Here is a 541218-nt window from a genome sequence, read left to right as displayed (position 1 = left end):
TTTTTAAAGCATTACAGAGCTTTATACAGAGCCTACAGGTCAGATATGGTAAAACGCCTGTTGAATTCCACTATAATAGTGGAAATAAAATCAACAAAATGCTTAGTGATTGGCTTGTCGAACAGGGCATAACTTTTAATACATCTTGCCCCTATATTCACGAACAAAACGGCCTAGCTGAGCGGTCCATTAGGGTTATAGCTGATAGACTACGTGCTACTATGGCCTGGTCAAGGCTACCATCTAACCTCTGGTCCGCTGTAATTACTGGCGTTGTTATGCTAGTAAATATAACAGCAGTTACTAACAGACCTTCTAGCCCCTATCAGGAGCTATTAAAGGATTATAACCAGATAACACCGGAGCACTACCCTGATCTTATTAACCTTAGGGCTATTGGAGCAGCTATTGAAGTGCTTATACCACACGAAAAGCGTGTAAAGAGCCGCAAATTAGCGCCCCGTACCGAGCCTGGTAGGCTCCTTGCCACTCTAGGTAATAATACCTACTTAGTCTACCTTCTAAAGAAGAAGGTTGTTACCAAAACAACCTTTATTACCTTTATTCACCAAAATGAAGGTATAGGCCCTATTTCTAGTAGTCTAGAAGGAGACTTTCATAGAGGGCAAAATATAGGTTCAGAGGGGGTATCTAGCAGAGAACCTGCTATTTTACTGGATGACCTAGAAAGCATTCCTAACCCTACTAACTCTACTAACCCTACTAACATTACTAATAATAATATTATACTAGATGACCTTAAAAGCGTCCCTGGTATTATTAATATTAATACCACCCCTACAATTCAGTCCCCGGCTACTGCAAAGGATGACCTTATAGATATCCTTACCAGCCTTACTCCTGCCGACCTTGCTGGCCCTACTGGCCCTGCTGGCCCTGCTATACCTGCGGGCCCTACTAACCCTACTAGCCCTACCGACTTATTCCCTGATCAGGATTTATACCACCTGATATGGGATTCCTGCTATAAAGCGAAGCGTAAGCTTGCTAAAAATGCTGACGGCACGCCAAATAGCTGGAAGGATGTGCTACAAAGCCCTGAAAAAGACCTTTGGATAAAGGCCTTATTTAAGGAATTTGAGCAGTTATTGGATACTAAAGTCTTCCAATTTATTCCTAAGTCTAGCGTTCCTATTGATAGGAAAATTATACGCAATAGGCCTGTTTTTCGGGTTAAAAAGGATGCTAATAATCAGCCTATAAAATATAAGGCTAGATTAGTTGTCAAGGGTTTTATGCAAGTCGAAGGAAAGGACTTTCAGCATACCTATGCTTCTACCTCTATCCCACCTACCTGGAGAGTTATACTGGCTTTAGCTGCTAGTAATAACTGGGAAATAGAGCAAATTGACTTTATAGGCGCTTTTCTAAATAGCGAACTTTCTGAGACTATTTATATGGATATTCCTGATGGATTCCTTGAATTTACGGAAAGTTTACTAACTGATAGCAAGCTTTGGTCTAATATACAGCGCCAACGGCTACTAACTTTGCTTAAAGAAGCTGGCTTTAACCCTTCTATAAAGCAAGCTATTTTATTAAAGAAGGCCCTATACGGACTAAAACAAGCACCCCGCGAATGGCAACACCGGCTAAAAGACCTGATTTCTAGTGAAAGCTTCTTATCTTTAGCCTCTGATACTGCCGTCTTTTATAATAAGCAAACCAGCACCTTTATCGTTACTTATATTGACGATTGCCTATTAGTTGGTCCAAATATAACTTATATTAACCAGCTAAAAAGGAAATTTCATAAGGTCTATGCTATAGAAGACCGCGGTCCGGCTTCCTTCTTCCTAGGTGTACAGATTATACGAAATAGGAAGGAAGGTCTATTGTGGCTACACCAAGCCCAATTTATAGCAAAGGTTCTAGCTAAATTCGGCTTACAGGATACTAAACCTCAGCTTATTCCACTTCAACCAGGGATTCTAAATGAATTTAGTGGAAAAGACCTTAGCCCTACTGATCAGAGCCTTTATCAGAGCCTTACTGGCACTATAATGTGGCTTATGATGATGACTAGGCCCGACCTAGCATTTCCTACCCAATACCTTTCTCGGTTTATATCGAAAGCAACTAATGTGCATCTAAATGCTGCAAAAGGCAGCTTTAGTTACCTTAAAGGCACTGAGAATCTAGCTATTTGCTTTACTAAAAGCAACCAACAGCCTATTATAGCCGCTTACTCTGATAGCGACTTTGCTGGCTGTAAAGAAACCTCTAAATCTACTGGAGGCTTCTTGACTACTATTAATAGTGGTCCTATTAGCTGGCGTTCCAAGCGAGCCTCTTTAGTAGTATTATCTACTTTAGAAGCTGAATCTGATGCATTACTTGAGACTATCCGTGAGGTACAGTGGCTTTCTAACCTTTGTAAGGAGCTGGAAATCGATATTTTACGCCCTATACCGTTATACTGCGATAATCAGGGCTCTATTTCGAATTCTAATAACCCTAACCAGCATGCTCGCACTAAGCATACACTATTAAAATTCCGGTATATTAGGGAGCAAGCACAGCTCGGCTTGGTTAAAATTACCTACTTACCTACTAATAGTATGCCTGCTGACGGTCTTACAAAGCCACTAGCGGGCCCTAAATTTACTAGGTTCCGCGAGTTACTAGGTCTTAGGGCCTGCTAACTTATACTAACTTACTAAGGTTTTTCCTATGTTTTTCCTTAGGACCTTTATTGCATTTTCTTTCCCTATCCTTTACACGATTAGCTTGATACTACAGTAGCTAATCAGAGGGGGTGTTAAAATCCTATAGTAGCCTACTAGGCTGCTGGCCTTATGCCCTACTGGCCTACTAACCTTCTGGCCCTTATACCGCCTCTTGGACTTATGGTAGTATTACCTTAGGCCTTTGCCTTTTACCTTAAGGATTTTCAGTGGATTATTTACTGTATATCAAGTAAGGTAGGCCTTGTTGAAAAGGTGTGGCATTGCTAAATTAGCGTGGTTGCCTACTAGCGTGGTGGCGGCCTACTAGCGTGGTGTGGCATTGCTAAATTAGCGTGGTGGCCTACTAGCGTGGTGGCTAGTTACTAGTGCGGTGACTAATTACTAGTGCGGTGGTTAGGGTGGTTGGAAAGGTCGGATATAGCGGGGTTGCTGACGTATCATAGCGAGCATTACGGGGAGCCCTCTTACTGGCTTCCCTGGATGCCTGGGCCCACCCCTCCTTCGTGTATATATAGGATAGCTTTCCCCCTTCTTTCTAGATAGTAGAAGGGCAGCACAATCGAGTCTGTTAATGCACTATATGCCTCTTAACTTCTTACCTTCCCTGCGTTTTCTGGTTATCTTATATTTGCCTTGCCTTTACACTTGCCTTGCTTTATAGCACTTGTATAGTCTTAGGACTTGGTGAAAAATCTAGTATTTATACTAAGATTAGTTCACAGGTCGCAGACAGTCTTGTGCCATCTAGCTAGCTAGTAAGGCTCTGCTTTTATAGTGACCTTGAGAATTGCAATAGCAACACCGGCTAAAAGACCTGATTTCTAGTGAAGGCTTCTTACCTTTAGCTTCTAATGCTGCCGTCTTTTATAATACGCAAACCAGCACCTTTATCGTCACTTATGTTGACGATTGCCTATTAGTTGGTCCAAATATAACTTATATTAACCAGCTAAAAAGGAAATTTCATAAGGTCTATACTATAGAAGACCGCGGTCCGGCTTCCTTCTTCCTAGGCGTACAAATTATACGAAATAGGAAGGAAGGTCTATTATGGCTACACCAAGCCCAATTTATAGCAGAGGTCCTAGCTAAATTCGGCCTACAGGATACTAAACCTCAGCTTATTCCACTTCAACCAGGCATTCTAAATGAATCTAGTGGAAAAGACCTTAGCCCTACTGATCAGAGCCTTTATTAGAGCCTTACTGGCACTATAATGTGGCTTATGATGATGACTAGGCCCGACCTAGCATTTCCTACCCAATACCTTTCTCGGTTTATGTCGAAAGCAACTAATATGCATCTAAATGCTGCAAAAGGCAGCTTTAGCTACCTTAAAGGCACTGAGAACCAAGCTATTTGCTTTAGCACTACTAAAAGCAACCAACAGCCTATTATAACCGCTTATTCTGATAGCGATTTTACTGGCTGTAAAGAAACCTCTAAATCTACTGGAGGCTTTCTTACTACTATTAATAGTGGTCCTATTAGCTGGCGTTCTAAGCGAGCCTCTTTAGTAGTGCTATCTACTTTAGAAGCTGAATCTGATGCATTACTTGAGACTATCCGTAAGGTCCAGTGGCTTTCTAACCTTTGTAAGGAGCTGGAAATCGATATTCTACGCCCTATACCGTTATACTGCGATAATCAGGGCTCTATTTCGAATTCTAATAATCCTAATCAGCACGCTCGCACTAAGCATACGCTATTAAAATTCCGGTATATTAGGGAGCAAGCCCAGCTGGGCTTGGTTAAAATTACCTTTTTACCTACTAATAGTATGCCTGCTGATGGTCTTACCAAGCCACTGCCGGGCCCTAAATTTACTAGGTTCCGCGAGTTACTAGGTCTTAGGTCCTGCTAACTTATACTAACTTTTACCAAGGTTTTTCTTATGTTTTTCCTTAGCACTTTTAATGCATTTTCTTTCCCTATCCTTATACGATAATTAGCTTGCTACTACAGTAGCTAATCAGAGGGGGTATTAAAATCCTATAGTAGCCTACTAGGCTGCTGGCCTAATGCCCTACTGGCCTACTAACCTCCTGGCCCTTATACCGCCTCTTAGACTTATGGTGGTCTTACCTTAGGCCTTTGCCTTTTACCTATCACGAGCTCGGGCTACGCCCGCGCCATAATATGGCTAGGACTCGGGCTGCGCCCGCGACTAGCCTAAGGAGTATCAGCACGGGGTCACGAGGGCTCGCTAAAGACTCGGCCTATACTACATACGGGCATAAATAGACTACTTAGAGGCCCCTATTCGGGTCCTCTTCCTTTCCTCCTTAGTCTATTTAATATATTCATTCGACGCCTATTCGTAGTAGCCCTAGGGCCAATCCTTTATATTTAAATAGACTCTCTCAGCCTTACTATTATAACCTCACATTATAAAGCCAATAATGCAGGCTATATAAGATATTGAGATGAGTATACCTAGAGAAACGGGTATAAATAACCTAAGACCATAACGCCCCCAACGTAATATATATACCCGAGTGGAGTAGCTCGCATCGGGATTACAATAGATAGAAGTGCAGATATAGACTAATACGTAATACCTCGCTGCCGTTGCCGCCTTGCTATAGACCCTCCTTATGAACTAGTTAAATAGCTCCTAAAATACTACCTAACTGGCCCTAGTTATATAATAGAACGCCCCCCTCCCTACGGCTTAGGATACCTAGCTAAAATACAAGCCGATCCTAATAGGGGACCCCTTTAATAGCAAAAAGGCTATATTTATAGCCTAGCGGACCTTTATATAATATAAGCTTAAGGTCGATAAGGAATTTATCGGGGATAAGAAGACCTAATAGATATTTATCTTCTAGAACCTTTCGTCTATAGTCTAATTATAAATCGCGGCCTTTTTCAAGAATAGTATGGCTTGCGATTATAATATAATAAAGTTCTTCGAATACCTTTAATATCTCTTTAAAGACCCGCACTAATAGGATCGCGCTATTACTAAGCTTAAGTACTCCTTACGCTAGGGCCCTAAGGAACCTTTTACTGCTTTTTTTATACGATTCGAGGAAAAACTTATACTTACTAGCGGTCTCGGTTGGCCTAAGGAAGTTAAGCTTAAATACCTCCGATCGGCGCTTAACGCTTATATAGCTAATAAGATTATTAGCCTTAGGGTCTCCTATTACAATTATTATTTAGCGGTAGACTATTACCGATAAATTGCTATCGATATTAAGATTAGCTTAATTATTAATTACTATATAGGTTCGACCTATTCCCGACCAATATACACCCGGGATTCTAAGGGCGATATATAAATATCGGGTATTAATAAGCTAGACTCGAAGGGTAATTAGTACACACCTAGGGCGATATAGGTCTCTAAAGAATAGTATAAAGATTATAGGAAGAAAGGTCTTTATTTTTAGTATAGCTCTCCTAATTATTAGACGTTTATATACCACCTATTGCCGGCAATCCGACCCAATATAGCTAAAGTAGCCTCGCTTAATTTATAAGTTATAAAGGTCGAAAGTAGCGATAAAGATTAAGAAAAAGAATAGCCCTTAAACCTAGTCTTATTAGAAGGCTTAAGATATATATATAGACCCCGGCCCAATTATAAAAGGAATTAAAAGAGATTATAGAACGAATAAATAAATACCCCTTTTTAGTACTAATCTTATATAAATCCTATACCTTTATTAATACCTTAATCGACTCGGGATATAACTACTATAGCGCTATAAGCGAAAAGATAGTATAACGGTTAGGCCTCTAACCTATCTGCCTACTATAACGTAGGGAAATCGGAACGGCAGTAGATATTTAGAGCTATTTAGGAGAATATAAGGTAATACGTTCCTTTATTACTTATATCGTCTATATAGCAATCGATATCGATAGATAGCCATTTATAATTATACTTTATATTATCCTGGGCCTTACTTGCGATATTATCCTTAAGATGCCTTAGATAGAGTACTATAATATTATACTATAGGTAAAGCGATACTAATTAAAGATCGGATCAGTAGGTAGCCTTATCATTAAGGAATCGATAAGAAGGCAATAGGGTCCGATTATAGTAAATATCTTTAGCTTAATCTTTTATAGTATACTAAAGCGGGTAAAACGCTCTAGGGACCGGTCGACTTCCTTTATTATAATAAGCTTATAGGAGATAATATATATCCTTTGCGTTATACTATTACCTTATTAAGACTCTGCCCTATAATCGCAAAAGCTATAGGTACTCCTAATAAAATTATAAGAATTTACCGACCTTTTTAATAAAGAGAAGGCTTTTAGTCTCCCTCCATACCAAGGTATATTAGACTACTATATCCAGCTTAAAAAGACTATAGATAGGAGCTAGCTAGACTTACCTTAGGGCCTATTATATAATATACTATAAGACTAGTTACTTAAGGTTCGAAGATAAGTAATTAACCTAATAGATAAAAGATAGATCTATATAAGCTCCTTATCGGCAGCGGCATTAGTCCTACTAGCTAGAAAAGGGAATAGCAGGTAGCATTTTTATATTAACTACCAAACCCTTAATAAGGTTATAGTCTAAAACCGATACCCCCTCCCTTTAATTAAGGAGACCTTACGATCCTTATCCTAGGCGAAATAGTTTACTAAGGTTAATATACGCATAGCATTCTATAAGATATATATTATAGAGGGCGATGAATATTTAACTATATTCTGTATATAATTTAGACTATTTAAATGGCTTATTATGCTATTTAGCCTAACCGGGGCCCCTATAACCTTCTAAAGATATATTAATAGGGCCTTAGGGAATACACTAAAAGACTTTATAACCGCCTATCTTAATAATATCTTAATCTATACCGGGGGAATAAAGGCGGACTATATAGGGCGCATTAAGAAAGTCTTTCGACGACTATAAAAGGCCGGCTTAAATTTAGATCTTAATAAATGCAACTTTATAGTAAAGGAGGTTTAATACCTAAGATACATCATAACGGCCAGAAAGGAAATCTATCTAGACCCCAAAAAGGTTAAGGCTATCTAGAACTAAGAAGTACCTATAAAATTAAAAGGCGTTTATAATTTCCTCGGTTTTGCCAACTTCTACTATAACTTTATCCTAGATTTCTCCCACCTTATTAACCCTTTAGTTAGGTTAATAAAGAAAGGGGTCCTATTCTAATAGCTATATAAAGAAAAAGCAGTATTCTAAGCGCTTAAATAGTATTTTGTATCGTTTCTAGTTCTCGCCTAATAAGACCCTAATAAAAAGACGGTCCTTAAGGTAGATAGTTCTAATATAGCCCTTAGTGGCTATCTATTGCAAATCGGGGAGGATAATATACTCTACCCTATCGCATACTATTCCGCTCGCTTATTAGATATAGAATAAAATTATATTATATATAATAAGGAACTCCTCGCCATTATCTCTTACTTTAAGGTATAGTTAGTAGAACTCCGCTTAATAGCCTTCCCTTTTATTATCCTTATCGACTATAAAAACCTAGAGTATTTTGCCTAACTATAAGAAATATCCGAGCGATAAGCCCAATAGGCCGAAACTTTAGTACTCTTTAACTTCTATCTTCGGTATAGGCTAAGGTTATAAGCCTAACGCCTTAATACGCTTTCTCGATAGGAGTAAGAGGCAGATAGGGCAGAGCTATAAATCGGCTAAATCCTAAAACTATTATCTATTTTAGCACTCAATATAGATAAAATAGAAGGCAAAATAATACTAACTTTAGCCCTATAGACTACCCTACATTACGGCCTATATATCTTCGCCGACTCCTACCTTTAAGCTATCTAGGATTAAGCGATATCCAAAGATAATATATATTAGGCCTAATAGATAGTAATCACGAATAGGGAATAACGATTTCTAGTAGAGGCGGTAATATAAGAATAAATTGCTAATTATACCCTAAATGTATATAGCGTACTCCTTTACCGGGCATAGGTATAGCTTCTATCGTTTAAGCCTTTAACCACTATAGTAATCTAATACTACTATAACTCGCCCATTATAGGCTACCTAGGGAAAAATACTACCTTTTAACTATTACGATGGGATTATTACTTCGATAATATATCGTCTAAGGTAGTAAGATATATTCGGAATTGCTAATACCGTAGGGTATATAAGAGCCGCTAATTACGCCAGGGGTTACTATAACCGTTATTAATCGCGGACCGCTTCTAGTTATAGATATCGGTCGACTTTATAACCGACCTTCCTGCCTATAACGCCTCTAACCCGCGATTCCTTATAGTTATTATAGATCGCTTATCGAAATATATCTAGCTTAAGGCTATATACTTAATGAAAGCAGAAGACTGCGCAGAATGCTTCTAATAGTGCTAGTAGCACTTTTATGGCTTCCCTAAGGAGATTATTAGCTATTGCAAAATGGTGACTCAGAACACTGTTAGAAAGTATACTAAGTACCGACAGTGGCGTACAAGGCGTTGCAGAATAAAACAAAGAGCTGGTTAAAGATTTAAAGCGCATAAGAGGTTGACCAGAGTAAAGATGTCAGGGAAATCTGATTCTGATTGTTGGTGACTATTCTAGCTAGAAAGAGGGAATTTTGGGCATATTTCTACCATCTTGAAAAAGTGGTTGAAAATAATGAAAAACCGTAAAAATAGCGAAAAAACCCGACGAAAAGTCGGTCTGCCCAACCGTGCCCAGTCTGTGCCCAATATCCTACCCAGTGCATACCCAACCAAGCCCAGTGGCTTATAGCGGTGTGCCGGATGCCCTATAACAGCCTGCCGTACGGGCCGGAAGCCCTATATCGGTCTGCCGTAAATGACCGGTGTAGCGGGTGACTGTATGTAGAAGGCCGAAAGTGCTGGTATTAGCAAGGTTTGCCCATTTGGTAATCCCGTAGAAATGCGCCGCCTGTTGTGGGCCCTGTGGCCCGCTGTGACCGGCCGCTGTGGCCGGCTGTGGGGCGCTGTGCCGGTGCCGTGACCGGCGCTGTGGCCCACTGTAATCGGCGTTGTGGGGCGCTGTGCCCCACCATAGCGCCTAATATAGCCACCGCGATATCTCAACGTAGAGACGTCGTACGGTAGCGAGACCAGTACCAAAATACAGCTAAAAAGGCGCTGATTTTAACACCCCCTCTAATTAGCAACATAGCTAATCCTAGCGTTAGAATAAAAGAAAGAAACCCTATAAAAAATCAGAAAAAAAAAAAGATGATGATGCTATAGGGATTGCAGCCCTAATAGCTGCCGAAATATAGGGAATTTCGGGCTTAGGAGTGGTTTGGTAAGTCCATCCGCAGGCATATCTATTGTGGGTAAATAAGATATTTTTACTATGCCACTACAGGCCTTTTCACATATATACCGGAATTTAAGCAAGGTATGCTTAGTGCGGGCATACTAATTTAGGTCATTTGCGTTAGAAATAGACCCTTGGTTATCGCAATATAGTAGTATCAGACGTTAAATATCGACCTGGATTTCTTTAAATAAATTAGATATCCACTCTACTTCGCGAAGCGCCTCAAGCATTATATCAGACTCAGCTTCAAGCGTTAATAAAACCATAGTCGAAGACCGTTTTAACCTCTAGCTAATAGGTCCACCATTCAAGGTAGTAAGATAACCACTAGTAGACTTTGAAGTCAGCCGGCACCTAGTAAAATCGCTGTCAGAAAATGCAGCTAATACTATAGTAGCTTTAGCGGCTCGGTAACGGTAACAAATAGCTGTATTTGCCGTACCAGCTAAGTAGCGAAAAGCGCCCTTAGTAGCATTAAGCTGTGTAGTGGAAGCCTATTGTATATATCGTAATAGGTATTGCGTTGGAAAGGCAAGGTCAGGTCTTAACATCATTATCAACCATATCGATATCCCTACTAGCTACTAGAATAAGTATTAATTATTAGCATCCAGCGGCATATCTTTAGCCTCAGCAAGTATACCGGGTTATAGCGGGATTAGATGCAGTCGTGCGTCCTTAAGGTTAAATTTCTTAAGGACTTCCGCAATAAATTACGATTAGTACAGCTATAATAGGCCCTTTTCTCTATCCTTAATAATCTGCACTCTAAGAAAGAAGGAGGCAGGTCCTCGGTCTTCTATAGTGTAAACCTTATAGAACTTAGTCTTAAGCTAGTCAATATAGCTAAGATCCAGACCAATAATCAAGCAGTCATCCATATAGGTCATAATAAAGGTATACGTTCCTTTATTATAGAAGACGGTAGCATCAGAAAGTAATAGCTTAAAACCCTCTTGCACTAGAAGGTCTTTTAACCGTAACTGCCACTCGCGAGGGCCTTATTTTAGCCTATATAAGGCTTTCTTCAATAGTATGACTTATAATGCAAAAGGGTTATATCTAACCTTAGTAAGTAAGGCTAGAAGTCGACGATACTACTAATCAGACCATAAGGCTAGGTTAGGTGAGAGTAGGCTTTCTGCAAATTCTAGAAAACTAGTTGGAATCTCTATATAAATCGTCTCCAGTAGTTCACTATTTAGAAAGGCACCAATAAAGTCGATCTGCTCTATTTCCTAGTTATTTGCAGTAGCAAAAGCAAGGATAATCCTCTATATTGGTGGGATCGAAGTAGAGGCATAGGTCTCCGTAAAGTCTTGCCTAAATACCTGCATAAAGCCTTTGATAACTAATCGTGCCTTATATTTAACCGGGTTATTATTTGCATCTTTCTTTATACGAAAAATAGGCCGGTTGCGCAATATCTTCCTACTAGTAGGAATACTAGCCTTTAGTATAAATTGGAAGATATTTAAGTCGATTAATTACTCGAATTCCGAAAATAAGGCCTTAACCCAGCTATCTTTTTATGGGCTATATAAGACTTCCTTCCAGCTATTAGGCATACCTTCTAGGGCCCGTTTTGCAGCCTTAATCTTTACTGCACAGCAAATATTGTATATTTGCTGGTAAAAAGCATAGGAAGGGGGGAAATCCTATATGGGAGCCTCTAGGGGGCTGCCTAGGTATCCGAAAATCTAGTCGTTTTTCGGCTAGGTAGGTAAGAAAGCACCCTATTGGTCAGTCTATAGGTCAGACTATTAGTCAGACTGTTGGTTAGTCTGTGGGTCAGGCTGTTGGTCAGCCTATAGATCTAAAAGTGACCTATAGTATCCATAACCTAGGATACCTTATACGTCTCGTATCCGTGGCTATATTCTTCCTCGAATTCTACCCCTAGTAGCCTTAACCTAGTATAGCTAAATAGGCACCTTTTCTGATACTCGAAACATTTTCTCCTATAGTCTCTTATTTGAGGCGATATCTAGACTCTCGAATTTTAGATATTCTAGTATAGGCAGCGTTTTACTATAGCGAAATGCTATATTTACTAGGAAGCCGGGCGAAAAGGCAGAATCTATTATATTGGAAAGTCGCAGAAAATCAGTATGTATAGGGCTTTAAGATTCGGACTATTAAAAATTTTCTATATAGGGCGAGTCAGAATTTTCATATATGCGGGGTATGCCTACTTTTATAACGGATTTAGAAAATCTCTATAGTTGAGATTCCTAGTGATAAGAGCTTTCTGCATTTCTTAGTATTTGCAGCCTTTTTGTATAGGAAAAAGGTGCATTTTCCTTAGCCGGTGAAAGCGGACCGTCTTGCCTAAGCTGAAAAGCCGAGTTAGGCTAAAGCGATTTAGAATTAAAAGATGGCGAATTACTGGGAAATATTGCAGAGTGCTATGGCGGGCCAATTGGTAGGCCCACTAGTTGTGGCAGGCCCATTGGTTGTGGTAGGCCTATTAGTTGTGGTAGGCCTATTAGTTGTGGTAGGCCCGCTGATTGTGGTGGATCCGTATGCTGTATTAGGCCTATTAGTTGTGGTGGGCCCGTGGGCTGTATTGGATCCGTAGCTTGTGGTAGGCCTGTGCCCTCGGCTAAGCCTGAAATAGGCATATTTAGGCGAGGCGATTTCCAAATAGGCTCTTCTAGAGCAATTTAGTCGATATTTACCCCCTCTAAATTAGAAGGCGGTTAGAAATCAAAAATACCCTCTAGGCCACTTGAAATAGGGCCTATACCTTCATTTTAGTAGGTGAAAGTAATAAAAGAGGTCTTAGTAACGACCCGGCGATATAGGATATAGACGAGGTAGGTGCCATTACCTAGTATAGCTAATAACCTACCTGACTCGGTCCGGGGGGCCAGCTTATAGCTAATAACCCGTTTTTCTAGAGGGATTAGTACCTCTATAGCCGCACTAATAGCCTTAAAGCTAGTAAGGTCGGGTAGGTAGTAGTATATAATTTCCGGAAAGTCCTTTTTTAATTCCTCGAAAGGTAATAAGGAACGGTTTAAGACTACTATTAGATTTACCAAAGTAGTAATACTAAGAATCACTACAGACCAAAGGTAAGAAGGTAACTAAGACCAAAGCATAGTAGCTCTAAGTCGGTCAACGATAACCCGTATAAAGCGTTCTACTAACCTATTTTGCTCATAAATATAAGGGGAAGAGGTTAAAAAATCTATACCCTTAAGAGCTAGCCAGGCTATAATAACATCGTTGATTTCCTTACCACTATTATAGTGGAATTCAATAGCTAATTTGCCGTAGCGATTCTAAAGACCTTAGAAGAACCCCTATAATACTAGGAATACCGTGGGTCCCTCCTTATTAGATAGTAAATATACCTAACGGAAGCGTGATTTCCGGTCAACTAAGATGAGGCAAATAGGGCGTTTGTTGTATAGTAGAGGGTTAATTTAGAAGATATTACCCTCTATGATATCCAAATAATGCATAGGGTCTGGTATAGCCCCTAATGTAAAACGCCGAACTGACTTTACCCTTTTACAGGCGATGCAGTTAAAATCAGAATCCTTTACCTTACTGAGATCAGGTAACCCTGTGGTTAATGCACAGGTTTTCTTTAAAAGTTGGATTCCGATATGCCCAAGCCGGATGTGCTAAAGTCCGGCTAGTAATAGCAGCTTTTGATACTTAATATTAGCTGCTGATACTGGGGCTGGGTTGAGGGCGACCGGGGCCCTCTGTGGTGGTTAGGCTGTATTGGGAATAGTAGCCTCTTTTGGTACCACCGAAAAACCAGGACTAGCTGGTGGGGTAGCTTGCGAATTAGCTAGTGGATAGTCCGAGTCAGCTAGTAGGGTAGGTAAATCCTCTGGCAGGGGATATTCCTCGTATTCTTCTAGGTTAGCTAGGGCAGGTAATTCGACCGAGATACTATATAAAGCCGGTTGGCTGGTATAGTGTAAAAACGGCGAATCTACCCCTTTTTGTTGTAAAAAGAAGCTATACTTCTTAAAATTAAGAAGCCTAATGCACTTATTATTGCTGTTAACTAGGCTTTGGCCCTAAATACTGCTACGATTTAAATAGTGTTTAACGCTGCTAAAGATATTAATATCAAAAGCTGGTATGAAAAGGGCGTTAGTTAGCTCTAAGGTGCCCTACTAAGGTGGGTTAGTGCCCTATAGCACGGTAAAACGCGCTATGCCCCACCCACTGGGCTTGATTGGGCCACCACCTATGCTGATGACTAGTCTATTTCCGGTATAGTATTAGAAGTAGGTAAAGTGCTTTTTATCGTTGATAATATACACCGTAGAACCAGTATCGTAGAGCAAGGAATCTATTGGCGTTTTCCCACCGGATTGTGCACTATAGCTAGTAGCTAGAAATTGCATATATTTGCAGTCCTGGAAGGAAGAATAGGCTGTCTAACTGGGTATAAGACTTAGAGTGTTATAATTCCCTAATATAAAGGAATTAATAGTCTTTTCGTCGGTCTTTTATAGGGTATCTGCTTTATTAGCTGAATCTTTCTTTTCTTTCTTCTTCTTATTTTCCGGCTTGCCTTATATGGCTGAAGAAGACCCTTATTGTTGGGTAGAAGAAGACCCCTATTTCTTTTTGTTGGCATTAGTAATAGTGTTTTTACCACCCTTGCTAGTATTATTACTAGCTGGCTTGCTACTGTTGTTGTTAGTAGCGGCACCCTTGACCTTTGCGAGGTAGGTGGTAGCCCTTGCTACTAATGACCCTTTAATGCATTATTCTTCCAGTAAATCAACCATATAAAATTGCAGGTTAATATTTGATGTATTTCCCTGAGTATAGGCGATTCTCATCATTATGCGGTGCCGTTCTGCCTACTAAAAAAAGACCCCTTCTACAGCATATAAATATTGGCTGATTTAGTCGAAAGGTTATATATAGGAGCCTAAAATTTACAGCCTAGATAGGTAGCTATTAAAAGAGGCGTTAAAAGATTCTAAGGTACCCTTATAGCCTATAAAATTTAGTTGATAGAAGGCAGGGTATAGGTGGGTCCGCTATATATCTGATGAGTGAGAATACTATTTGGTGAGTAACGTAAAGGCTGACTCTGGGTTAGTATACCAGTTGATAGCGGCAGCTGGTCCTTCTGTGCAACTATTCTTAATAAGTAATAGTAAAAGTGCTTGCTCTGAATCGTTAAAACTACTGGCAATAGAAGGATTTTCGATGAATTTGGCGATATTAAGTGCCCTAAGTTGAATTATAAGGGCCTATTTCTATTAGTCGAAGTTAGATACCCCCCTTAGCTTTTAGGATTCCTAGAATCTGTTAGCTGTTTTAGCTAGTTCCTTGATAGCTATAGCGCTAATTTAGCTGCTAATACTGGATGGAACCGGCAGGGGTTGCTAGGCTTTAGGTAGTAATAGTAGATTATTTCCTTTACCCATAGGGGTTTGGAAGGTATCCACATCCATTATATCCTGTGATGATGGGCTAGCAGTAGGCTTAATTAGTCTGTCTACTAAGGTGCCCACCTTATCAGCCAAAAAATCGATTTTAGAATTAATTCGATTAAATTTATAGTTAAATTCTTTTCTCATTTCCTATTGGTCTTCCCTAAGCTAGGCAATTTCCTAGTCATTATTAGATTCTTCTACCTCTGCCGTATCAGGGACTTAGTAGCCTGGGTTATTGTGGCCTGGGTTATTGTGGCCTGGGTTATTAGCAGGAACGTTCTGACTAGCCATTATAGGAAGAGAAAAGGTGCCGGAAAATCTTAAAAATGCGAAGAAAATTAAGACTGAAAATCTAGATAAAACTAGAAGAAAGCTGCGTTAAGGAATAACCTTAGAAACTCCTATTGCAAGGATGTATTACAGCTTGGTATGGTAGCTAGGTTCCTAAATCTGGGATGATCAGTCCCTTATTAGTAGATTTCTGGAAGGTTAGCTGCCAAATGCGTTAAAATCCTAAGTTAGCGTAAAAAAGTCTTAAGCTGGAAGCCTTAAGACACCGGGCTCATAACCTGTTGCAAAATGGTGACTCAAAACACTATTGGAAAGTATACTAAGTACCGACAGTGGCATACAAGGCATTGCAGAATAAAATAAGCTGGTTAAAGATTAAAAACGCACACACAGGGTTGACCAGAGCAAAGATATCAGGGAAATCTGATTCTAATTATTGGTTACTATTCTAGCTAGAAAGAGGGAATTTTAGGCATATTTCTACCATCTTGAAGAAGTGGTTGAAAATAATGAAAAACCGCAAAAATAGCGAAAAACCCAACGAAAAGTCGGTCTGCCCAACTATGCCCAGTCTGTGCCCAATATCCTACCCAGTGCCTACCCAATGCCTACCCAACCAAGCCCAATGGCTTGTAGCGGTATGCCGGATGCCCTATAAAAGCCTGCCGTACGGGCCGGAAGCCCTATATCGGTCTGCCGTAAATAACCGGTATAGCGGGTGACTGTATGTAGAAGGCCGAAAGTGCTGGTTTGCCCATTTGGTAATCCCATAGAAATGCGCCGCCTATTGTGGGCCCTGTGGCCCGCTGTGACCGGCCGCTGTGGCCGGCTGTGGGGCGCTGTGCCGGTGCCGTGACCGGCGCTGTGGCCCACTGTAATCGGCGTTGTGGGGCGCTGTGCCCCACCATAGCGCCTGGTATAGCCACCGCGATATCTCAACGTAGAGACGTCGTACGGTAGCGAGACCAGTACCAAAATACAGCTAAAAAGGCGCTGATTTCAACAATAGCTATTACTAATAGACCTTCTAGTCCCTATTAGGAGCTATTAAAGGACTATAACTAGATAACACCAAAGCACTACCCTAACCTTATTAACCTTAGTGCTATTAGAGCAGCTATTAAAGTGCTTATACTATACGAAAAACGTATAAAAAGCCGTAAATTAGCGCCCTATACCGAGCCTAGTAGGCTCCTTACTACTCTAAGTAATAATACTTACCTAATCTACCTTCTAAAAAAGAAGGTTATTACTAAAATGACTTTTATTACCTTTATCTACAAAAATGAAGGTATAGGCCCTATTTCTAATGACCTAAAAGGAGACTTTTATAGAGGGCAAAATACAGGTTTAGAGGGGGTATCTAGCAGAGAACCTACTATTTTACTGGATGACCTAGAAAGCATTCCTGACCCTACTAACTCTACTAACCTTACTAGTATTACTAATACTATACCGGATGATTTGAAAAGTATGCCGGACTCTATTAATATTAGCGTTATTAATACTAATGCTACCTTAGATGACCGTCTTAGAATATAGTCCCTAGCTATTGCAAAGGATGACCTTATAGATATCCTTACTAGCCTTACTTTTGCCGACCTTACTAGCCCTACTAGCCATACTGGCCCTACTAGCCCTACTAGCCCTACCGACTTATTCCCTAACTAGGATTTATACCACCTAATATAGGATTCCTGCTATAAAGCGAAGCGTAAGCTAGCTAAAAATACTAATGGCACGCTAAATAGCTGGAAGGATGTGCTATAAAGCCCTAAAAAAGACCTTTAGATAAAAGCACTATTTAAGGAATTTAAGCAGCTTTTAGATACTAAAGTCTTCCAATTTATTCCTAAGTCTAGCGTTCCTATTAATAAGAAAATTATACGCAATAGGCCTATTTTTCAGGTTAAAAAGGATGCTAATAATTAGCCTATAAAATATAAGGCTAGATTAGTTATTAAGGGCTTTATGCAAATTGAAGGAAAGGACTTCTAGTATACCTATACTTCTACCTCTATCCCACCTACCTAGAGGGTTATACTAGCTTTAGCAGCGAGTAATAATTAGGAAATAGAGCAGATCGACTTTATAGGTGACTTCCTTAATAGCGAACTTTCTAAGACTATTTATATAGATATCCCTAATGGATTTCTTAAATTTACGGAAAGTCTACTAACTGATAGCAAGCTTTCGTCTAATATATAGCGCTAACGGCTACTAACTTTACTTAAAGAAGCCGGCTTTAACCCCTCTATTAAGTAAGCTATTTTATTAAAGAAGGCCCTATACGGGCTAAAATAAGCACCCCGCGAAAAGCAATACCAGCTAAAAGACCTGATTTCTAGTAAAGGTTTTTTACCTTTAGCCTCTAATGCTGCCATCTTTTATAATAAGCAAACCAATACCTTTATCGTCACTTATATTAACAACTGCCTATTAGTTAGTCTAAATATAACTTATATTAACCAGATAAAAAGGAAATTTCATAAGGTCTATACTATAGAAGACCGCGATCTGGCTTCCTTCTTCCTAGGCGTATAAATTATATAAAATAGGAAGGAAGGTTTATTATAACTATACTAAGCCCAATTTATAGCAGAGGTTTTAGCTAAATTCGGCTTATAGGATACTAAACCTTAGCTAATTCCACTTCAACTAGGGATTTTAAATGAATCTAGTAGAAAAGATCTTAACCCTACTGATCAGAGCCTTTATCAGAGCCTTACTGGCACTATAATATAGCTTATAATAATAACTAGGCCCGACCTAGCATTTCCTACGCAATACCTCTCTCGGTTTATATCTAAGGCAATTAATATGCATCTAAATGCTGTAAAGGGCAGCTTTAGCTACCTTAAAGGCACTGAGAACCTAGCTATTTGCTTTAGTACTACTAAAAGCAACTAACAGCCTATTATAACCGCTTATTCTGATAGCGATTTTGCTAGCTATAAAGAAACCTCTAAATCTACTAGAGGCTTCCTAACTACTATTAATAGTGGTCCTATTAGCTGGCATTCTAAGCGAGCCTCTTTAGTAGTGCTATCTACTTTAGAAGCTGAATCTAATATATTACTTAAGACTATCCGTAAGGTATAATAGCTTTCTAACCTTTATAAAGAGCTAGAAATTGATATTTTACGCCCTATACCGCTATACTGTCACGGGCTCGGGCTACGCCCGCGCCACAATATGGCTAGGACTCGGGCTGCGCCTGCGACTAGCCTCAGGAGTATCTGCACGGGGTTATGAGGGCTCGCTAAAGACTCGGCCCGTGCTATATACGGGCATAAATAGGCTACTTAGAGGCCCCTATTCGGGCCCTCTCTCTTTCCTCCTTAGTCTATTTAATATATTCATTCGACGCCTATTCGCAGTAGCCCTAGGGCCAGTCCTTTATATTTAAATAGACTCTCTCAGCCTTACTATTATAACCTTATATTATAGAGCCAATAATGCAGGCTATACAAAATATCGAGATAAGCATACCTGGGGAATTGAGTAGAGAAAACCTAAAGCTATAACGCCCCTAACGTAATACACATACCTAAGTAAAGCAGCTTATAGTAAAATTACAGTAGATAGAGGCGCAGATACAGACTAACGCATAGCACCTTACTGCTATTACTGCCTCGCTATAGACCTTTCTCGCGAACTAATTAAATAGCTCCTAAAATGCTACCTAATTAGCTCCAATTGTATAATAGAACGCCCCCCTCCCTACTGCTTAGAATACCCAGCTAAAGCATAAGCTAATCCCAATAGGGGACCCCTTTAATAGCAAAAAGGCTATATTTATAGCTTAACAGACCTTTATATAATATAAGCTTAAGGTCGATAGGGAGTTTATTAGAGATAAAAAGACTTAATAGATATTTATCTTTTAGAACCTTTCATCTATAGTCTAATTATAGGTCGTAGCCTTCTTCGAGAATAATACAGCTTACGATTATAATATAATAAAGTTCTTTAAATACCTCTAATATCTCTTTAAAGACCTATATCAATAGGATCATACTATTACTAAGCTTAAGTACTCTTTATGCTAAAACCTAAAGGAACTTTTTACTACCTTCTTCATTCGATTTAAAGAAAAACTTATACTTACTAGCGGTTTCGGTTAGCCTAAAAAAGTCAAACTAGAATACCTCTAATCGGCACTTAATGCTTATATAGCTAATAAGATTATCGGTCTTAGGGTCTCCTATTACGATTACTACTTAGCAGTAAACCGCTATTAATAAATTGCTATTAATATCGAGACTAGCCTAACTATTAACTACTAATCGGGCTCGGCCTATTCCTAACTAATATATACCTAGGATTCTAAAGGCGATATATAAATATCGGGCGTTAATAAGCTAGACTCAAAGGGTAATCAATATACTCCTAAGGCAATATAAGTTTTTAAAAAATAATATAAAGATTATAAGAAAAAAGGCCTTTACTTTTAATATAGCTCTCCCAAGCATTAGACGTTTATATATCACCTACTACTAATAATCCGACCCAATATAGCTAAGGTAGCCTCGCTTAATTTATAAATTATAAAGGTCGAAAGTAGTAATAAAAATTAGGAAAAAGAATAGCCTTTAAACCTAGTCTTATTAAAGGGCTTAAAATGCATATATAGACCCTAGCCCGATTATAAAAAGAATTAAAGGAGATTATAAAACGAATAGATAAATACCCCTTTTTAGTACTAATCTTATATAAATCCTATACCTTTATTAATACCTTAATCGACTTGGGATATAACTGCTATAGCGCTATAAGCGAAAAAATAGTATAATGGTTAGGCCTCTAACCTATCCGCCTATTATAATATAGGGAAATCGGAATAGTAATAGATATTTAAAGCTATTTAAGAGAACGTAAAGTAATATATTCCTCTATTATCTATATTATCTATATAGCAATCGATATCGATGGATAGCTATCTATAGTTATACTTTATATTATCTTAGGCCTTATACGCGATATTATCTTTAGGATGCCTTAGATAGAGCACTATAATATTATACTATAGGCAAAATATTACTAATTAAAGATCGGATTAATAGGTAGCCTTATCGTTAAGGAATTAATAAGAAGATAATAAGGTTTAACTACAGTAAATATCCTTAGCTTAGTCTTCTATAGTATACTAAAGCAAGCGAAATACTCTAAAGATTAATCGACTTCTTTTATAATAATAAGCTTATAGAAGATAATATGTATCCTCCGTATTATACTACTACCTTATTAAGACTCTGCCCTATAATCGCAAGAGCTATAGGTACTCCTAATAAAATTATAGGAATTTACCAACCTTTTCAATAAGGAGAAGGCTTTTAATCTCCCTCTATACTAGGGTATATTAGACTACTATATTTAACTTAAAAAGACTATAGATAGGAGCTAACTAAACTTACTTTAAGGCCTATTATATAATATACTATAAGACTAATTACTTAAGGTTTAGAGATAAATAACTAACTTAATAGATAAAAGATAGATTTAAATAAGCTCCTTATCGGTAGTAGTACTAATCTTACTAGCTAGGAAGGGGAATAGCAGGTAGCGATTTTATATTAACTATCGGGCCCTTAATAAAGTTATAGTCTAAGATTAATACCCCCTCCCCTTAATTAAAGAGACCTTACGATCCCTCTCCTAGGCAAAATAGTTTACTAAGGTTGATATATATATAGTATTCTATAAGATATATATTATAGAGGGCGATAAATACTTAACCGTATTCTATATACAATTCGGACTATTTAAATAGCTTATTACGCTATTTAGTCTAATTAGGGCCCTTATAATCTTTTAAAAATATATTAATAGAGCTTTAGGGAATACACTAAGAGACTTTATAATTGCCTACCTTAATAATATTTTAATCTATACTGGGGGATTAAAGGCGGACTATATAGGGCGCATTAAGGAAGTCCTTCGATAATTATAAAAGGCCAGCTTAAATTTAGATCTTAATAAATGCGATTTTGTAGTAAAAAAGGTCTAGTACCTAGGATATATCGTAACGGCCGGAAAGGAAATCTATTTAAACCCTAAAAAGATTAAGGCCATCTAGAACTAAAAAGCACTTACGAAATTAAAAGGCATTTATAGTTTCCTCGGTTTTGTTAACTTCTATTGCAACTTTATCCTAGACTTCTCCCGCTTTATTAACCCTTTAGTTAGGTTAATAAAGAAAAGGGTCCTATTCTAATAGTTAGACGAAAAAAAGGCGGCATTCTAAGCGCTTAAGTAGTATTTTATATTATCTCCGGTTCTCGCCTAATAGGACCCTAATAAAAAGATAGTCTTTAAGGCAAATAGCTCTAGTATAGCATTTAGTAGCTATTTATTGTAGATTAGAGAGGATAGTATACTCTACTTTATTATATATTATTCCGCTCGCTTATTAGATGTAGAATAAAACTATATTATATATAATAAGGAACTCCTTATTGTTATCTCTTACCTTAAGGCGTAATTAGTAGAACTCTATTTAGTAGCCTCCTCTTTTATTATCTTTACTAACTATAAAAACCTAAAGTATTTCGCCTAATTATAAGAAATATTTAAGCGATAAGCCTAATAGGCTAAGACTCTAATGCTTTTTAACTTCTATCTTTAGTATAGGCCTAGGTTATAAGCTTAATACCCTAATATACTTTCTTAGTAGGAATAAAAGGCAGATAGGGTAGAGCTATAAATCGGCTAAATCCTAAAACCGCTATCTATTTTAGCACTTAATATAGATAAAATAGAAAGCGAAAAGATACTAACTTTAGCCCTAAAGACCACCCTACCCTATAGTTTATATATCTTTGCCGACTCTTACCTCTAAACTATTTAAAACTAAATAATATCTAAAGATAATATATATTAGGCCCAATAGATAGTAATTGCGAATAAGGAACGATAATTTCCAATAAAAGCAGCAATATAAGAATAAATTGCTAATTATACCCTAAATGCATATAGTATGCTCTTTTACCGGGCATAGGTATAACTCCTATCGTTTAAGCCCCTAACTACTATAGTAATTTAATATTGCTATAACTTACCTATTATAGGCTACCTAGGGAAAAATACTACCTTCTAACTATTATAATAAGATTATCACTTTAATAATATATCGTCTAAAGTAGCGAGATATATTTAGAATTACCGATACTATAGGGTATATAAGAGCTATTAATTGCGCTAGGGCTTACTATAACTACTACTAATTATAGACTGCTTTTAGTCGCAAATATCGGTCGACTTTATAATTAACCTTCCTGCCTATAATATATCTAACCTACGATTCCTTATAGTAATAATAAACCGCCTATCAAAATATATCTAGCTAAAAGCTATATACTTAATAAAAGCAGAAGATTGTATAAAGCGGTTCTAATAGTACTAGTAGCGCTTTTATAGTTTTCCTAAGGAGATTATTAGCGATCGAGGTTTAGATTAAATAGGCTAATTTTAGTCTATACTTTATAAATCAGCTGGGACTAAGTAATTTCTTTCTATAGTATACCATCCCTAAACCGATAGCAGTATAAAGCGAATAAACTAAAAGGTATAAGCAATCCTCCGTATTATAATTTCCTTTAATTAGTATAATTAGCTAAACTATCTTACGGTATATTAACTTGCGTTAAATAACTAGATATTATCTATTACTAGGTTTAGCCTAAATTAACTGCTTAATAGGTTTAATATTCTAATTATCGCCCTACCCCTAGAGATAACCCTAAGCTTAATTACCCTAAAGGGGCATATAGCTCTTTTTCTTAGTAACCTTAAAGAGGGATAGAAATTAGCCTAAGCTACTATTGCCTTTATATAGTAACGATAGTAAGATACTACTAACCGTTTATAACGCCTAGCTAAATACTTCTAGATCGGCGATTAAGTATAATTAAACCTCTAGAATATTAAAACGAACCGCCTATATAAAAAGCTAGATTAGGTCTCTACTAAATATACTATTATTACTATCTTATTACCACTTAATATCTAGCTTAATATCCTATAAGGTATCTATCTGGTTTTCTATATTAATTTAATCAAATAGGCTACTTCCGATCTACTACCTAATTAGGTAATAACTAATATATAACCTAAGCCCCTATTTATTCTCCCTTAAGATTCTATAAACCTATATAAAGAATATAAAGTTAAGGAGATACTTATAGTAAAGAACGCATAAGATCGAAGATAAAAATATAATATATTTATAAAGTAGAAAGGGTACGATTTACCGATATAAGAACCCTTAGAAAACTTTAAAGATACTACTATATAGGAAATATTACTAAGGTAGTAATACTAAAAATAACGAAAACTCTTCGCGATTTCGCCCGCACCTAGGTAGCGGCACGGAATCGCCTCTAAAATCAATTCTGATAATCCCAATCGCTTCCTCTTATCCGTTTACCCCCCTCGCCTATAGCGCATCACATCTAGAGAGTAGGCGCGGCAGGCGCGAATAAAGTAATAGATATCGACGGAGGGAATAGGGGCGGTATTATATACAGCCGCTATAACCCTACTACCACAATCGCAAATAGCATATAGTATAACCAGACCGAAACCAAGCCTGCCTAAGAGCGGAAGTAACCTACTGCTATTATAATTAAAGAATCGATAAAAAAGCTCTAGGATTATATTCCCCTAGTAGTCCTAAGACGAATACGAGAAATTATAAAAACCGTAGCTGATGCGGCCTGCGGTAAGGCCACCTTAGACCCTATTAGCACCTTTACCGATATAATTTCAAAGACTATTAAAAAAGCTATTAAATCGGCCCTCTAGGATATCCTAAAATAAGCGCCGGCTACTACCTAGGCAAATATCGCAGCACGAGGATATGCTACTATTGCTATACCACCCTAATATACTATCGCTCCCTTTCCGGTCCTACTATATATCTATAGGGAAATTTTAATTAAAAGCAATAGTATTAGCAAGGTCTTATGCAACCGAATACTAATCGAAATTATAAATGCTATTAATAGAGCTACTACTAGGAACGCCACAATCGTAGCATATAGGCTACGCAGTAGCGATACTATTATCACCTTTATAGAAGAAGCAGTAAAAAGTCTTATTGCTGATACGACCTAAGTCCGACCCGCCTTTAGGCAAAAGGCAGAACTAAACTAACGCTTATTTAGTCTTATTATTAAGAATTTCCCTACTAGCTATATAGTAAATATCGCAATTAAAGAAATCTACTGAAACCTTACTAAAGCGAATAGAGAAGGCTTTATTAGAGCCTCCCCCCGCCACTTATATAGGACCGCTATATATACGCCCCTAATTATAAGCGTAAACTCTATTAACCTTACTAATAAGCTTTATAAGTCTGGTATTATCTACCAGGCAAAGATATTCGAAGCTGAACCTTATAATAATGCCTTATACCCCAAATAGTGCTATAACTGCTTTAAGTTTGGATATATCGCGGCCTACTATGCAGCGGCCTTACGGTATAGCCGATGTAGCGCGGAAAGGCACCTAGAAGGGGAGTAGGCCTGCCTAATAGTCTCCTATAGATAAAGGGAGTCATACCTTAACTATAAAAGCCTGCACTTAGTATAGTCCCGCCTCTATAAAACCTCGAATAAGCAATAGGAGTTAGCTAGGAATTCTTATACTAGCCGACCCAGGCTCTTTATAGCGCCTCCTATAATATCTATAAATACTACTCCTATTATGGAATAGAACTATCGCAGAGTAGCTAGCGCCTTGCCCCTAAGGGAACCAATTAAGTATATTATCTTAAAAGGATCCTCCCTATATAAATATAGCTGCTGCCCTAGCCGAAGGGGCTCTATCTCTAGAGGAATATTTAATGCTAGACTAAACTATACTTTTACTGTATTCTTATAACCGGTCTTAATATTAGGATAGACTAAGACCCTATTGGCCCTAGAGCCTATACCTACCCTAGCCCCAACCTTTACCTCTACTATAACTACTGATATGCCGCCGCCACCAACCCCTATATACCTATCTATATAATATTAGTCCTCTATTAGAATATATAAAAGAAAACCTCCTTTATACAAATAGCACTTTACTACTAAAGCGAACCCAATATTATAGTGATCTAAAAACCTATTATACCTAGCCACGCCCTATTAAGCCTAAGTCTTAGCAAATATATATTAGCAGCCTATAGCAGACGAGTAGTAATATATATCTATAAGTAGTATAGTCCCGGCATATAGACTACCGAGAAAGGACCTAACTAGTATAAAATCTGCCTCTTTAAAACCAATATTTACTTTATTTACTCCTTAGGCTATAAATATAACTAGACTACCCCCCTTATAGACCTTATAAGGCTCCCGCCCTAACCCTAAAGTATATTTATCGAGGACTTTAATATATACTATCCCTTATAGGATAGCCTAGATAGAACCTTACCTAATATTAATACCCTTTTCGACCTTATGATGCAATAGAGACTCAGCCTAGCGACCCCCTATAGCAAAATTATATAGCGAGCGCTAAATAAAAGAAATAGCACTATAGACTATGCCTAGGTTATATAAGACCTTACTATTAAGTACCTTAGTAATGTAGACCTCGTTAGGTCTGACTATATCCTATAGCTTATCTATATCGATACTAGTAACCTATAAACTACTAAAGCCTACCCGAAAAATAATTAGAAATCCCTCGACTAATACCTTATTTAAATAGAAGCTAAAAACCGCCTTACGCCCGCTACTACTATAGCCCCGCTTAGCTCTCCTAAAAAAATAGATATATATACTAAATAGCTTACTTGCCAACTCTAAGAAATTATAGATATCGCAGCCTCGAAAAAAACCCCTAGAGCCCCTACTATAGAACTATAGTAGAATAACTATATAAAAATAGCCGCCGCCGCTGTGAAAAAAGTATACCGGAAGTAGGTAGTACGCTATACCCCTAAAAACTATAGGGCTGCCTAAGATATAAGAGCTACCTAAATTTAGGTCGTATAAGAAAAGTAATAACGCTCCTAGAGAGAGGCATTAAGGAAAGCCATAGTATAAAATATAGACCTCTAGTCCCTAGAACGATAGGCCAGACTATATAGCGGCCTCCCCCCTAAATCTAGGGAGATCCTACTATTCGAACGCGCTAGCCCTAGCCACCCCTTAGTAACTATATATAGCAAAAAAGCATAAGTCTTTATTTAATATTTCTTCCCCTAATCCCATATAACATTTAAAGATATACCGGACCTAACCTTCCCCTAATTTACTAATATAAAGTTCCCGCTATATAAGAGATTTATATATAAAAAGGTCTATACCGCCCTTTACTATATAGCCAGCTAGAAGGCCCCTAGACTAAATAGGCTACCTATAGGATTCCTTAAGGCATACGGCCCCCCCTTAATTATAGCTCTTACCTACCTTCTTAATAAGTCCTACTATATTAGGCATTACCTGGCTTAATTTTAGGAGGCTTATATAATTATACTAAGAAAGCTAGGAAAAAAACTAAAGGAATACTCTAAAGCGGGAGGCTAAAGATTAATATCTTTATTTAACCTAACTAGTAAAGTCCTAAAAGCTATAGTAGTATACTAGCTTACCGCTGCCCTTAAGGAGGGCAACCTACTCTTAGACCTTTAGATAGGAAATAGAGCTAATCATTCTATAAATATAGCCCTTAGTACTTTTATAGAAATAGTTTATATAGTATAGTATTACGGTAGGATCGCTTTACTCCTCTAGCTTAATATATCTATAGCCTTTAATATAATAAACTATATTCGATTTACCTACCTACTTTTAAAAAAGGGATTACCGCTATAAATTATAGTATAGGTCTATAGCTTTACCGACTCTTATATAGTGCGAATTCACTTTAAAAGCAAATTAACTGATAACCTACCTATTACCGCTAGGGTCCTATAAGGGTCCTTTTTCTCTTTTATCCTTTTCTTAATTTATATTATACTACTCTATAAGAGGCTTAAAGAAATAGCCTCTACTATTACCCTAGGGTTTATAGATAATATTAATATTATAGTATATAGGAGGAGTATAAAGGAGACCTAAACCCTACTCGAAAAGGCGTAGATAATCTATAAAAAGTAGTTTAAATAAGTTAGGCTTAATTTTAACCTAGGAAAGAGTAAGCTTATCTATTTTATATACGCCTATAAGGCAGACGAGATGCCGGTCTAATTTAGGATCGCAATAATTCAGCTAAAATAATACGCCTATTTCCTAAGGGTTAAAATCTACTAAAAACTTTAGTAGCGTAAATACTACGCAAAAATAGCTAAAAAGCTTAAGCGGTAGCAACTCGCCCTTATAGCAATAGCGGCCTCTATATAGGGATATTAATATAGGGAGGCCCGATTAATCTATATATAGGTTATTCGTATTACTATTACTTTTAGTATAAGAGTTTGGTATACCCCTACTACCCCCGGCGGGATAGCAAAAGGTATTATAAAATTATTAACTATAGAATAATTATTTTACCTTTAAATTATTATTAGGGCCTTTAAGGCTATACCAATAGATATCCTTAAGACCGAGGTAGTTATACCACCTATTAACCTATACCTAAACTATATCTGCTAATAATTTTTAGAAAGGATAGTAAAAACCGGGATAGCTAAGCGAATTAACCGCGCCTCTACTATAATAATAGTAATACTTTAATACTATTAGCAAAGCGACTATAAAGGACCCTAAATATATATCCTATTCCCGGAACTCAACTTATAGTAGCTAATAGCTAAAGAATGCCTAGTAAAAGAGTGGCTTACTAGGTAATCTAAATACCAAGCCGCTACAAAAGTAAGATAATAGCAATATAGGCCTATAGTAGTAGAAAAGGCCCTAGACTTCTAATCTACAGCTATAATAATTTAGCTTTATAATAGCCTCCTTAAATATAAATTGGCTATACTTACCTAGCTTTACATAGAAAAGATCGGACTAAACTCCTTCCTCTACTAGCGCTAAATCCCTATTATACCCTTACCTCTCTGCTAATATAGGGAGGCCCCTAAAGACTATTATTACCTAATCCTCACTTGCCTAAAATATAGATAATAGTACTAATAGCTGCGTAGGACCGGCCTAAGCCTCTTCTAAGACTATTAAGGGATCTCTATTGCCTTTAATAAGCTAAGCCTCGCCTGCTGACTTATATACTAAATCTTTAGCTTTAACCGCCTCGATTAGTTCTAGCTCGCTTAATCGCTCTAGCGACCCGCCCTTATAGAGGCATTAGGCTAATCTTAACCGCCCAATACCGCCCCTAATATCTAATAATAATATCCTAATGCGGGAGAGAGGAGACGTAATAGGCAGATAAATGCAATTAATTCTTAGCTACTCTAAAGCTATAATATTAATATTAAAGCCCCCCTCCCCCCCCCCCCCTCTCCCTCCCCCGCCAGCCCCTATAATAGCCCCCCCTCCCTTTCCCCCCTCTCCCCCTCCCCCTTTACCGCCCTCTTCTGCCCCTAAGAGATAAGCAGCTCTAATATAGCCTAGATGCCTTTTAATACTTCTACCTTACGCTCTTTAAGGTCTAATGCCTCCTAGATCACCTTAGGAGTAATACTCCCTTTTATTACTACTACCGCCGCTACTACCTTCCCCCTACTGTAGGCAGTTAACGCCTACCGCGCCCTCAACTAGAGGGTATAGTAGTTATTAACCTATCTATATTAGCGCCTATCCTATATAGTCCCTACACTTTATATATACCTCCCCCCCTATAGCTAGTACCTCTTAGGTATTTAAGAGGGCATAAATAGACTCCTGGTTCTTAGGAGTCTATTTAAAGGGTCGGCAGGTCTTCCCTACTATAGTATACGCAAAATACGCCGCCCTAGGCCTTATATGGTATTATACTATATTACTATCGTTTAAATATTAATTAAATTAAGGTTCGGTCGGTTAAATCCTACCTTTTTAAGAGTAGTAATAATATTCAGGGTCTTTAGCTCGTATTAGGTAAAAGTTATAGGGCTAACCTTATAGCTCGCCGGGCTAATAATAATAGGTTAGCAACGCTAGCACAATAGGAGCAGGTAGTACCTACCCCCTTATCTAAAGATGCTGACTTTTTCGGTATACTGCTACTATTATTATTATTGCTATTACTATAGCTATTACTGCTGCTGCTCTTACTGCTACTAATGCTATTACTGCCGCTATTGCTAATACTAATACTACTGCTATTATTACCGCCCTACCGCATAGGTTAGCATTATCCCCGTAGCGCCAAAGAATAGGGCTTAAGGGGATTATATACAGAAAAATAATAGCTATATAGAAAGGAAGAAAAAGGGATTAAAAAGTTAGGGGGCACCTATATCTTTATATTTTCGCCCAATTAAAGGCCCTTACGCCCTCTCTTTATACTCGGCTTACCCTAACCCCCGACCTAATACCACTTGCCTTCTACTAAATACCCCCCCTGCAGCCAATACACCGCCAATATAGCCCCAATAATAGAAAATTCCCTTATTCTTACTCTAATACCCCCGCGCGATATATACACCGTATAGCCGGCGCGTATACTATATAGCCGGCGCTACCCCGCTCATATAACCTCTACTTCACTTTCGATTTATAGTATACTAACCTAGGACCACCCCTTCCCTATAGATACTAGACCTACCTTTTTCTAGACCTACTTTCTCCGGATCGCTCTCGCACTTTTCTTAGTATTACCGCTAAATATAATCTTAAGCGATAGCGCACCTACCTTCCCTATATGCTGGAAACCCGTCGGCCCCCCTGGGGGCCCGACTCCCTAATTGTTGTAATTATACTAGTAGGAAGGGTTTTCCCCCCAGACCTCGGGTTTTTCCCTTCCGGATTATTTGCCAGAGTACTAGATAGGCAATTCTAGCTTAGAATAGCCCCCTAGAGTAATTTAATAATAATATAGGAAATATTTAAAGCCAAATAGGGGGATATTAGGATTTATAATAGGCCTAGCTAGGTCTTAAAATAGGGTCTATTAGACCGATAAATAATACCGAACGCCTACTACTACCAAAAATAAAATAAAATAATAAAAATACGCCTAAAAAAAAAATATAATATAATAAACTAAACTAGGGCCGATATAGGCTTAACCCTAATACGCCCTTTTTTAGGGCTACTCTTTATCTCCTTAAGCCTCCTCCTACTCTTACGGTAGTATATAGGCCGGTAGTAATAGGGGTCCTTATAGGATAAAGCGCGCATATAGGCTATATATTAGATAGGGATAGTTCCCTATATATCTATAATATAATAGAGTCTATAGGACACTATAAGGCAAATATAGTAGGGGCGCATTAGGAAACGATAAGACCTATTGCAATTCTTAAGGTCACTATAAAGCAAAGCCTTACTAGCTAGCTAGATGGCACAAGACTGTCTGCGACCTGTGAACTAATCTTAGTATAAATACTAGATTTTTCACCAAGTCCTAAGACTATACAAGTGCTATAAAGCAGGGCAAGTGTAAAGGCAAGGCAAATATAAGATAACCAGAAACGCAGGGAAGGTGGAAGTTAAGAGGCATATAGTGCATTAATAGACTCGATTGTGCTGCCCTTCTACTATCTAGAAAGAAGGGGAAAAGCTATCCTATATATACACGAAGGAGGGGTGGGCCCAGGCATCCAAGGTAGCCAGTAAGAAAGCTCCCCGTAATGCTCGCTATGCCACGTATATAATACGTCAGCAGCCCCACTATATCCAGCCTTTCCAACCACCCTAACCACCGCACTAGTAACTAGTCACCACGCTAATAACTAACCACCACACTAGTAGACTAGCCACTACGCTAGTAGGCCACCACGCTAATTTAGCAATGCCACACCACGCTAGTAGGCCGCCACTACGCTAGTAGGCAACCACGCTAATTTAGCAATGCCACACCTTTTTCAACAAGGCCTACCTTACTTGATATACAGTAAATAATCCACTGAAAATCCTTAAGGTAAAAGGCAAAGGCCTAAAGTAATACTACCATAAGTCCAAGAGGCGGTATAAGGGCCAGAAGGTTAGTAGGCCAGTAGGGCATAAGGCCAGCAGCCTAGTAGGCTACTATAGGATTTTAACACCCCCTCTGATTAGCTACTGTAGTAGCAAGCTAATCGTGTAAAGGATAAGGAAAGAAAATGCAGAAAAAATGCTAAGGAAAAACATAGGAAAAACCTTAGTAAAGGTTAGTATAAGTTAGCAGGCCCTAAGACCTAGTAACTCGCGGAACCTAGTAAATTTAGGGCCCGGCAGTGGCTTGGTAAGACCGTCAGCAGGCATACTATTAGTAGGTAAATAGGTAATTTTAACCAAGCCCAGCTGGGCTTGCTCCCTAATATACTGGAATTTTAATAGCGTATACTTAGTGCGAGCGTGCTGATTAGGGTCGTTAGAATTCGAAATGGAGCCCTGGTTATCGCAGTATAGCGGTATAGGGCGTAAAATATTAATTTCCAGCTCCTTGCAAAGGTTAGAAAGCCACTATACCTCACAGATAGTCTCAAGTAATGCATCAGATTCAGCTTCTAAAGTAGATAGCACTACTAAAGAGGCTCGCTTAGAACGCCAGCTAATAGGACCACTATTAATAATAGTAAGGAAGCCTCCAGTAAATTTAGAGGTTTCTTTACAGCCAGCAAAATCGCTATCAGAAAAAGCGGTTATAATAGGCTGTTGGTTGCTTTTAGTAGTACTAAAGCAAATAGCTAGGTTCTCAGTGCCTTTAAGGTAGCTAAAGCTGCCTTTCGCAGCATTTAGATGCATATTAATTGCCTTGGATATAAACCGAGAAAGGTATTAGGTAGGGAATGCTAGGTCGGGTCTAATTATCATCATAAGCCACATTATAGTGCCAGTAAGGCTCTGATAAAGGCTCTGATCAGTAGGGCTAAGGTCTTTTCCACTAGATTTATTTAGAATCCCTGGTTGAAGTGGAATAAGCTGAGGTTTAGTATCCTGTAAGCCGAATTTAGCTAAGACCTCTGCTATAAATTAGGCTTGGTGTAGCCACAATAAACCTTCCTTCCTATTTCGTATAATTTATACGCCTAGGAAAAAGGAAGCCAGACCGCGGTCTTCTATAGCATAGACCTTATGAAATTTCCTTTTTAGCTGGTTAATATAAGTTATATTTGGACTAACTAATAGGCAATCGTCAACATAGGTGACGATAAAGGTGCTGGTTTGCTTATTATAAAAGACGGCAGCATTAGAAGCTAAAGGTAAAAAACCTTCACTAGAAATCAGGTCTTTTAGCCGGTATTGCTATTCGCGTAGTGCTTATTTTAGCCCGTATAGGGCCTTCTTTAGTAAGATAGCTTGCTTAACAAAAGGGTTGAATCCAGCTTCTTTAAGCAAAGTTAGTAGCCATTAGCGCTATATATTAGACTAAAGCTTGCTATCAGTTAATAATAAGCTCTCTGTAAATTCAAGGAATCCGTTAGGGATATCCATATAAATAGTCTCAGAAAGTTCGCTATTTAGGAAGGCGCCTATAAAGTCGATTTGCTCTATCTCCTAGTTATTACTAGCAGCTAAAGCTAGTATAACCCTCTAGGTGGGTAGGATAAAGGTAGAAGCATAGGTATGCTGAAAGTCCTTTCCTTCGACTTGCATAAAGCCCTTAACAACTAATCTAGCCTTATATTTTATAGGCTGATTATTAGCATCCTTTTTAACCCGAAAAACAGGCCTATTGCATATAATTTTCCTATCAATAGGAACGCTAGACTTAGGAATAAACTGGAAAACTTTAGTATCTAAAAGCTGCTCGAATTCCTTAAATAGTGCCTTTATCCAAAGGTCTTTTTCTTTTTTAGGGCATTGTAGCACATCCTTCCAGCTATTAGGCGTACCATTAGGGGCCTTTTTTGCTAGCTTACGCTTAGCTACATAGCAGGAATCCCATATCAGGTGGTATAAATCCTGATTAGGGAATAAGTCGGTAGGGCTAGTAGGGTCGGTAGGGCTAGCAGGTATAGCAGGGCCAGCAGGGCCAGCAGGGCCAGCAAGGTCGGCAGGGCCAGCAAGGTCGGCAGGAGTAAGGCTAGTAAGGATATCTATAAGGTCATCCTTTGCAGTAGCCGGGGACTATAATATAGGACGGTTATCTAAGGTAGCATTAGTATTAATAACGCTAGTATTAGTAGGGTCCGGCATGCTTTCCAGGTCATCCGGTATAACATTAGTATTAGTAATATTAGTAAGGTTAGTAGGGTCCGGTATGCTTTCTAGGTCATCCAGTAAAATAGCAGGTTCTCTATTAGATACCCCCTCTAAACCTATATTTTGCCCTCTATGAAAGTCTCCTTCTAGGCCACTAGAAATAGGGCCTATACCTTCATTTTAGTGAATAAAGGTAATAAAAGTTGTTTTAGTAATAACCTTCTTCTTTAGAAGGTAGACCAGGTAGGTATTATTACCTAGAGTAGCAAAGAGCCTACCAGGCTCGGTACGGGGCGCTAATTTGCGGCTTTTTACACGCTTTTCGTGTGGTATAAGCACTTCAATAGCTGCTCCAATAGCCCTAAGGTTAATAAGGTTAGGATAGTGCTCCGGTGTTATCTAGTCGTAATCCTTTAGTAGCTCCTAATAGGGGCTAGAAGGTCTATTAGTAACAGCTATTATATTTACTAGCATAATAACGCCAGTAATTACAGCAGACTAGAGGTTAGATAGTAGCCTTAACCAGGCTATAGTAGCACGTAGTCTATCAGCTATAACCCTAATAGACCGCTTAGCTAGGCCGTTTTATTCGTGAATATAAGGGCAAGATATATTAAAAGTTATGCCCTATTCGATAAGCCAATCACTAAGCATTTTATTGATTTTATTTCCACTATCATAGTGGAATTCAACAGGCGTTTTGCCATATCTGACCTGTAGGCTCTATATAAAGCTCTATAATGCTTTAAATATAATAGTGCCTTCCCTATTAGGTAGTAAGTAAAGCCAGCGGAATCGGGATTTTCTGTCTACTAATATAAGGGCAACAGGTCGTTTATTATATGGCATAGGTAATATAGCAAAAGTATCACCTTCTATAATATCCAAGCATTTAGCTGGATTTGGAATCGCATCTTTAGAAGGTCTTCTAACCTTTTTAGCCTATATATAGGCTAGGCAGCGAAAATCAGCATCTTTAACCTTATTAATGTTAGGAAGACTAGGGGTATTAGCATAAGTCTTTTTAAGTAGCTGAATACCTATATGCCCTAGCCGTATATGCTAAATGCCGGCTAACTGTAATAACTTCTAATATTCTGTATTAGCAGCTATAGGGGCAGGAGTAGGGCTAGTAGCCACTATGGGATTTTCGCTAGTCGTAATAGCGGGCTCTTCGCTAGTCGTAATAGCGGGAGAGTTGGTAGTAGGGCTAGTAGCCTCTACAGGTTCCTTACTAGTTGCAGTAGTAGGAATAGGGGTAATAGTGGTATCCTTAGGATCACTATAATCAGCAGGGTTAGTAGGGCTGGGGACCTCTACTGTTATACTATTAGTAATAGTATAATAGCTGCAAGGTTAATGCAGTAGTGGTGTATTTATTCCTTTTTGTGGAAGGAAAAAGCCGTATTTTTCAAAGTTAAAAATGCCGATATATTTACGGCTTGCTGACTAAAGCTGATTTTTAATTAATACCCCTTTAGCGGCATAGTGCTTTACACCGCTAATAATATTAATATCTAAGGTAGGAATATATAGGGCATTTTTGAGCTCTATAATACCCCATTTGGTGGGATTAACGCCTTGTAGTATAGTAAATTGTGCTGTGCCCTAACTAGTAGGGGAAATAGGGCTACCACCAGTAGTAATAATAGGCTTATCATCCTTCTCAAAGTGGTGAAAAGTAGTGAAATGCTTCTTATTATTAATAATATAATAAGTAGAGCCTATATCGTAAAGGAGGGCATCCTTAGGGGTCTTACCGCCTGATTTAGCACTATAGCTTATATCAGTAGATATAGAGGAAAAAGAATAAGATATATTAATATCCTAAGTATTATAGTTGCCTATAATAAAAGCCTTAATATTTTGCTATTTGCTGTAGTCCTGTTTCTTCTTCTGTTGCTGCTTCTTTTTCCTATTATTAGTAGAATTATTCTTGCTATTATTAGTAGTAGAAGCGGCATTAGTAGACCCTTTATTCTTAGAGTCCTTAGAAGCCTTAAGCTGCTTAGGGTTATTATTAGTAGCTACCTTATTAGACCCTTTAGAACGCTGTTCTTCTAGTAGGTCAACCATAAAATACTAGAGGTTAAATTTGCTACTGTTAATAACACCCTGGGCGCTATAAGCCCTAATTATAGAGCGTTAACGTTCCGTCCAGCAGGTAAATACCCCCTCTATAGCCCATAGATACTGGTTAACTTAATCGAAAGAGTCGATCTTAGAACCTAAGATTCTAAGGCAAGAAATATAGCTATTAAATTCGCTATTAAACGCCTCTAAAGTGCCTTTATAACCGGTAAAGGTAAGGGTGTAAAAGGTAGGGTATAAGTATACCCGCTATACTTCTGGTGAGTGGCAGTACTGGGCTACTAGCAGAAGGTAGGCTTCCTCTGGGTTATTATACCAGTCTATAGCCTCTGTAGCTTCTTCACTATAGCTATTCTTTAGTATTAGTAGTAGAAGTGCCTGCTCAGACTCATCAAAGTGCCTTGCTATAGAGGGGTCGTTAATAAAGTTAGCTATTTTAAAGGCCCTAAGTTGTATAGTAAGGGCCTGCTTCTACTGGTCGAAATTATAGGGGCTTTTTAGCTTTTGGGATTCCTTAAAGCGGTTAGCAGTCTTCGCTAATTCTTTAATAGCCCTATCACTAATTTGGTTGGTAATAGTTATTATTGGTGGCGTTGTATAAATAGGCTCTTTACCCTTATATTTTATAGGGGTAGAAGGTTGGTCAATTTCCATAACGTCAGCTTTACTATCATTATTATCTTTAGTAGTAGTCGTCCTAGTAGAAGGTCCAGCTTTAGTGGCTTTAGTAGGCTTCTTATTAGTAGCATAGGTAGCCTGGGTATCGTTATTTTGCCTACTAACTAGGCCCTATATAAGGTCAGTTAGTATATTCATCTGGGATTTTATATCGTCTATATCTAGCTGTAGCTGTGCATTAGTATCAACTTTAGTATCGGATTTAGGGACCTTATAGGATCCTGACTCTGCTATAGTGGGCAAAAAGGGTTTAAAAATCTGTTGAAAAATGGTGCCGATAGTTGTAAAAACAGAGGAATAACTAGCTAAATAGCTAGCAAAATAGTCGAACAACTGGTAAAATAGCCGAGTAAATATAGTGGCTAGTAGCCTACTATAAAAGATAACCGCAGATTATAGCGGCCGGTCTCAATATATAAAAAAAGCATAGATGCCGTAGGCGTTGTGCAAGTCTGTATTATAGCATTGGTATTCAAGGTGCTTATATGGTGCCGTAATATAAAGGTGCCGTAAGTGCCGTAGGTGCCGTAGGTGCTATAGGTGCTGTAATATAAAAGGTGCCGTAAGTGCCGTACCAAAAGTGCTATAAGTAGGAGAGTATAACAGGTGCCGTACAGTGCAGTAGGTGTCGTATACTAGGTGTAAAGGTGTTATATAGTGGTATAGTATGGTAGATATCATACTATAAAATCCGTAGGTGCCGTAGGTTACGCCGAAAATAACGTAAGGTTATGCTAAAAGTGCCGTGAGGTTATGCCGTAAGTTGCCGTTAGGTACGCCGTTGATTGCCGCAGGGTAATACCGTAGGTAATAGAGGGTAAGCCAAAGGTAATAATAGGTAAGCTAAAGTTAATAAAGGTAAGCCGAAGATACTAAAGGATAGCTATATTAGTAGTACTAATAAGCAAAAGAGACTAAGGGGTGAATACAAAAAGGTAGGGTAAAAACAAAGAAGTAAAAACCTAGGCTTATAACCTATTGTAATTCTTAAGGTCACTATAAAGCAAAGCTTTACTAGCTAGCTAGATGGCACAAGACTGTCTGCGACCTGTGAACTAATCTTAGTATAAATACTAGATTTTTCACCAAGTCCTAAGACTATATAAGTGCTATAAAGCAGGGCAAGTGTAAAGGCAAGGCAAATATAAGATAACTAGAAACGTAGGGAAGGTGGAAGTTAAGAGGCATATAGTGCATTAATAGACTCGATTGTGCTGCCTTTCTACTATCTAGAAAGAAGGGGAAAAGCTATCCTATATATACACGAAGGAGGGGTGGGCCCAGGCATCCAAGGTAGCCAGTAAGAAAGCTCCCCGTAATGCTCGCTATGCCACGTATATAATACGTCAGCAGCCCCACTATATCCAGCCTTTCCAACCACCCTAACCACCGCACTAGTAACTAGTCACCACGCTAATGACTAACCACCACACTAGTGGACTAGCCACCACGCTAGTAGGCCACCACGCTAATTTAGCAATGCCACACCACGCTAGTAGGCCGCCACTACGCTAGTAGGCAACCACGCTAATTTAGCAATGCCACACCTTTTTCAACAAGGCCTACCTTACTTAATATACAGTAAATAATCCACTGAAAATCCTTAAGGTAAAAGGCAAAGGCCTAAGGTAATACTACCATAAGTCCAAGAGGCGGTATAAGGGCCAGAAGGTTAGTAGGCCAGTAGGGCATAAGGCCAGCAGCCTAGTAGGCTACTATAGGATTTTAATAAGACCCCTTAATAAGATAGGGCCGGACAATATAGTATCTATAGAGGCGGCTATAATAAAGACGGTAAGGGCGTAAGGGGCTATAGAATAGGGTCTGCCTATTACTATAGGGATTACACTAGATAACCTTACGCTAATAGCAGTAGAGCCTCTGTGTAATATTAGCCGCCCTAGTCGTATAATAGTTCCCCCCCTGCGTAATATATAAAGAGGGCGGGCTAAAATAGGGGCAGGGGCAGTCAAAGATATTAAGCTCTAACCTAATACTACTCTATCTTAGCATAATATTCCTAGGCTTCTACTTATATCTCCCTTATAATATTCAGAACGGGAGCAAAATCTATAATAGACCTAGCCTAGCGCCGCAAAGGTATTAACGCTATAGATATAGTAGAAACTATACCGGTAGTATCTCTTAGCCCGAACGCTAAATATAGGGCGCTAAGGGCTACCTACTCGGCAGCAAAAGCGCGATACTATTAATTATTTAAAGCCTAAAACTCAAGGGTAAGGATAATAGCATACGCTTTCTATATATCTATCTTAAGACGAGCGGGCTTTATAATAGCCTTCTCCTCCTTTACTACTTTAATCTAGCTATATAAAATGCATTATAGTATAGAGCTCCCTATAAGATGCTAATCAAGCTATATATAGGATGCATAAGAATTAGTGCAGCTTTTATACCCTTTAGCTCTCCTATAATGCTTATATATAGGCAACTCTCCGGTCGACTATATACGCTTAGTATATCTATTATATAGAAACTTTTCGTCCTTTATATACTAATACTTTTTATCTAAAGAGTCCCCCTTTAGGATATAATCGCTAATAGTATGGTATAGCTTCTAAGGATAAATAGGGCTCGATCCCTCCCTAGTAGGGGCACTTCCGGCGGCAGATAAAGATATATTTAGGCTCTAAATAGGGTCAGTATAAGACGCTCGCAATAGAGGTAAGGATTTAAGACTTACCAATAGGCTTTACGATAGGCTAGACCGGGTCTTACTATAAAAGGAGTTAGCAGCTAATTGTAATAGAGATAGAATTTAGTAAAGAATACTAACGCAAGCGGGATAGAAATAATACTTTAACCAATTAGTATATAATATAGGCTTAATATAGGATAAAACTTATGACGATAGGGACCTTTAATGCTTATTAATAGCCTTAATAAGAAGAAGGGAAGAAGGAAAAAAGCCCTAATAAAGAAAAATAAAGACTATAAGGAGATTTCCAGCCGGTAGCTAGCAAAAATTTTTTCATAATATTCTTAGCTGTATCGGTTAACCTTTAGCTGGCGGCACGATAATAAACTTCTATGCGCTTCTACTATACTATTCCCAATTAATAACTGTACGACTCTTATCAATTATATAGCTATATCCGCTACGGTTATAGACGAATCCTTCCTATACCCGGTAATTAGCCTATATACGGATTTAAAGATATCGCGATGTAGTAATCGGCGATATAATTAGTCCCTAGCGGAGGATTGATTGATAACGGAAGGCGATTTTTCCGACTCTAAGGTGGAGAAGGGGGGTATATTACGGGCTCGGGCTATGCCCGCGCCATAATATGGCTAGGACTCGGGCTACGCCCGCGACTAGCCTTAGGAGTATCGGTACGGGGTTACAAAGGCTCGCTAAGGACTCGGCCCGTACTACATATGGGTATAAATAGGCTACTTAGAGGCCCCTATTTGGGCTCTCTCTCTTTCCTCCTTAGTCTATTTAATATATTCATTCGACGCCTATTCGCAGTAGCCCTAGGGCCAGTCCTTTATAATACTGCGATAACTAGGGCTCTATTTCAAATTCTAACGACCCTAATTAACATGCTCGCACTAAACATACGCTATTAAAATTCCGGTATATTAGGGAGTAAGCCCAGCTAGGCTTAGTTAAAATTACCTACTTACCTACTAATAGTATACCTGCTGATAGCCTTATGAAGCTACTGCCGGGCCCTAAATTTACTAGGTTCCGCGAGTTACTAGGCCTTAGGGCCTGCTAATTTATACTAACTTTTACTAAGGTTTTTCTTATATTTTTCCTTAGCACTTTTATTGCATTTTCTTTCCCTATCCTTATACGACGATTAGCTTACTATTATAGTAGCTAATCAGAGGGGGTGTTAAAATCCTATAGTAGCCTACTAGGCTGCTAGTCTAATGCCCTACTGGCTTATTGACCTTCTAGCCCTTATACCGCCTCTTAGACTTACGGTAGTCTTACTAATCTTAGGCCTTTGCCTTTTACCTTAGGATTTTCAGTGGATTATTTACTATATATTAAGTAAGGTAGGCCTTGTTAAAAAGGTGTGGTATTGCTAAATTAGCGTGGTGGGACTACTAGTGTGGTGGCGGCCTACTAGTGTGGTGGCTAGTCTACTAGTATGGTGGGTAGTCACTAGCGTGGTGGCTAATTACTAGTGCGGTAATTAAGGTGGTTAAAAAGGCCCGATATAGTGGGGCTGCTAACGTATTATATATATGGCAAGTGAGCATTACGGGGAGCCTTCTTACTAGCTACCCTAAATGCCTGGGCCCATCCCTCCTTCGTATATATATAGGATAGCTTTCCCCCTTCTTTCTAAATAGTAGAAAGGCAGCACAATCGAATCTGTTAATACACTATATGCCTCTTAACTTCTTATCTTCCCTGCGTTTTCTGGTTATCTTATATTTGCCTTGCCTTTACACTTGCCTTGCTTTATAGCACTTGTATAGTCTTAGGACTTGGTGAAAAATCTAGTATTATACTAAGATTAGTTCACAGGTCGCAGACAGTCTCGTGCCATCTAGCTAGCTAGTAAGGCTTTGCTTTATAGTGACCTTAAGAATTGCAACAAGGTATGTTACTTAACGAAATAATTTATCTATCGACCTTAGGATTAAGCTATTAGACCTAAAGTAGGTATTTGCCTATAAATAGGACTAAAATAGGTATCTTACCGGTTGTAAGGCACAATTATGCAGTTATAGTGATTAATAACCCTATAATCTTCGTAATATTTAGGTAGTAGCGCTTGCGGTATATATATTTCGGCTTCTTATAGCGTTAATATACTTTTTTGACTTAGAAACGCACTAATATGATTTTATTACGGCTTTTCTTAATATACCACTTAATAAGACTATCTATTATAAATAACCCAATAGATTCTACAATAGTTTTATATTTATTAGGTTATTACATGCCCTATATAGGCTTTAGAGGTCTCTACTATTATGGTTTAAAGAGTTATTACGATTCCTATTATAATAAGGCTTTAAATAGGTCTACGAGGATCCCTATATCTTTATTAATAGCTTCCTTATTATATTCTTCTATATTAATGACCTAATTATATTTTATTATAAATTACGAATGGAGGCATTTAAATCGTTCTATATAGTATTAATAGCGGCATTTAAAATTAAAGATCTCGGCGAGCTATAGTAATTCCTAGCAATTAAGGTTATTTGCAACCGTACGGCCGGAAACTTATAGCTTACATAAAGGGCTTACTTTAATAAGCTAACGATAAAATATAACCTTACCGCATTTAATAATGCTAAGGACCGCCTTCCAGAGCACCTACTATATGCTATAAGACTTAAGGCATTTAATAGGATAGCTAAACTATACGATACGAAGCGATACTAATCGATAGTAGGTTTATTAGTATATCCGATTATAATTATAAGGCCTAAATTAGGCTATATTAGATCGCAGCTATTCAGATTCCTCTAAAATCCGGGTTTAAACTATTTACGAGCTACAAAGAAGACACTCGACTATAGCTATATATAAAAGAATACCGCAATAGAGTTCTAGGCTAATATAGTAGAAATAGAGGCATTTTCTAATGCTTCCTATGCCGACGATATTACAATACGATAAAGCAGTTAGGGCTATATAATTAAGCTCTTTAGCGGCCCGATTATATATAAATCGGGTTAATAGTGTTAAAATCCTATAGTAGCCTACTAGGCTGCTGGCCTAATGCCCTACTGGCTTACTGACCTTCTAGTCCTTATACCGCCTCTTGGACTTACGGTAGTCTTACCAACCTTAGGCCTTTGCCTTTTACCTTAGGATTTTCAGTGGATTATTTACTGTATATCAAGTAAGGTAGGCCTTATTAAAAAAAGGTGTGGCATTGCTAAATTAGCGTGGTGGGCCTACTAGTGTGGTGGCGGCCTACTAGTATGGTGGCTAGTCCACTAGTGTAGTGGGTAGTCACTAGCGTAGTGGTTAGTCACTAGCGTGGTGGCTAATTACTAGTGCGGTGGTTAGGGTGGTTGGAAAGGCTGGATATAGTGGGGCTGCTGACGTATTATATACGTGGCATAGCGAGCATTACGGGGAGCTTTCTTACTGGCTACCTTGGATGCCTGGGCCCACCCCTCCTTCGTGTATATATAGGATAGCTTTTCCCCTTCTTTCTAGATAATAGAAGGGCAGCACAATCGAGTCTGTTAATGCACTATATGCCTCTTAACTTCTTACCTTCCCTGCGTTTTCTGGTTATCTTATATTTGCCTTGCCTTTACACTTGCCCTGCTTTATAGCACTTGTATAGTCTTAGGACTTGGTGAAAAATCTAGTATTTATACTAAGATTAGTTCACAGGTCGCAGACAGTCTTGTGCCATCTAGCTAGCTAGTAAGGCTCTGCTTTTATAGTGACCTTGAGAATTGCAATAAATAGGATATTATTACGATATTATTAATAGAGGCAGAGCTTTTTGCGATATTTTATACAGTAAAGGAGGTTATCGCCTTTAAGAGATTATGCAAGGAAGTTAGGCTCTAATTATATACTGATATTCCTATAATTTAATGCGATAATATCTAGACTATTTGCCTATTGAAGGAAGAATTCTTTAAGCTTATAATACGGCTTCGTTATATAGATATTTATTATTATTAGCTACGCCAAGAGGTTTAGAAAGGAATAATTGATATTATATAGGTTCTAATAGGTAATATAGTCGCTAATAGTTATATAAAGCCCCTAATAGGCTAGAAATTTAAAATCTTCCGCTAGTAGCTTAGGCTTATTATTTTAAAGGGATCCTATAACGCTAGACTACAGTCTTACGATACTGATTTTAGTAGTAAGGAAGAGCCTTATAAGGATTAAAAGACGCCCTAAAAATCAGATTAAAAAGGGCTTTTTAATAGCTACATTTATTTCTTATAGAAAATTGGAATCTATAGTTTGTTGCTATTTCTTTACTTCGTATATGTGCTATTAGGCTAATTTACCTATGAATAGGTAGCCTATTCAATAACAGTACCATCATTTTGCGCATATCGTTTTGAGTAGATTAATATTTCTACTTGTTATCTTACTTTGCATTAAATTTAGCTATATGGTAGGATATCCTTAAGAAAGTATATCCTGAGGGGGTGTATTAGAGGGAAATTAGCTTGTCTATAATGTAGATATTGGTTATATCCGAGGTCGGATGTATTAAGTTCTCCTTAGATTAGTAGGCCCTTAGGGGTACCCCTTTTCCCACTATAAATAGCTGGGAACATAAGTCTCTTCGAGGAGACTTGGTTCCTTCAATCAAGTATTATCGCATTTTCCCTGTGCATTCTGATATTTATCCACTCAAAGATCGTGGTGCATAAGTCACAATGCCGACGTCTTTCCATTTGCCAAGTTGATCACAGGCTCCCAGTAGGCGATTGCTTTGCAGCAGAGGGGTGGCTGTGCGGGAAAATGCGCCGCCACGTCCCACTCTTTTCGGTTTCGATTTTGCCGTACCACCAAAGGCAAAACCTAGCAGGCAAGTGACTTGCCGCTTGCGATAACAAGCCACACTTCTCTGTCCGATCCGACGGCTTCCAGAATTTGCCCACACCGAGACCCTAGACAGCTTTTTGACCCCTCTCAATTGCCTCGATCCTGCACTGCACCGGCGGCTTTTTGTTCCTCGTTGCTTTCTCTCTTTTGGAACATAGTATTCTTACAACTCGGGTACCAAGATGCTGGCCGTCAGAGCTGCCTCTCGCCGTGCCGCTTCTTGGCAATGCATGCGCGCCGCCCCCCGCGCCTCCTGGGCTGTTGCTGTATAGACACACCGAAAGCTTGTGCTGGGAAATTTTTCCTTGCTTGGTTACTGACAGTTTTGTCTTTGCAGCGTGCCTACTCGACTGTCGGTGAGCGTGTCGCCAAGTATGAGGGAACAAAGGATGCCAAGGTACGCCTTTTCCAGTCCGACTCGACGTTTCTTCGTCGCTGCGGGTGGTCGACTGCAGCTGTGTTGTTTTTGGTTTGCGTCTTGCGCTCTGCGACAAAAGCGTCCGTCAGGGTTGGATCTGTCGCCAGGAAGATTATGCGGGTCAACTAGAGATCACACGCAAAGCATCACGCAGTCGGCGCGGAACCGATGTGCTAACATCCCATATCACGTCCTGTAGGGCAACTACCTGGTCAGCTTGATCGAGGGCGACGGTATTGGTCCCGAGATCTCAGAGTCCGTCAAAGACATCTTCGCCGCTGCCAAGGTATGTGGCCATTTCTGATCCCACACGACGGGCATGTTTCGCCCGAACCGCTCAACCGCTTGTTATTTACTCAGAAACAATGGAATAGACTCCCATCTCCTGGGAATCCTGTGACGTTACTCCTATTCTCAAGGACGGCAAGACCGCCATCCCCGATGCCGCGATTGAGAACATCAAGAAGAACAAGGTTGCCCTCAAGGGACCTCTTGCTGTAAGCAGTCCTCAATCATCATCGCCAAGGCCGACTACTACAATGCTGGCTGTCCGAGAGGGAACATCCTGACGCTGATCGCTCCGCCAGACCCCCGTGGGCAAGGGCCACGTTTCCCTGAACCTTACTCTTCGCCGTACCTTCAACCTCTTTGCCAACTTGCGACCTTGTCGATCCGTTGCCGGCTTCAAGACGCCATACGATAATGTCGATACCGTGCTGATTCGAGAGAACACTGAGGGTGAATACTCGGGTATCGAGCATATCGTTGTCGATGGCGTGGTTCAGTCGATCAAGCTCATCACTCGCGAGGCTTCTGAGCGCGTTCTCCGATTCGCCTTCCAGCAGGCTCAGGCGGTCGGCCGCACCAAGGTCCGCGTCGTCCACAAGGCCACCATCATGAAGATGTCGGACGGTCTATTTCTTAACGTTGGCCGAGAGGTCGCCAAGGACTTCCCTGGCATCGAGTTTGACGACGAGCTCCTTGACAACACCTGCTTGAAGATGGTCACTGACCCCCTTCCCTACAACGACAAGGTACTGGTCATGCCCAACCTTTACGGCGACATTCTGTCCGACATGTGCGCTGGCCTGATCGGAGGTCTGGGTCTCACCCCCTCGGGCAACATTGGCGATGAGTGCTCCATCTTTGAGGCCGTCCACGGATCCGCTCCTGATATTGCTGGCAAGGGTCTTGCCAACCCTACTGCTTTGCTGCTTTCTTCCATCATGATGCTGCGACACATGGGTCTTGCGGAGCATGCTGCTCGCATTGAGAAGGCCATCTTTGACACCATGGCTGAGGGCAAGGCCTTGACTGGTGATCTTGGCGGCAAGGCCAAGACTCACGAGTATGCTGCCGCTATTATCGAGAAGCTGTAAACAAGCCTCCGTCTCCCTCCTACGCCAGATGAATCATCTTTATGCAGCAATTCTTTTCAAGGTACTTGGTATCCTCCGCCGACATCATCACCAATAGATGGCCCAACGGACGAGTGAAAGTAAAAGACAGTCAGGAATCTTTACCCTCGTCAAATCATCAACGAACCATTGTTTCTCGACACCCCTTATCGTCTTGCTATATGTTGAAGTATTCCGGGGCACGTTGTATGTAGAGTGTATCAAGAAGAAATGAGCCGGCGGACGTAGTCATGCAAGCAACGGCGCTATGAATTGATCTTTTTTCTCGGGTCGGATTGGTTTGTTTGGTCGAGAAGACTTTCTGCGTTGATACAAGTGTAAGACGGGCCAGGGAAGCCCGAAATCGGTACTCGGTACTCGGAACTCGGTGTACGGTCACTACTCACCTTGGGTTTCTGGGTCTCCCAAGTTGGGGACGGAGTACGGAATATGGACAGGTACACGGCACTCCGTATCTAAGGTACCTACCTACCTAGGTACCTAGGTAGGTACCTAGGCAGGTACCTAGCTTGATGTGCCTGACAGCCGCCCCACATTCAATGGGTGGCGTCCCCACCATTTCCCCTCCGCATCCGCACCTCCTCACTTGCGCATAGCATGACATGGCCGTGCCGGATAATCTTTTCATTTACCCCTTTGTAGTATTTGATGTGCAATGCCAGACGTCTTGTTGGCCTCAGCCTTTTACTACCAATCATCTTGATTCTTGTCCCCATCTTGACAGGTTTCTTGTTCCCTCGGGAGCTTCATCGTTCGCAAACCACACCTTCAAGCCTCTCGAGAACCAAGGCAACCAAGGCAACCAGGGCAAACATCCCAAAACTTGCGCACGACGCACGACGAAAAACCACAATGAGCGCCGCATCATCGTCTTCTTCTTCAATTCGTAGATTGCCCCCCCTGGTGTTCCCTGCCACGGGACGTCACACAGCTACCGTCATATTCACTCACGGCTTGGGAGACACCGGTCATGGATGGTCCGATGCCGTTGAGCTGTGGCGGAGGCGACAGCGCCTGGAGGAGATCAAGTTTATCCTGCCGCATGCGCCGTCTATCCCAATCACCATGGTAAGCCATGTTTGGCAATCAGAGCCATGACCTGCCGCCTGTCTCTAGTTCTGTACTGACAATTTTCTTTTCTTTTTTTTTCTGCGGCGTCTGGCAACCGACAGAACGGCGGCTTTCAAATGCCGGGATGGTTTGACATTGTACGTTTGTTTGCCCCCCGTGCTCCTATTTCAAAGACTGGGACGTCCCTATTGATTTGCGCGTGTGTGCAGCGGACAATTGAAAAGGGAGGAAACGAAGACAGACAGGGCATTTTGAGGTCACGGGATTACTTCCACGGCCTTATTCAGCAGGAGATCAAAGATGGCATTCCAGCAGAACGCATCATCCTCGGCGGCTTTTCGCAAGGTGGTGCCATGAGCATTTTGGCCGGGCTTACGGCCCCTGTCAAGATTGGAGGCATCGTCGGCCTCTCATCGTGGCTCCTCCTGGCGCAAAAATTCAAGGAAATCGTTCCCGAGGGCGACATGAACAAAGCTACGCCCATCTTTATGGGGCACGGCGATAAGGATCCCTTGGTGCGCTACGATCTGGCGCTGGAAAGCGAAAAGGCCTTGAAGGACCTGGGCTACAGTGTTGACCTGAGGACGTATAGGTATGACTATGACTGCTGGTTCCGCCTCAACGTTAGCATATGAAGCGCCGCGGTGCTCTGGAGAAGATGTCAATCACTGATGGACGATGCAGGGAAATGCAGCACTCGGCGTGCTTGGAGGAGTTGAACGACGTGGAGGCTTTCCTGGTAGAGAGGCTGCCTCGGAAACAAACATGACGGACGGTTCGTCACAAGGATGTTGGATGTAATTGTAGACTTGACGTGGAGGCTCTTTTCGGTTGCGATGACGATGAATCCGTTGCAGATGTTTGCCTTGCGGCCTCGACCGCGTTGAGCAAATCGACAGAGGGGGGGCCAGGGGCCGTGGTTCGTCGTGCCTGAGCTCAGTGCGGTTATAGACTTGACCCTGCTTTCACCATTTTTGCAGCGCCGTCTCCATCAGAGCAGCCTACGGAGCACTGGGAACGCCTTTGCAGCTGAGCTGGTGGGGGGCTCTTGTTTCGCACGGCAAGATTGCGCCTGGGAGATGAGCTATGTAGAAACAAAGCAGTATCTATCTGCTTGTGAGAAGCTGAATTCCAATCCGAAGCGAACATGAAGGGATATTCAGCGATGCACGCGACCCATGCCAGGGCCTTGCGTAACCATGTATGGCAACACGTGCAGAAGGCACGTGATTCCCAACTTTTGGACAGTCAACGAACGTATCAACTTGTCATCCAAGTGGTTTCATTCGGCTGACCCCAGGCCACGTAACGTTTTGGAATCCCCCACAATGCAGCCTGGACAAGCCGGGCCGCCGCCTCCACACTGCACAGCAAGCTGGCAGCCGCCCCAACAGCACGTGCCTTGCTCCTCCGCATTCAATTCAACAGCCAACAAGCAAACGAACGAATTCGCATGCAAAACTTCAAAAAAACTTGGCGTCGGAGCACCTGGAAGCAACACCATGCCGAAACAACCCAAGCAAGTCTCATTGCCTCTGGCCCATGTCAGGCTACGGTGGATTCCCTACACCCCTTGATCCCCGCCCGCCCGCCGTCTGATCAACCTCCGCCCAAAATCCCCCGCAGTGCGCTCCCGCCCTCACTTACTTCTGGTTTTCGCACCCCAGGTAAGCATCCGCGTTGGCCACAGGCAATGGTTTGCCGGGCGGGATGTTTTGGTCACTTACGCCGCAGTCTTTGCAGGTGCAGCTCTCGCCGCAGTCGCAGGGACGAGGGCCGCTGCAGTTGCAGCCCGATCCGCAGTCGCAAGCCATCAGGGATATCAGCAAGTTTGCTTGGTGTTGTTTTGTCTGTATATGGTTTGGAGCAAAAGTTGGGGGTTGGTTTATATCGATGCCCGTCCGATGCGATGCTGTCTGATGCCGGGGGTCGTTTATTGCACGTTTCACTAGGCCGGGTCGCGCAGCGGGTCTTATATCCCCGTCGTCAACGTGGTTGCCGCAATTACAGTGTACTGCGGTCAGAGGCTGTCGGCCCTGTCATCACCGTGATGGCATCATGACATTGACTTTTACGTCCCTCGTGGCACAGCTTGGGGATGGCAAGGCCTGGTGGCGTTTGGGCTTGAACGCCGCTTTTGATGGTTGCCACGGAGGTTTTCTTCGTCTCAGCTCCGCCCTCCCCCCCCCCCCCCCTTCTCCTTTCAAAAGGCTTCCATGACGATTGGAGCCCGTCAGTACAACTTCACGTGGCGAAGCCTCCATTGTCAACTCTCCTTCCAAGGCTGGGTTCAAGGACGAAATCCCACATGCGTACCTCATTCATCCGGAGTCCTGACAGACATCCTATTCTTCGGCCCATCTCTGTATCTCTGCACCAATACAGCAAACATCGCGACATGTGCCGCACCAGGACCAAGCCCTCCCAGGGCCGGCCTTGTGTGCCACCCAGACCAAGCACAGCTTATCCACCGGGCTGGGACCCAGCCGTCATTGAAATTTCCATCACCCGGGGCCGACATTCAAGCACCGTCCTCGACGCCGCCTTCAGGCCTGGTCCTGCTCCAAACACCGCCGGGCCCCATCGAAGCGATCTATTGAATAAGCTGGATCCCAGAGTCGATAGCAAGAGGCTTGTGTAATCCGGCCATCCCCGAGGAATGTCTAACCACACGAGACAAGGAGGTAACTTGGCAAAGTAGGCGCGCAAGACATGACGAGCATCGGCCCGTCTGCATGTCCCAGGCGGCTGCCGCCGCGACTGGGTGCACCCTGCGTAAAAGGGTAGGTTTGACACGTGACGCATGGATCAGACAGGGAAATCCTACAACGAAACAATGGTCGCCATTCACATAGCGAAGCCTGGCTGGAGAGGGGGGTTACAGTTTCGCGCTTCTAATGCGGCGGCGACTTACAGTACAGCCGGGACTTGGTTCTCACCTCGTGTCGAAGGGCTGCAGAGCTTCCTCATGGGGTCTCAAAAGTCTTTGTTTTCACGGCGGCAGAGTTCCTCTTGGGCGACCTCTTATTTTCCATCATGTGTTGGCCATTGGCATTGCTCTGAAAGCAAGCATACGCCCGCGATTGTCCGTCTGGGCTTCTCTTTCGTGCGTACGTACGCGGGAACGGGTGCCGTACCCGTATCTACCTACTCCTGAGCGTGCATGTGAGCTGGTCGTCGCGGGACCCTTTTTGCCCCGTTTGATTTCGGTGCATTTGGCGTCGGTAGCGTCTTGGAGGGGTCCGCGCGGACTAGTTGGGCGTAACGGCCTAGATGTTTCCTGTCATCGGCGTGCATCTCGCGTTCTTCTTTCTTGGGCAGCATACAACGAACGAACGACGAGCTGGTGCAGAAGCCGCAGCCGCTTTCCGCTCAGATGGCAGCCCCCAAAGACTGTTGTTCCCAAGACGGGTCCCATCAGTCGGTTGCTTGGTTGAGGGGCCGCCGAGTTTGCTATTCGCAGCAGTACATACCTGGTCATATTATGATGGTGTACTTGTCCTGATGATGCCTTTATTGGTTTACCTGGGGTAGTTGTGCTAGTCATCATTCTTTGTTCAGTCTCGATGGCCAAGTCCTAGCCTAGCAGCTACCTTGCTACTCTGATTACTTGATCACAGATTGGTTATACCTGCTGAATTGGACTGTTTTACGGGGATATTTGCGACATACGTAAGGCACCAGGAGTCGTCCAGGGACCTACCGTCGGTATAGGGGAAAAGGGCGCGTATCCCTTTGAATGTGCCGGGTGCAGTGCAGCCTTGGCATCAGACCCATTTTTTGCTGCATTAGGTTAGGTACGGTACCTTGGTACCTCCCTCCTAGTGGGTACCTCCTTTACCACAGCCGCTAAACCTTTCATCACCAAAATCCCAGCCTCATACTCGGAATTCCAATTCCGGCATTTCCAATTGAATAGATAGGTGACTACTTAAGGTGACATCTTACAGATGGATGGCGCGTTTTCTGTCTGCCTGGAACCAAGACTGCCCCTGAGCTAAACTAGCGGGAATAGCCTGACAGCACGGCGCGCCCTATATGACCTACGGGTGCGGAAAGTGCAAGGCGATGTAGATGTAGCCTGGCTCTTTACAAATCTGGAAATTGCGAGTACTTTTAAGAAAAGGAAAAGGAAAGAAAAAGAAAGAAACGAAGAAAGAAAGAAAGAAACAAACCAGAAAATACCTGGGAAAAGAACGTGGGGGCTGCCTGGACTATCGACTTCGTTGCACTATCACCTCTAGGGCGATAACCCAAGGTGGTCGCGCCACCCGGAGCCCCGGACCCGCCTCAGTTGCCTCGGCGAGCGCCAGCAGCCATTGACACTTTGCCTGCAGCCTTTACATCGGACCTACTTTTTGCCGAATGGGCACCTGATGTACTAGGTACTTCCTTGAACAACCGGTCCAGCCACCAAACCTTCGTCACTAAAATCCTTATATTGGTGATTCTGGCATTTACGGTGGAGCTGATGAATGACATACAGAGCTTTATTGCCTGCTAAGTTAAATTGCCCATTGTCGAGGGAATAATGAGGCCCATTGCCTGCGGCCAAATTAGCGGGAGCCGCCTTACAACGCCCTATGTATGTCCCCTACGGGTGGGATAAGTGCGATATAGCTCTTTATAAATCTGGAAATTGCTGGTACTTATGCTACCACCACGTCATTCCTTCGTCTGCTGATGTAATGTACCTTTTGCTGTAGGGTTTTCTAATGGCTTCAACGCTGGTGCCTTGCGAAAGCTGCATCCTAGCACCTTTAAAGGGATGCTTGACACCGGGCAGCGACCGATTGGGACTGGAAGCTTGCAGCGGCCAGTTCCTCGGGCCCTGCTGCGGGGAACCGACGGCGAGAGTTGTGAGTGGCCAAGAGGGCCGGCCCTGTGAGTCATTTAGCAGCCTCGCCGTATCACGCACAGGCCTGATATATACCTGGCAGATGAGATATATGTGCCCTCTTCTACATAGCTTAGATAGTCATCGTCATCATCTGCTTTTCCCCCTTTTCTAGCATTGAATGGGCTGCTGTATTTCATAGAAAGCATCTCCGCCGAGGGAAGTCGCCTCAGGAGCAGGGACTGCAAAGGGGGGAGGGAGAGGGGGTAGGGGGTCCGACGGGACGGCTTACGGATGCGTACTTTGAACGGGGACGGCCAACTTTGGTGCCTGGCCTCGAGGGGACGGGCAGTCAGATGATGAGCATCGCAAGCAAGCCGAGATGATGGCACCCTGTGGTGTGTGCGTGCGTGCGTGCGTGCGTGCGTGTGTGTGTGTGTGTGTGTTTGTGTGGCTGGTGCCAGGCGTCAAAAACCTGCCGACGATACTTATGACTGCTCACGGTGGTTCAAGCGAAAGCAAATGCCCGCCCCCGTTTCGTCGTTGCTTTGAAAACCGTGGCTCCGATATGGTTACTCCCAAGTCCGTCTTATTGCCACGGGCATGTTCTGCTGCATGATATCCAACATGCACCTCGGACGATGCCCAGGCATCAAACTGGCATCACCTCAACGCCGACTAGTGGATATTTTGACGGGGTTTTCTCCGCCGATTCCCCAACGCCGTCCAATGGCTTGAGATTCATGCAGGAAACGGAAAGCCCATGTCCCCCCCTGCTTGTATCCAACAGGACACGCAACCGAAAGCAACCCGCGCACTTTTGGGCATTTCACCACGGGGCAGGCAGAGTTTGTTTTGTTGGTTTTTGGCCCGCCTGGCAACTGATATTTGACGGCCACCCCCCTTGCCATTCCCGTCCTCTGCATAAAGCTTGCGTGCTTTGCTACATACATACATACTGTGGCATGCAGCTGATACGTCGACTACGTCGAGTTCCATTCCTAGCTAGCCTCGCCGCCGACTCCCCTGTCCGAGCGCGGGAAGCCCATACAAACCATACGTACACCATGACCTGCCGCGCAGCCGGGTTATATCGTGCTTTGTGAAACTTGCTGTATCAAGCGTCTCCTGTTGTCGAGGGGTAATCTCTGCTGCCGGCTCATGTCATGTCTCACGAGAAAGGCAGGCCGGGGAAAGCGTTCCCCAAGCTTTCCTGCAGAAACTTGGCGGATAGGAGGCTTGCTCAGGGGGGAGTGTTTTTTTTTCCAAGGCCCCGGTTGGCGTTTGGCATCCCCCCTCTTGCATGTCATGCCGGGTCGGTTCTTGTCTCGTCTGCGGTCCAACTACGTCCGTACTAACGGTTGTACGGAAAGTTGCCAGGTGAAGCGACCGTGTCGGGCATGCCATGCCGCTGGGTACACATCAGCAGTTTGGTGCTGCCCAGAGCTTGTAGTGCAGTGCAGTGCAGTCAGGGTCAAGAAGAAATCGATTGACTGGCGAAGGCGATGCTGGCAAAGACCAGTCTCAGGTCTGGACGGTTGGCTGGGATACGATGCCGGATGAATGGAACATGAATGAATATCTCGACTTGTCGACGCGGGAAGCAGGAGCGTGGCCGGAAACCGGCCAATGAAGGAAGACAAAAGAAAATGTGCCAAGAGGGGGAAAAGAGAAGAAAAAAAAAAGGAACAAAAAGGAACCAAAATCGCCCGGATCCGTGCCTCCTGGTCCAGCGAATGCCAGAAACGGCATGCTGTTGCGCGCTTGTCAGTAGTAGCGTGAACGTTGGCTGTGAGCAAAGATGGAACATGATAAGCGTGGATCGACCACAAGGTGGCAAGGATCGAAAGTTAATCAGCCACTCCGGCATCTCGATGAGCCCATCGGTAAACTCCCAGTGTAGACTAGACCAGAACAACATTGTTGCGCATTGCATTCTACGGAATAAGACTGTGCAGTTTCTGGTCTGGGCATGTGCGTCATCCGGTAGTCGACCGACAGGCAAATGGAATTTTATCATGTGCTGTATGATTGGAGAAACCCGTCATTTCCCTTCTTTTCTTTCTTTTTTTTTACCAAGCAAAAGAAAAGAAAAGATGAGCATGGTAAAACAAATTTAATACAGAGAAAGTCTAAGATGTATATATATATATATACAAATATTGCCAGTAAATAAAGAGAGAAAGACGGTTCGGTTCGCACTTGCCCGGGCAACGCAGACCTGACTGGCCAGACGGCCGTCGGAAGACCTTCCGAAGCGGGCGAGCCAATTGCAATCAAAAGCTCGCACCTCCCCCAAGAGCCAACAGTTTCAAGTCAGCACCAAAACCACCCAGCCGTTCCCTTTTTCACCTTGCCCCCTTCCCCCCCCCCCCTCCTTCGGAACCGAATGAAGCTCAGAACAATGACACCTTTTGAACCCTTTCTGCAGACTGCAACATTTTGCTAATCTCAAAAAGAAGGCAGAAAAAAACAAAAAAAAAAAAAAAAAAAAATCCAGAGAGAGCAGCACACCCCCCCCCCCCCCCCTCCCCCCCTTCCCTCCCCTTCTCCCTCCCCACCTTCCTTCCTCCTCCTCCTCGGCGGCAACGACAGTTATGGAGAACGAGTCAGCCAAAGGTGCGAGAACACCCAGGCCCGCAGCTGACAGGAACCCAATTTCTCCCTCGTTTACACCCCGGGAAAAGAAAGGGAAAAGAGGGAGCGGAAAACGCCACTCCTGAATTCTAACCATGGACCGCGGGAGCCAAATGGTCCCTTCAGATATACCGACGTGGCCGATTGCTCGGAACTCTTTGGCTCCCCCCTCACTCACTCTCTGCCTGTTCCGGCCTTGCGACCCTTTCTCTTCTTCCCCTTCTGGCTTCTGCTCTGACCCGCGACTGCAGCGCGGAAGTTTGCTTCCGTAGACAGGCAAGCAAAGCAAAGCAAAGCAAAGCAAGCCAGCCAGCCAGCGAGCGAGCCGGGGCAATAAAAGAGAAATCCCCTACTCCACACCCACCTGGCAGCGTTAACCCCCGTGGGTCATATGGGAAAACGGTTCTGGTTGAGCTGCTTCCTCTATATCGAGAGTACCGTGTCGAGAGTACCGCGTAATCAAACGGCAACGTCCAGGATGAAGTCGTCGTACAAGCGACTCTTGCCTGGTTCCTCCAAGGGCGGGGGGCCTCAAGACGGAGGAGCCAACCCTGTCGATGGTTCGCAGTCTCCGGCGACTTGCTCCGTAAATCTCATAGCCTGTGATTCGTGCCGGCGGAAAAAGGCAAAAGTATGTTACTTTCCTCTCTTTTCTCCATTTCCCTTTTTCCTTTTCATTGGCCTTTGCGGCCTATTTTATTTTTTTTTTCTGAGTTATCTTTTTCGTACTGTTGTGTCGACACGCTTGTCCCCCCCTTTTTTTTTTTTTTTTTTTTTTTTTTTTTTCCGGTCTGTCGTTTTCCGTGTGATTCCTCGCCCCTGATTCTTTTCTGGACAGCCGAGTTTTCCATTGCGACTCACCACCCTCTTAGCAATAACCCCAGAGGTCTTTGCCATCTCTTCGCTCCTGCTAACTTCTCCTCTTTCCGTCACCCCCCCCCTTACCCGCAGTGCGATGGACAGCGACCCGTGTGCGATCGATGTTCTCGAGGTGGATCGCAGTGCAGATACGATGCTGACGTGGGCGAATCGCGCTCTGCCGCCATGAAGAAAAAGTACAGCGCCCTGAACAAGAACTTCCGCCGCCTGTACTGGGAAGAGCACCAGCTGAGGAGGTTCTACGGATACATCCGTGCCGCCCCGGAAGACGAGGCCTACAACATATTTTTACAGATCCGCGCCAGCGGCAGCAGCAACCCGATTGACGTGCTCGGCTCTCTCCGTCACGAAACCTCCGACGGCGAGATGGAACGAAAGGACTCCCTGACCTCAAACGAGGATTCCGACGGCGCGAGCTACGAGCCCTTTGCCACCAGCCCCCATACTCTCGAGGTCCCCGCAGCGCCCTGGACCACGGTTGCTGGGGCCAAGATTGTCTGCGAGCTGATTTCGCAGTACTTCACCTACGACTACTTATACGTGTTCCCCCCCATCAACCGCGAGGTTTTTATTCGCGACATGAACTCCGGGAGTCCTGTTGCGGCGACGAGCTGCTCGCCCGCGCTTGTCAACGCCATATGTGCTCAACAATGCGTACGCTGAAATTCCTCGGGGCAACATCCCCCTCCTCCTCCCCCTCCTCCCTACTCGCTCAAGCGCCCTCTGAATCTCCGAAGCAAGACGCAAGCATACTAACGTTGAGGCGTGGCTAGTTTCTCTCGCCTCGTGATCATATCGATGGTGTCCCGCGCACAGAAATGGCCAAGCGGTTCTTGGATGAAGCCAACCGACTCATTCCCCACGACTGGAAAAGCGTCTCTTTACCGACATGCCAAGCCGCCTGTCTCATCTATGCTGCCCATGCTGCCAAAGACCAATTCCACATCTAGCGGGCCTGTTACGGGTCATTTAAGTTGAGAATCTGATACACAGAGAAAAGGCGAGCGGATATGTCACTGCCCGGCATGGCGGCTTTAGCACGCCGGGGAACGTGACTATCATTTCTCAACACGAATGCCCCCCCCCCCCCCCCCCTTTTTTTTTTTTTTTTTTTTTTTTTTTTTGTTTTTTTTTTTCCCTTTCTTCTTTCTTCTCCAGCGAAGTTCTTTCCATATCTTATTGCCTCAAACTTGTTTCCAAATATCCTTTGATATTACCCCTACTGCTTTACCGTGCATTGCCCCGACCCTTTCTTCCTTTGATCTTGATACATTTACGAGCATCACGGGATGGTGGTAATGGTTGGCATGATGAAGGATGACGACCTCATGATGGACTCTGCTTGCAAAATAGAGTTGTAATTAGGCAGCATAGAATGTCTGTTTTTTTTTTCAATACTCTCCAACCCCCCCCCCTCCCACCCCTCGGTCCCTTGGCGGCCGTGGAAATTATCAAAATGTCTCCTTGTCGTAAATAGCATGATGCATGCAAACGTCCCAACGCCCAGTTCTTACGTACAAGACGTGTGTTTTGTGTGTGCTTTTCCCCCCATTGCCCATCGACAGGGTACCTGTCTCTCAGTCATCAAAAGTTATTGTTTTTCTCCCCGAGCCCCGGATCAATCGTGTTTCTCTGTTGGCCTGGCCAATGTGCGCCCCTGTGTGTTTTTTTGTTTCCCCCAGTTAGCGTTCCTTTGCCGCCTTTGCTGAGGAACCCTTGTCCTCGGTGGTATCAGAGAGCGCCGTGCGCATCGCATGTTTTCTTCCCCTTCCCCTTTTTCTTCTTTTCAAAACCCCTTTTTTGTTCTTTCGGAATCACGCATGGTGAATGGTCGACGTTGTTGATAGGGGTCCGAAATGGCTGGGAGAGTCTTCAGGTGAGACATGTTGATGTTAGTCCACAGGGCTATCTTACTGAAGTGGCAGGGTCCGCGAAGCTAAGAGGGAAAAAAAAGAACCGCGCAAACAAAAACAGAGAAAAAAAAAAGAAAAAAAGTACATGGCTTCGCAAACGAAATAAGAAAGGACCAAAACGCGACGAGGAAAGAAGAGGGGGGGAAGACGGAGAGCAGAAATACGTGAAAAAGACCCCCAAACTTTATCAAGCGCAAAAAGGGAAAAAAAAAAAAAAAAAAAAAAAAAAAAAAAAAAAAAAGGAATAGTGCTCTTCCTGGACGAGCCTTACCGCCGAGTTCCATCATCAGCAGAGTCTCCTCGTCAATCTGCGCTCGCTGCTCGTCGCACGTGAGCCGCTGGGCAAAGCTCTGGGCCTCGCTGGCGATCCAGGCGTCCACCCTGTGGTCGTGGCACCCCGCGTGGTATATTATATCGGTCTTGAGCTGCAGCGACTGCTGCAGGAGCCGCGAGTGCTCCTCCTTGAGCTCGTAGTGCCTGCTCTCCAGCTGCCGCATGGTCAGCTCCAGGTTGCGCTCCGACTCCTTGGTCTTGGCGCGGGACATGAAGGAGGCGATGCGGTTGCGCTCGAGAGCCTTGCTCCGCCTGCTTCTGCCGCCGGGTCCGATGCGCCCGGACGAGGCTGCTGCGAAGGGCTCGTGTCCGCCGGACAGCCACAGCAGGCTCTGCGGACCCGGGGCGGCCGCGCCGGGGGTGAGGTAGGCCTCGGAGCTGCTTCTGCTGCTGCTGCTGCTGCTGCCGCTGCCGCCTTTATGCTTGGGGGGGCATGATGGCGCCAAGGTCCGGGCTGGCGTCGCGGCGTCGGCCGAGTTTGGCCGGTGAGCGCTCCAGTGCATGCCTGGTTGTTTCTTGAATGCCGGCCGGGCCGCGTGCCCATGCCCATGCCCTTGCCCTTGCCCTTGCCCTTGCCCTTGCCCTTGCCCCTGCCCTTGCTCGTGGGTTTCATGGCTGGGGAGATGCGCGAGGAAGACGTCGTTGGCCGCCATCAGCGACAGTGCGTGGTCTGGCCCATACGGTGGCAAGCAATGCTCCGGAGACGCCAGAAACACATTATCGTAGGATGACTCAAACGAGTAGCGACTGCGTGCGGTGGTGTCGTGGGTCGAATGGTCGCTGGCTTGCGACCAGCCAGGCGGCATCTTGATACTTGTTGTCTTTTTCTTCTCTGCGATTTTCTTTTTCTCTCTCTTCTGATGGCAGCCTCGACGACGGGAATGCAAAAAAAAGAAACGACAAAAAAAAAAAAGAACAGGAGATGAAAGCGAAGGAGGGGGCAGAGTGAAGGGGACGAAGGAAGGGAAACGCTGGGAGAATAATACTCTTCTACAATTTCCATGCCATCTCGAGGGTTGAGTGTCATCGGGTTCATGTGCTCCTTGTTTGTTTGTTTGTTTTTTTTTTTGGTTTTTTTTTTGGGTTTTTTTTTTTTTTACTTCCCCGCGAGTGAGTTTGACTTTTTCAGCACCGCCCATGCCATGATTTGGCCCAACCCATCCTTGACGGATGCAGATCCAAGGGGGCGGAAATCAGATAGCAGTTCTCTGCCTGACTGGCTTTTATAAGACAATCCTGCCGCTTCCCCCAATATTTGATCATGTATTACCACTCCATCTGGCAATGTCAACGCCCCCCCCCCCCCCCCCCCCCCCCAAAGAGGCCATTTTAAGCGTCGACCTGCACCGCTCATGCAAACGGCAATGCATGTCAACGGGCCAAGAGGACCTCCTTGCTTTACTTCCGAGCAGGGCGTAGCACCCTGACGGGCTTTGATGAAAGCAGAAAGGACAAAAAGGGAAGAAGAAGAAAAACACAGATCGTGACCATGGGTGTTGGGGGGAGTAGATGAACTTGTCGCTATATGCCAAACATCCGGATGAAATACTACTGCATGAAAGCAGATGATGGTGGTGATGATGATGGTAATTATGAGGGAAACGGGAAAGAAGTTGAAAATAAAAAGAAAATAAAAAAAATCTGAGACCTGCAGGCGGGTAGCTCTCCCCAAGAATCACGATGCGGACAAACATCCGAATTCTTGTAGCTCCAGGACAGAAAACTCGTCTGGCGATTCGGCATGAATCAGTACAATGGCCCACGGGAGGAAAAGACCCCTGGAATAAGGCTAAATTGTGTATTCGACTCGTCCGTGTTTCCCAAACGAACGGGACAGATGGGGGTCGGGGGGCTTCGCTTGGGGCTGTCCTTTGATTCTAGGTCTAGGACGGTCTGTCACTACCATGATCAACCACACTCGCCCAGCGGTGGCACATGTTGGCATCGAACGGCAGGCATGGAGTTTGGGAAAAGGAACTAGGTCTCGATATTGTCGGCAGGATGGCCCTGAGCCTGAGCCTGGCTTGCTTGGCTTGCTTGGCTTGCTTGGCTTGCTTGGCTTGCTTGGCTTGCTTGGCTTGCTTGGCTTGCTTGGCGCGAGTCCTCGGAGCCTTCTCCACGCAAATGTCGATAGCTGTCGCGACGACGAAGAAGGGGTGGTGGATGGGCGGCAGGCGAGGGTGACAGTTGCATTTTGGACATGGCCTTGGACCAACGTGCAGGGCAGAGTGTCCTTGACAGGCCGCCCTTGACAGGCTGTCGGCTGCGCGTTGCATCTTTGGATTTTGGCCGGCCATTGTCGAGCCCAAAAAAAAAAAAAATATGACGAGTAGTTTTGGCTCGGCTCGGCGGTCGCTGGTGGTCGCTGGTGGTCGCTGGTGATGATAGAGGCAGGCAACAGGCAGGCTGCGGAGCCCAAAGACGGGACGGAAGTAGGCAAGGCACCACTCAGGCCCTCATTGGCCAGGGCAGCCCTGCCTGGCAAGCCATTCTCTGCATAACGAATGCACGTCGAGTGCAGAATCTCGAATTCTATCCCGTCGTTGCGTCTTGGAGAAATGTCGCGCCACGATTGGTCGGTTTGTTCTTGCACTTGCACTTGCACTTGCACATCTTGCACATCGCTTCCTTGGCGTGGGGTTGTTAGCACAGGCGCACCCCTAGGGTACGTATCACGGTATATGAAGCCCGATAGAGTCAATCGGTGAGGCGTCACATTAGGGTGCAGCAGTATGGCCCTACCGACCCTTCCTTGCCTTGGGAGGTACGTGTACCCTCCTTAGGCACGGGATGCACGTACACGGTACGGAGTATATGGCCTCGAGGTTTGGTGGCTTTTCGTGCCACACAACATCTGGATCAATGACCAATAAACTCTGCTCTGACACAACCACAACCACAACCACGAGATGGAAAAAGGAACAAGGCCCTCGCGTCATGTGTCGGTTGGATGGCGGCGCCGGAAGGATAACGAGGGCTTTGTCCACCGTGTGGGCCGGTTCGCTGACGGAAACCAGGCTGTTCACCAAGCCACTGCCTGTCTCTCGGCGGGTGGTGTCTGCCAGGAGCTTTCGCGGTAGCCAAAGATGAAGATGACCAAGATGACGAAGCTGACGGAGCTGATGGAGCTGACGAAGCTGACGAAGCTGATGGAGCTGCTGACGACGAGGCCGGCTGCAGAAAGGCTTAATTGAAATGAAAACTCCATGTTGAGGAGCGCTGCCAGCGCCAGCCAGTGCGAGGTGCTCTCAATGGCAGCCGTTGACAGCCATTGACAGCCAATTGACAGTTGACCGTTGAGTGCGTGCACAAGTCCGCCCCCGCTGTAACTGTAATCTAAAAAGCCCCAGCCCCAGCCCCAGCCCGGTGCCAGGCCGTTGCCGTTTCCGACAGGCGCTAAATGCGGACGCTAGGTGCTGCCACGCGGTGCCGTCATGTGACATGGCATGTGGCTTGGCACCAGACGCCGGCCCTCTCCTCTCTATCATGTCCCATCTTGGAAAGGAAACGCAGCTCCAACTCGGTTGGGTTGGCTTCTCGCCGTCACTCTGTCCTGCGCACCGTTGCACCATCACGTCCGTCCGTATGTCCACAAAAGATCAGAAGCAACGACGCGGGACATGACATTCCCCCCACCCTCCCCCTGCCTCTCCGGCATCCCCGCGCCGAAAACTCTCGTCTCCACCGACCCATGCCACGCTGTCGCTGTCGCTGCCGCTGCCGCTGCCGCTGCCAACCTTGCATGCCCGCCACAGAGCAACAGACCCCTGGAGGTTCAGGCACAAGACGGGTAGAACGCGAGACTTGCGAGTAAAGCACACGTACCACCTACCTGATACCTTGGGTACCTAGCCCTTCTGTGCTTGCCGTTGCTGGCTGGCGTTGGTGGGTTATTGTGGTGCACACGCCATCGTCTTTGGTATGTACTGATCATGATCATGGCGTTGGATGGTGGCACCGCGTCCTGCCTGCCTTCCGAGCACATCGACTCATCGACACTGATGTGTACAGCAAAGGAAGGGTGGCGCCCCGTACGTACGTACACACAGCGACCGAGTGCAGGGACAGATGAAACGTTATTACTACTACTGCTGCTGCTGCTGCCGCGACTCCCAGGAGTGAGCTGCATTTTGCGACCGAGTGGCGTCAACGTATTGGCCATGACTGGTCCAATAATTTCTCTGCTGGCTTACGGAGCATAGTGGCCGGAGCCATTCTACCACGCTCGTCTCGAGAGCCGTTCCTAGCGGTGCATACACCGTCTGAGGACCATGTCATGTCTGGAAACGGGTAGCCCCCTCCCCACCGTTCTAGCAGGGCGCAATCCTACCTGCGTTTTTCGGTCGGCGGGCGGGCGGGCTGCTCCAGTGTTTGCTGTCCTTGCAACCGGCCGTCTTAATCTCGGTCGTCCTTGAACACACCATGGGTCCGAAAAGCCAGTATAAACGTTGATGTAGGAACTTGGTTTTCCGTGTTGCTTTTTGCTGGGGCAGCTCTCGGCATTGTTACCGGACGCGTACGTGTTGGTCATGATTCGATACCTTGGTCGTGGGCAGTCGTGGGCAGTCGTGGGCACGAGCTCGAAGTGTACGTATGGGCCAAGTTGTCCACAGGTGGGCGGCAGAGGGACGATGCCCTTGCCTCTGCTAGATGCCTGCCACGAGATTCAGCCACTTTTCCATCAGTGTGCCGTCTCGGCGCTGCTGCCATGATAGCGGATGGGCATCGCGGCAGGGCAACGCGTTCCCCGCTTCGTGGCCTTGTTACGGTATTACATCAAGCCGACCGACAAGTCGGGATTGTATCTGGGTCTTGTAGGGAGAAGAGCCTGGACAGCTTGACTTTGGAGCGTGTGAGACACGTTGCCGTTTAGCTACGGTCGACCTAGACCTGCAGACCTGGGTGCTACCCATCTTGAGCTCGATGCAATTCCCGCTGCCAAGGCATCTGCCATCTGCCGCCCGTTGCCAACAACCCTCCTCTCAAACGAGGTTTGTAATTTCAACAATTGCCTGCGCGTCTTGTTTTTGTGTGGTACCTGACCGGTTTAAACCATGTCCGCCGGTGGGATCAACCTTGGGACACGAGGGCCTACGCTGGAAGCAGGCTCGATGCCTCCACGACGTGTACACGAGACTCATCGTCAAACACGGGAGCTCAACCTCTGAAAAGTTGGTATAAAAGATGGCCTGGAGCGTTACAGCTAGCTAGCTACCTTGCTTCAACTCGGGGTTAAAGCATCTTGGGCGAGGCTGTGACTCAAAAAAGCCAGCGGGAAAAAAAAAAAAAAAAAAAAAAAAAAAAAGGAGGCACAATGAGAGGAAACATGTCGTCCAGAAGGGGTGGAGAAGAATTTGACAGAAAAACAAATGGGCGTCTGGGGGGCGAAATCCCGACCGCCCGCAGCATGGGCCCTACTGCTTCCGTGAATTGTCCAACCGAGACGCCGGGTAAAAGAGAAGACTGGCACGAGCGAACACGCCGTTTGTGACCATCCTGACTCTCAAGTAGGCCAAGAACAGTGAGCGCGCAATTACCATGGTGTTGCGTGGCGGAGTTACCGGCACTCCCCGCGGAAAGACGATGCGCCTCGACGGGAGCAAAGCCTATACTACACGGAGCACACCAACCAGTCCGCGCAGCGAGACGCTTCCGCTCCGCTCCGTATACGCCGGCTCCTTTCCGAGTCGAATCCCATCTCGTCTTCACCCAGCACCAGCAGTCAGAACAAGGCTACCCACGGTTTCAGAAACCCCGGCTGCCCCGGATGCCCCGATTGTCCCTACCGGGGCATCCAGCTCCCCCCCCCTCCTCTTACTCCCCCTCCGCCAACGTGCGAACTACAGCCTCGAGGGCCACCCTGTCGGCCCCCATGACCTTGGAGACCCTCCCGTCGTCAGCCAGGCCGACGGACGGGCGACCTCCGAGGCCCGGGACCGCCACGCCGCCGGGCACGCCCTTGTCAAACACCATAAACGTCGGCATGGCGGCCACGCCGTACCGCTTGGCCAGGTCGCTGACGCGGTCGACATTGACTTTGGCAAAGGCAACCTGGCCGTGCTTGGCGTGGCTGTCGGCCAGCTTTGAAAAAAACGGCGCAATGGCTCGGCATGGCGGGCACCAGTCGGCGTAGAAATCAACCACGACGCGGGTGGTCGAGGACAAGAGGGCGTCCAGCTCCGCGGCTTCCGTGATCTTGTAGACGTTTTCGGAGAGTTCGGGGATGGGTGAGCGGTTCGCAAGGAGAGCCTTTGGGGGGGGGTTCGGTCAGTTGGTGAGAGCAAGAGCAGAGCAGACAGATGGCTAGCCCTGACTTTGGAGGCGGAAGACGGATTGCAACGTACTGGTCCGATGAAAAGCAAGACTAGAAATGCCAAAAGCAGGATCCAAAGCCCGCCCATGTCGATCAGATGGCTTTGGATGGCCTTTTGTTTCACTTATTTACTTATTTATTTATTTATTTATTATTATTATTATTATTTTTTTGCTGACACCCGCATGTCTGGGTTTGATGTCAAGCGATGGGGATGAAGCGGATCCAATGTCACATGACTTGCGTCGGATGCGTGCGGGAGGAGAGTGAGGAGTGAGGGGGCTCTACGGCTTGCTTCAACAAGTGTTGGTGAATCCATGGTGCCATCAAGGCCCCTATGGCCTTTGGGGATGCTCAAGTGCTTCATGGCAGCGAGGCCGAGGCCTCCAACCTGCCGTTTCCTGCCTGGGGAGTCGCTGCCGCAGTCCCAGTCGCAGGCCAGCAAACAAGCCAACGCGTGTGCCGCTTGTTGCCGCCGCCACTCTCCCTTTTTGCCGACGATGCAACAAGCAATGAGCAGAAACGGAACAACCATGCCATGGGCAAGCCCACCCGCGCTAAGCGTGCGGAGAAAGCCCAAGACCACGGGGAAAGCAAGGCGCAGCCACGGCGGGATTTTATCGGCATAGCATCGCTTGGAGCATCCGTCGTTCTGGGCGCTTTTTTTCAAAGCTGCGACGACACGGGGCGGGGACAGGACAAGCGGGTGGTGCATGTTTGGGCCAGCCTGGCCCCCCCCCCCCCCCCCCCCCCCCTCTCCTTTCCCCCGCGACAGGGAGCAGACTTGCACGAGAATGAGGCCGAGCCTTGGCGCTGAAACGGGGGGAAAAACCAAGGAGCGATGATTGCCTGCGGGCCATCCGGGGCCATTGTAGCAAGCCGAAGCTGATGCGGACTTGTTGCTCTGGAGCATCGCGGATAACGCCCATGTCGGTTATCAAGCGAGCGGTCATGGGGAAAGCAGCGCTGCCACCAACCCCGTTGATTCGTGGGCCTCCATAGAGTCAAGTTCGAGTCATGTCTGCGTCGGCTCAGGGGTTACGCATCGCCAGGCGACCCCGGGTCCGTTGTCCGATTGGCTGCGGACGCGCTGCCATCTGGCATGCCAAACATGGCATTGCTTTCAAGCTCGTAAGCAAACCAGTTGACTGACGGGTCTTGTCTTGTCTTGTCTTGTCTTGTCTTGTCTTTGTCCGTCCCTCCCTCGACTCCCATTCTATATACTCTGCATCTGCAAGCCTACCCGGTAGGTTCAGCCCTATCGCCGACGGGGGGGGGGGGGGGGGGGGGTTAGGTCTGGGCAGTGCGGCTTCACATTGGTCCGTTGTTTCATGGGGGGATTTACAAGACAGGTTTTTTAAACTTTGGCGCCGATTCACCCGACCAACCGCCGCGTTTCGGGTCAGAACGTGGCAAAAGTCCAAAGCATTCCCGTGGAGGTGGACGCGGTGGAAGCTATGTAGATGATGCTATTCATGGCATGACCGGCCCGGTGGAGAACAAGAAGCAGCAAGGGGTCCATGATTTTGCATGGAGCCATGCTACTGCAGCATTGACGGGTCGAGACGTACTGAACATGTACTGTACGGTGCTGTATTGTGCTGTGCTGTACTGGGCACGGGCACGGGCAGGGACACCTGGCCACTGCACTCGCATCTGGTTAGTCAGCTGCCGTGCTCCATCCCGAGATTGGGCGTTTGACGATTGTATTTTCGCGGCCCCTATTTGCAGCCCCCAACCCCGCTCACTAAGGTAGGTAGAGGTAGGTACCTTATGTATTTTAGGTACCTCCTCGCTCGTGATGCCGTCACAGCATGAAATCGTTTGATTGTTGCTGCAACATGCAACATGCAACTGCACATGCAACAAACAACTTTGCAAACAGGCAACAGGAAACACTCAGCCCCCCCCCCCCCCCGGTGCCGTTTCCGGTCCAGCGCTTCCACCACATTCCCAAGTCGGGGGCCCTCGGACACTTTACCCTCCAAAAGAGACCGGAGGAGGCCTCAGGAAAAACTCGGCAACTTGGCAGCAAGCTTCGAAATTCTGTTGCTGCCTGGCTTGTGCTCCGTAGTACCCAGTGGCTGCTTATCGCAGATGTCAGCGCCCTGCAAACGGCCCGTCCAGGGGAGGATGCTGGACCAATCGGCAGCTGGGAGGGTCCAGTCCCCTACTCTATAGCCCGTAGTGGCTTGTCGAATACTATGTATGTACCTACCTACCTTAGGTAAGTACCTACCTTGCCTAACCTAACCTACCTCCTACCTACCTACCTTAGGTACCTAGCACCTAGTACGGAGTAGAGTTCCTGGATGCAGTGATGCAGTGACAAGACAATGGAACAAGACATTGAATCCTGTTGAATCCTCCGACTCCTCTGTGGTCTGTGGTCTTCCCGCCTCCGCTGCGCGGCTGACAGAATCACCGCGGTGGCGGCAACCGCTTGGATGTCTTGCAGTGTAAGACATTGACTGCATCCACCGGGCGGATGCAGTCTTGTCCATGTCGTCCTGCTCTTATCAGCCCACTCCTGCTGCAAGAGGCCACCAGAGTCTGGTCCACTCCTCCAACTCTCACTGCTTGCCACCACCACCACCACCACCATCATCACCATCACCACCCCAACGCCCGTGCCCGTGCCCGTGCCCGTGCCTGTGCCCGTGCCCACCACGCCTGCGCCCCTCGACCAAACACACCGTGATGGTTGGATGGATGACCATGGAGGATGGATGATGGATGATGGTGGCCTGGGTCGAGAAAAGCAAACGCAACGCTCTTATCGACTTGGCCACAACGTCAGAGCACATCCCTTTCCTTCCCCCCTCCCCCTCCCCCCTCCCCCGCCCCCCCCCAAAAAAAAAGGGAGGAGAAAAAAAGAAAAATCTCGTATTTGCTGCAACCCGACAACTAGGCAGGCCACATTGCGAAGAACGCCGGAGAGGGCAAGAGAAGCTCCAGATCGGATTATGTATGTCTGGTATGAGCAAGGAAGCAAGCAACGTTGCCCTCGCTGCAGCAACAAGTTTTCCATGTCCGGCCTCGGGGCCTTTTCTTTTCCTTTTTATTTTTATTTATTATTTTATTTTATTTATTTTATTTTTTCCCTTCTCGTTTTTTCTCTTTCCCTCCCCGACGACGTCAGCAAATCATGCTTCGACGGCAAGAACTGTGAAGCGAGGCAGGCTCGCTGCTGCTCTGTCCATACTGCAACGTGGGATGCCCTTTCCCTTCCTTGGGCCGGAAGTCCCGGACCCTTGGAAATGCGCCGTGGCCGTTTCTTTGTTGATGGCTTTGGCATTACCCAAGTTTGCTACATTACCCAGTGCTCTTTTGTCAAGGTTCCCTTTTGTCAAGATTTCCCTTTTGTCAAGCTTCCCTTCCCCTCTGTCAAGATCAGTCCCCTTTAATCAGGGACGCCGTTTTTTTTTCTTCTATTTTTTCTCTTAACCGTCGTCTACGCTACCTGCTGCCTTTGCATTGCGGTTTGCCGAGCGCGCGATTATTCATACTGGTCCTGGGCCAAGCTCCATGCCAATCACATCCCGCGCACCATCCCATGTCCAACGTCGCCGCCGAACGAGACGCCGTCGAGGTGGCAGAGTTCATCCTCACGCCTTTCCATGACATTGTCCACAAAGCCAAAGAGGCTGCTTGTAACGCCCCGGATGAAGCGTCTCCGATGCGGAAGACGGCCGAAAGCCTCGCCAGAGAGGGTCAGCGTGCCCTTAACCGTCTCCAACCGCTGCTCAACAAGATCCTCAGCCAACATGGTCCTGCATTTGTGAATCGCATAAAGAATCACGGTGAGCTTTGCAAGGATCCCCCGTTTCTTCACAAGGACGATGCCACCCAACAAAAAGTAAAGCATGGGAGAAGAAAAAACGAGGAGGAAGAAGAAGAGGAAAAAAAAAAAAGAACAAAAAAAGAAGAAAAAAAAAAGAAAGACTAAACTCCGGCATTTCAACTTTGCTTAGAAGACGTGAGCGACTTTCACCTGCAACTCACCCATCTGCTTTGGGGCTTTGACGACTACCTCGGCACCCAAAACTTCAACCAAGACAAATACGACGAGCTTCAGCAGCTGTGTCGCAGCCTCGCACCCAAATTGTACAACATTCTCGTCAGGATGAACATTGAGCTTTTAGCCAAAATCCCGGACAAAGAAGAGCCATTCCATATTCTCCCCGAATCCACACCATCCTCATCCATGCACCGATCCTCTTTATCCGCATCTGCCTACTCGTGGCCAGTTTCCACACCACCAGAGGGCAGGTTCGAACCTGACAAGCCTGACCTCGACGCCGCTCTTGCGGTTGACAACCCCATCACATGTTTGCACTTTCAGTCTCGTCCTGCCGCTTCTCACCTTCATCGAATACCAGTCCATGCGCAAAACAAGACAATGTACTCCATCCAGTCCCCCAGCCTCGACTACGTCAACGCCAACCTGAGACATCAATCATACAGCAGCCTCCAATCATCGCTATCCTCCAGCAACCAATCCGTAGCACCCGTTCGCCAAAATGACGAATCTGCCTCTTCGACTAGTCCTTCGCGGCTCGTCGAGGAGCCAATGTCTTGGCGGCATGCGCACTATCATATCCCAGGCGCAGGTCTTGAGCTTCCCAAAGCATCTGTGGCTCATCGTGTATCCGAAGATTGTGCCTTGGCCAACAGAACGCAAAGGAGAGCCACTTTTGGCCATGCTACCGCTCCGTCGACTGGATCTCTATCCAAACAATGTACCATCGATCAATTCAGTTCATTTTATCGCTACAAAGGCTTCTGCGCCGGGGCTCAGGAGATACTCAAGGGAAATAATGGGGTGAAGCAGAAGCAGAAGCCTGTTCATCGGACCCTGTCTCGCGTCGTCGCGAAATGCACCGGATGTGCCATGGAGCTTGATTACGATCAAATTGAGATGGATTTGTCTAATAAAGGTGAGGCACCTTGACAAACTTCTCTACATGTTTGGGGAGCTTCCCCCCCCCCATGCCCAAAGTAACGGGAAACGAGGCCGGAATGGGAAAAAAAAAAGGGCCAAGAAAAACTAACAATTTGAAATTAATGACAACAGGAAGCGGTAGTCTAGTAAAGCGAGACATGCACTACCGCATCCGCTTTCTACAAAAATCCCATCTTTCCGTGGCAAAGGCCACAGACGCAATATACGGCTGTCTGTTCTGTGTCCAAAACGGCTACACTTTTGAAGAAAGCGACGCTACCGTCTTCTTCTCCGCAGACGACCTCTTCGCCCACCTGTCTCGCCATCCTCGACCCTTGCCGCTTGTTCCCGGCGTGTCCATCGTATACGGCGCCGACGTCCCCTCCCATCTCCGCAACAATTACGATCTCCAGCTCAACTTTCCACCCAGGAGGCATCCTATCCATGAAGAACGCACCGAAGTCGACGGTCGCCCGACTGGTATCGCTACAAAGGAAGTGCGCAAGGCTGACTTGCAAAGGAACATTGTCGACCGAGATCGGCCCGAAGAATTGCAACTTGCGGTGGGGGCAAGGCTTACCGGTATAAAGTGGCCTCCACAGTTCAGGGGGAAGAGGATATTCGCATGGCACGACGGGGTGTTTGCGTCGGCCCCTTCGGATATTGTGATGCTCATTGCCCCGGGGAGCAAGCTCCTAAGCCATAGGGGCATCGATACCCTGGTGAGCGGCAAGGCCAAGTGGAAATTTGCCTCGAAGCATGGAAAGGAGACGCCTTGGCTGAGGTTCAACAAGGGCGAGACGATCAAAAATATTGCATGTAAGAAGTTCCGAGGCCCGAGGGGCCACTGAAACCAAACGAATCTGCATCCCATGGTGCTGACGTATCGATGTAGGGGAGCATCCTGACCATTGGTGCTGGTGCGGAACCAACTCCAAAGGCGAATGGGGCATTTTCCCCCAGGCCTTTATTGACCCGAATGCTGTGCGGAATGACGCTCTCGACGAATCTCTGTCGAGGGAGGCATGAGACGGGAAGTAGGCCCGTTATTGCTACCATCATGCTTGCGGGGCCGGGCCTCTTTCCACTTGGACGCATCACACGGATTCGATCTCGGGAAGGGGCGAGATGCCTGACGACCTGCCTGCCTCTTTGAGGGTGAAGGGAAAGAAGATGATGAGACGATGAATCATGTGACGAGGCATTGTGTGATTTTTGTATTTCAAGATGATGTGCTTCATGTTGGCGTGCAAGCGTTTGATGCCACATGTTTATTTGGCTGTGCTCACCCAATTCTCTCTCTCTCTCTTTCTCACTCTTTCTCTCTCTCGTTCTCTCTGTCTCTCCCTTTCCCCTCCCCCCCCCCTATCCCCCCCTATTCCAACGCCAACCCACCCTTTTCGTCTCTTTTTATGGCCACGGCTGTCAAAATAGGTGCCCCCGTTGAGCAGCAGGAAGTACGCCGTCTGGACATCTACTCCGCCACTGTTTGCGGAAACAGCGAATCCCAAAACACAAACTCCTTGGCCTTCTTACTCCAGCGGCCGAGGTCGTCTTGCCGCGGCACGACGTGGCCTACGCGGCCTCCTCGTATTGATCTAGCCGTAATGGCGACGAGTGCCAGGTTCAAGGCCACAAGCACGAATTTCCAGCCATACGGCAGGTTCACGGCGGCAATATCCGCAGAGTCTAGTTTAATGGCAGCGGGTGAAAGGGGGGGAGAGAGAATACAGTACGAATTAGCTGGCTCATCCCTCTTGGACTCTCAAGACAAGACAAGACAAGACAAGACAAGAAAAAAAAACGCAGACGGTCTCAAAAGAGCATCAAACGAAACGCAAAGAAAGGTACATTCTCGGCTCTTGCAAACTGAAGAAAAAAAAAAAAAAAAAGGAAAAAAAACGACACTGCTCGACAAATCCCTGTCCATTCTCGACGAAATCTGCGGGGGGAATTCCAGAGTCTGGAATTACTTTCTGGTGGATTTTCGTCTTCTTTCTGCTTTTCTTGATGCATTTTTATTCACCTTTGTCCTTCTTGGCGCAGTCCACCTTGTTACAGCACTGGTCCCCATTCTTCCAAATGCAGCTGTTTGCATCATTCTTGATGTCGCACGGCACCTCGGTAAAGTCAAAGGCAACGCACATCTGGGGATCCAGCGAGTAGAAGGTCATGGCGGGAATGTCGGCGGGACAGGCTGGACCGACGCCCTGGGTGAAGCCGCCGAGGCAGTACTTGCCGCACGGCCACTTGCTGATGGAAAACTTGCCGGCGAGGGAGAAGTTGGGGGTTCGGCCGATGTGAGCTCCGTTCTGGGCACCGTTGAGCCACTGGCCCTTGTTGGCGCCGGTGGCGAGATCGCCGTACGTGTCCCGGATGTAGACCTGGGTGGATGGGTTGACGGGGCTTCCGGGGGTGCATTTCTCGTCCGCGCAGATCTGGAACTTGCCGTATCGCTGAATCATGCTGTCAGGGGCGGCGTAATAGACGTTGTCATTGCGGAGCCCGAGCCTGTTTCCGTTTTCGGCCTTGAAGATGTAGCATTTTCCTACAATGGTGAAAAAGAAAAGGGGGGGGGGGGGGGGGGGGGGTTTCTCCGTCAGCTCTGGCTGGGGATCATCATCATCATCATCATCATCATCATCTCGTGCCGCCCCATCATCCATCCCATCGGACTTACCAGTCTCCAAGCCAGAGCAGCAAACCGGAGGCTTGGGCTTGTCTTTGCAGTGGCCATCAGGGCCCTCCTCCTGTCCCGCTGGGCAGACGCACTTTCCGTCGACGAGGACCTTGCCGTTCTTGCAGACCTGCTTGCAGAGGTTGCCGTCCCACTCGAAGCCGGTCGGGCAGCAGTGCCATCCGTGCTCAGGGCTGCCCACCAGGTCGTGGCCGGCCGCGCAGCAGTCAAAGGCCGTTTCGGGGCTGCCGAGAAGCCGCTGGCCCGCGGCGCAGCAGGCAAAGTACTTTTTGTCGTCGGACAGGGTGGGCGACGTGCCGGCGGCAGCACACATCTTGGTGGTTTTGCACTCGAGCCCCGGGTCGCAGTCCGGGTCGTCGTACTCGATGCGGTTGCCGACAATCTTGGCGCCAGGGCCGACCTCGAAGGTGGGGATGTTCTTCTTGTAATTCTTGGCCTCGAAGGGCGAGGCTCGGAAGAGCAGGAAGAGCAGGGAGAGCTGAAGGTTCTTCATGGCGCGACAGGATAAGCGTGACTGGTGGTTTGGGGAACTTTGTTACTTTGCCAGCGGCGGGTGTGGGGGAGATGAGATGGGAGGATGGGAGGATGAGGTTTCCTTGGCGATTGTCTGGCCTTCTCGTAACCCCTTTATATGGGTGTCGGGTCTCTTCCTCTCGACTCCCTTTCTTCTTCTTTGTCGTTGGTAACCCTCGCCGCGTCCGACGATCAATACTGTGATGACGGCTCTTTTTGGCGATGCAGCTCGGGTTTGTCTGCATCTGCCACCGCTCCCACCGGCACCTGATATCCCCTCAGCTCCCAATATTTGAGAGACAGGCGCAAGCATCGTCTACTCCGTACTCGGTAGTAGGTACGGCGAACGTCTGCACGAACTGACTAGCTGCAGCTGCATGTGGCGAGCTATTCTCCGTGCCGCGACCCGCAGCGTACGCAGCGTACAGGCTTCAAGGCGTACACAACGGCGTTGGTCAATCAAGAGCCGCGTCCCCCTGGCATGTCTTGAACGCTGTGGCTGGCTGTCCATGAGGGCTGTCCCCAGAGAGCGCCGAGAGCGTCGTACGGAGAGCAGCCGGCCGCCGACGTCACTTCCGCTGGGGTTCGCCCACGGCGGTAGAAGAGCTGTTTCGCGCGTCATGCACGCACCAAGGTCGGGCAACGTCCAGCCGCGCCCGCCAACTCGGGGAGTACCAGCTGGGCGTGGCCTCCTCTACTCCAAACGGGCTGCCACCAAAGCCCCAGGGGGGGGGGTCTCCCCGTCTGGGCAGCACGAGATTTCTTGCTCTTTTTCTTCCCAGGTCCGCCGGGTCGTCGCCGCGCTGCAACCAAGCAGGTGGGAGTCGCCGCGCTGCAACCAAGCAGGTGGGAGTCGCCGAGGCTGGGTTGCGTCGGTGTGGCTGGCTGCCCCTTCTCTTCTGGGCCGACTGCAGCTTCGGCCAAGTCGGCCAAGGTGACGAGGCCCTCGCTTTGCCCTTTGTGAAACCGCGGGGTGTGTGGGGGTGTCAGGGGACCCCGGATGTGGGTTATGGGAGAAACAAGGGGGTTTTTTTTTGCCCCCAATTATTACCCGTCGATCGAGGAAGGCGTAGTAGAATAGAAGCACGGAGCAACTGAAGTTGAAGAAAGGTTGGTGGCTCTTGTTTATCTGCCGTCAGATGGCGGCAGCACGTTGGACTTTGGACTGGTGACTGGTGACTGGTGACTGGTGACTGGTGACTGGTGACTTGGACTGACGTGACTTGTGCAGTTTTGGATGGCTTGACATTGCCCAGCTTATAGCTGACAGGTTTTGCCGGGACGTCACGCCGTGGTGTGTTGATGGCAGCAGGTCACCAACAGGTGCCCAAGTACCAGGCCAGGCTGCATCGTCGGCCAGCCGTCACCATGACCTCTCTGTCGGCATGTCCAACCCACGCATCTCGTCCATGACCTTCTCGTCCATGGCATTCCCGTCCATGGCATTCTCGTCCACGGCATCCGTTTCGCGCTCCCCAAGCTCCCTCTTGACACACGTCTTGTCCACCCTCGCGCAGCCGCGCGGACACGCAGCAGCGCCGTCAAACTGCCAGGCAAAGTAGCGGTCCGTCTCGCCGTCCAGCACGCCGCCCAGCAGGGCCGTCTGGGGGCGCAAGCCGCGCGCGTAGCTAAACAGCTCCTCAGCAGACAGGGTGATGGACGACCACCCCAGCCGGGCCAGCGTCTTGGTGGAGGTGCCGTAGACCAGCTCCTTGAAGCCGGCCCAGCGGATGGCCGACGCGCACATGGGGCACGGCTCGGCGTTGGTGTACAGCGTCAGGTCCGCCCAGGCCCTCTGCGCCTCGGCGCCCGTCAGCTTGTACGGGCCGCGGGGGTCGGTCAGAAGGGCGCTGCAGTTGTTGATGGCGGCGATTTCACCTGCTGGACGGATTAGCATTTTTCTTTTCTTGGCTTTTTGCCGCGGCGGGTGCACGGGGATGGGGGATGGGGGAGGGGGGGCGCCCGGAGAGGGAGACAAAGTGGTACCCGTACCGTGAAGGGTTGGGTCCCCGGAGGCGATGTCGTTCGCCCCCATGCAAATCAGGTGGCCGAGCCCCGGGGCCGAGTGGTTCACGATGACGGAGCCGAAGGCGTTGAAGGGGCAGGGCGTGTGGCGGACTTGGTCGAGCGCGCGGTTGGCCCTCCGCATCCAGTAGTTCCGCGTCGTGGCGAGGGGGACGGCGTCGTGGGCAGCCGGTCCGGCTTGGCCGAGGGCGAGAGCCGCGGCGGCGGCGGCGGCGGCGGCGGCGAGGCGGGTGGCAAGCATGCTTTTTTAATGGCGTTGACTCGACGGCCGATTTTGGCGTCGTCAACCGGCCGAGATCCACGCAGAAGCGGAAACCTGCGGAAGAAATTTGGGCGCATGGGTGACAAAGCACCCGGCGCCTTGCCAGATGCAGCAGCGATCTGCAGCGCAGCTGAAAGTTGCAGGAGCTCCAGGAACTTTAAAATCATCATGTCCTGCTACATACCGAATCGAATCGCCACGGACCGCTTATATGCCCGGCCAGAGTTGCAGCTGGCCAGGGAGATGCGCTGATTTGGCTTTTTTTCCTTTCCTTTTCCTGCTGGGGATTTTTATTTGCTGATGGGGAAAGCCAAAAAAAAAAAGAAAAAAAAAAGAAAAGAACAGAAAAAAAGACGCCGCACTTGTTTTTGCTCGGCAGGCAGGTCGGGCAGCGGCGGAATAGAACCCTTAACACCTTTCTGACGGTGGCGGTTGCCGGGGGGGAAAAAGCGATGGCAAAAGAAAAGGCAAAAAGCAAAGGCAAAAGGGTTGGATGAAGAAGGGGAAGAAAAGAAAAAAAAAAAAAGAAAAGAAATAAAAAGAAAAAGAAAAAAAAAAAAGGAAAAGAGAAGCAAGCGCCGAGTGGCAAAACATGTCAACGACCAACGATGCCCGTGCCGAAACGACGTCCTTTGGCAGCAGACGCGGGCGGCACTTGCCATTTCCCAAAGACTCGACCTCAACAAAGCCAGGCCGTCTCGTCCCTGCCTCCCTCCCTCTCCCTGCTGGGGGTTGCAAATAAGCAGCTCACGTGAATGACCTAGGCAGAAGTGGCAAAACTTCATATTGGAATCAATCAATCCAATCGGCATCACTTCACCCATGCATGGCACAGGGGCAGGGAGAAGAGGCAAGCAACCAGACGCCTGCTCGCAGCACAGCACAGCACAGCACAGCAGACCTCCGATGATGGGCATGTGGCTGGCTGGACTTTGTATAAGCCCCGTCGACGTGGCTCGCATCATGATGCCTTGCGATCGACCAAACTCTTTTTTTGCCTTTTTGTCGTCGTTTGACTTGACCCGTTGGCAAGGAATCGGCAGACGAGGCTGGGGCTGGCTGCAAGAGGTACCTAGGTACCTAGGTAGGTTAGGTACCTCCTAGGAGGTAGGTACCTTGGGTTACCCAGGCCCCCGTACCTAATATACTCCGTGCAATGTTGCCCACGGTAAGTAATACACCACATGCATTCATTGGATCGCAGCACATAATACCCAATAAAGTCGCACATTATGTGGCGTCACACTTTTGGTGCAACACATTGTACATACCCTATGTTCATTAGGTACCAGATACCTCATCTATACGTTATCGCCGCAGCGCTGTACGCTGCATGCGTCCGCTCGTCATCGACACCGTAGGCATGCATCACCATCATACCCAAAACCATCGCGCAGCGTGCCAAATCATTTTTATTTTTGGACTCCTCAGTCCGCTCTGGTTGTTTCCTGTCTATTCATGAGGCACAGAGCAATCAGACACACAGCCAGACATATCCAGACCTGGGCATTCTCCGAAAACCCCCAGTCGTCATCGTCGTCTCGTGTGCCATTGCCGCCCCCCTTACGCTTGCTTGCTGCTTGCGGCCTGCGGCTTGCGGCTGTCCAAAGGAGCGAGACCCTTCTGATGCGTGCCGAGCCCAACCAAAATCTCCATCCATGTCCTCGGCTTGTCGAGTGCCGCCTCGCCATGCCCTTCGAATGCCGAGTAGAAGCAAAGCCCTGATTGAACAGCCTCTTTTCTCCCTCCCTTCCACATCCATCTTCAACTGCTCTCAATCTTCTTCTAAAGAGACCCCAAGTGAGCAATTCTGACCAGAGAACCGAGAAAATCCACTTTTGTCTATATCTGCACGGCGATAACATGACCCTCTATGGTGAAAGCGAAGAAAAAAAAACAAAATGCCCCTCGGGAGGAGAAGACAGTGCCTCTGTTAGGGCGGTAGAAACATGCAGAATCGTGATGCTCGTGAGAGACCTGACTGTTTCTCTTTTCTTCCAGATCCACTGGAAACCACCACGGTTCCGCCTGTGCCTTCAGTTCCTCCACGTCTCGGTCTAAGGGGTATCAAGAGAAGAGAGCAATCAAATCAAAACAAATGCAATCTATCAGATGCTTCATGAATGCCCCGTGACCGTTGCTGCCATAAAGCCGGCGAACCTAATAGGCACTCGTATGTCTTCTTTCGCAGGTCATGATGTCGCCGTGTCGTCCAAAACAAATAGGAAACAATGCCAAAGATGTAACGAGTTAAAGTTGAAAAAGAAGAAAAAAAGCACGGAAAATTCGAAGTGACAAACACTATCGAATGCAAGAGTGCGCGGGAAATGCAATCAAATCACGCAAGGTAAATGTGAAAAGGTACACATATACCACGGGTAGCCTCTGCGGCTACAGCCCGATGCGAGTAACTCGGGGTTACCCATCGGTCGCCATCTCGTCCTTTACCACCAGGACTGGGCGCCAGGGCCGCCGGGATTTCCGTAGCCGCCGCCGCCACTGTTGCCGCCGTAGCCGCCGCCGTAGCCGCCAGCCTGAGGACCACCGAATCCTCCTCCGTAGCCAGAGTTCTGCTGAGGACCGCCGAAGTTGCTGTTGTTGCCGCCGCCGAAGCCGCCACCACCACCACCGCCGCCGCCGCCGCCAAATTTGCGGAAATCGCGAGTCGCGGAGCCACGACCACTGCCTCCGCCGCGGGATCGACCGCCGCGGCCACCGCCACCAAAGGAAGACTCGCGGGCAATGGCCTCCAAGAAAGGCGGGATCTCCTGGTTGGCTTCCTTGAGAAGCTCCATGAGCTCACGAACGATCCCGCGGTTGCCCCGGTTGAAGAAAGCAGTGGCAATACCAGTGTTTCCGGCACGACCGGTACGACCGATACGGTGAACGTAATCGTCAACGTCGGTGGGCAAGTCATAGTTGATGACATGGGTCACGTTGGGAATATCGAGACCACGAGCGGCAACCGCGGTGGCAACCAGGATGGGGCAGCGACCGTTGCGGAAGTACTCGAGCGCCCGCTCACGCTCACGCTGGGTACGGTCGCCATGAATCGAAGTCGCAGGGAAGTTTTGGTTGATCAAGAAGTCGGAGAGAGAGTCAGCCATACGCTTGGTCTCGACAAAAATGAGGGTCAGACCGCCAGCGTGTGTGTGGAGGATATCGAGAAGAACAGATCGCTTGTCGACATCCTCGACAAACTCAACCTTTTGCGTAATATTCTCCGAAGTAGAGCCGACCCGACCGACGGACAAGAAGACGTAGTCCTTGAGGAAGTCCCTGGCCAGCATCTGAATGTCGCGGGGAAAAGTGGCCGAGAACATGAGGGTTTGACGGTTCGCAACCATGGGCATATCCTCACCCTCGACGATTCGGCGAATTTGGGGTTCGAAACCCATGTCGAGCATGCGATCAGCCTCGTCCAGAACAAGATACTTAATGTTGCAGAGGGAGATGCGGCCGCGCTCGAGCAGATCGACCAGACGACCGGGGGTGGCTACGAGCAAGTCGCAGCCACGCTCAATCTGACGGAGCTGGGAGCTAATGTCGGCACCACCGTAGACGACGCAGGGGCGAACCCAAGAGCGGTAGGCAAACTTGCGAGATTCCTCGTAAATCTGAGACACAAGCTCCCGAGTGGGTGCGAGAATCAGGGATGTGGGGTAGGCTTTGCGCTGACGCCCAAACTGACCAGCAGCGTTGGCTGGGACGGGGGAGGGGCCATTGATGAAGGCCTGCGAGAGAATTGGGAAAAGGAAGCCACCAGTCTTTCCGGAGCCGGTCTGGGCACAAGCCATGAGATCACGGCCGCTGGAGACGATGGGAATGGAGTATTTCTGGACCGGAGTGGGAACCTTGTAGTGAGCGAGCTCAATGTTGCGGCAGAGATGCTCGTCCAGAGGAGGACTGGAGAATTGTGTGACAGGCTCGGGGACGTCTTGTCCTGACGCCTCTACAGGAATATCGTCGTATTTCTCAAAGTTGATGCCGGTGTGTTGCTTAGAAGGGTCGTCAATTGTGCCGAAAAGCTCTCGTTCGATCCGGGGGTTAGCAGGACCAGGAATGTGTTTGCCGTCACGCCACTGCCCATCACCGGAGCCTCGAGAAGTGTAAGAATGGCCACCATCGTGACCACCTCCAGAAGGGCCGCCGCCTCCACGGCTGTTCCAGCCACCGCCGCGACGGTTGTTCGGAAATTGGGAAGCGCCTCCGTCAGGGCCATTGTTCCAGCTCTGGCGTGCGCCGTAGTTGTTGTTACTAAAATACCGAGTGTTAGCTTCCACACACAACATGCACAGCAAAACGAAAACAATAATAATAATAATAACAATAATAATCAGGAGGCACGAAAAGAGCACAAGATTCGATTCACTCACCCAGCCCAAGAACCGTTATTCAGCCCATTAGTGGCACCATTGGGGGGGCCATTGGGGGGGCCATTGGGAGCCGCTCCGTTAGGGGCGGGAGCGTTGATTGGGGGACCAGACTGGCGGTTGCGCATGTGAGGCGGGATATAAGAGCGCGGTCCAGCACCACCTTGATGTCCATCAGCAAGACTCAGGCCACCCATGTTAAGTTCATCAGCCATATTGGATGGATTCGGAGGTGTTTTTTCGATTCGTCAAGAGGGAGGGAGAAAAAAAAAAAAAAAAAAAAAAAAAAAGAGGTGTCGGTAACGGTGAGAATGAACTCTGAATCAAAGAAGGACGCGAAAGCACCGTCGTGTAGTGTAGAAATCACCCTCGCAATAAGAACGAGAGAGTGAATTCAATATGATATCTGCCGCTGGCGTAGAAAACGAAAGGGACAGGCAATAGTTAGAGAGAAAAGAGAGGGAGAAAGGAAGCGTGCTCCTGACTTGTTCTTCCTCAAGGCTTATCAGCAACCGAGGCCGATACTTGCACGATCCCTCGAAGACAAAACTTCCGAGGAATGACCAAGGAAAATATGAAAAGGTCTCTAAATCTCACCCAGATGAAAGAGGATGGAGGGAGGAGGGTTGATGGGGGGTTTTTTTTTTTTTTTTGGTTGTAGAGGGTTGAGTTGCGGGAGGGGGGAAAGGGAGGGCGAGTAAGTGTGTCGGAGGCGAGAAAGAAGAAGGCAGGGAAGAAAAATCACCTGTCTTTTGGCTAGCAGCAGCTGGGCTAGTGCCCAATCGAGGCGATCAAAAATTTTTCCCCTTTTACCCTGTTACCCGCGCAGGTGGATAGGGGTGCCGCACTGGTGAACGCAACATGCTGATGAAAGTGGATCCTAGAGTGGCCGGCCAGCCAACCAGGAGTCCTCCCTGAATTGTGGCGACTATGGTTAGCTTCGATGAAAGGTGCAAGTTGCAACCTCGCAGTCACGCGTGTGGGCCGATAAGTCGTGCCCAAGTACAAGCGAGCTTACCTTTCCGCGGGGGGCCCCGCATAGTGTAGCCCTGAACGATACTTCTGAGTTACCTGAAGGCGCATTGCACCGCTCCGTCGTCTTCCCCGAAAGTCGACTTTCCTTCTTCAACCCGTGATGGCGCAACGTCATCATCTCGGGCTTTCCTGGCACGATTGCAACGCGGACAATAATCGGAAAGGAAAACTGCGGTATTACCGCTCTTGCCGCCTTGTTGCCTTGTTCGCCCTGTCACCTTGGGTGCTGCGCAGCCTCCGCTGCAGTTGATATCTGAGGCTGCAGCTGGATTACCAGACGGTTTCAGTTGACGCTGACCGCCCGTTTGTCGCCCAGAACGATGCGAAGCAACTGTCACAGGGTAGGGTGTCTGCACGTTGGCGTGGGTGTCAACTGGCATTGACGTTTCAGCTACCTGACTTGTCTGGGTGCTTGACTGTTGATCTCTGGGCATCATCATGTCCTCCGCACAAACCACGTCCATGGCGGGGGAAAAAAAAATATTCAAGGGAACAAAGGGAATAAATGCACTTATGATTCGGATCCGTGTGGAAACTGAACGGTCATGCCAGTTGCTTGTGTAGTTTTCCAATGTCCGACTTTTTGCTCCCGTTGAAAAACTTCTGCTCGGAAGCATCACGGACAGGGCTAAAGACAGAGCACGGTGTGATATGTTTGAAAGGGAAGACACAGTCACAATGGCTGGCCTCCAGGAACCGCATTCATGGTATCGATACAGGCAGGTCTCATCATCCGAATCCAAGTCACTGTCTAAGCACTCTTCACAATCTTGTCGTCGTCAAACTCTATATCGACGATTCCGTCCGCCTTGATGGCCTTTACCACCATGCCCTTGAAATCGATCGGTAGCCGCCGCTTCAACTCGTCGGTGCACAACGTCAGCAGCTTTATGCCTTGCCCGAGAGTGATGTCGGGGTGATGGTGCTTGTCCAGGATAGACAAGCAGTAGTATCTAAACAACGGAGCCAACGTTATTAATTAAGCACCACTTTTCGTCGTTGGCGAGATTGAACCCATCAGTCAGAAGCGCTTGCGCTGCGCAGCGCCCAGCCCAGCTCTGAGAGACGCCAGCAAACGCGTCAAAACCATTCAAAATCATTCATGCAACGTACTGTGCGTAGCCATGGGCAGCGTAGGGAACCTCGGCCAGAGAAGCCAAGTAATCCAGCCAGTACAGGTGCGGCTTCCCGGTGATGGGGTCCAGTCCTCCCATCAAAAGGTTGACATTGTACGGGTGGCGCGATCGCAAGCTGGAGGCAAGTTCTCCGCGAACAAAGTGAGCCAGGCCCGACGGCGATAGCTCCGTCTCGTTTCGCATCGAGTAGAGCTGCGCGTTTCTTTGAATGTACTCGGCGAATTGCACTGCAAGACAGGCTCAGCTTTCGGCTCAGCGTCGAGCATGCTTACCAGCACCATGCCATGGGGGCAAAAGGCCTTGTTCGAGGGGGGGGCTGTTGATTTCTACCGCACCTGTATCACCCGCCTCTCCGGAGAAAGCCATCAGAGTGTGCTTGTTCAGCGCTCTCGTCTTGTCGTCAGAAGCCTTGAGGATGGTAGCACCACGCATTGCTGCCTTGGAGGCGGCAATGATGGTGAAATCCTTGCCCGTAATTCCCAAAAGAACCTCCCTGCAAGCAAGACGTCAGCGGGCCCGACTTGTGCGTGTGGGAAGGGAAGTAGGAGGACGATATACATACATGGTGACGCTTTACGCTCCCGTAGCTGTCACAGTGTGTTGTTCTGCTTTCGAAGGGACACGGGGATATGATCAAGTTGGAGGACCAGGCGTAGGGTGTAGCTGCTTCGACGCTATTACGAGCTCCCAGGCCTTGGTTGTCTTGAGAGGTCCCCATCGACCACGACCCGCTCAAGGCCGTAGGCTGTAGCGGCGCGCGTCAACAAGGAACAGTGTACATACGTCCGTCGGGAGGAGCAGCCCCGTTGAATTTGTGCCGGCATCCACCGCCCGCCATCGGAAGCACTATTTCGCCGACTAGGGGACATTGCTGGGATATTGCCGGGACATTGCCGGGACATTGCCGGGACATTGACCTGGCGGGGCATATTGATATTGCCAGCTGCCATGCCATACATAAATATGACGCTTTCCAATGGAGAAGATGGTGGACGCAGAAGAAAGAGCGCAAGCCGCACGAAGTTGCGCGGCTGTTAACGCCAGCATCGACCTTCAAGACGACTAGCGGCGTCGATGAGAGAGCATATACAAGTGGTGATGACAACACAACCTCACGCAACCATGTCGACCCTGCTCGTGGCCAGCCATGGCAGCGGCAGTGGCAGCAAGTGAGCTTCTGGCAGCAAGCATTGAGCCATAGTGGTTGGGACCTGGAAAGCTATAAGAATAATGAAGCCTAGCAGAGCCGCACCCAGCGTCTGGCCATGTCGCCTTTCTAGTTGTACATGGTTGGTTCATCAGTAGTAGAGCGAGGTCATACTTTGGCGCCGGAGGGTGCTTTGGACGATCCAGCCTCCGGAGCCCAGACTCCGGAGCCCAGACTCCGGAGCCAAGACTCGGAAACCCCATATTCTGTTTCTATCCGGCACAAGGCTTAGTCTGGACCAGCTTGCCTCGGTGCTGCTAGGATGAAGGCTACGTTGCAACTTCTCCCGCGCCATAAAGGGAAAAAAAAAAAAAAAAAAAACACAGTTATAAAAAGGCCCCTAGGCTCCCGGTCCAAGCAGTCAAGAAAACACCAGTCAAGCTACAACAACCCTCGACTCGCACCTGAAAGAAGAAGAAGAAAAAAAAAAAAAAAAAAAAAAAAAACACCCCCCAGAAGACGCACCAGGTAAGCGGACAAGCGCGACCGCTAAATAGACGCTGCTTCCTGACATAGACGCGGACCATCTTTTCTCCCTCCTAGTAGCTCTATCTTGCGACCTTGCGACGAAACACACACACACACACACACAAAACAAAAGAAGTAGTAGTCAACATGCAGTATACTATCATCGTAGTGCTGGCCTCGCTAGTCACGCTGGTCACTGCTAGCCAGCCTTTGCGCCGCGGCCGCAGCTGCGCGCAATTAACCATGCGCTGTAATACGGACAACAACTGCTGCAATTTCGATAAAGGTCTTAATATCAGGTGCATACAACAGCAATGCGTACAGAGCCGGGCTACGTGCGTACCTTTCGCGGGTCCATGCCGCCCTTGGGAGGGCACTGCCCAGGGGCCGTGCTGCGATTCTGGCAGAAACTACTGCGATCCGGAGGTAAACATATGCGTGCGTAGAAGTCCGCAAAGAACGAATTCGGGGCGGCCAACGTGGTGGAATCGGTGGAGACCTACTGCGTTCGGGTAGCGGAACCGATGACCTGGCCTTTGACTTCCCGAAGAAGAAGAAGAAGAAAGTATAGGATATAATATTGATACCTGTGCTCTGTAGCAGGCTCAGCAAGGTATGGCAAGAGATGTCAGTTGTAGGATATGGTTATGAGCGAGTAGGATACGCTGTTTACTAGTGCTTTCTTTACGTAGTTGCTCTGTCTAATAAGGTAGTACTCTACTTCACAACGTTACTGCCCTTATGTACACGATGCTCTATTTAATTCTCTCCCGGATTCTTCGTTTTACTATCCTTGTTTGATGCTCTATTTAAGCGGCTTTGTTGCCGGCCTGATATGCATAGTCATGCAGCGCAGCAGCCCCATATATCGCTTTTTGACATTTATAACTACAGTATATTGATGCATGTGCTCTTCCTGGCCCGGACAGATATAGCCATCATGTTACATACCTTTCTAGCACTTGCTGTGCTGCTGCATCTCACAGAGTGCAAGCTGCACGAAGCTGACGCGGCTGTTAATACCAGCATCAGCGACCATCAATACCACCGGCGTCGATGCCAGGAATAGTAATAGTCGATGCCGGGAATAGTAATAGTTGGCCTTATTTAGCATGGAAGCAACCATGTCGGTCCTGCCATCGTGGTGGGGAAAAGCTGCAAGAAGCCTAGCAGAGCCGCACCTACTAGTAGTGTCTAGCCACATTACGTTTTTTAGCGTAAAATGTTTCGCTAGTATTACGATATTCTCTGACGCTGGGTGTTTTGGACGGGTCCAGATTCCGGAGCCCAGGCTCGGGAACCCCCGTATTTCTGTTTCCGTCCGGCACCGAGCTGTCGGTGCCACTAGGATGAGGCGGATGAGGCTACGTTGCAACTTGCATGGCCGGCAAGGCGTCTCTGAGTATTGGCACCAGGATACATATTCATCCCTCTACGGCGTCCATGCAACCCCGAGGAAGAGATATACCATGGGCATTGCTGCAGTAACGACTTTTGCCATGGTGGGCAACGCAAATACGTACTCAGACCCGGGCAGCCGCAGCCGAGTAGGCTTTCTCGGTCGAGAAACAAACTCCCCCCACCACGGGGCCTGGCCTTGCTCCCGGAAGAAGAAGAAGAAGAAGCAGAAGAAAAAGAGATAGAATAGTAGGAATAGGCTACTGAGGTACATATTGCAGGAGATACTGTAGGACATGATTTATTTAGGTCTGGTGGTAGGATACGCTGTTTACAAGGGCTTTGTCTAGTGCTCTATTCAGTGTTCTATTTAGTGCTCTATCCAGTACCCTATTGAACGCGCTACTTGACGCTCTGTTCGATTCTCCCCTCTGGTTCTCTTTGCGCCGTTCCATATGCTGTTCAATGCTCTGCTTAAGCGGCTTGATGGTCTTTACTACTGTACACTGTTTAACTAGCTGTTTGCTAGCCTGCCCTCCAAGCCATGCAGCAGCCTCATACACTGCCAACTATTATTTACCAAGGCATGGACGGACATTGACGCTCTTCCTAGCCTCTAGATAGTCATCGTCATCATCTTAGCTTTGTAGCAATTGTTGTGCTGCCTTTCACAGAGAAGCTGCGCGGCTGCTGGTGAAAACCCTCACGTGACAGTGTCAGCCTATCAAGAGGTAGGTAGGTACCTTGTAGCTGGTGATAAGTCAGCCAACCATAGGTACCTAGGCAGCCGCCATGTGGCCCGCGAACAAGTGGGCCTCCAGCCTCCCCCCCCCCCCACACACAACCCCCAATCATCCGCCGAACTTTTTTTTTTTTTTTTTTTTTTTTTTTTGTGGTGATTTCGGTCTTCCTCGTCCCTTCCCTTAGAGAGCGGACGGCTCGTTCAACGACGGCTGGTAACTGCAGATCTCTCTCCTACTATTCACCAGACTTGGATGCATGCGGGGCCGAAAAAAAAGAAGAAAAAAGAAGAGAAAGAAAAAAACAGCCACGGAAGCAGGTCGCCAGAGATCCGAACATGTCGTCCTTCTTCACCATCCCCGGCTCTCAGAAGAAGCGGAAGCGGGCTGCTGGTCCGGAACCGCCCAAGAAGAAAATCGCCGGCTCCAAAGCAAGCTTTGGCAAGCCTCCCGCCCGAGCCGGTGCCGCCAGCACCAAGAGACAACGCGCGGAGCGGGACGAGTCCATCTCCGGCAGCGACTCGGACGACCATGACTCCGACCCGGACGGCGCGGCCTCGGACGCACGCGGCGGCGACGACGACGACGACGACGAAGACGACGAGGGCTCGGGCGACGAGAGCTCGGACGACGACCAGCACGAGACTGCGGCCGAGAAGAGGCTTCGTCTGGCCGAGCGCTACCTCGACAACGTCAAGGAGCACGTCGACGAGGCCGGGTTCGACGCGGCCGACATCGACCGCGACCTCATCGCCGAACGGCTGCAGGAAGACGTGGCCGAGGCAAAGGGCCGAGTCTACCGCCAGCTGGCGGCCCAGCTGGCGCTGAGCAGGGCCTCGCAGACGTTCTTCCGCACAAACACAAGCTCCGTCACCTCGGTCGCCGCGTGCGCTCCGTACTTTTACACCGCGACCAAGGACCTCGCCCTGCACAAGTGGAAGGTGCAGGAGCTCCCTCGGCACCAGTTCCCGCGGACCACGCGTCGGAAACCCGCGAGGCCGGATGCCCCGCCGCGCAAGCGGCCGCAGCTGCAGGCCTGGGTCAGGGGAAGCCGGAGCAAGGGCAAGGACGGCAACTACAAGCGGCACACGGGCCAGATCCTGACGGTCGCGGCGTCGCCCGACGGCAGGTTCGTCGTCACGGGGGGCGAGGACAGGAAGCTGATTGTGTACGACGCGGCCACGCTGCAGCCCATCAAGGTGCTCACGCACCACCGAGACGCCGTCACGGCGCTCGCCTTCCGCCGCGGCACGAACCAGCTGTACTCGGCCTCGAGGGACCGGACGGTCAAGGTGTGGAGCCTGGATGAGCTCACGTACGTCGAGACCCTGTTTGGCCACCAGGACCACGTCGTCGACATCGGCGCTCTTGCCCAGGAGCGCTGCGTCAGCGTGGGCGCCCGTGACCGAACGGCCCGCCTGTGGAAGGTCGTCGAGGAATCCCAGCTCGTCTTCCGTGGCGGCGGCTCCGACAGGAAAAACGCGCCCGCGGGTGTCGACCCCCGCTCTCTCCTGCACGAGGGCAGCATGGACCGCGTCGCCATGATCGACGACGACCTCTTCGTCACCGGCAGCGACAACGGCGCCATCTCCCTGTGGAGCGTCGCCAAGAAGAAGCCCGTCTACGTCCACCCCGTAGCCCACGGCTTGGACCCAGCCCTGGACCCCCTGTCCGCCTCGGCCGAGGTCAACCCAGACTCGGAGAGAGTCGTCCCGGCCCCGACGCCCCGCTGGATCACCGCCCTCAGGACGATACCCTACTCGGACACGATCCTCAGCGGCAGCTGGGACGGACACGTCCGCGTCTGGAAGCTCAGCGAGGACAAGAAGAAGCTCGAGCCGCTAGGAGTCCTCGGCGACTTTGCCGACGACTACGACAACGACTCGGTCGAGGGCGGCGCCAACAACGCTCACGGCACACCTGCCTCGCGTCGCCCCCTGCCAGGCATCGTCAACGACATTGCCGTGTTTGAGCGCGGGGACAGGGGTCAAGACGGCCTGTGTGTCGTCGCCGCGATCGCGCAGGAGCACCGCTTTGGGAGATGGAAGGTCTGCAAAGGCGGCGTCCGCAACGGCGGCGTTGTCTTTGAGGTGCCCAGGATGTCGCAGCTGGTCAATGGCACGAACGAGCCATCGCAGTCAGGGGAAGAGAGTGCCTCATAGCACGAGGAGTACATACCACAAAGGCAAAAACAACCAACTTTCATGGCCACGGCGCACGGGTACCTGCAATTATTTATTTCATTCGACCAAGAATAACAAAAAAAATAAAAAAAAAATAAAAAGCAATAGAGATAGTTACTGTTGACGCTCATGTCTTCTTTTCCTGTACGCTCTTTCACTTGTGCTCACCTGGGCGCGACTGTCGGCGTTGGGAGAATTCTTTTGTTTGTTTCATGGCGATGTAGCGACTACTGACTGAATAGCCCGTTTAAGTGGGAACCTGTATAATGTATTCTTGTGATTGATTTACTTTCTGAGATGCAAATACTCGTGCTTGCTATGCAGGTCTACAGCGCTTCTTGGGGTTTTCGTAACATCGATTCCACCCCCAGGTATACAAACGGGCCAGTCCAGATGCGATATCGACTCCCTTGATATGTAGTCAACAGCCTCGAACCGAAACTCATCTTGTGGACGAGGACCGATCCCCCTAATGGTCTATTACGTCAGAAAAAAAGATTAAAAAAAATAAAATAAGATAAAAATAAAAACCGGCAAAGCACTCGCACAAACTCCGCTCCTCACGCTATGCAGTGACAATCTTCAAAAAGGCGCGTCTGCTTGCAAAACTTTGGCCAATTTGCTCAGCAAAACGCATGCAGATTGTCTTGACCGTCGGGGCCCAATCACTACCGGGTTGCTGAGCCTACATCTCGCTCGACCACTCACTCCTCACGTCAGGTCCACGGATCGCTCGATGCCATCATACCGCGCCTGCGTCTTTCTAGGCTGCGGGCTCTGACTTGATCGCAGCACTTGAACCATGGTGGACGACTGTTCAAGCCGCTGAGGCCCGTGTCTGGTCACTTTCTGGGGTGGGATGGCCATTACCTCTTCCACATCGGCAGCCTTGTCCACAGTCAGATTCTTCTTCATCGGTCTGGATATACTCCTTGTCACCTCCACCTCATGCTCAGAAGGTGAGCTGGGCAACGTTTCTACGAGATCGTCGCTGCGGGCGTCGTGCTTCGCATTGGCTCCCCTGGGTAAAGCGCCATCGTCGTCCAGCGGCTGGAAAGGCTCGCTAGGCAGCTGGCTAGTTGGTGCTGAATGGTCAGAGTGGGAAACATCCCTGCACGGGCTGGTGCTAGATCCTGAGCCGTCCTTTGACGTCCTGCTGGGTTTGGGTGGTGGTGTTGTGGGTGTTGTCGTCGCCCGTTGCTGTGCATTCGGCTTGTCGCCGTGTTTGTCGAGAAGCTCCTTCTCACCGGTGTCGGCCAGCTGTGAGATTGGCGCGGGCTTCCCTGTGACCGAATCTCTTGCAGGAATCGGTGATGTTTCTGGCTTGGTTGGTGTCTTGTCTGCTCCCCTTTTCGCGGATGCCTGTCGTTTCTCCGCAGCTTCCTTGTCCAAGCGGCTTTGTTGCTCTTGTTGCAACTTGAACAACAGTTCGCGAACCTCGTTCCGCAACCAAGGCGGGCGGATGTCCCAACCCGACGGCTCTCTTTGCAATAGTTTGCGGACGGTGCCAGCTGGATCCTTCAAAAACTCTTCCATGTAGCCCAGAACATATACCCCGCAATCGCAATAATTATCCTGCTCGGGGATTTTCTTGGCCATCATGCCACTGGGAGGGGCCGCCAGTGTGACACCCTTCTTGTCGGATGCCTCGGCAATAAGATAGTCTTTCAAAGCCTTGCATGTAGGTCCGTGAGGTTTCCCCAGGGAGTCCAAAGTCACGATTTTGGGTGTCCTCGGATCAATGGACCGCGTAGATGGCCTCGGGGTCATCGCGGGACCTGTCCGTGGCTTCTCGTTTGAAGCTGGGGATGAATGTCCCAAAGACTTTGAGGTACTCGGGGAGGTTGCCGTATTTTCCGCGTCACCCTGCTGATGCATCGACTCGTCATCTCCGATGGTAACATCAGACATTTCTCGCTCAATGGCTGCGATTCTCACTGGCGACACTGCGTCTTCTACCTCGTCATGGCCTGGCACCCCGTTTACGGCATTGGGCGCGTTACAGATAATGGCCAAATACCAGTGCGCATGCTCGTTGACAGGAACCACAATATAATCGTACGAGAATAAATCAATCTTGGCAGTCCAGCTCTTGACGCCATCGTAGTTGATCTTTCCTTTGGTCGACCTCAGCTTCTCGAAAAAGAACGTGTTGAAAAAGTAGACCTTGTTGAGAAGCTCTGGCTTTTCGAGCTCGAGCTTGAACTGCAGATACCGTATGTAGAAGCTGATTATATTATCGTTGAGAAACTCGCCTTCGTCAAGCCGCATAATATCGTCATCGTCCACAGTAGCTCTGCTTTTGCCAGTTGCCGGAAAGACCAATGATTTGTGCCACCGAGATCTCCAGCCTGGATTTTGCCTGGTCCAGCCATCTGGGGTTGGTTCACGCAGGACATAAACAGGAGAAGACCTTCGTGTGCGGCGGGTAATCGGAGTCTTTGCGCTGCCAGTATCCTCCCTTGTACCGCCGTGATTTGGCGGTGCTACTTCAGCAGCAGTCTCGAAAGAATTTCTCATCTTGTCTACAAGCTTAGGCCGTTGAGGTGGTGCTGCTTTTCGATCATCTTGGTCTGCTTCCGGGGGAGTTTCTTTCCGACCTTCCGTATGAACCTGCCTGGTATTCGGCGAGTTTGAACGAGAGGAGAGCTTTATTCGGTTTGCCCCCATGTAGCTGACTGCTTCCGTAAGCGCCTTTGTCCATCTGACACCGAGATCATCGCTAGATGACGCAGATTAGTTGACGTTTGCGAGTAAGAACCCTTGCAAAACTTACTCGAAAAGTTCCTTGGTCTTGTCAGATGGAAAGGCGCAAACTAGGCTCGAGACATCCTTGTGGTCCAACAATTCAAGCCACAGTTGACTTCCATAGTTGCTGCCCCGTGGTCTGCTCAAGAGAACGTATAGGCTCCGACTGCCGGCGTGTTGAACCGAGGTCACGTTGTTTACATCGATCCTCATCCAATCCAGTGAACTGTCGTCTTTGGACGTGCTTTGTGGGAGCAGAGATCCAGAGCCTGTACTGGCTTGTTGGAGAAAAAGCTCTTCATGACGCTCGTCATTCACGCTACGGAAATGTTTCCCAGACACCGCTTTCTTGATATTGATACGCGGGATATCGCCGTACGCCTTGTTCCGAGCGGGCTGCGGTTTTAAAAACTGGGTGGGCTGAATGTCGCCTCGGGATGAACGCTGTCTTGGGGAAGCCAAGATGATGGAGGTTGCGCCTTGCCCCCCCGGACCTCCATCTTTGCTTAGTTCATCTTCCGACTCTATTGACTCTATGGGTTGCGAAGCTCTGGGTCGCTTGACAAACGGACCCGGTGAGCTTGCAAAGTGGGCTGGTCTCGGTCGTTTGGAGCCCGAGGAGAATATATCGGAACGAATCTTTGCCGGTGGAGGATCCTGCTCATGCGCCAGTGCATCTGGACTTTCCAGCGTGACCGAAATTCGACACTGCCCCACAGTCTCAACGTCGATAACTTCAGCTTTTCGTGCAGGGTTGGGGAGCTGCTGCGCGCGGGAAGGTAGGCGACTCTTTCTCACGCGCTTTTTCCTGGAACCCAATCCGGGCTGGGTATTGCGGTACATGTCGATGCCCATGCACACGGACTTTGGCTTTCCGGCACTGGAGTTGCTTCTCAAGTCGAACAGATCCTCCTGCGAGTCGTTTCGCAGGGAGATGGGTATCTCGGTCGCTTCATTTCGGTCAGTAGGCCAGTAGCAGCTATACACGGAGTCTCTCGGAGAAGTTTCGCTCGGCTTGTGCCGCTTTGCTGGAGGACTCTGGGTGAATGAGTAGGAATCACTAGATACTACGTCGGGGCGCGGGGGGTGGGTGAGCGTGTTTAAGCCGCCTGGTGTAGCACCGTTCATCTGCCTCTGTCAGGAGTCAGCATCAGCATCTGAACCTGATGTACCAACACCGGTCGCCGCCAAGTCTCACCAGCCGCTGCGTAGACATTTCGTTATCATTGCTCCTAAAACAAAAAAAGTTAGCAGCGACAGCATGCGGCACCAGAGTCCAAGAGACATACCCATAGTCGGGAAACGAGTTTGCCTCTGAAAAGTACCTTGCTAGCGGACTTTTTGGGGCCCAGTAATCAGCATAGGCTCGGGACAGTATCGCATGGCACAGAGGGAGCATGGTACACACTCCCATGAGGACCTGGGTCGTCTTTTATTTCCTGTAGAGAATGCAGCACCTGCCTCCTTGCCGCTCCCAGGACAACCCCGCTTCGATTCGGTGGAGATTTTGTTCGTCGTGATGGCGGACTGGTGACGGTGGGCTTGGGCGTAACGGGGGGGGGGGGGGGGGGGGGGGGGGGGGGGGGGGGGGGGGGGGGGGGGGGGGGGTGGTAAAAAAAATGGCGAGCTTCGGTGGGTGCTGGCAGGTTACCAGAGTAGACAGTAGACCAGTATGAGGACAGGGAGGGAGTTGAAGAGGCTGAGGAAGCTCGCAGGACTGTAGGAGACCCCACAGAGGCGTGCTGGATCGAAAATTTCCGTCTTGGAAACGCGAGGTTTCTGTGAGGGTTGTGAGGGTTGTGAGGGTTGTGCGGGTTGTGAGGGTTGGCAGCGGGTGGTCCGACGACGAAGTTGTCTGTCAATCAACTGGTCCGGTCTGGTCGACTTTGAAAATGGCACGCCTTGGGCTGCTGCTGCTGGTGTCGGCCGGGCCATTCGCGGCGCTTGACGGCAAGTTTCAGCGGGTCCGGGAGCCACCTGGGCGCAGCCGCCGAGCAGTGGAACAGAGTTGCACAGGGCAGGAGGCAACCACTTACTTGCCTGCCACATGCATCAATGCCAACAACCTTCCTGGGTACCTAGGTACCTAGGTACCTTAGGGTAGGGTGCATGGGTGATGGACATCATGGCACCATATGTCAGGAAGAGGCTATTACTACTGCCCGAAAAGCGAGAAGACGCGGTGGTGGTGGTGGTGGTGGTGGTGTTCACCAAGCCTTCACTAAGCCGCGACCGAAAACGAGGGGAAGCCTGGCAACCGATGATTCGAGTTCGGAAAGGCTTCACGTCACTGCGACAATATGTCACCAGCCAGAATCAGGGTCAGACACGTGGTGAGAAGCCTCGCCTCGTATGGGATGCAAGCAAGCAACCTCCCTTCCCTTGCCTCGTTCGTTGGCGCGGGACCCACGGGAAAACCTGGCAAATACCAGACAACTTGCGCAGTTTCGGCCCTGATTGTCGGCTCTGATTTCCGGCTGTGCATCATGATGCAGACGGCATACGGCAGACGCCAGACGGCAGATGTCTGATACGACTTTTTGCATGACAACCAACCCCAGCCCTCCCTGTCACCAGACCACCACCAGTTGACCACCACCCACCAGTTGACAACCACCAGTTGGCGCTAATCAAGTCGCACACTTTTGTGCCTGGCTTCGTCCCACCACTTCTGGTCCATTCAATCTCACCCACGCTGATGTCCCCTTGCAAGCTATTACTTGAACGCACGCACCACGCGAGGAAAACGACAAATGGAAAAATCGGCTGGTGGAATGCCATGCCATGCCATGCCGCGTTCAACAAGGTCGTCCAGTCTGTCTGGTACCAGTTGTTGACCCCAAATCCGAGGCAGGCCCAGCCAGGCCGTAGCCCGTAGCCCGTAACCCCCCCAGGGCCCAGGCAGGCCATGTTTGGGTGGGTGGGCCCGCTGGACACATGGCCTCAATGATCAATTGAACCCGACCATTGACCCCAGCCCCCACCAGAGTCCCAGTCCCAGACTGGACATATTGACCAGACCGAACAACCAGCACTTGCGCCCAGTGAGGTCCGGTCCCCTGGAAGCTCCTCCTGCATGCAGGCACGCCAGGCACGCCAGGCCGGCTCATTTTAGGATAAAACAAACTCCATGTCCTGTGCAGTCCTCTGCATGACATTGATTCCCGCCAGGCCTGGACTTGGCGACACCAGACTTGACTTGTTTCAGCCCAGCCTTTGGGGTGGGTGAACTTGACCAGACCAGACCAGACCAGACCAGACTACACTGCACTACACTACTCTACTTCAAAGTTGTTATCCATCCTCCCTTTTCCTCAGCCCCTTTCCAACCCCCCCCCCCCCCCCCTTCCCCCCCCCAATCTCATCCGTCCTCTCTTCCCTTCCAGATTCGTTCGACTCGCACCCGCCTTGTCGACCCCAAGCATGGCTGTTCAGACGGGCATTGAGGCCGCTTTGGCCAAGATTATGGAGGTTGTGCAGAAGCAGGTACGTGCTCTTCTTCTTCTTCTTCTTCTTCCACGGGGAAAGCGGGGAGGCGCGGCGGCGAGGGGAGGAGAAGAGAAGAGTGGCCAAAGGCTGGTGCTTTTTTCGTCTTTGCGCCTCGCCGCGTACATGACGCGACGACAACGTCTAGCTGTTCTTGTTCTTGTTCTGTTCTGCCCCTTTTCTCGGCGGAGAGCAGAACAAAACATGCAACGTGCAAAGAGCCAGGCAATCGACTCGACCATGTGGCCGCGCCGTGATGCCCCCCAAACACTGCAGCATGCGCACGCAATTCGATCGACCCGACCCTTACGATCCGTGTCCTGGACTTGACCCCAAGGCACACGTCGGCTGCGTTGCATCTTTTGCTGACTTTTGCCCCATCGTGCAGAATGAGGAAATGTCAGAGCTGCGCCAGGAGTGCTCGCAGTTGCGACAGTCCAACACGGAGATTTCGCAACTTCTCAGAGAGACCATCTTGGTAAGTGTCACGTCACGTCACGTCACGTCACGGCAGGCAGTGTACGGCGGCGCGGCATCGCACACGGGCTCACGGGCTCACGGGCTCACGGGCTCACGGGCTCACGGGCACACCTCTGAATGGCCACATCGTCCCCCGAACCGTGTTTCGCGCTCTCGTCTGCGTCAAGGCTGCACCTGCACCTGCACCTGCACCTGCACCTGCACCATGCATGGCAAGAATCACCGGCTCACATAATTCTGCTTTTCCAAAAATAAAAAGGATCGCCGGGACAGCTCCGGTCTGGGCCTCTTCACCCCGGGCGCCGACAGCGCCCTTCGATCCTTCAGCCCTCACCCCATGCCCAAGCTGTCGCCCGCCATGCGATACATTCCTCCTCCCTCGCCGAGCCCGCAGCTCACCGTCCCCGCCATGGACCGCGAGATCCCCGGCTTCTACGTCATCATCCCGGCCGGCGGTGCTGGAACACGTCTCTGGCCCCTGTCCCGCGAAAACCACCCCAAGTTCCTGCTGGACATTGATCTTTCCGGACGCAGCTTGCTCCAGTCCACATGGAACCGTCTCGTGCCGCTCGCCGGCTGCTCCCGCATGACTGTCGTCGCCGGACCAAGCCACTCCGAGTCCATCCAGAAGCAACTGCCCCAGCTCGAGGCGTCCAACCTGTTCACCGAGCCGGGGCCCAAGGACTCCATGGCCGCCATTGGCCTGGCCGCGGCCATCCTCCAGCACAGAGACGGGGATGCCGTCATCGGGTCGTTTGCCGCCGATCACATGATTGCCGGCGAGGATGCCTTCCTCAACTCCGTCACCGAAGCCGTCAAGGTCGCCAAGGAAGGGTTCCTCGTCACCATCGGCATCGCCCCGTCTCACCCTGCCACCGGCTTCGGCTACGTCAAGCTCGGAGACAAGTTGGACGTGCCAAACGCGCCTTCGGCTCGCCTGGTCAGCTCCTTCAAGGAGAAGCCCGACGCGTACACGGCCGCCAAGTACGTCTCGTCCGGCATCTACCGCTGGAACGCCGGCATGTTTGTGACCAAGGCCTCCACCCTGATGAGCCTGGTCAAGGAGTACGAACCCGAGCTGCACGCCAACTTGACGCGAATCGCGGAAGCTTGGGAGGACAAGGCGCAGCGGGACGCTCTCCTGACCGAGGTGTGGCCGACCCTGGAGAAGGTGGCCATTGACAATGCCATTGCGGAGCCTGCTGCCGCTGAGGGCAGGGTTGCCGTGATTCCCGCTACTTTTGGTGAGCTTGACAATCCGACCCTGGGGGGGGGGGGGGGGGGGGGTTTCCTTTTGGAGGGAGGGTTGGGTTTTGGTGAGCTGGGGTAAACGAGTCTGCTGATATTCTGACATTGTGTCCTAGGTTGGGATGACGTTGGTGATTTCTCCTCGCTTGCCGAGATGCTTCCTGCAGAGGCCAACTCGCCCAAAATCCTGGGCGACCGCAATCTCGGTATGTACCCCGGGACTGAACGTTGCAACCCCTGCCTCTCATCCCCTGCCTCTCATGTCCTTTTTTTTTTTTTATTTTTTATTTTTATTTTTTTATATCTTTTTTTCTTGCACAAAAACGAAACTCATCTCTTGTTTGCAGTCGTTGCCCAGCAAGCACCTGGTGGTATCGTCGTCCCCGGATCCGGCCGCCTCGTTGCCTGTCTCGGTGTGGACGACCTCGTCATCGTCGATGTTCCTGATGCCCTCATGGTCACTACTCGTGCCCGTGCCCAGGAAGTCAAGTCTCTTGTTGCTAGCTGCCGCAAGGCCGGCTTCAAGAATCTCATGTGAGAAATGGGCCGCTTGAAAGGAAAGGAACTGCTTGAAAAGGGAGAAGTTTGCGGAGATGGTGCTGCGCAGGGGGTGGGGGGGGGGGGATGCAGGAAACATGAGGTTACGGGTGGTCGACCCGGGGGGCAAAACACCACTTATGCTGTTGTAATTTTAGCTTCTTTGTAATGACTAGGAATGTAGAACATGTTGGTGTCTTTTTTCTCTGCCGATTGATGCATCTCCCAGCCCAACGCGCCGTGTGCCAGGCAGGCAGGCAGGCAGACCAGACGGGCGGTCCAGTCCAACCAAGACTCGATGTCAAGTCGACTTGTTCCCTGCGGCGGTGCCACCAAGCTCATGTGGATCCGCGGCCCCCACGTGTCCAGATTGCCTGCCCATGGGCTACACAGCAAGAAGTTGACAGCGACCCTTTTTCTCACCATCATCTCGCAAGCAAAACACCAAAACACCAAACCAACAAGCCAACAAGCCAACAAATTTCCTCGACAAATCCTCGACAATCCCTCCCGGCGCAACCCCCCCCCCCGCCCCCTGGGGCAAACCGACCCCAGCCATGCACAGCTCCTTCACCCGCCTCCAAAACGTGTTTGGATTCTTCACCACCGTGGCCTGCGTGCTGGCCGGCCTCATCGCCGCCACCGACCTGCTCGCCGCGCGAAGGCCGAGCGGCACCATCACGCCCACCAACATCCAAGTGTACGTGCGTCCCCGCCCGCCCGTCCTTCTTTCCCCTCTGCCACCCCCCCCCCCCCCCCCCCCCTTCGCTGCTGACCGGGGTGCCGTGCGGTGTCCCAAGCGTCCGCGGCCGCCCGCACTACTACTCCGCCAAGAAGGAGGAGTACGCCATCCTCAAGTTCTCCCTCGACGCCGACCTCTCCTCCCTCTTCACGTGGAACACGAAGCAGCTGTTCGTGTACGTCACCGCCGACTGGCCCGCCGGGCCCGCCGCCAACACCACCAACTCGGCCGTCATCTGGGACAGCATCATCACGAGCCCGAGCGCCGACCACCTGCAGAACATTGGGCCCGTGGCCATGAAGAAGCTCAAGCGGAGCGCGCAGGGCAAGTCTATCGATCCGTCTCGGTAAGTGCGCGTCGGGGGGGGGGGGGGGGGGGGGGGCGGCGATTGCCGCAGTGTCTGGGCCTCTTGTGTGTGTGTGTGTGTGTTTGTTTGTTTGTTTGTTTGTTCGTTTTTGTTTGTTTTTGTTTTTCCCATTTGCTGACGGGGGTGTAGGGGTCTGCTCAAGCTGAGGAACCAGCGGCCCAAGTACCAGATTACGCATCCCAGCGGCAGGATCGCCAAGACGGACAATGTCGTGCTGAAGCTGCACTACAACGTGCAGCCGTGGGTGGGCCTGCTCACATGGAACCTGAACGACAAGCTGGGCTATTGGGAGCCCATGGCTGGCGGTGTGAGCGACAGGTTCGAGTTGCCGGCCACCAAGGTCAAGGATGCGAGCAAGAACAAGGCCAAGAAGGCGTGAAGGATGGGCGACTGCGGCGGCGACCCGGAAGTCGACTAGACTTGAACTGCAAATGCCACTGTCCCCCCTCTGCCCCCCGTTTATCGTGGGTCTCTTTTCTTCGAAATGATGGGGCTCCAATGATCGAATGATGCCTGTATGAATCTAAGCCTCCGTGACCCCTCCGTGACCCCGTCCAGTATCTTACATGATCATGGTCGCAACCTGACGACATGCGCGCCTTCGAGTCCGTCCACTATGCTGTCACTTGAGCATCGTGTCCATACATACCCCCTGAGCAGCTACAGAGTCCAGATCCATGCCCGAGATACCCTTCACTGCCGAATACTGTACGCAAAAACCAACAAATGACATGAAAGCCGTACATTGTAAGATGGAGGGGGGGCCAGAGGTGGTGCGAAAACACCACAGCCAGCATCGCATCACCTTTTTCTTTTTTAGCCCTGGACTTCAGGGGCGTTTTCGCCACGGCCGTCGCCACTGCCTCCGCGTCCCCTGTTCATTCCGCCGCGATACCGACCTCCGCCACCTCTGCGGCCGCGGCCACGGCCACCTCGCCAACCGCGAGGGGAATCAAGGCCTGCAGGGGGTGGCACGTTGCTGTACTTGCCCCGCGGTTCCGCTTCGGCATGGCCGTCTGGACTTCCCGCCAAGCTGCCACGGCCTCTGCCGCGACCACCCCCGCGGCCATGGCCTGGATTCCCGGGCTGTGACGTGTCCTTTGGACTCTCGCGGTACACCAATAAGCTGTGGATCAGATTTGGGCCGTCTCCCGTTCCCTTTCCATTGCCGTTGCCGTTGCCGTTGCCAACGTGGCCGTTGCCACCACGGCCACGCTGCGGCGGCAGTTCAGGGCTGCCTCGTCCCCCTCCCCTGCCCGGCGGGTTTCGCCCAGGAGTGCCGTGGCCGCCCCGGTTGATGGCGCCTCTCCAGCTACCCCGTAGAGGCGCTGGTGCTGGAGCGTCCCTGTACTGAGGGACGCCCACTGAGCCGTAGAAACCCGTCGTCATCGTGGAAGTGGCCCGCTTCTGCTGCGACTTGGTCGAGGCGGAGATGACCTGCTTGTTCGTCGTGTTTAGAACCGAGCTGGACGGAACGGTCTGGCCCCGGAACATGGGAGCTCGCTCGCCCAAGGTGGTGCCGCTCATAAAAGAAACGTCCCACACGACGTCGAGGAGAAGCGCAGTGGCAGTTCTACTGATCCCAGCCACCGTTCCAGTCGTCGCAAGGGGCACTTTGCCGGCAGAGGCTGCAAACGTCACACGGTCGCCCAGTGCAAATCTCTGATTACCCAAGACGACATCGGCATCCGAGGGCTTGAGAATTGCCGCGCGGGGGACTCCCTTCAGCCTCTTGATGTCGACTTCTTGGGAGCCTTGGAATGCTTGCTCGCCGGCGTTGGCCAGAGCCACGACCACCTCGGAGTCGAGTTGCTCAGCCTCAAGCGGCACCCGCTCAAACTTGGACGTCTCTTGCTTCTTCAGCCAAGCCGAAATGTCCTTGACTCTCTGTGAAGCAACGCTCGGATTGTTCCACAGGTCCGTCTCGGAAATCTCGCTCTTTTGCGGCTCTCTTTGGATGGCGGCGAAGAAGTCCGGGAACGCCACCATGTAGTCGGCAATCAATTTGATGGCCAGCGCGCTGAATTCCCAGCCGGTACGGGACTTGCGAGAATAGCCCAGGACTTTCAGTTTCCGAGCCTCGAATTTCAGATTAAGACCGAGATTCAGCTTCAGCCCCGCTGTCGTGCTGATTTGGAACGATGATGTGATCTTGCTCAGCACCAGAGGGTGAACCCCGAGGTGTTTGGCAACAGCAAAGGATGGCGTGTACGCGTTGGCGCGCTCCGCTCCGTGGATTATCCTCCTGGCAAACTCTGGCTCCCTTTGTTTGGGAACCGACAGCTTGACTTCCGTCTTGCCCTTGACGTGCCCAATCACCTCCAGCGGTCGTCCGTAGGCGTACTCGCCGAGGAAAAATGCCTGCGTGCCGACGGGGAATTCCTCCTCAACCGGCAGGGCTTCCTTTTCAATAAATCGCTCGTCTTCGTTGACCACCTCGTCCACAACCGTTTGGGAAGAATACACGCTGCGGATGCTGGGGTTTTCGGCATACTCTTTGAGTAACGCGCCTTCTTCGGTTTTGATCAGACCCTTGAGCATATGGACGTGCACCAGGCATTCAACTTGGCCGATAGTGACACCCAGTCGCTTTGCATGCCAGCTCTCCAGGAATTCGGCTTCTTTTGCATAGTCGGCGGCCTCTCGATTAGAGTGATCCTTGGTGTTTATGCCCTTGTCATTTCCCGCGAGTTCGTAGGTAAACAGCTCGTCCTGCACCTTGACGATCTTTGCTTCCTGAAGGAAGGGATACCCGACGTAGCAACGTTGCCCGAGCTTCGCCTTGTATGTTTCAATGCTCGTTCGCATCCGGGTGTCGGTCAGAGTGACTACGATGCTGGGGTTTCTGCTGTCCTGTTGGAAAACATTGATACCATAGCCCTCCACAAGCTGAGCTGTGTAAGGAAGAGTATGCAGAGTGGGAAAGCCAGCCAGAGCCTCGGCTTTAATTAATGCTCCATCAGTCAGCCCGGAGACGTATTCTAATCCCTCCATATCCGGCAGATCAAAGATGTTTTCGATGCATCGACAATTCTGTATTTCTGGGAAGATTCCGGGAAGAGGTGACGGGTAGGTAAAGTTTACCTCTGGAGAGTACGTAAACTTGAGTGGCACGCCGAATCCGTTTCGAGCCTTTTCATCGGGTTCCAGGAGATCGTTCTTTGTGGCCATCGCGTCCAGGAGCCGTTTTTCATCGATAAACGGAATCTTAACAACGGCTTCCCAATCCATCTTCTTCCCATTCATATCCAGGGTAAAATCTCGAGGATAGAAATCGATGATGGGTGAATTGGGGTTCGTCATGAGATCGTGATAAATCTTGGGCACAATTTTCTTACTTCGATCAGGCAGTACTCCCATGAGTTGTTCGTAGGGCTTGAAGGGCTGACCCTTTGTGAATTTGAGATTAGCTCCCAAGCCCTTGGTGACATCTATTCTTGTTAGTAGAAGAAAATATCCCCATTTAGTAAAAAAAAAAAAAAAGAAAAAAGAAAAAAGAAAAAAGAAAAAAAAAAAGACAGGCAAGTCGCGTCCTACCAGAGATGAGAGGCGCATAATGATAGGCGTAGAACCACGGCCATGATGCAATGCCTTTGTAGTAGTAGAAAAGAACCCATTGCAGGCCTTGGACATAATTTTCGCAGAGATTTGCTTGTTCCTTTCCGTACCTCTCCGGTGCCCACTCCGGAAACTTCTGCAAGTAGTACTTGGTCTTCCAACCGGCATACTTGTCCTGATACAGCTTTTCATAATGCCGTTGGGCATCTTCTGGGGTTGCGTCGACGACCATGGCGTTGTCGTAAAGTTTAATTACGCGGTAGGCGGCCAGGTTTCCTTCCTCTTCCTCTTCATCGTCATCGTCATTCTGCCCACCAGGTCTGGCCGGAAACGCCAAGATAAGATGGCGATTGGCTTCCTCATCTTCTTGCGTAGACCAGTCAAGGTGCATCGCATCCGCAATGTCTTGCACAAACCTTCGATCTGCCGCTTTCAAACCGTATCCTAGATTTAAAGGCTCGTCCGAGCGCTTCGAGACGTACGGCCTGACTTTTTGCTTCCATAAGTCGCGCTGTGCCGATGTAATGACTAGCTGGCCCGTCTTTGCGTTCTTGTTGCCCGCTGCATGTTTCGCTTCCAACTTCTTTTCCATTTGCTTCGAGGCAAACCACTTTTCATCTGACACGTCGTTTTCAAACGACGCCAACTCGAGTTTGCTAAGTTCTGACAACAACTTATCCAAACGAGACATGTTGATGACGCCATTCTCGTTGATGTAGCCATCGCAGTTGGGTAGAACTGCCTTGTAAATCTTAAACATGTTCGCCAACGCGCCTTCATTGATGTGAAGACCAGGAAGATTCGGCAAGAAATCGTTGCCGACAAAGAACGCCATTAGGATGAAATCATCAATGATCCTTTCCAGGTCATAGGGAAAGTCCAAGGTGCCTTCCCTCTGCAGCTCCTGGAACTCCATTTCCAAGTATTCTCTTACGATGCACAGATGCAGCAGATAAAAGTTTTGGTGCTCGAGCTCCTTCGATTTGGTCTTGGATGCCCTTCCGAAGGTGACCTCTTCTCTGAGCAGACAGAAATGGGGGTCGTGGCTCAGCAAGCCCAGCATGATGAGGTCTGCATCCAATCCGTACAAGCAGTGTCGCACGTTTTGGTTGTAGTTGGGCTGGGCCTTTGCGTTCCGGATATATTCCATGATTTTGTGTTCACCTTCACCAGGGACTTCGTGGCCGGAAAGAACGATTTCGCATCCTTGCCAGTCCGCGTCCTCAGATACCTTCTTGTTAACGAAATATCGCAGTTGTTGTGACAGCTTCGCCATAAACTCCGTTCCTACACATTCCTTAGCACAATATACCAAGACAAATGGAGCGCAACCTGGAACTGACCAGGAGTGATGCAGTTGCTGTCGAATGGATCCTCCTTGGGTAACTCGACACCTTCCTTGATAGCCTTTTCGCGAGCCTTTTCAGCATCCAATGCTGTACGGAACCGGCGGGCTCGCTGCTGGTTCATCTTGGCTCGTGGTGCAACACCGTCAATGGCCATGAAGAAGAGCTGCTTGGGCTTAATTTTCCCAAACAGATGCTCGATATAGTTGAAAATCCGGATAAACATCTCCTCTTCACTTAGTCGAAATGAGACATCTTCTCCAGCATCTTTGTGGGTACAGTTGTGAATGATGCCGTTCATGTCGAGCTAATGAGAATGGTTAGCGAAGAAGGGGGGAAGCAGACGACCAGGGGTGTGCCGAACGTAGAGACAATCAAACTCAGGTATGCGGTTCTCGGCTATGACCTGGGAGATGGCTGGATAGCGCTCTGAGAGCCATCTGAAGAATTTGGGGACACTGCGAACCGCTTTGAATTAGCACCTCTCGACTCTGTAGACGGAAGTGATTTTGAGCACAAACCCCATTGTTGGCAACTAGGGGCGCTCTCGGGCCCATGGAAATCTACAAAAAAATCAAGGACGGGCCAAGGTCCAGGCGAGAATCGTTACGATAACGGACGGTGGCGAAGCGGGAAGCGATGTTTGGGCGCAAAATACTAGGGATTTCGCGTAATGGCATCCGATCGTGCGCTGACACAATCCCGAAAGCCTATGCGAAAACAAGCCCAGACGCTGAAGATGTTGTACTGTATCCGCCTCTTTCGTACGCGGCGGTGAATCAAGGGGGAGGAGTATGGACAGGGAGGGGAGTCGAGGAAAGATGTTCGCAATTGGAGAAATAAGGATTGGAGAGTGAGAGTCATCACTGTACGGAGTATGCTTTTCCCTTTCGCAAACCGCAAGCTGTTTGGGCCGATGTGGCGGGGGAGGGACAGTGTGGAGGCTCAAAGTGGAGCCACTACCTGGTTATACATGTAGTACTCCGTACCACATACCGCCATGCGCGGAGCGATTTAGGTCAGTGGTACCTGGACGTCGCCCCAGCGGGCCGGTAGGAAAAGTGTTGGATGTCAATGGAATCTTCAATGTCTTGAAAAACACCAGTCACGACGCTCCATATGGAAAAGGGAGAGCGGAAAAAATGCGACATCCGCAACAGTCTGGCACGTCTGCAGGGCAGATCAGAAATTGCGACAAACTCTGAACGCAACCCCTGAATTCGGTTCAACCGTAACGCCTCGCTATTTAAATGTTGATCGCCACTACGCAATCGTCTAATGATAATATAACAAGTTTGGAAAGACTTGGGAATAAACGCAACTGCGGCAACACTATTCTTCACCCCCCCATACATTGCGGAACGCCTCACTGGCATCCACTTGGTACCTGGGATGGGAGTTCTGCCTCTCATCTGCAGTAGAGTCGCCCCATTGTCTTGTCTCATCTGTCTCGGGGCTTTGCACGCTCTTCGAGCCCTCAGCGACCGCAGACGAAGAGGGGGGACCCTTTCCCAGGCCAAGGTCCGCCGGCTCTGGTTGGCGGTGTTTTACCACCTTTTTGGCCTTCTTCTTCTTTTTAATTACCACTACCGGTTGAGGCTCCTCTGCATCCTGTGACGGTGAAGGCTGTGGCTGGCTGCTTGATGATTCGGGACCGCTCCGTGGTCTGACGGGGCCCGTCTCCCATGCTTGAGCCCTGCCCCCGTTGCTGCTGCTTCTTGATGGCCTATATCGCTCGGCTAGCGGTTCGCTGGCGGCGATGACGGGGTACTGCATACTTCGTTAGCCTTGTCCACCGTCTTTTCAACTTTGCGGCCAAAAAAGCAACCTCGCATGGGGGCATCACTTACATTCCAGTCGCCATACTCTAGCTCCCGAGCCGAACTATATAGGTGCTCTTCGTCATCGTCCAGCTCAGGTTCGTCAAACGTGCCGTTTGTTTGGTCGCCAATTGCATTGCCTCGACTGGAGCTAGGCCCACCAAGCAACGGGGAGGTTACATGGATATCACTTGGCGAAGTGGCATTGATCTCGCTGGGTTTCGGCAGCCAGTATTTTCCCTTTCCTCCTCTCTCGTACCGCATGCCTTCTCGCAGCCTGGCGAAACGTGAGTCCGAGTCTTCGTGGGCCATAACCTTGTCCCCCGAATCGAATGCTCGATACTGATATTTACTCCCCCGAAACGTCTCCTTGGAATCTTCAATAAGATCCCTGATACCAAAGGAGTCTTTTAGAGCATGCCTCAGCGGCATTCGGGCCGACAGGATACTATTGTCCGCAAAGTCATACCAAGAGAATGCGTACCAATGAGCGACTGCAAATGCGGGCATTTCAATGCAGATCAAGGCATCCTGTATAGCGGCCGCCAGGTTGTCTCTTGTGTAGCCCTCGACATTATCGGGTATAGCGCCAAGCCAGACCAAAATGGACAAGAAAAACCCTTGCCAGTAGGATGCAAATATGATGAGCTTGATGGAGAGAAATTTAGGAACCGGCCGAAAAGGTGTCAGGTCATGATGCATGCAAACCCAAAAGAGGCCCAGCGAGTATAAGCTGAGAGTTACGCTGACGTTGTATATGATTCCGCTCCAGAGATAACCAGATTTAGCACCGATGTACCCTTCCTGGTATGTCCCGGTTGCTTTCATCACAATAGTAGCGACGGCCAGGATGGGTTTGAGCCACGCGTATTGCAGAATACCACGCTTGATCGACAGGAATGTATGAGGATCGGATATATCGACTTTACGCAGCACGTGGTTGAGTGGCCACAAATGTTCAACGGGAGCCCGGCCATGAGTCATGACGATGAGGGAACGTTCACCACCAAGGTAGTTGATTAACAATTGGAAGAAGGTGTAGATTGTAAATGCTTCGTATATGTCTCTAATAGGGTCGATAAATGCGGCAGCGCTCAGGGAGACCATGCTCGTAAAGGACGCGATGGAGTAGATGGGCACCATCAGCAAGATTCGGACGACATATCGTTGGAGTAGAGGTTTTCGGTAGTTTTTGGTTTGCAGCCAAATTGACCTAGTTGGAAAGGATCAGTTTATAAAAGACACAAAACGGGGCGGAAACCTGCGATTCCGACAGCCCAGCACATACACGACAGATAGAGCTGTTGCTGCAAGAGACGCAACACCCGCAACCACGGTTGTAGCATATGTGAACTTTTGGCCCGTTCCTCCACCAGTGGAGCTGAAGCTCATGGCCGTGATGATGGATATCATGCCGGTAGAAGTCGACGGGAGGGTCAAACGACCTCGTGAAGCTACTGGAAGCTCACTTGAGAGGCAACGGGCACAGATGAGGTCATGACCGAGCATAAACAGGCTGGGCTGTTTGCGGAGACACCAGACTGCAAGTACATAATATGGTTTACAGTGCGAGGCGCGAGCCTGATAGCTAGCGCCAGCAGAACCGGTTTCCGGTACAGACCAGTCAGCTCCCGGGTCGCAAGTACGTATGTCCGGTTATGTTAACTGGTACCTACATACAACCCCCTATTAGCTCCTAGTAGCGGGAAAATTAGCGGTGTCAACCACTGCATTTTAACCGGTCTGGTAGTCCTAAAGTAATGTCAATACAGCTGGTACGTACGTCTGGTAATAAGTGGACATATGTAGACCACCAGAACGGTTACTTTCGCAAGCTGACTTGCCGTCGCAAGCACCAATCCAGCCTCATCACAACCATTCTGCAAGCAGACAGTCTGGGATCCAAGCACAATCCGATTGCTGCAGCACCCTCGCCTGTTGTCTTTTACCGAGGGAGCCAAAATCTAAGCCCGCAATGAGCTATAGACGATGCGTCTGGAATTGACTCGTGACAGGGGGGACCTTTGAAGGGGCTCGCAACCGATGCAATGGGATCAGCAGACGTACTTCTCGAAACTCGGCAAGACCGTCTGGTTTTCAACTTGTATGCGCAAACCTCAGTCCATTCTATCCCTCGAGATACAACAGAGCTAACCTGCGCTGTTCAATCTTCTCCCCAGCGAATTTCTCGTCTTCTTAATCGTTAGCGGCCTCTTGACGATATTCTTTCTCCTCTACTTCAATCGATTGTTTGCGTCGATTGTCTCCTATGCCATCCGTACATATACTTGGCGCACATACAGGGTTTACCTCGACGTCAAAGCTCTTCAAATATCCCTTCTAGGCGGCCGAATCTTTTTCACGGGTTTACGATATCACGGGCCAAACGAAACGTTCCTGGTTCAGCATGGCGATATTACATGGCGTTACTGGCTCCGCCGAGTGCGACAGGCAGAGGTGCATGTATCTAGTGCATCTGGCGAATCGACAACACTGGGAAAACAGAAGAACGCCAGCTTACCATGCCGCATCCACGTGAAACTCGTCGGCCTTGAATGGTTTGTCTACAATCGCAGTCCGGCATACGACAGCGTTTTGGCTGGCCTAACGGACGACAATCTGTCGAGCTCCAGATCTGCCAATCTGTCTGACGAAAATGGGGAAGGACTGTTGAGGTCTCGACAAGGTCGTCATAATGGTTCTGTGAAAGAGGATTTCAGTCCTAGGCAAATGACCTCTGCCGACGGGTCATATCATCTTGAGACTGAAACTCACCCTCGTCGACTTTCATCTCGAGACCGTTATTCCACTGTTTCAAGAAGCATCGATGATGCCCCGGGAAATGAAAATGCCACGGGTGCGCTGCCATCTATGCTTCAGCTCTTCCCTATCCAGGTGGAGTGCCAAAAACCAGCTGTCGTTATTGGCAATGACAATACGAAGGCCATTCTCATTGTGAAAGCCAATTCAGCATCTGCAATTGTAGATGCCTCAGAAACTGAAACGTGTGATCTCTACCGCCAATCTTTCAAGGTCGAATTCAATCAGCCCGTGATTGAAATGAGAGAAAATGACGAGTTCAAGGAGGACCAGGCTTCGCGCGCGACGAGGCAACGAGAAGAAACCACGAGCCATGAACCCCACAATCAACGATTATTCTTCCGAGTGCGTCGACGTAAAGTGCTGAACACACTCCGTAATATGATTCCTTACTGGCGTCGCTCGGTCGAGTCCTTCTCAACCGACTCGAGAGCAGCTTTGGGCTCGGGAGTACCGCAGATCCCAGGCTCCAACCGCTGGCAAGGTTTGTCAAGATATATAGATGACAGATATCAGGACGATAAGGCACGATGGTCTTCTGTCGAATATGCCGCCGTTTCGACAATTCTTGACTCGCCTTCGGCAACACTGACAATCTATTGGGACGTCGTTACCAAAATCTCCGAGACTGCACGTCGCCGCGGTACCTCCAACTTCTACATGAGCATCAATGGTACGGAGCCTCCAGCCTGGGGTATGACGCTCTCAGTCAGAGGCGGAACGATGAACTATGGGCCATGGGCAGATAGACTCCGGGCTGATTTGCAGCGAGTGTTCTATCCCGCACTGTCAAAAGATGCCGTCGCCTTCCAGCCGTTACCCGCCGGCTCGTGGAGAGTCCCTGCACAATTCAAACTACACGTGGAGTTGGAAGATACCGTGACATTGCGCATTCCAATTCGAGAAGAGTCTAAAAACTGGCGCTGGCGTGGCCGGGAACCACCAATCAGCCGTCACACCGGAATCAAGAAGCGGAGAAACAAGCTCAAGAAGTCCAACCAAGGGGAGTCTCAATCAGTTCGGCCGGCCGGTTGGCTGGAAATTAAGGCACCTGCGGATTCCACCATATCCTATTCAATGGATATGCTAGCGAGCTCCACCGGCTATCAAAACCATCTGGATATTGATTTGCCAAGCACAGAGCTTTGGAGCAGTGTTAATCACGATTTACTCTGGAAGTCCGGGGCACAGCGCATTCAATGCGACTTGTCTAATCCTCTGACATGGAACACCCTACGTGATTGGAGCTTCACCATCTCATGTGACAACATGAAACTCTACCTTTTACGCGACCACATATTTCTCTTTACCGATCTCGTGAACGACTGGGCCAGTGGACCACCGCCTGAATACCTCGTTTTCACGCCGTACATGTACCATTTGAACCTCAATCTGCAGAATATACAACTGTATCTCAACGTTAACGATGAAAACATAATCGATCAAGCCACGACCTTGGGTGACAACACTTGTTTGATCATATCATCTCCCTTGTTGAGAGCGGAAACCTCGATCCCGCTTGACAAGTTTCTTCCAAACAAGAATGCTATTCCATTCGAAATGAGAGCCGACTCCTTTGACCTTTCTCTACATGCATCGCAATCCGACACACGAGCTGCATTCCTGAGATCCAACGAGCTTGGACATGGAAGGGACTTGACGGTGACGGGGAGCTACCATTACAATGCCACTACTTCTTCTGCCAATACGGACTCTTTGATACTGAAAGTCCATTGCGTGTCTCCCTACGCATGCCTCCACGGCTTCCTTATCCGATATTTCATTCTGCTCAAAGACAATTACTTCGGTGACCATGTCCATTTCCGTACCCTCGACGAATACCAGGAGCAGCTTCAGTCACGAGCCACGGCGCCTGCTCTTGAACCTGCCCCACGATTTCCGGCTAAGAAGTCTAACGATCTTGATGTGATGCTATCTGTCGGCGTTGCGAATCCTCGAATCATGCTGCCCATAAATCTATACGAAGCAGATCGTTTTGTCCAATGCGAATTTGCTTCTCTGTCCGTGGATCTTCGTTTCACAAACTACTACATGGATTTAGAGCTGTCGTTGAGCCCCCTAAGCCTGTCATTGGGTATCCCTGCTCTATCCCCGGATAGCATGGATTCCTCCCAGTCAAACACACAACTGTTCGTTGATGGTGTTCGCGTGTTTGGACATCGAGCGTTCGGTCTTCCCCCTTCTGAACCGACTTATATGTGCAATTGGGATGTTGACGTAGGCTCGGTTGACGGTGAATGTACCACGGAATTCATGGCTTCTTTGGCAAAGGGCGGTGCCGCTTTTGGCTTCATGTTTGATGACGTTGAAAATGCTTTAGTGCCATATTCTTCACTCATCTTTCATGACGTAACCTTCATCCGTGTAGATGTGGCATCAATTCACCTGTGGCTCCATGTGGACGACGCAGCGTTTCTGCTTTCTTCCGGCCCTGTCGAGGTACGAAGCAATGACTGGGCAGGTTCCCATTATTCCAAGCGAACGGACATTTACATTCCCAATATCGAAGTCTCGTGTGTTAATGCAGAGTCTGCAGCAAGGCCAACCTCTCGGAGACATCACTCGGTCGAAACCACAGCCTTCTTGAAAACTAACATTCGCCTGGCGTCAATAAGTCGTAAATTTCACTTTCACGAGGAACTCAAAACCCAGCAAGATTTCCTACGACGAGAAGACAAGCGGACGGAGCGAACACCCTTTTTGCTACGTCCATATATCGATCACGAATCTGTCCCTGAACCATGTGACCCGCCAGCCCAATGTGTACCACCTCCAGCTACTCCAGTCGATTATGTCCAGGATGATCAGAGCTCTGATAGGAGTTTCGCTACGTCTCATACCTCCAACCGCCTAAGACGACAAAGCTCATTTTGGTCCTTTGCCAGTTCGAATAGCAGGAACCGTGCCTCAGCGGATCAGTCACGCAGTCGTAACAGATCCAGACACACACGAGCTCTTTCCGCGCACTCTGCTGGCACGGACTCAGGGCGCCGCTCATCCGCGCAGAAAAGAAGCTCTCTCTCGAACTCACTGCGACTCACCGCACTGAAGTCATCCGACCAAGTACAACGCTCGGACAAGCATGTTGAACAGTCTTCGGTTTTATTCTCAAGCCAGTACCTCTCTCCACACTTTCCACTGCGAAACGTTCAGCCGGATGGTCATGAAGCTACGTTTCGAGAGAGGTTGAGCGGGGACAAGGACAAGTTCTTCGCTGCTCATGCTTCCTTTGAGGACATAGACCCTTATAGCCTTAGTGAAGATCACGCACAAACCAGCACAATGATTGAGTTTCCTACCGGCATTGGCGGGTTCCTCAGCCCAGATGCCGTGCGCTACGCTAATGCCCTTTTGGCCGCTTTCCAGCCTAGCGAACCGGACGATATCCTGGACTCGTTGCAGGTGGACACGATTGAACAAATCTTCTCGACGAAGAAGCAGCAGCATATCACAGGCTACATGCAAGAGGTGCTTGTCAAGCTACCTCATGCTGATATACTATTTCTCGACACCCTGTCCCGAGACCAAGCAGAGCAAGATCAGTATGATATTCGAGTATCTGAGACGCTGTTAATTACTCGCACCGTCAAGGATTGTGTAGCGGATATTCCGACTTCAAGGACCTCAGTTCATTTCCGACTCAAGTCTGCAGAGATTTCAGCATCTGAACGAGTCTCCAGTATTGAGACGCCGCAAGCTGCTGTCAAGGTTACGATTGATGATGTCAGAATATCTCTCGGCGCGAAGGAAACTACCTACTTCGATGCTGATATCCGCTCAATTGTCGGGAGCACTGCATCCGGCAAAGTCGACTATCTTGCATCCCTCATTCATAGAACCAGCAGTCTGGCCTCAGAGCTCGCTGATTTATTCTCTCAAACCATCTCTCGTCATGAAAACCGTGTGCAATATTTAACCCACAAGCTGCTAGAAGAAGGCAGAAACACTAACGACCCACCATTTTTAGTAAGGTCTTCTGCTGTTCTTCGCTCGGCTCATGATCATATAAGGATTGCCGATTCGTGGAAACTCATCATGCGTTTGCGGCAGATATGGGCTACATTAAGCCAAGATAAAAGATCAACGCTTCAAAGTCAGTGCCGAGAAAATGTTCTACAGCCGCCTCCTGATGCTTTGCGACACGTTGTTGCCGCATTCCAAGCATGGAGAAGCTGGGATCTGGACGATCCTTCCAATTCTGTTCTCCTTCAGAGGATTTTCGGTGGGAAATCCGGTGGAAAGGAGGATCCATCACCAGGTTATCCCCGCTCGGGAGCGTGCCGATTGTCTGAGATTCAACTTGTGCTGGATCCAGGTGTCAAACAGAACAACATCAGGTTGCTTGATCTGAATCTCAGAACAAAAGAAAGGCCAGCGGGCCAAGTCAATCATCTGCCCGACACTGTGAATTTCCATGGTTCCTTGACGATCGTGACATTATGCTGCGCGGAAGCTGCTGTTCACTTGAACTGGGAGCTTTGCGAACTCGCGGAAGATGTCATCCGTCTTTATAACAAGGCTCAACCACCAGTGCCTCACAAGTCAAGGCCAACCAAACAACTAAAGGCGGAAACTTCTCAGTCATCCCATGCTTACCATGTGGTGTTTGAGCTCGCCAGGGGATCCATTGAGGCTGAAACGATCAACCTGTTGGCTAAATCGCTCTGCCATGATTTAACTATCTCTACCATCCTTTGCAACTCGGCTGGAGAGCTGAGCTTCGCAAACGCCATCCTGAATTGCAATTCAGTAACGTCCAAGTTGCAGAGCCACGGTCATCTTGTCAGCGTGTTCCGGCTACACCGGCCAAGCGTCTTCGTTGCCCATGAACTTCAGAAAACTGCAGGCACTGTCGCTCATGCAACTAGGATCTCGGCGAGTTCGCAAGATCTGAATCTAGAGGTCGAACAGGACCCGGTTGGTCTACTCGAAATTCTGGATTTACTCATCAGAGATGAAGTTGCACGACTATACAGCCTGAATAACGAGTGGCCTTCCACACCCGAAGAGCTGGAGAAGGGCGGCAAGACCAAGACACAACTGTCCACCTTCGTTGTCAATGTAATACTGTTGTTGGACGGATATAGGCTCAGCATTCCACTGCTACAGTCTTTAACGTACAAGATTTCAGGGCCCATAGCTAGAGCATCATGCGCCGCCAACTTTGGCAGCAAGATGATATTCGACTTTGACGTCGCTGAGAGCTTCCACGAAATGCACATCAACGTCAAGGATGAGCCCAGGCGTATTTCTCTTCTGCAATTCCCACCAGCAAATGGGCGAATTACAAGCCATGTTCAGCCGACTGGCAACGTCGTGGATGTCCTTGCCTCTATGGATGTTATCCACTTGGACGCTTCCTCCATGTACAATCTTTTGATGGCTTTAAATCGACCACAAATGTCTGGAGCTATCGAAGAAATGCAGCAGCAGTTGATGGATATCCGCAGGAGCATCCCGGAAACGTTGGGAGCGTCTCAGTCCACAAAAGTGACTACCACACCAAGGCCATTTGCTCCAATGGCCCCCAGCGTGGCGTATGATGTTCATCTGGCGCTGGCCGGAGTAAGAGTGTTGGCTAAGACATCGCTGAAATCTGCGGATGAACCTCAGGCTCAGATTCTCTTCGCCTTGGAGAAGGTCACATTGCAAGCCTCCAATCAACCGGACCCAAATGTTCCCGCTCTCAAATACCCCGACTTGCATATTGACCTGCGTCAGATTAGCCTGGACATCCGGCGAGGAAAGCACGATGCCTTGCGTTCTTGTGGAGACCTCACCACTGGATTCAACATCTCTGCCAGTTCTCGGCGAAGAGACGACGGAAAAGAGGACTGGTCGCTGTACTTCCGCAACGATGACTTTGCGATGAACTTGTCACCAGAGACGGTCTCGACTGTGATCGACGTCGTCGGCTATATGGGCTCAAAGATCAAAGATTTGGACACCTCCCGTGAGCTAGAGTATCTTCGGAAGCTCAGACAAACCAAACCAAAAATAAAGATCAATGAAGAAGACTGGGACGGAGATGCGGACTTGTTGGAATCCGTTTTGTCGTCAATAACGTACAGGTTTGAAATTCGCAATATTCGAATGTGCTGGGGGGTGACCGAACAGTCCGTTGACCAGGACATCGCCAAGGAAGACCTGGTCTTGTCTATCAAGCTTATCGAGTTTGGCACGCGAACGAGGAGATCAGCTCGGCTGACGATCAAAGACTTTATGCTTCAAACTGTGCCTCCTGGGCAGGACAAGACCATCCGGTCTCTGCACTCGGCTTTACTACCGGAATTCATGTTTAACGTCGGCTACGTTTCTTCTCAAAATGCTCGCCGCATGGCTTTCCACGCTGTCGGAGATTCTCTTGATCTTCGTTTGACTTCAGGTTTCATAATCCCGGCTGCAAGCCTCATACAGTCAATATCCTTGTCGATGAGAAATGTGCAGACTGCGTCCGCTCAGTGGACGACTGAACATCCTGGAGCACCAGAAGACGTGGCATCGAGAAAGTTGGAGCATTCTAGCCCGCAGACTCGGCAGCGCAGCATGTTCAAAAACAAGAGACTGGAAAGCTTGCTAGTAGATGCGGATTTCGCTGGAGCTGTTGTCTATTTATCAACAAAGAGGAACGCAACAGGTGCCGCAGCGGATTCAAAGTATTGCCAACCCTCATTGGCAGGCAAGTACGGCCAATTTAGTGCGGATGACTCCGGGTCAGGTGCTGTTTTGCGGACCCCGGGCCTGGCATGGAAAGCGGAGTATCGTGACGACGGCAATGACGACCCTTCTCTCTTTGCGGAGATCAAGATCGATGCCTCTAGCAACATCCTTTACCCTTCGGTGGTTCCCCTGGTTTTGGACATGCTGTCCTCGGTGAAGCAGGTGGTGAGCGATGATGCTGAGAAAACCCTCCAAGCAGAACAGCCGGAGCGGCCGAAGATGAAGCCGACCAAGTCTGGAGAGGAGGATAAGTTCCTCACTGCAGACCCTAGTGCTGTCCTAGGACGGCTCAGGTTGAACCTGGGTCTACGAATCTGTCGGCAGGAATTTTCCTTGAGCTGCCAACCGATAGCAAGAGTTTCTGCCACGGCTTGCTTCGACCACATGTATTTTACAATGAATACCGTCACGTCTCAGGAGCAAGGCAACTTCTTTGCCATTTCCGGAGTCGTAACGAGACCACGGGCCTCGGTGCAGCACGTGTACTCGCGGGATTCCACCGCCAACTTTGACTTGGATTCCGTCACCATCTCCTTTATGAACAACAAGCACTTCAGCGGTACGAGCGGCGTGTCTGCTATTCTCAGCGTCAGCCCGATGAAAATCTCAATCAACGCCAAGCAAGTGCAAGATTTTCTCCTTTTCCGCGAAATCTGGTATCCGGAAGAGCTACGTCAGAAATCAGCAGTGGTGGTTCCGGAGATGCCGGTCGAGACGTCTCAGACACATCTCGTGCAGCGATACCAAGAAGTTGCTGCCACGGCAGCTTTTCCCTGGACAGCTACGATATCTATTGCCGCGCTTGACGTCAGCGTAGACTTGGGCCAGGCCATCGGTAGATCATCATTTCAAATCAACGACTTCTGGATATCGTCGAAGAAGACATCGGATTGGGAGCAGAATCTGTGTCTCGGCTTTCAAAAGGTCGGGGTGGAGTGCAGCGGCCGCTTGAGCGGCTTTATTGCGCTGCAGGACTTTAGAGTGCGATCGTCCATCCATTGGCCTCGCCGCGAGGAAGCTCTCAATGAAACGCCTCTTGTCCAGGGTTCCCTTGCGTTCAACGCGCTCCGAGCCAAAGTTGCCTTTGACTACCAGGCTTTTCTGGTGGCCGACGTCACATCGCTCGAATTCCTGATGTACAATGTTCGAGAAGCAAAGGACGGAAACGGCGATCGCTTGATAGCCATTTTCGACGGTGAAGCAGTTCAAGTATTCGGGACCACGACTTCGGCAGCACAGGGGGTTGCTCTCTATCAAGCGCTGCAGAAGCTCGTTCAGGAGAGGCGGGAGAACTTTGAATCGTCACTGAGGGAGATTGAGAGGTTTACGAAGCGAAGGTCCATCACATCACGAGGGGCATTGCACCGATACTCTGTTGCGCCGAAGCTGCCAGTGGATGACACGTTGTCCAAGTCCCCGATTTCGCTGGATACCGACGTCGTGGTTAACTTGAGAGCACTGAACCTCGGCGTGTTTCCAAGCACATTTTCCGACCATCAGGTGTTCAAGATGGAAGCACTCAACGCGCACGCTCGGTTTGCAGCCAGCATCGAGCAGCGACGCCTTCACAGCGTTCTCCGCATGACGCTGGGCCAATTGCGGATAGGCCTTGCGGGGGTGCGAGACGCGGAAGCACCGAAAACCATGAGCGAGATGACGGTGGAAGACGTTGTGCAGAGGTCAACGGGATCACGCGGCGGCACGATTCTCAAGGTGCCCCGTGTCGAAGCGGCGATGGAGACTTGGCAGAAACCATCGAGCAACCACATTGACTATCTGTTCAAGAGCACGTTTGAGGGCAAGGTGGAGGTGGGATGGAACTACTCTCGCATCAGCTACATCCGGGGCATGTGGGCCAACCACTCCAAGTCGTTGGAACAAATCTGGGGTCGGCAACTGCCCATGACGGCAGTCAAAATAACGGGAGTTCCAGAAGCAGAAGGCGAAAAGCAAAAGATCACGGCCGAGGTGAACGTGCCGCAATCCAAGTTTGACTATCTAGCCCTGGAGCCGCCAGTGATTGAGACTCCGCAGCTCCGAGATATGGGAGAGGCAACACCACCGCTGGAGTGGATCGGTTTGCACCGAGACAGGCTTCCCAACTTGACGCATCAGATTGTTATTGTGTCGCTACTGGAGCTAGCAGGTGAGGTGGAGGACGCGTATTCACGGATTCTGGGTTCCTCTTGACCTCCTCGCGGGGAGCCAGAGCCACCGATGTGAGCGTCGCATGTAGCGCGATGGATGGCGCTCAACGAATGGGAGTAAATGGATCCGGCTCTGCTTGAAAGCTGCCGCTGCTGTAACATTGCCAAAAAAAAATTCTGTAAATCACAATCACAAATAGAGAAACGAGCGAAAAGGGCATTTCACTCTGACCGAGATGACTGTGGTTGAGTGAGACCTTGGACGGCGATTGGTTGCCGTGGACGATGGATGAGTCATGATTAAGTACCGAGGTAGAGACGAGTCCTCCAGAAGTTCAACCTGTTCCTATGGCCAATATTGGAAAGAAAATTCACTGTAGAATTAAAAAACATGTCAGTTTCCATGGCCCGATGCAAGAGTCTCGCGGCCAAGCAAAGTTAAAAAAAAAAGACTTCACAATGACGACAGAATCAGTTTCGAGCCAGAATCCATCAACAAATTCGGAAGCTGGCTGGGCCCGGTAGCTTGCCCACCTCTGAACCTCTATATGTACCTCTGAATTCGAGTCAAGGTCAGACAGTTGAGTGGGTGGGTGGAGGGTTGTTGCCCTCTGACCCTCGTCAATGCCCCGCGGCGTCGACAACCACCACGGCGTGACGGCGGGGGCATGGGGCGGGGTTCCTATCAATATGTCTGCTTTCAGAGTCAGAGTTGCCCCACCTACCCTGCCAACTCTTGTGGCCCTGGATGGATGGGATTTTGAACCATTTTTGCGAGGGCCAACATGTGGATGCAGAACTTGCCATCCGCGCGAGTGCAAAGATTGCCCAAGGGAGCCGGCTCACTGCTCTGGAGTTTGGTGGCCGCTGCTGTCGTTCTGTCGTTTTGTCGTTCTGTCGTTCTGTCGTTCTGTCGTTCTGTCGCTCGGTGGAACCCGGGAGGGGAGAGCTGATAACGGCGGTTGCTCGCGGCGGCAGGCAAATAAACAATGGTGAATTGAATTCTAGCTTCGCATGACCAAGCAGGGCAGATGTAGCCAGCAGCTGCCACTTACAATTCCCGGCCCGTTGATGGCTGCGGCAGACGGGGAATCAACACGGGGATTCAACAGGCAGGCACAGACAACTGCTATCACACACTACTGCAGAGAAGGAGCGAGCGAGTCCAGGCTGGATTTGATTTTCTGCCCCACCCGCCGCCAGTTTTTTCACACCCAGACCACCCAGACCAGGCCAAGGCCAGGTCACATTTTCCACCTTCCTCGTCCCGCTACTCTCCCCTCCCCCTCCCACCACCTCCAATACCCCTCAAGGGACGATTTTTCAAAAAAAGAGTGGCAGTATCGCTGTCTCTCTTGCGCACCTCGTCAGTTTGAACCTTGTTGCGTCGTTGAGTCATCCTTCCTCAGGTGGCCAACTCTCTTGCTCCCAAAGCAGAGTACTAAAGACGTGAACGTGGGGTGAAATCTTCAACCCCGCTTTGCTCAGCGACAGCAAAGGCTTTTTTCCCCCCTACATCAACAAACACATAGCGAGGTCGCCCTCAACAACACCGCCAAAATGGTCAAGTAAGTGCAGTAACCATCCCTTCCCTCTGTACTCTCCTTTCTCGGAGTGGCCTCTCTTCGATTGTTGGTGTCCTGCCATTTCATTGGCCGCGCCAAACGTGTAATGGGTAGCAGAATTTTCTCTGGCTGTGCGAGGTTGCCTCCCCACGGCATGTTTTGAATCCTTCTTGAACCCCGCCCGGAGATAAGCTACTTGACCTAGATGTACCCTGCCAGAGCCAGGTTGCCCAGCTCCAACAAGTGTCTTGGGAAGAGAAGGAAGCGTCGGGAAACACCCGGAAAGCTATGGATGAACAATATCAAATCGGGAGCCTGTCGCTGACCATGCTATTTCGTTGCAATCTAGCTTCACCATTGACGAGATCCGTACCCTTATGGACAAGCCCAGCAATGTCCGTAACATGTCCGTCATTGCCCACGTCGATCACGGCAAATCCACCTTGACCGACTCCCTGCTCGCCAAGGCCGGCATCATATCCACCGCAAAGGCCGGCGATGCTCGAGCAACTGATACTCGTGCCGACGAGCAGGAGCGTGGCATCACCATCAAGTCGACTGCCATCTCTCTGTACGGTCGCCTTGACGACCCCGAGGATATCAAGGACATTGTTGGTCAGAAGACGGACGGCCAGGATTTCTTAATCAACTTGATTGATTCGCCCGGTCACGTCGATTTCTCATCTGAAGTCACGGCAGCCCTCCGTGTCACTGATGGTGCCCTCGTTGTCGTCGACACCGTCGAAGGTGTGTGTGTCCAGACCGAGACTGTGCTCCGACAGGCTCTGGGTGAGCGTATTAAGCCCGTTGTCATCATCAACAAGGTCGACCGCGCTCTTCTCGAGCTTCAGGTCTCCAAGGAGGACCTGTACCAGTCATTCTCCCGAACCATTGAGTCCGTCAACGTCATCATTTCCACCTATTTCGACAAGACTCTGGGTGACGTCCAGGTCTACCCTTATAAGGGCACCATCGCTTTCGGCTCCGGTCTGCACGGCTGGGCCTTTACCGTTCGTCAGTTTGCTGTCCGATACGCCAAGAAGTTCGGCGTGGACAAGAACAAGATGATGGAGCGTCTCTGGGTAAGTACGCACGAGAAGCTTTTGCGGCTCCTTGGCCCCTTTTTTTCTTCTTCTCCCTTTTTTCCCACGATGGCACGAATTTTGTTGTTTATTTACTGACACATCAAAAAGGGTGACAACTACTTCAACCCCCACACCAAGAAGTGGACCAAGAGCGGTACCTACGAGGGCAAGCCCCTTGAGCGTGCCTTTAACCAGTTCATCTTGGATCCCATCTTCAAGATCTTCAACGCCGTCATGAACTTCAAGAACGACGAGGTTACCAGCCTTCTCGAGAAGTTGCAGCTCAAGCTCAGCGCCGAGGATCGCCAGAAGGAGGGCAAGCAGCTGCTCAAGGTGGTGATGCGAACTTTCCTGCCCGCCGCTGACTCGTTGCTGGAGATGATGATTCTGCACCTTCCTTCCCCCGTTACTGCCCAGAAGTACCGTGCCGAGACGCTGTACGAGGGTCCCTTGGATGACGATGCCGCCATGGGTATCCGTGACTGCAACCCCAAGGGTCCTCTCATGCTCTACGTTTCCAAGATGGTGCCCACCTCGGACAAGGGTCGATTCTACGCCTTTGGCCGTGTCTTCTCCGGCACTGTCCGTTCTGGCCTCAAGGTCCGCATCCAGGGTCCCAACTACGTCCCCGGCAAGAAGGAGGATCTTTTCATCAAGGCCATCCAGCGCACGGTTCTCATGATGGGTGGCAAGGTGGAGCCCATTGACGACATGCCTGCCGGTAACATTGTCGGTCTGGTCGGCATCGACCAGTTCCTGCTCAAGTCCGGTACCCTTACCACGTCCGATACTGCTCACAACCTCAAGGTCATGAAGTTCTCCGTCTCCCCCGTCGTGCAGCGTTCGGTCCAAGTCAAGAATGCCCAGGACCTGCCCAAGCTGGTCGAAGGTCTGAAGCGTCTCTCCAAGTCGGACCCTTGCGTCCTGACGATGACGTCCGAGTCTGGTGAGCACATTGTCGCCGGTGCCGGTGAGCTGCATCTCGAGATTTGCTTGAAGGATCTCGAGGAGGACCACGCTGGTGTCCCCCTCATCATCTCGGACCCCGTCGTCCAATATCGCGAGACTGTCCAGGGCAAGTCCAGCATGACTGCTCTGTCCAAGTCCCCCAACAAGCACAACCGTCTGTACATGGTTGCCGAGCCCATCGCGGAAGAGCTGTCCCTGGCGATTGAGAACGGCAAGGTGTCGGCCCGTGACGACTTCAAGGCTCGCGCCCGTGTTCTGGCCGACGACTTTGGCTGGGATGTCACGGATGCCCGAAAGATTTGGACGTTTGGTCCTGACGGCACTGGTGCCAACTTGCTGGTTGACCAGACAAAGGCTGTCCAGTACCTCAACGAAATCAAGGACTCGGTCGTCTCCGGCTTCCAGTGGGCCTCCCGCGAGGGTCCGGTTGCCGAGGAGCCCATGCGCTCCATCCGCTTCAACATCCTCGATGTAACCCTTCACGCCGACGCCATTCACCGCGGTGGAGGTCAGATCATCCCCACTGCTCGTCGTGTCCTGTACGCCTCGACACTGTTGGCCGAGCCTGCGCTGCTCGAGCCCGTGTACCTTGTCGAGATCCAGGTGCCTGAGCAGGCCATGGGTGGCGTGTACGGTGTCCTCACCCGTCGTCGTGGCCACGTGTTCAACGAGGAGCAGCGTCCTGGTACCCCTCTGTTCAACATCAAGGCCTACCTGCCTGTCTTGGAGTCTTTTGGCTTCAACGGTGACCTGCGTCAAGCTACATCTGGTCAGGCCTTTCCTCAGTCCGTGTTTGACCACTGGCAGGTCCTGCCTGGTGGCTCTCCTCTCGACGCCACCTCCAAGGTGGGCACCATTGTCACGGAGATGCGTAAGCGCAAGGGTATCAAGGTTGAAGTTCCCGGCGTTGAGAACGTAAGTAGATTTTTGCTTCTCCTCCATTTTGTTGCGGGTTGGCGGGTTGGCGCGGATGGGGGGCCCAAAGCTAACACTGTCGATTCCAGTACTATGATAAGCTGTAAAAGGCTCTCCAAGGTGCCGATAGAATCATGTGCCGTGCCGAAGACGTTGTCGGCGCGTCTTGTTTGCCAGCTGCTGGCAAAGGTAAGGGGGTGCTTTCCTCGCGGAACCCCGAAGGTGGCCACTCCGAGGAGCATTGAAGGCGGCGGGGTGTGTCACAGGCCAGCCAGCCGACTGGGCAAATGAAACGAGGGAAAAAAAAGCAACCGAATGCAAGGTTGAGGCTGTTATCACAGGAAGCTGGGTCCGGCCTTTTTTTTTTTTTTTTTGTTTTTCTCTTTGTTTTGTTTTGTTCTTTTTACCATTTATGTAGTTTTGTCGTCTCAGATCCATTGAATGTGAAAGATGAAAGAAAGAAAAAAAATAAATCTTCCCCCTTTGTCTTTGACTGAAAAAAAAAAAAGATGAGGAAAAATAAAGGGGGAAAAGGCGAGCACTCGGTACTGGGAAGGAGTTGTGCTGGGGCTTGGAAAGTCGCATCATCCCACCGCTTGATGAAACGAACGAGCGTGTTCCGTGTTCCGTGTTCCGTGTTCCGTGTTCTGCGCAATCCACAATGCGAAGTGCATTGCACGGGCTCTCAAGGACTCCGCGGGGAGTCAATAAATCAAACCAATAAATAAAATACTCTTATCCGAATATATCGGGAGTTTTGGGTTTGATGTTTTATTTAGGTTCAATGCTTCGAAACGAGCCTTGTTGCTCGAATGCGACCGGGTCCAGTCCAGCCAATGGTAGGCGCCCCTCAGGACTAGGTCCTGCCAGGCTCCAGCGGCCAGCCCAACCAATTGTCGCACCGGCTTGCACCAAACTTGCACCAGACTTGCACCAGACTTGCACCAGCCAACATGTTGCCTCCGCAAAGCCTTCGTCCCGGGGCCATCATGTCGTCCTGCTGAACCGCCGAATGGTCAATATCGCGCCGCCTGGCCTGCAGTCCGACACGGAGAGGCTGCCCGCAATCGCGACTCGTCTGCCATGTTGTTCCCGGAAGACGACGCGCCGCTTCTCAAGGCGTGGATAGTGAAGCGCATCGAAGACACGTACGTTTTGAACAAGGCTCGCTGGCGAGAGTGACTATGGCCCGTGCAGGAAGCAGCCTCGACTAACGCGAGCGCGCCAAAAAAAAAAAAAAATTTTTTTAAAATTTTTTTTAGGTCGGATGCCGACTCGGACGTTCTGGCAGATTATGTCATTGCCTTGCTGAAGCACGACGGCGACAGGGAGAGCGTGAGAAGGCTGTGCGAGCAGGAAATCCCGGACTTCCTGACCGAAGGTGCGTACGCCTCGGCCCCCGTCTGCTTTGCAGTTTTTTTTTTTTTTTTTTTTTTTTTTTTTTTTTTTTTTTTTTTTCGATGCTTCGACGGGGGGCTGGGCTGGTCCGCTGAATTCGTATTTGCGAGCCACAGATCCGAAGCAGTTTCTGGATGACGTCTTCCAGGCCATAACCTATAAATCATACATTCCCGGCGCGCCGCCGCCGCCACCGTTACCACAAGCTGCAGCACCAAAACCACAACCACAACCAGCACGACCAGCACGACCACCGCAACCACCACAACCACCACCGACAAGACCCCCTACGCAAACTCCGAGGGGCTCCATCCTCCCGCCTGCGCCAGCCACGCAGACAGCAGCAAGCCCTGAATCTTTGAGGAAACGACGCTACCATGACCAAAGCGGCCCTGCCTCTGACGTTGCTGCAGACGGGACCAGGGGAGCGGGAGCTCCTGCTGCTGGGCGCGCAGTCAAGCAGGCACGTCGCGGACGACGCGGCCGAGCCGACGATGGACACAATCCCTACGGCTTTCAATATCCCATGAGCATGATGATGGCGCCCTTTGATACCGACAACCCCATGGAATTCATGATGCGAATGCAAGCCATGGGGCTGTCTTTTCCGCCGCTTCCCCCACTGCACGATTGGGCATTCAGCGAACGGGCAGATGGCATGGGCGGTCTGCCAAAGAAGAAGGGGAGATGTCGAGATTTCGATACCAAGGGGTATTGCTCGAGGGGAAGCACGTGCGTCTTTGACCATGGTCATGGTGGAGATGATGCCATGTTATCCAAAGACGGTAGGTTTGGTTGTTGCCCGTTGCGACTGTAGACGCTTACCCGCGCGCGCAAGGGGGACGCACTGACAAAGGCATAGAATACGACCCTGCCAAGGCCATGATGAACGTGCTTCAGACGCCAGACGCAGCAGCGCCTGGTTGGCCTGCCAGGGGCAAGCAGAGAGGAGGACGCAAGGGAGGCGCGCGGGCTCCCTTTTCGGCGGAAGGGCCCGTCACCGATCACTCGAAAACCACCATTGTCGTCGAGAACATTCCCGAGGAGCACTTTAGCGAGGACCAGGTCCGGGGTTTCTTCTCCCAGTTTGGCAACATCTGCCAAGTATCGATGCAGCCATACAAGCACCTGGCCATTGTCAAGTTCGAAACCTGGGCTTCGGCCAACAATGCCTACCGCTCACCCAGCGTCATATTCGACAACCGCTTCGTCAAGGTGTTCTGGTACAAGGACGACAAGGAGAAACTGCCACCGTCGGGGCCGGTGCCGGTGACGCCCGCCAACGGGACCAAGCTCGCCCCTGGTTCCGGCAACGAGGCGGCGGATGCCGAGCCCGGCATCGACATGGAAGAGTTTCAGCGAAGGCAGGAAGAAGCCCAAAAGGCGTACAAGGAGCGGGAGGACAAGCGAAGCGCGCTCGAAAAGCAGCGGCAAGAGCTGGAGAGGAAACAGCAGGAGCTGTTGTCGAAGCACCAGGCCGAGGCGGAACGACTACAGGCCAAGCTGGCCGGGAAGCTCGGCGGCGGCAAGGAAGCTTCGCCCAGCGCGTCGGGAGCCGACATGCTGCGCGCCAAGCTGGCCGCCCTGGAGCAAGAGGCAAAGATGCTGGGCCTCGACCCCAACGCCGCCGCCGACGATTCGAGCCGCCATGCCGGCCAGGCGGCGGCGTATCATCGGGGGCGTGGCGGGCACCGGGGCAGAGCATCGGCGTATCGGGGGAGAGGCTCGTTCAGCGCACAGGCGGGCAGACACGCCGCCTACTCGCAGTTTTCGCTGGACAATCGGCCGAAGAAGCTGGCCGTCACGGGGGTTGACTTTACCGCGTCGGACAAGGACGAGCGGCTGCGCCACTTTTTGCTGGTACGTTGAAGAACAGGCTGGACCGCCCTTTTTTTTTTTTTTTTTTTTTTTTTTTTTTGTTTGTTTGTTGCCTTCCATCTCTACTACTCTTTCGCCCGATTCCCTTTCTTCTCCTCGTTCCCCCCTCTTCAACCACGCTCTAATCGAGGGACCTTGTCCAGAACCTCGGGGAATTCGAATCCGTCCACACCACCCCGACCGTGACGCACGTCTCCTTCCGGGACCGCAAAACCGCCGAGAAGTTCTACTCCAGCCTCCACGGCAACGAGCTGCCCGGCGTGGAGGGCAGGCTCGAGCTATCGTGGCTGTCGGGCGTCGGGGCCGGCGCCAGCGCCAGCGTCAGCGTCAGCGTCAGCGGCACGGGCGACGCCACGGCCGGGATCGACGACGACGGGCCCGAGGAGCCGCGCGAGGAGCAGGTGCGGGAGGAGGAAAGGCCCGTGAACATGGATTACGAGGTTGGCGACGACTACGGCTGGGAAGGGTAGGGGGGGCCGTGTACGATATGATGCCAGGGGCTTTGATGGAAAGTTGGAAGTTGATTTGCAGCAGCAGCAGCAGCAGCAGCAGCAGCGAGTGCGAGCAAGGCGTCGTGTGGATTGCGAACCCTGTGCTGCCCTTGCCCTTGCCCTTGCCCTGCCTTGCTCTGGCCTGGCTCATGGTGGCGTGGCGCGGCGTGTCGTGGCGGCGGGCAGGTTGCGCTGGTTCACGGGCCAGCTCCAAGCTCCAGCTAGGCTACGTGGACGGCTACAGTATCGCGACGGCATGAATGGCGAGTTGGCGAGTTGGCGTAGTTGCGCTACTTCCATGGACAGGAAGCCATGTCCTGCTGGCGTCTCGTCACGTCTCGTCTCGTCGCGTCACGTCGCGTCACCACGCAGCCGGGACGAGGCAAGCAAAGCCAGTCTGCCGTCAGGGCCAGCACCACACACAGTTTTCACGCAAGCGGCCCAGTCGTCAAAACCATGCGTCGTCAAGCTGTCTGCCCCAGGTACTCTGCTCCCATCCGGCCGTGGCCGCTCGCTGCCTAGGTATCTAGTCGGTTCCCCCCGGGCGTGCCGGCATGCAGCCTGGATACAAAGCCACCTGCGTTGCGTCAAGCCGCTTCCTCCTCCTCCACCCCTTTGCCCTCGTCTGTTTTTTTTTTTTTTTTCTTTCCCTCTTTATTTTATTTTGTTTCGTTTTGTTTTCGTCTTGTTTTCGTCACGTGTCTTTCTTTGCGTGTCCTTCTTTGCGTGTCTAAAACACATCTGGCTGTGCATAGGCGGGGTATCGTTGAGATGTTGTGTATTTTTTTTTTAAAAAGTGTGTGGAATGCGTTGCATTGCACTGCATTTTGCGCTGCGAGAAAAATCAGAAGAAGAAGAAGGAAAAAAATCAAAAAAAACCTGTCTCTGTCGTTGTTTCGAGAGAGCAGGAGCCCCGGTGCCCCGACCCCGGTGCCCCTTTATGCCCCGGTCCAACGTCGCCGTCGCCCGCTTGCCGTTTGCCGTTTGCCGTTTGCCAGGCCAATCGGGTCGTTTGCGTCTGTGTAGTTAGTGGTGGTGTAAAAGCTTTTTGTTGAAAAAGTCACGCTTCTGCTGGCGCCGCGCCCCGCCGTGCTGTGAACGCCGTCCCGTCGTGCAGGTAGATCGGAAGGCGAGGAAAATGGATGCAAGAAAGAAAAAAAAAGATAAAAAAAGAAAAAAAAGAAAAAAAAAAAGTGTAAACAAAAAGACGCGCGCAAGGTTTTCAAGACCCAGGCGTGAGTCAAGGGACAAATGCATGCCCTCGCACTGACTGCCTAGGCTCGTCCGACAAACCCTACGCGCTGACGGGAACGTCGAGGCCCTTGACTTCGAGGCCATCAAACAGCTCGAAAATGGTGTCGTTTTCGTGAAAGTCATTGTTCACTGTGTCACATTAGCATTTTCCCCCCATTGTCACACTCGGTGCTGCGTGTGTTTCCCCCCAAGCACAAAGCCGCCACACGGCCCGGCACACGGCCGTGGATGGGATAGGGGGCCGTGGATGGGATAGGGGGCCGGGATGGGATAGGGGGCCGGGATGGGATAGGGGGCCGGGATGGGATAGGGGGCCGGGATGGGATAGGGGGCCGGGATGGGATAGGGGGCCGGGATGGGACAGGGGCCCGAGACGTACCGACATTGACCAGATACCACCCATTCATCACCTGGTCCAGGAGCACTCGGGTGGGCGTGCCCGCTTCGAAGCAGTGGGCCCAGTCGGTGCCCAGCCGGAAGGCCTCGTCTCTCCAGGCCAGGAAGCTGATGCTTTCCACAATGGTGGGCTGGACAATCTCCTTGCCCGGGAAGACGCCCCAGGTGACGGCGTTGGGCCCGTCGGACGGGGCGTTGGTCTTGAGCTGGCCGTCCTTGGTGACTGCGTAGTAGGTCAGGGTGGTGGTGGCGGCCTCGGCCTCGATCCTCGCCACCATCTCGTCGAGGATGGAGGCCGGGACGAGCAGCTCCAGGTAGGCCTTCTGGTAGACGTAGCCGTTGGGCGGCCCCCAGCCGTGGACGGGGTGCGACGACTTGACGCCGTCGACGGCGGGCTGCGAGTTGACGGTCAGCAGGCCGCGCCGGTTGAGGGCGATGAGGCGGTCCTTGATGGCGTCGGCCTCGCTGGTGAGCGGGGCCTCGCTCCAGGGCAGCGAGTCGATGTCGCGGTCGAGGTAGCGCACGAAGATGTCGGCCATGTCCTGGACCGTCGTCGGCTCCCCCCACCGGTTCCGGTTGGCCTCGTTGGTGCCGGTCAGGCCGATGCCGTAGGCGTCGAGCTGGCCAAAGGCCGGGGAGCGCGAGTCGCCCCATCGGCCGTTGGGGAACTCGTCCCAGTCCTGGGTGCGCAGCACGTACGACTTGCTGCGGTTGCGCCAGAAGATGGGGCGGACGTCCTCGCCCCGGCGGCCCAGGGCCTTGGACTGCTTCCAGGGCAGGGCCTGCTTCAGCGGCCGCTCGGGGCACGGCGCCCAGCTCAGCTCCTCGAGCACCATGCGCGTGGCCTGGGCCAGGTTCATGGTGTAGAAGTGGAGGTGGCGGATGCCGCTGGCCAGCAGCGTGCGGCACATGGCGGCGACGAGCGACTTGCCCACCTCGCGCACGGCCGCGTCGTCGTTCTTGACGGGCTCCAGCGCGGCCATCCAGGCGTCGGGGACGCGGCACTGCATGTGCTTGGCTCTCCGCAGGAAGCTGGCGTAGGTGGCGATGGGCATGATGCCGGGGACGATGGGGACGGTGATGCCGCGCTCGCGCACCCTGGCCACCCAGCGGACAAAGTTGTCGGCGTCGTAGAACATCTGGGTGACGATGAAGGAGGCGCCCATGTCCACCTTTTCCTTGAGGTGGTCGAGCAGCTGGTCCTCGTCCTTGTTGTCGTCGCAGCCCTCGGGGTAGCCGGCGACGCCGATGTCGAAGTGGTCTCGGTAGGTGGCCCGGATGTGCCTGACCAGGTCCCGGGCGTACTGGAAGCCGCCCTCGGCCGCCGTCCACGTCTCCTGGGCTCGGGGGGGGTCGCCGCGCAGGGCGAGGATGTTGGTGCAGCCCGCCTTGTAGGCTCTCTGCAGGGCGTCGTCGACCTTGTCCAGGCCCATGTCGGTGCAGGTGAGGTGCATGCACGTCTCGAGGCCGTAGACGGACTGAGCTTGGAGGACCATCTCGCACGTCAGCTCGGCGATGCGGCCGCCGGCGCCCCAGGTGATGTCGATGAACTTGGGGCCGAGGTTGTACATGCGATCGATGCGCTCGTAGAGGTTTTGCACGCCCTGCGCCGTCTTGGGCGGGAAGTACTCGAAGGAGAAGGATGGCTGGCCATTCTTGTCCGCCTCGGAAAGCATATCCTTGATATGCATGGTTGTCTCTCGGTCCCGTTTGGGGGGGTGGATATCGATGAGTCGGTTACGACGAGGGAAGGTGTCGATGAGAAGAAAGGATCCGTTCACTATACTACATATATGCGTATATGCATATAGATATATGTATGTATCTATATCTTTCCTCTTTCCTTTTTTTTTTTTTTTTTTTTTTTTTTTTCTTTCAAAGCTCGTGCAAATAAATACGTCGCGGCCGGAATTGACGAAGAGGACGGACGGTCGACGAGAGGGGGGCAATTGGGCAGTGCCAGGAATTGGCGCAATGACCTTTTCAGGAGGCAGCAGACCAAATTGCGGCAAAAGAGAAGCACAAGAGAAGCACAAGAGAAGCACAAGAGAAGCACAAGAGAAGCACGAGGACAGGGAATTTCGTTTTGAACCCGAGAAGGGAAAAGAAAGAATGGGAAAAGACGAAGGGGATGAGGGGGATGGAAGAGGTCTTGGTGGTGGGGCGGGTTTGGTGGTGGCGCTTGGGGGGGCTGCTTGGGGGGGTTTTGTTTGCGCTGGGGTCAACTGCTGACTGCCCTGCCCTGCACTGCACTGCACTGACTGACCAGACCCGGGCTCGGCTCTCGAGTAATGCAGCGGATCCCCCGGCTTGGCTTGGCTTGGCTAAACAGAAGACGCCAGAGACAACTAGAACTTGAACTTGACCCGGCGGCACCAAACATCAATTCCAGCACAAACGACGGACGACTCCCGATTAAACGGCCCGCACGAGCACACAAAATGGAAAAAAAAGAAAAAGAAATAAAATAAAAAAAAAAAGGCTCATCTAGACTTGCGCGACAACGAGAATTCCTGGCATTTTCCCAGCCCCCGTCCCTGCAGAATTGAATCCAGGCAACCAAACACCGGGAAACCCAAGGCATGCCCTGCAGGGGGTCGTCGATCCGGCCGCTGGGTTCAATCATCCATCATCCATCATCCATCATCCATCATCCATCATCCAGCATCCAGCATCCATCATCCAGCATCCATCGTCCATCATCCATCATCCATCATCCATCATCCATCATCCAGCACCCAGCATCAATGTTGTTTTTCCTCGTCCCAAACAGGGAAAAGCTGGGCGCTGCACACCTCCGGAGTTTCTCTTCTCCCAGCAGCGTCAGCAACGCCTCTTCACTGCACATGCAGTACTAGCCTCCGCTTACGATGCCATGAGGTATGTACTACTTACTCCGTACCCCGCACTCCGTACTCCGTGCTCCGTGCTCTGTGCTACTCCGTACTTCCAGCAGTTAGCCAAGCAGGCGCGTACAGTACATACATAGCACGACGAGGTACAGCGACCCCACCTCAGCCCACCTCAGCACACCTCAGCCGATAACGCCTCCAGTCCCATGGCTCCAAAGCCTCCAATTAGCCTTTTTTCTTTTTCCTTTTTCCTTTTCTTTTTCCTTTTCTTTTTCTTTTTCTTTTTCTTTTTCTTTTTCTTTTTCTGCTTTGCCCAGGCCGTCGTCGTCGTCGTCGCCTCCTTCTCCTCCTCACTTTGCTCGGCTCACCAAAATCACAACCAAAGTCACAACTTCACATGCCTGTAGACCACGGTTTCTCGACCCCCCCTTATGTCGAGCTTGAACATGAGCATGAACAATGAACATGAACATGCTCGGCCTATGGGTAGCCGCTCATAAAACCGGCCCTGTTCGATACGACAACCCGTCATTGCCGCCGCACTCCTGTTGTTGTCCGCCCTCTTGTTTCCGTCTCGTCCCTCACCGTCTACCTCTACCACGTGCATCAATCACCTCGGTGGTTGAGCTGCAAGCTGCGCTCGACCGTGCATGAAATGCTTCCAGCCAACCAAATCAATGGCCGTCCCTTCCGCCCTTGCGAATGTCACGTCACCCATTGGCTGCCGTCTCTTTTCCCGGAAAACAGTCAGGACCCTACAACGTAGCACCCGGCACTTGACGCTCCCTTGCCCATCTTCCAAGAGCACCTGGAATCAATGGTGCAAGAGGACGCCGCGATGAAAGACGACGGGCCATTCGCAGAACCCATCCGTCCATGATGGGGGATGCTCAATCTGACCTGACCCTTGGTCACCAAGACTTTGTTCCCCCTCAACAAGCCTCCAGAATCACGACGAATCACGACGAATCACGGCCCCCCTTGCTTATCCGGTCCAAAACCGGCATGATCAACGCCGCAGCAAAATCGAAGCGCCCCAATACCATGCATATCACAAGGCCGCAAGACGGATCAACAGTCATTGGAGAGTGCCCTTCCTCCCCCAACCTTGGTTCGGATACTTGCTGCTCCCGCGTGCTTTTACCCGGACTGCACACGCAGCTGCTGAAGAATGAAGCCTCTGTCTGGATTTTCATCTTGTGAGAGCACCGCAGGAAAAGGGGGGAGTGCCGAGTACGACCAGCTTGTCTCAAAGACGTCGGACTGGTTGTATTACGCCAAAAGTAATGCCGTGTCGCTTGCGTTGCGGCGGGTCAACAACTTGCACACCACATGTCCCGCCGCCCGATGTGCACCAACCAACCCCATCGTCATCAGGCAACCCGTTTGCATATGCGACAAGTTTGCTGAAAGCACGCAAAGCTAGTAGTTGGTGCAAGCGATTGGTGCTGCCCACGCCGGCAGGTGACATGAATTTGGGCACGGCAGCCCAATCCGCCGTGGGTTCTCATGTTGTTTAGTTCATCCATCGCGGCTACTGGAGCTAAGCTTATGCAAATAGACGTCGCTTCTCTCGGAAATATCGCCCTCTTCAACCTCTAGTAAAACCTTTTTTCGTGGCACGACATCCTTGGTCATCATCCTGGAAGAGGTGCATGAGTTGCATGAGCCAAATATGCAATATGCTAGGTGACCATCTTTTCTGTCGAGGCATTCCCGTCTTGATCGCGTCATCATTTTCCAAACAAGCCAAGGTTGGCGTAAGCGTCGTTTGATGGGTCTTTGCATTCAGAGGGATGATGATGCCCGAGTACGGGCCGTGGGCCGTCTGGATGGCCTCCCACATGGCCTTGACAGTTGCGAGAATAGTCTCATCGAGCGAGCCCTTTTTTTTTTTTTTGCATATTCCACGCTCTGCTCAATCTGGGATATCTTGCTGGCACCGACAATGATGCCGTCACCAGTCTGAGGCTTGGAGTGATGCAGCAGCAGCAGCAGCAGCCATCGAAGACTGAAATAGAGGAGAGAGAAGGAGAGAAGGACAGAGAAGGACAGAGAGAAAGAGAGAAAAGGGAAGGAACGCCCTGACGGGGCGAGGTCCTGCAAGAGCAGGCATTGACGCTTGCTGTCCGTCGTGAGTCGACTACTGCCCAGCATCGACCCGACGGTCTCGGCTTCGCTTCGTGTTTGCCCATCCAACACCACACCTTTCCATTGCACTTTATTTCTTCTTGTATCTGGCAACTATTGCAAGCAGATCCGATCCCAAGCACCGTTGCGAACATGCTTGGCCCCCCTCAACACATTTCGTATCTGAAAGACATTCCTATAGATTCCGTCAGGACCAAAACCGGTAACCATAGCTTCCCGGTTGAACACAAGCACGGCCTTGGACAATGCAGCATCTTGCCAGCCGCAGATCTGCCACATCACAAGGAAAACATTTTCGCCGCACGCCATCTATCATGGGGCGACTCCTCATCTTCTGAGCAACCCAACGGCTGGTCGGCATAGGATCCGGCTAGCCCCAATCATTGGGAAATCAACTCTAGCGACCTCGACCGACAAGGCCCATCGAGCCCGAGTCCAGCATCAGCGGCCAATGACCCGCCAGAGCCGACAAGATTGGGACAAATTACAGGCGGCGCTTTTGCTCAGCATCTCCCGGCACGGTTACCTCGTTGCTTGGCGCCGGATTCGCCAGAGTTCCTGCAGCACATGGATCAAGCCTTGCGCTTCAACGAGCATGACATGCGTCCTGCTCCTTCTCCTGCTCCTCCTCCTCGCCCTCCTCCCAGCCCTCCCCCTCTTCTCCCTTGCAGGGCAGCTACTGTGCGTGATGCCTCGTCAGAATATCCTTCACCAGAGCACAACACTTCGCGTATCCAGTCTCCTGTGTCAGAGTATCAGCATGGCCACAGACTTAGCCTTTCCAGCTTGTCGCGATTCGGACGTGCCAACGATTGTCTATCCAACCTCCGATCCAGCTCGCCTGCTTCGTCAAAAGGAGAGGCCGTCGGCGACACGAGCCATCATGACTTGATCGCGGACACGGCGGCAGCTATCACGGAATGGCAAGATGCCGGTCGTCCTCTGAAAAAAATGTCATATCACAATTATTCGCTAGCCAATAGCTCGGAAGTCTTTCCTTCCGACTCTCTTTCTCAGCGGGAAGACTTCTCCTTGGCTCCATCAAGTCCTCCGTCTACTCCGCCTGACCAGGCAGCCGCGTCCCCATCGGATGCCGACGCTGTGGGAGCTCTCGGAGATCAATATGATGGGACGATGGAGGCCCGCCATGATGCGAGCCCAAAAGTCCGGCATCCTATTTCCCCAGCCTTGAATAATGGACCTCATTCGTTCTGCCGTTCCAAGCGCAAGGCCTCGGCCTTTTCTCTGCGCAGTTTGACCAGACCCCTGACAAAACGTCGAAGGCTTGCGGCATTCTGTCAATGGGCGAGCAAAGTCAGCCGGCGCTTGACGGAAACGTATCGCAGGTTCAAAAATCAGCATCAGGTCAGGAAGGAGAGGGACCGGGACGCATGGGGAGCAAATCGAAGGAGCGAGGAACTGCGGAATCCACCAATTAGCTGGTCCAAGGGGAGCAATGGAGTGTTTGAGTTTCATGGAGGCCGTCAGAGGAATGAGGACTGGTGGAAAGAAGGTGTTGGTCGCTATCGAGCACCCTCGGGGATGTTTGCCACGGTCAACGACACTGCAGGCCGCTAAAACTCGGTCTGCATTCATGAGGGTTGCAGGCTACAGGCTGCAACAGTCTCGAATACATAGCTGTAGAGGAAGGTAGTTTAATGAAAAAATCGATAACTGTTGTTTCAGCCCAGCCAAGCCAACCGGATGAGGAGCATGTAGCTAGCTTGTTTGCTTGAGAAGATAGGAGGAACGGATTATGTTTATTTTTATGTTTATTTCCTTTTGGATTTTTTCCTGGTTTTTTATTATTATTTTTTTTTTCTTAAAAAAAAAGGAAAAAGAAAAGAAACATGATACATAGCAAGTCAGAGTTGGTTTCTACACAACATCGGGCTACAGTATAGTATTTTTACTTGGACGAGTCTTTCTGGCGCCTTCGGATTGGGCTTTGCAGAATCACACAACATGTATGTGTCTGTCGAAAGGACCGACCAGACTCTACTTTCTGCCTGCCAATCCCAACGAGGCCCTGCTTTATCGGCTGGCCGCCGCCGCCCCTGTCGGCCATCTCGTTACGCCCTGCTTGCCTGGCGGGGCTGTCGCCGTCGCCGTCGCCGTCGGAGTCGGAGTCGAGGCCCGTCCAAAGCCAAGTTGGCTTGGTGGCTTCCAAGCATTCAGAGCACCTCCATGCGATATTCAATGCTGTTGTGGTGAGGCAAACGGGGTGAGCGGGCGGTTGCAGTCAGTCCGCGGATAACTCGCGCAGGTCATCCTAGCCAGGGCGGGAATCTCGACGAGGCTGGCTACATACCTCGCCAGCCTACGGAGTAGCATCTTTCTGTAAATCGCCAGCTCCAAAACGGTTGCGGATATGCACCTGCACGTCTCCAGCAAACGCCTCGCCCTGGTCCAGCGCCCCTGCACGACCTCTTGGAAGCCCCGGCCCAGCATCCTTCACCATGCCCACATCACGCTTGAACCGCTGCAGCCATTCCGCGTTATCAGCTGCAGTCTGGTTCCATGGGTCATCACTGTGAACGCGGGTCAGCCTCTCAACATCCAGCAGTAATCTTGGTCGTGCCAGATCAAAGACTTACTCGTCATACACGATCCAGCGTGCCTGAAATTGCAGCTCTTCATCGGTCGGTACGTGCTGGCTCGGGTTGTTGGGAGACATGGCTGACTTGACCCAACGCCTCAACTCCCTTGCGAGACGCCGATAGCAGTTGTTGGCAGTGCCGGAGAAGAATGGCATTTCTGCGTCTTTGGGCTTGCTACTGTCCACCGACGCCAAGGGTGGGCAGTCGTTGCGGACAGCTTGGCCTAGGCCTTCTTGCGGCGACTGAGGTGATGCGAGGACGGATGTCGGCTGCGTGCTCTGCATCGTGCTTGGCGCGGTGGCAGACCCGGTAGCAGTGTCCGCGCTGGTGGGGGAGCCGTCTTCCGGGTGTCGGTTTCTGAAAGACTCGAGCCACTGGACATTGTCGGCTGCGGTTTGGTTCCATCCGTCGTCAAACTCGTAAATAATGATGCGAGCCTGCCGTTGAAGGTCCGCATCTGCTGGCTCCAGCCCGACGCATCTCTGCTGTCTGAGGTAGTCTGCCAGCTCACGCTCCAGACGAGAGTAGCTATGAATGGTCGAGTCGATTGATGATGGATCTCTAGACCTGACCGTCTCGTGCTCAACGTCTTCGCTTCTTGGCAGATGAGCTCGACGTCGAAATGCGGCCAGCCAACCTGTCGAGGATGTGACCAGCCGCAACAACCAATTGGCGATTGTGTCGGAAGGGTGGGTGCAAACTTCCTCAACCCGGCCGACGATCTTACAGGCCTCCTCTTGCAGCTCGTTATCCATGGTTGTCAATCCCAACAGCTTCTTGGCCTCCACAAAGGCCTGTAACTGTCTTTCCATGGGGCATTCTTCGAACAAGTTGTCCTTGCCGTTAATCTTGAGCGTGGCCATTCTGCACTCGGCGGCCCCACGCAGGGGACCGAATCTTGCCTTCTGTGCAGTAGTCTCGTCCGACATGATCAGATCACGCAGCCACGAGCTTTGAGTGGCAACTCCCTGCAGGGAGAGCAGTTCGGAGGCGAAAATGATACGGCAGCCTTCCAACCGCAGGTCGTTGTCGCTTGGTGCTGCGTGGTGTTGGTCCCAATGGTTCGCGCCGAAATAAGCCAGCTCCAGCTTGATCAGTTCGTAGGCGTTTCTTGGCGATTCAAGTGGTGGCCGAGAAGCTGCGTAAGGTAGCGGAGACACGCGTTCGTGATGGATCAGATCTATTCTTCCAACGTCAGAAAACAGAACCGATACATCTGTGGTGGGTGGTGTTTAGGAGAGGGGGGGGGAGGGGTGGACTCGGGAAGTCTCGTCGTACACGGAGGAATAGAGTTTTCAACCATATCAAGAACAGGCACATCGAAACCCCAATCACCCTTCCAGTCCGCCATAGAGTAGCCCGTCTTGAAATGCTCCGCCAAATGGTCAACTCGAAGGGTCCATGTGTCCATCACGATGCCGCAGAACCCACATCGAGACCGGATCTCAGGAGTAGTAACTTTCCACGCCTTCATGGCCCAATCCATGAACTTGACGTTGTGCACCAGTCTCAAGTGCTGGTTCAAGTGATCTTTCCGGTAAAAGGTTCGCTCTCCAAGTGATCGCTCCTGGCATGCCGAGTAGTTGTGGCTCTCAATGTGAGCGTCGTCTGGACTTTCCAAGCCGCAAAATACGCAGCACAGTACGCCTGTGGCTGGGTCAACAACCCTCGGCCCTTCCGGTGCGCAGACCCATCGTTCCAGAGACAGGTGAAGCGACTTCTCATGCCGTTGCCAGTCATGTTTTGTTCGAAAAGTCTCCGTGCAAAAGGTGCACTGGAAAGTCTTGGGCGAAACGGCGAGGCTGCTAGTGCCGTCCTTGGTTTGCTTGGGCGAGGCCTTTCGTCGCCGACGACGACGACCGCGAGCGCTGAATTGGGTCGAGCCAAATGATCCAAAAGAGTTGCGGGAACCATGAGAATAGGCCGAGGCTTGCGAGCCATTGCTGGATTGTGATGTGCCCAGACTGCTGGTCGAGGATTGATTGCAAAGCGACCTGCTGGATCCATCATCAGTGAAGTGGAAGCTGTAGGGGCTGTTCAGACCAGATGACAGGGCCGACGACGAGGATGCAGTGACCGCTCTGGCAATGGCAGCGACGGATGCAGCTTCATGCTCCGGGGGCGAGTGTTCCCAACGTTGCAACGGGTTCATGCATTCCAGCGCGGGGGTTCCCCGTCGTTGCGGCACGTCGATTGATGCCGCCCAGTTTCCCACATGTGGAGATGTAGAGCGAGGAAGCTGAACTTTTCCTCTGCGCCGAGCGTTGGCTAGCCAATTGGTGATCTGGGTTTTGTTAAGACCAGTTTGGCGCTGCAGGGCTTCCTTCTCCTCGTCGCTAGGATATGGGTGTCGGTTGTGTGTAGACAACCAGTTCTTCAAGATTCGCACAGATTCGCGCGAGAACCTGGCACCAATCTTGGGTGGTGGACCTTGCCTTTGCATTGCATCGAAGCCAGCCTCCCCGGTGGGAGTGGCGGACGGGTAGAGGAGGTCCAAAGACGACGACGGGAGCGAAGCCGGCGGCGCTGCCTCCGGAAACAGCTCGTGGTTGAAAAGGGAGTCTGGGTCATGTCCCATGAAGGAGAAAGGGTTGGCCGGGAGAATACTATTTGGAGGGTCCAGATCAATAGCATCGGCCACGCATCCTCCAAAACTGCATTCAACGCCAAGAGCCACGCAGCTAGTGCAGTAACCCTTGTACCGACCTTCCTTGATCTTTTTGCAGGAGTAGCGACCTAGTGCGCAATGATGGCAGGGATTCGTCATGTGTTCGGCAAAGTCCAAGGTCGGGGGAGTTTCATCAATGGATAAGTCAAGATTGTCTACCGGATTGCAAAAGTTCTCCAAAGCATGGTAACTCCAGTCATCCTCGTTGAGATGGGCCAAGGCAAGATCAAGGTTCTGAGCATCCAGGCTGAGGTTGATGCCGGTCAGCATTGCGTCTCGGGGCAATTCATCAGCAGTGTCAAAACAGGCCCCTGCATTGTCCCAGTTCACGAATTCATCCATGTTGTTTTAGACAAGTCGTTGATTTGGGTCCAAAAGAAGAAAAAGAAGAAGAAGAAAGAAAAGAAAAGAAAAGAAAAGAAAAGAAAAGAAAAGAAAAGAAAAGAAAAGAAAAAAGAGGAGGCCGAGCCACGTCGAAGGGTTCAAAGAAGTGCGTGCGCGATGACTTATGATTACCCAGACGCGGCCAGTAAGCCAGTGCATCCCCCCTTCTTCGATATCGACCAGGAAAATAAGCCAGGGCGAGAGAGATCGAACTGCAGCTAGGACATGGCTCGTGGAGCACGTCGGACTCGAAGCTGGTTCCTTTCGGTTTTGAGATTTGGATAGATAAAGTCTGGAGAATGGCCGTTGCACTGTGCAGAAGGTTGGTGGGCTGTACTCCGTACCGCTGCTACTATGTACATATGACTGACTACAGTCAACAAACCGAAGTTGGAAAGGAGATTCTTGGTCAATGTCGGGATCTTGTTCACGGAGTAGAGGGATTCGATGCGAAGACGGCGTCTGCCCGTCGGTTTTATTGATTCGTGGACATTCCCAAGCGGGAAAGGTCAGGAAATCTGCCTGACACTTTGCGGCAAGCGCGCCGCAGCCAAATACGGAAAGGCAGAGAGTGAGCGGCTGAGTGGATGCCCGTGCCCGCACAGTGCACGTTCCCTGATTCGCACCACGACCAACTAACTCCCTTGCGAAAGATGAGATGCTGCTTGCTTGTACCTGAAAGGGACGAGGACAAGCTCGGTCAACAGATTGCTCAGCGAACAAAGTCACCGCGCAGCGCAAAAGAAACAGCTCAGCCTCGGGGCTAGGTATTTATGTACGCATATATGGGGAGCCGAGCTGCTGTCTTGCCGAGCTGCTGTCTTGCCGAGCTGCTGTCTTGCCGAGCTGCTGTCTTGCCGCTGCTGTCTTGCCGACCCCGTCTTTGCACGGAGCAGCCTTTTGCAGGGGTCAGAGCTGGTGCAAAGCGCGTCAACCGCGATTGGCCAACTCGTTCCCTAGTATCTGGTATCTGATACTACTGCGGAGTACATGTCAATTTTGCGCCCTTCCTTTGACAGAAGTGGACCCCCAGTTTTTCTTTCCAGTGCGTTCGATTGGCCACTGGATAATGGATTCTCCAGCCCCATCCAAGTGGTGTCTCCGGAGTATGGATAGGTACGGACGTATGTAGGTCGGACTCATCAAGCCCCTTCGTGCATCCGATCTCGGAGCAGCGGCGCTCGATGTACCGCAAAGCTCCCTTTACTACCTACCTACCTCGTATCTACTGTAGGTATCTCTTGCCTTGCATGAGTCAATACTTTTATCAATCTTCCGTCTTGTCAACAGGTATCATGGCCTGTTCTTCTTTTTCGACTTCTACCGCCATGTAGGCCTTTCGTTCATGGCTAGTTTCTTCCATTTTTTCCTCCTTCAACAAAAAGGACCTCTAAATTCATCTCTCATTTGGAAACCTCCCGTTGTGGTACGGATGCGTTTCGGCTTCCTGCCTCAATCTCCCTACAAGGCTGCCAGTCCTCCGCAGCCTTAGTCCCAGGCCGTATTGACACCCATTCCAATACTACATTTCCGATAACCCGAATAGAGACTCAAGTGCACGTCTTCAAGCGCTCCCTTGTTCCCAGACTCCCTCAACGTCGAGTGACTCCTTGCTCCGTGAAAAGCCAAAGAAAATGCAGAGCTTCCGATGCAGGTATAAAAATACAACCATCCAATGCGCCGTAGTGGCGGCGTACTCACCTGTCCACCTAGGCGGGACTTTTGAGCATCGAGCATTAGCTGTTGCCCAACTCCAGCAACTCCCTTTCCTTCGCAGCCAGCTCCTCTCTCATCCGCTCCGCCTCTCTTTGCAACGTCAACCGTCGCTCTGACCTGAGGCGGTCACTTTCACTCCGCGTCACTCCATCTTGGCCTTGTCTTGCCATGCCTGCTCCCGGGGATACAGGCTTTACCTGTGATCTTGATGAGGCCCCGGCAGATCGAAGGGGGGGTAAAGTGTACACATCCATATTGGAACATCCAGCGCCATTCGCGCCATCTCTGCATGACGGGTTGAGAATGGATTTGATGGACGATATCCGTTTCGTGCCTTCATTCATTCCGCTGCCGGCATCGCTATCTGTAGCCGAGAATGAGCGTTTTCTGTGCGGTGGGAGAAATGACGCAGGAGACATTGAGGACAGTCTTTCGGAAACGGCAGTCATGGAGGTCATGGGCGGCAGGCCATAATTTTTGCCGGCGGATCCGGAAACCTTGGGATATCCGCTGCTTGGGAGAAATGGCGCGAGGCCTGATGCTGATGGTGGTAATGGACAAGTCCGGTCGGTCGCGTGAATATTTGGAGGCCCGGGTTCGACACATGAGGGGTAAAGATCTGGTCGACGACGAACTCCGAGGTTGATTGATCCATCTGCGTTTTCTGTTCCCCTCTCTGCCAGATCTCGTGCCGTCTGCATTTCGGGCGAACCGCCGACGTCGTCCATCTCTTCGTCTTGGGTCGCCGGAATCACGCGCTTGCGTCGCTTGATTGTCGGCTTTTTCATGGTAACAGGTCTATGCACCCCGTGTAGTTTGTAGTAAAGCCCTACATCTAGGTGTTAGCAAACGAAGCAGGTTGAAAGGCCCATGCGTGTCGTCAAGGCGGCCCAGGGACCGCACTACTAACCGCAAGCATTGCAGATGGTATGTCCACTCTCGTCTCTCCTCCATAAAGGGGTAATGGTCGTGCCACAGTTTTGGCAAGCAATGACCATGGAAGAATCTTGGCCTTGACTCGCTTGAAGGGCATTGACGTCAATCGGGACTGGTTCCGCCTTGCCGCTCTCAGCCCGGCCACCGCAACCCGCCTTTTGCCTTTGCATCATGCCAAGTAGGGCCGTTTTGGACACACGGTTGTTGAAAGCCGGACAGCCATTACAGCCTTCCGCTCCACCAGTTCCATTACAGCGTCCACCTCCGGGGCAGGTGCCGGTTGGCATCTGTTCGGCAGAGACGAAGTTGGCAGAGTCGGCACTCGTTCCAGGATTGGAGGCGCAAGCGACGGATTTAGGTGGCGCCGGGGATCGTGAAGGTCCTGTAGAGACCACGTTTGGTGGTTTCTTCAGGCTCGTGGGTCTGGCTGTATTCCTAGCCTTTTGATATAAGCCACATGCATTGCAGATTGTCGCCCCCTGAGGTGATCTCCTCCACAAGGGTGTGCGAGTTGTGCCGCAGTTGCTGTTTCCCCCCGGGTCAGCCAACAAGTTCATTGACACGTCAAATTTTGGCCTGGGACGACAAACCTGCAAACCTGTCCGCCTTGAGCAGAGGAGCTTGCACCAGATTTTGGCTTGACGGCAACATCTCCAGCAGTTGAGCCAGGGCTTGGCCCTCTTGAGGACTTTGCATCATTATCATCATCATCATCATCATCACCATCATCACCATCATCATCGACTGGGCTTGCTGTTGATCTCGGTGAAACGCCATCATCGGGCCTTTGGCGTGCGTGGTTGTCCTGGTCAGAAGAGGCTTTGCTTGTCGCTGAGTCGCGATTCTTGGACGACATGGGCCGCGAAGGCAAAGCGGTCCTGATCGAACCTGGGTCTCGCTGGGGGCCTAGAGGCGGCAGCGAGGATTGAGACACCTCGCTCATGAGCATTCAGGTATGTAGCAGCAACGGGACTCGGTCTGGAGGATGACGTATCTCGAAAAGCTGGGCGACGAAGGGATGGGAAATGCCGGGAAATGCCAGTCTGCCAGTCTCCCGGAGATTAGATAAGATATCAGCGGAAAGGATTCCTGTTCCCTGTCGCTTGTCAAAGCAGATCACTAAACATTCCCCCCGAGGGCAACCGCTGCGTTAGTCAGGAGCGTGTTTTGCGTTTCCATCAAGAGGGAAAAGAGGAGTGGCAGTGCAGTGATTGTAGAGTACGAGGTGGCAGGCGATGGCATTTTGTCAAGCCAAGAAGAATGCGGACGAGAGAGCGGCCGGAAAGGCAAGTCGTCCTGCTGAGGCAAATCGGGGTGTTCAAGTCCCGGCCAAACTCAAACGTGGTTTGCTGACAAAACGGACGAGGTATGGTAAGACGGCAGGAGCAGGTGACTCTGTGGATAAAAAGACGCCCGGGGGAAGGGGGGGGGGGGGGGGGTTCTTACCTGCCTGCAAGTCTGTTCGGTTGCGCCATGAAGAGAAGCGGCACGGAAGGCGCCAGCAGGGTGGTAAGACAGTGAATCGGCAGAGGCAGGCAGGATGATGGCGGGAAGCAGAAACGGACTCAACGATGCAGCGTTGGGAGTCGGGACTCACCTTGAAGCCCGGACAGGGGGGTGGGGGTTCGATGATGGAGGATTGCCAGGATCGCCAGGATTGCCAGGATCGCCAGGATTGTCAGGATTGCAGGAATAGCCTGGCCTTGATGATGGATTATGTGATTTGCGTGTGGTTTTTTCTGAGCCGCGTCCCAGGCAGAAGATGCCAGCCGTCCGAGGCAGGTGCCAGCCAGCCAGCCAGCCAGCCAATAGCACAGTGTAGCACTGACAGAAATTGCCAAAGCGAGTTGCCAGGTAGGGACCGGAGCCAAGCGTTCCAGGCAGAAAGGAGTGAGACGGCGGTTCAATCGGAACAGTGGTCCGCTGCAATCACACCCACCTACAGGGCTGGGAGATTTTCCCAAGCGGTGGTTGATGCTCTGGGTTGATGGCTCGTGCTGGAGTCCGAGGTCAGAGTCTGATGGCTCTTGGAGGCAAGCCATGGATGAGCCCGAGTTGGTCCACGATGGCCATCTTCGGTCATCTGCGACCCGACCCCTTGCCAATCCAGCCTCCTGGCAGAGGAGCCTTTCAAAGCCTGTGGATTATATTGGCCGCGCTGCTATTGGCTGGGCGGCCAGTACCAAACACTCCGGGGCGTGCGTGTGGGCACTGGGATAGGTTTGCATAGCCCCGCAGCGCAGCGCACGCATCACGCATCACGCATCGCATCGCGGCACTAGTTCGAATCGGGCAAAGCGCAACCTGAGCTGGCAACCTAGAAACATCCACGATGCGCTGCTGCTGCTGCTGCTGCTGCTTGCTGCTGCTTCTTCTTCTTCTTCTTCTTTTTCCAGTTGCAACTATGCGATTGAAAGAGAGAGATTAATCTTGGATGGTTTTGCGGAAAGCCAAAGAAAAAAAAAAAAATCCAGCAGCCGGGCTTCCTGTTTCAATCTATTTGGCTTAACCATCTTGATTATCGATTACCTTGAAACATCAACAACACCATCAGCAGCAGCAGCAACCGTTGACTACAGATTTTGAAACATGGCCCTTTTCAGCGGCAATCTGGCAGCCTCTTCGACTGACTGTTCGTGGCGTTGCCGATACCAGCGGCATTAACACCAGCGGCCGTGGTGCTGCTTTGCCGCATCGACAATTAATATCCTCTGAGCGGATGGAGATGAAGGAACGACGGGGTTGCTGCACTTTAATATACACCCGATCCTACAACTCGGCGCCCTGGGTTTCCGCAGTACTCGACATCATCATCATCATCATCATCATCATCATCATCATCATCATCATCATCATCATCATCATCATCATCATCATCATCATCATCATCATCATCATGATGCGAAAAGCCAAGACTTGTCGACAGGGATCGGCGTGATAGCAGACAACTTATCCACTACAACTTTCTGCAACAGCGCACAGCGGGGTTTCATGTGACGCAAAGGGCAGCCTTTGGCATTTTCAACAAGACTTGGAAAGGTAAGAGGGTGAATCTTCTTACTATAACTGGCTTTACGGAGACCAGTAAAGCAATGAAGATTTAATTGCAAAATCTTGTCGCCTGCCAACCTTGATGGAGACGTACTCTCTGCACCCACCTGAAACGAAGGTACCAGATACATAGTACCTTAGGTAGGTACCTACCTTATGTACTCTCAGCATCGGCTCCCAGGCTGCAGCACAAGTGGAACCCACACTCAGCCCAGCCCAACACGTAGGTCCTTGGCGCGACTTATCTTATCGATCCATCAATCTCAATCGCCCTCCGGGTCACCCGACCACCCATCGATGACCCACCACCACCACCATCACCAACCACCACCACCAAGTAGTTCGCCGCCCAGGTCAGTCGCGTATCACTCGTGTGGTCCCGAATCTGAACCCTCCTATGACAACCAAAGTCCATCTACACCGCCAAGGCGCCAACCGACAACGCAACCATGGCCGAGCCCGGCATCGGATTGGTTGAAGAACCCCCCAAACGAGAGCCCACGCCCGTCGCGTCGCTCGCCTTCATCCCGCAGAAACGCGCCTTTGAAGACGACCACAGCCCCGCTGTGCCTTCGCCCCTCAACCCAGACGCCAACGCGTCGGAGCTCCCCCCACACGACGACGTGTCGCTGCCCAAGGCCTCCAAATCCGGGCGCATAAAGAAGGACAGTCTGAAAAAGAGAGAGGCTAAAGCCGGCGGCCGGGATAGCTCCCCTGCCACGGCGGATTACCGAGCGCCCAGAGAGGTCGACAAGGTCGACTCGCCCCTGCGGTACAAACTCGCGCCGCCCAAGCCCTCGGACTTTGAGCTTCCTCGAGGCCCAGTCCTGACCTTTCATCACGAGATTACGTCCTGCCGAGGACAGGCGGTGGAATTCTTCGAGGCGTCTGACCAGTGAGCTGGCTCCCTATGTCTCTGCTTGTAAACTGGGCTCACACAAAAAAAAAAGAAAAAAAAATCTAACCAACCCTTTCATTTTTTTTTTTTTGTTTTGTTCTTCAAATAGCGTTTTCAACAAGAAAAACTTCAGGTACACGCACTGCATCGCCGACCCTCTCTTCCCTTCCACCCTGTACTACCGCCAAACTGAACCCGAGCCGTTTGGGCCCCGTATGAGCTACGAGGACGCCGCCACCAGCGTCTTCTTCGACAAGTCTGGTCGCGGCGTCACGACCGACAAGGGATTCCGAATGGCACGCGCCAACGTCGCCGTGCGGGAAGGACGGTGGTATTGGGAGTGCAAGATCACCCAGGGTGTGCGCGAAAGCAGGGAACCCGGTGCCAAGCCCCAGGGGGGCAGGCATGTGCGCATGGGGTGGGCACGGCGAGAGGCCTCGCTGGATGCACCCGTCGGGTTTGACGCCTACAGCTACGGCATCCGCGACGTGGCCGGCGAAAAAGTCTTCATGTCCCGACCAAAGGACTTCTTCCCCGCGGGGGACGGCATCCGCGAAGGCGACGTCGTCGGGCTGGAGATCCAGCTGCCGTCCGAGGACCTGCAGCGCAAGATCATGTCCGGCACGTATAACCCGGCCATTGACGCCTGCGACCAGGAAGCTGCCGTTCCCGCCGCTCCAGAAGCCGCCAACATTGTGCGAGACAGGGTGCCCATCCGGTTCAAGGCGCACACCTACTTTGAAAAGATCGAATACCACACCACCAAGGAGCTAGAAGATCTGATGAACCCGTCGCCGACGAGCTCGGGCGCGTTGACGTCGTCGTCGTCGTCGTCGTCGTCGTCGTCCGAGAAGCCGAACCCTCTTCATTCCCTGGCGGCACTCAGAACCCTGCCCAACTCGTGCATCAAGATATACAAAAACGGCCAACTCGTAGGCACGGCGTTTGAAAACCTGCTGGGCTTCCTACCACCCGCTTCCAAACCCCAACAGCAGGTCGGTGCCAGGGAAGGTCTCGATGACGGCATGCTAGGATACTATCCGGCAGTAAGCGTATTCCGCGGTGGCGCAGCCCAAGTCAACTTTGGTCCCGATTTCTGGTTCCCGCCTCCCGAGTACGAGCCTGAGTCAAGCTTGGGTGGCGAGGCCGACACGGCTGGGTCGAGAAGGACGAGACTCCGCGGGCTTTACGGGCGATATAGGGAGCAGATCGCCGAGGACATTGTATATGACATCATTGACGAGGTGGATTTCTGGATGCAGGATGGAGGTGGTGCCACCGACAAGACTGGCGTGCAACAGAAGAGCGATGCTGTGGCCACGGCGCCTGGCAGGGAGGAAATAAAAGAGCTGATCCAAGATTACTAAAAAATAAAACAGACTATGTAATCAGCTCTCAAGTTGCGCCATGTGTTTCAACATGCCCAGTTGCATTTCCTCATATTTATTCGCAAACTCGGGGGGGGGGAGAGAAGGAGAGAAGGAAGAAACGGAACAAAGCAAGGTGCTGCTGTTCTAGGCTTGCCAGTGACGCAAAATAACTTCATCTTCCCAATTAAAGCGCCGTGGTTCCAGTCATTCGCACATCACTACCCGTTCCGAAGAGGGACTACCAGCCTTTCCTCCACATTCTACAACAAGTTCCACGTCTTTCAGATCGAGGTCCCGTTTTGATTAAACGACATTCTCTCGGGCTCATGAATCCCTAAGCGTCGGCATATTCTTGGCAGTCACTTCGGGAGCAGGAAGCGCAGGATCGTCTGGGAGTTCTTCGATGCGGCTGCCGCCATCGATGGAGCGTTCGCTCTCGAGGCGGACTTCACGGCCGCGCTTGTGGCAGTACCAGAGGACGAAGAGAAGCACTTGACCCACCCCGTGTCAGTAAGAACTCGATGCTTCGTAAGAGCCGAGATGATGAAGGAAGAATGTAAATGAAATAAACTTAAAAAAAAAAAGAGAGAAGAGAGGGGGGGGGGGGGGGGGCAAACACAAAAGCGACTACTCACGAGACAGGGCAACTCCCCAGATGACATTCATGCCGATAAAAGCGGGCCATCTCGTCTTCAAAACCTCCACAATGGCCCTCAGCATGCTGACGATAGCACCCGGCTTGGTCACGAGCTGCGTCAAGTTGGCCGGCACAAAGACCTTCTTGGCCGCTCCTTTGAGCCCGCCACTCGTCTCGGCCTTGATGCCCTGGCTGGCGGCAGCTGCGGCGAGCAGCTCGGGGCCCAGCGTGGACGTTATCTTGTCTGGGAGCTGCATCACGAGCTTCTTGAGCGATTTGGGCAGCTTATCGAAGCCCTTTGCCAGCGTGCCATCTCGATCTTCGACAATCTTCATGAGGTCGTCGTAGGCGGTGGGCACGCCGTTGACCAGATCCTTGAAGACGTTGGTGAAGCTGGCGAGGGCGGCGGACGAGTCGGTCGAGATGACCTTGTTGTTTTTCACGGAAAGGTTGAGGCGGTTGAGCACCTTTGTGAGATCCTTTTTTTCCTGTTCCCGCTCGACCGGGCTGATGGCCGCCGCGTCGGGCATGAGAGAGTCGGGCGCGTGTTGTTTGTTGCGGGAGAAGAGGGCGGAGAGGCGGCCTTGTTTCTTGGCGCTGGCTTCTTTGGCCTTTTCTTGTTTGGTGCCGCTTGATGATGGGTTTCCCGCCGTGCCGGTGGGAGCTGCTGGTCCGGCATCTTCGTTGTCTGACTGCCAGTCTAGGTCGCGTGAGTACAGGCGCGGGGGTAAGGGGGGAGCAGGCCCATCATCCTTGGAGATGAGGTCCTCGAGAAAGCTCTCATCCCCGGGGCGGATCACCTCTCGGTCGTGATCGGGATCCTGTTGTTGGTGAAGCGGTTTGTGGTTGGGGAGAGAGGGGCTGGCATCAATGCGACCCGTTTCAGCAGCGAGACGAGAAGCCTCGTCTTCCTTGGCGGCGTCTTCCTTGGCGGCTCTTTCGGCCTTGTGCTTTCTGACTGTTTTATAGGTAAAGTACTCCAGCATGGTGGGCTTCTTTTTTTCCTTGTTTCAATTTCTTTTCAGTCTTTTTGTTTTTCCTTTTTTTTTTCCTGCCTGCTGTGTCAGCTTGGGGCAGTTGAAGGTGATGGGACAGACCCGGTTGAGAGGCGGTGCGAGGCGGAACGAGGCTAGAAGCAACGCCGGCTGATTATATGGATGGAAAGTCAAATCTTCAAGGCTCACTTGCTTGCTTACGATTGATTAGCCAGCTCTTTCAACTAGCGCGTGCCGCTAGTTTTTTTTTTTTTTTTTCTTTTTTTCTTTTTTATTTCATTTATTTTTTTTTGTTTCAATGTTGTTTCGAAAACCAAACGACAAAGACGGCCGGATCATGATGAGCTAGGTGGTACATAGGTACCTAGCTGATGGCACGAGTGGGCGGCCGCTTTGTGCACCCAGCCGCCACCTGGGCGCATGATGTCATGGCCACTGGCGCCCGGCCCCCTTGTTAGGAAGGCGCCTCCCTGTCCAACCATCTCTCAGTGCTGGCTTGGTCACAGCGGCTGCGACGTTGGCGCGGAGCAATTGATCCATGCTACGGCATCGGATTAGGTACCTACAGGTACCTGCCTCCCAAGGAGGTAGATGCTCGGCCCTGTCTCATGAGGTAGGTACCTAGGTATGTACCAGGTACCTGCCTCCTACCTGATGGGCGGTTGCTGCAGTGAGGCTTGAGCCCATGCCATGCCGTTTCAAAGCGCCCAGCCTTCCTTCATCGAGTCTTGCTTGGTTCTTTCTCTTCACGCCTTTATATCCTCCGCTCAACCACCCATCTCATCGCCGCCTCTCGTCCTCAGCGCTCGTCGTCCTCATCGTCTTCTTGTTCCCCTTCCGCGGTCTGCTGCTGGATAACCTCATCCGCCAGCGTGCTTCTTCTCCCACCGCTCCGCCTCCTCCCCCGCTGGTACGCCTCGGTCATCGTGACGGCTTTCTCACCAATATAATGATGCCCCGTCCACTCCTTCTGGCACTTGGGGCAGTTCTTGGACCTGCGAGTCCGCCAAAAGGCATTCTCGCAAACGTCATGTAGCCGCAGATTGCAGAGCGGTTCCGAACACCGCAAGCCAATCGTGATGATATCTTTGCACGCCTCGCAGAGCTTGATCCTCTGCCACTCGTCCGCGAAAGCCTCCTCGTTGTACGTGTCAAGCAGCCAGGGCCTCAGCTCCAACAATGCCCTTGGGGCGAGCGAGTAGAATCCCTCCCGGCTCTTGGCGAACCAGCCTCCCTCCACGAGATTGCCCATGACGGTTTCGACTTCGCTGTGTTTCAAGCCGCGGTCCACGACTGCTGCTTGGTCGGAAGGCGTTTCCGTCTCCGAGGGTGCCTCGATGCCCATCTGGCTGTATCGGCTCTGGGGCGGTCTCGCGAGTTTGATGGCTTGCATCTCGGTAATGGCGAGCACCTCCATACGGGGGGTGTTGTACTTGTCGAACATGGCATCCAGGACGCGCTTGATGAACGCCAGCTCCTCGGCACTAAAGGTCGTGGCTAGTTGGGTCTGGGGGTCTGACTGCGTGTTCACAAGCCCGTACAGGCGCTCCTTGGTGACCTGGTGACTGATGCTGCGAACTTCATAGTCGAAGAGAGAGGCGGCTTCCGATGCTGCGTCGATGTATTGCTGAAACACGTCTGGGGTGATTTGCTCGGGGCGAAACTCGGAACCGTCCGCGCTGGCGGCGTTCAAAATGGTGGCCAGTATGGGTTGAGCTTCTTCGAAAGTGATGGTGGCGCGGGCGAGCAGAACTTGAAGGAAAGCTCGGTGGCTGTCGTCGTAGCCCGTGCCGAGGATGGAGTCCATAGCAGGCCCATCAATGCCTCCTCGGGTGATCCGCTGAGGCTTACTCGGTACGGCGGAAAGGAAATCACAGAGCGGTCCGACCAGGCAGCTTCTCGGTACAGTACATGTAGGTTGATGCGGGTGGAAGTTTGGGGGAGGGGGGGGGGTCGTGACCATTCGCGGGGCAGAACTTGTCCAGCCTGGCGCGTTGCACGCGTAGACAAATTGAACAGACACTTTTTGTTGATGTCTGGTGGGCGCGGCGGTGCTTCCAGAAGAAAACCACCAGTGAAACCCTGTGTGTGCATCATCGATCCTTCTCGACACCAGGCGTCATTGCCACGTGCTTATAGCGGTTTTTATGCCTTTTTTTTTTTTTTTTTTCCAATCTCGTTTCGATTGATTTATTCTTCTTTTTCCCGCTCAAGAGGACATCTCAACCCGAAAGGCCCTTGCTAACCCCCCCGGTAGTCATGCGATTGCTGACTCAGCACCGTTTAACGCGTCGCCTTGGCGAAAGTTCAAGTTCAACAGCCCAGCCCGTCCTTGGTCAGTCAACTCGAGCATTGAACCTGGCGTAGCAGCGTCATTCATCGAAAACCCGAGCCCAAAGCATCAAATCCGACATCAAACCAGATCCAGGCCCATGCGCATTCATAACATGCTTCTTCACTCATTCTATCACCGCAAACACAAAGCGCCAGAAACCTCACTATCCGTTTCGTCCACGACCAGCCAATCCTCGCGCAACAACAGGTCGGTTGTATCACGACGGCGACTCTCCAAGTCCCTGGACTAGGCTAGGCCGTGGGAGGTGTTTGGTGTTTGCACCTTTTTATTTCCAAAAAAAAAATAAAAATAAAAAAAAAAAGACCAAATCTCGCCCAGACAAACATCTCGACCGTCTAGGTTCGCAGGCTCACAACGCCGTGACGGACCGGCTTGACGTTACAGGGCGTGGCCAAGGCCGGCACTAACCCCTTCTCTTTCTGGACAAAGTTTCACCCCGCCCCGTCGTCCACGACAATGTCGGAAACTAAGGATTTTGACATTATCCGCGTCGCCCGCAGCGACGGCGCAGATAATGGCCCGGGATACTGGCCCGCCACGTCTTCCGCTCCTAAGAAGACTGGCAAAGATGCTGCCGCTGCTGCGCCGTCAGCGCCAGAAAAGATGCCGAGGGTCAAGCCGCAAATGCTGCGGTTAGCAGAAGATGATCCTCGCTTCATTGAGTGGCGTATAAAGCTCGGGATACTGCTAAAGCAGGAACTCGCGCCAAACCCTGACGGTTCGTAGATGTTCTGCATGCGCAAGTCTCCCAAGCCCCCCCTTCTCTCCCCCATGGTTGAAAATGCAGATCCCAGAACTACTTCAGCAGCCCTGTGGATGATGCTGACGTGTCGAGTATAGAGGGAAACCCGTGGTACGTCCAATTCCCGCGTGGGTACTGGCTGTACGAAAGGTCCAAACACCTCTGGGTATCAGGATACCCCATCAAATCCAAGCTGTACAGGAGCGCACAGGAATTCGGGCTTCACTTGATATGGCTGCTGTCCGCGTCAAAAGACTACAAGGATTGCTGCTGCGTGCATTGCAACCAACCCAGCCCCGCGAAGCTGGTTTCGTCAATCGAGGACACGCTCATCATAACACCGAGCGAGACGCCGGTTCCCGTGCCAGGACTCTCCTCGGTGCCCATGTCCAAGACACCCTCGTCGAATGCATCGACGCCCGTCCCTCTCCCGGCCAAAGTCACACCTGTGCCGCTGCCTCCGATTCCAGGGCAGAAACCGACCGCACCCGCCACAGCAGCGGTAATTGCAACCAAACCATCAACCTCGACATCAAATCCTACACGATCCACGAGCCAGACTGTCGTAGAAGGGCCTGCCCCTTCTGCGTTGGAACCTCTAGCGACATCATCGCTATTAACACAGCCGCTGCAGCAGCAGCAACAACAACAACAACTACAACAACTACAGCAGCAGCAGAAACAGCAGCAACAGCAACAGCAGCAACAGCAACAGCAGCAGCAGCAGCAACAGCAGCAGCAGCAACAACAGCAGCAGCAGCACCAACAACAGCAGCAGCAGCACCAACAACAGCAGCAGCAGCACCAACAACAGCAGCAGCAGCACCAACAACAGCAGCAGCAGCAACAACAAGCTGCACAATCCCAAGTCCAACAACCGCCATGCGTCCGATGGTCTCTTCAAGGCTCCCTTCTCTTCCGCGCCGGCGAACTAACTTGGTACCAGAATGGAACCACGTGGCGGCTGGGCATCATATCCGCCCCGGCCACACAATCTGGCCACTTCACCATGCTGCCCATCGGCCATGCCCTCGTGCCCCAGCCAATGGTCACCAAAGCGCCGGCCGACCTGCGACCCTTCCACGCGTTCTCCGTGCCCCCCGTAGCGATCCAGGACCTCAAGGACAAAGCCTTCGACCAAGTTCCCTGGGACAACCTGTTCCGCTCCACGGCCAACGACCTTGCTAAACGAGAACTCCTCGCCCTCGACGCCTCCAAGCTAGCAGCCTCCCGGATTGACGCCTCCTACTCCCTCTGGTGCCCCCTCAACGAAGACGCCAAAGCCGACCCCTACCCCTACTACGGCTGCTTCTTTGGTGCGGAGCGGATCGAAATCGGCGACTGCCTCCGCATGAAGCCCGTCGCCTCGGAGCCGTCCCTCGCAGGCGATTCGCTCATCATGGGCCTCCGCTACATATTCACAAGGAAGGAGTACCCCGGCACAATCTTCTTCCGCGGCAACGTCTACAAGCCCGCCAAGGAGGACGCGTCTCCCTCATCCATCCTAACTCAGGACCAGCTACCCATTGCGCTGAAGGACGAGGTCCAGTGGCGCAGCCAAGTCAGTCCCGGCAGACCGTCGCGCTGGATCCTGGCAAAGGAAAACGTCACGATCAACGAGCAATTCATCAGGGGGAGGTTCTACCCCACCCACAGACTGATGCCCATCCTCAACGCCGAGTCTTTCAACGCGGCACTGGCTCAGGGCCGTGTAGAGGACCAGGTCCCGTACCTGAACAACCGCACCAACGGCGTAGGAGGTGGCTACGTCGGACGAAAACCGAACAGGATACAGAGCCTAGGCCTCGCCGTGCAGCAGGGGTCTCGGATATCGCTGGAGCCACTTATCAGGGAGGAGGCGGCCTGATCTTGCGCCGCCCGCTGCGCTTTTCCTTCCCCCCGGCATAACGGGAACGTGGAATGCCGCAAAAAACGAGTTATCAAAGAGTTTTGCATGCTTTGGTATAATAGGTGGCCAACCACCATGCTGGTAGTGGCAGTCGGCGCCAATAGATGGTCCGAGTACAAGCCGACGAACGTGTTCCGATGCCAACTGTAATTGTAGTTTTGGGCATGCGCCCACGGTGCCGCCCGCGTGCAAGGTGAAAAAGCCCATGTTGACGGTAGCTGGCCCTTTTTTTTTTTTTTTTTTTTTTTTTTTTACCCCTTCCCCCTTTTCCCTCGATGAATGTGTTCAACCAGCAAGTTTGCACACGGCCACAAGGCTTGGTTTACATGGAGGTTGGAAAATAAAGATGAATTATTATGATTGTTGATAAAAAACTTCAACATGTATTTTTTCTTTAAACGTGCAGTTGGTTTGATTGGTTATGGGTTTGGGACGTTTCCACCAACTCCGCAATGTCCAGGCAGCACTACCGAAAAGACGGCAAGCCGACAGGTCGTCGTAACAGTACCTGTGTCTAGAAAGAAGCGTCGCTTGATGAGGCTTGCTAAGGAAGAGACTTTCGAAAACAGGGGGGGGAAATAGGGGGGGGGGAAAGAAAAGAAAAGGCAAGACAGGACAAGACAAGAAAAGACAAGAAAAGCAAGAGAAGGGGATTTCTGCCTAATCGCTGCAACAATGCTACCGTGCTCCGGGCCAAAATTAGAGTCGTCGTTTCATTTCGCCGCATCGCCTTCTGGTTCCCTTGCAACGACCGCCCCGGATGAGAAAAGGGGGTGGGGGGATATAGGTCATGACGAGGAGGTTCTGAGCCGCTCTGATGTAGCGGCTATCGTGGCGGCAAGATCGAGATCCGGCAGAGGCTGTATTTTGCGTGGCGCGGCCCGGGGTGCTGCTGCGGACTTCTGGAGGCCGCAGTTCTGGCAAGGAGTCCCGTCGACGGCTTCGAGAGGATACAGCGTTTCGCACGCATTGCATTCGAAGTGGGCTTCGGTTGCGGGACCAAAGGCATCACCAGGATAGCCAAATGGATACTTGCCTTTCTTGGGACTGTATGCCGGACAAAAGGGAAGAGGAACACCACGACGACGACGACGACGACGACAACGACGACGACGTGTTAGCAGACTGGGCGGATGACGCTCAGATCAAGGACAGGGCAGTAGTAGGCGATACTCACGGATCCCTGGGGCAGTCGGTGCAGCGAACGTGACCACAAAAGGCGCAGTTCTTGCTGCCAGACCCAAAGAGAGTCTCGCATTCGTGGCACATTCTCCTGACGCGCTGTCGAGGTCTTCGGTGCACCAGGTCCTGTCCGCCCGTCTTGCTCGCGCGTTTTCGTTGGACCCGTTGGTGACGCCAGCACACGTCGGCTGCGACGCTTGGGTCTTCCCGGCTGGCCTTTACGGCTGGCTCCGGTTCCTCGAGACCGGCCAGCCGATCCGGCTCGGCCTTTCTGGGCGGGAATTGAGGGCATTTGTCGCAGCGAACGTGTCGACACTTGGAGCATTCACGCCTGGCAGAGAATGTCGTGTTGCATTGGTGACAGGTGCGCCTGATGCGCATTCTGATGGGCTTGTCCACGCGGTGAGCGGTCTCGTTTGGGGTCAGACGCAGCGAGTCGGAGGGTTCAATGACCAGCCCATACTTCTCGCCCAGTCTTTTGGCCCTTTGCTGGAATATCCCGAGTTTCGAGACTGCCGATTCGGTAGGCGGGTCGTTCTGGTTCGCATCTGCCCCACCACCTTCCTCCCGGCCAGAACTTTGGCATGCGCTCGTCGACGTCGTTGCGTCTCGATTCGAGCGCAGATTGACCGCGGACTCATCTCTGGTTGATTGAGCCACGGAGTCTCCTGACACTGAAGCGTCGGTCATGCCATGCGATAGGTAGCTCACCAGCAGCCGACTACTAGCAGATGGTTGAGAGGAAGGGACCAGCTGGTGCGCTGGATCCAGATGTACTGCCGAGCTCCGCCCCCTCGCGGGATAGAAAAAGTGCTCGAGGACAGGGCTCACGATGCTGCTCTGTGGAGAAAAGAGACGGCTGGCCGAGCGAGAAGAGTACGGCGATGGATGAGAATCAAGACCTTGAGCGCAATCGAATACCCGCCGCATGCGAGTGTATTTCAACAACGACAACGGCTACAGCAGAATTTCAAATCCCGTTGTTCTATCGCGCATCTGCAATGCAATGGGGTGAAAGGGTTGAGAAGATGGTTGGTCCCCAGGAGAGAGCAGCAAATGGAAAACGACGTGTAGACTGGAGCCAGTCAACGGGGTACCTCTTGTCGGTTTCGTGCGGGAAAAGAGACGGAGACCGCGCGTGCTTGTTAAATGCTGACGAGTGGAATGGAGAGAAGAAGCAAAGGTTAAAGAGATGATGGGCGGATTCACACCAACAAGCTGAAACAGGTGAGGAGGACCGAACAGGAGGAAAGAAGTTGACATTGGGATCAAATTGATTGAGAGGAGCTATGAATGTATGGGTTAGGTACACCTCCCAGTGGGTGGTACTGTAGGTGGTACATATGTAGTTGTAGGTACATGGCACCTGAGGTAGCGGGTACTGAGATCTGTGGGGGGGTTTGGTCGATGCCTGGGCAGAAAATCCCGCTAAAATCCCACCACAGCGGAACGGGGCTGGGGGTTGCGGCACGGGGTTGGGGGGTGAGTGGTAGTGCATCGTAGCGCACTTAGCTACTACTGTCTGATGTTGTACGTGCTGTCAATTCTATTGGGTGCGCTGGTAGCTTCCGTGGTGGGGACATAACGACATGGAGTCTGGTGGCGGCGCATGTAGGGGGGTTGTTCCCGCAGCGCTAATCATCCCAGGCCTTCCACCTCTGCTCCGAGGTAGGTACGGTACCTCCAGCTCGAGTCTGGTACGTAGGTACCTTAGGTACCCAAGGTAGGTGTCGTGTACCTGTAGCCAGTAGGTATAGGGTACTCGGTACTCACTCCTCAGGCATGAGCCGTTTCGTTTCCCCCCTTTCTTCTGCACCCCGACTTTGAAAATCAACTTGAACATCAACTTGATCAAGAGCTCGCACTGTCGACGGGAGCTAGCTGCGTGATGCGGGCGCCGCCGCCGCCATAGTCAACTGCATGCTACGCTATGTAGTATGGCACTGCACTGGGCTAAGCAGAGTTGTCGATGCCGAGCCTGGAGTGCAGGGGGCGTCGCATCGGGCACTAGTTCGCACCGATGGGCGAGCTGAGTCCTGCCTGGGTGGCCTTTTCCTTTCATTTTACTCTTTGTTTTCGTTGTTTTCGTTGTTTTCGGTCGGTCTGGCTGCTTGTTGGTTGCAGGGTTGCAGGATAAGCTTGCGGCAAGGGTCTGGTCGTGGGTCGACGGTGGCATTGGGGTGGGGAGCGGCGACAGGGCAAAGATGTCGGTCGGAGTCATGCAAGCTTTGTGCTCGGTAAGCCATCGGCTAATAAAACACTGGCAGGTGAAAGCGGGTTTCCATCTTTGCTGTCGGATTGCCGCCCTTGAGCAGGGATGGGCTCAACCAGAGCTTCGGAGACGGACGCCGTTGATGACCCCAGAGCCCTGCATGCCGTCTGGGTGGGATTTTCCGAGACGGGACATGGGCGTGCGGGGGCGTCCGCCTGGACTTGGACTCTGGAGCCTTTGGTCTCGAGCGGATTTCTCGTCTCTTGTGACGTTGACGCCCGGGGGGGGGGGGGGGGGGGGGGCATGGGTTCTCGTCGTTGGTGGAGGCCAAGTAAACCGACAGCTCGGCGCCATTGAATCGTCACGTCGTTGCAGCTTTGAACCCGCCGCCATGCCGCTCGGCCCATAAAGCCCGAGCAGGAAAGGCGAGAAGCACCCGAGCTGTCGAGCTGCCGAAGCTGCGGTTGGCGAGAGAGGCCCTGCGTTTTGCCGACGCGCGCGCGATTTTGGCCACGGAGCACAGCGCTGCCAGGTTAGAACTGGGCACGTATGGGCGATTATTGCTTTCCCGGTCAACCCAGCCGGCGCCACCTGAAAGCCACGACAGTTCAAAGGTAACTAAGGTAGGTAGGCTGTTGGGCAATTAGTGCTGGTTGCATGCCCATGCCCCTCCCCGACGTACAGACAGGGATGAGCCGAGCCATATCTGGTTGCTATCGATCAGATCAAGCCGAGATCGTCACGCTGGCAAGCTTGTCGGGTTCGTCGGGCTCGTCTTTGGGCTAGCCAGCATCAGTGAACCGTGGTAGATTTGCTCGTTTGCTCGATTTTCCTTTTTCTTGGTCCGCCCCCCCCCCCCCCCCCCCCCCTTTCCCTCTCTTTTCAAAGGAATTCGTGGTGTACAGGCTGCTGAGCTTGCTGCACTCTTTGCATGATCCGCACAACGGCAGCGCGCGGCAACCACCGCGTGCTAGAAGCCTAGCGCGCATATTCTCGTACGATTAACCCCTGCCCTGCCAGACCACTGAATTGCGGCAGACAGGCATGCGGACGGACGGACGGGTATGCCCCCTTGCTGGGGCTCCTTGCAAAGTTGGTCGGTCGTGCTTGGGAGAATTCGGCATGGCCAGCCTGGCGGTTCGCAGTCTGGACTCTTCACCCGAGGACCTGCCCGATGCCCGCCAAAGCACAAAGCGCCCCAAGGAGCCCAAGAAACCCCGGGCTCTGATTCTTCTCGTCTCCTGGAATTGATCAGTCTTCGGTCCTCGTGGCTGTTTCGCACCCCTTGAATTTGCTGGCCCCTGCTCCTCCCCCACGTCCGTCCCGCCAGCTTGGGTCGACCAGGTAGGTTGGCCTGTCGGTGACACACAAACCTTACTTGACGAGGACACCGTCACCGTCATTCGGCTTCTTGGAGCCCAGCCCAATGGCGTGTCTGCATCCCTAGCCATGTCCTCGTCGCTAATCAGGTCCAGTTCGTCCTCCCCCCAACCGCTGCGCACCACGAGTCAAACGAACCGACCAAATCCGAGCTGAACATGACGCCAAGCCATATATAAAAAAAAAAGGGGGGGGGGGGAAGAAGAAACATGGTGGTGTCCTTCCGCCCCTGCAACCTTGGGCCCGTTTGTGTTTCGTGCGAGACCTTCTTTATTTTTTTTTAAAAGAAGGCCTGGATAAATTCTTGGCCGGGATATGCAGGTTTTGAGCTGGGCAGATCGGCATGAACAACAAACAACAACCTCCTGTCGGCCCTCGGGCATCAGCAATGATTCTCGAACCCCTTTCCATGGCACCCGCTAATACAATGTTCGAACGGGCATCCCCCTAGTCAGTGACAGCCGCTCACGGTCTCTGACGAGGGAGCGGACAACGCGCTACTTGTCGACAGCATGCTATTGTCGTCTCCGCGCATGTCTGCCAACAAACTTCGAACCTTGATTATGCACTGTGTACTCGGTACTTTGTAGTTGTTTTGCTTGTTCGAATTCCATGCCACGTATTAGTAGACGGAGGCTCTGCTTTGGGGGTTTGCATTCAAGTATTGTGCCGAGTACCACCAACCAAACCGGGTTGGCGGGCTCTGCTCTGCTTCTTGCTAGCAGCTCATTAACGCAATGAACGAGCGGCTTGCTGCCGCGGCCGGACATGCAGATACTCGATGATGCCGCCCGCAGCTCGGAAGCGCAGCCAAACGGGATCGCAGACTCTAATAAAGGGCCGTTGGCCGTCTGTATGTCAGGTCAGCGAATGCCTGCCGTCAAAGTTTTCGCTTCATTTCAGGTTTCCCTTCCTTCGGGGAAGCCTCAGGCACCAAAGCCCCAGGGGCCAGGCATACATACATACCCTTTGACCGGGACCGGGCTTTTGCCGGTAAAGTGCTTCGAGGGCAAGCCCCCCCCCCCTCCCCCTCCCCAATCAACACCCTGGTAAAAATGTGCTGAATAAAACCAGACGCCAAGGCATGAAAATCAAGCCGACCCAAGCATAAGCTCGTCCCGACTCCTGCACGCTCGGCGCCCTTCATCCCTCCCTCGGCAATCAACATCCTCTTATCCCAACCACGCTGCGAAATCAAATCCCATCTCTACGGTACCAATACCTGCCACCTGTCGTCCCCTCCAGCGTCTGTTTTCCTTCCCCTTCTGTCTGGGCTGTGCTACACCCTCGTGCACAGACAAAAATCCTCGTCAACCCCCCCTCCCTTCCCTGTTCAGCTATATGCAACGAGTGCCATCCGCGTCTTCAGAACAACTTGATCAGAAAACCGACACCATAGTCCCTTCTTCCTCCTTTTCCTCATCTCACCATGGCCTTCTGCAACATGAACTCAGCGGCAACCTTCGAGTCCAGCCCACAGAGCCCACCAACCGGTCCCGTTGCGCCTCTCCCTCCTCTGCCCGTCATGAGCGACGCGAGTCTCTTGATGAAGTCAATGCCGACCAACTCGACAACAGACTACGCCGATTGAGCCTTCAGGTCGAGCACGGTGCCGTAAATCGCCGTCCTGCCGCTGGGCAAAGAGTTTCCGATTACGAAAATGCCCTGACGCCTCCCTCCACCTGGCAAGCTCTGGGTTTCAAGGTCGTTCGACGCTCCGGCTCGTCCGCCGGCATACAACTCACAGACTTCCCAAACGGTTCGTCCTTTCAATTGCCGCTGCAATCCTTCACCGATCCCACTTGCTTTTTGCGCGGTGCACGTCTTCTGACCTGTTTCTTCTATTTGCTTTTGCAGAAATCTTGACCCTCGTCTTGTCCCATCTGCATCCCGACTCTCATGCAGCCGTAGCTCTGGTATCGAAGCGCCTCTACGCGCTAGTAACGACACCACACGCATGGCGCATGGCCTTTATGCGGCATTTCCCTGGGCACACGTGTTTGGATTCCAAATCTGCCAACAGGGCAGATCTTTGGGCTGAGACAAGGTCCGATGTTGTGCGATCCGATGTCCGACACTTCGCTCGACTGACGGCCTTGGCTACTTGGCGTAGCGAGTACCTGCTCCGAACGCGTCTTCTGAGAAGTCTAGCTCGTGGCAAACCCGAAGCCAATGCAGGCGGAATCGGATCGGCAGGAGGTGCGCCAGCTAAACCTACCAAGTCCAGGAGTGCTGTCTTGACATACAACTCAAAGTTGCCGTGGCTCGTCACCAGCGTCCATGCGGTGTTCTCCAACGGCAAAAAACCGCCTCGGGCTGTTCAAGGAGCCGGCAACGTCGGCATGGCCACCATGAGCGACCCCACTACAGGCAGGATTGAAAAATGGGGCTTGGAAGACCCGTTTTCGTCTGCTCAGCTGCAAGAAGTTGTACCCAACCTCGTGCCTTATGGCTTGGGCCAGGGCCCGGCTGCGGCCCCCAATGTCATGGACGTCAGCCAGCCTTACGGCATCATCGCCGGCGAAGGATTCCCTGGGGGGCGCGCCTACTTCAGGGCCGTGAATGAATCATGTGGCCGATACTTGGGCAGTGACACTGGGGCCGTCGACGGGTATCCCGACGTGCCCAAAATTCCCGCAATGTCAGAGTCCGTCTGCAGTGTCTGGATTGCAAAGTCATCAGCTGTCCCCGCTGTCACGCAGTCCATGTTTGGTATGCTCACAGGCTCCGCCCTAGGTGTTGTCACTGCGTACGCAAACGGCGGCGAGCAGCCCAATGGCCCGCGATATGCCAACGGCGACATGACTGCTCGGTGGGTCCTGAGCCCCGGCGTGCCCATCATCTCGCTCAAAGTGGACGACAACTACAGCCCGAAGCGGAAGTCGTCCTCGAGAGTCTGGGCCGTGGCATTGAACGCCCTCGGCGAGGTCTACTACCTGACCTCGACCCCCTTGGTTACTCTCAACCGCGGCAACGGTGATCAAGTGGCCAGAAATGCATGGCTCGCCGGCAGAACCGCGTATTGGCACCTTGTGGAGTCGACGAGGCGCCGTCCTCGACCTGACGAGCTGGACAAACGCGATGTGCGTGGAGCTTATACGCCGCCGCGGTCGCCATCGAATGACATGCACCTAAGCAAAGACCAACTCGTAGCGGAAGCTCGAGAGATTGAAAAGTTCCTTCTGCACAAGCCATGTCATTTTCGCAAAGTCTGTGAGGGCTGGGACATGCGACGTAGGATAGAGGTTGATTTTGCCAGTGATGACGGCCAAGGAGCCGGCGAAAGTATCTTTGTCATTGACTGCGGTCTGGCCGACAAGTCCCCGGCCCGAGTCTTGCGATATTCTCGTTTCAATGCCGCCCCTCATACACAGCAGCAGCAGCAGCAACGACAAACTAACGGATCCCCGTCACCGGAAGCTGATGTAGCCACTTTCGCAGAGTCTCGGCCGTCGCTCTTTGGTCCAGCTGAATCACCACTGGCAATTGATTGCCAAACCCCGCAACCCCCATTGCCGCCGACGCGTCTGCCGCCTCCCACTCTCCCGGCGGGACTGGCAGCTGGTGTCGCTTCCAGCCCCCACGAATGGGGTTGCACAGTGTTTGACCTCAAGGGGTTCCAGCCAGCGGCAAATGTCACGGCCAGCTGCCTCGACTGCTCGTCTCAGTCGCTACTGACACTGTCAGAGGATGCACTGGAAGGCGCAAAGGTTTCTCCTCCCGGCACAGTCGCAGCTACTTCGACCCCGGTCGCCGCCTCCCCTGGAGGCAAGTCTGAACAAGTAGCCGCCGAGGTTCCCGGCCGTCGAGCACGTTTCCTGGTCATTGGCACGGACACTGGCGTCGTCACCGTGTGGAACGCGCGGGAGCAGCCGAGACACGGATCGGTGGAACCTGTGCGTATACTGCAGACAGTCTCTCCCGGGATCTCGTGTGTGGCCGCCTCTGCCTTGTATCTTGTGCATGGAGGTAGCGACGGCCTGGCGCAGGCTTGGGACCCTCTGGCTTCCACACTGGAGCCTATACGGACTCTCAATGCCCGGTCCAACGGTCGGGTCCCTCGCCACATGGTGGCCATGAATCCAACGCTCGGCCAAGGCAGCTATTCCGCTGTGGGGGCCATCTTCCTTGACCCAGATGCCACCGTTTTACGAGGAATCTTGTCGTTCGGAGCGTTGATGCGATACTGGACGTACAGCTCAGCTGGCCACCCCACGGGTCGAAAGCGCCGAGCCCATCACTCGGATATTCACGGCCGCATCGCCAGTCGTCGGCTGGGAGGGACCGTCTCGGGCTACATTGCGGCAGAAGAAGCCGAGCTGCGCCGGGAGAACGAGGCGCGGGCCAGGGAACAAACGCATTTGCGGAAGCGATTCGGGCTAGGAGCTCTTGGCGACCTCAGCGAAGAAGAGGCGCTGCGGTATGCGCAAATGGTGTCGGAGGAGGCGTATCTGCAAGAGGAGCAGCGACGTGCGGCAAGCGACTCTGCGGCCGACAGTAGCCTGGATACGGCATCGTCGTTGGGCGAGGAGACGGCCACCGCAGAGAGCGAGAGCCCAGATCGCAGCGTCGTGGTGAACGCGGGCCCGTCGCCTGCCGCCGCCAATCCACGGAGAGAGAAGGATGAGTACGGCGATTTCGAGCAGCAGATCCTGCAGGCCATTCGCTTGTCGCTGCTTGAGGCGGTAAACGAGGTCGGTCCGTCTCCTCGGGCAAATAACGCAGGCGAGTTGGACTACTCCATCAAGGTGGAATGCAAGAGAGGCAGAAGGGGCAAGCCGTCAGCTTCTCCCGGGAGGTTGCCCGCTTCGACGAATCGCACGGCCATGGATGGAAGCGCAGCCGCAGGGTCAATGGCCCAAGCCCCTCCTGCGGCGGCGACGGCCGAAGACGAGCACCTCGCTCTTGCATTGAGCCTGAGCAAGCAGGATCAGGCAGTTGGTGCGAAGGGGGGAGCCGGAGCAGACGTGACGGTTGAAGAGGACGACGAGTTTCCCCCTCTGGCGACTGAAGCCGCGGGCAAGGGAAAGAGGGCACAGCGCTGGTAGGGAAAATGGTCCCAAGGCAACACACACCCGGCACGGTTTCGCAGCTTTTGGTCGCGTATCAATGCATGCAGTTAGTTGTGTAGGTTACATGGAAGTTGCTCAATTCAACATTGGCCTTTGTTTTATTTTTTTTTTTCTTTGTTTCTGTTTTCCCCCTATTCTCCTTCTTGTCGTCTTACCATGCCCACTCTGGTCAGCGGAATCGCTCTCCCACGCCCGCGAGCCTTCTAGTCTCGCCCGTGACGAGCATCCGCGCTGCAACAACCCCGGGTTGCCTAAGCCGGTGCCTCTGCCGTCGTCGAAAACGGGCAATTTCCGCGCCCTTCGTCTGCGAGTGCTTCCGGATGTGGTCGGCGGATGGTAAGAGGTGAAAATCAGGGGATTCGTGGCAGCCGTGGCGGCAATGCTGGGTTGGGCTCTCGTCGGAAGGGAGGGCTTCATGTCGATCGGACGGGTGAGGGGGGCAATGGTAGATGGCAGGCAGCTCTTTTGCTGAATTCACGGGCTGGGCTGGCCGCTGACGGCAAATGCTAGATACGACCAGACACTCGAGATGATAACATACATGTTGATTGCACGAGACCGACCGCCCATGCAACCCACCAAGCTTGATAAATGACACGAACCGAGTGGCATCGGCACCCAAACTATCCATAATCGACATGATGCGCATGCAGGACATGGCCAACGAAAGACTAGATGGCCGTGCGCAACCCGTCACCGAGACCGAGACCGAGACTCCAGCCGTACTCCCAACCATGCATGCAACAACAACAACAACAACAACAACAACAACAACAACAACACCCCCCACCCCGCGTATCATGACTTTTTTTTTTTATGCAAGAACCCAAACGCCAGTCGCTATGATAAAAAGTGCCATCCATGCCGTGGGCGTGCTCCGTCTCATTGAGCTGCCCTCGCTGTCCACCGCCTCGTCGATCCTGTTGGTTTTTTGCGCGGGGAACTGGCTCAGCCAGGTCCCGGTGGGGACGATGGTCGTCGTGACAGAGGCCCCAAATGGAAAGACCATGGTCACTGTCGACGCGGCGATGCCAAAGGGGCCGATGGTGAAGAGCTGGCCGCCAATCTCCGTCGTCGTGAGCTGCGAGCCGGCGCCGAGGGTGAACGCTACGCCGTTGATGATGCCGATGGACGGGGCAATCTTGGTCACGGTGGCTCCTCCGACAATCTCCAGCCGCGTGGCCAACGCATCGGCCGAGGCGCCGCCAACCGTGGATCCGTGCACAACCACGCCTGCCGGGCCTACCGTGATGGCATCCCCGTTGACGACTTCCGTCAGGGCGGCGGCCCCGGGCCCGTAGGTGATTGTCTTTGAGTGCACAACTACAACGCTCTGGCCGACGGCGCTGAGCATCTCGCCGCCCATGACGACGACATCCCAGTCGCGTCCGGTCGGTGGCGGATTGAAGTGGAGCACGTTTGCACCGACCACAATCTTGTCCGGCACGATGGTCACGCTTCGGCCACTCACCATGGCCGTTGTGCCGTAGGGCGGCAACGCGGTCATGGTGACGTCTCCGACGACGACTTGCGAGCCTGACAGGGTCACATCGAGCCCGCCGACGGCACCACTTGTAGGAGTTGCGACGGCGAAGACTGTGGGGCCGGGAGGTGGCTTTGCAACGGTGCCTCCTTCGCCGACAATGGCTGTCGGATCAATGGTAAAGTGACCTCCGTCGACAGAGACTACCGTGGTGGCGCCTGGCCCGACCGAAAAGGTCTGCGAGTTGATAACCACCTGATTGCCCCTCGCCGAGATGCTGAAAGTGGGGGACGGAGGCTGGCCGTCGGCACTGAGAGTTTGAACGACAAGTGGATATCCAATGGGCGGAGGAGATTTGCCGGCAGCCGAGGCTTCAGGAAGCATAGATGCCGCAGGAGACGCGGCAGCATCAGGCGCGGCAGCAGGAGACGCAGAAGCAGGAGACGCAGCAGCAGCAGGAGACGCAGCAGCAGCAGGAGACGCAGCAGGAGGAGACGCAGCAGCAGGAGACTCGGCAGCAGGAGACGCAGCAGCAGGAGACTCGGCAGCATCAGGCGCGGCAGCAGGAGACGCAGCAGCAGGAGACGAAGCAGCATCAGGCGCGGCAGCATCAGGCGCGGCAGCAGGAGACGCAGCAGCAGGAGACGTAGCAGCAGGAGACGCGGCAGCAGGAGACGAGGCAGCATCAGGCGCAGCAACTTCAGGCGCAGCAGCATCAGGCGCAGCGGCAGGAGACGCATCAAGAATCTTAACAGTCTTGTGCACCAGAGGTGGTGGAAAGGGATTGGTCCCTGTTTGGCGGTAATTCGGTGGGACGTTGGAAGAAAAAACAACGGCGGGATTCTTGTCCGTTGTGACAAATGTGACAACCGGTCGTTGGACGGGAGTTGGTATAATCATTATTTCGCTCCCGGTCAAGCCAGCGCTCCCGGCCATGATAACGGTCCATGTCGCGTTTCCGATAACGGTCCATGTCCCGTTTCCGGCAGCGTTTCCGCCCGCGCTTGCCGTCGCGCTTGTCGTCGCGCTTACCGCAACAGGTGTACTCACCAAATCGGCGCAGTATGATGGCGTTAGGATAGGCTGAAAAGGCGGCGTGTATTCGGCGGGATTGCCGTAGAACGTCACGGTTGATGTGTGAACTACTGAATAGACGATTAAAGGATCCCAAGGATCTTGAAAGGTAGTGCAATTCGCCGTCGTTGCCGTCGTTGCCGTCGTTGCCGTCATTGCTAGTACAGTCGGGTCCGGCCTAATGATGACAATACTGCCTGCACCCGAGCCTTTCTGGTCTGATGCAGGGGAGTCCGAGCTAGTTGCCGCCGAGGTGCTATCCGCTCTTGTCGTTGACTCTGATTGCGGCTCGGCGGATGTACGGACTGTGTTGATCCCACTGGTTGCATTGGTAAACGGCTCGTGTGTGGTTGACGAGCTATCCGAGGCGGGCATCTGGCTGCTAGAGCCCGCTAAAAAGGTGCCCTTACCACCCGGAGGTAGGGACAGCAGTGACGGTAACAGCGGCGGCTGCGACTGCGACTGCGACTGCGACTGCGACTGCGACTGCGACTGCGGCTGCGACTGCGGCTGCGACTGCGACTGCGGCTGCGACTGCGACTGCGACTGCGACTGCGGCTGCGACTGCGACTGCGGCTGCGACTGCGACTGCGACTGCGACTGCGACTGAGAAGTAGGGGCCAACAGAATGTTAACGCTTGTTCGAGTCGTCTGGGAAGTGGAATCTATTGACGACGGGCCAGAGGAGGCGGGTGGCGACAGCTGCTGTGGGGAAAGCAATGGCGACGATGAGAAAAGAAGAGAAGACGAATTTGATAAAAGGCCGCGACTGCTACCGTTGACAGAACCGGTGGTGGCAGCCTGCGTGGATTCGGTTGTGAGTGATGGCGATGACGGTGCTGATGACGAGGACGAGGACGAGGAGGATGATATGGACGGCCCGGTTGTGGAGTTGAACCATACCATCCTACGTAGGTATTCATGCTGGTTTTGGCGGCCTTTAAGATGCAACGGTTAGCACAACGGGGTATTGGGTATGGGGTATTTATTGCCTTTTGAGTTATCAGCGTCGGGGGAGGCTCGTGGGCAAAATATAATAACAGAAAAAAAAAGGCCTAGCATCTGTTCCCGAAGGCAACGTACCAACGCCGGCACCACCCCGGGCGGCAAAAACAGCCGCCGCACATGAACAGCAAGAATGCAGGCCTGCGCAAAGCAGCCAAGTCAAGCAGAGTTTCATTGTTTGTCGAGGGGACGTGTGCGAGTCCAAGAGGGCCAGGACAAGGGGCGATCCGACAAGACCTCCAGGGGAGGACAGGGCCTGTGAGACAAGTTCCGGCCCTCGATGATGATCAACAAGACATTATCTAGAAAGCAGCCGTACTTGCGGAAGATGACATCCGAGCATGACTGACGACCGGAAGTGCGAAACGGTTTCAATATGACGACGACCCGAAAGCACAATCGATGGGGATACTAAATGGGAATGGGTCTCAGGTTGCCAGTGGCAGCAACGGTTGGCGAGCCCAGGCGTCAGGATGCTTGACGCTTCTCAGCGATGCAACGTCCAGGCTTTGCAAGGGGGATCGTCTTCTCCCTCTACGTGCAGAATTGCAATGGGCTTGTGTCGAACCGGCTTGCTTTACGGTGTAGCGAGGTAGGAGACGTGAGAATGTCCCGGAGGACGGAGGCCTTGGATGATGGGGAGAGACGGCATCGTGAACCAGTGTGAGCGCCTGGTTGGTGATCCTTGTGGTTTGTCTCGTCCTGTACTAGACTTCCTCTAGCAGGAACTTTGACGAGGGCTAGGCCACAAGGCTGGCCGGGCAGGTGCGACTGAGAGTGTGGGGTGAGGAGGGGTGAGGGAGGGGAGGGGTGAGAGGGGAGGATCAGGAGGGGTGAGACGGGTGGGGTAGGGGCAGGGGCAGGGGCAGGGGTCAAGTGGGGTAGAGAGACGCTGCAGAAGTCCATTACGGCATGTAACCATTGCGGAGTACGGAGTACTTGAGCAGAGGTACAAGATGGACTTTGGTGCGCAAAACGAACTGCTACGTACAAGACGCATTACTTGACTGCCCTTGGCACTTGCTAGGTACATGCTACGCAAGCAAGAAAATGCGGATTGTGCCGAGTGTGTGTTCAGGATTGTCCCGTTGAAGAAGGCATGATCTGCTAGCCCATTATCAATTGACAAATCAAATATGGGGACGAGGCCCACTTCCCAGGGGCGCCAACGTCAATTGACTTTTATAGCGAAAAGCTTGAATTCTTTTTCTTGATTTTCTTACGCCTTTTTTTTTGGGCTTGGGAATTAAGCTTGACACCTGGTGCACTAGAACGTACTGTTTTGCCACAGGGCTGAATAGTTCGGGGACCTTGCTCACTTTTGCTGGGAGCTTCGGCATTTACCTGGATCGTTGGACAAAGTTGCACCCGTCCACCACCCCCCTTCCCCCTTCCCCCTTCCCCCTTCCCCTTCCCTACCCAGCTTCTCGACGACGGTCCCTTGCCAAGGGTGCTATTCTGACTCTGCCGGTTCTAACTGCACCAGGGCCATATAGACTCCTTCCTCGTCGGCTGTTGACTGAACTGCGCCGTGACCGCTTTTTGGAAATGTCTGGTTGTCTCGGGCAAGATGGGGGATGATGATGCCGCCGCTGCGACGGGCAGCTGGCAGGCGGCCTGCAAAGACGCAGCAGCGCGCCAAGAACGCCGTTGGAAATTGGCAGGTACCGCGTGTCTGGATTCCCAGCCGTTCTTTCTCAGTGCTGTTTTCTCTTCCTCCCAGCCTCTTAGTCGTCTATCTTAGCTACCAGCGTAACGATACTACCAGACGCCTTCCTTCCTTCCTTGTTTTCCAGGCAAAGGTGCTGCCGGTTCGAAAAAAAAATCACGCCATGTTCCAGCTTTTTTTCATCAGCGTAGTGCAGCAAACAAGCACTTGGCGGCAAGCTACCTGACTCGCTAGCTGGTTTTCGTCCATCACGAACCTTTGCACCAGTCATGGTGGGAATGGTGTCAGTGTGGCTGTGCAACCTACTTCTTTCCGTGTCCTGGCTTTGGATTTGTCCCAATGTGCTTCTTGACGTCTACGAGGTCGAGGTCGAGGTCGAGAGACGGGAAATCGAGAGACGGAGGCATTTGTTTGGATTGCATTCGCATTCAAAATCACCAACGGCTCGCCCTTCAATCCGTCTCGTCGAATGGCTTATTGATCATTGCAAGCGCGTAGCTGTCAGAGGCTTGAATTGTGCATGGAACGACTGAACAATACGACGAACGTCCATAAACTGCCTAGACTTGCGACGCGGCAATCGAAAAAAAAAAAAAAAAAAAAAAAAGAAAAAAAACTGATGCCGGCCCAAACCCATTTCATTTTCATTTCATTTAAAGGGGCCTTTTTTTTTTTTTTGTTTTGTCTTTTTGACACGAGTTGCCTGGTTATTGGCGGTTTCTGTCATACGTCTTCCACTTGACGGCTGGAGGAAGGAGCGGTGGGGGGCGACTAGGAGGTAGGTAGAGGAGGTATGTAGTAAGCTGGTTCGTTCCCACTTACGGATGGATGCGTGTAACCATGCCAAACGGAGATGGGGAAAATGCTCTGGAGTCTGTACCCCAAAGATGGCCCCGTGTACGATGATGCCCGCCCCACAACTCGTCTGACCCCAAGTCTCCGACCACCCCTCCCCACTATTACCACGTGCATGGCTTACAGCCCGGCACGTTTACCTTGCATTAGTGGTTGGGGCGCGTTGGAGCCCCACCAGATGCCAGGCATTTTGGCGCCAGGCATCAGCAAATCCAGTCTTGGGCCGCCACCCTGCACCCAGGCGTCTTTGCTAAACATGCAGCAAGTCTGGCTACAGTTCCAACAGGCTCGCGGCTTTTGCTTCCGTGCCCTCAGTGTGTCTGAAACAGCCGCCTGGCTGCGTGGCAATCAGTTGTCTTCAGGGACAGGGGATTGGTTCATTAAGCGAGATTGACTTGTCGTGGGCGGCACGACGCCCCCGAGGCCGGACCAGGTGCAGACATGGAGAGAGCCCTAGCCGCACCAGACGCGGCCTGTGCGCTGCGCGCGCTGCCCCAGACGCTGCATGTGCTCACTGGGGGGGGGGGGGCTGGTGGCTGGTGGCTGGTGGCTGGTGGCTGGTGGCTGGTGGCCTCGTGCTGAAAACCACATGCAGCTTGAGCTCTGTGCTAATCAAATAGTCAAACCAGCAGCACGACACTAGAACCCAGTCAGTCAGTGGCCCGTGGAGACCAAGTGCCAGGCCGAGTCTGGTCTGGTACCTCCCAGTGTGGTGCGTGCGCTGTACTCCGTAGTCGTCGTTTAATTGCTGGAAGGTGCCTGGCCTGGCCTGGCCTGGCCTGGCTATGTGCATGTGCATGTGCATGTGCCCTGGATCTTCTCGAGGTCCCCCCTGTGCCAGTGCCCCAGTGCCAGTGCCCCAGTGCCATTTCTCGCAGCTCACATCCATCACATCATGCCAATTGCCTTGGTCCCCACCGCCCCCCGTCAACGGCAGTTCGATTTTTAGTGGACCCGGCCCTCGTCGTCGCCCCGACTTTTGGCTCCAGAGTCTCCCACCACACCACACCACCACACCGCACCACCGCACCACCGCACCACCGCACCACCACACCACCTCACCATACCATCACACCACAACCATCACACATCTCCTGCAGCCTGAACGCCCTCTTCCGCTGCCCTCCCCCCCCCTTCTCCCCCCTCCCCTTCGGCTGCTGCTTCTTTCAACGCTTCCAACTTCCAACGCCTCTTTCAACGCTTCTATCAACGTCCCGTTCAACATCACCTCGCTCGCCATCCCCGCCGTCCTCGACTCCAATTGCTCACAGCAAATTGACACGCTCACGTCAGCAAGCATACACCCATCTTGGCCGGTCCGAGGGAGGCCGCGTGCAATCGACCCGTCCCATCTTACCTGGCTTCATCCGCCGCTCGACCACTTCCGGCTCAGGAACGGAACAAATAGACGAGTCGCCGATTCGCCCTTCCCCCCCGTCCCGCCCCCCCGAATCACTATACAGACCGCGGCCCCAAGCAAATCTTATTCGATGACCAAACTTACGGAAACCTTGGCTCTCTGTCGGTGATCTGGGGTCTTCCCGCATAACCTCCCCCCCCCCCCCCCTCCTCCTCCCGTCTCCTCTCATCGCAACGCACCAGGTCCATCGCCACCGCGGTTGGAGGTCTGAGCTTTGACACCGAAATGGGGTCGCAAGCGGCTGCGAACGCAGTAGCGGCCTCCTTTTCTACTACGGTTGCAAACGCTGCTGCCCCGCAACCCGTCGCCTTCAATGCGTCAGGCTGGTTTGTCTTCCCACCCTCCCTGTTGACGAAAATCATGGCGCTTTGCATGGCTGGCCTCCGTAACGGCTGCCCGACGTCACTCGAACGAGCTTGCGGTTCTAACCTCGTGGCTGTAGGCTAGGGATCGATGGAAACTGGTCGACGTATGCTTTCCTCATCGGAGACAACAGTCCCGTCAACGTATTTTTCAGCACAACGCTATCCGAAATCTGGGTCGTTGGCCCTGACGGATGTCCCAAAGGCGAGTCGAGTCGAGTCTGGCCCACATCACCAAGTACGTCGTACATTTCGAAAACACTCGCCTAACCGACAAGTTTGATATAGGCAATTCTCTGTGCGCTACTTCTCGAGGCGGCATATACGACCCGGCCAAGTCGAAACAATGGTCCGGCTTGGGCATGTGGCAACTGGGACTTCCAGATATGGTGACCGCGGGAAGCGGACAGTATGGCTTCGACTCAATCGCGGCAAGCAGTCGGATTACCAACGTTAGGTTCAGCATGTCCAACGTGCTTCTGTCGGCCATTTCTTCCACGGATTATTTCCTCGGCTACTTTGGTGTTGGTCTTCGCTCTGGCAACTTTGGCGACGTTGTTGCCTCACCTCCGTTGCGACAGGCTGTAGCGTCTTTTGGATGGATCCCGAGTTACAGCTACGGATACACTGCCGGCGCCTCCTATCGTAAGACTCACCCTCCCCCCCGCTGCGTAATGTTCACCGCTTTCTTCATCCCTGCAAGGGCGACCATGTACTGAGGAAGCTACTCCATACAGGCGGCATAGTAGGATCGGCAACTCTAGGCGGTTATGATTCAGCTAGGTTTGCTCCTCACGACACGACCTTTACCATGAATCAAACCGAAGGCATTCCCCGACCTCTTGTCCGAGGAATCCAGGTCGCCGCCGTAAATGGCAGCAGGCCGGCGGCCTGGAAATCGGAGACGATGACCTTGCTGCAATATAACAATTCCTTCACTGCCGTCATAGACACCACGACGCCCTACCTCTGGCTCCCCCCGACAGTGTGCGATAGATTTGCCAGAGCGCTCAACCTGACGTACAACAATACCTATTCCTTGTATACGTTAACGAATGACCAATATCGCCAATACTCGTCCGACGACTTCTCAATGGCCTTCACCTTCAGCCTATCGAGCGAGGATAATCGTGACAACTTTGGACTTCCTCTCCACGTACCCGGCGTGGTCAACATTACTGTCCCTATCCGGGCATTTGTCAGTCTGCTCGAGTACCCCTTCATGAACTCAACCATAGCGTATGGTACGCCCGCCGTGCCCTATTTCACCCTTCGCAGAGCGCCCGATGACACCTTCATCATTGGCAACGCCTTTATGCAGGAAGCCTACCTAATCACCCAATACGACTCTGGAATCTTCTCCATCCACCAAGCGCGATTCCCCGCTGACGCCATTGGAGGGGCGCAACTACAGGCCATCAGACAACCCAGCAACAGCCCATATCCCGCGCCCCCGAACCCCAGCACCGGGAACGGGCTCTCAGCAGGACCAATAGCTGGGATCGTGGTCGGTTCCGTGGCCCTGTGCTCCATTTTTCTCCTTGCATTCCTCTGCTACAGGCGACGACGCCAGCGCCAGCAACGACAGAGATCCGGGCACCGACTAGATGACGGCAAGGATGCCAGCTCGACCCTTACCCCCAGCCCACCCAAAAGTCTAGTGTACCGAGTGCTGTCGAGAACTTTTGGAATGTTTTGTCGACACCGCCGAACCGGAGCAGCTTCCAGATCGGGGGCCGGCGGTGGCAACCCATTTGAGGCTCCTGATTGCCAAATCTACGAACTCCCCGCGCCCTCTTCACCAGCCGAGCTGGACGCGTTGGATGCAGGAGGCGACGACGACTACTCGGTGCTTGGTGATACCGACCTCGGCACCGACTCGACGCAACACCTGAGTGCCTACGAGGTTGCGAGGAGGAAACTGGACCGCCAGCTCCAAGGGCCGGTACCGGAATATTTGCCGCCCACCCAAATGGTGCTGCTGCCCCCGGAAAAGATGCCGATTCCCGATGTTGCACTGGAAGATCGGACGTCGGCGACGCATCAGCAACCGTCGCCCGTGTCGCCCCCGCTGCTTTGCGCCGACTCGACTTCGAGCACCTTTGTCACGTCGGAACCGTCACCAATCTCGCACCGGGAAGGAGACTGGAGCTTGGCCGAGCTCCCGTCCCCACTCACCACCAACTCGAATGCCCCTTCGTCGCGCTCCTCCGGAACCCGAACCGGCGGAGGGTATTCGACGGCCGGTTCGCCGTCGGCCCCAGCCCCCGACGGCACTTCGCCAAGCCCTGCCGCCGTGCAGCGGACGCCAATCGACCCGTCGCGAGTGGTATGTCTGGGGCCGCTGCCTGGAAATGTTCCGCTGCCAGGACAGAACATCGGGACGGCGTCACGCATAGTCGGACCCGACGGACGCAGCACGCCAGTCGGCGCCATGTTGGCGGCAGGCTCCCGCCACTCCGACGACAGTCTTGGCAGCGACTTCACAGACGACGAGGGCATGGCGGGAGCCGAAGAAGCACGCCGACACCAGGCTGCGCCCCCAGGCCAGCCCGGCAATGTGGAGGACGGGAACAGGCCCGTCGACGCCGAATCCAGCGATGCAGACGTGGTTTCCGAAACGGGACGCATCGACCCTGGCCGGGATTTGATCCACGTGCCGCAGCTGGCCGAGAGGCGTTACAGCTGGGAGGAAGAGCGACCGGAGCATCCGCAACAGAAACCCCAATAGTACGGCTGGCTCGGCTGGTTGACCCAGGATGCAACTTTACCGAGTCAAAAAGACCTCGCTGGCGCTGTTTCTTCGATTCACGTTTCTGCCGCAGCCCCAACCAACCACCCTGGTTACTATTATACCTCAAATCTCAAATCTTTTTTCTCCTTCTATTTTCCCTTTTTCATTTTCGCACCCATCTTTTTTTTTTTTTTTTTCCTTCATTTCATTCCTTTTCCCATTTGATTTTTTTTTTTTTTTTTTTTTTTTTTTTTTTTGGCTTTGGAAAAAATTCACCAGCGAAGGAGGAGTTTGGGCACTTGTCATTTGCGCCCGCCGACAGTACGGTGGGCCGGCGGCTATCTACAGGGCTGCGAAGAGAGACGAAAAGAGAAGCAGGTGAAGCGAATCGGAAATACCTCCCGAGCGGTGTGGTTGTCTCCCGGTGCTGGAGTGGACTTGACTTGTCTGTGCTGTTGGGACGCCCAGTGCTGGGTTTTTGTTTGATTTTCTCTGGCGGAATGAGTTTTTCGTAGGCCGGGGGGAGGGGGGGGGGTGGCAGCTCGGATGTCTTGAAGAGCGAGCATGCATGCAGGCAGGGGGACTTTCTACTTTTGGCGCCGACACATGCCTCGTGCGTTTTACGATGTGGTTGGGAATAGGCGGCAAACGAAATGGCGGTTTTTTTTTTTTCAGCAACCTCCTATAGCGAGGGTTAGCCTTTCCTCGGCGTATCATTGTTGATGTTCTCACAAAAAAAGGGCTAATACACAAACCAGCCGCCTGCAGAAACAGAACAAAAGGGCTGGATATTTTTCTTTTCTTTTTTTTTTTTTTTTTTTTTGGGGGGGGGGGGGGGGGGGGGGGGGGGGCCTTCACGGAACGCTGGTGCCGGCAGAGGCCCCGAGGCAAATAAAGGCAACAGACAGGCCTTGTTTGGGCTGAGCAGGGTGTGGATTCAAGTCATGGTTTGAACAGAGCACTCCGTAGAGACGGCTGCCGTCATGGCAAAGAACCACAAGGCGTTTATTTTCCCTCGTCCAAAGTTCCAACTTGTTGCCGGCTTCGCCTTCGCACTTGCAGCCGCCGCAGGCTATGTACTCTTGCCGATTCCGCTTTTCGGGCGTATGGAATGCGGCACCATGCTGGCCGAAGTGCATGATGGTAAGCTTCATCTTTGCTGGTCGTGCCTGGCCGGGGGCTACCATATCTCCTGCCACCAAGTGATGGCCTCCGACAGCTTCTTCCGAGGCTCCTCTTCGCCGGCTCCTGGAATGGCATCCAAAACAGCGCGCTTGCACGCATCAGCCATCTTGGACGAGCCACCGCACACCATGAAGATGGGCTTGCTGGGAATCAAGTCGGCGACGCGCGCCGCCTGCTGACGGACCAGATCCTGCACGTAGACCTTTTCGCGCTGGTCCCTAGAAAACGCGGTGAAGACGGCAAGGGGTGCGTCGGGGGCGGCGGCGGCGGCGGCGGCGGCGGCGGCGGCGATGGATTCCCACTCCTCGGCGAACAAGTAGTCCGCGGCTTGGTTCCTGTTCCCGAAAAAGAGCAGCATGGGCGCGTGGGGGCCAGGGTGCGTCAGGCGCTCTTGGATGAGGGCTCTGACGGGCGCGATACCCGTGCCCGTGGCTATGGCGACAAGGGGCCTTTTGGCGTTGGCGGGCCCGTGGATGGGGGATAGGACGGGCTTGACGGTCACGGAGAGGGTGGTGTTGAGGGGCAGGTGGGCGATGTAGTTGGAGCAGAGGCCTGTTCTCGGTTTGCGGAGGATGGTGCGGTATTTGACAAGGGCGGCCACGAGCTGCACTCTGCACGCGGGAGCAGGTTGAGGTGGGTAGGACGGGGCGCGCGCTGACAGAGGGCGCGGAGGGCAAGCGCATTGGTTGCCGTAGTTTGCGATGCTAAAGTCTCGACCGCGAATAAGAGGGAAGACGTCGAGTAGCCTGTGGGCCGGGACGCGAACGGAGGAGAATTCCTCGAGGACCTCGATGATGGTCCTTTTCGACCGAGTGGCGTAGTCAAAGTATTCGTCCAGGAACTCGGCCGTGGCAAACTCCGCAAGCCGGTCCTTTTGCTGACGGTTATCTGAGAAGTAGGATATGTTCTTGAAGAAGGAGCGCCTGGGAACAGCGTGGATGTCGACGTTGTGGAGAAGAAGATCGCGGAGGCTGCAGGTGGTGGAAATGGTGTGCAGGCCTGGCGGGAGGGAGCAGCATGTCAGATCGAGGGGCCTGTCGGCTATAAAGTCCCATTTCATGAGGCCGATGATTCTTTGGACGTCGGCCGGAAAGTTTTTGGGGTAGATGGTGAGACAGTCGCCTGGGTTTGGGTTGAGTGGGGAGCCAGATGGGTTGGAGACGGCCAAGGTAAGCAGGCGGACGTCTTGCCAATGAGAGGGGGGGGTGAGTCTTTCGTTTGCGGCTATGGTGGCGGAGAGGCTGTTTGGGAGGAGGAGCTGGTCCAACGGCGGTGCCGGAGGGACATGGTTTGCAGCGTCGGAGCTGCTGCTGCTGCTGCCGCCACTGGGTGTGTTGGAGATTCTGTCCAAGGCTGGCAAGAGAGACCACTTGGGAGGAAGCATCTCGTCGTCGGGGATGGGCTGCCGACCTTGCGGATCGGGATGGTGCTGGAGGAGGTAATTTCGGAGGTCTTCCGCCCATCGTACGAAGCTGCCGTCAATGCTGCACTTTGGGTCAGCCGTTGACATCACGTTAAATGATAGGGGGCGGTCTGGGAAAGGAGGGTTTGCCAAGGGAAAGAATTCCGAGGGCAAGGCAGATATATATAGTATTTTTACCCTTCTGGAAATTGCTCATCCGCCTCGCACGGCTCCATGAATGTGGTTGCGCCGAGTTGCTGGAGGCGGCGGATGAGTTTGCGAGCTGCCCAGTTAAATCTGCAGAGTCAAGACAGTCAGTGCCGATGATGGGCTGGCTGGCATACTGTGAGGTGAGCGAGCATGAGTCAAGTCGGGGAAATGCTCACTTGAGATAGGTGCTGTCGCCGAGGCCGACACACGAATACTCCAGGCCTGCCAAACAAGCAGGCGGTAGCTTCTTGCGAAGCAACTTGTTCCAAAACGAGAGCGCATTGTGCGGCATGTCGCCTTGTCCAGTAGTCGATACAACGAACAGGACTATCTGGTGAGCAAGGAGATCGTTCTACAAGAGAGAGGTTTGGTTAGTCGACTTGCTCAGTGGACGGACCCTTGGCGGCGGGCAGTGCCGGGGTTGAGGAGTGCGCAGGGAAGCTCTCACCAAGACTGCACTATCCAATTCGTCCACGCGGGTCGTGAAATGCAGTCTCTGACAGAGACGGCCAAGCTCTTCAGCCAGGTCCTGAGCGTTGCCAGTTTCCGAGCCGTACAGGACCAAGACGGTCCGATCCGGGACGCTCATGGCTGGGATGACGAGTCAGAGTCGGCGGCAAAGAGGAGTCGCTGCATGGTCGAGTGCCAAGGGAGGACCAAGGGAGGACCAAGGGAGGACCAAGGGAGGAAGCGTCAAGCATAGAATTCTCGACGGGGTCAAGTTGAGTTCAAGTTCCGGACTGCAAGCAAGTCGACTCGCCATGTTTGGAGAAAACAAAATGGGGTCACAAGAGAGTCGCTACCATTGATTGGCTGGGGCAGGTGGAAAGCGGGGTCCGATGCCGGGGGCGCATGAACGACCCGCCGCGGGCAAAAGAAAGGGACAAAGGATGCAGCCCAAGTTTCGAGTCCAAGTATCCAAGTGTTAAAGCATCGAATCTCGGAGTCATGAGCAGCCTACCCGGACATGGTTGTCAACCAGAGAGGCCGAGAGGTCAATCCAACGGGCCGGGCCGTCTTCTGGCGGGACCCAACCCAGGCGATCTAGCCGCGGACTTGTGCTGACGGGGATTTTGTTCGGTACGGCGCGAGGCGAGACAACCAGCAGCGCTCGCCTTGGCAACATGTGAATCATGGGGTCCCCGATGCTTCTGAAATCTCGAGGCTTGACGCTGTCTCTCAGGTCCACGGTTTCCGGAAATAGACGGCCACGGGAGGCGCTTGTTGTTTCGGCGTCGCATGTCTGACCATGTCGCGGCATTTCCAAGGCCTTTTGAAAGCTCCTAGTCCGCCCGTCTGCGGCCTGCGATGACGTGCACCGAGATTCCGCTGGGAGAGCGGGCGGAGGATACCCATGCGTTACGATCGCTGCGTTGCGCGGCGGAAGAAATCACTTGAAGCATCACAGGTTGGCCCTCTTGGCTCAGACGTCCATGTCTAGTCTCTCTACGGGCATTGGGTTAGCTCAGAGGACCCGTATTGCTGGTCGTTCCTGCTGACAACGTAACAAGCGTGTCATTGTGCAGCGGCTGCACCTTTGACGCGCGTAGAGAGCCCCGGGGGAGAGGGAGGGGGGAAGGGGCAGGAGGAGCGAATGTTCCTTGTTTCTTCTTGGTGTCACTCCAAGCGTCAAACTGCACTTCACCATGGGGTCTGGTGCATGCAAGGGAGCACTGGCCACCTACCTGGAAAGGGGCGGGCAGGCTCAACGAGGCGCATCAGTGTTGATGAAGACAGGAAATGCGTTGCCAGGCATGTCGCGTCTTTGCTGGGCTTTGACCTGTACAAGGCTCGAGGCTGGCGCGTCGCTTTGGCTAATGGTGAGAATGAAAATGCTGTCGAGCAAGGTGAAGGTGCCGCGCAGTCGTGCCTTTGGGCGCGCAATATGTACTCCGGAGTCCGCATGCTCAAGTGTAGCGTCAATGTCGCTCAATGCCGCTCAATGTCGCGTGATGAGGTGGGAGCGAAGCCCTTGTTGCATGCTTGTCTTGGTGCCTGACCCAAGTGTCTGTTTCCGTTCTCCTTGCTGCATCCGCCATGCCGAATATCTAAGGCGTTGCTTTTCCACGAGACGAGACCGGCAGCCTCTTGGTGCCAATGGACGCTCTATGCTTGACGCTGGAAGAGGAGTCGATGCCGAGGCTGCCAAGGCAAACTGCCTACATAGGAAGAAAAGGTGGTCAGCAGCTGCGGAGTAGGGATATGACTGAGGACATGAGGAATCAATTGATTCCAAAGAAGTTGACGCGTAGAAACCTTGGCGCCTGGGTCTTGAGGCTGCAACAGGCTGCAACAGGCTGCCAAGCGGCGAATCCCATCTCGCAGCGCAGAGTCAAAAGTCGAAATGTCCAAGATCAGCTCAAGCTACCACCCAGGCAATGCTGACATGCCATTGCATTGCCGACTGAATCACGCGGCACAGGTTCCACACGTAGACTTTTGCCGGGGCGAAACCACGAATGCAGGCTTCTTCAGCATCCTGATTCGGCAGGGGCATTTCGTGAGACGTGTGAGACGTGTGACGCAGTTCCTCCGCAGCCATGGTGAAATTGATGAAACGAGAAAAAAAGGAGAAGCTGGCTGGGTGACCCAAGGCCTCAATTTGATCAGCCAGCCGCGTCCGCAGCCGCGTCCGCATCTGCATCCGCATGTCGCCCGTCGCCCGTCGCCCGTCGCCCTCTGGCACCACCAAGTCGTGCCTGTCGTCTGGTGCCCTTTGCATGTCCGTCGGCCAGCCAACTTAGTAGGTCAGGTTGGTGGCACCGCACCTAAGCCCACATGCACTAACCAATTGACCAGACCACCTCTCATCTCATCGAGGGGCCAAGGCTTGGAGGTCAACATTGAAGACTGCACGTGCTGTCAGAAGGCCGCGCTGCCGCCTGGTCGCTCCCTCCCCGCATTTGCCCACCGAGCGAGCTTGCCTGCATTGGGCGGTTTCGTGACGCCTCGCCTTCGCCTATTGGCCTGACCGGTGTGTCATGCCTGCCAAGTCCACCTTGGGCAGCCCAATGCTCCGTCCGCTGGCAAAGAGCGGGGCCAGCCTGGGGGCGTCCCCTGATGTACCTTAGGTACCTAAGGTACTGTAGGCATGTACCTAGGAGGTAGGTACTGTACCTACTTGTATGTACCAGAACCAGACCTAATGTCTGGCATGTTGTTGACACGCAGCGAGCGTTTGCTCCTGCTGAAAGTGCTGAAGGAAGGTGCTGCGCTGCTCTGAAAGCTCCAGCCAGTCCCGGTGCCATTGATTCAATGCTGGTCCCACCCAGCCATCACCCCCTACTCGCGCCTGCCATTCACATTCACGCCCCCCTGCCCACTGCAGCTGCAGCTGCAGCTACCGCCACCAGCAACCGCCGCCCGCCCCGAAAAAAATATTTCATATTCGCGACCACTCCTGAACTCGTTGCCCCCCCTTTCCCTCTCCTCCATCACATAACAACAGCCAAACTTGTGACTCCGCGCAACGCATCGCCGTCTGTCAACTTCAACTGTCATCTAGGGCACGAAGCTACCCTGACCAATCTCCTCCCTCATTGCAACAGAGAGTAACCCACGAGCTTGACTTTTCAACTTTCCGTGCTCCTCTTTTTTTTTTTTTCTCCTTCCCTTTCCTTGAACGTCGCTTTTGCACGAGCCCAACGTTCAAAGAAAAAAAAAAAAAAAGACGTCATATCCCACTAGAGACTCCCACAGTCATCAATACTCCAACCATCAAAATGTCTGCTATCAACATGGAGAAGGCCTCTGACGCCACCGTTAATGACGTTACAAACGCTCTGAGCAATACTTCAATCACCCAGCCTGCCGACAAGGCCGCCGCTAACGAGGCCGCCTCGGCCAGTGCTGCGGAAGGCCGCCGCCTCTACATTGGCAACTTGGCCTACGCGACAACTGAGGGGGAGTTGAAGGACTTCTTCAAGAGCTATCTTGTGTAAGTGCCTTGTTTCCAGAGTGTGCAAGGTGGAAGGGCCAGTGACAGTGTTGTGTGCAAACAGCACGGGGGTTGGTTGGGTAATCCTTGTCATGTTTGGTTTTCCAGACGTGGCTCTTCATCACCACATTTTGAAACCTTTTGCTTGCTCTTGTTATTGACACCACTCGTTTTTCTGCCTGAGCCTACATGACGATTTGGTTGGCCGCACTGTCCTTGTGTGTTTTTGCAACGTTACTAATACCCAGCGGCTGGGAAAATTCTCGTGCTAACTGTCTCCCTCTTTAGTGAGTCTGTTTCGATCCCAAAGAACCCTCGAACCGACCGTCCGGTTGGCTATGCCTTCGTTGACCTTTCAACTCCCTCCGAGGCCGAGCGAGCTATTGCCGAGCTTTCTGGGAAAGAGATCCTTGAGCGCAAGGTCTCTGTCCAGCTTGCCCGCAAGCCTGAGCCTGCTGGTGAGAAGACCGAGGGTACCAATGGTGAGGGATCCGGTGCTGAGGGTACTCGCCGCCGCCCTTCTGGCCGCGGTCGTGGCCGTGGCCGCGGCCGTGGAGGACGTACTGCTCGAGGTGGTCGTACTGGCGTAAGTAAATGGCATCATCTGCTGCGGGGAACGTAATATTGTGAGAATAAAGCTAACCATGTCTGGCATACAAGGAGACCGGTGAGAACAAAAAGGAAGGCGATGTTTCTACTGCCGCTACCGATGCAGCGGCTGCCCCTGTCGAGGCTGAGGGCACCAATGAGGTTCAACCATTGAAGGACATCACAAATGAAAACCAGAACAAGACTGACTCGACTGCAAAGACGAAGAACCAGGCTCGTCCCCAGCGCGAGCGTCGCGAGCGGGGTCCTCCCGCCGATGGCATACCCTCCAAGACCAAGGTCATGGTTGCCAATCTCCCTTACGACTTGACTGAGGAGAAGGTGAGCTGAGGAGTGACCTATCTAGACAGAGCATGACTGGCATGTTAACCGCTGCGTCTAGCTCATTGAGCTCTTCAAGGCATACGAGCCTTCCTCCGCCAAGATTGCCCTCCGACCCATTCCTCGATTCATGATCAAAAAGCTCCAGGCTCGTGGTGAGGCTCGCAAGGGTCGTGGTTTTGGCTTTGTTACCCTTGCCTCAGAGGAGTTGCAGCAAAAGGCTGTCACCGAGATGAACGGCAAGGAGATTGAGGGCCGCGAGATCGCTGTCAAGGTCGCCATTGACAGTCCCGATAAGACTGACGAGGAGGCCAACGCTCCTCAGGAGGAGAACAAGGAGGCCGAAGCTGCCACTGCCGCCATCAGCGCCTAAGTGCGTGGCTTGTCTCCTCCCCCCCCCCCGCTCCCTTTTTGTGTGTGCGTGTGTGTGTCTCTGCTCTGGGCCAAGGCTACTCCAGATGGGTTGGCACATTTCCCTGCCCGAATGAGAATACATTACGACGAATCTCGACGAATATCGCTTATAGGACCACCTCGGGTGAAGTCGTGTTGCTCGGCAAAGGAACATTAATGGCGCAACGCGTTTCATGTACTTCACTAATAACTCAGCACATGGGGTATCATGTGGGGTTGGATGAAACTGCGCCGTCTTTGAAATGTCTAGGCGTGTTTTGGTGAGTCCTGAACATTTATCGTACCGTAAGGGCTTGACAATTCTTCGTCGGCTGTCGACGTGGGCATCATGTGTATTGCTATTCTATTGCCTTATATTTTGGGAGGCTGAGATGAACTAGAGCAGCAGAACGGGTTTAATGACAACTGATGAATCACGTCGAAGGTGTTGTGTGATGACCTGATGACCTGTTTTGGCGAGAAGTAGTGAAAATGGCCAAGTGGTGTGTTGTGCTCTGCAACGAGTAGTTGGCGTGAAAGAGTGGTGATGTTGCGATGCATGAACGCATGTGTAGAGGGGAAAAAATTACCAGGTACCTAGGTACCTAAGGTAGGTACCTCCTAGGTTAGAGTGAGAGAGGCATGTACCTTGGGTAGTGGTATCCTGGGGAACCAAGCTTACCTTGGTCGGCATCTGTTATTGGCAACACTGGATAATTGAATTGTGGGGAGTTGCCCCGCCGGCCAGCTTGTGTTGCACAGAGGTACAGTAACTCTGATAGGTTACGACGTTGGCAAAAGGGCAGATGAATACCCAGGAAAAGGCACAACGCCCCTGGCTTTTTTGGAACCCATTATTCCATTATTTTTATTTCCAAAGAGCGTCCCTTGTCGGTTGAACGAGAACAAGAGAGCGTACTTGACAACGGGACTGCCCTGCCGTCGTCCAAACTTTGCGCCTCGGTCTGCAATGGCGTCCAAGGCCATGTGGGAGGTTGATCCCGAGACTCGTTCCAAGGTACGACGACCGACTCGACTCGGGTGGGATTTTTGACACGGCCCTGGTTTTGCCAATGCTTTGCCTTCCTCCCCTGGAATAATATGCCCTTGATAGGGACAGGATCTGACCGGGAAAACTGATGCATTGTCAATAGCTGGCCGCTCTCCAAAAGGAGTCCAAAAACAACGTCTGCTGCGATTGCGGTGCCCCCTCCCCGCAATGGGCTTCTCCCAAATTCGGCATCTTCATCTGCCTAACGTGTGCAGGTGTGCATCGAGGACTGGGAGTGCATATTTCCTTTGTGCGGAGCATTTCCATGGATGCGTTTAAAGCGAGCGAAATCGAGCGAATGCGACTAGGCGGCAACGAAGGCTGGAAGAGGTTTTTTGAGGAGCACGAGGACACTCAGATGCGGGGGATGTCCTGGGACGATGCGACAATTGCGGAGCGGTACAGCGGCGACGTTGGCGAGGAGTGGAAGGAGAGGCTTTCGTGTCAGGTTGAGGGCAGGGAATACGTGCCCGGGGAGAAGAAGCCGGCCGCACCGACGCCGGCCGTGAGAAGCACCTCTTCACCAGCTCCGGCTGCTCAGCGGATGGCATCGAGGACCGGCACACCGTTGAGCCATTCGCCGAGCCGAAGCCAGAGCCCCGGACAGATGGGTGGCGGTGGCGGTGGTCCAGGAGGCAAGGTCCGAGTGGACGACAGGTACTTTTCGAGATTGGGCGCCGAGAACGCGTCGAGATCCGAGCATCTCCCCCCCAGCCAAGGCGGCAAGTATGCCGGCTTCGGCAACACACCGGCCCCAGCGGCGTCGACTCAGGGAAGCATACCCAACCTTGATGAGCTGCAAAAGGATCCCATGGCGGCCTTGTCCAAGGGCTTCGGCTGGTTGACGTCGACGGTGAGCAAGACGGCCAAGACGGTGAATGATGGATATATCCAGCCCACTGCCAAGCAAGTACGTGCTCCCAACCCTGTCTTTTGGGGGGGGGGGGGGGGGGGGGGGAGAGACCGCGTTCGATATTCACATTCTACGGAAAAGCTGACAATGGTCGTGCGTACAGTTTGCAGAAGGTGATTTTGCCAGGCAAGCCCATCTCACAGCCGCGCAGTTTGCCAGACAGGCCCAGCTTGCAGGCAAATCCGCCCAAGAAGGCTTCACCCGCTTTGTCGAGGGCAGCGACGGTCATCAACGAGATGCACCACTCGATGCGAGCCGCAAAGACTTTTGGGACGACTTTTCGAGCTTGGCCGACCAGAAGAAGCAAGGTGACAACGCGATTGGGACAAGCGCGATGGGTATGGGAAAGAAGAGCGCATCAGGGGGTCCGGCGTCTAAGAAGAAGCAGGATGACTGGGATGATTGGTGACGCCAACATGTGCCAAGCTGGACGTTTGACGTTTGACCTCCCCTTTTTTTTTTTTTTTTTTTTTTTTTTTTTTTTTCTTTTTGCCATTCCGGAGTTGGGCTTTTGGGGTGGTGCAGGAAGGGGAATGTAGCTAGCACAGTATCTTCATTTCGATAAGCCAGCTTTAGATGACTTTTGCTTCCACTGGCAGACCCCGTATGTTGGCCCCGGTATTTGCTGCAAAGAAAATTGACGGCCTTTTGTCTTTTTCTCGACTTGGGTTTCCATCTGCAAGCGCAGTGGCTCATCACGTGACGTGAGTAGGGGAGAGGCTGTGGGGGTAAGGTAGGAGCAAGGTTGGAGCCGGACTTGGCCGGGGGGAGTTAACGTCGGAGCAAAGTCACAGACTTTCTTCAACCTCACGGAGCCATTGACTCGCAACCGCCGCCATGTCCGCTCTGAGGATCCTCGTGCCCGTCAAGCGGGTCATTGACTATGCTGTATGGAGCTACATCGCCACCTCGTGTGAAACTGCTTTTGATCCCATGAGCTGGGGAATGGGGGAAGAATCGTGGAACTAACTCGTCGCTTTTGCCCGCTCACCCCTCCCTTCTTCCCTCTGCTGCATTTTTGAACATAGGTCAAACCCCGGGTCAACAAGGCGCAGACCGCCGTCGAGACGGCCGGCGTCAAGCACTCGATGAACCCGTTCGACGAGCTGTCGGTGGAGGAGTCGGTGCGGATCCGCGAGAAGAAGCGAGCCCCCGGCGGCGTGGAGGACATTTGCGCCGTCTCGGCCGGCCCCGCCAAGGCGCAGGACACGCTGCGAACCGCCATGGCCATGGGCGCCGACCGCGCCATCCACGTCGAGGTCAAGGAGGGCGACGCCGACCCGGAGCCGCTCACCGTCGCCAAGCTGCTCAAGAAGGTGGCCGAGGAGCAGAAGAGCAACCTGGTGATTCTGGGCAAGCAGAGCATCGACGACGACGCCAACCAGACGGGCCAGATGCTCGCCGGCCTGCTGGGATGGCCTCAGGCCACGCAGGCCAGCAGGGTCGAGTTTGGCGAGGGCGACAGCGTCACCGTGACCAAGGAGATTGACGGCGGGGTGGAGACGGTCCGCGCGAAGCTGCCCATGATCATCACGACCGACCTGCGCCTCAACGAGCCGCGGTACGCGAGCCTGCCCAACATCATGAAGGCCAAGAAGAAGAAGCTGGACAAGAAGACGCTGCAGGACTATGGGCTGGAGAACGAGAGGCGGCTCAAGGTGCTGAAAGTCACGGGTGAGTGCGTTTTGGGGGGGAGTCGTCGTTTGCGGCATCGCTGGATGGCGAAGGGATACGCTGACGTGTTTTTTTTTTTTCTTCTTCTTTTCTTTTTTTCTACGCAGAACCTGCGCCTCGACAAGGGGGCGGCAAGGCCGAGGACGTGGATGGGTTGATTGGCAAGTTGAAGGAGCTCGGGGCGCTGTAGACGGGTGGCATTGTGCTTTTGCAGCAGATGAAGCCGCGCATGCAGCTAGGCGACTGGAAGTCATGAAGACGGCGTTGCGTCGCTCTGCACGGAGTACCGCGCGCGGCGCGATCTGTCTGCCAAGCGATCTGTCGAGAACGAGCCAGGGTTGTGCAAAACAGGCCTCTTGTACAGTTCCGGTGCATGTTTCCTCCCCGTGTCGTTCTTCTTGTTTCTTTCCCAAGACCCCCCGTTCTGACAGGTACCTACCTACCTACCTACCTAACCTATCCTACCTCCCAGATTGACCATCTATGTATACTTTATCCTTGGAGGTGGTTGGATGAAAGCGGACCGGCAAGCCGTCTTGTACGGCCCATCTATGCCACGGACGATGCTCGCCTTTTGCGCCGATGGGATGTAGGATGTACCACGTAGAACCCTCCCCCAGCTTGGCCGCGTCGAAGCTCTGGGGTTTGTAGGCGAGGAATGAAGCCAAGGGTCGACAAGCCGGTCCGGAGCTCGGCGCAAGAGCCGTCGCTGCTCGAGGTGTAGACTGGGCGGGCGCACCGGCTCCGGCTCCGGCTCCGGCAAAAGAGGTCATTGATATGCACAAGCACGCAATCTCGATCGATGGGGCTGCAGCGACCGCACAAGCACGACCCGGGGACAAGGGGGGGCCGAAGAGATGATTCTACAAAGTCTGCTCGAGAGTCGAGAGTCGGAGTACAATTCAAAGTACAATTAAAAGTACAATTTGAAGAACAATTCAAAGTACAATTCAAAGTACAATTCAAAGTACATTTCAAAGTACAATTCAAAGTACAAATTTAAAGAACAATTTCAGGTACGGATACAAGAGAGGCCTCGTGGTGCAGGAGCAGGTGCAGGAGCAGGCGCAGGTGCAGTGCAGGTGCCGCACCCCGCCGTTCGTTCCCCTCGGCTATCCCGTGAGGAAGGCACGACTCGCAAGTCGTAGCGAGTACGTACTGCGTACTACGTACCGCAACGTTCTGCGGGGCCGCTCCCACGTCCCAGCGACCCCATAGGGCGCCTCACATCACTCCCATGCGCGGCAGATCCGACAAAACCTTCCAAACCGGCCAATGGGGAAGCGCCCTCTATCCCACAGGTCCACTCTTGGCCCCAGGCAGGCAGGCAGGCAGGCAGGCAGGCAGGCCGGCCTTCAGGACCAGCCAAGTTTTTCCTCGTCCCGGCTGCGAATATTTCTCTCACCGACTTTGCGCACTTCAACTTCCCTCCTCTCTTTTTCCTTCCCCCGCAACGGTCAGAAACAGACAGATCTCGATACCACTCTAATTCCTCGCCCTCGCCCTCGCCCTCGCCCTCGCCTCCCTGCGTGTGCCGACTGTCAAAGCACGATATCTACCGCCTTTATTATCCTCTTTTCTGGAGTGCCATTGTTGCCTCGGGTTTCCTCTTCCTTGATCAACCTCGACTGGAAATCGCCCTTATGAACGGGCGCCCGTCAGTCTTCACCTCTCAGGTATGTGACGGCCGCATGTCTGCCGCAGTCGGCTCGGGATTGACTGGCTTGGCCTTTTTTTTTTTCCCTATCCCCCTCCCCCCCTTTTTTTTTTTGTTTTTTTTCTTCCCAGCAACGCCCGACCAGCGAATCCACCATCCCAACCACTACAACGCTCCCTCTACGCTGTCCAATCCTCGCCTGCCTAGTTGCACTGCGTTACCAGGGAACATTGGCCATTGGCCTTTGTTTACCTATTCCTTGACTTGCCTTCAAAAAGAAACCTGTTTCGTGGGGCAAAAACTTGCATACTGACGCCATCGCATAGGATTATCTCTCTGGTTCGTGCTCGCTTACTCACCGCCCGCAGCTCGCAAGCTTTTGCTGAGCAAAGAAGCCCCAAACTAATCATGACACATTGCATAGACCATCTCTGGAAGTCCCAGTCGTCTTAGATTAGCTTCCTGAAGCCTCGACCCCCCACCTTATTTGCTCATTCGTTAAAAAAATAATTGCCAGGCTTACATCAAATCATTGCCATGTTCTTTCGACTGGCAAGCGGCCTTGCCAAGCCGGCGGCGAAACCTGTTGCCGCTTTTCCCGGCAGGACTCTGGCTGGCCGGGTCCGATTTGTTTCCCAGACCACTTCTGGGAGCACGGGCAGGAAACTTCCCTTCGCTGCTACCCGAGCTACCGAGCCTGTCAACTCGGTTCCGGCAACCTTCACCATTCGTGACGGACCCGTCTTCAATGGCAAGGCCTTTGGCGCAAAGTCCAACATTTCCGGCGAAGCCGTCTTCACCACCTCCTTGGTTGGATATCCCGAAAGCATGACGGATCCCAGTTATCGTGGCCAGATCCTGGTCTTCACTCAGCCGCTCATTGGAAACTATGGCGTGCCTTCCAACCAGCGTGACCAGTACAATCTCCTAAAGTACTTCGAGTCACCCCATATTCAGTGTGCCGGCGTGGTGGTTTCCGATGTGGCCGTCAAGTACAGCCATTGGACCGCTGTGGAAAGCCTGGGCGAGTGGTGCGCTCGCGAGGGCGTGCCAGCCATCTCCGGGGTCGATACTCGCGAGATTGTCACCTACCTCCGCGAGCAGGGTTCGTCCCTTGCTAGGATCTCCATTGGTGAGGTGTACGACGCCGACGAAGACGAAAGCTTTCTTGATCCCGGCCAGATCAACCTTGTCAAGCGTGTGAGCACCAAGGCTCCTTTTGTTGTCGAGTCCCCGGGCGCCAATCTCCACGTTGCCCTGATTGACTGCGGCGTCAAGGAGAACATCCTCCGCAGCTTGGTCAGCCGTGGTGCCTCGGTCACTGTCTTCCCCTACAACTATCCCATCCACAAGGTGGCTCAGTACTACGACGGCGTCTTCATCTCCAACGGACCGGGTGATCCAACCCACTGCCAGGAAACCGTCTACAACCTCGCTCGCTTGATGGAGACTTCCTCCATCCCCATCATGGGTATTTGTCTCGGTCACCAGCTCCTGGCCTTAGCTGTAGGCGCTCGCACGATCAAGCTCAAGTACGGTAACCGTGCGCACAACATTCCCTCCCTGGACCTGACCACTGGCCAATGCCACATTACCAGCCAGAACCACGGGTACGCCATTGATGCGAGCACCTTGCCGAGCGACTTTAAGGAATACTTTGTCAATCTCAACGACGGTAGCAACGAGGGCATGATGCACAAGACTCGACCCATCTTTTCCACCCAGTTCCACCCCGAGGCCAAGGGCGGGCCCATGGACAGCGCCTATCTCTTTGAGAAGTATCTGGATAATGTTCGACTGGCCAAGCGCACCGCCACTGTTTACAAGGACAACACCCCAAGCCAGTTTATTCTTGACATTCTCAGCAAGGAGCGCGTCGGCGTTGAACCAGTGCCTCTGGCCGGCGCCATGTAAACGGTCTATGTGGGTGAAGGGGATTGTTTTGATTTTGGATAAGGGGGGAAAAGAAAGGACCGAGGAATGGCAAAGGCGTCTTGTTTTCTCTCTCTCTCTCTCTCTCTATTGTCGGACCGGTGGAGTGGCAATGGCCGTGACCATGTAACAACGTTTCTTGAAACATGTTTTTACTTCATCAGTCCATTAAAGGCTCCAGCATGCCGAGTTGTCATTGTCACTGCTTTTTCTCGCGAGCATCCCTCGCGTGCAAACCCCTCCCCACCGCCACTTGTGCAGAAATCCATTTTCGGTTGTAAATTGAACAAAAAATTACCTCCCGAGAGGCTGTAGACCACCCGGGGGGGGGGGGGGGGGGGAATAATTGGGTTACATCGTCAAGCCCCATCCACCATTGAGCCATCCATCCACTCAACTCACTCATTTCGAAGCTCCCGCAGCGCCCCCCCTTTTTTTTTCCTTCTTTCTTCCTCTTTTTACTTTCAACGCCGCAAAGCAACCGTTCAGACTGGACCGTGTTTTCTCGTCGTTGCAAAATGGGCCACGCGGGTTCCCCTCGGTTCCCGTTGTACATACCCATCATACCATATCGTACCACATCGTACCCCTACGCACTCACGCCGTCGTTGGCGCCTGCTGCACCAACCGCCAGACGGCGCAGCCCTTGCCGTGCGTCCTAGTACCGGCGCCGGTCGTCGTCATCCCACCGCCCGTCTCCCCCCGGAATGTACCTATCACTCCGGGGACGAAAGCCTCCGCCTGCCCCTGCCCCTGCACCTCCGCCTCCGCCTCCTCCTCCGCCTCCTCGTCTGCCGCCACCTCCTCTACGTCCTCTGCCGCCGCCGCCGCCGCCGCGACCGCCTCGTTCGCGATGAGGAGGACGTATACCTTCAAAGACTTCGCGGCCGCGATCTACAAACGAGTCGCCGTCTTCAAACGAGTACCGGTTGATTTCCCGTCCGACGTCTCTGTTGGTTTCGCGGGTGTAGAAGGAGCGCATGTTGTCGACTCGTCGACGGGCAAGGTCGTCCGCGACGGCAACGTACGAAATCACCGGCCTGGCGTGCGTGTGCTTTTCGTGGCCGCACGGGGCAGCCGGCAGGCCGGGAGGAGGTGGCGCCCTTGAGCGAGGTCCGCGCGGGCCCGTGGGAGGAGCAGCATCCGAGAAGTGGGCGCGGGGCCCAAGCGGCGCCGAGTTGACGCTGTCGGCCGCCACGGGTGGCGGAAGCTTGCTGCTCTGCGTGGGCGGGGGGCGGCTGTTCGACAAGGACGACGACGACGACGACGACGCGGAGCTCGAGACGAGGCTGGCCTCGACGGAGCTGCCATCGGGGCTCGAGGTGTAGACGACTTCCCATCGGTTACCCGGCCTTCGAGCGCCGCTCTTTTCCTCCATGTCGACCCAGCTGTCAATCTTTTCGGGAGGGATAAAGTCAATGGCCAGCGACTTTCGGTTGCTCTCCTTGGGCCAAGTGCGGCCGTGCAGGAGCCGGCGCACACGTGAGGCGGCAGAGGTGGATTCAAAGGCCACAAAAGCGTGCGTACGAATAAAATCCAGGTGAAACTTGGTGACGATGTCGTCTCTTGGTTCGTTTCCAGGCAGCGTTGCGAGGCTGACGACGTGAGCGCGCAGTTCCGCGGGTCGCATGGGGCGCATCAGGTTGTTGATGCAGATGGCAGACGTGGCGGGGTGAACAGCCGGCTCGACGTGTCGCTCGTCTTCCGTTTCCTGAACGAGAGGGGCGTCGCGCAGGTCAAGGTCGTTTCGGGATGGATGGTTCGAGAAGAGGTGGCTATCTGCACGGGGCCGTTTGCGAGCGACATCCTCTTCCTTGGGCGGCGAACTGGCCGAATGGCGCTTGCGTTTCTGCGCTTCGGCAGGCGGTTCAGCAGGAGCGGGAGCTTCGACAGGTGGTGTCGGCGGCGGTGTTTCACGCGTGGCGATATCGGGGGTGTGCGATGGCTGCGGCTCAATGGCAATGGCAACGGCGCTCTGGTTGGCTTCCAGCTCGGGCTCGGCTTCGGGCTCAGGCTCAGGCTCGGCTTCTGCTTCGGCTTCGGCTTCGGGTTCAGCTTCTGCTTCAGGTTCGGGACCACGGCCAGGTGCAGAATCCTCAAAGTCGGGTTGGGTCTCGGGTTCTGGGTGTTGGGTCGGGGCATCGACGTGACCAGATTCGCGGGCTGGTGTGACGTCGAGCTCGGGCGCCTGTGCTAACGGAGTATTGGGAGCGTCGGCCGGCTTCTCGAAGCGAGGCACAGGCTCGGGAGTCGGTTCTTTGGCCGATGCCAGTTCAACGACTGCATCCCCGTTGGGCCCGTCCGCCGGCGGCTCATCCGCTGGCGGCTCGTCTTGTGCGTGGTCGGCGACGAGGCCATTGGCGGTCTGCAGACTGGCCTCTTCTGCCGCCTCCTGAGCGGGAGGCTCCGCCGCGAGGCGATCAGACTCTTGGAGGCGGGCAATGAGGTCGGTCTTCAGGCCGCCTTGCGGTAGGCCTCGTCGCTTAAGCTCGGCCTTGAGGTCGACGACCTTGAGTTTCGCCCAGTCACCCATGACTGACGGTGGGTGTGCAGCCAGACGGGCAGCTTGGCGCACGAAAACGTGATGTGTTTGCCTCAAGTTATGCGCTGCGCAGCAACTCTGTATGACGTCGCGCCGCGGCAAGGGAAGCAGGCCGATGGGGTAGCTCGGCCAGGCTCGGTTTCGGAGGATGAAAGAGTTGGGGCGATGGCTCGAAACAAGGTGGTGAAGCAGGAAAGTTGACACGGAGATTGTCTAAGATTCACAGGGCCCTCTATGGATCTGGATATGGGGATATTTTGGGGAGAGGTTGGGGGGGGGGGGGGGGGCGCTTGGAAGAGAAGTTGAAGGTGGGCCTGGACCTGGGTCTGGGCCTGAGGCGGAAAATTGTGACAAAAGACTGATTGGGAAGTCGCGACGCGCACCAGTGTCGCCGGGGAAAGTCCGGGATGCCGCTTGGCCAGACATGGTCAAGCGCTGCCCTGGTGGAATTCTGAAAAGCACAAAGTACTGAGTACCAAGGGCCAGCAGCTGCCCAGTGCTGAGGATCAGGTAGCAGTTACCCGCTAGAGGGATTCTGCGCATCTTCGGAGTACCGGCCACGGATATTCCGTCCTCACGGGCTTGAACTCGACTTGTCTCTGACTTGTAGAGAATCTCGCAGGAAAACACCACCTGGCAGTATTCATCATCAGGGGCCAACCCTCCCACTACGCGTAGAGGAGCACGGGCGAGGTGTGCATCTTGTTTCATCCATGTGTACGCAGCAGAATTACAATTACAAGTAAATTCAATAAAAAAGATACAAAAAAAAAATCAAAGTTGGCCGGAAGAACAGTTGGAATAAAAAAACAAACGAAACAAACGAGGCGCCAAGACGGATATCCGAAACCTCGTCACGCCTGTAGCCCGTCCTGCCACACTTGATTGTCCGCACAATTCGGGTTGCATACACCACCACGAAGCCTGCCCGAATCGCATCTCAGCACACAAGACGCCTGACCCACCCCATCGCCTTGGTAGGACGGGTAGTCCGTATACCCGACGGCGGGTTCGTCAAAGGGGCCGTAGAAGCGCGCCCTGTCGTAGGGAGCAAGCGGCCAACCGTTCCGCAGCCGCTCCACAAGGTCCGGATTGCTGATAAACAGGCGTCCGTAGAGCAAGGCGTCGTACCTGCCAGACTCCATCACGTCCCACGAGTTGGCGTCGTCAAACCCGCCGGCAGACATGAAGGGCGTGGTGCCCCAGATTTCCCGAAACAGCGACAGGTCGACGTGCGGCAGCCCCCACGAGTCGAGGAACGCCTGCTTCTCGGCTTGGCACAGGATTTGCTCGTACCTGGGCTCGACAAAGCTCACGTACGACAGCCCGGGCAGCCGCCGCTTGAGCTGGCGGCAGAGGTGGCTCCAGGTTTCGATCCTCTGCTCGCCCCTTGCTTGGTTGAACAAGCCAAAGGGGGTGAGGCGGATGGCGAGATTCTCCGGCCCGACCGTGCCGGCGAGGGCGTCCATGAGGTCGAGGACAAATTTGCAGCGCTTCTCGGCCGTGCCGCCGTACTCGTCGGTGCGCCTGTTGGAGTTGGAGCTGAGAAACTGCTCGGCCAGGTAGCCGTTGCCGCCATGGAGCTCGACGCCGTCGAAGCCGATTTCCACGGCCAGAGCTGCCGACCGGCAATGGTCTTCGATGGTTCTTGCAATGTCCTCCCTTGTCATTTCACGGGGTGGGTACTGGGCGAGTTTGACCCGGGTCGCGGTATGGGGCGGCGGATAGGAGAAGCACTCGTCTGCGTCCTCCCACGGAACGCTGGACGGCGCCAGTATGGGCGTTCCCGTCAAGTGAGGAATGTTTGCGCGTCCCGAATGCCACAGCTGGGCATAGATGTAGGCCCCTTTGGCGTGTACGGCTTGCACCACTCGTTTCCATTCTCTGGCTTGCTCTGGCACGAACAGGCCGGGCACGCCGGGCATAGCATTTCCCTTGGAGCATGTGTGGTCAGTTGAAGGAGTTTTCAGACAAAGACTTGTCTGTACTCGGTACTGTGCAAAAGCATCAAGGAACAACCGAAATAGTGTCCCCCTTCTCCCCCCCCCCCTCTCTCCTTCCCCCCTGACAGCCCTGCAGCCCTGCAGCCCTGCTAGGGATATGCCATAGTACCAGTGAGGAGAGGATAGCCAAGACTCACCTCTACCGACGGCGGAAGGCCCTCGGATATCATTAAGCCACCAGGTGTGGCGCGTTGTTTATAATACTCCACGACATGGTCATTAGGGATCCAAATACGATTCGGCTCCTGGGCGGTAGATGCGCTGTTAAGGGGAGTTCCCCTGTTCCGCGTGAGGGGTGCGTGGACAACTCGATGCTTCAACTCGATGTTTCCGTTGGCAATCCTGAGCGGCTGAAAGAGCTTCGAGCTGCAGCCAGGGTTCGCCAGCCATCCCATGGTGATTTGTTCCGTCACGTTTCCGAGGGAGAAAGAAGCCTGGCGTACTCCGTAGTTATTTGAAGGAAACGCAGGAACAGTTTCGCAGCCCAACAAAGGGAGGGCTGTTGGGAGGAAATGAATGCTGTGGTATGGTCTGCTGGTGCCCAGTGCGTTGCTTGCAGCCTTGTTTCCTCATCTTGGGAGTACCCGATTGCCATGAAAGCGAAACAACAAATGCAGGTAGCCCTCCTTTTCTATTCCACAAACAAAGATGGGCGAAAGGAGACCAAAAAAAAAAAAAAAAAAAACCTGGAGAGAGAGAAAGGGAGACAGAAGAGACGCAATAGGGTGAAAACAGAATATACGGCCCATGATGTTCTTTGAAAAAACCAGGCCAAACCGGACACGGCGTCGTTCTGTTGGCATGCTTTCTGTGAATGTTCTTTTCTTGGGCCCAGCATACCCACTCGGTATTTGAAATATGCAATTGGGGGCTGCGGAATGTCGTGGTCCGTCCATCCCAATGCCCACGGCCACGGGCAGGCTCGAATTCCTGCCCTGTCCATTGAAATGAAGAGTTCCAAAGATACTATTCCGTAGAGGAGGAAATAGCCCGTGTTTGATGCAGCGAGGCCCGGTGGGGAGAGGGTGACCCTGTCAAACGCTGGGTTCGCAAGCTGGCGTAGCTAGGAAATCAAATTACACCAGGAGCCAGCACGGCGTTGGAGGCGGGGGAAGACGAGAGAGAGAGAAAAGAAGCGGCAAAAAAAAGAAAAAAAAAATCCCGGAAAAAGATTGGAGCGATCAGAGGGATGGATGTATAATCGGCGAAATGATATCACCTCTAGGTGAAACCAGCTGTCGGGTTCTTGCTTCACAGTCTTTCCCGTCCAACCTGCGTGACAAAAAAGCCTCTCCCCGTGGACGAGAACAACCATGGTACCGCACAGTCGTCAGCACAAGCTCCAGCGAGTTTCTCCCCAAATGCCGTATCCCTGATATAACGCTCGGTGAGGAGCTCACATGAGAATTGACGAATGTGAGTGTCTTGTTGGATGCTCGTGGCTGAATCGAGCCCATGCTTTTGTGTCTTTTGTGACAAGTAAGATTGCGTTGGGCCCAAAGAGCCGGCGTTTGGCTCCCCAAAACTGGCGCAGCGTCACGCAATGGCCGTATTGTGGTTCCCCAAACAATAAGAATGGACAGAAACAGGGACAAAAGCCAAGCCACGGTCTGGACTCTGGAATTTCTCGACTTCTCATCCACCGCACACCCTCCCCGGAGTCGCCTCGCTTTCCAGCTGCAGGGCCGCCGCGTGGAGAAGGAGAAGGGGAGAACGAAGAGAGGAATCCGGTCGTGTTGGTGCTGCTCGTCGGTAGTGCGGTTTCTTTTTTTTTTTTTTTTTCGTGATTTCGCTTCGGTTGTAAATCTGCGTTCGTGGCTGGGGACTGGGGTGAAGGCGCTTGGGCAAGTTGGGACGAACCATCGAGGAAAGGATTTGATGCAAAGGGCAGCCAGACCGTACCCACGCTCACACGCACTGTGCGCCAGGCAGCCGGACAGTATGCGGCACAGTGTGTGGGGCGGCACGTGGGTACGGTGCTCCATCCACGCTCCCATCATGCTCCATCATGCTCCATCGCGATGCATCACACTCCCTCACGGTCCCTGTATCCATGATGGGCTCCTCATCCTTCCTTGCTTTGGATGCATGCAAGACATTGATTGCCCCCCCCCCCCCCCCCCCCTCCCTCCCCCGGCGGGCCCCCTTCCGTGGCACGCATGCATGGCGGAGATCCATTCGTCTCGACTCAGATTGGATATGCCAGGACGTGACAGATAACCTCGCTCTACACAAACTTGCGTCTATATAGGCCTTTGCTCCTGTCCGACCCAGTCCGCACGTTCCACAAGAGATGGGCAAGGCACATCGTGTACGGAGTACGCTGCCCGAGTTTTTTCTTTGCGTGCCTTACCCTGGGCCCTGCGGGAATATCAGATGGGTTTGAAAAAGTGCTTGCCACCCCGGTTGTCATTGTCCTTGTCCTTGTCCTTGTCGTCGTCGTCGTCGTCGTCGTTGTCGTCAGGTTCCAGCACTTTGTGCCCGTGACACAGAACACAGCCCCGTGTTGGCATATCCAGGATTTGTAGACCTCTCGAGTCTTCACCATCATCACATCCCCAGAGAGTCATGGACCTTCCCGGCGATCGGGCGAGTCCTCGCAGCCCCGACGAGACTCTGAGAATCACAAACTATGTCACCCAAGGCCTAACCATTCTCATATCCACCGCATTTGTGGCCACGCGCTTCTATGCCAAGACCAGAGTCTTGGGAGGCACACAGGGATGGGACGACTGTATGTATTAAGAACCATTTTTCATCCGCCGCCTGCTTGATGAAAAACTCACACACACTAACCTGCCGTGTTTCTTTTCTTTTTGCGAATAAATCCAGATGCCACGTATGCAGCATGGGTAAGACCAAGAACCTAGCATGGCTGTCCTCTCTTCGCATCAGCTAAACAGCGTGTCTTAGTTGTTTATGATTGGATATTGTACTTGCGCGTGCGTCGGTAAGTTTGATCGCCGTGAGGATGAGTATCCGTTGCAACGACTAGCACTGACACCTGATGCAACCGAAGCGTCGACATATGGGGGCGGTTTGGATATTGATCAAGTTCCCCAAGAACATATCCAGCCCTTTTTCAAGGTACGTTGGACCCTCCTCCCCATGGACTGCGAAAAGAAAAAAAAACAAAAAAAAGAGAAGAAAAAAAAACCAAGGTCAGTGCCTAAGATGAATGATAGTCGTTCTATGCTGCAGCCATCTGTTACGCTCCCATGGCCCTCAATCTGAAGCTCGCCCTCCTCGTCATCATCATCCGAGTCTTTGGCGCCGTCCACAAGAAGACACTTCTCGGCGTCTACATCCTCATTGGTTTTCTCACCATCTACTACGTCTCGGGCTTCTTTCTCAAAATCTTTGTCTGCTGGCCCATTTCGGCGTACTGGACGGGCGACGCCAGCAAATGCCTCAACCAAAACGCCATCATCACGTGTGACTCCATCATCAGTGCCATAAGCGACCTGGTCATCCTGTTGTTGCCCACTCCTCTCACCTGGTCGCTTCAGCTGCCGCGGAGAAAGAGACTGCGAGTCATTGCCCTCCTCTGCGCCGGAGGCATCGCCACGGCCTTTAGCGTCTATCGACTAATATACACGCTGGACAATCGGAAGAACCCAGACGTATCCATCATCTTCATCAAAACCATTCTCTCGGGGTAGTGTCCTCACCTTGCTCTTCAATTTCATGTTTCAAAAACCGAGACTAACAAAAAAAAAATAAAAACCAGAAATGCCGAAGTGGGAATTGGTCTCATCTGTGCTTGTTTACCTACCATCAACTCGCTCTACTCGCGGAAAACCAGAGGCTCGGAATACTTCCGCCATCACAGCGACGGCTCCAAGCAGAGTCATTCCCAAAGGGGCAAAATCATCATGACACGGTCGTACCAAGTCGATTCGTCCAGTGTCTCAAACCACGAGGCCCAAAACCTGGGCAACGACGAGTTGGAACTTGTAGGGAAGCCTCACCCATACGCGAATTCGACTTCCAAGACAAGCCACGAGTCTAGTTCAGCTTGTTGAACTCCCCAGCCCCCTTCTCTCCCCCTTTATATATACAAGCGTTTGTTTGTCGCCGCATGTTTGACAAACACGGGTTTTTTTCTTCTTCTTTTTTTGCCCTTCAAATCTAGTGTCCGTGCAACCTCTCGTTGCTGGGCGATTCAGACAAGGTTTATTTCTTTCCACAATGAGTTCTAGGGATCATCGTTCATATTTTTGGGGGAAAGAAAAGCGGTGCTTTGCAATTTTGTATGGGTTTAAAGAGCTTTGCTGTGGACTGAGATGGGTTTGAATTTCATCTTGAAAGACAGCAGCATTGAATTTGGGGAAACAAAATATTGCAATGAATTACCGCAGCGTATTGGGCTACGCAATCATTCATCTAGACAGTTTTCACACCGTGATGTCTTTGAGGTTCTTGCCCCCGTGGCCGAAGCTACGGACCGGACTCTTGGATAACCCTCGGCAAACTCGGCCCTCCAGCCACTTATGCACACTGCCTGCACAACACATGCATGCGACATGAAACCATACCATTGGGCTGATTGGCTGCCCGCTATCAAGGACACACAGCAGCTATGTACATGGAGCCCACCTGGCAGTCTGCGCCGGGACACTCGGCGCCGAACCAACCAACCAAGCCAGCCTTGCTTGTTGTCGGATTTATTTCGATCCGGAGCGTCCGGCGGAGCCGATGTGCCATTGCGCCACTGCAAAAGGGGAACGCGCTCCCGCTACTGCGGGCCGGAATTGGCATTTGTATGGCTCGTGGTCGCATTGATTGGTTTTTAACAGTCGGGATAATTGACGCAGGGGCCAGCACTTTTGTTTGTCCATGTGATGACCCTGTGCAATCTGCCGGATGGAAAATATGGAGCCGCAAGCTCCCATGCCCAAAGCTTGACAAGATGGGCTTGTCGGGTCTGTGTTGGGGCGATTTGCGGAACATTGTCCCCCCCATGGCTCAACCCAAGTTTTTTCAAACCCCATTTCTTTCTCTTTTTCTAATCAGATATTTCTCCGAGTGCGCGTCACACCGCTTCAAGGTGTGGCCCAGTCTATCTAATTTCAAGGATAGCGCCACCCACTCAGACCCTTCGGTCAGCTTCTGGCCTCAACCCCCGCGGCTGACGCGCCCGGGAAACGGCGCAAGACTCGGCGCCAAGCCCGCCGCTGTCGCCGCTGCCGCCCGAGACCCGACCGACCCGCATTTCTCCGAGCCCCACTTCTCTCCGCCGCGGTCCCCACTTGTACTCCGTACTCCGAAGCCCGTTTCCCCCGCCGGGGGTCCCTTGTCGCAGCAATCGGCCGACAAATACGAACAGTGGAGCAGGCCAAAATTCGGACGGGTGGGAAATTGCGGCACCTCGTCACCTCGTGTTGCATCAAGACAAGACGGCGGTGCCATGACAAAGTTGCAGGGATCGAAATGGCGCGGGTTGGCCAAGTGGTTGGCGGGGGGTTGTTGGGGGGGTGAAATGTAACGCTGCTGTTGAAATGAAACGCTGCTGCAAGGCAGGTGTTGCGCAAGAGAGGGCTGGCAGCACGGAGAGAAGCGCCGACATGAAATTTCGAGCGGGCTGCCAATGCCAAGAGACGGTCTTCATTTGGGCGGGCGCAGACGTCTGCCTTGTTTTCCTGGATATGTAGCTTGCGTCCCTCGTAATTTGTGCGTGTTTGCTCAAAAGTTTCGGGTCGAGAGAAGGACACGACCAACATGCTGCAAGGCGGACTGACAGCCAACCGGTTGGAAAAAGAAGACGCTTTTTTTTACTCAAGGTGAATGAATCGCGTAGGTGCCCTCGGGGATGCGGAGTACGGAGTAGGCGGTTTGGAGACATTGCTAGTACGTTGGCGGAGGGGCTAGGACCGCTGGGCCGTAAGGACTTATGATTGCTGCGTGATGATGCCGGTAGTCTCTCCTCCTTGCTCTCTATACAGCGTGGCGTATCTGCTGTCGTCATTTTCGTTTTCCGTCCTTCACTTTGCTATGAATTGCTCAACACGGATCCCTTTTTTACCCCCACTGCTGGTCCTCAGCCATCTCGCTCCAGAGCCTGGACGCAACTTGGAAGAGATGAACCCTGCACCCCTTGCCACTGGCTTCCTCGCCAAGACAGGGGGGGGGGGGGGGGCAACAGGCAGTCGGGCGTGGAACCTGGGGCGCTGCCCTTTTATTTCACGTTCCCGTTCCCGCTTTGGAACCCCATCCTGCGGGACTCGGGTGGAAAAGAATCCTCCATGCACGCGACTTCACAGGGACCTCTTGGTGTTGCGTCTTTCAACCAATCAAAACTATAAGGGAGATGTGGTTTGCGTCGCCTCGCCTCGCAAAGTCGACCCCATGGGGAATAAGTCGACGCCGACCTGGGCGACCCTGATGAATCGGCGGCACCCGTCCAGCTCGGCCAGATCCACGATGGCGCCGAGGTCCCCAGGCGTGAGCTGCGGAGTCTATGGCAGGCGGCAACACTAGCTATGCCAGCAGGCGTCTTTGCGTTCACGCCTGGCATGACAGCGGTGTGCTCCGGACGGGGCCGGCCGGCCCGCCGCGTGTACATCTGGCAGAGATTTCTTCCCATTATCGGGCGGGGGTATTTTTCTCTTTTTTTCCGGACCATGTTTGACTTTGACCTCGACAACGAAACGGTTTTTGCTTATTCTTGCAGGATAATGGCCAACAAGTACGACCAGGCAAACAGCGAATACGGGATGGACAGCAGCAGGAAGGAAAAAAAAAGACGTGGAAAGATGGCAGATGCTCTCGGCGATCCCTATCCCCCATATCGGGAAAAGCCACGTTTCAGCAGGATACGATGGTCGTCATTCTGCCATCCGTTGTTGATGCGCACCCGGTGGAGACGGGCTGCAGCTACGGGGGCCAAGCGCGAAGCGCCAGATCAGACCGGTAGAACAAAGCGAAATAAACACGTGAAACAAGCAGTTGGTGCCATCTCCAATTCTGCACGAGTTACTAGGCTTGCTCTGACGAAGAGTTGTGCTAGGGCCGCCTCCAGGCTCCAGGGTGCCTTGTCGGTGGGCTGACGCTCTGTGCGTGAGGGACAAGACTATCAATGTCCTGCATCCTCTGATCCCGCCGAGAGAATATAAATAAATCATTTACTAACTTATTGACTTATTAAAATAATAATTAAGAAAAGAACAAAAGGAAAAAGAGAAAAAAAAAACCGGGAGAAGAGAGACAAATAAACGGGGCTCGAGCGGAACGACGATGGCACGGCACGCATCCAAGCTACCCATCGGAGGGCGCCATCTCCGTTTGACACAAGTTCGTGACAAGTCATATATGATGGCCTATCTCCCCTCTGGACTACTCCGTACATAACATTCACTTACTTTGTAGATAGAATCTGCTTCGGGCTTGCGCCTGATATGCGAGGCTTCTGCGTGGCTTATAGGGCCGGCTAGTAAGCAGCGCGCACGCAACAAATGGGGCGCAAATGGGGCGCAAAGGGCTGCTCAAGCAGAGCATCAAACCAGGTCTCTGAACATTCGGCCTGCAACACCAGAGACGTGTACGATGCAAGTAGCTCCCGTTCAACGATGGCGGCAATTTGTGGCTGCTGCTTCTCATTTGCCCCAGGTTTCGCAGCCAGAGGCCGCGCACCTGCAACACGCTAGGCGAGACAGAGTACGGAGCATGGGCAATCAATAAATCGCCCAATATTCCCTGCGGCGTCCGGGTCGACTGACCCGCGTCCTTGGCGCAGCAGTGAGACGCCCCGTGATGGAAGAACCAAGCAGGCTGTACGTCCTCCGGGAGAAGCTATCAAGAGTCGCATGTGTCGGCTACTAGTGGGTACCTACCTCCTTGCGTTAGGTACGGAGTACCTAGGTATGTAGGCATCCTTTAGGTAATTCAGCAGGCTGATTGCTCCACGTCAGGTACCTACCTACCTACCTGGTACCTAGGAGGTAGGTAGGTACGGTACCTAACGTAGCTCGGAGCGCTGGTGGGGCGTGCACAGACCTCTGGTGCTGCACTGAAACATGACGCCACTGTGGCTTCACATAACTGACTGGTGTGTGATTATTTTCAGACTCCAGAATGCAGAGAGGTTAAGGACGGACTACTGGAGCCACGAAGAGCTAGCTTTCATGGGTAGCAGGCAGGGGCGATGCTCAGCGATGCTCAGCGATGCTCAGCGATGCCCAGCGATGCTCACAGACCCTGCCCCATCCCGCAGGTGTGAAAACCGTGAGAAAAGGCACCACGCCTTTCAACGGACATTGACGAGTTTGGGCACTGGAGGGAAAAGCTGTGCTGGTATCAATTGATACCGCAGCACTCCGTTCTCCGTACTCAGTACTCCATAGGGAGTATTTTGCAGTGGATGCCCTGATACCCCCACCCCCCCCCCACCCCCAAACATCTTTTCCAGCACTCTTGGTAGGGAATAGGGAAATCTTTGTCATGCTACACACGCCCGATGTATTTAGCACCCCCTTTGGAGCGCCTGCATGCTCTGTATCTGCAATCTAGTGCTACTGGGGTTTCAGCTTGCATTGAGTCTTGAAGCACGCAGTGCGCACAGACGTTAGGGGTTCGGAGATGCCCCTCCCTCCTGAGAACTGTTTGCACTAAAAAAAAGTGACGCTTACACAAAGTGAGTGTGAGGTTGCGATGCGGAAGAACCTCGGTTGCGTTTTTGAAGAGGTGCCTATGTACCTCCTCACGTCAAACCCTGACTCTGACCGTGACCCTGACCGTGACAGCGACAGTGACAGAGGAGACTACATATCAACCGACCTGTGTCCCCCCCTTGTCATCCGACCCCCCCATAATAACTTAACAGACCTGACCAATGCTCTTTCCTAATATAGAGATACGCTAATAAATAGTAGTAGATCCTTTAATCTATAGTAGCCACTAGACTATAAGTATCTTTATATATATTTTTCTATAGTGAGTGACTTCCCTTATATTTTTACTAGGTATCCCTACCTAAGAACCTAATATTAAATGTAGATAAAGTACCTTTATATAGACTTTTGTATCGAAAGTGACTTCCTTTCTTTTAATAGGTAGGTACCTAGGTCCTTAGGTACTATACGTAGAAAAAGTACCTTTATATATATTTTTCTATATAAAGTGACTTCTTATATTTCTACTAAGTACCTAGGTACCTAGTACCTAGGTACTAGGGATAGAAAGAGAGGTACCTTTATATATATATTTCCATAGAAAGTGACTTCTTTAACTTCTTTTACTAGGTACCCCTACCTAAGAACCTAGTAAAATATCAGAGAAAGTACTTCTCTATATAGTTTTCTATATAAAGTGACCTGACCCACTATTCCCTAATAAACCAATTATATTAAGAGTATAGCCCACAGTAATGGTCAGGTCAGTTAAGTTATTATGGGGGGGTCGGATGACAAGGGGGGGACACAGGTCGGTTGACCTGTACCCTCGTGACAGTGACAGTGACAGTGACAGGTGCTGAGCAATACCTCGACCGCTTGAGAATCCAAAGACCTGGCCTTGTTCAACCTCAATCTCCTCCATCTCGTCAAGGGCGTCGGCCGTCAGACGCATGCGGAGACGTCTGACGTTTTCGTTGAACCAGACTGGCGGAGCCTCTTTGTGAAATGATAAGAATAGGGGAGGAATCCATGACAAGGTACAGTATCACTGATGTCTTCAACGGCAAGGCACCAGACGGCCGGGCTGCCGCTGCCGCTGCCGCTGCCGCCGCCGCCGCCGCCGCGGCTCCTTCCTTGGCAGAAGGAACCAACCCAGCCATCTGCCCGCTCCACCAACTTACCAGTTGACATTACCTTAGTTAGCGGCCCAGCTAGCAGCTAGCGGGTAGCGGCTAGTGGATGCTGGGATGCGGCTGGGGTCGTGCGTGGTGCTGCCCCAGTCCAGAGAGACCTGCGACAGGCACGCACAGAGGATCGACGAACCCTTCCCCCTCCCCTTTCCTTTCCATTCCCACCCGTTCGTTGAAACCAGACTGAATATATGAGACCATCTCCCTCTGCCGGCTCTGGCTCCGCCACCCGTGCGCTTCGACTTTTGCACTGCAGCCCTTCCGCCCGCCGTCGCCCCTGCTTTCAGGCCTTCCTTTTGGCGCTCCTGGTCCATGAAAACAGTGGACATCGTCCAACGCTTCGAGGTCAGGCGGCGCCATCACCACCATCACCACCTCGCATAGCAACCGTCAATCGAATACCAGCAAGTTTCCAGCTTGATGCTGGCCGGGTGCGCTTGACGAGGGCGTAATCCCGCTCGACATTGCATCATTGCTACGAGTTCGACCGCATCTTTGACCTCTGTCCCGACAGCCTCGTTTTTTCACGAACCTCGTCTACCCGAGCCGCTATCTGCTTTTTTTTTTTTTTTTTTTTTTTTTTTTTTTTTTTTTTTTTTTTTTTTTTTTTCATTTACTTATATTTACTTTAATTTTTTACACCCCACGACTCCCTCGCATGATAAACGACCTTCCTCCCCTTCCGCCTCACACCGTCTTATCATGACCAAGAATGGACTGGACGCATTACCGGCTTGCGCCGTAAGTTTTTGGGAAACCTCCCCACGTGAAGCCTGGCCGGCTGCCACCTCGAAACTAACGCTATGCAGGTCAAATGCCTCACGCAGACGTGCGCATGGTCCGATGTTGCGTGCCTCTGTCAGGCTGCTGTATCGGACCCCTTGGAAAGCTGCCTGCTCTCCATATGCAGCATTCCACAAGGATTACGTATGGACTGTGGCTGCATCTGCTACCTACCCCCGTTGATCGCGCATCGACGTAGCCAGCTAACCTGGCGGCGTGCTGCAGAATCGAGATACATTATAGGCAACTCGTGCCAACTCCCCGTCAGAGACCATGGCATAAAATATGCAGTCCTGGTCTTCACCTTGGGCCCCTTGGCCTTCTGCAGCATTATCCTCCGTGTTCTCTACAAGCAGCTCTTCAGCGCAAGAAGGGTCATGGAATATGATGACTATACCATCATGTGTGCCATCCCCGTGGGCCTCGCCATTGTCCCTGTAGTCATCGTCGGCCTCAACAGCCACGGACTTGGTAAAGACATGTGGGGGGTACCCCAGCCCGATTTGGAAACCTTTGGCCTCTTCTTCCTCATCACCGTCTTTCTTTACATCATACTCATGTGTCTGATCAAACTGACCCTTTGCTTCTTCTATCTCAACATCTTCTCGGGGAAATCCATCCGCAACCTCCTGTGGGCCACAGTCGCTTTCCACGTCCTCACCTCCGTCATATTCATCATGCTAAATTTGATTGCATTCGACCCCATCAGCACCTATTGGAAGAGGTACGACTGGACCGAGGAGCGTTCTTTCCAGCAGCGCTGCAGCTTCATTGCACCAGGATACGCCAATGCCGTCACCAGCGTCGTGTCCGATTTTTGGCTCTTGGCAATCCCCCTCAGCCAGGTCCAGAAATTGAAGCTGCACTGGAAGAAGAAGGTTGGCGTCAGTTTCATGTTTTTAACTGGAGCATGGTGAGTGGAGCGTCTGGACGAGAGACACTCTCGTCAAGCTTGGCCCTTGGCCCTTGACTCTTTTTTTTTTTCTTTCCTTTTTTTTTTTTTTTTTTTTTTTTTTTTTTTTGGTTTCTCCTTTTTTCCTGTTTCTTCCTCCATCTCTTACTAACCTCTCGCCTCCTTCCCGGCCGACAGCGTTACAGTCATCTCCCTCCTCCGGTTGAAATCTGTTCATCACTACGAAAATTCTACGAACCCAACGTGGTACGAGTGGGATCTGGCCATGTGGTCGACCCTTGAGATCACCATCGGCTTGACCTGCACGTCTCTGCCCACAGTGCGTCTCATTCTCGTCCACTTTGCGCCTCGGTTCTTCGGTTCGACTCGCCAACTTTCAAGGTAAGGGCCCCGGTGACCAACAATGACCCCGGCATCTCGCACAAGTTGCTCACGCTGTTTGGACTTGCAGGCCTTCAGTCGATCTTCCGCGTCGACCAACAGAACCGCCTCTCTGCTCTGGCCATACGCTGCAGACGATGGCTCGCCCTCCTTCGCCAAAACCTTCGACGCCCCGACGAGACAGCCAAGTAACGTTCGGATCTGAAGAGAAACTGCGGCAACCTCCGGAACTCGCTGTCTGACCACGGCATGACGAGAGGGTTTATTTGTTTTGGTCGTTCGTTTGATTGTTTCGATTGTAGGTATACTTCACGAGTCGCATTTGACGGGAGAAACGCATTGCATGCATGGGCATGTGTAGATACCCACGCCGAGGACACGCATTGAATACATGGACAGGTGTAACCAGTGGTGCTGATGGTGCACGAACCGACCTTTTCAGCGCATGGGAGACGACGGCCTTTCTCTTTTCAAAACGGAGCTCCGCGCCGCGTTGAAGAGCAAGAGCAAACTGCACGGAAAATGTATTTGCCATTTAGGCGGCAGGTTTTTGGAGGAATGAAGGTGCCCATTTCATGGCTGGGGTATCAGGAGTCAGGACATACCCCCCTTTGTTTTCACGGTTGTATACAATTACAATACGCGAGCTTAACAGAGCTTTCTCCCTCGGGGGCCACCCCGGGTCCCAAGCTCGTCATATTGGCCCAGCTTGCATGAAGCATTATTACGAACGTACGTACTATAAAAATATCGCCGTCGAAAAAAAAAAAAAAAAGAAATAATAAAAGACGTAAAAAAAAAAGGAGAGAGAGAGAGAGGCACTGTGACGGGACAACGAAGCGAGCGGTCGCATGCAGCAGCCCATTGAGCTTACCTTACCCGCCAAGCCGACAGCCCGAACGAACTGCCCCTGTCGTCTCGGCACACCGGCGCTTGCAACTTGCAAAGTTCTGACATGGCTGGCGATTGTGCCCCCCTTCGGATGCGTCTATCCCGAGAGGGGCCGTTGTCATGACTTGATATAGTTAGGCCCAGGACGATCTTGTTGTCTCGTATCCACTGGAATCCACCTGGACAGAGTGGATGCGAAACGTCCATCATGGGAGCGCCATCCGATGTCAAAAAGGGGTCTGGGTTACTAATATGCCGCGAAAATTCTCCTTCATGGCGAGGTCCGAAGCCTACGGGTTTCTGGCGCCCGACTGCACGTCATGGCGGAGAAGCGACTCCAGTATTTCCGCCCGCCACGAAGGTTTTTCTCAATGTCCCCCCACACTTGGCGGAACACCCACTGGACGATGCATCACTTTACATGACGTAGCGAGGCCGCAGAGGTTAGACGATTTTGATGATTTCTGCTTGGTTCGAAGGGCAGGTTTTCGAAAATTCCGACTAAGATGCTCATCAATTTCATAACATCAGCCTCCAACTCTTCTCGTTGGGTCTGTGGAGTTCTTGTGAAGACATGTTTGACTGAAAAGAAAATAGTTGCTCAGCACGCGCTGACTCGCCCCGGCACCTGGCACCGCACCTTGGCCGCGCCTAGTCAGCCAAATAAGGGGAGACAGAGACGAGTGGAGGAATGTTGTTTGTGTTTCCCGCTTTGCGGTTGCGACCGATTCAGCTGCGGGTTCGGGTTCGTCTGCGCGGAGAAATGGCCAATTGCCGCCATGCAGCCCGATCGATGATTGGTGACGGTCCTGGGATGGTGGAGCGAAAGCAGAGGAGGAGACCGAGACGCTCTCATCATGAACCTTGTGCGGCTTTAACAATCTGGCTCTTGCCAGGCCTTTGGGAATCACACCTAAAGAGGGAGGAGAGTCGAGACATTGAAGTGGTTCATGTTCGAGATGGGGGGTGTTGGGGGGTGTTGGGGGGCGGTTGCATGTCTAGTAGCAGTAATCTGCGTCGTGACTGGCATAGCAGAACACAAGTTTGCTGGTGCATGTGCTCAGATGGTCACTTGCAGCTGGCACGGCTGGCCCAGCTGGCAGAGATGCACGCGGGCTGCGTCCCCACAAGACCTGCGAAAGGCCTGGCCAAGTCTGGCGAAGAGACGGCGGGGTAGCGCACCAGTGGGTTAGGGCCCTTCAACGGCCCGATTGCGCTCCCCTGCACGTAAAAGAGACCTGGTAGGGCTGCTCATGACTACAGTAGTCTCGCACTCGACTTGACGTATGTATGTAGCAGACCAGACGCCCAGTTGCCGCTTAACGGGGGGGAGGGAAGACAAACCGGAAAAAGCGGGGAAACGACTGGAGGGAGGGGTGGAGACCTGTCACGTTGTTCCCAACTGGGTTAGAATAACTGACGGATCGACAAATCCCCGCCTGCATTACTCTGCACGTACCATGGGCTCCTGCTGCTCTTTAGCCTGATTGGTTTGGTTCCTGAATACGAGCCTGCGGGAAGGAGCGACTGCGGATTTTCAGTTCCAAGGCAAGAGAGTCTTGCGTATTATAAGGCCATCGTCTCGCTCGTCCCTTTGGTTGGCGTCGTGAGGCACATGATCCGTCCCAGAAGCTGTCCAAACTAGTGCAGCCCTTCTTTGGCTTCCGTCCTCTTCCCTCAGCATCACCACCATCACCTCCATCACCTCCATCACCTCCATCACCACCGTCACCACCGTCACCACCGTCACCACCGTCACCCCGCGAAACCGGAGACGAGGCAGCTGGGTGCCCAGCAACGGAGGAGAATGTTGAAAAACCTGCTAACCGGCTTGGCCATCGCCAGCTGTTGGCTGGACACCGCAGCTGCGAAACCCTGCCGTCGCTGCACAGACATCAGCTCTTTCTTTTCCGCGCAAACCGACCTCTCTCTCCGAGGTGTCTTGGCCAACATTGGTCCCGATGGCGCAAAGGCCCAAGGTGCTGCCTCGGGCGTTGTTGTGGCGAGCCCAAGCAGATCGGACCCCGATTGTATGCGTGAAGATGACGCGCCCCGACTGAGACTAGAAACCGTTGCAGGGAAACCCAAGCTGACTTGAAGGGGGACCAAACCTCCCGTCACAGACTGGTACACATGGACTCGAGACTCGGCGTTGACGTTCAAGGTTCTCGTGGAACGATTCATTGCCGGAGATGCGACTATGCAGCCCAAGATTAAGCAATACCTTGCCGCCCAGGCCAAGCTCCAAGGCGTCTCGAACCCTTCAGGCGGCCCAACCACCGGCGGCTTGGGTGAGCCGAAATTCCACGTCAATCTGACCCAGTTCACCGGTGCGTGGGGCAGACCACAGCGTGACGGTCCGCCTCTGCGGGCCACCACTCTCATCCTCTACGCCAACCGGCTTGTCGATCAAGGAGACGCCCGGGGAGCCGTCGAGACTGCTTGGCCCGTCATTTCCAATGACCTGGCATACGCCGTTCGGTACTGGAACCGCACGGGTTTCGATCTTTGGGAGGAAGTCAACGGATCCTCCTTCTTCACCATTGCCGCCACCTACCGTGCCCTCGTCGAAGGTTCCACCCTCGCCACCAGGCTCGGCCAGCCGTGCCCCAGCTGCGCGGCCAGCGCCTCTCAGGTTCTCTGCTTCCTGCAGAGCTTCTGGTCCAAGGGCTATGTCGACTCCAACATCAACGTCAACGATGGCCGCACCGGCAAGGATGCCAACTCCCTCATTTCCGTCATCCACACCTTTGACCCAACGGCGAGCTGCACGGATGCCACGTTCCAGCCATGCTCCGCCAAGGCTCTCGCGAACCACAAGGCTGTTGTGGATTCCTTTCGATCCATCTACGGCGTGAACAAAGGCAGGGTCGCGGGCGAAGCCGCCGCCGTTGGCCGCTATGCCGAAGACGTCTACTACAAGGGCAACCCATGGTACCTGGCTACTCTCGCTGCCGCCGAGCAGCTCTACGACGCTGTCTACCAGTGGAACCAGCTCGGTGTAATCAATGTCACCGACGTTTCTCTCCCCTTCTTCAAGGATCTGCTGCCATCCATTGCTACCGGCTCCTATGCCAAGAGCTCCTCGCCGACCTTCCGTTCCATCATCAAGGCCGTCAGTGCTTACGCAGACGGCTTCGTAGCCGTCGTGCAGCAGTACACTCCTTCTTCTGGCGCACTTGCCGAGCAGTTTGACAGAAACTCTGGCTCTCCTCTGTCCGCTGCCGACTTGACCTGGTCCTACGCGGCTTTTGTCAGCACCGCCGACCGCCGAGCTGGTGTCGTTCCTCCGTCGTGGGGTGAGCCCGCCTCCAACTCTGTGCCCACCTCGTGCAAGGCCGCCCCCGCCTGCAACTCCGACATGACCTTCAACGTCAAGGCCGCCACTGCCTACGGCGAGACCATCTACCTCACCGGCTCTATCACAGAGCTTAAGAACTGGTCGCCAGCCGACGCCATTCCTCTGAGCGCTTCGCAGTACACGCCCGACAACCCGCTGTGGTCGGTCCAGGTGCAGCTCCCCGCGGGAACGAATTTTGATTACAAGTACGTTAAGAAGACGACGAGCGGAGAATTTGTATGGCTAAGTGGCCCTAACCTCAGCGCCACCTCGTCCAGTGGATGCGGTAGCCGCGCAACCCTCAACGACACCTGGCGGTGAATAGATGAAACTCAAGATACCAGGCAAGGAATTGCCATGTCTACGATAGTAATGCAATGAATATAAAAGAGATGCTACATTTACCGTCTACTTCACGGTTTACTTTGCACATGACGTGTTTGTTTGTACTGGTGAACCGCGTGCCGAACCTGCGCGTTCTGGCAAAGATGGCTTGGCAGCGGGCATCGTTCAGAAAGCAGGGTCTACTTGATGGCATCCCAACGCCGAGCCGCCGGGGTTTTGAGTTTGCCACTAACGAAAACTACTCCTTGAAGTCTTGGCTCACGTTTATGGCCACTCCTGGCACCACGAAAATCAAAACAAAAAAAGAAAAGGAAGAGGAAGAAGAGGAAGACGAGTGGCCGACTCTCTTGCGCGCAAGATATAGTCATGACTATGGGACATGATCCCCAGCCTTTGACGCATTTACGAGGTCCTCTCGCCAGCACGGAGTTGAGAGTGAAATTTCTGTTGTGAGAAGCAATCAAGAAACCAACCTGCCAACGGGTCTCGATTATCAAATCACCACGACTCGTGCAAAGTCATAGGTGCCCCAACGACACACGCGTTGACGTGACCACAGTTTCCAAACTTGCCAACGTGATCATGATGTCTGGGGCCCGTACTTCCGTCGTTGTCCCAACTGTCCCATGCCCATGAACTAGGCAGAACTTTTGCGCCAAGCTGGCCTCGGTCGAAAGGCTGCATCACGCCCCACCGGCGTACAGTAGCCGCCACTTCATCCAGAGCATCACCGTGGACACTCCCATCCGCCGGTCATCGTGGGCTCGGTTGCATTCCCGGGTGCTTCTTCATCCGCGTCTCCAGCAGCGGCCCGGCAAACGCCGCACTATTCCCATCAGAACCGCCCGTTCTTATCCTGGTCGCGGCTAAACTGGCACACCGGCATGGCTGGGTGGCTAGGAAGACTTGGCAGAGGTACTGGGGGTGCAAAGTTGCTAACAGAAAAGAGCGCGAGGTGTCGGTCAGCCAAAACGGGTCTTCCGGTCCGGCTTTGATGCCAAGGGCGAGGATCCGTTCCGGACGTTGTTGGTCATCAGTCAAGCCCGCCGCCCCATAGAAGCCAATGACAGGATTCCCTTGCTGTCTTTATGCGAAATCCCCGTCCTCCTACCCACACAATACCATATCTGCGTCACATGAAAAGACGCCGGGCATTTCTTGGACGTCTTGCCGCTCTTGCAATCAGCGGTCATCGACGGAGCGCCCGGGCTCGCGGCGGTTGTTTGCTCTCTCCTTGATTGCTTGCAAGTATGGCCCAGGTGCCCCTTTGCCTGCATGTTGTTCCCTTGAGCCCTGTCAATGTCCACGAATCGGTCTTTTCGTTCTCCTTTGCTTCATATAGTTAGTTTTTGAAGCAAATACCGGAGTGTCCGCCTTGATAGCTAGCGCAGTCTTGCAGGTTTCGTCTCGCCGATGAAAGCCCCTGACTTGGACGCCGATTTCGATGCAGGTGGTTGAGGAAGACCTATTGACAGAGCAGCCTGGCACAGAGTCCAGTTTCTCCTACCTGAAACCTTTCGGAGTAGGCTGGCTCTCTCCACGAACAACAGGCCCGACGACAGTGGCAGTGGTATCCCGCCCGAGCCCTGGGTAAACGACGTGGATTCCTTGACTGCGGAGCAGCCCATAAAACTCCTCGTCTTTAAAGATCCGGATGCTCGACCGTTCGACTGCCCTCCCCCCTCTCCTCCTCCCGAAACAGGCGGCTGGATCTGGAGGGGTATGAAGCCCCCTTGCCCTTGGACGAGGAAAACCGAAAAAAAAAAAAAAAAAAAAAAAAAAAAAGAGAGAGAGAGAGAGAGAGAGAGAGAGAGAGAGACGCAGAGTCGAAACCGTCGGTCTAGGCTATAGCCGACGTATCGTCTCTTCCTCCTGTGCTGAGTGTTGCAACACGTGCCGATCGGATTTCAAAAAGAGAACGTCATCATCCCACCCGGAGCCACCGATGGGGAAGCAAGGCGGAAAGGATGAAGAAAGAAGTCGGCCACGCTTGCTTCCCTTGTCAAGCATAATATATTGGTGCGCAATGCCACCTCTAGAAGTGGGCTTTTGCAGAAGGTGATACAGAAAAGGTACATTATGAGCAAATTGGTTCTTTTCTGTCTCCATTCTTGTATACAGTGAGTGAGTTGATTGTTTCGATTGCGTGGTATGGCGTATAGATAAGACGTACAGAAGAGGATGTGCCTCTCCGCTGTAATTTCCAGCGCACAGCTACCAAGGTAGGTATCTTACCTATATGTACTCGGGTAAAATTTTCTGCAGAGTAGGTAAAACGTGTCTCGCGAGGTATTGCATTTCCACAAAGTACCAGACCTAGCCTACCTAACCTACCTACCTACCTCCTATCTTGGGTCCCTAAGCAAAGAATTAGTGCTATTTGCGCACGAATACGTGAGGTGATGCGTGCTACGCCAGGTAAAAAGTGACGCCAACTTCCAAGACACCAGACTAATTGTTCCAGCATTTCAGGCGGCCAACATCGACGGTCGGCTGAGCAATGGCTCAACACGCTTCACTGCTTACATACGCGTGTATACGAGAAACGTGCGTTATCCTGGGTGATGATCGCGCACGCAGACTTGTAAAATCTCGCGTATATTCCATCATCTATTTATTGCAGTTTTTATCACATGTAGATGATGTGGATGGGGGATTGCACAAACTTTATGATGTATAGAGTTTGGCCGAGTCGAGTTGGCGCGCGTGACTCGGTACTAATTGTCCCGAACCCCGACCCCCGACTCCCGACACCGACTCCCGCCTATAGCTCTCGCTTACACAAGTATCACGTGAGGCTTTTTTTTTTTTTTTATTCATGACGCCTTCCTCCAGACTGCCTGCCATCTCGGGCTGACTGCATTCTTGCATCCCTGCATTCCTGCATTCCAATTGCAACCCTAAACGACTACCCATCGGCATTTTTCCTGCGCATTCCAACTTTCCAACAAACAAGGTCCTGCCAACCCCACACAATATGTGTGTGCCAGCCGGTCATCAAAAGTGTGGGGGGGGGGGGGGTTGGTTTCCAAGCATCCTTGAGCCCCGTCCCGGATCCATGTCGTGGCGAGCCTCGACGACATGTGCTCTTTTCTTAGCGGCACGCTTCTCGCATCCAGCCACGAGTCGACGCTGCAACGTGGCCAGCGACCCATGCATGACGCGATAGCTAAAGACGGGGACACGCTGGCCCGGGGAAGGAAAAGAGGTGAAGCCTCTCGGCCTCCTCAACCAAGACCTCAAACACTCTCTGCACGTGCTCCTCTCTCACGTCGGCAACGGCCGTGCACACACGGATGGCAAACTTTTCATCGACGACGGTGGCCGTCAGGTAAAACTCGCCGGCTGCGTTGACTCTCTCAAAGACTTGCTGCGTCCTCGTGTTGACCTCCTGCTCGCCCGCGCCCACAATCCTCAAGCTCAGCAGCGCAAAGCTGGCGGGGGTGAAGACGGTGAACAGGTCGGGTCTGCCGCGGATCTTGGCCTCGAGCACCTCGCACAGGGCTATCCCGTTCCGGATGTGTCTCCGCAGACCGCTGATGCCGTAGCTGCGCAGGACAAACCACAGCTTGAGGGAGCGGAAGCGCCTGCCGAGGGTGATTTGCCAGTCCCGGTAGTCGGTGACGACGTCGCCGTCGGAGAACTGGTTCCTCAGGTAGGGCGGGTTGATGGACAGCGTGCTGGTGAGGTCGCGGCGGGACTTGACAAAGGTGGCGGAGCAGTCAAAGGTGACGAGCAGCCACTTGTGCGGGTTGAAGTTGAAGGAGTGGAAGGAGGCCAGGGGCTTGGCGTAGTGCTGATACTCGGGCAGGATGAGGGCGGATCCTGCGTGGGCGGCGTCGACGTGGACATGGATCTCGGGCAGGCCGCGGGCGGCGCGCGGCTGGAGCAGGGCGGCGATGCCGGCAAAGTCGTCGACGGCGCAGAGGTCGGTGGTGCCCATGGTGAGGGTGAGGTAGAAGGGCTCGAGCCCGCGGGCCGCCAAGTCGTCGAGCGTCTCGGCCAGGTCGGCGGCCTGCAGCGCGAAGCCGTGCTGCTCAAAGACGGGGATGGAGACGCAGCGGAGACCCAGGATCTGCGCGGCCTTTCTGGTGCTCGAGTGGGCGCCGGTGCTGCCGAGGACCACGAGCCTGCTCTTGAGGCGCCACACCTCGTCCTCCTTGGCCGGGCCGTCGGGCAGGTGCGCCGTCCTGGCCGCAAGGTACTTCTCCCTGGCGCCGACCATGACGAGCAAAAGGGCCTCGCTGGCGCCGTTGTGGATGACGCCGCCCCCCTTGGTCGAGCCGCCGAACGTGTAGCACTCGGGCAGGCCCAGGGCCTGGGCCAGCCAGTCCATGACGATGGCCTCGAGCTCGGTGCACGCAGGGCCGCAGACCCAGTTGAAGTGGGCGCCGCTGAAGGCGTTGGAGTACATGTCGGCAATGTCGGCGGGATAGCTCCTGGCGCAGGGGAAGAAGGCCAGAAACCTGGGGCTGGACCAGTGCGTGAGGCCGGGCATGATTTTGTCGCGGACGTCGGCGCGGATGGAAGCAAACGGCTCCGGATCCATGGGAGCGCAGGGCGGCAAGAGCGGCCGCAGGTAGCCGGGCTTGACGTCGGCAACGACGCGTTGGAGAGGGACATTTTGGTGGAATTCGGCGACTGGGGAAGTCACCAGGGGGGCGCAACGGTTAGCTGAATGGGGAACGTATGGACGACTGGACGGCTGGACGGCTGGATGGCCAGCCGACTGGTCTCTGGATGTTATGCATCCCTGCGGCCAAATTCGGAGAGGGAAAGATGGCAGACGGCAGACGGCAGACGGCAGACGGCGCCAGACATGGCGTGTTGCAACAAGGCAAAAGAGTCCCGCGGGGGGAGGGAGTGCCATCTACCCCGTCAAGGACAAGGACGGGCGACTTACTCTCGTCAATGACCGCCTTGGCCGCGGACTTGAACTCGTCCACATCCATCGCGGCGTGGCGAAGCAGCGGTTGGGTTGGCTGTAAGGTTGTACGTCGTACGTGTCGGAAGCGGCAGAGCGAGAAGTTGAACCGATGGCAGCTGCTCCTTTCCAGAGCATGAAAGACAGCAAGAGGAAGGCAACGAGTCAAAGACGAAAAACACAAAACCAAAACCAAAACCAAAACCAAAACCAAAACCGGAATCAGTCTTTGCTGCAGTTATACAAGACTTGCCGGAGACGCCAGAGCCGGTTTGTCCGCACAATGGCCCGCCGAGGGCACCAGGCACGTACGGGCACGTGGCAGCATTCCTCGACGCAATCCTTGCTTTCATTCCACAACGCACATGGGGGGCGTTACTTTTCCGACAAGGACCGGGCTGGCTGGCATGGCGCTACGTCATTAGCTATCTAGCCGTGACGAGAGCCCGATAGGTTCTGATGGTTCCTGGGCATGCGGCCCTGGAACCTGCGAGGAGGGCTGCTGGCATCAGGCCAACGTTGCCGAATCGTGGCCCGCCCGCCCGCATCTCGCGAGAACCTTGGCGACGCTTTTTCGGGCCGTATACGGGCAAATGCCGCGGACGGGTCGAAAGCTTGGCGCAAACTCGGCGGGCTGGGGTGGGAGGCAGATGTGTGTCTCCTGTTGGGACGTTGGGAAGCAGCCCACTTTGGATTCGCTCGCGGTGGCTGTTCTGCCATGACGCTTGTCGTACGGCTGATAAAGCAGAGCGGCAAGCGTCGTCGTGATGCTGCAGCAAGTGGAACCTATTACCTACAAGCGCGGGAAGAGGAAGCTGGGGGGGGGGGGGGGGGGGGGGGGGAAGGGTTTACTTTCAGGGATCATGACTAGTTACGGGGCCCTATCATGATGTAGATTTCAGCGAGTCGCGCGAGCCTTGGCATGCACGTGAGGACGACACGGCCGTGGCCCGTGGTTGCTCTGGCGACTGAGTCGTCCTGATTGCGTTTTTTTGCCGCTAATATTGCACATAAAGCCCTCAAGACGCTGCTAGTCCTGAATTGCAGTAATTGCATCTTCATATATAAAACATCCACACTCAATTTGAGATGAAGGTATAACGTAGGATATCGGAGGCGCTCCTGAGGCCATTATGCGGCCAAAAGTCGTGATACTACATATGTAAGCGTTGGGTGGTGTAGCAAGGAGAAATATGTAGTAGAGCCAAAAAAGGCGAAAAAAGCTGCCATGCATGTATGTAGCTGCTTGTGGAAAAAATGTGTGCGCAGGTATGCAATCCGTTTCAGGATTAGCGTCATGTCATTGCATGGATGCGAAATCCTTCCTTGCATCTTCTGCTACTCAGGCGAGCCGGCTTGGCAAAGAAAACACCGCGCGATAAAGACGCACCCAGAGGCCCCTCGGCCCGGCCCGCTCTCTCGCCGCCCGCCGCCACGACGAATCGGAAGCTCCCTGCCCCCGCCCTCCGCCCCCGGCCCCCGCTCTTCCCGGCTGCTTCCGTCCCGTCGGCAACCCCGCGCTGCTTGGTGCCTGTCCAACCCCGGGTCCGCCGTCGCACCCGCTTTTTTTGCGTGCGCGCGTGGGCAAAAAAGCCACTGTCCCCGGGGTCGCGTGGTGGTGAAGAACGGAGGCTGATGGACGATTTGGCGACGCAGGGACGCAGGGACGCACAGACGCACACGGTGGCTTTGTTTGGATATCAGCACTCGAGGTAAAGCGGCTGGCGTCTAGGAAAGCATGGTCGACTCGCTCTGCCCGGACTCTCGACGCAGGGTGCTGGCTGTCTCAAGTCTCCTAGCCCTCGACATGAGCGCTGGTCTGGCCCCGAGTCCCAGCCGACCCATCAATGCGTTATGCAGCTAACTGTTGAGGACATGGTCCATGGCAGCAGCCGCCAGCATAACAACCCGGCCCACGTCGTAATGGCAAATCTCCGTCGCATAACAGCAAATCATATGCAGTATCCCGGCCGCTCGCATCACAAGTACAACAAAACATCGCCCAGCAGAAAGCGCATGCAGTATAAACAAACGCCGCCCAACGGCCGCCACGCACAGCTCAAGGATTCGTAGCCCACGGCAAGTACCCCACACCCGTCGCGCCACTCCCGGCGATCGGTAGTTGGCTGGTTGCTTGATTCTGCCAGTCGTCATATGCTTGTATTGAAGATTAAGCCATGCTTGTCTCAAAGATTAAGCCCTGCTTTTCTCGGAGATTAAGCCATGCATGTCTCAAAGTCTAAGCCCTGCTTTTCTCGAAGCTTAAGCCATGAAAGTCTCCAAGATTAAGCCCTGCTTTTCTCGGAGATCAAGCCCGTGCTGATAAGCCCCTGCTTATCTCCCAAGAGTAAGCCATGCATGTCCCAAGTAGAAGCAATCATACGACGAAGCTGCGAAATCCATCGATTATCTGATAGCATCTTGCCACTAGGGTAGTAACCGTGGTAATTCTAGCCAAGATTGGGAAGAAGACTGGTTCTTTTTCATCGTCTTCCTGACAAAGCCAGCCACGACTACGCTGCGCCTCGGATCCACGCGCGGAGGCGCAAGCAAACAACCCCCGAGGCTGGGGCGCCCGAGAAGCCAAGCTCGGCTGCGGCTGGCCGGAATGGTTCGCCCATCTCCTTGCGCGCATTGTCTCTAGTCGACCTTGATGGCGCTGGAAGCAAGTCCACGTCAGCTTGCAAGGATCAAAGAGAGAAGAAAAAAAAAAAAAAGAAAAAAAAGAGAGAGAGAGAACGGAGAAAGGCAGCGGGATTCGGCCCAACCAACTCACCCGTAGATTCGTCGCACAAAGGCATAGGCGCTCAGGAACCCAATCGTCCCCGTCAGCAGCCCGTACACGCAGCACGCCATGAAGCTGTAGCTGAAGAACAGCATGCTGCTGACGAAGCCGCCAATGTGCAGCTTGAAGACGTAGTACCAGACGCTGTAGGCAAACACCCACAGGCTGCTGCCGCCGCCGACCAGGAACGACTGCCACCACCAGTCGTGGTTCTCGGTGCACAGCTGCACGTAAACCGTCACCACCGTCACCTCGGCAATCGTGACGGCCAGGATGGCCGAGACGACCGCCAGGAACCCAAACACGTAGTAGTACCCGCTCTTGTCCTGCCACACCGACTGCAACACAAAGACGAGCTCGATGAACATGACCGCAAAGGGAATCAGCCCGGCCACCAGCACCGACGGCAGCGGCTCGAGGTACCACGCTCGCCGGGGCACCGGCCGCGCCGCCGGCGCCGTCCTTGTCGGGTGCTCCCACGCCCCCGCCCTGGCGAAGCCGTAGTACGACCCGGCCAGCACCAGGGGCACCTGGATGCACAGCCAGAGCAGCGTCATGACCACCAGCGTCCCAAACGGGATCGCCGTGCTGGATGCCTGGGCCCAGACGAACAGGTTCAGGACAAACACCAGGCCAAAGGCCAGCCCCGGGAACAGCAGGGCCGTCACCAGGGCGTTGGCCCTGTAGTCCCTGCCGTCGAAGCTCTTGAACACCCGCGCCGAATAGTAGCCGGAAAACAGGCCGGCAAAGACGAAGAGCCCCACCCCGACGCTGATGAAGCCGCCGCGGAAGCTGGGGTTCAGGACCCCCAGCGCGCTCAGCAGCACCAAGCCCGCCGCCATGAACATCAGCTGCATCCCCGAGCCGACGACGGGCGCCAGCAGGTTGCCGCGCCGGGGCGTCCGGAAAACGTCGGCGTGGAGCAGTTTCCATCCCGTCACGTCCTCCAGGGCCTCGTCGTCGGAAGACGCGTCGGCGTCCTTGGTCGCGTCGTCGCCGGCCCCGGCCTGTTCAAGCAGGCCGGCAGCCTTCTTCTCCCCGGGCGTGCGCTTGCCGGATGGCTGCTTCCGCTTCGACCGCAGCCCGCCATCTTCTGCCGCGGCATCCATGTAGCCCTTGATGTCTGAGCGTACCGTCCTGGCAACTATGATCATGACGATGCCGGTGAGCAGTCCGCAAATTATCAGCGAGTTGACAATGGCCAGCCAGTGGATGCGAGAGCTCTCCTCCTGGTTGACAAAGTACAAATCCCAGCGGCGGGACCATTCGACGCTGTTGTCCTCGCGAAAGTACACCGCGTACGTGTAAGGAATGGTCATTGTCCCACCGGCCACGTCCTTGGCCGCTTCCGAAGAATCGGCGTGTTTGGGCGCGGCAGCCGCCGACTTGTTGGCAGCCATGTGAAGCTCGAATGCCCCGTCAACGTTTTGGACGTCTACGGGACATCCTTGACTGTCCCGCCTGTTGGCGCTGCCGATGCTCTTGGGGTAGACCTCGAAGCCGACAATGATCCTTTCGCCCCGTTCGCCAGCACGTCCAGCCGCGGAGCGGTATCGAATGACAATCGTGTGATGATTATAAAGGTAGTAGTGCATCTTGCCCGTCCTTGGCGAGACCTCGGTGTACCCAAGCTTGAACCCAGCGGCGTAGTATTTTTTCGTCTTGTCGACGGTGACGAAGCTGGTGGCGCCAGGCAGGTTGTCTACGATCCACTCGGCTACGTAGCCATCCCGGACCAGTTCCTTGGCGCGTTCCAACTCACTGGGCGATATTTGCTTGTTGCAGAGAGTTTGACAGGGCTTGTCCTGGCCCATGACCAGCTCGATATCCGAGGCCATGATTCTATCCCCTCGGAGGACCTCGCCCAGGTTCAAGGAGATGCTTTGACCACTCAGCAGGCCTGTGCCAGGTTTGTGACGACCGGTTGGCGGGCACACAAAAGGTAGAGGGTAGTACGCATATTGCAGCTGTGTGTTGTCGGAGTAGATCTTGTTGACCATGAGGGGGATATGCTGTTCCGGTTTATAGCTCTTGACCGACCATCCTGGCAGCAGTCAGTACCCTGGGCAGGAAGAGGCGCCAGCTGGCCGTTTTGACTAGGTGTCTTGGTTACCTGGGATGTAAAAAGCATCGGATGGGGAGAAGAATGCGAGGAAAAGCAGGCCAGCGAGGCGAATCTTGCCCTCCCACATCATCTTGGCTGAGACGATGGCGGGCTGCGGCTTCGTGTCTCTTGGCTAATCCAAGGCCGATGTTGTAGGAAAACGATCGACGGTCGCGGGTAGTGGCCGGAGTACTCGGGCTCGATGCTCGTGGAAACTCGAGGGCTAGCCGGATCGACAGGCAATCACGGGGCAGTTGTTCGCTTGGATGGCGATGGCAAAGATTCGTCCGAGGGACAGGCCAACCCACGGCAGATGCGAGCGAGCCTTGTTATCGGTGTCGGGCCCGACCAGCAGGGAATGAATGAATTCAGAGGTGGGAACGAGAGGAATCGGCACCGAGAGCCATGCCAGGAACCCGCGATGAACGAGAGCGCCGGAAGAGCTTTGTGCAGTCGAGGTCAAGCGACTGGAATGCAAGTGAGCGCACCACCGACTCCGGAGTTAGCCGGGCACCACCGTCTGACGCGCAGGAATTTGGACTTGGCGTGGGCTTTGCCGAGCCGAGGCCAAACCAAACAGCCGACAGCAGTCAGTTGTTTTCGAAGGGGTCGGGGTCGCTGGGCGGCGCCTAGCACAGCAAGGGAGGATTGTGTGATGCTTTTCAATTTTGATGCGGAGGGAGTGGGGCAAGAAGGCGAGAGGCGAGAGGCAAAGATGGGAGACGCAAGATGGGAGATGGGAGATGCCAGATGCCAAAGTCTTTCGGCAGAAAAGGGGGCCAGAGTTAACACTTACACTTGGGCGACGGCGCGTCTCTCTTGTATGTAGCTTCAAATTTATTATCTGGAAGCAGCAAGCAGCAAGAAGCAAGCAGCAAGAAGTAAGTAGTAAGTAGTAAGTATAAGTACAAGCATATGCACAAGCACATGCACATGCACATGCACGCCCACAGCTGCAACAAGTACCAGACTGTACTTGCATTGGGGTAGTGGGTATTCCGCGCTCCGTGCTCTGTACAACCAACCAATCCTGAGGGAGAGCAATCCTGACGGAGAGGGGCTGCCGCCACACTGGCACACATGTTTCGTTCCACTTTGATCGAGTCCCCCCACCTATGGGGGCCAAATCACCAAGCCATAACTCCGTACGGAGTTACAGAGAACGGAGCAGCAGTTCACGGGTTACAACGCCAGACTCATTTTTCCAAGGCAGGAGATGCGGAATAACAGCGAAAATTCAACTTCATAGCCCGGGGGGTGGCCTGGGGTCTGGGGCCTCGAGGCCTCGTGGAAACAGCTGGCTGCGTCTGGTCACACCCCCCGCTACCAGAGGTTACTTGCAGCGGCACTGCTGCAGCCAAACAGGCAACCTGCTCCGGCACCGGCCAGGCACCTTCCATGTTGTGAAACTGAGGTCTGCATGTGGTTAGCGACATCGGAGGCCCCGTCAGGCCAGGTCCAGTCAATTGCAGTGCGTGGTGCCACGCTGGCCCGAAGCCCCCCTGCGGGCATCAAATCGGTTCATGCCGATGTCGGCTCTGGTCCATCCGCCTGCTGCAGTTGGCGTCCACATGTTGGGCAACCATTGCATTCAAATAGCCACGCACAACTGCAGCAGGATCCGTCGAATACGACTGCCTGCATCTGCATCTGCCTCTGCATCTCCATTGCATCCGCCTGGTCTTGACCAGTCTTAGCAAGATGAATGCCCAAACGGGCCAAGTTGGACGCCTTGCTGGCTTTCGCCCATTGTTCGTCAGTCATACCTCCCCAACCCCGAAACAAACAGAGAGAGGCTGGATACGCCAGCACCATCAACCACCCAATCCCAAGACACCAATCGACTTCCATGGACCTCCCAAGCCCTAATGGCTGGCGTCCGCTCTCACAGCGCCCGAATCTCATCGTACCTCGGAAGCATGACAGCCCGCGCCGAGCATCGCCGTCATCACCCTCCTCACTCGGGTCGTTCTCCGCAACTCGCGCTCTCGAAGCTGCGCAAATCCCCCATGCCGCGGTTCGTTCATCATGTCGACGCCGATTTAAGCGGAACCGCCAGCGATATTGTCGTCTTGGTCGGTCCGACAGCGAGGCTGAGATGCACCGTGTTGGTACGGGAGACAGAGACATGAATCAAAGGTTGGCAGGAATATCCTTCTGCTGGACAAGGGCATGTCGAACAGCACCTCGATAATTGCCCGTCGTCGCACACGACATTTCTCGCTCTTCTTCCTGCCGGCGTCGTCGGAGCGACTCGTTCCCGGCTCGTCCTCATCCAGCATGCCCGAGCTTGAATAGCCCGAGTCGCGACGGCCCGACACGTCGCACATTTGCCAGTCAACCTTGTCCAGGTCTCTCTGTTGTTGTAGTTGAATAGGACGTTGGTCGCAGTGTAGCTCAACGACGGGTTCGGCGCGTTCGTGGCTCGACTACCCAGGTTCGACAGCAGATCCGTCGGAGCTGCCCCGAAAAAAGTCGACGAGACGATTTTCCCAAACACTAATGAGTTGATTCTGGGAGTGCAGCTCTCCGACTCAGCCGGCTCAAACTCGAGGGCGATGCGCGCCACGGAGCTGGCCGCTCTGTGACCGTCGGCGGACGGCATGACGCCATTGGGCTGGCTGGCCGGCCGTGACGGCCAACTTGCCAGCCTTGGCCGAGAAGAGGGTTCTCCGCACGGTTTTGCTCCGAGTCATGCCGTAACGCTCGTCTCTGCGCGTGTTGTCCAGAGGCGCCTCCTCTGGAAGCGACGGGAGCACCTTGAGCATGTGGTGACCGTCCATGATCCTCTGCAGAGCAGCGCATGGCTCGGTGGCTTTGCCATGGGCCCCGGCCTTGACCCAAGTATTCAACCCGAGCCATCTGGGGTGCTTGGTCGCTCAGAAGCCGACGGTTGGCGGTAGCCGCGGGTGGAAATCCTTGACGGCTGGGGAGGAGCAGTGGTGATTGCAAGCTCCAATGGTAAGCTGATGCGGTATGACGAAGTGGAACGGAACGGCCTACGTCTTGCCGGCAGCAAACACCTTGTTCTCGGGCAAGCTAGCCCTGTCGATGGGCATTCGCAGCTTCATTAAGGGCCGGAATGAGTGAGGCGGGCACTGCTGAACGAGATCCAGGCGAGTGGCGGCAATGCCAGACAAGGGTGATGTCGAAACCATCAAACCGCGTGTCCTTTTGCGTCTCGAAAACGGCACGGCCCGAGACCGTGGACCCCGAGGTGTAGACGTTGGAGCTGAAGTGCCGGTCCGGTCAATGTCGATGCTGATGCAGTCGGGTCTCAGTCGGGTCTCTGATGAGCAGGGGTTTTGAAGGCCCGATGCGCTGCGGCCGTCGCCAGGGCTTGCGAGGATGGCCATTGCATCTAAGTACTGGAGCCGGGCGGCCGGGATGCAAAGCTGCGGCTTGACGGGAAAGACGGGGGAGGAGGGCAGCTCCAGAGGTGACGATTAGTTTCCACAGTCGAGACGATGGCTCAAGATTGCGTCTGCAAAAATTCAAGGGCGAGGCGTGAAGCAGCCTGAAGCAGCCTGAAGCGAATTGTTCAATAGACCTTGTGAGAAAAGGGCGGCAGACCAAGACGCCGGCCAGTAGAGGATCCTTGGCACCAGTCTGCAAAGCACGTGACGTGACGCAGATAGGCTTCCCCCCCCCCCCCCGCCCCTCCATGAGAAGCTCCTTCTCCTCCTTCTCGCCCGCCCTCTCTGCGCGCAGCTTCACTACCCGAACCCGACCCCGAACCTGAACCCGAACCTGAACCTGTGCCTTGCGCGAGCCTAGCCGACGGCAAAACGTCCTGCCAGTACTGCCGTGCAAAATTCGCTTTTGCTACGGTGCCATGATCGTCGCGCACCATGCATGCACCATGTGCCGGCCTGGGTTAGCGCTGCCTCGCCGCCCCGACTTGCCCCCGACTTGCCAAAGTGATCGGCCCACAACGACTCCAAGCGAATCTACGCACGGCCAAGTCGGTCGGTAGGCTCGCAGGGCAGGGCGGCGCGCACAGTTGTCGTGGCAATCACCCTCCCTGCCGAGCGCGCCGCGCCGCGCCGTACACGAAACGTGGTGTCAGACATTGCCAGTCGGCCGTCCTGGGAACCGGCCTGTGGGCTTGAAAAGAAATCGACCCCATCACGAGCCTTTGCGTCTTTGCCGCTTTTGTGCTATTTCTCGTATTGGCCGTCGGCCGCTCGTTGTCTGTATTTATCATCGCTCAAGACGTGCCAGACTCTGAAACCCATCGACGGCATGGCGGCATGGCGGTATGGCCGCGTCGTCGCAAAGACTCCCGTTGACCGTTGCTGCATCCAAACTCAGACGGGATTCACACCACACATTTGACACCGTTTCCAACATACACGCCCATTGGACAGATCCCTCCGTTACCGTTGCCCAAGTCCAAAGTGCGGCGTCCGCGGCTCGCAAGACCACCCGGCAGTCTTGCGTTACCTGACCTGATCCCCTCACTCAATCATGCCACGAGATGTACAGCATCACACCAGCACCCACCGCCAATGCCGTAAACTGGACCAGCGTCTTGCGCAACTCGGCCGTCTTGTTGGGCCCCGTCTCAAGAAGTTCCGGCACCACGGCGACTGTGCCGACGTAGAGAAAGGTGCCGGCCGTGAAGGGCAGTAACATGTCGCCCCATGACTGTTTTTTTTGTTTGCCCCGTCCCGCTTGACCATTAGCCACTTCTTCCCCTTGCCTCTGGACCAGGGGCTATGCGAAAGCCGAAAGCACTCACCAAACTAGTTCCCCAGAGGCCGCCATTCCTCGGCATTCCCGCTTCGCCCCCCTCGGAAGACGCGCCCCCAAGCTCCTGCACGGCGATCCCAATCAAGGTGCCGAGGAGTGCGCCGATGGCCGTGACGAACTGCGACGCCATGGCTGCTCGTTTCGAGAAACCAGACTGCACGAGCAGCGCGAAATCGCCCACCTCGTGGGGGATCTCGTGGAAGAAGACAGCAACGGTTGTGGTGGCGCCAATCGTAGGAGAGGCGTAGAAGCTGGCCGACATGGCCAGACCATCAGTGATGTTGTGGGTAAAGTCGGCGCTGTTGGCGACCTCGTCAGCAGGATTCCCTCCCTCTGTCTCGAGCAGAGGACGGCTTACATGAGGTTCAAATACCCCCCCAGTTTGACGCTGGGGTTCGCCTCCTTTCCCTTCTGCTCCGCCGCAGCGTGCCCGTCTTCCTTCCCCTTGCCCCTTTTCCTAGACCTGACCTCGCCATTGCCATCGACTCCCGTCGAAACAGCCTTGGCCTCATCCGCGGCGTGTCCGGCGTGTCCATGCGCGTGATCGTGACCGGCACCACCCGTAGCGATTCTCAGCCCCTTATCCATGGCCACAAAAGTCATGAACCCGACGAGGATGGCCAGCCCCAGAACCAGATTCCTGTTGGGCTCAACCAGCACGAACTTGACCCGGTCGGCCTCGTCCTCACCCAAGAATATCTCGGGAAGCAGGTGGAAGAGCGTGTCGCCCAGCAGCCCTCCCACTGCGAAAGCAACCATGACACTGAGCGACGACGGGTCAATGTTGGTAGGGCACAGGGCGAGCAGAAAATTCGGCGGTCCGGATATATACAGCGTGGCGAGGAGGGCGTTCACGGCCGGAGAACCGGGGAAGAGGGTTGCGAAGAGGCGCGTTGTGAGGGTCGACGGAGCTGCCGCATGGTGGGCGTGCTTGGCGGAGGAGAGATGTTGGACGATGGGGCACGTCTGCAGACAAGGCAAGCGATTAATATTCTTCTTTTTCTTCTTCTTCTTCTTCTTCTTCCCCCCCCCCCCGGCCCCCGGTTTCCTGTCTGCTGGCGCCAAAGGGCGAGGCTGTGCTCGGGACAACGGAAAGGGGTCATCATACCTGCAACCGCTCGTCGACTTCCTGCAGACTCATGGCCTCGAACGTCGTGGCTCCCGCGACATTATGCGTCGAGGATATCACGCTGGCCGTTAGGGCAAGGAGAAAAGCCACGGCTGAGATTCGCACGCGCAGCATGCTTGGAAAACTCCCAAGGTTCCCTTTCAAGAGAATCTAGGAAGGAGCGGGGCATAGAAAGCAGTCGCCAAGGACAGTCAGAGGTTGTTGGACCCGAGTACTAATAAGGTAGGCAAGTTGTAGCGCGGGAATCGAGTCAAGCTGGAAGCGGACTAAGATTTTTAGCCCCCGCCCCCTTATGGCCGGCCACCCGAGCCTCCGTTAGCCTGGTGCCTGATTTAGTAGGCACGAGACGAATGTACCTACATACCTCCTAATGTAGGAGCTAGGTGAGCTAGGTACCTACCGGGACGGGTGGGTCAAGAGGAGAGGTAGGTATGTATAACAGAGGAAGGTACCTGGGTACCCAGCTACTCCCGTACTCACGGAGCAACCGTACTCCGTACATATAGCCTTGGTCAGCAGACTGCCATTTACAGCCGTTGATCCAAGCGATCGGAATCATACGCATCTCTTTGACCCTAAGACATCGACTTTTACCAGTGTCAGTAGCTTGTACATACTACGTACCGCCGAGTGGATGTGCCCAGCTACCTCCTGTGAGTTGGCCTGGTTATAGAGTGGGATGCGTCGGCAAAACGGCGCCGCTTGGTTGCAGAGCGGATAGGAAAGTGGGTAGGAAAGTATATATACGAAGATAAATACTCCCTCCGTAGGTGCGAGGCTATTGAGAGTCACGCATAAAGGCTGCGTGGGGCAATTATCAATTATGTGCTTCCTTTAGAGCGTCTATACAGCTATAATAATCACCAAAGTCTATCCAGTCATGCTCTTTACCCTAATCCGCGTTATATACGTCACATGCAACAAGACCAAAGACATCTCTGTTCTCAGACCCAGCTTCTCCGCTTTTTTGTCGTCAAAATAGCATTGATATAAATATATAAATATATATATATGTGTGTGTCGATTATTCTCAAAAGGCATCCGATCCGTTCGGCCGTTTTACAAGGCGGCAGCGGCAAGGACGACGCCCGCAGCGACACCGGCCATCATGTTCAGACGGCTTGCAGCATTGGTGGGAACGGTCACGACACCCGTGGTGCCGCTAGGGGCCGTGGGAGCGACCGACCCGCTGGCAGCGCCGCGAGCTGTGGTTTGGGTGGCGTTGGAAGGAGCCGTGGTGGCGGGGATTTGAGCGCCAGTAGAAGCGGGAGCAGAGCTTTGGCCGGGCTTGCTGGGGTTGGCCGAGGTCTGATTCTTGTACCCGTCGCACGAGAGATCATACAGAGGTTTGGTGGTAAGAGTAGATCCGATGACGCCAAAGGAAGGGCTGGGGGTGGTGGGGGCGCTGTCCTGCAAAGTGTACCACCAGACATTGACATTTCCAAACATGGGGCATCCGACCTGTCGCCAGTAGGTCTGGGCAGCATCGATACCAGGAACGGCGCTATTTTCCGTGGGGCCGCTCACAGGCCAGCCAGTCTCGGCAATGAAGATGGGAAGGTCCCCGGTGGCGCTCTTGGTGTTGTCAATGGCGGCCTGGAAGAGCTTGGCGGCATTCTCCAGGCCGTTGGGCTTTTGGTTTTCAAAGTAAGGGTACGCATCCATGCCGACAAAGTCAATGGCGTCAATGACGGGCTTGTTGGTTGCATTGGCGTACGCGGTCCAAGTATCGACATGGCCGATGGGGGCTTTTTCCAAGCAAGACCCCTTGATGGTGTCGCGCACTAGCTTGATGTAGCTGACAAGGGTGTCGGGAGAGGCGCCAGGATCGGGCGAGTTCTTCATGCCGATGGGGGAGATGCGGTACAAATCTTCGCTGCCGACAGAAATACCAGCGACGAGCCCATCGAGCTGGCCGCAATACTGGACAATCGTCTTCTTGAGAGCGGCGACCTCCTTGTTGAAAGAATCCTGGCCCGCCGAAGCCCAGAGACCCAGCAGCAAGCTGGTCTTGGTCTTGATGGCGGCGGGAATGGCAGAGATGGGATCGCTGTCGCTGCCAGCTTGAATCATGGTGTACAGTCGGGCACTCGTGAAGCCCCCATTGGTTCCCTCGAGGCCAGCAGCAGTCTTGAATTCGGCTTCAAAATCCGACTGGACCTTGGGTGAGCGATCTGTGAAGGTAGAGCCGTAGTTGAAGCCCTGGAAAGCGGCACTGGCGCCCGAGATGGCCGCGGCCAGAGCGACGAGAGAAGGCATGGTAAGGGCGAGGGGGGACGAACGAAGCAAGAGAGTCGACGCCAAGATTGTCTTTTGTCCAAGGGGAAATCGACAACGATAAAACGAGGGGAATTGGAATTCGACTAGTTGTCACCAAAGCCAAAAGCGAAAACGAGAAAGAGAAGGGTGAAATCCGTCGCAAGCATGTCGAGAAGAGAAGGAGGAGAGAAGCGATGGCTGCTCGGGTGTGGAGGGATATAAGATAGTAAGATAGAAACGTTGTGGGTAAACAAGGAGAGCCATAAAGCTTGGTCCGTAGAGACAGACCCGCCACCACGGTGTTCGATTTCGATCACGAAAAGTATCCATATGCAGGCGCAGGGGTGGGGGTCCAGGGGGTGGGGCCAAGCGCTAGTGTTGGCAGGGGGGGCTCCACTTGCAAAGCAGGAACGACAAAGAAAAACATGAAACCATGGCGTGTCATTGGGCAGAGCGTCATTGGGCAGAGCGTCATTGGGCAGTGCAGGTGGGGTACGGCTTATTTCTCGCTGTTTCTTTCCTTCAGCGGCGGGCGGCAAGGCGGCGTCTGGTGTCTCGTTGGGAGAAAGTGGGAAGGAGAGGCCAACAGAGCAGAGCAGGTACCAGCGGGCACAAGGAAGGAGAGGCTACCTGTTGACGTGCGGTGCGGGCGCCATTCATGACGCCTGCAATGCTCACAGGCTCCCCCCTACGGAAGTACGGAGCAGGTATTGGGGTTGATGGACCGAGTTGGGCTTGGAAAACGTCCCCGTTGAGGCCATGCCTCTGCGGCTGTGCCATAGCGCAGGGTTGCCGAGGGGATGGGGGGGGGGGGGGGGGAAGCACCAGACGGAGTGCACGGAATGCGAGCCCTGGGTAGCGCTGGCCGCTTTAGCCCAGCGCCATTCCACCAAGTGTCCTCTTTTGGTTGGGATCGCTGACGACTTGACGAGGAGGATTGCGTGGAAGGGGAAATACGAAGGCTCCAATGAGAGCTTGACGTCAGAGCGGGTACATGCTGCATGTCAGGACATAGGTACCTAGGTACACAGACGCGGCGACCCACAACACCAGAACAGGCTACCAGAGTACAAAGCACCTGGCGTACCGAAGGCTTCAACACGGGCTCGTCCAAGACTGGGCATTCGCAGACGAAAACAAAGCTTCTAGATAGCAGTAGGAGAATTCGACAGATGCCGCGCGACATTTCCCAAATGAACAAAAGAAAAAGCAGAGAAAAGCAGAAACACAGTCAGAGAGACGGCTGTGTGTTGCAACAGCAGTTTATACGCGCGCAAGGGGCTGCGCCACCGCGACGATGCGATCCCACATGATTTGTGCGGGGCCAGCTGGGTCTGTCATGTGACGGAATCAGCGCATTTGCGTGGACATTATGGTTGTGACCGATCGGTCACGAGTGGCTGCCTGAGGTGCCTGAGGTGCCTGAGGTGCCTGCTCCTACCCGGGATAAAGGGTCCGAGTTCCTGATTTCCAAAAATAATTTACTCTCGGTATATCTCGACGTTTTGATCCTAGCTTTGATCCTAGCTTTTATTTTCTTTCTCATCTTCCCCTCGTATCGAGTGGGAGCACCCAACAACTGAGTTCTCCCCCCCCCGAGCCCTAGCTGGCTCGGCGAATCGTCTTGCTGTCGACCAAGCCAATCAGCGTCCCGACGATACGATTCCTTTTATTAGGCTATGTTTGCATGCAAGGCAGTTCCCCGGGCCTAGGAAGGCGGGCGGGCGGTGGGCTCTGGGCTCTGGGCTCTGACAACGTGCTGTGACTGACCCGCTGGCTTTTCCAATTCGCTCGCGTATTACGATCAAGAATCAAAAATACGAGAACAATACCTCCCAGCCATACGTTAGGTACATATCCTTGGACCCTGCCGCTGAGACAGGCGAATCCCACCTGCGACTGCAAAAAGGGGGCAAAATCCGACCGTAGAAAGGAGAGCAACCACAACGTTTCTTCCAAACCACTGGACGGTGCCTTTTGATGATGACTTCCGCTAGCTAAATGGTCGCCACACCAACCCACTAGTCCGATGGCTTGGACCCCGTCGTCAAGCCGTAACCGTCGAGGCCGAGGTCTCTTGTCTTGCTCGCCCGAATGGTTGTCGAATGGTTGTCTGACTGATTCCTTCAGCACCGGCAAAGACCGTCAACGTCAGCCCTCTGCTATTTGCCGCCGAGGAGGCTCCAAGCCTCCAAGCCCAACAAATCGGAGGAAACGGTACGGGGAATAATGCCGCGCTGGGAACCTTGCAGCCGGGGAACCTGGCAAGGCAACCCGGCGGGCTGTGATGACGCTGCCGCAGTGACCCTCTCTAGCTGTCACTCGCCGGCACAGGTGTGATTGCAGCAAGCATCCCGCATCTTTCTTGCCGAGTCCCCTTTGCGGCCGGATTCGTTCTCCACGCCGCTGGCAACGGGGATTTCCAGCCACTGGTTCTGCTGCTGGGACCGTTGAACCTGCTGGCCCTGCCGTAGTCGTCGGGTTTAGCTCCCCGATGTTCTCCGTACATTGTATTACTTGTTACTTGCACGGCTGCTGCTTACCGTTGTCGAAACCATGTCGCGCTGGAGACTGAGCAGGGGACATGTCGGACATGTCTCGCAGGTGGTGCAGCAGCTGGGTCCTGGAAACAGAGGGCCTTGTTGGCGATAACCGCCGCGAGTCGCCATTATCCATGGCATTGCTGCTGTGCTCAGGGCTCATTGGCATTCGGAGCGGCGACTCGGGCCTCAGTCGCCCACGAGGCATGTTGAAACGGGAAGCGCGCAAACGCAGGGTGTCGTGTTGATTGAGGCCGCCTAGCGCGTAGCTTTGTTGGTTCTCTTCTTATCTTCTTCTCCCCCCTTCCGACGGGATTTCGAATCGACGGACTGCAAGGCAGCTTCCAAGTCCGCAGACGCCGTCGAGAAATCCCATCCCGCCCCAGACGACGGCCCCCAAGTCCCTACGCTTCCGACGCGCCGAGCAGATATGCCCGTCTAGGCGTCCCGCAGGCCCGTCAAGAATCCTCGGCCCAACGTGAAGCGAAGCCTTGCCTCCCCGGCCGGCCAGTCAGCAAGCACAGCTGCACGTCTTACGCGCCCAAGCCTGAAGCTGCCACCGCGCTTTCCCTCCGTACAGGAAGGAATCCGGTTCCCCCCCTCACTCGCCTCACCCGGGGCACTCTGGGGCAGCGAGATCGTTGTTGCCCACTCGCCCGTTGGAGGGTTTTGGCAACACGCCCTTGCTAATCGCAGCCGAAGCGCGCCTGCACAAACAGCGACTTGACCCCGAAGTGAGATGTGATGACGGCCCGCGGCGTATGCAGCATGGCGAAACGGGCTGCGTCGGACGCACGTACGAACTTGCTTTGCTTGTTCGGCATCCCCCAGCCTGTTTTGCAAGAGAGCCATTATTAACGCAACCTCCCCACGTTTTGACGTGTTGGGTGGCAGCGTTGACGGCATCTTCATCCCCCCCCCCCCCCCCCCTCCCCCGGTCGTTTGTTTCGAGACTCACCAGCGTCATTAGTTAGCAGAAGCGAGGTCGTTTTCGCCACGCTGCTTCCGGGACCAAGACTTACGGGGCGTCTCGGGTCGTCGAGCCGCATTCGGGGCCGATTCTGCTCGACGAGATGCCGATGCATAGGCTGGGGGGGAGGGGGCATCAGTGGCTCATCCCTCTGGGGTGCTGTTGCGGCAGCGCCAGACCAGGGGATGTGTGAAACAGGCTGTCTAGTTCGACGAGATGCCAAAAGTACCGTTGCCGTGCGGTGGTGCTGTGCATCTGCCAGACGCATGACGCTATTCTCGGCCGGGGCTGCCAAGTCGTAGCTTTTCGCGCCGCGATGCCTTCTGGTGTGGTGCTTGGCGATTCTGCCCCCTTGCAACTACGCATCCTGTTCTTGTTTTTTTTTTTTCCAACCTGGCCGAGAGTACCGATTTGTACCATTGGAGATGGAGCAAACAGACGGACAGAGCATTTCGTTGCGCACTCCTCAGCCGCACGTGCGCAAATAATGTCAACTCAACACCCCCCCCCTCCCCCATTGGTCAGGGTGGCTTCATCTTCGCCGGTCGAGATGCCGGGCCGGCTGCGTTTGCAAATGCCCCTGTTGGCCAGTTTGGTCGCCACGCATGTACATGCCCATCTCTCTCGGACATGGACCGGGACCAGGCATGGCGCCAAAACATGAGCAAAATAGGGCCTCGTTCAGCCAGCGTTGGGCGACCGTTGATATTTCACAGCACGAAGCGCCACTCAGCCAATCCATCCTCAAGAGGCCCGCTTGTCTGAGGGGTTAAGCTTATCCCATCTGCATCTCCGCATCTCCCAAAGGCCTGAGTGTCTCCCCTCCCCATGTCATCTGCATATATATGACTGGTCAACTACAACAACCCAAGGAATACATGACGGGAGGGCCCTCGAGCGGGATCATATCCAGCCGACGGCGTCAGGCCCAACCCCGCCCCCTCCCTATATGCCTGCCCGCCTGCCTGCCCGCCTGCCTGCCTGTCGCGCCAGTGAGGAATTGGAAACGCGACGGCATGCTCGGCATGCTCGGCATTCAAGGCCAAAAGGCAACTCGAATGCAGCACGTGCAGGACACCGCCGTCGCACAAGACATTAAACTGCGCGCGTTGCCGAGAGACGGGGAAGAGGTGGGAGAGGGGGCTCCTCCGTACAAGGCAGAGAATTACAAACAAGACACCTCCTCTAGACAGTCCATGTGCTCTTCTGGGAAATATTGCTTTCGCAGCAAATGCACAGCCTCCGACATGCTGTGCTTCCTCAGCTGGCCGCAATTCCCGGCCTCGGTCGGCGGCGCCAATACCACCCGTCATGACTCTGCCTCACAATCTGCAAGTCTTGCGGTTGCAAGGCTCGAGGGCGAGCGAAACCGCGACGCCGAGAGAAGTGAAAACTGAGAGCTTTCTGGGAATGGACCGTGCTGCTGTGGCAATCCTCCCGCAAAACCTGTTTTTCCACTCGACTCGTTAGCATCGGTTCCCTCTTTGAGGCCAACCCGTGGATGAGGAGGGGCGGCGCCGACATTCCACCTCTGGGGCTTCGCCCCCTTCGAGCTGACGTATGCCTCCAACAATGCATCAAACCAACTAGGAGGGCTCTCGCGTCTCGCCGACACCATATAAGCATATAAGGGGATACAGAGCCCGCAGCTTGAATGCATATCTGATCAAATCCCATATTCCCAGCACTTGCCCCTTGTCCGCCAATCCTCGCATCTTCTCTGACACCCATAGATACGCAGAGTGAAAAGTGACGCATCACAGAAGGAAAAAAAAAAAAAAAAAAAAACATCATGGATTCCCTCCAGCATGGACTGGGCCACGCCACCGGCCTCAAACCCGATGTCAACACCAAGGACGCCGGGGGTTCCGGCGGCAAAGACTTCTACCTCACCAACGGCAAGCACGTGGTGACCAAAGTCAAGGTATGGACCGACACGGGAAGCGGTGATTGGAAAGACAGGGACCTCGTCAAGGACATTGAAGTCACCTTTGACGACGGCATGACGGCCCACGTCACAGGCAATCAGACGGGCAACTCATCAGACCTGGAATTTGGCGAAAAGGAGAAAGTGGCGAGCATGGTCTTTCGGACCGGCGCCCGCGTCGACAAGGTCTATTTCAAGACAGACCTAGACAATGAGTTGTCCCAGGGCACGGAGAATGGGTCTCCCCACGACCAGAATGTGGGCAACGGCGTTCTTCTCGGGTTCCATGGCAGATGGGATGAAACCAACAAGGAACTCATTGCTCTAGGGTCCAGGTTCCAAGACAAGAACAAGAAATAAAGCGCGAACCACATCTCAGATTCGAAAGAGGGAGGGGGGGGGAGGGGAAAAGGAGGCAAGGGGCAGGTGGGCCGCGGCAGGTTTCGGTTGGGCAGGCAAGACAGCTCGACTGCAGTCCTCTCCTGAACAAGAGACATGGGGGCAATTCAACATTGCGCACCTTTGATAGTAGGTGGTCTTGACTAGCCAGAATGTAGGTAGCCTTGCAATCGGATCATGAGAATCGCTCCGATGCCGTCGTCCTTGTCGTCGGGCGTGAAGTCCGAGTTTTCGCGTGTCGGCAAGCGGAACAAGGGCGGCATTGGCTTGTCTCGTCCATCACGAACGGAGGGGTACGGAGTACCAGCACACCAGTCAACTGTATCAGGGCATGGCCGAGTGAGTGCTCGGCAAATACGCCGATTGTGTCGCAGATGAGAGTGCTCCTCATCTTCAAAGGCGAAAGACCTAGAACCTTGATCTGCCTCGATCAGCTCGCTGTCGTCTCAAGCCCCCCGGTTGCTGAGTCATCTCGAGATATAGTCCGTACAGGCCATATAAACAAGCATGCATGTGTCCTGTCGTGCCTGGCATAAGATGCAGGACCCTGGTCAGTTGGTGGTTGGTGTCGCTCATAAAATCCATCCATCCAAATGATCAATGCATCAGCATCAGTAAACATCATTTACACGAATCCTCGAATGCCCTTCAGTCCTGAACACTTCTTCTCCTTCTTGGCTTTCCCCGACACCCCGCTGCCGTCGTCTTTGTTCTTGTCTCGTGGCTCTCTGCGCAGTCGCTGGAACCCCCCTGCTCCACGTGTTAGTTGCCGTCACTGGCCTTGCCTTGGCCTTTAAAAAAAAAACGAGCAAACGTACCAAGGTGTCGCTGATCTGGAGCTGTGGGATTCGGCGTAGATCCGGGCCCCTCACCACCCTGTCTGCTTTTGCTGCTGACTTGCGCGAGAGCGCCACTGGTCACAGACCCTCCCGACTGTGAGCCGACCGAACAAGCCGTGTGATGGTGGTGTTGGTGGTGACCTGTGGCTTGGGCGTTGGACAGCGCTTTGTGAGGTTGCGACTTGACCACCACTGGACTGCTCGGCAGTGATGATGGATGCTCGCCATCGGATGACGAAGGTCGTTGCTGTTGCGGGGGTGAACCAGGAGGGCGGGATGGCTTCGAGTCCGCCATCTGCTCCGACTGCATGTCCAGCAATGAGGATTGCAATACCGTGTACTTGCGCATCAGCAGCGAGTATTGTTTCTGTAGCTCGGCCTGCTTGGCTCGACTTGCTGCCAAAGCATCCTCCACCGCAATGTTTGCGTTGGCGCCGGGTCGCTCACGCTCATCCCGCGCCTCGGACAGTTGCGCCTGTAGGGCTTCGATTTGCGACTGAAACAGCTTCTTTGTGCGGGCTGCATCGTAGTCCAAAGCCGCCAGTTTCATCTCCAATCCCGCAACCTGATTCTCGACTTCGGCGGCTGAATGAATGGCGCTTTGTCGTTCGAGCTCCCTCGCCTGGTGGTCTCTTTCGGATCGCCTGAGCCTTTCCACCTCGGCTTTGAGCGACTCTACCTGAGTGCCGTCCATCGCGAGCGACTGCATATTTTGCTGCAGGGTTAATTCTTTGACTTCGGCGTCGCAGAGGAGCTTTCGGAGTTTTTCGCACTCCTGTTTCCTCTCCTGCAGCTCCTTCTGCAACGCCTCCAAGTCTGCGTGTGTCCTTTTGGATTCCTCCCGCAACGCCTTGAACTTGTTGGCCAGGTCGGCCTCCCACTTTTTGGCCATGGCGCGACTCTTCTCGGACTCCTTCTTGGCCTGCATCTCGGACTTCTTAGCCTCCTCGAATCGGCTCTTGAGGTTACGGTTCATCATGATGAGGTTTTGCGTCTCCGCTTCGGTGGCGGCCTCTGCCATCTGCTTGCGACGGAGGTCACCGATATGCGCCATGTGCTGTTGCTTGAGATAACGTTCAAAACTCAGGTCGTTTTGCAAAATCAGGATTTGCTTTTGCAGATTCGACACCTGGCTAGGCATCTCCGACATGGCCGAGGGAGACTCGGACGACAGTTGAGCTGGGGGCATCGTGCAAGACGCGCAAACAGGAGCAGCCTGTTCGGCCGCAGAATCCTGGTGGCTCAGGGCAAGTGAAGGAACGCTGTCGTTGGCCAGAGATTGATGCAGCAGTCCTGACTTGATAGCCTTGTTGGATTGAATGAGATCCTGCAGTTGAGGGTGGGAGAGCGACGTCGTCAACGTCGGGCTATCTATGCCCGTCATGACCCGAGACCGACCATCTCCGGCAGAGCCGCGACGTGACGGTATGCTGGACTGTGAGCTTCGTCGGCGTACCATGGTTGTTGGAGTTGGATTGCTCGGCTCCGGGCCCGAGGCTGTCGGGTGTAAATTGCGCCAGCTGTCGTACTGGCCATCGGGGCCGCTCGACGGTGCATCATTGCCGGTCGGCTCGTTAAAAACGTGGCTGTCCAAGTTTGCGGCTGCGTGGTCTGCCATGGCAGTCCCCGGCAGTGGTGCAGCGCTTGGGTCGGCGAAATGGCGCATGTCCGTCTCCAAGCAAAGGCCCATGCACTCGGCAACCACTTCGGCTGCTTCGCTCTTGATCCAGCGACCAAGGTCAGTCTTCTCCGAGTCGATGGTAAGCGAGTAAAAGTTGGGGTGAAGGAGATGATTCCGTCCAAAAGTTTCGGATCGATGCCTCATCTCAGTCGGTTGAACCTCGAGTTGGTCGGCGTCGGCAGCGTTGGCGTGGCGCATGTATCTCTGTGGTTTGCGAATGTAGTCCATGAAATTGATGGGATACAGGCCGTACAGGATCGTGTAGTAGTTGCCAAGGCGGGGAACGATCAGATCGTCCACGTCGGGGTCGAATATTGCCAGTTCCCATCCCGGGGCGGGTTCAGTCCCCCCAGCGTCGCTATCAGGGCGTAGAGCCGGCCGCGAACGCTCCCGGTCCCAAAACAGGAGGCGGCCATAGATGTTGAACAGGGCTGGGAGGTGAGGCACCAAGGAGCTGGGCATGTGCGGAAGAAGCATTATGAGGGCCGTCAATGCGGCGGATATGACCGTGGTTGAGGTATCTTGCTGTAGGCAGGTCAGGAGATTGGCAAAGAATGACGTGTTGAGGACCTGATGCAAGTGCGGAGGTTGACCCTGGATGAAGTCGCAGAGAATCCTCAAAGCCGACTTTCGGTAGGCCTTTTTCACCAAGTAACTATCTATGACGCCGACAAGCTCGGTGGGGTGTTTCTTTCCAAAGTTGCACAGACCACGTCGGATGAGTCTCTCGTTGTTTTCGAAGCATCTGTCGCCACCGACCAAGGCCACGTAGAAGCGGGTGGCCCAGACTTCGAATAAGCGGTCGATGATGAGGCTGGCAGCAGAAGGACCACCAGCACATGTCGTCTGAAGCACGTCCATGTGGGTCACCATGTCCATGAGTGCGGCAACTGTTTCGTCGGCGACTTTTTGGTCCAAGTCTAGCCCATCCAGAAGACCTCTGAAGGCATCGAACCAAGGCATTATTCGCTGTGGTGTCTGCAAAACGGGTATCAGTCGTCGGAGAATGGCGATCCACGGGCCGGCAGTCACAGAGTCGTCCTTGATTCGCTTCTGGAACAAGGCGACCAGGCTCTCTTGAAGCTGATCTGCGGCGGCATCGTCATGTTCCTCGCGTCGTCGGGAGAAGGCGGCGATGGCTTCGACGAGAGAGTCGGGAAGGGGAAGAGAAGGGTCGCCGAGGAAGCCATTGATGGCCTTGAGAAGATCTTTCAGCGAGCTACAGCGTCAACAAGGGTCAGTCAAGAGAATGGATCGAACGAGAATCGAAACATGATGAAGGGGGTGACGAGGGTGATGGGGGGGGGGGGGGGGGCAAGAAGGACGCGAGACGTGCATAGGAGAGGCCATCATGAACCCGTCGTTCCAGCCACATGTGCGACGCAGCTCTGGTCGGCGGGTGTTTCGCCAGGGGAAGCAAGATGGAGTTGCTGGTGATCTGTGGCAAGGTCGAGACGATGGCCGGAGCCGGAGCTGTCAACCGGACTTGCAGCCGAACTTGCAGCCCCCAAAGCTCTTGAACGGCTCGGAGACAAATGGGGGCGGGCTTGGTCTGGTCGATGCGACGTGCCGTGAGCGGCGATGCGGCGATGCGGCGATGCGGCGATGCGGCGATGCCCGCGCCCCTCTGGGTGGGTGTACCGGCACGTGACCAAGCTCCAGGTTCATATGAGGCTTGGGGTCTACGGAGTACGGAGTAGACGGTGGACCGTGCGTGCCATTTGGCAGCTGGCTCCAGGCTGGGGATAACTTGGCTCCACCATAGCTGCCAATCGAGCCGGCGTCGACCAGACCACAGCTGACCCGTCTTGGGTTCCTACCGCTTTGGGGCCCCAGCACTCTGATGATCCGCGGTTTAGAGTTGACATGACACTTGGCTGGCAGATGGAATTGCAATTCTCAGAAGCATTTGCCGACACTGTCTTGATGGGTACGGAGTACGGTACATGCCTTGCGGTTGTGCTTGACGGCGAACCCAAGTCCCCTCCTGTGGCGGTCCCACCAGGGCAGTAGCGGCACCCCTCGTTACAGTACATATGTAGTCCGTATCGCGTGAGCAACCCAGGCAAAGTCGCCGTGGCCTCTGCTCTGGTGCTGACTCAGCTCCAGGGACCCCCGCCTCTTGATGATTACATCGTGTCTCGCTTCCCCGCGTTTGCATCCCTGCCCATGGCCACTAGCGTGCTGCCTAATGCAGCAGGCACCTTAGGTACCTACCTTAGGTATGTAGGATAGGTAGTAGGTACCTGTGTGTAGTGCGGAGTGCTGCATCCCGATGCCAAAAACACAGTCAATACCTGCTCGTTGCCTTTCCCACTCACCTCGACGGATGTACCACCCGAGACGGCCATCGACACCATGAAGACACACGCACACATATATACCTCTTGCTATACCTTCGTCTCGCCCCTCTTCTTCTCCTCCCTTTCCCCCCCTCTCTCCCCTCATCCAACTCATCCCAAACTATTCCAGCTCGTCCGACTCATCCGCTGGGCCATTGCCCCCATCAGCCCATCCTAGGCCTTCTTCCTCTACGACCCCTCGACAAGCGTCAATTTGTCAATTGTGAACTGTAGCTGACGTAGCTACCGCCACCTGCCATTTCCGCGTATCCGGTGCCGTTTCCAAAGTGCAAACTTCCATCATTCTTCGCCCTCGCGTTGACAACGCATCCTCAACGTTTACACAAGCCTCTCCCTCGTTCAATCTTTGCACGCTCAGAGTCGGCAAGATGGCTGCACACAAGACGTCCGCGGTGGCGGACGAACCAATTCACGTCCTGTTTGCCCTGCATCCCAAGTTTGACCTTCTCGACCTCTCCGGGCCATTAAAGGTCTTTACCACGGCTCTGCACGACGCCAAAGACCCCAGTGAGACGGCTTCCCCCTCCCCCACCCCCGAAATCCATCTTGGGTTTTTATCAAAGCTAACCCAAGGCGGCTGATCAGCTTCCCGGGCCTTCGAAGTGACACTGGCTGGCGGAGAGCCGCAGGTGCTTTCCGATCAAGATGTCATGGTTGGCTCCCAAATTTCCTTCAAAGACGCTCATGAACGCATCGAAGATTTTGACGTTCTTGCCATCCTCGGGGGCAATGTCGACGAGATCCTCGACAAAGAACAGGAGCCCCTCGGCCTCATCAACGACTTTGCCGAGCTCCAGAAGAAGGACCCAGCCCGTGAGCGCACTCTCTTCTCCGTGTGCACCGGCTCTCTGCTTCTGGCCAGGGAGAACATCCTGTCGGGTCTTTCTGCCACAACCCACCCCGACTACTTGACCAAGTTTGAGAATGTCTGCAGCGATGCCGCCACACGCAACCTGACGGAACGCACCGACGTGGTCGAGGACACCCGATACGTGGTCAACAATCTCCGCTTTGACCTGGGCGAGGAGGACGAAAATCCCTATGTCCGCCGCAAGTCGGAGGGCGGTCGTCGTCCGTCCAATGCCCGGTAAGTACCTCGATTGCGTGGATTGTGTGGATTTTGCTGCAGGTTTTTTTTTTTTTGCTGACGACAAACATCAAACAGAAAAGGAAGCATGTCCTTGAAGGGCTCCAACTCGCGCCGCGAGTCGATTGCTCGACGCGCAGCCATGCGCTTGGGGGGGCTACGGGTCATCACGTCTGGGGGAGCAAGCGCTGGCATTGACGCGGCCCTGTATCTCGTCAGCGCCTTGGTTGAGGATGAATGTGCGGCCGAGGTGGCCAGGCTCATGCAGTGGACCTGGAACAAGGGTGTTGTCGTCGACGGGCTCGACGTCTAGACGGCGGCTCGTGCCGGCCAGAGGTGCCGGCCAAACGTGCCGGCCAAACGTGCCGGCGACTCTGTTGGTTGCACCCCCGATTGCGGATTCCCGGTTCCCGACTCCCGATGAAACCGGGGTTAGTTCGCGACAGCGGTGCAACGGTGTAGCAAGATCAAGCCACGGCCTGTGCGGCCATGGTATACTATGTAACGTATTTCCAAGTTGAACCTGCTCCGGCGGCCAAGATGCTTCCATAACGTGACGTTGTTTCCTGTTTCCCTGCGTGGAAAGGAAGCTGCAAGAGGCTTATTAAGCCGCACCTGGTGTGGCGTCACGTTTCTGGTGCCATGTTTCCCATGTTTTCCATGTCATTTCGTGTCATTTCGTGTCATTTCGTGTCATTTCATGTCATTTCATGTCATTTCATGTTTAACAATACCCTGCATGCATTGTCGGTTCGTGCTCCAGCACTCTGCGTACAGTGTGGACTTGACTGTGAACAGTGGACTGGACTGTGCAAGGTGGGCACGGTGGACACGGTGGACACTGGTGGGGCCATGGACATCAATGGCTTAGTATGTTATGTATGTATCGGAATGTCGGTCAGTCGGTCAGTCAGCCAGTCAATCAGCGTACCTGTACCTGACTATATCCCTTTGCCTGTGTTAAGGTGCAGCTTTTGTAACGGACCAGGGTTTAAGCCAATAGAAAACCGTACATTAAAGGGTACATTAGCAGACTAGGTAATAGTATGATGGTGTAAGTACCGGCAATTTCCAGACTTGCAAAGAGCTACCTCGCACTTGTCGCACCTATAGGGCCCGGCACATAGCGCTGTGAGGCTATTCGCACTATATTAGGCTGTCAATTTAGCTGTGATGAGGGCAGATAGAAAAGGCGTTATTACTACGTTTTAGGATGTCACTTGTTGGCTCTATTAAAAATGACGGAATTCCTAGTATAAGGATTCTAGTGATAAAGGTTTGGTGACTAGGCCAGTTGCCAAGAGGATACCTAGTAGGTACTTGGCAAAGAGTGGGTCCGATACAGAAGCTGCACCTTAACACAGCCAAAGGGATGGCATACAGGGCCGCGGCACGCACACATAAAAAGGCCATGTCGTCAGATGCAGCCCTATCTGCCCTTTTCCTCCTTTCCCAGATAGTCACAATAGTCATTATCAAGGAAGAACCATACCTCTGATACGTGATACAGTAATCACATCAATGCCTTAGCATCCCGCGCGCGCCCTTCGTACAACTAGGACCCGAGTATATACCGATACTGATCAGGCCTAGGTCCCGGTTGTACGTAGGGCGCGCGCGGGATGCTAATATATCGATGTGATCACTGTATCACGTATCAGAGGTATGGTTCTTCCTTGATAATGACTATTGTGACTAGGGTCCTGAGCCAACTCAACACTGATCAGTGTCGGTATATACTCGGGTCCCAGTCCGTAGGGCGCGCGCGGGATGCTAAGGCATCGATATGATCACTGTATCACGTATTAAAGGTATGGTTCTTCCTTGATGATGACAGTATATACCGACACCGATCAGTAATGGTAACAGCACCACTCACAGGATATAGAGTACTGTCATCCTGCTTAGAAGGTTCACTACAGATCAGCAAGATACAACCTGGAAGAGGCGATTTCATGGAAATCGTGCTAATAAGGAAGACGAAGCGATCTATTTAGTCGACGGTCGAATAAATTCATTGACCAGAGGAATAAACTGCGAATGCTAATCGTTCCTCTCGTCTATTACGAACGATTTTTTATACCTAAATAGGTTGCCGCTGCAGACCTTCTAGGTTTAAATGAATCAACACAACCGCTGTCCCCTTTTACTAGGGCCGGATAGCAGCCGCTGAATTCCCCGGCTATCCTATCAAATTCGAATATAGCGGCAGGCTCTAATCGCTGCCGCTACCCTATTGAATTCGCCAATTCAAATATAGCGGCAGGCTTCTACCGCTGCCGCTAAATTATTCAATTCAGCCGATAAAACCTGATCAATTCTATCGCCCTTCTAGTCAACGTTGAATATAGCGGCAGGCTCCTTCCGCTGCCGCTATCCTATCCAGCCCGGCCGACCCGACCCGACCTACTATATCAGCCCTGTCAATATCCACTGTTGCGGCAGGCCCCTTACTGGCTGCCGCTGCCTCTGTCAATTGCTGGACCCTTCCCTCGGCCCTGTTAATAGAGATGCAGACTGCCAGAGGCTATTATATAGCTGCCACCATCTCTATCAACTATCGCGGCAGGCTCCTTCCGGCTGCCGCCAGCCCAGTCCGCCCGTCCTTGCCGACACGATATATCGGCTCTATCAATTGACTGCTGCGGCAGGCCCCTACCGGCTGCCGCTGCCGCAGTCCTCCTGATAATTAACCTTTGCAGTAGCTATTGCGGCAGGCCCTTGCTAGCTGCCGCTGCCTGGTTATGCCGACTAGAAGCTCGACCTTCTAATATCTCGCGGGGGCACAATAGCCCTCTTTTCCTGGTGCATCTAGTGGATTGATTTTACTGCTGCAGGATGCCTTTGCTATATTGCCTTTACTATTGCTTTTGCCATTACTTGCGCTATTTCCTTACTGGTGTGTATTTCTCTCTTTTGCGACGATTCCGGTGCTTTTTAAATAGCAAAAGATAAAGACTGCCAGTGTCGGAATCGTCGGTCACTCGGTCAGTCAGCCAGTCAATCAGCGCACCTGACTACATGGCATACGTGGCCGCGGCACGCACACATAAAACGGCCACATCGTCAGATGCAGCCCTATCTGCCCTTTTCCTCCTTTTCTAGATAGTCACAATAGTCATTATCAAGGAAGAATCATACCTTTGATACGTGATACAGTCACTGGATCACATCGATGCCTTAGCATCCCGCGCGCACCCTACGTATAACTGGGTACCTGAGCCAACTCAACATAATGTATTTCGGGGCGATTTGAGGCCCGTCTAAAATCTATCCAGTCGTGCAGTACAACACAGGGCCAGCTAGTACTTGTGCTCGATGGACTCAATCAGTCCGGTCCAGGCTCTGATTCCGACCCGCGGATTGCACCTCTCGAGCCCGCAATGGCCCGCAATGGCCCAGTGGTGCCAGGTGCCAGGCGCCAGGCGCCCGTCTCAGACGCATGCGCCCGTGGACTTACCAAATCAACAAGTCGCTTCACCATCCAATCCAGCACTGGGAGGGTGCCAAGTTGGAGGAGGGGCAGGTGGCACCATGTATTACAGTTGCCATCATTGCTGTTGTCGTCGTCGTTGTCGTCGTCATCATCACAATCATCAATCCCCCCGTCCCTCAAATGCTGGCTCTCCGGGGCGCCTTGGTCCGCCGCATGGCTTCCTTTGCCCCCGTCTCCTCCATCCAGGGAAAGCCGCCTTCCTCCTTCATCTTGCTCAGAAACTCCTGGGCGAACCTGTAACCGCGCTGGTAGACCTCGTCAAACTTGTGAAAGTCCAACGTGCCGTAGTCGTCAATCGGGGGCCGCATGTAGATGCAGCCCGCCATCGTCTTGGCCCGCTCCAGCGCGTCGACGCTGGAAACGTAGGCCAGTCGGCCCTGAATCTCGGCCAACGTCGGGGGGTTGGGGTGAGACGAGAACGGGTTCCACCGGTTGAAGAAGGCCCACATTCCCGACAGCGAGTCGCCGTACGTCTGCGGCGTGTCGTCGTCGAGGGCGCCGACATCCACGGCGAAGATGGTGTCGACGCCCAGCCCCTTCATGTGCGACACGGTCAGGTTGTCCACGTAACCGCCGTCCAGGAGCATGCAGCCTTCGTCGCACAGCGGGGGCAGCAGTCCGGCAAGGGACATGGAGGCTCGGATGTACCGCCACGCGTACCCACTCGTGTGGAACTCGACACGGCTCTTGCTGATGTTGGTCGTGTTGCAGTAGAATTCCAGCCAGAAATCCTCAATCTGCGTTTTGCCAAACGTCTTGAAAATGCCCCTGTTGAACTCGTGTCCTGTGGTGTACGAGGCCGAGGGATACGTCAGGTCGAGTGCAAATCGCCACAAACTCGACATGCGGCCGCAAAACTTCTTGGCAAAGCCAAACATGGGAACAATGTCTGCGTGTCGCGCGTACAAGGCTCCCACAAAAGAACCGATGGATGTGCCGCCAACAATGTCGATGGGAATACCGGCCTCTTCCATGGCGCGAATCACGCCAATCTGGCTCATGCCCCTGGCTCCTCCGCCCCCGAGCACGAGGCCAATCGACTTGCCGCATAGGCGACGAGCGAGACGATGGAAATCACCCTTGTATGGAGTCTCGGGCGAGTAGTACGGGACGTGGTGGACTTTTCTCGACGTGTATTTTTGTATCTCGGCCTGGAGGACCTGAACTCTTTCCTTGAGAGCTTGGCCAAGTCTCTTGGAACGCGGGCTATGAACGGGGATGGCATCCGTGCTGATAGGCATCTGGATGTGGAAGTGGCCGCCATTGATCCACATACGATTCCGAAGCCAGGACCTGGTTAAGCCTGAGCGAGAAAAGCGCTCGTTGTGAAGCAAAACGAGCATCTTCCTAGCTGTCGACTTCATCCCGAGCATGAAACGTTCATACTCTCCAGTGGCCGGCGATCCATCAGCAAGACCAACCAGCAGAATGCTGTCGGCCTGGGTGATGCAAGTCTGGGTCCAGGGGGAATTGACATTGGTATCTAAGCAGGGGAGAGGGTTGCGTCATGTCAGCGAGACTAAGCAGATAAAACAAGGGTGCAGAAAGTGTCCAGCGTGGTAAACAATTTCATGTCATCAGGAAAAAATTAGAGTTTAAGAAAACCATCAGCGGCATTGCCTTTGGTTCGAAAAGTGTTCTCATCATCAAAATCGGACGGTACAGTGGGGAGGGATGGCGTGTCCTTACCTGCGACGTATACCACTAAGCCGTACTTCTCCTCTAGGTCAGCAAGATACTGAGTCAGGCGCAGTTTGCCCATCTTATTGAAGGCGTGCTTGCCGAGGTGGTTCAAGATTGCCGCCTGATTGAGCGAGGTGGCTCCATTGGGTGGGCTGACTTGCGCCAGAGCATTCATTAATCGATGGGCAAACTCCACTATCGGAACGCCAGCCGTGACTGGAAGAACGGCAACGGTTCGCAGATTCATCGTCGCCTTTCTCTGGTTGTTTGAGCTACCAGACCCGGACTCTTTGCCGCCGGCCGTTGGTGGATCTTCGACTGCGGCTCTCATGCGCGAGGCGATAATCTTGGAAATCTTGATGGTGATATTCGGATGCTCGAGTGCCAGGCTGTTGAACAAGGTCCGTGGGAATTTGACTAGCTCGGTGTCTCGGATAGCATGCAACGTTCCGGGGCGAACCGTCTCCGTGAGAACCTCGAGCTCACCCACGCTTTCGCCTTGGCCGAATTCTGCCAGCGCCGTCACGCTGCCATCTTTTCTATCATCCACAAGACGAAGTCGGCCGTTGAGCAGGATGTAAATGGCTTCCGACTCGTCGCCTTTGTGAAAAATGACTTGTCCGGAATTTACTTGGACCCATTCGAGAGCAAAGTCGATGTGCAGGATGAGACGGGGCAGCACGTGCGTCAACCTCTTTGCCATTGTCAATAGCACAATGGGGTATCTATCCACAATTCTCTCCAATGCTGTCCGTGGGAGAAATCCGACGTAGACGTCCGTCTTGGCTACGACATCGATGAAAGACCGATATGACGACAGGCTGCCAATGTATCCCGCGAGTCCGCCGGGTTTGACCAGCGACACACTGCGGCGGGCGCGGTCTGCTCTTTTGTGGGGGTCGGCTCGAGCCTCCGCGCGGTCGTCCTGGAGATCAGCATCCAAAGGCGTTGCGTCATACGTCTGCAATATACTTTGCGGTTTGTATTCCGTGGTGTACGTGCCCATATCCAGGAAGCCATCGATGACATAATACAGCCCAGGGTTCCGCTCTCCCTGCTCGACCAGCACGGAGCCCTTGGGGAAGAAGACAATCTCAACCTCGTTCTTCATGTCTTGAGACAAGGCCTGTGCGCTTGGCGGGGTGCGAACTGTCAGACCGCTGGATGTCAAAGAGTCCGTCTCGCCGTCTGCAACGCCATCAAAGGGTCCGATAAAGCCGAAGGCGTTGTTTGTCCCAAGCGTTTTGCGTCGGTGGTCCGCCCCAAAAAGCCGGGGAGATGCCTCCACAGATGCAGGTTCTCGGGAGGAGTCATTGCCATCTAGTCCGAGCGATTTGAACATGCACTCCAAGATGGACGACCGGAACAGGTTGTCCTCATCAACAGATTCCCGAGCATCCATGGAAATGCGTGTGTGGCGTTGAGCGTCAAAGGGATTGAAGGACCCGTGAGCAAGAGGGGTGGCCAGGTCTCCAAAGTCTCGCCCAGTGTTTCGGGTGAGAGGGACATTTGCCAAGTCCCCCGGATGATCTATATCAAGACGTGGTGTCTGAGGCGGGTGTGGGGTATGTGACGTTGTGCTTTCCCTTGTGGATGATGCAGGGCGCTGCTTCGTCATCATCGACGACAGCATGGCTTCCCTGCGCAGTGTCATGCTGCTAGAGCGACGCTGCCTGGTTGCAGCGGCATTGTGCAAGGCGATGCCGTTCATCTCGACGTCGTCGGCGATCCGAGCACGTTCGTGTTTGAACTTCTCCTTCAACCTGGACAGGGCGTCGCCACGCAGTAGGTTGGGAAGCTGGCAGACGGTGTACTTGGTCATGCTCTTCTCCGTTTGCAACACCTCGCCAGTCAAGCCCAGGTAGTCAAAGGCATGCGCCAAGGTCACGCGCTGGAAGCGCGAGAGGATAACATGGACGATGTGGGCAGTGGCCTTGGGGTATATCCGTATGAGACGGCGAAATGCGCTTGCCGGAATAATGGCAATGGTCGTATCCACCGTGGCTCTAGCGATGATGTCGGGGTGAGCCGAATGCGAGGTTGTCGGACTGGGAGGCTCGGGTCTGCGTGGCCTCGCGGGAGAAGGCTTGTCAAGCGAGATGGGAGGAATGTTGGAGCTCGGGCCGCACATGTCGCCAAGGGGGTGGTCGGTGGCGTCTTCGGCAATCGTGTCTTTGGTGGCCTGTGGACCCCCCCTCTTGGTGCCCAGGCGCGGTGTGGTTGGCATGGACAAGGGCACAGCGTTGAACGCTTGGCCGCCGGAATGTCCTACGGACGCGTGTCTGCGGTAATCAACGTCCCCCGTCGGTGCGAGGGGTAGAGCGTCGTCGTTGAGACTGAGTTTGACATGCTCAGTGAACAGCGACATGATGGAAAACAGGGAAGACATGGGAGAGCCGTTGCGCACTTCGGTCAGAAGCTGATATCTCTGCTGACCGTCCGGCGGGTCGTCATCAGTAGACGAGTCGAGGTCGTGAGCTGGGGATACATCGCGGTGCGAAGTGCCCTGTCGGCCGGACTTGACAAAGATCTCCACCAGACCATCGACGACAATGCAGAAGCCCTTTTCTTCCTCCAGGTTGATGGTCTCGCCGGCGATCAGCTTCCTGGTTTGCATGCTCCGGGTGAGCTCGTGAAAGACTGGGCGCTCGAGGTAGCCAAAGATCTTGATGGCGCTGAGGAACTCGTCCAGATAGCTGGCAAAGCCCCCTTTCCGGCCCTCGTCATGCGAATCGGGAAAAAGGTCGATTTCTGGTTCCTTTCGCTGCGGCTCGGGCGGCAGGCGCGAGTACATGTTGAGGATGCGGTATCTCACGATCCAACTGGCCGCCGAGACGACGGCCACCACGACAAACATGCTAGCAATCTGTGAGCCAGAGCAGGCGGGAGTTTTGAAGCAGGGGCACGAGGGCGAGCATACAGTGTGGTGGCGTTCATGGTGACCGTCCAGCTTGTGGAAAACAAGGCGTAGAGCAGCCTGGGAAGGGAAATGGACACTATCCGGACAGTCCAGTAGAGAAGCGTCGAGATGAGGTTGAGGACGAGATAGAGCAGCCACCCGATGAAGCCAAGCCAGCTTACAGGCTCACGGGCAGCTGTTGCTACCTCGGCGCTCGCGGCAGTCATGGGGTTGACGAGAGTCGAGGAGAGGCTGCCCGCGACTTGCTGCACGCCATCTGACAGGTCGGATGCCATGGCTGCGAGTCGCGGTACAGACTGTGGCACAGCATCGTGCAAACCGATGAGCAGAAGAGGCCAATCTGTTGCCGTAGCGGCGGCAGCGGCGGCAGCGGCGTGGCAAGGCAAATGCAGAACAGCAGCGAGGATGGAGGAAGGACGGGTGGTGTGGGTGGTGGTGGCAGGGAGGAAAAGACGAGGGCTAAATATGGACCCATTTTCACGCGTCGTGGATTTGTTTACGCTAATCTGCGTGCGGTGTGTGCGTGTGTGTGTGCGTTTTTTTTTTTTTTTTTTTTTTTTTATATTATTTCTTGCTTGGATAGAATATCACCTCCTTTTTCTCTCCCAGGGCCCATTGTAATCCACTTTTTCGCCCGACGTTTGGCCGATGGATGCGGTGGTGCGTGCCCCTGCCGCCTTGCCAGTCAGTGTTGGTTTACTTGGGAGATGCTGCAAGCTTCTTTCTTGCTCCATTACATTCTCCGGTGGAAAAAACAAAGAAAAGGAAAAAAAAAAAAAAAAATTGGATTGTGGACGTAGCGCATGATACGTGATGATTGGGTAATTCTGGTATCAATTCATAGTAGTTATTTTTTTCCCCTTCCGCCATGACCTATTTCACCGGCGACGCGGGGGCGGCCGTAGTGACCAGCGATGCCGATACGAAGCAACGAGACGGACGTTCTCTGCGTATGCGTAGCGTAGCAGGTGCGTGCTAGGAGGCAAGACTAGATCAACTAGGTGCCATCAAATGCCATTGATGCCATCTCGGAAATCGCATCACACTCCCGACTCCCGACTAGCCCTGGCCAGTTGGATCGTGGCAAAGCCGGGCAAAAGCGCGTGCAAACCCGTGCAAACCCGTGCCGGCCCATTCGGAACGTGCTTGCCTCGACGATAAGGCATTCCACTCTACCGAGTACCAACTTGACCTTTATACACGACGAGCCGAACCGCTCTGGTCAGGTTTCCCTTTGCCGCTCCCTCCACCCACTTGGCAACTTGTTCTCCCGCGGGTGGAAACTGAAAGCCGACAAGAAGAAAAAGCCTTTGTGCCGCCAGCTCTCTCTTCACCATGAAGCTCGTTACCGTCTTGTCCCTGGCCATCGTGGCTGTTTGCAAAGATCACAGACAGTTTTTTTTTTTGCGACACCAATCGCCCGTGTGTGCAGAAACTCTACGCCGAACATCATGTTTCCTTCCCGGCCATGGTTAAACTGGCCCTACCGCCGCTTGCTACCCGTTCGCGACTCGTTGCCGCCGACAGACACCAGAGCCATTTCATCCGCATCCGAAACTTCCACCTTGTACGATTTCTGGTAGCATATCTGGTTGCCCTTGATGCCCCCGCTCAACCGGCCATGGACGCGATCAAAGTGAGACGTTGCGGTGGCACTGGGGCCCAGCGACTTGTTTTGATGGCTCTTGTCCCCTTGGTTGACGCTGCTCCCGTACCTCGTGTAGCTGCGCGCGGACGAGCCCCTCCAGGACGGGCATAGACGCACCAGAAGGAGTCTCAGCGACGGCATGCAAACGCACCAAATGCCCACGTTGACTTCGATGCATGACCACACCGATACGTCGAAAAAGTCCCATGTCGGGTTGATGGAATCGTAGCCAAAGCGCACAAGCGACTGAAGCCTCAACATGCTCACCACCGTGACACTATACCCCAAACCCCCAACAAACCTGTCAGTCGTGCGCGCGCCAACAACCCGCTCCCCCTTTTGGAGAGGCTGAGCGAAAGCTGGGGGTTTGTGCAAGAAAAGAGGAGGGGGGGGGGGGGGGGGGGGGGAAGGAGGGTGAGAAAGCTTACAAGGTGCCCAGCAAAAACATGGCAGCCACGCTCAGCTTCTGCCTCCACTGCATATTGAGACCGTTGAGCTGCCACATCGGAATGGCCAAGATCCAGCAGTCTATTGCGATGCCAATCACCGCGTTTGACAAGACAATGGCGTTGATGTCGAGGCAGGTTCCGTCGTGCTCCTGATCCCATCTGGTCCAAAGATAGGAGACGGGCGAGCAGGTGAAGATGCCGACCAAGGCAAAGACAAGCGCGTAGGCGATTGTGAAAACTACCGTTCCCCACAGAAGTCGTCGGACGTTTCGGGCCGGGAAGATGCGCAGGAAGAAGAACAGCAGCGCCAGCTTGACCAGAGCGATCTGCACAAAGTACAGGATTTCCATGATGAAGAAGTACTTGCCGAATTTCGAGATTTGGTCAAGCTCTAGGGTCCAGACGTCGCGACCGATGCCGTTGGCTCCCACCCCATAGGTGTTGATGACGGTTGAGGGGGCCCCGGTGACGATGGTGGCCAAGGCGAACCAGTCATCCAAGCCAAAGTCTTGCTTGGCCCAGAGCTTGAACGCAAATCTTTGGATAACGACGAGCCCGGAAATGATGCCAAACGTGTCCGAAATGGTCATGTAGGTTTTGTTCTTGTCCCTGACCGGCTCGTTGCAGCCTTCTGCCACAGTCTTCTTGGCCACTGTACATCGACAACAAGACTTAGCTCGAAAGGGGGTACCGACTAGAGGGAGGGCGGCCACCCGCGCCGAGGAGGGCTATTTCTGCCGAGGCGCAATGGGTTGCATGCAATACGTACGAATAGATTCTTTGGCTGTGCAATCCTCGAGTACACAAGCAGCAACACTCGCCAACATGTCCTTGTCGGCACATAGACAGGCTTTGTCCGTCGGGAGGCATGCTGTCGGCTTGGATAATTTACCAAAGCAATCTACCTGTCAGGAGGCCAGTCAACACATGAAGTGACAACGAGATGCCCAGAGGAGAGGAGGGGTGGGGGAGTGTGCAGGACATACTGCACATGCTGGAAGTTTGGACACGACGTCTGCAAGGAAGGAGGGCGATGCTGTCGAAGCTGTTTCTTGGGCTGCGATGCTGGCGCCGCAGGCCAGCATCAAGCACAAAAACGATTGCATGAGGCGAACGCCGTCAACGGTCCCAGCGCTGCGTGCGAAAGTGTGACATGTAGCTCGCGCAAATACGACAGGGCTGATCGCGTGCAAAGGCCGTCGCTGGGGCGGGGGACCTAGGATATATGACGCGCTGCGTACCTCCGTCTATGATAGTCATGACTTTGCCGTTGAAGCGTCCAGTCGGAAACCTTTCAGTCGGAAACCAGAAAAGCAGAGCCTGCAAGACGGCGGGTCAGGGTCCCTTACGGCATCGACTTTGCTCCCGCCCTCGTCTCACGGGCTAATTCCTGGCGGACCGAACTAACTTGGCAACATACTAATGCGTGTGGGCTTGAACATCTGGGCCGAGGCGAGCGGGCGCAAGTCAGCAAAACAGCGGCATGCAGACTGATAACAAGCTGGGCCTGCTGGGGCCTTGATCAGACCGGGTCACCTCGGGCCATGTCAGTCTTCTGAGCTCCGTCGCCAAATCAAGCAACGGCTTGGTGCCCGGGGATTTGGCGCTATGTATCTGCCTCTCCTATTGAAGAAGGTAAGCAACATTGTGGTGGAGTCGTGCCCTCCTGCATCCAGGTGGAGTGGAGAGGAGCGACGTTTCGATTCCGGAACCCATTCCACACCCACACCACTTGGCCGGTCCCAGGACCCAGACTGCCAGGACCCAGACTGCCAGGCACCACCGGGCTGTCCGGCTGAGTATCTGGATTGGGGAAAACCCTTTGAACGCCAAACGGCCCACGTCGGGACGCGGCACGCTGATGAAGGCTGGGAAAAGGCCCACGTCAGGCTCCGCGGTGGCAGCCTGATTCCTGATTCGGAGAGTATCCACGGAGCAGAGGAATTAGTCATTCGGATCCATGGCGGCAATTACTACTGTAACACCCGACCGAGTCGTCAACTCGATGGAGAGCGATGCCAAGACTGGGATGGGATCCCTCTTGGTCCATCTTTTAGGATGGAAACCGACAATGAGTTGTCACGCAGTAAAGACGGGGGGAGGGGATGGCGAGCGGAAACGACGCAGAATTTCCCACCTCTTGACTTGGGACTTGGGACTTGGGAGCAAGAGGTGGGCGGGGGCGGAGGTTTATCAGCAACGGAAGGAGCTCCTCCTGGCTGCAGCTGGACCCGACGGGCCTGGGCATGGGACGGCTGTGGCTTTGCGCGGCGCTTTGCCGCTACCGAGTACGGAGTAGTGTCTGGTCTGGTCTGGTCTGGTCTGGTCTGGTCTGGTCAAGATGTCAATTTCTTCAAGCCAGGCAGGCCTCTGCGGTAAGCGCGCTGCATCAGCCCCACCGCCACGCCACGGCCCAGCTGGCGGCGGCTGACACGTGGATCCCACGAGCTGCTATGTACTGCAGACTTCTCTGACCCAACTCCCCTTGGGTGACGGGCGCATTTGCTTTCCCCTTGTGTGCCTTTGTGTGTGTGCCCTTGTGTGCTTTGCACTCGGCCTTGTCGCGGACGAGGCAGACTCCAGGGTCCTGGCATCAACATGTAATTCTTATAAGAAACCGCGTTTTACACACTTTACGCCACACGGAATACAGCTTACAGGCACACCGTCAGCCAACGGCCCCGACGAGCTATTCAAGCCTCTGCGTGGAGCGTCAATATTGATTAATGCAGGCCGCCGTCAGTCTGACAATGTCAGCTTCGTCGTGCCGTCGGCATTGACAGGGAAACTTGTCGGGCTGTCGTCTACTGGCAAAGCTGGGCTCGCGATTTTTAACTATTGTATGATTCTTGTGTTATTTCTGGACCATATTGCCAACTACCCGAGTATGTAATGCCATGCATGGCCTGCATCAACCTCCTCTCTGGTGTACTGTGACCCATCCAGCCGTTACCCATTACCGGTTCCTATAGCGTAAAAGCACGCTCAAACGCCCCAAAACTAAAAAGCAAATAGTAAAAAGACAGAAATGGTAGAGTCGAATGCCGCGATCGCTTGGTATATCCATCCCACTGCCATGATTAATGCTGAAAAAAAAAAGGAAATACAAAAGGAAAAAAAAAATAACAGGGAGATGAAAGTGAACAAGGAAGGGACCAAAAAAAAAAAAAAAAAAAAAAAAAAAAAAAAACACCGCCATCCTCCACATCAAGAATGCCCGGAAGCAGAGGGCCGCCGTGAGCCAGGTTCCGACCTCGACCCCTGCCGTAGCGCATCCAACTCCTCCAAATCTTCGTACTCAATGGGCGGTTCGCACGGGTACCCCGGCGGGCTGGGAGGAACATCCTGATAGACGGGAGGCGCCTCGTTATCCCAGCTGACGCCCATGCCAGGATACTCGGTCAGGTTGACGGCAAAATGCATGCGGAGAATGCGACCCGTTCCCGTCTGGGCAGCAAGATGCGGTTTGCCCTCGGGCGCAAACTCCTTGGAGACAATGAGCTCAATCTGCAAGGCATGGGAGACTTCGGTGCCGTCGTCCGTCCTCAAGTCGCACGCGTACTTGGCATCCCTGGCATTCCTCGCCGTCCTGAGTTGGGCGAGGGAATAGTCAAACTCAAATTCGACGGTGCCGTCGTTGCCCGAGTAGTCCGATTTCCAACCCTCGTGCATCTGCTTCTCGGCCAGGATACGCGTCTCGGTGCGCTCAGCGGCGGCGCGTCTAGGCTGCTGGTCCTGAGAGCCGCCGCTGGCGTGCCTGGGGCAAGCCGGGGCGACGGTCTTGATGGTCTCTTCGAGCTTCCAGGCCACCTTCTTGAGCTTCCACAGGTCAACAGTCTTGACCTTTTCGTTGGGTGTCAGCAGGCCGTCCAGCTTCATGGTGACCTTGTTGTTCCCGGAAGGGCGGATGACTGGAATGTAGTGGGCACTGGCCTTGATGTTGGTTGGGGGAAAGACGCGGACCGAATGGTGAGGATACAACGGCTCCGGCAAGGAGCGCTTGACGTCGAGAGTGCGTTGGAGCTTGAGGGGAGGGAAAGAGGACGTCTCGGGTGAAGAAGAGGGCGCAGAGATGGCTTCGGCCTTGAAGTGGTACGAGATGGAGACGACGGGCGTGCTGGCTGAAGTGGGCAAGTCGCCGGCGAGCAAGGCGGAAAAGGGAAACTGGTGCGTCCCGCGTCGCAGGCGAGTGTGCTGGCCCAGGAACTGCCAGCTCTTGAGCTCCGTGACCTTGGTCTGACACTCGGCGCAGTGGTTCTGGAACGGGCGCTTCTGGGTGACGTGCATGCTCAAGGTGGCGGTGAAACTGTCGACTTGGATGACGTCGTCATGGACGTGGATGTACAAGAGGCCTGAAAGCAGAGCACCGGTGCTCTCCTCGGGGGTTCCATAAAAGACGACCGGGGGGCTTTCTATGCTCCAGTCCATGGAAGCAGGGGCACTGGCAGGTGCGTGCGAAGCACCGGCATGGCCGTCGTGCTTGGATCGACCAAAGGGCAGGGACAGGACGCGGTGCTTCTTGGACGAGTCGGCCAGGTCGGGCATCTTGACGGAGCGGCTTTCATGCTTGTGGTGGTGGTGGTGATCTTCCGAGTCGGAGGCGTAAGGGCTTGGTGAGACGGAGTTGTGGCGGGAGTCATGGCGCGAGCGGCTGCGGGAGGATCGCGAAATGGCCGTCTTTTTGATGTAGGAGATGTTGCCCGAAGAAGAGCGGAGGAGGCTGGCGACGAAATGGGGCATGATGACTGGATTCTGGTTTGCTTTGCTGTTTTATTTCTCTTGGTTTCGTTTCCCCCGCGCAGCTTATTCTTGTTCTTGCCGCGATTGAATGTTTGCGCCCCGATGTCGGGCCTTGGTCCACATCAGTGGCCCCTTGCCAAGTTGTCCGGGCGAACAGGAGACAGATTACATTGACGCTCGAATGGGTAAATCGGCGACACCGCCAGGGAGTACTCGAACAGGACTCGGGGGGTTGAGGAATGCTCGACGCAACTGGGTTGATTCAAGGTGTCGCAATGGTCAACGCAAGAACCCTGATGGTGTCGAGCTTGCGGTGGGCCACGCTGTCGGGCCAGCCTAAAAGTATTGGGGAAGGGGGGGGAGAAGAAGAAGAAGAAAATCGTGTGGCGGTCGATGCTACCTTGCAGAGGCAGGACGCGGCGATTCTGCAAAGGTTTGATCCGTCTTGGACGATGGAGGCAGTTGCTGTGATTGCCGCTGGTTGCTGATGGTGTAAATTGCGAGAGAACAAGCGTCGTTGTACTGATATCTCCAAGCACGATATACAGCGGTATGGAACTGCAGAGAGAAATCAATGCAATCAAGAGCAATTGAGGCAAACTCGGGAAGGAGGCATCCGAGAGAGAGAGGTTTGGGCAGGTGCCGACCAGACTCGTTATATACGTCCCGGGTACGAGCATTACCGTGTGTAGAGGGTACTCCGTATGTAGGTAGTGTCTGGCGTCTGGTGTCTGGTGTAGCAGTGTGGACATGCAAGACTTGACGTGCAAGCCTTGGCCCCTTGACTTGGGTCGGCGGCGCGGCGCATCACATCACTGCCGGCAGGACCCACCGCCTAGTGAAATCCAATGTGTCATTTATGATCCTGGACTCAAAGGGCGTGGGTTATGCTCCGCAGACCGGGCCAGGATTGGAGATGCTGTGCAAGGCCCAAGGTCGTCTAGCCTGTGCCCAAAACCCGGTACTCGGTAGACACCTCTTGGTCGGGTGTGGAGCAGCAGCTTCAGGTTCCTGAGCGAGTTTTGTGCCATGCATGTGGTGGGGGTTTCTTTCTTTTTTTCCTTTTTTTCTTCCTCTTCATTTTCATTTTTATTTTTATTTATTATTTTCTGGGTCTTCTAGCAGTCGAAACTCATGCAGGTCCATTGCAACGCTGCCGGTCAACGGATCAGGCCTAGCTGGACTCGTCAAGGCAAGCACGGAGTACACGCACGGTACTCCGTACATCGGCTACCGAGCGGAGCCCACACAATAGTAATACCACTCCTAAGACGTCAAACTCGGTTTTTTTTTTTTTTTTTTTTTTTTTTTTTTTTTTAAATCCCAGCGAAACAACTTTTTCGCCAAATGACAAATCCAACCGCTGTGGATCCAGCAGCGGACGAATGACTCGGAAGAACTTGCCCAAAGGGCCGACTTGAAGCGGTTCCGCCGTCAACCAGAGGGCGTGCGATCTGGACCGTCGTTCTTTCTCAGCAGCCGTTTCACAAGTGGCGCGCAACGGGACTGGATTTTTTTTTTCTCGCACGGGTTGACTTTGGAGGCAAGGCGCTGCCGCGCTGCCGCTCTCCCTTGCCGGCAGGTGCACAACACCTACATACGCAGAGGTACATACCCTAATGGAGCATGTACGGGATACGGAGTACTACGCAACGGTACGCTGGCGGCCGCTGTCTTGATGTTTGATCATTTTTGTTCTTTTTCATATTGATGACGCCTGGTTGCACCCAGTTGCCAGCAGCATCTACTCAAGGTACGTAAGGTACTTGCCGCAGCAGCCAGTCCGGAGCACAGGGTACTTCCGGCCGTGAAACCATGGGCATTGGCTAGGATCGGCTGGGAGAGAGCAAAGGGGTTGTTGGTTGTATTGCAAAGAGGGCCGGGCTCGCTCTTTCCAAATCAATCAATTTTTGCTCCGGATCCAACTGCACACGACCATGTGACTGGCAACCGCGTCGGGTTGGTTGTCGTGTCACCAACGATGCGGTGCGATGCGACTTGCATGGCTGGGATGCGTCGTCGTCGTCGTCGTCGTCGTCGTTGTTGTCGGTGGCGTGACGGGAGCCCTGTCGATTCGTGATGGCAGCGCCCTTTGACTTGAACCTTGTTGTCCAACCTTGTTCATAATGGCCTTGTCTCGCTGGGCCATGTCGGTCGAGCCTCTGACGAGACTCGCCAGTAGAGAGGGGCACTAGGCAGGATGTGGGCTGGGGCCAGATTGCCGATGCTGGCATCCATCCCTTTCCGGACTTGATCTGATCATGTCGATCATGTCGTCTCTGTTTCTGGCCAACATTGCTAAGCATGTCAACGAAAGGCGCAGGGCGTCCGGCGCGCCGGACTACGGAGCGGCTAGCCCTATGATGACTAGGTCCGTGGCGCTTCTCGATTGCATCTGCTCATGGCAAAGAAGCCTTGGACCGCCGACGCCATGAGCAATGAGCAATGAGCAATGAGCAATGGGCAGCACCAACGTTCCGATGTCGGACCCGGCCGCCCCTACTTTGGCACGTTTGAACCGGCGCCTTTGTGTCTTGTTCCGCCACTTCAATCCACCCTACCCTTCTCGAGGACATCCCACGTCTTGCTGTCTTGCTTTGACAGCTGCTGCACCACTGCCGGCGAGGCGAGTCTTGCTCCGTCTCTGTTCAAGCCGGCCGCAGCGGATACGGACGGCTCTCTCTCTCTCGCTCGGTTTTTTTTATAGCGCATTGCCAGCCAACCAAACAGCCCCGTAAGCGGCCCAGCACAACGCCAGGCCCCCACCAGACGACTTCGCCCCACGGTTCCATTTGACCAGACGGTTCCCACGGCGTCACTTTACTTTGACCAGCGCCGAGCGAAACGATTCGCCGGCAGCGCGTCAAATAGGGTTCACAACTCCAATCGCATCTCCATGCCGGCAGCACATGCTGCGAGCCATCGGCCATCGGCCATCGGCGTCGGAGCACCGCGCGCTTGGACACACGCGACGCGCTCTATTTTCAGCAAATATATTGCTTTTTACGTACACGATACCCTTCATCCTGCAGCGCCACCCGTCTGCTCCTGCGCCGCGCGAGGGGCGAAAAAGAGGACCCGGGTCACCCGCCGTCTGCGCTCCGACCGCGGACCCAGCAGGGTCTCCTCCTCCAACACCAGCTCGGTTCATGCCGAGGCGGCGCAACGCGGCCCTGCTTCCTTGCTGGGAAGCTCGGCCAAAGAGCTTGTTTTTTTTTTCATTGCATGTCTTGGAAAAAAAAGAGTTTTTTTTCTTTTCTGCCCTGGTAACCCGAACCCGGGTGTTCATCCATCCTTGCGTGGGGGAGCCAACTTGCCAAACGCCAAGTACCTACCTATGTAGTGCACGGCAGCTGTGCTCCGAAACCGACACGCTGCAAACATCCTCTCTCAAGCGGCAGCAAGCGGCAGCAAGCAGCAAGCGGCAGCAAGCAACATGAAGCAGCCTGGCCCTTTCTAACCAACCGTGCAGCAATGCCACCCCCCGCTTCAAGACATGTAAAAAAAAAAAAAACAACCACCGCGTGGCCCCGGCCCACCCTCGCGCGTTTCACCGGTTGCCCGATTCCTCAGCCGCCGCCGCCGGTGGAGTCCCCGGATACCATCGGCTTAAAAGAAGTTCCCTAGCCCCCCCTCTCCCCCCGCCCAAAAAAAAAAAAAAAAAACAGCTCTCTCCCCGTTCACGACACGACCCTGTCCGTGAAATAGAGGTCGAACCCTCGCTACTACGCGGTGCGACGCATTGCCGTTCGTTGCCTCGGCTTCTGGATGCGTTGCGCCACCCCTGGCTCCAATCACGCCACCCGTGCTCATCATCCCCGCCCGGCGGACTTGCTTGCTTGCTTGTTGGGTTGGAAATCCTCCTTCCTCCCGACTCGGCGCCGACTCGGCTGGACAAAGAAACGCCAGGCCCCTTCCGCATGCGGTAATTGGGGGACGGCGGGGGGCCACGGACCGGCCGAAACAGCGCCTGGTTGGTGGAAAAAGTTTCTTGTTGCGCCCCGGCCCCAGCCGGGCTGTGGGTCTGCCGGATGCCGCCCATCTCTTGGCCGTTGGACACGCACAGCACAACGGCAACCGGCAACCAGCCACGCCAGGGTCCGGTCCAAGTCGTAAAAGCACATAGAAAAAGAAAAGGACCAAGCTATGGGTCTTCATTGTCGAATCTTGCAGTATATACATGAGAATATGAAAAACACACATCACCTCGTTAGGCCGTCTCGTCGTACCAATCTCATCATCGTCTTCGTCCCCCCCCACAGCTATACGTATTTAATGGCAAAAGGTTGCGTCACGCTCTTGTCCCAGTCCTTCCTCCTCTTCTCGTCGCCGTACAGCCTCAACGCCTTGACGACAATCTTGTACGTGCCCTCGGGAGCGTACTTGTTGTTGTCCAGCTTGCCGTCCCATGGCGCGTCGTCTCGGCCGCGCGGGTTCCACGGATGCGGGGACGACTCCATCTGGCCGAGCGGCCCGAGGCATGTTCCGTTGCTCGAGACGGGCACCACGTAGAATCGCATCGACGGACTGCCCAGCACGTTGTCGAACACCACCGTCGGCAGCTGTGTGCCGTTGGTGCTGGTCGAGTTGGACCCCGGCCGCGGCAGGTGGAAGACGGTGTTGGCGGCAACGGGGAACAGCATCCCGTCGCCTGCCTGGGCGATCCACGTCGCGTTCCTTGTCAGCACCGCGTGATCATGCAGAGACCCGACCAGGCCCTGGTACGGGAGGGAGAGAGAGGTGCCATCCGTGCCGTTGACGCGCACGTAGCCCGACCAGACGGGCAGGCGGCTAGCGTCGAGCGCCGGCGCCGTCGCCTCCACCTCGACCGTCACCTTCTCGCCCTTGCCGAGCGTCACCTTGTCCTTGCTGAACCTGATGGTGGCGGAATCCTTGGACAAGTCCCCGGGGAACGTGTTGACCACGCCGCCGCCTTGCTTCATGGTGAAGGCTGTCAACGCGGGCACATAGGATATGTCGTACGTGACCGCCCCGCCGCCCTGGTTGGTGAGGGTGAAGCTCTTGCTCCGCGGCGCAAAGGCCGTCTCGTTGAACGACAGGCTGGATGGCTCGAGCAGGGTGGTGGCAAACGCGGCGTCGTAGGCCTGGACCATGCCGGCGCCCTGCTGGGGGACGGGCGCCAGGGCGTCGTAGAACCGCGCGGCGTCGTTGAAAACCTGGGGGTTCGCGTTGGCGGCCAGCAGGTTCTGCAGCAGGGCCGGGTCGAGGGTCCCTCGGGCTTGGCCGACGAGAGCGTAGATTGCTGCCGTGATGGGACACGACATGGACGTGCCGCTCAGGACCGCGTAGCTGCCTTTTGCCCTGGGGTAGGTGGAGAGGATCTGGCCGCCAGGCGCCCCGAACTGGGGCTTGACTTCCATCCGCCAGGTCGGGCCCCAGGTGCTGTAGTACGATACGGCGCCGCCGGTCGTGGGGTTCGGGACGTCCTGGACGCCGAGCTTGTCGTCCAAGACCGAGCCCAGCGTCAGTGTCACCTTGCTGCCCGCCTTCAGCTTCTCGATCCATGCTTCGCCAGTCTTCTTTTCGGTAACGCCAACGCCCTTCAAGGTAGCGGGGATCCATGTAGGCACCTGGGCGCCCCTGGGGAAGGTGTCGACATTGTTGTACAGCATCACGTATCTGGCTCCCTTGCCAAGCGCGTTCAGCACCTTGAACATGGCTGAACACCCGCCAACCCGCGCGAGCACAATGTACTCGCTCAAATTGGGAGTGTTGGCCGGGAGGGGATCGCACAAGTCATCCGCGACGCTGGTGTTGAGGCTCGACGCCCAGACTGGCAGGGTCGTCTTGAAAACCTGGCGATTTCCGTAGACGAACCCAAACTCCCGGGACTCCGCTTCGTCCACGGTGGCGTTTCCATAGTACACCAGGGTTGGGCTGACCACGTTCTGGAAAGAGGCAATGGCGGCCACGCCGCGGCCGGATGAGCCCGAGCTCGCGTAGAAGATGCCCGATTCTCCCTCGTTGCCGGCCGACATTGTGATGATGACTCCCTTGGCGACGATGCGGCTCGCCGCAACGGCCCAGGCGTTTTCCGCCCACCCGTTGGGCCCGCCAATAGACAGGGTGATGATGTTGGCGCCGTCCGCGTGCGCGCGATTCAGCGCTGCAATGAGGATGTCGCTCGACACGGAGCCTGTGCAGCCAAAGACTCGGTAAGCTCCGAGGGTGACCCCAGGCGCACCGCCAGTGAAGCCCAGCTTGGCGTCGTTGGCGGCAATGATGCCAGCTACGTGCGAGCCATGTCCTTGGCAATCCATCGGGTCATTATCAGGAACCGGGGTGGTCCGGCCAGTGTAGTCATCGCCAACAAAGTCATGGCCGTTGGTGACCAAGCAGCCCTTTCCGAAACAGCCTCCTAAAGCAGAATGCTTGTAGTCAATCTAGCCGGAGCAAGTCAGCTTCGGCACTTTCTTTTTTGCAGCCTTCAAAATACCGCGTCTTGGGGGGGGGGTTTTTTTTTTTTTTTTTTGCGACCGGCATGTAAGAAGTGCCCGCGGCAGGCTGACGCGACTTACACCAGTGTCAATGACGGCAACATGAACACCTTTGCCAGTGAATCCCTTGGCTCTGAGCTTGTCGATTTGGGTCATGACATGGGGCGAGAAGGTGTCGGCGGTCGAGTTGTCGCGGGACACGAGACTCTTTTCGCCATGGGGATTTGCAGCCCAGTGGACCACGGTCTTGGGTAAGCTTTGCAAGGAAACCGGCCACACGTTCTTGACAGCGGGCAGAGAGCTGATTTTATCGACAATGACGTCGGAATTCTGAGCATCATTGAGTTGGACAGAGACGCCCTTGAACAGCTCAAAATCAAGGTTCATTCTCAGCTCGCCATGCTTCTTGACAGTCTCCAGTACGGGGGCTTTGTCCTGGTTGCTTTGTCAGGATGTCTACTACACGAGAAATGTCCTACCCTTAATTGTTTTGGTGAGGAAGCACGGAGAGAACAGGCCCCTGATCGTGCAGGGCGACCGAATCCAGACATACCTGATTGTCCTCAAACTCGAAAATAAAGGCACCTGGGATGGTAGTGGCAGAGACAAAAGAATACGCTCCTGCCAGGAGCGGCAGGGCTGATCCGAGGCGCACCATGTTTTGAGGGGCCTGTCAGCTACCTCCAGACAGGCAATCTGTGCTCGCCGAAAGAGATCGGGGCGTGTGCACTGTGGATCAAAGTGAAGGTAGTCGACGAACTTGGTGAAGAAGTTGTTGTCGATTTCCCCCCCGTGATTGCCAATGGAACATCAGCGTCACGATCCTGCGGGAAATGGCATGCTTCTTATACCACTCGAATCATCTGCCCCCAGAGCTGGGCAGTATTAGTGTGGAGGCATTCTGGCTCCGTTTGCCTGCATCGTCGTCCCTTTCCAGTATCAAGACTGATAGAGACCCCGGGCGATCCAAAGGCTTTCACCATGGATTAGGAAGGTTCCGTAACAGGTCGGATTCCACTGGTACAGGTCAGGGACTGACAGCCCGGGGTTCTCCAGGAACGGTGAAGTTGGCCGGTCCATTCTGTCGACAGCACGGGACCTCACAAGGCTGCGTGCCTGGCAGGCAACCCCGGACTTGAGATTATATGACCTTCTTCTTCCGACAAGATCCACAGAGGTTCAAATGAGTCGCGCCTGTGCCAAGATCAGACCCCGGCCAAGCTTGTGCTAAGGATTCGGCAGGTCTTGCCCCTGTTGTCGGAGTAAAAAGCTGGGGGGGGAGGCTCGGGCCTGAGCCGCCCTGATGCTGCGAGCGACACGGCCAAGATCGCATTTACTATGGGCTTCATGCGCTGGACTCGCCTCATTTTAGGCTGTGATGCACGGCCCCAATGGCCATGTCGTGTCGACTTGCCAAAGTTCCATGCGTTAGGACCTGGCTGCGCAGCGGCTTGCTTTTGTAAACCGTCACGTCTTTTGCCACGCCAAGCTTTGATTACCTTGTTGCCTTCCCATTCGGGGGCGCGTTTATGACAGGAACCAGGGGTCAAGAGGGTCCTTTTAGTTTCTCTATAAAGTGGGGATGGTTAGCTCGTATCAAGCATCATGATAAAGCCCACTCGCGCAAGGCTGCCATTGACACGAGGTTGGGTTCCGTCGCTTACCTCGAACTTGGAAGCTTCTTTACAGGAAGTTGAAGCTTGGGAACCATTGCACGGCTTGGCCAGCGAGCCCAGTGGCTGTTGTTGCTCGGGCAGCTTCGTCTTGTTGGTCTGAAGAGATGGCAAAAGGAAAGTCTTTTCCACCAGGGTCTCCTACCAGGTCCGACAACACATGTTGACCGAAACATCAGGAAGGCGACAACGACATCCTTGTAGCAAAGATACTTACCAGGCCCCACGGTCCGAAACCTTTGCAGGGAAAGCCTAACAAGGCCAACCACACGATAATGTGTGTCTTGTGCCATAAGGCAGCCAAACAGTTGCAAAGAGAAGCTCTAGGAAATCGATCATTGCTGCGCGTTAATGAATCCCCCCCTCCCAAACCCCCCCCCCCCCCCCCCCCCCCCCGGCCTGTGTTGGATTCGCGGTTTTTTGTGCATGTTTGCAATACATCGGAACAGCAGGCTGTAGCTTTCAAGCAAACGGCTTGCTGGAGCCTGCCGACCCTCCCAGCGTACGACGCATGGTCAACAGGCCGGTTTCAAAAGTCAATACAAGCCTTCCGCTGACGCTACAAGCCGCAGGTGCCCCATGGCGCGAAGTGGTATGTATGTACATATGTACTTCCAGACGCGTGCTGATCAAGCTCTGCAGCGAGCCACCAAATGAGGCAGCGTCGTGCTGACCTGGGGACAATGACGAGAGTGTAACGGCCAAGTGCCAGAAACCATCAAACACATATACCATGAGCCTGACATCGTGGAGCCCCGTATTTGCGATTAAAGGAGAGGCAAAGGCCAATAAATCGTGCCCAATTTGTAGAGAAGCAGGTCTTTTTGATATGCAGTGAACCTCGGAGGGAGAGATGCCGCCGAATCGTAGAAACGGTGCCAGAAGTTGCCATGTCTCACTCGAGGGGGGAGGGGGTGGCAAATCATCCCTTATTTATGCCGGGACTAGTTTGGCAATCGTGCCAAGCTTGCAAATCATACTTGAAGAGCTTCCCATTGCAAACTCGACCCGACTTCCTCCTCGGCATGGGAAAATTCGGCTGCCGACTTGAAGCCCAGGTTCTCGTAGTACCTATCCTATCCGCGTTAGTGGCGAAGAGGAACAACGAGCAGGAAAAACAACAACGAATGATGCGTTGTCGCTGGTCCTTGAATGCCATACTTGACCAGTCCCAAGAGTCCCGCCAACCCAGCAATCGACCAAGATGGCCCTCATCTGCCGACTTCACATACCTACTCTACAAGTGCTGCGCCTGCCCCCTCCCCCTCCCCCTCCCCTGGCCCTCGCGCCGGCTCGCACCGTCCGACACTAGAGAAAGTGAATGTAGACGAAGCCTCCAGCGGCCCTTGGCCTCGTCCACGTGCCTGTTCAGGTCCTCATTCTCGAGGATATTAGTCCTCCACTTGATGGTTTTCTCACACATCCACCGCCCCCACAGGCAGCCAGGACCTGAAAGCATCATTGATGCTTTCTGATGCACTCGACCATGGGGTCAGAATAGGGGTACAGCATGGAAGGTGGGTTGAATTCCTCTGAAGCTAGTCGTCTAGTCTGAAGTTGACTAAATATGCTGTCCTTTTCCCCGCCATTCCAAAGAGGATGCTAACTAGCAGCGGCAAAATACCCACTGGTCTAACTAAATAAATCTAGGTTATATATAATCGACTTATTCAATTCGCTTCCTATATTGAAGTAAAAGCGTGTCCTTTTTTTTTTTTGTTTTTTTTTGTTTTTTTAAAGCCTATTCCGCTTAAGCAGACTGCTTCCGGTGTAGTGTGGTAGTATTATACAAGCGTCGCCGCCTTACTCAGCATATTTAGTTAGTCTAGACGCCGCGACTTGGGCGTTCGTTATAGCTGCTTGCGCTAGGAATAGAAGATGGTATACGTACGCAGCCTGCGCGAGGTTAGTATATAAATCCATTGCTTTGGCTCGGATGTCTCTTCGGTAGTAACTGCACTGCTCTCGCTAGCTCTTGTGTACAGATATCTGCTTCTTCAAGTACTTTTTCTTCTTCTTCTTCTTCTTCTTCTTCTTCTTCTTCTTCTTCTTGTTGATCTTTTTTAATCAATATGAAGTTCCTGACTATCCTTGCTGCCGCCTTTATGGCTGTCGTCCAGGCCATGCCTGTCGATATCGAGGATGATGGCGCCGCGTTCCTCGAAGCGAGGGCCGGCCACCGTGCCTCCAGCCCCTCCCGCACCTCGGGCAAGGGATTGAACTTCAGCGGTGGCAGTGGCGGCACCACCAACAGATTGTTTGGTCCCAAAGGCGAAAGAGAGTTTAATAGAGGCAACTTGAAGCAGTATCAACTTCAAAAGTGCATCAACAAAAACATCCTCAAGTGCGAGGTGAGTCCCTATACCTGCGATTGCGAGCATAAGTCGGGCTGTGGTGTGTCGTGGCTAACATCGATGCGGTACTAGGATGATGAAGTGAGTACTGAACAAACAGCTGAGGACACCCTTTCCGTCCTCCTTTCCTTGCCGTCTCTTTCTCCTGTTTCTATAGTCCCAATACTCCCCTCCTTTCTTTAACGGTCGCGGCCGCGGGAATCACTAACCCATGGAGCAGTGCAGGGAATATATTCAGAACTGGTGCAACGACAAGGTAGATAACAAATAAGTACTTTGACTCTTTATAGCTGCGTATGTCTGAATGTCTTCACCTGGTTTGCTGCTGCTGGTGTACTGATGACTTTGGTAGCATCAGGCTTAGGCTGGTTCTTTTATATTTACCACCAGCGGCCTGGCAGTTGATGACAGCGAGGGAGCGGCCTTGCAGCTAGCCTAGTCTAAGCTAAGCTTCAGTTATGTAGTGTCGCACGATACGAGACGGCGCCCTCTAGCGCGGCCTACTCTTATTTGTATAAGTGGTTTCTTGACAATAAAGCGCATTCGTTCTCAAATAATAGTATGTATAAGCTGCATGTGGCTTATGCGTCAATTTTTCTTGCAGTACTCTTTTTACTATATGCACATAAAGTCGTCTTGTTTATAGGGCCAAAGCTATGTTTACTAGATAAAGCAGAGTATATAGAGGCGCTAGCCGCTACTAGCTTATATGTATAGACTGGACTTGGAAGAAATATTCGTTAGCTTGCCCTGCCCCGCTCGGTGCGACCGACATAATAATTGATGCCTATGTATTAGCAGACGGGACGTGACGAATCTTCGCATTTCCAGATTAGCGACGGCGCAACGGACCCAGGGCATGTGCGTCGGTGACTGGGGAAATGGGCAACTGGGGAGACGAGAGGCACGTGTCGAAACCATCGTCTACTTCTGCGGTGAAGCCGCGGTTCGCTTCACCCTCGCAGGCGTAGACGGGTGCTTTTCCGACATCTGCATGTCTTCAATGACCCGACTCGGGGAATCCGTCCTTTTCGGAAACGAGCTCGAGTCCCCCGCATTTCGCCCGTTTCCAGTGGCAGCGAGAAGAGTGAGGTGACTGCGCGGTCCATGGCGCCCATGATGATGACGTCGACATCCATGGGTGAGCTGCCAGAGTTGCGGAAGTGGGAATTTATAGTCGTCATGGTGGATTCGAGCTTGAAGAGACAGAAAGAGAGACAGCGTCAACCGTGGTTCCGCTGCATCGACTGGGGGAAATACTTCGTTTTAAACGCTCCAATGGTCATGTCTGTGAGGGGAGGGGGGGATAAAATCCGTTGGCGCTTCGGCCTGAGTCATCGTCGCGGGCCCACGGCAAGCGAGCGGCGAGCTTTTCCCGGAAGGAGGCATCACAAATTGGCATCGATGAGGATCTTTCTTGCCTTGGCCGCGGGAGATGCGACCGTGTCGAGTCTCGATCATAGCAAGATTCGGAACCAGCTTTACCTTGCCTGCGGGAAAGAAGAAGACAATGACCAAAAGGAAACGGCAGCTCGAGGCCACGGTGGTGATTGGGCAAAGGGGCTAGGCAGGGGCATTTCTCGGGCAAGTGTGAATGTGGAAGGATGTCGGGATGTACCTAGTAAAGAAAATCAGGCGTGTGCTACCTCCGCTTGCACCCGAGCTGTGATGAGGAAAACTCGATGGAAGGGAATTCAGAACTCCGTACCGCATCAATGATCGAGTTGACATCACCCCTGGGCGGCACCCGGTGAGACATGCGTTGATACTTTGATACCCTGGTTTCTACGGATATGTAGCGGACCGATACATGTCGTATCTATCACTCCGCTTGAAGCAAATAACTAGACTTTACCCCCCCGTGCCACTCTGGCGTTGCGTGAGTACGCATAAATTTATTGAATAGATCATTACAGTCTTTATATGCCGACTATTGGTGCTCTCGATGACAAGGTGTCGCATTACATCTGCCCCCGCGCGGGTCATCAGACCAAACGAGACTTTGGTCTCCCACGCTTACGAGAAGACTCGTAATCCATCACCCGGACGGAGAGAAGACGTCATGAGCGACCCCCATTCCTTGGCGGGACTTGCCAGCATCGTGCGAAATCTTGTTCGGGTCGACGAGCTCAAGAGCGCGGGCAAAATAGAGAGAGCGGTTGAGGTTGCAGCGAGCCAAGGTAAATTTCAACCTTTTCCGTGAGCCTCAGCAGAGTTCTCGCTCAGGCCGTTTGGCGCTCGCTGCCTGTGCAGCTGCAGAACATGGGCACGTCGATATCCTGGAGTACATTTTAGAAAACCACGCATCTGCCGGGTGTGGACTCGGGGACGGCTGTGCTCTGCAAGCCCTCCGAGTCGTTGAGCCTGATGACTTTCAAGTCAGCCATGTACACCGCAAAACTTGGAAGGGATGTATTCGCTACAAATGACCTGTGAAGCTGGAGTCGTTGCCGCATTTGCGGTAGAGGAACTGCACGAGAGGCACAGCACGACCGCATTGGAAGGAACAAAGGAGGAGAATACAGATACACAATATCTGCAGCGCGCCCTGGATACGGCCATAACCAACGGGCATGAAGAGGTTGTGGCGCTTCTCGGAACAGTAACTGACGTCGAATATCGCCACAAGCAGGCGGTTGGGGAAGGCCGCCTGGGAGGTCCTGAAGGCCCTCATCCGTAACAAGTCCATTAACATTTTCCTATGATGAATACGATGAATTGTTGGGCTTGGCTATGCGCAGAAACCATGCGAACTTTGTTCGGCATATTGTTCGGCATCTTACTAACGGAAGGAGTCATTCCTCCATGAGCCGATGCTGAGAGATCAATCCATCGCGCGGCTTAATTCGGCCGCGTATCCTGCCTTGGTGAGATACTTCGGAGGTTCAGCCATGACACCGTCCATCGAAAGAAGACCAAGTCGCTTACCCCTCTCTCGGCATTGCCGCGGCGTCTGGCAATCTCGAAGGGATCAAGCTGCTGCTAGAACGGGAGCAACCCAGGGGCACGTCGGCCTGTTCGGAGACTAGCGCAAGCCATCAGGGCTCACAATGGAAATGCAAAGGTCGACCTGGTTCGCCAGCTCCTTGACAACGGATGGTCAGCCCGTACCGTTGACGGGACAGGGAAACACGAGAAGCACTACTCCATATAGCTGTTCGGTGCCACGGGGACGACCTCGAGACCATTAGACTCCCTTCTCAACCGTGAAAGTGATGTAGACGCCTGTGGTAGGTCTGGACAATCGCCGCTTCACATGGATACGTGCCCTCGACTACTTCTTGACGCTGGAGCTGAACCTAACCTGCATAGTAGAAGCGGAAGCACTCCACCGCATTCGGCAATTATGGAACGGCACAATGAGGTAGTTGGCGCCTTCCCTGGGGCTCCGATTCGAGCAGGATGATGAAGCCACCACCAGAGATGCAGCCTGCGAAGGGGTGGAAGCCCTTGCGCCGTCAACAGCTCGTCGGTCGCTACCGGTCCCTTGCCGAAATCGAAGTCCAAAGCGGACTTGGAGGCTGTACTGCGCGACACAAGAAGAACAAGAACCCCCCTTAGTATCACCGCTGCTAGTCTCATCAATACATTTCATCTGTAGTTTCCTTTGAATTTTGATTGATTATGACGGGTTCCAAAAACGAGGAAAGGGGCGGTCAGGGGCTGATGCCGACAACGTGGCACTCATGCGTGTGCCGCGGTCACGTGTGGTGGTGCGGCTCTGCCGCGGTAGTGCATGCACCGAATCGCGTTGCACGGAAAAGTGGGGCCACATCGGTCGGATGCCCCCTGGTTGACCGGCGATTCTGACAGATGGGCATGGTCGTGTTCGATGATTTCGACTGCATGTTGACTTATGCAAGGCCATGTACGTTTAGTCGAGGACGTCTTATGACTGGCACCATCCTACTATTTCTTAGCAGATTTACCGTTTGTGACCAGACGACGTGCTGTAGTCTGGATAGCTACCATCTACACATGATGATGTGCATGAGAAAGTATCTGCTATTGAAAGTATCTGCTATTGAAAATTAATTCTCCATGAAACGAAAGGAGAACGGGATATGTTTTGATTGCGGAAAGTCTGGCCAGGTGACAATGGGTGGACTTGTGATGCTCTACGTCCTGACAGATGCTCACCAAGCACTGGTTCGGAGACAATGCATGGGATCGATCGGGAGCATTCGGCCTTCCCACATTTGCCAGACTCCCCTCGCTGCATTGCATTCAAGAGCCATCTGCTAGGCCCACGTTCCGTCTCCTCGACTCGACGCGAATTGCAAAACCCGTGCTCAAAGCCAGATCATCTTGGCTGCCGCCTTCTAAACGGGGGCCACAAGCAGGTTGCGAATTCAAGTCGAGCATCACCTCGCTCTTTCCGGGACCTCCGCTGTGTTTGGTCGTGCTGTGCGCAAGCTGCCAAGCACATGGGCCGTTTCCCGAACGTCAGAGCGTCCGTTGCCGTTGTTAAGTTGAATGCAAGTGCAAAGGTCGATTTGCTCCTATTGCCTTCCGCTTCGAGGAGGTATTGCCTCTAGGTCGACAAGGCACATGTTCCTACCTCTTAACTAAGGTAGGTACCTAAGGTACCTACTAACCTACCCCTAGGTCGGGTAGATACATAAGGTACCTACCTTAGGTACCTACCTACCTGGTAGGAATCAGGTAGGTACTTATTAGGTGCCTACCTCTGGTTGGATGGCTTCAAACCGCGTGTTCATGGAGTCCAGCGACAGCCTTCGCTTCCATATTGGCAAGAGCTAGCAGTCTGACATCATGTGTGATTGAGTGTTGTCGTTTATGGCTGTAGACAGAGGTGCTTTCCTTGTTAATCCGAAAAACCTTCACTTTCGCTTAATTTTCTCACCAATCAAAGTCCCAAATACCACGGTGCTCTTTCCCTTCCTCCAAGACGTACTTGCTATTGTCAAGTATAGAAATTGCTTGCTTCCTCATCTTCTCCCACCTTGCCTCTCCTCCCCTTTCCATCGCTTGTTGGGTAAATATAAGTTCTCTTCCTCTCGTCGTCGTCCTTCTCAATTCTCCTCCTCGCATCTCTCATCATCTCACATCATCTCTCAACTGTCGTTACTCTCTTCACTTTCACTGTCCTCTGCCTTCCATCTTCCTATCCTTCATCGTCTACTCCTCCCGTCTCCCCTGGCTTCCATCTTCCTTTGCTCCCATGAGCGTCTGCTCCCACTTGACCGCGCCTTCGATTGCGGTGAGTCTGATTTCACCAGAACTTATTACCTCCGTCCTTCGTTTCCTATCCGAAAGGAATGCGTCAGCAATGACAGTCCTCAACATGGTATACACAACTTCCTCCCTTGGTGTCATGTTTTATTTTCATCTTGCTGATACCATGGATTTAGCCTCAGTCCACGCGGTCATGTCAACAACTGGGCGGCAGTATGCCAGCCAACTTTGGAGCACAAGAACACGACACATCTGTCATCACAGGCTTTGGTCTAGTGGTAACTCTCAGAGCTGCACCCACTCAGCCAAGGCTGGTGAGCTAACAATTCTGTAGGAATTCAGGCAACCTCAGTCCAGGTTCTCAGGTTTGCCTCAGTCGGGACACATGCCCTATGATGATTTTCCGTGTTTCACTGATTGCACCCACTTAGCCGAGAGACTGACTCCCCAATAATTCTGCGTAGGAATTCCGGCAACCTCAGTCCAGGTTCTCAGGTTTGCCTCAGTCCACGCGGTCACGCAAGATGCAAGCCAACTTTGGAGCACAAGAACATGACGCATCTGTCATCACAGGCTTTGATATTGATGTGGGTGCATGAAGAAAAAACCAATTTTCTGACTGGGACAAGCCCTATGATGATTTTTCGTGTTTCACGGACTGCACCCACTCAGCCGAGAGGCTGACTCCCTAACAATTCTGCGTAGGAATTCCGGCAACCTCAGTCCAGGTTCTCAGGTTTGCCTCAGTCCACGCGGTCATGTCAACAACTGGGCGGCAGTATGCCAGCCAACTTTGGAGCATAAGAACATGACGCATCTGTCATCACAGGCTTTGATATTGATGTGGGTGCATGAAGAAAAAACCAATTTTCTGACTGGGATATAAGCCCTATGATGATTTTTCATGGTTTACAGACGGCACCCACTCAGCCGAGAGGCTGACTCCCCAACAACTCTGCGTAGGAATTCCGGCAACCTCAGTTAAGGTTCTCAAGGTCACCCAAGCCTCCAGGTGAGATAGTTCCTTGAGTCCCATGTTCATCATCGGTCACTAATGATCACTGGAAGCATCCGCCAATCGATGAAACAATGCTCGATGCTGTGCTGAAGGGTCCTCGATCCAGAGTGATGCCGGACGACGAGATGTCACGCAACGTTGAACACGGGAAGGTGAGTGATCAAGATGCAGTCACTGAGTCCACGCAAATTCTGAATATTATCGGAGCGGATAGCGAAATGGCATGGTAACTCACCTGCATTTATTCAGCGTCCCCCGACGGATCAATTCGCAATACTCCCTGAGAACCTCAGCGACTTCCATCTGGATTCTCAATATGATCCAAACCGTTGTGGTCAGTCTATTTCTTGGGTTGCGTATTCGTCGCAGTCACTGACGTTTGTTGCAACTTCGTTTCCGAAGGCGATGCTCAACGTTCGACATTGCGATTCTCGGCATACGAAGCTGCTGTATACCGCCCCGGGTCTATAGCCATAATAAGCTGTCCACGAGTGCATTGCCCGGGCTGGTCTATGATCTGCTGCGGATCGAGAGCGGGAGGAGGCAGGAGGTGATAACAGGACATTGCCCAAGGGATTCAATCGCAGCAGTTGTTGGGTTGGTGAACTATTTATTATAGATGTCAGTCAGCGAAGTTCAATAATAGATGTCTGTCAGCGAAGTTCAATAAGCTTACATACAACACCCCATCCTCAAGGGCGCCTCATCATGTTTCAAGTGTGAATGTTTCGATTACGTCTTTGTGAAGCTGAGGCCTTTGCATCGTCAATGGGTTTCTCTGCAGCCACATCAACCCAGGCGACACTTGGGTAGAAGTTCTAGCCCTGTTTCAAACCAGCCTCGCCGGCGCGTCTCAGCTTGTCAGAGACTTTGCCATTAGAAGTTAATCTCATTGCGGTTGATTGTGTGTTTCTGTGTCTGTGTCTGTGTCTGCGTCTGCGAAAAAAGAGAGGGGGAGAGAGAGGGAAGGAGGGAGGGAGAGGGAAAGAAGGACCGTGGATCGTGGGGGAACAACTACCTATTTGAGCGCAACTGCACGTGATATAGAAGTCTTCATCTGACGTGGTCCGAGAGCTAATAATGATCAATTCGTGCTGATGACCTAAAGCTGTAATCACGAACCTTGTCTTGTTTTAGTTGAGAACACTTTGCGTCACGATGCGTGTCAAAATTTTGTGTTAAAGTTTCGTGTTAAAGTTTTGATAGCTCAGGCTGCCAGCAGCACAGCCGAATTGGTAGACATCTCACATCATGTGGGAGGAGAGGGAAAACACAAACAAGCGCCATCGACGTACTAGTCCTCGTGGAGGGAATTCTATCAGCATCCTAGGCGCAGGGAAAGTTTCGGGCTCGCCGATTACGATGCTGATGGACGACTTATACGGTGAGGTGGGAAGTCAAAGATTCAAAGTTGAAGCACAGAGACAGTCACCCGCGCCACAGTTGCTGCCAAACTCTCTGATGCGAGATGTGCCGTCAACAGAGTTGGACCACGTGAAGACTGACATGCACAAAGTAACTTGATCGGAGCCCTCGTCACGGTTGGTAGTGGTGGTATCGCTCAAGGCACCCATTTCTTATTTCCAAAGTCCCTTGACCGGCGTCTTCTCCCGATTAGCCTGTGCCAACATTCGATACGGCCGCAAACCGTGATTCTGCCAGATCGACTCACGGTTCTCTGTCCCCCCCCCCCCCCCCAAAAAAAAAAAAACGAACACTATATGCTCCAAAAATGGTTGCACTCTCCTCCCTATCTGGAGGCATTTAAACCTCGGAGAAGGGCTTGACGGCTGTGGCCGCATGTGACAGTTGAACCTGGCTATGACGATGCAGCTGTCGTTCGTTTCGTCGTGCTTAGCATTTGCAAATTTCAAAGACATCACCACCCGCCATCCCGGACCTAGGTCCTAGGCCACACAACGACGTTTGATCATGCCCGCCGCGTGCACACCTGCGCACCCAACGTCAAAACCTCTCGACTAGGGAAGCCCTGCCTCCGGAGCGTTTCAAAAGCCCAACGCGGCATTCGCGCCGGCAATGGCCTCCGTCTCGCCCGGCAGCCCCCCCCGGCGCGGCTGGATCCTCTCCAGGCCAAGCGCCTGCCTGGCCAGGCCGTCCGCCCAGCGCCGCAGCGCCCCCTCCGTGGGCCGGCCGGCATGCCGCCTCTCGCCCTCGCCGCCGGGGAAGTCGGGTGCCGGCGTGCCGTCCCGGAACGCCTGTCGCTGGCGAGCCAGGTACGCCGCGTTGGTGTCGGTCACGGGGCACACGGGGATGTACATGACGCTGGAGTCGCCCGAGCCCCGGTGGACGGCGTCGACCGAGTGAATAGCTGCCGACGCAGGCGCAAATCGGTTGGTTGGCAAATACGGAAGACACAAAAAAAAAAAAAAAAAAAAAAAAAAGGGGGGGGGGGGGTGCAAGGCGGGAGGAAGGTGGGGGGGGGGGGTAAGGATCTTATCCTACTCACTGTCGCCGTGCCAGGCTACAAAGTCGCCGGGCTTGATGAGCGGCACGTGGACCATGGTCCTGGCCAGCTCGAGATGGGGATGCAGCGCGTCGGTGAGCTCCTGAGCGTGGCCCGGCGAAGCGCCGTGCAGCTCGCTCGTCATGGCGGCCTCGCCGACAAAGGCCCAGTTGCTCTCGTCCAGGAAGCCCGGCCCGCCGTCGCTCAGGGGCGCGAAGAAGGGCCGCAGCAGCACGTACGCCGTGGCCAGGCGCACCAGCGGGTTGACGAGCAGCGTGCCCTCGCGCGGGCCCGACCGGCTCATGCTCAGCCAGCCCTGCCAGGCCCGGAAGACGGAGCAGGCGCCCAGCCCGTCGTACAGGTTGGTCACGGCGTCGACGCGCCCGCTGGCGTCCCACGGGTCAAAGTCGCCCCAGCTGCCCTCGAGCACCTTGTCGTACACGCCGCCGCGGCCGTAGCCGTCGGGCTCCCACCTCTCCACGCTGCCGCCGTCCATGTGCGGGCCCAGCGCGAAGCTGGCGTCCCCGGGCTGCCGGATGCGCAGCCGGTCGGCGTACGAGAGCGGGTGCTGCAGCGAGATGCGCGCCGCGGCCGACGACGTGTGCCACAGGTCGGCCAGCAGGTGGTGCTGCACCCGCAGCACCGACGGGTGCGACCGGGCCTTGAGCTGCGGAGCCGACCAGTAGAGCTCGTACACCTGGGGGTCGTCCGGCGGGAACGCTTTCGCGCCAGAGCCACGGGTTAGCAATCGACAGAAAGACAACGAGTCGATCGTCAGGCGTCAAAGCTGATGTTGCTGCCCCTTCATCTCATACCTCTGGTCCAGGGATTCCTCCTCACGTACTCCTCCACCTCGTCCTTGTACGCCCGCGCCTCCCCCTCGGGAACCACCCCCCTGACCACAATGACGCCTCTTTTCCGGATCTCGTCCCTCAGCCCTCGGCACCCGGCCTCCAGATGCGCAAACTCCACCTGCGGGATGACGTCCGACCCTTCCCGCGCGATAATGTCATTCTCCCTGCGCAGCTCGCGCAAGAGCCCCCCCCAGCCGTGCACAATCTGCTTCTCGCGGCCGCGCACCAGGTCGCACTTTATCTTCCTGAAGCGATCCGGCAGGGGGGCCCTCTTGGCGCCGGACAGGGAAACGAACGCGTCAGCAATGCTGCCCTCTTTCTTGGCCGTCCCGAGGGACGTTGGTGCCGCCGTGGATGCTCGTCGGACGAGTCCGCGGCAACAGAGCGACGGCGCGGCCACGGAGAGACGTAGCATCCCTTTTTTTTTTTTTTTTTTCTCTTCTTTTTTTTTACTCTTTTTTCTTTCTTCTTCTTCTTCCCTTTTCATACACTTTGGCAGGGGCTGGCGTAGAATGGGTGCAATGTAGATAAAACAACGAGCTTTCCAGGTCCCGTCGACGAGCTGGATGATGATGATGGCGTTTGGGGCCTTATAGCTGCGGCAAAGAAAGCGAGCCAGCGGCGGGGTTTCCGTTTGCGGAAGTCCGCCTCCGCCCTGCCCTTCGACCCTGCCCTCCGACTTACAAGGCGCCCGCTCAGGATGATCAAGTCTCCGGTGAATTTCCCTTGGCGAACTTCTGCTCGCATGAGTCGGACGCATGGCGTGTTCATTGGTAAACGCCAATGTGATGAGAGCCCTTGCCACTGCAAGGCTACATAGAACCTGGCCATGCGGACGGAGGACGGGATACCGGGGGCATCCCGAGGTACGGGACCCGGGCTGCTACGGAGTACGGAGGTACATCGACGGGTTTAGCGGGGATTAATTATGGGGCGCCACGCCACGGCCCAGGACCTTTATCGATAAGAATGGCGCCATCTGACGCCGCGGCCAACTTGACTGCAATGCAAGACGAGGCATCCGTCAGCATTCGGGCGACAAGGGGAAAGAAAAAAGAAAATCGTAGAATTACCCCAAGAATAAAGATAAACACCGTGCTGTGCCATTGTACTATGCCACTCGCACCCCCTCTGTGCCACAAAATCAATTAACTGGCCCCCAGCATCATCGCTTGCACGACCAACGAAACAATAAACATCTAAAATATATCCATGAACTGAAAACGGCCCTCCAGGTGACGAATCAAAACCTCCCCCTCCTCCTTGCATGTCACGTTATTGGTGTGAAAGTCGGGAGGGACAGAGAGAGAGAGAGACAGCTCCTTTACTTTGCTGGTCTGGTCGCTTGAAACCCCCCTGCTCGGTCGGGCTGGGCTAAAACAGACAACACAACTACTCGGTGTCAGTATTCGCCCTTCTCGTCATTCGATCCCTGAGATCTCGGTTCTCCATCTCGAGCCCACCGAGCCTCTGTCGAGCAGCCTGCCGGTCTTGGTTGCGCCCCTCGCGCTCCATCTTCAGCTTGTACTCCATGTCGCGCAGTCGAAGCATCCAGCGGTTGTCGTTGTTGCTGGTCCCGCTCTCGCCAGGAACCGCTATTTCCATGCCCGTCGCGCTCCCCGGAGAGGGTCTTGGTATGCCCGAGGAAGCATGGGCGCGAGAAGGGGCTGCCGCCGACCGGCTGGCCTTAGCGTGGCCGGACTGGGAACCCCGGTCCTTATCACGGTCTCCTGGTCCTCGAGGAATGCCAGGCGAGGGAGATCCTCCGCTCGAGGCGCCGCGACTCAGCGGCGCTGGTCCTTCCGAGCTCGACTGCGCCGCGCGGCTGCGGACGTCGTTGGCCGTTCGCAGCGTCGCATTCTCCACCTTGAGTTGGCGATAGGCATCCTCCAAGCGGAGCATCCGGCTGTGCATGTCCTGGGGGCCCACGGCCCTTGCCGCCACCGAGTTGCGCAGCATTGATTCCAGACGGTCCAGCTTCTTAGTCCTCGCCTCCAGGTTGTTTTCCAGCGTCTGGTACTCCTTGTGCAGGTCGCGTTCGACCGAGTGGATCTTGGTATACAGCGAGCCAAACATGGTTTCAATCGTCTTGACCGCCGCCAAGAGATTCTTTGCGAAACCAGGCAATCGGCTGCCTATGACCTCTACAGAAGGTACAACCTGCCGGTCGACCAGCGCGTTGTTGTTCAGCCACTCCCGACCACAGAGAATGCTCAGCTTCTGCCACAGCTTAAGCAGCAGCTCGTTTCTCTCCGTCAACTGATCGCGCGCCGACTGCTCCAGTTGCGCAAGCCTTCTGCGGTCCTGACCCCTCGTGCTCTCCAGCTCCGCGATTCGGACATCTTGAGTGTTGGCCGTGTGCGTGAGATGTTGATGGGTTCTTTGGAACGTGTCGAACTGAGCCTTGGTGTTGCGGTGCGCAAGGCGTTCCTTATCCAACAACTCGGTGACCTTGCGGCTCTCCAGCGCGTGCGACTCCAACAGCGCGTCTCGCTGTTTGATGATGCGATCCTTTTCCATCAAAGATGCCTTTGACGTGTCGAGTTCACGAACAGTGTTCTCGAGTTCGCGTTGCATTTTCGCAATGGACTACAAGGTGTTTTTCTCTGTCAGAAAAGGATTTGACGCAGCCAAAAATAGACAAGAAAAAAAGTAGAGAAAAAGAAGAACCTGTCATGCAGTGCAAGGTTGAAAGAACCCGCATGTGACAATGAAACCGCCTTACCTTGAGCAGTGACGAACGGGTGCCATTCAGGTCACCCAAGGCCTCTCGAAGATTATTCTCGAGCTCAATCAACCTCTCCTTCCATTCCGTCGCCTCGACCTCGCGCGAAGACAGGCTCTTACGTAGTCTCCTCACCTCATCCTTGGCGTTGGAGGTTTCCCGGTTGAGCTCGTCAACAACCTGCTGCACCTCCTCCTTCTCCTTGTCCGCGACGATTTCTCGCTGCATACGTTCTTGCTGCAAGCGGCTATCCAGTTCCCTCACCCTGTCCCTTTCTTCGCGCAGGTTCTGCTCTGCGTTCGCAATGGCTGCTTCCAAATCCCCAATGCGAATCTTGTCTGCTTCTTGTTCCTCCCGCAGAAAGGCAATCTCTCCCTGCGATGATTCTTGCTGCACGGCAAATCGTTGGTTCTTTCCGTTTGCCTCCATCAGCTTGTGCTCCAGGTCCTCGAGCTCTTTATTCGACGAGTCCAGTTCCTCTTCCAGCTGCTGGATTCGGCGCAGCTTACTGTGCTGCTCGTCCTCCAACCGCACCAGGGCCTCGCTCATTTTTCGCATCTCTTCTTGCAAGGCGTCGAAGTTTTCCGAGCGATCCCTCAGTTCCGCCTGGGCGCGTTGAACTTCCTCGTTGCGCTGGTCTGCCTCGGCCTCTAGCGCGTCAATCTCATGCTGAGCCTCCCGGCGCAATGCCTCAAACTCGTTTTCCATCTCGCCCTGCTCGCGGATCGCCTCATCTCGCTCGGCTTGCAGCACAGCTAGGTCGTTCATGGCGGTATCGATATCTTGCTGCAGTGAGAAGGCGCTCTCTTCCGCCTGGCGCTTGCCTTCCACTGCCGTCTCAAAGTCTTGCATGCACGATTCAAGCTCTCTCTGCAATTCTTGATTTTGCAGCTTGACTTGGCTAACCTTGTCCCGAAGGTCCGCGAGCTTGTTTTCGAGCTGTTCACGCTCGAGCTCATCCTCGACCAACGTTTGCCTGGTCCGGCCGCTACCGCGAGACTGGGGCCTTTCGTGTACGCCGGCGCGAGACGCTGAGCGCTCAAAGATGCTGTCCACGGTGGAAGGCGCAAGACCGCCCCGACGCTGGGCCAGCTTCAGGTCTTCAATCTCCTGATAGAGCCTTTCCTTCTCGCGGTTTCTAGAGGTAAGCATCGAGGTCTGAGCACCGACCTCGCGCCGCAGCTCCGCATTCTCGTGCCGAAGCTGCTCACTCTCCCGCCGCAGCTCGTCAACCAAGGTGCTAGCCACGCTCAGGTTGGTATTGGAGTGCTCAGCTTCGCCTCCCGCGCCGGACACGCCGGACGCGGGACGGCTGGAGCCAAACGCTGCGCCGTCCCTGGGCGGCTTCTTGGAAATGCTGTAGGTGTTGGTGGTGTTGTTATGCAGGTTTCCTTGACCGGACAGTTCCTTCTTGAGTCTGAATACTTCGTCACGCAGCCGTTGGTTGTCCTCGTCTGCTTGCTCTCTGCGGGCCGTCTCCTGCTCCAGCAGGTCTTTCCACACCTCGGATTCCTCCTGCAAGCCTGGGTTATCTCCACTTCGCTCACTCAGAGTCTTGATGACGTCGGTGAGCCGCCGCTTCTCTGATTCGCGGTTTAAGCTCTCGGTTCGCAATCTTTCTATCTCGGTGGCATACTCTTCAATCCTCTCACGGAGATAGATGAGTTCTTGTTCTCGTTCGTAGGTTTCTTCATCGTACGTTCTGACAGTGTGATCCGCAGAGGAGGCGGTGCTGGGTCTTTGCTCATCTGGCCTCGTCTGTTTTTCAAGCTCCTTGACCCGTTTTCGGAGGATTTTATTGTCTCTCTGCAAGACGGCAAGGCTTGTCTTGAGCTCCACATTCTCGGAAATCATTTCCTTGATGCCCTCCTCGGACAGCTTGTCCAGCCGGTCACTGAGAAACATGACTTTTAGCTTGAGGTCAAAGTTTTCTTTGGAAAGTCTTTCAATCGTGTTGCTTTGTTCCTTCAACGTCAGATTCTTCCCGAGTTTGGTGACTGTGCCTGACCCGAGTCCGGTGGATGTGAAGTTTGACGGTTGGCGAGGGGTATGCAAGCCGTTCTTGACTTTGTACTCTTTCGCAAGTGACTCGGGCACCTGCACCTTTCTCACATGCTGGGCGAGAACGGTATCTGTCGGTGCAGCGGCCTTCAAGTTCTCTTTGGAAGCTTTCGGTGTCTGCAACGGGTTGTGGCGGGTAGGTCGGGCGGGACTGGACACTTCTGGCAGCGTCTCTAGTTGATGGTTGGGGGGGTCACTGAACTCTTCGCCTCCAAAGCCCGATGCCATGCTGCCAATGCTTATCGATCGCTGGTAATGGCTGCTCGTAGATCGAGGCATTCCCAAAACTGGCACGGCCCCTCCTGATTGTAAGGCATAATCAGCTCCTAGTCCAACGGTAGCCTCGCTCCCTTCATGCGACTCGGGGTTAGTGATGAAGGATGAAATGGATGAGCGCTGGCTGCCATAACGGCTACGGAGATATCTTGACCGTTTCCCGATCCGCAATGAGTTGCCCGGTGTGCTGCCGGCGTCGATGCGATCGGACGGCAGCTGAGATTGCGAGAAGGGATCGTCGGTCATTGAAAGAAATGAATGCTCGTTATCATCTTTATATTCGCTTGCTTCTGCCGTCGCCGGGACAGCGTCGTCTCGGGTTGGGTTGGCCGTCGTGCTCACAGCCTTGGAGACGGTTCTTGCAGCCGCGGCGGCAGTGGGAGACGAGTCCATGTTCTCAAGGCTTGACGTGTGGTTTCCGAAATGGGCGGCGTCTTGAGCTTCATCATGTCTCAGACGGCGAGGCTGCCCTTGGGTGAGGGTATCCGTCGTATCGTCAGCTCCGGCGAGGTCCTGACCGGTTGTTCGCGCCGCAATTGGGGAAAGCGCAGGCAAGAAGCTCGACTCGACGTCCTTGAGGTGTTCGCGAACAGCTTCCTCGGTGAGAGTCTGCTCTGGGCCTGTGCTATTATCCAGGGTCGCCGCTTCGATGAAACTGCTCTCCATTGCCCACGGACCGGTGGTGCTTCCAAGGGCAGCAGCTTCACTGTTTCGAGGAAGTAATCTAAGGATAGAATCGTCTGGTTGCGCATGCGCCTCACCATCGACAGACCCTCCCGAAGCAGCTTCGGCAGCTGCTTCCGAGTCCGTCATGGTGCCTGCGCCTGTTCAGCCGAGGGAGGGCCGCGATACACGGAGTCCTGCGGCGAACGGTCGCGACTAGCGTGAGGAACAGCTCACCGTCTGGCAATGTACATGTTGAGGCAACGTTGTTGGGTAACGAGTCTACGACGGACCAGCTCGCACCCAGGAGATACAATCTGGCTTGGCCGTAACCGTTGTCGATGGAGGTCGAAGCGTCGGAAGTTTAAGGCTGGGCCGCTTGTTGTATGGTTCGAAAACACCCTGCGATGGTGGGGACGATGCAAGTGGTAAAGCCGGGCCGAACAAGGAAGAAAAAGAAGTAATTGTGGCCTGTCCGTTGCGAGGATGTGGCGCTTTCTCAACACAAGAAGCAGGTGAGATGGCTCAACCTGACGCTGGATTTTGGCGTTTGCGGCTCAGGAATTTCCAGGACCAGACCAGGGTTGGTTTGGGTTGCATGTGCTGATGCTGGTTGCAACATATCTTGCACCAGTTGGCCCCTACTGTAGCACCCCACTGTGTTACGGTCAGCCGAAGACGGCAGGCAGTTGCCACTTGGGAAGAGATGATGATGGTGAGGAAACCACGTGCATCCCGACATCATTTTACTCAACAGACGCCTAGGTAGGTTGGCTAGGTACATGTAGGTACCTAAAAGGTAGGCACCTAGGGGCATTAGGCATATACCTACCTGCCTCAAGGTACCTGCAGATACGCGGACCTGTTTGTTATTCCATGTGTCAAAATCCATGAGGGACTGACACGCCATGGAGCTAGTGGTTTCACCATCACATAAAGTGGTTGCCAGGGGTTGCCTGCACACCACCAAGGAAATAAATACACAGTGTGAATAAATTATGTCGCCGACAGCCTGACATTGGACACAGCATATCGACAATCTACGCCATGCCAAACCAACACGCATTCTTAACGCCAGCTCCCTTGGCCATCAGCCGGGGCGGAACCCCCCCGCCATTGTAACTCTTCAGTCACGAGACCACGAGACAGGCATATTTACGACGAAAGACTGGCATTATGCAAAACCACTCAGACCCTTCAACCTTCCAACAGCATAGCCATCCTCGTGCCCACAGCACAGGACCTTTGCCAGAGCAGCCGCCCTGCTTTGCGCAAGTTTTTCTTCATCGACCCGATGCCGGTACAGTAGAGCCTTCGTCGCAGTGAACCTGTCCACGTCGACCGAGTATAAACTGGAGAAAAACCGCCTTGTCTAGAGCTCAGGCAGGCGCCCACATACATCCGACGTCTATTGCTTGTTGTCCGAGAGTGAGCTATTCTGAATAGAACGTTTCAAATACGGCAGAATTGCAAAAAAAAATACAGAATTTGCCAGAAATCAGCTCCTAGCCAGCGAGCCCCTGCCTCCCCTGCTTCCCTGCTACCCTGCTACCCTGCTACCCTGCTACTGACGGACGAGCGGTTCCCGATTTCATAGCCCGTTGGAACTTGGTCCCGTAAGGACAGCATGCCAGACCTGGTTCTTCTTCTGCGCAGTATTTATTGCCTGTCACCCTGCCAGCCTTTAGCATGTAAAAGACATCTCTTGAAAAGCCTCAGTGCCCTCCGTAGAGGTCGGTCGAGCCAGCTTTGTCAACCGATTGCTCACCAGCTCCTCGGCAAGAAACTAAACTCTGCATCGATCCGGGTGAAAGGCCAACGGCGACCCGAGTCTTTATTTGCAGCCATTCTTTCTGTGTTTCAGATGTCGTCCTCGTCCCCAGGAGCCTCACTGGAATCAACAGCCCACTCTTCGTCGTTTCTGTGCAGGTTCCGCAGGCTGTCAGATCGATGATCCCGTGTAAAAATGCCTGGAAACAGTCTTGGATCACTGCCAGATAAGTGCAAGTCGGCCATGGCTTCCGTGACCCTCCCTGAATCCAAGCTTGTATCGCCATGAAGCTCTGGTTTCCTCTCCGAGATTGGACATTCCGCGATGCCATCTGGCCCGTTTTCGCCACTCTCTGTTGTGTGGTTGAGGGAGGAAGACATGTCGGGGACCCCCAGTGCTGCTCCGGCAGCTGGAATGTGAGCAGGGCCGTTTGCCATATTGACCTCCTTGCTCGCATCATGAGCAGCGTAGCGTCGCAACCTGGGTGCCATCAATGTTAGCATTCGTTCTTCTGCTGCATGCTGGACTTTGCCGTGCGCTTTGCTTACATGTCCTGCTCCTGCAGCAGGGTGTGGTATCGAAATTCTTCTCTGCGGTCTGGAACATTGGTTTTAACCATCATGTTTCCGCCTGTTCCTGGGGTGTTGAAATTCGGCCCCAGCCACATTTTTTTGATAGACGCCTCATAACCACTCTGTATGACCGAGTTCTTGGCAAGCTCGCACATGTCCACAGGGCTGAGCTTGTAGATTTGCGCCGCCACTGCATATTCTTCTATGAGCGGCTCTTTGGTAAAGGCAAACTGCAACGGATCATCTGTCGACAGTGACACGTTCAATCCCCGCCTGAAATACTGGTAGAAAGGATTACGCTCGTACGCTAGGAAAAGGGCATTATTGCTCAGAGGGGACATTGCAATGCCAATTTGCTCCAAGTAGAATGCGTATTGCAGCAGCGGAACCTTGCGGAGCAGGAGGCCATGGCTTATGCTGTGGCAGCACAGGAGAGCCACTGCCAAGTGCTCGCTATCGCCAGCCTCGCCGCAATGAGGTCTCAAGACAAAAGTGCTGAAACCTCGCAGTCTCCGCCAGTAGTTTAGGGACGCCATGTTGGCGAATAAGTAGTATATCCAGTAGCTGTAGGGCGGATTTTGTTGCGAATCCCAGACCTTTGGTACCGGGAATTTCTTGAACAACCGGCGCTCCACCTTGCTCTCGTCGTCGACACTGTCGAAACCAATGACTCTCTGCAGGAAAATGTGCAATTTAGGGTGGCTGGACGGATCCTTGGTCACCTCGAAAAGAGGCTGGAAAATATTTTTCACAATTTGTTCAAAAGTGTCCATGAGGTTGCTTGCCTTGTAGACATCGTATAATCGGGGAATTTGAATAAGCCATCGCACGTTGTGCGAGAACAACTTGTTGTCAACGACCCAAGAGGCCAGCTTATCCCACTCGTCGATGGATTTACCGTAGACCGAGATACGCCATTCAACCATCTGATATTTGCTTGACTCCAGGTCTGAAATCACTTCCTTTGTTATTTCCGCCAAATATCTCCCGTGGATGAAATTGTCTGTCTTGAGGAAGATTGTCCTCAGGCGGGACTCTCCAATGGGGTTGTATTTGAGATTGAATTTGTCGAATCGGTGGAATGAATCGGTATGGGCCTGATTGGCGTCATTATTGTCAGGATGAGGAACGTTGACTATGCGCCAGGACAGGCTGTACGGATATTGGACTTACGTGCATGTCTAGCGTATCTATGCTCAAGTCGTAGGCTGTGAGGTTAATGCTTGAGAAGACTTCTGCCAAGGTGAGATGCTTGCCGTCGCGGAACAAGACGACCTCATTTGGATGCTTCTTCATCTTGCTCTTGATAAATCGCAAAAGATGCTTTTGATTCATACAGGCCGAGTGGTGCACGTGAGTGTCCACTTTGCGAACGTTGTAGAAGTCGCGATGAGGAACCTTTTTGCTATCAGCCGTCTCCTGATATTCGTTGAGTAAAACGTACAAATTGAACTTGGCTTCCAGGTATTGAAGGCGTCTGAACGCAAAGCTCTTGCTAGGTCCATCTGAAGACACAGTTACTATGCTGTCGAGATCCATGTAGAATTCCCGGATGTTTGGGACGTTGATTAGGGGTGATTGCTCCTCGCCATTGCCAAAAACTTGATAGACCCCACTATCATCAAGTTTGAACGTCGCATCGTCTGCTCCAGGTAGAGGCAGCAAATCTTCCATATTGAAGTCCTCCCCGACATCAAGACCGGGTTTTCTCCTTCGGGACAGCGAAGGTCTTTTAGTTTGCGTCCCTTGTTCAGAAGGATTAGATCCCGGGAAGTCAGTACGGCCCCCTTTTGTCTGGGACCATGCTGGCTCTGGTGGAGGTGGATAGATTTCCCAATCGTCGCCGTCTCTAGGGTTGTCGTCCAGGCCTTGACATGACAAGGCGATGTACTTTCTTCTTACGTCCAGTACTTTCTGGATGTTCTTCGAAATTGCACTTAGCTCAGCATTGACGTGGGGCTCAGTATTAAGGAGGGCATTGCTTTGAAATGCTCCCAAACCCGCCTCAGAGGCAATCTTGCTCTCAATTCCATCCTCATAGCTGCTGTTGGGGGTTGAGACAAGGCCAATTCCGGCAGCATTTTGGTTGCAATGAGATGTACGTGGCATTGGCAATTTCCCTGCTTCGTCTACGTTTTCTACAAGCTCTGTCAGTCAAGTTGCTAATCCACCACAGAAACGGTGGGCCAGAACGTGCCTGTTTCTTGTTCCGCGTTCAAATAATCCAACACATGCTCTGCAGATGGTCGAGATTTAGACGCTATAATTGGGCTGTTGCTAGGGCTTGATTGGCCCCAAGTCATTGCATTGCCGCTGCGTGCCTCTATTTTGCTGCGCTGATAGAACAGCTTCGCATCAGTTTGAGACATCTGCCGTTCCGCAACGGGGTCATAGAACGTTGTGCGTTTGGGAACATCCCTCAGCAACATGCCATCGTGACAGCCCTCTGATTCTTCCGCGGGAAGAGAGAGAACACCAGTATCGTCGGTCAATGCTGCATCGGTCTCCTTTTTATCGGGAGAGGTTTGTTTCTTCCCGCTTGTATCGGAATAATGAGCCGCTGTTTGATCTGGAATAAGGATGGAGGTCGTGGGTGGTCCGCTGTCAGCATTCCGATTTATTCCAATGGTACAAAAGAGAAACTGAACAGGAAAGTGAAGGAGGGAAAACTCACCAGCCATGCTGTACTACCTCGAGCAGATGAAGGGAATCTGCCGGGCTGACGTCCTGTTTTTTCTTGTTTGTCTGTCTCGTATTTGCGAAAGGACAAGTGTGATATGAACAAGAGAGGGAATCTTTCATCTCAAAACGAAAATGAATTTATTTAGCCCCGAGATCTCCAAATTCAAATACTGGCCCAGGCTAAGTGGGGGTGGAGTTTAAGAAGGTGGTCTGTGGGTGTGGGGAAAACGGGTGACGTGTGGGTGGAATGTGCCGGACTTGTTCAACTTGCACAGGCTTGATGCAGGCACGGTGGCTGTGCTGTTTGGCGAATGGCGGGGTCCGGGCAGGATGGTGTTCGGAGGGTGCCTATAGGGAGGATATGCAGCAATTGAAGACATGGACTAGACAAAGAGACAAAGGGCTGCCATGAGTCAAGGCAAAAGACAAGAGATAAGGGCTTCACGAGGAACTGCGGCTCGCATGACTAATGTGTTTTATTTACTTTATTTTTCTTGGTATCCTTTTGCAAGTAATCATCATCGACCTACTCTGTATATGTTTCTATTTCAGGGGAATTCTAGGAGATTCTACTTTTCTGCGTCAGAAAAAGCGTCGATGCAGCTGAAACGCGGAGGATGCGTGGGCCGGTAAAGGGAAGTTTTGAGACGTGGTTGTTGTTGTTGTTGTTGTTGTTGTTGTTATTGTTGTATTGAACCAGGCTCGTCATCTTTCCGCCATGTGAATGCTATACCGGCATGGCCTGCCTCTATAGATTTTTCCCGACTTTTGGGGTAGCCTGTGGCTTTGCAGCCTGAGACTTTGCTGTCTGTTCTTTTGCATTCGTTCCAAAGGAATAGAGTGCTCCGGCTCCAAAAACTATTATTGCGCCGAGCATTGTACCACCAGCTAGAGAGTTCCCGAACAGCCAGATACTCAGCAACAGGCTGACGAGCTTGCGTATGTTGAGCACAATGGTAACCGTAAGTGCTGAGGACGTTGCCGCTAGAAGATTGACGCCGCGGATACATGCATATTGAGTAAGCACATTGATGACGAGGTATACGAATTGACTCGGAATCTCAATCTGAGCCATATTTGCTGACCAGGGAACTTGCAGTTTCAATTTCTCAGTCCTGGCCATGTTACTGAAGGTTCTCCACATGGACGGCGCGAATGGGAGGAAAAGTGGCAATGAGAGGATGTGGGAGTAAAAAAGGTTTTCCTTCCACTGCGGGCCGTATTGCTGATAGGTTGCTTCTGTATAGAGTCCCATGATGGCCGAGAGAACTTGCGCGGTGAAAAGAATGACCAGTCCTGCGTTCCATGTAGACAAGGTAGATTCTCCGGGCAAAGGAGCCTTCCAGTAACAAGCCAAGTCAGCCTTTGCGGTCGAAAACAGACGTCATGACGCTAACCTTGTCTTGAGCATTCGACCAAGCAGCCAAAACAACTCCCATACTGAGCAGTACGACGGCAATGGCTTGTAGACGGGAGTATTTCTTTCCATACAGATGCCCAGCAATCATGGTTGTGATGCTACCTCCTGACCTGAGGATGATGTGTACTGGAACAGATATATCGTAACTGAATACATGGTTGTTCAACACATTGATGCTGAAAAAGAGGACGATACTGATAAGCCAGCGCCGCAGAGGAACTTTATTAGGCGAAAGGAAGAAAGGAGGCCTAGTCCGGTCTAATTGGGCCACATAACCTGTTACGGCGATGAAAAGAAATTGCACGAAGGTTAACAGGGTGCCTGAAGTCGAGTTAGCGTGGGCTGATCAACCCATCTGTGACCTCGTTCTGATATATTTACCACTGCCGGGTTCATGTCTTGCGGAAGAAGAAGAAGAAGAAGAAGAAGAAGAAGAAGAAGAAGAAGAAGAAGAAGAATACGTTAGTTTGTATCCTTCAGCTCTCCAAGCGGTTTTCGGTTTCTTACTTGACGATGGCTTCCAATGCATAAACCTTTGACAGACGCATTAGTCCATGCTGTCACATAGTGGCGGGAACAAGGCAAACTACCTACATTGGAACAACAGCCACCGAATATGAGGCTGAACGTGACCACAGCAGCCGTGACAGCAGGTGCCGCTTCAGCAAGAATTCTCGGCGTCAGAGGCTCATTATCCCCTTCTCTGCGTTTTTGCGCATCCCCATTTGCTGGGCTCGACATTATCCCCGGCTTCAACTGTCCAAGAGGCCAGCACCTCTGCTTGCCACCTCGAGATAGGCTCTTCCCGTTGAACTGCAATGTTGAACCAGTTGGTGCTTGCCGAAATAGCTAACGCTTTGCAAGGGAAGAAGGCTTTTGCAGCTCAATTGGCTCAATTGGGCTCAATGCGTGGCTGTTTTCGGTTTCCGGGGAGAAGCGCGTTTCTGGCGAACAAGTAGACAGGCGACGTTACGGGGGAACTGAACCGGCAAGCAGGCAGGCGGCTGGGACAACTGTTGCAACTATTGCAACTATTCCGTTGATGATTGCCACTACAACAGTCTGACGTGGTCATTGGAACGGAGGATGAGATGAGACCCTACTTGGCTGGGGTGATCAGTGCCGAGGACCCAGCCTTGATAAGACCAAAATTCGGTAGGTACGGTCTGGTGGACTCTGGAGGACAGGCAGTTGCATAAGGCAGGTTCCTAATTGGACATGTGGACGCCCACAATTCAGACATTTCAAATCGGTCTAGTTCAACTAAATGGGAGACGACGCGGAGTCGCCCTCTGATTGGACGATGTTGGGTGGACCGACCTTTACTTGTTACATCGTGCCCGCTACAAAGCACATACTACCAAAACTACCAGGGACTGTACTGTGCTGTACTCCGTACCTTAGGTACCTACATGTAGTGTAGTATTTCGATTCCCACCTTTCCCCTTTTCCTTCCTTCCTTCCCCGGTTCCTTACCTACCAGTCGACCTTTGCATGGTGTGTGCTACCGTACATGGTAATCCTCGAACCTTGCCAGTACCAGACCATTGTAACGCATAGTTCAGCAACCAACGGATGTAGATAGATACCTTATCCAGCAAACAAGGGAGAGGACAGGATTCAATTGTGGTGGTTGATATAGGTCCGGCTACATAGTATAGCCAAAATCAGAAAATGCATTCGCATTCTGGCCGCGTTATAATGCAGCATTTCCAATAACTCGTCATTGAAAGAGGGGAAAAAAGGAGAGAAAAGCAAAGAAGAGGAGGGAATCCATCGTAGCAATGCGCACTAGGATTGGTGAAGAAGGATAACTACAACATTGTGCGTATCGAATCGTACGCTTTACAGCCTTCAGCTACTCCGTACATAGCTCGTCTCGTCCTTCGCCAAGGAGTCGGGTGGATTAGTCAGATTCTCAAGACGCAACCAAAGTTACCGACGTACCTTAGTTACGGTAATGTCGAGGTACGGAAGACTTGGCTTAGACAACTGTCTGGCGGCTGGCCGCCTCCACCCCATTTCTCCGATTAAGCGGCAACCTAACCAGCCCATATTGTACATAGTTGACATCTCTTTGTCAACTCGCAACCTTGGACTGCCTCGGCACGGAGGCCAGTGTTTTCTTTTCAAAAGGAATACGGAAACAGTCTTGCTTTGCCAAGCTTCAGCCCGCTCGATGATCAGCGACCGCCTCGCGACGTTGTTTGCTATTGCCTGGCAGAATCGACACCCTGCCGGAGTCTAATTCGAGTCAACGCCCAACCACTTCGCTGGGTTTGTCGACGCGAAATCATCAGCACAAGGGATCGCTTTTATGCAGCGCTGTTTCCCCTTGTTCGGAGCCTGGTCGACTTAATTTGTTTACCAGTCGTTGACTGTCGTCGGACAACCGCCAAAGACAGAGGTGCCCTCACCTGCACCGCCCAATCCCGCCGTCTGGGTTTGGCGCAGCGATGCCGACGCCGTCATCAAACCAGCCACCAGATGAACCACCGCAAAACAATCCCCAGCAGTTTTCGACCTGCCCCGACGAGTTGCAGCATCCGCCGCGTCATGGCAGCCTGAACTCTCTTCCTGATTTAGGTCCAGATGAGCCATCGCTGGGCAGTGTCGATTTGGAACACCCGCGGACCAGGCTCAGGAATCCTGCGAGGGCTGCCGACAACCAGACATCTACGACACCATCACTGAGGGCGGCTACCGTGTCGCCTGTACCTCAGTTCGACGACCCTGTTGTGCAATCACCTGAACAACATGATTCGCATCCTCCCAGCACAATGAAGAGTCAGGAGCTGGGTCCAGATGGCCCAAGCTCGCAGACTGCCACTACAAAATCGGTCGAGTTGCCAGGCAAGCCGTCAAGAATGTTTGATAGAGGCGAGGGCGAATCGGAGGACGAAGAGGTGGTATGCACTCCATTATCCATGGGCTCTGGCTATTCAAGCATTCGCGTGAGTAATCGGCGCTTCCTCTCTCCTTGACCCGACCTCCAGTTGACAGCCGCAGGCAATTCCACTGGCACCGTCTTCCTACTTGAGATCAGGCAGCCGATTTCAAGGGACGCAACAATCGGAGCGCCAGGTGTACGAGGTTCAAGTGGAAATAAAGCATGTCGACATGCGAGAGTCTTTCCTCTGCGGATACCTCCGCATCCAAGGTTCGCAAGCTTCAATTACATTTCGGTCCACGGCGGTAGTGGCCTTGATGCTAACAGACGTTCCTGTAGGACTGACTGAAGACCACCCCACGCTGACCACATACTTTGAAGGTGAAATCATTGGGTCGAAATACAGCTTCTTCACACAACACGAGGACTGGGGAGCAAATATGAAGATTGATCTCAGTCACTGGGGCAAGTTTAGCGCTTTCCGACCTTTCCAGAAACATGCCCGTAAAGGGCCCATCACCATTCCCGACGTTACACAGAACGAGCACATCTTCATGCGATGGAAGGAGCATTTCCTGGTGCCTGATCACAGAGTGCGTACCATAACGGGAGCCAGTTTCGAAGGCTTCTACTATATTTGTTTCAACCAGCTGAAAGGAGATGTCAGCGGGATATATTTCCACTCAAAAAGTGAAAAGTATGCTCATCTTGCCCACCTCTCTGTAACACCCTCGTCTGTCACCAGCGACTCATGATTTTCTTAGATTCCAGCAACTAGAATTGAAGCATGTTCCTAACCGAGGCTGTTTCAGCGCAATGGAGTTTCGTTGAAAATCCCTGGTATGAGTTTTCTGGTACATTTGGCTTGGCTATAGGGTTGGCTGCTGCCGTTGTCATTATTTGGAGAGCCTCGGAGCTGCGAGGTCATTCTGGAGTTAACGCTCGTCTTCAAAGATTGTCACCCCTGGCTACCTCGGCATGGCTTATACGGTAGGCAAGAACAATAGCGGCATGGGTACGAGGCAAAGTTTCGGGACTAGGGCGGTTTGGACATGCTCCGTTGCAGGGACGCGACCACCAACAAGGGGGAAAGGTGGGCTTTACCTCCCACCCTGAGCCAGAGAAAAAGGTCTGGTTTGCTTTTGCTACTTACTGCCCATCTGTGCCGAACTTTCTGAAGTATCCGCGTCGGAATGGGTTTAGCTCATCAGCTGTAGTTCCAACAGGACTTACATCCTTCCGAGCCTTGTATGCTGCTGTTGCGACCGGTGATACCATGGCGTCTGGAACGCGGCGATACGTGATGAGCCGTCGTGACCCTTGTTAAAGATGAAGTTTTTTTTTTTTTTTTTTTTGCTGAATTAGCATCTCCACCCTCGGATACGAATAGATCGACTATGACAACAGGCACTTACATTTATTGAAATTCTGGACACACACGCAGACCAATGCCAGTGAAGGGTGCGCCGGTATAGGCATCTGTTGATCCTCGTCGTTTGCAGTGGGCATCCAGAATGATAGCCTGCCGTCGTCGACGAGGGTATCTGCCGCAAGCGAGAGGATGTCGTCCAGCATCGCCAGGAAGCTATAGGGTTTCTTGGGGGGTACAAAATCGGGCGTCCTGAAGGCGTCAGTCCTGGCGTTGAAAACGTTTGGTGGCACCGATATCCTGCACGGGAGTGCCCAACACGATGCTACGTTGAAGAGGGGCCGGCATGTTTCCACTGGCAGCCGTGGATACTCACAAAGCTCTTTTTTTGCCCTGCTCAACCAGCCACGGTGTTTTTTCAGGATCCCTCACGCCCAGAACCTTGAGACCTTCCCGGACGCCGTATGGGGGATCACACACTATGCCATCCCATATTCTTCTGTCCCTCTTGATGGGGGTGTTGACCATGTCAGCGCAGAAGACATCGCCCAAGCCCATCCCGAGGCCATATTGCTCAAAGTTCCCCAGCAGGCTCTTGCTGCCACCCTCGCCCCGTATGGCTCGTCCGTCAATGTCACTGCCCCAGCTGGTTGCGCCGAAGCAAGCGCATGCGATCGGGAACGAGCCTGTCCCGACAAAGGGATCGTAGAACAGCTTCCCGGGCCCCGCCAGAGCAATGTTTGCGGTGACAAGCGAGAGTTCCGAGTCCATGCTGGTGGTGGATATGTAGCCGCGCTTCTTGAGATCGAACCGTAGGATCCTGTCCCGGGATGAGGTGTCGATGAGGCGGCCAAAGTGCATCATGTCCGGGTCCGGTATCCCGAGCGGAACGCTGTCGAGCGGCCACAGCTCGAACACGGTGAATGTCTCGTCCGGCCCAGACATGCGAATGGGCCCTTGGAACGGCAGGTAGGCGAATGAGTTGATGATGGCCAGCCGCTCGTCGTTGGAGCGCGTCCCCTGGTACGAGTCCAGGGCGAACTTGAACGAGGCGTCTGTGTATTTGCCCCAGACGTCCCGTGTGCGCCCCCTGAGCGACTCGTGCAGGCGAGCCAGGGTCGGCCCCGTGGCCCATAGTTCATGAATGGAATGGGCGAGCACCGATCGGCGGATCAGTCTCCGGGCCTGGTCCTCAGAGGCCACTCGGACAAGACAGTACGGCGACTGCAGCGGTGTTAGAGCCCGCGGCCTGGCTTGTGTCTTATCCCCGGACCACGGAACACACGAACCTCGTTTGTGTACTCGACGATCTCCAGGGCCACGTCTTCAAGTACCGCAATGGCTTGAATCTCGGCCAGGCGAAAGGTTTCGTGCGTCTGTGCAAACTTGATGAGGCATTCCATAGCCGGATTCAGGTGGCTCGACGCATCAAGACCAAAGCGTGCAACGGGGATTCTCGAGATGCTCCGGAGCGAAAATTTACAGCTGAAGCGGGACTTTGAAGCGATTGCGCAGCCTTCAAAGAAAAATCTCTTCGGGCTGGGTCGAGCGTACTAGCTGCTTCAGTTTGCGGGTCGGGTCTTAACAGGATGTAGTGATTTTTATTCGCCTTGGTCCTCCTTGGTCCTCCTTGGTCCTGCTTGGTCCTCCTTGCTTCGTTCCTGGTTCTTCTGGTCGTCGGTTACTCTGTACTCCATGCTTCCGTATCTAGGTAGGTAGTTGGATGTTTGGAACGAGCCCAGCCGTTACGTTCAACACGGCCTCTAATTGGCCGCGACATACGACAGCCCCACCTCAGCTGCCATGAATGTAATGCAATGTAAATGTCCTTGCATACATTGCCTTCCTTCCTTGCCCTTGGAATCGATGGACTAGTTCATTACTTTATATCTCGCCTCCCACGACCCCATCCCCAGCTCAGATGCTACATGGCCAGCTGCAAGCCCAAACATGCCCTCAGATCTTGCCAAGTACCTAGCCTCCCAGTATCTCGTCGCCGACCCCAAGCCCGCCTCCAAGCACCGCCGCAAGCGCAAGCCGCAGTCTTCTTCCCCCGGGCTCGTCATCACAGACGACGACCTCTCGGGCTGGAGCCAGCCAGCCGCCTCAGCAGACGGGCCCGACGAAGAGCTGCGCCCCACGGTCGCCGGCGCAACCGCCGAGTTTCGCAAGGCGCGCAAAAACAACTGGAGAAGCCTCCAGGCAAGGGCGGACAATGACCAGGCCGCCGCCGATGCCGTTCTCGCCTCGACAGCCGCGGAGAGGCACTCGGCAAACGCCGGCAACGACGAGAACCCCGTGGTGGAGAACCTGCAGGACGTGGTGAAGATGAGCGACGGAACGCACGCCGGCCTGCAGACTGCGGCGGCGGTTTCCGCGCAGATCAAGAAGCGGCAGCGGGAGGAGCGGGATGAGTTCCGACGCCACGCCAGATCCGCGGCGGAGGAGGAAACCGTGTACCGCGACGCGACCGGGCGGCGGGTAGATGTTTCGACGAGAAAGGCCGAGGCTGCGAAAGCGGCGGCCGAAGCGGAGGCGAAGGAATCAGCCGCCAGGGAAGCCCTGAAAGGACGGGTCCAGCTGGATGAGGCTCGCAAGCGGAGAGAGCGACTGGAGAATGCAAAGCTTCTCCCCTTCTCTCACACTGCCGAGGATGAAGACCTGAACCGGGAACAAATGGATAGGGAGAGATGGAACGACCCAATGGCCAAGTTTATGACGGACACGGCAGCCAGCACAAAGGCAAACAAGGCTTCATCGACGAGACCTGTGTACGCAGGCGCGGCTCCGCCAAACCGATACGGCATCAAACCGGGATATCGCTGGGATGGGGTCGACAGAGGCATAGGCTTCGAGGCAGAACGGTTCAAAGCCTTGAACAGGCGCGAAAGAATCAGGGGATTGAATTATTCCTGGCAAATGGACGAATAGTAGCTACTCTCTGCGCTTTCATCAAGATATCCTCATCAACAGACTTGTTAGACAAAAAAGAGGGATTTGTGATCTGGATAGCACATGCAAAAAACCGCTCGACTTCCAGTTGACGTCTCTTGCCTCGTTGATGTCTACCTGCGGCGACGCAGCCGTTTATCAGACCCATAGTCGCACAACTGCTTCACCAACTTGATCCAGTCGCCCTTGTTCATTTGGCCGGGACGATCACCCACCCGGCCGTGAAACTGCTTCACGAGATCTTGCAGGGAGATGCCGTCGGGCGGAATCTTTTCCAGGATTTCCCACGACTCAATTCCGGCGTTGGTTTGGGCGTTGGGGGAAGCAGCTGCACGGCACAAGCCAAAGTTAGTTCACAGCGTCCATCGAGCTGGATAATGAAAAATCACTCGGGACAAGTGGCAGAGTTTAGCGTGCACTTGCCTGAAGGGGTGGGATTAGGGCTACCAGCTCTTGATGCTGATGGCGTCCCTCGGCCACTGCCGCCCATTAACTTGACCGGCTTCCTCGGAACAAACGAACTGTCCGACATCTCTGCACCCGTTGCTTCTCCGTCGCTGCCGGGCCCGTGGCTGCCCTTGCTTCGGCGAGCCGCGCTGTTGGATTGGGAGGAAGATGTGCCCATCTGGTTCATGGAGGTTGTTGCGGGAGTTTTCTTCATCTTTTTGCGACTCGACTCATTTCCGCTCGATTCAGACAGAGTTGGTGACCCAGCTCTTTTCAAGGATTTCGTGGGCTTCGCGAGGTCACTTTGTTTCTGCTTGCCCTGTGGCGTCGACGATCCCTTGGGGTTCACTGCCGCTTTCGTCTTGTCTTTTGAATCGCCGTGAGCCTCTTTGGCATCTCCATCTTTCTTGTCGTCTTCCTCGTCGTCACTTGATTCTTCGTCAGACTAGGATGGTATTGGTTAGGAGACAAGAAGTGTGACAAAACTACAAGCCGCAAGAGGACACAAACCGAACTGCTCCAAGGTTTGTCTTCAGAATCATCGCTTGCGTAAATGTCTTCTCGATCCCGCTTAATCAGGGCCTTCTTCGTACTCTTGCCATATTTTTGTCGTTCCAGTTCCTCTCGCAATTGCTCTTGAAGCTCCTTGTCAACTCCCCGCTCGTCACCGTCTCCAAACAAGTTTGCCCCCAATTGCTCGCGGCGTATGCGCTCCTTGGACTCCTTGGCATCGTCGTCGTCCATGCGTTCAAGATAGGGCGTCTCATCATCGTCTTGAAACTCGTCCCCGGATACATCTAGCTCGTCGTGGTCAAGTTTCTCTGAACGCGACGCTGCCTTGAAAGTATCGCTTTCGGCTTTGATCATTTGACCACGTCCATAGAGTAGCTTTCGGGTCGCTTCTAGATCGTTTTGTCCCATTTTCTTTTCCTCGTCTTTCATCACCCACCTCCCAACATCCACCTTTCTGTTCATAAACGCTTCGGCCTGATCAATGGTAAAGGGTTGGAACGGCGGTTTGGAGGTGAACTTGTACCACTTTTCCAAAGGCACCATACGAAAGACGGATTTATCAATCATAAAGGCAACGTTGGCCTCGGAAAGCGCCGCGACATAGTTTCCCACCCACACGTTCTTCCCATCAGCATCTTCAAGATGCCATGGCAAGGCTTCCTCGTAGCGAATATCTGACTCCTTTTTGGCAGCGTCAGTCTTGGGAGCTCGATTGAACATGGTTTTTTCTTCCTTTTGTTTTTTAGGTCGTTTGGGCTGAATTTCCTTGGCTACCGGCGCGATTTTGGCTTGATCTATGGCACGCTGAGCTTCTCGTTCCGCCTTGATCTGGGCTAGTCTTTCGACCTCTTTCTCGTCGACTGGCGGTAGCTCGGGTTCTTCCTCTTTGACGGCTCTTCCTGGATGGGGCTGTCGAGCGTCTCTTCTGTGCAACGTCACTGGTCGAGCGAATTCGGTTTGATCAGTAGGATCCACGGAGTTGTCAGATACTTGAGGCTGAGAAAACTTCATCATATGATATCGAATTCCGTCGAGCAAGGATTTTTTAGTCGTCATTATCGGAATGTCTGTAAAAGGATGAGGGGGGGGTGCTTCCGACCAACCCCCATATTGCTTCCGTAGCTCCTCCTTATTTGATATAGCGCCACCGGGACCTAGATTCTGAGCACCACTAGGTATTGGCCTTGAGGCTGACTGTTCAGGTCTTTTTTTTTGGTTCGCGAGTAGAGGATTTACCTGCCTCGGCTTTTTGCGCATCGGCCGCAGCGGGTTGGCTGCCTGGCTTCGATGAGTTCCAGGATGGACGCCGGGGGGCTTGTTAGTCATGGTGGTGATACAAGAAGCGCACGCATTAGTTGTGAAGATATTCAACGTTGAATGCGCCGATATTCGGACTTCGTCACCCTTCCGAGCCCTTCAGGCTGCGAGATCCTTCTGCAGCGGCCGTGATGCGGAGGACTCGACCGTGACGGAGTGGTTTTGAGGTTCGCGATTATCTGTGCTCGCTGAGCGCAAACCAAAAGTGGCAAGGGTTTCCCCGTCGATCCAAGGTGACTGAATTGATGCAATGTTTCAGACCAATACAAGGTGTAATAAGATTCTAAACGATAGTATGGAATGGCGGTATAGCTTGACACGTATTCTGGGCCTTGGAGGACGGAGGCAAGGGCTTATCATCAACGGGTATTTCCAGCTTTGAACTGAGACTCAAGTAAAGTATTGCGGTACATCAACCCGTCAACAAGCTTGACAGGCGTGTCGGAATAGGTCTTCTTCTGTCGTTGGAAAAAAATACACGATGCGTGAAGGCGCGTTTGTGAAAGAGGTGACTACCTATTCAACAGTGAAAGAGATACGGGGTACGTACCAGTTGGGAGCTGCCTTAGGTTCCAAATCCAAGTCAGCCCCACAGGTCCATAGCGGCTCCCTACCTAAGATTGGGAGTGGGCACCTGCACAGGGAAGGTACTACGGAGCATATACGGAGTAGGCTGAAACCATCCATCCTGCGGGGCGGATCGTCAAAGTACCTACCTGGTACCTCTTCAGTATGGTTCCGCCGGCGCCTCTTATCATGTATCGCATGCCAGCGCCGAACCGACGGAAACACGTTCCTCTTACGGCCCAATACTCAGGAATTGCGTTCACGGATATGCGTTCCCTCTCAAGATCTCAGCCACTTTGCATTTGATCTCTCACCAGTTCTCGGCCTTGGATGAGTTGACCAATGCGGAATATATGTCTTCGAATCATTCCTACATGACAGAGGCTACACAAGATGCGTCTCTCGGCAAACCGACCCAGGACTCTCTCGTCACCACCGACGCGGCCGCTGTAAAGCCATTCAAGGAAAGGTACTCCCTTACCGCTGCCTGAAAACGTCGTCTGACCCGCGACTAAAAACCCGCTTCCTCAGAAGATCGAACCTCCCGGCGGCGTCTCTATATGCCTCGACCGTTTCGCCGACCACTCCGCGCCCAACATCTCATACCAGGCAGTACTCGTCCAGCATGATACTATCTGGCTCTCGGTTGGACCACAGCCCGGGGCCAGGACCAGCAAGTTCGACGGACACCACCTCTGCGGAGCCTCTGCATCAAATCGTCCAATCCTTCGTCCCGCACATATCAGTATATGCGTCTGATGACACAGAGTCGCTGATTTCGGCAAAGGGGTTCCAGCATGGTCTTTGGGAACTCTTGCGCCCTTTTGGCGAAAGAATCCCGCGCAAAGTGACCATTCGCGACAGCAACGGGTTGAGCCATACCACGGATGACTTCGCGGTCCGATTCACGCGATTTGGCGAGAATCCAAAGCCTCACGACGTTTCCGCGTCCAGCTCGCGCCAAAGCTGCGCGACCGACGACCCCGGCGGCGTTGGAGACGGCAGCTCTTCGGAAAGGTCTACTCTCGTGGAAGTCGACAGCTTGGTGGAACGCCACTTGGCCTTTGCTGAAACCGCGCTCCCCAAGACTTCCTTGCATCTGCCAGATGCCCTGATGCAGGGGCTGGACACGGAGCATCCTTCGCCGTATTACTCCCTATATCTGAGGCGCCTCTTGTATCAGACGACCGTTGCGCCGCAAGAGACTTTTGCTCACCCCGTCGCTTGTGTCATTGCCATCAGCTCCCGCAGCGACAATCCCATTGAAGAGCTGCGGAAGCTGTATGCGGAGACTACCCAGGCCAACAAACACTTCCCTCCTTGGGTGGACAACGACTATCTCAGATACTATGTCCTGGTTCACGATGACGAGAACGACGACATCACTCGATCCATGGGGTTTTTCGAACAAATGAAGCGCCATCTCGGCTTTCATTGCCACCTGCTGCGACTGAGATGCAGTAAAAGCGCGGAAACGGATGACGACAGCGTACCCCTTCCCGACAGCGACTGGATATCGGCAGGCGAGGAGCTGGCAAGGATTGACAAGAGCGAGAGGGACGAAGATTTGGAGACACCTCCACAACACATCTTCGAGTCGGACGCGACTGCCATACGAACATTTGTCCGGGAAATGGTTACGCAGTCGATTGTCCCCACCATGGAGCGACACGTCTCCGTCTGGAATGATCAGGTTGCCTCCCGCCGAAGGGGCATTGCTGGTCGTTTTATGAATCTGTCGCGAAAATGGACTGGCTTCGGGAGCAGCTCGCGAACCTCGCCGGGAAACCACGCCAACACGCGGGACGCCCTAGACAGTCTCGGCCACTACCACGCGTGCTCTGCGGAAGCCATCATGCGGAAGCTTGCCGACTACGCATTCATGCTACGAGACTGGAAGCTGGCGCATTCCACGTACGACCTCCTGAGAAGCGACTTCAGCGAGTCAAAGGCCTGGAAATACCACGCAGGCGCCAGCGAGATGGCCGCCGTGAGCTTGCTGCTCGCGTCGCGGGCCCCGGCGTCCAGGCTTCGCGCAGAACCCATCGACCAGATGCTGGAAGCGGCGTTTTACTCGTACAGCAGCCGCTGCAGCGCGCCGCTCGGAGCCGCTCGGTGCCTGCTCCTCGGTCTGGAGCTGCTGCGTCTGCGAGGCGGCCCAGACGTCGACGACGCCGGCGGATGGGGATCGCGCCTGCACGACTCCAGAATACTGGGGCCGGTCGGCGAGGCGCTGCTCAAGGAGCGCCTTTGCGTCTGCTACCTGTCGAAACGCGGCTCAGGCGGCTGGGGCTGGGGCGGCCGGTCTCGCAAGGCCGCGTTCTGGAGCCTCCTGGCGGCCGAGGCTTGGTGGCGGCAAGCCAAGTACATCCCCGCGCAGCGGTGCCTCGAGGCCACGCGGAGAATCTACGAGAACCTGCCACGCAGCAATGGCATCGTGCGGTTCCAGGTCGCGCAAGAACACGTAAAGTCTCTGCAGCTCGAGCTCGTCAAGAAGCTCAGCTCGCACCACATGGCGTCGGCAAAGGTGCAGGACGACGAAGAAGGCGCGGGTACCGATGTCGAAAGCCAGTCTTTTGCAACTCTGCCGTCGAGAAGACGGAGCGTCACGGCGGGAATCACTGCCTTGACGACGGCACCACTTGGCGGCGAGTCTCTGGGCGGCAATGACGCCTCGGCTTCCCAGCAGGCGCTCGAGTTCGAATAAGTCGTTCTTGTTTCTTTGGCCGAGAGCAATTTCGGCAGCGAAAAGACAAGACAAGGTTTGACCAACTCTGATGATCGTGCCTCCGGGGTTTGGGGGGGGGGGGGGGAGGATGTGGCGGGGATCGAGGAATCCCAGTCATTGAACATGTCAACTATAGGAGGTACTTTAGCAGGCACCATGTACCCATATCTACCGGTAATAGACCCATCCATGCCATCTTTTCTCATGACGCTATATTCTGTGTTGCCTCTCAGCCCATGATTCTCCCTGCATCAAGTGCGAAGCGACCAACAGCCACTGGCATGACTTGTTCGGTGTGGTCCTAGCAACTCATCTGCCGCGCAACTGCGACTAGGCACGTCTGACAGCGACTCATGCGGGACAGAGTAGTCCGTACCCCGTGCACTTGAAGACAATTACGTGCCCTGCACTCCGTAACCTTACACGGGTTGACCCTCTAGGGACCTGCAATGGGCACCCGGCGCCCCTTTTCGTACCATGGCAAGGGGCCAAGCCGAATGAGACACGCCTTGTCCCCAGACGCGTTGTGATTTGTTCTCAATCCATTTAGCTGCAAAAGTCCAACGTAATCCTTCGTGGTAGTGTCTGTGGCACAAAGAACCGCAAGCATCACGTAGCCTCTAACAGAATGCGTTTAGAAGCCATGGAACAGCGCAAGTCGACAAGACATCAAACTTCGACTGCAGCTTTATTGAAAAGAGAGTGCGCATGAGTCACGCGGAGGAGCGCAGCCCCAACCGAATCGCCCGTCTCAGCATGCGTTGATACAGTAGAGACGTTGAGTGGGCAGCGTCAGGAGCCGAGGCACGTGGGTGCTAGGATGTCGCTGAAATTTCAGGAAGCTACCCTTTGGCTAGCCACTATCGGCAAAGGTCACCGTTGGCTGCAACAGCTCCTTGATCCTGTTCCGGCGAGATGTAAACGGTGTGTGGGCAGCTTGACCGCTCTTGGTGGGAGAGGATTGCGTTTGTGTTGACTTGGCAAAGAATTGTTGCCCTCGCCGTCCGGGTGTCGTCAAACCATCTCGTGTAGACGACTGGACGCGAACGGGCAGCGGGGCTCTGGGTGTCGTCGAAGCCAGCTGGTTGGGGGGAATGGCTCGGAAACTACGACTGGACTGATTCCGCCTCGATGGACCACCGGCATCCAGGTTGACCGAGTCCACGGATTCGCGCTCCCCTTCCTCGACAGAGTCCATGATGTGGAAAGGAAGGTTTTGAGACGAGGCGAACACGAGCCCAGTAGAGCGGGACGGAGTTTGCATCAGACTCCTCAAGGTACTTTCGTCCTCCAATCGCCGCAGAAGCGGTCGCCTCGTCGGGAATGATTTGGTGAACTTGCGTGAGCTGCTGGCCGGCTCTGTCAAGGCCGGTGACGGCGGTTCGAAAACGGGTGCTGCACCACTGCTGGATCGGGCTACCGCTCGTTTCCAGCCGTGCAGAGATCTGTGGCGATACTCTCGTTCGTGTCTTTGACGGATTACTTTCGCGGAATGTGCCTGACCGCCCCTCTGGAGGGTAGATATGGTCCATCTCTTCAGCGTCTGATGCTGTTGCACCATCGCCCACGACTGCAGAGCACGGGCTTGCTGCTGGTCATCAGCTGCAGACATGACTAGCCACTCATGCAGTCGCCTTTGCGCATGGCGATCGAGGGCTACGGAATGGAGTTTTGTCATCTGGAGCGCATGCCGTCTCCATCGTGTAGAGATGGCGGTGTTTCGTCGCAAGACACTCGACGCTCGGTGTTGGTTTACGAGGCGTGCGATTTCTGCCGACTTTGTTGCGTGAGACTGCCAATCATCAAGTGCGCTATAAAATATGCGACGCCTTTTCCGCGATGAGTTCTCGGTATATCTCATCATGAGATATCGCCGAACCGCCAACTTCGCCTCATGCTTCCGGTGCTTCGCATAACTCTGCATAGCATCCAAAAGACCAGTGGCTCGAATGTACCACTGTGCTCGCTCTGCCAAACGATCTAGTTCCACCTGTCCTTGTCCCATTGACCGCAACCGGCCCGAGAGAATGACTGCAGACTGAGCTTTGTGATGCCTACTGGAAATGGCCTCTTGTTCGGCGTCGAGCCGTGTGGTAGCAACCCACTTGTCTATTTGAGTCGAGACAGCCGCACACGCGAGCTTCCACTGGAATCCTTCGAGGCGGGTCCCCAGACGCCAAATCTGAAAAGCTCGCTTCGAGTTATCCAAAGCCTGTAGTCGTCTGCAGGCCTCAGCATGGTCGGTTAACCTCGTACGGTCCCGCCATTTGTGAAGCCAGAACGAGGCTTTCACCATGAAACCAAGCTTCCGTGCCGCAGCTATTCGAGCCTGATTTGTCTCAACGTGGCCGATCCACTTGGTGATGACACAACCGCTCTCGAGGATTTGGCTGATTTTTCCCGCGATGACATGCAAAGATTGACTGGTTCGCGCCTGCCGCAGCCAGTTTGTGACGACTTCGGCTTTTGTCCGCGCGTTCGATGTCTGGACCAACGAGCGGGCCAAAATAACAGTGGACCAATAATTGAGCATGTAACTAGCTTTCCTGTGTAAGTGTGTCCTCTTGATGAAAGCTGAAGCCTGGTGGAGCCAGTCTTCGTGGCAGGCTATTGTACGTCGTAGCTTTCGTATAGCGGTCGTAGCTCGAAGGATGCTCACTTGCATTGATTCCGATGTCGGTGCATGATTCCAGCTGTTGAAGCATCGAAAGCGGACCATGTGCCTCCGGGCGACGTATTCTCGCTCCAGTCTGATGGCGGTTTGATTGGCCCATCGATTGAATACTTTACTCGCAAGAAATATTTGGCGCGCTCGAGTAGCTCTGCTCAGAAAAGAATCCTGCTCCGGGGATTCCGGGTCAGATGCTGCTCTCACTTCCAGCAATAATCGAGTCTGGAGGGAATTGCCATCGACGGTAAGAGGATGAGAACGGCTGTCCATGGCAGTTGTCTGGCCCTCGGTAAAATTGCGACGCTTCAAATTGAACAGGTTGTGATTAAAAATTTCCGCTACTTTGGGGCCTGCAGCATTTGAGCCCTTTGACGCAGCGTTACGCCAGCGATCAATGACAGAGACTAACGTATGCTTTTGCAAAGCCAAAGCCTGGTCACTGAATCTCGCAATGGCATCATGATCCGCTGAGAGCTTATTGGGGGAAGCAGCAAGGAGTTCATTGGCTGATGGGTCGGCCAACGCGTGATCAAGTTGGACAGTTGCAGTTGACTGCACACGGCAACGGAGCTCGGGCAGAGTCGTCGTCGAAGTGCCATTCGGGACTGCTTTTCTGGCAGCGTCAGTCTGAGCATGAGAGCTTCTCTTCGGTGCATTGAAGGTTTCTGGCGGCACGTAATCCCGCGGCGGTTCTTCCCCAGACTTGTCATTATTACGCGGGTTCTGCTCTTTGAGGGGTGATGGCCGCATAAACTCTCTTTGCGGAGACGATAACGGTGTCGACGAGCGCGACTGCTCCGATATACTTATATTATCTCGAAACTCGAGTACGATTCCCATGCGCTTGAGGATAGCTTGAAAATTTTCTAGGAGTGATCCGCTGCCATGTTCCCCTCCAATGCGAAAGACGAGTGCCGATAAGTGGTGGTCCGAATCAGGATCCAGTCCAAACGTTGGAAGAACATCATCGTAGGCTTTGAAAAGAACAGCTGCCGGAAGCGGTTTTGGGTCGGGCGACTGGTCCAACTTCTCTTGGGCGGAAGAAACGATAGCATGAAGGATGGTAATATCTACGCGACAGGTTAATTCCAACGCCGGGCAATAGCGCACAAAAATGCACACCTTTGTTGGAGTAATATGGTTCCTGCTTCAGCGTCTTGGAGTCATTGATAGTTGGTTGAACGCTTTCATGGACTGAAATATTGCTTTGATCCTGGACGCGTACTCCAATTTGTGCCACTGCGCGTCTGCATTAGTCCAAGAGCTCCGTGGTGAAAAGACCAACAGCAGTTCACGTACTTGGGATGGCAAGTTTTGCTGATCATTGACCCATAATCATTTCTCTGATAGATAAGTGCGCGATATCGAGCTCCGATTTCTAGCCTCTGTAATTACTTTTGCGCCAAGGGGGGTTCATCCATTGTAGTTTGGAAGTTGACGATTGTTGTGTAATCTCTTCAACGCGACTCAAGGTGGGACCGCTTTTCACGCTTAAGTAAGCCAGTTGAACCTGCCGGCGTCTTCAACCAGAACTTATCCTCTTCACCTACCTACTCAACCATCGGTTCTGCCATCTGAACAGAGGACATGGAGAGATAGCTTTACGCCGCTGCACTTTTTCATGACGTCCAAATTCGGCAAGTCGCACCATCACGCCACTCAATCAAGGTGAAACCTCCGTCCAGTCGCTCAGTCATCATGCCTCATACGTCTGGCAGACGCCAAGTTCACAAGTTGGCAGCTGCAGCTGCCAAATGCTCAACTCAGGTTGGTCGAGTTACCTGCCATTTCCTCTCGTAGCTGACGCTTGGCCGGTCATTCTTGTTCCTCAGGCTGCGGATTACGGGAAATGCGTCGTAGCTGATTACAGCTCCGTGGAAAAAGCAAAATGTGCCGCAGAGTTCTCGAAGCTCAGGGACTGCTACATGGTTAGTGTCCTCATCTACGACAAAGAAAGGAACAGAGATGAACCGTGTGGGCTAAGAAACAACTACAGAGGTTTCTGTCGAGAAAATAGTCAAAGATAATGGCTACGCTCTAGTATCCTCGTGATGCAGGCTCACTCCCAAAGTTTCATGCATCTAGTCCACGACATAACGCTGCGCTGTCTACTCTAATCTTGACCCATGAGCCGCGTCGTATTCGTCGCTAAGAAAAGGAACAAGCGACCTAAATGCTCAACAAGCGCAATAATATGGTAGCTCGTTGCACTTCCTGTTCCTCCTCGGCGATGACATTATGCATGTTATCGCCATCCCCCATTGGTTCCAACGGTCTTCGTAAGGTCTTCTCAAACGCGCTTGCTTGAGAGGCTAGAGTCCCGGCCAGGCCGATATCATCGGGGTCAGAAAGCACCTTGAACTCCATCTTCACGTCATCTGTAGCTTGAAGACCCGCCTTTTTTCGAAGCCTCTGGACTCTGTTGATAATTTCCCGAGCTATGCCCTCTTGAGCTAGCTCTGGGTAGAGTTCCGCGTCCAGAATCGTGAGGACATCATTGTCAGAGTTGATTTCGAGATTTTTCGATGCAGCCTCCTCCCGCAGCCCACGTCGAACAACTAAATCCCCAGCTTCTAGCCGGATACCATCCACCAAGATGTGTCCAGTTTGCAGATATTTTTGCACCTCCTCACTGGTCAAATCAGGAAGGCCCTTCTTCACGCGCGCCATGTCCTTTCTAAGCTTTTTGCCGAGCACAGGCCAGTCGGCTGTGACACTCAATTGAACGTTGTAGCTTGCTTCGTCGCCAGAAAGAACGAGGTCTCTGACATTCAGCTCCTCTGTGATGTAGTTTTCCAAGGACTTGACGTCTTCCAGATACTGGGCGTCATGGTGTATGACTACCAATGTCTTCAATGGCGTCTTCAAGCCGATGCTTCTCCGTTCTCGTGAAACCCGCGCTAGATCAATCACACGTTGCATTCGTGTGACTCTTCTTTCAACCTCCGAGTTGAATAGCTCCTGTCTGACCTCTGGGAAGGGCAAGAAGTGTACGCTTCGGGCGTCTTCGGCCTGAAGTGCCTTGGGGATATGGGCCAACAGTTTGAGGTAAATCGTGTCCGATAAGAACGGTGTGAACGGGGCCAGGCAACGGCAAAGAGTGTACAGAACCTCAAACAAGGCATTCAGGGCGTGCTGAGTATCTTGCAAACCGTTTTCTCCTTTAAGCCGCCGACGGTTGAAGCGAATGTACCAATTGGTGGTATTATCAATGAGTTCCAACAGACGAGGCACAACGGTGTAGAGCCGATATGCTGTTGTGGTGTCAGCACCGGTCAATATGAATGCAGGATTCGAAAGCTCACGTACCTCGCATTTCCTCATTGATGAACTCCAAGAGACTCTGGCAACTCGCCAAAATCCATCGATCCATAACATTCTCGTTTTCTGATTCCATGTTGGGATTCCACACGTAGTCTACCCCTTCTGTCTTCTTGAGGAGAGCAGTTTGACCTTCAAAGAACTTGTAGCTGTTCCACAGAGGAAGCAAAACTTTCTGAACTACTTCTTTGACGCCAGACTCCTTGAACCGCAACGGCTCAGCTCGGACGACGGGAGAATTGATGAGATAGAGCCGCAAAGCGTCAGACCCGTGTTTGTCCATGACGAGGGAGGGGTCGGGATAGTTTTTGAGTCTTTTGGACATTTTTTTCCCGTCTTCTGCCAGAACAATTCCGTTTACGACGCAGTTTTGAAAGGGCGAGCATCCGAATAAATGTGTTCCCAAAACGAGCAGAGTATAAAACCATCCCCTCGTTTGGTCAAGACCTTCGGCAATGAAGTCGCCGGGGAAGGTCTTTTGGAATTTGTCAACGTTTTCGAACGGGTAGTGTTGGCTGGCATATGGCATGCTGCCGGATTCGAACCAGCAATCAAAGACTTCGTCAACTCGCCTTAGAACCCCCTTGCCCGATTTGCTCGGGATGGTGATATGATCCACCTTGTCCCGGTGCAGGTCGTGCAGTTCGCCCTCGTACCCGCTCAGCTGTCGAAGTTCCTCGACGCTTCCAATGCAGATCCTTTCTTCCATATCGTCACTGACCCATAGAGGGATCGGAGTGCCCCAGTAGCGATTCCGGCCAACGTTCCAGTCACGAGCATTGGCAATCCAGCTGGCAAACCGACGCTCTTTGACAAAAGAAGGCACCCAATGCGACCCTTCAATGTTCTTGAGCATGTCCGGTATGATTTCGGGAATTCGAATGAACCACGAGGGGACTGCACGGTATATCAAGGGCGTGTCGGACCTAGGACACATTGGGTAGGAGTGGCGCAATTGTGACTCGACAACTAATCGATCAGTTGATTTTAAATATTTGATTATGTGCTTGTCCGCTTCTTTGACGTGCATTCCAGCAAAATCGGATACTTTGGCTGTGAAGTGTCCCGTATCGTCAAGAGGATCTGGAGGTGGTCGTTTCTCGTTGATGACGTCGGCCGCAAAGGCAACGTTGTAATCCTCTTCACCAAAGGCAGGCGCTTGATGCACGATTCCAGTACCGCTATCCGCCGTGACATACGTAGCATTAAGCACACGGAAACCGTGGTCTTTGAAGTCGTCGTAGAAATAATCGAAGAGAGGCTTGTACCGCCATCCCAGCATGTCTTTGCCCTTGATCTTTCCCATTACAGAATACTTGGCTTTCTTGGGGTCCTTGTATAACGTTGATAGGAGCTTCTCGAGAATGACGTAGACTTTGCCGGACTTTTCGTCTCGCAGCTTGAGATACTCAAAGTCTGGATGTACGGCGAGACCGGTGTGAGAGGGAAGAGTCCACGGGGTTGTGGTCCACGCAAGGAGATGAACGCTCGGGTCGTCTAGGAGAGGAAAGGACACGACGACGGCTGGATCAGTCACATCTTGATAATTCTGATTGGCTTCGAAGTTGCTCAGTGCCGTTGTGAGCACGGTGGAATAAGGCATCACCCGGTGGCCTTGGTACACTTGACCCTTGTCAAACAGCTGCTTGAAGACCCACCAGAGAGACTCCATGAATTTGGGATCCATGGTCTTGGGAAGCGCGTTAACAACGGTGCAATCAACGCTAGCTAGGCGGTCCTGCTCACCTTGTAATCGTCATCGAAATCTATCCAACGACCAAGACGCTCAATGGTGAGCCTCCACTCGGAAGAGTACCGCATGACTATCGCACGACATTCTTGGTTGTATTTTTCGATTCCAAACTCGGTGACGGCAGCCTTTCCGGAGATGCCCAGCTTTTTGTCGATTTCGTGTTCAATGGGCAAGCCGTGGGTATCCCATCCAAAGCGTCGCTCAACGTGGTAGCCCTTCATAGACCAGTACCGAGGTATGATGTCTTTGATTGTCGACGCCAGCAGGTGGCCGTAATGGGGCAGGCCGGTTGCAAAGGGAGGACCATCGTAAAACGTATAATGTGGTCGACCTTGGGATAGTTCCAGCTGCGAACGACGGTGCTTAGTGTCATCGGCTCCGAAGGGGCTACCAATTCGATTTTTTGGGTTCCCATGCTATTACAGCCACGTACCTGGCGGCGGAATGCATTGATGGCGCGCCATCGCTCGATGGTCGCTACCTCTTCCTTGGGAAAGTCAATGGACATGGCTGCGAAACTCGGGATCTACCAGAACGCGGTGATGACGTGATTTCGGACGAGCTCAATCCTATAGCTCTTCCGTTGTCCCACGTAACGACTGACTGTTTTCGGAGGGACCGCAAATATATTATTTTCCTACCTGACCGACCGGCCATTCGCGCAATGTGGGAAACAAACAGGTGAGAGAAAATGCTTGCGGTCGCAGGTGGTGGTGGGGGGTTCAGTGAGGGAAGGTGGGGGGTTGTCCGTCCCAGGAATCCAGTGCCGGTATGCGGACTTGGACTGCTGTGCGGGGTTACAAGTCCTAGCACGCGTGCTGTGACCAGACTTATTTATGTCAATATTATGTATGACTTGGCGCCCTTGACTTATGACTCAACTAACCGGAAGAGGCCCGAGATTTACATCGGCACACGCAACATTAACGCCAAGCGCGTCCAACCCAACCACGCCTTGCAGGTACCGAGGAAACTCGCCGAGCATGAGCCAGCAGTTTGCTCCGTACTTTGGACGAAAAATTTCCCCTGGCAATGCTCCGTCATTGTGTCATGCTGAGGCATTGAACCATCAGAATTGGCCCACGAGACTCAGCACATGTCGCCCGGCTGCAAACGTGACCAAATACCGCCCCCCAACAGGACAGATTGCTTCAGGGGGACAAGAAGCTTGCACAATCCGACTGTAGGCCATGTCTTTCCTCTTCGGCAGAGCACGCTCTCGAGCAACCGCAGACCTGCCCAGACAAGCTCGAGAGCATGTGTTGCGGCTCGAGGGCCCCAATGGCGGTGCCAAGGTATGTTGTTGTTGTTGTCGTTGTTTTTTTTTTTTTTTTTTTTTTTTTTTTTTTTTTTTGCCGTTTTCCCCGAGTCGAAAATCTTCTAAGCCGCATAGCACCATCCGGACGGAGCCCATGTTGACTCACGTAGGCAGAAGAGCTGGCGCGGGTCCTGAGCCAGATGAAAGTCGTCCTGCAAGGAACGCAAGGCAAGTCCAGACTTGACAAGGCCCGATTTGCCCCCCGATGCGTCACGCCGTGTCCGTCCTTGGCCTCGCGTCACCAGGGGAAGCGTACTGCGTCACAGCTGCTAACCTGACGCGGCTGGCAGAAACGGACAGTTCTCCCGAGCAAATCTACCACCTGGTGACCGGCCTCATAGACGAAGACCTGCTGCACCTGCTGGCAGTCAACCTGTACCGACTGCCGTTCGAGTCACGAAAGGACACCCAGGTCATATTCTCGTACGTGTTCCGGTTCCGGCCGGCGTCGGCTGCCCCGAAGAGCGACCCAATCGCTCTATCCTACGTCGTGTGTAACCGGCCACAGGTTCTCGTCGAGCTGTGCCGGGCGTACGACCACAAGGAAAGCGCGATTCCGGCCGGCTCGGTCCTGAGGGAGCTACTCAAGAACGAGGCCGCAGCGGCCATCATTCTGTACGACGACGGTGACGAACCTGGATCCAGCGCCAAGGGCCTGAATGCCATTGATCGGGACCGGCCGCAGAGCGGAAGAGGCGTTTTCTGGAGATTCTTCGATTGGATCGATAAGAGTTCTTTCGAGGTGGCTGCCGATGCGTTTACTACTTTCAGAGTATGCTCCCCCCTCTGCAAATACCCTACGCCAACCCTCTGAGCCTTTGACGCAAATGCCCTGCCTGCTAACAACAAACACTACGCTGGCAGGAACTGTTGACAAGGCACAAGGATCTCGTGCCCAGATACTTGTCGGTCAACTTTGAAAACTTTTTCGAAAAGTACAATGGCACCCTGGTCCAGTCGACCAGCTATGTGACGAAACGACAGTCCATCAAACTCCTTGGCGAGATATTACTGGATCGCTCCAACTACACCGTCATGACGGCATATGTTGATCGTGGAGATCACCTCAAAATATGCATGAACCTGCTACGCGATGACCGCAAAATGGTTCAATACGAGGGCTTTCACGTCTTCAAAGTGTTCGTCGCCAACCCACACAAATCCATCGCTGTTCAAAAGATCCTCATAATGAACCGCGACAAGCTTTTGACGTTCCTGTCGCACTTTCTTGAAGACCGAACCGATGACGAGCAGTTCATTGATGAACGAGAATTCTTGATCAAGCAGATCCGAAACCTGCCACATAGTCCTGTTCAAGCACAAAGATGATGGCACAGGGGTGGTATAACTTCAGCCGTATCGGAAGATGAGCCATGGGTGACTTGCAAGAAAAAGCAAAGGGAAAAAAAAAACAGAAATCAAAAAAGACAGGCCTGCAACGGTTGCATTAACTGTCCTCTTGCTTACCCTTTGCAATTTCTTGCCTTGCGCGCAAGCATGCAATACGGCAACGGCTCGCTAATTATGAGAACAAGGGTGGAAGCATCTAATCACAGACTTGACGCAGTATGGGCGTCAACAGAGCCCTGTTTGTCATCCTCAAACATTGTACATACCTTTTTCATGTACTGAATTACTTTAACCCGATTTGACGCCATGCCTTTTGCCCGAGGCCCAGACAATGAAAACTTGCTGGACCAAGCAGTCATCTTTTAAGCCGCGAGCTGAAACAAACCAATGCCCAAGTACTGCCCAAGAAAAAAGCCACCTAGCGTTGCCTTGATAGAAGAACGTTGACACTTTCACGAGCGTTCGGCGTCGTCCACGTACCATACGCGCCGCCACCTTGCCTCCAGTCGTCTCCGCCGCCGCTGTTCAAGTCGCCTAGAATAACCTCGAGATCACGCTTCTGGGAGCTGAGCCAGCTGGTCACAAACGTAGCTGGGTCTTCACTCAGGCACTTGAAAAATGAATGCTTTGCCTTTGACACTCCTATAGCTTGGATCAATCGAGCCAGCTGCTCGTCAAGCAAGGCGACATCTTTCAGGATACCAGCATGCTGAGGGTTGTTGACGAAAGGCTGCAGTGCTCCCGCAAGAGGATCATCCACCAAGACCTGCACATCGTAGATCGTGGGTTGTGGGTCTCGGTGAAACTTTTCATCAACCCGAATCGTGTACGGCAAGCTGATTGGCGGTAATGGACGAAGGTGCTGGGCCACGTACTCGTTCAACATGGGGATATACCCTGTGTCGCCTCTTCCAACTACCTGTGTAGGACGTGGCGTGGTCAGCTTTTGTCTCACACAATGTAACCGCCGTCGTGGTCGTGGTCGTGGTCGTGTGTCTCTTACCTTCTTCAACAGCTCGTCGCAGCGAAAGTTCCTCTTTTCCTCGTCCTCTTGAAGGTTCCATAGTCTGATGTATTCCCATAGCGCTGTGACGGCGTCTTGATGAGTGGCTTCAGTCATGTCAATGACCTCGGATAGTTCAGGAGTAATGTGGTACCGCTCAGGAACTTCATGGCGATAGAGTTTGATGGTGATGTTCATGTTCTCGTCGCTGCTGCGCTTGAAGGTGAGCTCGTCAAAGTCGACGGCCGCATTGGCCGCGGCGGATTGATTCTTTGGCGCCGCTTCTGGCTTCTTCCACTCCACAGCCTGCTGCTCGGCGGCGCTTCTGAACCGAGCCTGCTCGAAATCTACTGAGACGGCCTTGAAGAAGTGGGAAAAGCGATGCTTGGCTGCAGACGAGGAGCTGGCCTCGGACGCGCCTCCTCGACTCTGCCCAGCACCTCGCGAGGAGGCGTCCGTACTCCCGGGCTGGGTGACTTGCACCGGCTGCGCGTCAGCCGTGGCCGGCCGCCCCGAGGCAAGCCCATCCGAGTCCAGCAGGCGGCCCTCGATCTTGACGCGATACGTCGCTTCCAGATTTGGCGAGAAATCAAAAGCATCGACGTTGAGGCCGTTTCCCTGCCAGGCCTGGTCCTCCACAGTATTGCTGATCCAGATGCGCAGTGTTTTGGGCAGCTGCCATGACGCACTGTCAGAACGCTTCGCGACAAACGGCACCATGTTTTTTTTTCTTTTTTTTTTTTTTTTTTTTGGCCCCATGACCATGAAACTTTTTGCCGAGGATCAGAGAATTTTTCAACTTCACCCACCTTGCCGACGGTTCGAGCAGAAGTTTCCGATAAATCAAGGCGCTTGCGCGTCAGCGTCGCGTCCAGGGTTCTTTCCACGTCGCGGAGGGCCTTGTATCGCTGGACGACTTCGGGGTCGACAATGCTGTCCTCCACTCCGTCGGGAATGTTTTTGTCGGTAGGCTTGCGGCTGCGGCGCCGGGCAAGTTCGTTCGCACGGGCTTGTGCTGCATGCTGCTGGGCAATCTGGGCTTGGGTCAAGGGAACGGAAGGATGCGGACCAGACGACATCATTGGGCCTGGAGGATGTATGTTTGTTAGTCGCCGACGGCCTGGCAGCGACGGGGCGCGGCAGAGCTCCTCCTCGGTGGGGGGGTGGTGTGGTAAAAGACAAACCTATCCCGCCGCGTCGCTGGTTAGCTCCGTGGGGTGACCGCTGAGGCACTGGCTGCGCATAGTTGCGATACTGTGGCTGCATTGTGAAGGGAGTTTTGATCGTGCCGTTGCACCGTCATTCGCGCGACGCATGACGCCGCCTTTCTGGTGGTCGGCGGCGGGTTGTTGGGGGGTTCCGAGGATGAGAGGAGGTCATGTGACTGGCCGGGCTCGGAGGATTAGAGGCGGGCTTGGCTGAAGGGCGAACTTCCAATGTTGGTTGAATGCTACTACAAGTCGGAAACTTGGAGACTTGGGGTATCTGGGTGGACGAGGACGAGATTTGGTAGTCAATTCAACTGCAAACAGCCCGATTTGATTCTTTCATCTTAATCATCCCCTGTGAGCACCCGAGCAATCGCTCCACCCATCGAGGCAAACGCGCCAAAGCAATTCATCTTTAGAGATCAGGTACCCGAAATGGTGGCTTTACTATGGCCTCGCCGAGCCGAGTTGCAGGGCTGCATGCATGTGCTTTACTCCAGCTCGCTTGGTCGGTGGCATCCCCCAAATGCTTCTACTTGAATAGTGCCACACGAGGATTCACTTCCCCTTGTATCTCATATCTCGCTCATCCCCCATCTACTTCGCACGCCATGCTATGCTCAATGCTCTGTCATATCATAAAACTCGGGCCTACAACCGACAGTGCTTTTTTTTTTTCTTTTTTTCTTTTTTTTCTGTTTGACTGGTCTAGTGGACATGGTGCCGCAACTGAGATCGGGCACAAGGACCCGAATCAGGAACATTATAGGCGTATGGTGCCGTCATCCATTCCCACTTTGAACCTCAGCCTCGAACCATTCGAGGCCTGTATGCCAGTATTGATGCGTTGCAGTTCAATGAGGGACATTCAGTAAAGTTAAACCTGCCACCCCGAGCCCATGGCATACATCTTGATTATTACCTCTGCCAACGACAACTTGACCGTGTGGAAGGAATCATTGTCGTCCCAAAATACTGGCAGTATATGCCTTGACACGCAAGACCTTCCTTCCACTGCCTCCGTCAGCTTCTTATCGAGAGTATCTCGACGTGTCAAGCCACCAAATGCCCCTGACGCAGTCTCCGAACTAGGTTCTATAGGGCCGAGAATACAAACAGCTGAAGAAAGAAGAAGAAGAACGCAAATCAGCATCCGTGGATGGGTTTTTTTTTTTTTTTGGGTCAGGCTTGAACACGACTTACATTGTTAGTTGCCGCAATAGCGATGCTATCTTCGAATGGGTGCCAGCTCATGTGTAGGATCTTCTTGTTGTAATCAATCTGGTCGGCATCCGTCTCCTTCTTCATTCGTTGAGCGCCGCCTGCTGGGCTGCCAGCCCTGGAGCCATTCTTTTTGCCTCCGTTTGTTGTCGGGCTGGTCGAAAAGTTGATTGGTGTGGGCACGCCGACTTTCTTGGCTTTGAAGGCAGACTTGTCTGCTTGCAGAACCACTTCGACTTCCTTATCCGGGTCCGACGGGAAGATCATGAAGTTGTTGTTGTAGCTTCCCGTCATGACATTTTTCGCGTCCCCAGAAAACACAACCTCAAACTTGTCAAAGATGCTATCGTTTTCGTACGTGTCGCACAGCCGGGGCCGCAAATGCTCATGAATTGGTATCGTTTTGACAGGTTGGCGCTCCATGTTGATATCCCATATTTTCACCGTCAGGTAGTCGCGTGACAGGATGTACCGGCCATCGTAAGAAAATCGTACATCGGAAATGGATGAGATGATTTCGGAGAAGAAGGACCTGGCTGAAGGGTCTTCCTCTTGCTCGAATACTGTTCAGAGTCAGCGTCAGCGTCAGGGTCAGGGTCCGCATCTTCAGCGACGGGCAACGGGCAGAACACGTTTGATCGAGGTTTCATACATTTGGCGTGCTGGTCGCACAGAGCGCTTTCTCGCATGTCAGCCAACTTGATGGTGCCTTTGGAGCTGGCATACATGAACCAGTTGCAGCTCTGTGGGTGAAACTCGGCGGCGGTGATGACTTCTGTCAGCTCCTCCATGTTTGCGGGCTTGATATCGACAATGTTGAAGCTCTGGTCCTGGATGTTCAGGTTCCAGAGGTTGATTCGTAGATCGTCGCTACTGATAAAGGTTTCACCGTCGCTGTTGACCGATATGCTGTTGATGTGATAGGCGTGTGCGTTGGCATACGTGCGACGGGGAACAGCCGCAACGACGGTGTCGTGATGCGTTAGGCGCGGAAGCTTGAGATCTGCCGCGTTGCGAAAATGCTGATTCATGGCCATGGGCCTCTGCGCACCGGCACCAGCAACGCTGCCCGGTGTGACATCGTGTGATAGGTTGTTCTCCGCCACCACCTTGAGTGATTTTTCGAACACTTTCCACAGTTTGATGGTCTTGTCGTTTGTGGAGAGGAGATAGTGCGACGCGTTTTGCCGACGGCACCATTTGATCTTGTTGATCTTCTCTTCAATCTCGAGGGACTTGAGATAGTCGAACTCTGGCTCGTGTGACTGGAATTCGGTGTGAAACTTGTACTCGCAGGATTTTTTCTGCAACCCATCGCGTTAATAAGCAAGCAATGCGCGTTGAAAGCGGCGGGTTCGTTCCCCGTGGCTTTCGAGGGCGGCGTGGAAGGGGCGTCAAACGCACAGTTTCGTTTCTCTCGAACAGGACGACTCGACCACCCTTATCTCCTGTGGCAAGGTAGTTGCCCGTGTGATCAAACTCGACAGTGGAGATTATGTCAGCTTGTAGATTGGAAAAGTCATGTTAGCAGGTTCGAGTTGGATGAAGAAGAGCCTCTGGGGTTGTAGAGGAGCCCAGATGTCATGTCCCCCCCCCACCTTCAGTTATGTCCTCGACATCGCCTTTGTCGCCGAAGCACCTGACGTTGCTGTTAGCTCCTGATTTTTATTTTTATTTTATTTTTGATGCCGAATAGGAGGCGGCGTACTGTGTAAACTTCCATGTGGGGGAATTTGCTTCGCTATCCACCATCTTGACCTGGTTGCGGCGGGAGCGGCGGGAGCGGCGAGGACGGCGAGGACGGCGCGGACGGCGAGGACGGCGAGGACGGCGAAGACGGCGTGGGTTGGTGGTTCAGGTTTGGGGCGTCACAGTCACGGACCAGAGCCTTGTGTGTCGAGGAAAGCAGGGGTCTCACGGTAGGCGGGGGCGGGTAGCGGGCGAAAGCTGAGCGGTTCTATGGGAGGCGTTTCCAGAAAAGAGGCACACAGTCGTCGTCGTCGTCGTCGTCGATGGCGATGATGATGATGAATCGGTAGCTGCGGCACTGAACTGAGCGCTCGTCCGGTTGAACAGGCAAATGCTGCAAAGGAAACGTCTGGTGGGTTTGTTGGTGGTGGATGATGTCGTTTGACGAGCGTGGGTGGCGGCAGCAACTAGTGGGCCCAAGGGCAGCTCCCATTGACAACAAGCTTGTGTCTGTCTGGTCTGGTCTGGTCTGGTCTGGCTGGCCTGCTGGGCCTGGCGGAGGGGTTCCCGCCCCCAGCCCGAAGCTTTGGTGGCCTTTGACAGTGAAGGAGACAAATTTATTAGGCTTTGCTACAGGAGGCTGCCTGCCTGCCTGCCTTTTGCCTGCCTGCCCGCCTGCCTGCCTGTTCTTGTCGTCGACACCTTGGGCTAGGTGCTTGCTTAGGTCCGCGAGCAAGTACCTGGAACCTGGCTGACCTGGCTGACCTGGCTGACCTGGCTGACTGGATCCCCGTGGGTGCCTTATCACGTCGTCGTGCCCTTTCGTTGGCGGTGATGCGACGGGGCCTCTCGGAAATCAAAGCAAGCAAGGATCAATCATATACTTTACGTCCGATGTTGTGGATGCCGTCCGCTTGTCAAGCAGATCTTCGCAGATTGTCCTCAATTGGCTGCCTGTGTGACGGAGCTTTCCCAGGCACACGACAACTTATCATTGACACTTACTACAGTACTCCGTAGAGAGGGGCTGCGCCGCTGCAGCGTCCATGATTGTGGCCAGACTTCGCCCGGTGATGGATGGATGGGGGTGGGTGGGTGTGCGTCTGCCAATACTTGGCGCCGCAGCCGTGGCCATTCCCACCCCGAATTCTACATACGGCCTGGCTCGAGCTATCGAGATGCTGCTGCTGTTTTGATGTTTGCAGCGGACACTCGGGCGCGATGCGTGTTCAACGGAAGCGTCATGCATCATTCACTCGTTGGTCAAAATAGAGCATCATCTCTGCAAAACAACGCCCCCGCGCCGCGCAGCTCCGGAACGCGTCACTTTTTCCCTCCCCTCATGGAAGTCGAATAAATGAGAAAAAAAAAAAAAAAAAGAAGAAGAAGAAGAAGAAAAAGAAGAAAAAGAAGAAGTAAACAAAAAGGTAACCTTGGGAGTGCTTCGTCAATCAAGCATTTGTCAAGTTGTCACATGGCAGACAGAAGTTCGGTGGGGTGGGCAGGGCTCCCTTCCACCCCAAGAGGAAGGACCAAGTGGGGCGGAATCGCTTAGCGTCAATTGCACTTACCTATTGCATCTTCTCTTTTCAAATGGCAGAACCTACAAGGTAAAGAAAGAGGCACACTGAGACTTTTTGTCCAGTTGCTCATACAGCCGCGAAAAAAAAAAAAAAAAAAAAAAAAAAAAAGAGAGAGAGAGAGAGAGAGAGAAGTAAAAGAAAAGAAAGGGACAGCATCTTTGGTCTGGCCACTCTTGGGGGGGCCCCAGTTACGGTACGTTGTCGGCGGCAAGGCGCCAACGATCAACTCAACTGGATCGATCAGCTTTCTGACCGACAGGTAGGTGTAGACACACACAGAAGGAAGAGCTTAGCACGCCATGAGTCGTGTCAGGCGAGGTGATGCGATGGATACAAACAACGAGGAGAACCCCGGTGGCTCCCCCCCCAGCAATAGCTCTGACCATAAAGGCAAAGGCAAAGCTGGACAAGATGAGCCAGCACAGGGGGGAGGATCCAAGGAAGCTTCTTCCATGCTGGACCGCGTGCAGTCATCAGGTAGAGCTCTGCTCCGCGACGCAATAAGCGACAAAACGATGCCGGGTTTTGTCTCCAACCCAAAAGGAGCATCAGCATCCGCATCCGCATCCGCATCCGCATCCGGCACGTCGACATGCTCTCCTACAAGTGGTTTCCCACACGCCGACATCACCAAGACCCAGTCTGGGGCAAGAGTCCAAGACAAGCTCCCGCAACATGCCTTCAGGTCTCGGCACGACTCGCTGCGGGGCTCCGCTGCTTTTGCGGCTTTCGCAAGCGCCTCCAGCTTGGGGGACGCCATTCGCGCGGACCGTCTGCTGGGATCGCCTGGACAGTCCACGTCGGTGAGCGACCAGCAAAGCCTGGACGGCATGGACGTGGTGAAGCTGTTGTCCGAGCCCGAAGTCTGTGACGACGCATCCTCCGCAGACGGCAGCGAGCTTCTCACCCCGCTGGAGGCGGCGAGGCTGCGCGAGGCCCTGTTCGAGGCCGGAAGCACCTGGCCGTTCTGGGACCAGCTGCTGAACTTTACCCCGTCCTTCCAGCCGCGTCCTGACTCATCCGCAGACGTTGCCAGATCTCATCTGGGCACAGGGGATCCAGAGGAAGCCTCCAGGATCTGGCTTCAGCAGTGGAGTGACGTGCTTTCGTCTTACACGGATGAAGTTTGGGGCGATCTAGGCCCGCTTGCGCTGGAGGCCAAGAGAGAAGTGGTGCAGCGGGCGAGGGCAGGTGACGACGAGTCGCGCAGCTCGGATACAAAAGCGCTCGACAGGCTTAGACTGATTCTGGCACAAGTGCGAGGCCGCAGCGAGCAGGTGGAAGCGGAAGCTGGCTGAAGCCCCTTCTCGACGACGTACGTGTGAGGCCGAGAGATGAGACTGCCGGGGAGTTTTTTTTTTTTTTTTTTTTTTTTTTGGATTGCACGCTTGCCTCGCGTCTCGGGGCTTGCAGAAGTAATGTCTGTAAAAGTAGCAGCACCATTGTAGGAGTCAATAGTTGGCAGGTGACTGACTAACTTGGGCATCGCACGAAAGAATCGTACGGATGTATCGCCAGAAATCACAGCCTGGCGGCCGAGTACCTACATAGCACCGAGCACCGAGCACCGAGCACCGAGCACCGAGAACCGAGTGCCGAGTGCCGAGTGCCGAGCGCCAGAGTGCGTTGCAGCTACAGCTACGGACTACAGTTCCAGGGTCAAAGACTTGTTTGGTTGCTGAGCCAACAAGCCAAAGCCGCCTCCCGCCGCCTCCTGGATGCATCATGGATCCGGGCCCTTGGGTACAGTAATCAAAAGGGAGTCGAGTCCAAGCAGCGCGCAACATATTCATCCGCGCTCGTCACACACGGCGGCCCGGCTATCGACTCGCCTCGGCTGCTTTCTGCTGGACCGCCTGACGACGGGCCGGCCCAATGACCAATCGTCGTTGCCCAAGCCGCCTGCCTGCCTGCCTGCAAGTCGTCACGTCGGTTCGTCCGCTGCCAACCTGAAGTCGTCATAACGCATGCTCGGGGAGCCACTCGATTCTGGATTCGCCTCGCTGCCCCTGCCCTTCAGCGACCCCAGGACTCGTCCCGTCCATCCGTCCCATCCGTTCGCTCCAACGTTGGTCCCCGTCATCGTCTTTGTCTTTGCCCTCTGCCCGCTTGCTTCCCCGCCGCTGCGACGAACAACATGATCCCGTCGCCGTCATCAGGAAACGCGACCTTGCCCGCTTTCGCCGCCGCGACACCGCATTTCTTGCTTGGCAGAGCCCAATGTCCGGGAGGCACTTTCCCGTGTCCCACGTCGCTGGGCGCCGTGTTCAGCGACATATGCTGCAAGACTGATCAGCTGTGCACCCTGGACGGTGGCAATAACGCCGCGTGCTGTCCGTCTGGGTATGGGTTTTTTTTTTTTTTTTTTTTTTTTTTTTTCCCCTCCCACTTCTATGCCCACTTCTATGCTAATCGCGCTTCATCCCATCCCAGCGCCGTGTGCACCGGCTCCGCTCCCTCCCCTGTGACTTCAACCGTCCCTCCCGCCCCGACATCGTACGTCACGAACCCTTACTACTCTTTCCCCTACGCCCCGGCTTCGCTCGCAAACAGCGCCGCTTGCGCGTCGGCCACCAGCGCCTGCTCTTCACACTACGACGCTTGCGTCACCAACCTCGGGGGATCCGGCTACGGGGTCACCATCGACGTTCCGGGAGGAGGGGGCACCACTGTCAACCCGGACAACCACCGCCTGGGCCCCTCAGCAACCGCCGTCTGCTCCAGCTTGAGCAGCCAGGCGTGCGCGAGCCTCGGAGCGACAAGATGCGACTCCTTCAGCCAAGGCTCCGCTGCAAGCAGTGGCAGGTCGCGGCGCAAACGGTCCGTTGCAGTGACCATTGCGATATCGACTATTCTGCCCATGGTCATCGCCTCCGCAGCCTAGCTGCCAAGCCGAGCGTACCGGTTCCTCGATGGACTAAAATGAACCCCCAGCCCTAGCTGCGACGAGGTGGCGAGCGGGGGGGCCAAAGAAGGATATATTGTTCGTCCTGTTCGTCCTGTTCGTCCGGAAGATAGGCGGGCAGCCGATGTTTTGCAAAACCCCCCTTCTGCGTGTGCTGTGCGGCAAGCGTCGCGGCGCCACGACTTCAGAATGCTCGGTTGCCCAGCGAAGCAAAGCAATCGACAGGATGGGCATTTCATTCTGGGGTGTCCAACGTCATTAGACATTCATCCGGAGCAGTTCGGTGGAAGCATGTTCCATTTCACCAGACTTGGTCCCAAAACACATCCCAAGGGGCCAAGATACGTGGGAGACATGCGACGTCTGTAATCATTGTTCTGAAAAGGTGGCCCACGCCAAGGAATAGCCGACTCTCTGTTGAGCGCAATCGGGAAAACTCTCCTAGATTCACAGTTGTACATCATTCTCGGTGCTGGTGCGGACATGACAATATGGGCCCCGTCATGTCGCACTTTTCGAGTTTGACATGCTAGCAGGCAATGTGAGACGTAAAATATTTGTGGCTTTTTTTTTTGTTATTCGCCAAACGGGCTGCAATCGTGATGAGCGCAGTAGAGATCATCATTTCACCATGGCAACCCCGACAGAGCACTTCTTACAACGTGAATCGAAGAGATGCCACTGCCGTCTTCAAATTCGGCTTGACGCCGCAGGTCTTCCATGTCTTTTTTTCGACTTGGGACCCAGTAACGCTATTTGTTTCCTTGATTACGGCTCAATGCTGCTTTTACCTGTAAAGAATCCTCTGCAAACAGTCACGGCCATCACGGCCATCACAGCCACGGCCGTCCTTCATCATGTCCTGGTCAACGACCATGCCTGTTAAATCTTCTTCCAGGAATTTTCTAGCTGCGTCCTCTGCCAGTCGTAATGCCGACTCTTCCTCCATCGAGAGCTTAGCACACGGGACCCTGATGTCTTCATTCTGACTCAGGAGCATCGATAAGAGGTTAGCCCGCTCAACCACCAGCTCCGGCACACCGTTCAGGGCGGCACAGTATGCCCCAAAGCTTGTCGAACTATATCCATTACGAATCGTAAAAAGATACGTAATGGTTTCTTTCGAGTCATTACCGCGCTGTGTTTTCATTACTTCCATGTGGGCCAAGGCAAGGTTTTGGCTGGAAAGTAAGCGACCATCATCAAACAGTTCGTGCAGGTGCGTTGCGAGTAGCAGCTTTGGGCATCTGGAACCCATTGATTGCAAATGCTCCAGGAATGATGCCAGCAGCCCCGAGCCGTCATCAGGATTGGTTCCTCTTCCAAACTCATCCACTACTAGGAGGCTCCGGGGGGACATGTGCTTCATCATGTAGAGTAGTTGCTTCAATTCAATCGCAAACGCGCTGTCATGTCGACAAACACTCTCTCGGGTCGCCATTCTCGTTAGAATCTGATCAGTTACACCAATTACAGCAACCTCTGCCGGGACATAGCTGCCTATGTGCGCGAGGTACACAATCATCGCCGTCTGCTTCAAGTATACACTTTTGCCTGATTGATTTGGTCCAGTAATAACAAGGCAGTTCTCTGAATTTCCGGTGCCAGCATTCTCCCCAGTTGGCAGGTAACAGTCGTTGGGGACGAATGAAGCAACAACAAGGTCTTGCAAAGGGTGTCGTCCGTTTTCTATTCGAATCATGTTCCGCGTAGTCATTTCAGGGACGTTCCATTTGTATTTTTCCGCCACAAACGCAAATGCGAGGAAGGCATCGATATCTCCGCAGGCGCTAGAAGCAGATAGTAAAGCCTCCTCGTGGTGTAGGATTCGCGCCGATAGGCGGTGCAATATCTCTACTTCTCTATCTAATCATGATCAGCACCGCTGTTTCCATCGAGCTTGTCCAGCCTACCTGCTATCTTGCAATAGATGTCACCAAATTTCTCGTCCAACTGTCGCATGCTGCCGTTTTTGTAGTGAACCGCATCATCTGCAACAAATATTCGTTCCCAAACATCACTGCGGTTTTCTTCCAAAAATCTCTCTGCACTGTCCGCATCTTTTTCGATCGCAAGGAGAAATCCAAGCTGAGGAAGGTATACGCAGGACCTGATGTGCTTCGCAAACCATGTAGGACATTCTTCTCTGAAAGACTGCACTGCATTTGCTAGAAAGCTGCTCAAGCCATCATATTGCCTCTTCATTTGGTCCAACGTCTCATCAGTACCAGGCCGTATCGTCAATAACTCTTGCGGTTCACCTTGCGAGAAATCTATGGTGGAATGTATCAATTCGCCAATGGATGTGAGTGAGTTTATATCAAATTTTGATGCAATCTGAGCGGCAGTCAGCAGCGAAAGATCCCTTTATTTTGCAGAAAAAAAAGCCAGAGACAAGTAGCCTCATGCATACATCATTTATGAGATGGTGTTGGCCCGAAGCTGCTAATGCGTGAAGCAACCTCGGTAATTTCACAGCTTGAATCACGAAAACACGAAGAGTCGACTAGACGCTTCCACTGAGTTTTCGCCCAGCTGACATGCACTCAATGCCTTTCCGAAGAAGATTTACGCATACTTTCATGTCCTTGACTTTTCGGAGTCCTTGGCTCATATCATGAGTCGTCTGTCTGTTCTGCGGCCTAAGGAATAGAGCAATGACTTGTTGACGGCTTTCAATCATCTCAATATTGGACAACGGTTTCCGAAGCAGCGCACTTAACGCAGATCTGCCTTGATTCGTGTGAATAAATCTATGCAATAGACCATAGATGGAGAAATTCTCTCCCTCGCCATGAGTACGACTATCTGGTCCTAAAGGCCGACTCTTTGGTTGAAACGTTGGATGGAAGATCTGTAAAGACTGAAGTGTTTCTGGGCTGGCAAATGCGTAGTGCTTCAACGAAAACCTCTCGATTGATCTCACTCGAATCATGGGTTCCATCTCAAATGGCATGCTGCGGCTCGCGAGCTGTTTCCGAGCAAGCTCAGACAGAACAGCACCAATACAACCAACCTGAAGACGTTAGCTGTCAGTACTATAACTAAAGAGTTTGGGCCAAGCTTACAGACACGGGATTTTCGATGTTCAGGGCATTAGTAGGTCCACCCAATTGCTCTCTTTGATGTACGTCGAGTCTCAATTGATGAAGTACATTACTGCTACAGAAGCCACTGTCGGCCGAAGTTTTCGAACTTGACTCGAACGCTGAGGACCAGTCGATGCCCGCACTGCTGAGTTTTTGGATAGCAGACTCGGTTGAATATTCAGAGGACGAAATGTGCTTTAAGATGTCCTTGTAACTCGGTAAGCCTGAAACATGATAATTTTCTTGTCAAATAGAGGCAGCAGGAACAAGTCTTTGGTGCATAGAAAATGCCATACAGTTTTGGATGTAGTCATGTAATTCCGGAGAAGCTCTATTGGAAATAAGAAGCGTCGTTGCCTGTGCATACTCTGCAAATTGCTCCGATACACTCATGGCGGCTTCCGGAACGTCGTCAGATACCTTTAGCAGCTCGTTTCCGGCATCAAAGAAGGCGCAGCCCATCATGCCGTTGCAAATGTTTAGTGCCATAATCACATCAGACGGAGACTCATGGTCGTCTTCGATGTAGCCCTGCTGCCAATCTCCATAGTCGTTGCCAAAGGTATCCGGCATCCGGATGTCTGGTCGCATGATGCTACAGAAGCAGTGATCACTGTAGCAGGTAGAAATAAACAAAAAATAAACTCGAGCATTGTTGAATGTCTTTTGAACCCGCAAGGCTCAATGAAAGTACGCACAAGCTGTTACCAGTGCCCAAATTACTTGATCCGCTCCTTCCTCACAAGCTAAATAGTTTCGCGCAAGCTTTCATCGAAAAGTGAAGGAGCACAGTCGTTGTTTCCCATTTCCGTAACTGGTTCTTGCTGTCCATGCTGACCTGCTACCTTGAATTAGGTACTTGCAGCACCCTGCTTGGGTATCTGCAGGTGAAGAAGCGGAAAGGTTCTAGAAATGAGCCGTGTGTAAGAGGAATCCGTAATTTAAGCTTAGCTCTACTTGGGTTTGGGAGGGGCGGTACTTATTCTACCAGTAGTTTATTTTAAAACTATTATTTTAATCATTGTTGTTTGATTATGGCATCTGAAATACCCTACAGTGATGACTTCAGCTTTGATGAAGGATCCAGCATCTTACAGTAATCATTCCACAGATAGTCTTGGGACGGCGACCTGAACCGGACCTCTCACTGTTGAAGGCGGGCTGGGGCTTGCTCGACCGGACAATGATGTTCATATGAAGAGTGCTCAGGATACCCATCACGTGGTTCGACTAGTTTTGAACTTTGTCGTACTCTGATGTTTCCAGCTTGGGTTACTCGGTGCATCTTCGACATACTAAGTAGGAAACCAACCGGAAGAACGTTCAATCGTGAAAGGGAGTATGGTACATATTCCTGGAGCCAAAATTCGTCCTTCTCACACTGAATGGGCCACTAGCCGTGGTCTCACTTGGCACCATAATTTCTAGCCCACTCAGTAAACTCATGACGTTGTTTGCGGATGTCGAGAAAGCCGGGACGGGATTCAAGAACGCTGTATGGGTTGCCCCGAAAGTTCTTTTCCACCTGTCCAGACCCGTCAATGAAGCCAGCGTCTCCCTCGCGTTCGATTTTCCCCGCCCACACTTGCCATCGAATCGGGTGCAGGTTTTCGGAGCCAACGACAATGCCGACACAGATGATCAGAGTGGCCAATATCGATTCGACACGGATGTCGATTGGTAAACTACTCGCTACATTTTGCAGATTGGAAGTAGGAGCCTTCAACGCTGAAGAGATTGCTGCATGTTCTTGAGCCGAATAGCAACTATACAATAAAAAGTGAGTACGACAAATCCAGCAAGAGGGATGGGGCCAAACATACGAGTGAACCAGAAGCAGGAGCCCTGTAAAGGTCACCGTTCTTGAAAACCACGTCATGGTAAGGCAAGCTCAGTTGAGCAGAATGTAGAACTCTTTCTTCTTGTTGAAGCTGGTTGCCAAGTTCCGTAAGAGGAGCTGGTCATAGCGCAGGTGGGCTGCTTACTCATCTGTCAAATGTCACGGAGTTAACGATGTAGCTTGAGCATATAAGCTTATGCGAACCCCACCCCGTGTGGGCAGAGGGGGTGTACCCAGATAGACCCCCAACAAGTCCCGGATCCGGGTCGGGAAGAGCCTGTTTCGGCGCCATCAAAGGTTATTCTTAGTAGACCGAGACAAGGTGTGCTGTCCCGGCGCTTGGACTTCATGCTGGCGGATCTTTTGATTTAGTTACTGCGGCAATGGAGACACCTTCGCGCTACCTACAATTCGCTATTTCGATTTTGACATGCATCATCATCATTCGGTTTATCTACCTAGGTCGGTGCCTATGCCAACGGCTACATACGAACAAATATCCATGCTCAGGTCTTGCTAGACAGACCAGCCGTCTATGCAAGGACTTGAGGAACGCTGAAGCACTGGCGATGACAACATGACGAACGTCAGGCATACACCGGTATGCTGAAACAAATGTCTCCCCAGCAGAACCCTACACATGGGAGAATCTGGGAAGAGTCTGGGAAGAGTCATATGGCTATGCAAGGAAAGAACCGAGGTCAAACATCGTTATCTCGGCAGCTTGCTTGCCATCCTGGGTATATGACTCGTTCGCTCACTTGCTCAGCCGGCCAAATGTCTTGGTTGGGAAACCCATTGTTGAAGGGCTGGCTTGCCATGAAATCGGACATGAAGGAAGTAAGACCCTGGCTGGTAATCGACTCTTGAGGCTGCCATCCTGAGTATCGAATGGAATCTGGAGAGCTCGAGCTCCCAGTGGAGGAGAAAAGGGATGGATCTATGCAGTTTTCCATGCCCAGGCCCTCTAATTGGCCAGGCGCGAGTTGAGCTATTTGAACAGACAGCTGAACAGGCCCATGCCCTTGAAAACTGTCAACCGCCTGAGAGTCGAAGCAGGCAGAGTCTGGCATCAAGTAAGCGTCGTAGCCGTGGGAGCTAACGCCGTTACGCGAAAATGGAGCGGCGACATTCTGGTGTTCTTCCTGCCACCAACTGATGCTGTCCTCGTGAGACAGAAGCGGCTTGGTCGCTTCTGAAGTCGGAGAGGTGAACTCCGTACTACTGATGGCCAAATCGAACTCCATGTCTTGGTCCTCGGGTTGCTGTGTGAGCTGGCCTTCAACTGGAATCGGCAATTTCCTTGATTCAGGCGAATTTCTTGGATTTTTCCCTTGGGTAGGAGTATACTTGTAGGAAGGAAACGCCTTGTGGTGCATTTGATGATCAATTTTCGCCAGCGCTCGAAACCTTGATTTGACGTCATCATGCTCCAATTTCGTCCAAGATGTTCCAACAGTTTGTGACGCGGATTGTTGTTGGTCTTTTCTTATCACCTTCCGGGCTACTTGCTGGTATGCCTTTCTATACAGCATGTACGAGTTCAATGGTCGAGATATTTTGCCCTCTTCCAAAGACTTTTGCTGTCGTTCTTCGACAGAGCGTTTCACATAAGTCTCTGGGTCAATATAGTCTTCTGGATACTGCTCCGCCGATTCTGATAATGCTTTTTCCAAGAGGAGTGGCTTGTCGTCATCCAAGTCGGATAACGGTGTCCTGCTTCGACCTCGAGGAACCCCGCCTTGCGCTGTGCGTTTTCTAGGCGCAAATTTGACATTACGAACGGGTCCTATGGCATCACGTATGCGTGACGCTGGCGACAACTTGTGCTTGTCACGCTGCTTGTGGCTCTAAAAGATCATTAGGCAAATGCAAACCACGTATCTTCTTCTGCTGTTGACCTGCCTTACCCAGCAATTTGTCATTGTCGAGGCAGGCAGGAGGAAATTGATGCCTTCGTCAAACATAAAGTCTATGAACTGGGAGAAAGGGTTAGTAGATGTAAAGTTCCCCTTTGACTGTCCAATACAAATCTGCTTACAGAACTGGTACTTTGCACGTAAAGATTCCGCCTTTGCTGGGAACGGGGACTTGAATCTGCAGTAGCGTTCGTTCTCTGTAGAAATGCAATCTTTCAGTCAGTTTCTCCTCATTTCCGCTTCTGTTGATGTCGTCAATGACTTTCCCTTGGAAGTCATGTTATCTTTGCCTCACGCCTGAAAAGGCGGTAAAAGTTTGGACAAGGAAAAAAATAGAAAAAGGAAGACGAAGAAGAAGAAAACAGTTTGATGGCGTCAAACGGCAAGTTCGCGGATTTTGGACTTACTTAAATGGCGCGAGACGACCTCATACAGTCTGCATTCCGAGGTTGGAAAAGAAAATGTTCATAAATTTATGTGCAATCTTGTAATTGTTGTTGTTGTTGATGAGAGGCCTGATACTGAAAGTCGTTCCAGTTGGCTTGACGCCGGGATTAAGGAGTATTTGACTTGCCACGAATCTTTTGCGCAAGCAATTCCATGACCGGACCTTGATGCGATTCTCTCTTTATCTCGATGACCCCATGTGAATCAGATTATATCCAGGAAACAGGTTCTGCCGCATGCGGCATCAAAGGATAGACCGTGGTGGGTTGTGTAACGTGGATCAGATCACCATGCGATCAGTGTGTCTGCTTAGGGTGCCAAGAACTGGTCCTCGCTGGGCCCCTTGTTTGGAGCCATTCATCGCGTCCGGAGAGCATCAAGGCGTGTTGTTTTTCGTCCAAGTCATAGCATGTACTTCAAACATAGAAGCGCTGGGAGAATTCAGTGCTGTGACACTTTGGCCGCAAGTTGCTCACAGCAAGTGAAACGCCTCGCTTTGCCTCGCTTCAGATCTGCTAAGCTGCCTTTGACAGAGTTGGTTTTCTACATAGCTTTAGAGTTAAGCGAGGTCAGTGTTTACACATGATGTACCCCCTTGGCCCACATTCAGCCGATGCGGTCCCTCTGAAGTTGCGAAACCAGGAGCTATAATTGTCCGTCAACATAGGGATGTCTAATGGAGTAAGACTACCACCAATATTGCGTCGGCGCCTTGACCTATCGTCTTTTCCGTCCGGTCAAAATCCGGAAACCTCCTTTTTGATAAAAATATGGCGCCTTAACTTCAACTAATCCACGTGTTGTACCCGACGGATCTTATCTAATTCTGACGCAGCAGGTTCGAGGCTGAGTGTTGGTGTCTGCCCCTTGGTTACGGATCTAGCTTGCGAAGACATGTGTTGGCAAGTAAATGGCCCTCGGTCGCCAGCTTTTGCCGACTTCTTGGACTAGAGCTGCTTCCTGTCCAGCAGTGTTCAGTAGAATTTGCATCGTTCCCGTTCAGAGCAGTCACCCTGTTCAATGGGCTTTGAACGTTGACGAAGTCCAAGCCCTGACTTTGTGGTTCAATATTGAATGAAAGTCTCTGCCTTTTCGACGTCACGTTCGTGGTTGGACGATTTAGGTTTCGTCATTGCTAACTTTAGGAGTTGCGGTGCTATATAAACACATCCCAGCCATGAAACTTGAAATGCGGACTGTGCAATGATTTTGCGGGAAGCAGGACGCCAAGAAAAGTTCATTCCCGATAGATAAATGTGATGCAGAGATAGTCTCCGCGTGAACAGGCGCTGGGGTCTTGGATAAATAATAGCTCGAGGTAAGTATGTTAACATTAGCAGTATTGCTGCAAGAGGGGAATGCGCCGTAAGTGCTTGCATGTTGTGCGCAGGAAGCAGGTTTCTGAAGTTTTGTGCCTCGTTACGACGATGCTAGGAAAGATGATTCTCTGCTGTCCGCAACTCGCCGGGTTGGCTTATCTCCGAGTCGTATTGATGTTCTGCTGGCATGGCTGATCCTTTAGCGGGTGGAACTTTGAGCTTGATGATGGTCTTTGATGTCTTGCAGTTTTCAGTTTCTCGGCGATCGCAAGAAGTGCAAACGAAGCGGAAGTCGGGTTTCTCAGCTTCCTTCTCGCTGATTCCAAGACAGCTGCTATGCTGCCAGATGTTGCATCTTTCACAAGCCAGGCTGTGAGTGCCATCATCAATCTGACCGTAGAGGCCACATTTACAGTCAAAGACCCAGTCCTCTTCCTCCAGTTGAATGGCTCTCATTGCTTGTCTTTTCTTCTCTATTTCGGCCACCAGTTGCCGCTCTGAGACACGTGGCGTCTCTTGGGCGTTTTTGCTGTCCTCCGAGAGCTGGGCCAGTTCCTCAGCATATCGCATCCTACGGAGTTCTCTCTCCTTCAGACGCCGTTGACGAGAAAACATTCTGAAGTCCCGTTCTTCACTGGCTTTCTGCTGAGAAAGAATTTCGCGTTGCTGAGCTTTTTCAGCCTCGAGTTGCTGCCGATATTGTTCTCTTTCCTCTTCGTCTTGTTTTTGCTTTTCCAGCTTGAGAGCTATGCGGCTTGATCTCTTCGCGTTGGCCATTTTCGCCAAGTTGATTCGCTCCCGTTCACGTTGTTGTTGTCTCCGTTTCATTGCTTCCTCCTGCTTTTCCAAGATTGGCAATAAATGCTTTTCCACTCGTTCCCGCAAAATTTTTTCGTTTTCATCCCGCGTTCTGTTTAGCGAATTTAGAAAGACCCGTGTCTCTTCCAAGGTGACGGCAACACACTCCCATACGCCACCAACGACGTCATCAGCTGATTCCAATCCTGCAACATGTCCGTCATCTATGCTTCCAGCATGTTCGGTTTCGCTCGGGGAAACAATGCGCCGTCTCTTGCCAGGTCGACGGCCGCCTCGAGAATGTTTTCTTTTACCGAGGTTGGACTGCGCATTGATGTTTGGCTGTGTGAGTCGATATATCCTATTGTCGTCCAAGACGAAGTAGATACGGTCCTCATGGTCCCACCCAAAGGGCTCGATACGCTACATCCTGCATCAGCCAAAATACGGAGTATCGAGAGAGCTATTGAGGGATATGCAGGACTGGCAATGTACCCAGTTGATTTGCTCGTTGTCCTTTTGTTCTTCCATCCGTTCTCGTATTCTTTCGGGATACATCATAGTCCATTGGGTTAACTTTTGCAGAATTTTGATCTATGTAGCATGGTGGTTATTAAAAAAGAGCCCAAAGCTGAAGGATCAAACAATTCCATACTTTGGTAATGACACTTAGGTTAGCAAATGATACGGGATTAGCCTCGTCACCAAAGGGATTTTGGTCGGGAGCATTAGCAATGTATTGTTTGCGAAGCTGTTGATCAAGAATCTCGTGGCTTGAGCAGAGGGTTAGCCTTCCAGATCCCGCAATGTGATCGTGTCGGAACGCTCACTTCAGTCCGCGGTGTGACGATACAAGCTTTAGTAGGGCCAAGGCAATATTAGAAAGCTTAGCTGATTGTGGGTTCAGACATTCCGCCTCGATTTCCTGAATTTGGTCGATGAGCCTTCATACAAAAACAAACAAGGAACAAAGACTGTCAATGTCACCTCAATGTCCACAGAGTCATCAACTTTCGCAGCCTTGCCAAAAATGTAAATCCACTGACACAAGTTTGCAAACTGCCACATGTTTCGAATCTGCTGTAAAAGCGGCGACGTTTCATTCTCTCCAGTGCCAAGAGGGTCTTCCATCCCTCTTTTGCGCGAAGGCATATCGAAAACTCGCTCTTACTGCTGGAAAGTGCACGAGGTTGAGCGGAACAATTGGTGGAATGTAGCAGCTTCACACCTTGTCAGGTGCCAAGTTGGAGGTTGAAATTGATGGCCAAAAGGGACAAGGGCGTTCATGTTGTTTGGTTCGCAAGCACGCGTCTTCCCGGAGCGCTTCGCCACTACGGAGTATGCACCAGGGAGTCAGCACTCGCTAACGTGCCTATAAGGTACCTCCACATGTACCTTTTAAGGTCAACGGCAGGGACGGAGAACAGGTCAACGTATGTATGTGCCAGGCCAGCCAGGCATCATCTAACGTCTGATGGCACCAAAACGCAGGCGTTGTCACGACGTAAGCATTAGCCTATTTCACGCCCCGTATTTCAACGTCTTCAGCATCACACACAACATCACGGCATCAGCGACTTTTACGTGGACTGGCTCCATAGACACTCGATTTGCGCGCTCTACTTCCGATTGCGATATGATGAAAACGCCAACAGAATTATATAGACATCTCTCACTTTAGTAGCAACACTTCGAAACGCAGCCTCCGCCTGCCAACCACGACAAATGATCATGCCGTCAGTCTCTGTCAACGTTTTCGCTCGTAGAATTTTACATTGGTGATGCCCTTTGACAATCCGGTATCCGGACACTATTTGAGTCTGCCAACGACACGCGTATGAGTCCAAATCCCGCCGATGGGGATCGTCAGCCTCGACAACGACAATCAATCCCTATGGAATACTTGCCATCTGCGCCCCGAAATGATTCCGGAGCTCAACAACGGCCCAATATTCTTGACGCAATGCAGCCGGACGAGAGCATGGACAAGAATACGCCGGAGTCTGCTGGGGCCTCTCGTGATTCGGCATATTGGTATACGTCTCAAAACTTATCGCCTAGCAGGAGTGCGACCGGCTCGCCTATTGATCCCACAGCATTGCAAGCTGCCCTACCGGCTGAATTTCCGTCTTCCTTTCCCGAAGAACTGAATCGGTCATCGCGCGCAGTCGGCATATTTGAAGAATCGCCATACGTCGAAGATGCTGCAAATACTGACTGCGATGACTCCGACCGAATGCCCCTTACAGCTGGCGCTCAATCAATATCAGGTTCCTTACTCCGGGACGGCCATGACCAAGGTCGGAGCAGCTTTCAAACCGTATCGGATCTAGGCAACAGCAATACTACCCAAGCTGGTCGGCCACTTAGTCTTGAGCACAATCCCGAGGCTTCGTTTGAGCCCTCGCGCGGTCGGCAACATGGGTATGGTCAAATGCTAAATCCGGACGAGTGTCGAGCGTCTCGAGCGAATTCCACCTCTGGCGCCCTTCATCGAGCAGGGTCAATTGTAAGGGCCATGTCACAAAGAGTTGTCAACATAAGTGGCGAAAGCGAATCGATCGATCACCGACCTTCGAGACAGCAGTCTTTCGCTTCTAGACAATCTTTTATTCGTGACCGAGATGGAAGCCCTGCTATTTCAATGCTAGCCGATAACTCGTATCAGTCACAGACACGTCAAGCGGGCCCCGAGAAAAGAGAGATCTTACATCAAACTCGAGAGCTCGCAGGAAACGACCCCCCACCTAATCTTCTCAAAGGCCGCTCGCTGGGCTTCTTTTCCCCTGACAGCCCCATTCGCTTGTGGCTGTGTGAAGTATTAGTCAATCCTTATACAGAGCCATTTATTCTGCTTCTCATTGTCCTACAGACCCTACTTTTGGCTGTAGAGTCTGGTCCTAATGTTTTTCTTCAAGGCAATGCGCGGCCGGACCGATGGGGAAGACAACCTGTAGACTGGATCTTCCTCGGACTCTTCATTGTATTCACCCTAGAACTCATCGCCCGCATTATTGTATCCGGCTTTTTACTCAATGCTGCCGAATACAGCACGATAGATCGGAAAAGAGGCATTCGAGCTGCGCTTGCCGAACAATACAAGGTTGCGTTCAGACCACAGCGGCAAAAATCCGTGAAAGAAATGCGGCAGGCCGAACCACAACAATCAGCATTCTCCCGTTCATTCACAACAATCATGCAGGGCCAGCAATCATTGCCTTCAACGGTCGAGGAACATCAACGCTACCAGCTCGCTCGTCGGGCGTTTCTGCGACGTTCCTTTAATCGCCTGGATTTTGTCGCTGTGGTGTCATTTTGGATCTCGCTTGTTCTGGGTCTTGCTGGTGTTGAAAGCCAGCATCGCTTGTACATATTCAAAATGCTAAGCTGCCTTCGGATTTTGCGACTATTGGCGTTGACCCACGGTACCGCGGTAAGAGACACCCGGCCTCTACCACTGCGTCTGCAATCTGCATTCTTCATTTCATCCGCTTATTGACTTGGTTCTAGATCATTCTAAGAAGTCTTAAAAAAGCTGCTCCGCTGCTTGTCCGGATTGCTTTCCTGTTAGGCTTTTTCTGGCTTCTCTTTGCCATTATCGGCATCCAGAGCTTCAAATCTAGTCTGAGCCGCCAATGTGTCTGGCTAGATCCTCTGGACCCCAAGAACTTTTCGGCCTCCTACACTAATGACATGGAGTTTTGCGGAGGATACTTGGACAACCAGACAGGGAAAATCTTGCCCTGGGTAAAGTTTGGCACAGTCGGTTCATTGGACAATCTTTCCAACGGCACCCGAGACGGTAAAGGCTTCATTTGCCCTCGTGGATCCATTTGCCTGGAGCAACACAACCCTTACAACGGAACCGTCAATTTCGACAACATCGCCAACTCTTTGGAGCTCGTCTTTGTCATTATGAGCGCTAATACATATTCCGACTTGATGTATCGTACAATGGCGTCAGACTATCTACAAGCCGCTTTATTCTTTGGAGCTGGAATAATGATCATGTTGTTATGGCTCACAAATCTTCTCATAGCTGTAATAACGTCGTCATTTCAAGTGATTCGCGAGGAGAGCAAGTCAAGCGCCTTCACTGCAGATATCGAGCCTCCAGTTCAACCTCGGCAAGGGGAACGCGTTTGCAGACCCTCGCCACTGCAGAGGTTATATGAGAAGCTTTCCATTTTTTGGGTTCTAGTCATCACGTTTGGATTGGTTTGTCAGTCCTTTCGAAGCTCCAAAATGTCTCCCTCCAGGGAGAAATTCATCACTGTGGCGGAGGTCATAACAACCATTGCCCTGGACGTAGAAATCCTCCTTCGAATCGGCTCAGACTGGCGAAAATTTCACCGCAGCTGGCGCAACTTATTTGACCTTTTCCTGGCAATCGTTACGGGAATCATACTCATACCGCCAATTCCAGGCACTCGAACGTACCAGTGGCTCACAGTTTTCCAGATTCTCCGGGTGTACCGGGTTGTGCTGGCAATTCCAGTGACTCGCAAACTGATTTTACTCGTGTTGGGGAACGCGGCCGGTATCGCGAACTTGATGCTGTTCGTGTTTCTCATGACTTTTTTAGTCGCCATCTTCGCTGCACAATTGTTCCGCGGGCTATTACCCACATATAAAGATGGCTCACTCGTCAGGATCTCGTTCTTCACTATATATAACTCTTTCCTTGGTATGTACCAGATTCTGTCCAGCGAAAATTGGACGGATATTTTATATTCAGTCACGTCGTTTACTAAGGTGTATCACACTGCTTGGATCGGAGCAATATTTCTCATTGGCTGGTTTATACTCTCCTTCTTCATCTTGATCAATATGTTTATTGCCGTTATCCAGGAAAACTTTGATGTATCGGAGGATGAGAAGAGACTGGAACAAGTCAAAGCCTTTCTTCAAAGGAAAGAACTGGGACATAATCCTAGCCACCTGACTCTGTCGACAATCTTCAGCCTCGGGAGGGCTCGTCGGCGCCGAGATCCGCTCGACTATGGGCCCGCAATGATGGAAATGCTTTTGAAAGATGCCGTGGTCCGTGATTTTCTTGACGACCACACTTCAGATGCCCTGCAAGATAATGCAGGCAATGCTTCCCAACGAAGCGCGACCAATCTATTCAGCGATAATGCGAAGCCAGGCATAGTTGCAACGTTGTGGAAGCGACTCGTCAATACGCAGGATAAAGATCCAAATCCGTTCTACGCCAATATTCGATTCGACGGCCCAAACGACACTCTTGATCCACGTCAAATGGCTCGACAAGCCGTCTCAGCGACGGCGGCCAGACGAAAAGCCCAGCGAGAGTATCTTGCCCGTCATCCACGGTACAATGACTCGCTATACATCTTCAAGCCCAAGCACTTCTTACGACGCGCGTGTCAGAGGATCGTAGGTCCCGCCAGAGGACACGAAAGATTCGACGGCGTGGAGCCTAACAAGATACTCTGGCACACCTTTTCGGCGTTTGTGTATGCAGTCGTAGCTGCCATGGTTATTTTAGCTTGCGTCACTACGCCACTCTATCAGAAGGGATACAGGGAACAACACCCCCTAAACACATGGAACTGGTACGTCTGGACTGATTTGGCCTTTACGTCTGTTTTCACCGTCGAAGCATTGATCAAGATCATCGCGGACGGGCTGTTTTGGACGCCAAATGCGTATTTGCGGAGTTCATGGGGCATGATTGACGGCATTGTGCTTGTGACGTTATGGATCAACGTTGTGACACTCTTGATCAATGATGGGGCTATACCCAGAGCCGTCGGCGCGTTCAAGGCCTTGCGAGCTCTTCGTTTGCTCAATGTTAGCGACAGTGCCAGAGACACATTCCACTCATTAATCATTGTCGGCTGGTGGAAGTTGATAGGGGTGAGTAGGCGCCTTTCCAGGCCTTGGTTGCTCAAAATATCAGGACCGTACTTGTCAGCAAAGAGCTAACGCAATCTGGACAGGCAGCTCTAATCTCCCTGTCACTACTGATCCCCTTTGCCATCTATGGACTGAATCTCTTCGCTGGACTCATGGTGTCGTGCAACGACTCCAACAACATGGACACTCTGAGCGGATGCTTTGGCGAGTACAACAGCACTCCCTTCAGTAACAACTGGCCGATGCTCGCTCCTCGCGTCGCCTCGAATCCGTACTTAAACTTTGACGACTTTGGCTCATCTCTGTTCACGCTTTTTCAAATTGTCAGCCAAGAAGGCTGGACGGACGTCTCATTTGCTGCGCAGGCCATTGTGGGACGGGGCATGCAACCTCAGGACCTGTTTGCGCAGGGCAACGCATTGTTCTTCGTTGTGTTCAACCTCATGGCCACCGTTTTCGTCCTCACTCTGTTCATTTCCGTTTTCATGCGAAACTATACGGAGCAGACAGGGGTCGCCTTCCTCACGGCGGAACAGCGCTCTTGGCTGGAACTTCGAAAGTTGTTGCGCCAGATATCGCCCTCAAAGAGCTCCTACAAGGAAAGCGAGAAGTGGTGGAAGAAGTGGTGTCACAAAAGAGCAATCGAGAAACGCGGAAAGTGGTACCAAGCCATTACGATCGTCTTAGTCCTTCATCTGCTTCTTCTCATGATCGAGTTCAGGTCGGAGCCGTTCTGGTGGTCCAAAACTCGAGAGGCGCTATTCTTGATACTAATTTCCATATATCTGAGCAACGTTGCCATTCGAATAGTTGGCCTTGGATGGGCAAGGTTTCGGAAAAGTTCCTGGGATCTCTATTCACTTGTCTGCGGATCAGGGTCTTTCGTGGCCACCGTGGCGCTGATGATGGCCAACGCCAGAGCAGAAGCATCCGTTCAATTCCACAAGTTTTTCCTTGTCGCCATGGTTTTGCTTCTGATACCGCGGAACGATGCACTGGACCAGCTCTTCAAAACCGCAGCAGCTAGCTTGCCAATCATAAGCAACTTGCTTGCAACGTGGCTGGTCATCTTCCTTGTCTTTGGCATCGCCTTGACGCAGGCATTCAGCCTCACTCGGTTTGGTGATAACGAGACTGCCGACATAAACTTCCGAAGCGTCCCGAAAGCGCTTATCCTGCTCTTCAGGATGAGCTTAGGCGAGGGATGGAATCAGATCATGGAGGATTATGCATCGATTCGACCGCCGTTGTGCGTCGAAGAGGAGAGATTCTTTGACAGCGACTGTGGCAGCAAAGCGTGGGCGCGCTTTCTGTTCGTCGCTTGGAATATCGTTAGCATGTACATCTTTGTGAATCTCTTTGTTTCGCTCATCTACGAGAGCTTCAGCTATGTCTACCAACGCTCGAGCGGTATGGCGGTGGTTGATCGAGATGAAATACGGCGTTTCAAGGAGGCCTGGCGGAGCGTCGATCCAGCAGGAACAGGCTTCATTTCCAAGGAGCAGTTTCCACGGCTCCTGGGAGAACTCTCCGGGGTGTTCCAGATGAGAATCTACCAACCCGAGGATTCCATCGCGCAGATCCTGGAAGATGTGCGAGACGGCCCCGAGTCGACGCGTCACACGTGTTTCGCTACGACGACGAATCTGCACAACAACAACGACATCAACATTGACAGACTGAACCAGCGATTGGCGCAACTTGATGTGGACAAGATACGCGAGCGACGCCGGCGGTTCAACATCTTCTTCGGGGAAGTGCTGGTGTCTGCTGATCCAGATAAAGGCATAGCTTTCACAGACGTATTGTTCATTCTTGCTCATTACAACATTATCAATGACAGCAAGAGCTTGAAGTAAGTTGTTGCGCGTGTATCAATGTACGGGATGGCGAGGACTGAGATGATACAGGCTCGAAGAATTTCTCCGTCGACGGGCACGGTTGCAACGCGTCGATGAAGAGATCCGACGGAAAGTTGTGCAAGGGTTCTTTGATACACTGTGCGTAAGGGCGGCATTCTCCTCCAACTTGATGGCGGTAAAGGTGTACCGTTTTTTTCGCTCTTGATAACTTGACGAGAGCATCCATGCTGCCAGCAGAAGTATCCCAAGACTGATAGCATCTACTCGCAGGTACTGGTCACGACAATTCAAGAAACACATGAGAAACAAGTACGCGTCCCGCCTGACGACGATTCCGCAACTTCAAATACCCCACATCCTGGTCGACGACGAATTCAGCGACCAGGTGAAGCAAAGGGACGGCAATCCCTTGGGCGAGGAACCACGCTGGACGCAGCTGAGTGCCAGAGAAGGCGACGGGAAACTAGCGACTTGCAGCCCGACAGACCTTACTCTTGGTGACGCGGAACATCAACACCCACTCAGTCAGCCCCAACTAGGCCAGTCTGCTAGTACGCGTCAGGGCAGCGTTTCCGCCTTCAGCTTCGAGCTCGACGAGCCCGGGACCGATCCGCAGCCTGCCTCTCCATCGAGCCGCAACGGAAGCATTGTAAGCGCAACAGACGCCCGCAACATGCTAGATGACTCCGTCTGGATGGAAAGCATAAGGCGAAGCGCAACGCTGCGAAGACCAGAAAGGGGCTCTTATCGCTTTGGAGACCTCGGATAGCTTTTTTTTTCCTTTTATTTTTATTTGCAGTCCGTTATCCAGCTTTATCGGGGGATGGATAACCCGTCTGTGGCGGAAAATGGTGATGAAATGGAATGACGTACTGCGCATTGTATTGCATGCACAGAGACTAATTTATAGAAAACTTCTTGGAGATATCTACATATGCAGGGCGTCAAGGGGTTACGACGGGATCGGCCAAAAGACGCAGCATTCGCGGTGAATAATGCATTAGAGACGAAAATCACGCACAGCTACTATAGACTAGATGGGGAGGGGAGGAGGTCCTGCAAATCCTCCTAGCGATTTAATTCCACTGAATGCATAAAGACACTGGAAGATTGTTTTCATGCCGGCGCATTCCGAGGCCAACCCTTTTCCTGCGGAACCCAGTCGACGACGTTTGTGACGGGCTGACGGCGGAACCATGTTGAGCGCCCGTGGACGACAGGAAATCTTGAGGAATGCCATCTTGGTTGCGCCTTGGCCGGCACCCTTTTGGAGCACAAGAAGGTTTGTAAGCAGGGCAGGTTTCAGACTCGAAAGGGCCAGGGGGTGGCGGTAGAGCCTCGATCGAGTCAAAGGGGGTCAGATGGCCCAGGGGGCTTCGAAACAAAGGACTCGGGGGGGGGGGGGGGGGGGGGGGGGCACATGATGCCGACAAGCTTGGATTTACGTGTCGATTCACTTGTGCTTTCTACGTGGTGGGAGTCGGCCTCTGGGTGCGTGAGCCGGGTAGAGCATGTGTGCATGCGCGGCGTGACGTTCGCTTCCCGCCACGACCTCCTCGTCGCGCGCCTTGCAAGGTGGAGAGCATTGTGACCAACTCGGAGACGGGTAGGGCAGACTTTTGAAACTTGGTCTCTGTATTCAACGAGAGCCGGGGCTTTAGGCGCCAAGGCGAAAAAAAGGCCACGGCTGCTGGATGGGAAGTTAGATCCCCATCCTGGTGCGTTTGCTATCGGAGAAGAAAGAGAGAGCGCGTGTTCGAGCAACCCCTTGCGCGGAGCGGTGCGGTTCGCTCATCGAATGAAAGGATCCCCAAGACTGCTTGCTGCATCTGAGTCACCACAGCTGATGCTGCCAGCCACACGAACCGGCGACAACGACGGTCACCTCTTGTTGCCGCGTCCAGCATGGGACGGGCCAGGAGGATGAGCACACCGACCCAGATACCAGATGCAGGGCCACCAAACCTCTGCACCGTGAAAGAGCGCCAGTGTTGCGTAGATGAGCCACGCGGTGGATTGGTTATCCCCTCAGTATAAAGCAGTGGATGAAAACAAAAGGCAGCGACTGAAAGATGGCACATAACCCCCAGGCTGAGTTGAACTGGGTGGATGGCGAAACTGTTGTCTACGAGGAGGACCGCGGTCGAGAGAAAAGAGCCACAAAAAAAAACAAAAAACAAAAAAAAAAACCTCATCGCGTATTGTGGATATCTAGCACAAGAATGTCGGACGCGCCAACTCGGCTCAGCTCGTCCATTACCAAGGCAATCTCCTTCTTTCTGACCATGGAGCTGACGGCAACCCAGCCATCCGAGTCCAGGGTCGTGATGGTTGGGGCTCGCTTGCCCGGGGTGATCTTGCAGGCTTCCGGGAGCCGTGTCCTCTCAATGTTGTACTGGCAGAGGACATATCTCTGGGCGGTAATGACTCCGCGGATTCTCGAGGCAATCAGATCGACCATGTCGGTATTGGTGGAGGACCTGGACTGGACCAGCACAGCGGTAGACTGGACCACGGTGTCGATTGCTTTCAGACCAGCTGCCCGCATCGTCTCTCCGGATTCTGCACACCCCTTTTGTCAGCATTGGCCCATGGGGCAAAAGGGAAGCAAGCTCTCGGGGAATCCGACAAGGATTCGGGAAATGCAAAGGCGGCGAAGAACAAGATTTCTTTTTTTTTTTTTTTTTTTTTTTTTTTTTTTTTTTTTTTCATGCAAAAGTTGGACGCGTACCGACAAGATCGACGATTCCATCAGCCACGCCCAGCGCGCAAGCCGCCTCGACGCTGCCGCTCAGCTCGACGATTTTCGTTTGCAGGTCGCGCGTCGACGTGGCGGCAGTGCTGCTGGTCGTGCCGACGCCCGCTTCCAGTCTGGCAAAGTACTCGGCGGTCAGGTTGACGAAGCTGGTGCCGATGGTTTTGCCCACGAGATCCCGGCCGGTGGCGTAGTCGCCCTTCTCGGGAACCTGCACCTGGAGCTTGCAGGCGCCAAACTCCAGGCTCATGACCATGTCGCAGCCCTGGGCGGCGTCGCCGAGGCCGGAGGCGCAGCGTGCAGAGGCATCGTGCTCCCTGACTTGATCCCAGCCCGTGATGCCCAGATCGACGCGCCCCTGGCCCACAAAGGTCGGGATGTCGGCCGCCGGCAGGAATATGAGCGCAATGGGCAAGTTCTTGACCAGGGCTATGTCGAGCCGGTTCTCGCGACGGAACTGGATATCGGCGCCTTCGAGGAGGTCCAAGGCGGCTTGGTTGAGCCGTCCCTCTGCCCGGATGGATTAGCGAGCGCGCGGCGACGGGGAAATGCCGGACGGGGGTTTCGGGCAGCGCAGGGGCAGGGGGCGGGCGCGCGCGGAGAGAAGGGTCAAATGGTTCCCACTCACTCTTGGGTACGGCGAACAACAGGCGGCCCTCGAGGCTGTGGGATGATGCAAACGGTCAGCAGGCGCCATGGGCGGGCGGTAGGGCTGGGGATCGCGAGTGGGCTAGGATTTTCGTCTGGCAGGCGGAGGCGGAGGCGGAGGCGGAGGCGGAGCGAAGGGGTGCGATGCCATCAAAAAGGTCAACTTGGGCTTTTCCACTGACTGGTTCACCAGATCCATGGCTCCAACGCGAGGGTTGGTTTGACGGTATGCGGAGGGAGCAGAAGACGTCTCTGACAATTCAGTTTTGTATACTTGGTAAGGAGAGGTTGCTTATGTCGGATGTGACGGGACAGGGAGGGGGGATTTCTTGCTGTCTTGCCCGGCCTCTTCATTTTTTCCTTCTTTTTTATGTCTTTTTTTTTTTTTTTTTTTTTTCAGAGGGGTCAATATTCTATCCGTAAGGGTAGCGCTCCGAACTCGGGGATGACTGGAATCAATTGAACCAGCCCAACTAGGTACGTACCTACCCAGGTAAGCAGCCAACCCCACCATTCCATCTCAGCGCCTAAAAGAAGCTGAATCGCAGCTATACACCTCCGTCTCCTTAGGAAATTGCTATGTGGATGGAAGTAAGTTCTAGATCTGATTGTTTAATTGGTCAATTCAGCCCCTGCCGGTACGAAAGTGTAGTTTTGCCGCCTCCAAAGAAATACTACTAAGCCACCTACCTAGGTAGGTGGCTTAGTTGCATTGCGTTGTTGTTTGCATAATGGGGCATATTTGCTAATGACCAATTACCACGCAGCGATTCGAATGGGTATAAGGGGTTATGTACGGAGTAGAGCGAACATTAGTCATTAGGGCTGTCGCCGACTCCAGTATAGTCCGCCGTAGGCATCCGTCTTTGACCACTAACTTGCAAAAGCGGAAAGGAGGATCAGGGTCCGCGTCTACTATTCGTCGGGCGAACGAGTTAGTTGGCTTGCTTCAAAGTTCAGCCCCTGGCATCAGGGAGCCGTGTGCATGCCGGTGCGAAATCAGAAATGGCAGCTTACCTTTTTTACCTACCCACCTAGGTATTAGAGCCGCGTTCAGTCTCGCAGCTGACTGGAAGTAAGGGTTCAAGTACCCGGTACCTGCCTGATAGCCAGACGCATCATGTGCCGGATACCTCCTAGGCTCCTACCAGGTACCTTGGGTGCCCAAACTGACAAAGTTCTGCAGATGCCCGGATTCACACGGTGGTATGCATCAAGAACTTAACTTGGTACCGGGAAGATGCTGCACTCTGAGGGTCTGCACAGTTTTGGCCATGATGTCCTCGCTGCTGATTTTATCCATTGGAAACATCTGTGATGCCGTGTTCACGATTGCGGCCCGTCTTGCATTACCTACCTCCTGGTAAGAAGAGGTAGGTAGGTAGGTACCACCTGGTAAAATTTACCAGACGGTCTTGCCCGGTACCTGCTACCTTCCACCTGGCACGGTGAGGCAGCAGGTTCCCCGACACCTGCCCAGCAAGCCTTGTCGGATCGGTGCATGTGGTTTGGCGCTTGGCCCGTGCCATGCAACATCGCCAAGCCCCACCCCAGTCGCAGTTGCAGACGGCGTCGGACGGATCGATCAAACCGTAAGCAGACATTGAACCCCGCGGCAACTGGTTTGGCTGGCGACTTCTCCATGTTCCCGGGCAACCAGACCAGACTCTTCTTATTAGTGCTTCCTTTCCTTTGAGAACAGCTCGGTCCTGGGACGACCCTTGATCAATGATTGGACTGCCTGCCATCTCGGCGGCCATGAGTTCGACGTACCCTGCCTCCGCGGAGACGGCTCAGCAGCTCCCCCAGTCTGAAGCGGCTGCCTTCTCACCGCCGGGCTCAACCACGCCTTCACACCCGACGAGCTCGCTATATGCGTACAGTCACAACCACCTCCAGAATCAACAGCCAAGGCTGCAGCAGCCGCATCCGCAGCCGCATCAGCAGCCGCATCAGCATCAGCAGCAGCAGCATCATCAGCAGCAGCATCATCATCAGCAGCAGCATCATCACCAAATACAACAACACCCATCCCCAACACATGCTGACGCTCACGCTCACCACTCGCACCACGCCAGACAAGCCAGCCTTTCGCAAATCCAGCACCATCCAAACGCACGTCCCAACCCATCGTCTCTTCCTACGAGTCAGTATCATGTCTCGCACCTCCAACACCATCTACCCGCACCACAAATGCCGCCGTCGTCGGCGCACCTGTCTAGGCTCGACGAAGCATCGTCGGATTCCCCTGGCAGTCTGGCATCCGCCAACTCGGGGAAGCCGGTCGGGAACCAGGCACAGCTTCTGGCACCTTTTTCAAAGATAGACGAGGTTTCTGGCCGCCAGTACCAGTGAGTAGCAAAAACGTGGACTTTCTTTCCTTCTTTCTCCCTTTCTTTCTTTTTTTTCCCCCCGCCCTCACTCCCCTCTTCTTACCAAGCTAGCTCGTGAGAAAACCTGACATGATCCCAGCCTCGATGTTGTGCAGCAACCAAAACGAGCTCGTATGTGTGGCTTTGGAGACAAGGTACGTCATTCAGCTCGTGGGGAGCACATCCATGCTCGCCCTAATGTCTTCCGTAGGATCGTCGACCCATTACTCCGCCACCCTGCGTTCGACTCATCATCACGGACGTTGCCACAGGAAGAGAAATAGATTGCAAGTACGCTCGAAGCCATCCATTTAGCCGTGTGGCTCTTGTCTCCGCTTTATCAGCTGAAGATTTTCAGAAGCTAATGCTCTGCAGCGATATTGATCATTCCATGTTTGTCCTCAATGTCGACCTTTGGAGCGAGGACGGGTCGAAAGAGGTCAATCTAGTTCGCTCTTCTGCTGGTAGCCCGTCAGCATCGACGCCTCATCCCTATACGACTTTGAACGGCGGGGATACTGCCATGGTCCCCTGCAATCAAAGCATCGCTTCACCCAGCCGTGATTCAACATACAATCCAACTCATGGAGTATGCTACGTCCAAGAATACCAGATGCAGGCCAGCTTTGCGCAAAGTACGGTAGAACGCGGTCTTGATCCCAAACCCTGAATTCGTTTACCGCAATGCAATGAGATCATGTCTAATCAAGCCCTCCCTCTTCAACAGCATCCCCCTACCCCCGCAATGGCTCTTATGGCCCACCGCAGCAATACTACCCCCAACACCAGCCGTATCAGGCAGATGGGGCTATGAGTGCTCTACCATCGCACGCAAATGCTACAACGTATGGGAGAAGCGGTTCTTCCGGCTCAACCGGATATGTTCAGGACCACAACTCCTTGGGTAGAATGTCTATGGTGGGCGGACAGCCCCAGGGCATGTTCACGAGGAATCTGATCGGGAGCTTGGCAGCCAGTGCTTTCCGACTCAGCGATACAGAAGATCGCATCGGCATCTGGTTTGTTCTTCAGGACCTCAGTGTACGTACTGAGGGTCCCTTTCGGTACGTAAACCCTGCGCATGCGCATCCTTGTCGTCGAGGCTCAAAATTTGACCAAAAACTCGCAGACTGAGATTCTCGTTTGTGAATGTTGGACAGCCTGATGGAGCACCGCGCGACGGATCAGCTCCAAAAGTCAACAAGAGCAGAGCTCCCATTCTGGCATGTTGCTTCAGCGAAATCTTCAACGTCTACTCAGCCAAGAAGTTCCCCGGCGTGTGCGAGAGCACACCACTCAGCAAGACATTTGCCACCCAAGGCATTAAGATTCCAATTCGAAAGGATGCAAACGTCAAGGTTGGCGATGACGACGATTATGGGGATTGAAATTTACCGCTGCCTTTTGATGCAAGCCTCTTCTTTTTCTGTGTGTGTGTGTCTCTCTCTCTCTTTTCTGTTGCCCCTTTTCCCCCCCTGCCCCCGATCAAAGCGTCCGAACACAAACTCTGGCACGACCAACCACGCACGATGTGTTGAGGCATCAGCAGTAGAAATGCTTAACCCCCCCGTCTTCGTGAGGGCCCATGGTACCGAGCAGGAGCAATAGTACCTGCGACAACTACGTTGGAAGCCCGGTGGTTTGATTGAATGAGAGGAAAGCACTGGCAACATTTCGCAAAGCGAGCGGGCGAACAAGCAGTCACGAGCGCTGCAAATCACGTGGCGTGGTGCACGGCGTATGCTAGGACTCAGACTAGGCCCAAGAAAAAAAGAAACCATCCCGTTTAGGGGGATGATCTGCTTACAGAACGTATACGCTGCCTCTGATATATGTGTTATCCGTTCCAAGTAGCGCTCCAGTAAGTGGTGATGGTTGTCGCAGGTAGCAGTTGGTTTCGTCTGGGAGCAGTCTCCGTTGCTCATGGGCTTATCGCGTGTACGACTCATTCAGGCAAGGGCTCATGTGCAACCAGATTCAGATGCGGCTGCATCGTCTGGACGGCAACTTGACAGATTTGCAGCGTATTTTATTTTGATACCAGGTATTGCATTGCCAACCGTCTAATGTGCTGCGAAAATTCTGGATGTAGGACGTGTGATGCCGATGATGATGCTGACTGACGTGGGATGCTAGGGATGGGCAGCGCAAGAGGTGCTCCATACCTAGGAGGTACCGGTACCGAGATGACCCATCGATATGGCGATATGGGAGGCATCCAGCCCGGTCCACCGAATCGACGACCAAAATGTGAGCGCACGATGCGTAAAGTGGAATGTGAAAGGCTTGGACTGTATACACTACCCAAGGTTCTATAGAGCGAAGGTTAAATACCTAGATATAGCAAGTGTGGGCTGCCATCACGTGACACCAAAGCGGCTAGACTTGCTGCTCACGTACGGTCATCACCTGCTGCGGCTACCATGCAAGGCTGCAATGCAAGGTTGCCCCCCCCTGGCCCGTTCGTCATCTACCTATTTTCCGACCCTCACTTGTTTCGACTTCCTTGTCCTCTCACACAAACCCCCCCCTGGTCCGATTGCGGAGTTCACAAGTCGTGGAGTCAACCTTTTGTCCGCCCGCGACATCACCAACCCAAAACACCCCCGCGATCATGGCCCTCAGGAACGAAACAAGCAGCCCGACAGCGCCCGCGCCGCTGTCATCCCACGGCCGAGGCGGCGCAGGGAACATGGCCTCTGCGTCCCAGTCGCCCAAGCTCAACCCGTCGGACCTCGAAACGCCGGTGCTGAAGACGCCCGTCGTCACCACCGGCCGCGGCGGCACGGGAAACATGGCCAGGAACGACGACCCCGACGAGACCCGCCTGCGCCAGGACGTGGGAGCGTAAGTCCGATCCCAAGCGGCCGTGCGGCCGTGTTTTTGTTTTTGTTTTTTTTTTTTTTTTTTTTCGTGCCTCGCCCTCGTTGCGCGGTTCCTGACTCGCAGAGACGGCCTGGCCCCGGCCCGGCCCGTCTCTTGTTCGCAGGGTCCCGAGACGGTACAGCGGCGGCGTGCAGCACGGCGGTCGTGGGGGGGCGGGCAATGTGTTTCGGGGGGACGAGGAATCGGCCGAGCTGGCGGGCAAGGCTAGCAGGGAGGAAGCTGTTGCGGATGACGGCGCGGGCCCAGAGTCGGATCCCGCTGGTGCTGCTGGTGCTGGTGCTGGTGCTGGTGCTGGTGCTGCCGCCAAGCACAAGAGCTGGCTGTTTGGTAAAAAGTCGTGAACGAGTGGTGATACGGGGAGTGCGGTTTCTCCGCCTTGGCCCCTCTCGGGGCATGTCGTTTGTGTTTTTTTTCTTCTTCCGAGCTGGGGTGGGTTTTACGTACGATGGGGTGGCGATCACGTTCCGGATATAAAGTTGCATGGAGCTAGGCGGTCGGCGGCCGGCGGCCGGCGGCGTGCCGGCGCGGGTTGAGTGGGCGGCGTTGAGGATCAGGGTTTCATTTCTTTTTGCCAGATTCAGAGCCCGTGTACATGGATGCTTTGCTATGCTATGCTTGGGCGCTGCTGTTTGACGCATCCGTCTAGATGCCTGCCTTTGCGTGGTAGAGCTGATGAGCGCCGCATGACCCGAATGACCCGAGCTAACCACTGCTCCTTTCCTTTCCTTTCCTTTCCTTTCCTTTCCCTTCCTTTCCTTTTCTTTACCTCTCTTCCCTTTCCCCTCCCCGAAATCGTGGATACGACGGAGAGCGGCAGGCCCGGTTGACCGGCTCATTTTTCATCCGCCGTCAATCGGTGTATTTCCTCGAAAAAGTGCCTCAGGTTGTCCGGGTCAACCCCTGGCGTGATGCCTGCGGAGCCGAATGCGTCGCACGGTTAGCCCAACAAGCTGCCCTTTCCGAGCCCGGAACGCCCCCAGAGTCAAACCAACGTACCGTGCCCCAGGTTTGCGATCCAGCCCTTTTTGCCGACCCAGAAGCCCTTGACCATTTGCTCCACCGCCGACGTGATGGCTTCCTTGGTTCCGTACAGGACGCCGGGATCGGCGTTTCCCTGGAACACGACCTTGCGCGAGCCTCGGATCCTCACGGCCTCGGCAGGATCCTGCAGCCAGTCCATGCCCACGACGTCGTAGCCAAGGTCGCAGACCGAGTCCAGCGCGTACCATGCGCCCTTGGGGAACACGGTCATGGGAACACGGTCCAGCCCCATGGCGTCGAGTGTTTCGGGGAGCTTTTCGGCGATGCGCGACAGATACGGTTCGGAAAACTCGCGGAACGACGACGGGCCCAGCTCGCCCGCCCAGGAGTCGAAGACCATGACCATCTGGGGAGAAAAAAAAAAAAAAAAAAACAGCAGCCGCAGCAGCAGCAGCGACCGCAAAGGCATGGTCAACTAGGAACGGGTACGGATGGGCAGAGGCGGCGCCAAGAAGGCGCCGCGCTTTGCAGGCAGAGGGAAAGAGGCCACAGCAATATCATACCTGCGCGCCGGCCTTGACCTGCAGAGCCAGGTGTTGGACGCAAATGTCGGCAATCTTGGCCAGAAGAGCCTTGGTCTCCCGGGGATGCCTGTACAGCCACGTCTTGCTCCTGGCGAACAGCTTGGTGCCGCCCCCCTCGACCATGTAGCAGAACAGGGTCCAGGGCGCGCCGCAGAAGCCAATCAGCGGCACCCTCCCGGCCAGCTTCTTCCTCGTCAGCGCGACGGCGTCGTACACGTACGCCAGCTCGCGCTGCACGTCGACGGGCCGCTCGAGGACGCGCTCATACTGGCCGTCGGTCGGGGCGTCGAGCGGCCGGGGAAAGTGCGGGCCCTTCTTGTCCACCATTTCGACCTGCATGCCCATGGCCTGCGGGATGACCAGGATGTCGGAGAAGATGATGGCGGCGTCGAGCAGGCCGTCGAAGCGCTCGACGGGCTGGAGCGTCAGGGCCGACGCCACCTCGGGGTCGCGGCAGCACTCGAAGAAGTCGCGGGATCCCTTGGCCTCGTGGTACTCGGGGAGGTAGCGTCCCGCTAAGGCACGGCCCGGGTATTTCAGCGACGAACGGCAACGGGGTTTGTCGCGGGTTGGGCGATTGGGAAGCATTGCCCCTTACCCTGACGCATCACCCACATGGGCGGGCGTTCGACAACTTGGCCTAGGCATTTGGTCGTCAGTCGTTTGCTCTGAACCGGTGAATGCGGTGTGTGTCCTTGGGGAGGGGGGGGGTGTGTACCCCGTGCGGCACGGAGCAGAAGATCGTTCTTCAACGGCTCGAAAGAGTTTTCCATTGTTCCGGGGGGGGGGGGGGGGCGAGTCGAGTTGAGTCTATCTGCTTGCTTTGTGAAACGCCCGCAGCGGCCGCCCGCGACTTGGATGGAGGTGAGGTGGGGCGGGGGGGGAGGGGCAGCGAGTGAACGGAGTAGTGGGATGGGGGAAGAACGAGAGCCGACGGCAGGAACGGAACCAGTCGGTCCGGGGTGGGACTTTGGCTACATAGCTCGCATCGTCCAGTGACTCCAGTCGTCATCCACATCATCCACATCCACCCAAGCTTCCGTTGACGGACGATTCAGCCAGCATTCAGAATTGCTTGCTGGCTTCACTTCCCCCCCCGTTGCCCTCGACACTCATCATCTCCGAAGAGCGGGCGCGGAAGAAGGAAAGACAGAAAGAAAGAAAGAAGGAAAGGAAAAAAGTAAAAAAAGAACATACGAAACTCGGATTGGAAACCCTCCCACCTACGCCCACCCGAGAGCAGGCGGCAACAACACACCATGCCTTCGGAACGAGAATACCAGATCCACCCGCTTGTCCCAGACTCGATTGTCCACAACACAAAGGTACGAGCACGCTCCACGCCCGCTGCTGCCGCCTCGCGCGTCCGGCGCTTTGCGCAGCGTTCAGCGGGCTCCCTCCCAACGTGCTGCGCTGAACTGTGCCCTCCCTGCAGGTCTTGTCGAATCTGCAGAGCCTCACTGCGTCCTTGTTCGGCGTCACCGCCGGCACGCTCGGTCTCGAATCGTACCACGGGTTCCTCTTCTACATCGCATCGTCCATCCTCGCCGCCTTGCTGTTCTACGGCTTCAAAGTCGCGCCAGGGTCGCTGGCGGAGGGCCGGCCGCTGCTCAGCGCAGGCAGATACTTTACCGGCAGCTTCGAGCTCTGGACCGGGGGCATATTCAACGGCCTGTCGGGTTTCATCCTGACGTGGACGCTCTTTTACGGCCTGGTGCGGGCCTGAAGAAGCAGGCGAGCACCGTGTTTGACGGTAACGAAAATGGCGTAGTAGGGGATTCACGATATGGCCTATTCAAAGGGGCCGGGGCCGGGGCCCATGGCACCAAACGTCTGCGTTTCTTGGCCGACTCCCATAGACGAAGAGACGTCGAGGAAGAAAAGCCAAGACAAGCCGAAAGAGGGACAAAAATAAAAAAAAAAGTTAAGGAAGAAGAAAAAACATGGCGCATCCTAAATACTCGTCTAGCTCGACCGTCATTCGACAATTTCAATCACTTTACCCACGTAGCCCTCTAGCCCCGATCGATCCTGACTGCCGCCTTCCAGCATCATCACCTTGGACCCCATCTCAATCCACTCTCTGTTATGCAGCAGTTCTAGCGTCACCTCGCCCAGCCACTCCCCGGCGTCTTCGCCGCTGGATTCCACATTGTCGACATCGGCGCCGAGGCCCAAGACATCCTCCACGTCGTTTGCGCCGGCCGTCGCGTCTGGGCCTGGTCGATGGCCGAGGATGCGCAGGATTCGAGCGGAAGCTCGTACGCTCGCCACGTAAACGTTCACAAACGACCCCGCGGCGAGAGACTGCATGGCTGGGTCGTGAAACACGGCGGTAAACCCGCTGGCGGCTTGGAGAGACAGCCGCGTGTCCAGCATGTGGCTCGAGGGTATGGCCAGGACCATGCCGCGCCGCACCCGGAGGTTTTCCGCCGAGACGGAACCGGCGCCACCGTCGGCGGACGCTCCAAAGGCGATGCCGACGGACCCAGCCTGGCCGGCTTCGAGCGTGCGCACGGCTAGTCGCAGGTTGCGGATGCTGACGATTTGCGCACTGTGCCACTCTCCCGGGACCGTGGACGCCGGCACGCAAGCGTTGGCGAGCATTCGGGTCAGCTCGGACGACGAAGGGTGCGAGATGGACAGGCCGTACCCGCCCGGCGACGGCCTATCCGCCACGGCCATCCTCGCCCCTCGGGACTCGTCGTCTTCCGGCTGGAACGGCCCGACCACGATGCCGTCTCCCACCGAGAGGCTTCCGAAACGGACGTGGCCGGAAACCACGACTCCCCTGTCCGCAGGACCGCGGGGGCCGGTTGCCATGGCGCAGTACGAGCTTGGCAGGCTGAACGTGTCGTCGACGTGGAACAGGCTTCTCGGCTGCTCGGGGTTCAAGGCCATCCCTACGTAGTCTCGCGACGTCGGCGGCGGCGGAAGGGGCAGCTTGGCGAGAAGCGCGTGCAGCAGACCAATGCCGGTGCCTTTGACGGCGCTGGTGAGGACGATGGGAACATGCGACGTCGAGCTGCCGCTCCGTGACAAGGTTTCCACGAACGAGTCCGCTTTGGAAAGGTCCGCGGGGGGGATCCGTCGCAAATCAGCATGCTGCACTTGATCAGGCTGCAGGATCTTGGGTACGCGGCCTGCGTCCTTGACGGCAGCCAACACTTTCACCATGGTCTTTTGCAGGCTGTGCCTCGAGGCAAGATCTAGCTTGGTGATTACAATGGCCATGGGCACCTCCAGCTTCAGCACCAGGTTCAGGTGCGCCCGGACAAGATCAATCCCGGCAGCAGCACCTCCCAGGGCATCTCTCCCCGGCGGACCGGTGAAATCACTGCCCGCCACGGCGACGGTCTCTGCCGCGTCTCCCGCAATGCAAAGAATGCTCCAGTGAGGAGCCCAGTTCATGAGTCCCCGCAACACGGTGCGTCGATACCGCGGGTGTCCCCCCGAATCGGAGAGGAAGACAAGCCTGCCGTTTTCGGCGCGGTCGTGAATGTCGACCCACGATTCTATGTTTCCTTGCGCGAAGTTGAGGATCGCGTCGTCGCGATAACCTATCAGCTCCTGGGCGATTGAGCTCGTGACGCCCGACACCATTTCATGGCGATGCTTGAGCAGGCTCAGGCGGCTTTTGCCCCGCCCGTTATCCAGCGTTCCGGTAGAGAGAGTCCCCAACAGGCTTGATTTGCCCGACGTGGTAGGGCCAGTCAGTGTTATCCTGAGCTGAGGGGTAGCCGAGCTTCCCCTGCTGGGCAAGGCAACTGCTTCGGCCGAGGTTGGCGTGTGCCAAGCCGCCCCTGCTGATCTCTGCCCAACCTCCCCCGTGCTGGGCTCCTGCTGTATTCCAAGACTGGGCGTGACGAGCGCTTCGGCTACCCACAGCTCCCCTTTGCTCGGAACGAGGGGCACGGCTCGATCGGCATCACCTGGAGCGTCCGCGGACTCCTCCCATTCGCAGTCACCCACGACCACCATACGGACCACATCGACAAGGCAGCCAAGGCTTGCTGCCATTGCGCGCAGGGTGGCCAGGCTCTCACTCATCTCGTCTTTTGTCAAGCCGATCAAAGTGCCGTCGTCAGATACCCCTATCTCGTACAGAGCGCCTCTCGATTCTTCCAGCCCGGGAACCAGAGGCTCCAACTTGACCGGCGAGTTAGGGTCGATGCTGTCTTGCGCAAGCTTGACAACGGCCGACTCCTTGGAGCTGGTCGCATGGTACGGAGAGGACTGCTGCAGGCGCCACAAGAGCTGGGTCGTGAGGTGCTTCAGTCTCTCTTGGCGGGACTGATGGGATGCAGCAGGGGAGTTTAATGCCGGCAGCTTCGCGTTGTGCGAGCCGGTGGCTGGCTGCAGAGACGCGCGACGCTGCTCAACCGTGCTCATGGATGTGTAGGCTCTCCTCGGCCTCAGGAGGAGGTGAAGCTTGTATTCTGTCGGCCCTTCCTGCGGCTCCGCTTGCAGCTTCGTGAGACGGTACTGCGACAATGACGAGGCTGGGCTGCCGGAGTCGCGGGAGATTTTGCCCAGTTCCGCAGGGTCATCTGGCGCCAGCCACGGCGAGGAGACCCGCGGCGGGTCAGGATCGTACGTGAATATCGAAGCCATTCGCCAAGCTGCCAGAGCGGGCGGAAGAACAGTCAAGGCTGATGCGGCGGCGAGTTCCGGTAGCTTTTGCTCATGTGCAGCAACAAGATGATCCTCTTCAGTGTCATTGACCGGCAGGAAATTGTCATTGTGGGAGATGGATTGTGCAAATGCTGGCTTGACGGCTGGAAGAAAACGACAGGCGTGGGCTACTTGGTCCAAGTCGAGCGAAGAGTCATCGCCCAAGACGTTGAACGTCGGATTGCTGAGGGAGGCTACGTGAATCTCCACGGAAGACGGATGACGGCCGGGTTGGGGCGACTACGGAGTTATTGTGGAGAAACTAAGAGGTACCTGTTCCAGGAAGGGCTGCTCGTCGTCATCAGAGGTCACTCAGCACCCCAAGCAAGCGAGGCCGGAGCCTCACGCCACGACACTCCCGGGTAGGAGCGGACTCTATGCACTTGCCTGAGGTACCTATCCGTCCACAGGCCGCCGTGACTCATCTTTGACCACTTGAGAAAAAAAAAAACATACAACACCAGGTATTCGCTGGTCGTCACCGACCCAACTACTAATCCGGCGCTCGCCTGTTTTTCTATCGGAGATCGGACGGGATCCAGAATTCTCAGGCGGCTGTGGTCGTATGTGACAGTTGCTGAGCTACGCTCTGCTATATCCTCTGGCTACTTTGCGCCTGTGCAGACGCTCAAGTCATTCCTTTGCCGACGGTTTGCCGCCGGTTTGCCGCCGAGGTCGTTGCACTTTGTCATCGCCATCATCTATCTACACCATGATAACCGCGCATTCCAAAAGGCAGAGAGCTATCCAACCTTGGCCCGTGTCGCATGATGCAAAGTAAATCTCCTTTCCATCTACACCCCCTGCTCTACTCTTGCCGCTAAAAGAACCTCCATACCGAGTCGGGCCCCTTGGAGCTCTTGAACCGACCATAGGCCCTGCACACCGGCCACAGCACCAGCATCACAGCCGCCCAAAAGACAAAATACACCCGCAAATCATCAATCCCCTTTGTGTCCTCCGGATCCATCGGGCCCGGCACGCCTGTTTCGCGGCCGAACCAGGCAACAGCCACGTCGCCGAGCGCAAACAGCGCCACCATGTGCGCCATGTAAAAGAACAGGGCGCTCGTCCCAAAGTCCAGCAACATGGTGAGTCTTCCGCACACTACCGGCGGGAGCGCGGTGAAGACGGCCAGCAAGACGAGATTTCCCGCCATGGTGAGGGCGAAAAACGCCACGTCCGGAGGGTACTTGACGAGGTAGAAGAAGGACTTGGCCGAGGCAAGGTACGGGTTCAGCGCGGGGCGGGCTTCCTGGTCAGGCGTCTGCAGACACCCCTCGGAAAGGTTGCCGAAGCGCGCCAGACGCGTGACAACGAACAGCGTCAGGAAGAGCATGGCTGCGCAGACGTGGCCTAGCGTTCGAACGCGGCGCGTCCAGGGCCGGGCCGTCATGATGCGAGCGTACAAGACGCCGAGGAGGGCGAAGGAGAGCCAGGCCATTGGGGGGAAGCCGCTGATGACGCGCGACCCAGGCTCCATCATGACCCAGAACCAGACTCTCAGAAAGGGGTTGGAGGGACTCGTGGTTTGGGCTGCTGCTGCAGGCGCCTGCTTGCAGACTCCACCGTGCTCGCTGAGCCAGATGTTCCAGAAAATGGCGACGAGGGCGAGGACCAGGAGCAGAGCGTTGCCGAGACTCCACGACATGCACTCATGGTACGAGGCCGTCTGCGCGTCGCGAGCTGCTTCCGTCTCGGGAAGCAGGGGCTGGGTGATGCCTTGTTCGTCGCTGTCGGGTGATGCGTCGTCAATCCTGCCCTTTGTCCATCTGGCGATGCTCCGAGAGAGCAATTCCTCCGTCTTGTCAAGTGCAAGCCAAAGCAATCCGGCAAACAGGTAGTCCACCGCGAGGGCGAACAAGACGATGTTCAGGAACCATATCGTTCCTCTTGTAATCACCAGCCCAAACACAACCGTTACCAGGGTCAAAACCAGGCACCTGACGACAAAGTAGCGGGCCAGTCGCTTTGGTCCCCAACCGAGCCTGGTCCGCGATCGACCGAGGTAGACTACCCCCATGCCGAGCAGGAACGTGAACCCCGGCGCGCATAAATGCGTCAGGGTCCGCACCACGTAGGCCGTCGTAAAGTTCCAGCTCCTGACAACTTGGCCGTCCGCTTCTTGCACTCGCCCCGTTCCATGCTGCCACGTGTGCAGGCCCAGCGCTGCGTGATCCAGGGCCATGATCATCATGAGCAGGCCGCGGAGTAGATCGGGAGCAAGCGCCCGGGCTTCCTTGCCCACATTTCGTCCGACGTCGGGTCGTCTATCGGATGTTTGTGCGGAAATGTCGTCATTGACAGGTGGTGCGGACGGGTTCTCGTTTTGATTCGGCATGGCAGGCTGATTCATGGACTCGGACGTGGCATTTGACGCAGGCGCTAGCGAGGGAGTGCTCAGACTACGGAGTAGAGTTGCAATGATGCTGCAGAACTAGACCCAAAACGCAACCTGAAATGGCTGCGGACAACGCTAACGCGCATGCTTATCCAACAGGACAAAGTTACTCCGAAATCAGTGCATCCATTTGACAGCCACTTAGGAGGTAGTACGCCGCAGGTAGACCTTTCTGGAGTTCGATTCGAATCAATGTCAACTGTCTATCATCTTTAGTTGCTGCTGCTCGTTGCTAATATTTGCAAATGAGCAACAGTCGTATAGTACCTTGTATCGGACGCAGGATAACAGCGTGAGTCACGTGAGGTCGCGTGGTCTAGTGGTATGATTCTCGCTTAGGGTCAACCCGAAGCAAATATGCGAGAGGTCCCGGGTTCAATCCCCGGCGCGACCCTTAAATTTGTGTCTACAAGGATACGTTCTGACCATGCAAACATTTTTTTTGGCTCGCTTTTCCCGCTTGCCAGCTACATACTTGCACACTCATTTATTTATTTGCTTACTCATTCATATATTTCTAATGGCGAGGTTGGATTTCCCGCAAGTGGGCGTTTTAGGTTCTACTGCCTGGACCACTTCCCATTACAGACAATGTCCATGTCCGATGCCAGCGTCTGTGTTATATAAATTGTGACTGGCACGGCAACAGTGGATGTTTCCTTCGTCGTGTTGGCCTAACTCCCTTCCGGGCTATATGTACGCGAGGGAGGAGTGAGGCAGAATAACGTGGATGGCTGATATTGTCAAGGCAGCAGCCTGCCTTGACCTGCGCTACATTATATAGCTTGCGTACGGGCAACCGGCGGCACGGCACTGCAAATCGAAGGCGCTTCCGAGAGGCAGCCCATGCTCGTCCAAACAATGCCGCATCTCCCTAACATCGGAAGAGGATGCTGACAAGCGCAATCAAGTTCAGGGGCTCGACTCTCTCCCGGCCAACTTTTCCCCTCCCCTACACAATATATTCTAGCACTCCGCCATCCAGTGCCCTTGCCAATTTGGAAACCCCGTGATAATGCGTTGACCCTTCTAAGCGTCTACCTGCAAACCCGCTACAGCATGGTCAGTCGATGCGAATAAGCAATAACGTCACAGCCCCAGCGTAGAACCTACCCTTCTTCTTGCCGCAAAATCAGCATAGAACCCGTGCCACAGCTCCCTTTCCCTGCAATCCTCCACACCGTCCCTCACCCAACACCGTGGCTGCATCTCGTCCCGCACCTTGTCCGCTTGCCGGGACTCAACCCAGGGTTTCGGGACGGGCCAGTCCGAAAAGTGCAGGTATCTCGCCTCGTCGAGTACCGCATCAGGATCCCACTTCTCGTGGCGCCCTGACGGCCCGAGGTACCGGGAGTGGTTCGCCGACCGAAACTCGGCAGTCAGCAGAACATAAGGTCTGTGCGGCAGGACCATGGCCTGATCTCCGTAGAGCTTGTTGGCAATCTCCATGTCGTAGGTGCTGCCGCTCGCGTGCGCAATCTCGTCGGCGACGCGCTCAAATTCAAACACGCTCGGCTGGACGAGCATGACTGTAGACGTGAGCATCTGCTTGTCGGGATAGAGCCAGTACGCACGGGGCATGGCCACTGGGCTGGGTGGGAGGAGGAACAGCTCATCCATGGCCTTGAGGACAGTGGCGTCGGAATCCAGGGACAGCACGCGCGAGTAGTCTGTCTGGTTAAAGGCGAGAAGCTTTGTGAAGGAGTCTTCCCATGTGGCTGGGTAGTAGAGGAGCGCATGTTCCTTTGTATCAGTTTGCGCCGGGGAAACCAGAGGGCCTCGAGTGCTTACCATCCGAGCCGGCCCTGTGTTGGATTTGCACAGGCTGCAGGCGGACCTTGTAGTCAACCTGGGCCTTGATCAGGAGTCGTGCATCGTCATCACTGCTTGGAAAGGACTCCGGGTACAGCATCACGCGGTCGGCCCTGCTGCCCAGACGGTCGAGAGTTTCAAACAACATGACCGAGTTGCACAGATAGTCGCTGTTCGTGACGTACTGCACATAAGCAAACTTGGACCAGTCGAGGTCCTTCGAAACTATATTCCAAGCTGGAGCATGGGTTCGAGCTTGACGGGAGTAGAACGCTCCCAGCAGCACAAGTGTGATGAGCGACGAGGCGGCCAGGCAGAACCGCTTCGACGACGGGGTGCCCCAGCGAATCATGTACGCAGCTCAAGTGATTTTCCTACACAAATGCCGCGCTCACCATCCGTAGTCGTGCTTGCATAGAAAAGGTAAACACGAAAGGAAGTAAATGTATATCCGCGAACGGCGAGTTGACAAGCTTTCCAGAGAGCAAGCGGCGCAGGGACAACGAGGTTGTGTAAAGATCCTTGACTCTACACGGGAACGCGGCGAGCTGCGCTGCTATGATAACGATTGATGAACGAACCAACCCGGTTGATTAATGTGTAGAACGTTTGCTTATATAAAGGGAGATAATCCATAAGCCATCGCGCACGGGCAGCATACGATCCCTTGCTCATGGCAAACAACAGAGAAAGGTGTTCTTTGGGATCCCGCACACTCCCCACATCCGTCCCTTCTCACTCATTTGAAACTAAATAAAATATTGTCAGATGTCAGATCAATAAAAGGGGCTTAGACGGGTTGGTTCTATACTGACCCGTCTCCCAGGCCCGGCTGTTTGCGCACAAACTACACGACCTGAGGAAACGAGAGCGAACCCCATCGTAATTTTGTTCTGCAAATTGATTAAAAAAATGCTGCTCAAGACTGGCTGAGCGCTGATCGGGCTGTTTCAAGGGGGATTGGGCCAACATAAATCTCGCGAGTCGCCTTACCGTCTGTCTGTCCGTGGCTGCCTCCCCAGCTTCCTTTAAACAAATGACAAACTTCAAACAACGACTACCCCCCACCCCAACGGTCTGCTTTCAGAGGCAAGACGTTGAATTGAAAAAGACGATGCGTACATGTTTATTGCTTGTACTGGGACTCAGCATCTCGGTTGCCTCGGCGGACAACGGTCGACCCAAGACGGCGACCTGGGCTACCAAGCCAGTGGGCCCTGACGGTCCTTGGAACGCCGTTCGGGTTTCCATAGGAGGCGACTCCCAGCCTCTTATGCTTTTTCCCGGCCGCCTATGGCAGACCATTGTGCCAACGTCGAGCTATTGCTCCAAGAATGCCTCAACGGGTCACTGTACTTCCGGGACGTACCTCAAGGACAAGGCTGTAGCTGACCAGCTGAATGGGATACAGTTCAAGACCGACGTCCAAGACGTAATGGCTGGAGTGCAGATGAAGGGTAAAAACCTCGACACCTATTCCGATACCTGCGATGTGGTCGGCGAAGCGGTACCGAACTGCTCGCTTGCCCTGGTTGACGATCAGATGATGGCATATCCAGGCGGACAGTGGTTTCCTCTTTTTGCCGGCTGTCTCTCCCTAGGAGCTGGCGCTGATAACCAGTCGTACGGCTTGCCGGGCAGAGACTTGATAAATGCGACCATCTTTCCCTGGTATCTTTACCGAAATGGCGCAGTGCCATCTAGTTCGTTCGGTATGCACATCGGCTCGGCGTCCGCGGCATCCCCTATGCAGGGATCTCTCAGCTTTGGCGGCTTTGACAGAAATCGCCTTACCGGAGACGTGCTGACTCTGGCGGGTGAGCCATCAACACCAGTCTTACTCACAGATATAAGCATCAAGGTCGTCAGGGGACCATCGCCGTTTGACCTTTCCGATAAGAAGGCGAATCTCTTGCTAAAGGGAAACTCATCAATGCCAAAGACGGGGATACCCGTGACCCTGGACGGATGCAGCCCCTATCTGACATTGCCCAGGACGACTTGCGAGGGTATTTCGGCCCATCTGCCCGTCACGTACAACGGCTCCTTGGGCTTGTACCTGTGGAACACCAAGGACCCGCGGTACAAAGACATTGTCAACTCGGCCTCGGTTCTCAGCTTCTCATTCATGGGCAGTGACAACACAAAATCAGTGGCCGTTCATGTGCCTTTTCAACATCTCAACCTTACCCTCGAACCTCCACTGGTGGACGAGCCAGTTCCGTATTTTCCCTGCAGCACTGGAGGAACTGGCTCCTACGTGCTCGGCCGAGCCTTCCTGCAGGACGCATTCCTCGCTGGCAATTGGCACAAAGAAACTTGGTGGCTGGGTCAAGCTCCGGGTCCGAACATCCCGGCCAATGCCGACGTCGTCAGTATGCAGCCAGATGACGTCTCTATCCGAGGAAGTGGCAACGACTGGGTGGCGTCTTGGGATCCTATCTGGTCAAGTCTCGCAGCGTCCAATAGCGGCCCTTCCGTACCCCAGGGACAAGGGGCTGAATCGAAATCAGACCTGGGCCTTTCAACAGGAGGCAAGGCAGGAATTAGCATTGGCGCCACTGCTGCAGTTCTCGTCATCCTTGGTGCCTTGTTGATTTGGTGGTGCAAACGCAAACATGGGAAACAAGCCACCCAGGAGCCATGCCAAGAGACATACTTCAGGGAGAAAGAGGGGATGCCAGGTGCCAGCATGTATGAGCCCAAGTGTGTGCCATATACGCCGCAAATACACGAGACTTCCGGCAAACCTGTGCAAATAACGCAGCCGGTGTATGAGTTGTCATAGTGCTACACATGGTTGGCCTGGTATTCAAAGTCGCCTGTCCAGAGACCAACATGTATTATGATGTCCTCTGGCTGCCGTGTAGTTTGGAGGGATATGATAATTCATTTTTTGGTTGGATAGGGACTGTTGCTCTGTTCTCTTCTGCCACCCGCCGTAATTTTCCAGTGCGGACATGCTTTCCGTTTCTTGCGTCACCATATATCACAAGGTTAGTCAAATCGTCGCGAGTTCACGCTAGATTCTGATACTAGGCGAGGGCGAGCTTAACGTGAACGAAAGTTAGAGAGACGAAAGCTCATAAATATCGTAGTCCTCACCAATGCCTCATATGACTTAATCCCCGCGGTTGGTGATGGGAGCAGCCTCCAGTGAATCTGAGCTAACATACAGTGACAGCGGTTTCTTGTTCCAGTCAATGCGAGATGACATGAACACGTTTGTTGACGAATGCACTTCTTCTTTCGACAGTCTACGTACCGTACCATAAGATGAAATCCGTGACGGCCAATGAGATGCGAACTTTCTGCATGATCGCTCCTTCTGTTCCGAGCCAGGGTACCGTCACGTGCACCTCGATGCAATGAGCTCGGTCACACCTGGCGGAAGCGGCCATGCGCTGCTCAATATTCCTCAAGAACAGGCAGGGTTCGAATGTCATGCGCAAGGGGTCTCTCTGAGCCTTGGAAACTGCAATGGACCGACTTATTGCTTCCGTCTTTCCTCCCCGAGAGGCGTCCGAGCAACCAGAGGCGTCATCGACTCCGGGTTCCAGAGTGAGGCTCGCCAAGCAGCTCCGACGAAAGCTGCCCCAAAAGACCAAGGCTGAGAGACACGTAAGATCCCTGCATCTCGACGGCATAAAGTTCTCTATCGACTGTTGACTGCTGACCTGTGCGATGTGCTCGACGAGAAAAACAGCAGAATGCATCACACCCTCCATCTGGACCCAAACCAAGCTCAAAGATAATGGCTGCAGTCCAAATCACCCTTGAACCCAAACTACACTCAGTGCCGTGTGAGCCTCCCACGACGCAGCCTTTCAAATCTCCAGCGCAGGCGTCAGCGAGCTCTCCAAGTCAACTGGCACAGAATTCGTCCGCAAATTCACGGCCCAGACTAAACATAGTCATCGAGCCGTCCCTCTCCCCGGCTGCTTCACCAGGCGCCAACGATGACATCCCAGCACAGCAAGTCGAATACCCCTTCAATCGACTTTCTGATCACCGCTGGGCTGGCAACTCCATCGAGATCCAGGTCGAATGGGAAAACGGCGAGTGCACGTGGGAAAAAGAAGCCATCTTGCACCAAGACGCGCCAGAGGCCCTACTGGGCTACTGGAAGACCATAGGCGGACGGCCTACGAATGAAAAAGACCCCGACCTATTCGACATCCACGCCATTCGAAAGCACAGCAGGAACGGGAAGAGCCTTCTCGTTGAATGGGTAGGTTATGGACCCGAAGATGCAACGTGGGTGCCGCAAGCAGTCCTCCAAGAGACTGCCCCTGATGCAGTGGTTGAGTACTGGAAATCGGTCAAGGCGGCGAAACGCGTGAGAAAACGACACCGACGTGGCAGTAGGAATTGACGCAGTGATTACCATACCCGTTTTATGATTGCTTTTCATTTTGACATGCCGAGAGATACTATCCTAAAGGTGGGATGGCTGTATGGTAATACTGCGTCTTTTACTTTGCTCCCTTTGTTTCCCTGTATATTTTTATGCCTGACTACCTGTGGAACGATGGGCTTCTTCTCCATGTCATGGGCAATGAGGGCTGATGATGTATGTTTCCTAGCTTTTGTAGATATATACCTACCTTACCACATGTATGTAGCGATCAAAGGGGATGGCCCTACTGGCCACCTGTGCAAGAGATACTGATATCCCTTTCGTACCGTTATAGACCCTGCCTGCCGCTGAAATATCACTTACTACTGACCACTGGTGATGACACTCTGGGAGAAGGAGCAGTAGTATGTACGCCTAGGTGATGCTGGAGAGGAAGAAAGGATCAGCAAGGCCTACCTTGGCACTTCTTTAGCACGCATCGGTCTTGATGTGAAACGTGCCAGGCAACAATGCCATCAGTATCAACCTGAAACTAGGTACATTCAGTTCGTCATCGATGCAAGGCAGCTATATCGTCACAAGCGTGCTTGCGAAAAGTCTGCAACAATATTGCGTTTATCCAGCAGAGCCAACGAGCCTGACTGGCACCGGGAACCAGCTGGGACCGCCTGTTACGGAGTTTCAGCCTGGAAAGGAACACTTCATACTTGTGGCAATAGCAGATGCAAATCAAGGTTGACGAAATACCGCCAACATGTTTCACCTGTGACCCTGCCTATTAAAAAAAACTAAAAAAAAACTCTAAGCATCTCCAATACGCTCATGGGTGGGCTTGGGCCTCAGCCAGCAAATCATATTCTCCAAACCTCCTTGCGGGAACGCGTCTCTCGAACAAAATGTCCAGCTCCTCGTACGTCCGGCCCCGGCTCTCGGGCAATCGATAGTAGCACCACACCAAGCACACGGCGCTGATGGCGCCAAACAGAAAGCCCGCCTTGCCGCCCCAGTTGGCCTCGTTGGAATTGAGCATGTAGGGCATGGCGACGGTGAAGACGATGCTCGCGGCGGCCTGCACGGCCGTGGCGACCGCAATGGTGCGCTCACGCAGCCGCGTGGCGGAAATCTCGGAGATGACGACGAAGCAGATGGGCCCCACGGTCATTTGGTACACGAAGGTCCAGACGTCCATGAGGGATGCCATGGCCCAGACGGCGCCGTTGCTGTCGCTGGGTATGCTGAGGAAGCCGATGGCGAAGAGGAGCGCCGTCATGGCCACCATGCCCGCGGTGTAGATTGTGCGACGGCCCAGGTTGAACTGCCGCTGTAAATGCTCCGAACTCTGATTGCAGGGGAGGGAAAGTAATAGCAAAGAAAGACCAAAAAAAAAAAAAAAAAGAAAACACACGTACGTAGTTCATCAAAGGCCAGGACAAGACCGTTCCGGTGAACCCGAGGGCCGTGTTTCCGACTCCCACTTTGGCAGGTTGAGCAAAGGCACGCTTGGGTCAGGACAATGGGAAACGGGAAAACGTACTGCTAAACGCATCAGAAGGCTGCAGCCCGGCCCGCTCGAAAAAGTAGTTTGCGTAGCCGATGAGGGGATTGCCCGCGATGACTTGGATGAGGTACACCATGACGGAAATCTCGGTGCGGACCAGGCTGACGCCCTGGAAGCAGTCCCGGTAGGTGGTTTCGGTGGCATACTCGCGCTCGAGCAGGTCGGTCTGCTCGATGCCGAGGAGGATCTTGTCGACGTCGGGGCGGTTTTCCTTGGACGTGAGCTGCAGCAAGGCCTTGCGGGCGTCGTCCCGTTTCCCCCGGCGGACAAGCCAGTAGGGGCTCTCGGGGGCAAACGGGAGTCCAGCCAGCAGGACCACTGGCCAGACCCATTGAATTGCCTGTGGTTATCATACGTAGACGTAAGCCTTCATATTGTCAAGAGAGGGTCTGGTGGAAAGTCAACAGCCGGGGACCCTTGTGGAGAAAAAAAACAAAGGCAAAGGCGAAACGAAACAAACGGACAAATGGAATCCTGTACGCCCACTCGTCCAACCGGGTCTCCACGCCGGCCGCACACCCCTGCGCAATAAACTGGCCTATGACGAAGGCGAGATTGACGCAGGTGGTCAGGAATCCTCTCAAGATGAGGGGACAGACCTCCGACGCGTAGGTCGGGGCTATGACGACGTAGAAGCCGTAGGCGAGACCGCCCAGGATCTCGCCCACGCACAGCATCTCGATGGAGGTGGCGAAGAACTGGACGAAGACGAAGCAGATGGACCACGCGCAGCACAGCCCGAGAGTCCGTCGGCGGCCCAGGTAATGCAGTGGATAGCTGCTGGCCAGGGCGCCGAGCACCTGGCCGATGGGGTTGCCCATGCCCAGGCCGGTCTGCCAAGGCGCGGCAACTTCGTAATGATGGCCGAGCCAGTCGCCATACTTGGCCTGGAAGGCCGGCAGGGCGTAAAAGGACGTGATGATCTGGGCGTCGAAGCCGGCCATGACGACGGCGATGCAGAAGAACATGGCCCAGAAGGTGGCCTGCGGGTACAGCTTGATGGCCTCCCAGAAGCCGAGCTGGTGCTCGGCCTCGGTGATGTCGCGCGTTTGGTCGAGCCCCAGGGCGCGAGACGGGCCGGGGCCGGGGCCGGGGCCGGGGCCGGCTTCGCTGGGGCCGCTGCGTGCATCGTCCGCCTCGCAAGCCCCGGCGGCGTCTTTGGGCGACTCGGACGTCTGCAGGGTTTCTGCTGCCATGTTGACGTTGGCAGGCCGCGGTTTTCTACTGCGTGGCAAGCGGAGCCACGGTTGACGCTTGTAGTGGCTGGGTGCAGGCTGGGTGCAGTCTGTGGGGGGGGGGGGGGGGGGGGGGGCGAGGTTTCAAGGTGCGGGATGAGGAAGCTGAAGCATGGTTGACAACTGCTAGCTATGCTTGGGATGAAGCAGTCAGTCAAGCAGTTCTCTCTCTGCCAGGGTTAGCTGTACTGGCCGACGCGCAGGGGCAGAAGTGCGAAAGTGAAGCGGACTGAAGACTTCAATGTTGCAAGATCAACCAAGCAGGAAATCTCGATTTGTCGCAGACGGGCAGTGGCCGTCGTGTCATGTCATGCCATGTCATGCCTGCGGGGGAGGCAGTTCACGCACGGAGTTGTAATCGGGTCTGGGTGCGTTGCGCTAGATTCCCGAGCTCTGGACAAGCGCAATCCGTGCGTGGATAATGCCAATGTCATGTCATGCATGTATGTCACTGTCCCCTGTATCAATGTTTGGGAGGCTTGCTCACCACTTTGCTCCTGGGGTCCTGTTGGGCCAAGTTTCTTTCTCTCCTTTCAGCCCTCCCTTGGCTCTCTTTTCCCTTCTTTCCCTTCTTTTCCTTCTTTTCCTTCTTTGTGCCCGTTTTCTTCCTTCCTCCACGGGCCAGATTTACGGAAATCTTGCGGTACCTTGTCATCTCACCACTTGCTCAACGTGCCTTGATCGGTCGGGTCAGGTACGCGTACGACACGACGTTGGGTTGTGGTTTCAAAAGTTCTCAAGGCTTGGGCACTTGCATGCGGCAGTTGTCCGCAATTTATTATTGCCCGGATCCCTGAAAGCGGGCTGCCCAAGGATTTATTATCACAGTATAAACTCGCATTAGCAGCCCCGGCTCGTAGGGGCAAGGCGAGCGCAAATCTAGGATCCCGTCATGTACCTCAAGCTACCTCCTCCATGTCCGTAGCTGCGTACTCGTCTCGTTCTTTTCAGCTTCCTCATCAATAAGAAACTGCCGATCCTCTCTGCTGGGCACATCCGGGAATGGCAAGGATGTGAAAGACGGCTGAATCGACAGCTGGCTGGGTTTTTGACCAACGCAATAAATCACAGCACAACATTTGTCAGAGGGGCCTGGCGTGAAATATAGCTACAAACACACAAGGACATCCCATCTTCCATCCAGGAGACACGCCCGTCGTTTATGAAATAGAATGTCACCACTGGTCCTTGGGACCACAGACGAACTGGTTGACCAACGTCGCGTCGCGGTGCAACCATCGACGCTCGTGTACTCTGTCTGCGTGGAGGGAGAAAAATGTCATGCCGTGGTTCAAAGGCTTCATTGAAAATCGGCGTGACTCGCCAAAGGCGAGCTGGCATACGTTGGATTGTTACCCTCCTCACTCATATCCTCGGGCCAAAAGCTTGAGTTTCCATCCCTAATAAACCCAAAGAGGTTGCAGGTAGGTTCAATGGTACCCAAGGTTCCCGCATGTCCTGCGGTCAGTCGTCGGAAAAAGACTTTTTTTGAGCCTGGAAAGCTTTGAACAGCAGATCTGCTTTTTTCTTGCCGGGACAACACTCGGGACAACACTCGGGTCAAAGATGGTGGTGACGTGCAGAATTCCACGTAGGGAGCGTCTGGCAAACTGTCAATCATCAATTTCCCTCCAGCGATCGGACTTGTACCATCCATGGCCGAGTTATGTAGGTACATGTAACCTACCTTACGGAGTACGTGGTATGCAGTTCCGCGTTTCCATCTGCGCCCAAAGAGTCCGGTTTGCTCTGGGTTGCAATGGCGGCTGCTCTGGTCAGCCAAGTCTCGTTGAAAATGCCAGGGATTGATTCCTGGCTTGCAACATAAATACATGCTCGTACATACACAAGGTAGGTGTACCTTATGTAAGATATGTGGCCATGTCATTTTCCCCCGCCTCTGGCCGCATTGCATTGAGTTCTTCCCAGCCGCCAGGCCTAATCGAGACGTTGGGCCCCCCAGGGTGCGTCCGTCCCGGGGTGCGTCCAGGGGATCAATGGTTCTGTCTGTTCAGGTTTCTCAGAAGGGCCCCAGGCAGCCTTGAGCTCACGCACATGTTGTACTCGCTACCGCACCGCCAATTACCTCCTACATTAGGTACCCAAATCCTGGACCCAGGTTGGGCTAAACTTCTTGCCGCGCCTTTCTCCTCATGCCTTGTTCCCCCCAGCTAGAAACAAACCGACGCAATCGCCTTGTCGGGTTTCTCCAGTCCAAAGACCGCCCGGAAGCCAAATAGTACTGCACACCCATCACGCCTTTCACCCACGTTTGGGCGCGTTTCGGCATCAACAAACAGACAAGACGACGCCAGGGGGACGCGGCATTGCCAGCGGGCTGGTACATACATAGGCACATGTAGCTTGCCTGAGCACCGTCGAACAAGTTCAGCAACGAACGTCTCGTCATTTCTTTCCCCTTTCCCTCCCTCCTCTGCCCCGGGGACAAAGCAGAAACTCAGATCCTCCCGAGACCTTGCTTTGATCTCCCACGCCCCCTCCCCTCCCCCCTTTTCCCCCCTCGAGGCCATTTTCGACACCATGGCTGATCCATTCGCGCCGCGCTCGATGAAGCGCAAGAATGTCAAAGGTCTCGCCCTGACACCTGCGGCCCCCCGCCCCCCACCAACTGCGGAGAGCTGGGTCGGCGCTGACGGCGGCAAGGATGACAGTAAGGATGAGCAGCTGGAAATCGGCATCGAGTACAAGCTGGATCTCGGGCCGGAAGATCTCCAGATTTTGAAGGAGCTCGGCTCTGGAAATGGAGGTACAGTTAGCAAAGTCAAGCATCTCAGCACCGGTACCATCATGGCCCGCAAGGTTAGTAGTCGACCACAAAGCCCGCTGCTTGCAAGCCGTCTCTCTCTTTCTCTCTCTTTCTCTCTCTCTCTCTCTCTCTCTCTCTCTCTCTCTATATATATATATATATCCGTTGTGTAAAGTGCCAGTTGGCTAATTGTACATGCAAGATCATCCACGTCGAAGCCAAAAAGGAAATGCGAAAGCGCATCGTTCGGGAGCTTCAGATTATGCACGGATGCCACTCCGACTACATTGTCAACTTTTACGGTGCTTTTCTCAACGGCAATAACGACGTGATTATGTGCATGGAGTATATGGATGTCGGGTAAGAGATGCGGTCCCCTGGTGACAACGAGGAAGCACCTCTGATGACGTATGCTCGGCTTCTGCAGATCACTGGACCGCGTTTCGAGAGTCTTTGGTCCTGTACGAGTCGACGTCCTCGGGAAAATCGCCGAAGCCACACTTGGGGGCTTGACGTATCTTTACTCGAAACACCACATCATGCATCGAGACATCAAACCTTCGAATATCCTCGTCAACTCCCGAGGATCCATCAAGCTCTGCGATTTTGGCGTGTCTGGCGAGCTGATCAACTCGATTGCAGACACGTTTGTTGGCACTTCCACATACATGGCCCCCGAGCGCATTCAGGGCGAGAAATACACTGTCAAATCCGATGTGTGGAGTTTTGGCTTGACAATCATGGAGCTAGCCATTGGCAAGTTCCCGTTCAGCTCCAGCGAACAGTTCTCTGACGAAGACTGTGCTCCAGCGGGCATTCTGGACCTCCTGCAACAAATTGTGCACGAGCCTGCTCCAAGACTCCCCAAGAGCGACGCCTTCCCCAGCATTTTGGAAGACATGATTCAAAAGTGCTTGTACAAGCAACCAGACCAACGCCCTACACCACAAGAGCTCTTTGTAGGTTGAAGCCTTGCTCTTCTTTTTTTTTTTTTCCTTGTTTTTTTTTTCCCCGTCACGACACATTTTGGCTGACTTTCTTTTTCTTCTTCTTCTTCATTTCCTTCTTTTTGCCAGGACCGCGAGCCGTTTGTTCAAGCCGCCAAACGAACCCCAGTTGATTTGAGAGAGTGGGCTGTAGGTTTGATGGAAAAGGACAATCGCAAGTCACACCTCGCTTCTCAGCTGTCTCCGGCGACGCAGGACCTTCTTCGATTAAGCGATGCGCCAACGTGCTCGGCTCAGTCTGTTGAAGATCGCACTGTTCACACGCCGACATCTGGTGAGATTATCATCGCCGGTGCTGGCATTACCTCACCCCGCGATCATCACAATCGGTCTCCAAGCCGGAACGGGAACGGTATCGGACGCCCCGCTGTGGCAATTCATCATCCTGGAATGGGCTCTAGAATGGCGACAACAAACTCGATACCGCAAGCTTCATACTACACCGAATCGTCGGGACAAGGACCGGCCAGCGCGAGTGCCGTAACCTTTAGCCTTCCGGTTCGACTTGGTCCTCAGGGGAACAACTCATTGCCACCACCGCTAGCACGGCGACAGACGCCAGACGACTTTCGCAGGGAAAACCGCCGGCAAGCCAACTTTGGTCTGCCTGCCAACCCGAGCCCCAGTTATGGGTTATAGATGCAACATGTGAAGAAGAAACACCAACCAAGCCGCATGACGAGGGGTCAAGCGTGCCTTTTCTTTTCTTTTTTTCTTTCTTTTTTTTTTTTTTTAATATCCATTACATTTCTGGACGCTGTAGAAAACTCTGGGAGCCAAACAGCGTAGCATCACTCGGCGCATTGATTTTCCCTCGAGAATACGTTCACCAGTCGACTTGTCCCCCTCCCACGACCACCTCCCAGGCCGCGAGGCCCAAATCAAAAGACGAGAAAAATGAAACACCAGCAATACAGTCAATGTCACCTTGCTTCCTTTCATCTACGCTCATAAACCAGCGCAAGTGGTTAGCATCTAGTTTTCTTTTTCTCCCACAACCCACTGCATGTGGGTATTACTCGATTTTCGGACGCAAACAAGAGTTTTGTGGTCTTTTTTTTTTTTTTTTTCATCTTTCTTGTTCTCTTTATATCTAGTTAGGTTTGATTTTTCTTTTTTCTCTACTTGAATTATTTTGGTCGCATTGAGGGTAGGATAGCACAACTGGACAATGAGGGGATTCTTCCGCCGACCGCAGGTCCGCATCAAGACACCACATCTGTAGTCTCCGCGTGACTTTGTAGGCGTGTCGAGAGACGTCTCGACACGTTTGGTTCGCAGAGTTGCTCCCGCGCGCCCCAAGCTACAGCCCTGCACTCGTAGTCTCCGAGGCCAAGTCTGTCTCGGCCGCCGACGCCGCGCTCTTGTCCACAGCCCTCCCCCGGAATCCCTCGTCCAGAATGCCAACCAGCTCGTCCAGCCGCTCAATCACCAAGTCGGTATACTCGTGGCTCGCCAACCAGCCATTCGCGTCGTTTACCAGCAGGACCGTCGCCGCGCCGGCCCCCCTCCCGGCAGCCATGTCGTCGATGGAATCCCCCACCATGATCAGCCCGCTTGCGTTGCTCAACCCCCACTGCTCGGCGATGTGCAGTATTCCAGCGGGATCGGGCTTCGGCGGCGTAAACTCCCTCGTGACGACGGGGTGGAACGCCGACCCGGCCAGGAACTTGTCGAGCAGGTGCCGCACGGGGACGTCGAAGTTGCGCGTGCAAATGGCCTTGCGGATCGTCCGCGAGTTGAGGTAGTCCATCAGGGCGGCGAGCCCCGGCTGCGGGGTCTGCGACACCATGGCCCGGCGCTCGATGGAGCGGACGGTCTCCCTTGCGGCGGCCTGCTCGGTCGCGGGGAGCGACTCGATGTGGCCGAGGATGTCGACGCTCTTGGGTATGCCGAGGGCCGCGCGCATGTCGACAAACATGTGGTTTTGGGGCTCGCTGCGCCGCGTCAGACGTGCAGAAGGGGGGGGGGGGGGGGGGGTCGGTCTATGGCTCGCTCAACCGAGCGATTTCCCCGAGCATCGCAAAGGGAAATCAGGAGCTGGTGCGTGGGCGGGGTGCGCGCTGCTGTTGCTTACCACAACGTGCCGTCCATGTCAAACACGATGCCCTGCAGTCTGGGGGCCGTGGACGCCGCAGCTCCGGCCTTCAAGGGGGCAAACCGCCTCGCCGAAGTCATTGTCGACATGAGCCGGTGCATTTGGCGCCAGCGGCGGAGGATGGTGGGAAACGGGCTTTCCCGAGGTGGTGTATTTTGCCGTCGGGCGCTTTCTTGGTTCGACGAGTTGCTCCACTGCAGACTATTATGAGGGAGGGACTACGGCCGGGACACACTGGCAAGCCAAGGGGGCGAAGGGGGCTGATGTGCAAGTTGGATTGGCATCTTGAGCAAGTGAGCAGGTGAGCAGGGAGCGTCTGTCGTCGAATTCTACCAGACCGCTGCTGGGGCTGGGAGCTGTCCTATGGTGTCTGGTCGCGACTGCACCGAATTTGAGGATGGGGTGCCAGTGGGAACAGAGGATGGGCGATGGAAGGAAGGCGCCTTCCGACACGACATGAAGCATTCAAGAAGACGCATGTTGGCAGGGAGTGGCCTTGAAAACCTGGGGGGACTATGATATTCCAATTCCACCAAACCATCATCAAGACCAGATTCATCTGTCGCTGCGGGTTTCGAAATTGAGGCAGCTTTTGCTCCGATAGGGCCTTGGGAGGGGGGGGGTGGGGACGACGAGGCTTGCCTTTGGATTATGTAAGAGTCCCTGGGCCGGAACATGTTAACTCCGCACACCCCCCTGCAAACACGCGACGAGGCTAGAGCTACCAATCAGCTCCAAAAAATCGCAGGCACCGAGGAATAAGGAATTCACAGCACCACCTCTTCCGTCTCCTTGGCAAGCCTCAAGGTGGCCAAGCTTATCCATCTTCTGTCAGTTTTGCGCCCCTTTATCAGAGACGGGATTGCGTGACACTGCTCGTGGCGCTTCAATCGGCAGCGGTGGTTAGGCCGCGTTTTGCTCCATCAAACGTCAAGCAACTTGCCGCCATGAGTAAGAATATGCGCGATCTCATCTCGGCCGAGGCCGAGTTGGATGACGAGGAGGATGACGAATCCTACGGCGAGGAAGCTGTACAAGGGCGCGTGAAACGAAACGGCGCCCATATCGATGACTCGAGTGAGGAGGAGGAAGACGACGATGATGAGGAGGAAGCCCGAAAAGTAGGTGATCCTATTCGCTCCATGTTAAAAAAAAGAACGCCAACTTACTTTTCTTCTGTCGCATTGCAGATTCGTGAGGGTTTCATTGTTGATGAAGATGAAGAAGAAGAAGAGGAGGAGGAGGAGGAAGAAGAAGAAGAGGGAGAAGGCGAATTCGATACAGAAGCACGTCCTGTAAAGAGAAAGCGCGAGCATCGCGATCGAGAACAAGAGGAGCGTCTGGACGAAGACGATTTGGAACTTATTGGAGAGCAATTCGGAGAGCGCCCGAAACAAGAGAGTCAGGTAAGCTTTTCTTGTTGCCGTCTTCCCAGTCATGCTTGCCGTTGCTGATTGATATTGCCCCTCAAGTCCAAGTTCAAGCGACTCAAACGCGGTCACCGTGACGAAGACGACGCGCCTACCGAACGCCGTGGTCTCGACGAGATATTCTCTGATGAAGACGAATATGCTGCAGAGCACCGGCCGTACGGACGACCAAACCTTCGTGCGCAAGCAGATGAGTTCGACGACTTCATCGAAGAAGACTTTCCCGAAGACGATGAGGAACGGACCCGACGTTTGGAAGACTTGGAGGTGGCACGACCCCGGGATCGCGGCGTTGGCGCCGTGGTCGACACTACAGGCCTGGACAAGGATGCCTTGGATGACATGGAGGCGATATTCGGCAACGGCGAGGACTACGACTGGGCTCTGCAAATGGAAGACGACGAAGAGGACCGCGAGCGCGAGGAGCAAGGCATCGAGCTCAAGGATGTGTTTGAACCGTCCCAGCTCAAGGAAAAACTGCTCACCGACGAGGATAACGAAATCCGGTTCACGGACGAGCCGGAAAGATTTCAGCTGGAGCGCAAGGCTTTCAAAAACCTGCAACTCACCGCCGAGCAGTTCAAGGAGGAGGCTAAATGGATCACCAACCAGCTATGGCCCAAGAAGGGGTTGGCTCAAGAACTGCAGGCCCCTTTTGGCAAGGCTGTCAGCAAGGTCTTGGAGTTTTTCATTGTGGACGAGGTCGAAGTCCCGTATGTTTTTCAACATCGCAAAGACTATCTGCTGCACTCCAAGAAGGTCCGCAAGTCGACTCGCGACGACCCCGACGGCCCGGACTATACCATTCAATCAGATAAACTCCTCAACCAGGACGATCTGTGGAGGATTCTGGAACTGGACATCAAGTTTCGTTCTTTTGTGGACAAGAGAAATTCCCTGGAGAAAACTTTTGACAACCTAAAAGCCGTCGAGGTGGAGGACGCGATTGTCGAGGAAATGATACCCGAAGCCACGACGATGGAGGAACTGCAAGATTTGCAAGACTATATTCAGTTTCAGTATGGTGCCAAGCTGAAGGACCTGGCTTCCATGTCTGGCAACACGTCACAGATGAAGCGGCCAGGATCCAAGTCTTCTCTGCTCGACAGGGTCCGGAATGGCAAGGCGTGCCATTTCGTCAAAGCATACGGCATCTCGGCCGACCAGCTGGCCAAGAACGCGCTGCGGCAGGGCAAGAAGATTACACCGGATGACGACCTGCAATATCCCATGGACCTGGCGGATAGCTTAATCGACGACAGCTTCAACACTGGCGACCAAGTCATCTCTGCTTCTCGACAACTGTACTCGGAAGAGCTGTTTGCGAGTCCTCGCATGCGCAAGTATTTCCGGAGCTCATACTACCAAGCCGCGGAGCTTAGCTGCCGGCGGACTGAAAAGGGCCTCCGCAAGATTGACGAGTCGCATCCATATTACGAGATCAAGTATCTTCAGAACCAGGCCATTGCCGATTTAGTTCATCAACCGGAGCTGTTCCTCAAGATGATGCGTGCGGAAGAGGAGGGCCTGGTGGACATCAAGCTGGGCATGCCTCCTCGGTACGACTTTCGGCGACAATTGTACCAGGAGTTCGAGTCGGAGAACTTTAGCGATCGCGCCGAGCAGTGGCGAGAAGAGCGCAAGAAGGTGCTGGATCTGGCTTACCCGAAGCTGGAAAAGGTAATTGTCAAGAACGTCAAGGAGGTCATTCGGACCTTTTGCCAGGACGAGGTGTTGAAAATGTGCCGGCAAGAGTTCTACCGCAAGCTGGACCAGGCTCCCTACAAACCCAAGGGCATGATTCTCGGCACAACGCCCCGAGTCTTGGCTCTGTCAAACGGCATGGGCGATCCCGCCCGGGAGCCGGTCTGCTGGACGTGGGTCGAGGAAGATGGTCGAGTGCTCGAACAGGGCAAGTTCGACAACCTGTTGCGAGACGAAGCCCAGAGAGAGGGATTTGCAGAGCTCGTCCGGCGACGCCGACCCGACGTCATCGCCGTGAGCGGGTGGAGCGCCGAAACGCACAAGCTGGTGCGAGATCTGGAAGCCTTGGTCAGTGACAAGGATCTCCGCGGCGCCGAGTTTGACGACGCCGAGACCAACGACTACAGGACAGAGCCTCTCGAGGTGGTCATTGTGGATGACGAGGTTGCGCGCCTGTACAAGGACAGCCCTCGCGCCACGGCTGAGCATCCGTCGCTGAACCCCGTTAGCAGATACTGCATCGGCTTGGCCCGCTACATGCAGAACCCGATGAAGGAGTACGCCGCCCTGGGCAGGGACATATCATCCATCTCGTTCCACCCGTGCCAACACCTCTTGCCGCAAGACAAGCTGACGAAGTATCTCGAGTCCGCCATGGTCGACACAGTCAACATGGTGGGTCTGAACATTAACGATGCGATGACCGACGCGTATACGGCCAACCTACTCCCATACGTTGCTGGTCTAGGTCCTCGAAAGGCCACGAGCGTCATCAAGGCCATCAACGCCAACGGCGGCTCGGTCAACACCAGGGATGAGCTGGTGGGCGACCCTGACAGCGGGAAGCTTCCCGTCGTCGGGCCCCGCGTCTGGAACAACTGCGCCAGTTTCCTGTACATTGACTACGACGCCACCAATCCCTCGTCGGACCCGCTCGACAACACTCGCGTGCACCCCGAGGACTACGAGCTGGGCCGCAAAATGGCCGCCGACGCCCTGGAGCTGGACGAGGAAGACGTCAAGGCCGAGACCGACGAGAACGGGCCCGGCGCAATCGTCCGAAAACTCTTCAAGCAAGACGAGCAGGAGCGCGTCAACGAGCTCGTCCTGGACGAGTACGCCGACCAGTTGCTGACCAACTTTAGCCAGCGCAAGCGCGCCACGCTCGAGGCCATCAGCGCAGAACTGCAGGCTCCCTACGAGGAGCTGCGCCGGAGCTTTGCGCCGTTGAGCCCGTCGGACATTTTCACCATGTTCACGGGCGAGACAAAGTCGTCGCTCTGCGAAGGAATGATTGTGCCGGTCAACGTGCGCATGGTGCGGGACAACTTTGCCGTGGCCAAGCTGGACTGCGGCATCGAAGGCAGGGTCGAGGCGCACGAGGTCACGAGCAGGGCCTCCGTCAAGGACGTGCTGAGCACGGGGCAGACGGTGCAGGCCAAGATCCTCGAGCTGCAGTACAAGGACTTTATGGCCAAGCTGTCGATGAGGGAGGAGGCCCTGCGGATACCTTTCAAGCGGCCCGTCAACTACGGACGCGACGGCTGGGACTACAGCCTCGAGGCCGCTGACAAGGAGGAGCTTCGCGAGAAGGACCAGACGACGGGCAGGACGCAGCGGGTGGTCAAGCACCCCAACTTCAAGCCCTTCAACTCGATCCAGGCGGAGGAGTACCTGGGGTCGCAGCCGCCCGGCGAGGTGATTATCCGGCCGTCGTCCAAGGGTAACGACCACCTGGCGATTACGTGGAAGGTGGCCGACAATGTGTACCAGCACGTCGACGTGCTCGAGATGCAGAAGGAGACGGAGTTTTCGGTGGGCAAGCTGCTGCGCATCGGGGGCAAGTACACGTACAGCGACCTGGACGAGTTGATTGTGGACCACGTCAAGGCCATGGCGCGCAAGGTGGAGGAGCTGATGCGCCACGACAAGTACCAGAGCCGGTCGCGATCCGAAACAGGTGCGTCGTTGCATTTATTTGAGAGTGGTTTTTGCTTGCCCTTGGCTTGCCTTGAACGGCACGGGCGATGGGAGTCCCCCTTCCAGCTCTGCGTGATACTGCTTCTAACCGCGTTTGCAGAGAAATGGCTCACGACGTACATTGACGCCAACCCGAATCGGTCGGCCTACGCCTTTTGCATCGACCAGAAGCACCCGGGATACTTTTGGCTCTGCTTCAAGGCGAGTCGAGCGGCCCGGGTGATAGGACTGCCCGTGCGCGCCATCCCGCAGGGCTACGAGCTAAAGGGGTACCAGTACCCGGACATGCGTGCTCTCTGCAACGGCTTCAAGCTGCGATATCAGAACGAGTTTTCCAAAATGGGGAGCAGGTGATTGCGGGGGTGTTTAACGCTGCGATATCAGAACGAGTCTTCCAGGGGGGAGCAAGTGAGGGGGGGCTGTTTCTTCACGGTCAAGACGTCGCATTTGCATGAAAAGAGTTTTTTGTTGTTGGGAAGAGTCGATTCTCCAAGGATGCAACAAGCGTACAATGCGGGAGCTGATGTTTCTGTTTTCTCTCTGTTTTTTTTTTTTTTTTTTTTTTTTTTTTTTTTTATATATGTTGTTTTCTTCTTCTTTTTTTTTCCGGGCTTTGCACAATTGTATACTTTGGATGACTCATGTCGCCTGTGTCCACGTGCGCAGGCTCAGCAACTTGGCCTGTTGACGTCGCGGGAGCGCAGCGGCGGACAGGATGCCGGGACGGGGATTAATGAAGGCATGCAATGTTGCATTGCGTGGATGAATCCGACCTGGCTGGGTACATTAGGTACATTAGGTAGCATGCATCATGTGGTTCCGGCTGCCCTGGTTTGGAAGCCAGGGGTCTGGTTCACGCTTGAGCCGTTCCTGGGTGGAGCGAAAGCGGTGGCAGGGCTAAGAAAAAAAAAAAAAAAGGGGTTCAACAACTTGGTGTGAGCCTTGCGAGGCTGGTTTACTCGGTACGTCATTGCGGCAGCTGGCGAGTTGGCGGCTCGATGAGTCAAGCTGGCAGGCAGTTGACGCGCGTTTGCGCGGGCTCCGGAGCAGCGCGAACCTGCAGAGGGGCAGGTTGCCGAGCGATATCGGCCCCTTTGCCCAGCAAAGCAAGTTACAGGTTCTCTGGGCAAAGCGGGGTTGTTGTCCCCCATATTTAGCAGGCACGAGGCACGGGGGATTGCCGCGCACCTGCCTGCCAGACCTGGGGAACAATGCGGTGCAGGCAGCTCCGGTCCGTGCAGCCTGCGTCTGGTGTCCTGCGATTAAAAAAAAAAAAAAAAAGAAATTAATCACTGGCAAGGAAATAGAATCCTGCGGGCGCGACGACGGCGCGCAGAAAAGGCGCAAATGCGAATTAGCTAGCCGAGGCGACGGGTTAGCGCCAGGAGCTGGCTCTACCTACCTAGCTATGTAAGTACGGGGAGCCACGCCAGCAAGGCGTCCTGTCTCACCCGGAATCATATTCATCATACGACGGGGAGCCCCCCCTGCGTACCCCATACCCCGCAATCGAGCATGCGCCTCGTCGATGTGCCGGGTACCGACTACTTTGGCGCACTGTCCCCCCCCCCCGCGAGGGTGCTCCGCGCACTGTAGGAAGCGTCCGAACCCCCGTCGCCGTCCGCTCGGAAAACCCTCCCCGGCCGTCCCCATGCAGCGATCAGACGACGAAACCAATCCCCTGTGCAAAGCTGTGGTTTGATCGGCCGAGGCCAGCTGTTTCTGGGAACGGCCCTGCGAGGCCGCTCATGTCGGCCTCGAATCACGCAATCAATCAATGCTAGCTTGGGGAACCGGGAAAGGGAAACCCTGAGGAAAGGAGGGCGTGCGGGGCCTGTGTCCGAGCTGGAAGCTGTCAACTTCGGTGGGTGGGGCAAGGGGGGGCGCCGCCGAGCCCTGGGTACTCCGTACATGGCGGACTTTGTGCAGCTTGGTCACGCGATTAACGTCTGGGGGGGGGTGGGGGGGGGGGTGAAGCAAGCTGGAACCGCAAGGATGCCCACTGCCAAATGATCGATTAATGATGATGGCACGGTAATGGGGCCTGGGTCTTTTCGCCTTTACAGCATGCAGCCCGCCATGTATGGCGTGTTTTTTTTTTTTTTTTTTTTTTTTTTTTTTTTTTTTTTCAGAGCCAACCCGGTCGGCAAAGGCGCAAGAGTCGAAATGCCGTGACGGGAAACATTAAGCAGCGGACAACAGGGACAACAGGGACAACAGGGACAACTAATCACCGCACTAACCACCGCGAGAGACGACTGGAGCTTGCGCCGATCCCCGCAATTTCGAATTTCGGCAATTCGCCTGTTCCCAGTGCGCAGCGCAGCGCAGCAGCTGGCAGAGGCGACTTGACGCCAGCCAGCTGGTGCTGTCTGTCGGCTGTTGAAAGATTTGAGCGATAATGAGCAAGATTCTCCCAACTGTCTCCTTGTTTACGTACGCACGTATTGGCTCGTTTGCACCAGCAGGCAGGAGCAACCGCACGGCCAGCAAAGCAAGCAACCACCAGCGGGCTCCAGGAGTCGAGTCTCGTCTGGTCTGGTCCCTCGGACGGCCACATCAGCCCATCGACGCCCACACCCTCTTTTTCCAGACTTGCCGTGCCTGCCACCCCCTCCTTGGCCTTGGCCAGCGGCATTGGATCATGTCTCTGGCCGGGCACGAAAAGTACCCAAGGCACCTAAGGTACCTGGTAGATAGGTACAGGGCATCGTACCAGGTCTTTGCCCAATGGGCTCGTTATTGGATGACTCGCCGGCCTTTATTGGTCCCCACTCGACTTGCGCAACATGTGTGTGTAGATAGATATAGTAGTACAGCTTTCCTCTCCCTCTCCTGTCCTCTCCCTCTCCTCTTCTCTGCGGCTTGGATTCTTCTAGATTCATCATTCCATCTACGTCCTTCATCATCACGCACTTTTCGTCTCATACAGTCTTGAATTCCACATCTTATAGAAACGTCGTCGACGCAGCCCGAGTTATACGCTTCTCATCTGACAGTCTCGGCTCATCTCGCTGACATTGCCCGTCGTCCTCCCACCAACAAGGTTTCCTCCCCGGACTTGTCCATTTTGCCACGCAGAATCCCCGCTGCCTTGTTCTTTTTTTTCTGTTGTGCTTTCCACTCCGTCCTTGAATTCTCTCATCTCTGACAACAGTAAGTGTGTGTTTTGTGTGTGTCTTATGTGTGTTCTGCTTATGTCCCCTGCCGCTATCCTGACACGGCTGGGGGCGTGGATTCGCAGGATCAACTGCCAGGGACTCGATTTTCCACCAGCAGCAATGGCTGCCCTGTACTGACCATGGGACTTGCTCGCAGTGACCCGCTCACACAAGGCCAACGACCGTGACCACAAGGGCATTGCAGATGGCACCGCAGCTCCTGTCGAGTATCTGCCTCGCTACTTTGCCAAGAGCGGCTACGTCGACGCCGACCCCAAAAAGATGAAAAAGGACGGCAATGGCAAGGGGAATTGGTATGCAGACCAGCTGGGCCTTCGTTTTTTCTCTGTCTGTGGTGCCGCAACTGACACTTGGGCGGAAAAAAAAAAAACAGGGGCACAATCGCAGACGACGTCATGGATCATGACTTCAAGTTTACCAATGCTCGGCGCCGCTCAAACAGCAGCACCGCGTCCCATCACATCAACGACTTCAAGACAAAGTTTGAAGTGATTGATGCCGAGCCCGTCTTTGAGGAGTCGGTCCACGGGCCCGCGGAGGAAGACGAGCTCTCCAAGACGGACTCGTCTGAAAGCGGGCATTCGGCTGCGTAGACGAGCGACGCATCCTCCCAGCACGGTGGGCCTGACGAATCGGGGTTTCCAGTCTCTCTCGCCTTGCCAAGGGGGGATGGTGCTGTGCGTGCAAGCAGCATCGCCGCGGGGCATCGGCTCGTTTGTTTGCACGCTGGATTGAAACGAAACGGAAACGCGTCAAGTTCTGGGCAAGGTGAAGGGATGTACGGAGTAAAGGGATGTTGTTTTTGGAACGGAGTTTGATATGGAAACCCCTTTTCTTACGCGGCTATATTTCGGGCCTCGAAGCCCATCTTATCTTGTTGGCGCCCGCACATGTGCCAGGGCAGGCGACGTGCAGTGCATCATTGTACCATTACATGACGTCTTGTGACGCCGGCTAGGATGCTGCCAGGATGCAGATTCTACCAATTGAATTGCTACATATTGCGCAATGCTACCGTTGGCCGTGACTGTACCTGGGTGACATGGGGTGACAGAGGGGCACGTACAAGCAAAGAAAGTGACGGGAGACGTGTGCAGATCATCACATCACATACATGTACTCGGTATCAAGGGAAGACGAGGTGAAGCTGAGGTTCTATTGCAGCCGTGTATGCCATGTCGCAGGCTTCCCGACTGACTTCACAGCTCCCCCTCCCCTTTCTGTCAATTCGCCAATTCATTAAGCACCCCACTGCAGGTGCCGCAGCACGTGACGCTCAAACACACGAGGGCGTCGTCAGCTTCACGTCGTCGGCTTCACGTCGTCAGCTTCACCTTGTTCTTCCTCCGCGCAACATGTCTTTCTTCGGGGCATTTCAAGTGTATAGCCCTATTTCTCGTACACACACACCACACCTAGGTGCCTAGGCAGGTATATCTGCGTTGACTTGTGTCTACGTCATCACTATCGCTTGTACGGAGTACACGTTATTACTTACATACACGCTACTACCAAACGCACGTTGCTACTGTACGCACGCTGCTACTGTACACACGTTAGTACGCCCATGTGCGCACCTACCTATGCAATAGGCTCCCCCCGTCTGGGGACACATATCGTGAGCTAGCCTTTCTCCCACCAACTCCCGGGATATCGTCTGATCGATGACCAACAGTTACGACGACGAGCCGTCTGCCCAGCAGGCGAGGAACAGTGCTGCATCCACGCCCGTCCCTCAGATCAGGGGTAATGCCGCGCTTACGTCCCTCAAATCACGGCTGCCCCCCGCGCGACATCATAGGGCCGTGGCGGGAATCATACTCGCCGACGGGAACGGCGTAGAGTGGTCTGGGGGGGAAGCAAGCCCTCTTATAAGGGCGCGGCCATGGATAGGTACCCTATTGCCCTGGCCCCTTGCGCTCGTGCCCTTGTCATTAACGGTTTGGATTACCAAGGTATCCCTTGGTACCCGACAGAGACCCAAGTGGCCTTTTTTTATTGAAATATGCCTGCTATCGACAATGGGCGCAACCATGGCAATAGCGGGCCTGAGGGGTGCCGCTCGGCCAGGAGGTTCATTTAGATGTCGGGGGGGGGGCGGCAGTTGATGCAAAGTTGCAGGCAGGCGTTCTTACCGTCCAGCGTCGCGAGAAGCACAGGGACTTGGCAAGTGCGCAGGAGCAAGAGTGACGTCCCGACAAGCCAACCAATGGGCAATGCCGGGCGGGAACATGGCCATGATATCGCTGCAGGAGATGCCGCTGTCGCCGCCCCCGCTGTCATGATGCCGCCGGGACAGATGCCGCTCTACGCTCGCAACCAACGCTCCCTTCCATGCAACGCTACCGCGTCCATGGTAACGCATACCTGCAGGCCAAGAGCAGCCATGCATGTATGGCCCGAGGGAGCCATGCTCTCCATGCTTTCCAGGCTTTCTCCTAAGCCGTGAGCGTGGCATCGAGTATCTGCGCAAAGGGCCAACCGAGGGGAGACACGTGCAATGACGGCCTGGCCAAGAAGCAGGAGGAGAAGTGCCAGGATAGACAGACGCGTTTCCTCCGTAAGCCTCGCCATGGCAGACTCGTGCGGGAAAAAAAAAAAAAAAAAAAAATACCAGGCATGGGTGCGTCATGGCACCAGCCTTTCTGGAGGCAGCAGCAGCAGCGGCGGCGGCGGCGGCACCCCCGACTCACACACGCATTTGCGCTTAAAGCGAGAGCCCTTCCAGGCCTTCTAATGAACCGTGACGCCCAGATGCGCCAGAGCAGATACTCTCGAATGCAAGTCCAGAGGAATCGGCATCACCATCACAACGCGTCGCTCTAACCGGGATTAGGTGCTTCGATTACGTACCGTCCCCCCCCCCCCCCCTCCCCCCCCGGGTATTGCGCAGGTCGCCGAGTTTTCTTACTGTGCTATACTACAGCTGATGCTCTTTATGCGGAGCAAAGGTGCTCCCTCCTGCCATGGTTTCTAGGTGATGATGGATGTACAGCAGCAGGGCAGCTGGTTACAAAGGGGTGGAACGTTACGCTGCTTCGTCGGCAGGTGTTGCTGTTCGATGCGGCGGCGCCTAGGAACCGGCTGCCGGATTCGCTTTGCGCACGGGATGGGTTGTTCAGCCGTCATCCGTTCGGCAGCATCTTGCCATGTGCAAGATTCAGCAGTTCTACATGACGGAGCGCGGGTAAAGAGCAAGGCAGGCGCGAGCGCATACCATACCGTACCATACCATACCATACCATACCACCACATATATCATCCCTAGTTCGCGTGAGCAGTTCATCTCCGCACAGCATCGCGCAAAACAGCAACGCGTCTGGCCTGCAGGCACCTGGGCAGCAAAAAACTCGCCGGTTGCGACTGGTGTCTGCTGATGCATCGTAGGCCGACGCCTCGCCATCCGATTCCCTCGGCGCGTCCGCGTCGCAGTACCGTAGGCACGGATGCGTTCCTGTCCTGCGGGCCGGGTCTCGCTCGCATTATGCGCATTGGCATGGTCCAGAGCGAGCTCGTGTGTCGGGCTGGAACCAGACCCTTTCTGGGGGTGGGGGGGGGGGGGGGGGGGGGGGTGTCGCGATGGCTGCGACGGCTGCGATGGATGCGATGAGGGCTGCTCGATAATCTACATGGCCGCCGTACAGCCGCTGCCGCACAGACGCCGCTGCAGCAGATGTCATGCCAACGCAAAGAAAACCAGACATCTGCCGCTTGGATCAAATGCCTTGCCCACGCCGGGGGCTCAGTCCAACATTCACAGCGCCCTCGTGGCCTGCAACAAGCACAGCACAGCACGGCACGGCACGGCACGGCTGCGCTGCAAGCGCCGAGACGCCGAGGCCCACCAGCCATTGAGAAGATGCACGTGCCCCCACCAGACACGTCGTCGTCGTCGTCGTCGTCGTCGTCGTCGTCGTCGCCAAACCAGGCATCAACCATCGCGCCCTCGTCTCCTTTTTTTCCCTTGGTTCCTGATTTCCCCCCGTTCGCCCTTCTTTCCCTGCCCAGCGAGCCCCCTCGTCCGTCCGGCACCGGGCCTCCCGATTGACTCCGCCGCTCGCCCATCCGTCATCCCATCATCCCGTCCCATCCGTCTCCGACTCTTCCACCCCCTCCATTCCGCCTCCCGACCGCATCGTCGCCCTCACCCACCACCAACCATGGCGCCCGCCTTCCACGACTCCCTCCCCTGTTCGTCATTTCCCCCCCCCTTCCCCTTGCCGCAAACCCCCCCCCGGGCAACCACGCACTCACGCGCGCCGCAGACATCGACCCCCCCCCCTCGGAAGCCCACCTCCACGCCGCCCGCCTGCTCATCCAGCACGAGCAGCAACAGCACGAGCAGCAACAGCACGAGCAGCAACAGCACGAGCAGCACCAGCAGGCCTCGCCGCCGCCCCCCCCCCGCGCGCCCATCCCCCCCCTCGACACCAAGCGCTACGAGGCGCAGGTCCTCCCGCCGCCCGGCACCCCCCCCGCCGACCTGCGCCCCGTCCTCGCCAGGGCCTTCGCGTCGGCGCAGTACCTCGCCGCCCGGGGCGACAACCTCGCCCTGCTGGACCGCCACGGCCCCCCGGCCTGGCTGCTCGCCAACTACCACCTCGAGAGCGAGGTGCGCGCCCTCGAGGCCGAGCTGGCCGACACGAGGAGGCGCATCGACCAGGTCAACCATGAGCGGGCGACGCGGCAGGCCGGCGTCAAGCCCGAGCTGGACGGCCTGGAGGAGGCCTGGCGCAAGGGCCTGGGCAGGGTGCTCGAGACCGAGGTGGCTGTCGACGAGGTCAAGGCCCAGATTCGACAGGAGCTGCGGCGGCGCAATGCAGGGCCGGCGTGAAAAAAAACCAATGTTTTTTTTTTTTTTTTTTTTTTTTTTTTTTTTTTTTTTTTTGGAGGAGGGAGGGGAAGATCCGGCAGTTTGGGAGATGCTGACGCCGACGTTTCTGGCTGGCTCCAGCATTCGCGGCTTGGGGGAGAGAGCATCGTGGCCAAAGACACAGACAAGAGCCCGGCGGCCGGGGGTCTGGGCACCCACGCGCGACGTCCCATCACCGTTGGTGGGCGTTGGTGGGCGTTGGTCGTCCGTCTCTCCGTTCAGAAGAATAGCCAGTACTGGCATACAGAGCTAGCGGCCCATGATCGCGTCACACGTCTTGCCACGCTCTTCAACATTGCATAGGACCACCACCGACCGCACCGTGCAAAAAGAAATAATCGTTGCGGTATCAATCAAGGTATCTGTTCCTGTAGCCATGACTCTTTTCTCCTTGGTCCTTTGTCAGGGAGAGCGACGAGGGTAGTAGGTGTCTTCAATCAACAAGATAAAGCAGCAAACGCCAACCCAAAAACTCTCAAACCCCATCCTCCCATTTCCCAAAAGGCTGAGCCACCGAGAGCATCGCAACAAAACCCTTCCCATCCCCCCACCCCCGACGCCAAGGCCTGGAAACCAACCTTCGTTGGGGTCCTGGTCTAGCCCCGGTGCAACGGGTCCATTTCTTCCACTCCAGTCTTGACCCCTTCGTACCGGGTGCGGCGCAGAATGCCCTCGACGGGTCCTAGCAGACGTTGAAACGCGTTCTTGCCCAGCCTCGCCACCTTGACGTCTGTCGACGCCATGACGCTAGCAGCTCGGGGTTGATCGTTGAGCAGCGCCAACTCGCCAAAAAAGTCGCCCTTTTTGTAGTGCAGCACCTTGTGGCTCTCGTCTCCCTTGTACACGTCGGCCTCGCCGTTTTCCAACAGGTAAAACGAGTGTCCCGGGTCGCCTTCCCTAATAATGACTTCGCCCCGCGCAAACTTTTGGGTTTCCAGGGCATCGGCAATTTTCGATCGCTCGTACGGCGTCAACGAGGAGAGCAGAGGCACTTCCTCCAAAAAGGTTTCGTACATTCGCCTTCTGGCAAACGTAGACTCCATCAGGATCCGGCGGAACGTGATGCGGTCCAAGGCCCAGAGGGTGCAGCCTGGTTCGGCAGAGATGACAGTCGCGGCTCGGGGGGCGTTGTACATGAGGGCAAGTTCGCCAAAAGACCCTCCTGCCTGTATGTGCAAAACCTTGTCGCCCAATCCTTCCGGCCCAGGCTGGATAGCGCCCCGAGGATTGACGTACACGTCGAAAGATCCCTTCTCGACAACATAGAAGAAATCGCCGGCATCGCCTTGGCTGATGACCTGCCAGAGAGGAAGAAAGAAAGAGGGGAAAAAAAAAAAGTCAACGGATGCTACTGCCAGGGAAAACAGTGACGGGGGGGAGGGCGTTGCATCTTTTTACCTTGATGCCCTTGGCGGGGATTGGTTTCTCGACTAAAGCTCCCAGGATTTGGGCCGTCTGTTCATCGTCAAGGTGACTAAAAAGAAAGTTGCCTTCAATGGCCTTCTTGAGACGTTCTATCTGATCCGCAGTCTTCTCGTGAAAGGGAGGAGCCCAATTGTCGTAGCTATCTGCGCTGGGCTTGAGTGATTCGGCAGACACCGATGTTCGACGACCAAAGTTGTATTGGGCGGGATAGCTGTCGGGATGAGGTGGACCCCGTGCTGTCGGAGGCGCATCGGCAGCACCGTCCCGTCCCAGAGTCCCGGGGAAACTCGGGCCAGTGCGTGAATGGATCCCGGCGGCATTTGGTGCCTTGCCGTTATCGTTTTCGTCCTCCTCTGCTAAGCTGTGCATGACGTTATGGGTTCGATCGCCAAAGGGGTTGGCATTGACCCCGAACGGGCTCGAGAAGGGAACCGACATTTTGGGCGGATCAGGCTCTCAGCAAGTCCTGCAATGTCAATACTGTACCAGGAAAAAAGATGGGAACCGAGAATCCGAGGGTACAAGGTAGCTTTGACCTGCGATGCGGCGAAGCTGATATCTGTTTCCATTCATCATCAGCCCCCCTGTCACGGGCTTGTCCACGCCATGCTTGTAGTACAGATGACGTCGCAGCAATGAATAAGACAAAACGTCTAGGCGTACAAACAATTCTAGAAAAAAAACCACTTAGATTTGGTGCCGTGTTGCAAAACAGGGTCCGAGAACAGACACGAGCTATAGTTGAGCATCAGCATCCATCAGCGAGGCCAATCCGCCGTGACAGCTCGGGAGCAACGAGAGATGGGGGTGATTGTGCAGGTCAGGTTCTGGACGGGGCTCGCTTTATTCGTGAAGCTGCACGAGAAGCCAGCGACACGGGGGGCAAAGCTCGGTCTGGAGGAGCTAAAACGCTGCAGCAACGAAACCACCCACCTCTTGCCTGGAGACAGCTTCGGACGCAGACAGGCGAGGCCCACAAACGCTCGCAAACGCCCATGCGGTCCTGACTTGCTGAGAGAAGCAAGAAGCAAGCAAGAAGCAAGCAAGCAAGAAGCAAGCAAGAAGCAGGCAAGAAGCAGGCAAGAAGCAGGCAAGGAGCAGGCAAAAAGCAAGCCCCTCAATGCGCATGGGCCGTGCATAGACCGGTTGCAGACGACAGAAAGATGACTCACCTCGGCGTTTCGCCAAGCCAGGCGTCAACAAGGAGGGCAGGTAAATGACCCAACGTGTCCGTAGCGGCAATTCGCCACCCGACAAAGCTTAGATGTGAAGTCGGAGGGAGGCGGGAATGGAAACAGGAGTTGTGAACCAAGGAAGAGGGGGATCGTACCACTGGGGCCCCGCGACGGCCAGGCGGAGGCGGATTCAATGCTGCTACGCAGGCAACGCGGTGGCCTTGCGGGACTAACGAGGAGGCGCTCGAGCTACCGAGCGAGACTGGAAAGCTCTCCGACAACAGCACCACCAGACAGCACCACACAGCACCACACAGCAACCACACAGCACCAGAACGCTGATCAGCTGTGCGGAGGGGCGGGAATTAATTAAAAAAAAAAAAGCGGGTATGGAAAGGGGAGGATGATGGAGCGCAAAGGAAGGGGGGGGGGCAGGAAGACGAAGCGGTGCCAAAGCCGCCCCGGCAGAATGGGGGTAATGAAATGCGTGGGGGATGCGTCAAGGGGATGCCAAGGGATGCCAAGGGGATCTCTCGGTGGCTTGGGAACCAGCACTGAGACAAGAGACAAGCGACGGACGGAGCAAGGAACAAGGAACAAGGAACAAGGGCAAGTTGGGGAAGAAGGAGAGCAGGAATGGCCGAGGAATGTTTGGGCGCAGGGGGGGGGGGGGGGGGCGGATAAAAGGACGAGCAAGGCGACACGGAGCGTTTTTAAAGGTCTGGGGGTTCCGGAAAAGGCGCGGCGGCCGCCACCAAAAGCAAACAGCCGCCCCTCGACGAGCAGGCGGGCAGGCGGGCAGGCAGGCAGGCAGGCAGGCAGGCAGGCAGGCAGGCAGGCAGGCAGGCAGGCACCTGGGATTGACAATAGGCAGCAGCACCCGGGCTGTCGGGGCGACCAGTTGACGCGGGCTTGTTGACAAGTCGTGCCTGCCTGGTTTGCGTTCGATGTGCTCGATGAAAAGGCCGGGGGGGGGGCCAAAACGGCAGCAGCGCCCCGAGGTTACAGCCCGAGTGAGGACGAGGCAGGAAGGCAACTGCTTGCTATTCAGGAGGGCGCGGTGGGTGGGTGGGGAAGGAAGGAGGGGGAGCCCAGGATGCATCATGGCTCCCAGCGAAGCTTTCTAGAATGGCGCACAGACCATGCGTCTGCATTTTGTCCCGCGCCCCGCCCGCCCCAACTTGTTGGTGGCCCAATGCTTGGGTACAGGGCAACCCGGCCAACCAGCGCGCGTCGCCGACGACGTAAACGGCCTGAGCCACGCCCAATTGCCGTGCTGGTGCGTAATTGCAGGTTGACGAGACGAGACTTTGATCGGCACAGCAAGCACAGCGCAGCGCAGCACAGCGCAGCACAGCACAGCGCGGCGCAGCAAACATGTCACTCTTCCCATCGTCTCGTCCACATTGCGCCGGGCAAACGGGTCTGTCTCAAACCCGCCGCGGCTGCTGCTGCTCTCCACCTCTGTCAACGAAGCTTGAAGCGCTACGTCAGCGGACAAGCTAGTGGCGAGAGCAAACGCCAGCACCAACCTTTTTTACCCACGCAAGTGTGTACCTAGCCAGCACTACAGCCTAGCCTAGCTTTCATATCTGTAGGGAAAACCCCGCTTCACATCAGTGGGCTAATCCGCTCCTGGCAGAGGACCAAGAGGTACCCAGTGCCAGCCAAGCCAGTTGCCGGTTCCCATTGGAGCCGGAGCCGTCAGTGGCGACGACATGGAATCAACACCGTGGCGTGGCGTATTCCGTAGTCGAGAGCATCCAGAGGTGAATTCCCCATCTTGCCTGCCTGCCTGCCTGCCTGCCTGCCTGCCTGCCTGCTTGCCTGCTTGCCTGCTTGCCTGCTTGCCTGCTTGCCTGCTTGCCTGCTTGCCTGCTTGCCTGCTTGCCTGCTTGCCTGCTTGCCTGCTTGCTTGTTTTTGCCCAATGCCACGCCAGGCAGGCACTAGGCGCTGTCGGCCGCTAAATAGCATCTCTTTATTCAGAATGGCCCCGTCTGCCATGTATTGCCATGCGCAGCCCACGCCTCATGCATTCATCACATGCTTATATAGTCGCAGGTGCGGAAATGTGGCCAAAGACACAGGCCTGACTCGACTAGTTCATGGTCAAGCAGACCACTCTCTTGCAGAAAGACGTCTACCTCCCGACTCATTGATGCCCCAGCGACGCCTGAAACTATCTTGCCCCGTGAAACAAGTGTAGCCAAAAGAAAAAGGGAAGAAAAAAGAAAAAAAAAAGAAGAAAAAAGAAAAAAAACAAAGTGCCAAGAATAACCAGACCTATCCAACTACACCGGTGTAAACGAACAAGAAAATAAGCAAGACCTGATATCGCGGCAATATGACCGCGCCCTGTGCGCCAAATGACGATGCTGTATGCCAGAGACACCCCGGGAAAAGAACAGAAAAGGGGGGGAAAAAAGAAAAAGAAGAAAAAAAAAAAACCTCCCTCACAATGGCCCTTTACATCGACTCATTATACAAATGCCATTCATTACCTTGGAATGCGATTTCGTCCTTTTCTTCGAGCTCATCATCCGCATTCTCGTCATCCTCCGCATTTTCGTCCTGTGGCTTTTTTTTGTTCTTCTTCTTTTTCTTCGGTGAAGCAATTGTCACAGTGTACGCGCCGGATACTCTGCCTATGAGCCAACAGCGAGGCACGAGTCCAAGACAGAGTCGAATGCGTCCATGTCCTTGGTACCTGCGCCGTCCCACCACGGCTCCTCGTCAATGTCCATGGCGTCTGTGTGGCCGTTCATTCTGGATCGGAGATCAAGTTCGTCTGCGACTTGCTCAATCGAGGGTGGCTCATTGTTGACCCATGTATAGTCATTCCAGCCTTCCAACTCCCCCTCGCGGTACCCGTACAGAACTTGCGTCATGAGAGCCGGGAAGATGGACATGCCTGAATCAGCCATTTCCAGCGCGATCCTCAAGTCGGCGGTGCCCAACGGTCCACGTTCGCTGGCAGCCTTGGCTTCGATGGGAAGCAGTCCGAACTTGTCCCGGTTGACCTCCCCTCGCATTGAGCCCTCCTCTTCCAGGTGGAGCTGTTTCTTGTACTTGTGCGTTTGAATCCACGTCGTGCCGATGCCGTAGCACACATTTGCCGAATCCCCAGGGCCGTTGCTTCGCGTTCGGCTGAATATCTGCGTCAGCACTTCCTTGATGAATATTTCGGTTGCTATCGTTATGAGCTGCGGCGCATCTGCCACGTGGCCGCTAGGAAGTCCAGCTTCGTAGCAAAAGGGCAGCATTCGCGCAGTGACGACTCCAAAGTCGGGGAACTCGCCCGACTCGACTGCTAGGGGTTGAGTGAATCGCTTTCGAATCTCCAAATCAAAGTCTATGGAGGAGTCAGATGTGTCTTTTTGTTCCTTTTCTCTCTCTCTCTCTCTCTCTCTTTTGTTTTTGTCATCCCCACAAGGGGCAAAACGCAGTAGCTTACTCATGTTATTGATACCTGTTGCCGTGCTCGGGGCGGCATCCGTGGCAGCTGGATTTTTACGATTCGTGTCTGTAAAAAGATTGAATAAACCGTCGCGAGGGTCATACTGATCGAACGGGTTAACATGGTGATGTTTGATGAACCAGAGGATGAACCTACATCGTTGTGGATGAGGTCTTTGATGCGCCTTCGGTCTCGGGGCGGCAATTGCATGACTTCTCCCTTGAGTTTCCGCTCAGTCGCATCGCCAGTAACGGGTTTGCTGCCAGCACTAGCAGTAGGTTTGTCATTAGCACTGACCCAAGGCGCCAGGCCCGGGTCAGGCATTTCTCTCGTCACATTCCCGAGTAGAGCTGCGACGAGCTGGTTGTGAAGGTGGTCTTTCTCGCCCGTGCCGTCGGCGAGGATGGGATCTATCCGTTCCGAGTACTCGGCTTGACTTAGACGACCTTTGGTAGCACGTCAGCAAAAACTGGCCAATATACACATACACACACACACACACACACACACGCACGCACGCACGCATATATATATATATAATCAATGAGAAAAAGTCATACCAATCAGAAACTCAGACGTCGACTCTTTGTACACCAGCCATTTTTCACCAATGGCACTCTTGAGCGCCGTGTACAATGGTTCGAGGTCAATTCGGGCAGGAATAACCTGGCTAGTCTTGAATGGCTTCCCCGAGCCGGGCGCGGAGATGGGTAGCGTCTTGCTTGACAAAATCGGCGTCGATAGGCTGACTGTCGGACGGCTCAAGGCCGCGGGGTCGATGTCGGGCATGGTGGAGTTTGGGGAACTGAACGCGGGCGATGTCGCGGTCGACGTCGCGTGTGGCCGGGCTGCAACGCGCAACGCGAAAAACTGCTCATGAGCTGCATCAATCGACTGTAGGATAGAATGCGATCACGTCTCCGGAGTCACCTTGATGACCCGGGCATGTTGTGGCCGCACAATTCGATGACGAGTGATGAGGTTGGTTGACATTAGGGAGAGCCCGCCAGGCAAGCGGAAAGTTGAGGTTGGATTTGGCCGACAGACTCTACTCTTACGTCGGCAGCTCTGCGCTCGTAGTAGGTACGTGTGCTTCTGCGGGAAATGAAGCAAGTCGCTGGTTTCCGGTACTTGGCCCGGTCGTTGGCTTCCCCACCAAACGTCGCAACCCGGCGAGACTTGACCTCTACTAATCTGACAGGTACGCTGCCTACCTGCTACACACAGGCGCAGCCGTACCTGGAGGTATACCCAAAGTAACTCGACGGTGCCCCTCGTCGCGTCCAATGGTCCGTCGCGTTCTCTAAACGCAGCACCTGTCCAAAGTCAGTCCCAGACCTTTGCTGGAGCTCAGCAACTTGGACCTGGCTGCAACCATTTCGTCAACATCAAAGCAGATGTTGGGTGCGCAACCGAACAAGTCCGACGCCCCCCCCCCCCCGGTTTACCTTGCAGTGTTTTGGACGCTTCGCCCAGCCGCTCGGCTCGCGGTTGGCAGAGAATGCAGCAGCCATGGCATCAGACCGCATCATCTCAGCTCTGGAACACTTGATCGCCCACATTGTTCCTACCGACCCGGATGAAGACCCAGACGCTGCTCAGGAAAGGCACGACGCTTGCTTGGAATATGTCAAGTCCGTCATAGACAAGTATGTTTTCCCGTCGCCTGGCTTACGAGTCGCTTGAGCCGTTGCCATGATGCCGAGCAGAACCAACCAGCTAACGATTTGATTGAATCTGCAAGTCCCCCACGCCCCTCCATTTCGTCCGACGTCAACCATGCCTCGGACCTGATCAAGCGAAGGCTCATAAAGACCAATCCCAGTCAGGCACTCAAGTTCTCCAACCTTTACTCCAGGCTGCTGTCACTTCCTGTGCTGGAGCACAAATGGGCCATTCTGTATCTTCTCCATCAGCTGGCTGACTCGCCTGACCCCAACGAACCTCTACCACTTACTCCCGTCAGGCCGTCGGCGCCCAATTACCGCGAGGCCACCAGCAGGGACGCCATCGGCAGGGACGCCATCAAGAGGCATGGCGGAGACGGCGGCAAAGCACCGACTCCGGTGCTGAGGAATGAGGAGGAGCAGTTTGGAACCGCTTTCCAGCCAGAAGGGCTGAGGGCAGCCTCTGGTTCCCACCGAGAAAGCGGGGACAGAGGGCAGCAGCCTAGACGAGACGTTTCGCTGAAATCGACTCTGCTTGCTAGTCACTATGCCCAAGTCGATCCTCCAGAGACAGACATCCTCCGAGACCTCCCATTCACGTTGCAGGGGCTGTCCTCTACCACGCTTCCGTTTCTAAAACCCGACACGTTGCAACTGCCGCCCACGCTCCCGCTTCCTCTTCTATCCATACTTCACACGTTAGCCGAGCCGGCCCTTCTTTATCGCAGGCTGGACGAGTTTTGCAAAACCCCCGCAGAGGGGCTGCTGGGGCAGAGCCTGCGTTCCGCCATTGGGAGCGAGCTGCGGTCCTATCTCAGCCTGATTGCGGCGCTGGAGGGCCAGATTCGGCGAGCTCTTTCGTCGCTCGACGAGAGCGCGCCGCGCGGAGGCATCGGAAAGGCAGGCGTCACGTTGAAGCGATGCGTTGTGTGGACCCGGGAAGCCACGATGGGCTTGCGGCTGATGAGCCTGATGGCCGAAGAATCTCGGGACAAGACGGGCGGCAAGCTCATTTCGCTCATCCACAGTTTCTCCTCGTCGCACGGCGACCCCGTCGTCGCGGCCTTCGCAGAGCGCCTCCTCGGCAGCTTCACCAGGCCGTTTTACGACATTCTGCGTCGTTGGATATACGACGGAGAGCTTTCCGACCCGTACAAGGAGTTTTTCGTCCGAGAGCAGGGACAGGGCGCGAAACGCGTCGACGCTTCCAAGTCGAAAGTCGTGGGCAACGTGTGGACGGACAAGTACGAGATTGACGAGGTGATTCCCAGCATCGTCACGCAGGATTTCGCGCAAAAGGTGTTCTTGATCGGAAAGTCGCTCAACTTTATCCGGCACAGCTGCGGGGACTCGCCATGGGTCGAGAAGTACTCCAAGGCCGCGTCGAAGCAGCTCGGCTACGGGGACACGGCGACGCTCGAGGCCTGGATAGACGAGGCGTACAAGACGACGATGAAGCGGCTGATGGATCTCATGTCGCGCAAGTTCCACCTGTTTGAGCACCTGAGAGCCCTCAAGGACTACATCCTCCTCGGACAGGGCGACTTCATCGCCCTGCTGATGGAGTCTCTGGCGGCCAACCTGGACCGGCCGGCGGGCGCGCAGTACCGCCACACCCTGACGGCGCAGCTGGAGCACGCCATCCGGGGGTCCAACGCGCAGTTCGACTCGCCCGAGGTGCTGCGCCGGCTGGACGCGAGGATGCTGCAGCTGTCGCACGGCGACATCGGGTGGGACTGCTTCACGCTCGAGTACAAGATCGACGCGCCGGTCGACGTGGTGGTGACGGAATGGGGGAACAGGCAGTACCTCAAGGTGTTTAACTTTTTGTGGAGGATCAAGCGGGTCGAGTTTGCGCTGCTCAGCACGTGGCGGAAGTGCATGACGGGCTCCCGCGGCGTGCTGCAAAACTCGGACGCCGTCGTGGAGCAGACGTGGAAGACGACGCGGGGGTTCCTGGCCGAGATGATTCACTTTGTGGGCCAGCTGCAGTACTACATACTCTTCGAGGTGGTGGAGTCGTCGTGGGACGAGCTGCAGAAGCGCATCCAAAAGGAGGACTGCACGCTGGACGACCTGATCCGGGCGCACGAGCGATACCTCGACGACATCACGCACAAGGGCCTGCTGGGCGCCAAGCGCCGACACGACGGCTCGGAAGACGACGAGCGCGCGTCGGCGTCGGCGTCGGCGTCGTACCTGGCCCAGCTGAGCGACATGCTGCGCTTCATGCTCAACTACCGCGACTGCGTGGACGGCCTGTACAGCTGGAGCGTGTCGGACTTTACGCGCCGGCAGGAAGCCGACGTGCGGACGTCGACCAAGCACGATCTGGACGAGCACCCGCTCGGCGGCGGCGGCGGCGGCGGCGGCGTGTCATCCGAGTTTCCCGTTTTGCGGGACCGGCTCCAGCAGCTGGGCACGTCGTTCAGGGGGCGGGTGCAGATCCTGCTGGGCGACCTGGCGTACCAGCCCGACGTGAACCTGCGATTCTTGGGAGTGGCCATGAACTTTAACGACGTGTATCAGCCGGCGAGGCGCAAGACACGGCCGGCGACCACGACCAAGGGGTAGCCAGGGACCAGGCTGACTTTTTTTTTTTTTTTTTTTTTTTTTTTTTTTTTTTTTTTTACCTTTTTTGTCCTTTCTATGCATTGTAGTTCACGACGTCATGATGTAACTAGACGAGCCAACATGGTCAACCTGCGCGCCCGGCAACGCGCGGCAACGGCACCAGCAAACCCGCCGTGCCAGTTTTAGACATGGCCTCCCTCGTCATGCACCACCCCCCCTTCCGCCCTGCCTCCCGTCGTCACAGGCGGCAAAGCAGACCCTGACTCTCTCTTCACCCACGCCACGCCAACCCACGCCACGCCACGCCACGAGAAAGACTGCCGCCCGACGCGCCATCGCTCTGCAGGTTCTTGGGCAGCTGGGTTGGCGTGCCGTGCGCGCGGCCGGAGGGAGCGGTGCCGGGCGCATGCGGCGGCGGGGGCGAAGGCCGGGTTGGGGGATTCGGGATGTGGAGTCTCCGGGGGGGAACCGCCGATGGCGCAGTTCGGCAAGCGTGCCGGAGCGGAGGTGTCTGGGGGCCTCTTGTGCTTCCGGGCTGGACTGCCCGCAAAAGAAGGGCAACGAAGCGCTAGGAAAGGGGGGGGAAGGGGGAGGGGGGAGGGAGGAAACGGACGACGACAACAGAGGCCTGGGATCAGGACAGACCGTTGGGCTCTGAGCTACGGAGTACAGTACTCCGTATGGACGCTGGGATACGGCCGCTGAGACGAGATCCCGGCTGCCAGGGGCCGCAACCCGCCGGGATGGGAAATTGGAACAGCACAGCACAGCACAGCACGGCACCAGACAGGTGCCGCTGGAGGCCCCTGGGCGACTCGGACGGGGCATAGGCTTCAATGGGCCAGGCTCCTCTGAACTGGCCTCGCCAGTGGGTGCCCAGTGCCACACCACATGCATCCATGTCCCCTGCGGCTGCCCCTCGTGTCATTGTGTCATTTTACGGCGCTGCTTTGTCGTGTTTGGAATGTCAACGTCGCCAGCAGCATGGCGCAGCGCCAGCCACAGCAAGGGACACGACATGTCAGCTCGCAAACAACATTTGAACGCTGCGGACTCTGGAGCCGCCTGCTGGCTGGGCTGGGCTGGGCTGGGACAGGCTGGCTGGGACAGGCTGGCTGAGACCAGACAAGCTACATGTACTCCCGTACCTACTGTACTGAATTGTTCCAAGGACCCCAGCACAGAGGAGCCCCATGCAAGCACTTTCCCCGGACTTTTTTAGTTGGTTTTCGTTTTTGGCGCTTTGGAAGCTTCTCGACGGCCCACAGCCAGCCAGCCAGCCAGCCAGCCAGCCAGCCAGCCAGGCCAGGGCTTCTTTGCCCGCCCCTACCCCTGCCAGACCCAGACCCAGACCCAGACCCATTTTGCAGCCCGATGTCGTCTGGTTCCGTTCCGTTCCCGGCCCAGATCAATCAAAATGCCACCAGACTTATCCAAAAGCATCTCGCGAAGGCGAGATTGCTCGTAGCCCACCAGTCCCATGGGACCCATGCGAGGTAGGGAAAAAAAAAAAAAAAAAAAAAAAAAAAAAAGGTGAAACATCTGCGCGTCCCCAACACGTACGTACGTCCCCTGTTGCAACGGGGCTTTCCACACGCACGCACCAGAAGGTTTCTGGTCATCAGCGAAACTGGGCGGACCAATGCCGTCGCAACACATTTCACGCCCCGGCCATCGTTGGCGGTTGCCGATGGAAGCAAAGTGCTAGCTGAAGACCAAGACCCCGATGCTGCTGTCTCGTCCACGGTACGGTGCGGGCACGGAGCAAGTTGTCGAAGCGTTCATGCGGGAGCAAGCCGTGCAGTGCAGTCCAAGTGTGTGGCTTTTTTTTTTTTTTTTTTTTTTTTTTTTTTTTTCCCTCGGCGCACCTGGGCTCTGGGCAGGCCATCCAGCAGGTTTGCCGCAGGTTTGCCGGGCTTGTTTGTTTGTTTTTTTTTTTTTTTTTTTTTTTTTTTTTTTTTTTTTTTTTTTTGTTTTTTTATTCTTGTTTGTTGGGTCGGCTGGGTTTCTTCCCCGCTGCGTCGACTTGCGAGGGTGTGCGTGCGGCTGCCCTCCTACGTGCGTGCCTTGTTGTTACTTGTGTGTGTGTGTGTGTGTACCTGCAGCAAGCGCAGTCACCACGACGTCCGGGTGCGGGAAAAACGTGTCGGTGTGCCCATTGCCTGCCTGGACGCGCGTCGGTCACAGCTTGCTTCAATCTTGCCTCGATAGCCTCTTTTTTTTTTTTTTTTTTTTTTTTCCTCCGTCTCCTAATCGGCCGGAAAAGAGGGGGGGAGGACGGAGGAAGGCGCACGCTCAGCGGAATGTGAGTACGGGGCAAGGTGGGGGGCGGGGTTGCTGAGTCACACAGTTGACAGACATTGATGCTTTGCCGGGTGCGCCTGCCTGTCCCCAGCCCAACCAAGAGCATCAAGGGAGTTCACAACTGATACATGTACCCAGGTACGTACCATGCACCCATGGAGCCTGGCCGATGGAGCCTGCAGGCCAGTACGGAGGTACTCCAGGGCGCCGCTCAACAGCGCCGCCATCGACGATGCGTCTGGTGTGTGCCGTGCCCCAGGTCTGTCCTCCTCGCCAACCCTCCATACGGCAACCCGGAGAGCATCGAGTCGCTGCAAAGCTGCAGAACGGCAGAACTGCAGAGCACGCAAGCCGCCAAAGCAAGACACGCGCTCGGCTGGCGTGCCCTATTCCTACCTAACCTGAAAATTGGCAAGAACCCGTCACTATCACCGTCAACCGTCACCGTCGCCGTCGCCGTCAGGACGCGAAATCGGCCAAGCACGAGGCAGCATCCGAGGCAGGCACGGAGGACCTGCTTGCCCCATCACCCCACCCCCAGACGGTAAACCCCCCGGGGTCCCCCAAGCAGCCCCCCCCACCCCTTCCTTCCCCCCCCCCCCCAGACGGGTTGACAAACTGCTCAAGACCTAACACGGTACTGTACGGAGTACGGAATACCGAGTATGTAGCATGTATTGACCAGACCTAACCCGGGTGACCATGAATGTCTTCTGTGAACATCGGCTCGGGCTGCCCATTTCTCCGCAGGCGTGCGTCCGAGGCGTTGCTTGTTCCTTCCCCTTGGCTGCTGGGTCGCGCCATGCGCACGCCGCACCCCCCCTTTTATCCCGATTCATGCTACATATCAAGGCAATCATCCAGGAGTCCAATGCCAAAGCTTAAAGCCGTTTGTTCCTTGTCTCGTTCCCCTGTCTGACGACCCGTACATCTGCTTTTCTTTGGCCCTTTTCTTTCTTTCTTTTTTTTTTTAAACAAAAAAAAATTCCTTCATCGTTCCGTGCCTCTACCTACTTAAGCCTAGTGCTCTCCCTCGGCCAAACCCCAGCGCGGTTCGGTTTTCCTTCTCTCCCACAACCAACTTGCCTGCCTACTTAAGTGCGCTGCCGACTTTTGCCCTCCCAACAACCAACTTCTATCCGCTTCCCGCTTCTATCGGTCTATTTTTTTAATTTCTTGTGCACACACACACGCACACACGCACACACGCACACACGCACACACGCACACACGCACAATACAAAACCCGTCCCCCCCTTTTCCCTGTAAGAGCTATTCGCCACTGTCCAGGATACTCAACCTTTGCAGCTTCGGCTCCAGCTACTGCCGGCATATCCGCTCCTTTGGCACGCAGGCTCTCGTATAAAAGTAGCTTCGCCGACGCGCTGACCGGACCTTGACAGTAGGTGTTGACCGCAAGCACTCTCGCATTCTAGCTCGCACCAGTTCTCACATTCAACCCTTTGCAGGCTTCCATTCTTTCATCACCTTTGGCTTCCATAGTCGGCCGATTCATCCAAGATGCCTCACATCGCCTCACCTCTCGCCATGTCCTCACAGCGAAGCAACGTTCGGCTGTTTACCTCGCAGGACCTGCACAGCAGCCTCAACGCAAACCTGGCATACAACAAGGACAATCAGCGACCGTCAACACCTGTCCGCCATATCCAAGAGAACGACTACGCTGTTCCCGCACCCCCGCCCCCAAGCCCCGTCAGCTTTCGAGCTGATGCGTGGACCATGCCGGGTCGGCATTGACACCGCCAAACCTTGCGCCGCTACGCTCGAGGCGTTGGCCAAAAACGACGTCTCCAGCTTTTTTCCTTGCATCTTCATCCACTAGAAAAAACGGCAGAGACACTACTGCCGACAAGTTTCATTTGTCTGGTTTCGCCCAAAGTCAGCAGCAGCACAAGGAGTTTAGGAAATGCTACGTCACTGAACTGGTTCAACTGTATCGCAAAAAAATGTAATAAAAGGGGTCAACTTGGGACAAGAAAAACGGGTTGGCAACACCAGGGACGGGCTGTTGCCCAGGAGTGAAGCGGTGGCGTACAAACATAGACTTGGTGAGCTGCGTTTACGACGGCTTGTGTTTTGACAAACTGGTAATTAGCAACAAGGTCCTTTCTCTCTCTCTCTCTCTCTGTCTCTCCTCTCCTCTCCCCTCCTCTCATCACTGGTTCCCCTTTTCTCCCCGTAATCCGTAAGACACGGCGCCGGACAAGCGTCGGCCTGTCTTGGGGGCTGTGTTGCCCCAACCCGGGGAAGCCCTGTGGCCAGGAATCTCGTTGGATGGAATTGATTCGTTTGAAATGGCCGGTACGCAGCTGCGTCGTCGACAGACCGTGCCTGTGCCACGGGTGCACACGGGCGGGCCACGGTTGGGTACTCGTGCATGACCACGACCTCCCACATGGCGCCTCGCAAGAGGGTGTGCATCGCCCTGTACTCCGTACCTGCATCTTTTTTGGTTGTTTTTTGCCCTCAAGGAACGAGTACGGGCGACGGGCGACGGGCGACGGGCGACGGGCGACGGGCTGAGGGGGTGGCGCTGCCTTGCTACACGCGGCATGGGTGATGACGGGCAGGCAACATGCCGTGCGGGATGGTGCAGGGTTGGGGGCCTCTGCTTGCGAGGGCGAGCGGGCGGTGGGTGTAGCTGCTGTGCTCGGCCGGGCGAGTGCGCGGACCGGATGGTTGTGATGCCTGGGGATTGGCTGGGGGATGCGGACGAGGCGGATGGAGCGGATGATGAAGCGGAATGGGGTGAGGACGGGAAACAAGTGAGTGGGCGGAGAAAAAGAAAAGGGTGTGAGAAGTAGGCACATGAGCTATGGAACAAGGATAAGAAAGAAGTACCTATGCAAAAGTGAGCGTGCTGAAAGCAATAAGTGCGAGCTACGGCGAGAGTTGGAAGGCATGTTAAGTGATGGAAACAAGTACAAGCTACATAGGTACCTAGCTGGTAGGTAGGCACGGAGGAAAGGAGTGAGTATCAGTCATGAAAATTAGAAGACATAAAGCTACGAACAAGTGTGAGCATATGAAAACACAGTATAAGCCCTTGAGCACATGAAAGCAATTGATAAGCTATAAAAACAAGCCCGAGCGTTGCGCAAAAAATGCATAAGCTAGGTACCTAATCTAAGGTATGCATGACAAACTGTCTGAGCACGCAATCACAAGCTCCGTCACGGGAACAGCCAATCAAGGCGCACTTTACACGGACCAGCCGAAAACGCGTCCTCGCCCGACGTCGCGTCGCGTCGCGTCCTCCACGTCGGCCCACCTGCCACGGACCACGGTTACCTGGGCGCCTGAGCCTGCAACGCAACTGCCAATTCTGCAATTCCGCTTGCTTCGCGTCCTTGGTCGCTCCTGCTCTGCTCGCCAGTCTGCATCGCAACGCATCGCAACGCATCGCCGCTTTCTACGGATACACTGCATACTCATTGCTGAGCTGTGTCTCTCACTGTCTCCTTGTCCCAGCCATCTCTTGCAACCGGCAGGCTTCACCCAACCACCTGCCCTCCCCGCGTCGCCTAGCAAACTCGTCCCCCTCCCTCTTCTTTTCCCCACGCCACGAGCAAGATGCCTCGTCCGGCAGCCAGGAGGCGGCAGGCGGTCGAAGCCGTTCCCGCCTCGACTTCCATCGCAGACTTTGCTCGGGTGGCCAAGACTCGGGCTTTCCCTGACGCATCCGCAAAGAGATCCGTCGTCGTCAACCTGCCTGCTCCCCCCCTCGCGTCTCGGAAGAGAAAGGCGAGCTCGCTGCAGCAGCAGGACGGCCTCGCCGCGCCGTCGTCGTTGACTCGGAGGACCCTCTCCTTCCCTCCCAGCAGCGACGAGGAGGATGACGCACAGTCCGTCGCTGCGAAGCGGCTTCGACGGGATGCCCCGGCGCTTTCGGCTGCCGACTCCTGCAACGCAGCCTCGGCCCCGAAACAGGGCAGACGCGCCGCGGAATCCGCGCCTTCGCGGGCACACAAAACCCGCCGACCCGGCAAATCAACATCTGTCATTGCCAAGCCTGCACAGCAGCAATCGAGACGGACTCTGCAAACAAGGATCGATGCCGTCTACAAAAAGAGTGCGGAGAAGGCCGGGGCCGAGGCCCTGGTCGAGAAGAAGAAGCAGCAGCCGCTGCCCCATCACCTGGAAGAGCTGGTTGCTCTCAACAAGGCGTTTCTGGAGACAGTCATGATCCACATTGCCCATCACGGCAGCAGTTCGCCAATTGACATTCGTCTGCTTGCACCCAACATTTCGCGGACGTGGGGTAAGCGACAGGTCACGGTGGAAGACATTCGACGATGCATCGCCATCCAATGGCACGGCAGGCCGCGTGAGGAATCGCCCTTTTTCGTTTCCGACCACGGCCGAGGCAGGCTGTGCGTCCAGATCGCGGCACACATGGTTGGGTCGTCGGTCAATGAAGCTCGCTTGTGCCGGCAGTTTCAGGAGAACATGCGCGCGTTGTGCGCGGAAAAGGCCGCGGAAAAGGCCGCGAATCAGGCGTCGGGCGTGGATGCGCTCGTGGAAAGCTTGTCGCTGGCCGACCTGCCTCAAGCTGCCGTCAAGGAGATGGGCAAGGGGATGCACGCCAACCCCGCCCTGGCCAAGGGACGCAGAGCGCTCGCGGACCTGAAGAGCGGCATTGCCGCCAAGCAGCAGGACCAGGAGGCTGCCAGCAAGAAGCCCTTTGCCAACCCCGACGGCACCAAGATGAGCCTCCTGGACCGACTCCGGCACAAGCAGCTCGCCAGAGCCAACGAGCCGCTTCCGCCGTCTGGCCCCGAGCTGCAGCGACGAGCCGCGCTGAACAGGGTTGCCGATGTGGCGGCCACCATCTCCATGCTCAGCCTGTCCCATACAATGTCGCTGCCCCGGCAGGCGTTCACCATGCTCGCCATCTCGGAGAAGCTCCAGGACTCGTTGCGAGTTCCGTTGTCCAGGGAAGAAGGCATGGCGTGTGTGCGACTGATCGCCACCGAGGTTGCTCCTGAATGGTTGAGGATCGTGCCCATCGGAGGCCGAGAGAATGTCGTCATCCAGAGGCACAGCCAGCCGATTGACCGGGTCATCCACGAGCGGGTGCAAAAGCTGCTTGCAGTGTAGGTGTACTCTGCGTCGCATCCATTTGAGGCAGGTTGTGCAGGTTCATTTTGCAAAAGGGGGTCCTTTTTTTTTTTTTTTTTTTGTAACTTCTTGGCATGGCATGGCATGGCATGGCGGGCCACATTGTGTATAGCATTGGAAATTGGAAATTGGAAATTGGAAACTGGGCATTGGGCTTTGGGCTTTGCTGGCGGCCTTTTGGAAGGATATGGTGTTTTGTTCCCGCAATCGAGCATGTTTGTAGGGGACATGGCAAATTGAAAAGGACCAGACACTGTCAAAGTAGGCGACGTTTTGCACCCGGTACCGACTGCCTGCCTTTTGCCATGCCTTTTGCCATGCCTGGTTGCGCGCCCGCAAGAAGCGCACATTGAAGCAGAGCGATATGTTGCTTTCCTCAAAGCTTTCGCTGCTCCCAGCCGCCCTCTTGCGTCGTGTGGTGGTGGTGCTGCTGCTGCGGACGGCTTGGACATGAGCAGCCAGCCAGCCTATGAGCAGCCAGCCCATGGTGTTGCCCTGCCTCGCCTCAAGACCATGGAGCGGGGACCCACCCTGCACACCCCGGATCGAGACTAGGAGTACGGAGTACGAGTACGCAAAACTAGAGGCTTAGCCCGGCAGGGCCTGCTCGGCTGCATTGGGCTGATCCATGCATGTCAAGGTGCATAATCCTTGCGGCAAACGAAGCCCGGCGACGTTGATTGCCGGTGATATACGGACTACTCCGTACCGGCGATATCCTTCGACAGTTGGCCGCATGGGTTGATGCTGACGGCGTGCCCTGACCTGCCGTGCGGCTTATTGGGGGCCGCGGGGGCCAAAAAGGGTCTGGAATGCAGTTGACATGTAGCAAGGTACCGACCGCGCCATTCTATCGCAGTGTAGAATACCTATTAAAGTCACTGGCGTCACACTTTTGGTGCAACACACACTTTCATCATGATCATGGCATTAGGTACCTAAGGTAGGCAGTACCGAAGGCAGGCATCTGAGGCAGGCGCCTGAGGCAGGCACATGCATCCAACGGCGCAAAACAGCAAGCCCAACGGAAATAGGTGCCGAGCATACGTATGAAGAAGGAGGCACCCAGACGGCTGCCGGTTTCGAGCGGGCGCCACCTATGGGCAAATGCGGCCGCCTTGGGCAATCTTTTTTACTGTACTTTGCCCTACCCGGCGCGCCCGATTCCATATCGCAGCCACGGCACAACGTCAATACGTGCCCAGACCGTACCAGACCAGACCGCACAAGGGCAACCGGAGGATGCGTCGGGGGCAAACAAGTAAACCAAGCTGGATGGCCCTGGATGGCCCTGGATGGCCCTGGATGGCCGCAGCTGGGTGGATGGGAAATGGACTGGAGGCTGCCCAAATCCCCCGTCCCGTCGTCCGCCATTCGTTCTATTTTGTTCTTGCTGGTTCGACCAGACGCTTCCCCTGCCTGCCTCCTTCCTTCCCTGTTCATCGTTGTTGTTGTTGTCTTGGCTTCTCTCCCCGGAGCGGCTGAGAACGGCAGGTCCGAGAGTCGGAAACCATCAAATAACAACTCCGTACACGCACCCGCACCCGCACCCGCACGCGCAAGACACGGGGAGGAAGAAGGGGGTTCGGGTTCTTGCACCTTTCCCCGTTGCTCTCAACCCTCTCCGCCGGTTCTATCCATATTCTCCCCGTAAAACCACTGTTCCGACCGGTTCGAGCTCAACAAGCAGCATTTGCCTCTGCATCGTTTCTTTCTCGTACGCCTCCTTCATTCTTTGCCGTGCGTTATTCTCACCTGTAAAGAGCCATTCTTTTCTCCGCCTCATCTCCTGTGCTCACGTCTCCTTCACCCTCTCGAACCTCCCACCATCCCTACAAACCAACCGCCCTCCCTGAGCATAAAAAAAACTGTTAGAGATAAATACACCATTACCTTGACAATCTTAGGTGTCGCCACACTCGGAGACCTGCATGCTGGACTTGGACACCACTTGACTCCTTGGTTGAGAGAAAGAGTCCCATTCCCCGGGTGCGTTCTCCTCCGTCGAGGTTTCTCAGCCAGAATGAAACGCACCGCTCCTCTACTCAGCCCGAGTAGCTGCTTTAGATCGAAACCAAAGATGGACCCTTTACTGCCGCGTGCCGAAAGCCCTTCCCGAAACCTGACCCCCTCCGTCACAACTCTTCTCGGTCATTGCTTGTATAGACGTCTTACCATTTGGCTCATGGCCATCCTGGTGCTTGTCACCACCTTGTTCCTGCTGGATCGCCACAAGACATGGATGCCAGATATTGTCCAGCATGCTAAAGGTCACCACCCTTTTGAGCACAAGGTTATTTCCCAGTGGTCGGAAGAGCCCGAGCCCGAGCACGATGAGGTCTTGGACGGGAGTTCATCAACGACAGACACTGTCGGTTCAATAGCCGCCCACAATCCACAACACTGGGAGCCCGATTTTGCCCCCCAGTGGCCGGAAAAGCCTGCCGGGGACGTGGACGAGGTTTCACCAGCCGCCGAGATTGTCGCCCCAGTCGATGACGCATATCAGGATGAAGCGGACAGACTCAGCCAAGAGGAGGATGAGGAGGGACGAGGCGAGTTTGAAGAAGAAGCAGAATCAAAGCCTTGGTTACAATTTCCGCAGTAAGCGACCCCAAGTTGGCAGGCGCTCTCCTTCTTGCGTTGGCGGTGGGAATGGGGGCTCGTGCTTGATGGATGCAAAGTGTGCTGACGGGAAAAAAAGCCTCGATGGCTACTTTCACGGGCTCAAGTCGCTCGTGGAACCATCGGACCTGATGCCCGAATATCCCAACACCACACATGCGGCGGCGTCTTTACCGGCACCCCCGGAAGCAGAGAATTCGTGGCCCACACCGGCGCTGTACAACCCATACCCCAACAACCGGGCTAAAACCAAGACGTGCTTCCTTGACCGACATGGCAAAATCCCGGCTCCCGACGTGTATGCGTATCACGGCGTCCCCCAACACATGCCCGACGCAGCTCTGGGCTCGTACGAGATTTTTGGCATCCGAGACGACGTGTGTTTTGATCGATTTGGGCGACTGGGACCGTACGGACTCGGATACCCTCGGGAGGAAGGTGGTCTCGGTGCTGGAGAGGACACGGAAAGCCAAGACAACGAGCATGTCTGGGCTGCCACCGGAAAGATCAATTACGGATCTGTGGACTGGGGCATGGCGCAGGACAGGTGCCTGGAGGCCAACAAGCATCTGTTTCCCAAGCCCGACGCGGAACCGGGAGGGTTCTCCACGTCGGGGAATGCCGCGAGAAAAGGCAAGATGTCGCGCCAGGCCGTGGTCGTGCGCTGCTATACCGGATTCAGGTGGACGCCCTTGGCCGTGGCCAATTTCCGCGCCTTGGTCACGGAACTGTCTCTCAAGTCGGGCGGCGAGTACGCTGTGCATATCCTGCTCCATGTTCGGGATGACAAGCTGCCCGTATGGGCGGATCAGGCCGTGGCTCGGCAGGTGCTGGACGACAACATTCCCCCGGAATTCCAAGGTCTCGTCACGATTTGGAGCGAAAGCCAGATGCGGCTATACTACCCCGGCGACTTTGAGAACCAAGTGTCGAACCCGAGCCAAACAGACATTGGCGGGGTGTACCGGAGCGCCCACTTTGCGCTGCAAGTCTTCGCCAAGCAGCATCCCGAGTATGAGTATTTCTGGAACTGGGAAATGGACATGCGCTATCTGGGCAACTACTTTGAGCTGCTGCATCGGGTCGGACGCTGGGCCGACAACCAGCCTCGCTCGCTCATGTGGGAGAGGAACGAGCGCTACTACATCCCGTCACACCACGGCAGCTGGCACAACTTTACCGAGACGGTCCGGCAAGACTGCATGCAGTCTGGGAAGGCACCCATTTACGGACCCGTCGACTATCCCGACAAGAAGCCGCTACTTGCGGAGGAGCAGGGCCAGTCGCCGCTGCCGGACAGCTGCGGAACAGGCATGGATCCAGACGAGTGCGGCGTCGGCGAGGGAGCCGACCTCATCACCTTCAACCCCATCTTCGACGCGTGCGAGACGGGCTGGGTGTTTTCCGACGACATTGCGGGCTATGCGAATCCCACGTACGAGCAGCCTGCCCGACGCGCATCCATTGTGACGGCGGGCCGCTTGAGCCGGAGGCTTCTGATGGCCATGCATGAGGAAGTGTGGCGCCATCGACGCACCATGTTTTCCGAAATGTTTCCCGCGACGGTGGCTTTGCACCGCGGCCTCAAGGCCGTATTCGCGCCGCACCCGGTGTCGCTGGCCCGAGCATGGACTCCCGCAGGGCGGGCGATTGACGAGGCTTTCAACAGCGGCGACCACCACTCGACCTCGGGCTGGGCTAGCCCGTTCGACTTTTACCGCGAGAGCGTGTTCAAGGGCTCCAGCTACTACTACGACAGCCAGTTTGCCGGTCTGTTGTGGCGGCGCTGGCTGGGGTATGCCGTGATGGACGGACGCGGACCGAGCGGCCAGCCGGACAGCGGCCGCCTGCGCGGCGGCTACGAGGAGGAGAGCCGGGACGGCGGCGGCGGGCGGATGTGTCTGAGGAGCATGCTGCTTCATCCAATCAAGTCTGAGGAACCCGATGGGTAAATGGGGCCTTCAAACAGGAAACGGCATAGCGTGGCGTGATTATTTTTGGTTGGGGGGTCGTGTCGTTTTGTCGTTATTTGGTGTGTTTTGGTAGCATTTAGATTCAAGGTAGGGAGCATTCCAGGGTGTTTGTTTACAAGACTGCAAGTTGTTGGAAGTGTCTGTTGTTGATGCAAAGGGATAAAAAAACACAGCCACTTGTTCAGCATGGATACCTCTGCTGCGTTGGGTAGGAAAGCAGCGCACACGTTGGTTCGGCTGCGACTGCGACATGAGCCATGGGGTGTTTGGTGTTTGGTAGTTGTCTGTAGACTGCAAAGAAGCAGCTGATGCTGGTGCCGGTGCCGGTGCCGGTGCTGGTGCTGGTGCTGGTGCTGGTGCCTCGCGTCGAGCGTCCAAGTTGTTTGATCCATGGATGACTGCGGACGAGGTGAGGGAGGCCATGAACAGAGAGGGAAGACGAAGCAGAGCAGAGCAGAAGACGAAGACGAAGCAGAGCAGAGCAGAGCAGAGCAGAGGATGAAGCAGAGCAGAACAGGGCAGAACAGGGCAGAGCAGAGCAGAGCAGAGCAGAGGATGAAGCAAAGCAAAGCAGAGCAAAAGTAGAGTATAAGCAACGCAAACGACAAAGCAAAGCAAGTATACAAGACACCCTACGCATCCAAGCTGCACCGGCGGCAGCAACGCCCCAACGCCGCTCCCAGACGCCCCCTACCCCCATCCCGACAGCCCCAGGCCACCGTACCAAGACCAAGCCAGCCACGGGCCAGACCACTGATGACCAAGCCGCCCCAAACCCCAGACAAGCAAGCCGTCACCGACGGCAGGACAAAGCTACGAGGGGGCCAGCACCGTCGGGCCGCCCCCCCCCCGACCCCCAACCCTCAACCCCCGCCTACTTGTTCAGCACGGCGTCGTAGATGCTCGTGACGGCGACGATTGCGCAGCCGACCAGGACGCCCCGCCAGCCGCCGTAGACGGCGGCGTCGAGGCGCGCAACCGCCGTCTCGGACGGCAGGCCGCCAAACGTGACGCCCTGGGCGTAGACGACGTACGTGGCCAGCGCCTTGGCGATGCTAAACGTCAGCGGGTCGACCACGGTGTCGGAGCGGGCGGCGGCGGCGGCGGCGGTCCTGGCGCGCGTCCGCGGCGGGCCCGGCCGGCTCGTGGCGCTGAGGTTGAAGAAGTAGCCGGCGAGGGTGGGCAGCACGGCGCTGGTCAGCGCCCAGGTCAGCGCGGGCGACCAGAAGCTCGGGCTGAGCAGGAGGAACATGTCGGGCAGGTAGACGGGGCGGTCGGACGTGCCGAGGGCGGGGATGGCGGGGACGGTCCAGGCGTAGCGGTTGGCCAGGATGGCGGGCCGGATGAACCACAGCTCAAAGGCGGAGACGACGAAGAGGATGCTGGTGACGGTGCTGAGGGTGTCGCGCGTCGCGTGGGAGGCCTCGGTGATGCCCGTCTCGTGGTACATGGAGGCGACGCGCTGGCGCACCGCGACGGCGGAGCGGTCGATGGCCTCGGCCACGTCGGCGGGCGTGGCGGGCAGGGCGGGCAGGGCGATGCGCGCGGCGGCCTGCGACGACGAGGCTTGGCGGGCCGGCGTGCGGGTCACGGCGGTGGACGGCGCGGTGGACGGCGCGCGCTCGTCGCTCCTGGACAACCGGCCCGGGGCGGGTGGTTAGCACGGGAGAGAAAAAAAGAATAAAAAAAGAATAAAAAATAAAAAACAAGCACGACCGACGACCGACGACCGACGACCCGAGTGCCCCCGGGCAACTGGCCCCGGCAAAGAAGGGGCTGGTGCGCGACACGTACTCCGACGTCTGGTCCTCGGCCGACCTGGTGATGCGGCGCCTGCCGACCCGGAGCGACCGCTCCATCTCGTCCCTCGAGTCCCGCTCCTTCTTGATGGGGGAGCCCAGCGCCTTGGAGCGGCTGCTAAAGTACGGGGCCAAGTCGGGGCGGTGGGCAAGCCGGCCGCTGCGCTCGGCAATGAAGTCGTCGAGCGCGACCTCGAGCTCGCTCTTCTTGAGGCTCTCGTAGCTACAGCACACGGACGGGTGGTCAGCTCAATGCCTCATCCGCTTCTGCATGCATGGGGGGTCGTCCCGCCGCGCAGGCAGCTTGCACAGAGATGCCACGCAAAGCCAAGGCTCTTTGCGACGCCCCGACGCCGCGCGCTCCAACGACCCCGATGCAATAAGAAAAAAAAAAAAAGGAAGTTGTGCGCGACGCGTCCCGACGCGAGCCTCGACAGTCTCCCCCCCCCCCGTCTCCCGTGACGAAAAATAAAGCTTGCTTACTTTCTCATGCCCACGCTGTCCGCCAGGTCGGACAAGTCGCTCTTTCGCTGCGAGCGCAGCCACGCGTTGGTGGCATGTCCAGACATGGCTCCGCGGTGCGCGCGAAGGAAAGGGGAAAAAAAAGAAAGGAAAAAAAAAAAAAAAAAAAAACAAGGGGAAGCCAAACGCGACGGCGGGATGTACACGGGCAAAAGACGGCGGGCGTTGTTGCGCTTCGTCGGTGCTGCTGCGGCTTGGGGCGGCGCAAGAAAAGAAAAAAAAAAAAAAAAAAAAGAAGGGTGGTTCGAATCCAGCTGTCCCGGTGGGCGGCGCGTTTGATGCGCGCGAGAAGCGAGCGCGAGGTGCGTGGCTGGTTTGTTGTGGTGGTGGTGATGGTGGTGGTGGTGGTGATGGTGATGGTGATGGTGACGGGGAAGGAGGACGGCGAGGATGAAGCCGCTCTGTGTGTTTGTTTTGGTCCGTGCTGCGCGGCGGCGGGGCGGCGGGGCGGCGGCTTCCAAGGGCGGGTTGGCGGGGCGAGCAGCAGCAAGCACCAGACTGATTACGTGCGTGCGGAAGGAGCGGCGCGCAATCGAGGCAGGCAGGTGGCCCGCGCCTGCCAATCTGCTCTGCCACCAGCATCTGCCACCAGCATCTGCCACCAGCATCTGCCACCAGCATCTGCCACAAGTACTGCATCTGCCGTCGCATCCACCTTGACCACCGTCCGTCGTCCCCTGCGCTTGCCCATTCCACTGCCTCCATTCAGCACTGCACTGCACTGCACTGCACTGCACTGTCGTCACCACGCGTCAGGTTGCGCGGTGGGGCCGAGCTGGGACTTGATTGGCGGCTGGCTCGTCGGTGGGTCCCGCGGTCCACCCGTTCCTGCACATCATTCATCATCCCCATCCCCATCCCCATCCCTTGACCCTTGGCCCTTGACTGCCTCCTACCTCGTCCTAAATACATACCTTGGTGTGACTGGCCGACTGGCCCCGACTGGCCATTCGGGCCATTCCTATGGTGCATGAAAAATCCTTGGGCGCAGGGATGGCATCGACGTGACCGGCACAAAGGGAATGCTACACGATAAGTGTCACTGTATACTTCGTCAACCCCGGCGCGTTACGCTACATGCCTGGAGCTGCGTTCGTCTGACTTATCACGCCCATCTCCCATCCCGCACGCTGTGTTGAAATCCCCCCCCCCCCCCCCCCCCCGTGTTGAGTCTTGAGCTTCGTCTCGACGCATCAACGTCAGTTGAGACACCGTGACCAAGGCCGACAGCACGGCGACACGCCACGCCACGCCTGCTTGCCGTTGCCGCCCGCGTGTGCGCCGTGCAGTGCATTTCTTCCCCCTTCTATCCATCAACCGGACTCGCCACGCTCAGAAAAGGCCGTCGACCTCGCCCGTCTCCGTGTCCACATCGACGTTCAGGTATCCGGGAGCCGTGGGCAGGCCCGGAATGGTCTGAATGTCCGCAGCCAGAGCGTATCTGCCCAAACAGGGGTCCGTCAGCAAATTTTTCCGTCCTCCAAATCTGGAGTTTGTGTGTGCGCGCGACGTCACGACACAACTGCTACTTACAGGTATCCGGCGCCGGCGGCCATGCGCACGTCGCGGATGGGCACGGTGAAGCCGGTCGGAGCGCCTTTCAGGTCCGGGTCGTGCGACAGCGAGTACTGCGTCTTTGCTATGCAGACGGGCAGGTTCCCGTAGCCCTGTCGGGTGTAGGTGTCGACCTTTTTCTGCGCCAGCTCGCTGAGCTCAACCTTGGCGGCGCCGTACATCTTCTGCCCGATGGCCTCGATGCGCTGCTGGATGGTGCCGCTCAGGTCGTACGTGAGCTTCAGGTCCTTGGGCTTGTCGGCGGCGGCGGCGGCAACGACGCCCTTGGCCAGCTCGACAGCTCCCTTGCCGCCCTGGGCCCAGTGGTCGGCCAGGATGGCATCCTCGGCCCCCGCAGACAAGGCCTCGTCCCGCACGACGGCAATCTCGGCCTCGGTGTCCGTGGCGAACTTGTTGATGGCTACCACGACGGGGACGCCAAACGACCTGGCGTTGCTAATGTGCTTCTTGAGATTGACGCAGCCCGCGCGCAGCACGTCCACGTTCTCCTCCTTGTAGACGACGGGGTCGAGGGGCGCGCCGGGGGCAATGGGCGGGCCGCCGCCGTGGACCTTGAGGGCGCGGACCGTGGCGACGACGACGACGACGTCGGGGACGAGGCCCGAAGTGCGGCACTTGATGTTGAAGAAGCGCTCGCCGCCCATGGTGAAGTCGAAGCCTGCCTCGGTGACGACGAAGCCGGCCGAGTCGTCGTGCTTCTCCCCGGGCTCGGTGCCGGCCAGCTTCAGCGCGAGCTTGTCGGCGATGATGGAGCTCTGCCCGATGCTAATGTTGGCGAACGGGCCGGCGTGCACAAACACCGGGGTTCCCTCCAGCGTCTGCATGAGGTTGGGCTTGATGGCGTCCTTCATCAGCGCCGTCAGGGCGCCGCCGGCCCCGATGTCGTCGCAGGTGACGGGGTCGCCGCTGCGAGACGTCGCAACCACCATGCGACCCAGGCGCTCCCGCATGTCGGCCAAGCTCGTGCTCAGGGCCAAGATGGCCATGCATTCGCTGGCGACGGAAATGTCGAAGCCAGTCTCCCGAGACTGGCCCTTCTCCGTGGCGGCGTTTCCGACGACGATGCCTCGGAGGTGGCGGTCGTTGACGTCGAGGACTCGTTTCCAGGTAATGGTCTCGGGATCGACGTCGAGACGGGCGAACCGCCGAATCTCGTCCTCGGTGAGGTCGTCGGGGTTCGTCTTGTCGATGCCCAGCCTCTTCAGACGGCGGAACATGACGGGGGCAAACTGCCGGACCCCGTTCTTGACCGGGACAAGCCGCCTGTACAGGGGCCCGTCCTTTTGCGTGTTTTCGTGGAACATTCTGGTTTCCAGAGCGGCCGCCAGCAGGTTGTTGGCGGCGGTGATGGCGTGGATGTCGCCCGTCAGGTGCAGGTTGAACTCGTCCATGGGGATGACCTGGCTGTAGCCGCCACCCGCGGCGCCTCCCTTGATGCCAAAAGTAGGGCCTTGGCTGGGTTGCCGGACGTTGGCAAACGTCAGGCGTCCGAGATGGGCTCCCAAGGCCTGGGCAAGTCCCATGGTGGTGGTGGACTTGCCTTCGCCGAGAGGCGTGGGCGTGATGCCGGTGACGACGACGTAGCGACCGTTCCTCCGGTGCTGCAGGCGCTTGAGCAGGTCGAGGTCCACCTTTGCCTTGTACGCCCCGTACGGCTCGAGCTCGTGGGGGGCAATGCCCACCTCGGCGGCGATGCGGGTGATTTGCTTGGGGGTTTGGTCTCGAGAGATGGCAATGTCCGAAGGCACGGGGGTCTTGAGCCTGAGCGGGAGGGGGATGGTCTTGCGCAGCTTTTCCTTTTCGAAGAAGAGGTCGGTGGCCTCGACGACGTTCTGCAACAGCATGGCGACCGTCATGGGCCCGACGCCGCCCGGGACCGGAGTAATGGCCGAGGCGACCTTGGATGCGGCTTCAAAGTCCACGTCGCCAACCATGCGCTGGCCGCTCTTCTTGGAGGCGTCGGGGATGAAGTTGGTGCCGACGTCGATGACGACGGCGCCTTGCTTCAACCACTCGGCCTTGACAAACCGTGCCTGCCCGATGGCGGCAACGACGACGTCGGCATGCTTCAAGTAGGTCTCGAGATTTTGCGTCTTGGAGTGGCAGACGATGACGGTCGCATCCGCGTGCCGCAAAAGGTAGCTGACCGGGCCGCCGACAATGTTGCTGCGGCCGAGAACAACGGCCGTCTTTCCGGCAACGTCAATGCCGGCCTCGCCGAGCATGAACATGACGCCCTTTGGGGTGCAGGGGGTGAAGATGGGAGCACCGCCACGCTTAGCCAGCTCGCCAATGTTGTTGGTGCCGAAGCCGTCGACATCTTTCTCGTCGGCTACGGCGGAGGTGATGTTGTACTCGGAAATGCCGGCGGGGAGAGGAAGCTGGACCAGGATTCCGTTGACGGCGGGGTCGTGATTCAGGCGACGGATCTGGTCGAGCAGCTCGACCTCGGTGATGTCGACGGGGCACTGGATGAGATGGCAAGAAACACCGGCCTTGCGAGGGAAGAGTTAGTTGAGAGGGCTGTGCGTCTGGGGGGGGGGAAGTGCGCGTTTCTATCCGTACCTCTGCGGCGGCCTTGAGCTTCATGCGCACATAGGTGGCTGCGACAAGCGGACTTGATGGTTAGTTGGATCGCGGGGGGGGGGACTTGGGGCAAAAATGGAAAAATAAATAAAAATAAATAAATAAAATTTCTTCTCCAGAAACTCGTGCGGGGGGTGGGATGAACAAACAAGAATCAGAGCGGTTGCCGACTAGACCAAAGTATCGTCACGTCAGCTGGGTTCCAAGTATTGGACGAGCACCTGTGGAAGCCGGCGAAAGGCTCGCCGGTGGTGGTTGGGGGGGTGATAGGGAGAGGCATCTGGTGCGTGCGTACCTTGGATAATCTTGAGGCATGGCTTGTAGCGAGGGTTGGCTTGCTGTTTCCGCGCAATGTCTGCGCCAATCTTTTCGCGGATCCCCCGGGCAATGGCCGTGCCGTCCAAGATGCGGGCCGACGACATGTCTGCACAGCTGGTGAAGCGTCGCCAGCGATCCGAGGGTGGCGGGTGAGGCAAAGGTGACGAACCGTGGCGGCCTCCGCGGCGGAGGGGGAGGCGGAGATGGTGATGGTGATGGAGGTGATGGTGGCGGCCTGGGAGACGCGGCGGCGGCGACGATGGGGGCTGCGGGGTGCCAGAGGGCCCAGGGGCAGGGGCAGCACATGCAGCAGCAGCAGCAGCACGTCTGGCAGCCTTCTGGGCAGGTTCGTGCGCCGTCGGGAGGGGCAGCGGCCGCGGCCTGAAGAACCCCGAGGGCCAGCGCGTCCCGGGGTTCCACGCAGCCGCCGTCGGTCGGGTTTTCATCAACAGGGCAGCAAAGCAAAGCGCGAGAAAAGGAGCGGCGGCGACGGGACCGCCATCCAGTGCGCAAGTTGCAGCCCGGGACGACGTTGCCTGGCGCGTTGCAGCGATCCCCGAGCTCTGCGCTTTGGCTGCTCCTACTGTAGTAGTTCCGAGTTCTGGTGTGCTCTGTTCTGCTCTGCTCTGCTCTGTTCTGGTTTGCTTTGGGTCAACTTTGTTCTGGTCGAGAATATCGGCGCTGATTAAGCAAACTGACCGCGCCAGCTGCCTGGGCCAAGCAAGTCAGTCCAGCCAGCTGCCACGTTCGCTACATGTACTACAACTACATACCTACGTGCAGATCAAAGCATCAACCCACCACATGCTCATGCGTTTCACGTCGAATCTCGGTCGGGCAGAAACCAGAGCCGGGTTGCTACGCTGCGGTTGGTTGCTAAAACATGGACTTCAACATGGACTTGGCCAGCTGGTGCTCATCTTCTCGTCGGAATGCCGAGGTCCCATCACCGCATGGCTCCCTCCGTCCCTGGCTGGAGCCATTGGCATCTAGCCATTGGCATCTGTGTTCGATGAAACAATCACAGCCTGCATCTGCTTGACCGGACTCTTGATTCGCAAACTGTCAATGCGAGCTCACAGGACACAGTGCACGGCATACTGACCCAGATAAGCACACATCACTCACACCTATCGACCACCACCCATCGACCACCCATCGACCACCCATCGACCACCCACCCTCCGTCTGCCTCGTCTACTCAACCTCGCTCCACATCGTCTGCAGCTGCATAATCTGCATCCACTCGTCCGTCCGGTTGGCATCAGCGAACCCGGCCTGCATGTTGTTAAACATTTGCGCTCCGGTCGCTCCGTGCTCCGTCTCGTACCACCCGAGTTGGCTGTTCCCGTGCCAGTTGCCGTCCCCAGTGCCAGATACCGCGGCCAGGCTGTTCATGCCCGAGTACATGACGCTCAGGTGGCCTTGGTGCACTGCCTGCATCATCCTGATCTCCTTCATTTTCCGGATGAACCGGATGCGCGGCACTGTCTGCAGGTACACCTGCAGCCTCCTTTCGCCAAACTCCTTCAACTTGACGAGCGCGTGGTCCAGCTCCTCCCTTGGTCCTGCCTCTCCGGCGCGGCATACGTCCAGCCACATGCCGCGCATCCGAGGCGACCACATTTGGCAGATTTGCGCTCGCGCGTCAGATGCTCCTGCGTACTGCAATTGCTCCTTTCCGAGGCTGGTCTCGGCTACAAAGGTGAGCTGGCACTCCTCGCACCAGAGCACCTGGTCGTATCCCCACCATGTCGAATTCTCGCGGTGGTCCAGTCCGGGGCATTCCGCCACGTGGGCAAACTTGGTCACGTAATCTGTGTAGTAGCTGAAGACGCTCCGGTCCAGTGCCTCTGCAAGCTTTTTGAAAAACTCGAGGAAGCGAGGAGCTGCAGGGCAAAAGTTGCACAGCAGAGTGGCCTCGCACGTCCCTCTGGGTTGTAGGAACCCGTCCAGCTCGTTGGTCTTGAAGATGCCGACGTAGCAGGCTTCGCAGATGTCAAAGTTGGCGCAACCGCCCGCCAGTGTCCACCACCTGCCTCGCACGATCCCGTTTGGGGTGCACGGTACGAGCTTGTTGATCATCTGTGCAGCGCTCCAGAACCCGTTGAAATCCCCATCGCGTAGCCCGGCATCGAGCGCAAACCCCATGGCAAGCCCTGAGCTTGTCAACTTGCAGCTCCGCTTCTGGCCGAGCAAATCCATCCACCTGTCGAATCCGAGACTCTGGTAAACTGCCTGGTTGACTGCTTCAAACTCAGCTTCAAATGCCGTCAGCTCCAATTGATCCATGTAACAGGTGCCGCACACGAAAAAATCATCCAGCTTTCGCCGAAGCGCGTACCACACCCCTTCAGTGGCGCTCGAGTCCCTGCCCTCACACGTTGGAAGCTGCAACCGGCGGGTTGAGCCGGCGACAAAGCCAGACCAGTCGTTTCTGGAGGATAGCTTGTCAAGCGCCCGAGACATGTACGGTAGGCATGCGTCACATGTCCACTGATCCTCAGCCCCCTGGTCACCGTTGGGGACAAAACGGGATTCGAACGACGTTCCCATGATCCTGTCTTCATGGCAGGCTTGGCAGGCAACAAAACCTGGAATTTCCTGATCTTGCGGGCTGAACCATTTGATGCCCTCTGAACCCAATACAGCTGCGGTGCCCCTGCAGTCAGGAACCTGAAGCCGGCGCTTCATGAAGGAGCAAAGTTCTTCGACACTGTTTCGTCGCAGTGCTTGCTTCCACAGAATGTTCTTGACGCGTGGATACCAGAAGCGACACATTGACCGGCTACCAGGTTCTGCTAAAATTCTTTTGAAATTTCCAGCAAGTGGAGTCGACTCTATAAAGTCTTGGTGACATTTTGTGCAGACGAGAAAGTCGGGCGCATCAGGAAGCTGGTACCAAAAAAGAGGGTAGTCGACAATTCGATCCTCTGGGCAGTATCGAATAACGTCTCTGGACGGCCCGTTGGCCACTATGGGGGGTAGTTTCTGATTCTTGGCATTGGTAAACGACCCGTGTGCCGATTGATTCGGGTCTGCTGCTTGCTCCTGTATTTGACGGCTGATATCGAGGTTGCCCATTTGCTGAGTTATAGATGAAGAGTCACCCAGTCGCGCGGGGTGATGCTGGGGGGCGTCGTTGTTGACTGCGCCGGGGACATCCGTACCTGGCGTGCTTGAGGGCTGAATTCGGGTGATTTCCGGTGATTTTGGAGTAGGGCTGCCGACCAAACCAGGGACATAAGTCGGCGCACCTGCGCCTGGCGCTGTTGGAGGCGGAACCTGGCTGAGCTGCTGTGGTTCCCGAGCAGTGTTTTCTGAAGGATTGATTGTGTTGTTTACTAATAACGGGTTCACCCCGGAAGCATGCTGCTGAGAAACAGTTTCAGTTTGGGCCGTGACCCCTGACTGATGCTCCTGACTTGATGCCGGCTCGTAAGCCTGAGGCTGGACTTGAGCAAGGTTTGCCGGTAATGTCGAATGACTCATCTTGTACACACCATCCTCAGCTCGCGGAAGTACTTCTGACTGGCGTTGTTGACTTGGCGTGGGGTAAGGAACAAGAGATGCCGGCAGCAAGGTCTGAGCAGTAGCTTGATAAGTGTTGACGGGGGATGCTGAGAGATTCGTGCCATATCCACCTTGCTCAACATGTAGCCGTGGCTGCTGATGATTGTCCCAACGAGGAGGAAGTGGAGGATGACCGTATTGAGAGGATTGAGGGTAGTGCATGTCTGAAGACACAGATTGGTTGCAACTTTGCCGAACTGGCGGCGGCGGCGGCGGCGGCGGCGGAGGCTGATACATGTGTTGTCCTTGATTTGCGGTCTGCAGGTTGACACGAGAGGATGGGTCAGAGCATGTCGATGGAAGGGCAGAGATTGCCACAGTCGACGACGAGCCGTGGTTTCCATGGCGGTTTACCTGTGGCAAGGGAGTCTGGTGCATCTCATGGAGTCGTTGCTGAGGTGGTGAAGCGGCGGATGGCGGAGGCGGGAAATACGGCACATGTTGGCTTACGCCTGGAGAAGTCGTCTACACGTTTCCACAACTGTTATACATGTGGAATTCTCAGGAATGAAGGGCAGAAGAGAGGATAGGGTATTACCTGGTGCCAATTTGGATGGGAGTGGGAATCCGTGTCGAGAGGTCGTTGATTGCACTGGTGTTGATGATGCTGCTGCCCATGCCGTTGATGCTCGGATCCATTGGACGTGCTTCCGTCGCTCCCGGATCCAGGTTGACCATACTTTGCCAGCCGTTGCTGCAATTGCTGCTGTCCAGCTGCTACCGTCTTTGCAAGCCCCGACTTGGCAGCTTTCATGAAGGAATCCATGTTTTTCACCTTTAGCGGCTGATGTTTTCCGCACGACAAGTGAGGGATGCGCAAGGGCAAAAAAAAAAAAAAAAAAGAGAAGAAGAAGAAAGAAGAAGAAAGAAAAGAAGAGAAAAGAAGGGGAAAAAAAAGTCAGCTGCCTGAGAATAGAAGTTACCAAACGTATAATCATCAACGCCAAGAGGTTGGGTGTTTGTCGGGGATATAAACCTCCGAAAGCTTACACCCCAGCCCAAGCCGTCAGGCGATGCCATGCCGCAGCCGCACAGTCCATCTCCGCAAGGCTCTTCGTATGGTAAGTCTCGGGACCGTTGGCAAGATACGACTGTAGGTGCTGGTTCTAGCAGGTGCATAAAAGTCTGTTACCCCCCAGCCTGTGAGGCTGAGAGGCGGGCTTGTTGACCAACCAATCCGTACGGAGTACGGAGTACAGGAATCTAGACCGGCCCTTTCAAAGTGGTGCCCCCGTTGCAGCTGAGCTTGAAGTTGCTTCTTCTCGATAGACCACGGGGTACTAGCCTGGTCGCTGACTCAACGGAGGCGCATTGTTGGTTAGGCAGACTCTGGCACGAAATCGTGATGCTGGATCTGCCTTGTGAGACGGCCGTTTCGAGAAATGCCCCGGCGTCAATTCAAAACGGAACGGAATACGGTAATGAAGAGCTTGGAGGTGTTCCGTGGTGAGGCATCTTTCATCTCGTGTTTGCATGGCTGATGATGATCATGACCTATGCGGCCCCCATGTCATGGAGGTGCTCGTAGTCGAGGACTTGACAAATGGAGGAATTCATCCTCCTGAATCCCCCGGCGACCCATTGGATCTCTTAGCCATCCCCTCGAACCTAGAAGGCTTCTCTCGGCAGCATTGCTTGCCTGTGCATTTTCATCCAACGATGGCCTTTGCTATTTTGATTGTTTGTCCGTGTTCTCTCCAGACAACCCTGGACGACGCAGCTTGTCAGCGGCGACATTGCAAAAGGGTCAGCGACAGTGCCAAGCATTCTGTTGTTGAAGGCTCTTACGAATGCAATCAGCTTGTCCCCAAGGCCTAGCGAGTGACGTGAAGAAGGCATTAATGGTGTTTCCTTTCGGCCCCCTCAACTCCCCCCCTCCCTTTCCCCCCGAAGCAACTTGCCAAGGCAGAGTCTGAGCGCAATCCGGGCCTCGACGCTTATTGGTGGTACCGCGCCCCACCTTTCGAGTTGACTCCCCCGCTGCCCCCGTCAAAGGCAGCTCTGTGCCCCACCAAAACGCACAATCGCCAAAAATTCAAACCCACCGCATCGTCAAAGACTCATCCCAACGCCCAGTTCCCAGCCGGCCCCTACTCCTCTTTCGCGACCCTGCTTTATTTCTCGCCGACGGACCGCTCACTCACTCTCCCCCAGCAGGTCGAGCGGACGAGCAAAAGCTGTCCACCACCCATCATGAGACCTATCCTTCTCGCTGGGCACGAGCGTGCGCTTACCCAGATTCGGTACGACCTTTTCACCTCCCCCCTCACCAACCAACCCTTTTGTCGGAATTGCCTCTCTCTACCGCCCGACTGCCGAGACGAAAGCTTTCTAGATGGAAAAACAAGATGAAAACAAGAAGCAACACGCTCAGTCTGTTCCCGGCCCTTTTCCATCTGTGCTAACCTCATATTTCCTCCCTGCCCTAGCTACAATCTTGACGGCGACCTCATCTTCTCCGTCTCCAAAGATCAGCAGATTTGCGCCTGGTTCTCGCATAATGGTGAACGACTGGGAACGTACCACGGCCACGTCGGTGCTATTTGGACTGTCGATGTTGAGCCCACCTCCACCATGATCGCCTCGGGCTCCGCCGATAATACCATTCGTCTTTGGGAAGTCAAGACCGGCCGATGCCTCAAAAGTTGGGAGTTCCCCACCGCTGTCAAGCGTGTTGAATTCAACGAGGATGGTACCAAGCTTCTCGGAGTGACGGAAAAGCGCATGGGCTACCTGAGCAACATTGTCGTCATCGACATCAACCCCGACGTCGATGCTGAGCAGAGCGACGAAAAGGCCTTGACCATTGTGTGCGACGAGTCCAAGGCCACCGTTGCTGGATGGAGCAACATGGGTAAGTACATCATTGCCGGCCATGAGGATGGTAGCGTAAGCCAATTCGACGGCAAGACTGGTGAACTGCTGGACAATATCCCCATCCATGAGCTCAACCAACCCATTGTCGACCTCCAGTGGTCTACTGATCGCACCTATTTCATCACCGCCTGCAAGGACAAGACCGCCAAGGTGAGTCGGATTCTCTCGGCAACCGCCGCCAGCTCTTATTTCTTCCTTTGTTTTACCCTTTTGTTCCCGCGCTTTCTTGACTTGTCTCTTGAACCTTTTTCTCGAGCATGCTGACTGAGCTTGATTCATCATGCAGCTTGTTGCGGCGCGCGACTTGACCGTCCTCAAGACCTATCCCACAGATACCCCCCTCAACAGCGCCACCATGACCCCCAAGAAGGACTTTGTCATCCTCGGCGGTGGTCAGGCCGCCATGGACGTCACCCGAACATCTGCCCGCCAGGGCAAGTTCGAAGCCCGTTTCTACCACAAGATTTTCGAGGACGAGGTCGGCCGAGTCCGCGGCCACTTTGGCCCTCTCAACACCGTCGCCGCCGACCCTACTGGAAAAGGCTACGCGAGCGGCGGAGAAGACGGCTACGTCCGCGTCCACCACTTTGACAAGGGTTACTACGATTTCCTCTACGAGGTTGAGCGAGAACGAATCAACCGAATGCAGTGAATGCCAGGAAAGGTGCACAACATTTCCGCACTTTCAACGAGGGAATCTATCGGAGACGAAAAAAGAGCGAAAAAAGAAAAGAAAAAAGTTCCCCGAAATGTCTCGAATCCCCATGATAATGCCGCTTCCACCAACAACAGCAGTGTATTACGCAATAGGGGAGACAGGGCATAGATGAGACCAGGGATAGGACAAAACGGGGGCTCGCAACCGGAATTGCGGTTTGAAGCGGCGCGTCATTTCCCCAGTCTGCTTGCATGGTTTGGCGTTTTTTTGGCGGAACATGGGAAAGGGTACAACAACAACCACCACCACCACCTTTTTTTCCTTGGGGGTGAATCACTTTTTTCTTTTTTTCTTTTTTTCTTCTTATATATCAGCAAAGAGAACGAGGCAAAATAAAAAAGACGAGAAAATCTGGAACGAGACGCGCCTCGTCCGGGTTGGATGGGCTGGTGGGCGTGAGCAATTAGAAATCCCGTGGGGGAACCCCTTTTTGCTGGGACGGGTTCGCATGTCCGTTCCATAGACACGCTGTTTTTGTTTTTTTTATCGTCGCTCAAGATGGGATGCGTACATGTATGGCAGGCAGCTTCTTCCCAGTTGGATGTTCAGCTGCGTGAGTGGCATTGGGCGAGGCAGTAACACACATAAGGTTCAAGAAAGCGCAGCAAGATGGCGCTGGGTGCTTCCGCAAAGCTACCTGTGACATGTTGAATTCAGAATTGGACAGCGCAAAACACCACAGGCAACAGCAAACACGCCGCAGAACCCACCAACCAAAAAGCCAGAAACACGAGCAAAACGCCATACATTTCAGAGACTGGAGCCATGTAATGTTGTTTACTTTTCCTCTCCCCCTCCCCCCCCCCCCCCTCTCCCAGGCGGGCATAGTTTTACCCCCCCCTTGGCTAATCTGCCCCTGCCGAGGATTTCCGCCCGGTTCTTCTCCTGCACCAGGCGACTGACTACTTTCTCTTTTTACCCTTCTTGCCTTTTGACGTGGTGTTGGAGCCGGTCGACGCCACGCTGGAAGCGCGAGATGTGGCTTTGGAGCTGGCTTTGCTGGACTTGACGTTGTCGAGAGCCTTGTTCTGCAGGGAGATGTTTGGTCAGCGCTGGCGCGGTGTAGGCCGTTGAGACTTGGTCTTGGTGGTGGTGGTGATGGTGGCGGTGGAGCGTACCTTGACCCCATTCTTGGACTTCTTCTTGGCGGGCGCGCCGAGGATGCTGTCCTCGTCGTTCTCGTCGTCCGGGTCGCGCTTGGTCTTACCGTTGACGCCGTTCGATCCGCGGGCGGGGACGTCCTCGTACTCCTTGACAATGGTGGTGAGCAGGGTCGTGCAGCGGCGCGACAGCTCCGTCGTCGTCCTGCTGAGGAAGAACCAGTCGAAGCGGAAGAGGGGCGAGTCGCGAATCTCGTCGCGCATCTTCTCGTACAGGCCCTCCGAGTCGATGCCGTACTTGTCGAGCAGCACCAGCAGGAAGCGGTCCTCCTCCTCGGTGTACACCTTCTTGTTGGTCGTCGAGATGGAGTAGTTGATCTTGAGCTGCTGCAGCGGCACTCTGTACTGGGACATCTTTTTGCGCAGCAGCTTGCGCTGGTTTTCCATCTTGCGCGTGCGCTCCTCCCCGTCCTCAATCACCTTGATGGACTTTGTGTAGTCGGCAATCTCGGTGTATCGCTGCCAAAAGACCTTGGCGTAGGCCTTGATTTCCGCCGGCGTCTTGCTGTCGATTTCGTGCGAGATGCCCTCGTAGTCGTGCCGCCCATATTTCCCCGACCCGTTGACGAATTGCTGAAAGTCTCTTCTGCTCCAGTTTCCGAACCCCTTGGTCGAGAGCTCCTCCTTCTCCTTCTTCTCTTCCTCGGTCAGAGGGGTGGCGTTGTCGATCTCTTGCTGGTCGAGAGCGCGCTCCGCTTCTCGCTCCGACAAGTTCTCGTCGTCGCCGTCCTGAAGCGGGACCTTGTACCCAATCTCCTTTCTGTAGTGGGCCGTCTCCCTGTCCTGGAGATCGCGCAGGCGCGGGGGGTAGAACTGGTAGTCCTGCACCGGGATCTGTTTAGGAGCCCTGGGTGCCTTCGGCTTGGCATCGCCCTTGGGGTTCGGAAACATGGCTTGCCTGAAATACTTGTCCATTGAGTAGGACTGCTCTTTGCGCTCGCGCTTCGCTGGGTTGATCCAGCTGATGCCGACGTCCTTTTTGATGTTTGCAAAGTTTTCCCCGTTCCACTGGTAGGCCGACTCGGACGTGAACTTCTGCAGGTCGTCGATGCCAAGCTTTTCGTACTTGGCACTGAGCTCTTTCGTCCTGGATTCGCCCTGGTTAAGGATGGCGTCGATCTCGTCGTCATCCAGCGCTTGCTTCCCCAGGTTTCCCGTTGCGCCTTTGGACTGGAAGACCTTTTCCGCGCCGTGCTGGATCATGGACAGTAGCTCGTCCTTGTTCGCGGCAGCCTTGGCGGCTATTTGCGCGCGGCCTTGCTGAATGACGAGCTGGTCGAGACGCAGCTTCTGTGCCGCGCGCTCCAGAACCTTTTCCTCAATGGCGTTATCCGTGACGAATCGATACACGACAACCTGCTTTGTTTGTCCGATGCGGTGGGCGCGATCCATGGCTTGCAAATCAGCCTGGGGATTCCAGTCGCTATCGTACAGGACTACAATGTCGGCCGACGTCAAGTTGATGCCCAAGCCGCCGGCTCGGGTCGTCAGCAGAAAGACAAACTTTTCGGAGCCGGGTTTGTTGTACTCGTCAATGGCAGCAATTCGATCCTCATGCGCAGTCCCGCCGTCGATGCGGCAGTAATTGTATTCTCGGAAAACGCAGTAGTCCTCGAGGATGTCCAGGAGACGGCTCATCTGCGAGAAGATGAGCACCCTGCTCCCCTGCTTTTGCAGGCGAGCAAGCAGCTTGTCCAGGACGGCCATCTTTCCAGCATTGTAGATCAAGTGCTCGTCAGTGGTATAAGGCGGGCCGGGTTCGGCACCTTCGAACAAGTAGGGGTGGTTGCAGCACTTTCGCAGCTGCATGACGATGTTGAGAAGCCGAGTCTTTGACTCTCGCTTACCCCCTGCTCCATTGACAGCGTCAATGTCCTTCTCGAGAATCTTTTGGTACCACTTGACCTGCATTTCCGACATGCCCAAGTATACATTGATTTCTTTTTTGGGGAGCAAGCTCTTTTCCACGTCGCTCTTGACGCGGCGGAGCAAGAACGGGCGCAAAACACGGTGAAGCTGCTGAACAACCGTGTCTTGGTCACGATCTTGGCCCGAAAACCACTGGTCAAAGGCTTCCGAGTCGCCAAAGACGTCGGGCAGGAGGAAGTTGAGGAGCGCCCAGAGTTCGTGCAAATTGTTCTGCAACGGCGTGCCGGTGATGAGGAGTCGGTTTCGCGACTGGAACAATCTGATGATTTGAGAAAGAGAAGACTCCTCGTTCTTTATGCGATGTGCTTCGTCAATTATGATGTACTCCCAGGCAAACTTTTTCAGATGAGCCTTTTCCCTCAAGATCATTTCGTAGCTGGTGATGCAGACGTCAAACTTCTCATCAACCAAACGCTGGTTGATGAGGTTGTGTCGCTCTTCCTTGGCACCTTGGAGCACCAGGACATTGACCTCTGGCGTCCACCTGGCAAACTCGCGCTTCCAATTGTCCAGCGTCGACTTGGGAACCGTGATCAGGTGCGGCCCAGTAATGGCCGCAATGTGCCGAAGATAGCCCAGAAACGAAATGGTCTGAAGAGTCTTGCCGAGACCCATTTCGTCGGCCAAGATGCCCGATATTCCGTTCTCATGCAGCGAGATGAGCCAGTTGAGGCCCGCGATCTGGTAATCCCTCATTTGGCCTTGGACAAAGTGTGGCGACTCGCGAAAGACGGTTTCCGCGGACCCCCCGTGCTTCTCGTCTTTGAGAAGCTCTGCGTCTTCTTCGGCTTCTGTCCGTCGGCGTCGATCGCTGGTAGCTCCTCCTTGCCGGCCAGCGCCCTTCTTGTTGTGAGCTGCCTCGGAATTTTGACGATCGATTTCGGCCATGATTTCTCGAATCTTGGGGTCGGGGTTCGTTTCGATGAAATGGCGGAAAAGGTCGGTCAATCCCAGCAAATATCGAAATCGCCTGATGGTATCATCTTCCTAGATTCGAGGGGACACGCCCATCAGCTTCGGATTCGGAGTCAGGGTCGGCTTGCTTTTACCGAGTGGTGCACCCTACCTTTGATTCGCCCAGGCGGTCATGTTTTTTGCCAAAAATGCTCCGGCGCAATTGATTCGCTTCCGAGCGTCGTTTCCGGCCGTCAGCCGAGGGGTCCCCGACAACGCTGCTTGCCGTGGTGTTGGGGTTGGTATCAGAGTCTGTGTAGTCGGGAGTTTCATCAACTTCCTGGAGGCAAGCCTGTGTTAGTGAGGCCGGCCTGCCAAGATGCATGACTGCCATGTTGGTCCAGGTCAAACGAACCATTGATTCGCCGCGATGATGATCTGCTGCATCTGATATAGACGCATCAGTACCAGCGCGGCTTGCTCGCGATCGTGGAGCCATGTTGAGGGAAGAAAGTAATTCAACCTCTTAACGCGACCGATTGTAAATGAGACGCGTTGCAAGCAAAGCCTCGCCTCGCCAGTAGCTTTGCCGTATCCAACACGCCCAGTGGCTCCGAGTCGGCGTGATCTATGTGCAAACCCAACGGAAGTTGATGTTGCCGTTGTCGATGCAGTTGTTGGCCAAGTCTGTGACCGGACCCAAAGTGCTTTTTTTCTCGACAGGTTGCCGTGTCGGTGCAAGGCGACTCTGTACGTTTAGGTCAATTAGTACCAGACCAGACCAGACGTACGTGCCCGTCAAGGGCCGGCCGTGGGGGCTGGCTTTGGGGGGGTTAGCGCGTGCCGTACGATCCACTATTCCTCGGAAGAAGCAGCCAGATGAGTGGTGATTTGCATCCGGGACTTTGCCAACCAATTACCAGGAGGTAGGTGTAGGTAAGGTGCCTTAGGTACCTTGGGAGGCCTTAGGTACCTTGGGAGGCACCTCAGGTACGGAGGACAACTGTCGGGAGTCCCATGTACCTCGGGTATCGGCCATGATGACCCCACATCTGATGTACTGGGACCAGCAAAATAGGTAGTCAACCTTGGAAAGCTGGTTCGAGATCCGTTGGAAAACAGACTCGGAGAATCGTTGCAGTGTAGGGGCTCCCGGGTATGAAATAACTCCGCAAAAATATATCTATATTGCCAGCCTAGCTACTCTGCTGCTGAAACTTTCTTTCTTCTTTTCCGTACCTTTGGATGAATACGTACGGAGGAGGTACCTAGGTAGGTACCTAGGTAAGGAACCACACCTCAAAAATCCTCAGCCCAAGCGGACAAATCAGATCATACAAGTCATGGATGGTCATGGCAAACTTTGACAAGGCCAATGTCACGTGGGTGGGTGACTGTGCCTGAGTTATCCCCACCCCCACATAGCGACGGGAACCACATGACACCAACTTTGCTGTCTTGACGCCGCCAACCAACTTGGCGATTCCCCTCCTGACATTCGCATCGTCATCTCCCATCTCGTTTGGGGAAAGATCTGAATAAGGGGAAGCTCGGGTTCTCGCGCGACCTTTGACACGCCCGACACTTCGCCGGCGAAAACCTTTACAGAGAGTCCACCAAGTGTTTCCGAGAGTCCCAAGTCGCTCGGCGGGGTTTTGAAGCCATCTGGATACTGCAGTGTACCTTTGCAATACTCGCATCCTTGTAAGTAGGTCACAGCACGAGGTTTGTCCTGCCAGCGGGTGGCGATGGGTTTGGGGGACACTAAGCTAACAAGTCAATAGAAGCTTTTCTGTGCCTCTCTCCCTTGTTTGAATATCATGGATTCATCCAAAGCCCAAGTCGGCCAACACACCTCAACCGGCAGACATAGCGTTCCGAACGAAATCCCAGAGCAGCTGCTCGACGTATTCAAAGCAGCAGCTCTCTCCGTCACCAAGCTGTATAAGACATCGGCTCTAGCAGAATCTAGAGCTAGAACTGAAGGCTATCAAGAATGTCTCGAAGACCTTCTCACATTTCTTGACAAGGAGAATCTCGGACTCAAGGACGGAGAAGGTTGGTCTGTCAGGAAATGGGCGACGGAGCGTTTTGACGGGCATGACAGGAACTCTCACAACACCGAGAGTGATGACGATATCGAGCGAGCTGAAAGAACATTGTCACCGGAAGTAGCAAGGCCAAGTGCGGAACCTCAGACCGTAGTGGCCAAGCGAGCCGAATCGCCAGAAGCAAATGTTGTTTCGATTCCCGAAGAACCGATGCCCATCTCCGTCCCATCACAGGATAGCTTCACCTTTCAGTCTAGTCACCCATATCCAAATATTGCTACACTGGACCTGTCGGATTCCCGGGGCCGGGACGGTCAGTCGCTGTCGACGGGACGAAGCTCAAGATCGCGCTTGAACGGACACAACCCAAAATCAGGCTCCCGAGGGGCCGGGCATTTAGGCAAGGGAGCTGGAACGAAGCGAAGGTGGGACTTTGACGACTTTTTCGGCGGCTGTCTGGGAGGCAAAGATCCGTTTGCCAATGGGAGCAAGCGAAGCCGACATTCTTGACGATGCCTTGTCGGCAGAGATCATGTCAGGATCAAGATGACGAAGAACACTGATGCAACCTTTCTATCTTCTACTGGGTGGGATGGCACATTTTGAAGGCAACGGACATGGGAGCTAGCGTTAAGCATCAGGCGGCGTTTTGCGGCAATTTTGCATCTCAGCGTGTTGGGGATCCCCCTCCCTCCCCCAGTTTTTTTTTTTTTCTTTTGACTCCCCCTTCTCCCCCCTCCTCTCTTTTCTTTTTTTCTTTCTTTTGCCTGAAGCGCTACATGAGGCAGCATAGACGATCATGGCACTTCACCTAAAGACGTACATAGCATCAATAATGCAATCAAGAGGCTTGAGGCGGCAGCGTATGCGACCGCACCACGTGTCTACGCACATGGCATCTTTGGTGTGATTACAGGTAAGAGTCGTAGGTAATGAATGAGCATCTGTTGTAACCTACTCTTGACCAGAGGGTTCGTGAGACTCGATACCCAACCGCTGTCTCAGGGCCATGTTCTCATGCGTCAACTCTTCCATCTGCTGCTCCAAAGCCTCCAACCTTTCCGTAGCCCCCACGACGACTTCCTCCGAGATTTTGGCCAGTCTCCATAAACGCAAGACAATGACAAGCGAGCCGATAGATTCGGCGAGGCCGCGAGTGGCAAGATCAATAGCGAAGCTTGCCACAATGACAGCAGCATCGAACAGATGAAACCATGACGTCAGGTAACTATTTACTGCACCCCAAGCACCCGTGGGGGAAGATGCAAATGAGCCAGGACGCCCTCGAGCCCAGTAGCGAATAGCAAGCGCACACACCTGAGACCATACGAGAACAGACAGGCAGCTAGCTCGACCATGAACAAGCTGCTAAAGACCAGCCCCAGGACTTCCAAGCCCCCGGTCAGATGCTTCACCCATTGCTCGTCGCTCCGATGCATCTCGCACGCAACCAGCTGAACAAAGACGTTGGCCAGCAAGGCGACGACATCGAGCGCCACGATGAGCATGATGAGGGAGTGTTTCTTCTGAGAGCTGAGCAGCACTCTGCCCTTGCGTTGGAAACGGACGAGGCGGGCGAGGGCACGTCGGGTTGCGCTTGGCCCCGGTGACGACGGGGGGGGTTGGTTCTCCAGTGGGCGCAGGAGAGGGACGGAGAGACTTGGGTGAGGCATGGCTGAAGGAGGCACGGTCTCTGTCAATGATGAGGTTCATATGTGCAGAGGGGTCTGGTTTATCAAGGCTTCAATGTTCACTTGGGGTGGGGAGTAGACATGGAGCACGTTGCGACCGAGGCTGGATGGACGAGACAGACGCCGGGATCTTCAAGGCCATGAACTCATGGCCAGGAGGGTGATGTGTGATGCCGGGATAATGCACGGGAACAAGAATTACCATGCGTGGATGGCTTGAGCTGTCAAGGATTGCACCAATGGCAATAGTCGGCGCTAGTTATTGATTGGCTTTGTGATGTGGTTTTTATGAGAACCAAGAAGAATACAAAATCCGTGCCTTGCTTGGAGTTGCCTGCACAGTGCAGCAGTAGTGGAGACGGCCTGCAGAACCGCTGTATCCCTTTGAAGGTGCGAAGGTGTAGGTTTAAGCCAATAGAAAACCGTAAACTGCGGGGTACATCAGTAGACAAGGAAATAGTGTAATAACATAAGTACCCAGCAATTCCCGTATATATAAAGAGCTATATTTATTAATAATAATAATAAAAAAAAAAAAAAAAAAAAGGCCTCGCCATGCCTTTGCTAATAGGCTGCTTAATTTAGCAGTAGTTAAGGAAGATAAAAATGCATTACCTATAGTACTGATATTTAAGATGTTTTATTAGCTCTGTTAGGATATAAAGATAGGAAATACCCTCTAGGTACCTACCTAATTTAGCAAGAAGTGGGTCCGCTACGAAGTCTGCACCTTCGCACCTTCAAAGGGATCAAATATCAAATCTGGGATTTCAGCACGTCTGGTGGATAAACTCCGGCTCTCCCACCCTGACTCGCGACTTGTGCCTGAGCACTGCACTGAGCGCTGAGCCGCGAAAAGCTTCCGGCAAGGGTCGCCTGAGCCTCGCGACAAATTTGCGGCGAGCTTGTTTTTTTTTCCCCCCCCTCAACGTCTTGACTTTTTTTTTTTTTTTTTTTTTTTTTTTTTGTGAATAGAAGAGCAGGAACAAAAACCGCGGGAACGCAGCGCACCACTCTCTTGCGCCTCCCCGCCTGTAGCACTTGTTTGCGAGCTTTGGTGAGTCTCCCCATTTCGCCGTCATGCGTGTCCCGGATCGAGACAGAGAGCTGTTTGCTTGTTTGCCGTCGCCATGCTGTGCTGTTCTTTGCTGTGCTTTGCTGTGTTGTGCTATCGCGTGCAGCGCAAGTGCAGTGCAACCGGGGGCCCAGGTGGTGAGCAGCCGGCATGGACGTCAACTGGAATCTCATGTGGTCATTATTCCCGCCCGGCCTCCTGAGGCAACTCCTTGTTCGGCGCGTGCCACTTCTGCCCAAGGGTCAGCGTTTCAGAGCACACCTCGAGCCGCCGAGGACGCTGGCATTGACGCTTCTCCTTCAAAGCTGAGGCCTGGGCTTTCGTTCTGACTAACCTTGCTGCTCCAACCAGACTTTGCTCAATAACTACCTAGTTTCAACGGTCCGATACAGATACATCCTTGACCACACATCATGTCAGACGCAAAGCAGGCAGAGGAAATGCCCGTCGCTCAGGGTAAAGAGCAACCTGAGGCCGACATGACGGCTGCTGAAGAGGTGGGTTTTTTCTTTCTTTTCTTTTCTTTCTTTCCCACATGGCGCGCGAACCTACAGATCGACAGCCTCGCGGTCACGGAGACGAGAGGACATTGGGGGAAAATCAAATCCGGGGAAACTTGATCGTGAGCAGGTGACAGCTGACCGTGGTCCTTCCTGCACTAGGAAGAAATCACAGCCATGAAGCGCCGAGTAGCTGAAATGGAAGAGGAGGCCAAGAAACTGCGGGAAATGCAAGCCAGTTTGGAGCAGCAGTCGGCCGACCTGGCCGACGACAAGGAGTCTGTGGATGCACGCAGCATCTTTGTGGGAAATGTCGACTATTCCGCCTCACCCGAAGAGATTCAAGCCCACTTCCAGAGCTGCGGCTCGATCAACCGCGTCACCATCCTGCTAGACAAGTTCACTGGTCAGCCAAAGGGGTATGTGCGGTGGCAGTTTCCCTTCGCATCCCCCCCCCCCCCCCCCCCCACCCTTCTCTCCCTCCCAAATCACGATGCAACCTGCACAGGGGACTGCCTGTTGACTGACTTGGGGGTCTAAACAGCTACGCCTACGTTGAGTTTACGGAGCCCAGCTTAGTCGCCCAAGCCCTGGTGCTGAACGAAAGTGTCTTCAAGGGCCGCAACATCAAAGTCACCCCCAAGAGAACCAACGTCCCGGGAATGAGCCGCGGTCGCGGTCGCGGCGGCTTCCGTGGTGGCCGAGGGTTTCACGCACGCGGTGGTTTCCCCCGAGGAGGTTATCGTGGCGGTTACAGAGGCCGTGGTAGGGGAGTTCATGCGCCTTACTAGGAACAGGGAAGCGAGACCTTTCCTTGCGGCAGCACCTGAGCACCACCAGGCTCTGTGTCTTGATCTCGGTGGGGTTGAGCTTGATCTGAGGATTTATCTTCTAGGGTTCTGATTTTCTTGTCATAAGTTCTGTGCCGACGAAAAAAAAAAGGCTTTGGCATGGAACCCGGCCTTGAGGAGCATGGAAAGGATAATCGGGCCGACGCATATCCGACACTGAAGCCGTAGGAAAAGCCAAAAAGATTTTGATACCAACGATATACGCTGCCTTTTATACCCTGTCATGCGTGTGCACGACAGGCAGAATATGAAAGCTCGACAAGACGAGACGGGAGGCACTATGGCGCAGCGACAAGGCAAACAAACCAGACACGTTCAGATTTGTAAAGTACAGGCAGGAGCAAAGAGAGGAAAGGGACAAGAAGGAGAACAAGGGCCAAGAGCTCCAGGATTATCTGTTTCCTTTTTTTTTTTTTTCTCCGTCGGTTTTCTTGCTTTTCTTGTTTTCCTTTTTATTTTCTTTCTCTTTTTCCCCTTCTAGGTATGATATTGATTTGGAAGAAACGATGCGACTTGCTGGGATGGGACTACTACACTCGATAACATACACCAAAAGCAATGTCCGTTGGCCCAAGAGAGCCGGCTCCAATTCTTGACCTCGTCCACTCGTGTCCGTCGCCGGGCCATTGTGCTGGTGGTAACATGCAACGACCACTTGACCACGGTTCCTGACGGTCGGCTTATCAAATCTGGATGCCTAATGAAAGATGGAGGCTTCAAGACTACAAAGGCATAGACGATGTGTCTGTGTCGGACGCCATGTACAGGTACGGAATACCTGTTGAGCTGAAACTGACGGCAGCTACAGTACATGTATGCTATGGTGTGAGATTGATTTGTAAGCGTCGAGAGTTCCAAGTCAAGAAACTGGGTCTTGGTCTGAGCCAGCGGCCGCCCACGCCACGCCGCGCCGCGCCACAGTCGACCTCGCCATCGCCATCGCCATCGCCGTCGCCATCTGGCCGCGCCTTGTTGGGCTTATGTTGTTCAACAGACCAAATGTTTCCGCATCAGCTACATTGGCAGAAACGGGAGGATACGCTCCACGGCACGTCGACCCAGCTCCAAGACCTGGTTCAATCGTTGTAGATCCCCCCAAGCTTGGCGATTTGCCTTGAGAAATACCAGACGCAAACATGCAAAACTCAACTTGTCAAGTACGGAGCTAAAGAAGACTATGTGGGAAGCGGGCTCATGCACGAACCCACCAACCCCCCCCCACATCTTCGTAGGCAGGGGTCACGCAATCCCCAGGGCCCAGGCCCAGGCTGCCCCAGCTCTGGTTCAATGACAAGCTTTCAGCCTGCGGCTGACCCCACCGCAAGGTCCAGTCGGTATGTCAGGTCAGGTCTGGTCTTTCCCGTCTTCCGTCATCCCGAACGTAGCCTTGGGCCACAGCTTTCTTTGTATTGGCGCCCACATCCGGAACACCACTCCCAGCGAATTACCTAGAGACGACCCGCCGTATCCTGTTCTCCCTTTGTTTTTTTCTTTTTTCTTTATTTATTCATTTATTTATTTATTTATTTATTTATCATTGTATTTCCTCTCTTTTCGTTTCGAGCTCGTCCGTTGCCGTCATCGCCGCAATTCCGCCCCCCTTCAGTTCGGTTGGGTTCAGGGCTTTCGATCCCCGCCAAGAGACGCCCCCCGCCATCGAGTCCGTCACGTGCGGCTTATCGCTGGGCTGCCCGCTGACTTGCATCAAATCACGGCTGCCGTGTGCGTCTTTGCTTTGCCGGAGACATTTGCTTGCCGTCTTCTTCTAATCGGCCGTGCTGGGGTTGGTCCGGCAGGGAGGAGACCTTGTTACCTGGCGGCTGAAGTCTCCCGTCTCACCGAGTTCGGTTCGTGGGTTGCTGTCTGGCTAGTGGGACTGGCATTGGACTGGTACTGGCACTGGCACTGGCACTGGCACTGGCACTGGCACTGGCACTGGCACTGACACTGACACTGGGCACTGGGTCCCGGCACAGTGCCAGGCATTACAGGGCAAGTTCGACAAGCAACGACCGCCAAGAGAACAAAGCGGGGTGCCCACTGCCCTCAATCGCTGCTCTCGACCTGGCAAGTCCCAAGTTCTCAACCAGACTGTACCAGTACTATGCCCATCGCGGTGCATCACCCTCCTCCCTCACTCCGCTCAATATGTAGGTACCTGTAGTCTGGTAGTTGCTGCTACTGTCTGCTCTGCTCTGCTATGGTCCAGTCTGTTGCTGACCAGCTGCTCTCTGCCACACCTGCACTGCCTCCCTCCCACCAGATTGAGGGCTTGCTGCTCGCAAAGTCGTCATTAGTTCGGATTCTTTTCGTCGCCGTCATAGCCGAATCACCAAGCCGCCTGGCATCTGGCTGCGACCCTTTCTCTTTGGATCGCTTCAGCAGTTCATTCCCTTCCGACTTTCCTCTCGTTGCTTCGAACGACTTGCCTTCCCCCCATCTCGTCGGAGCGACCACAACCATGAGCGCTCGCACCGAGCCGGGCCTGCCCAGGTAAGTAACTAGGCGGACGGCCTCGCATTCAATCTGTTCTGCTTCTCGGCCCAGGGCAATCAAACTGCAACAACGTGTAAACTGACAGTTCGTGCAGCAAGCCCAACCTTCGCGTCACGAGTGCGTGATCGCCGCCCCTCATTCTTCCCCAATCCGCTGCTCCAACCAGCAGCCCGCTGTCGACGTGCCCTTGGAATACTGACGTTTTACCGACTAGTAATCGCCGCTGATGGCCTGTACAAGAGAGACGTGTTTAGTATGCCCCAAACCCGACGATGCTTTCTTTTCGTGTCTGCCTTGTCCAATGTTGGTTCTAACTTGGGCAGGATTTCCCGACCCTTTCGCCGTCGCGACCATCAATGGCGAGCAGACAAAGACCACTGCCGTCAGCAAACGAACCCTGAACCCATATTGGAACGAAAGCTTCGACTTGTACGGATGCCTCCCCTTCCTGCTGCCACTAACAGCAAAAAGACTGCACCCTTTTGCCTTGATGGACTAATGTATGGCCCAACAGTCGAGCAAATGAAGGCAGTATCCTCGCAGTACAAGTCTTTGACCAGAAAAAGTTCAAGAAGAAGGACCAAGGCTTCCTAGGCGTAATCAATATTCGGGTGGGAGATGTTATGGACCTTGGCCCCGAGTCCGATGGTAAGCTGCTGCCACCCAAACAAAAACATGGTCGACGAACAAGGCGACTGATCTTGATGGCCCCGCAGACCAGATGCTCACGAGGGACCTCAAAAAGTCGACCGACAACATCGTTGTTCATGGAAAACTCATCATCAACCTGTCATGTAACCTTGCTACTCCTGCGCGAGGCGGGCAGGCCTCTAGCAGCCGACCTGCCCTGACCGTTGCAGGTCCTTCCAGCTCGCCCGCTCTGTCGGCATTTTCAACATTGTCCGCGCCTGACGGCGGACCGAGCTCGTCAGTGTCGAACCAGAACGGCGGTTTCTCGGTTCCCCAGGTTACGTTGCTTCATCACCCTCATCCCGCCAGCTCAAGCTCCACGCCTGCCCCCACCGGCGGCGCTACCGGCTCGACTTCGTCGCGGCCAAACAGCCAGTTGAGCCCCTTTGAGGATAACCAAGGTAGACTCCCACCTGGCTGGGAGCGTCGTGAGGACAATCTGGGACGAACGTATTATGTGGACCACAACACCAGAACCACAAGCTGGAATCGCCCGACGGCAAACGGGGGCAGCACAGAAGCTCGGAACGATCGGGAGGCTGCGACTCAGGTTGAGCGACAGCGACATCAAAATCGTACACTTCCCGAGGACAGAACGGGCACGAGTTCGCCCACTCTGCAACAGCAGCAGCAACATCAGCAACAACCACCGCCTTCGTCACAAGCAAGCGGTAGCCCGACGAGTGCCAGTAGCAGCGCCCACGTCAACGCAAACGCAACGGTGATGCACACGGGAGCCACGAGCCCCGGCACCGGCGAGCTTCCCTCGGGCTGGGAGCAAAGGTGGACTCCAGAGGGGCGACCCTACTTTGTCGATCACAACACCAGAACTACAACATGGGTCGATCCTCGTCGCCAACAATACATTAGGATGTACGGTGGCCAGAACAACTCGAATGGCCAGATCCAGCAGCAACCAGTGTCCCAGCTCGGCCCACTCCCCAGCGGCTGGGAGATGCGGCTGACGCACACGGCCCGTGTGTATTTTGTCGACCACAACACCAAAACGACGACTTGGGACGACCCTCGCTTGCCATCCTCGCTGGACCAAAACGTTCCTCAGTACAAGCGAGACTTTCGACGCAAGCTCATATACTTCCGATCCCAGCCAGCAATGCGTATCCTCAGCGGTCAATGCCACATCAAAGTACGGCGCGAGCACATTTTCGAGGACTCGTTTGCCGAAATTACCCGTCAGTCTGCCACCGACTTGAAGAAGCGACTCATGATCAAGTTTGATGGAGAGGACGGGTTGGATTATGGCGGCCTGTCTCGGGAGTTCTTCTTCCTCTTGTCGCACGAGATGTTTAACCCTTTCTACTGTCTCTTCGAGTACTCTGCGCACGACAACTACACCCTCCAGATCAACCCCCACTCGGGCATCAACCCGGAGCACTTGAACTACTTTAAATTCATCGGACGAGTTGTCGGTCTGGCCATCTTCCATCGACGGTTCTTGGATGCTTTCTTCATCGGAGCCTTGTACAAGATGGTTTTGGGAAAGGCGGTTGCCCTTGCCGACATGGAGGGCGTTGATGCCGATTTCCACCGATCTCTGCAGTGGATGCTGGACAACGACATCTCTGGCGGCATCCTGGAGCAGACGTTTAGCACTGAAGACGAGCGATTCGGAGTCATGACGACGGAAGATCTCATACCCAACGGTCGCAACATCGAGGTCACCAACGAGAACAAGAAGGAGTATGTCGATCTCATGGTGAAGTGGCGCATCGAGAAACGCATCGCGGAGCAGTTTCAGGCTTTCAAGGAGGGCTTTCACGAGCTGATTCCCCAAGACCTCATCAACGTGTTTGACGAGCGAGAGCTGGAGCTGCTCATCGGAGGCATCGCCGAGATTGACGTGGACGATTGGAAGAAACACACGGATTACAGAGGCTACACCGAGTCGGATGAGGTCATCCAGAACTTTTGGCAGACTGTTCGCTCATGGGACGGCGAGCAAAAGTCGAGACTATTGCAGTTTACGACGGGAACGTCTCGGATCCCGGTCAACGGGTTCAAGGACCTACAGGGCAGCGACGGCCCAAGACGCTTTACGATTGAGAAGACCGGCGAGCTCACCAACCTGCCCAAGGCACACACCTGGTACGTACTGTCGCTCGTTTTACTTTTTCTTCTTCTTCTTCTTCTTCTTCTTCTTCTTCTTTTTCTTTTGCTAACTGCTCTCAGCTTCAATCGTATCGATTTGCCCCCGTACAAGACTTTGGAAACGCTGCAGCAGAAGCTCACAATAGCCGTGGAAGAGACAATGGGCTTTGGCCAAGAGTAGGGTTGGATCCTTTTGCATAATCGAAAAAAAAGAATGTCATGATAGCGATATTTGTCCTGTTTCAAACCCTGTTGCATTCACACAAGACCTGTGCTGTCTGTTTACGTCGTCTGCTCCCGACGTCCGCCTCTCTCTGGCCTTGCTAAGCATTTATTCTTTTTTATACTTGGGTAACAATGTTCGGTTTCATCATTTAATCTCGCATGTGTCCTGTTTCGCATACAATATACATATACCTATATATATATATAGGTATATATTTTCAAGGAAACAAAAGACCAATCGAACAGGTAGTTTCCGTGCTGGCGGGACATGTGTCAGCAAGGCCGCAGGTCGGCTCACCATGACCGTGCGTGTGTATCGGGGTCAGCGACCAGCGCCGAATCCGACAGGAGGGCAACGAATGCGCAGGACAAACGGGAAAGGAGGCTCAGCTCACATGGTCCAGGCCTGCGGGGGACTCGTACCGTCAATGGGGCAAAGATCCGGGAAGGCGGCGGCCCGGAGGGTGGTGCAGGAGGGGGGATGGGTGGCCCGGCGGGGAGAGGGGACGGGTCGTGAGGGAAGGCGGCGGGCGGGCTTGGAGGGCTGTTGTTTTGGCTGTGGTGCTGGATGAGGTGTTTGAATGGCATAGCTGGATGGATGATGTCATTGCTGGTGAGGATTTTTTCTGAATAGAAGTATTCAAATGACATGCCTGAGACGGATGGTTGACGCTGGTGAACACTGATGCTGGATGAGATGTTGGAATGGCATAGCTGGATGGATAATCGGTTGGCATTGCGGGTCAACATTGATGCTGGATACGAGCATCTGAACCAGCACGGCGACAAGGTGAATTTGACACCATGGAACACGAAAGACCGGCTCACACCCACGTGCAGCCATGAGGGCGACGCTTGGTTCCGGCATGTACGGCTCCGGTTTGATTGATTGCAGTCAATGTGCCCCAGCCTATACATGAAGTGGAAGGGAAGGGACAAAGAAAAATTGGCCACCTGTAAACGAGTTCAGATGTGACATTCTCGCGGGCACTCTTGCTCAGACCCGGCTCGATGTACTCCGTACATCCGCCCTTCTTGTCTCTACGACGCCCAGCCGCTCCAAGCCCCATTCATCGTACCCTTTGCCCCATCAGCTTTGCCACACCCGGCGAGCTTGGCCTCTTCTTTTCAGCATGTCCTTGTCTACCGTCTGTACCACATGCGAGTAATCTTGGTGTTTCGCATCTTCCTCTGCAGCTGAAAGATTCCATACATGAGCGCCTCGCTGGTGGGCGGGCAGCCGGGGACGTAAATGTCGACGGGGACGATGCGGTCGCAGCCCCGGACGACGCTGTAGCTGTAGTGGTAGTAGCCGCCGCCGTTGGCGCAGCTGCCCATGGAGATGACCCACCGCGGGTCGGGCATCTGGTCGTAGACCTGGCGGAGAGCGGGAGCCATCTTGTTGGTCAGGGTGCCGGCGACAATCATGACGTCGGACTGGCGGGGGGAGGCTCGGAAGATGATTCCCAGGCGGTCCTGGTCGTACCGCGGCGTGGAGAGGTGCATCATCTCGACGGCGCAGCAGGCCAGGCCGAACGTCATGGGCCAGAGGGAGGATTGGCGGGCCCAGTTGGCGATGATGTCGAGGGAGGTCCTGCCAAGGAGAGGCGTTAGAAAAGCGACGGGAGGCTAACCGGAGGGCTAGGCAAGGGGGACATACAGCGCGTATTGGACCACGCCCTTGGTGCCCTCTTCGCTGGGGAGGGGGACTTCCTTCCTGGCCGGGGAGAGGGACGATCCGGCGCCGTGGGGGGTCAGGGACGACGACGCGTGGCGGGAGGTGATCTGGAGGGCGGGCAGGGCGGCTGCGGCGCGGAAGGGAACCAGGGCGGCTGCGGGCTTGGCTGGAGCGCGGACGGAAGCAAAAAGGTTAGCAGAACTGAAGCGGGAGGCTTTAAGAGCCGAGGCAAGAGGCACCTCACCTCGCAAGGCCGTTGAGGCGGCGGATCGCGACGACGAGAGCATCTCGACAATCTGTGGACGACGTGGGGGGGGGGGGAAGCGCTCTGGACTCTTGCGCGTAGCCCGCTGTAAGGGGGGGGGCGGGAGTATAAATGACACAGAGGCAGCAGGTGAGTGAGTAGTGGTTGTTCTCCTCGGTGCTATGCGTTGTCGGACGTTGGTCAAAACTCGCGGTTGAGGAAAAGCCCCATGGATTTGCCTCCATGGTAATTGGCTGCGCGGTGATTGGCTCGCGGCGCCTCTGGGAGGCGAGGCGACGTTTAGCCGGGGAAGAGCCCGACGGCGACCTAGCTACCCTGTAGGAGGCTGGGCGGACGCTCACAAGAGGCATTGCTTCCAAGCTGACGTTTATTGTGCCGCGAGCCGCTCTCGTCTGCGGCGTGTGGGCGGGGTTGCAGAAATCGGGACTGGAACCAGATGGGCATTTGAAGGCCGGTCAGATAAGGACCTCGGAAAGAGGGACTGCGCCGGGTTGCACCGCAGGGTAAACGAGGCAGGCAAGAGCAGAGCAATCTCATGGCTGGGATTGGTTTGCCGCGCAACACTGCAAGCCAGCCAACAACGCCAACAACGCCAACAACGCCAACAACGCCAACAACGCCAACAACGGCCCTTGGGTTGTAAGCTGGGATTACGGGGATTACATAAGCCGAGCCCGGGCCATCAGCTCCTGGGCCGGGGATGCCTGCAAATCTCCGACCACGCATGCGTCAGTGAAGAACGCGGGTGGGGGCTCCCTCCCGCCCCACCTGCTGCTTGCCGTGGCAGGCACGGCGGACGCCACTGCCATTGTCGAAGAAAAAAAAAAAAAAGTCGGCCAAGGCAAAGGACACAAGAGGGGACGACGCACCGCGTTGGCATGCTTCATGCTGGCCTGCTTCACGCTGGCATGCTTCTCGCTGCTGGGCGGTGCTGCTCCACGAATCAAGCCGTGCCCAGCACAGCCTACTGACACTCGGCCGCTGCCTCGATGCAACCCTGCTCCCAAAGTCTCGATAACACAAACGTCGTTCATTCATTCATGGCCGGGCAGTTCCCGTTTAAGCTAGTGGGCATGCAGCTGACAAAGGGGGAGGGGGCCAAGTCCCCCCCCCGACCGTGTGAGACTCCTGCAGCCAAAAGGGAGGAGCGAAGCAGGGCTGCCGCACCTCCAATCAACCCAGGACTGCACAATGACGGCCATTTCTGGGTTATAACCTGCGAGTCCATGGACCATGACCAAGGAAGGGAGAAGGGGGGGGGGGGGGAAACCGACGACCACGTGGGGCTGGTGGTCGTCTTGTCGAGGCAAGTCGCTGGCAGTCGCTGGCAATGGCCGGCATTGTCACGATGAAAAGCACACGAGTCTGCTGGGGCGACGAGCAAAACGAGTGCAAAACACTCAACCACATCCCCGTTGACCGGGGCTTTTTGACGCAACCGGGTCCCGCTTTGGTCTGTCAGACTAGCTTCCTTTGCCCTTGTTTCCCGAGGGCCTGCTCTTCAAGCCCTTCCTGGTCTCGACTCGATTCGACTCTTGGCTCGTAACGTCGCTAAAAAAAAAAAGAAAAAAAAAAGAGGAAAAAAAACGAAAAAAAGGAAGAGAAGCTCGACCACAACTAGCAGTTTGCCAGAGGTGGCAGCAAGCTTGCAACTCGGCCTGCTCCCAATGTACTGACGTGTGCTCATCCCACACCACCACGTCGCTCCCCGTCGTCCCCGTCGTCCCCGTCGTCCCCGTCGTCTCGTCATCCTCCTTGGCCATGTCCACGCCCGGCCTGGCTTGGAACCCGCTGCAGTGGCCGTCGCGGCTGACCCTGCGCTATGCCGCCATCATCTTTGCCTCGCTGTTCCTCCTGGCCAACTATGCGCTGTGGAACGACTCCCGCTTTTGGGATCGCCGAACCGCCCGCAAGACGCTCCAGCAAGCCGCCGGCACGCTGAAGCACCCCGTCCGGAAGCTGATGCTCGACGCCAAAGCCCACCACGACGATCTCGTGGCCAGACAGAGCCACCACCTCGCGTCGGCTGCGGCCCGCTACCGAGAGCGGCGAGGCCGGCACCCTCCCCCCGGCTTCGATCGCTGGTTCGAGGCCGCCCAAAATTGCAGCGCCGTCGTCGTCGAGGACTTCTTTGACAGGATCTACAAGGACCTGGCCCCGTTCTGGGCCCTGGATCCCGCCGAAACCAGCAGGCGCGCCAACGCCTGGCACCACGTCGTCAGGGTCCGCAACGGCACCGCCCGCGGGGACGGCGACACCACCGACCGCGTGCCCTGGCTGCAGCTCTGGACCGACCTGGTGGCCGAGGTCGCCGGCTTCCTGCCCGACGTCGACATGCCCATCAACTACATGGACGAGCCGAGGCTGCTGGTGCCCCACGAATCCGTCGCCAAGCTGGTCGACAAGGCGGCCACCGAGAGAACCATGGTCCACGTCGAGGAGGCCACGACGAGATACACGGACCGCGCGGACGTGGATGCCGCCAAGGCGGATCCCTACGACCCAAAGTGGTACGGGCCGAGCGAGCAGTACTGGAACCTGTTCGTCAAGACCTGCGGCCCGGACACGCCGGCCCGCGACGTCGAGCAGGTGCAGGACATGTCGGGCCCGGCCGAGTTCCCTCGAGACTACCGGCCAAAGTACGCGCTCAACGGCTACGTGCAGAACAGCACGGCCGCCGCGGATCCCTGCTGGCAGCCGCACCTGCGCCAGCTCCACGGCTCCTTCATCGAGCCCATCAGCCTGTCGTCGACCGAGGAGCTCATCCCCCTCTTTGGCGGCTCCAAGCTGCTCGCCAACAACGAGATCCTCATCCCCGGCGCCATGTACCTCGACCGGGGCGACTTCTACTCGGGCGGCGAGTCGCACGGCCCGTCGTGGGAGCGCAAGAAGGACGCCGTCGTCTGGCGCGGCGAGGGCTCCGGAGGCCGCGCCAAGGCGCACAACTGGCACCACTTCCAGCGCCAGCGGCTCGTCCACATGCTCAACGGCACCGTCGTCGCCGACGCCGAGCGGACCGGCGTGCGCGCCAAGACGTTCCCGCTCCCCTCGGCCGACCTGTATCCCAGCCCGCGCCTGCACAACGGCAACCTGGGCCCCTGGATCCGCCGGTTTGCCGACGCCGCCTTTGTCCGCCTCTGCCCCCCCGACGAGTGCCCCTTTTACTTCGACACCTTTGCCGTGCGGGAGCACCTGCCCATGGAGAAGCAGTACGAGTACAAGTTCCTCCCGGACGTCGACGGCAACTCCTTCTCCGCCCGGTTCCGCGGCTTCCTCCGCTCGACCAGCCTGCCGCTCAAGGCCACCATATACGCCGAGTGGCACGACGACCGCCTCGCCCCCTGGGTGCACTTTGTGCCCCTGGACAACACCCTGCAGGACCTGTACCCCCTGCTCGACTACTTTTCCGACCGCGGGGGTCCGGGTGACGCGGCGGCCCGCCTCATCGCCGAACAGGGCCGGGAGTGGGCCGAGAGGGTCCTGCGCCGGGAGGACATGCGCCTCTACGTATGGCGCTTGCTGCTCGAGTGGGCTAGAGTCTGCGACGGCAACAGACACACGCTGGCCTATGTCGACGATTTGAAGAGGGCGTGAGTGAGGATGGATGCGAGCAGCGGTGGTGTTTGGTCGGCTTGATTGATTTAGCGTCTGTCTTGTCTTTTTTTTTTTCCTTCTTTTTTTTGCCGTTTCTGTCTCTTCTTCTTCTTTTTTTTCTCCCTTTTGTTTTCTCTTCTGACTTTTGTTCTTCTCTTTGTTTCTCCCTTTTGTTTTCTCTTCTGACTTTACTTCTTCTTTTTTTTTCTCCCTTCTGTTTTCTCTTCTGACTTTTCTTCTTCCTTTTCCCTTCTTCTTCTTTTTTTCCCTCTTCTTGAATCTCCTGCATTTATACCAGCGAATTCGCATCCGTCCCCTGATTCTGCCCTAGAAGCAGAACAGCTGGAGCATTTTTTTCTTTTTCGCATCACAACAGGACAAGACTTGGCGTTGTCTCGCGCGGGCGGTGTCTCCGTCTTCCCGCCCCCCATCTTTGTATATATATATATACATCTTGTTGGTTTTTCTCCCTTGGAAAGCGGAAAAGGACCTTGGACAGCTCATGCTTTGTTGGAACGGCGCATGGCGGATGGAGTACCGAGTTCTGGCTTGCAGGGAGGCACACATTGTCTATTTACGCCATTATCCCCGGACAAGATGCCTCCGAACGGACGGTCCGAGACGGCCGCGTCATGCTGTATACCTAAAAAAAAAAAAAAAAGAAAAAAAAAGTCGAGGTAAACGTAAACGCTTGTCCCGCTGCCGTTCCATGCCCCACCCCCCGCCCTCACAGCTGCAGATTCGAAAGCAGCGGCTTACTAGGCCCGCCCTTGAGGTGGGCCGCGGACCCCTTGTACAGGCTCTGCCAGATGAAGGCCTCGCTGAGGAGCAGCTCGACGTCCTTTTCGGTCCAGGCCTTGGTGGGCAGGCTCTGGAGGAACATCATGATTTCTTGAAAGTCCATCTTGACCAGCTTGTCGGACCACTTGACGAGCAGGGCGGCGCAGACGTAGAGGTGGAATTCGGAGAAGCCTTGCTCTTCGGCCTGTCTGCGGGTTAGAAGGGAAAGGAAAGAAAGGGGAAAAAAAAAAAGTTGGAACGGAAGCCCAACAAAAAAAAAAAAAAGAAAAAAAAAGAAAAGGTAAAAAAAAAGAATAGAGTGCTCGCGGAATAAGGGACAGAGGATCGCTGCGGCAACATACAAGATAGGTGTCCCACATGCGGATTATGTTCTTGACGTTCATCTCGCGCATCAAGAGGCAGTTCATCCACCGGAAACTAAACTGGATAAACTCGACGCCTTGCTGCTCGAGATGCTTGGACAGGGCGGAGTCGATGCGCGCGGTCAGGCCGCGCAGGGCGCCGACCTGGCGCTGGATGCCCGGCTGCGCGACTATGTAGTGGTCCTGGATGCCGTCGAGCAGCTTGGTCAGGCACCAGAACGAGTCCGCCTCGACCGCGTCGAGCACCGACTTGGGCAGCTGCCCGGGGTCCATGCCCGCCTCGACGTTCGGGTCGGCAATGTACAGGCCCAGGAAGACCTGGAAAAAGGGCGTCACCAGGTCGTTGATGCCCTGGACGTAGCCGCTGGCGGGATGGCGCACCGCCCACACGTAGAGGATCCGCTCCAGGCACCTCTGCGTCACCTCGTAGCTGTAGAGCTCGATGTGGGGGTTCGTGCGGGGAATGTCTATGCTGATCTGGTGCCACACGGCTTCGTCCAGCCCTCGTGCTCGTCCGGGCGACGCGGCGTTGAGGCCGGCCCGCTCGAAGGCTTGCCGCACGCCGTCCGTGTACTCTTTGCGTTTGCGCTCCAGCGTCGCCGCTCTCCTCTCGCTGTTGATGGGCAGGTAGCTGAGCAGGAGCTGCCACGTCATGGCGCGGACCTCGCCGGGGACGCCCGACCAGGCCAGAGCCCGCAATTCTGCCAGCGGGATGGACGAGGCCTGGAGCAGCTTCTTGAACTTGTTGATTCTTGTTATTCGAGAATTGATGACGTCCGCTTCCTTGGACGTCGCGTCGCCTGGGATGGATGGGTAGTTGATAAGGTGCAAGGCGTTTGCGGGATCTGTCAGATGACGATTAGCTAGCTATGCATGTAACGAGAAAAGAGAGAAATCAACAACCACGCATGACGGACGGCCCGGACCCCCTCCCGTACCTTGGAGAATATCTTTGTACTGCGGCCGGAGGATCTTGCCCTCGCTCTTGCTTGGCGTTGGATATGATAATGATGGTCTTTCGATGGCAATGTCGGCACTGTTTGAAGGTCGCCTCCCCCCCATGGCGAATGAGCCTCCCAGAGCTGGCGACAATGTCCCGGCATTGGCCTTATTCTGCGACGCCATCTTGTTTGCCCTTCTCTTCATGTTGGACAGGCTCGGCAGCCCAAACTCGTCACCGTCTTCATCGTCGTAACCAAGCATGTCATCTTCGTCAGCTTTCCAGTCGTCGTTGGTGTTGGAAAGGAAATTCATGTAGGTCTTGAACGGAGGGGAGTTTGTGCCGCCCGTAGATGCCCGCGGGGGAGGGGTAGCCTCGCTGTTTCGAGCTTTGATAGAATTCGTCGACGGGGGTGTTTGCGGTCGGTTTCCAGAGAGGCTCCTGGTTGGTTGTGAGAGGTGGGGTTTAGCCTTGCGAATGATAAACAAAAGGGCCGCGGCTGTCGAAGCGTGGCTCGGATACATACAAGGAGTCCAGCTTGAGCATATCGGCATGGGAGTAGGCAGCGCCCACAACCAAGTTGGAGTCGCGGTTCGCAGGCGTCGTCACGCTTCTTCTAGAAGCTGGCTCTCTGACCGGCAGTCTCCAGAAGGGCGAGGCAGATCTATGATTATCACCGATGAGCTTCTAAGAGAATGGAGCCGTTTTTTGGGAGCCAAAGTTGCAAGGGGCGTTTCGTTCGAGGTGAAGATGCGACATACTCGGAGCGATCTGGATGCAGAACGAGAGAGTCAATACCAGAGGTGTTTGAAAGGATGTTGACCGAGATTCTCTTTTGATTTTGGAAGTAGACCGTTCATTGATAGAGGAATTGCGCGCTGGATTGCTTACCGACTTGTACCATTTCTTGAGGCTATACGGTTCGGGTTTGGCTGTCAGCAACAGCAAACATGCAATCCAGTCCAGCATCGGCCAGCCTCGGGCACGACATTGACGACTTACTGAGGCTGTGGGCTTCTCGCCGCCACCAGGTGACGACCACATGATCACGTCTGGTCGTTGGAAAAGCCGAGATCAAGCCTCATAGTGCAAGGATTGCGCTGGGTGGTGAGGGGGGTGAGGGGGGTGAGGGGGGTGAGGGGGGGACGAGGGCGTGTATGCGCGAGGTTCTTGAGGGTTTGAGGAGAAATGACGGATGGATGGGAAGCTGGACGCTGGATGCTGCTCAGCGCGGTCTGGTCTGGTCTGGTCTGCCTGGTTGGATGTGCCAGGCGTATGTGCCAGGCCAGGCGTATGTGCCAGGCGGATATGCCCAGCCGTACCGTTGGGGGTATGGTCAACTGTAGGTACCTAATGTACCAGGCAGTACATGCATGTCCGCTGGCCAGGTCGCTGGCCAGGTCGCTGGCGCCTCCTCTCGCCTCTGGCATCTGGCACGGGCGTTTCGGCAGAGTTGCCCGCTGCAGCTGCCGGGATGGCCCCATTCATCAATCAATCAATCACCTTGCCTTGCCGCCTTAGTAAGCCAAGCAAAGCTACATTCAGTCTGGTTCCGTCTGGTTACTTCAGTTGTTCACCACGTCCATTTCTCCTTGGCCAAGCTTGGTTTTTGCAACCCCATCCTGTCGAACGGCTCACTGCGTCGTCGCCCAGTGTCACGCAGTCCATCAAAAAAATCCACATCACAACTGTCCCTTGGCGCTTGACAACTCCGCTGAGCGCTTTACTGATTTGATTTTTGGTCGAGACCGGAGCTGAAGTCGTGCAAGCTGTCGCAGCTTGTCCGGCTCCTTCGTCCCCGTCCCCCGTCACTCGAAAAATGACGGAACCCGAGAATTTTGAAGATGATCTCTTTGCTGATCTGTATGAGAGCGGAACACCTTCCCCCCTCCTGCTTCAACTGAATTCAATTGCCTAATTCATTGCCGCCGCTCCAGCTACGATGATAACGATGCGCCGAATCCGGCCCCCCCTGTTGCAGCTGCACCACCTGCGCTTGAACCTCCCAAAGCTGAGGCACAGAGTGTAGTGGATCAACGGGGCAGCCACATGCAACAGGACGAGAGTATGAACGAGAGTATGAACCAAAACGGAAACAACGACGAAGAAGACGACGACGAAGTCGATTTCAACCTGGGTGGTGGCGGCAGCGATACTGCTGCTGCTGCTGCTGCTGCTGCTGCTGCTCACGCGCCGTCCCACGAGATGGACGTATCCACTCCTCCTTACGGAACTGTACACAGGGCGAGTGCCAAGGATGACGGGTAAGTTTTGACAAGATGCGTTTTGGCGAATGCGACGACACATTTCCCCTTGCCCTCTTTCATGAAAGAAGAAGCCGTTGGATTTTTTTTTTCTCTTTCTCGCCATGAAAATGCCTCTTGAACATCTTGGCCCTGGTCAATGGCTTTTCGGTGTCTACCGTCCAAACGGGACTTGCCTACGAAGCAGGCGGAGGGGCAGTCTTCACACGTTGGCAGGTGTCTGAAGGGCTTCGCTTCGTTCGGAAGGGGGGATTCTTATGGACGATGGAAGGCGCGCCCGGCTCAGCTGGGTCAGCAGACGTGTCGAGAGGCATACATCATTGCATGACAAGGAGAATTGGCGTCAACTCTAGTTTCGGGAGTAGTTGTGCGGTGCCGCGTATGCGGGGAGCACTTGTGCTTTTGGATGCCAACACGTTGAGCCGGGCTGGAGACAAGTAAACTACTGCAAAGCAAAGAGCACATGGGACAGACAGAGTGGATCGCACCTACAGAAATCACTGGGAGTTATACGTTTCATGGCCTGCTGGACTATCGTCTCGAGCCAGACAAAAACCCCCGGCCGACTCTAGACCACGTCCGTCTTTTGGATGGCGCCCAGCAAAACAGGAAACGGGAAGCCCTCGAGGCCGCGCATGCGAGTTTTCGTGCCAAGCGCAGCGTCTTTTTGGCTGCGGCGGCGGGATTCAAGGCGACTAGCGCTCAAAGTTATGGTATAACTAGCATGAGACAGTCAGTATGAGTCAGACAGTTTACAGTTGCAGAACAGTACAGTACAGCACAGTACAGTGCAGTTTCACATCAGATCAAGATCCAGACAGACAGCCAGCACGATGAGCCCAGGCACGCGGGAAGCAAGAGGGCAGAGCGGAAGCAGAAAGCGGAAGCAGAAAGCGGAAGCAGAATGGAAAGGGGAAGAAGCAAAGAGCAGACAGAGAAGAAGGAGACGGACCAAATCGACCTCAGAGGAGTAAAAGGAAAGGGAAAAAAGAAAAAAAAAAAAAGACACACTGCAAAAGACAGACTGCATTTGCTAGCTTCCCGTGGCTTTCGTCGTCGTCGTGCCTGGGCTTGCATGTTGTGGATGGCCAAAATCCAAAACATCATCACCAACAAAACTCTCAAAAAACTTCTGCAATGAAATCCCGCCGGGTCCACAGCATCCCCTCACGACTGCCCTTGCGGCGTCTCCTACGGGGCCAAGCCTGATGGATAGAGACAAAAGAAGAAAAGAAGGGACACAGTCGACCAGGTTGAAGATGACCCAAGATTACCCACCGCGTGGAATGTTCCTGTCACGGACGGACGGCTAGAGATGACGAGGACCACAATGGACACAACGGCCACCTCGTCGCTACACCGTTTCCGCATGGTCCGCGTGCGAACCGACTGCTTGACATGGCCAGGAAGCTGCCGCGTCCTTGCTGTCCTGCGCTGCGTCGACCACCTCGGGTCGATGACTGATGATTCCTGAAGCTCTTTGTAACTCCCTCTTTCGACCAGCGAACGGGCTTGTCTGCCTGCTGCCACCACCCAGTCATCCCCCCCCCCCTTTCCCCCATCCAGTTGGATGGAGCAGTCGGATGGACAGCATGATCTTCTTTCCCTTGTTTTTTATTCTCTTCTTCTTCTTCTTCTTAAAGCATCTCATTCGCCCGGACATGTGCCACAGACACAAGCTTTGAACAACTGACTGACTGACTGACTCTCTCTTCGCGGCGGCAGGAAAATGTTCATCGGCGGATTGAACTGGGAAACGACCGATCGTAAGTCTACGATGGATCCGGACACAGACCCCTTCCTTTTCATCGATGGCTGACCTGCCGGCAGAATCACTGCGGGAGTATTTCGAGCAATTTGGCGAGGTCGTCGAGTGCACCGTGATGCGTGATGGCAGCACCGGTCGGTCGCGTGGCTTTGGCTTCCTGACATTCAAGGATGCCAAGACGGTCAACATTGTCATGGTGAAGGAGCATTTCCTGGATGGAAAGATTGTGAGTTTTTATTTTTATCTTTGTTTTTATTTTTATTTTTATTTTTATTTTTATTTTTCCTTTTTCTCCCTTTTTCTTGTAACTCGACTCAATGGGGACGGAAAGCAAGCAAAGCAACTCTTCCTCAGGGAGCCCCGCGGCTGACAAGGAAGCGGACCAGATCGACCCCAAGCGAGCCATCCCCCGGGATGAGCAGGAGAAGACGAGCAAGATCTTTGTCGGCGGCGTCAGCCAGGAGACGACGGACCAAGAGTTCCGGGACTACTTTGCGCAGTTTGGGCGGGTGGTGGACGCCACGCTCATGATGGACAAGGACACGGGGCGGCCGCGGGGGTTCGGCTTCGTCACGTTTGAGAGCGAGGCCGGCGTCGAGGCCTGCATCGACGTGCCGCTCGAGATCCACGGCAAGCCGGTCGAGGTGAAGAGGGCGCAGCCGCGAGGCAACCTGCGCGAGGAGGAGGAGGCCGCCAAGCGCACCAAGTTCAAGAAGGACGACCAGCCGGGCCAGGGGGGCGCCGCGGGCCAGCAGCAGGGCGGCGGCGGCGGCGGCGGCGGCGGAGGCGGCGGAAGCGGCATGACGCCCCAGCTCATGGCGCAGTACTTTCAGCGGATGCAGCAGTACTTTGCCATGATGCAGTCGCAGATGGCCATGAACCGCACCATGAACATGAACCCGGCCGCGTGGCAGCAGATGGCGCAGATGCAGCAGATGCAGCAGCAGATGATGGGCCGCGGGGGCGGCGGCGGCGGCAACATGATGGGCAGCATGAATCCGCAGATGATGCAGCAGATGCAGCAGATGCAGCAGCAGATGCAACAGCAAATGATGCAGCAGGCACAGCAACAGCAGCAGGCACAACAGCATCAGCACCAGCAGGCACAACAACAACAACAGCAGCAGCAGCAGCAGCAGCAGCAGCAGCAGCAGCAGCAGCAGCAGCAGCAGCAGCAGCTTCAGCAACAGCAGCAGCTCCAGCAGCAGCAGCAGCTCCAACAACATCAACAGCTCCAACACCACCCTCACCACCCGCACCAGCAACCCGACCAGTCCGCCTTCCAGTTCAGCCAGCCCCCGCCGGCCGGCCCCTCCGCCGGCACCCGGCGCGGCGCCCGCGGCGGCTACATCGCCCCCGGCCGCGGCGGCGCCGGCGCCCCAACCTCCTGGGAAGGCATGTACGACGACGTCCCGCAGCCCTCGGACGCAGCGGGGGGCTTCCGCCGCGGCGCGCAGGGCTCGCCCGACCCGCAGCACGCCCCGCCGGCCAACGCGCCCACGGGGCCCAAGAACGCCGGCCGCCCGGGCGCCAACTATCGCGGCGGCGGGCGCGGCGGCAACCGCGGCTACCACCCGTACGCGCGGTGACCGGAGGCGGAGGGGGGCAAGCAAGGCTCGTTTTGCGGATTTTTCGCTGCTTTTTTCGCTGGTTTTTGCTGCGTTTTTTTTTCTTTCTTTCTTTCTTTCTTAGTTTCCTCGCCGGGCAATGTGTATCACTACAGTTATGGGAACGGGAACGGGAACGGGAACGGGAACGGGAATGGGAATGGGAATGGGAATAGGCATGGGCAACGGGCTGTCGGGTAAAGTATCTGCGAGGGTCTAATGCAACGTCAGTCAGGCCTGTGGCGACCCGTGGTGTGTCCTTGGTGTCTTGGTGTCTTGGTGTCGTCGTCTGGTCTCTGTTGCTTTGCCGTCAACTCCTTTACTCAGCTGGTCCTTGCCGCCAACTCCCTTGCTCCTCTGGCCCCTGGTCCATCCGCCGTCTCCCCGACAGCCCTCGCGCCAGCATCGCGTCCCCAAGCAAACCCGCCACCAACGGCTGTGGAAACACCAGAAACTAGGTCGGCTGGCGTCCAGCCAAGGCGGGCGGGCAGGCGGGCATGCGGGCATGCTGAGCACCATGGCACCAAACACATTGGACTGGACCGACATCCATCCAGCCAAGGCCGGCACGCTACAAGCATGTTGAAGCATGAAAAAAACCAAAAGTAGACTGGACTGCCGCCCATCTAAAGCCGGCATGTGACACGACTCCAGGACTAGGTCGGTTGACTTGCAGTCAAAGCCAGCATGAGCATGGAAAACTTCGAAGCCAAAGCAGACTGACTTGCAACCATGCCCAGCATGTTCAAGCATCAATTCATAACACAAGTAACTGCCACCCATCCAAAAGCCCAGCATGTCTATCCGTCCAACAGAGCAACCGACCAAAAAAGCACTCCCCGCCCAACAGAGGCACGCCATCCCGCGCAACCATGCCATGCCATGCCGTGAAGCCAAAACGAGTCGAAAAAAGATGCAGGCAAACAGCCGCTGCCGCCCCAGCACGTCAACTCGTCATTCCCAGTTCCGTTTTCATCTCTCATCAAGCGCGTGCCATTCCCAGTCAGTTTCCCCCATCTTCACATGCCCCCGTCCGGGAGCGCGGGCGCAATTCAAAACCAGCTCCAGTTGTCAACCTCTTCTAGCTTGCGCAGCACGCCGACAGAATCAGCGTACAGTATGTTTCGGCCCCCCAGGCAGTCTTTCTCAAGCGCGTCTCGGACAAAGCCAACAATGACCTGCGAGTCCTCTCGTCCCGGCAACGCCTGCAGCTGCCCGGGCTCCAGCTCCGCCACCGTCTGCACCCAGCCGATGGCCCTGTTTCGAGCCGCGAGCCGCTTCTCCGTCGTCAGTCTCTTGCCGGTATGTCCAAACGCCCAGCAGATGAGGGCGCAGACGTACAATCCCCAGTAGTCGGAAATCTCCTTGCAGGTGACGGTGCCGTGCGCAGGAGAGGCGTTTGACGCTGCCGTCGGCCCCGAGCCGTCGCCATGCGACAAGCTCAAAAAGTCTCGGATGGCACGGGCGGCGAATACCGTGGCTATGGCAGAGGTGCCGGAATTTCGCCACTCGCCAAGCCTCCTCTTGTACTCGGCAAAGAGACACGCGTCCGGAATCTTCTTGTTGAACACCCAGCTATCGCCCGAGACGGCCAGGAGAACGTGCAGTGGAGTGTGGTGCAGAGCAAGATATGCCGCGGCTCCGGGGCGGCGACTGAAGTGCTTGTACATGGGCAAGTCGTTGCTGCGGAAGGTGCTCACATCCGCGACCAACTGGACCTCTTGGCGGTTTTGCCTCATCGGTAGCTGCAGGGCATGCGCTGCGATCACGAGAGATATATCAAAGGCCGGATTGTCGAGACTGGACCACTCGGCATCTTGCATCACCTCTCCCACCGTCGTCACTGCCACCCTCGTCACGTCAATGGCGGCCCAGGCATCGGCGTTTCTGGCTTCCCACAGCCCGGTCGTGCTCGCTGTCAGTGGCACGGGGAATTTCGATGCCGCCATATTCTCCAGGCCCAAAACGGCACTGTAAGGCTGCTCGTGATAGCACATTCCGTGGACGCTCAGAAGAAAACAGGCAGAAAACAGTCGTCGACACGACTCGATATATATCCACGAAGCCCACCGTTGAGGTCGAGGACCCGAAATCTCCGGCAATGAGGCAGAGCAGTAGCTGGATATCTTTTGCCACACCCGCACGGTTAGTGATTGGCCCTCTCAAAACCAGCAACGACGGTGCAGCAGCGAGATACGGTGCGAGGCCGCTCCCCTTCCCATCAAACTGCACCCATGCAACAACAGTCGACTTACCATATGATATAAGGCGAGGAACCGTGACGAAGGTTGATAGTCGTCCTTGTTGCGTCCCCGGAATCTTGCATAGTACTCGCAAAGTAAGATGGTTTGCATGGTCGGTAGTGTCCAAGTCGCCGCTTCCGTCAACTAAGGTTCCAGGAGTTAGATTTGTGCAAGGCGCATGTCTTGATAGTTCCACGGGAGAGCTGGGGGGGGGGGGGGGGTGGATCGTTTATCAACACGTAGACTTACGCTTTTCGACTTCTGCCATGCGTAGGCGTGCAGTTGGCTGCCGTTGATACGATGTTCCCTGTGGCCAAGGAACTGAGTCGCCACCGCCGCCATGGCACAACGGAGTACATCCACATGCTCCAGCGCGACGTCATTGCTGTTTTCCCCAGTGCACCGATGTATGATGGGGTAAAATGGATGAACTCTCTCCCAGTATATGTCGATGTAGGTAGGAAGCGCAGAGCGAGCTTCCCTGCTCAGCGACACTGGCATCAGATCCTGAGCCAACGAGCTAAACCTAGGACTCGGCTCCCCTCGGCATGGAGCGTTACTAATGACACGATCTGCGGGCAGTGGCGCCGGCACAGTGACCATGGTTTCCGACGACTGGCCCAGGAGGAGTTGAGGCGATAGGTTGCGGATAGCGGGAGTCGACATGGGCAGTTGATACGGTGCTGGATTACTGTTGAATGCAGGAACACTGACTGTCGTGTGCTCGTCTTCGTAAAGTGAAGAGTAGGAGTTTGCAAGAGAATGGCCATATGCGTACGAAACCGGGTAACCACTTCCCGTCGCGACAGCTGGCGTTGGCATGTTTCGGAGCGTTGTCTGAGGCATCGTGGCCCAGCTTGTACCTGACAGGGACATGTCTAGTCTCCTTTCAGGTGCTGCCGCGACGGTAGGCGGTGGTGAGAAGCTCCCGGGAGCGGACGAAGTTGCAACGGGAGCGGTGGCTGCCCATGACATGGCTGGCGCGGGAGCCCTTGACGAGCAAACAGCTTGAACAGGCCCTAGAGTGGGCATGCTAGGCATGGATCGTGGTTGAGCAAAGTTGACGGCGGCGTCTGACGTCGAGGACGGTATGGTAGGAACGGATTTTACCATGTATTCACCCTTCAATCTCTCCATGGCGATGTCGGTGCTAGCCACATGACGCACAGGGAGCGGCGTGCTCTTGTGGGTGGCCCAGTGATCAGAGCTCATGGAGAGAGCGGACGTTGCAGGTGTCGGCGAGGCACTACCATACGTCTGTTGAACCGACATCAATGATTCTGGTGGCGAACTTGTGGTATAACTGGGTCTTCCACTACCTCCAGGACTAAACGGACTTCTAGACGGTGTGCCCCTGCTGGGTTTTCCCGCGCGGTCGTCTTGCTCACTAAGAAGATGGGTGTTTAAGTCACAATGAAGGGTCTTGGGAGATGCGCAAAGTCTAGAGGAGCCGCTTACTGTCTTTGTTGATGTCGCTCCAGCAGGTCCCGTCGATGGAATACCTTGTCGCAACCAGGAACAGGACATGGTAGATCCGGCGGTTTATGACTCAGTTTATGTCGCCTAGGACCGACGGCGTTAGTGCGTCAGAGTAAACGCGGGGCTTTCAACGTCGAGACGGCGCAGACCTTAGATGTTCAGCTCTGGTGAATGTCTACTGAGAAAGAAAAAAGAGACAAGAACTATTCAGCGTCGTGACCAGCAAACGAACGTTGAAACAAGCCAGCAAATCAGAAAGGTGATACGGTACCTTTGGCGGACGACAGACATCACAGGTGTGGACTGGCACCCCCTTCTTTGCCCTGCTAACCCTTCCCGTTATGGGAGTCAACTTGACGGGAGCCTCTTGTGGAGGCACAAACGGCCTCATCGGAGCAGAAGGAAAAGACGTAGAGTGACCGTGGCCATAGCTGTGGCCTTGGCCGTAGTGAGAGTCCATAGAGTCTGTGCTCGCGATGCTTTGACAACGATCAGTGGCAGTTTGGCGGGCTGAGTGGCCATATGGCAGGGGTGACTGGAGGTTCTGGTTGACGGGAAATGACCGCAGCGACCGCGTCAAAGGACTCAACCGTCGACTCTGAGAAGAAGTCGTGTTGAAGGAGTAGTCTGAACCACGTACGTATGTAGCAGATGTGGTGGAGGGGTCATGATGTTGAGATGATGTCGATCCAGCATCCACCGCCTTATTCACACCATGGGAAAGTACATGATCGTCATCAACATCGACGTTCATGATATTTCTGAGGCTGGCCATGGCTTGGCTGATAAAAGAGGGGGAGTTTAAACAGGCAAGACGGTTCGTTCCCACGCCGGCGTAACGGTGGAATTCAATATCAACAACAACCACCACGGAGCCTGCCCGGGCGCTCAAACTGGAAACCAGTAAAAGCTGTTGGTAGATAGCAATGGAGGGTGGGCAATCCGCAGATCCAGAATCCGAACAGAGAAAGCTTGCAGGTTGGTGAAAGTCGACGAATATGGTGCCCAACCTTAGATGCTCGATACTACGGGGATTGTTTCGCAAAAGGGATAATCAGCCAAAACGGAGTCCGGTGTAGTGTCGGAACCGTTCAGTTCTCAGCCTCACAACCCACGAGATGACACACAGGACCCATACCCAATGGAACACAAGATGCCGCGGTGGATTCTCTCGTACAATGGCAAAGGAAGAACAGCCAGCCGCCTTGGCCGTGGGTGAGGTCAGACTTGGAAAAGAAAAAAAAACAAAAAAAAAAAAAAAGACAAAAAAAAGACTCAAATTTAAAAGGGGAAAAAAAAAGTGTCCAGAAGATTGTGAGCCTGGGCAACACCTCAGGACAAAGCAAGAGATGAATGACGGCCCAATGATATCCAGTGCCATGGCGACCAACACATCAGCCTAGACAAGCTGAACGAGGCCCGCAGGAACTATTACTATAGCCCATACCATGTTGCTGAAACGGATGAGTCGCGCGGTCTGTTACAAAACCCCATTGTGTATGGACAAGGAGTGGCGCCGTTTTGCTGCCGGAAGCTAGATGCTTGATGGCCGCCCTTGGATAGCCCTTGGAGTTGGATGGCGGATGACCCTGGTCAAGGCTGGTGGTGTAAGATGGGAATATCAAGCCCCAGTGTGGATGCTGAACCGACCCAGCGGAAACTGGGAAGCCACCTCTGCGACTCATGTGCCAAGGTCAAGGAGGAGGGTGTAATCAAAGGCCAGGGTGTGCCCAGCCAGCCTCGTCTTAAACTGGTCGAATGACGAAGTGAGCGAGCTAGGGGTCCAATTCCTTCTTTCAACCCACAAGTACTGCTTACTGCTCACTGTGTGTGTTTGTTTTGTCTTTTTTTTTGCTTCTTTCCTTCTTCCTTCCTTCCGTCCTTCTTCCTTTTTTTTTTTTTTTGGGGTCACTTGACTGAGTTACCGGAAAGGACTACCGCAAGCGAATTTGTTCCCGACCAACAAGGAACGACAATGGCCTGCTTAGACCTTTGCGTGCCGAATGCGAAGGCCATCAGCAGGTGGCAAAACTCCCCACGCAAGGGGGACCCTTTCTTGCCTTGCACACCTCTCCCGCCAGCTGTGCATGACGTGTGTCAAACAGGGTCTGGCTCGCTTTGCAGATCCCGGTGCTGTCCAAAGTATGTACGGATTAGGCATTTCGTATTTGGTGCAGAGGCCTTGGCTTGGGACAGGACAGACCCTAGGTTCTAGCCATCTATTCCGTAGGGAGGGAGATGGGGAGAATCAAGACTCACGACTCACGACGCATCAGTGCGGGCAACAGTGCTCAGCGTTCCGCGGCCATGGCGGGAATGGCGTTAAGGAGTGACCACGATGAGGCGATGGGCTCGTTACTCCATGGGTTAATGGAAATCCACGGCATGGCGCTGATGGCTGTGTGGATTGGTGAGCCCTAAATAATCATCCATCATTTTAGTCTGGCTGAACAGGACGAGGGATCAAGGAGCTGAACGATGGGGGTGTTTAGACGGGTGCGACGGTAGCGGAAGTTTGGACCCAGGCCGTGCCTGCCGACTAGGAGGTGGCCATCAAAACAAGAAATAAACCCAAGGAGGAGTACGTGGTTATGGGTGATAAGATGTCCTCTGTACCTGCCTGTACAGCAACGCCCGAACAAGCCTGGCATTTTATTAACGTGTCTCCGTCTTCCCGGTACCCTGCAAGTACTGCCTACCCGGGCACCTAGAGGTTGGTACCTGGAGTAGGTTTATTATGTAAGGTAGTAAGCCTCGAGTTGGTTGCAGCCCCCGGGGTACGGAGTAGTTCACCTGCGTGCGCACAAGTCTGTCTGCGTAACCCCAGGCTCATGGGCCGTGGGGATTTTCGCGTTTGCAGATTACTTGTTGAGACGGCCAACAGCTAATTCGGTGCATGACCTCATGTCATGGGCTTTTGCTTTTGCATCACCGGTTCCGCACAGAGCTTTATCGCGCATTTTAAACTCGAAAAAAAAAAATGCTGCGTACTCGAGTCTGGCGCCGTAGCAGTTCCGGGGCCCAGCTGGATAGTTGAGTGAGTGACTCGAGTCCAGGGCCAAAAAGTGAAGTGTCGGCGACCTCGTAAGGCAAGTTTTCAATTCAAATAGACCGCAAGAAGTGCACCAATGACAGAGCTAGAGCGAGTGTCTGGGGAAGTTGGGAGCAACAATTAAAGCCTGCAGCTGCGTTTAGGAGTGCATACTCCGTGCTCCGTGGTTGCAGACATGGATGGAACAAGCTTAGCCTTCCTTCATCTAGTTGAGCCCTTCTCGAGTTCTCCCTAGCGCGTGGTGTACGGAGTACGGAGTAGTGCCAATTTCCTTTCTCGCCCCTGCTCCCAGCCCCTACTCCCAGCCCCTGCTCCCTGGCAAGACTCTCAATTGGAGGAACCCGCGCCCTCTAAAATTGGCAGGCCTCGGCGACCTCGAATGATGCACTGGATGTTCAATGCGCTGGCATCGTCCCTGTCTATCTATCGCCACCATCGCATCCTGACAACGGAGCTGGGCTAGGCTTGTCCAGCTCTAGCCAGGCTGCAAATCGAACAATGCGGTTAGCGGCTTGGCCGCTCGACAAGTTTGACTATTGAATGGAGTCTTGGAGGAGCCAGCCAAAGGGAAGCCGCCTGACGCCGAGTTGCACACACCGCTCACACTCACAGCATCGTCCTGAAGCGCGTTGGGGATCGTCCTTTTGATGATGCCAAGACAATCAAGCCGTCTCCCCTGCTGATCCACAAACGAGCGACGGGATTCGAGAGCAAAACGAACGGAGTACGGAGTACTCCGTACTAGTAAGAGCTGAATAGGACATGGCGCTGACATGACAAGTGACAGCTTGCAGTTTTATTCGCGTCCCCGTCTCTGGTGCGTGTCTCTCTCTCTCTCTCTCTCTCTCTTGGTTCCTTGTGCTGGTGAGGTTGACGCAAGCAACCTTTTGGGGATGTCGCAGCTTCTGGGCACCGGCCGGTTGCCAAGGTGGTCTTTGTTTTCTTGGTTCAGGCTGGCCGAGCCGACCAACTGGAGCTTCTCCCAGATGCATGGTTTGGAATCATGCGAGATGACCAGTCAGTATCCGGTTGGTTCGCGTGAATTTGACCATCCATGGCAATACCAGGAAGAGGCCATTGCCCCAGAGTTGGTTCCGAAAGTGTTCGGCATCACGGGAAGGGCGGGCCAGGGTTGCTACACACCTCACCTCGTCGATGCGGGTTGCATTCGAAAAGACTGCATCCTCCGACATGGCACACTTCCCTCCTAGCTTGTCCGTGGGGAGTATCCCGGAGTAGCGGTACATGGGAAAGAAAGGACTTGCCCACGGCCGCCGCTTGGGCGCCACGGCACGTTGACTGGCGGCTATTCCGCCAGTATGATGATACATTCGGTCGGTCATTGATGCGGGCACTGGAGCAACCGTCTCGGGTCACTGAAAAGACAAGGAAAAGATGGCCGGCGTCCGTGATGGGAATAATGATTGATAGTGGCAGCAACCCGTTCCGCATCTTGCCGGGATCGTACTGCGAAGAAACCCGCCGTACGGAAAGTCGGCAACACCATCCATCAACGGAATACTAGCACGAGACTTTGGCGGGCGAATCCTGCGACGGGAGCATATGGCCAGAAAACGCGCTTTGATTGTGAGGGGATCGACGGCCTGGTTTGCCGACGGGAATTTCGGCAACAGCACGGACTCCGGGTACTTGAAGCGCAAGTTGAGCAAGCAACCTGCCTCCTACCTCATGGCACTTGCTTGGCTGCGCCTCAAGCAAAAAAAAAAAAAAAATAAGAGCAAAGTGTCGACCGCACAACGCAAATCTTTTTTTTTTTCCACTGCACAGAACGTCTTTGGACGGAATCGAAAGTCTTGACGTCAGCACCGAACTTGTTTCGCATCGCTTATTTTTGGCATTGCCACAAGGCCCGCCCTGGTCGGAGAGATAAAATCCGGATGGCTCCTGTTTGTCTTGTAATCTTGCGCGGTACGGTACGGCAACGGGTACGGCCAACGTAAGCCGAGGGGGGGTCGAGCTTACATGGCGGGGGAGTCTGCCAAGCACTGGGCAAGCACCCACCACACCCACACCCACCCGCACTCGGCCAGTCGGCTGCGCCTGCTCTTGCCCCCCACCCTTTTACTTATTTTGACAATGCAGCGCGATGTGTCGCTGCGGCCGCACCACATGGCATACAGGGTTAGCGTGCAGGGGCATCGGACCATGGGCACTGCGCACCGGGCACACTGGGGGCTCTGGGGGGCAGCACAAACAAATCCACGAGGCGAAAAAGGCAACAGGCCAAAAGGAAAAAAAAAAAAAAAAAAAAAAAAAAAAAGGGGAAAACCACCACCAGCACCACCACCAAGGATCCCGTCACTTGATACAGTACGCACGCATTTTCTCCAGCCTGCAGTACCCCCCTCTGTCTTTCTGGATGGTTTCACCAAGGAAGCCCATGTGCGCCAGCTAAGGCTGGGCTGGGCCTTCACCCCTACCGGCCTGCCACGCGGAGCAAACAGCACCTCAATCTGTGCCCTTGCAACCCCCCCCCCCCCTCCCCCTTCTCCTCCCACCACATGACCAAGATATTGTTAAGCTGAAGCGCGCTTGCGAAAAACGCCCGCCCGTCATCAAGCGGGCCCCAAAAGAGAAAAAAATTGGATGCGCAGAGCGCGGGATTTGTTAGGTTGCAGCTGTGTTGTGGCGGATGCTTTTGTTTCGGAGCGAGAATCTGCCCCGTGCGCTGGGGGGGGGGCCTCGTAGTTCGTCGCATCCCATCCGCCTTGCCCTGCGATTGTTTCAAACATGCCCGTTATGACTTATGCCGAGGGGAGCTTCCTCGACGGCTGTTTCACGCGGCGCGTTCGTCGTTGCGGGTTTCCAAGGGGGAGGGGGAGGGGGGCATGCCGCCCTTGTTGGTGTCCGATGCCGGGGATGCAGACTACATACTTCAGGCAGGCTGATGGGATGGGAATCCCGTCGGTCAGCAGGGCGACGAGGGCACGAAAACGGTAGGGAACGGGTCCGCGTGGCCGTGTGCGAGGCGCCTTTCAATCAGGCCGCTTTGCCGGATGACAAGTTCCAGTCGACGAGGAAGCACCAGACATCAATCCAAACCACCCGTGTGTTTACAGACAGGTTCCCTGCGTCGTTCTGGCTAAAGCTCACAAACCGCTGGCCGAGACAACATTCCCCCCAAGCGTACACGCCGACTTTGACTGGCACGAACCCCTTCGGAGAAGCGACAATTATCCACCCCGACACTCTCGTGTCCACCGTTTCAAACAGGTGAAAAAGGGCCACGACGATAGGCCGTCGTTGCAAAACGCAGAGATCCAGCCTGACCCTGAGTGCGCTTACGATTCGTCCAGACTCCCGTCAGAAAAAGCACACACCACCACCCCCCTCTTGCGAGGAACATCAACAGAACTGTCGTGAGGCTACGCTCGATACCAGAGAAATCCTACAGAGCGCCAACGTTGCCCGAAATCCTCTGTAAACATGAACAACTTTGACCGTGTCCTGGAAGACTTCCATCCCCTCCCCGCCATGGATTACAACTTGTCCCTGCATTCTTGGCCCAAGTTTCATACTGACTTCAGTGGTAAGAAAATAAAAGAAAAGAAAAAGATTATTACAAAGGGCAAAAGTTCGAACAAGGTGTTTGCGACCCAAAAGACTTTTTGATATCGTCTGTTTCGTCAAGACGAATAGATGCTTTGCAGGAAAAAAAAAAAAAAAAAAAAAAAAAACATTCATGTCTTGGTGGCGGCGGGCAGGGTCGGAGTAGTCGTGGCCTCTGGAGATTTGGCTTGCTCGTCCGAGTCCTCGGATTCGTCGTCGGAAACGGGGCGACTGGCCACCATCCGCCTATTCTTGGTCATCTGTTCCGATTTGCTTAGTTCCAGAGCTTTGCTTTGATCACACAGCAACATCTTGGGGCACGGCTTACCCATGAGCGGACACCTCCAACAAGACCAAGTGCGTAGCCAGTAACAAATTCCTTGGAGTTGCCGGGGTTGGGACCGGCGGTGGTGGGGGATCTGACACCATCCGAGTTGGCCGAGTTGAAGCGGGCAGGGCTGTGTGGTCGGCTAGCCGGCCAGAACTGCTTGAGTTCGCGACTGAGCTCCTGGCCGGTGCTGGTCCAATTGGTTATGATGTTATCGCGCAGGTCTTGGACGTGGCGCTTGATGTCCAGCTCGTTCTTCTTCAGCCAGCTCACGTTGAGCTCCTGCCGAGAGGTGCCTCGTTTGAACTGCCTGGCAATGTATTTTTCGTAATCGCGAACAATTCTGGAAAAAAAAGAGGGCCGAGTCAGAATGGGGCGAGTTCAAACCAATGGGAGCTGAAAAAGGAAATCCATTGCGAAGAATAAAACAAAAAAAAAAAAAGGTGACTTGATGGGGTCCAGGGACTTGATGGGGTCATTGTGATGCCCGGCGACATGTTCAACCTCACCTCGTAATGATACCTGTGGTGCTCACACCCTCAGTTCTCTGGGTGACGAGGAACATGCCAGCCGCCTTGATGGGCTGGTAAATGTCGTCTCCTTCGTCGGCGCCGTAGGGAAGATCGTCATGGGCAACGTAGTCGAGATGATTGGCTTGCAAAAACTCGGGGGTGACAATCCACGGACAGTCTTCAATAACCTCGTCTACCCATTTGCAGTGTCGAACGGATTCGGCTCGCTCCTTGGCCGACATGACAGTCAGACCCTTGCGCTTGTGTGTCTCCCCGTCGCCAGTTACGCCAACAACTAGTGTGGTGTTGGGGAAAGCCTTTTTGGCCTGCTCAAGCTGTCGCATGTGACTTTGAGAAACTGTCAGCAAGATTACCCTCCCCTGAAGACGTGTGACTTGTGAAGTTGCCAGAATTCTTGTTTGGCCCGCGCCCCCTTTCCATTATTTGCAGATTACTTCGGCTGCCGGATAGAGGGGCATGGGGGGGGGGGGGGGGGGGGCAATGAGAAAAGCGTACCCAAGGTGGAACAAGTCAAAAACGCCGTCGGCGTAAACGCGAACGGAGCGGCCGACGGGAGGAGGATTCGTTTTGAAGCCGCCGGCCGGGTGTATCAGCTCCCCGATGGGCGGGGGCGCCATGGTCTCGCCGTCGCCGTTGTTGACCGAGGGTTTGCGACCTCTGCGACCGACGCGGGCCTCGATGTCGATGCTGGCCTCTGTAGTGTCGCTGGGCTCGCCGGGGTCGGCGATATTCTCCGTAGCAGCGTCGGCCGAGCGGCCCGAGTTGCTTCGCAGCCTCTTAGGGTTCGGGCCATTGCCATGGCCGTTGCTGCCGCGGCCATGGCGCCGGCCAGACCCTGCAGCAGTGGTGTCGCCTTCCTCGCCAGAAGCGTCACGAGACGAAGGCTGCAGCGCGCTCTCGGAGACGTCGACGTCGGTGGAGAGGTCGCCGTTGGGAGCGGCATTCCGCTTGCGCTTGCTGCCGTGTGATGAGGCTAACGGTGACGACATGATGTTTGGCATCCGAGGTGTTTGGTTGTTTAGGGCAGTGGTTCGCGTGACGCCGACAGCAATGTCCGGCAAGGAAAAAGGGAGAAAAAAAAAGAAAAAAAGAAGAAGAAGAAGAAGCCGAGATGAAAGGAAAAACAACAACAGAAAATAAAATAAAATAAAATAAAAGCAAGGCAAAGCAGGTAAAGCTGTAATCAGGCACGAGGCGGACTGCAAGGAAACGATTGGTCTCGTCGCGGCTGCAAAGGGAGATTTCGTGACATTGGGCGGCGGTGGAAAAGGATCAGGGCAAGGTGGCTGCAGAGCCGGCGGGCGAATGCGTGGTGCGCTGGTGAATCAAGCAGGAAAAACACCCCAGGCCAGGTGCCAGCGGAAGGCGACAGTAGAGCGGCACGGAAGGCACCTTGACACTGCAGTCTGGCACATGGCAGCCAGCAAGCCAGCAGCAGCACATGTCAGTACCAGCCAGCAGTATCAATGGTTGCGGCTGGGACATGCGGCGGACGTCTAGGGCAAGGCCACAGCAGAGCCAGTGGACAACTCTGGTCTTTGGCTGGTGGAGCGGATGAGATTGACAGCAGGGGCTGGGGAGCCCAGGCCTGCACTGCATGCATGTGCGGTCCGCGTTTCTTCAAGGCATCGACACCAGACCGTTCCCCAATCAGAACGCACCGTCGGCCGGGGCACTGGGGCGTCGTGGTCGTGGCACGTTTACTTGACGAAAATCCCCTGTAAAATACGGTCGGATACGGAGTGCTCCGTGGCGAGATGCAGGATGATCAAGGTGAAACGATGATGATGGCCAAGCCGAGCCTGCCATTTTTGCTGCTCCATGATTTAAACGCAAAGCCGTTACATGATGGAACCGTAGTTCATGGAGTACAGGGGGTCAGGACTCAGGTGAGGGCCTCCGTTGAGGGCCTCCGTTGAGGGCCTCCGTTGAGGGCCGCAGGACTCGGGAGGACCCAGCCAGGCACGCCCCAGTCAATCCCACTGATGGTGGCACTGGCTGCGGCCTCGCCTCTGTCAATTCTGTCCCGCGCTTGAGCGGCACTGCGTCAAGGGAAGAAGCGCCGCCCTGTTGACTGCGACTCACGCTCGCAAAAGTGACAAGATCATGGTCGTCTGTATTTATTGAGAGCAGGAAAGCAGCCATGCAACTGCGTCACTGCCCAGTGGCCACTCCTTTGGCATTTGCCCCTTTATTCCCACGTGATGCGATGGGTGAATTGGTGAAAAGTGGCGACGCGTCGTCGGAAGCGAGACGCGTGCTTCAGCTTTTGAAATTTTGTGCATTGCGCGGCCGGGGTCTCGGCCCCCGTTTCTTGCTGATATGAAAAAGAAAAGCGTAGGGTTTGCGCCCCAGTCGCCAGGGTCGGAGTTTGATAGGTGCCGCTGCCTTGCGCGAGGTTAGAGTCTCAAGAGAAGCGGCAGGAGAAGCGGCAGGAGAAGCGGCAGGAGAAGCGGCAGAAGAAGCGGCCGGATTCTCATTTGCATTCAAGACTCCCAGGTTTCAAGCCCAGAATGCAACGACATCGGGGTTACTTTCCATCTTTTCAGCTGCAAAGGACAAACCCGTGTCTGGTGTGTGGTATGTGGTATGTGAGCAGAAGCTGGAGTCTCGATGCTTTAATTTGATAATTGCACACTGATTCCCTCGTTCTTTCGTCAAGCTGCTCCAGTACGCTGCCGATGAAACCATGAACGACCTCGTCAACTTCTACAGGCAACCAACGGTATGTGCCGACGATGAAGCAGCACACGACAACCACAGTGACCACAAACAATGTCGACGGGACCACATAAACTCGCGCATACATACATAGTAACGGGAAACCATCCGGGTCTTGATTCTGAGTCAACAAGGAGTGCCAAGTGGCAGCAGGCAGCAGGCAGCAGGTCGAGTCCGCAAACAAAAAGCCTTGTCCGCGCTAGGAATATGCAGGGATTAGCGAGATGATGGCCAAGTGATTTCCCCGAGCTGCTTGCCAAATTCTTTTTAAAGGTTGTGCCTTGATCCGTCCATCACTTACTAGCCGTGACCGGTTTCTGGCATCTGGAGAGCCCCGACACTGAATACTGTCTGGCAATGTCGTCATGGGGTCAAACAGTGAGCATCGGGTACGCGGCATCGTGGACGAGACCAAATCATTGCCGATGCCACGTCGCAAACAGAGCCTGCCTGCCTGCTGGTGTCACGAAATGCCCTTGTGCTGCTGCCAGGGGCTCGGGAACCGCCCTTCAATTTTCACGTCTGCGGCCCGTGCCGACACAGGCTGCCTGAGCATACCGAGAGAGGCCCGTCGGTACGGAGTACGGAGTATGGAATTGGCAGCTCCCGCACAGACCTGTCATGTAACAGGCATTCTGGAGACGAGGCACTGAAGACTCGAGAGTCGAGGGATCCGAGAGACATGGCAGAAAGTCTGCGGGATTGCAAATATCTTTCAAGTTTCAACTTTCCTCAGCGGATGTGATTGCTACTCGGCTCTTGGGTGAAGCATTGGGTGGGGTATTGTCGGTGAGTAAGTTGGTTTTTTGTTCTCAACAGAAAGACACCAACCAACCCAATGCATGGGACATGGATGCGAGGTTCTCGCCCAAGTTGGAGGCAGAGAGGAGCCATCGTGTGTTGCACCGCTCGGCAACCCAACAGGAGGGTTTTGATGGCCAGTTGCGCGGATGCCACGCGAGGACGTCACTGCTGAGGGACTGGATTCTTCGTCGGCCGCGGTAGATGAAGCTGCCAAGTCTTGGTTCGAACCTGTGAGACGCCCAAGTTCGTTCCAACTCTCAACAATTCCGACCCGCAAGCCCTTGAGTTGAAAGCTGACCAAACAAGCACACACAGTCAGTCACTAGTCACTGGTCTGCAGCCTTTGGCCTGTTAAGGGATCCACTTGCTGACGGGAGGGCAGATTTCTTACGAAGCCCAACATGTCTGGCAGGCCGCAAAGCACCGTGCCGCCAGATTGAGCCATTGTTGGTTTCAACGAGAGGCACCGGGTACGGGGCACGGAGTAGAATAGACGTCTGGTCGGTCGGCGTCGCCTGCCTCTCCCGGGCAGCCAACGACATGATGACTGAAAATGCCTGGCCATCCCGTTTGGTCCAGGGATGATGACACATGACATGGAGAGATATGTAGGGATTAGGACGTCACGTCATGCCAAGCTTGCTTCTGTTGCCCTTGTCGTCGCGGGATGCGGAAATGCAGAGATGCGGAAATGGGGAAGGGGGGGGGGGGCGGTCGGGCCTAGATGTCACTTTGAAGCTTGTGGTCAGACGCAGGAGGCACCTTGACCAGCTGTCTTGTCTCGCCCGTGTGATGGTCACTGGTCAGGCCAATTCGTTGAGACACTGACCTGTCCGTCTGTCACGCTGGACCAGACCAGTTGATTGGCGTGATTGACATGATTGACATCAATTCTCGAAACCACCAGACTTGTTGCAGACATTGAAGCTCTGGACTAAGGAGTATCTGTACGTTGCACTGTTGCAGTTGCAGGCCTCTACGCCCCGCAGCCCCCGTTCGCCAACTGCTTTTGACACGTTTCCTGTTTCCTCAGGGGGGAGGGACGCGAGCGCTGGGGGCTTTCGCCAGCTATTTGGGATCAATTTGATGGCACGATCAACGGATAACGGATGTTGCCCGGGATGGCTCCACAGACAATACTGTACTGATATTGGCTGGGCCCACCGGGCTTGTACTGGGGCCTGTTTTCCCTTGCAGTCTTCAATCTCACGTCAACTCATTTGCGCATCGGATGCTTGCAATTTCTGGTTCAAGGTATAAGCTTGTCCGCCCATTCGCACCATTCACTCCATAGTAGCATCGTTGTTGCAGTTGCCAATAATCTGTTCCCGCAGCAACGGTCTGGTGCTCCAACCCGAACCCGGGACCGGGACCGCACATGCATGTGCCCACCTGGCCAGTTGGGGTTTTGGCGTTTTGGTTACGACATCAGGCAGATTTGCGATGCCTTCGGGCGTTTCCATCCTCCAAAACGGCACGGGCACCGCTCGACCGTTCGGCCGTCCAGGGGGAGTGGGGGCGGGGGGGGGGGGGGCTGAAGTCGCCTGGAGCCTGGAGGCCAGGGCGCCGACAATGACGACGCACAGTGCACGGGAACCTCCAAAAACTGTGCAGCTGGAATGCGTGGCATGGGAAACGACCGACCCCAGAAACTAAAGGAACCAACCAACCCTCCTCAAGGAAACCGCTTGAAGTTGACCCTTTCTCATGTCGCTCGCTGGCTGTAAACCACCAGGCGAGCCTGAGCCTCTCTCTGCGTCATGAGGATCAAACCAACCCGCCTGCTCTCATCCTCGAGCGTAAACTCGGTTAACAGCCAGAGTGCAGGTGCAATGCGTGCATCTAAAACAGAGAATGGGGGCCCGGGAGCCGAGACGAGCTGTGGCCTGGCTCTCAAGCTGGTTATCCTCAAGGTCCGCCTTTTCGTCTCCTCCCTCCCCCCCTCCCCCCCCCCCCTTTTTTTTTTTTTTTCCCTTTAATCTTCCTCATTGCATTGCATTGCAACCGGGAAAGCAATTGTCGTCTCCGAGGTCTCCGAGAATTCATTCGCTTACTTTGCTTCTCGCAATAGGCCAGAAATCTAGCTGCCAAAGACCGCTCTGGCACCTCGGATCCGGTAGGTTTTGGGCAAACACCCTTGCCGTCCTTGTCTACCATACGTGCATCATTGTGGATCTGACGATTGCCATCCATGCAGTATCTCGTCATTACCTGTGGCGACACCCGCGTTGTGACCCATTCGGTGCCAAAGACGTTGAATCCGGAATGGAATGTCATTGAAGAGTTCCCAGTCAATTCGGTTCAGAATCTCCTCCTCGACGTCATATGCTGGGATAAAGACCGTTTCGGCAAGGATTACATGGGCGAGTTCGACCTCGCACTGGAGGAAGTATTTCAAAATGATTCAACAGAGGTAGAACCGCGTTGGTTCCCGCTCAAGAGCAAGAGACCTGGCAAGAAGACAGGAGTCGTCTCTGGAGAGGTCCAGCTGCAATTCACCCTCTTCGACTCGTCCAATCACGGGGCTTCGTCACGGGAAGTTCTCGACAAGTTCCATGCTCTGGTTGCCTCCGTCTCCGGCTCTACGCCTTCTACAACCCCTCTCTTGACGCCGTCTGCGACGCGAAGCGCCACCCCAGGAGCCGCTGGCCAAGACGAAGCCGCATATGACGAGGACGAGGACGAGCTCACCGACTTTGACGAGGAGGAAAGTGAGGATCCCTCCAAACCCGAAGCCGCCGAGAAACGCCGCCGAAGGCTCAGGATCAAGGGGCTGAAGAAGCGGAGAAGAGAGAACCCTTATGCCTTCAACAACGGTTACTCGGATGTCGTGGGCATCATCTTTCTCGAAATCTCCAAGATCACCGACCTGCCCGCAGAGTCCAACTTGACGAGAACCAGCTTTGACATGGATCCATTCGTGGTGGCGTCCCTCGGCAAGAAAACGTACCGCACTCGACGGGTGAGACACAACCTGAACCCGGTGTATAACGAAAAGATGATTTTTCACGTGCAGGCACACGAGCAATCCTACTCCTTCGCCTTCACGGTGATTGACCACGACAAGTATTCCGGGAACGACTTTATTGCCTCCTGCAACCTTCCGGTCCAGGAGTTGATCGAAAAGGCCCCCCAAGCCGATCCGGAAACCGGACTCTACGGGATGCGGGAGCCTCCAGAGCACAACACTCCCTCGGCTGCACGTTCTCGCTTCAAGAAGCTTGGTATGTCTCGGTCCTCGTCAACGCAAAGCCTGGGCAAGTTGATCCGCCCCCAGCTCTCCAAGACCTCTAGCGCGAACGCGACGACCCAAGGCCCCAGTGTTGAACCAAGTCAGACGCCATCCGCCAACACCCTCCTCCTGCCGTTGGATGCACTTGCTAACACGGCCCCTGACGCATCAGATAGCACCAGTGCTGAGGCAGACGACGCAGACTTTCGTGAAAACGTGGTGCCTTTGAAGATGAAGAACCTGGACAAGTGGGAGAGCAAGCATTCTCCCAAAATCTACCTCAAGGCCAAGTACATGCCATACCCGGCCCTCCGCCAGCAGTTTTGGCGGGCCATGCTTCGCCAGTACGACACCGACGAGAGCGGCGAGATTAGCCGGGTTGAGCTCACCACCATGCTGGACACGTTGGGATCCACACTCAAGGAGTCCACCATCGACAGCTTCTTCCAACGGTTTCCCCACAAGGCCGCCGACAACGAGGACACGTGGGATCTTACCATGGACGAGGTTGTCATCTGTCTGGAGGACCAGCTGGATGCCAAGAGCAAGCCAAGGACCTTGGCAGAGAAGATCAAGAGCACCGTCCCGGACCTCAGACATCTCGGCCTCCACAACAAGCCAGCTCTTTCGGGAGATGTCGGCTCCGCCAATGCGTCCGGCGCCTCCACCCCAGCCATTACTGTCGAATCGCAGGCGCCCGTGGCGGGAGCCGCGGACTCGAAATGTTCGGGCGAAGAGGAGAGCGACGAAAGCGGTGACAAGGACGAGGAACACGTGGTGGAAATCCGCGAGTGTCCCATTTGTCACCAGCCTCGGCTCAACAAGCGCAGCGACAGCGACATCATCACCCACATTGCGACATGCGCCAGCCAAGACTGGAGACAGGTCAATACGGTGTTGATGGGAGGTTTCGTCACGGCCAGCCAAGCGCAGCGTAAATGGTACTCCAAGGTCATCACCAAGATTTCCTATGGAGGGTACAAGTTGGGTGCCAACTCGGCCAACATTCTTGTGCAGGATCGCGTCACCGGCCAGATCAATGAGGAGAAGATGAGTGTGTATGTGCGTTTGGGGATCCGGTTGCTTTACAAGGGTCTAAAGTCGCGTGACATGGAGAATAAGCGAAGTAAGTCGAGTTGAGCCCCAAGCTGTGTGCATATGAGAGAGAGGGGGAGAGAGAAAGACGCCCCCGCTGACGCAAGAATACGCCAATACAGTCCGGAAGCTTCTAAAGAACTTGAGCATCAAGCAAGGGAAGAAATTCGACGACCCAGCGTCCAAGGAAGAAATCGAAAAGTTTGTCCAATTCCACGGTCTGGACATGTCGGAAGTGTTGTTGCCGACGGAGGAGTTCAAAAACTTCAACGAGTTCTTCTACCGCGCCCTCAAACCCGGCGCGAGACCGTGCTCGGCGCCCGACAACGCCAAAATCATAGTGTCGCCCGCCGACTGTCGCAGCGTCGTGTTCAACCAGATGGACCACGCGACCAAGATCTGGGTCAAGGGAAGAGAGTTTAGCATCAAGAGGCTGCTGGGAGACGCGTACCCCGACGAGGCGGCCCGGTACGAAAACGGCGCGCTGGGCATCTTCCGGCTCGCGCCGCAGGACTACCACCGGTTCCACATTCCCGTTGACGGCGTGCTTGGCAAGCCCGTGACCATTGCGGGCGAGTACTACACGGTGAACCCGATGGCCATTCGCTCCGCTCTGGACGTGTACGGCGAGAACGTGCGGGTCGTTGTTCCCATCGACAGCGTCGCCCACGGCAAAGTGATGGTCATTTGCGTAGGGGCCATGATGGTGGGCAGCACAGTCATCACCCGGGAAGCCGGGGAGGAGGTGAAGAGGGCGGAAGAGCTGGGCTACTTTAAGTTTGGAGGCAGCACCGTGCTGCTGCTGTTTGAGCCTGGAAAAATGCTGTTTGACGATGATTTGGTGGACAATTCTAGCGGGGCGCTCGAAACTTTGGTAAGTAAAATATATATATATATGACGACAGATGGGCGGGAGATGCACAAGAGGCAAAGCATCCTGCCGGCCTGGGCTGACCACAAGTCATGTGCATTATTATATAGGTACGGGTCGGCATGTCTGTCGGCCATTCTCCGGACGAGGGTCAGCATACACCTGACATGCGCAAGAGCGAGGACAAAATCACCGAGGCCGACAAGCAGGAAGCCAAGCGGCGCATCCAGGGCAACTTTGCCATGGAGCAGTCACCCAGCGACAGCGGCGAAGACGACGGGTCCCGCAAGCGCAGGACAGCGGCGGTGCCGACCATAAACACGCTTGCTGCGTCGGCCATGTAAAGGAGGTGTGTCTGCTGAACGAGGCTTTTGTCACGGGACGCGATGGCTCGTCAGGTATTTCAGGTATTTATTTATTTATTTATTTATTACTTTTTTGCAAGCGGGATAGAAGAGAGGGAAGCAGGAGCAGGGCGGGTTCACTTGCGCCTTTTTTTCTTTTTTGCTCTTCTTTTTCTTTTCCCCGCAGGAGAAGACTCAGGCCAGGGACGAGGTAGAAAGTAAACAAGCACACAAGGTCGGTCGCGTGTTCCTCCGGGAGTCGGGTGCGCGCGGGAGAGGCTTGCAGCACGACAGGTGGTAATATAATGCGAGTAGCGATGGCTCAGCGGCGCAGACACGAGGTGCAGACAGACGGGCTTCAACATGACGTGACGCAGGTTGCCTCTACGTCTGTCTGTCCGTGTCTGGCGTCGGTTCATGTTTGGTGTGTGCGCGTTTGCGTCATGTCGGAGCTCATGCGCATGTTGTGCTCATCTCATTTCCATCCGCCATCTCATCTTCATCTTCATCATCTCTTCACCTTTATCTTGCCTTTGTCCTCATCCTCATCCTCATCTCACTTCACGCTCGGTTCACACGCCCAAGGCCAGGCACCCGGGCTTAGCGACCCCCGGGAAGAAGTAAGTCGATGCGAGCAGCGCACTGCTGGACTCTTGGCCAATCCCCAAGGCATCGACATCGACGTCTGCCCGGCGGGGCAGCCCGTCCCACGGCGTGATCCGCCGGCATTTCAGGACACCCACCGTGGTGGCGTCGTCGCCCAGCTGGCCTTGGACCCGGACCCGGACCCGGACCCGGGTCGGTGGCCCATCCGATCTGGCGCGCGCGTGCTAGGGATGGAGTTTTTAATGACAGGTTACGACGTGATGCGTACGTGGACGTCGTGTTGTTGTCTGTATGTGACTGCTCTGCAATGTCATGAACCAACCCGCGACAAATGCGTAATGCGTACTGTACAAGACACGGAAAAAAAAGACAACATGGCAGGTAGCAGACGGAATCGGCATTTTTGTGCTTCCCAGACTCGATCCCTGCGCCACGCTCGCAAGCAGTCAAAAAAGGAGCAAAACAGATACGGTGCGGTGCGGTGGCGTACGTACGTACGTACATACACCTATGCGCCCATGCGCAACCCCCTATGAGGTAGGCACCCAACATGGAGACATGAAAACAAGGAGGATGCCGGCCCGGCATGCGGCAGCACCTGCATTTGTACCCGCGGCAGGCAATCCAAGCAAACCTGAGTGAAGGGTGCTCGACAGACCCAAGCACGATTGCAGTGTCCAAGACGCCGTCCTCTGCACAGCCGACAGCCGTGGCAGCAATGACAGCCGACAGCCGACAGCCGACAGCCGACTGCCGACTGCCGACTGCCGACACCGACTGCCGACTGCCGACACCGACTGCCTCGACTCATGGCTGCTTCGCGCTGCTTCGCCCATCAATCAATCGGCAATGGCACTCTCGTCCACAACTTGCGAGCCCGTCCCCTCCGCGCCGTTCTTGTCCGGCGCCGCTGCCGTAATGTTGGCCCGTGCTTTTTGCTGCGACTCCAGAAACCTGCTCCAGTAATCCGGATCGCTGTCGCGCATGCCGCGGAAGAGCGCGTCCTTGTCCTCCTTGAACGCCCGCGCCGCCCCCTTCTCCTTGACCTTGTCGAGAAACTCGCCGCCCAGGTCCTCCGCCAGCTCCTCCAGCATCTGCGCGTGCTTCGAGTTGGCCCCGACGTCGTCCATCGTGTTGATCATGTCCAGCTGCTCCTTGCCGACCAGCCCCGACCGGAACCGGTGTCCTGCGCGGAGCACCCTGCCCTCTTCCTCGGCCAGCTCCCGCGACAGCGTCGAGTTGGACCGTGAGAGCGTCTTGGGAGGGTGAATCTGTGATTCGTCCTCGCCGTCCGACACCGCCACCGCCGAGTCCTCCCCTGCTGCCGTCTTGGCCCCGGCTTCCTCGCTCGACGCCGACCAAGTCTTGCGCAGCCCGTCGCTGCTGCTGCCCGCCGCCGTCTTCTCCTCTGCTCCTGGCTCGCGCGTGTCGGGAAACTCGTCCTCGAACCGCTTGATGATTCCTTGCAGCGTCTCGTCCAGGAACGTGAGCTTGCGCAGGTTCATCTCGTCGCCTCCTTCGCATCTGGCCTTTAGGAGCGCTGGCTGCAGGCGCCGACGTATCTTTCGAGCCCCTGCCAGAAGGTGCTTGGACATGTCCTTTGCCTTGCCGCTGCTGTGCAGCCTCCTCTTCTCAAGCGCCGCCGAGTCGCCCTCAGCCTCTGCCTCAGCCTCAGCCTCAGCCTCAGCCTCCGCCCCTGCCTCTGCCGTGTTGGCCGAATCCCCGGCTTGACGATGCAAGTCTTCGTCCGCCCTGTTCTTGAGGCAGCACGCCAGCGCCTTGACCACACCTGTGCCTCCAATGACGTAATCTTCGTCGGGAGCTTCCTCGTGCACATCTTCTGCCCCGTCTTGCTGAAGCACATCGTCTCCGACAATGCCAGCCAGCACCCCGGGATAAGCCGGTGCTTTGCTGTCTGGAGCCTCCGCCCTGCCTTCAGACACCATGACGTGGGCTACCCCTGCGCCCATGTCTGTGTCGGGAATGCGCTCCATGTTGCGAAGACAGTATGCCACTACCTGCTTTGCCATTGCCTTGACAATCTCTCCAGACTCTTCCTTGGGGACCTCGATATCCACGCAAATCAAGCTGTTTGAGATTCTTGCCGCAGCCATGAGGGAGGCATACAAGGCGCAAGCTTCTTCTTGCGCTTCCTCCGTCTTTGCACTTGCAAGCTTTGCCAGCTCGGCATTCCCTAGTAGGTCAATATGCGCCAAATTGCGCACTTCAGGTAGGATTTCAACAAGCGCGATGGCTTGTTCAGAGCTCATATTGACGTCCCTCAAGTGAAATCTCTTCAGCTGCCCAAGCTTGGGAAGGTATCTACCATGTGTTAGCATTTAGCGCACATGGCGCAATGGGGAAGAAAAAAAAGAAAAAAAAGAAAAAAAAATCATCAATATCATCAGGTCATTCTACTTACCTTCTCAAAAGACCAAGAGCGCTGGGCTTGCACTGAAACAAATCATGATTATGGGAGAGGTCGATAAACCGAAAGTTCTTTAGCCTTGACAGCGCCGGTAGGAGCTTGCCGAGAGAAGAGGGCGACAGGTTGCAGCTGGCCAGGCTTAGAGCCCAAATCGGGTGGTCGTCGTTCAAGCAGCCTGCCAGGGCTTCGACATGCTCATTGAGGTCGTTCCCGCCAAGATCAAAACCCTCGCATACTCCCGCGTTCAGATACTTGACCACATGCTTGATGCCCTCGACGTCAAGAGAGTTGTGAGCCAGCCCAAGTCGTCGAACACCACACTTGATCATGCCTTCCAGGATGGTGCCAAGCTGGTCCATGCTTGGTTCCGTCTCCCCCATGTTTACCATTTCCAAGGTCGAGCCACCGACTCGCTCGGCAATGGCCGTGGAGAAGACGTCGGAAATTGTTCGGGGGATCTGCATCCCATTCGCAAGACAACCGCCTTTCGCGGCGGGGGCTTGTCGTGGGAAGGGAATGAGTGAGATATCGAGGCTCTTGAGGGATCGGCATTTGTAGAGAAACAGTGAAATGTGCTTCCAACCATCGGGTCCCAAATTGTTGTTCTTGATGACGAGGCGCTCAATGACGCCAGCCTGCGTGGTCTCTGACGGATCCTTCTTTGGCTTCTTCCGACCCGAGGCCAGAGGCATCTTGGCGGCCAACAGGCTAGCAAGAATGACCCTCAGACCCTCGTCACCCAGCCCGCAGTTCTCCAAAAGGACCTCCTTGACTGGGACCACGGCAAGGTAGTCGCCGAGAGTAATCACATCCGGGAGTTGCAGGTGGTAATCCGTCAGATCCAGTCGCGTTACTACGCCTGCTGATATACTGCTGTTGCTGCTGTCCAATAACTGCTCGGTAATCTTCTTAAGAACCGGCGTCTCGCGCAGCTGACAGCAACGACGGTATATTCTTGCCGGATTGGTCGTCGGGTGGGGCGAAGACCTTGGCGTCGCATTGTCGCTGCGAGCGTTGGATGAAGAATCACTACTGTCATATCGAATCTCCATCGGGACGGAGCCGTTGTCTTCGGCGAGCCTGCGACGCTTCTCTTTCCTAGCCTTGCGCTCCTCCTCGCTTCGCTTCTTCTTTTCCTTCTTTTTATTCGTCTCCTTGGCTTGGTCGACGCGGGTGGAGGCCGGTCCGTTAGCATTGGCACCATCGGCTCCGGCTGAGTGATCGACCGGTTCAAATGCAGGGTCCGCGATAGCGTTGCTGCTGCTGAGGGTCGCTTCTTCAGCTTCATCCTTGGTTTCCACTGCCCGGGGGTTGTTCTTCAACGCGCTGCCTTCACCCTTTTCTGTGAATTTCTTCTTCTGCGCCTTCTCCGCTATTGAAGTCTGTTGTTGAATCTCCCCGTCGGCGTACTTTGGCATGGGTGCTATTTCGACGTCGACACAGAAAGAAACCCGCCTTAGTCTGGCCTCCTTCAGCTCCGAGATTCGACATCTCTCGCGGTTTTGGTCGACATTGAGCACTTTGCGCTCCACCAAGCCGTGTCCCAGCTTCCCGTTGGTCATGGCACTGCCTCCCGATGACGAAAGACGTCGAAATACGCCGAGAAACCCGGCCTGGCCAGTTCTAGGTGGAGCCGGCGTGTATGGGCTGTTGCCGTCTGGCTTCGTGGCCGCATGTTGCAGGACAGCGTTTCTGGTCGGATTTAGCTTTGGAGGGAGCGGTTCGACAGCATCGTCGGCAGAGGACAACGCCTGTGCTTGAGGCTGCGCTGGAGGCGATGCTTGGTCCACGCTGCGCTGCTGCTGTGTCTCATTGGGATGGAGAGGATGCAGGTAGTGGTGCTGGTTGGGTGAGGTATTTGGAGGCGGACTCGCCGAGCTAGAGAACTTTGCAGAAATGTTGGAAAACCACGAATTTCTGCGGTTTTGCGGGGAGGTTCCGCCTGGAAGGGGTTTGTTTTCTGTTGAACCTGATCGTGACAGTCGCTTTGTGGTACCAGGACCAGTAGAGGGACCGGGTGCCGATTGTCCGTTCTGCCTCAAAGGCGCGCTCTTGGTGTCGAGAGTTCCTTGAGGACTACGGGGGTCTGGCGACGACTGTGGAATGATACGCGGCTGTGCGGGAGCTGGCGTGTGCTTTGGAAGGGGAGTAAACGTCCTGCTTGCCTTGTCTGCAAATATGACGGCAGAGTCATGTCAGCGGATGATCCGGAACAGGGAGGCAGGGAGGACATTGAGCGACGCGGCAGTCCATCTTGATTGGATTGGAAAAAAAGAATGCAGCGGCAAAGAGCTTGGCATTTGATAGCCAAAAGAGCCTCACCTTTTGGTGACGCTTTCGTCATCCAGCTGACATCGACGCCGTGAACTTGCTCCATGGCGCCGCGGGACAAAGGTTCGCGTCGCCGGCTGGATTACAGAAGAAAAGCCACCATGTATATAAGTCGTCGACCTGGTCGAGGGTAAAGGCAACAGAGCAAAAGTCGGAAGAGTATGGCAGAGTACGACGGTAAAAGGTCGATATCGGCGTCAGCGCAGATGCCGATTCAAACGAAGAAGAAAAGAACAGAGAAGATGGGGAGAGGATTGTTGCGTTTGCCAGGGTAAGCTGAGGTCTCTTGGGAAGTCCGCACTTGTATTTTTTGGAGTCCCCCAGGCCGGGTTTCCTTTAGCTGGAAGCAGCTGATACCCAGAAGTGGGTAAGGGCTGCTGATGGGCGGGTCTGGGCCCGTTGCCTGCTTGATCAGACTTTGGATTCCGAGAACGGGTGGAAGCCGGGTGATTCCTAGATTTGAAGAGCGACGACGGTCTTCTTGGTGAAGGTGCTGAGCTCCCATGAGAGCACGCGAGTTGGCTCCAGCCTCCAAGCTTCTGGCATTGCCGATCTGGATGGGATGGAAGACAGTGCCAGTCTGGGTGACCAGAGACCGTGGACTTGGCCACTGGGTCGGCAGCAGTACCTGCATGGCGGGGGCTCGCGTGGTGCGGCCCTAGGTACGGAGTACCTGGCAGGTACTTGCACGAGAGCCGGGGCAGCCGTGTGCCACTCTCCAGAGTTCATCCTGCCCAGTGCCTTCCCTACGGAGTAGCCGATCCCTGAGTGGTTGACCGAGCCTACCTTAGGTAAGCGACGGACTTTCAACAGAACAGAAGTCCGAGCAGACCAAGACGCTCGAGAGATCGAATTCATCCATATGCGGATTCAGTTGCTCGACTGGTGGTCCCAAGTCTGACCAACGGACTACAGCAAGCCTTCCCGTTCCGTTTCACATCCTGGAACAGCGATTCCAAAAAGCAACGCGAGCTTCGAGCTTGAACGACCCCACAACGGCTGCGACCTGCGACCCGCAGGGATTCAGGGCTCACGCGGGTTGCCGATGACCAAGGCATCGGAAACAGCTTGACAATATCCATCCTGCAGAAAACATAGCATCATTGCGTGTTTTGCGATGTACGTGATGTGCCAAAATGGGGCCTCGACGCATCATGAGACCCCTGCAAGTCCCGGGATCTTTTTGGCGTCGCCATTCAGGGGCCTGCAGATGCCCCCAGACTTCAAACTCTCAAAGCTCTGGCTCTGGAAGGCTGGCAGAGACATCCCGAGGACCCTTGCGCCATCGCAGCCGCGCAGCACATTGTTACTAGGCGGTGGCCAACGCTCTCAACCACGGGTGGTCTGTTCAACGACTCACAGTCCCTGAGAGAACCAGACATGCAAGCCGAGCCTCCCGGAACCCAGCACTAGCCTCTCGGAGTGAGCTCGGCAAGACTGTTCCTGTCCGGTGCCAGAGCGACAAAGTCCAGCCGTTGTTTTCTTGTGTCGCGAGACTGAAAGCTCGGACCCAACATTGTACGAGTCGAGTGTCGAGGCGGGCATGTTTTAAGTTTAGCCATAAGACCATGGAATCCACTGTGTCAAAGCAGCAATAAAGGAACTGGACGCTGTCGAGAGCCGCTTCTTGGCCCGCATTGGGCAGAGCCGTGTTGTCCAAACCAGGGCAACTCCTTGGTACATGGGTCGTTTTCGATCTTTGTTTGATACGGGTCCCAAGATGAAGCAGTCGACGACATTGGGCATTTATGGACCTCGGCGCCCCAATCTCTTTGAATCTCTCTTCTCCGCGTCCCATGCACTGCCAGCGCTTGATGTTGCTGAGCACATGAGCCGTCTGGACTCTGGAGCAACAAGAACTTGACACATGGCGCTCGTCAGACCTTGCCATGAGGCCCGATACTGCTCTTCATGTACATGGGATTTGCCAATTGCCCGGATATTCTTTGATTCCTGCAGCTGTTGAAGCCATGTAATGTAGCCTTTGAGTGGCACTGTCGAAGAGTTGACAAGAGGATGGCAGCACACGTAGGCCAAGGGCCAGCGAGCCAAGTTTTGGATTGAAAGCCCGAGTGCGGGTCGATTTATTGACCGAGGAGTAGTTCATCCTGTTGGACGTATTAAGACGTTGCTTGGACTTTGCTTCAGGTGAGTCGGCCGGATGTGATGTGTTTATTGTTGCAGTCATGGCACCATATAATTGCTCCGAATGATGGCATGGAGCATTCCGTGACTTGCTAATAATTCCACTCACCATGATGCCGCTACCAGACCCCTCTGATATTCGCACTTGTCATCTTGGAATCCGCCCATCCCACATCACACACGAGCCACCCATTACGCAGCCCCGGAACAAAAAGGAAAAGAAGAGGCTCAGGAAATGTAAGCCAGCTGTTGGAACAGCATCTCCACGGCAAGTGCCCGTTGGGTCCATACCGAATAACATGCCCCTCGCCGTAGTTTGCCTTCCCTGTCATGCCGCACCCATGGTCAACAACACCTGGACCAACGCTTGTCGGCGAAACAAAACGCGAGGCCTGCTTGCTAGGAAATGGCGCAGCATTAGCCGGCAGTTGCCAAGCCAAGTACGCGGCCGCATAGTACAGTCGAAGAATCCCACGATGGGCCGCCTGCTTGAAGAGATCGGTCGGTTCCCGACGTGTCCTGGCTTCCACGAAGCAGCCAGCTGTACGGAGGACTGGTCAAGACTGCTACGTTATCGCTGTCTCGGAATCATGGCTTTCGGAAGATGACCGATGTCATGGCCAAGGGTTGCTCCCCCGCTGCAGCGTCGTCAGAGCCCAAACCCGCACTATTGCATGTCGAGCTGCCAGCCGCGCACTATAGATGTTGCCCGCCATGGATGACCCAGACCGATTTCTGCCCTTTTCCGCACTCAGTATTGCCGTCCCCAACGTAGGTGAGTGGTTGCCAGAAGGCTTGTTGCATCTCCACGTCCAAGATGCTGCTGCCCAAGTGCGTACATGCGCCGGAAACAACAGAGAACCGTGAGCTGCCCTCGTCGCCGATTTTTTGTGCCCGCCAGACGGCAACAATAGCCGGATGCAACAGGCGTGTACGCGGAGCCGATGACTCTTGGCCTATCTGAACACGACAAACCAGGAGGGAAAGTGAAGCTCGCGGATCAACTGGAAGAAATCATCCGCACGACCGGTTCGTATACGCTGTTCCAAACGATCAAACATGGCGCCGTGATGCCTTTTCCCTTCTTTAGGAAGCTTTTTCATCGAAAATATACTCATCTTGCATCTGCAGCCTGCATCTTGCATCGATTTCTATTCAACCACTCGTTTTCGTCATTTGTCAACCCAGGTTTCTTCTACCTCGCCAACATCGACCTGGCGCGATTCCAAATCAACCCGCAATACTCCATCGTCAAGAAATTCCTCGCCCTCGAGCCTCAAGAAAAGCCCCGCTACCGCGCACCCCTTGAACAAGGCAGCTACAACGGCTACCGGCCCCTCGGCTCGGTCGAGATCCTCCCCGGCCTGCGCGACAACCTCGCGTTTTATTTGACACTTTCAAATTCATCCCGCAGACGCAGCGGGCCCAGTCCCATATCATACGCGGCCACTTGCGTGTCAGAGGGCGGAGTGGCTGTGAATATGGGGGATATCCCCCAGTAGCTGTCCCACGGCTTCGTGAGGCGGGCGACCGGTTGAGGTTGCTGTATTTCATGAGGCTGAGCGATAGGCTTCCGCTTGCGAGGTTGGGGATAGCCCGTCTCAGAGGAAGATGGGGTGCGGGAAGGACGGCTCAGAGGGGAATCTGGATATCTCGGCATCGGAATGAGTGAGGCCCAGGGTCAAGAAGAGTTGGAAGGGGGGCGTGGTGGCCGGGACGGACACCAGGGAACGGGTTCACGGCCGAGGCGCTTCATTCGTAGCGTCTGTTGGTGCCTACCCGCCGGTGTGCAACTTCAGCACAAAAGAGTACATGGTCTCTCGCATGGCAGCTGTATGTGCAAGGTGCTGTTTCCGCCCACGGCTCCCTAGCAACACCTAGCAACAACACCTGTTACAAGCTTCATTGCAAGCTTTGTCTCTAGTTTGGACACCGTCACATTCAGAACCAGGGCAAGATGCATACACACGGTGCCGTGTGGCGCGGAGAATGTCGGTATTCATTGCATTTGATACTGAACTTGAACCGAGTTCCCAACCGTCAAACTCCCAACCCAAAAGCCTCTTGATTCCGGCGCGCCAAGACAAAAAAAAAAAAAAAAAAAAAAAAAAGGGAGCAGGAGCCCGGATACGAGCTTGTCCAAAGGACAGATAAAACAGACGACTTCTTTTTCTTTCATGACGCCAATTGCAAGTTTTTTTTGGTTCGTTTTTACTCGTCGGCGAGGATGGCCTTGATCTTCTCCTGGACACGCGCGTCCTTCTCGGCCTTGGTGGACTTGGCCTGTCTGTACTTTTTGGAGATGGCCTTCCACTCCTCCTTGGTCTTCTTGGGAGCGCCGCTGTCGACCTTCTTCCAGGGGTCGGCGCGGATGGCGGCGTGGGCCTCGGTGTAGAGCTCCTCGAGGCCGTCGGCCTCGACGTCGTCGTCAATGTACTTTTGGAACTGGCTCTGGTAGCGCTCCTCGTCGTCGTCGGCCAGCGTCTCCATGTACTCGGCGACGTGGCCGCCAAAGATGTACTTGGAGAGGGTCTCGGAGTCGAGCTCCTTGCTCTCCATGTCGTAGCCGGGGAAGCGCTTCTCCGAGTGGGGCACGAGGATGCCGCCGTCAGAGGCGCCCTTCATGGCGCCAAAGACGCGCGCGCCGGTGGACGTGCGGGCCAGCCCCACGTCGAGGAAGACCTTGAAGGGGCGGCGCTCGCCGTCGTCCGTCTCGGCCGCCTCGGTGAGGGTGAACTCGCCGTCGGGCTCCTCGACGCCGACAAAGTCCTTGTCCAGGCCGAGCTTGCCAAGAGCGCGGCGCGCGAGCAGCAGGCCGGTGGCGTAGGCGGCCGCCCAGTTGGTCAGCCCGTGCTTGATGCCGTAGGCCTTGAGCTCGTGCGCGTAGGCCGACATGAGGACCTTGTCGCCGTTGATCTCGGACGACACAATCTGCGTGATGATGTCCTTGTTGGTGAAGCGCACCACCAGGCGGTACTTGGGCGCATTGTACTTGTTCTTGGCCTGGGTGATGAGGCGCTTGCGGGCGTAGTAGTCGGTCTTGCCGGAGCGTCTGCGCTTGTACTTGGTCTGGTAGCGGCTGTTTGACACGGGGGGAGGTTAGAGTCTCGTTCATTGTTTTTGATTCGGGGGGCCGGGCCAATCTCACCTGTAGTAAGCGCTGTTTTTAACCAACTTGTGGAAAGCCTGGACCGAGACGAAAGAACCCCTCGAGTCAGCAATTTGCGCTTCAGACTTGCTCGTTCCTCCTTCCGAAGCATCTTGCGGTGACTCATATGTATCTTTCACGAGCAAATGTTTTTTTTTTTTCAGAGCGGCATTTCTGCCTCGTGCGTGAAATGAAACAAGGTTTCAATTCGGGAGACATTGCTGCTCCTCTGCGGACACAGAAGGAGCAACAGCTTCCCGACGATAGGCCATGCAACTTACCATTGTGATGATGCCGACCAACGACTGGCTTTTAATTTGCTGCCTTGGGGAGTTAAGAGAGAGAGACAAGAACGAAGATGCGGGTTGCAAAGAGAACGAAGCAGCGAATTGTCTGGTGGGGCGGTGTTTTTTTTCCCAAGCCCTAACTAAGCGGAGGAAATGCACCCCCTGGTCTCTGTGCGCCAGAGATTGCCGACAACCCTTTCACCTGGGTTGGTGACGAATCACGTGACGACGTAGGCTTTGGCTGCACGAAGCCCGTTGGACGCGCATGCTGCACCAAGGAACCAGACTTATTGGCGTTACGGAGTATATTTCGGTCATTTGACAGCTCATCTTGCTGCATGCGCGAGAGGAAGCCGAGCGAGTTCGGAAACGCCTAGCTGATGGGCTCGGACATGCGCAGCTGGTAGAAGCTGCTGAGCAGCCACTGTGCGGTCGTGAGAAACATGCTGCCTGCCCACAGCTCCGCGCAGCCTCGCCCATTGACCCGACGTGATTTCCCATCCCGCGCCCGGTATTCGCAATCTCGCCGTGGTACTGCACATACGGAGTACGGCGTTGCGACTGGCAGCCCCCCCCCCCCCCCTTTTTTTTTCTGTGTCCGTCCTTTTTCCAACCCGCCGATCTGGCCTGGGAAAAGTCGTTCGAGTTCGCAGACGCACCGTCCCGCATTCCCAGCCAACCACGGCTTACCCCCATGTGGGCAGCTCCCCCATGTGAGCCGAGGAGCCGCGGAAGGGAAGTTCAACTTGGGCCGACTGCTTCGTCGCAGGAGAGAACATAAACTCTTTGCCTCTTCGTCCGTCGGCTCCCTCTGCTCTCCGCGCGCGACGCCAGCGCCTGAGCCCAATGTCGCTCCTGGGCCCGGACGATCCCCCGGTTGACCAGATTCTAGAGGCCATTGACGAAATGGCTGCGGCGCCCCAGCCGAAAGTGCTCCTCTTCGATATCGGGGGCGTATGTGTGCGTCACTCCCGTCGACGAAGATCTTTACCTCCAAACCCCCCCCACCCCCCCTTTGGTTGGAAAAGCTCACGCAGCGAGCAGGTAGCGTCGCCCTTTCAAGCCATCCTCGACTACGAAATCAGCCTCGGCATCCCCCCCGGCTGGGTAAACTACTCCATCTCGCGGTCCGCCCCCCACGGCTCCTGGCAAAAGCTCGAGCGGGGCGAAATCCCCCTGGACGAGACCTTCTTCGCCAGCTTCAACGAGGACCTCCACCGACCCGACCGCTGGCGCGCCTTCTACGCCAGGGCGGCGGCCGCGAACCCCAGCCTGCCCGGGCGCGTGCCGCCGCTGCCCACGGTCGACGGGCGGAGGCTCTTCAACGACATGATGGCCGCGGCGCAGGCTCCCGACCCGTGGATGTTTCCTGCGCTGCGGAAGCTCCGGCGCAGCGGGAGGTACGTCATGGGCGCTCTCAGCAACACGGTCATGTTCCCGCCGGGACACCGCCTGCACAGGGCGGACGTCCTTGGCGAACCCCTGAGGAGCCAGTTCGACGTGGTTGTTTCGTCGGCGCACGTGGGCCTGCGCAAGCCGGATCCGCGGGTGTACAGGCTTGCCGTGGATGCGCTGGATAAGTTTGCGAGGGAGAATGCCGGGTCGGAGAGGGGGCGGAGGGGCGGGTGGGAGAGCGGCGTGCAGGCGGGCGACGTGCTGTTTCTGGATGACATTGGCGAGAACCTCCGGGCCGCCAAGGAGCACGGGTTTGCCACCATTAGGGTTCGCTTGGGGAGGGCGTACGAGGCGGTTGACGAGTTGGAGAAGGTGACGGGGCTGCAGCTCCAGGGGGGTCATCCAAGGGTGGCGGTCCGTCAGCCCGAGATGCGTGGTTTGCGTGGTTCAAAGGCCAACATGTGACATCTGCGGTGTATTCAAGAGGCGCCATCTACACGGGGACTTGCGATTGATGAGTTTTCAGGAATATACAACATGTAACCAAAACACAGGTATGCGTATGCTGCGCATGGACAGCTGTCACACGGAATCCCCATCAGTCTACCAATGACGCATTCCGTGGTCCTGAAACAGAACTTGCGCCGTCCATGCCGAAAATGCCCATTCCTGACCGATGCACCCAGTTGCTGGGGCGTAGAAGGAAAGGAGGTAAAAAAAAAAAAAAAAAAAAAAAAAAAAAAAAAAAAAAAACGAAAAAAAACAGCGAAAATCATCAAAACGCTGCAGCACCTCCCACGCATCCACCTCACATCTGCACGTCGTCAAAGTTCCAGGCCGAATCCGACAACAGCCCCCCGTAAACCAGACGGGCCCGCTGGTCCCCATCCCAAACGCCCTGGCGCCCCTGTTCTCCAGCTCCTCCACCGGCCACTCCTGCGGCTGGTTCGGCAGCTCCGCCTTGTTCACCCTCGTCTCGAACCAGGTGCGAATCCAGCGCATCTTCCTCGACATCTCCGCCAGCCTGCCCTCGGCCGTCATTTCCGCCGCCGTGGTCTCCACGCCCATCTCCGCGACGAAAATGCGGACCGCGCATATCCTCTCGGCCTCGGAGGCGTCCAGGCGCTGGACGAGCCGGTCCACCACGGAGAGGAAGTTCATCGTCATGCGCGCAAAGTGGACGTCCCAGTCCTTGGTTTCCAGCAGCAGCAGCCGGCTCGTGATGACGAGCACAAAGGTGATTTGCTCCGTAAAAGTGATGGACTGGTAAATGTACTGCGCCGGGGGGATGGTGAAGATAATGTCAAAGTAGGCTTTCGCGGCAAGGAGGCAGTTTCGCAGGCACTGCGAGCGGTACGTTGATAGGGCGCCGCCTTCTTCCGGGATCTGGTGGAGAAACGTGGCGGGCTCGTAGAGGCGGACTAGGAGGTAGTTGTAGTGAAGGGTGAAGAAGCGTTCCCAGTTGTCAAACTCTTCCGAAGGGACCTGGTGTGAGTAGAGAGCCCGGTCCTGCTGCTGTTGGCGATCGAGAGATTCCATCAGGGAGTCGAGCTCTTCGCGGAAGCCCCTGGATTGATCGTCCAGCAAAAACAGGTACGGCTTTCCTCGTTCCCGGTCGTTTGCTGCTCCGAACGCTTCTGAAATCTTCTCTCCTATCTGAACGAGGCGAACATTGTGCTCGAGGAAGATGTCCGACGGATGTTCACGTGCTCGTTTGAGCGATTCGCAGCAAAGGTCCACGTACTGGCTCCTTAACGGATTCTGCCTCCCAAACAGGGTTGAGTTGCTGCGCACAAAAAAAAAAAAAAAAAAAAAAAAAAAAGAGTCAACAATTCGCATTGCCCTCGTGGGATGCTGAACCACCAGCAAGCCGAGTCTTTTATTACTTACACTGATAGCAGGCAGTAACAGCCTAAAAACGTTCTCTGCTCCTCAATGGAATGCATTTTCGCCGTAAACATGTCCTTCTTGGTTTGGCTCACGTCTTCGGGGGCGTCATCCATGCCAATCTGCTGAAGTAAAGACTTGGGGATCTTGGTGATGCCCAGATTATGCGCATAGCCCAGTGCCAAGTAGGTCAGATTCGTAATTTGCTCGTCAAACAATGTGCGTAAATCCGCCCTGTGCCACGAAGAAAGAAAGGAAAAGGGGAGAGAGAAAAGACAGTTCTTGTCAGTGCCGTTTGCCCAGAATATTCAGGGGAATACGTTCCCCCCCCCCCGTTTCGGGATTGACCTACCACGAGATGCATATCAAGAGGCCCTGGAGCAGATCCAGGTGACGCTCTTCTTCCACGAGCATATGCTGTCCAAGGTACGCCAATGCGTTCCTCTTCATCTTGACCACTCTCGGAATTGGCAGAGGAGCAGCCGCCAACATGATGACCCTAAACAAGAACGGCTTCTCCTCGTACAGTTGCCGAGCTGTAATCTGACAGCTGAGCACGAGAAACGGAAAGTTCTGGATATACCGCTCGCGGAAAAGAGAAAGAATACGATCCGACTGCGTCCAAGTCAAGCCATAGAGGGGTCCTGGTTGGACTCGGCTGGCAACTGTCCGCGCTGGCCGTGATGGCGTTCTTTGGCTCTCGTGGAGTTGTCGCATTGACTTGTCCTGGCCAGGGACAGGATCTCCTGTCGATTCCGGCGTGAGGGCCACAGGAGGAGACCTGGAGTGGGCAAGCGCCGGCTCTCGCGACGGCGACGCTTTCTTGGCGACAGATTGGTGTGCGCCTTCGAGGGCTGCTGTCAGAGTCTCGATCTGTTTCTCCAGGCTTGACACACGACTACAAGCGTTGCATGAGCAAGCAACGTTTTGCCCGAGCTTCGGTCCGAGTCGGAGGGGGAAGGGGCATTCAAAAGGGCAAACCGCGTACCTGTTCAAGGGACGAATCTGCCTGGGTTTTCGCAGGCTCTTGGACGCCTTGGCCACACACTGAATGCCCATCTTCTCGCATCTAGTCATGGGGAGCCATCAGCCATGCGCCCGGTGCCATGACCAGTAGTACCAAAGGGCTCTCCATTCAGCTCTCTCACCTGTCACACACATGGCGCTGAATGTTGCACTCCTGGAAATGACATCGGGATTTTGCGCTGGAGCATGGCACGCAGGCTCTTTGTCGCCGGGGCGGGCTCTGCGTCCTGGGTCGTGCCGTGGCCTGATCCGACATGCTGCAGAAGAGGTGCCGTCCTGGTTTCGACAATCACCCCCTGAGAGCGGGCCAGAATTGCGGCTGCAGAAGACGGAGAGCTTGGTCGCTGGTTGTTTAACTCGGTACGGAGTACTGTCACGGTGGATTGCATTTGGAGATGTCGGGGGCTCCCACTTGGGCGTCGGCCATGTGCTTGTCACACGACACGGCGTGAAGCAGTTGCTGACCTCTATTCCGCGATGAAAAAGACATTTATCGGGCAACTCCCAGGACCAGCTCTGGTAATCGGTAATTCTGACTCCTACCTGCCTTGCCTTATCTTATGTAGGTAAGGAAAGTTCAGCAAGGCCAAGCCATGACGACCAAGCCTCATTTGGCGGAAGGCGGAATTTGGCCCCATAAGCCCCCACGGGTTAATCCCTCGCGCAGAGGGGCGCAGGGCGGGATAGTGAGCGACCTGGGCGTCGGCAGACTTTGCGTCTTGAATGATGTATCTGCTATTTAGGACCCCAAGTTCCATCAACGTCCAACCATCAAAGCTAATTTATGCACAAATCAACCAAGGTTCTAGAACCCCTGCTTTGCTGAAACCTCAAACGATACGGGTACCTACCTATATGTACAAAGACAAGATTAATGTATGAGGAGGCCTCTGAGACTTCCTGCGAATTCCGCAAAATTGGCATGGCTAAGCCCGTTGCGAGGCGGGCGAGAGAAATGCGCAACTACATATGTATTGTACCAGTAACCGTCTTTGTTGCTGAGAGCCAGCTTCACCCCTCCTATTCTCTATTTATCAAAAAAAAAAAATCAAAAAAAAAATCAAACCTTCAAACTGAACCCGCATTTGACTGGTCCCTGTAAACTCCGTCGCTTAAAGCAAAGCTTATTCTCCAAGATGACACCCCCAGACTGTTCTTATTTACACAAGCCTTGTACCGTAAACGCCATCCTCCGCAAAGCTCGTCCCAACAAGGGAAAAAAAAAACCGTCTTTCGGCTCATACTAATCTATCTCGATGACCTCGATGGATTGATTCGACTCGTCCGTTTGTGCCGCGGCAGCTTCGGCATTTGATTCGTCGTTCTCATTCACTTCCTCCTCTACTGTCCAAGTCCCGTCCAGTTGAGCCTTGATTCTCCGTGCCCCGTCCGTCCCGGTCTTGACCAAAGCCTCGCGGACTTCGGACAAGAACTCATCAATACGGAGATTCGGCGGCCTCGCGTCTTCATCACAAACAGGGCATTTCCAGCCATCTGCTAGTGAAGGCTCAGTTCGGCTCTGAGAAGGTTTGCCGCGGCGGGTTTGCAGCCAGGTTTCCAAGTCAAAGCACTCAATGTGCCTGCAATAAAGCCCCTTCACAGGTGTACGGAAAAGAATGGAACTGAACGGATCTCTCAGCGATATAGACAACGATTCATCTTGAACAATGATATCGTCGCAATCTTGGGGCTGTATCCGGCGCTTCATCTCACGGCGAGTCTCATCCGCACTGATCTTTGGCGCTTTGTGAACCATGTCAAGCACCGAGGCATGATCCGTAGTGGCAATGACCTCGACTGCCAAGAAGAGTGGCGGAACCATATCGGCGCAGTCGATTTTTTTAGGAAAACTGACCTGGACTGTATTCGTATGCTGTTGCACCATATCCGTGAGCTCAATAGGTAGATCCTTTTGGAAATGTTGGCGTCTCCGAGGAAAAACCGGCACGTCATTAAACACAATGTAAATCTCGGTCGGCCAAACGCTGGGAGATATGGGCCATCTGGCCGAGCCTTTTGTTTGATCATCCCGAGTGGAGTGGCTTAGCCTCAGACGATAGCGGAGAGTGTCACGTCCAAACTGATGAACCCGTGGCTCCTCAGTCCGTACTAATCGCGACCTCTTGGCGAAATCTTCATCGGGCACTACGAACTTAAATGTGCTCACCCTATTTTGCTGAGGGAGAGGGGTTGGTTCAACTGCGAAGCAATGGAAGAATTGGTAATACCGTATCCCCGGGCAACCGACTCTGGTCGGGCTGCGCAGTCGTACTAAATGAAGACCTGTCTGCACAGAAGTCCAATCGTAAGGGGATTGCGGATACTCGACTCGTGCAAGCGGAGCGGTCGAGAATCTGGGTTGAGCGTCGCACCCCGACTGCGCCGTCGCAGCCGCTGCAGCAGGGGCAGCTGGGGAGATAAAGGGACGGGCTTGCATGGCAACGTTGAATTGCGGGTGAGGAAGTGGCGTCGGATGCCATCCCGAATTGGGTACATTGGCATTGTTGTGAACCGCTGGGGGATGAGATGTCGTGTTCCGATTGGATGAGTTATGGACTGCCGAGACGACATTGTTCTGTACGTTTGGAAGGGATCCGTTTGCTGCTTCATTTCTTGTGTATGGTAGTATCTGTGGCGGCAATGGCATCATCCTGATTCCATTACTGCGGGATGTCTGAAATGGAGCAGCCTGTGGTCGCAGTAGCCCTTGAAAATCGCTCAGTTGCTGTCCCGAGCCACGTGGACCGTTGTCACCCCCGTCAGCCCACGGTTGAATCCCCTGTCCCTCATTATTGTGCATACCAACAAGAGGAACGGGCCAGTGAGGAGAACCATGTGCTGCGATTGGAATAAGAGCTGGAGAGATCATGTTTGAGCCACTGGTGGCAAGTAGTGAGCTGCTCCCGGAGGATCGCGACGTCGCTGAAGCACTCGTCTGTTAGCGGCGGGCAACATATATGTGAACGAAGCATTCTGAACTTGCCATTTACAAATCCTTGCGGAGTCAAAAAGTTATCCATAATAACCGCTTTATACTTTACGATTATGTCATTTCGCATCTGAGCAACTTGCGCTTTCGAGGGGTGCGTCTTTGCCGCAGTCTCATTTTGGACGTCTGTTCGGCGAATAGAACTAATACGATTGACGCCAGGACCACCTTGCAGACCTAGCTTTCCACAGCTGATGTCGAAAAGCAAGTCCTGTAGCACGGTCGATTTGCAATCCAAAGTTTCTACTAGTTCAAAGGTCATGAGCGGGTAGCCTCTGCTTAGCACAGAGGATATAACCGAGTCCCACTTCCCCGAGAAAGTGAGTAGAAACTTGATCACATCAAATAGTAGACTGTCGGGTAGTGGAAACGGTAGATTTGCGTTTGTCATGTCCTGTGGAAATGCTGCGAACCAGACGGCATGGAGCGGAGAAACCTGTGCGTCTGCTTTGAACATATCATGTAGTGAGTTGAATAAAGATTGCAAGTCAGGCGCCAGAGGTTGGTTTGTGCTTAACTGGTACAGGGTTTGGTGAAAGGCGATGAAAAAAATATCATTCTTTGAGCAGGCATTGAGAAGCAAGTTGTACCTCCATGCCTCCACGGGACCAATATGCATTCTATTAGCTTCACGATGTTTCTTGATTTGGGCCATGAGACGATGTTGCCACATGGAAAGGTCACCAGTTCGGGCCAGAATGGCTGTGTTAGCTCGCCAGCGGAGAAGTTGCAACTTCAAAACGAGAGGAAAAATGAAATCAGTTGAATGCACAGCTACCCTTTGTACTGACGGCTGTTGAAGTTGACTTTGATGGGTGCTGTGGGGTTGTATTGAAACTCGATCAGGGTTCGGACACCTAGTCATAGAAAGTCCGGGATGAGTCTTTCCGGGACCCGGACTTTCTTGGCCCTGGGAGACAGTCGAAGTACTGGATACATGATTCTCAGATGGCGCAACCTGTCCAACGACTCTGGGCTGCCCGGTCGTTGTTTTCTGAGGAGGGATTACTGAGTTTCCTGACAGCTGCGTATTTCCGGGCGCATTGAAAGGTTTCGGAGTAAGGTTTGGCGTAATCGGAGCTGGCGGTGGTTGATTTGAGGGAGGAGAGATAACCTCGGCGTCAATCCTGGTAAACAGCAGCTACCATCAGCAATATGTACCAAGGGACCAGCAGGTTGGTATGTACACGTTGGATCGAAACTCGATTGAATGGCCCGTCGGGGGAGAGGCGTCAATGGCGCGGCCGGGGGGATTGTGTATTGAATACCTTTGTTCCTGTTGTTGGAATTCCGCCACAAGGCCTTCTGGATTCAGTCCCGGTGACGTTGATACGGGGGGGTCAGCGACCCAAGCCGAAGTCGTCAGGGGCAATCCGATGGAGACGTGCCCGGCTTTCTGAACCCTCGCGTTGGCAACGGTAGGCTCCAAACTGCCGGTCAGCCATGGTACTCGAGGTCCACCGATGAAAAGAAGACTGGTCTGGTTGGCGTGCGATAGTTGGGCCTGCTCGTCTCTGCCGACGATATTGATGAATGAAGGGTTTGCCCTCTCGCTCGGGTTATGGTTCGTTGACATCCTGCAAAGTGGATTTCGAAACGCTTTTCTTTTAAAGAAAGCATCTTGAGATGCAAGACTTTCTTTACTCGGACGCTGCCCACAACGTCCAGGCAGGCACCACGTGGAAAGAAGAAGAAGAAGAAGAAGAACAAGATAAGGGCCAACTGTTGGTTTCCAATGGGCTGTGAATCTCGGTACCGAGGTTTGAAGGTGTGGGATTCGGGTCACGTTTGTTCTCGCTGTCAGTGAAGGTTTGAACGGCTGCCAAGGGCTGGTAATGCTTTTGAGACATGAGCTCCGATCAACGACGTTGAGTGTTGACGCGCGAGCAATCAGAGATGCAAAGCAGCCCTGACGTGATAAACCTGTGTCGGGCGAAACACGAGAAGGGATGGCGACAGGAAAGAGCTTTGCGGGCTCACGATGGACCGAGGGGGTGGACTCGTAATGCATTGGATTTGTCAAGTCAATGGCGCAAGGGGCGGATTAAGTTCGTTCCGTGTCCAAGATGGGAAAGCGCGGTGCAGCAAACAACAAGCCAGCAACCGAAGTGAGTTGGCTGGTTGACTTGCCTGCCGGCTAGCCAAGACTGGCCTGGGCGGCTGGGCCAAGAAGAAGAAAAGCAATCGGAGGTTGGCCACGCCGAGGAACTACGATTTAATATAATAGAGAAGTTGTTGCCCTGCTTCGATATTTCCATTTATAGAAATCATGACGCGACGCCAGCGAAAGTCTCGAGGGAGTACGGAGTACGTTGGCTATGTAACTAGCATTTGACTGGAACCAGGCCAAACGGATGCACCGGAGCCAACCGCACAGCGCACTGTCACAGACTCTGTCGCAGGCTCTGTCGCAGGCTCTGTCGCAGGCTCTGTCGCAGGCTCTTCCTCCACTGCTGCTGTGCTGATTCGTTTCGCGGGCGCTTATCTATCGAGTCATGCCGAGTAGCAACTACAGACAGTACTCCGTACTTCCCGTCCGTGGTAACAAAACGCCTGGCCGCCCGACAAGGAAACCCGTGCCATGGAGTAACTTTAAGTGGATCAAAAACTCCACGGAGTCTGGTGGCTTGTTACATATCAACGAGCGAGCCAGGCTGGGCTCGCTTGGGCACAAGTTCTCCACGTGTCCAGTTGTTTGTGCGGAGGTTGCAATATTTGTTTACAAACGGAGAGCGACCTGGTGCTGTGGGAGTATCAACCGTGGTACTCCGTAGTGTCGGGTTGTTTTTTTTCGAGCGGCGCTATCAAGTACCTAGGTACTCCGTACTTGGCGGCGCATGACTCTTTTATTTCCATAACCTGGTGGCGTATGCAAAGCACGACTGCTGCTGAACTTTTTAGCAGCAAATTGCAAATGCAACACCAGACACGAGAAGTGACGGGGTCAGACGCCAAGCGCCAAGCGCCAGAGGCTAAACAAAGCACCAGACGAGGTACGGAGTAATGACTTCCCTAGAGTCCAGAGCCCAGGGTCGATGCTCCGTACTCCGGGAGTACTTATCTGCCAATCCCGCGCTGGGCGTCGGCAACGAAGCCAACAGATGTGCCCTACATTGATGAATGACATGCGTCAAGATGCCACCAGACTGTTCAAATCCGTGGTCTGACCGACTAACCTCCTTCTGGCCAGTTCACTGCTATGTCTTTGAAGGTTGCTGAGGTGCAGCTTTTGTCTCGTACTGGCCCAGGGTTTAAGCCAATAGATAGCCGTATATTTAAGGGGTATATCAGCAGACGATAAAATAGATAGTGTAACAGCAGAACTACCCACAGTTATGCAGACTTACAAAGCGCTATATTGCACTCCTTATAGGATATAGAGTGCTATAAGGCGATTTCTGCTAATTTAGCCATAGAAGATAGGCATTGTGCCCTTGTTAATAGGACGTATTTAGCAGGTGTTAGACCTCCTGGTATTACTTATTAGCTCTATAGTAAATGCTATTATCACTAATATGAGGAGTTTGGTGACTAAGAGTTGGCGGCTGGACTAGCACCTTCAGAGGGATGGGGCAGGTTCCATCAGACTTGCTCGATTAGGTAAATAATAACAACTCCCCGCGAGCCACAAGACTTAATGCGCGAGATATAATCACCGCACGATCAAACTCGCGAATGCGCTGTGACCCTCGGTAGTCGGCAAGTACCTAGGCAGGTAGGTACCTAAGGTAGGAGGTTAGGTAGTTAGCTGGCTATGTCATTCCCACTCCGAGTACAAAACAAACCTCGTCATGCTTGCAACCCCAATGCACCACTATGTACCACTGACAGACGGACGGCACGTGAAGCAAGCTCCCCTACACACTACAAAAGTGTTGGTCGATGACGGTGAGACAATGCGTACAACATTGAGTCACGCACATGCCAGGCCAGGGTCATTTGCCAGATGTCTCGTCAATCTCACTTCATTCAACCACAGGTGGGACTCGGGAGCTCCCAGAGTTTCAAAGTTGAAATGCCAGGCGCCTCGCGAAATCATTGAGGGCTTCTGGCAGAGTTTGGCACCGTGTACGGAGTAGGCGGCGTGGCAAGCCCCTTCCCTTAGCCCGCCATGTTAGGCTGGTACCTATGTCACCTCCTAAATTATAAAGCCCCCAGCCCATGTGTTGCACCCAAAGTGTGACGCCACACAGCACGCGATTTTCTTGGGTTTAATATACTGCGATACCATGAGCCCCGGGCAGGCTGCAGCAGGTACTAGGTACTTGCTGCCCGCTGCCGACTGTCTGGGAGGCACATAGCCTCTAGCCAGCCCCAACCAGACGCTAATCATGCCCATCACGCCCATGATGCCAATCAATGCTAGCTAGTCCATGACAGTCAAATCCTTCCGGTCCTCCTCATCAAAGTTGCAAGTTGCCAAAGTTGCCAACGCTGCCAAAGTTGGGACGGACCTGAAGAGTCAAGTCGACGGGGCTAGTCCCAGTTCGGGCAGCGCCACTCTGGTTGTCAAGGCCCACATCCTTCATCTACAGAGTAAGCCCTCCCCGTTCCTATGTATTCCTCGTGCACCCCAATGGTGCTCCATGAAGCAGGCCACGACTCGGCACGCCGCATCGTTCAGCAGCATCCAACCTGCCACGCTCTGACGCTCAACACGAGCATCATCTGCGATCCAAACCAACCCGGCTGGCCCAAGCACGTCTCCCGACAACCAGAGGCAGAAGCACTCTTCCGACCGCTCCCACTTCACCCCTACCCCGGAACCCGCATCAACATCCTACAACAGCATTGCATTCCTCACTTTACGCCGTCGTTTACCAAAAGGCCTAAAGGCCGGATGGAGTTGACAATCCCCTCTGCGCCTGAGCCCGTCCCCCGTCTTGCAGTAAAGGTCACAAGGAACTAAATTAAAAAAAAAAAAGGGGGAAAAGGGAAAAAAGGTCCAAAAAAATAGAGAAAAAATCAAGGAAGAGAGAGGAGCCAGAGCAGCCTCCCCCACATTGGCATCGATCTGTGTGTCTCATTCGCATCTGAACTTTGAAGGATCCCTCGCCTTGGGAAAAGGTGCATTTTTGTCGAATTCGCACAAGTCCTTCTTCCCCCGTCGGCAGTCTGCGCTTTTTTGCAGTGCCTCGAAGGCTACCGGATATGGCCACCCGGGGACCCAACGAACCTCCACCCCGTCCACAGGTTGGCGATACCTTGATAGTAATTCGTAAGTCAAATTCTGTACCTTGCCGAATTTCGTCTTGATTGCTCAGAATCCCGAGGCCACGGCTCTGGTGCCCTATCGTCATACACATTTGCGCGTTAGATGGTGTGTGGATCTTCGCGACTGACAAGCCATAGATGATTTCCTAGCCAGAAGCTCAGACGAACTCAGCTTGTCCAAAGGAGATAGAGTCGAACTGATTGAACGAGACGACGAATTCGGCGATGGTTGGTTTCTGGGACGCCATATTCTAAACGATAACACCGGCCTGTTTCCCGAAGGTTTGTGGCAACAACTTGTGCCGCTGCAATTCTTGAATTTCCGCAAAAAAAATAAAAAAAATAAAAATAAAATAAAAATAAAAAACCGCTAATGCCTCCCCAAAAGTCTACACTCGACCGGCACCAAAGAATGTGTCCGTACTTGCTCCCCCAAGACTGTTATCCTCGACCCAAGAGACCAAGAACGCGGCCCAAGATACAGGGATCGCCAGCGCTCCGACAGCCTCGCCACTATCCCCCCAACCGTCATCGGCGCAACCGATTGGGAAAGAAGGTACCTCGACGTCCTTGCCTCTGCAGCCTGTCAAGCCCGATATTCCGGCCGCAACGTCCAGCACGACAGCGAGCAGCTCCCCAGCCTCGCAATTACGTTCAGCGCGCAACCCGAGCCATGACAGCCAAGTGCTAAATGACACATTGAACGTAATCAACGAACACATCACCCACTTGAGGGGCTCTCCCAGCAGTGGTGGGCTTCTCGTGCCGGCTGGGGCCAATGACTCCGGGAGCGAGTACAGCATGCCCCTTGACCAGAGAATGTCATACATTCAAGGCGAAGAAACAGACGAGGAAGAGGATCAAGAACACAGCCGCGCAGAGGTGGAATCATGGGACGCTGATCAAGTCGCAGAGCATCTCTTCACAGTCGGGGTCGAAAAACAGCACTGCGAAGTTTTCAGGGATCAGGAGATTAGCGGCGAAGTGCTTCTAGGAATGGACCAAAGCTCGCTGTTTATCAAGGCCTTCGATCTCGGCTCTGTCGGCAGGCGGCTCAAGACGTGGCACAAGATCAAAGCGCTGCAAGACGAAGTTGACGAACCGGGACCCTCGACCAGGCGGACAACGCGAACTTGGGGTAGTGATGTGGGCTCCTCGGAAGATGCCAAAGGGACAAGAGCTCGAACCAGCGCGACGACGGTGGCATCCGTCTCGAAACTTTTTGCGCCCCAAGGTTCCTCAGCGCAGACGCCCCAGGTCAGTCCTACGACGACGCGGTTTGGCTTGTCAACAAGCGGCAGCCTTGATACACCGACCAGGTCGAATCACGTCAAGCGGCCGTCGGCCGCATCCGTACGAGATCTTCATCAGTCACGCCGCCATTCATCTATTGACTATCGCGCCCCCGCTCCTCCTTTCGCGGGAGCTTTGGCTGCTGCGACTCCTCCCGCAGCAGCCCTGCTACCCAATGGAACCGCGACCAGGGTGGACTCGGCCCCCCCTTCGCACAAGAAGCAAGCCTCGTTTGACCGCAACTGGACCCTCGGCAACGCCTTGGGTCACCAACCCCCCCGGAGTCGACCACTCTCCTCGGCCGGTCTGCAAGATGCCAGGAACGGTTCAAACCCAGACTTGCAAGATTCGGCAGTGGATTTGGATCGAGGCTACTTCTCCGGCGCGGAGACGGATGGAAGGCGTCGCAACGTGCTGAAGAAGCGAGATTCCAGGACGTCGAGCTACGCCGACGAGCAGCGAGTTCGGAGTGCCACGGCTCTGTCGAGACACTCGAGGTTTGGCAGCATGGATTCGTACAGGGACGCGTCCACCTCCCCGGCTGCCCAAAAGTACTACGGCCTACAGTCGACACCACATAGGCGAACGGCGTCGGCAAAGACGGCCGAATCAGCACGACCCAGCCCGCCAACCACGGACAGCCCGGCGCCGATTGTTACCCGAATCGATGCCGGACTGAATCCAACCCGGTCCGCGGCGTCACCCATGACCACGACGTCGTCAGCCAGGCAAGGGTTCGCTCCCGACTGGCTGGCAGCCGTTGTAAACAAGCCCATGAGCAAAGGCCGCCCTGGCATGAGAGCGATCTCCGATAAGCTGTCGAGGAACTCGTCAAAGGACATGGCATCGGGCGACGGCGCGCTAGATTCGCCGGGGGGCGCTACGCCAAGCACGGCCTCTGGCGAGCCGAGCCTTGACGTGGTGGACTCTCCAGCCACCGGGAAGAGCTTCAACTCGATGACCAGCAAGAGCAACAAGAAGAAGGGAAAGAAGGACACGAGCGCCTACACGCGCGGGCTTCTAAAGGCGACCCCCCTGGAAGCGAAGCAAGGCGCCGACTACTACGGGTGGATGAAGAAGAAGAGCTCCAATCTCATGACGACGTGGAAACCCCGTTTGTTTGTTCTCAAAGGCCGCAGGCTCGCCTACTACTACGCCGAAGACGACGACCAGGAGAAGGGCCTCATCGACATCTCGTTCCATCGCGTTCTGCCGGCGGGCAACGAGAGGCTGACGGGCCTGCATGCCACGCTGACGGGAGCAGCTGGCGGCGGCCCCGGCGGCCCCGGCGGCCCGTCCCATGGCGGCAGCGACGCGAGCGGCGGTGCCGGGGGTGCCGGGGTGGCGGCCGACAAGGGCAGCGAGTCCGTCTTCATCTTCAAGCTGGTACCCCCTCGGGCGGGGCTCTCGCGAGCCGTCAACTTTACCAAGCCGACGGTGCATTACTTTGCGCTGCCCAACGTCGAGCAGGGTCGGCTGTGGATGGCGGCCCTGATGAAGGCCACCATTGACAGGGACGACACGCAGCCCATCACGACGACGTACCAGCAAAAGACCATCTCGCTCAACAAGGCCAAGCAGATGCGGCACCGGCCCCCTGCTCTGATGAACCTCGAGGAGGCGGCCGAGGACGACCAGCGCGGCCCGGCGGCCACCAGGCCGGTCAACAACGGCCTGGGGATCCTGGGAGAATCCGACAGCGGCGTATCGGGGCTGGGCAAGCTGGTTGGTGTTCAGTCTGGGAGCAACGGCGTCAGCTGCCAATCGCCAGAGGTTGGTGGTTCCACAGCGGCCCTTCAACAGAGCGCGTAGGCTGCGCTTTGTGGGAAGAGGAGCAAGGAGGAATCCATGAGGAGGACCAAGGACGAATCCACAGAGCGGATCAAGGAGGGATCCACAACGAGGACCAAGGATGAATCTGCAAAGAGAACCAAGTAGGAATCTATTTGAGAAGGGACTGCGTCTTTTCGAAGAAATCTCGTCTCTTGAAGGAGCTGCGTCTTTCCGAAGGATCTCATCTTACAAGGATTCGATTCTGCATCGGCGGATATACAGAGTCTTGGCCACGACCTTTCAACCCCCCTTTTTCTTGCGTCCCATCAACCCACGATGACGAATCTCGTCGAGCCCCTGTCTTGTCTTTTCCCGGGCCCTGTTCTCGCCTCCCCTTTGCTTTTTCTTTTCTTTCTTTCTTCCTGCCCGTCCTTTTTGCTCTTTTGTCTACCAAGCACGCCTGTATTACCATGCGTATTCCCCCCGTCGCGTTCCCGCTTTGCCACTTCCATTTTCCTTTGTCAGGGTGCATTCTGCCCCGTTTTTCCCGTTGCTCCCTCAAAATCTTTTCCAAGATAATTTACGACTTGGCCATCTACATGACGTACGGGGGCGTCACTCGTCGAGAGTGGCCTGACGGAACGAACAGAACAAATACAACATCACAGAAGAAGAAAAAACAAAAAAAAAAAGCCCATGCCTTGACTTTTATTAGACTCTTTTTTTGTACCTTGCCCTTTTTTTTTTTTTTTACCTTTTGGCCCCGTTGTTGTACGTTTGCCTCCCCCTTCCCCCTTTATACCTTGGTCCACCCTCTGCACCCTTTTCCTGCTCTTTTCCCCGCTAGAACTGTAATGACGGAGATGATGACGAAAAAAGATGGGCTTTGGCGTCGCGACATGGGGAATCCATCTCCAGCGCCGCGGTTGAATTTTACTAATTTCCCCCCCCGGTGAATGCGGTGCCCTCTGCCAGCGTGACCCGTGTGCGGTGTTGCATGTGCCGTGAATGTTGTAACCGACCGGCGGGCGGGTAGGGGGGCCGACGCTGTCCCCGGCCGTGCTGGCAGCCCGGTTGTGTGTGGGATGGTCTGGCGGGACGGCGTGGCAGGTGTGCAAGTTTATACAAGATTAGAGATTGGCTGTCGCTACGCTGGTGCGCTGGTCGGCTGCGAACACTCGTGCAAGAGGTTCTGCGGAGTCGGCGACCCGGGCTGACGGAGCGGCCGGGGGGGGATGAAAGATGAGGATGTAGAAGAGGAAGACGACGACGACAACGACGAACAAGGGCAAGGCAGTAAAAAGAGACCCCCTGTGTCGACTCCTCGGCCCTCAAGCGTAATTACTCCACGTGGTCATTTGTCTCGTAGCACAACGCCCCTGTAACATGCCATCGTTGCCCATGCCCGTCCGGCTGGTTGCCCGCAGGCCCAGCGGTTTCGTCCTTGGCTGAATTAAATACAGAGTAAGAGATTGCATCAGCACAAGCATCAGCACAAACATCACCATCACCATCACACCACATCACGCATCTCGCACTTTCTGGTTCATGCCCATCAAAAGCTGCCGGATAGACTTGATCAGGTGCTGCTCCACGCCCTCAAAGTTGCTCGTGCTCGTGCTCGTGCTCGTGCTCGTGCTCGACGACTCCCCCTCGCCCTGGGCCACGATGCTCGCATCGGCAAAGCCAAGCACCCGGTCAATGGCAGACAAGGTGACCGCCTCGGCCCGCGCCTCCCCCAGCCGTCCCTTGAGTGCCTTGACCGACACATCCTTGAACCCGTTGAGGGACGCCAGAACCTTGGCTTCGAAGATGGGCGGCGTTTCCGACGAGGACCCGCCCGGCGTGGGGCTCTTGTTCTTGTTGAACCCCTCAATGACCTGGCGAATGCCCTTGATGCATATCGCCTCCATCTTGTCGTTTTCCGTGGCTTCCTTTTTGAGGCCGACACACCGGTTCAGGGCGGACATGACTATGGCCTCGGCCTTTGGATTCCGTGCCTTCTTCAAGTTATCGACGAGGCCGTTCTTGAGCCCGACTACAGCCGCCAACAAGCGTGGTTCAATCACTGGCCTCGTCGGGGCAGCAGCGGGCGGTGTTGCCGAGGGGCGGGTTGCACCAGGCGCTGGGGCTGCCGTTGACGTGGGCGCTGACGTTGGCGCCGACGTTGGCGCCGGCGCTTGGCGAGCTGCGCTTGGCCCTGATGCGCTGCTTGCACCTCCTGCGCCGCCGGTAGGGACAGCCGAGGCCGCCAGGTGAGGTTGTTGCTGGGCCGCCGGCGTACCTGGCTGTGACGCGCCAGGTTCCGATTTCACAGGACCAGTTGATGACACGGGCGGAGGCGGAGGCGGGGGCGGAGGCGGCGGGCGTGATGAGTACGGCGAGCTGTACGTCCCGGGTTGCGGTAGCCCTGCCCTCGCCGTCGCCGGCGCTGGCGGAGGCCCGTAGCCAGGCATGTGTGCAGGGGCCGGTGGTTGCCCTGCTGCTGCTGCTGCTGCTGCTGCTGCTGCTGCTGCTGGGGGGTTGGGTTGCCCGGGTTGCCCAGGCTGGCCGGGCTGGGCTGCCGGAACCGGTGGATAGGGCTGCATGGGGCGGGCGACTTGACTGGGTTGCGGCGGCGGATATCCGCGAACCTGGTAGCCGGGTGGTGCTTGGCCGGCAGGATAACCGGGCGAAGCTCCGGGAGCCACGTGTTGAGCTGCGTTGTAGGGGTAAGGGTACGGCCCGTAGCCCTGGCCTGCCAGGTTCCTGTCCGGTGAGGAAGCCTTGCGCTTCTTGCCCGCATCTAGTTCTACTCCGGGGACCCGGGACCACAGATTCGTCGTTTCGTCCTTCTTAAAGGCCTCGTTGCCAATCAGATTATGCCGCACGCTGCTCTCCCAGCCCTTTGTCTCGGTGTGGAAGTAGAACCACGGGTATCTCTGGCATATTCTCTTGTAAATCTGCTTGAGCGTCAGGCCGTCGGGTGCGGCGGTCAGCGTCTCGTCGATGAGGACGCCGTAATTCTTGTTTGGTTTCTGAAGCTGTTCCTCGGTGTAGTCCTCAATCTTGAGCTCCAAGGGAGGCGACTTGGGCCGAGCCTTCTTCTCCTTCTTCTCCCGCGCTCTTCTCTCGGCATCTGAACCCTCGGCTCCGTCTTCCCTGGGCTTGCGCGGTTTGTACTTGCGCTTCTCGGGTCGGTCTCCGCCTTCCTCTGGCAGGGGATGCTTCCTCGGCCTTCCCACTTTTCGCTTGACCGGCGCTTCTACTGTTGCCGAGGCTTCGGGAAGCGTCTTCTTGGCCATCTCTTGCTGCTGCTTCTTGAGCAGCCGCTGCTCCCGTTTCGACATGATGCCGTTCTTGGGCGGCCGTCCTGGTCCTCTCTTCTTGGGTATCTGCGGTAGCGACAAATCCAGCTCGGCCGTTGGCTCCATTTTCAGCTCCGGCTCATCTGCCACATCTGCTTCATCGTCCTCGCCCGCGCAGTCTTGTCCATCTTGTCCGTCTTCTCCGTCTTCTCCGTCCTCTCCGTCCTGGCCCTCTTCATCATCCTCACCAGCTTCCCCTTCAGCGTCTGCGTCATCAGAGAGCTCGGGAGGGCTGACTTCGACATCGGACAACTCATCGCTGGTGTCTTGAATCTCGCCGTTGCCGTGGGATTGCTCAAAGTCGAAGCTCATTTCCTTTCCGCCGTGAGTGTGCCGGTTCTTGGGAGGCTCCTCGTCGAGACACTCTTCCGCACCCGTCCGGCCACGCTCGACGCCGTTGATGATGAATTGGAAATCGACGTCCTTGATCTGCAATCGGTCGCCGCACTTCAAGACGACTTTTTCGCTCTTGTAGTGAACGTCTTCGCAGAAGAAGCCGTTCTTGTGGAGAGGAATGGCTTCAAACACCCCTTGCTCCTGATTGTAGGCAATCTTGAGATGCTCCCTCGATATGGCCTTGGTCTTGCTGGCAATGTTGGGACCGGGGGAGTGGATGCCGATAAAGGGAACGTGCCAGGGCGAAGGCCGCAGGGATGTGAGGTCGACGGCTGCGGCGCCGGGAGTGTGTGACACGTATTGGCGGTTGGAGATGATGTTGTTTTCCTGCGGCTCTTCGTTCTCGTGCTGCGAGGAGCCATTGGTGCTCGTTTTTCGCCTTTTCGGGGGCCGACCGCTCCCCTCGCTGTCGGATTCCGGTCCCAGCATGCCGCCTTCCTCGCTGACATAGGATTTGCTAAACTTGCTCCTGTCGTTGCGGATGGGCGACGGCGGCGGCAAGCCCTTGCTGGCATTCTCCTCCACGCGGCGCTTGTACTCGTCTGCGCGCTTCTCGTCGCGCCGCGCCTGCTCCATGGCTCGCTGATCACGACCAATGATGAGGGCATATGTGGTCATTTGGAAGACGCTGTCGGCAAACTCTACACGAGCAAACGACTCCAGGCACTTGTCGGCGTTGCCATGCCGCAAAGCATTCGTTGGCGCGGCCCCGTTCAGCCCGTCGTCCAGCAGGTTGGGGGGCAATGTGACCTGCGAAGGGGTGACGGTGGGCGGCGGAGACATGACGCTGGGTGCTGCAGACATGGAGGCGAGGGCCATCATCATGTACGCATGCTGCTCGAGATTTGCCAGCTTGGAGGGAGTAAAGGGCGCCGACGACGAAGACGGGAAGTGGTCGGCTGCAGGCACGTTGGGTACGTTGGGTACGCTGGCCACGTTGGGAGGATGCGGCGCCTGCTGCAGCGGAGCAGGCTGCGCCAGAATGTGTGCCTGGTCCGTCACGGCGACGGTTCCGGCGTTAGCATCGCTGGGAGCATCCGGCATAGGCTGATCGGCTGACGGGTTGCTGGCGGCGTGCTCGAGGGACGCTTCGGCCACGGAGTTGACGGAGGATGCCGATGGTGCCGCGTCACTATTGCGCTTCGGGGTCGAAGGTTGTTGTCGTTGTTGTCGTTGCTGCTGCTGCTGCTGCTGTTGTTGTTGCTGTTGTTGTTGTTGTTGTTGTTGTTGTTGTTGTCGACAAGGGTCGGAGGGAAGCTGCGCAGCTCGAGCTTGATCAGGTGCTGCAGATGCAGAGGTAGAGGTGGTGCTGGCAGCCGCAGCAGCAGTGGCGTCGGGAGCAGCTGCCTCTGCAGTCGCGGTCGCAACTGCCGCAGCAGCAGCAGCATCGTCAAGGTCAAGGTCAAGGCCAAGGTCAAGGTCGACAGTCGGGGCGTCAGGACCAGCAGAGGCGTGCGCGAGCTGCTGCTGCTGCTGCTGCTGCTGCTCGGGGCCGTTGCCGCCGGGGCGGCCATCGCTCGACGAAGTCATCGCTGCTCCTGCGCCAGCTCGTCCGCCCTGTGGAAAGGGGCCCGTCGGTGACGCAGAGCGGGTTAGCGATGCGATGCGATGCGATGCGATGCGATGCGATGGGTTTTTGCTTTCGGTCTCGGGTGGATGGAAGCCTCGGGCAAAAAGCAACGGGACCAAGGCGGTCGGAAGCTTGTCATTTGTTGGCTGCTGGCTGCTGGCACTGACTTCTCTCTCCTCTCTCTCTCTCTCTGTCTATCACTCTCTCTCTCACCTCTTCCCTCCAATCCAATCCGCCAATGAGGCGACGGGTCGAGAGCGGGAAGACGAGACGTGATTGGCTGCAGGCGCGGTCTCCTCAGCGTGGGGGTCCCCGGGCTCTCCGGCCGCTGATTGGCCGCTTTTCTCTCCGCAAACTTTGGACCTGCTCGATGCTCTTGCGACAGCTTGCTTGCTTGCTTGCTTGCTTGCTTGCTTGCAGTGTTTGGTGAGCCGTGACTTGGGCGAAACGAACGGGTACCTAATTCACAGGGCAGGCAAAGCACTACCCAAGGTACCTAGGTACATACTTCCCGGGCACTGTGGGGCCGGGGCCGAGCTGTGGTCTCGGCGGCGTCCAAAGTGACTTGAGCCGGCAGCACCACGTCCACCCAAACGCCATGGCTCTCGTCTTCCGTCCGAGCGGGCTGCCGTGACGCGGAGCTGCTTCAACCTGGCCTGGGCCAAGGCTGAAACACTTCTTTGCCCGAGGTTTCGGTTAACTGAGACTGCAAGCAGCCCGCGCGCCCCCCGGGCGGCTTCGAGGGCCCTCCTGCTCTCTGATTCGCCGGCCCTCGCCAACCCGCCTGTGGTTGCCGCTGTTGCTTGCCGCTGTTGCTTGCCGCTGTGGTTGGCGTCGATCCCTGGTGATACATACATACCTAGGTAGTTACATGCACCTATGGGGTAGGTAAGGTAGGTAGGTAGGTAGGTACATGTTGATCCCGGCGGCTGTTGGCATCGCCAAGCGCCCAGCCAGCTGGACCTGGCACCCCATTCTCTGCCATCATGTGCTGGTACAAGTATAAAAGCAACCCTTGCGATAAACCTGCGGTCCTCTTCGATTCACGGTCGACCCATGTTTGACGCAAAGTAGCCGCCACTTTCTTTTCCTTTGTCTTCTTGTTTCCTTTGCCGGAGTGGCTGTTTCGCTTTCGTTTCCCTTCCTTGGCCGTGCTTGCCTATGCTTCAAACGCGCCACCAAAATCCGCTTCATTTTCCAGCAGACTTTTATTACAATCTCAGTTTCCCCTTTGCTCAAACTTGGCCCTCGTCCAAGGTACCCTTCATGAGGAGATTCACTGCCCTTACTTGCCGTGCCGTCCCCGCTCAAGCCACGCCATGGCCCAGCTCTGGAACCAAGACCCGGAACACCACGCATCCGTCGCGAGGGAGATAAAGCCCCTGCAACGGACCGACTCGACGCACTCGCGCTACGTGCAGATGCTCCTCGACGTGGACGACATCCCGCTCTCGCACAGCCTCCTAGCCTCCTTCTTCGCCTGGCTCCTGCTGGCCGGGTTCCTCGTCCTCCCCGGCACCTTCATCACCCTGCAGAGATCCGTCGAGGGCAGGCACCCCGACCCGGCGGCCGACGGGATCCTCAAGGGCGTGGCAAACATTCCTCTGCTGGTGACTGCGGCCGTTGCGTGCGCCGTGTCCTTTGTTGGCATGGGGGTCCTCGCGCTGCGCCACCGGGACAACTACGTCTGGTTGCTCAACAAGCTCGTCATGCCGGGCGTGGCAAACTGCTTGGCCGGCCTCATCTCTACCTTGGTCGGCGTCTACTCGCAGCAGCGTGGGGATTGGAGCGTCATGGCCGAGGTGACGGCCATTGTGGAGGGGGCGTGTCTGGCCCTGGCCGGCGGGTTGTTTCTGTTCTTTGAGAGCTTTCTTTTGAGGAGGGTTCGAAAGGACCACGGCACGCATTATGGCGATTCGTCACGCGAGGATTTGACGAGGAATACCGCGGCTGCAAGGAATTTCTAGAGAGTCTGGGACTCTGTGAAAACAGGGGATAAGGAGAAAAAAAAGAAGAGAGAGTGGCTGCGTAATGACACGGGACTTTCTCTTTTGAAAAGAGAAAAAAAAAAAAAAGAAAAAGGACCACACCAACGGGGAAAGGGGTAGGGGGGAACCATCGCCATGAAAGGCACAATGCAGAGGTTTAGCAACCAAGTAATGGGCCCCGTTCACCCTGTGATGCTCGATCCCGCCCCCGTCTACTTACCCAGTCAGCCAGCTTATACGCCGCGTGACAGAGCATGCCAGCCGAGAAGCCCACAGCATCGTTTTTGAAGACGAGAATCCCCGCCGCCGTCATCAGCATGACGGTCCACCGCTCCAGGCGCTCGTCATCGCGCAATGCACGGGGTCGCCGTGCACCCGCCGAGCCTTCCCATAGATCGGAGGCTCCCTTGTTCAAGGTGTGCCCTACCTTGGCCAGCTCCAGGCCAGCAGCGAGGACCATGATTCCGAGTATGCTCTTGGGGTACGACTGCAGCAGCTCGATCAGCGTCTCGCCAAAGGCGAGGCCGAGAACTACCTTGACAGACCCCAGGAAGATGACACTGGCGCCGCTGCGGGCTCCGAAGCGATACTGCGCCGCTAGGCCGCCGGCGCCGTGACACAGAGGCATCGTCCCAAACCACGTCCCGGTCAGGTTCATCAACGCGACGCTGAAGCCAATGGACGTTACGGATGGCGTCGGGACGTCCGGAAGCAGATCGGACGCCAAGGCGCTGACGGCGATGACGGAATTCAGAGTCGTCAGAGGGAGCTGGCCGACGGCCATGGACAGCGCTGGGAAACCGGGAACGGCCAACCCAACCCATTCGGGCAGGACGAAGCGAGGCGTCCATACATGGAGCCCGGGAAGGCTGCGCTGAGAGCTTGCAATGGTGATGAAGGCAAACACGATGGAGACGGCGAAGAAGAGCAAAGCGTAGGGAAACTTGGGCAGGCGCTGCGTGACAATGAGCACGAGGAACGCCAACAGAGACCACAGCTTATTGTCCAGAACCGGATGGATCCAATCAAGGGGCTGCAGAAGCGACGATCCAGCGCCCGTGATCAAGGACAAGCCGGCGCCGAGCTGGATCCCCTTGACAACGGGTATGGGAACCACAGCGGTGGCCCATGTCAGCAAACCCGTTGCGCTCATCAAGAGCACGGCTGCCCCAACCCACTGACCAGCTGCCATGACTACTCCGATGGACGAGTCTTGCTGGCTGGACAGAGCGGCCGAGGCAATGGCCTACGCAGATATTCTTAGCCCCTTGAGCGTGGTTGGCATGATTGAAGGAGCTGCGTAACCCGTCCGAGTCAAGTTTACCTTCATGGGCTGCACAGGCAGCGGAATGCCAAACACGACTCCGGTGAGGATGTTGAAGATTCCCGAGAAAACGAGCGTGGAGCCCAGGCTGACAGACCTCTGGATTGCCAGAGAAATCATGAGTGGTAGCAATGTGCCCAGATCGCCCAGCGAGCCCGAGATCTCGGCCAAGGGGGCGCGTCGAAAGGTGGATGCATTGTGGGCATTGATGCGGCGGATACGGCCCAGCCACGACGCCATTCTCGCCCCTATTCTCGCGGATGAGCGTGTTGGACCGCCTGGGCAGTGACGTCTTGGCCCGGCGACGACAAAAGTTACGGGTGGGGAGTTCAAAGTGTCCGAGACGAGGTTATGTTTGTTTCAGTCGCTGGAACCCCCTCACTTTTCCGGCAGGGCGACTATACAGTGTGTGTGGTTGGACTTTCCGCAAAGCAAACACTGTACGTTGGTTCGAAACCGCTTGGAGGAAGAGAAGAGAGGCGGCTGCCAGTTGTTGAGGAGCTTTGGGTTGTTCATACAAGTTGCAGATTGAAGACTCAATCAGTGAAATGTGTTGCTTCAGGCATCTATCTCTGCTCTAGACGAATATTTGTCCAGCGACGGATTGAAATCCAACAGTCCCGTTGATCTTTGATTTCGGTCGGTTGGGTAAAATGCACGCAGCCAGGCACTGTACAGGCCAAGATACCCCGCATCGCAACTGGGATGCCTTCAGAACCAAACCGGGCTGCTTGCTGATCTAGGCACCTAATTTATCCTCAAACAAGCAGGCTGCGTCGTTGACAGGTTGCTTCCTAGCTGTTTCCGTGATCTGGAATGTCGGGAAGCAACAGCCAAGAATCGGAAGAGAAAGCCAGGACTTGGGAGACAAGAAGGGAAAAAAAAAAAAAAAAAAAAAAAAAAAAAAAAAAAAAAAAAAAAAAAAAAAAAAAGAGGCCTCTGCTGCAGAGGCGCAGTCTTTGCTTGCGAGTTTCCCATCAGTCGCCCCAACTCAGCTCAGATACGCGCCGGCAATCCCTTTTCCTCGCCGTTTATAAGCTCAACGATGGAAGAAGAAAAGAGGTGCTGGCAGGCAGCATTCTGATACTGAAAAATGCCTCGCATCGTCACAGAAGAGAATATGGTCAAGCATCTTTGATACGTCTCTGCAGGATATCCATCGGGAAGTTTCCTCCACAGAGTGATGGCTACGTTTAACGCACCAGTCGAAGCAAGAGATCGCAAAGCGACAGACCGTTCTATTGGAATGCATACCAGGGCGCTTCTATATCATCCAGAGCAAATTCTAGATTCCTCGTCCTCGTCCATTTCCTCGATCATCTGATCCTTGTACCTCCCCATGCTGCGACTCAAGATTGCTAAAGGAATTTGAGGGCCGGAGCATAGAAGGATCACCGTGGGGTTTTCGTGGTTGAGCGTCGCCAGACTAATGACCTGTTGAGTGTGACGATGATTATAAAGGAAGAAAAGAGGCGATGAAATTCTTGATATTGCTATCTCAGGTACAGTACCTAATATAGAAAGAAGGCTTCTGTGTGATTTTGCCACATGACTCATGCAACTGAAGCATCAGGCGAAACCCCCCCTGCTACACAGGCAGTCACGTGGGCGTGGGCCTGGGATTGGCTACAGGGTGGCAGGGTGGATTGTATTCGACGGACCCACCCCACAACCTAAAGGTAGGGGATGTGAAGCCATGCATGCATGCATGGATGCGAGATTCTGAGCCAACCAACCCTCCTGTATCGCCAAGCCAAGCCACTCGCAGCCAACAATCGAAAGTATGGAGCTGACAAGCGCTGACCACCTCCGAGAGCTCTACGGCGATCTGTCGAGGAAATACAAGACACACAGCGCGGCGATTGCACGCATTTGGCGCTCCCTAGACGGACCCCAGCGGGCCAAGTGCTTCAAAGCCGGCGCCGCTGGCGGCGTCGTCCTGCAGCACTCGGCCGACAAGTCGTTGGGGGACGTGTACAAATTCGTCCCGGAGATGAACCTCCGGGACGTTGCGAAGCCAGGGTCGGACTTTTTGCTGCACCTCCTCCAGCACCGAGCTACGGGAACAGCTACGGTTCCCCTTTCAGAGCAATACTGCCGCGGCGTGGTGGACGGAGAGCTGGGCGATCATGGCTTCATCCTCAAGATGATGACGGAAAAGGGGCTGCGTCATGCGCAGCGCTTCAAGGACAGCTACACTTTGTTTTACGACGATGAAGAGTACGGCAACTCCATCACGATTGTGTCTGGCCGCGCGGAGAGCCTGGCTGCGCTGGCGCCGGGGATTCGCGCTCAGGTGGTTGTGCCGCAATCCATGGGCGAGCTGATCATCACGAGGCAAACAACCATCCTGCAGCTGCTCAACATATTGATCGAGGACATACTGGAGGCCGGGGCGGACGGCAGAAGCCAGAAACCGGCTCCGAAAAAACCCGCCGGTCCCGCGTCGCAGGCGCTTCCCCGGCTCACCTCCTCCACCAGGGGGCAGCAGCCTAAGCTGACTGTGCCCGAAGTTTCCGCCAGCGCGCACGAGCAGCAGCTGTGCCTCGAGGACCATCTGGAACTGATGCTGACGGAGCCCCGTGCCCTCGCGCACGTGGTCAATATCCGATTCTTCACCCAGCCAGAGCTCGTGGCCGATGAGAAGGGCCGCAGGCTCCCCGTCCACACGGACAGACACATCAGCCCGGTGCTGTACGAGGCCGTGCAAGATGCAGTCAGAGGGGTCTCGATATGGTCCTACATCAACCTTCTCCTGCAGCGCCTGCAGGACCACCCTGCGCTGGACAAGGCGTACCGCATGATTGTGCAGCAGGAGCTGGTCAACGCCTACCACATTGAGTACGCTCGCGCGCAGGGCAACTTCAAGCGGTTCGTGCAGGCTCACTCTGGCAGAAAGTGGTTCAAGCGGATATCAAACGCGCCAGGTGGTAAAACGGGCGCCGCACGCGTCGCTCTCAGGGGGAACGTCAAGGGCTTGTTCGGCGCGGACACGCAGCTGTACTACATGCTGCGACTGTGCCAGCCCGAGACGGGTCCCGCCCAGGCCGTCGAGTGGATCAGCAAGCTGAGCGACCTGCACCGGGCGCACCCCGACGAGCAGGACAAGCTCGAGGCGGCCGAGACCGAGGCGCTCGGAGACTTGGCCGTCGTCGTGGCCTTTATCCAGGACGTTGCGTGCGCGATGCCGCTGCCACCCTTGTCGCGGAAAACGGGGCAGACCCTGACGGACAAGCTGCAGGAGCTGGATGCGCTGGTTGCCCGGCTCCAGGCGGGCGTCGACCTGCGCGACTTTGCCGTGCCCATCGACCACTTGCTGCAGGACGGCATGGCCGCGGGGGCCTTGGCAGCCATGGACGACCACCTGCGCAGCAGCACGCTGGGCGCGACCATGCGCGCCGCCTACCAGAACATGACGTCGGAATGCGCCGCCGAGCTCGCCGAGCGGCACCAGCGAGCCAGGGCGCAAATGGACCAGAGCGACGACGCACCGTGTCCTCGGTTTCCCGCAGCGGCGGCAAGCCCCCCCGGTCAAGCTCCACCACGGCGCGAAAAGGAGAAGAGGCGCGGCGGCGGCGGCGGCGGCGTCGTCGTCGTCGAAGCAGCCGCCGTCGCGGCGAACCCGACAGATGCGTCGAACGGGCTGCCGGTGGGTGTGGGCGCCGACGGCCGTGCGCCGACGCCCCGAGTCCCGGTCGACGCGGCCACAGCCCGGGTCTTTGACGCCATCTTCAGAAAGTCGGAGGCGCGAGGGCCCGTCGGCTGGGACGCCTTCGAGGCCGCCATGGCCAGGCTGGGCTTCTCTGTCGTGCCCAAGTTTGGCTCGGTCGTCAGCTTCCTCCCGCCAAGCACAATGTCGGCCAAGAGGTGCGTCACGACGCACAGGCCGCACAAGTCGCGGATTGAGGGCTACGGGCTGCTGCTGCTGGCGAGGCGGCTGGGGCGAGTCTATGGCTGGGGGGAGGGGACATTCCACGAGGCGTAGGTGCCGCTGGTGCAGAGGGAGGGGGTTGAAGGCTGAAGGAGGAGGAGGAGGAGGTGGTGGTGGTGGTGATTTGCAGAGGGCAGAGGGAAAAATGGTCGAATAAGTGGTGGTAATCTGTCAATTGCAGAGGATTGTTTGTTTATCCTCGATTGACGACGATTGACGACAAAGTGTGGCATGAAGAAGCCTCGGCAGGCCAACATTGAACCGCTGTAGGGAAACGTAGGGGCATGCCAGGCACGTACCCTCGGGTGTGAAACAGGGCACAGTCCACTAAATTCATAGCGCAGCGCGACCCAGCGGTGGATACAGTGAATGAAAGCAACGCATATACGTACATGGGAGGGACGAGCACAGCAAAATGCTACAGTCAATACATGCGGAGTACGGAGTACATTCCCAGGTACGTAAACAAGCAGCGCCAAAGTGCCTGGTGGCGCCACACCAACTGCGGCTTCTCGTCGCCGTGCCTGGCCGTTTGACTGATGCCCTCCATCCTTGCGGGATTTCCAAAACAACGGACTTTATGCACAAAAAAGGACCAGACGGGGGACCCCGAACCCGAGGCTGCCGTCGACCTGCACTCGCGGCGGCTGTTCTCGGCAAACACGGCAACCAGGCCCTTTCTCCTTTCTCACCGCCTGGGATATTCTGCTCTGCCCAGCCAAGCCAGCGGCGCCGCCTCGTTGTCCGGTCGGAGTTTGCCGGGTTTTTTTTTTTTTTTTTTTTTTTTTTTTGGGCTTCGCTTCCGGCTAGCCCGTGACGTGGGGCCCCGCTTTTTCTGCGCGGCGCCCACCCCACCACCCATGGCATTGGTGCGCCGCCCACGGCAGCCTCGACAAAGAAATTGCTGCTTTCCCTTTTCCTTTTCCCTTTCCACTTTTTGCATCCTCACGGTTCCGTCACAGGTGAGTGAGTTTGACGACGCTCCTCAGCCCGCCGGCTTGCTGGGCCCGTCCCCCGGGCACGGGGCTTGGGGATTGTGTCTCTTCCGAAGACCGGGGGAGGGGGGCGCTCGGCTTGCGGAATGGGAGTGCTCGTGCGCTCGAAGCCGCGTCAGAGTTTTGGCTGCGCATCGCGTGGGCTACTAAATGCCCTCAACCCCCCTCAACCCCCCTCCCCCCCCCTTCCCCCCCTGCCCGGAGACAGAGACATTCCTGCCGCGTGCCCGTCCGCCGCGAAAGGCCTCGCGTCGTGCTCCCCTGCTAACCTCCTGTCCTTGGCTCCCCGTCAAGCAGCAGAAGAAAGCATTCCCCGACTCCCGCCAGCAGCAGAAAAGCGTTCCCTGACTCCCGCCGAACAGCAAAAAAGCATCGCACCTGCCAACCGCGCACGACGCCCAATCCAATGGCTGCCGTCAACACTGCTCTTCTGGCCCGCCAGGCCGCCCGCGCCATCGCCAAGCGCGGCGACAGCTGGCCCGCGAACAACGTGGGCGTCATGGTCGTTTTCTGCATCGTCTTTGTCGGTACGCGCCGCCTGCTGCACATCTTGTTGCTCCCCTGGGTGTCCGGGCGGCGGTTTTCGTCGGGGGATCCCAATGATGCCCGGCCCCTGGTCCCCTTTGACCCGTGGCCCTCCTTTCTAGCCGCGGTCTTTCTTATCGGGTTCCCTCTGCTAACTCGTTTCAAAGTTGCCGTCGGCGTCATTGGCTTGTACATTGCCAAGTGCCTTAAGCGCAGAAAGGAGCGCAACCAGCCCAAGTACTAGGCCGGGGCTGTTTTCCGAGGCCGAATGCACGGGAGGAAGGGGGGGGGGGCAAGGGAAACGCTTTTGGGCTGGGGGTGGTGTTGCGGGCTTGCAGCAGCAGCAGCAGCAGCAGCAGCAGCAGCAGCAGCAGTGTGACATCCGGGCGAGGACCGCGGACGCGCGTGCGGCGAGTCCAGTCTCCGCAGCCGGCCGCTTGGTTATTTATGCCGGACTCGCCATCCGGCGCCTTTGTCGGGCTGCTCCGCAGGGCCGTGTGTTTGTGCGGTTGGCAATGCAAACGAGCGAGCGGCTGGCAGGGCAAGTCGTGCCCCAGAGACCGGGTGCCCGTGACTTGGCTTTGCTATATTTTTTTATTTATCTTTTTAATACTGATACCTCTTGTGCCCAAGTTCTGTCGACCCCATGACCCCATGACCCCATAGCTCCATAACTCCATAACCCCATCTACCCGTCTATACGTCGCCTTTTGAATCTACCGTCTCACAAGCCCTCCCTGGCCAGCATGTCCGCCACGGCCAGGTAAAACGCCACGGCGTTGAAGCCGGTGCCGCCTGCGCCCGTCCAGCGGCCCACGGCCCACCGCACCCGGTTCGGCCAGTTTATCAGGTCGAGGTGGTTCACGCCTTCCAGGGTGCCGCGGTACTCCCCCCAGCGGCTGCTGGCCACGCTGACCAGCCCGTCGTTGGGGCCCTCGGCGCGGGCCAGCACCCCGGCGGCCAGGCGGAACGGGCTCAGCAGCGGCGGCGCGCCCGCGTCGGCCCCGTAGGAGAAGTACCGCACGCGCGGGTCGTCGCGCACGCGGGCGTTGAAGGCCTCCATCCGCCGCGGGGTCAGCTGCGCGACGGCCGGCGCCGCCCCGCGCAGCAGCCGGCGCCGCCAGGCCGGGCGGAGCGCCCAGTCGGCGAGGGCGGACCCGCGGTGCGGGCTCGACACCGTCGTCAGCGACGCGACGCGCACGCCGACGCCGACGCCGACGCCGCCTTCTGCCGCGGGCGGCAAGGCGATCATGTGCCGCGCGTCGAGGCCGCCCATGCTGTGGGCGACGATGTTGACGGGGACGCCGGGCGCGCCGGCGGCAATGGCGCGCGCCAGCTGGGCCGCGCGGTCGGCGATGGTGCCCGTCGGGGGGACCGTCGCGGCGATGACGTGCGCGCCCTGCGCGGCGAGGGCCTCGCGGATGCCGCGCCAGTAGGGGATGGACAGGCCGGGCGTGAGGCGCAGCTGGGCGAAGCCGAGGAGGCCGTGGGCCAGCACGATGGGGTGCTTGGGCGTTGCTGCGCGTCCGTCAGTTGGGGGGGGGGGGTTTGCTGCCCGCTGCATGCGGCCCGTGGCCTTGGGGACATTCCTAAGATGGGGATGAAAGGGAGGGGGGGAAGGGGACGGACGGGTACGCACCGTAGTGGTCGCGGAGGACGGCGTATTCGTCCTGCTGGGGGGTGGCGAGGTCGCGCACGCGGGGGTCGGGCGCGCGTCGGGCCGCCGCGCGGGACGGGCTGCTGTGAAGGAGCCTCAAGGCCCGGGGCGGCGGGCGCGGCATCGACATGGCTGGTTTGGCGGACGGACGGGCAGGCTGGCTTGGCGAGGGGGATGGGGATGGATGGGGAAAAAAAAAGAGGTCCGCAGGGGAGGGGTTGGTCCCGGTTGGACCGGCGTGACGTCAACGGGCCGCGCAGCTCGCATGCCAGTGCGCTTCGAGGCCCGGCCGGCCGGTTCTGCAAACAGCGTCTCCGGTGCAGCGCCGCATGGGGCGTCTCGGCATTTCCACGGGCACGGCACTCTTGCAGGTCTCGGCGTGTGAAGCCTGCAATATCTGTCGGAATCGCTGTCGCAAGGTGCCCAATTGGGCACATTGCGACGGATGTGCCGCGCATACTGCTGCACACGATGTGGCCACTTTTGCCCCTTTACCCCTGAGCCCGGTAGGGCATGCGGGCAGCCCGGCCCGACTGCGCCGATGCACGTAACCATAGCACGCACAAAAAGGCTATATCGTATAATTACCCTCTTTTGCTTCCTTTCTTTCCTTTTAGATAATCAGTTATTAGCAGAGTAATCAAATCCTTTACTTAGTAACCTCACGGTATATAATACCACGCGCGCGACCCTATGTACAACTGGGTACCCCTTAATGTAATACTAATACTAATTAGTAAAGTTAAAGTTTACTTTATAGATTAGCTAGGACTAATAAGAAGAGACGATTTAAAAAGATCGTACTAATAAGAAACGTGATTTAGCCTAATTTAGTCGAAATGGCTTATATATTACAGACTAAGGGATAAGCTAATTATATTTAACCTTCCCTAATTGTCTATTATAAGGAATAATCGCTAAATATCATACTAATTGATTGTATTAGTTAGTAACAATCGCTAAATATTACGATATCTTTAGTTGTGCCGGGAACTATAGAACGCTAAATCTATCGTGATACTATTAGTAGGCATAAAACGTAGGTTCTTACGCAAGCGACTCTAAACCGCAATAATATCTACGGTAAAGAACCTATTTACCGATATATAGTCAAATAAGCAAACGGAATGCCTATAATATCCTGCCTAATAATTACTTCTTTCTTCCTACCTTTTTTTATTAATTACTTCTTTCTTTCCCTTTTTTAGTTATTTCTTTTTAATTCCTATACCTTAATCTCTCTCTACTATTTATACCTATATTACTTCCTTTTAATACCTATGCTAAATGCTTACTATCTCTCTACCTTTTCTATCTTATTCTTACCTCTATTAATATTATAATAGAGGCATTACTACCAGAAAAGCTTAATCTTTTCGCTAAGATTATTATAAAAGACTAAATCGATTTGATAGACCAAATCGACCCTATAAATACTATAGATAAATAGTTATATAATCGTATCGCCTACCTTATTAATAGTTACACAATAGGCGATAAAAAGGATGATAATCTATAGGAATAATTCCGCGAGGATTATAATAAGTAGACTAAAGAGCTATTTAGCTATATTAATAAATGTTAAAATCCTATAGTAGCCTACTAGGCTGCTGGCCTAATGCCCTACTGGCCTACTAACTTTCTGGCCCTTATACCGCCTCTTGGACTTATAGTAGTCTTACCTTAGGCCTTTGCCTTTCACCTTAAGGATTTTCAGTGGATTATTTACTGTATATCAAGTAAGGTAGGCCTTGTTAAAAAGGTGTGGCATTGCTAAATTAGCGTGGTGGCCTACTAGCGTAGTGGCGGCCTACTAGCGTGGTGGCTGCCTACTAGCGTGGTGGCTAGTCTACTAGCGTGGTAGTTAGTCACTAGCTTGGTGGCTAGTTACTAGCGTGGTGGTTGGTTACTAGTGCGGTGGTTGGGGTGGTTGGAAAGGCTGGATATAGCGGGGTTGCTGACGTATCATATACGTGGCATAGCGAGCATTACGAGGAGCTTTCTTACTGGCTACCCTGGATGCCTGGGCACACCCCTTCTTCGTGTATATATAGGATAGCTTTCCCCCTTCTTTCTAGATAGTAGAAGGGTAGCACAATCGAGTCTGTTAATGCACTATATGCCTCTTAACTTCCACCTTCCCTGCGTTTCTAGTTATCTTATATTTGCCTTGCCTTTACACTTGCCCTGCTTTATAGCACTTATATAGTCTTAGGACTTAGTGAAAAATCTAGTATTTATACTAAGATTAGTTTACAGGTCGCAGACAGTCTTGTGCCATCTAGCTAGCTAGTAAGGCTTTGCTTTTATAGTGACCTTGAGAATTGCAATAATAAATAGCTCCTATGGGAATTCTAAACAACCCTATAGGAATATAGGGTGTATATTAGAAGTATAGGATTATCAATAATTAAGACCCTTCTCTACTATATATAATAAGAATATATACCTAAATAGCCTTAAGAAGAAATAGACCTTTAATTTATATATAAGACCTTTATATCCCAGTTAAACCTAGATAGGGAATAGTTAATCCCTATAGCTTATACCGAATGGGAGATATAAATAAACCAGGATGCCCCTTCTATTATAAGCTTAAGGAATTCACTTCCTACTATAATTATTCGAATACCTTTATGGATACTATTATAAATACCCTTATGAATACCTTTATAATTACCCTCGCGAAGACCTTTATAAGCCCTTTCGACCCCTAGGGATTTTATAATACTAATAGTATAATAACCCCTTATCCCTCTATCTATATTAAAGAAGGCTTTTATTCCTACCGAAGAAGAAAGGGGCTAGCCACTATAATAGAAAGGAAAAGCACCTATTTATAGGCCGCTATTTAAGATAAGGGAAAGCTCCTAATAATAGTAATATTCAATAGATAATAACTATAGCCCGACTGACTAAATACTTTACCTTAGGGGTTATACCCCTAGCTGAGCTAGCTAAGGCGGCTACCCTAATGCCTCTCGAAATTATAATATTAGAGGTCAGGCTATAGACCCCGATAATATACTTCCCTTAATAGAGAGACCTAATAATAATACTTTAGAAGTCGCTAATATTAATTGTTAAAATCCTATAGTAGCCTACTAGGCTGCTGGCCTAATGCCCTACTAGTCTACTAACCTTCTGGCCTTTATACCGCCTCTTGGACTTATGGTAGTCTTACCTTAAGCCTTTGCCTTTTACCTTAAGGATTTTCAGTGGATTATTTACTGTATATCAAGTAAGGTAGGCCTTGTTAAAAAGGTGTGGCATTGCTAAATTAGCGTGGTAGCCCATTAGCGTGGTGGCGGCCTACTAGTGTGGTGGCTAGTCCACTAGTGTGGTGGTTAGTCACTAGCGTGGTGGCTAGTCCACTAGTGTGGTGGCTAGTATACTAGCGTGGTGGTTAGTCTACTAGCGTAATGGCTAGTTACTAGTGCGGTGGTTAGGGTGGTTGGAAAGGCCGGATATAGTGGGTTTGCTGACGTATTATATACGTGGCATAGCGAGCATTACGGGGAGCTTTCTTACTGGCTACCTTAGATGTCTGGGCCCACCCCTCCTTCGTGTATATATAGGATAGCTTTCCCCCTTCTTTCTAGATAGTAGAAGGGCAGCACAATCGAGTCTGTTAATGCACTATATGCCTCTTAACTTCTTACCTTTCCTGCGTTTTCTGGTTATCTTATATTTGCCTTGCCTTTATACTTGCCTTGCTTTATAGCACTTGTATAGTCTTAGGACTTGGTGAAAAATCTAGTATTTATACTAAGATTAGTTCACAGGTCGCTGACAGTCTTGTGCCATCTAGCTAGCTAGTAAGGCTCTGCTTTTATAGTGACCTTGAGAATTGCAATATTAATATTCCCCAATATGCCATTACTAGCGGTATAAGGCAAGCCCCTAATATTAATAAAATAGCTGCCCCTAATGCCAGATATTACGAATTATAGTATCGCAGCCATAACCTATAGGCATAAATGCCTTAACTACCGGCTCTGATACCTATAATGCTGAGGATAGGTATAGTATTAGACCCCTTTTAGTACTATCGGCCTATTTAGGCCGATAAATAAATGGTTTTAACTAGAGGAAATAAGGCACCTACTAATAGGGGAGAAAATAAAGCCCTAGCAAACTTCCTATTATAAGGCAATAACCAATAAGCCGTTTTGGAATACCTTTTAGAATAATAATACTACTAAGAAGATTATACCTAAAGAGCCTATATAGAGGCTAGGTTTAACGATATTTTAAAGAAGATATCTAACCTCTTATATAGCTATTGCATAGAGGATAGATATAGCAGTAAAATAGATAACTTCTTTATACCTAAGGTAGTATCCTTTAAGAGTAAGTATTACCTTCTAGGACTACCTAATTATATATTTACTAGAGCTTTTTAAATTATACTAACTAGCGATGCTAAGATATATTATTTTAATAATATCAAACGCATTCGTAATACCCTTACTTTTAATAATATAGTTCGTAAAGTTAAAAGTTATTTTAAGAATGAAAGTATAGAGCAATTCTATTTATACTATTAGAATAAAATAATACTTTAATTAACTATCGCGAAATATCCTAATAAATTAAAGCTTAAATGCCTTAATATCCTACTAGAAGAGCTTTAACGCCTATATTATAGTCTTTTTCCCCCCTTTATAGCTAATATAGAGCTTTATCGGTAAGTGCTTAATACTATAAGTGTCGGAATCGCTGTCGCAAGGTGCCCAATTGGGCACATTGCGACGAATGTGCCGCGCACACCCGTTGGGCACGATATGGCTACTTTTGCCCCTTTTACCCCTGTGCCCCTGAGCCCGGTAGGGCACGCAGGCAGCCCGGCCCGACCGCGCCGATGCACGTGACTACGGCACGCACAAAAAGGCCACATCGTGTAATATCTCTTTTGCTTCCTTTCTTTCCTCTTAGTTAGTCAGTCATAATCAAAGAAGAACCATATCTTTGACCGGTGACCCTACGGTACATAATACCACGCGCGCGACCCTACGTATAACTGGGTACCCCGAGTTTATATCAACAATAAGGGATACTTTTAAGTGTAGCTAGGCTATATATTATTATGCCTCTATATTTAAAGGCTTTACCGCTAACCTATAGCAATCCCTTTTAATCTATAAGACTACCTATACAATTTAATAGCATTATTTCCTTTAATAGCAGTCTTAGTAGTATTAGGATATAGAAGATATTGATATTAATAATAATATAGTATTATTTATAGATCGTAGATATAGTCAATCCTATAATTGGTATTAATGCCCCTAACGATATAGACCCCCTTAATAGTAATAATAGAATCGCGCCTTTCTAGCTAGGGCCTATTAAAGAAGATACTTTATTTGCAATAAATTAGGTTATTAGTTATCTAATTATACTGCTAAAGAGTAATAAGAATTAAAGGCATAATAGCTAAAGAACCGCTTTAATCGGACCGCCCTTAATAACAAGAAATTTTGTATTTTCCTATAGGAATATAAAGGGACCGCCGATTAAGCCCTTAAAGATGCCGATTTTAATAATATCGTTAAAGATATTAAAGTTATAATAGTAGGGGTTATATATTAGGATATAGAGGATGCTATTATACTATAATTTACAGCTACTTAATATTTCTTAGCCTTTATGCAAATAGAACTATTATCTTCTTTATCTATCGAGACGTTATAAGCCCTATAGGATAAATTATACTGATATATCTTCCTATAAATTAACCCCTTCCGAATGCCTTTACTACTATTAGACTATAATTCTGCTTTTTTAGAAGAAGAATATTATAGTGATTATACCTTCTATAGAATCTTCCTAGATATTAGCGCCTCTAGCCTATTTATAGTAGGCATAAGGCAAATAAGAGCCCTAATAAGATTGATAAAATCTTTAATAATTAAGTTAATGGATAAATAGTATATTATTAATTTTAGAGCAGGCTTTACTATATTATCTAGTATACTAAATGTCCTAACGATATTTAGTAATATCCCCTTTTATATTCTTAATAGCTGCACCCCCTTTTTCTATTCTATTATAGATATAGATAGGATAGGCATAAAGCTAGATAATATTAATAATTTGCTTATTAAAGGGGATATTAAGGTACCTATTATTAGGAAATAGGGATATCTATAGTGGACTCTTAATGCTATAGATGCTACTACCTTCTACCTCTTATTATAGAAAATCTATTAGCTTTATCATCAATTTAGGCACCCTTCTATTAATAGGCTTACCAAATTGCTTTAATAGGCTAGCTATAATGATATTAACTATAATATCATCGAGAGTATCACCTATATATACTTTTAATGCTAGATAAACGTAAAAGCACTTAGCCGATTTAAATTCACCCTTAAAGATAATAATACTAGCTAATTTAACTACGAAATTATTGTCGATATCCTTTATATTAATAATCAGCCGGTATTATATATTATAGATACCGCAATAAGCTTCTAAGTAGCGAGATTCCTTAATCTATAAAGATAGAAAGCCTAAAATATTTAGAATGCCCTTAAGGAATACTAGATTAATATATACCTCAGCCTACTAGATTAGATAGTCTATAATGCCAGACTAAATTTTGCATCTACTAAATTCCGCCATAATGCCCGGCTTCTATCTATTAATATTGTTAAAATCCTATAGTAGCCTACTAGGCTGCTGGCCTTCTTACCGCCTTTTTGACTTACGGTAGTCTTACCAACCCAGGCCCTTGCCTTTTACCTTAAGGATTTTCAGTGGATTATTTACTATATATCAAGTAAGGTAGGCCTTAAGGTAGGCCTGTCACGGGCTCGGGCTACGCCCGCGCCACAATATGGCTAGGACTCGGGCTGCGCCCGCGACTAGCCTAAGGAGTATCGGCACGGGGTCACGAGGGCTCGCTAAGGACTCGGCCCGTGCTATATACGGGCATAAATAGACTACTCAAAGGCCCCTATTCGGGTCCTCTTCCTTTCCTCCTTAGTCTATTTAATATATTCATTCGACGCCTATTCGCAGTAGCCCTAGGGCCAGTCCTTTACATTTAAATAGACTCTCTCAGCCTTACTATTATAACCTCACATCATAGAGCCGATGATGCAGGCTATATAAGATATCGAGATAAGTACACCTAGAGAAATAGGTATAGATAACCTAAGACCACGACGCTCCCGATATAATATATATACCTAAGTAGAGCAGCTCGCATCGGGGTTATAATAGATAGAAGCGCAGATACAGACTAATATATAACACCTCGTTACTATTGCCGCCTCGCTATAGACCCTCTTTATGAACCAGTCAAATAGCTCCTAAAACGCCACCTAATTGGCCCCAATCGTATAATAGAATGCCCCCCTCCCTACAGCTTAAGATACCTAGCTAAAATGCAAGCCGATCCCGATAGGGGACCCCTTTAATAGCAAAAAGGCTATATTTACAGCCTAGCAGACCTTTATGCAATATAAGCTTAAGGTCGATAAGGAATTTATTAGGGACAAAAAGACCTAATAGATATTTATCTTCTAGAACCTTTCGTCTATAGTCTAATTATAGATCGCAGCCTTTTTCGAGAATAGTACGGCTTACGATTATAATATAATAAAGTTCTTCGAATACCTCTAATATCTCTTTGAGGACCTATACCGATAGGATCGCGCTATTACTAAGCTTAAGTACTCCTTATGCTAGGGCCCTAAGGAACCTTTTGCTGCCTTCTTTATACGATTCAAAGAAAAACTTATACTTACTAGCGGTCTCGGTTAGCCTAAGGAAATTAAGCTTAAATACCTCTAATTAGCACTTAATACTCATATAGCTAATAAGATTATTAGCCTTAGGGTCTCCCATTATAACTATTATTCGGCGGTAGACTATTACTAATAAATTGCTATTAATATCGAGACTAGCTTAACTATTAATTATTATATAGGTTCGATCTATTCCCGACCGATATATACTTAGGATTCTAAGGGCGATATATAAATATCGGGTATTAATAAGCTAGACTTAAAGGGTAATTAGTGTGCGCTTAAAGCGATATAGGTCTCTAAAGAATAGTATAAAGATCATAGGAAGAAAAATCTTTATCTTTAGTATAGCTCTCCCAATCATTAGATATTTATATGCCACCTATTGCCGGCAATCCGACCTAATATAGCTAAAGTAGCCTTACTTAACTTATAAGTCGTAGAGGTCGAAAGTAGCAATAAAAATCAAAAAAAAGAATAGCCTTTAAACCTAATCTTATTAAAGGGCTTAAGATATATATATAGACCTTAGCCCGATTATAAAAGGAATTAAAAGAGATCGCAAAACGAATAGATAGATACCCCTTTTTAGTACCGATCTTATATAAATCCTATACCTTTATTAATACCTTAATCGACTCGGGATATAACTATTATAGCACTATAAGCAAAAAAATAATATAATAGTTAGGCCTCTAACCTATCCGCCTACTATAATATAGGGAAATCGGAACGGCAGTAGATATTCAGAGCTATTTAGGAGAACGTAAGGTAATACATTCCTCTATTACCTATATCATCCGTATAGCGATCGATATCGATAGATAGCCATCTATAGTTATACTTTACGTTATCCTAGGCCTTACCTATAATATTATCCTTAGGATGCCTTAAATAGAGCACCATAATATTATACTATAGGCGAAGCGATACTAATTAAAGATCGGATTAATAGGTAGCCTTATTATTAAAAAATCGATAAAAAGGCAATAGGGTCTAACTGCGGTAAATATCCTTAGCTTAGTCTTCTACGGTATACTAAAGCAGGCGAAATGCTCTAAGGACTAATCGACTTCCTTTATTACGATAAGCTTATAGGAGATAATATACATCCTCTATATTACGCTACTACCTTATTAAGACTCTGCCTTATAATTATAGGAGCTATAGGTACTCTTAATGGAATTATAAGAATTCGCTAACCTCTTTAATAAAGAGAAGGCTTCCGGTCTCCCTCTGCATTAGGGTATATTAGACTACTATATCCGGCTCAAAAAGACTATAGACGGGAGCCAGCTAGATTTACCTTAGGGCCTATTATATAATATACTATAAGACTAGTTACTTAAGGTTCAAAGATAAGTAACTGACCTAATAGATAAAAGATAAATCTACATAAGCTCCTTATCGGCAGTAGCACTAGTCCTACTAGCCAGAAAAGGGAATAGCAAATAGCGTTTTTGCATTAATTACCAGGCCCTTAATAAGGTTACAGTCTAAGACTAATACCCCCTCCCTTTAATTAAAGAGACCTTACGATCCTTATCCCAAGCGAAATAGTTTACCAAAGTTAATATACGCATAGCATTCCATAAGATATATATTGCAGAGGGCGATAAACACTTAACCGCATTCCGCATATAATTTAGACTATTTAAATGGCTTATTACGCTATTTAGCCTGATTAGGGCCCCTATAATCTTCCAAAGATATATTAATAGGGCCTTAGGGAATACACTAGGAGACTTTACAACCGCTTACCTTAACGACGTCTTAATCTATACCAGGGGAATAAAGGCAGACTATATAGGGCGCATTAAGGAAATCCTTCGACAACTATAAAAGGCTAGCTTAAATTTAGATCTTAATAAATACAACTTCGCAGTAAAAGAGGTCTAATACCTAGGATATATCATAACGGCCGGAAAGGAAATCTATTTAGACCCCAAAAAGATTAAGGCTATCTAAAACTAAAAAGCACCTATAAAATTAAAAGGCATTTATAGTTTCTTTAGTTTTGCTAACTTCTACTGCGACTTTATCCCAGACTTCTCCTGCCTCATCGACCCTTTAATTAGGCTAATAAAAAAAGGGGTCCTATTCTAATAGCTAGACGAAGAAAAGGCGGTATTCTAAGCGCTTAAGTAGTATTTTATATTATCTCCGGTTCTCGCCTAATAAGACCCTAATAAAAAGACAGTCCTTAAGGTAGATAATTCCAGTATAGCCTTCAGCGGCTATCTATCGCAAATCGGGGAGGACAATATACTCTACCTTATTATATACTATTCCGCTCGCTTATCGGACGCAAAATAAAACTATACTATATATGATAAGGAACTCCTCGCTATTATCTTTTACCTTAAGGCGTAATTAGCAGAATTCCACTTAGTAGCCTCCCCCTTTACTATCCTTACCGACTATAAGAACCTAAAGTACTTCGCCCGATTATAAGAAATATCTAAACGATAAGCCTAATAAGCCAAGACTCTAGCGCTCTTTAATTTCTATCTTCGGTATAGGCTAGGGTTATAAGCCTAACGCCCTAATACACTCTCTCGATAGGAATAAAAGGCAGATAAAATAAAGCCGCAAATCGGCTAAATCCTAAAACCACTATCTATTTCAGCACTCGATATAGATAAAATAGAAGGCAAGATAATACCGACCTCGGCCCTATAGACCACCCTACCTCACGGCCTATATATCTTCGCCAACTCCTACCTTTAAGCTATTTAGGACCAAGCAATATCTAAAGATAGTATATATCGGGCCCGATAGACGGCAATCGCAAATAGGGAATAATAATTTCCAGCAGAAGCGGCAACATAAGAATAAATTGCCGATTATACCCTAAATATATATAGCGTACTCTTTTACCGGGCATAAGTATAACTTCCATCATTTAAGCCTTTAACCACTACGGTAATCTAACGCTGCCATAACTCGCCTATTATAGGCCACCTAGGGAAAAATACTACCTTCTAACTATTGCGACGGGATTATCACTTCGACAATATATCGTCTAAGGTAGCGAAATACATTCGGAATTACTAATACCGCGGGATACATAAAAGCCGCTAATTGCGCCAGGGGTTATTATAATTGCTACCAATCGTAGACCGCTTTTAGTCGTAGATATCGGTCGATTTTATAACTAACCTTCCTGCCTATAATGCCTCCAACCCGCAATTCCTTATAGTTATTATAGATCGCTTATCGAAGTATATCTAGCTTAAGGCTATATACTTAATAAGAGTAAAAGACTGCGTAGAACGCTTCCGATAGTGCTAGTAGCGCTTTTATGGCTTCCCTAAGGAGATTATTAGCGATTGAGGTTCGGATTAGGTAAGCTAATTTTAGTCTATACTATGCAAATCAGTTAGGACCAAGCAATTTCTATTAATAGCATACCACCCCTAAACCGATAGCGGCATAGAGCGAATAAACTAAGAGGTATAGGCGGTCCTTGTCACGGGCTCGGGCTACGCCCGCGCCACAATGTGGCTAGGACTCGGGCTGCGCCCGCGATTAGCCTAAGGAGTATCGGCATGGGGTTACGAGGGCTCGCTAAGGACTCGGCCCATACTACGTACAGGCATAAATAGACTACTTAGAGGCCCCTATTTAGGTCTTCTTCCTTTCCTCTTTAGTCTATTTAATATATTCATTCGACGCCTATTCGCAGTAGCCCTAGGGCTAGTCCTTTACATTTAAATAGACTCTCTCAGCCTTGCTGTTATAACCTCATATTATGGAGCCGATGATGCAGGCTATATAAGATATCGAGATGAGTATACCTAGAGAAATAGGTATAGACAACCTAAGACTATAACGCTCCCGATGTAATATATATACCCAAGTGGAGCAGCTTGCATTGGGGTTATAATAGATAGAGGCGTAAATGTAGACTAATGTGTAATACCTTGCTACTATTACTGCCTCGCTATAGACCCTCTTTGCGAACTAGTTAAATAGCTCCTAAAATGCTACCTAACCGGCCCCAGTCGTATAATAGAACGCCCCCCTCCCTATGGCTTAAGATACCTAGCTAAAACGTAAGCCGATCCCGATAGGGGACCCCTTTAATAGTAAAAAGGCTATATTTATAGCCTAGCGGACCTTTATGCAATATAAGCTCGAGGTTGATAAGGAATTTATTGGGGACGAAAAGACCTAATAAATATTTATCTTCTAGAACCTTTCGTCTATAGTCTAATTATAGGTCGCGGCCTTTTTTGAGAATAGTGCGGCTTACGATTATAATATAATAAAGTTCTTTGAATACCTCTAATGTCTCTTTAAGGACTTACACCGATAGGATCGCGCTATTACTAAGCTTAAGCACTCTTTATGTTAGGGCCCTAAGGAACCTTTTGCCGCCTTCTTTATGCGATTTAAGGAAAAACTTATGCTTACTGGCGGTTTTAGTTAGCTTAAGGAAGTTAAGCTTAAATACCTCCGATTAGCGCTTAATGCTTATATAGCTAATAAGATTATTAGCCTTAGGGTCTCCTATTACGACTATTATTCGGCAGTAGACTGTTACCGATAAATTGCTATTAATATTGAGACTAGCTTGATTATTAATTACTATATAGGTTCGACCTATTCCCGACCGATATACGCCTAGGATTCTAAAGGCGATATATAAATATCGGGTGTTAATAAGCTAGACTTAAAGGGTAATTAGTACGCGCCTAGGGCGATATAGGTCTCTAAAGAATAGTATAAAGATTATAGGAAGAAAGGTCTTTATCTTCGGTATAGCTCTCCTAATTATTAGATATTTATATGCTACCTATTGCCGGCAATCCGACTTAATGCAGCTAAAGTGGCCTCGCTTAACTTATAAGTTATAGAGGTTAAAAGTAGTAATAAAGATTAGGAAAAAGAATAGCCTTTAAACTTAATCTCGTTAGAGGGCTTAAGATGCGTATATAGACCCTGGCCTAATTATAAAAGGAATTAGAGGAGATCGCAGAATAAATAGATAGATACCCCTTTTTAGTATTAATCTTATATAAATCCTATACTTTTATTAATACCTTAATCGACTCGGGATATAACTGCTATAGCGCTATAAGCGAAAAGATAGTATAATAGTTAGGCCTCTAACCTATCCGCTTACTATAATATAGGGAAATCGGAACGGTAGTAGATATTTAGAGCCGTTTAAGAGAACGTAAGGTAATGCATTCCTCTATTACCTATATTGTCTGTATAGCGATCGATATCGACGGATAGCTGTCTATAATTATACTTTATGTTATCCCGGGCCTTACCTGTAATATTATCCTTAGGATGCTTTAGATAGAGTACTATAATATTATACTGTAGGTAAAGCGATGCTAATTGAAGATTAGATCGGTAGGTAGTCTTATCGTTAAGGAATCGACGAGAAGGCGATAGGGTCTAACTGCGGTAAATATCTTTAGCTTAGTCTTCTACGATATACTAAAGCGGGCGAAACGCTCTAAAGACCGGTCGATTTCCTTTATTGCGATAAGCTTATAGGAGATAATATGCATCTTCCGCATTATGCTGCTACCTTATTAAGACTCTACCCTACGATCGCAGGAGCTATAGGTACTCCCGATAGAATTATAGGAATTTGCCGACTTTTTTAATAAAAAGAAGGCTTTTAGTCTCTCTTTACACTAGGGTATATTAGACTATTATATCCGGCTTAAAAAGACTATAGATGGGAGCTAGCTAGACTTACCTTAGGGCCTATTATATAATATACTATGAGATTAGTTATTTGAGGTTCGAAGATAAGTAATTAACCTAATAGATAAAGGATAGATCTATACGACCTCCTTATTAGTAGCGGCACTAGTCCTACTAGCCAGAAAAGGGAATAGCGGGTAGTATTTTTGTATTGATTATTGGGCCCTTAATAAGGTTACGGTTTAAGACCGATACCCCCTCCCTTTAATTAAAGAGACCTTACGATCCTTATCCTAGGCGAAATGGTTTACTAAGGTTAATATATATGCAGTATTCTATAAAATATATATTGCAGAGGGCGATGAATACTTAACTGCATTCTGTATACGATTCGGACTATTTGAATAGCTTATTACGCTATTTAGCCTAATTAGGGCCCCTATAACCTTCTAAAGATATATTAATAGGGCCTTAAGGAATATACTAAGAGACTTTATAACCGCTTACCTTAACGATATCTTAATTTATACTGGGGGAATAAAGGCGGACTATATGGGGCGTATTAAGGAAGTCCTTCGACGACTGCAAAAGGCCGGCTTAAATTTAGATCTTAATAAATATAACTTCGCAATAAAAGAGGTCCGGTACCTAAGATATATTATAATAGCCGGAAAAGAAATCCGTTTAGACCCTGAAAAGATTAAGGCTATCTAGAACTAAGAAGTATTTACGAAATTAAAAGGCATTTATAGTTTCCTTGGTTTTACTAACTTCTATCGCGATTTTATCTTAGACTTCTCCCGCTTTATCGACCCTTTAGTTAGGCTAATAAAAAAAAGGGTCCTATTCTAATAGCTAGATAAAGAAGAGGCAGCATTCTAAATGCTTAAGTAGTATTTTATATTATCTCTGGTTCTCGCCTAATAGGACCCTGATAAGGAGACGGTCCTTAAAGTAGATAGTTTTAGTATAGCCCTCGGCGGCTATCTATTGTAAATCGGGGAAGATAGTATACTCTACCCTATCGTATACTATTCCGCTCGCTTATTAGATGTAGAATAGAACTATACTATATATAATAAGGAACTTTTTGCTATTATCTCTTACCTTAAGGTATAGTTAGTAGAACTCTGCTTAATAGCTTCCCCCTTTACTATCTTTACTAACTATAAGAACCTAAAGTATTTCACCTAACTATAAGAAATGTCTAAGCGATAAGCCCGATAGGCTGAGACTTTAGTACTCTTTAACTTCTATCTTCGGTATAGGCTAAGGTTATAAGCCTAATGCCCCAATATGCTTTTTTGATGGGAATAAAAGGCAGATAGGGCGGAGCCGCAAATCGGCTAGATCCTAAAACCGTTATTTATTTTAGTACTCGATATGGATAAGATAGAAAGCGAGATAATACCGACCTCGGCCCTATAGACTACCTTACCTTGCGGCCTATATATCTTCGCTGACTCCTACCTTTAAGCTATTTAGGACTAAGCGATATCTAAAGATAGTATGTATTAGGCCTAATAGACGGCAGTCGCGAATAGGGAATAACGATTTCTAATAGAAGCGGCGATATAAGAATAAATTGCCGATTATACCCTAAATGCATATGGCGTGCTCCTTTACCGGGTATAGGTATAGCTTTTATTATTTAAGCCCTTAACCACTATAGTAATCTAATGCTGCTATGACTCGCCTATTGCGGGCCACCTAGGGAAAAATACTACCTTCTAACTATTGCGATAGGATTATTACTTCGATAATATATCGTCTAAGGTAGTAAGATATATTCGGAATTGCCGATACCATAGGGTATATAAGAGCCGCTAATTGCGCTAAGGGTTATTGTAACCGCTATTAATTGCGGACCGCTTTTGGTTATAGATATCGGTCGATTTTATAACCGACCTTTTTGCCTATAATGCCTCTAACCTATGATTCCTTATAGTTATTATAGATCGCTTATTGAAGTATATCTAGCTTAAGGCTATATACTCAATAAGAGCAAAAGACTATATAGAATGCTTCTGATAGTACTAATGGCGCTTTTATGGCTTCCCTAAGGAGATTATTAGTAATTGAGGTTCGGATTAGGTAGGCTAATTTTGGTCTATACTATGCAAATCAGTTAGGACTAAGCAACTTCTATTAATAGTATACTACCCTTAAACCGATAGCGGTATAGAGCGAATGAACTAAAAGGTATAAGCGGTCTTTTGTATTATAGTTTCCTTTGATTAGTACGATTAGCTATACTATCTTGCGGTATATTAACTCGCGTTAAATAACCGGATATTATCTATTACTGGGTTTAGCTTAAACCGGCTGCTTAATAGGTTTAATATTCCGATTATTGCTTTGCCTCTAGAGGTAACCTTAAGCTTAACTACCTTAAAGGGGCATGCGGCCCTCTTTCTTAGTAACCTTAAAAAGGGATAGGAATTAGCCTAAGCTATTATCGCCTTCGTATAATAATGATAGTAAGATACTACTAACTGTTTATAATGCCCGGCCGAGCGCTTCTAGGTTAGTAATTAGGTATAGTTAAACCTTTAGAATATTAAAACGAACCGCCTATATAAGAAGCTCGATTAGGTCTCTATTAAATATACTGTTATTACCATCCTATTACCGCTTAATATCTAACTTGATGTCTTATAAGGCATTTATCCGGTTTTCTATATTGACCTAATCGAATGAGCTGCTTTTGATCTATTACCTAATCAGGTAATAATTAATATATAACCTAAGCCCCTATTTGTCTTCTCCTAAGACTTTATGAACCTATACGAGGAGTATAAGGTTAAGGAGATACTTATAGCGAAGAATGTATAGGGCTGGGGATGGAAACGCAATATACTTGTAAAGTAGAAAGGGTATAATTTACCGATATAGGAACCCCTGGAAAACTTTGAGGATATTACTATACGAGAAATATTCGAGGCTAAATAGGGGGATATTAGGACTTATAATAGGCCTAGCCGGGTCCCGAAATAGGGTCTATTAGACTAGTAAATGATGCCGAATGCCTACTACTATAAGTAAATATAAAATAATAAAAATACTTTAAAAAAAAAAAAAAAAAAAAAAAATATAATAAACTAAACCGGGGCCGATATAGGCTTACCCTTAATATGCCCCTTCCTAGGGCCACTCTCTATCTCCCTAAGCCTCCTCCTATTCCTACGATAGTATGTAGGCCGGTGGCAATAGGGGTCCTTGCGGGGTAGGGCATATATATAGATTGTATATTAGATGGGGATAGTTCCCTATATGTCTATAATATAATAGAGTCTGCGGGCTATTATAAGGCGAATACGGTGGGGGCGCATTAGGAGACGATAAGACCTTTTAACGAGATGGGGCCGGGCGATATAGCGTTTGTAGCGGTAGCTGCAACGAAAATGGCGAGGGCATAGGGGGCTATAGAGCGGGTTCTGCCTACTATTATAGGGGTTGCAATAGATAACCTTATGCTGGCAGCGGCGGAGCCTCTGTGTAGTACCAGCCGCCCTGGTCGTATGATGGTTCCCCCTTTATGTAATATATAGGGAGGGCGGGACGAGATGGGGGCAGGGGCAGCTGGGGACGTTAAGCTTTAACCTAGTACTGCTTTATCCTGGTATAATGTTCCCGGGCTTCTATTTGCGTTTCCCTTATAATATTTAGTATGGGGGCGAGATCTATAATGGACCTAGCCTAGCGCTGGGAGGGCGTTAATACTGTAGATGTGGTAGAAGCTATACCGGAGGCATCTTATGGCCCGAATGCTAAATATAGGGCGCGGGGGGCTACTTACTTAGTAGCGAAAGTATAATGCTATTAATTATTTAAAGCCTAAAACTTAGGGGTTAGGATAGCGGTATGCACTTTTTGTGTATCTATTTTTAGATAGGCGGGCTTTATGATAGCCCTCCCCTCCTTTACTGCTTTAATCTGGTTGCATAGGATGCATTGTAGTATAGGGTTCCCCGCGAGATGTTGATCAAGCTATACGTAGGATGCGTGGGAATTAGTATAGCTTTTATACCCCTTTGCTCTTCTATGATGCTTATAAATAGGTAGCTCTCTGGTCGCTTGTATATATTTAGTGTATTTATCGCATGGGAACTTTTTGTCTTTCGCATATTAATACTCTTTATCTGAGGAGTCCCCCTTTAGAAGATAGTCACCGGCAGTGCGGTATAACTTCTAGGGACGAGCAGGATCCGATTCCCCCCCGGTAGGGGCACTACTAGTAGCAGATAAGGATATATTCGGGTTCTATACGGGGGTTAGTATAAGACGCTTGCGATATAGTATATAATACGGGCTTAATGCGGGATAAAAACTTATAATGATAGGGACCTTCGATATTTAGTAATGGCCTTAATAGGAAGAAGGGAAGAAGGAAAAGAGCCCCCGGCGAAAAACAATAAAAACTATAGGGAGATTTCCAGCTAGCAGCTAGCGAAAAATTTTTTATAATGTTCCTAGCTATACCGGTTAACCTCTAGCTGGCGGTACGATGACGAACTTCTATGCGCTTCCACTATGCTATTCCTAATTGACGATTATACGACTCCTATTAATTGTATGGCTATATCCACTACGCTTATAGACGAATCCTTCCTATATCCGGCAATTAGCCTATATATAGATTTGAGGATATCGCGGCGTAGTAATCGGCGATATGATTGGTCCCTAGTAGAGTATTAATTAACGACGGAAGGCGATTTTTCTAATTCCGAGGCGGAGGAGGGGGGTATATTACAGGCTCGGGCTACGCCCGCGCTATAATATAGCTAGGACTCGGGCTATGCCTGCGATTAGCCTAAGGAGTATCGGTATAGGGTCACGAGGGCTCGCTAAGGACTCGGCCCGTGCTACATACGGGCATAAATAGACTACTTAAAGGCCCCTATTTGGGTCCTCTTCCTTTCCTCCTTAGTCTATTTAATATATTCATTCGACGCCTATTCGCAGTAGCCCTAGGGCTAGTCCTTTACAGTCCTCCGTATTATAGTTTCCTTTGATTAGTACGATTAGCCATACTATCTCGCAGCATATCAACTCGCATTAAATAACTAGATATCATCCATTACCGGGTTTAGCCTAAACCGGCTACTTAATGGGTTTAATATTCTAATTATCGCCCCGCCTCCGGAGGTAACCCTAAGCTTAACTACCCTAAAGGGGCGTGTAGCCCTCTTTCTTAATAACCTTAAAGAGGGATAGGAATTAGCCTAGGCCGCTATCGCCTTCGCACAATAACGATAGTAAGATACTACTAACCGTTTATAACGCCTGGCCAAGCGCTTCCAGATTAGTAACCAGGTATAATTAAACCTCCAGAATATTAAAACAAACCGCCTATATAAGAAGCTCGATTAGGTCTCTACTAAATATACTATTATTACCATCTTATTACCGCTTAATATCTAACTTAATATCCCATAAGGCATCTATCCGGTTTTCTATATTAACCTAATTGAACGAGCCGCTTCCGATCTATTACCTAATTAGGTAATAACCGATATATAACCTAGGCCCTTATTCGTCCTCCCCTAAAACTCTATAAACCTATACGAAAAATATAAAGTTAAGGAGATACTCGTAGCGAAGAACGCATAAAGCCAGGGATAGAAACGCAATATACTTATAAAGTAGAAAAGGTACAACTTACCGATATAAAAACCCCTAGAAAACTTTAAGGATACTACCGCACGAGAAATATTTAAGGCTAAATGGGGGGATATTAGGACTTATAATAGGCCTAGCCGGGTCCCAAAATAGGGTCTATTAGACTAGTAAACGACGCCGAACGCCTATTACTATAAGCAAATATAAAATAATAAAAATACTTCAAAAAAAAAAAAAAAAAAAACACAATAAACTAAACCGGGGCCAATATAAGCTTACCCCTAATACGCCCCCTCCTAGGGCTACTCTCTATCTCCCTAAGCCTCCTCCTATCCCTATAATAACGTATAGGCTAGTAGCGGCAGGGGTCCTCGCGGGGCAGGGCGCGTATACAGACTATACATCAGACGGGGATAGTTCCCTATACATCTATAATATAATGGAGTCTATAGGCTACTATAAAGCGAATATAGCAGGGGCGCACCAGGAGACAATAAGACCCCTTAACGAAATAGGGCCGGGCGATACGGCATCTACAGCGGTAGCTATAATAAAGACGGCGAAAGTGCAGGGGGCTATAGAGCGGGTTCTGCCTACTATTATAGGGGTTGCGACAGATAACCTTACGCTAATAGCAGCAGAACCTCCGCATAGTACCAGCTGCCCTAATCGTATAATAGTTCCCCCTCTACGTAATATGCAGGAAGGGCAAGATAAGATAGGGGCAGGGGCAGCTAGGGATGTTAAGCTCTAACCTAATACTGCTCTATCCTAGTATAATATTCCCAAGCTTCTACTTGCGTTTCCCTCATAATATTCAGTATAGGGGCGAAATCCATAACAGACCCAGCCTAGCGCCAGGAGGGCATTAACACTATAGATATAGCAGAAGCCACACCAGAGGCATCTTATAGCCCGAATGCCAAATATAGGGCGCGGGGGGCTACCTACTCGGCAGCAAAAGCATAATGCTATTAATCATTTAAAGCCCGAAACTTAGGGGTTAGAATAGCAGTACGCGCTTTCTATATATCTATCTTTAGACGGGCGGGCTCTATAATAGCCCTCCCCTCCTTTACTGCCTTAATCTAGTTGTATAGGATACATCATAATATAGGGTTCCCCGCGAGATATTAATCAAGCTATATGCAGGATGCATAGGAATTGGCGCAGCTTTTATACCCCTTTACTCTTCTATAACGCTTACAAACGGGTAGCTCTCCAGTCGCTTATATATATTTAGTATATCTATCGCATAGGAACTCTTCGTCTTTCGCATACTAACACTCCTTATCTAAAAAGTCCCCCTCTAGAAGATAGTCACTAGCAGTATAGCGTGGCTTCTAGGGATAAGCAGGATCCGATTCCCCCTTAGTAAAGGCACTACTAGCAGCAGACGAGGATATATTCGGGTTCTATATAGGGGTCAGCATAAGACGCTCGCGATATAGCATATAATACGGGCTTAACGCGGGATAAAAACTTATGATGATAAAGACCTTCGATATTTAGTAATAGCCTTAATAAGAAGAAGGGAAAAAGGAAAAAAGCCCCTAGCGAAAAACAACAAAAACTATAAAGAGATTTCCAGCCGGCAGCTAGCAAAAAATTTTTTATAATATTCCTAGCTGCACCGGTCAACCTCTAGCTAGCAGCACGACGACGAACTTCTATACGCTTCTACCATACTATTCCCAATTGACGACTATACGACTCCTATTAATTGCATAGCTATATCCACTACGCTTATAGACGAATCCTTCCTATACCCGGCAATTAGCCTATATATAGATTTGAGGATATCGCGGCGTAATAATCGGCGATATAATTAGTCCCTAGTAGAGTACTAATTAACGATAGAAGGCGATTTTTCCGACTCTAAGGCAAAGGAGGGGGGTATATTACGGGCTTGGGCTACGCCTGCGCCACAATATAGCTAGGACTTAGGCTGCGCCCGCGATTAGCCTAAGGAGTATCAGCACAGGGTCACGAGGGCTCGCTAAAGACTCGGCCCGTGCTATATATAGGCATAAATAGACTACTTAGAGGCCCCTATTCGGGTCCTCTTCCTTTCCTCTTTAGTCTATTTAATATATTTATTCGACGCCTATTCGCAGTAGCCCTAGGGCCAGTCCTTTACAAGGCCTTATTAAAAAGGTGTGGCATTACTAAATTAGCGTGGCGGCCCACTAGCGTAGTGGCTAGTCCACTAGTGTAGTGGTTAGTCACTAGCATGGTGGCTAGTCCACTAGTGTGGTGGCTAGTCTACTAGTGTGGTGGTTAGTCCACTAGCGTGGTGACTAATTACTAGTACGGTAGTTAGGGTGGTTAGAAAGGCCGGATATAGCGGGGTTACTGACGTATCATAGCGAGTATTACGGGGAGCCTTCTTACTGGCTACCCTAAATACCTGGGCCCACCCCTCCTTCGTATATATATAGGATAGCTTTCCCCCTTCTTTCTAAATAGTTGAAGGGCAGCACAATCGAACCTATTAATACACTATATGCCTCTTAACTTCTTACCTTCCCTGCGTTTTCTAGTTATCTTATATTTGCCTTGCCTTTACACTTGCCTTGCTTTATAGCACTTGTATAGTCTTAGGACTTGGTGAAAAATCTAGTATTTATACTAAGATTAGTTCACAGGTCGCAGACAGTCTTGTGCCATCTAGCTAGCTAGTAAGGCTCTGCTTTTATAGTGACCTTGAGAATTGAAATAAATATAGATAAAATACCCATCGAAGCCTACTATAATATTAGTAAAATCAAGAGATACTATGCCCTATTACGTAGAGCTTATACTATTATTAATAAAAAAGTAGGCAACCTATTAATAAGGGAATAGAAATTATAGCTAGCTATTAAAGCCATTAATAATTCTGCTAGGCCTAACGGCCTAATACCTATATTACTAGTCTTTAGAGTGTATCCCTAACTTATAGATAACTCACCCCCTAGTTTATTAGTATTATAATATACCTTAATATTACGAAAGGCTACTAACAAAGCTAGGAAATGTCTTACTAAGCGATAGATTCGTAATACCCTCGCCTAATAAAATAGCCTAAATATATAGCTTATTTACTAACTACCCCTATAGTCCGATATATAGGTATAAAGAGAAAAGGGTAAATAGCACGGCCTATACCGGCTAATTAGCCTTAATAGTAAGACCTATATTATATAAATGCCTTATAGCCCTATTAAGTTCTAGTCAATAGTCGTTAAGCTATATAACTATAACCCTAACTGTAATACTAATCTTAGTATAGATAATCCTAAAGATATTATCTATCCTAAAGGCCCGGCCTGCCCCGGCAGGCTAGAAGTTAGAATACCGGCTATAGCCGCACCTCTAGCCGCAATAATACCTATAATTGTAATATTATTATTGCTAACCCCTAACCTAGCTAAGATACCGGCATTATAGCTAGTATTACTATCACTAGTATAGGTGATATCCGATATTATAATTAATAAAGACTAAGAAGAGGCTCTTATTAATACTATTGCTTTTAATACTATTATTAATGCCTCTTTCCTAACTATAAAAGAGTAAGCTAACCTATAGCTTACTAGTTAATTATACTAAAAAGGGAAGATTATAACCCCTAAAGACCCCTTTAAGTAGTCTAACCAAATAAAAATTAAGGCATTATAAGCCTATAATATATTCCGATTTATTACTTTTAATATCGGCCAATATAAAGCCTAATGCCTATTTAACTTATATACAGTACAAGAAATTAAGGGCAAAGGTATAGATACGCCATACGAGAAGTCTAGGCTTATTATTTAAAGGCATAGTAATAATAAAAAGCATTTGATATTGACTTAGTCCCCTATAATCTAATGGGCTAATTAATAGTTATTTATATTAATAGCCCCTTTATTGCAATACTCTTACGGCCTATTTTTTTAGATACAGGATATTATATATGTTAAAATCCTATAGTAGCCTACTAGGCTGCTGGCCTAATGCCCTACTGGCCTACTAACCTTCTGGCCCTTATACCGCCTCTTGGACTTACGGTAGTCTTACCAACCTTAGGCCTTTGCCTTTTACCTTAAGGATTTTCAGTGGATTATTTACTGTATATCAAGTAAGGTAGGCCTTGTTAAAAAAAGGTGTGGCATTGCTAAATTAGCGTGGTTGCCTACTAGCGTGGTGGCGGCCTACTAGCGTGGTGTGGCATTGCTAAATTAGCGTGGTGGCCTATTAGCGTGGTGGCTAGTCCACTAGTGTGGTAGTTAGTCACTAGCGTGGTGACTAATTACTAGTGCGGTGGTTAGGGTGGTTAGAAAGGTCGGATATAGCGGGGTTGCTGACGTATTATAGCGAGCATTACGGGGAGCCTTCTTACTGGCTACCCTGAGTGCCTAGGCCCACCCCTCCTTCGTGTATATATAGGATAGCTTTTCCCCTTCTTTCTAGATAGTAGAAGGGTAGCATAATCGAGTCTGTTAATGCACTATATGCCTCTTAACTTCCACCTTCCCTGCGTTTCTGGTTATCTTATATTTGCCTTGCCTTTACACTTGCCTTGCTTTATAGCACTTGTATAGTCTTAGGACTTAGTGAAGAATCTAGTATTTATACTAAGATTAAGTCACAGGTCGCAGACAGTCTTGTGCCATCTAGCTAGCTAGTAAGGCTTTGCTTTATAGTGACCTTGAAAATTGCAATAGGTTATGAGCCCGGGTTTTACTTCTTTGTTTTAACCCTACCTTTTTGTGTTCACCCCTTGGTCTCTTTTGCTTATTAGTACTACTAATATAGCTATCCTTTGGTATCTTCGGCTTACCCTTATTAACTTCGGCTTACCTATTATCACCTTTAGCTTACCCTTATTACCTACGGTATTACCCTGCGGCAATTAACGGCGTACCTAACGGCAACTTACGGCGTAACCTTACGGCACTTTTAGCGTAACCTTACGTTATTTTCGGCGTAACCTACGGCACCTACGGATTTTATAGTGTGATATCTACCATACTATACCACTGTATAACACCTTTGCACCTAGTGTACGACACCTACTGCACTGTACGGCACCTGTTATACTCTCCTACTTATAGCACTTTTGGTACGGCACTTACGGCACCTTTTATATTACGGCACCTATAGCACCCACGGCACCCACGGCACCTACGGCACCTACGGCACCTACGGCACCTACGGCACTTACGGCACCTTTATATTACGGCACCATATAAGCACCTTGAATACCAACGCTATAATACGGACTTGCACAACGCCTACGGCATCTGTGCTTTTTTATATTGAGACCGGCCGCTATAATCTGCGGTTATCTTTTATAGTAGGCTACTAGCCACTATATTTATTCGACTATTTTTACTAGCTATTTTACCAGTTACTCGACTATTTTGCTAGCTATTTAGCTAGTTATTCCTCTGCTAATTATTCCTCTGTTATTACAACTATCGGCACCATTTTTCAATGGATTTTTAAACCCTTTTTGCCCACTATGGCAGAGTTAGGATCCTATAAGGTCCCTGAATCCGATACTGAAGTTGATACTAATGCATAGCTACAGCTAGATATGGACGATATGAAATCTTAGATGAATATACTAACTGACCTTATATAGGGCTTAGTTACTAGGCAAAATAACAACACCCAGGCTACCTAGGCTACTAATAAGAAGCCTACTAAAGCCACTGAAGCTGGACCTTCCACTAGGACGACTACTACTAAAGATAATGATGATAGTGAAGCTGACGTTATGGAAATCGACCAACCTTCTACCCCTATAAAATATAAGGGTAAAGAGCCTATTTATATAACGCCACCAATAACAACTATTACCAACCAAATTAGTGATGGGGCTATTAAAGAATTAGCGAAGACTGCCAACCGCTTTAAGGAATCTCAAAAGCTAAAAAGCCCCTATAATTTCGACCAGTAGAAGCAGGCCCTTACTATACAACTTAGGGCCTTTAAAATAGCTAACTTTATTAACGACCCCTCTATAGCAAGGCACTTTGATGAGTCTGAGCAGGCACTTCTACTACTAATACTAAAGAATAGCTGTGGTGAAGAAGCTGCAGAGGCTATAGACTGGTGTAATGACCCAAAGGAAGCCTACCTTCTGCTAGTAGCCCAGTACTGCCACTCACTAGAAGTACAGCGGGCACACTTATACCCTACCTTTCACACCCTTACCTTTACCGGTTATAAAGGCACTTTGGAGGCGTTTAACAGCGAATTTAACAGCTATATTTCTCGCCTCAGAATCTTAGGTTCTAAGATCGACTCTTTCGACCAAATTAACTAGTATCTATGGGCTGTAGAGGGGGTATTTACCCGCTGGACGGAACGCCAACGCTCTATGATTAGGGCTTATAGCGCCCAAGGTGTTATTAATAGCAGTAAATTTAACCTCCAGTATTTTATGGTTGACCTACTAGAAGAACAGCGTTCTAAAGGGTCTAATAAGGTGGCTGCTAATAATAACCCTAAGCAGCTTAAGGCTTCCAAGGACTCTAAGAATAAAGGGTCTACTAATGCCGCTTCTACTAATAATAGCAAGAATAATTCTACTAATAATAGGAAAAAGAAGCAGCAACAGAAGAAGAAACAGGACTCTAGCAGCAATCAGCAAGATGTTGAGGCCTTTATTATAGGCAACTATAATACCCAGGATACTAATATATCTTATTCTTCTTCCACTATATCCACTGATAACCAGCCCTTAGCTATAAGCTATAGTGCTAAATCAGGCGGTAGGACCCCGAAGGATGCCCTCCTTTACGATACAGGCTCCACTTATCATATTGTTAATGATAAGAAACATTTCACCACTTTTCACCACTTTGAGAAAGATGATAAGCCTGTAATTACTACTGGTGGTGGCCCTATTTCCCCTACTGGTTGGGGCACAGCACGATTTACTGTGCTACAGGGCGTTAATCCTACGAAATGGGGTATTATAGAGCTCAAAAATGCCCTATATATTCCTACCTTGGATATTAACATTATTAGCGGTGTAAAGCATTATGCTGCTAAAGGGGTACTAATTAAAAATCAGCTTTGGTCAGCAAGCCGTAAATGCATCGGCATTTTTAACTTTGAAAAATACGGCTTTTTCCTTCCACAGAAAGGAATAGACACACCACTGCTGCATCAACCTTGCAGCCATTATACTGTTACTAATAGTATAACAGTAGAGGTCCCCAGCCCTACTAACCCTGCTGATTATAGTGATCCTGAGGATACCACTATTACCCCCGTTCCTACTACTGCGACTAGTAAGGAACCTGTAGAGGCTACTAGCCCTACTACCAACTCTCCTACTATTACGACTAGCGAAGAACCCGCTAATACAATTAATAAAGAACCCGCTATTATACCTAGCGAAAATCCTGTAGTGGCTACTAGCCCTACTCCTGCCCCTATAGCTGCTGATACAGAATATCAGAAGCTATTACAATTAGCCGGCATTTGGCATATACGGCTAGGGCATATAGGTATTCAGCTACTTAAAAAGACCTGTGCTAATACCTACCTGGTCTATCTTCTAAAGAAGAAGGTTGTTACTAAAACGACCTTTATTACCTTTATCCACCAAAATGAAGGTATAGGCCCTATTTCTAGTGGCCTGGAAGAAGACTTTCACAGAGGGCAAAATATAGGTTCAGAGGGGGTATCTAGCAAAGAACCTGCTATTTTACTGGATGACCTAGAAAGCATTCCTGACCCTACTAACTCTACTAACCTTACTAGCATTACTAATACTAATGCTATACCGGATGACCTGGAAAGCATACCGGACCCTACTAATTTTACTAGCGTTACTAATACTAATGCTATCTTGGATAACCGTCCTATAATACAGTCCCTGGCTACTGCAAAGGATGACCTTATAGATATCCTTACTAGCCTTAATCCTACCGACCTTACTGGCCCTACTGGCCCTGCTGACCCTACCGACCTTATTAGTCTTGCTGGACCTACGGGCCCTACTAACCCTACCAGCCCTACCGACTTATTCCCTAATCAGGATTTATACCACCTGATATGGGATTTCTGCTATGCAGCTAAGCGTAAGCTAGCTAAAAAGGCCCCTGATGATACGCCTAATAGCTGGAAGGATGTGCTACAATTCCCTGAAAAAGAAAAAGACCTTTGGATAAAGGCACTATTTAAGGAATTTGAGCAGCTTTTAGATACTAAAGTCTTCCAATTTATTCCTAAGTCTAGCGTTCCTATTGATAGGAAAATTATACGCAATAGGCCTGTTTTTCGGGTTAAAAAGGATGCTAATAATCAGCCTATAAAATATAAGGCTAGATTAGTGGTCAAAGGCTTTATGCAAGTCGAAGGAAAGGACTTCAAGCATATACTATTAAAATTCCGGTATATTAGGGAGCAAGCCCAGCTGGGCTTAGTTAAAATTACCTACTTACCTACTAATAGTATGCCTGCTGACGGTCTTACCAAGCCACTGCCGGGCCCTAAATTTACTAGGTTCCGCGAGTTACTAGGTCTTAGGGCCTACTAACTTATACTATCTCACTTTTACTAAGGTTTTTCTCATGTTTTTCCTTAGCATTTTTAATGCATTTTCTTTCCCTATCCTTTATACGACGATTAGCTTGCTATTACAGTAGCTAATCAGAGGGGGTGTTAAAATCCTATAGTAGCCTACTAGGCTGCTGGCCTAATGCCCTATTGGCCTACTAACCTTCTGGCCCTTATACCGCCTCTGGGACTTACGGTAGTCTTACCAACCTTAGGCCTTTGCCTTTTACCTTAAGGATTTTCAGTGGATTATTTACTGTATATCAAGTAAGTAGGCCTTAAGGTAGGCCTTGTTAAAAAGGTGTGGCATTGCTAAATTAGCGTGGTTGCCTACTAGCGTGGTGGCGGCCTACTAGCGTGGTGTGGCATTGCTAAATTAGCGTGGTGGCCTACTAGCGTGGTGGCTAGTCCACTAGTGTGGTGGTTAGTCACTAGCGTGGTGGCTAGTTACTAGTGCGGTGACTAGTTACTAGTGCGGTGGTTAGGGTGGTTAAAAAGGCCCGATATAGTGGGGCTGCTGACGTATTATATACGTGGCAAAGCGAGCATTACGAGGAGCTTTCTTACTGGCTACCTTGGATGCCTAGGCCCACCCCTCCTTCGTGTATATATAGGATAGCTTTTCCCCTTCTTTCTAGATAGTAGAAGGGCAGCACAATCGAACCTGTTAATGCACTACATGCCTCTTAACTTCTACCTTCCCTGCGTTTCTGGTTATCTTATATTTGCCTTGCCTTTACACTTGCCCTGCTTTATAGCACTTGTATAGTCTTAGGACTTGGTGAAAAATCTAGTATTTATACTAAGATTAGTTCACAGGTCGCAGACAGTCTTGTGCCATCTAGCTAGCTAGTAAGGCTCTGCTTTTATAGTGACCTTGAGAATTGCAATAAATTCAACTTAGGGCACTCAATATCGCCAAATTTATCGAAGATCCTTCTATTACCAGTAAATTTAACGACTTAGAGCAAGCACTTTTACTATTACTTATTAAGAATAGTTGCACAAAAGGACCAGCTGCCGCTATCAACTAGTGCACTAACCTAGAGTCAGCCTTTATATTACTCACCAAATAGTATTCTCACTTATTAGACGTATAGCGGACCCACCTATACCCTGCCTTCCATCAATTAAATTTTACAGGCTATAAGGGTACCTTAGAATCTTTCAACGCCTCCTTTAATAGCTACCTATCCAGGCTGCAAATTTTAGGCTCCTACATATAACCTTTCGACCAAATCAGCCAATATTTACATGCTATAAAAGGGATCTTTTTTCAGTAGGCAGAATAGTACCGCACAATAATAAGAATCGCCTATACTTAGGGAAATACATCAAATATTAACCTGCAATTTTATATGGTTGATTTACTAGAAGAATAATACATTAAAGGATTATCAGTAGCAAGGGCTACCACCTACCTCGCAAAGGTCAAAGGTGCCGCTACTAACGCTAACAACAGTAGTAAGCCGGCTAGTAATAATACTAGCAAGGGTGGTAAAAATACTACTACTAATGCCAATAAAAAGAAACAGGGGTCTTTTTCTACCTAATAATAAGGGTCTTCTTCAGCCATATAAGGCAAGCCGGAAAATAAGAAGAAGAAAGAAAAGAAAGATTCAGCTAATAAAGTAGATACCCTACAAAAGACCGAGGAAAAGACTATTAATTCCTTCGTACTAGGGAATTATAACACTCTAAGTCTTACACCTAGTGAGACAGCCTATTCTTCCTTCCAGGACCGCAAATATATGCAATTTCTAGCTACCAGCTATAATGTATAATCCGGTAGGAAAACGCTAATAGATTCTTTACTCTACGATACTGGTTCTACGGTATATATCATTAACGATAAAAAGCACTTTACCTACTTCCAATACTATACCGGAAACAGACCAATCATTAGCACAGGTAGTGGCCTAATTAAGCCCAGTAGGTGGGGCATAGCGCGTTTTACCGTGCTATAGGCCACCAACCCACTTCAGTGGGGCACCTTAGAGCTAACCAACGCCCTCTTTATACCAGCTTTTAATATTAACATCTTTAGCGGCATTAAATACTATCTAAATTATAGCAGTATTTAGGGCTAAAGCCTAGTTAATAGCAACAACAAGTGTATTAGGCTTCTTAATTTTAAGAAGTATAGCTTCTTTTTATAATAAAAAGGGGTAGATTCGCCGTTTTTACACCATACCAGCCAACCGGCTTCATATAGTATCTCGGTCGAATTACTTGCCCTAGCCAACCTAGAAGAATATAAGGAATATCCCCTACTAAAGGATTTACCTACCCTACTAGCTGACTCGGACCTTCCACTTCCACCAGCTAATTCGCAAGCTAACCTATTAGCTAGTCCTAGTTTTTCGGTGGTACCAACAGAGGCTGCTATTCCTAATACAGCCCAACCACCATAGAGGGCCCCAGTCGCCCTTAACCCAGCCCCAATTACAATACCAGCTGCTAATACAGAATATCAAAAGCTACTATTACTAGCCAGACTTTAGCATATCCGGCTTAGGCACATTAAAATCCAACTTCTAAAGAAAACCTATATATCAACCATAGGGTTACCTAATCTTAGTAAGGTAAAGGATTCTGATTTCAACTGCATCGCCTATAAAAAGGCAAAGTTAGTTCGGCATTTTACATCAGGGGCTATACTAGACCCTATACATTATTTGGATATCATAGAGGGCGATATCTTCTAAATTAACCCTCTACCATACAATAAACGCCCCATTTGCCTTATTTTAGTTGACCGGAAATCACGCTTCTATTAGGTGCATTTACTACCCAATAAAGAAGGGCCCACGGTATTCCCAGTATTATAGGGGTTCTTCTAAAGTCTTCGGAATCGCTACGGCAAATCAGCTATTAAATTCTACTATAATGGTGGCAAGGAAATCAACGACGTTATTACAGCCTAGCTAGCTCTTAAGGGCATAGATTTTTTAACCTCTTCCCCTTATATTTATAAGCAAAATGGGTTAGTAGAACGCTCTATATGGGTCATCATTAACCGACTTAAAGCTATTATACTTTAATCTCGGTTACCTTCTTACCTTTGGTCTGCAGTGATTCTTAGTATTACTACCTTAGTAAATCTAATAGTAGTTATAAACCGTTCTTTATTACCTTTCGAGGAATTAAAGAAGGACTTTCCGGAAATTACGCACTACTACCTACCCGACCTTACTAGCTTTAGGGCTATTAGTGCGGCTATAGAGGTGCTAATCCCTCTAGAAAAACGGGTTATTAGCTATAAGCTAGCCCCCCGGACCGAGTCAGATAGGTTACTAGCTATGCTAGGTAACGGCACCTACCTCGTCTATATCCCATATCGCTAGGTCATCACTAAGACCTCTTTTATTATTTTTACTTATTAAAATAAAGGTATAGGCCCTATTTTAAGTGGCCTAAAGGGCACTTTTGATTTCTAACCGCCTTCTAATTTAGAGGGGGTAAATATCGACTAAATTGCTCTAGAAGAGCCTATTTAGAAGTCGCCTCGCCTAGATATGCCTATTTCGTCTAAGACCGACGGTATAGGCCTAATCGAAGGCACAGGCCTACTATAGGCCATGGATCCAATACAGCCCACAGGCCCACCACAACCAATAGGCCTAATACAGCATACGGATCTACTATAACCAGTAGGCCTACTAATTGGCCCGCTATAGCACTCTGCAATATTTCCTAGTAATTCGCCGTCTTTTAATTCTAAATCGCTTTAGCCTAACTCAGCTTTTCAGCTTAGGCAAGACGGTCCTTTTTCACCGGCTAAGGAATTTACGCCTTTTTCCCATACAAAAAGGCTGCAAATACTAGGAAATACAGAAAGCTCTCATCACTAGGAATCTCAAATATAGAGATTTTCCGAATCTATCATAAAAGTGGGTATAACCTACACAAGTGAAAATTCTGACCTGCCCCATACAACAAATTTTTAATGGTCCGAATCTCAAAGCCCTATACACACTGATTTTCTGCGACTTTCCGACACAATAAATTCTGCCTTTTCGCCCGGCTTCCTAGTAAATACAGTATTTCGCTATAGTAAAACGCTGCCTATACTAGAATATCTGAAATTCAAGAGTCTAAATATCGCCTTAAATGAGAGACCATAGGAGAAAATGTTTCGAGTACTAGAAAATAGGCCTATTATAGCCACTAGGGGTAGAAAAAGAACGCATACACAAATACGAGACGTGCAAGGTATCCTAAATTACGGATACTATAGGTCACTTTCTAGCCCATAAGCGGACCAATAGGGTTTTTTCCCACCCATACAACTGGAAAATAACGGTATTTTTCCACCCACCTAGCCGGAAAATAACGGCATTTTCGGGTTCCTACCCACCCAGCCGAAAAACGACTAGATTTTCAGATACCCAGACAGCCCCCTAGAGGCTCCTACATAGGATTTCCCCCCTTCCTATACTTTTTACCAGCAAATGTACGATATTTGCTATACAGCAAAGATTAAGGCTGCAAAACGGGCCCCAAAAGGTATGCCTAATAGCTAGAAGGAAGTCTTATATAGCCTATATAAGGATAGCTAGGTAAAAGCCTTATTTTCGGAATTTAAGCAATTAATCGATTTAAATATCTTCTAATTTATTCCTAAGACTAGTATTCCTACTAGTAGGAAAATATTACGTAACCGGCCTATTTTTCGCGTTAAGAAAGATGCGAATAATAACCCGATTAAATATAAGGCACGATTAGTTATCAAAGGCTTTATGCAGGTATCTAGGCAAGACTTTACGGAGACCTATGCCTCTACTTCGATCCCACTAATATAAAGGATTATCCTTACTCTTACTACTGCAAACAACTAAGAAATAGAGCAGATCGACTTTATTGGTGCCTTTCTAAATAGTGAACTACTGGAGATGATTTATATAGAAATTCTAGCTGGTTTTCTAGAATTTGCAGAAAGCCTACTCTCACCTAACCCAGCCTTATAGTCTGACTAGCAGCGTCATCGACTTCTAGCCTTACTTACTAAGGTTGGATATAACCCCTCTGCATTATAGGTCATACTATTGAAGAAAGCCTTATATAGGCTAAAATAAGGCCCTCGCGAGTGGCAGTTACGGTTAAAAGACCTTCTAGTGCAAGAGGGTTTTAAGCCGTTATTTTCTAATACTGCCGTCTTCTATAATAAAAGAACGCATACTTTTATTATAACCTATATAGATAACTGCTTAATTGTCGGTCTAGACCTTAGCTATATTAACCAGCTTAAGGCTAAGTTCTATAAGGTATATGCTATAGAAGACTGAGGACCTGCCTCCTTCTTTCTAGGAGTGCAGATTATTAGGGATAGAGAAAAGGGCCTATTATAGCTGCACTAATCGCAATTTATTACGGAAGTCCTTAAGAAATTCAACCTTAAGGACGCACGACCGCATCTAATCCTACTATAGCCCGGTATACTTACTAAGTCTAAGGCTGGTAATATACCGCTAGATGCTAGTAATCAATACTTATTCCAGCAGCTAGTAGGGATATCAATATAGTTGATAATGATATTAAGACCTGACCTTGCCTTTCCAACGCAATACCTATCACGATATATGCAACAGGCTTCCACTACACAGCTTAATGCTGCTAAGGGCACTTTCCGCTACTTAGCTAGTACGGCAAATACAGCCATTTATTACCAAGCCGCTAAAGCTACCGTAGTATTAGCTGCATTTTCTGACAGTGATTTTGCTAGGTGCCGGCTGACTTCGAAGTCCACTAGTGGTTATCTTACTACCTTGAATGGTGGGCCTATTAGCTAGAGGTCAAAACGGTCTTCAATTATGGTTTTATCAACGCTTAAAGCCGAGTCTAATGCAATACTTAAGGCGCTTCGCAAAGTAGAGTAGATATCTAATTTATTTAAAGAAATCCAGGTCGATATTCAACGCCCGATACCACTATACTACGATAACCAAAGGTCTATTTCTAATGCAAATGACCCAAATCAGCATACCCGCACTAAGCATACCTTGCTTAAATTCCGGTATATACGTGAGAAGGCCCACGGTGGCCTAGTAAAAATATCTTATTTACCCACGACAGATATACCTGCGGATAGACTCACCAAACCACTTCTAAGCCCGAAATTCCCCATATTTCGGCAGCTATTAGGGCTGCAATCCCTATAGCATCATCATCTTTTTTTTCTAATTTTTTACAGGGTTTCTTTCTTTTATTCTAACGCTAGGATTAGCCATATTGCTAATCAGAGGGGGTGTTGAAATTAGCGCCTTTTTAGCTGTATTTTGGTACTGGTCTCGCCACCATATGACGTCTCTGCGTTGAGATATCGCGGTGGCTATACCAGGCGCTATGGTGGGGCATAGCGCCCCATAACGCCGATTACAGTGGGCCATAGCGCCGGTCACGGCACCGGCACAGCGCCCCACAGCCGGCTACAGCGGCCGGTCACAGCGGGCCACAGGGCCCACAACAGGCGGCGCATTTCTATGGGATTACCAAATAGGCAAATCAGCACTTTCGGCCTTCTACATACAGTCACCCGCTACACCGCGCCTTTACGGCACACCGGTATAGGGCTTCCGGCCCGTACGGCACACCGGTATAAGGCTTCCGGCCCGTACGGCAGGCTGTTATAGGGCATCCGGCACACCGCTATAAGCCACTGGGCTTGGTTGGGTGTGCACTGG

The 541218-nt window shown here is 53.3% G+C and overlaps 141 protein-coding genes across 141 annotated transcripts; 65 read left to right on the top strand and 76 right to left on the bottom strand.

Annotated features, from left to right (window-relative positions):
• Positions 1-44380: 44380 nt before the first annotated feature.
• Positions 44381-45995, top strand: UV8b_04963 (uncharacterized protein; the record flags this gene model as incomplete). Its single annotated transcript, XM_043142461.1, has 5 exons — positions 44381-44464; positions 44536-44595; positions 44816-44902; positions 44991-45113; positions 45204-45995. The coding sequence occupies 5 exons, from the start codon at positions 44381-44383 to the stop codon at positions 45993-45995; spliced, it is 1146 nt and encodes a 381-aa protein (XP_042998395.1).
• Positions 45996-46886: 891 nt separating this feature from the next.
• UV8b_04962 (uncharacterized protein) lies at positions 46887-47874 on the top strand (the record flags this gene model as incomplete). The annotated part of the gene is made up of 4 exons (XM_043142460.1): positions 46887-47102; positions 47207-47242; positions 47315-47697; positions 47790-47874. The coding sequence occupies 4 exons, from the start codon at positions 46887-46889 to the stop codon at positions 47872-47874; spliced, it is 720 nt and encodes a 239-aa protein (XP_042998394.1).
• A 409-nt stretch (positions 47875-48283) lies between these two features.
• On the top strand, positions 48284-49156 carry UV8b_04961 (uncharacterized protein; the record flags this gene model as incomplete). Its single annotated transcript, XM_043142459.1, has 4 exons — positions 48284-48410; positions 48732-48772; positions 48849-48953; positions 49058-49156. The coding sequence occupies 4 exons, from the start codon at positions 48284-48286 to the stop codon at positions 49154-49156; spliced, it is 372 nt and encodes a 123-aa protein (XP_042998393.1).
• A 5383-nt stretch (positions 49157-54539) lies between these two features.
• On the top strand, positions 54540-54817 carry UV8b_04960 (uncharacterized protein; the record flags this gene model as incomplete). The annotated part of the gene is made up of 2 exons (XM_043142458.1): positions 54540-54561; positions 54630-54817. 2 exons carry the CDS (start codon positions 54540-54542, stop codon positions 54815-54817), a joined length of 210 nt encoding a protein of 69 aa, XP_042998392.1.
• Positions 54818-54970: 153 nt separating this feature from the next.
• UV8b_04959 (uncharacterized protein) lies at positions 54971-56408 on the top strand (the record flags this gene model as incomplete). The annotated part of the gene is made up of 4 exons (XM_043142457.1): positions 54971-55210; positions 55418-55465; positions 55531-56112; positions 56232-56408. The coding sequence occupies 4 exons, from the start codon at positions 54971-54973 to the stop codon at positions 56406-56408; spliced, it is 1047 nt and encodes a 348-aa protein (XP_042998391.1).
• Positions 56409-57272: 864 nt separating this feature from the next.
• Positions 57273-58510, bottom strand: UV8b_04958 (uncharacterized protein; the record flags this gene model as incomplete). The annotated part of the gene is made up of 2 exons (XM_043142456.1): positions 57273-57328; positions 57643-58510. 2 exons carry the CDS (start codon positions 58508-58510, stop codon positions 57273-57275), a joined length of 924 nt encoding a protein of 307 aa, XP_042998390.1.
• A 5008-nt stretch (positions 58511-63518) lies between these two features.
• On the bottom strand, positions 63519-64105 carry UV8b_04957 (uncharacterized protein; the record flags this gene model as incomplete). The annotated part of the gene is made up of 2 exons (XM_043142455.1): positions 63519-63953; positions 64049-64105. The coding sequence occupies 2 exons, from the start codon at positions 64103-64105 to the stop codon at positions 63519-63521; spliced, it is 492 nt and encodes a 163-aa protein (XP_042998389.1).
• Positions 64106-67573: 3468 nt separating this feature from the next.
• UV8b_04956 (uncharacterized protein) lies at positions 67574-69991 on the top strand (the record flags this gene model as incomplete). The annotated part of the gene is made up of 4 exons (XM_043142454.1): positions 67574-67820; positions 67992-68957; positions 69095-69781; positions 69858-69991. 4 exons carry the CDS (start codon positions 67574-67576, stop codon positions 69989-69991), a joined length of 2034 nt encoding a protein of 677 aa, XP_042998388.1.
• A 445-nt stretch (positions 69992-70436) lies between these two features.
• On the bottom strand, positions 70437-72153 carry UV8b_04955 (uncharacterized protein; the record flags this gene model as incomplete). Its single annotated transcript, XM_043142453.1, has 3 exons — positions 70437-70651; positions 70989-71510; positions 71643-72153. 3 exons carry the CDS (start codon positions 72151-72153, stop codon positions 70437-70439), a joined length of 1248 nt encoding a protein of 415 aa, XP_042998387.1.
• A 1383-nt stretch (positions 72154-73536) lies between these two features.
• Positions 73537-74439, bottom strand: UV8b_04954 (uncharacterized protein; the record flags this gene model as incomplete). Its single annotated transcript, XM_043142452.1, has 2 exons — positions 73537-74051; positions 74166-74439. The coding sequence occupies 2 exons, from the start codon at positions 74437-74439 to the stop codon at positions 73537-73539; spliced, it is 789 nt and encodes a 262-aa protein (XP_042998386.1).
• Positions 74440-75616: 1177 nt separating this feature from the next.
• On the top strand, positions 75617-76521 carry UV8b_04953 (uncharacterized protein; the record flags this gene model as incomplete). The annotated part of the gene is made up of 3 exons (XM_043142451.1): positions 75617-75628; positions 75822-76260; positions 76382-76521. 3 exons carry the CDS (start codon positions 75617-75619, stop codon positions 76519-76521), a joined length of 591 nt encoding a protein of 196 aa, XP_042998385.1.
• A 383-nt stretch (positions 76522-76904) lies between these two features.
• UV8b_04952 (uncharacterized protein) lies at positions 76905-79048 on the bottom strand (the record flags this gene model as incomplete). Its single annotated transcript, XM_043142450.1, has 2 exons — positions 76905-78717; positions 78837-79048. 2 exons carry the CDS (start codon positions 79046-79048, stop codon positions 76905-76907), a joined length of 2025 nt encoding a protein of 674 aa, XP_042998384.1.
• A 1571-nt stretch (positions 79049-80619) lies between these two features.
• Positions 80620-81722, bottom strand: UV8b_04951 (uncharacterized protein; the record flags this gene model as incomplete). Its single annotated transcript, XM_043142449.1, has 5 exons — positions 80620-80821; positions 80982-81231; positions 81340-81497; positions 81567-81575; positions 81628-81722. The coding sequence occupies 5 exons, from the start codon at positions 81720-81722 to the stop codon at positions 80620-80622; spliced, it is 714 nt and encodes a 237-aa protein (XP_042998383.1).
• Positions 81723-85155: 3433 nt separating this feature from the next.
• UV8b_04950 (uncharacterized protein) lies at positions 85156-86979 on the top strand (the record flags this gene model as incomplete). Its single annotated transcript, XM_043142448.1, has 1 exon — positions 85156-86979. The coding sequence occupies one exon, from the start codon at positions 85156-85158 to the stop codon at positions 86977-86979; it is 1824 nt and encodes a 607-aa protein (XP_042998382.1).
• Positions 86980-87711: 732 nt separating this feature from the next.
• On the bottom strand, positions 87712-91147 carry UV8b_04949 (uncharacterized protein; the record flags this gene model as incomplete). The annotated part of the gene is made up of 4 exons (XM_043142447.1): positions 87712-89722; positions 89777-90882; positions 90947-90980; positions 91038-91147. The coding sequence occupies 4 exons, from the start codon at positions 91145-91147 to the stop codon at positions 87712-87714; spliced, it is 3261 nt and encodes a 1086-aa protein (XP_042998381.1).
• Positions 91148-93171: 2024 nt separating this feature from the next.
• UV8b_04948 (uncharacterized protein) lies at positions 93172-95500 on the top strand (the record flags this gene model as incomplete). The annotated part of the gene is made up of 5 exons (XM_043142446.1): positions 93172-93234; positions 93623-93712; positions 93974-94958; positions 95079-95168; positions 95310-95500. 5 exons carry the CDS (start codon positions 93172-93174, stop codon positions 95498-95500), a joined length of 1419 nt encoding a protein of 472 aa, XP_042998380.1.
• Positions 95501-96056: 556 nt separating this feature from the next.
• On the top strand, positions 96057-96987 carry UV8b_04947 (uncharacterized protein; the record flags this gene model as incomplete). Its single annotated transcript, XM_043142445.1, has 3 exons — positions 96057-96199; positions 96300-96587; positions 96738-96987. 3 exons carry the CDS (start codon positions 96057-96059, stop codon positions 96985-96987), a joined length of 681 nt encoding a protein of 226 aa, XP_042998379.1.
• Positions 96988-97424: 437 nt separating this feature from the next.
• UV8b_04946 (uncharacterized protein) lies at positions 97425-102038 on the bottom strand (the record flags this gene model as incomplete). The annotated part of the gene is made up of 5 exons (XM_043142444.1): positions 97425-100039; positions 100146-101453; positions 101510-101819; positions 101877-101970; positions 102034-102038. 5 exons carry the CDS (start codon positions 102036-102038, stop codon positions 97425-97427), a joined length of 4332 nt encoding a protein of 1443 aa, XP_042998378.1.
• Positions 102039-102844: 806 nt separating this feature from the next.
• On the bottom strand, positions 102845-104745 carry UV8b_04945 (uncharacterized protein; the record flags this gene model as incomplete). Its single annotated transcript, XM_043142443.1, has 3 exons — positions 102845-103282; positions 103363-104545; positions 104621-104745. 3 exons carry the CDS (start codon positions 104743-104745, stop codon positions 102845-102847), a joined length of 1746 nt encoding a protein of 581 aa, XP_042998377.1.
• A 1317-nt stretch (positions 104746-106062) lies between these two features.
• Positions 106063-115083, top strand: UV8b_04944 (uncharacterized protein; the record flags this gene model as incomplete). Its single annotated transcript, XM_043142442.1, has 1 exon — positions 106063-115083. One exon carries the CDS (start codon positions 106063-106065, stop codon positions 115081-115083), a length of 9021 nt encoding a protein of 3006 aa, XP_042998376.1.
• A 1926-nt stretch (positions 115084-117009) lies between these two features.
• UV8b_04943 (uncharacterized protein) lies at positions 117010-119681 on the top strand (the record flags this gene model as incomplete). Its single annotated transcript, XM_043142441.1, has 3 exons — positions 117010-117687; positions 117799-119574; positions 119664-119681. 3 exons carry the CDS (start codon positions 117010-117012, stop codon positions 119679-119681), a joined length of 2472 nt encoding a protein of 823 aa, XP_042998375.1.
• A 976-nt stretch (positions 119682-120657) lies between these two features.
• UV8b_04942 (uncharacterized protein) lies at positions 120658-123320 on the top strand (the record flags this gene model as incomplete). Its single annotated transcript, XM_043142440.1, has 5 exons — positions 120658-120722; positions 120837-120955; positions 121089-121757; positions 121835-122832; positions 122994-123320. 5 exons carry the CDS (start codon positions 120658-120660, stop codon positions 123318-123320), a joined length of 2178 nt encoding a protein of 725 aa, XP_042998374.1.
• Positions 123321-124635: 1315 nt separating this feature from the next.
• UV8b_04941 (uncharacterized protein) lies at positions 124636-126682 on the bottom strand (the record flags this gene model as incomplete). The annotated part of the gene is made up of 2 exons (XM_043142439.1): positions 124636-124724; positions 124975-126682. 2 exons carry the CDS (start codon positions 126680-126682, stop codon positions 124636-124638), a joined length of 1797 nt encoding a protein of 598 aa, XP_042998373.1.
• A 2040-nt stretch (positions 126683-128722) lies between these two features.
• On the top strand, positions 128723-129046 carry UV8b_04940 (uncharacterized protein; the record flags this gene model as incomplete). Its single annotated transcript, XM_043142438.1, has 1 exon — positions 128723-129046. One exon carries the CDS (start codon positions 128723-128725, stop codon positions 129044-129046), a length of 324 nt encoding a protein of 107 aa, XP_042998372.1.
• A 1080-nt stretch (positions 129047-130126) lies between these two features.
• UV8b_04939 (uncharacterized protein) lies at positions 130127-131572 on the top strand (the record flags this gene model as incomplete). Its single annotated transcript, XM_043142437.1, has 2 exons — positions 130127-130347; positions 130396-131572. The coding sequence occupies 2 exons, from the start codon at positions 130127-130129 to the stop codon at positions 131570-131572; spliced, it is 1398 nt and encodes a 465-aa protein (XP_042998371.1).
• A 742-nt stretch (positions 131573-132314) lies between these two features.
• On the bottom strand, positions 132315-135604 carry UV8b_04938 (uncharacterized protein; the record flags this gene model as incomplete). The annotated part of the gene is made up of 3 exons (XM_043142436.1): positions 132315-132525; positions 132592-133774; positions 133873-135604. The coding sequence occupies 3 exons, from the start codon at positions 135602-135604 to the stop codon at positions 132315-132317; spliced, it is 3126 nt and encodes a 1041-aa protein (XP_042998370.1).
• Positions 135605-137382: 1778 nt separating this feature from the next.
• UV8b_04937 (uncharacterized protein) lies at positions 137383-139247 on the bottom strand (the record flags this gene model as incomplete). Its single annotated transcript, XM_043142435.1, has 3 exons — positions 137383-138191; positions 138273-138823; positions 138889-139247. The coding sequence occupies 3 exons, from the start codon at positions 139245-139247 to the stop codon at positions 137383-137385; spliced, it is 1719 nt and encodes a 572-aa protein (XP_042998369.1).
• Positions 139248-141798: 2551 nt separating this feature from the next.
• UV8b_04936 (uncharacterized protein) lies at positions 141799-143614 on the top strand (the record flags this gene model as incomplete). Its single annotated transcript, XM_043142434.1, has 2 exons — positions 141799-142244; positions 142357-143614. The coding sequence occupies 2 exons, from the start codon at positions 141799-141801 to the stop codon at positions 143612-143614; spliced, it is 1704 nt and encodes a 567-aa protein (XP_042998368.1).
• Positions 143615-143941: 327 nt separating this feature from the next.
• Positions 143942-145240, bottom strand: UV8b_04935 (uncharacterized protein; the record flags this gene model as incomplete). Its single annotated transcript, XM_043142433.1, has 2 exons — positions 143942-144108; positions 144253-145240. The coding sequence occupies 2 exons, from the start codon at positions 145238-145240 to the stop codon at positions 143942-143944; spliced, it is 1155 nt and encodes a 384-aa protein (XP_042998367.1).
• An 808-nt stretch (positions 145241-146048) lies between these two features.
• Positions 146049-147056, bottom strand: UV8b_04934 (uncharacterized protein; the record flags this gene model as incomplete). The annotated part of the gene is made up of 1 exon (XM_043142432.1): positions 146049-147056. One exon carries the CDS (start codon positions 147054-147056, stop codon positions 146049-146051), a length of 1008 nt encoding a protein of 335 aa, XP_042998366.1.
• Positions 147057-148061: 1005 nt separating this feature from the next.
• Positions 148062-150214, top strand: UV8b_04933 (uncharacterized protein; the record flags this gene model as incomplete). Its single annotated transcript, XM_043142431.1, has 2 exons — positions 148062-148323; positions 148446-150214. The coding sequence occupies 2 exons, from the start codon at positions 148062-148064 to the stop codon at positions 150212-150214; spliced, it is 2031 nt and encodes a 676-aa protein (XP_042998365.1).
• An 830-nt stretch (positions 150215-151044) lies between these two features.
• UV8b_04932 (uncharacterized protein) lies at positions 151045-152128 on the bottom strand (the record flags this gene model as incomplete). Its single annotated transcript, XM_043142430.1, has 2 exons — positions 151045-151303; positions 151434-152128. 2 exons carry the CDS (start codon positions 152126-152128, stop codon positions 151045-151047), a joined length of 954 nt encoding a protein of 317 aa, XP_042998364.1.
• Positions 152129-154011: 1883 nt separating this feature from the next.
• Positions 154012-154354, bottom strand: UV8b_04931 (uncharacterized protein; the record flags this gene model as incomplete). The annotated part of the gene is made up of 2 exons (XM_043142429.1): positions 154012-154241; positions 154333-154354. 2 exons carry the CDS (start codon positions 154352-154354, stop codon positions 154012-154014), a joined length of 252 nt encoding a protein of 83 aa, XP_042998363.1.
• A 2017-nt stretch (positions 154355-156371) lies between these two features.
• UV8b_04930 (uncharacterized protein) lies at positions 156372-160078 on the top strand (the record flags this gene model as incomplete). The annotated part of the gene is made up of 2 exons (XM_043142428.1): positions 156372-156789; positions 156888-160078. The coding sequence occupies 2 exons, from the start codon at positions 156372-156374 to the stop codon at positions 160076-160078; spliced, it is 3609 nt and encodes a 1202-aa protein (XP_042998362.1).
• Positions 160079-160916: 838 nt separating this feature from the next.
• On the bottom strand, positions 160917-163560 carry UV8b_04929 (uncharacterized protein; the record flags this gene model as incomplete). The annotated part of the gene is made up of 2 exons (XM_043142427.1): positions 160917-163324; positions 163443-163560. 2 exons carry the CDS (start codon positions 163558-163560, stop codon positions 160917-160919), a joined length of 2526 nt encoding a protein of 841 aa, XP_042998361.1.
• A 4273-nt stretch (positions 163561-167833) lies between these two features.
• UV8b_04928 (uncharacterized protein) lies at positions 167834-170701 on the top strand (the record flags this gene model as incomplete). Its single annotated transcript, XM_043142426.1, has 4 exons — positions 167834-167934; positions 168051-168175; positions 168259-168615; positions 168708-170701. 4 exons carry the CDS (start codon positions 167834-167836, stop codon positions 170699-170701), a joined length of 2577 nt encoding a protein of 858 aa, XP_042998360.1.
• Positions 170702-171884: 1183 nt separating this feature from the next.
• Positions 171885-174090, bottom strand: UV8b_04927 (uncharacterized protein; the record flags this gene model as incomplete). The annotated part of the gene is made up of 4 exons (XM_043142425.1): positions 171885-173373; positions 173490-173588; positions 173678-173853; positions 173950-174090. 4 exons carry the CDS (start codon positions 174088-174090, stop codon positions 171885-171887), a joined length of 1905 nt encoding a protein of 634 aa, XP_042998359.1.
• Positions 174091-177223: 3133 nt separating this feature from the next.
• Positions 177224-178741, top strand: UV8b_04926 (uncharacterized protein; the record flags this gene model as incomplete). Its single annotated transcript, XM_043142424.1, has 4 exons — positions 177224-177438; positions 177727-178024; positions 178099-178368; positions 178430-178741. The coding sequence occupies 4 exons, from the start codon at positions 177224-177226 to the stop codon at positions 178739-178741; spliced, it is 1095 nt and encodes a 364-aa protein (XP_042998358.1).
• Positions 178742-179731: 990 nt separating this feature from the next.
• Positions 179732-181134, top strand: UV8b_04925 (uncharacterized protein; the record flags this gene model as incomplete). The annotated part of the gene is made up of 3 exons (XM_043142423.1): positions 179732-179779; positions 179916-180722; positions 180829-181134. 3 exons carry the CDS (start codon positions 179732-179734, stop codon positions 181132-181134), a joined length of 1161 nt encoding a protein of 386 aa, XP_042998357.1.
• Positions 181135-181562: 428 nt separating this feature from the next.
• Positions 181563-182589, top strand: UV8b_04924 (uncharacterized protein; the record flags this gene model as incomplete). The annotated part of the gene is made up of 3 exons (XM_043142422.1): positions 181563-181613; positions 181754-182399; positions 182507-182589. 3 exons carry the CDS (start codon positions 181563-181565, stop codon positions 182587-182589), a joined length of 780 nt encoding a protein of 259 aa, XP_042998356.1.
• A 2004-nt stretch (positions 182590-184593) lies between these two features.
• Positions 184594-185970, top strand: UV8b_04923 (uncharacterized protein; the record flags this gene model as incomplete). Its single annotated transcript, XM_043142421.1, has 1 exon — positions 184594-185970. One exon carries the CDS (start codon positions 184594-184596, stop codon positions 185968-185970), a length of 1377 nt encoding a protein of 458 aa, XP_042998355.1.
• A 676-nt stretch (positions 185971-186646) lies between these two features.
• UV8b_04922 (uncharacterized protein) lies at positions 186647-188521 on the bottom strand (the record flags this gene model as incomplete). The annotated part of the gene is made up of 1 exon (XM_043142420.1): positions 186647-188521. One exon carries the CDS (start codon positions 188519-188521, stop codon positions 186647-186649), a length of 1875 nt encoding a protein of 624 aa, XP_042998354.1.
• An 863-nt stretch (positions 188522-189384) lies between these two features.
• UV8b_04921 (uncharacterized protein) lies at positions 189385-190928 on the bottom strand (the record flags this gene model as incomplete). Its single annotated transcript, XM_043142419.1, has 2 exons — positions 189385-190464; positions 190671-190928. 2 exons carry the CDS (start codon positions 190926-190928, stop codon positions 189385-189387), a joined length of 1338 nt encoding a protein of 445 aa, XP_042998353.1.
• Positions 190929-193101: 2173 nt separating this feature from the next.
• UV8b_04920 (uncharacterized protein) lies at positions 193102-194558 on the top strand (the record flags this gene model as incomplete). Its single annotated transcript, XM_043142418.1, has 5 exons — positions 193102-193267; positions 193366-193385; positions 193447-193620; positions 193719-194191; positions 194264-194558. 5 exons carry the CDS (start codon positions 193102-193104, stop codon positions 194556-194558), a joined length of 1128 nt encoding a protein of 375 aa, XP_042998352.1.
• A 6479-nt stretch (positions 194559-201037) lies between these two features.
• Positions 201038-202654, top strand: UV8b_04919 (uncharacterized protein; the record flags this gene model as incomplete). Its single annotated transcript, XM_043142417.1, has 5 exons — positions 201038-201076; positions 201145-201262; positions 201344-202031; positions 202209-202412; positions 202483-202654. 5 exons carry the CDS (start codon positions 201038-201040, stop codon positions 202652-202654), a joined length of 1221 nt encoding a protein of 406 aa, XP_042998351.1.
• A 2456-nt stretch (positions 202655-205110) lies between these two features.
• UV8b_04918 (uncharacterized protein) lies at positions 205111-206964 on the top strand (the record flags this gene model as incomplete). The annotated part of the gene is made up of 2 exons (XM_043142416.1): positions 205111-205333; positions 205427-206964. 2 exons carry the CDS (start codon positions 205111-205113, stop codon positions 206962-206964), a joined length of 1761 nt encoding a protein of 586 aa, XP_042998350.1.
• A 3193-nt stretch (positions 206965-210157) lies between these two features.
• On the bottom strand, positions 210158-211940 carry UV8b_04917 (uncharacterized protein; the record flags this gene model as incomplete). The annotated part of the gene is made up of 2 exons (XM_043142415.1): positions 210158-211629; positions 211892-211940. 2 exons carry the CDS (start codon positions 211938-211940, stop codon positions 210158-210160), a joined length of 1521 nt encoding a protein of 506 aa, XP_042998349.1.
• Positions 211941-214552: 2612 nt separating this feature from the next.
• UV8b_04916 (uncharacterized protein) lies at positions 214553-216892 on the bottom strand (the record flags this gene model as incomplete). Its single annotated transcript, XM_043142414.1, has 3 exons — positions 214553-214571; positions 214689-216741; positions 216811-216892. The coding sequence occupies 3 exons, from the start codon at positions 216890-216892 to the stop codon at positions 214553-214555; spliced, it is 2154 nt and encodes a 717-aa protein (XP_042998348.1).
• A 1951-nt stretch (positions 216893-218843) lies between these two features.
• On the bottom strand, positions 218844-220157 carry UV8b_04915 (uncharacterized protein; the record flags this gene model as incomplete). Its single annotated transcript, XM_043142413.1, has 3 exons — positions 218844-219230; positions 219351-219663; positions 219805-220157. 3 exons carry the CDS (start codon positions 220155-220157, stop codon positions 218844-218846), a joined length of 1053 nt encoding a protein of 350 aa, XP_042998347.1.
• Positions 220158-221265: 1108 nt separating this feature from the next.
• On the bottom strand, positions 221266-222799 carry UV8b_04914 (uncharacterized protein; the record flags this gene model as incomplete). The annotated part of the gene is made up of 4 exons (XM_043142412.1): positions 221266-221451; positions 221546-221855; positions 221915-222522; positions 222665-222799. 4 exons carry the CDS (start codon positions 222797-222799, stop codon positions 221266-221268), a joined length of 1239 nt encoding a protein of 412 aa, XP_042998346.1.
• A 945-nt stretch (positions 222800-223744) lies between these two features.
• UV8b_04913 (uncharacterized protein) lies at positions 223745-224944 on the bottom strand (the record flags this gene model as incomplete). The annotated part of the gene is made up of 1 exon (XM_043142411.1): positions 223745-224944. The coding sequence occupies one exon, from the start codon at positions 224942-224944 to the stop codon at positions 223745-223747; it is 1200 nt and encodes a 399-aa protein (XP_042998345.1).
• A 2311-nt stretch (positions 224945-227255) lies between these two features.
• On the bottom strand, positions 227256-227692 carry UV8b_04912 (uncharacterized protein; the record flags this gene model as incomplete). The annotated part of the gene is made up of 2 exons (XM_043142410.1): positions 227256-227409; positions 227469-227692. The coding sequence occupies 2 exons, from the start codon at positions 227690-227692 to the stop codon at positions 227256-227258; spliced, it is 378 nt and encodes a 125-aa protein (XP_042998344.1).
• Positions 227693-229470: 1778 nt separating this feature from the next.
• Positions 229471-229851, top strand: UV8b_04911 (uncharacterized protein; the record flags this gene model as incomplete). The annotated part of the gene is made up of 1 exon (XM_043142409.1): positions 229471-229851. The coding sequence occupies one exon, from the start codon at positions 229471-229473 to the stop codon at positions 229849-229851; it is 381 nt and encodes a 126-aa protein (XP_042998343.1).
• Positions 229852-230246: 395 nt separating this feature from the next.
• On the top strand, positions 230247-230741 carry UV8b_04910 (uncharacterized protein; the record flags this gene model as incomplete). The annotated part of the gene is made up of 1 exon (XM_043142408.1): positions 230247-230741. One exon carries the CDS (start codon positions 230247-230249, stop codon positions 230739-230741), a length of 495 nt encoding a protein of 164 aa, XP_042998342.1.
• A 664-nt stretch (positions 230742-231405) lies between these two features.
• On the bottom strand, positions 231406-234653 carry UV8b_04909 (uncharacterized protein; the record flags this gene model as incomplete). Its single annotated transcript, XM_043142407.1, has 3 exons — positions 231406-231530; positions 231599-234519; positions 234637-234653. The coding sequence occupies 3 exons, from the start codon at positions 234651-234653 to the stop codon at positions 231406-231408; spliced, it is 3063 nt and encodes a 1020-aa protein (XP_042998341.1).
• A 1378-nt stretch (positions 234654-236031) lies between these two features.
• UV8b_04908 (uncharacterized protein) lies at positions 236032-237063 on the top strand (the record flags this gene model as incomplete). The annotated part of the gene is made up of 3 exons (XM_043142406.1): positions 236032-236170; positions 236249-236750; positions 236829-237063. 3 exons carry the CDS (start codon positions 236032-236034, stop codon positions 237061-237063), a joined length of 876 nt encoding a protein of 291 aa, XP_042998340.1.
• Positions 237064-240362: 3299 nt separating this feature from the next.
• On the bottom strand, positions 240363-245124 carry UV8b_04907 (uncharacterized protein; the record flags this gene model as incomplete). Its single annotated transcript, XM_043142405.1, has 3 exons — positions 240363-241729; positions 241936-244787; positions 244850-245124. 3 exons carry the CDS (start codon positions 245122-245124, stop codon positions 240363-240365), a joined length of 4494 nt encoding a protein of 1497 aa, XP_042998339.1.
• Positions 245125-246332: 1208 nt separating this feature from the next.
• Positions 246333-248031, bottom strand: UV8b_04906 (uncharacterized protein; the record flags this gene model as incomplete). The annotated part of the gene is made up of 4 exons (XM_043142404.1): positions 246333-246774; positions 246926-247598; positions 247716-247851; positions 247933-248031. 4 exons carry the CDS (start codon positions 248029-248031, stop codon positions 246333-246335), a joined length of 1350 nt encoding a protein of 449 aa, XP_042998338.1.
• Positions 248032-250153: 2122 nt separating this feature from the next.
• UV8b_04905 (uncharacterized protein) lies at positions 250154-251686 on the bottom strand (the record flags this gene model as incomplete). The annotated part of the gene is made up of 1 exon (XM_043142403.1): positions 250154-251686. The coding sequence occupies one exon, from the start codon at positions 251684-251686 to the stop codon at positions 250154-250156; it is 1533 nt and encodes a 510-aa protein (XP_042998337.1).
• A 1826-nt stretch (positions 251687-253512) lies between these two features.
• Positions 253513-253992, bottom strand: UV8b_04904 (uncharacterized protein; the record flags this gene model as incomplete). Its single annotated transcript, XM_043142402.1, has 1 exon — positions 253513-253992. One exon carries the CDS (start codon positions 253990-253992, stop codon positions 253513-253515), a length of 480 nt encoding a protein of 159 aa, XP_042998336.1.
• Positions 253993-255948: 1956 nt separating this feature from the next.
• UV8b_04903 (uncharacterized protein) lies at positions 255949-258802 on the bottom strand (the record flags this gene model as incomplete). The annotated part of the gene is made up of 3 exons (XM_043142401.1): positions 255949-258090; positions 258226-258579; positions 258698-258802. 3 exons carry the CDS (start codon positions 258800-258802, stop codon positions 255949-255951), a joined length of 2601 nt encoding a protein of 866 aa, XP_042998335.1.
• Positions 258803-261889: 3087 nt separating this feature from the next.
• Positions 261890-262576, top strand: UV8b_04902 (uncharacterized protein; the record flags this gene model as incomplete). The annotated part of the gene is made up of 4 exons (XM_043142400.1): positions 261890-262168; positions 262244-262252; positions 262462-262465; positions 262524-262576. The coding sequence occupies 4 exons, from the start codon at positions 261890-261892 to the stop codon at positions 262574-262576; spliced, it is 345 nt and encodes a 114-aa protein (XP_042998334.1).
• A 427-nt stretch (positions 262577-263003) lies between these two features.
• Positions 263004-263355, bottom strand: UV8b_04901 (uncharacterized protein; the record flags this gene model as incomplete). The annotated part of the gene is made up of 2 exons (XM_043142399.1): positions 263004-263161; positions 263211-263355. The coding sequence occupies 2 exons, from the start codon at positions 263353-263355 to the stop codon at positions 263004-263006; spliced, it is 303 nt and encodes a 100-aa protein (XP_042998333.1).
• A 5104-nt stretch (positions 263356-268459) lies between these two features.
• On the top strand, positions 268460-268859 carry UV8b_04900 (uncharacterized protein; the record flags this gene model as incomplete). Its single annotated transcript, XM_043142398.1, has 3 exons — positions 268460-268540; positions 268603-268722; positions 268791-268859. The coding sequence occupies 3 exons, from the start codon at positions 268460-268462 to the stop codon at positions 268857-268859; spliced, it is 270 nt and encodes an 89-aa protein (XP_042998332.1).
• Positions 268860-270394: 1535 nt separating this feature from the next.
• Positions 270395-272121, bottom strand: UV8b_04899 (uncharacterized protein; the record flags this gene model as incomplete). Its single annotated transcript, XM_043142397.1, has 3 exons — positions 270395-270717; positions 270856-271572; positions 271668-272121. The coding sequence occupies 3 exons, from the start codon at positions 272119-272121 to the stop codon at positions 270395-270397; spliced, it is 1494 nt and encodes a 497-aa protein (XP_042998331.1).
• A 977-nt stretch (positions 272122-273098) lies between these two features.
• On the bottom strand, positions 273099-277581 carry UV8b_04898 (uncharacterized protein; the record flags this gene model as incomplete). The annotated part of the gene is made up of 2 exons (XM_043142396.1): positions 273099-274295; positions 274432-277581. The coding sequence occupies 2 exons, from the start codon at positions 277579-277581 to the stop codon at positions 273099-273101; spliced, it is 4347 nt and encodes a 1448-aa protein (XP_042998330.1).
• Positions 277582-279291: 1710 nt separating this feature from the next.
• Positions 279292-282455, bottom strand: UV8b_04897 (uncharacterized protein; the record flags this gene model as incomplete). The annotated part of the gene is made up of 5 exons (XM_043142395.1): positions 279292-279682; positions 279751-280871; positions 280948-281912; positions 281972-282343; positions 282449-282455. 5 exons carry the CDS (start codon positions 282453-282455, stop codon positions 279292-279294), a joined length of 2856 nt encoding a protein of 951 aa, XP_042998329.1.
• Positions 282456-283204: 749 nt separating this feature from the next.
• On the bottom strand, positions 283205-284617 carry UV8b_04896 (uncharacterized protein; the record flags this gene model as incomplete). Its single annotated transcript, XM_043142394.1, has 5 exons — positions 283205-283795; positions 283854-284197; positions 284258-284274; positions 284384-284409; positions 284471-284617. The coding sequence occupies 5 exons, from the start codon at positions 284615-284617 to the stop codon at positions 283205-283207; spliced, it is 1125 nt and encodes a 374-aa protein (XP_042998328.1).
• Positions 284618-286332: 1715 nt separating this feature from the next.
• Positions 286333-287597, top strand: UV8b_04895 (uncharacterized protein; the record flags this gene model as incomplete). The annotated part of the gene is made up of 4 exons (XM_043142393.1): positions 286333-286830; positions 286886-287036; positions 287106-287463; positions 287531-287597. The coding sequence occupies 4 exons, from the start codon at positions 286333-286335 to the stop codon at positions 287595-287597; spliced, it is 1074 nt and encodes a 357-aa protein (XP_042998327.1).
• Positions 287598-287915: 318 nt separating this feature from the next.
• UV8b_04894 (uncharacterized protein) lies at positions 287916-289538 on the bottom strand (the record flags this gene model as incomplete). Its single annotated transcript, XM_043142392.1, has 4 exons — positions 287916-288085; positions 288182-288387; positions 288512-289359; positions 289425-289538. 4 exons carry the CDS (start codon positions 289536-289538, stop codon positions 287916-287918), a joined length of 1338 nt encoding a protein of 445 aa, XP_042998326.1.
• A 547-nt stretch (positions 289539-290085) lies between these two features.
• UV8b_04893 (uncharacterized protein) lies at positions 290086-291066 on the top strand (the record flags this gene model as incomplete). The annotated part of the gene is made up of 1 exon (XM_043142391.1): positions 290086-291066. The coding sequence occupies one exon, from the start codon at positions 290086-290088 to the stop codon at positions 291064-291066; it is 981 nt and encodes a 326-aa protein (XP_042998325.1).
• A 134-nt stretch (positions 291067-291200) lies between these two features.
• UV8b_04892 (uncharacterized protein) lies at positions 291201-293103 on the bottom strand (the record flags this gene model as incomplete). The annotated part of the gene is made up of 3 exons (XM_043142390.1): positions 291201-291415; positions 291511-291979; positions 292045-293103. 3 exons carry the CDS (start codon positions 293101-293103, stop codon positions 291201-291203), a joined length of 1743 nt encoding a protein of 580 aa, XP_042998324.1.
• A 1202-nt stretch (positions 293104-294305) lies between these two features.
• Positions 294306-296638, top strand: UV8b_04891 (uncharacterized protein; the record flags this gene model as incomplete). The annotated part of the gene is made up of 2 exons (XM_043142389.1): positions 294306-294400; positions 294463-296638. 2 exons carry the CDS (start codon positions 294306-294308, stop codon positions 296636-296638), a joined length of 2271 nt encoding a protein of 756 aa, XP_042998323.1.
• Positions 296639-297512: 874 nt separating this feature from the next.
• Positions 297513-300981, bottom strand: UV8b_04890 (uncharacterized protein; the record flags this gene model as incomplete). Its single annotated transcript, XM_043142388.1, has 5 exons — positions 297513-298768; positions 298916-300400; positions 300453-300569; positions 300630-300647; positions 300936-300981. The coding sequence occupies 5 exons, from the start codon at positions 300979-300981 to the stop codon at positions 297513-297515; spliced, it is 2922 nt and encodes a 973-aa protein (XP_042998322.1).
• Positions 300982-301499: 518 nt separating this feature from the next.
• Positions 301500-304912, bottom strand: UV8b_04889 (uncharacterized protein; the record flags this gene model as incomplete). The annotated part of the gene is made up of 4 exons (XM_043142387.1): positions 301500-302584; positions 302640-304341; positions 304398-304751; positions 304838-304912. 4 exons carry the CDS (start codon positions 304910-304912, stop codon positions 301500-301502), a joined length of 3216 nt encoding a protein of 1071 aa, XP_042998321.1.
• A 682-nt stretch (positions 304913-305594) lies between these two features.
• UV8b_04888 (uncharacterized protein) lies at positions 305595-307051 on the top strand (the record flags this gene model as incomplete). The annotated part of the gene is made up of 4 exons (XM_043142386.1): positions 305595-305699; positions 305833-305890; positions 306013-306494; positions 306587-307051. 4 exons carry the CDS (start codon positions 305595-305597, stop codon positions 307049-307051), a joined length of 1110 nt encoding a protein of 369 aa, XP_042998320.1.
• A 439-nt stretch (positions 307052-307490) lies between these two features.
• UV8b_04887 (uncharacterized protein) lies at positions 307491-309341 on the bottom strand (the record flags this gene model as incomplete). Its single annotated transcript, XM_043142385.1, has 4 exons — positions 307491-307991; positions 308076-308750; positions 308885-309162; positions 309260-309341. 4 exons carry the CDS (start codon positions 309339-309341, stop codon positions 307491-307493), a joined length of 1536 nt encoding a protein of 511 aa, XP_042998319.1.
• A 1037-nt stretch (positions 309342-310378) lies between these two features.
• On the bottom strand, positions 310379-312256 carry UV8b_04886 (uncharacterized protein; the record flags this gene model as incomplete). The annotated part of the gene is made up of 6 exons (XM_043142384.1): positions 310379-310402; positions 310487-311067; positions 311157-311808; positions 311909-312006; positions 312103-312143; positions 312213-312256. The coding sequence occupies 6 exons, from the start codon at positions 312254-312256 to the stop codon at positions 310379-310381; spliced, it is 1440 nt and encodes a 479-aa protein (XP_042998318.1).
• Positions 312257-314075: 1819 nt separating this feature from the next.
• On the top strand, positions 314076-315074 carry UV8b_04885 (uncharacterized protein; the record flags this gene model as incomplete). Its single annotated transcript, XM_043142383.1, has 1 exon — positions 314076-315074. The coding sequence occupies one exon, from the start codon at positions 314076-314078 to the stop codon at positions 315072-315074; it is 999 nt and encodes a 332-aa protein (XP_042998317.1).
• An 839-nt stretch (positions 315075-315913) lies between these two features.
• Positions 315914-316660, top strand: UV8b_04884 (uncharacterized protein; the record flags this gene model as incomplete). The annotated part of the gene is made up of 2 exons (XM_043142382.1): positions 315914-316119; positions 316210-316660. The coding sequence occupies 2 exons, from the start codon at positions 315914-315916 to the stop codon at positions 316658-316660; spliced, it is 657 nt and encodes a 218-aa protein (XP_042998316.1).
• A 1887-nt stretch (positions 316661-318547) lies between these two features.
• UV8b_04883 (uncharacterized protein) lies at positions 318548-320361 on the bottom strand (the record flags this gene model as incomplete). The annotated part of the gene is made up of 5 exons (XM_043142381.1): positions 318548-319018; positions 319095-319187; positions 319260-319697; positions 319750-319994; positions 320067-320361. The coding sequence occupies 5 exons, from the start codon at positions 320359-320361 to the stop codon at positions 318548-318550; spliced, it is 1542 nt and encodes a 513-aa protein (XP_042998315.1).
• Positions 320362-321175: 814 nt separating this feature from the next.
• Positions 321176-321649, bottom strand: UV8b_04882 (uncharacterized protein; the record flags this gene model as incomplete). Its single annotated transcript, XM_043142380.1, has 2 exons — positions 321176-321536; positions 321594-321649. 2 exons carry the CDS (start codon positions 321647-321649, stop codon positions 321176-321178), a joined length of 417 nt encoding a protein of 138 aa, XP_042998314.1.
• Positions 321650-322311: 662 nt separating this feature from the next.
• UV8b_04881 (uncharacterized protein) lies at positions 322312-323971 on the bottom strand (the record flags this gene model as incomplete). The annotated part of the gene is made up of 4 exons (XM_043142379.1): positions 322312-323460; positions 323521-323589; positions 323652-323726; positions 323963-323971. The coding sequence occupies 4 exons, from the start codon at positions 323969-323971 to the stop codon at positions 322312-322314; spliced, it is 1302 nt and encodes a 433-aa protein (XP_042998313.1).
• Positions 323972-325406: 1435 nt separating this feature from the next.
• UV8b_04880 (uncharacterized protein) lies at positions 325407-327245 on the bottom strand (the record flags this gene model as incomplete). The annotated part of the gene is made up of 5 exons (XM_043142378.1): positions 325407-326516; positions 326589-326687; positions 326749-326866; positions 326924-327018; positions 327081-327245. 5 exons carry the CDS (start codon positions 327243-327245, stop codon positions 325407-325409), a joined length of 1587 nt encoding a protein of 528 aa, XP_042998312.1.
• A 685-nt stretch (positions 327246-327930) lies between these two features.
• Positions 327931-334607, top strand: UV8b_04879 (uncharacterized protein; the record flags this gene model as incomplete). The annotated part of the gene is made up of 5 exons (XM_043142377.1): positions 327931-329526; positions 329604-331976; positions 332060-333831; positions 333887-333976; positions 334109-334607. The coding sequence occupies 5 exons, from the start codon at positions 327931-327933 to the stop codon at positions 334605-334607; spliced, it is 6330 nt and encodes a 2109-aa protein (XP_042998311.1).
• Positions 334608-336029: 1422 nt separating this feature from the next.
• UV8b_04878 (uncharacterized protein) lies at positions 336030-337440 on the bottom strand (the record flags this gene model as incomplete). Its single annotated transcript, XM_043142376.1, has 4 exons — positions 336030-336400; positions 336570-337103; positions 337222-337256; positions 337424-337440. The coding sequence occupies 4 exons, from the start codon at positions 337438-337440 to the stop codon at positions 336030-336032; spliced, it is 957 nt and encodes a 318-aa protein (XP_042998310.1).
• A 1476-nt stretch (positions 337441-338916) lies between these two features.
• On the bottom strand, positions 338917-339372 carry UV8b_04877 (uncharacterized protein; the record flags this gene model as incomplete). Its single annotated transcript, XM_043142375.1, has 1 exon — positions 338917-339372. One exon carries the CDS (start codon positions 339370-339372, stop codon positions 338917-338919), a length of 456 nt encoding a protein of 151 aa, XP_042998309.1.
• Positions 339373-339434: 62 nt separating this feature from the next.
• On the top strand, positions 339435-341001 carry UV8b_04876 (uncharacterized protein; the record flags this gene model as incomplete). The annotated part of the gene is made up of 5 exons (XM_043142374.1): positions 339435-339592; positions 339714-339784; positions 339958-340248; positions 340341-340677; positions 340743-341001. 5 exons carry the CDS (start codon positions 339435-339437, stop codon positions 340999-341001), a joined length of 1116 nt encoding a protein of 371 aa, XP_042998308.1.
• A 1226-nt stretch (positions 341002-342227) lies between these two features.
• Positions 342228-342840, top strand: UV8b_04875 (uncharacterized protein; the record flags this gene model as incomplete). The annotated part of the gene is made up of 2 exons (XM_043142373.1): positions 342228-342460; positions 342603-342840. The coding sequence occupies 2 exons, from the start codon at positions 342228-342230 to the stop codon at positions 342838-342840; spliced, it is 471 nt and encodes a 156-aa protein (XP_042998307.1).
• Positions 342841-343331: 491 nt separating this feature from the next.
• On the bottom strand, positions 343332-344837 carry UV8b_04874 (uncharacterized protein; the record flags this gene model as incomplete). Its single annotated transcript, XM_043142372.1, has 5 exons — positions 343332-343411; positions 343496-343886; positions 344044-344579; positions 344663-344704; positions 344783-344837. 5 exons carry the CDS (start codon positions 344835-344837, stop codon positions 343332-343334), a joined length of 1104 nt encoding a protein of 367 aa, XP_042998306.1.
• Positions 344838-345323: 486 nt separating this feature from the next.
• UV8b_04873 (uncharacterized protein) lies at positions 345324-345790 on the top strand (the record flags this gene model as incomplete). Its single annotated transcript, XM_043142371.1, has 2 exons — positions 345324-345389; positions 345500-345790. 2 exons carry the CDS (start codon positions 345324-345326, stop codon positions 345788-345790), a joined length of 357 nt encoding a protein of 118 aa, XP_042998305.1.
• A 251-nt stretch (positions 345791-346041) lies between these two features.
• UV8b_04872 (uncharacterized protein) lies at positions 346042-348678 on the bottom strand (the record flags this gene model as incomplete). Its single annotated transcript, XM_043142370.1, has 1 exon — positions 346042-348678. One exon carries the CDS (start codon positions 348676-348678, stop codon positions 346042-346044), a length of 2637 nt encoding a protein of 878 aa, XP_042998304.1.
• Positions 348679-349558: 880 nt separating this feature from the next.
• On the bottom strand, positions 349559-351079 carry UV8b_04871 (uncharacterized protein; the record flags this gene model as incomplete). Its single annotated transcript, XM_043142369.1, has 1 exon — positions 349559-351079. The coding sequence occupies one exon, from the start codon at positions 351077-351079 to the stop codon at positions 349559-349561; it is 1521 nt and encodes a 506-aa protein (XP_042998303.1).
• A 1097-nt stretch (positions 351080-352176) lies between these two features.
• On the bottom strand, positions 352177-353303 carry UV8b_04870 (uncharacterized protein; the record flags this gene model as incomplete). The annotated part of the gene is made up of 3 exons (XM_043142368.1): positions 352177-352191; positions 352253-352857; positions 352931-353303. 3 exons carry the CDS (start codon positions 353301-353303, stop codon positions 352177-352179), a joined length of 993 nt encoding a protein of 330 aa, XP_042998302.1.
• A 762-nt stretch (positions 353304-354065) lies between these two features.
• UV8b_04869 (uncharacterized protein) lies at positions 354066-355739 on the top strand (the record flags this gene model as incomplete). Its single annotated transcript, XM_043142367.1, has 1 exon — positions 354066-355739. One exon carries the CDS (start codon positions 354066-354068, stop codon positions 355737-355739), a length of 1674 nt encoding a protein of 557 aa, XP_042998301.1.
• A 692-nt stretch (positions 355740-356431) lies between these two features.
• Positions 356432-357326, top strand: UV8b_04868 (uncharacterized protein; the record flags this gene model as incomplete). The annotated part of the gene is made up of 2 exons (XM_043142366.1): positions 356432-356572; positions 356658-357326. 2 exons carry the CDS (start codon positions 356432-356434, stop codon positions 357324-357326), a joined length of 810 nt encoding a protein of 269 aa, XP_042998300.1.
• An 805-nt stretch (positions 357327-358131) lies between these two features.
• On the bottom strand, positions 358132-360065 carry UV8b_04867 (uncharacterized protein; the record flags this gene model as incomplete). Its single annotated transcript, XM_043142365.1, has 4 exons — positions 358132-358626; positions 358721-358785; positions 358846-359209; positions 359334-360065. 4 exons carry the CDS (start codon positions 360063-360065, stop codon positions 358132-358134), a joined length of 1656 nt encoding a protein of 551 aa, XP_042998299.1.
• Positions 360066-362645: 2580 nt separating this feature from the next.
• On the top strand, positions 362646-364517 carry UV8b_04866 (uncharacterized protein; the record flags this gene model as incomplete). The annotated part of the gene is made up of 4 exons (XM_043142364.1): positions 362646-362924; positions 363074-363231; positions 363299-363830; positions 363948-364517. The coding sequence occupies 4 exons, from the start codon at positions 362646-362648 to the stop codon at positions 364515-364517; spliced, it is 1539 nt and encodes a 512-aa protein (XP_042998298.1).
• A 664-nt stretch (positions 364518-365181) lies between these two features.
• UV8b_04865 (uncharacterized protein) lies at positions 365182-366077 on the bottom strand (the record flags this gene model as incomplete). The annotated part of the gene is made up of 2 exons (XM_043142363.1): positions 365182-365815; positions 365956-366077. The coding sequence occupies 2 exons, from the start codon at positions 366075-366077 to the stop codon at positions 365182-365184; spliced, it is 756 nt and encodes a 251-aa protein (XP_042998297.1).
• Positions 366078-366923: 846 nt separating this feature from the next.
• On the top strand, positions 366924-371444 carry UV8b_04864 (uncharacterized protein; the record flags this gene model as incomplete). The annotated part of the gene is made up of 4 exons (XM_043142362.1): positions 366924-367097; positions 367167-367382; positions 367449-371070; positions 371191-371444. 4 exons carry the CDS (start codon positions 366924-366926, stop codon positions 371442-371444), a joined length of 4266 nt encoding a protein of 1421 aa, XP_042998296.1.
• A 2828-nt stretch (positions 371445-374272) lies between these two features.
• Positions 374273-374865, top strand: UV8b_04863 (uncharacterized protein; the record flags this gene model as incomplete). Its single annotated transcript, XM_043142361.1, has 3 exons — positions 374273-374276; positions 374409-374565; positions 374646-374865. 3 exons carry the CDS (start codon positions 374273-374275, stop codon positions 374863-374865), a joined length of 381 nt encoding a protein of 126 aa, XP_042998295.1.
• A 3123-nt stretch (positions 374866-377988) lies between these two features.
• Positions 377989-378211, bottom strand: UV8b_04862 (uncharacterized protein; the record flags this gene model as incomplete). Its single annotated transcript, XM_043142360.1, has 2 exons — positions 377989-378044; positions 378118-378211. The coding sequence occupies 2 exons, from the start codon at positions 378209-378211 to the stop codon at positions 377989-377991; spliced, it is 150 nt and encodes a 49-aa protein (XP_042998294.1).
• A 221-nt stretch (positions 378212-378432) lies between these two features.
• Positions 378433-379106, top strand: UV8b_04861 (uncharacterized protein; the record flags this gene model as incomplete). Its single annotated transcript, XM_043142359.1, has 2 exons — positions 378433-378463; positions 378538-379106. 2 exons carry the CDS (start codon positions 378433-378435, stop codon positions 379104-379106), a joined length of 600 nt encoding a protein of 199 aa, XP_042998293.1.
• A 635-nt stretch (positions 379107-379741) lies between these two features.
• On the bottom strand, positions 379742-381008 carry UV8b_04860 (uncharacterized protein; the record flags this gene model as incomplete). Its single annotated transcript, XM_043142358.1, has 2 exons — positions 379742-380443; positions 380544-381008. 2 exons carry the CDS (start codon positions 381006-381008, stop codon positions 379742-379744), a joined length of 1167 nt encoding a protein of 388 aa, XP_042998292.1.
• A 3383-nt stretch (positions 381009-384391) lies between these two features.
• UV8b_04859 (uncharacterized protein) lies at positions 384392-385992 on the bottom strand (the record flags this gene model as incomplete). The annotated part of the gene is made up of 4 exons (XM_043142357.1): positions 384392-385098; positions 385201-385306; positions 385360-385649; positions 385764-385992. 4 exons carry the CDS (start codon positions 385990-385992, stop codon positions 384392-384394), a joined length of 1332 nt encoding a protein of 443 aa, XP_042998291.1.
• Positions 385993-386715: 723 nt separating this feature from the next.
• Positions 386716-389444, top strand: UV8b_04858 (uncharacterized protein; the record flags this gene model as incomplete). Its single annotated transcript, XM_043142356.1, has 2 exons — positions 386716-386852; positions 386948-389444. 2 exons carry the CDS (start codon positions 386716-386718, stop codon positions 389442-389444), a joined length of 2634 nt encoding a protein of 877 aa, XP_042998290.1.
• A 3825-nt stretch (positions 389445-393269) lies between these two features.
• Positions 393270-393506, top strand: UV8b_04857 (uncharacterized protein; the record flags this gene model as incomplete). Its single annotated transcript, XM_043142355.1, has 1 exon — positions 393270-393506. The coding sequence occupies one exon, from the start codon at positions 393270-393272 to the stop codon at positions 393504-393506; it is 237 nt and encodes a 78-aa protein (XP_042998289.1).
• Positions 393507-395342: 1836 nt separating this feature from the next.
• On the top strand, positions 395343-396869 carry UV8b_04856 (uncharacterized protein; the record flags this gene model as incomplete). The annotated part of the gene is made up of 1 exon (XM_043142354.1): positions 395343-396869. One exon carries the CDS (start codon positions 395343-395345, stop codon positions 396867-396869), a length of 1527 nt encoding a protein of 508 aa, XP_042998288.1.
• Positions 396870-398970: 2101 nt separating this feature from the next.
• UV8b_04855 (uncharacterized protein) lies at positions 398971-401467 on the top strand (the record flags this gene model as incomplete). The annotated part of the gene is made up of 2 exons (XM_043142353.1): positions 398971-399494; positions 399595-401467. The coding sequence occupies 2 exons, from the start codon at positions 398971-398973 to the stop codon at positions 401465-401467; spliced, it is 2397 nt and encodes a 798-aa protein (XP_042998287.1).
• Positions 401468-402362: 895 nt separating this feature from the next.
• On the bottom strand, positions 402363-403856 carry UV8b_04854 (uncharacterized protein; the record flags this gene model as incomplete). The annotated part of the gene is made up of 3 exons (XM_043142352.1): positions 402363-403119; positions 403283-403510; positions 403771-403856. 3 exons carry the CDS (start codon positions 403854-403856, stop codon positions 402363-402365), a joined length of 1071 nt encoding a protein of 356 aa, XP_042998286.1.
• Positions 403857-405141: 1285 nt separating this feature from the next.
• Positions 405142-408392, bottom strand: UV8b_04853 (uncharacterized protein; the record flags this gene model as incomplete). Its single annotated transcript, XM_043142351.1, has 5 exons — positions 405142-405250; positions 405343-407879; positions 407950-407987; positions 408120-408140; positions 408266-408392. The coding sequence occupies 5 exons, from the start codon at positions 408390-408392 to the stop codon at positions 405142-405144; spliced, it is 2832 nt and encodes a 943-aa protein (XP_042998285.1).
• A 1093-nt stretch (positions 408393-409485) lies between these two features.
• UV8b_04852 (uncharacterized protein) lies at positions 409486-412627 on the bottom strand (the record flags this gene model as incomplete). Its single annotated transcript, XM_043142350.1, has 3 exons — positions 409486-412119; positions 412216-412326; positions 412400-412627. The coding sequence occupies 3 exons, from the start codon at positions 412625-412627 to the stop codon at positions 409486-409488; spliced, it is 2973 nt and encodes a 990-aa protein (XP_042998284.1).
• A 1427-nt stretch (positions 412628-414054) lies between these two features.
• On the top strand, positions 414055-415390 carry UV8b_04851 (uncharacterized protein; the record flags this gene model as incomplete). Its single annotated transcript, XM_043142349.1, has 3 exons — positions 414055-414104; positions 414291-414888; positions 415025-415390. 3 exons carry the CDS (start codon positions 414055-414057, stop codon positions 415388-415390), a joined length of 1014 nt encoding a protein of 337 aa, XP_042998283.1.
• A 968-nt stretch (positions 415391-416358) lies between these two features.
• On the bottom strand, positions 416359-419938 carry UV8b_04850 (uncharacterized protein; the record flags this gene model as incomplete). Its single annotated transcript, XM_043142348.1, has 4 exons — positions 416359-416484; positions 416575-419532; positions 419612-419779; positions 419855-419938. 4 exons carry the CDS (start codon positions 419936-419938, stop codon positions 416359-416361), a joined length of 3336 nt encoding a protein of 1111 aa, XP_042998282.1.
• Positions 419939-421259: 1321 nt separating this feature from the next.
• Positions 421260-422000, top strand: UV8b_04849 (uncharacterized protein; the record flags this gene model as incomplete). The annotated part of the gene is made up of 1 exon (XM_043142347.1): positions 421260-422000. One exon carries the CDS (start codon positions 421260-421262, stop codon positions 421998-422000), a length of 741 nt encoding a protein of 246 aa, XP_042998281.1.
• Positions 422001-422444: 444 nt separating this feature from the next.
• UV8b_04848 (uncharacterized protein) lies at positions 422445-423163 on the bottom strand (the record flags this gene model as incomplete). Its single annotated transcript, XM_043142346.1, has 2 exons — positions 422445-422718; positions 422808-423163. 2 exons carry the CDS (start codon positions 423161-423163, stop codon positions 422445-422447), a joined length of 630 nt encoding a protein of 209 aa, XP_042998280.1.
• A 1506-nt stretch (positions 423164-424669) lies between these two features.
• Positions 424670-425547, top strand: UV8b_04847 (uncharacterized protein; the record flags this gene model as incomplete). The annotated part of the gene is made up of 3 exons (XM_043142345.1): positions 424670-424753; positions 424919-425175; positions 425301-425547. The coding sequence occupies 3 exons, from the start codon at positions 424670-424672 to the stop codon at positions 425545-425547; spliced, it is 588 nt and encodes a 195-aa protein (XP_042998279.1).
• Positions 425548-428068: 2521 nt separating this feature from the next.
• UV8b_04846 (uncharacterized protein) lies at positions 428069-431083 on the top strand (the record flags this gene model as incomplete). The annotated part of the gene is made up of 7 exons (XM_043142344.1): positions 428069-428100; positions 428198-428220; positions 428318-428356; positions 428427-428532; positions 428618-428751; positions 428820-430899; positions 430984-431083. 7 exons carry the CDS (start codon positions 428069-428071, stop codon positions 431081-431083), a joined length of 2514 nt encoding a protein of 837 aa, XP_042998278.1.
• A 1187-nt stretch (positions 431084-432270) lies between these two features.
• On the bottom strand, positions 432271-433092 carry UV8b_04845 (uncharacterized protein; the record flags this gene model as incomplete). The annotated part of the gene is made up of 3 exons (XM_043142343.1): positions 432271-432721; positions 432788-432971; positions 433050-433092. The coding sequence occupies 3 exons, from the start codon at positions 433090-433092 to the stop codon at positions 432271-432273; spliced, it is 678 nt and encodes a 225-aa protein (XP_042998277.1).
• Positions 433093-434831: 1739 nt separating this feature from the next.
• On the top strand, positions 434832-436664 carry UV8b_04844 (uncharacterized protein; the record flags this gene model as incomplete). The annotated part of the gene is made up of 1 exon (XM_043142342.1): positions 434832-436664. The coding sequence occupies one exon, from the start codon at positions 434832-434834 to the stop codon at positions 436662-436664; it is 1833 nt and encodes a 610-aa protein (XP_042998276.1).
• Positions 436665-437391: 727 nt separating this feature from the next.
• Positions 437392-439811, bottom strand: UV8b_04843 (uncharacterized protein; the record flags this gene model as incomplete). The annotated part of the gene is made up of 7 exons (XM_043142341.1): positions 437392-437649; positions 437807-438672; positions 438766-439208; positions 439294-439431; positions 439529-439538; positions 439659-439680; positions 439770-439811. 7 exons carry the CDS (start codon positions 439809-439811, stop codon positions 437392-437394), a joined length of 1779 nt encoding a protein of 592 aa, XP_042998275.1.
• A 775-nt stretch (positions 439812-440586) lies between these two features.
• Positions 440587-444388, top strand: UV8b_04842 (uncharacterized protein; the record flags this gene model as incomplete). The annotated part of the gene is made up of 5 exons (XM_043142340.1): positions 440587-440630; positions 440705-441031; positions 442757-442797; positions 442862-443025; positions 443186-444388. The coding sequence occupies 5 exons, from the start codon at positions 440587-440589 to the stop codon at positions 444386-444388; spliced, it is 1779 nt and encodes a 592-aa protein (XP_042998274.1).
• Positions 444389-445458: 1070 nt separating this feature from the next.
• On the bottom strand, positions 445459-448903 carry UV8b_04841 (uncharacterized protein; the record flags this gene model as incomplete). The annotated part of the gene is made up of 6 exons (XM_043142339.1): positions 445459-446532; positions 446662-446793; positions 446899-448036; positions 448108-448212; positions 448278-448303; positions 448400-448903. 6 exons carry the CDS (start codon positions 448901-448903, stop codon positions 445459-445461), a joined length of 2979 nt encoding a protein of 992 aa, XP_042998273.1.
• Positions 448904-454088: 5185 nt separating this feature from the next.
• On the top strand, positions 454089-454625 carry UV8b_04840 (uncharacterized protein; the record flags this gene model as incomplete). The annotated part of the gene is made up of 2 exons (XM_043142338.1): positions 454089-454414; positions 454466-454625. The coding sequence occupies 2 exons, from the start codon at positions 454089-454091 to the stop codon at positions 454623-454625; spliced, it is 486 nt and encodes a 161-aa protein (XP_042998272.1).
• Positions 454626-454881: 256 nt separating this feature from the next.
• UV8b_04839 (uncharacterized protein) lies at positions 454882-456600 on the bottom strand (the record flags this gene model as incomplete). Its single annotated transcript, XM_043142337.1, has 4 exons — positions 454882-455010; positions 455079-455421; positions 455588-455938; positions 456107-456600. 4 exons carry the CDS (start codon positions 456598-456600, stop codon positions 454882-454884), a joined length of 1317 nt encoding a protein of 438 aa, XP_042998271.1.
• A 1202-nt stretch (positions 456601-457802) lies between these two features.
• On the bottom strand, positions 457803-458732 carry UV8b_04838 (uncharacterized protein; the record flags this gene model as incomplete). The annotated part of the gene is made up of 3 exons (XM_043142336.1): positions 457803-457999; positions 458423-458531; positions 458634-458732. 3 exons carry the CDS (start codon positions 458730-458732, stop codon positions 457803-457805), a joined length of 405 nt encoding a protein of 134 aa, XP_042998270.1.
• Positions 458733-460896: 2164 nt separating this feature from the next.
• Positions 460897-464678, top strand: UV8b_04837 (uncharacterized protein; the record flags this gene model as incomplete). The annotated part of the gene is made up of 5 exons (XM_043142335.1): positions 460897-461049; positions 461208-461252; positions 461334-463494; positions 463586-464337; positions 464445-464678. 5 exons carry the CDS (start codon positions 460897-460899, stop codon positions 464676-464678), a joined length of 3345 nt encoding a protein of 1114 aa, XP_042998269.1.
• A 1445-nt stretch (positions 464679-466123) lies between these two features.
• Positions 466124-470089, bottom strand: UV8b_04836 (uncharacterized protein; the record flags this gene model as incomplete). The annotated part of the gene is made up of 3 exons (XM_043142334.1): positions 466124-467606; positions 467707-469882; positions 470035-470089. 3 exons carry the CDS (start codon positions 470087-470089, stop codon positions 466124-466126), a joined length of 3714 nt encoding a protein of 1237 aa, XP_042998268.1.
• A 407-nt stretch (positions 470090-470496) lies between these two features.
• Positions 470497-470772, bottom strand: UV8b_04835 (uncharacterized protein; the record flags this gene model as incomplete). Its single annotated transcript, XM_043142333.1, has 1 exon — positions 470497-470772. The coding sequence occupies one exon, from the start codon at positions 470770-470772 to the stop codon at positions 470497-470499; it is 276 nt and encodes a 91-aa protein (XP_042998267.1).
• Positions 470773-473132: 2360 nt separating this feature from the next.
• UV8b_04834 (uncharacterized protein) lies at positions 473133-473690 on the top strand (the record flags this gene model as incomplete). The annotated part of the gene is made up of 2 exons (XM_043142332.1): positions 473133-473217; positions 473320-473690. 2 exons carry the CDS (start codon positions 473133-473135, stop codon positions 473688-473690), a joined length of 456 nt encoding a protein of 151 aa, XP_042998266.1.
• Positions 473691-474399: 709 nt separating this feature from the next.
• On the bottom strand, positions 474400-475620 carry UV8b_04833 (uncharacterized protein; the record flags this gene model as incomplete). Its single annotated transcript, XM_043142331.1, has 3 exons — positions 474400-475267; positions 475337-475374; positions 475618-475620. The coding sequence occupies 3 exons, from the start codon at positions 475618-475620 to the stop codon at positions 474400-474402; spliced, it is 909 nt and encodes a 302-aa protein (XP_042998265.1).
• An 849-nt stretch (positions 475621-476469) lies between these two features.
• On the top strand, positions 476470-477483 carry UV8b_04832 (uncharacterized protein; the record flags this gene model as incomplete). The annotated part of the gene is made up of 2 exons (XM_043142330.1): positions 476470-476583; positions 476668-477483. 2 exons carry the CDS (start codon positions 476470-476472, stop codon positions 477481-477483), a joined length of 930 nt encoding a protein of 309 aa, XP_042998264.1.
• A 138-nt stretch (positions 477484-477621) lies between these two features.
• On the bottom strand, positions 477622-480187 carry UV8b_04831 (uncharacterized protein; the record flags this gene model as incomplete). The annotated part of the gene is made up of 5 exons (XM_043142329.1): positions 477622-478804; positions 478909-479139; positions 479258-479803; positions 479894-479974; positions 480054-480187. The coding sequence occupies 5 exons, from the start codon at positions 480185-480187 to the stop codon at positions 477622-477624; spliced, it is 2175 nt and encodes a 724-aa protein (XP_042998263.1).
• Positions 480188-481174: 987 nt separating this feature from the next.
• On the bottom strand, positions 481175-484496 carry UV8b_04830 (uncharacterized protein; the record flags this gene model as incomplete). Its single annotated transcript, XM_043142328.1, has 5 exons — positions 481175-482107; positions 482204-482445; positions 482734-482853; positions 482915-484047; positions 484189-484496. The coding sequence occupies 5 exons, from the start codon at positions 484494-484496 to the stop codon at positions 481175-481177; spliced, it is 2736 nt and encodes a 911-aa protein (XP_042998262.1).
• A 2797-nt stretch (positions 484497-487293) lies between these two features.
• Positions 487294-491239, top strand: UV8b_04829 (uncharacterized protein; the record flags this gene model as incomplete). Its single annotated transcript, XM_043142327.1, has 5 exons — positions 487294-487456; positions 487516-487808; positions 488114-488138; positions 488273-488416; positions 488523-491239. The coding sequence occupies 5 exons, from the start codon at positions 487294-487296 to the stop codon at positions 491237-491239; spliced, it is 3342 nt and encodes a 1113-aa protein (XP_042998261.1).
• Positions 491240-492723: 1484 nt separating this feature from the next.
• Positions 492724-496473, bottom strand: UV8b_04828 (uncharacterized protein; the record flags this gene model as incomplete). The annotated part of the gene is made up of 1 exon (XM_043142326.1): positions 492724-496473. The coding sequence occupies one exon, from the start codon at positions 496471-496473 to the stop codon at positions 492724-492726; it is 3750 nt and encodes a 1249-aa protein (XP_042998260.1).
• Positions 496474-497832: 1359 nt separating this feature from the next.
• UV8b_04827 (uncharacterized protein) lies at positions 497833-498480 on the top strand (the record flags this gene model as incomplete). Its single annotated transcript, XM_043142325.1, has 1 exon — positions 497833-498480. One exon carries the CDS (start codon positions 497833-497835, stop codon positions 498478-498480), a length of 648 nt encoding a protein of 215 aa, XP_042998259.1.
• Positions 498481-498658: 178 nt separating this feature from the next.
• UV8b_04826 (uncharacterized protein) lies at positions 498659-500065 on the bottom strand (the record flags this gene model as incomplete). The annotated part of the gene is made up of 2 exons (XM_043142324.1): positions 498659-499747; positions 499826-500065. 2 exons carry the CDS (start codon positions 500063-500065, stop codon positions 498659-498661), a joined length of 1329 nt encoding a protein of 442 aa, XP_042998258.1.
• Positions 500066-501608: 1543 nt separating this feature from the next.
• On the top strand, positions 501609-503810 carry UV8b_04825 (uncharacterized protein; the record flags this gene model as incomplete). Its single annotated transcript, XM_043142323.1, has 1 exon — positions 501609-503810. One exon carries the CDS (start codon positions 501609-501611, stop codon positions 503808-503810), a length of 2202 nt encoding a protein of 733 aa, XP_042998257.1.
• A 1347-nt stretch (positions 503811-505157) lies between these two features.
• On the top strand, positions 505158-505520 carry UV8b_04824 (uncharacterized protein; the record flags this gene model as incomplete). Its single annotated transcript, XM_043142322.1, has 2 exons — positions 505158-505278; positions 505444-505520. 2 exons carry the CDS (start codon positions 505158-505160, stop codon positions 505518-505520), a joined length of 198 nt encoding a protein of 65 aa, XP_042998256.1.
• A 480-nt stretch (positions 505521-506000) lies between these two features.
• Positions 506001-507063, bottom strand: UV8b_04823 (uncharacterized protein; the record flags this gene model as incomplete). The annotated part of the gene is made up of 2 exons (XM_043142321.1): positions 506001-506794; positions 506916-507063. The coding sequence occupies 2 exons, from the start codon at positions 507061-507063 to the stop codon at positions 506001-506003; spliced, it is 942 nt and encodes a 313-aa protein (XP_042998255.1).
• Positions 507064-541218: the final 34155 nt, after the last annotated feature.

Source organism: Ustilaginoidea virens, chromosome 4, assembly GCF_000687475.1.
Source record: "Ustilaginoidea virens chromosome 4, complete sequence".
Taxonomy (NCBI): Eukaryota; Fungi; Ascomycota; class Sordariomycetes; order Hypocreales; family Clavicipitaceae; genus Ustilaginoidea; species Ustilaginoidea virens.
Note: the sequence above shows the minus strand (reverse complement) of the source record. Positions and strands in the feature narration are given on the sequence as shown.